Genomic DNA, 418617 nt, shown 5'->3' on the forward strand with positions numbered 1-418617 from the left:
AAGGTGCAATTTGATTGCAAAAGGCAACTTAAAAGGGAGTGGCAAAAAGGGGGCTAAAAGTGGCAAAAAGCAGGATTAAAGTGGCAAAAAGGGGCACAAAGAAGTGGCCAAAATGGCCTGAAAGCAATAGAAAGGAATGAAAGAGGCAAAAGTTGCAAATAAGGGCAATGTAAATATACAGACAAAGGATAGAGGTTGACAATTAAATTTGACAATTAAAACTGACCGTAAAACTGTGGGAAACAAACTGATTAAGAGACTTGCAAGGGATCATTTCTGAGGTCAAAGTTTTCCTTTTTTAAGGTTTTCTGGGGAATAATATTTTAAATTAAGACAGAAAATCATCAGAAAAGAGCCACGTGTGTTTAAGAGCCACAGGTTGAGCATCAGTGATTTAGATCGTGGCTCTTGCAAAGGTATTTTGGCTCTTAGGTTGAGTAACGCTGCTCTGAACAACCATCAGTCCTGTTATCATTCGTCCTCTGCAGCTCTAGTTTTAGTCCTGTGGTGCTCTATCATGGCTGCAGTGTTTCCTTCTGACCACATGGAGGAGGTACTGGCTCATCTTTGCAGTCTCGACCACCCACTAAACTTTTAACTCTTTCTGTGCTCGAGCTCGTGCAAACTACCTGTGCGCGTGCTCTTTGGATGTGTCTGGACAGTTAGCCAAACATTTCGTCGTGGATATTTGGTCGAGCAAACATTTGAAGGTAACAGAAAAGTCTCCCTCTGGCTGGCAAAGCTTCTAAAGAGAATCAGTGAGGATGTTGAGATAGACTGGTCGGTAAGGTGTAGCATATTTACACGGTTATTAATTTAATGTCGAAATAAAATATTTAAATTTGCCGTCGTGTTGATGTAGCTGTAGTCTTTGGTCTCACGAGACTTGAATCTTTCAGTTTCTCTGGTTTTAGCTCATAGAGTTGCGTCTCTTTGTAGAAATTTACTGTTGGATAATGTATAGTTATTTAAATGATTTGCCATATTGCATGCAGTTTTAGAAGATTTATTTATTTTTGTTCATGCAAACTCTTGAATTATGAGCTCGTTTGCACACCTGGAGCCCAGCAGGTGATGTTTTGAATTTGAACTCGTGGTTTGACCTTACCAAACGTGGAGCCATCATACTCCTATCTCTACATCGTTTTAATTGTGTCGATGCTAGGGCTGGGTAATTTATTGCAAATTAGATTAAATCTCTGTTTGGCCTGCTGCAGATAGTGCTAATTTCTTTGACCTGAAATTTAACAAAATACCAGTTTGATAAAGTTTCTGCAGCACAGGTTTTATGCTCTACACCAGTGGTTCTCAACTGGTGGGTCAGGACCCAAAAGTGGGGCAGAGCAGTTTCAGTGGGTTGCAAAGTCCTTATTTGACATGCATCAATACGTTTTATTTTATCCTGTTTTACTGTGAAATTGGGTGAATTTGAATGTTTGATAAATATTTCAACAAATTTATCTCCTCTTCTTGCAATAAATGGCCACTTTCCCATGACGATGAAGTAATTTTACATATTCTCAGGAAAATTGGCTGAAAATGACTCAGAATGATGGGGAAAGAGGGTCTAAAATGTGTGAGTTTGGTCCAGTCATGCCCCAAACTGCAACATATTCAATAATCTAAGCATGCTTTGTTGAAAATTTTTGGAAACTTGAGTCGCGATCTGTCCTAAGACAGACTGGTGGGTCCTGAGGCCGGACCAGTTGAGAACCACTGCTCTACACATTATGCAAAAATTAAACTTTTTCCTTGGATAGTTTAAAAATCCAACTTTTCTTGTTCATGTATTTTGATCAAAAGAGAATAACAAAAAAACATTGCATTTTCATTACAATATTGGGTGGGGGGTTGTAATTAGATTATTTTGCACATCATTCAGCCCTTTGTGTGACTGATGGAAATGAATAATTTAGAGCCAGTATGCCCCTCTTTTCTAACCCCTTCCTCTCCTTCATGATTTTAGCACACACAAAAATAAAAACCTTTTATTGGCGTGAAAACTTCTAAACAAAAGCTCCTTGGTAGTCGAACTTGTGGTTAGTGAAAATAAAGAAAACAATTATTTTCAGGAAGAATGCTCAGCTGTCTAGTATATCATGGTGTTATTTTATATAGGGCTGGGCAATTAATCGCAAATTAGATTAAATTGCAATACAGCCTGCTGCAATTTTCAAATTGCAAGAGTTGCAATATTTCTTAAACTTGAAATGTGTCAAAATAGCAGTTTAATAAATCTTTCTTTTTTGAAGTGGCAGAGATTTTATGCAAATTATGCAAACATTCAAATGTCAATTTTTATATAATGGTTTACAAAAATCCTCCTTTTTGTGTTCTATGTTTGTTTTTCAAAATCAGAATGAGTGACATAAAAATGATAATGCCCTTAAACAAAACAATGACATCATATTTGCAATATGAGCAAAAATAGTTAGCTCATTCTATCTAAAACTGATGAAGCCTAGCATTACGAAAGTCATACCCCAGCTGTGATCAGCTGGTGGCCAGCCTCACCTCCTCCACCCCAGCTGCGTCCTTTACAGCTTAAAACTTGTTGCATCCCCACATTCAGATTCATGCTACTATGAATTCATTGCTTTGCAAATCATTTAATTGTGTTCAATACACATGGTCTTATTTATGGAATTTTTTATTGCTTGAATTTGTGGAAAAGTACATAAGATTAACCCAAGAATAATCACATATTAAATAGCAATATTTGGGAAAAAAAATCCCAATTAAATTATTTTTGAAAATCGTTCAGCCCTAGTTTAACACTGCTGGTCCTCTGGTTTCTCTTTGTTGTAGATCGCTATATTATGTTGAAATCTTTAAAAACATATATTTTTGCTCTTTTCAGACTTCAGCCTCGCCTCTAGCCAGGAAGCCAGCACTGCCACCCTGCCATCAGCAGCATGGACTATTATACACCCCAGTCGAATCGCCGCCACAACCCTGTGGACAGCATCTGCCGTAAACTGCAGACCATTCAGTGGCGCGGCGACCGAGAGCCGAATTCACCTTTCCAGATCCCCAAACTCTCCTCCAGTAGTTACGACAGCCCGCAGTGTGGCCTCAGGCACAACCTGGAGGCCATCCTGAAGAGAGGGACTCTCCACAGGGACGAAGGGGAGAAGGGCAAGGAGAAAGTCAAGGAGAACGGGAAAGGGATGGGTATGCAGGGCTCTGCAGCTTCCCGGAGGAGCAGCAGGGGTCCTTCTGTGCCCCTGACCACCCATTCTACCCCAGCATGCAATCCTCCCACACCAGCCAATGTCACATACACTATCATGAGCACCATGGGAGAGAGGAGGGATGCTGATGGGAGTGACTTAAGCAAAGTGAAGACATGGCAGAGGTACTGTTCAACACCTGCAGGCCAGTCCAAAGACTCCCCTTACTTTACATTCACACAGGGACCCCAGTCTGTGCAGCCGGAGAGTGAGAGGCCGTGCAGGAGCCCCCCGATGTCCCGTACCTTCACCCCAAACCACAGCACCCTCACTTACAACCTTAACTTCTGCTCAGCGGACATGGGGAACTCTACAGAGTGCGAGCTGCCCTACCCGGCCCTGGTTGTGAAAAGACTGTCCATGGGAGATGGAGGTAGGGAGGAGCAGCTGCCAGCCAGCTGATGTGCAGATTGTTGCTGCGTCACTGCAAATGCAGGAGGAAATGTTGTTGTCAGTGGCAGTAGAAGTCAGACAAACACAAACGTAAACCTGATTCTGGTGCAGTGTTTTTCTACGGCTGACTTCCACGTCTCACCGGATAGCAGTTTCTATTTGCAGAGCACATTTCAGGTCGATATTGTGAAAACGCTTGCAGCAAGGTTGTTGAAGGGCCTTGAGTGAAATTCTTCTCCTTTGAGAAACTAAAAGGATAACTTGGTCAGATATTTATTCTCCTGTTTAATATTGGCACAGGCTAAAACTGCAAAACTTTTAACAGATATTTTATTTTAACCAGAGCTTGAATTTAAAAAATATGTGACCAGATTAATTGCTAAATGGTTATAATGAGAAGAGAATTTTATTGACCTAACGTTGCAGCACTTAAATCACCACAAAAATGAAATTAGAGCTCAGAAGGCCAGAGGAAGACTGGATCTCTGACCAGGAAAGCACACAGATATAAAGGGCTTTAGGTCTGTTTTAAAAGTTATATTTTGTTTTAAGAGATTATGTTTACAATTTTATGTGTAAAAAAAAAAAAAAAGAAATTTAACTTTATTATAGTAACTGATTAATGGCCTGGCTTATTATTGAGGCCGATACTTATTTCTACCAATAAAAGACGCATTTAATTCATGTGACTGTGGGGTCTTAAAAAGTAGTAAAAGTTGATAAATAAATTCAGCCAAAATTAAGGCTTTTAAAAAGTACTAAAGTCTTATTATGCAAGATTATAACAGCTTCAATTTTGTAGTTTTTAAAAAATCAATTTTGTTTTATTTATATTTTTATTTATTTTATTTTTTATCAAATTAATCTAAAGAGGTTGTATGCTAGTTTTTCTGCCTTTGTTTTTTATATTTAAATTAAAACATGAGATATATAGATTAAATGAACAATACTGAGTAAGTGCTCATTATAATAGATCAGCTACATCAGTAAAGTGATCATTGGCACTTCAGTGCTTTATAGTCAGAATATAACGTACTCCTTCAATCAGCAATTATGCCTAGCATTTATTTTCCTATAATTTAGCTGTAGGCTGTTTATATCTGTGCAAAACTTGTAATTTTGTTCTTCTAGATTGCAGAAATTGCTAGTTTAAGCCACCTCAGTAAAAGAAAAAGACCTTTCATTTAGCTACCTTATGGTATCAGGTATTTAGTCTCAAAATGCTCCAAGAAAGCTTGAGTTGCATACTACAGTAAAATACTGTTTATTTTGCTGTCACCACTAAACAGAACTGTAACTGTGTCGCTAACATATCTGGTTAGAGACTGAAGATTTGTTAAGTCTTAAAAATGCATGAAAAGGTCTGAAATGTTCAGATCTTCTGTTAGATTTTCTGTATACCGTGTACTTACTCAGAAAGTCTGCTACTTTGTCTCCACTGCGAGGTATATCCTCCCATCTGGTCCCACCAAATGTCCTGCGTACAACACAATCTGATTGGCTTGATGTCACGAGTACCAGCCAATCACCACTTGAGCGTGGGTGCCACTGACACAGTGAGCATTTGGAATCACTTTCTGTTTTCCTGTTTTTACTTTGTGCATTTTTTTTCAGGGCTGTTACTGATCCTGATTGTTAGTGGCTTATGAGCTGGGTAACGATATTTATTATGACAAACAAAATGTACTTAATGTTACAACAATACAATTTTATGATCAGAAGAATAAAGCATAGTGAGCAATTAAATTCTAGCTCTGTCAACATCAGTAACGGCACAGAGCAGCACAGTAGGAAGTGATACTGTATGTTTTCTGTGGATGGGACACGATGGAGAGTCAAAACAGAGCCATAGAGGAAGACGTGGCTTACGGTGAAGCCAAAGTAGCACTCTTTAATTCATTAAGTCTGTTGTTGACTGGTTAAATAAAATATCAGCCCTGATAATCAGCCAGGTTGATTAATGGTCAACCCCTGATTCATATTGATACCACTATAGCGGGACGTTTTGGTGTCCCCATCTTTAAGTCATGTTGTGTTACAGCTTTACAGGAGCATTCCTGCCTCTGTAAACACCTCTGAAGCTGGCACAGAGGAGCGATCATTTTGTCGGCCCATTATTCCTTCGGGACATTCATAGTGAAGGCAATATTCCCCTCATTAGCTCACACCACACCCTGAAATGTCCCTGTGAGTCAGCTTACAGTAGCAGGAAAGAGCTAAGGTTATCTCTGGGTCCACTTCTGCATTATTAAGTGTAGCCCCAAACCAACTTGTCTTACATAACTTTTTTTTTTTTGTCTGAAGAGTCTGGCCATTGCTGTGCCTGAAGGAGATTTCATCATGTGCTTGGTCTGCTGTGTGACTTGGTACAACTTTGTGTTTTGTCTGTTTGTTAGGATCGACATTGACCTCCGAACACAGGAAGGAGAATATGGCAGAGATCAGTCTGATCTGTGAGGAGAATCTGCTCGATACCATCTTCCACGCCTGTGACACCCAGCGCAGAGGTACGCCCACATACATGCTGAAATATTCATCTAGTCAATAGCAGCTAGTTCAGGCATTCCAGTGATCAAACAAGCAGCCTCAGGCTGAAGTCGAACAAATCTAAGTCTAGAACTGCTTTGGGATTCTTAGCCATCAAATATTTTCTTCAGCTTTCAACATTCAGTTGCCATTATCATCTGATGTCTTTGACATCCATCACAGTGTTTATCACAGCAGGCATTGGGTTTATTTACATCCTTTTGAGCATAGTTTCTGCTTTTATGGAGTGAACCATGTTTTGCAGTAAGTAGTAATGGGATAAGACATCTCTAAGTATGGGAGATGTGTTTTAAGGTTTTTAGTTTCTGGAAATGGTTAATTTAATTGTTTTAACCGTTTTTATATCAGGAAATGGCTGTTTGTTCATTTAGGGATCTGACTGCAGCCTAAATTTTCCGCTCTTTTCTTTCCTGTTCAGCTGATTGAGCTTTTTGTCTTTCTTCATATCTCTACCGTTTCTACTAGCATATATGTTAAAACTATTTTTTACACTCATTATTTTGAAAGATGATACTCTAATTCAGGGTTGTCAAACTCAATCACAGCAGGGGCCAGATTCTGAATTTGGGTCTAACCTGAGGCCCTAACAGGGTCAATATTTAACCATTGAGTGCTAACCTAAATGATTTTGAGATTTAAAGGTCAACATGATAACTTAAAAATTTAAAATCTGAGATAAGAAGTTAAACTTATAAGTTTTGAAGGTAAAAACATGACATTTAAAGTCAAAATAATGTTTTTAAAAGGCAAAATATGAGATAGAATAGTGAAACCATGATTTTTAACAGTCAAAAAAATGAGATTAAAGTCAGAATTATGAGTTTTAAAGGCAAAAACATGAGATAAAAGTCAAATCATGACTTTATAGGGTCAAAATAGGGTTTAAAATGTAAAATTATGAGATGAAGAGTCAAAGTTATTAGATGTAAAGGTTAAAATATGAAATAAACAGTCAAACCATAAGTTTTCGTCATAACTGTGACACAAAATTGAAAATATAAAGAAAAACAGATTTCTCCTACGTTCCTGAGTTTTTACCAAATCATTTTTAATGTTTACTTTTTCCAATTTTTATGACTCAACAAGGATATTATAAATCATCAAGGTTAAGTTTACTTTTTTCTACTTGAGGAAATCTGCAGACCTCATACTTACGGGCCAGTTCTAATAAAAAATATCATATGATCTGATGGGCCGGGTATAACTGCACCATGGGCCAGATTTGGCCCCCGGGCCTTGAGTTTGACACCCCTGTTCTAATTGGAAACTGTAAATAGTTTTCTTTATTGTCTACCACTCCACCATATGGCACTGTTACAACCATGCTAACTGCTTGTGTCCCTTCCCATAAACTCTTAATGCTTCTATCTCTTCAAGATAGATAGGAACCATCTTTTCTTGCCTGCTCAACCCATCAGCTACCTGTGAAACTATACTATATAGACAAAAGTATTTGGCCAGAAATTGAATTCAGGAGTTTCCATCAGACCCACAGGTGTATAAAATCCTCACCTAGCCATGCACTCTCCATCTGCAAACATCTGAGATCTTAAATGGGTCTTTCTGAAGAGCTCAGAGACTCCCAGCATGGTACTGTGATGGATGCCACCTCTGCAATAAGACAGTTGGTGAAATTTCATCCCTGCTGGATATTCTAGTCAGCTGTAATTGGCTTTATAAGAAGGTGGAAGAGTTTAGGAACAACAGCAACTCAGCCGTGAAGCAGAAGACAAGGTAAAATCAGAGCGGGGTTGACGACTGCTAAGGCTCATGGTGCATGAAAGTCAGCAACGCTCTGCTGAGTCCATAGCGGAAGAGTCCTGATCTTCCACTGGCATTAATGTAAACGCTGAAACTGCGAGGTGGGAGCTTTGTAAATGAGATGAGCTTCCATGGCTGAGCAGCTGCATGCCAAGTCCAGTGCCAAGTATCAGAGGGAGTGGAGTAAAGCACACCAACACTGGCCCTCTGGTCCAACATGGCCTGACCTCATAAACGCTCTACAGAATGAATGGACACAAATTCCCACAGAAACACTCCAAAATCTTGTGGATAGCCTCTAAGAAGAGTGGAGGCTGTTGTAGCTGCAAAAAGGGAGCCAACTCCAGATTAAAGTATACGGATTTGAGTAGAATGCCATTACAGTCTCTGTTGGAGGAATGGTCAGGTGTACGAATACTTTTGTCCATATAGTGTTGTCCTGCAGCACATTTCATAATTGCTAAATTTGCATTTAGGGAGAGGACATGCTCGCGGTGAAAAAAAAATGTACTCTGATCTTACTGTCTAACTGTGACTCAGATTTTTTGTAGTCCAACACAGATTGAGAATTGCTCATGCTACTAAAGTTCACTCATAATTACAATCTAAATACCATCACAGTTTTAGTAGTATGTGTATGAGAAAGGATTTCTCTTCACTACAGTCTTTCTTTCAGGTAAAGTCTATGTGTCTCACATTGTGGACTACTTGCGGCACACAACGAGTCGCAGCTCAGAGGACAGTGGACTGGAGGAACTCTGCAACATGCTCGATCCAGAACAAAAAGACGTCTCCATCGACTTGGACACTTACCACGCTGTCATGAAAGAGTGGATCGATGACTGCCGCAACAATGGGTACTGAAAGCATTTGTTATACATTATATCTTTTGTAAGTTTCAGGATTTGTAAGCTTTCTTAGTTGGAGGCTTCAGAGAAAAGCTTTCAGATACTTTTGCACAGTGTCTAAAGGCCGGCTCAGACTACATGATTTTTTTGGTCATTCACGACGCGTCGTTAATTATGTCACACTACAAGACTGTTAGTCATTCCCGACTCTCAAAATCGTGCCCGAGTTTTAACGACGAGCTGCGACGTCACAGCCGGGCTTAAATCTGGCTGAATTCGTGTAGTCTGAGCCGGCCTTTAGAGAGCCCTTTTAGGTTAAGAGGGTGTAGCATGTTCTGGATGTTCCCCTGGCATAGCCTTGTGCAAAATATTGTGTTCAGGGATCCTATGTAGCTATAGTGCATGCAGACTTTATCTGAATATAAAAGGGGAAATTAAAATGTTATTTAAAGGAATCCTGCATGATCAGACAAGTGCATCTTGTTGGATAGAAATTTGTGTCTCTCATGTGTGTTGAACTAAAAAAAAATAACTAAAGATATCTGCATTTTGAGTAATTTAAACATATTTAGATATTATGATCAGTGATTCCCTCAGAATTATCTTATACTGTGGTGGTAGGAGTCGCATGGGGGCTCCTCTCACACTGCCTGATTTTAAGGGTTATTTTTGGGTGTTTACCAGTATTCATCAGCGGTACTTCTTGTAAAGAGTCTCAAATAACATTACCTCCCTTTTGAAAAGTTTTGCTCGATGTTTCGTAACCATTTCTGGTGAGCTGTGTGTAAATGCTTCCTGTGGATGAGATGGCACATTGCAACCATCAGTCTAGAGTGCAGGATGATATTGGCAGCAAGCAATGTGCAGAATAATGTTCAACAGTGGTGTTAGATGCTTGAAAGTCAGGGTTAGGTTAGTTAAATGTGTAAACTTTGCAGGATCATTTTAAAATATTCTTGTTAAGACTTGTTAATATTTGACAAGTAAAGAGTAAAAATAATTATATTAAAAGAAAGAAATGTGGGAAAAGGATTTAATTTGTGCTTTCATTTCATATTTCAATTTTGCATTTCACAATTAAAACTTAAACTTATGATTTTAAGTTTTTTATCTCATATTTTGACCTTTTAGATTCACAATTTTAAATTTTAATCACATTTTCACCTTTAAATACTCATGATTTTGAATTTTATCTCAGGTTTAGACCTTTTCATCTCCTAACTTCTACTTTTAATACCATATTTTGGACTCTTAATATAGCTTTTTAAAACATATTTAACCTTTTTAACACATGATTTTTAATTTATTTCATATTTTTACCTTTTTAAATTCATGATTTCGTACTTTAACTCATATTTTGAACTTTAAAACTCTTTATTTCTAGTTTCTATCGCATGTTTTTGCCTTTTAAAAACATTAATTTGACCTATATCTGTGTTTTGATAAGCATTTTAACTTATAACCGTGACTTTTTTTTTAAATCTCAAAATCATTTGTCATGGTCTTTTTTTCCCATAATTCATGATCTGTGAAAATAGGTTGACAGTTTATGCTAAGATATTGATTTTGTGAGGCTCTCAGGTTAGACTTATATTCAGAATCCTGCTCTAAAATATAAAGAAGTTTAACTTTTTTAACCTATTCTAAGTTTTTGAGATGTACCTGTACATGGATTTAAAATAAAGAATAAATAGTCATAGGTATGCTTTTGTGGCTGTAAATTTATTGACGACCCTCTCAGGTGCAGGAAACACTAGAAGGTGTTTTTGTCATCTCTGTGTTCCTTAAACATTCATGTATGTATTTTTGATTTTGGGTTTGACGGTTGAAAATGAGCTAAAAGAACTGCAAAAAAGTGAGAGTGAAGATGGGAACGACTGTAGTTTCAATCTTGGAGGGTTTCTGGTTTTAATCAATGGTTTGTTTTGCATTTTAGACACCATTATAACCAGATTTCACTTTTAGATTCTGTGTGTGGTTGACAGCTAGCTGTCTGATCTGCATAATGACAAAGACTCTAAATGTGTTCCACATGTTTACCACTTCCTCCACATGCTTTAGTCTGTGTTTGTCTCTTCACTAATACTTTATGTTAAGGTGAGGGATGTTAGAATTGTCCCAAACGCTCTCTGCACGCAGGCGAAGAGCAGCCCATCTATTGTGCCTGAGTTATGCAAGTAGTTGTTGTGTAGGCGGGTGATGCTTCAGATGAGAAAGTTCTCCCCCATACTCATCTCACTTTCAGCTATGTGAGTCTGCCTTTAGCAGCAGCGTGTATTTATCTCTGAGGCAGATGTGCGTCATCATTCAGTGAACTCTATAGCACATGTAACAGCTCTGGTCTATTTGATGACCTTCTAAGGAGGATTTACATTGAAAGCCCAAAAACCTTACAATAATAGACTAATAATTCATGTGTTTTCAGGTTTGACAAGCCTCTAATAGATTATCTGTCATGGCCATTTTTAACTCCATATGTGGAATTTAAAACATTCCCTGAGGTCCTGATGGTCAGAAAGTAGAATAATTCTTAGCGTCTGTAGAAGCGGAGTGTTGAATGAAGGTCCCTGGATGAAGATGTGCTGATTCATATTGAGGAGACCACTGTGAGTTAAATTACTGTTTGCCAGTAAGTAAACTCTTATTGAAGCCAGAATGCGAACATGACACAGAGGATGATGCTCGGACTGTTTTTAGAGATAAGCGTGTCAGGAACCAAAAGTTAAACAGTTCAACAGAGTATTCCAGGGAGGGGAAGAGTCAGCGACCTGATACGGGAATTGCAGCTACGCTTTTACTGGCATGCTTTCCGAGGCCTGATCCATACTGGGCATCCGCGTCCGTCCCAGAGGGGTCAGGAGGAGGACACCTGCAGAGATGGGGCATAGGCCTGGAGGATGGCCATCAGGAGGCCAGAGCAGTATAGGATCAAGGGTGAAGCGGCTCCCTTACCTGGCCTGACCTCTCAGGAGTCCATGCCTGCTGGAACCTAAATTGAAAGAGAAAGGAGCTGATCTTAACCTGATATGATGTTTGATTTTTCTGTTTTTTTTCCTCAGGCAAGAGCAGAAAGATGACACCGCTCAGGACTTGGCCAGATTCAAAGACAGCCTTTCTGGTGAGTGGATTATGCACTGATGTGTTTAGTTTTCATTTCCTGTGTTGCTAATCCGTCTCATTTCGATGATTTTGTGTTTGTTTCAGCTAAGAGGTCCATGCTGCTCAATATGACCTCGGGGAGCTTGGAGGGCTTCGGTGGGGAGGCATCTAAAGCAGAATTGTGAGTGATGAACTTGATTTAGTGTGATTGTGTCTCGAGCTTAACGATTTGGCAAAATAATCTAATTGCAATTTTATTCCCCAATATTGCAATTTAATATGCACAAATTTTTTTAGTTCATCATCTTATGTATTTCTTAATAAATAAGAAATAAATTAGTCCATATTATAACAAACACAATATTTGATAGATTAAACCAAGGCTGAACAATTACGAAAAAATTGTGATTGTTTTTTTGCAAATTCAATATTCATTTGTAATGAGATAAAATGTACTAAAAGAAGAAAAGTCGTATTTTTTGCAGATTATTTTAGAAAAAACTTGCACTTGAATTTTTGCATGATGTGTAGAGCCAGGGCTCGACATTTAAACCCGCTACCCTGCAGAATGCTGGTGGATTTCAGCCTTGGTGGGTTCCACAGTTACTCCCACTTAGATTTATCAGCATCATCTACGCTTCCTACCTGTGCTTGGCTGTTAGCCCCAGTGTAATGAGCCAGATTTGCACAGAAATTCCCAATATAACTGCAAAGTTGCCAAGCCAGCTCTCAGGTGCGACGGTTTCATATATTTTTGAGTCAGTTGTTTTTTCCAAGGTCGGGTGGAGAAAATGCTTGAAATTTTGAAATACAGTGTTCATTTGCATTTCAAAAGACTGCAAATCTAGTAAATGTCAGCATGCCATAGCTAACCTCATTATAAAATGTTATTTCACAACAATATAGTGGTGGTTAGTGAAACTTCAGTGTGGCGAGTAACTCTGGAAAACTGCTAGCCATGTGTCGACCATTACATCTCTGCAACAAAAATGTATTCTACAGGTTTTTAAAAAACACTTAAGATAGAATAAATAACACACCTTCTGGAATTTCAAAATTGCAGTAGAACATATTGTGATTTATTCTAAATATGTGTGGATTTATGTGTAGATTTGGAATTATGTCTATTATTTTGAAAGACAATCACTCTCTTATGGTTCTTTAACTGCTTAACTGTATAACAGTAGACATACCTTGGCCTTATATGTCTGTAAGGCTATTATAAGATCACAATGCCATATTTAGGATGGATTAGGATGATAAATTGTGCACATGTTCAGTGCCATGTGGGTTTTTTTTAAATTGTACAATCCCTTTCTGCTGTGTGACAACTGCAGCTCTTCAAAATAACATAAAAGTATTAGTGTTTAATTATTATTTGTTTGGTTAGTGTGAGAAAGTGTGTACAGGCAGATGTTTCAGGTCAGAAGTGAGAACATTTGCATCGCTGTAAAATAAAAAAAGTTTGTGTGTGTGAAATGTAACCCATACCTATATTTGTGTTTTTGTTCCGCTTGTTAGTGAGACATCAGAGCTGGTTTACTGTGTTGCCGACCTTCAGATGAGCAACCAGAAGCTCCAGGAGGAGGTGAGAAAGCTGAAGCTTGTGGTGGACGGCATGGAGGACAGCAACCAGAAGCTGGCAGAAGAGAATGAGGAGCTTCGCAATCAAGCCAGGATGTAAGACGCGCCTGGATGGGTCCGTTCTAGCACACAGCTGTTGAACGAATCTGAACTCTGTTTAGTTGTTGGGGTGTCTGTGGCTCAGCAGGCACTCATCCACAAGGTCAGACCCCTGCAGTCACATGACCATGTGTCCTTGGACACTAAAGCCCACTGCTGTATCAGGGGCATGTGACTATGAATGAAGTAGCTAATACTGATGTGCCCTCTATAAAGCAGCTTTCACCATCAGTGTGTGAATGTGGAAAAACAGGTGTGATTGGTTAAGTCGGACCTCTGCTGCTAGAAAAGCAACAGTTCAATTCCGAAACATCTCATTATAAGACAAGGTCAGCCAATTATCAGACTTTTTTAAGAGAACCTCCTCACAATTTTCCATCAGATTTCAAGGAACCTACGAGCAAGAATGTTTTCTGTGCATAAATCCTGCAGCACTGTCTCTAGATAAAACTGGAAGGTTCAACGTCTGATCCTCTTTTGTGCAGCAGATCATAACTGCACTCTTCTTAGCATTATAGTTGATATCACGTTCCTCTACAGAGCAAACAGACAGTCTCAGCTGAAAACCAGCACGACTAGGACTAAAATCAACCATCATACAACAAATGATCAACTAATCATGCATCCAGGTTTACAGGATTTCAGAGGTTTGGACAGATCATCCATATACAAATGAAAAGGAACAGGGGGCAGAGTTCCTCCCCGTCTTGGACAATTACTCACACCAAACTGGGTGGAAAGACTATGCCTCCACTTTACCTCCATAGTCTGGTGGTCATACCAATAAGCCAGAAGTCTAGCTGTGTATTTTGGCACACCTTTATCAGTCTTTTTCTCAAACAACTTTTTATGATTTACTCAGTCAAATGCCATGGATGCATCAATAAAGCACATAAACACAGTCAAGTTCTGACATCTGTAAGCATTAATAATCTCTTTAAGTGCATAAATGCAGAGGTGTGTGCATGTGAGGAGTAAACAAAGTCATGTGACCTTTCCAACAAGAGTTTCTCTAAAACTTCAGACAGGATGCTGGCTAAGGCTGCAGGCCCGCAGAGCTTGCCAGCCTTATCTTTAATGACTGGAAGAGAGCAGTCAGGTAATAATCTGTGGATAATGAAGCCGGTAAAGCAGATCGCAAAAAGAGGAGCTATCCTTGGACTAGCATATTTAAGATGTTCAGCAGATATTCGGTCTAAGCCACTTGCTTTGTTATGTGACAACTTCTTAATGGCTTCACAAGCTTGGTGTGAACTGACACCAACTGAAGCATCACCCTCCAGAATCCCTGCTTAATCTACTTCACCTTTGACATACTTAAATAAAGAACAATAATGTCTCTGCAGTATTTTCTGCTCCAGAGAAACCTTCTACAGTACATGGTGAAGATGTTTTATTGTTTTTGAGAGCTCTGACTTCCTTCCAAAATTCTGTTCACTTTTATCTAACAGTTTCGTAAGATCAGCTCTCAGAGCCGGCTCATTTTTTACAAATGAAACCGACAGCATATTTATATCTTGCATCTTTGTTTATATGTGCAATAAAATGAAAGTGCCAAGCTCACGCACAATTTGTTTTTCCTCACACAGTACCCAGCAGCTTGCCCAGAAGGAGAAGATGCTGAAGGAGGAGGTGGAGGAGATGAAGACTACTCTGAGCTGTACGGAGGAAGGCAGAGCTCGTGCCTCCGCTCACAGCAAGCGAGTGGTAGGTCAAACACCCAAACAGAAAACAGGAGTTTATGCTGATGATGTGTGCTTGTTCTTCTGCTGTAAAAGCTGATTTTTCTGTGTTAAGCTACAAGAATGTGTATACACTGTCACAGACACTGAATTGATAAATTTCATTTATATTGAAATTATTATGCTTATATTGTCCTGTTCATTTTTTCACAAATGGTCTATGTAATTGGCAGTCAAGAGGATTTTTTGTTCCTCAAAACTTACATTGTAATCTGGATTGTATTCGACAAAATTACCAGTTATGACAAAATTCTGATTTGTTTGCATGTTTTCAGCCACATTTTATAACATACATGCATAACAGTTAAAGCTAAAAATCAAACACAACATTTTAAAATTAAAACTATAAACATTGTTTTCACATCTAGAATGCAGAAATGGAACAAAAGTACAGTACTATTGCACTGTGCACACTAAGTCCATTTTTTTTTTGTCTTAAATTTTTCACATTAAAAATAAAATCAATCTCATGCTGTTCTAATTATGTTTGCACACTGCCACCAATCTCATGCAAATCGGTCCAAGTCACTTTAAATGGGTAATTGATGATTCAGAACAGCGCTTGCTGCTTCCTTCTCACTCACTCGCCCACCTCCTCTTTCTCTCCCCCTCTTGCAGTGAACTTTCACTTTAAACACCATCATTTGCTCGTGTTAGGTGGATATCAACCGTGGAAATATAAAAGATAAAGGCAGAAGTTTGTAACCTAGTCACAGTCATAACAGAGACTGAATTTAAAAGTTGCTCTCCAACCTGGCTCAGCTCTATAATGTATGAGAATGTGCTGAAGATCCCTGTCAGGATGGATCCAGAGTGACTCTAAAGCAGTGACAGAGCCACAGGCTCACAGTGTAAAAATTGGCCACATTCTGTGAATTTTCGCATTGAAGGCAAAAAACACACGCAATGGACTCGTGCAAGGTTTGAGTGTGTGTCTTTTCTCTCCGAATTTAGATCTGAAAACTAATTGAAATGGCACAAAAGTTTTGGCCGGAGAAATCAAACAATTTAGATCAGTTTCTACTCACATATTTCAGAGATCAAATCCTCTTTGCTTTTCAAAGCACAGGTAAATTCTTTGCCAGTGTGAAGGTCAAGATAAAAACTCTGAGCCCTTAAATATGGATGGTCTTGCCCATATTTTTACCAGCTGTAGGACATTTTAGAGTCATTCAAGGACAGCTGGTGTCACATGTCAGCATGACTTTGCTTTCTGCTGAAGTCTTTGAACAGTTAATTCTGTTGGAATATGGAAGATACATTCTCAGTTGTTAACACTGTACAATAAAAGTGTGCACAGTTGAATGTACAAATAACAAAACATAACCCCTGAAACATCTGAAAATAACAGACCCAGTGTTTGAAGGGTTAAAATTTTCCTAAGAAAGGAAAAATATTGGTCTATGAAAGTAGTGAAAGAAGAAAAGTATCCAGATTAAAGTTTACTGTAAGTGCTGAGTGGATACTAAGGCTCAGATCAGATCAGTCAGATTCAGTTGCAACATGGATATTCTAGTTTATCTGAAATGTGTCAAAATATTAGAAGTTTTTTCGCAGCAGAGATGTTTTGGAAGCATTCAAGTGTCATTTCTTTAAAATAGTTAACACAAACTCCTGCTTTTCTTGATAGTGCATGCATTTTTCTTATCAAAATGAGAATGATACAAAAAATATTATTTCCCCTCAACACTATTTCTACTGCAGTATGAGTCAAAATAATCACAATGAAACAGTTCTATCAAAATTGTTGCCCTGATTGTTACTGGCTTTTTTCCCAACACTCTTTATTCGACTTTTGGCACCTCTTTAACAAAAGTTACTTTAACTGTTACAGAAAATGTGTGCATTATCTCTTTAATAAACCACATAGAAAATTAAAATAACAATAGTGGTAATAGCAGCCATTACATGAATAGAAAAGAAGAGAAAATAACATAAATAGTAAAAATAAAGGGAAAATCAATAACAATACTAATAACATTGATGGAAAATAACGCTAATGACTGACTGTAATAAGAATAATTAAACAGAGATAAGTTAAAAAAAAGAGGAAAAACAAGTAGATGCGTAGCTAAATTTTAAAGAAAAGAGAAACAAACTAACAATGAAATCGTACAAGTACCCAGAAAAACTACTCAGTGACAGTAATCTGAGTAAATGTAGCTGATTTTTATTGATGTAGAATAAAATAGGGCAGAAATGTAGAAACCAAGCATACATTCACATAATGCATGTTGTTCTTCTCATCATTTTAGGAGAGAGAAAACCAGAGTCTCATCGGCAAGATCGCTTCTCTTCAGGAAGAGGTATTTCATAACCAAGTCTTTAGAATTTATTCCTCTCAGTCACTTACAGTCATGGACTAAAGTATTGGCACCCCTGGAATTTTTCCAGAAAATACAACATTTCTCACAGAAATTGTGGCAATTACAAATATTTTTGGTACACACATGTTTATTTCCTTTATGTGCATTGGAACAACACAAAAAAACTGGAGAAAAAAGACAAAATTTACATAATTTTACACAAAACTCAGAAATGGGCCTGACAAAATTGTTGGCACCCTCAACTTAATATTTGGGTGCACACCCTTGGGAACAAATAACTGAAACCAGTCACTTCCTATAACCATCAACAAGCTTCTTACACCTCTCAACTGGATTTTTGGACCACTCTTCTTTTGCAAACTGCTCCAGGTCTCTCAGATTTGAAGGATGCCCTCTTGTTACAGCAGTTTTAAGATCTCTCCATAGGTGTTCATTGGGATTTAGATCCGGACTCATTGCTGCCACTTCAGATCTCTCCAGCTTTGTCTCCAACCATTTCTTGGTGCTTTTTGAGGTATGTTTGGGGTCATTGTCCTGCTGGAACACCCATGACCTCTGGCACAGACCCAGCTTTCTGACACTAGGCCCTACATTGCGGCCGAAAATCTTTTGATAGTCTCCAGATTTCATGATTCCTTGCACACAGTTAAGGCACCCAGCGCCAGAGGCAACAAAATAACCCCAAAACATCTTTGAAGCTCCACCATGTCTGACTGTAGGTACTGTGTTCTTTTCTTTGTAGGCCTCATTCTGTTTTCTGTAAACAGTGGAATGACGTGCTTTTCCAAAAAGCTCTACCTTAGTCTCATCTGTCCACAAAATGTTCTCCCAGAAGGATTGAGGCTTACTCGGGTACATTTCTGCAAACTCCAGTCTGGCTTTTTTATGTCTCTTTGTCAGCAGTGGGGTTCTCCTTGGTCTCCTGCCATAGCGCTTCATCTCATTCAGATGACCACGTATGGTCCCAGCTGACACTTTTGCACCCTGAGTCTGCAGGACAGCCTGAATTTGTGTGGAAGTTGACTGAGGATGTTTATCCACCATTCCAACTATCCTGCGTTGCATTCTTTTGTCAATTTTTCTCTTCTGTCCACATCCAGGGAGATTAGCCACAGCTCCATGGTTATAAACTTCTTGATTATATTACACACAGTGGACAAAGGAATTTCAAGATCTCTGGAGATGGTCTTTAACCTTGAGATTGTTCATATTTTTCCACAGTTTTGCTTCTTGAGTCCTCAGACAATTCTGGGCTCTTCTTTCTCTTCTCCATGCTTGGTGTGACACACACAGACACACAACACAAAGGTTGAGTCAACTTTTAGACATTCTGACTGGCTTCAGGTGTGATTTCTAGATTGTCAGCACCTGTTACTGCCACAGGTGAGTTTAAATGAGCATCACATGCTTGAAATAAAATGATTTACCCACAGTTTTAAAAGGGGGACAGTAAAATTGTCTGGCCCATTTTTTGAGTTTTGTGTAAAATTATGTCAAATTTGGCTTTTGTCTTCTGCTTTTTCGTGTTGTTCCAATGCACATAAAGGAAATAAACATATGTATACCAAAAACATTTGTAATTGCAACAGTTTCTGGGAGAAACGGTGGAAAGATTCCACGGGTGCCTATACTTTCATCCATGACTGTACCTGACTTTAAACTGGATCAGCAGGACTCACCCTTTCCTAGATGGTCTACAAAGAGACTTTTTCACAGTTCTGTTCTTAAAAAAGCACTCACTAGTAACCGTAACTCCCCTTTGATGGCTCCGCAGAACTTCAAGGTCACCATGGAGATGGATGAGCTTCAGAGGAGAATATCAGAGCTGTGTGACATTAACACTGACCTTCAGGTACCTTTGCAGCTTTTTTGTCTCTAATATTTTTTGTTAGGATTCTTTTTTGTTCTTTCATGTCTTTATTATAAAGAATGAGCCAGAAACATGATGGAGACAGTGGAGAATAAGATGCGGGTCAAACAGGAACCCTGGCTGCCTTATTTATGGACTTTAGTCTCTGTAGACGGGACATACCGGCTCTGTTTCTTGTCCGTATTACCTTTTTGGACACTCGAGCTTTCTTCCTCTGTCCTTTATTGAATTTTCTTCCTTACTCTAACATGTGAATGACTGTATATCAGGCCTCCATATTAACAATGCTCTCCTCCTCATGGTAAATCTGTCTCAGACACATAAAAACTGCATGCTAGTCCGTTTTAAAGTGCTTTGTTTAAAGTGACTGAACCTTTATTATCCTCAGGTGCAGATCCACTCTTTTGATGCTGTTGCTAGTGAGAAGGACGCTGTCATACAAGAGGTCAGTGCCTTATTTTTGACAGTTCTTCAGTTTCCTGCTGACAATCACAGTTCACTGCCTCGGCTACTGGTTTGATTGGTTTCCTGATAAAACTCAGCCTGCTCTTGTTTCTCTCATTTCCTATTATAGAAGTTCAGACAGATAAATGAGCTTAAAGCAGCAGTGGAGGAGTATTCATCCATCACAGAGGTTAGTGGGCTGAACTTTACTTATTATTACTTCATATTCTCTACATCTATAGTAGTAGTTTCCCATCAATCCTCCCATTACTCTGCATGCATCCTTTATCTCCCTGCAGCCATCTATACTGTATGATTCTGACAATAGTTTGCAGTTTTTCTTTTTGATTGAATATTTTTGTGTGAAGTTAAGCTTTTGAAGGCTAACAGAAATAATAGAGAAGCTCATAAGAGCAGGCCCAGATTCAGAATGCAGAGGCACAAAACCTTGGAGGGCCCCCAATCCTCCCACCACCTCAGCCACCACACATGCATGCAGTCAAGGTTCTGAACTAGTGCCTGCTGTTTGTTGGAAACACCTGACAGGCTGCAGACAACAAAGAAGGATGAAATCAACACCTGTAGATCTTCGGTCATTCAGGAGTCACACTGAACACCTGTAGCAGAGGCGGAGCCTGATGAGTCACATGGGCTTAGCCCACGGGTGTCAAACTCAAGGCCCAAGGACCAAATCCGGCCCGAGGTGCAGTTATACCCAGCCCACCAGATCATATGATATTTTATCATAACTGGTCCACCAGTATGAGGTTTATAGATTTCCTCCTGCAGAAAAATATAAGCTTAACCTTGATGATTTTAAATATCCTTGTTGACTCATTAAAATTAGTAAAAGTAAACAGTTGAAAAGAAAAATAATTTTAGTCACAGTTATGACTAAAAGTTTTGGTTTTGACTTTTTATTTCATATTTTAACCTTTTCATCTCATAACTTTGACTTTTTATTTTATATTTATACCTCTTAGACTAGTAATTTTAAATCCTGTTTAGACCTTTTAAAGTCATGATTTTGTTTTTCATCATGTTTTGACCATTTTCAACTCCTAACTTTAACTTTTATCTAATTTTTTTCTTAAAAACGCAGGATTTTTAATTTTATCTCAGTTTTTTGACCTTTTAAAACCATGAATGTCCCTTTCATCTCACGTTTTGACCTTTTACAACACCTAACTTTAAATTGTATCCCATTTTTGTACCTCAAAAATGCACGTTTTTAGATTTTATTTCATAGTTTGACATTTATAACTCATGATTTTGATGTTTAGCTCATATTTTGACTTTAGAAAATTATGACTTTGAATTTTATCTCAGTGTTTGTCTTCTGAAATTCATGGTTTCAATATTCTATCTCATACTTTGCCTTTTAAAAACATTATTTTGACTTTAAATGTCATGTTTTTACCTTTTAAATGTATAAGTTTGATTTTTTATATCAGATTTCGAGTTTTTAACTTATTATGTTTACCTTTTAATCGCAAAATCATTTATCATCAGTGCCAAGGTTTTTACCCCCATAATTCATTGCTGGTGAAAATAAGGTTGACCTTTTATGGTTAAGTATTGACCTGTTAGGCCCTCAGGTTACACCCAAGTTCAGAATCTGGCCCCTGCTGTGATTGAGTTTGACACCCCTGGCTTAGCTCAAACTCAGGAGAGGCCCGAGGCCCGCCGATGATCCATGTAAAATGTGTAACCGTCACTGTTATAAACTGTTTTAAGACAGTTTAATTTTTAAAAATGTCAACAAATCTATTCCCTCTTTTAACATCTTGAAGGTTAAAACATTTAATTTATGCTTCCTAAAAACAGTCTGAAATGTCTGATGTTTATCTTTAAAGCTATGAGACATGAGAAGGAATTAGTGTAACACTGCCGTAGAAACTATTCATTAGAAATAATCAAAATGTTTTGTTACAGAAACATGTTTATTTATGAAAATAAATAGGCTTCAGCTTTGTTTAAAAGCAGCACTGTGCTATCTGGGAAAATCCACGAGAATTTAAAGGCTGTAGGAGCTGAATTTATCCGTGGAAAATTAATGATTCTCAGCAGATATCTACGTTTTAAGAAGACTGGTCCTGCAAAGCATTTTTTGTGTTAATATGAGCTGTGAAATGTCTTTGCCACACTATGATGGTGATGACAGTGATTATCATGATGAGCGATTAATAGGGCAGATGTAGTAATTTCCAAAATTAATTGCACGACTTTATCTAAAGAAACTGGCATTGAGGAGAATAATGTTCCCCTTTTCTAAATCCAGCTGTCTGTGACGACCTGACTCAGAGATAACTACACCAGACGGCTCAGTTCAAAGCTGCGACACTCACGCTCGATGTCTGACTGCAGCCGTAGAGCGCGTGTGCATTTTCAGAAAGTGTTGTTTTCCCTGTTTACACAGAGACGGGGGCTTTCTCAAAGCTTTCACTCTGGAGACCTTTTCCAAATTAATCCCTTTTCAGGCACCAAAACACTGTTCTCGTGTAAACGGACAGCAAAAACGCAGCAAAAGATTTGCGTTTTCACCTGAAAACGTTGTGTAAACAGGGCCTCAGTGTCTCACTGGGCCCTCAGTGTGTGTGGCCCCCTGGGCCTGTGCCTATTATGCTCAGTGGATTATCTGGCCCAGCATAAGTGGATAAGATTTTGTCTTGACTGTAAGAATAAAATCTAAAACTGCAGCTTGTCAATAATGCACCATCTCCTAAAACCTGTCATTCCTTCTCCTTTTTTGTTTTTTTGCATCTGAGAGCATCACATTGCATCACACAGCCTCTGCTTTCCTACAAAGGTTTTATTTTTTAAGGTTATTCTGGCGACATTTTAAGCAATCCTGGATCTGTGTCCAGTGTGATTTACACAAACGTTGACACCTTATGAGCCGTTTGGCAGCTTAAGATCTGCAGGTGGGATTCTGCTGATCCTTTGATATAAAGGGTTAAATCTAAAGGGTAATTTTCTCTTTGCTTTAGCAACCATTTAGTTCAAACACCTGTCTGAGGAGATTAGGCCTGCCACAGCTTTTCTGTCATTTCCTAAATCCAGTTATGAAGACCTGCTTTTATGAGATGCAACCTTATTTATGGTTTTGTCTGTCTTATGAGTTTTATTTCATTTTATTTTTTATTCTACCTTTTAGCTTTTATTGCAAATACCTCTTTCCTCTGTCTTAACCGTTTATTGTCCTGTTGACTGTGGAAATACATCATCCTGCTATCTGCCATGCTGGTGTTTGTTATGCTGCCAGTTGACTGATCTGTTTTTGCTCAGCTTGTCATTTCTCTTTATAAGCTCTCTTTTCTGTTGGTACTTTATGAATAAAATTATGATTTTTATGTTTCTAAATGTCAGAATCTTAGAGCAGAAGCGATGTTTACTCATGGAGAGTGGGTTGATAAAGTTATCAGCGTGTGCAGCTGGCATTTTGATTGTGGAGGCAGAGTGTGGGAATGAAATCACCTGCTGTCCTTCCAAACTCGAGTCCTGTTGTTTGTTCAGTCCGAGGAGGGCCAGGTACTGTAATAGGTCACCTGAGTCACATTTGTTTCTCTATTTTTGATTGCAGCTGCTGAGAGCAGACAAGAGCAAGCTGGAGCACCAGATGCAGATGTTGCATCCTGATCTGGCAGGGTAAGTAAACCAAGTGTCTGATGGTCTTGGAGTTTAGGGACTTGAAGCAACACGGATCAGAGGGCTTTCATTTTTTTACACAATCAAACCTAGAAGCCACAAGCAAGGCTTTGAGTTTGGCATGATCCAAAGTTAGATTTCAGAGTATTTTCCTTCACTATTTTGAATTTTTAATGCATCCCCCCTCCTCTCACAGGGCTGGTCTGTCCCTGTCGGTGGCCTACAGGTTGAACCAGAGTACCTCAGGATCCTTACAATCAGAACTGGCACTGGCACAGTCACCACTGGAGGTCAGCACTCCCTTACTCTATCTCTTTTTACTTGCTGCTCCTGTTCCATTCTCCCATATTCAGCGCCCCCCCCCCCTCAATTTTCTGCATATCAGTTTCAGCCTCCAGTCTTGTTTTGTAAAAGAATTCATAGCTGCTCTGATGTAAAGCAGCCAAACGGTTGACCTTTCAACCCTCATGCACCCCAGAAAATACAGAATCTACACCAACCACCTCTATAACATTGTGCAGTTATATGCAATATCTTATCACCAGCTGAGGTAATGAGAAACCCCATAAGCCTTAGAAATCTGTCAGCACATGTCCGGAACAGAATGCAGGGGTTTTACATGTATGAGAGGTGATGCATCATCTTGACATTGGCTGCAGCTGTTGGCATGCTATTTACACCAAGCTCTCTCTGACAAACAGGCTGATGGTGCATGCATTTTACTCACTAAAGGAAATATTACTATCACCAGCAGGCCCCCCATGGAGTTGACCTGTTGTCCACCACGATGAGCCTTGCATCTCCACTGGATGAGACGTTGGACAGAGAGGTGTTGCTTATGCTGCAAGGACCCACCCCTGAACACATGGCTCAAGAGTTCAGGAGTCTGCTAAACAAACTGGTAGCTAACTTTGATTTGATTTCTGATTTTAAATTAATGACTACGAGAATTTTGGTACAGTGCCATAAAAAGGTATTTGCCCCCTTCCCGATTTATTGTTTTCTGCTTAATTTTCACACTTAAATGTTTCAGATCATCAAACAAATTTTAATAATAGACAAAGATAACCTGAGTAAATAGAAAAGCCATTTTTTACATTTTATTAAGGGAAAAAGCCTTTCAAACTTACTTGCACGGCCTGTTTAAAGTCATGCCACAGCATCTCAATCTTTCATTTGTGGATAGTGGCTCTCACTGTGGTTGGCTGGAGTCGAAAAGCCTCATATTTACCTTATGTTTACCACTCTTGTATATATTATCTCCCCCTTATGTTGACTGACCTTTGTAGCCAACTTCTGAGAAGTGGGTGGGACTGGCGAGGAGCTCCTCACCAGTTTCACCCACTTTTGCAAAAGTTGCGAACTATGACCTGCTTTTTTGGAGGGAAAAAGGCCTCAACACCCCCAGCTTCACCAACATTTCGTCCTCTGCCTTTGGTGATGATGCAATCCAAGCTCATGACACATTCTATCCTTGCCTTTAAAAGTCTTTAGATGTTGTTCTGGGTTCTTTTGGGACCTCCTGTATGAGTCGTCATTTTGGTAGACCAGCCACGCCTGAGAAGGTTCACCACTTCTCAGTTTTCTTCATTTGTGGATAATGGCTCTCACCATGGTTGTCCTAAAGCCTTCGAAATGTCTTTGTAACTCTTTGCTTCTCATCTGTTTTTGAATTTCTTTAGATGGCGCTATGATGTGTTTCTTTTTTAGACCTTTTAGCCTACTTCACTTTGTCAGACAGGTTATATTTAAAGGTATTTCTGGCCACCTGGGTGTGGCCAGTCAAAGTGAATTCATCCTTACAAAAAATGTGGTTAATCACAGCTAAGTTATGACATAACAAGGCAGGGGGAATTAATTTTTCACATAGGGACAGGTAGGTTTGGTTGACTTTTTCTCTTAATAAATGAAATTATCATTTTAAAAATTGACTTTTCTATTAACTCTGGTTATCTTTGTCTAGTACTGAAATCTGTTTGACGATCTGAAACATTTAAATGCGACAAATACACAAAAATAAGACCTTTCTACTGTATGCTTTTCAATACATTAACATTTATAAAACGGCTTAAATCATTACTAGCATCGTAACAGAATGGTCTAACATTTATGTACCACTGACCATGCTTACGTTCTGTTTTAACCTTGTGCACACTGTTTTTTAATTTCTGATTTGCTGTAAAATATCATGACATGATAAATAACTTCTCTCTCATGGCATGCTTCCTCTTAATGCTTCTCAGAAAAGAGATTTCAGAGAAGAAAGTGACTCCATCCTGTCTTCAGTCAGAGCCCTGCTGGATGACCGAGCACAGCCAGGGAGCAACACACGAACCAAACTCCAGGTCAGAGAACACTCCAACCACTAATGTGTGGAGTGTCAGTCTATGTTTAGCACTTAAAGGTGTTAAATTAAGACCCTGAAAGTGTATAGGGGTGTTACTGTCTGTGCGCCTCCCTCTGTGTTTACATACCCAGCATGTGCTCAAACTGCTTTTTGGCCATTTTGGTACTTTTATCATGTGAGTCATGAAATTATGTAATACGATTGCTATCTTTCTCTCTCTCTCCACCTGTTGCAGTCTTTTTCTATCTATCACTGCCTCCCTGCTCTTTCTCTCCCTCCTACCCACTTTCTCTCATCTCTCGAGATCTCCCACTTATATAACTCTCCACCGGGCCCCGTCCAAGCTGCGCTGTTTAGTCAGTGTGTTGTACCATGAACACAACCCACTCCCCTCCTCCCTCACTCCAACTTTCTGTATCTCTCTGTCTCTCTTTCTCTCTCTCCCCCCCTCCTCCTGCATTGTTGCCACTCTGCATTCATTAACCACGTACTGGCAAACAGCAGTAAACATACCAAATGAGACAGAAATCATTAGTGGAGCAGAGCTATTTGTTCTGCGTGCTTCCTAATAGGAAAGATTTTGTGTCAGTTAGGTCTAAGAACTTTCTGTACGCATTAAAGAGAGCTATTCAGGCTGTGCTGCAGCCTACGGCCTTTCACCTGAGCAAGACATCAACCCCCTGGCCTTGTTTGTCCACAGACGGTGCAGGCTGAACTGGACACTAGGAGGGCAGACTGGGCCCTCAGCCTGGACCAGCTCGCCCTGTATACATCCTCGCTGGAGAAGGAGCTGATTAAAATGGCCGGAAACATGAGGAGATCCCGCACTGAGATCCTGCACCTTTCAGTCAGGTGAGTAAAAGCTCAGTTTCCCATAGTCGCTGTGCATGTGTGGCTGTGTCTGTGAAAACCAGTGGGCAGTCGGAAAAATCGCTGACGTGAGTGATGTCTGAGGATTTAGCATGGAAGCAGAGGAAGCTCAACGAGGGACACCAGGGGAAGATTTAGAGGATATATTTGCAGTGGATGTTGTGCTTGCTGATTTAAAAGCAACTTGAATGAAAGGTAGGACAATACTTTTTAAGGTGGGGTTGCTCTTGTGCAGCAGTGATTTCATTGGCTAGTTAACCCCTTGTAGGCAGGTTATTTTCTTGTGTGGTAAGTTAATACAGTTGTCAGAGAAGGAGAGATTAGAGAGGAGGGGGGCAAGTAAATCCAGAAATATGTGAAACAGCTAGGGTTGACCGGTATTGTTTTTGTCAGAGCTGATACTGATACTGATTATTGGCAGTTTGTGAGACTCATAACCAATATTTGGAACGGATATGCATTTATTATGATGTGCAAAATGTTCTCCCAACTCAGAATCTGCCTTATTGGCCAAGTATTCGAATGCAACAAGGAATTTAACTGAAGTTAGCTTTGCTAACTGTGTACAGGAATTAAATATTAAAACCAAACAATAAATAAACTAAAAAAGTATTAAAAAAAAAAAGATTTAAAATGTACAAGCTCCTTATTTGTAGTATATGCAAGTTGTGTGCAATGGCATAATGGTTGCAAGATGTGCAAAGGTTGCTGACTAGACATGATCAGAGTAAAAAACATGCAGGAAGTTGGCTGATTTACATGAGGGAGATATGACCATTAATCATAAAATAATTGATTAGTGCAAATGTGCACATGAGGTGAGGATTTTAGCCTTCTTACAGCATTAGCGTTATTGTGAATTAATGAATTACTTGCACTAGTGCAGCAATTAGATTAATTAGTGCAAATATGCATAAGAAGTGAGGCATTTAACTGCTGTGATCTATGTATGCAAATGTGCTAATGAGAAGAGGCTTTGTGAGCTTTCTGCAGTATTTGAATACAGTAAAGCAGTAAGAGACAATGCATGCAATTTTACATTAAGCAGGATTAAGGTGCTTGTTAAATGAAAGGTTGGCAAAAGTAAAATTGCATGATCAAAAACCTTTAAAAATAGGGATGCAGGATAAGTGTTGAATGAATGAAATCACATCAAACAGGCAGGGATACGTCTATGAAAGTAGCGGTGGATCAGGAGACTGTCAGACTGATTTTGTCATTATTAGCTTTGCCTTTTGGCTCTAGCAAACTTTCTGCAGTTTCCAATGCCTGCTGAATCAGCGCTCTGCTTGGTATTAGCCTTTGGCTTGGTCCTAATGCCCGTGGCTAAGGTTAGCGGCTACAGTCGCTTCATTTTAACATCATTAGGATGATGACTTTTATGTGACTTATGTGTTAAAACTCCACTCTTAGGGATCTTTGCAGGGCAAATTTTACAAACAAAGTCGTGTTATCCTCCCTGTAAATACTGAATAACTCCACCGTGTTGTTAACCTCCTAGCACTGAGGCTGCTTCCTCTTCTTGTCTGGTGCTTAACAGTGGGTCACGTACCACGGCGCCACCTACTGTTTCGGAATGGGTAGTCTCGTGAGACAGAGAACGAAATGCTTTTATTATTTTGGATTTTATCGGTTAATATTTTATTATCAAGATGATAATTAAAAACTTAACCTTGTCTCTATCAAGATGAGAAGTGGCATAGAGTGACACAGTTGCAACAGGAAAACAGGAAGTGATTCCTGTTGCAGGGGCACCCAGGCTGAAGTGCTGATTGGCTGGTACTCATATGACATCCAGCCAATCAGATTTTGTTGTATGCAGGACATTTTGTGAGAGGGGAGAGTGAAAATAAAGCCAGAGGAGAAGACATACTTCGCAGCCCAGCCAAAGTAGTGCACTTTTTGATGAATTAATTTGATCAATATCGGTAAATAAAACACAGATTATCATCAAAAATCCAGATATCAGCTACAATAATCGGTCTACCCCTAGCAGTCAAGACAGTGCTACCAGGGTTAGCTGGTTAGCTTCACTGACTATCCAAGTAAATGCAAGCCTAATGATGCTTCTGTAACCCTGGTGAGGCACCTGCACATTTTAGGGTTTTGAATGCCAAAAATTATTGCAGTTTTGATTTGAAATTTGATTATTTCTTAAGTTTCTTATCTTCTTATCTTTTTTCCAACTACGAGCAATAAATCATTCATATGACAACCCAAAACAATATTGGATAAAACTAGGGCTGGACAATTTTGAAAGTTTTGAGTGATATTGCAAATTGGATTGGAATTTTTGTTTTGAAGGCAGTTAAAATTGTTATGCCTTTCTCATATTTCATAAGAAAAACAAAAAACAAGTAGGAATTTTGTGGACTACTCTAAAAAAAAAAAAAAGCCTGTGGATGGATATGTAATGCATAAAATCTCTGCAGAAAAAAGTATTAAACTGGTATTTTGACACAAATTTTTGGTTAAAGAAATATTGCACCTTCTGCAATTTGAAAATTGCACCAGGCCATATTTTGATTAAATCTAATTTTTGATTAACTGCCCAGCCCTATGTGGAATATTTACTTAGAAATGGCTTATTTTGAAATATCCAATGCCTGTATTCATGGAGCAAAAGACTGTCATTGAGATTTTTTCCTTTTGTAATAAATGACCTCCAGAACTGCCTGAAAAAATAATGTTTTTTAAAATGTTATTCGCTGCTAGAGGCCTGAATTGGGGTTGAATTGGGTTTTTGTCATTTTTTATTTACTCTATTATTATTATTATTTTCTTTTGTTTTTCATATCTATATATAATTCAACATGTTCATATATGGGTGAAATATTTATGTGCTGGTACCCAAAAAGATTCAAGAGTGGACTTTTACATGTGATGCTGCCCTGTTAGTGATCATATGCATATGTATGTTGGTACGTTGGCATTTATGCCCCCCATGCTCTGACATATTTACTGTTTTTACTCTCTTGTTAAGTTGTTAAAATGGAAATAAAAACTTGATCACAAAAAAAATGTAGACTATTCTCTTTCTGAAGGAAACTCCCCGTAAGTGTACAGAAATAACACCTATTAAAGTCAGAGCCCATGAATGTGGGAATCTCTGTCTCAGTTGGGCAGTCAGTTGTGTGAGAGGGGGAAAGTCCTGTCAATCATCCGACCTCAACGACCCCAGAGAGCCCGCCTCTTGGGTCTGGGTCTGAGCCAACAGAGTGGACTTGATTCCATCTCTTTGTGGATGCGTTTGCCTTGTGTGTGTTGTTCAGTGTGTTCATGGAGACGGCCATCCCCTTTTACATATATAACAGAGCTAATTGGACACAGAATCAGACCAGAGAAGGAGAACTGGTCAGGCTGTCCAGCTGGGATTTACGGGTGCTCAGATACCAGGGGAAACTCATGAACTTTAGTACTGTTGGGAAGTTTTTCTACTTTTACTGGAGTAGCTGAAAGACTGCTCAAAGTCAGTCTGGAGCATAAGAAAGGGACAGGAAGTAGGACATATATTTGATGTCCTGTGTTAAGTTTGAAATTATAAGTTTTGTGTGGGACTGGACTACAAAAGCAGTGAAGTGAAGAAGCTGTTACCGGGCCAGTCGGAGAACTGGCGCTGGTCACCCTGGGCAACAGAATGGGACACTGCATGGGCCTGCGGATTGGGTACAGTATGTCCACTGTACTCTCTTCTAGGATATCTGTGCACATGCTATTTTCTGTTTTTATTTTTATAAAGACAGTTTGACATGTATTTATGTGGTTTTCTAGGCTTTGTAGAATCTATAATCACTGAAGCATTTTTTGAAACAGAGTTTTGCATTTTGCATGCAGGGTGCAGGAGCAGGAAAACCAGAAGCGCCAGCTGTGTGAGGAGCTGGAGCAGCTAAAGACACCTCAGGACAGCAGAGAAGCCTCATGCCAGACACCTGTGCCAGAGGAAGAGGTTAGAAAGACTGGATTTAAAAAAGCTTTGACTGATATTAAAGTGCAGTCTCTTCATCTGATCTGTTTTTCTAAGAACGTTTCACCTTAATAAGTGATAGATAAATGTAGTTCTCAAATGTGTGGTTTCATGTATTTACATTAAGTTGAGACAATAGATGAATCTTGGAGGGTTTGCTTGTTTGTGCCAGGATTTGAGCAGCATTCAGACAGATGGAGTCGCTGGTAGAGGAGAGCTGAGTGCGAGTTGGCGGCTTAAGTGGACATGTGCACCCACTCATACACAGATTCAGATGCGACCGCACACCTACGCACTGCTCTGAGCACAAAGATGCACTGACGCACGCCTGAACATTCCCATTACAGCACCATTGTTTTCATGTTTCTGAGAAGACAGATTTGCATACAGTAGCCGAGCTGAGCTTTGACAAATATTAATATTACTCTCACTAAAATCATTTAATCTCCAAAGCTCTGGATCAATAAACCTCCACATATTTTCTCATTAGCAGAGGAGTTATTGTATGTTTGATGGCAGGATTGGAAGCAGGCTTTTAATACCCTACTATTTTTTCTCTGTTTCTGCTGAAAAGGTTGATGTTATTTTCCTTGGTGATTTTTCTTTCCAGCCTTGATGGCTGGCACACTTCCACCTCAGCTACATCTCACATAAACCCTCTGGGTGTATTCTGCTTGTCGGATTTGATAGAGCCAGACTTCTGAAGGTTGATGTGCATGTCACCTCTGCCCTCTTTCAGTCTGATATTCTCCATACTTATGTTTTTTTTTAGCCTGGAGATGACTTGGACTGGGATGAGGAGTTTGCCCTTCAAGACTTCCTAAAGAATGAGCTAGCAGAGAGGAACTGCAAAGAACAGGGTGGGCTAGCGAACAGCAGGCCGGAGGAGACGACAGATAAACTGACGGACAGAGCTGAGGAGGAGGAGGGGGAGGAGAAGTGGACAGTGGTGGACACAGCTGGAGAGGGAGAAGTGAGGGACACATCCACTCCTCTGTCTGCTCAGCCTGAAGCGGCCCAGCTTGGAGAAGGAAATGGTCAAGGTGAGTAGAGGAGCAGAGTAGACTGTAGAAACATCATTAACCTTCATGTGTCCCTTTGTGCTATTTTGGGACAATTTCACTTTTGTCTCCATGCCATTTTATTAGTTTTCAAGCCTCAGGCATGAGCTTCGGCTATTTCTTTGCATTTTAAGTCATTTTGAAAATTCTTGTCTTAACTCATACCCCATGCCTGTAATGCACTGAAAACAAAAATTCTGACATTTGGGTCCTTAGTGTCCATTTTGGTCCCATCTGCTTCCATTATGATTTGAATTTTTGCCATGGATTTTTCTTTTGTATTTTTGTGATAGTTTTAATCTTGATTTTTTTCGCCTAGATGGGGCCATTTTCCCTGTTGTGGGGAAAAAACATTAAATTTTTAGAATTATGTTGTATCTTGTTTTTCCCATCTAAAACACCAGGGTTTGCTGTGACAGAGCCTGGCCAGTAAAAAATATTTCAAACTTATGAATTTTTGTTTTTATGATAAGAAGAGCTGTTGCCTTAACAAAATAACTCAAAAAAAGTAAATGTAATGTATGATAATGTTATAGTCTTAAATATAAAATAAGCCATTTTGGACCAGAGGGACACAAACGTCTCTTTTGTTTTGCATTTTGAATTTCATAAAAAGGAACAAAGAATTAAAATCAGTGTTGCTGGAAATCACTGGCATATGCCAGGCTCTGATAACCAGAAGAAATATTTGACTTTGTATCCAGTTTATTGAAAATAACTAATGTTTTCCCATTTTAACCCCTTAAAGCCTTTTAACTCAAATAATAGCCAGGCAATTCTCATTTTTTGTAACTGAAATGTTTATTTAACCTTCTACCCAAATCCAAAAAAAGAAAAATTGCCATACAATTACATACATATATGTTTTTGTATCACATTTGATCCATTAAGGCTTTTTTGGCAACCGATTATCCACTGTAGAGCTTTTTTATCATTTATTTACCTGTATTAAAAAGTAATTTATTGATTATTTTGATAGAGGTCCCATAAAAGTGTGTATCAAATATAATACAATAGGTATTTAGGGGTTAAACACCAGGGATTTCCATGACAAAATCTGGCCAGTAGGGGGTTAAAAGATTTTTAAATTTAGGATTTTTTAAAATTATTATTATTATTATTAGGGAAGGGGTTTCTTAAAAAAAAAGAGAACCCATAAAAGTTTGAAGACAATAATTTGTAATATTTTGTACCCTAAGATGAAATTAGCATTTTTTTGGTGCAAATTTCATAAAAATAAAAAAGCATTAAAATCAAAGTTGCTGGTGTATACCAGACTGTGATAACCAGAAAAAAATGTCTTTGAATGCAGTATATTGAAAATAACTGATATTTTTATTTTTCCACCTTTAAACACCAGGGATTTCTATGATGGAACCGGGCCAATAAGGGGTTAAAATTTTTTAGACTTAGGAATCTTTAATGTTATTATTAGGGGAGGGGTTGGTTAGAAAAATTACCCATATAAGTTTAACAAATATTTATGTTTAATATTTATATATATATATATATATATATATTTTTTTTTTTTTTTTAAGATTTATTTTTGGGCATTTTTGTGCCTTTATTAGATAGCGGAGGACAGTGGATAGAGTCAGGGTCAAGAGTGGGGGAGAGACATGCGGTAAAGGGCCTCAGGCCGGATTCAAACCCGGGCCGCCCGCGTACATGGGGAGCGCCTTTAATCACTAGGCCACCTGCTCCCCAAGTTATATATATTTTTAATATGAAATGAGCCGTTTTGGTCCAAAGGGATGCATGAAGGTTGACATCCAAACACATCAGCTGCTATGCAGAGTTGGAACTTTTTCACCCACCATCAGATCTGTAGATTTAAACGGAGCTGGTGCACCAATGATCCAAACTGTCGCTCATCTTGGACTGCATTTCCACCAGTTTGTCCTGTACTCGTCCATCCAAACGTTTGACATACAGGGACACTTACATTCATTTGGTGTTTTCCTCAGTATGATTGTCAGACTTGAGAGGATTAAATGTTTTGTGCATGATTTCTGCAATCTCACACTGGAACTCAGGTCTTTAACTATCTTGGACTTAAGATGAGCGATGGGTTTAAAGTCAGCTTTAGCAGGTGGTCCAGCTGCAGCACTGCTCATGATACTGAAGCAGACCATTCCAGCACACAGCCGACTGTCTGACAAAGGGCTATTGGGGTCAGTAAGTGATTAGGTCTGCTGATTTCTGCTTGTAAAGTTGATAGACGCAAGCAGAATCACAAAATCATGACTTTTATTGCTTTAATTTTCCTGTTCTGGTGGCTTGTCCATCGAGCAGATTCACCAGAAGCTGCTCAGAGATAGCTGCATGTGGCTGGCCTTGGTGCTAATTTCCTGCCCCGCTGCTCTGCTGCAGTCAGACCCTTTTCTAGCTCAAGTTTACAGGATGGAATAATGCCTAAATCCCTCAATGTATGTGCTTATTTATTTTGAGCAGGATTTTAACAAATCAAATCTGTAATATCAGAAGTTTGGAACTTCCTAAAGCCTTTTAAATCCAGTTTTCATCAGAGTGAAGAGAAAACTCATGAAGCCAAAACCAAATAGGGCTAAATGTAATATTTCTGTTGCCCCATTTGGACCCCTGCTTAGTCTGTTTCTAGCTCTGGATCCTTCTCAGTGGGATTAACAGTAGAAGTAAGCCTTGGGCCAGCCTTATGCAACAACAATGATTGTTAATATTTCCTGTCTTTCTTTCACATATTGAGATTGTATTTTAAATTTAAACTGCACCCTTAGATGATGGGTGAACTTTTCCTAAATGAATATTCTGTCACCTTTAGCATTCTTTAGCACTACTGTCTTTAACTCGTGTGCTTGGGTGTTCAAGTAAGTGAAAATACAAAGACAAGTAGCATTCTTATCCCTATTCTTACTTCTTGGTTGGCTATATAATTCCTTATTGAACATGTCTGACCAGAGGAACTGTGTATAAAATCATTTTAATAGAGAAATAATGTGCACAGCATTTGTACTGAGCACTGACTACTAAAATGACTCCTAAGAGGTTCAGAGGATCACCTCTAAGGTGGAAAACTAGTTAGAGAGTCAGTTATTGTCTTTGAGTGTTGATGTCGGGTGAGAGAGAGAGGGATTGTGGATTATCTCCCTGTAATCCACTGGAGCCACAGGGCGCTCAGCCACCCCTGAAGCTCCAGTACAGTGTAGATACACACACTAAGGCCTTTGGGAGTAGACCCCTGCCTTCTATGGATGTTGTGGCCATGGTCTTCTAAAGGTTGTGTGTGAGAGTCGGCGTGTTTGTGGTTTCTACACAGAATGTGAAATCCTCTCTTCCTTAAGGTCCTTGTATGGCCAGGTGTAGACCAGTCTGAGGCAGAAGTAAGCCTAGTAATCCCCCATTCCTCTGCCTGCATGAGCAGCTGGCAGGAAGAGAGACAGAAAACCAGAGTGTGAATGTGGTCATTAATGCCACCTTAGCCATGCATGGTATTTTAACCTCTCCTGCCCTCCCACATCTCAGTGCCTTGCATAATAGACATTCTGACCCTTTTATGGTAGATGGGAAGGTTTAAGAGGTGGCGATGAAACCCTGCCGATGAATTTAACAAGGATTTGAGTGTATAAAATACAAGGTATGGCTATCAGATGTGTTCCTTTGACTTCAGATTTGATCTGAGGAAAAAGTCCCACAGTGCTAGATCAGGAGAACAGGGACGATGATCATCACTGTGGTTAGTTTTTGGTCCAGAAGCGTCTTTACAGAGAGCTCAGTGTGAGCTGGAGCGTTGTCCTGATGAAGAATGAAACCATTTTTCTACAGTTATGCTCTCTTTCTTCAGACCTTTTCCCTCAGTTTATCTAGAACCTGTTTGCAATCTTGTTGATTCACTGTTAGGGACCCCCTCCTCCAAATTGATCCCCATAATGCAGGGGTGTCCAAAAATTTTTGGGTGAGGGCCACATACAGAAATATACACTGCCTGGCCAAAAAAAAGTCGCCACCAAAAAAAGGTCACACACTCTTAATATTTTGTTGGACCGCCTTTAGCTTTGATTACAGCATAATGTTGCTGAACCTAGACCTGACCAACTGCAGCAACCCCAGATCATAGCACTGCCCCCACGGGCTTGTACAGTAGGCACTAGGCATGATGGGGGCATCACTTCACCTGCCTCTCTTCTTACCCTAATGTGCCCATCACTCTGGAACAGGGTCAATCTGGACTCATCAGACCACATGACCTTCTTCCATTCCTCCAGAGTCCAATCTTTATGCTCCCTAGCAAACTGAAGCCTTTTTTTCCAGTTAGCCTTACTGATTAGTGGTTTACTTAAGGCTACACAGCTGTTCAGTCCCAATCCCTTGAGTTCCCTTCACATTGTGCGTGTGGAAGTGCTCTTACTTTCACTATTAAACATACCCCTGAGTTCTACTGTTGTTTTTCTTCGATTTGATTTGGCCAAACGTTTAAGTGATCGCTGATCACAATCATACAGGATTGTTTTCCGACCACATTTCTTCCTGGAAGACGATGGTTCCCCACTATCCTTCCAGTTTTTAATAGTGCGTTGGACAGTTCTTAACCCAATTTTAGTAGTTTCTGCCATCTCCTTAGATATTTTCTCTGCTTGATGCATGCCAATGATTTGACCCTTCTTAAACAGACTAACATCTTTTCCACGACCCCACAGGATGTGTCTTTCGACATGGTTGTTTAAGAAATGAGAAGTTACTCATTGCATCAGCTGGGGTTAAATAACTTGTTGCCAGCTAAAAGATAATCGCCCATGCAGTAATTATCCAATAGGAGGCTCGTACCTATTTGCTTAGTTCAATCCAGGTGGCGACTTTTTTTTTGGCCAGGCAGGGTATAAGAATGTTGGGGCCACTTTAATATCCACAAGGCAAGGTATATGAAAGTTATAATAGAGGTTAAGATGTTCTTAGAGATTGAGTTTGCCTTTATGGCTAGTTCAATGAGGACCACTTTGTCCAGAAACACAGATGATTGGCATCTATAAATCTTATTAATTAGGGGTTGTGGCTGTTCTAGGATCTCCCAGCTCTTCTATGAGCCTACATGGAAAGTATCAAGCAGGGACAGCACAGGTTCCTTCTCATCTTATGCTGCTAAGAAAGGTCTGAAGCAGGGAGAGAAGCAGCAAAAACCCCAGATCAGAGCAGGCATCAATGACATCTGAATGACACTGATCAAGTCTGAAGCAGAATGAAGGAGGAGCTGGGGTGGAGGAGGGTTGCAAGAGCATATTGTGGAGTGAGTGGCAGAGCATGGCCAGGAAAGAACAGTTTAAATAAGGAAGTGTGAGCACGATTCGCTAATAGCGTACTTAGCAAATCAGCTGGCCGTCAGCTGGTGAGGGCTGGTGTGTAATCAGCTGATCTCAATTATGGCTGCGCCTGACACTACATGCTGGATTTAATGGCTGACAAGGCAAATGCGTAATTATTTCTAGGTTTTGGGATGTAATCAGATTTCAGGGGGCCATGTTTGGCCCTAGCTACCACTGGCTCCGCCCCTGGAATGTTATTGGTTCTGCTATTGCTGCTGTAATCATCAGGAAGTTATAAAACAAGATATTGTTATTAATTGGGTTGCCAATATGTACTGTTTTGTCTCAATTTCGTAACAAATGTGGGCCACATTTAATTTCTTCTTATTTCTGGAATTTGCCGGGGATCAATCAAAATTGGGACTGCGGGCCGCATTTGGCCCCTGGGCCATAGTTTGGACACCCCTGCCGTAATGTCAGGGAAAACAACCAACATGGTCTCGGATTTGGACTGTCTTTGTGGAGCTTTCTTCATCCTTGGTGATGATGGGGTTTTCATACATTGACTGCTGTTTTATGTCAGGATGTGTTTGAAGATCCAAGTTTTATCACATGTATCACTCCTTCTTAAAATGTGGGTTTCCTTCAATTTGTTCCAAAATGTCTCCACTGATGTGCTCATGATTTACCTTTTGATAAGGAGTCAGAAGTTTTGGGTCATGTTCAAATGTTCATGCTAAATTAGTCAAACTGTCCCTTTATCGGTGGAGACCATTTCTGCTCTCATTCTTATCCTGAGTCAATCATTTCCAACCATTTGTTCAGTTGAATGTTTTCAGAAGTTTTTGATGGTCATAGGCATCCAAAGCCTTCACTAAATCTTTAGTTCCATTCAAACACACGTGTGTGACATGCAGAGTTACACACACACCTAAGATAATGCTCCAAAATATTCAGCTGCTGTTTGCTTCAGTTTCAACAAAAAAATCAAGTTTATGTGTTGCTCAGTTTTAAGCTAATAGTGTCCAATGCTTCAGCAGAAACACGCGAACTTCAGTCAGAAGCCATCAGAGAACTAAAGACGTCACTGATTGGAAACTTCCAGCAGCAACCTTTAATATAGAACAGTTAGACTGTGAACCACGGGGGGTTTATTATAAGATCAGGATCATGATTTAATAGGCATGCCATGTCTACTGTTTTGTTTATCTTTTGCTGATTTTTTGCTGATCTCTTCTACCTTTCTGTGTCTGTTGCAGACTCTGCAGCCTGCACTGAGTCAGAGCCAGAAGTGAGCTGTCAGTCTGTACAGGTAAATCTACACTGAAATGATCCTGGTCCTGGTTTATCAGATGTTTTAACTAGCACATTGATGAAGACATTCAAAATCATTGGTTAAAAAAAGTCTGACCAAAATTCTTTAATTTTGTTGTTGTAGCATTTCAAAGCCATTAACAGCTGAGTCATGCAAACTAAAGTTGTGTATTTTTTAGTTTAATTCAAGATCAGAGACAAGTTTGTTTTTTTTTAGTCAAAATAAAGATTCCAAAACCTCATAATTACAAAAACACAATTGTGGAAACTCGATTCTTCCAAAATGCTGTGATGCTTCACACGTTGTCATCACAGTTCTGTTAGTCTTATTAAAACTCTCTTTTTTTAGGTTCTCAGATTCAGACAACTGTATTCCTCCCAAAGGGCAGTTCAGTTTGTGCATTCTACCCTGCCCATACATACTTTTACCAAGAGCAGACAGGAAATGTCAGAGACAATACTAGATAGATTATCAGTACAATGATGTGTCCCCTTTAGTAATGACACACCAAGGGTCAGGCAGATTATAATGCACGTTTAAGAACAGATAAAAGAGGAAATAACATACACTAAGGTGCATTACAGGGTATATTGTAAGTCTTCATTCATAGAATGTAAGAAAGACCCACTAGCGTAATAACAGTTTCAACCAGCGTTACTCAACCCTGCTCACCCAAGGGCCAAATTGTTGAAAAATACATTTGCGAGAGCCACAATCTAAGTGGTGAAAAGTGTCAAAAAAATGGGTTAAAGTGGCAATGAAATTAGTTAAAGGGGGCAGAATGGTCAAAAAGCAGCAAAAAAGGGTGAAGGGGGCAAAATCGGCACAAAATGCCAAATACTGGGGGAAAAGTGACAAAAATGGGGGAGAAAAAGTGGCAGAAAAGGGCAGAAAGTGGAAAAATTCAGGTGAGATGTGACAAAAAATGAGTTACAGGTGACAAAATGGTCAAAAAGTGGTAAAAACATGACCAAAAAAATGAGTGGAAAGTGACTAAAATGGAATGCATTTTAGTATGCATTCATTTTTTTAGAATGCACCTTTTGCTGCTTTTTGCAGCAAAAGGTGGGAGAATGGGCAAAAAGCAGCAAAGAGCGGCCAAAATTTGGGGGACAAAAGTGGCATTTGATGGCAGAAGGCAGCTTAGATGGGGCAAAAAAAATTGCAATAAGGGCATTAGAAATATACAGACAAATTTAAAAGTTGACAGTTAAAGCAAACTGTATAAGCCTGGGAGAGAGACTGATCAATGTGATTTGCAATTAATACTTTCTTAGGTCAAAGTTTCCCTTTTTTTAAGGTTTTCTGGGAGAATAATGTTTCAAATTAAGGCATAAATAAGCCACAAATCATCAAAAAAGAGCCACTTGTGGCTCCAGAACCACACGTTGAGTATCACTGGTTTAAACTGCCGTGTTATTTAACACCAAACAAGAGAAACAAAATCATACTGTCAAGGTTAAAATGTGCTGTTCTTCATTGTGTTTTTATGCATCACAGGAACTTCGATTTTTCAACAGTCTTTAACAGAGAAATGTTAGAAATCAAGGATCAGGGGCTAAAACTATTAAATTAAACACAGACTCCACACAAGTAAGAAGAAATCTAGCTACTCTATAAAACCCTGACACTTGGTGCTTCAAGTCCTTTTGTGGGATGTTCCAGTCTCTCGCCTGCACAGTTATGCTGAGGTGCACTGGGACCAAACACCCAATCTTGTCTTACTAATAAGCTAAGAATAGAGGGCAGTATTGAACTGGGCAGCTGCCAGGTGTGTGACAGGTGTGTGACAGCGTGTCATCAGGAAGCAGAACAGTACCAAAACATGCCTGTTTTTTTTTTTTTAGCTTACGGCTAGTCATTTAAAAACACATATTTCCTGTGTTGGGAATTTAACTGTATACTTCCTCTGCAGTGATGAGAAGGAAGTAGGACGTTCGCTCAGTAATCATCAACAGATCGAAGTAAGATGAGAGAAAATTAGTCTTAAAGAGGAATAAGTTAGATTCACCTTTTGCATGATGTTACAGACGAGTTAGCTATTTAGTGACTATTATTTTTACTGTGTGACAACAACATTTAGATTTACAGGAGTCTGGTGACTTTTCTTGCACGGCTCTTACTCCTTCTGTCTCACTTGCATGTTGATGAAGTTGCAAACAGGAAATGATTTTTAACTCTCCTTGTTGCATTGGGCGAGTTAAGGGTAAATACATTAAAGAGTTCTCACTTTCAGATGTTGTTTATGGGTTGAGGAACCATTAATGAGAGGAGCTCTACAAGCAGCCCCTGCTGGAAATATCCAAAGGCTCTAAATACAAATAGAGCCCCCTTTAACATTTCAGTAAATGGGGAACAATGGCTGCTGGGAAATGAGGGCCTTCAGTGTCTTATTTGCAGTTAATACTACAAAACTTCTCATTTCCTACCAATGCCATGTCTGAGGTCAGGCCTTTATATCTGCTCTCCCTTCTCTAAGCCTCTTCATACACTCTATCTCTTTCTGCCATTTGCCTACCAAATAACTCCCACATTATTTACCTCCTCTGCCCTGAGGCTGCTGTCTGCCGAAAGTCTGCATACCTCCAGCTGAAGCCGTCCTCTTCCTTATATAGAATGACAATAATGAAACTAGAGGGTCAGACTGAGGTAAAATGGGAAGGCTCTTTAAATTGTTTGGGCTGAAGAAGGAATTGTGCACATATGTTGGAGATGTATTTAAAAAGAATACTCTATAACAGTGATACTCAACGTGTGTCTCTTTTATGTCTTAATTTGAAATATTATTCCCCCAGAAAACCTTAAAAAGGGAACTTTGACCTCAGAAATAAATTACATTTATCATTTTATTTCCCAGACTTATACAGAAGGCTTTAATTGTCAATTTAATTGTCCCATTCAGCCAATTTTTCACACATTTATCCCATTTTTGGCCATTTTTTTGCCACTTTTCACCGTTTTCATGAAACTAATACTAAACCACTTTTTTCCTGTTTTTTCCCACTTCTTGTTGCCACTTTCATCATTATTTGCCGCTTCTATCAAATTTTTGGCCCTTTCTCACCATTTTTGCCACTTTCGCCCATTTAAGCTATCCTTTGCCATTAAATACCACTTGTTTCATTTTTTTTTTTTTTTTACAGATTTTTGCCATTTATTTTTGTCACCTTTATCCCATTATTGCCCTTTTCACCACTTTATGCCCATTTAAGCTATCTTTTGCCATTAAATACCACTTGTTTCCTTTTTTTGCCCATTTTTTACAACTTCTTTGAGCCACTTTTTCCCCATTTTTACCACTTTATCCCATTTTTGCCCATTTAAGCTACCTTTTGCCATTAAATACCACTTGTTTCCTATTTTTTTCCACTCTTGCCCATTTAAATCACTTCTCTCTTATTATTTATACTTATTATTTAACTTATTTTTATTGCTACTCCAAGCCGTTTTTGCCAATTTTCACTGCTTAGACTGTGGCTCTTCCAAGTTATTTTTCAACAATTTGGCTCTTTGGTTGAGTAACACTGCTCTTTAATAATTTAAATTATACTAACACAGTGCAGCTGTGATCTAAAGGCATGTTGCCTAGAAATGCGGTGCCTGTAAGGGTTTTTGGCTAATTTAGATGCCCCACCAGTTCAGCAGTCCTAATAAAAAGATGTTAGCTCTAAATCCCTTTGACAGTAGTTGTTTGTCTTCACAACAGCTCATCTCTAATGGAACAGATCCTTTGTATTGTCTGTCAGCTGTTTGATTTCTTTGACTGCGTTTGCATTCCTCCTGATCTGCCAAAGACCGTTTCTATGGCTGACTGAGCCTGCTCCTTACTTTATGGATATTGCATGTTGCCTATTTGCTCTTTTCACCCTTTCATTTTGAATAAATTTTCATTTTGTGTGGATTTGTGTGTTTGCAGGAGGTAACAGCAGTGCCATCGAGCGCCCACTCACAAGCTGTCAGCCTTAGACAGCCTGAGGCGGATGCTCTTTCTGATCTGTCCCACTCAGAGACCAACAGTAAGATCTTTGCCTGCTTCTCTTTACACCAGTCACTCTATTCTCAATGTTTACAACTGAACAGTGTGAGTCATTTCCTGACTTACGTCACACGTTTGCTGTATGTGAAGAAAGGAGAGAGAACTTTACCTAAAACTGGAGGACGAAGGTTGAACTCTGAGAAAAAACACAGTTCTTACAGATATATACAGGTCATTCAGGGAGTATTCAGACCCCCCCCCCCCCCCCTCACTTTTTTATCTTTTTTCTGTTTCAGTCTGATGCTACAGCTGATTAAATTCATTTTTATTCTCAGTAATCTTCACTCGGTATCCCATCATGACAAAGTGGGATATTTATTAAAACCTAAATCTGAAATATCACATTGACATACAACACTAAATTCAGCTCAGGTTCCTCCCATTTCTCTGATCTTTCCTGAGATGTTTCTACACCTAGACTGGAGTCCACCTGAGGTAAATTTAACTGACTGGATATGATTCTAATGGCACACACCTCTCTATAGAAGACCTCACAGCTGACAATGATATCAGAGCAAAAACCAAGCCATGAGGTCAAGGGAGCTGCAGAGCTCAGAGACAGGATCGTTGAAAGGCACAGATCAGGGGGAGGCTACAAAAACATTTCTGCTGCTATGAAGGTTCCCAAGAGAACAGAGGCCTCCAGAATTCTCACATGGAAGAATTTTAGACCAACTAGGACTCTTCCAAGGGCTGGTCCTGCATCCAAACTGAGCAATCAGGGGAAAAGGGCTTCGTAAGAGAGGTCCCCAAGTACCTGATGGTCACTCTGACTGAGCTCCAGAGATCCTGAGTGGAGATGGGACAAAGTTCCAGAAGGACAGCCATCACTGCAGTGCTCCACTGATCTGGGCTTTATGGAGGAGTGGATAGATGGATGCCTCTCCTTAGTGCAAGCCTACTCTGCTGCTACATGCATGAAAGTGGACTTTCATGTGTTTTTGTGCTGAGGAGAGTTTTCCATCCAGCCAGCCATGATCCATAAATCCATATTTAAGTTTTTCATTTTTGATAACTTTACAAAAACTTTGTTGTGATGGCATACCGAGCGTAGATTGATGAGAATAAAATGATTTTTTTTGTCACTGTAGCATCAGGCCGCAACATAACAAACATAATAACGGGGAAGGGAGTCTGAATACTTTCTGAATGAGCTGTATATATAAATATATAAAACCGTAGCTTTCCTGCAAGAAAAGAAATGAAGCTTGGTGTTAGTCCATGCAGGACACGGTAGTCATAAGCCCAGCTGTGGTCAGCTGACGGCCAGCTGATCCCAGTTATTGCCTCCTAGCTCCCACAGCCAATCACAGCTCTTTGTCTCAACACAGCGGTGTATTCAAATATGATGTACTCCTCACAAATCCCTGATTGCTTCATGCTGATGTGCCATGTTGCTGCTGGGAAAGCTTCACATCCTCCACCCCAGCCTCCTCCTTTATTGCATAAAGCTTGTTGCACCCTCATATGGAGATTCATGCTACTATGTATGAGTTATTTCATTGTATTTAATATGCACGGTCATTAATGTATCTATGCATATGAGAGTGTCTAGTTATACGCTCCCTGGAAAGTCAAACATGCTGCTTGACTAACCCAGAGACCCTGAATGCACTGACCACCTCACAGTAAAGATATTTAGCCTGAAAGTTTAGGAATCATCAGCTTTTTTTTTTGTTTTAGCAGATGCAGAGGTTCCTGAGACTGCAGGATCTCACGCTTCTGGTCCGGGTCAAAGTATGAGCAGCTCCCCTGAGGAACATGAAACGGTAACGATGAATTGCACCTCTCCCTCAGAGGAAAAGATGGATCCTCCCAACGGTACATCAGCAGAAGCAGACGGCACTACCAGCCCAGAAACGAGGTGAGCTGTGATATGAAACATCACAGAAAGTCAGCATTAGGCGGTATTTTCATATATGGGAACACCGACTGACAGAAATAATGCTGATTGTGTCTTTATGGAAATTTGAAGAAAAAGTAACTTGTTGCACTTCAGTCTGTGAGGTTGTCGTTTTTTCAGAGAGCTTATATTTAGTGGCATCTAGATTAGATCACAAAGTTTGACTTCAGTGCTCTTCATTTCAGCTGAGAGAGACCGCTGCACACAGGGCAGTGTCTTTAACAAGGTGACACAGCATGTTGTTATCAGGACTTTCTTCTTAATCATTCTTATTACCCTTGACAAATGGAATAATAAACCAAAAATTAGAGGTGCATAATGCAGTGGAGGGAAATAGTTAATTTATCACAGCCATTGCATCATCTTGTCACCTGACTGTTTCAGAGAAATAAGCACACTGAGAACAAATTTTGAGAAGGAAACCTTCCACTGCAGTTGCTGGATTCAGAAGTCTACTAACCAGTGAGGTTTTAACAAGCAGCTTAACCCCCCCTCACACACACAGCATTAGTTACCTGAAAAATAAGTTGTTTTTTGTGTTTTTTTAAGAAAAAATATGACCACCCTGTAATCAAAACGGCATTTAAAGGGTTAAAATCCTGAAAATTACTCAATATTTGATTTTTTTGATCAGGACTGAAGGTTATTCAAAGACTTGACCCAAAAAAAAGAAAATAATAAAAACATTAATGTATACTATTTTTATTGCTCTTCGTGGAAGTGGACGTTTTTGTCCTTAGTGACTTCGATTTCTTTGGAGAAGCTCCATTGGTATATACATAATAGTTTTATTTTGAAAAGCTTCTGGCAGGCTTCCACTCTACACTGAATCCAGTCACTTGTAGGGGGTTTTATTGAGGTAAAACTTGGGAGGAATGGCAGAGCTTTGACAGCAGGGAGACAAAACCGACACGCAGCAAACTCATGGCAGCAACAGCTGCAAGCAGAAAAATCGTATGAAAAACGGTTACTGCTTAGCAACAGAGAGGAGCGCTGCAGGACCGTGACGTCACACTATCAGCGCGGATCAAAACATGGCGGTCTCCTGCTGAGTTTATGAGCTGAAATGTACTCAAAATGCAGATATGTAGGATATTTAGGGAGTTTTTTAGTTTGATATACATTTGAAAGATACAAATATCTATCCATCAAGATGAACTTGTCTGATCATGCAGGGTTCCTTTTACGGAAGATATCATATTTTTTGCTTTTTTTTATCATAAAAAGTGATAAAACTGGCATTTAAAGGGTTAAAATGTTGTTCCCCAGTGCTCCCCTGACCTATCAGAGCAATTGAAATGTGAATTTGAAAATTTACCAGAGAAAGAAACTTTGTTATAAAAAATTAGACCATATGCACTAACACAGCCAGAATGGTGAGCAGTTAAAGAGGAAAAATTTGCCCAAATGGACAAAAATGACCCTAATGATCCTGATGGTTAATGAGAGGAAATATAATATGAAAATCAAGACTTATAGTGTTCAAGTTGTAGGCTATTTAATAACATGAAATTATACAACTTTTTAACTATTTGTTCATATTATGTTGAGGCTGGTTTGAGTCTCCACTGCAGTCAGGTCATAAAAAAAATCAAATTTAACTGCAATTCAGCCTCAGCAGAGAGGAAAGATAATCAGTTTGTTATTATGCACTCCTATTAGGAGAGTTAGCACAATCATTCAGGTGATGCTGGAGAGTGTGAGTGTTGTCACTCTTTTTAAACCATGTTTTGACCAGTCTATCCTTTACACCACCAAATGTTGCAAACATGCAAATGTTTGTTTGTTTGCATGGCATACAGAGGCGTTGGAAATTGATGCTGCATTATGACTGTCAGACTTTTTGAATATTTTGTGCCCAATTCCTGCAGTCTCACGCGGGAATTCAGACCTTGTTTAACCATCTTGGACTTAAGATGAGTAAAACATCTGTTTAAAGATCTTTAGACCCACTGCAGCACTGCTCTCATATGACACTGAGTCAAAGCATCCCAGCACACAGCTGACTGTTAACACAGTGGGGTAAAACAACCAGAAAACAGGGACTCAATTCATGCCGTTTACCATTGCAAAATCACTCTGCTAGGTGACTTGTTTACCTGTCCTGGTGGTTGGTAGGTCAAGCTAATTCACCTGACTCTGCTCAAAAATACCCACATTTGGCTGGTGGTGCAAAACAGGTTTACAGTTCTAAAACTGACGTTAAAATTTAAATTCTGATCATTTTTATTGGGAAATCAACCCTTCCTGCTAAATTATAGTACAGGGTATTATCAATAGTCATGGTAGAGTTTAAGTCGAGTTGCACCATTTCCCTGTGACTTGGTGAACATTTGTTAGTCAAACGGGTGTTTTCCCCTCTGTGGGAGGAGTGTTCTGCCTAACAAGCATCTCTGCAGCCCTGCTTTGCATAGGCACATTCAACTTACACAGAGGCTAAAGCTGTTCCTCATCCCTCCGGTTGTTTCACACCGCTGTTGTTGAGTCAGAAAGTATATTTGATGTTGAAATAATGAAAGGAAAAATGGATAGAGCTTGACTGTTGACCTTTGACCTGTGGTTAGCACCCAGCCCACCACCGAGAACCAGCGGGGAGAAGAAGGGAAAGAAGGCGAGGCGGACTCGAGCACCAGAGCCATGAGTCGCACTAAGGTTAGTAGCAGGGGGAAGTGTTTTAATGCATGAGGGGATGCAACTTCTTGTTTCTCTGTAGCACCAGCTGGACTCTGCTTCCCCTTCCTCTTTCAGATTTTTTTTTCCTCTTTCATCTGCCATGTTTGTCTCAGCGGAGAGAGTAGATATGTTTGAGGAGGGGGCCTCATTCTGAGCAATAACCAATAAGAGGGGAGGGATGTAAATTTAAGGGAAACATCACTGAACCCTTTTTCTTTTTTGGCTGTAGAGACCTTGTGGTCTTTATCTTGTTACTTCTGAAAATTCAGATTCAAAAATAAGAGTGGCGATCTGTCCCTGATTTTTGTGGCTGAAGGAGGCGAGTACAGATTATTCACTTAAGCTGAGACACAGATGAGTAAAGTGCCTTCCAAACCATCACTGACATGACTAGGAATTAAAAAAAAAAAAACATAATAGCATAGTAATTATTCCACTACAAAATAATGGAGGATGTCTTTAGATAAACAGATTATACATTTTACAGATTTAATACTTGAGGAATTACATGAGACATTCAAATGTGTATTTAGGAAAGCTCTTTACGTAAATAATTTAAAGTAATTTTGATATTAAGTCCAGTAATCTGAATTTAATTTATGGAAGTAGAGGAATCTGAAGATTTAACATAGCAAATGGATACTTGTTAAATAAACTTAGCACAAAACTAGATACATTAGTGTCTGATAGATTATTTCTCTGTTGTAACAATGCTAATAAATCTTAAACTGTTGGAAAGTCTGTTTATTTCCCCTTTGAATGGAGCCACATTTGTGAGGAGCATGCATTTGATGGATGAGCAGCAGAGCTGAGTATGTGGGTTGCACCCATTAATAAATGACCAAATCTTCTCTGCCAGTACCAGTCAGCTTATTCTGCTGCTGACTGTTGTTTTAAGCTTCTGGTGCTGACAGTCAGGTGCCTGCCTGCCTGTAATCATCCTACAAATGCATATTTCTCAAAAAGGTGGCACCATTTGAAAGGAACATAAAGTTATTGCCAAGACACACTGTTACAACAAAGAAATATTCTACCAAACAAAAATATCCCTGCTGTCTGTGCCGGGTTTAGTTGGTTGACAGAAAATGTACTAAAGCAGTAATGTGATTTTCCAAAGCCTGTTAGCAAAGGCCTGGACTGAGTGTGTCATCAGTGTCATGTCTCACTGGACCACTTCAATGAGCTGCTTTGAAGGATGGCATGTACAGTGAGACTGAGGTTGTTTCATGGTCATTATGCCCAACCGCAGCCACAGCTGTGGCCACATTGTTCCCATGTTGGAACCAAAGCTCACCTGGTCAGTTGGTCCACTACAGTTTTTTATTCTGATCAGTGAAGACAGCCTTTTCACAGATCCGCTTCGTTATTTAGTGTCGCTCTTCTATGTTTGGTCATCTCAACACAGAGTATCTAAGTAATTATTATTATTATTATTATTATTATTATTATTATTATTGTTATTATTATTATTATTATTCATCTTTAATTATTATTTTATATTATTATTATTATTTTAAAGTATTATTTTATTTTATTTTTATTGTCATTTTAATATTAATTAAAATTAATTAATATTAATATTGAGTCTTTTATTTTTAATTTTTATATAATTAGTAATAGTATTTTTGTTTTGTCTTTAAAATTATTAATATAATTTATAATATTTTTAATTATTCATAATTTTATTTTTGATCATTTTATATTATAAATATTACTTTTCTTATTGTTTTTTATCTGTTATTCCTATGGTGTCTTTGTTATTTTGACTTTTATTTTATTATTTTTAAAATAACTTTTCTTTTCATTGTTGTTATTATTACTATAATAATATTCTATAAATATATTTGGGATATTTTTATTACTTTTATTTCATTATTATTTTAATAATTATTATTTTCATTTTATAATTATTTTATTATTAATATTTATTTGTAATGAATACTATTACTTTTTTGTTTTATTATTTCTATTATAATTTTTTTTAAATTATTTTAAAAATGTTTTATATATTTTTGTGATGATAATCGTTATTACTATTTTCCAATGTTTTTTTTTTAATTAGTTCCTATTTAGGTAAGCTCAGAATGTTAATATGGTGCTATTTAACATTCATAGAGGCCTGGTCAGCAAACATTTGTTTATTATTATTATTTTCTTCAGTTATGATTAAATGTATATAGATGCATTCAAATAGTTGTTCAACTTGTAAAATGAAGACAGTTTATTTTTTAAGCTCTAGTTTGACTGTAGGTGAACTATAACATAAAATAAACGCCATAAATGAGTTAATTTTATACTGAGCTTGTGGACATCTTGGTATTTGAAGGTCGTACATGTCGGGTAAAAACTCAAAACCGCATCTAAGAGAAAATGATGCCATTGATCAGATTGTACATTCAGTATTTTCTCTTCTTTGGTTTGAGGTGCTGTCAGAGGTCATCATTATGTAGGCCTTAAAACTGGATGATTATTTCAGCTGTTAAAAATGTTCTAAAGGACTGTCCAATCAAAAACAACCTTTGTGCGGTTCTGACTGCCGTTGTTGTTTTCTGTTGGTGTAAACGGACATCTTTGGTTGTGTGTTCAGTGAAGAGGTGAGGCAGCTCCCTCCTATTCTGAGCTGTGTCAAAGCGGATATTATGCACACTCATTACACAATATCCCATTGCTCAGAGCACTCACCTTGTTCTATTGTGTGTGTCTCCACACGGCTGTGTGTGCACTCAGCCCGCCTCCACGGCTTTGCACTGTGCTGGTGTTAATGTGTTCTCTTCGCACCCCTCTCCACCACACACACATATCTGCAGGGCTCTCCATGAAGCTCCACATTATATAAGAAAACAGCCCAATCTTTCTCTTCAACACTCTTTACAGATTAGAAAGCCTTTCACTGCCATGGGACAGGTACGCTGCATGTGATGAAGGCTCGTTTGTTTGAACCTTTTCTTGTAATGTGGGCCAGACATGTTTCATCCTCTATAGCTCTTCTCACCCTCTCCCTTCTCTTTATTTCTGTCCATCTTAGAGCCTGAGCCGGGACCAATCGGTAGACAGATCAGCTACGGAGGACAGGTGAGTGACTTACTGTTTCTACACCTTTTCAGAGGTGTCAGGTACTCTGCATCACCTGTACAGCTGTTAATAGAAGCCACATTAAGGTTTGCATTTGCTGCTTTGTAATAGCATTCTTTGTTTATTCCAGCACGTGTCTTCTACCAGTGTTGGTGGAAGAGGAGGAGAGTGTGCTGGACAGCACAGCCGAAGTACCCACAGTAACAGGCAGCATGGAAGGTAGGCAGACAGACTCTTGAATCTGTGTAAGGGAGAGAAAGAGAGAAGATGATATCTCTGCACTGACTGTTTGTTTACGCCTTCCTACATCTAAGTGCAAGTTTATCCACCCACACAACAACTCTTCCTTCTAGGGACGGACCAGCTCAGCAGCAGTGGAACGACCACCTTCTCTGATAGCAGCTCTCCTCAGCCACCATCGGCCCAAACGCATGCCAGCCAATCGGGGAGTGGCATGAGCAGCGTGACCTCTGACCCCAGCCAATCAGAGGACAGTTTAGCAAAAAAGGACTCCGGCCCTCCGGGTGGCAAAAATAAGAAGGAACTGGTAAGACCTGCTCTACTCCCACTTTCTTTTCTGCAGAATCTTGGCTGTATGGTCCATGCAGTGTTGGTGAAAAAGATTTTAGACCAGTCATTTGATGACTGATCACTGCTGTACATGAGAATCATCATACTTATTATCTAGATGTCATGATAAATAGCACATTTATTTAACATTTAGCAGATGTGATGAAATAGGACAAACGTGTTCAATGTTTTCACTTTAAAGATGGCCATTGTAAAAAAAACAAGAGTGCACTGATAAAAAAAAAAAGGTTTCCAAATTTAGAGTTTATCTCAGGGACAGTTAGATCCAGGAGCTGTTTTCTTCAGGATTCAGTTTTGTCCATGATGAGATTGTGCCATCGCTACGATCATGCATCATGAAATGCTGTCTTTCCGGCTGTGCAAGTGTGCATCTGAGCGTACGTGGTAAAACAGGGAAAGAAGGAAGCAGGAGTTCAAAGGTGCATTTTTCCTACTGAGAATCAGGTTATTCAGACTCAAGGCCAACTGCACTGCCAATGACTTTTATTGTAAGGTCTGTTGAGGAATGGCAGATCAAGGAGAGAGTAAGCAAATGATGCTGAAAGTGATGTGGAGTTAGGAGAGGAGCACAAGGGTGCAGTAATATTTGTCCAAACCTTCCAGGAGGTTTCACGCAGCATGGAGGCCATCGAGGAGCAAAAGGTTCAGGAGGGCCAAAGTGAAACCAGCGTGGCTACTGAGAAGGAAGGTAAGTGCTGTACTTTAGTTTGCAACTGTGTTTTATGCCATTAATAACATTTACTGTTTGTAAATCTGAATGCAAAACAATGCTGTTACATCTGACAACCATTTCCCTTTGCAGCTGAGACGTCAGTGAGCTCTGACACAGGTGACACCGTGAAAGAAGACAGAAATAGGTATGAGCCATTGATGATAGTAAAGTACTATTCACTGGTATTACCTGTGAACCTCTGATCATTGGTGAATTATACCTGATGTCAGTGTTTGGTGCAGTGCATTCACGCGGGATAAGTAAAGTCTGTGATGTGCACAAATTTACAGAAAGTTCTGAAGATAAAAGGTGATGCTTGGCTGCAGGAATTTAAATGCACAGTGAATTTTTTAGAGATGCACAATATTATCGGTCTGGTATCGGTATCGGCAGATATCAAAATTTCAGACGATATTTACATCCAATATTTTGCCTGTGTATTTCAGCATATATCGACTGTAGAGTTTGTCCATATAGACCAATAATTTAGTGGTGTTTTAGGCTGAACCAACAGACATATGCCAGTTGAGGTCTTTTTCTGTATTTATCCTCATTCTTTAAACTTTAAAATGTTTAAGAACTAAAGTTTGTTTCTTTGGTAATTCTTAAACCTTAAAGTGTGTCCAAAAGAACTGAAATTTCTTTTCCAAAAGCATATTTAAATATCAGTATCCATATCAGTATTGGCTAAAATGAATCTGTAAATATCGATATATCGGATATCGGCAAAAATCCAGTATCTTACATACCTAGAATTATAATTTCTAGCGTTCATACTAAAAAATGCAAGGCTGTGCACATCACATTCTGCAGGCGACGTTTCCTTCATGTTTCCTATACAGACCATTAACCAGAGTTTTCAGTACACAACATGCACTTCTATATTTTTAATGTTTTTTTATATCTGTAGTAAGCTTTCCATGACTAATAAACTAGTGAACATCTCCCCTAACATCCATTACACATTGAGGTCTAAGTCACCTGTGTGTATCTGCAGCTGATCAGACAGAGGAGGAGAGAAAAAGTCGAGCATCCCTCCTGAAAATGTTTAAGATAGGGAGATGTCTGATGTTAAATATTAACCTCTTTTGTTACTTCTGAGTTTTTATACAGATGATGCAGAGCATATTACTCTGCACTTGGGATCGTTATGCATCCACAACAGCCCTCCTCTCAGACCAGCTATTGCAGCCTAACCAGTGAATGCTGAGAGACACATTATAAATCTCTGTTTGTGTTATGTATGAAATGAACAGTTAAATGATACTGGTGGAAGATCAGGGACTTGCAAAGAGAAACTGTAGGAAGCAGAGCAGCTGTGTGTATGAAGGGAGCAGCTGTGTGTGGACACATTTGGACAGAAGAGGGTTTTTTTTAAGATAAATAAAATAAAGTTTTACACATAAGATCAAATCAACTATTAGAGACAAAACTTTAACAATCACCTACACTGCGAAAAGAATTAGCAGCCTTGATTACAGAGATGCCAGTTCGCACTGTACTGGGATTACCTGGGGACCTCCTAATTTGCCCGCAAATAACAGACGTGGTTGATTCACTGTGGATTAAAAACAGAGACAATCATTACGAATTGCCAGAGGTCCTGATGTAATACTAATCCTGTGTGAATAGGGCATTAGACACCTTCATACTTTGCTGCATAATGATGCACAGAGATGCTGATTTACTCATTTCTGTCTCATTTTCTGCAGCCTGTCACCAAATGATAAGGAGATTGAGGTAAGTACTAGATCAGATCTTTGAGCCATGTTTCTTAGAGGGTAGCCACCTTAATTAAAGATCATTTAGTAGTGAAAACTGGACATTACTGGTGCGTTTTTAATGTAAATTTTAAATGTTACATTTTCTCCATAACTTGTCTAAGTATGTCTTCAGAATGTAAAAGTATGAATTTGTGTGTGGACAAGTGTTCCCCCTGTTAAAAAGTTAGTGTGAAAGAAGGTTTGCACTTACATAGAAGCCATGTAACCCCCCTGCTAATACACAGACCAAGTGAAGGTGTCACTGGTTAATACAAACTTTCTATTGAAATCTGAGAATTAGTAGAGAGAAATACAGGAGTTTCCCTATTTATTTGTTGCCGGTATAAAGATTCTATCTTTTCAGGAAAAACAAAAAATAGTCTTTAGACAAGGAAGTCTTAGATTTAACAGGAAAACATTTAATACAACATGCAGTACTGTGAAATATTTTCAGACAGAGTTCCAGCGCCTGGCACTGGGCTTCAAGTGTGACATGTTCACCCTGGAGAAGAGACTCCGTCTGGAGGAGAGGTCACGTGATCTCGCTGAAGAGAATGTACGCAGGGAAGTGTCCAGCTGCCAAGGGTTACTACAGGTCAGTCTTTGCTGTGTTGAAGCTTTATGAGGATGTAGAACTTGCTTGAAATTTTCCTCCAGCTTTTGCCAATTAATTTGACCGTCTTGCAGTTCATTTATTTTTTAAGCATGATTTTATTTTCTGTGGTAAATATTTGGCTGCAGTTGACAACAGTTTTTCCCTGTTGTTCAACACATCCTCTAGTATAAACGAAGATGCAAATATACAGTGGCTATAAAAACCATTCACTCCCTCAGATGTTCTATCCTTTTATTGATTTTATAATCATGATTAATAAAGTTTGGCTTTTTTTGACCAAGAAAACAAAAGACACTCTTTCATGTGAAAGTGAAACAGATTTCTACAAAGTAATGTCCGTTAAAAAACATCTGTAATGTAAAATAAGTGACTACATAAATACTCCCCCCTTTAAAGTGACTGAGCTAATCCAACAGAGGTCCAGACAGTTGGCGCTAGTAGTCTCACAGTAAATGAAATATGAATCACCCTAGTGCAGTGAATGTGTCTCAGTGATTGTAGTATAAAAACCCCTGTGTCTTTACACAGTCAATGGTTAATCAGTATTCCTGGCTACCATTACACCATGAAGACAAAAGAACACTCCAAGCAACTCTGCAACTTGAAAATGGCTATTAAAAGGTCACATATTATGCAAAAGACACTTTTTCAGGCTTTTCTAGCATAAATATGAGCCCCTGGCCTGTCCACAGCCCCCCAAGAATCAGAAAAATCCATTCCCTCCCTCCTCTCTTTCTCCACCTTTTAGAAAATGTGTGCTAAAACAAGCCGTTTTTAGATTTTCCCCTCATGCTGTCATATGGGGGGTTAGCCCCGCCCCCAGGTTCGGTTGGCCCTCTCCGCTTGGAAGAAAGTTCCACCCTCCTCTCCTGCTCCTCAGCTGAGAGGAGGATCAGGAGAGCCACATCCATTTCCTGGGAGGGGCGGGGTCAGACAGCTCATTAACATTTAAAGCCACAGACAAAGAAACAGCTTGTTCTGAGCAGGGCTGAAACATACGTACAGAAATCCAATACTGGAGTTTTTTTCATCAACAAACTTCACAAGCATGTTTTGGGGACCTCTGAGACGGATATAAACTTGTCTTAAAAGGGTAAAATATGTGACCTTTAAGCACAACCTGACAGCTTGATCAGTTTAGCAAAGAAGAATAGAGAAAAACTGCAGTGTCCACATGTGCAAACCTGACAGCCTATCCACACAGACTCAGAGCTGTGACTGCAGCAAAAATGATTCTACTAAATAGTGGGGTGAATATTTACGCAGTCACTTAATTTACATTACATTTTTTTTTAAATTGACATTACTGTGTAGAAATCTTTTTCACTTTGGCATTAAAGAGAGTTTCTTAAGGTTTTCTGGTTAAAAATGCAAAATTATACTGACCATGATTAATTTATAAAATCAATAAAACTTTGAAAGGGGTGAAAACTTTTTATAGCAACTCTAGAAGTCGTAGAGTGTAGTTCAGTCTGTGGCTGATGAAATCAGTGCTGGTGTTGACACACAGACATGCAGAAAATACTAGAATTAAAGGATTGCCAAAAGGCTGACAGCTGTTTTTCTTAAAATATCACAATGCATTAGAGCAGTGATACTCAACGTGTGGCTCTGGAGCCACATGTGGCTCTTTTCTGATGATTTGTGGCTCTTTTATGTCTTAATTTGAAACATTACTCCCCCAGAAAACCTTTCAAAAAGGAAACTTTGACCTCAGAAATTATCCATTACAGGTCACTTTAATCAGTTTTGTTTTCTTCTTTTGCCACTTTCTGCCCATTTTTGCTACTTTAATCCCATTGTTGCCATTTTCACCTCTTTTTGTCACTTTTATCCTGCTTTTTGCAATTAATATTGTTTCCCCTTTTCCATTTAAGCTTCCTCTTGCCATTAAATATCACTTTTTCCCACCCTTCTGTTGCATTTTGCCCATTATAAACACTGTTGACACAGTTTTTTGCCACCTTATTTGCCGCTTTATGACCATTTTTGCAACCTGTAACACACTTTTTTGTCACTTCTCACCCATTCTGCCACTTATCTCTCCATTTTTGTGACTTTTCACCCAGTTTTTGCCATATTTTGCCTATTTTACCCACGACTCCAATTTTTTGCCCCCTTTTGACTGCTTTTTGACCTTTTTTTACCAGCTTTAACTTATTTTTATTGCCACTTTAACCCATGTTTTCACCGCAGTTCACCACTTTGATTTTGGCTCTTGCAAAGGTATTTTTTTAACAATTAGGCTCTTTGGTTGAGCGGGGTTGAGTAACGCTCCATTAAAGAATCAGATGTTTCTATTTGTCTGTTTTGTAGGTAAAACACATGGGTAGTTAAGTAACATTGGCAAGAATTATTTACTGAATCTGTAAAGAAAATACCCTTTATGACTGTCGTAGAGTCTAGTCATGTAGAGTCTACATTTTGTTCTCTCCATTCTCATATCTCTTCAACTCTCTGCTCCCAGGCTTTGACTCCTCTGTGTGAGGATGACAACCAGTCCATGGAGATCATCCAGAGGCTCCAGAAGAACCTGGATATCCTCATCCAGTCCATGACCCGGGTGTCCAGTCGCTCTGAGATGCTTGGTGCCATTCACCAGGTCAGATAATGTATTTGCAGATACTGGGTAGTGATCTGAATTTTTCCACAGCCCATGTACCATGAACTACTCTTATTGTGATGACCCACATGCAGATGCAGATGTGAAACACACATTTTTAATGCACAAAAAAGAAACTGCTTCAAGTTAGCTAACATGTAAGAAAGACTGCATTTCTGTTATGCTACATTTTCAAAGTACCTCCTTCTGCATGGATGTCAACTGATTAGATAACCTAAAAATTCAAAGGTCAGTGTGACTGAATAGACCTCGTACAGATGCATGTATTCAACCTGAAGCCTTTACCAGCTGATAAAGATTGATCATTGCCGTCCCTAGTTTCAGTGTTTAGTCGTGTACCTCCAGCTCTGATAATTTCATGGATTCCTGTGTTACTGTGTATCAGGAGAGTCGTATCGGTAAGGCTGTGGAGGTGATGATCCAGCACGTGGAGAACCTGAGGAGGGTGTACACGAAGGAGCACGCAGAGCTGCTGGAGCTGAGAGAGACGCTCATGCAGAATGAGAGGTCATTTGGATCCTCTGAGAGAGGTGAGGACTGAGAATAAATCACACTATTTAGATTTGGAGGCTTCTGTCACAGTCCTGCCATTGTGTTTGTTTTGACATTGAACATCTTTAATTTAACAGCTCAGTGCTTACAGTTTTATTTGAAGTTATTCTGATAAAGATTTCTTCCTAGAATGTATCTTCCAGACTGTAGAATAAAAGGTTATAGAGGTCCAAGAGCAACATTCAGCTGCATTAATGAAACTGAAAAATTAAATGGACCCATATGATTCATGCAGACTCATGTTTTCTGCAGCAGTAATAACTGAAGCATCACTCTTAAACGAACTGATGCATTAAATTCATCCAGCTATACTACACAAGTTTGTGTGAATGTCAGTGGTGGAACAGAAGCTTTATCTAAAAAAAACTTTTTTTTTTTTAAATTTCTCAGAGGATTTCCGTGGCAAGAAACAGCCAGCATCTCAGTACTACAAGGTCGGTTATGGCAAAGTGGCGTGGATTACTGGAGCATTCTTTTACCCAGGACTGTTTAGGAATGTGTGTTAAAGTATTCTCTAATTTTTTGTTTTTCCTTTTCCTCAACCAACAGTCATCAGCACGGCGGGTCAGTATCGCGGCGATCCCTCGCTCTGGGGCAGGAAACATGCACTTTGACATGGTGAGGAAAATCCTGCTGTTGAAGATGAAGCATGCAGTTTAAACGGGCAGTTTGCTTTTTACTTTATGAAATCATTGAAATGCAAATGGTGTAGGGTATGGTTTGAAAAATTAATAATTAGAAATTCAAGGTCACAAATTATGTAAAATACACTTTTTCAGGCTTTTTAAAGCAAAAATAAGTGTCCCTGCCCTTCCATAATTTCCCCAAGAATCAGAAAAATCCACCCCCCCCCCTTTATCCACCTTTCAGATAATGCTGAAATGAGCCATTACTGTGAGGTAAATTTCCTTAATCTATCAGCCACGGGTCATTAAAATCATCATAACAGAGAGATTTGTACCAGAAAACAGTAAATACAATCCCCAGTGTCTGTCTCTGCTCTGGCACAGAGCCAGGCAGCTGCTCTCTGACTAGAGGTCACTGTAAGGTCAGGGAGCTGGCTAAATACCGGAGGTCTTGTCTATTTTTCACCTGAACCAGATGCAGCAGGAACAAACATACCTATCTCTCTACAAGCAGAAACGGTTCAATCCCTCATGTCTGTTAATGCCGGGATGCTAAAGTTTAGTAAAGTATCTGCTGATAGACGTGCTCTATTCCTGCCAGGTCTGTCACAATAAAAGCCACCAATGCTTATCATCACTCAAGACTTTTATTTTGAAGAGCAACATCAGGAAATGGAACATTTTTAGCAGCAACTTAACAACCAAGATGTCTCCTAAGTGGGAGATTTAACTTCACATAACTCAGAAAATGTGAAATAAGGAAAAACTAAAGAGTTAAATACAGGAGGAGAAAATGAAACTGACTCTTTAGCTCTAAACTGTCTTCTAAATGTGATTGTTCCTCTGGTGGCTGAGAAAAGAGAGTTATAAAATAGCAGACGGATGATTCCTCCTGTCAGGGTCCTCTATTCTGTGCATCTGTGCCAGGAAATGTAGGGATTTTGTGATTAGCATTTTTTCTTAAAATGCATCGTTATACTAAAGTGAGCCTAAGTACATAGAACATATTCAGGGCAGATTTGAGTAGTGTTAGAAATGATGGAATATGAATTTATATTTGACATTATGTTTAATTGATAATAAGAACTGTATTTTTTTTAACCACAGTCCAAAACACAAGATGGTTCAGAGGCTGAAGCAGAAAGACTGACAAGGAGATCCCCATGGTATGTACTCTAATGGGCGTCATATTTGTGATCTATGAAGGAAGTGAAGAATAAGCTAAAGCTTTTAGTCGAGAGTCTCTAGAGTAAGGACTGTGAAATCCCTCTCCAGTTTTTCTGCTGAGTGGAGATATTGACTCTGCGTGCCTTTCTGAAGGCTTTCTGTACCATGATGTGAGGGTTTTTGTTGTTATGCTTCTATTTGATAATGATGGTCTCCAGGAATGTGGCAGGGAAGAACCCGGCACGCCCCCCTCTTAAACGCTATGTTAGCTCTGCAGCCTGGGTTGACACTGAAGAGCCGTCTCTCATGATGAAGGGGTAAGCCATGCCGAGAGCCAGGTTACCATGCTGCCTGCAACAAGTCCTTTCACGCTGGACTCAGATACATAAAGATGGCAGCTGTGGCACTAATGATGACACATCATTACTGTTGGTAGAACAATGGAGCATTCTGGGACATTTATTCTGGATTTCTCCTGTTTATGGAAATCACAGATGAGCAAGGAAAATATACAGTGGTACCATTACACTTTGCTCTTGAAAAATGCCAAAAAATTTAGTTTCCACTAAGAAATTTATGACTTAGAAAACTAATATTCTGCTCTATTCAGATAAATGACTGAAACATTTCAAGTTTGGCAGCACTGAGACAAACACATCAGAACATTTAGACTTTAGGGTCTACAAACCTAACCCAACACTCCTTTGATTATCCCCAACAAAACAATGAAAACCGTATTTTACAAAGTAGAAGCTCTGCAACGATAAACAGATGATTGTTTGCAAAAGTAAAGAGACTGAGGGTTGCTGTCTGCTATGATTAGGAGTGTGAAGGTATGCATATTAATACCGATTAAATACGGGCCTCTCAGTGCAGACATGTACCAAATGAATGCATACAAGCAGAGCTCATACACAGATGGGAAAATGAGTGTGAAACCCACACCGCCCTGTCAAACACAGCAAACACCAGCAGCAGCCTGAATATTCACAAAGTCTACTGTTTAAAATACAACAGTGGATAAAGACGAGACGGAAGTAGTGCAGACATTAGTCAACAGGTGACGGCACGTCCAGCGGATCAGTGAAACAGGATCACACAAACATTAATGTTACTGCGACTAGAAGAAAGAACAGAGCAAACACAGCTCTGGTTGGATGTTGAACAGCCTCTTTCTAATCATTTCTGAGAGAAAAAAGCTGTAAAAATGAGTTTTAAAGCAGCAACTACAACTGTCTAAGCCAGGGGTTCTCAACCTTTTCCGCCCACGGCCCCCAACATAAAGGTGTCAGAGACTGGGGACCCCCACTGTACCTGAGGGTGGCTGAACAGCTATGCACATCCTAGAATAGTCATGTGGAGACAAGACTGCCCATAAGGGGGGGAAAATGGGCCAGCCAAACTGGGGGCCAGCAAGATCATGGTCCATTGTGAAGTTGAGCTGTGGTATTTTATATTATATATTTCATTATATTTATATTAACCTGAATCATAACCACTCTTATCAAAGAAACAAATATCTTCTTGATTCATTTGTACGGTAAGTAGCCCTCCTAAAAACATTATTCCCTTTGTATAAAACAGAATCACAATACTTTTAAATAGCTAAAATGGATTAATAATGGCAAAAAATGCTGAGAAATGGTGAAATTGGAGTTTAAAAGTAGCAGAAATGGGTTACAAGTGCCAAAAATTGGATAGAAATGGCAAAAATTGGTTAAAGTGGAAAAAACTGGCATTCTAAGTGGTGAAAGGGGATTAAAAAGTGGCTGAAATGGTGTTAAAGTAGCAAAAACAGGTGGAAATTTGGTGAAATGGGATGAGAAATTGATATAACTAGCAATAAAAGGTTGTGTGTTAAATTGGCATCAATGGGCATGTCAATTGTGAAATGTGGCGTTAAAATTGGTAAAAGGGGTTAAAAGTGGCAATAATGGGTCAACAGATCCAACGATGGGCAGAGAGTGGCAAGAATTGAGTCAGAAGTGGCAAAAATAGGCAGAAAGTGGTGAAAAGGGTTCAAAACTGGCAAAAATTGGTTTTAAGTGGCAAAAATGTGTTAAAGTTGACCAAATAGGCAGGAAAAAGTGATGACAACGGGTTGAAATCTGGCAGAATTGGTCTAAAGTGGCAACAGTGTAATTTAAAAATATTCCTAGTTTTTTTTTTTTTTTTTTTGAAGGCATCTGGAGACCCCCTCTCAGTGTCTCGTGACCCCCAATTGGGTCCTGACCCGAATGTTGAGAACCCCTGGTCTAAGTCGTTGTGAACACAGGGTATTAACACCCGTTAAAGTTAACTGAGCCAAAATAGAGAAAGTCTTATCCTCCACCTTTCAACACAAACTCCCACACACCCTTTATGACCTTTCCATGATTAAAGGTCTCTTTATTAAAACACTGGTGCTCCAGTTTAGAGGATCAAATTAAACCTAAATGCGGTGCCTTTGACTGTCCGCCTTAGGGAGGGGGAAAGGGGGACCATAATGGACCACAGCAAAGGTCCAGACAGGCTAGCCTCCCTATTAGATCAGCTGTGAAAACTTCTAAACTTTGTAGTAGATCCCATTGCTTAAATAATAATCCACTGCCGATGTCTGTGTTGAAACCGGCAGGATAGACATTAATTAGCACACTTAACAAGCTAACTTACAGGGGATTAGAAGCAAGGGTATTAACAATCAGTAAAAATAACCTTGTATTTTTTTATTTATTTATATTTTTATTAGTGCTGTTAATTTATTTTAAAAATCTAGTTAATCACATCACTTACAGCATTTCTTTAGTTTTAGATTTTTAAACGTTCTTATTATCAAGTGTTTATTTTCATTATTTTAACTTTATGTACAGCCCTTTGAAAGCATTTTTTTACTAAAAATGTATTTTTATTAGTATTATTATACTCTATATTCATGCTGATCTGTTGACTGTACAGTCAATAAAGCTTTTTAAAAATGTTTTTAGAGGAGAAAAAAGTCTAATACCAGTCAGTCAGTAAATACTACTGCAGCTAATATCAGGAGTAAAACTTAAACCTCTGTGATGATCTCATCAAATGACAGAGCAGCCATCTTTTCTGCATCTGGTCACTCCTTGCATGGTGAAGTGTTGATAAGAGGTTAACAGCTTGTTGGGACACTTTCCAAATCCAGCGCACATTTAAATGTGATGTAAAGAGTGGACCTTTAATTTTGGACTCCTAAAACTTTCAGATGTTTGGGTTGCAGCAGTAGAATTCCCTTTATTTAACCAGACAGACAAATTCTGTGTAGATGTTGAAATGCAGACGTTAGTGCTCACCAAACATCTGAAAGTTGTGAAACTGCTTTGTGAGATTATTATGAAGCATGTGATATGCATTCCTGCTTGTTTTCTATGAAGGTTTTTAAAGAAAACATCTCTCTGAGGGGAGCTGGTAAATGTCTGCACATGCATGAAATGATGGTGTTTGAGTGTGCACATGCAGAATCAGTGTGGTGTTAAAGCCATGCTTGTGTTTGAATGTGCAATTGAAGAGTGTGTTTGTGAACGCCTGACCCACGCATGCCAACAGGACAGCCTGCGACAACACTGACTGCCAGTCGGAAGAAGAGCAGAAGGAGGAGCCGGTGGCAGAGAGGAGGAGGTCCAGTCTCAGTGAGCTGGGCAGCAAACTCACCTCCTTCATTCTGCCCCTCAAGACGTTAGTCCAACCAAATAGCCACCACTAGCCTATCTGCAGCACCACTTTCTGCCAGCTAAGCTAGGAGGCTAGCTGATTGGTGGAAGAGTTCATCACTTAGCTGTAACGAGGTTTAAATGGCTACAAATTTAAATCTGTAAATTTAAAACATTTTCTCATGTTTTTGTATGTGAAACCTCCTAAGTGATGACAGTCTTTCATCCTACGGGTCTGTACTGGACTAGCTTCTTCTTTGCTCCAGGGGTTCAGCAGCTTCTTAATCATGACAGAGCATCAGAGATGAACCGTGTCTCTAAACTTTTAACTGTCTTGAGATCAGTGTATGACTTTCAGAAGCTTTGTGATTTTTGTTTCATACATGGATCCCAAGTTCTACTGTGTGGTATGATGCTGTCCAATCATCTAACCCAGGGGTGTCAAACTTGAGGCCCGGGGGCCAAATCCAGCCCATGGTTCAGTTATACCAGGCCCACAAGATCATATCAGGTTTTTATTATAACTGGCCCACGCTATGAGGTCTGCAGATTTCCTCCAGTATAAAGATATTAATTTAACCTTGATGATCTGAAATATTCTTGTCACAGCATAAAATTAGAAAAAGTAAAAACAATGAGATAAAAAGTCAGTAATGTAGGAACAGAAATTAACTTGTTTTAAATTTCATATTTTCAATTTTGCGTCATGAACTTAAACTTACGATTCTACTTTTTTATCTCATATTTGGACCCTTAAAACTCTCAATTTAAAATTTTACCTAATTATTTGACCTTAAACACTTTTTATTTCAGATTTTATCTCACACCTTAAAGACTCACAATTGAAAAATTTATGTCATATTTTGATCTTTAAAACTCATGATTTTGACTTTCTAGCTCAAATATGCCTTTTAAATATATTTCTTTGACATTTAAGTTCCTTTTGAGCTTTTTAACTTATTATTTGGAATTTTATCTCATATTTTGACCTTTTCATCGTTTATTTTAGACTTTGAATCCTACATTTTGACCTTTTAGACTACCAATTTTAAATTTAATGTCATATTTTGTCCTTTACAACTCACCTTTTTGAATTTTTTGTCATATTTTGACATTTTAAACTATTTTGAATTTAAAGTCATATTTTGACCTTTACAACTCACCTTTTTGATTTTAAATCATGTTTTGGCATTTTAAACTTACTATTTTGAATTTAAATCCATATTTTGCCCTTTTAAAATCATATTAAATTTAAAGTCATATTTTGACCTTTTATTATCATATTCTTATACTTTAAGTCATATATTGACCTTTTGAATTCACAGTTTTAAATGTAGTTTCATATTTTGTCCTTTAAAAATCCTAATATTAAATTTAAAGCTATAATTGGACCTTTTATATTCACAAAATTTTGAAGTTAAAATCATATTTTGACCTTTAATAATCATATTAAATTTAAAGTCATATTTTGACCATTTAAACTCACAATCTTAAATTTAAACTCATATTTTGACCTTTTTATTTTCACAGTTTTGAATTTGAAGTCATATTTTGACCTTTTAAAATCATAATATTAAATTTGAAGTCATATTTTGGCCTTTTAAAATCATAATATTAAATTTGAAGTCATATTTTGGCCTTTTAAAATCATAATATTAAATTTGAAGTCATATTTTGGCCTTTTAAAATCATAATATTAAATTTGAAGTCATATTTTGGCCTTTTAAAATCATAATATTAAATTTGAAGTCATATTTTGACCTTTTAAATTCATAATATTTAATTTGAAGTCATATTTTGACCTTTTAAAATTATAATATTAAATTTAAAGTCATATTTTGACCATTTCAACTCACAATCTTAAATTTAAAGTCATATTTTGACCTTTTTATTTTCACAGTTTTGAATTTGAAGTCATATTTTGACATTTTAAAATAATAATATTAAATTTGAAGTCATATTTTGGCCTTTTAAAATCATAATATTAAATTTGAAGTCATATTTTGACCTTTTAAATTCATAATATTTAATTTGAAGTCATATTTTGACCTTTTAAAATCTTAATATTAAATTTAAAGTCATATTTTGACCATTTAAATTCACAATCTTAAATTTAAACTCATATTTTGACCTTTTTATTTTCACAGTTTTGAATTTGAAGTCATGTTTTGACATTTTAAAATAATAATATTAAATTTAAAGTCATATTTTGACCTTTTAAACTCAGAATTTCAACTTTTATCTCATAACCTTCAAAACTGATTTAGACTTTCTTTCCCACACATTGGCCTTTTAAAAACTTAATTCTGACATTATATTTTGTCTTCTGAACTCTTGTATCATCAGTTTAAGTTTTTTCCCCCATAGTTTATCACAAGTGAAAATGATGTTGACAGTTTATGGTTTAATCCTGACCCTGTTAGGCTCTGATGTTAGACCTAAATTCAGGATCCCCTGCTGTGAGTCTGACAGCCCTGGTCGAACCGATAACTATCTCCTCTTGTCCGTCAGTCACTAACGTGTTCAGTCTCTCTCACTATTCTAACTGCTACACTTGGACCGTTTCATGAAGCGAGTATTTGTAGATCATGTGCTGTTCTCAACTGTCCTTTGCTCTTTTCCTCCCTCCACATTGCTCAGGAGTCAGGATGAGCTGTTTGTAATGCTGTAAGTGTGAAGGGAGGAGAGTCCAAAGTGGAAAGTGCTTTTGGATTCCGTCTCTGTCAAAACAAATACATACATGCATGCAAAAGGCCTGTATTTATCAGTGAGTAGTGATAAATACAAACTCAGATTGGCTCTAAAGTGATTTTAAGCACTGTTCGTATTGTTGACAGATTCCAGGCTGCTTTTGCTTAACCTGTCAATGCTCACATCACTCTCCATGCCATCTGCTATTAACTCTGCTGCTGACAGCTTTTCATCAAGCTTGTGAAGACCATGTGATGATTTTTGCTTCTTTGATGCTGTTTGAAAGAGGTGATCAAATGTGATTCACTGAAGCCAACTTCAGATTGCACCAAGCCTCCGCTAACATTCACAGCCTGCACACCCATCGCACTGGTTACCACAAATGACCCGCATACATACTAAACAGTCCCCTGTGATTCTGTATTCGCTGTCCTTTAAGTCATTTTTGGTAACTTCTTTAATCTCCTGCTTCATCTTGACCGTTTCTTGTTGTCTCATTTTTTTCTCTCCTCTGGTAACATCTGTTATCTCTCGTTGCCCCTAGTCCGAGCCCTTCCTCCAGCCCGACATCTACAGAGCCAGGAATGGCCCAGTCTCTGTCCCATAGCCTGACCTCCTCCCGAGCAGCCGCGGCAGCAGTAGCCAGAAGTGGCCGGGGGCTCTGGCTTTGGTTGGCAATGGTGGTGGTGCTAGCAGGTACGCTCAATTTGTCCTACACAGATATCGGTATCAGATCCTATTTTCTTTGTTGTAACAATGTTTCTTGTCAATAAATCAAGGAAAGCTTGTTGATTTCCTGAAATGGTGCCACATTTGAAAGGAACATATTGGCACTTTGGCAATTCATTTAACAAACAGGAGCCTCAGTAGCGTGTGGAAGAACCATACACAGCCACAACAGGCTGGCTCCTCCTCTTCATGCTGGTCACCAGCCTGGTCACACACTGGTGTGGGATGGCATCCCATTCTTCCACCAGCATTTGTCAAAGTCAGCCAATGTGGTTGTGTCGGTTACTCTGGCACACCCAAGCTGATTCCAGAAGAGTTCAATGGGGTTGAGGTCAAGACTGCTGGCAGGACATTCCATCCTCTCCACTCCCAGATTCTGGAGGTGGTCGCTGTGGGGGCGAGCTACGCCATCTTGGAGGATAGAGTTCTGTCCCAGACTGTGGAGATAAGAGGTTGACACTGGTTGCAGAGTCTCATCTCTCTCTGCATTGAGATCTCCTCCAATGATGACAAGCCTCGTTTTCCAGTGATGGAGATGCCATCCCACACCGTCACACTGCCTCCACATAAACATGTTACAGAAATCTGCATGCGCGTTCTCCACGTCTTCTCCACACTTTGACCCTAGAATCCAACTGCTGTAGGCAGAATCTGGACTCATCCTTGGACATAACATTCCTCCACATATTGAGGTTCCAGTGCACGTGTTGCCTACATCAGTTCAAACACGCCTGGCCATGACGGACAGTCATAGCAGCCCTATGAGACTGGAGATTGGTTGCGTGCAGACTGTTCAGGATTGTCTGGGCATATTGTCCTGCCAATCTTGACTGCAAATCTGTAGAAGACAGCCTACGGTTCTTAAGGGTAAAGAAACAATCTTCTTGGGACCCAGCCTGTCTCTGACACCCCCCTGTTATACAGAACTTGGCCTTCAGTTTGGAGATGGTACTAGGGCTCACTCCAAATAATGCCAGAACATGGTTTTGAAGAACACCAGCTTGAAATTGCCATGTCTTGATCAATCAAAAACATTGCATGCAGTTTCTTGGAGCAGACACCTACTGACAACCGTAGCAGGTCCCATGCTCATGTCATATTTTGACCTTTTATACTCACAATTTAAATTAAAATTCATATTTTGGCTTTTTAAACTAACAGTTTTATATTTAAAGTTGTATTCTGATCTTTTAGACTCACAATTTCAACTTTTATCATATTTTTTAACCTTCAGAACTCGTGATTTCAACTTTATTTTTCATACATTTGCATTTTAAAAATTGTATTGCTATTGCTTTGTAACTACAGTAGAGCCCTGCTCATGAACATCAGGTGTCAATCAGGCACCTGATAGTCAGCACCTGGGTGTTCCTCACAAATATGGCACCATTTGAAAGGGAAATAATCTAGCTTTCCAGTGGTACAAGATCTAGATTGTTACAACAAAGAATTAATCTACCAAACATTCACTTGCTTATTTTTGTATGTTTGTGGTCCTTTTTAAGAAATTAATTAAAATATTCATCGTTTTAAATCCATTTACAAACCCTTGTATTACTTAAATGTTCAACCATAAAGAGAGTTTGCTTTTTCTCTTTAATGTGAGTGAAACTATGGTGTCATCTAAAGTTGTTATTTGTTCATTGTTAATGTTTGCTGCAGGTCTCTTGGCTCTGCTGGCCAGCCTGGTGATGCAGCCAGCAGTAGATGCTGCCCCTGTGGGAACCGGGGACTCATGGATGACCATCCAGCAGCTACTGTGGCCTTACGCAGGGCTCCGACACAATGGACAGCCCCCCGTTTAGCCCTGAGCGCCCGGGTAGATAGTTTAACTGGTCATCAGTCCTCTGCAGAAATTGTTGTTGAAGAAGGAATCCCGATCAGAGGCTGTTGGATGTTTACTGGTGCCTGAGGATTCCTCAAACAGGACTCGAGGTGACAGCACAGGCCTCAGGGGGATAGTTAACCCTACGGAGGAGTTTCTGCATCACATCACGTTTGCTAAATTAGGTAGTGTGTTTGGTGTGTATGCGTGTGTCTTTATTTGAAGACAAAGAGCAGTGAGCTGCTCCTGAACACATCACGATGCAGTTTGAGTTTCAGTGCTTCTTCTAACTGCCTCCCTGGATCTATCATGTGTCATCAAATCAGGTTTGATCAGTCGTCAAAGCTGGCACACATTAGCCAATCCCGTCAGACCTTCTTACGTACAATAGCACTGATTGGCCGTGTCATACCGTGGGCCACTGTGCAGTTTCCATGACGATCATCATGGATGATGGCTACGACTGTGACACGCGGCTTTTTTAACACATTTCAAGCACCTGAAAGGGGACAGCCAGCCTTTATAAAGGATTTTTTATATCTTTAAAGTCTACAAACACTGGTAATAAAACTCAAATTTTAAGTGTTTTTAAATTTTTGAAATCTTATATTTATGAGTTTGTTAGTAATGAGTGGGGACATGTGAATATATTTTTGTTAAGTTATAATTGTTAAAGTCTTGACACCAAAGGGTTTTTTTATTTTTCTCTTCATGTTCTTGCTGTGGTTGTCACCGTTTTCAACTTTATACATGTTCCAAAGAAGATGCGTGGAACTTTGCACAAATAAAGTAGCCAATTCTACAAGAAAAGCGAGTGTCTCATATTTATATTAAATGCACTGTTCAGATTTTTGTTTTAAAGGTGCAGTCCGAGGTTAATTCCACACAGGTTAAGCATACATCAGGGGTCTGGTGGCACAGAGCAGGCCCTGTATCGTATCCACGAACAGGTTGTCTGATTCTCTGGTCCTGGTGATACCGTCAGCGCTCATGCTGTCCTGGAGCATGTGGATGAAGGTGGAGTGAAATTCACTGCCAGGATAATGGTCTGGTGAGAAGGCCTCACTGCTCTCTGTGATCTCCAGCCTCTGACTTCTCTGAGCACCAAGCAGGTAGAGACTCCACGAGTCTCTAGGCACAGGGCCAGGACCACGATGCTCACACACCTAGGACAAGGATAATCAACAGGGGCTGTTTCACACTGGAAGAAAATAGGACAGGAATGAACAAACTGTATCCAAACTAAGCCTGCGTGGAAGTACCTGCATGACCAGATGCTCCGCTCCACATTTGGCGTTCCATTTGCTCCATGAAAAGGCACAGGCAGAGGCAAAGAGGGCCATCTGTTCATAGGCAGCATGCTCTGTCAGTGGATCCTAAAGGCAGGAAAATCCCACAAAAAGCACTTTAAAAATGTAAAATTTAGACTGTGATCAAGTAGCACAAATGTGTGTGCGGTAAATGTCAGTAGCAGTGCCAATTAGTCTGTCCCAAGACCAAGAACCGCTTTAAAGAACTTCTGCAATTCCTCCCTTTATGCTGGGATGAGGTAAATGTTAGAAAAATGCCTCCAGTCTTTGCCTGTATTCTTCCACTGACACCAAATGAACTATTGGCTTTCCAAAATTAGAATGCAGATGTTGTAGATGATGTGTTTTAGTGTAGTTTTCACTGCAGTATTTCCAGAGTATTTGACAGAAGAAATCCTGCAGAGTGAAGCTGCATTGGCAGGTATTGCATTCAGGTACATGTCTCTATACCAGGGCTCATCACACACATTCAAGCAAGAGCCAGCTTCTTCTGTGATAGACATTTTAGGAGACAGACCTTCAAATATACTAAAATAATTTTTACATTCTTTCAACTGTGCGTATATTTTAAGTGAAATCAGTCCTGATCATCTATTCCACAGCCAGCTAAAACAGGGGAATGGGAGAATGTGGCCACATATTTCTGGGGTTATGTTAATTTCTGAGTTTGATGGTAATTTTCTGTGTTGTGATTGGTGAAAAACATGCCAGAAAATGGTCTTTTGTTTCCTGCAGGCAGGGAGGATTTAACTCTTAAAGACCCTGAAGTGGAAGCTGATGCAGAAAATGCAGCTTTAATCAGGAATGGACCAATGGCAAACTGTGTGTAATATTTGCTTATTTTTGGCTGACAGGTGAATTTCTAAAAAGGACAGATCAAATTTTCAGTTGTTTTTGATAAAAAAAACGGTTTCAGTCTCAGTTGTTTCTGAATTGTTTTAATAGCTGAAGGGGTTTAAAGTAATAAAGATACCCTCAAAGGGATATTACTGTGATTTTGAAGTTGGGCAGCATTTGCTACCTAGCAGTAGTAGTGGCATTATCCGTCAGTGATTTTAGAGAGCATTGCTCCTTTAAGAAGAACCTGCTGGTTGGACCGGCCAGGAATCTAGGCTATACAGTGTAACAGATGGGAACAGTTTCTCTGTGAAATTTAGTGAGTTTTCTGTAAAAATGTGCCACAAGACAATGCTGACTCAAACAGGCGCACTATTAAAAACTTGTGAAGCATTTTAACTTTTACCCAGAAAGACTGTTTATGTCAGTATTTTGCACTCATGCCTTTGGCTGCTGGTTAGGAGCTCTTGCATTTCAATACAGTGACAAAAACACAGAGGCTTTCTGAGTATAAAATGGTTCAAAATTTTAGATAGTGCGTACGTTTGAGCTTAACTTTGTTTTGTGGCCCAATTTAATAAAAAAATCGCTAAATTCAGAGGGGAAAGTGTGCTCATCTGTTACACTGTATACCAGGGGTGTCAAACCCAAGGCCTGGGGGCCAAATCCGGCCCACAAGATCATATGATATTTCTGTTATAACTGGCCCATCAGTCTGAGGTCTGCAGATTTCCTCAAGTATAAAAATGTGAACTTATCCTTGATGATTTAAGATATCCTTGTTAATTCATAAAATCTGAAAAAGTAAGGAGTAAAAATATTAGATAAGAAGTCAGGGAGGTAGGAAAAGAAATTAATTTGTTTTAATTTCATAGTTTCATTTTTTTTGTGTCAAAATAAGGACTCAAACTTGGCCCCTGCTGTGATTGAGTTTGACACCCCTGCTATAGCCTAGTTTCCTGGCCAGTCCAACCAGTGAGTCCTTGAAGGAGCAATGCTCACTAAACTCACCGGAGGATAATGCCACTATTACTGGTAGGTACCTCATATGACTCAACTTAAAAATACTGAAATATTCCTTTAATACACAACATTTATTTTCCTCTGCATAGTTACTTGCAATCATTTCCTTAGCAGCTACTGTAAACTTAATGAGAACCAGCTAATAAATTTTACTCTGCTGTTAAGGTTTTATACCCATTGTCATGTAATCAGAACAAACTTGCATCAATACTGATGAGTCATAATTCTTGGGACAAACAGGTAAAAGATGCAGACCTTGGCAGTCGTGCTGACGTATTTGTCGGTGTACTCATCCACAAAGATATTGATCCCTGCGTTGAGCATTGCTCTCTGCAGAGCTGGACCGCTCATCCACTTCTCCTTCAGGTGAGAGAGACCTCTCTCTTGCTCAGCTTGTAACATACACTGATTACCCTGTTGAGAAGACACTGAATTAGAACAGGCACATAACATCTCCGTGTTTATTCCTGTTACCTGCATGCTGGGCTTTACCTTGATCATGATACTGACGTCAGTGAGCGCCCCACTGACCGTGAAAAGAGCCGAGTTCTGGTCAAGCGGCCTGAGCTCCCATCTCTGGAAGGGAAAGTTGGCGTAAGTTTCCTGCATCAGCACAAAGGCCTTGAAGGAATCCATCTTAAACGACATCTTGGCCTCTGCCCCCTCATAAGAGACGTCGGTGGTGCCATCCATCCTCCACTGCTTCTCTGAGTTAAAAATGAGTAATATCATTGACTTTTTGAAAACTTTTATTTTTTCTCTCAGACCTGGTGGTGTTTTTTATGTGTTAAAGTCAGCCCTACCAGCAGCATCCCAACAAGCAACCTGGGGAGTTTCCAGGAAGATGACCGTCTCAGGCAGTGTCACAGTTACACCTACAGGAGGGCAGGAGAGAGTGTCGTTTTCATCGGATGAAGAGCTTTTCCCAGGGTAGGGAAAAACCTGTAGCCCTTTGTTCAAAACCTAGAAATAAAACATGAGCATGAAGTGTTTTTTAAACACAGTTTCAGCAGCTAATACAGACAGCTTTTCTCTACCTCTCTTATATCCCAGCCGTTCATCTGGTGGGCTTGTGGTGGGAGATGAAACACATCATAATAGAAGACCCCACCCAGGGGTGTGTACTGTCTTAAATCCACCACATGGTCACCATTTTTCACCACTGTGAGCTCTGCAGGAGGAAAGGCTGGGTCCCCCTCAGCTTAAGAAAGAAAAAGAAGGTTGTGGTTTTGTGTATCTTGAAAAATACTAAACTTAAACAAGACTTTAAAATCTGTGCGTGACAGAATGTTTATGTCTTATGTACTAAGACTTTTTTCTTACCACAGACAGCCTCCATCTGCGTTTGGATCTGACTCACTCTCTCCCCTGCAGACCGGGTACTGTCCCTTCTTGACTGAAAACTGGCTGCACTCTGTGAAAGAGGCGGTCAGAATCAAGAACATCACACTGAAGTTAACCAGGAACTTATTTGTCCATTTACCTTTCTCTCCTCAAGCCCTTGGGTAGACTGCACCTCCTCATCCTCTATCTCCACTTCCTCTGTCACCTCCTCCCTCTCTTTCATCTCCTCCTGCTCTGGTACATCCACATCTGCACGAAGCTCCTCATCATCTGCAAGAGACCTGTTTCCAAATGCATGACACCACAGTGAAGACAGAATGGCCACTACTACCAGCATTATTACTGATGTTTAAGTTCTTGCTCTAGTTGTAGCACAGTCTGTGGTAGGGGGTCACCTGTGGCTGGCAGTGTGGACTCTCAGGTGAGCCATCCTGGCCTGCGAGGTCAGGTGATCATAATGTGTATGAAGGATCCTGACAGCTATGTTGCTGACAGCCAGCTGTTTAGGAAGCTCAAAGCCAAGGCCTACCTCCTCGAAGTTTAAACCCTTGAACCTGAATGTGACAGGAATGTGACAAATCAAAATAAACTGGTGCTTCATGCTGGATGCAAAAGGAAACGTTCTGCTCCAATGAAAAGGTACGGCATGTCATTAAGCACAAAATAAAACAACAGAAACCCTGAGTGGTTTAGTATCTGGTCATGTCCAAACTTTTTTGGAACATGCTGCAGGCATCAAATTCAGAGTGTGTGTATATTTAAAAAAAGAAACACTGGAGTTTGTACCTAAAATATCTAGTCTTTGTGCTAAATCAAATTGAATATAGACTGAAAAGGATCACTGTATTGATGTCCCAGCTTTTTTGGAATTCCTTTGACATACCTTGGATTCTTTTTGAGGTTGGCCCAGAGACACAGTGTAATGTTGTCATCTCTGATCACAGTCTGCATGTTACCCGTCTCAGTGTCAATATTTGCACTGGCTCTCTATAACAAGGAAGACGAGACAGAAATAAGAACGGCTCTACAAAGTGCTTTCCTCTGACCTTCAGATACTAGATTATTATTTTATTAAACCATCACTTCTTCACAATGCAACATCAAGAACAGCTATGCTTCTCAAACCTTGAGAATCTCCTCAGTGGTGATCTGATGTTTGGAGTGGATGAGTTCCTGCAGACTGATGAGATTCTCCTGGTACTTCTGTCTGTCCTGTGGATCTGTAACATCTCTGAGCAGACCTTCCAGCTCCTCTATCAGCTAGAAGAGAAAACATTTATCAGCTTAAGTAACAGCGAAGTACACAGGGTTTTAAAGAGAAGAAATAGCATTTGAACAAGTAAAAGCTCTTGTTAGAATGTTTTTCAGTATAAGCCTGTGTGCATTTATAGTCTGGGTGCAAGATGTGCACAGAAAACGAGAATGCTGACTAAACATGATCAGAAGTTTAAAATGCAAGGATGTGGGCTGATTGACATGAGGTAGACAAGTTTAGATAGTTGATAACTCATGTATGCATTAGAAGTGAGGCAAATTACCACAGAGAGCCTTCTGGTAGTGTTTTAGATACAGTTTGAATAGAGATTAGATATATCAATATGTATAGCATTTGAATATGGTAAATAGATTAATAAGTACAAATAAACATTTAAGGTGAGCCATTTACCAAAGTGATTTAAGTTAAAGTTAATAGATTAATTAGTGCAATGTGCAGATGAAGTAAGGCGTTTTACCACGGTGGTCTGAGTAAAAGTTAGGAGATTAATTAGTGCAGATATGCATATGAGGAAAGGCATTTTCCATGGTGGTTTTAGTAACATTCAATAGATTATTTACTGCAGATATGCATATGAAGTGAGGATTTTACCACAGTGATTTGAGTTAATGTTGATAGATCAATTAGTGCTGATATGTATTCAAGGTAAGACATTTACAGCGGTGATTTAGAAAACAGTTAATAGATTTATGAATACAGATATGCTTATGAGGAAGGGTGTTTACCGCAATGATTTAAGTTACAGTTAAAAGATTTGTTAGATCAGATATGCATATGAGGTAGGGCATTTTTCTACAGTGATTCCAGTTACAGTTAATTGATCAATTAGTGCAGATACGCATATGAGGTGAGGGCATTTACTAAAGTGATGTAAGTTATAGTTAGTAGATCAATTAGTGCAGTGTGCATATGAGGTGGGGTATTTTACTGCACTGACTTAAGTAACAGTTAAAAGATTAATTAGTGCATATGAGCATATGAGGTAAGGTATTTCACCGCAGTGATTCAAGTAACAGTTCATAGATTAATTAGTGCAGGTATGCATGAGGAAAGGCATTATACTACAGTTGTCTGAGTAAAAAGTAAGAGTTTTATGAGTGCAGATAAATGCATTTGAGTTTTACTGCAGTGATTTAAGTTACAGTTAGTAGATTGATTAGTGCAGATAAGCATATGAGGAAAGGCATTTTCCACGGTGGTTTTAGTAACATTCAATAGATTAGTTAGATCAGATATGCATATGAAGTGAGGCATTTACCACAGTGATTTAAGTTACAGTTAATAGATTTATGAGTGCAGATGTGCACATAAGATAAGGCATTTTACCGCAGTGATTTAAGTTAGCTTGTAGATTAATTAGTCATGATAGGAGACTTACCTAACAAAAGTGCATTCTGTCTAGACTAAAAATTAAGATTGGAATACCTAATAACCAAAATAGATGACAGTTTATCTTTTGGAAAAACTGAGCAGAGAATACTTGTCCATCCTTAAATCCTGTGTTATACTGAGGAGGACAGTTATTAGACTTGTTTATTAAAAGTAGAAAAGGGTGTTTTTATTCTGTCTTTCATCTTTAATATTGATTCTTTTGCTTTTGGTTATTTTGTTCTTTATCACTTATTAAATATGCATTACTCCATAAATAGCAGTATGATAAATAAGGTCTTCACAGTAAATGACATAAAGTTCTTTTAAATAAACTGTAAGTTAACACAGCACTAAAACTAAAGTTTATTAAGTTGTGAGTGATTTATCCAATAATTATAGACACAGCATACACACCTTTAAGGTGTCATTACATTTCTGGAGCACAGGTGTGATGTCAGCCTGCCGGTCATCTCTCCATAAGCTGATATAGGTGTTAATATCCTGCTGTACCGTTGGATCAGGGCTACCATCACAGCACATGTATTTCTCCCACTGTGCAAAAACCAGGATCAGGATCAGTTTGAACATCAGCAACAAGAAAGCTGCTGTAAATTAAGATAAAATCACAACAGCTGATCATTTTAACTCAGTTCAGCCTGAATCTAGACAAACATTTTAATTTATCACATATATGCCACTGTATACCTATATTTATCTGTTTTATGTCCATGCTGGTGTTGGCTAGAATACAGAAATATGATGTGCTACATTCTGGTCACTATTACAAAAACTCGTCAAATTCTGTAGGACGTTTCTGTACATTAAAATTGTATTTTAAGACAGAAACACACCTTGGCTTTCTCCACAGTATCTGTTTTCCACTGGGTTATTACAGCGTGATTTTCCTCCAGTAGATGGCGCAGCTCATTCAGTTCGTTTTCTCTGCGCCCTCGGTCCTGTAAAAAAGACACTGATGAACTCAGCTGGTACAGGGAGAGCCTCATAGCCCGTTAGAGTTTCACTGCCTGTCATAATGGTTGGTCTTGAATCTTTAACCCTTCCTGACTGTTAAATGTTTATTGGCCTGAGGTCGCTGAGGTGGACAGGACAATATTCAAAAATGACTCCTGACTAATAAGGGGGATACAGACATTTTAGGAAGTTTATTATAAATATTTAAGGTCATTTATTTGACATGCTCTTTTAAATAAAAAGGGGGGCATTGGTACATTTTAGCTTAGGTTAGGTAAAATAATACTCTCGCTCTGATAATTCAAACTTGATTTTATTTTTCCAACATTCTGAAACATTTTAATATTTAAGAGGTCTGTGACCATTTCTCCTGGTCAGATTAGACCTAAGATGTAAGTTTAGCTCTAATGATACTATCATTAGATCTTATGACATATTTAATGGTTTACTACAGGGGTGTCAAACTCAAGGCCTGGGGGCCAAATCTGGCCCATGGAACAGTTAAATCCGGCCCGCAAGATTATATCATATATTTCTATAATAACTGGCCAATCAGTACTCAGATTTCCTGAAGTATAAACATGTCAATTTTTCATTGATAATTTAAGATATCCTCGTGAAGTCATCAAATCTGAAAAAGTAAGGAGGAAAAAATGTCAGGAATTTGGGAAAACAAGTTAATTTGTGTTTTAATTTAATACTTTCATTTTTTCATGTCACAATAAAGACTCAAACTTGGGATTTTGGCTTTTTATTTTGTACCCTGAGTATTTCAACTCATAATTTTGACTTCTTATATAGTATTTTGAACTTTTAGATGTATATTTCAAATTTTTAAGTCATGTTTTGACATTTTTAACCAATTATTTTGTATTTTATCTTATATTTTAACTCCTTATTTTGACTTCATAATCCCATAGTTTGACCTTTTAGACTCACAATTTAAAAATTAAAATCATATTTTGACTTTTAATTTCATGATTACAATTTTTATTTTATATTTTGACCTTTTAAACTCCTTTTAAAATTTTGACTTCTTTCTAATATATTTTCCTTTAAAAACATTATTTTTCAATTTCAATTTCATGATTTGACCTTTTTGAACTAGTAAATTTGCTTTTCTCAGATTATGATACTTTAACCTCAAAATCATTTATCATTGGTGCAATTTTTTTGTTTTTCCTATTTTATCAATGGTGAAAATGCAAGTTGACAGTTTAACCCATTAAAGCCTGAAAACACAAATTATAGCCAGAAATTTCTAATTTTTTGGAACTAAAATGTTTATTTCACTTTCTATTGAAATTCAAAAAAATCCAAATTTCTATAAAATTTAACATATATATTTTTTTATATCTCATTTGATACATTAGGTGTTTTCGGTAACTGATAACCCTCTTAAGGGCATTTTTATTTTTTTTATTTTTTTACAATTTATCAGATTGTATTTTGAAGTTTTTTTTTGTAATTTATGATCATATTGATTAGATAGAGGTCTCATAAAAGTACGTATCAAATATGGTACAACAGGCTTTTAGGGGTTGATATTATAAAGTTGACCCTGTTTGACCCTCAGGTCAGACCTGAATCCAGAATCTGGCCCCTGCTGGGACTGAGTTTGACACCCCTGCTTTAATAGATGGTTTACCAAAAACTAGGAGCTGAATTTAGCCATATTCAGACTAAATTTATCCCCACCGGTAAACAGAACTAGATTTTGTTCGTCACATCCCAGAACATTACTGGCCTGGTATTTCTGTGGATATCTTACCTTTAACTCGAGCTTTTCTAGCTCCTCTGCCTTCCTCTCTCTTTCCAGTCTTTCCTGCTCGTCTTTCTCTGCCTGTAGCCGTGCTTCCTCTATAAGAACGGACAAATGTGAAGTTTATGTGTTAATATCCAACAGACATTTATTTCTCTTGGATAATAATAGATGAGTCTCTGGATTACCTTCCTCTCGCAGCCTCCTCTCCTCCTCCTCTCGCTGCCTTGCTAACTGTTTCTTTGTTGGCTTTTTGCCCTTTGTGAGAAATTTATGAACATCAAACCTTACATGTCAGCAGAGGTGGAAAAAACAGACTTTTATTCTCAAGTACTCAGGTTAACGTGTACTTAGAAATAAAAGCAGTAGTCTATAAATCTACTCTAGTTAAAGTAAATATTCATTTAAAGTTTACTCAAAGAACTGAGTAGATAGTTTTGATACCTCAGACTGTGGTGGGTGTACCCAACATTAATATTCTCTCTTTGGTTCAGTTTGTTTAGAAGTGAAAACTCAATGGAAACTAGAAAATAAATAGGTATAAAGAGGACTTTCACAGTTATCTTTCCTAGAGAATACAGTGCACAGCACAACTATTCACCTGCCTTGATGTTTTACCCTTTTATAGTCAATATGGTTTAACTTTTCTGACAAAACTTTTAAAAAGACCTTTTTATTGTCAAAGTGTAAACATATTCATACAAACCAAAGTCAGTTAAATAAAAGCTGTAATTTAAAATAAGTGACTGCATAAATATTCCCTCCTTCTAGTCAGTATTTAGCAGAGACTCCTTTGTCTGCAGTCTCAGCTCTGAGTCTGTGTGGATAGGTCTCAGTCAGGATCAAACTTCTGGACTCTGGAATTTTACTCTATTTTTCTTTGCTAAACTGCCCAAGCTCTGTCAGGCTGTTCAGGGATCAGGTGTGAACATCCCTGTTCAAGTCCAGCCTCTATTCTCTCTTGGATCGAGGTCTGGGCTTTGTCTCAGCCTCTCCAGAACATTCTCTTTGTTGTCTTTAAACCGTTTCTGCGTAGCTTTCTCTGGATGCTTCGGCTCATTGTCTGACTGGAAAATAAATCTTCTCCATAGCTGTAGTTCTCTCAGACTGAATAAGACTGTCCTCCAGGATTCATTTCACCCTCTACCTTTACAAGCCTTCCAGGGCTGGCTGCTGAGAAGCATCCCCACAGCATGATGCTGCCCCCACCGTGCTCCACAGTGGAAATGGTGTGTTTGTGGTGATGTCAGTGTTTGGCGTCTTGTCTGATGGTCTAAAAGCTCCATTCTGGTCTCATCAGACCAAAGAACTTTGTTCCTCTTGACCATGGAGTCTCCCACAGTCCTTCTGGTGAACTCTAGTCCAGATGGAATCTGAGTTTTCTTCAACAGTGTCTTTCTCTTTGCCACTCTCCCATAAAGCTCTGACTGGTGAAGAACCCGGCCAACAGTTGTTGTCTGCAGAGTCTCTCCATCTCAGCTGCTGAAGCTTGGAGCTCCTCTAGAGTAGTCATAGGTGTCTTGGTGGTCTCTCTCACTAGTGTCCTTCTTGCACACTCAGTTTGTGAGGACGGTCTGATCTAGGCAGATTTACACATGTGACGTATTCCTTCATTTCTTCAGGATGATTTAACTGAACTCTGGGGGATGTTCAGAGACTTGGAAATGTTTTTGTCTCAATCTCCTAACTTATACCTTTCTATGACCTTTTCTCTAAGTGTTCTTATATCTTCATGGTGTAATGGTAGCCAGGAATACTGATGAACCAGTGACTGGACCTTCCAGTCAGAGGTGTCTTTATACTACAATCACTGAGACACAGTCACTGACCTCAGGGGATCCTCATTTCACTAACTGTGAGACTACTAGCACCAACTGTGTGGACCTCTGTTGGAGTAGGTCAGTCACTTTAGAGGGGGTGAATACTTATGCAGTCACTGATTTTACATTACAGATTTATATTTCATTGTGCTTCAGTGTTTTGTAGAAATCTGTTTTTACTTTGACACTGAGGAGTTTTTTGTAAAAAAAAAAAAATCTTTATAGATTCAATCAAAGGTTAAAACATTCAAGGGGGTGAATACTTTGTATAGTCACTGTATAAATCTGATGTTTATTATATGATGTGTGACTTAACCTACATTAAAATCCAACAGCTGTTTTGGGATGAAATATGGAGTCATTCTGACCATCATGTGTGGTGAAAGTTAAACTACTGGCCTGTTCTGGTCTTGGCAGAAAGCTTAGACCTCCTTGTTTTGGCTTTTACTTTTATTTATTTTACTCAGTATTCAATGCTTTTTAAATATATAATGAAGTACAGTACTTTCCCCAACATAGACTTATTTTAAAAAGGACAAAGAAAGCATAAGTACACAAAAAAATATTCAATCACAGTAATTTGAGTAAATGAGATTTGTTATGTATATAAACACCAGTGTTTAACAGGAGATCATAGTTAACTACAGTACATAGTTAGAGATAAACTGAGAATGAGTGTGTGAACAAAGTAGTGAAATGGATTTGAGACCATTTTAAGCTGTCTAAAGTAAATCCTTACCTGCCTTCAGTATTTATTTTAGAATAAAAAGATGCATGTTAAAAAATATGAAAGTTGATCGACCCTACCTTTGCTTGTTTTGGCGGCTACCGTTCACAGGAGAAAACAGAGAAAGTTAAAACGAGTCAGGGTAAATAAAAGGTGTATATCAGGGAAATGGTCTGATACTGCTAATGAATAAGGTTAAGGTATTCTCTTTAACAGCTAACAACAGTCTTTGGTTCTTAAACGGTCGGAGGCTAAAGTGTCTGAAGCTCTCACTGTGTTAGCTGTAGAGTTAGACTGACACTTTATAGTTTGAAAAATTCCATTTGGCAAATTTAAAAACCAAAAAGTGGTATTTTATACGATCTAAACAGTAGAAACTCACCATGCTTAAAGCGGTAGCGCGTCCCAGTAACCATGGAAACGTTTGCGCATGCGCGCTTTTCTGTTTGTATTTGCGACAAAACGAAACGGCATACGACTGTGTACGAGCCGAACCTGCTGACATTAGAAGAAAGGACAGAGTAGAGGAGACCTGTCTTCATTATCATCGCCTGAATAAACCCAACCTATCGAACAGCATGTAAATATGAATGTTCTTCAGTATGGACGCTGCTAGTGACTGAGATAAATACAGTCTGTGAATGCTAACATGCTAGCTAGCTAGCTCCATTCTGCAGAGGTTAGAGGCAGACCAACATGTATGAGCTTCTGTTGTTTGGCTGCTCACACCTGTCTCTGTTTCTGTGGATGTTTTAACACCACGCTGCTCTCCTGTCCTCCTGCTTTCAGAGGTATAAAGGTCACCCCGGTGCCGACATGGCCAACCCTTTACGGGGTGAGGTTATCAGACTGTATAAAACTGTAAGTGAAGTGTCAGTGATGCATTCAGGTTCAGTTTTTCTGGTATAAATGACTCATTTCTGACGTGCTCCCTCCTCCTAAAGCTGCTGTATCTGGGCCGTGAGTATCCTCAGGGAGCTGCGTACTTCAGGGAGCGTCTGAAGTCAGCCTTCATGAAGAACAAAGATGAAACAGACCCTGAGAAGATCAAGAAGCTGGTGGCCCGGGGGGACTTCGTCATCAAGGAGCTAGAGGCCCTCTATTTCCTCAGGAAGTACCGAGCCATGAAGAAGAGGTATTATGAACCAGAGAAATAGACACATAAAGCACTCCAGTCTGAGATGAAATACACCTAGTTAGGACAGCCGAGGTGTCAAACGGCATTATTGACGTTTTTGCATTAATACTGTTACTAATGAGGAAGTGGAGGAAACACATTCACTGCAACTCTGAATACTTGCACGGATATAGAAGAAATAAGTTACTGCACCTTGAAAGTGATCAGGGAGGCATGTGAAAAAAGAGCCAGGAAGCTAAGATGTTACAGGATGTGTTTTGTAATTCATGAGACATCCACCTTAAAGGTGAGTGTGATAAATGAAAACTACTGAATGCCATTAGCTTTTCTTTAGAAACATTACTGTGTATCTGACAGGCCTACTGAGAGATTTGTAGGCTTACTGAGCCAAGGTGACTGATTTCAGTCAAGGCAGATGAAGACCTTAGCAATTTTAGTTTCTAAAATACTGACTGCTCAGACCTGCACCTATTCTACAATATGTGAATATCAATAATCAGCTGGTACCAAACCAGTTGAATAAAACTGTTCCAGTATTTTGTATTTCAATGTTTAAAAACATGGTTAATTTTTCTAAAGACTGAATGTACATGTCTTTGTTTCAATGCACTATTAGATAGAAATCATGGATGTAAAAATGACGTCCTGTGTTATAATAAATATCCCTGAATTGGTCGTCTTGGTTTGTTTAATGCAGTACTTCTAGAAGGAAATAATCTTTGAGATGCTTTATCAATGAGGGATTTCATCCTGCTCCTACATTTTCTGTAATCAGAGTCAAAGTCAGCATCAAAATAGAGGGATCTGGGTTTTTACCTATAAATCTGCTTCAAAAATCCTCACTAAACCCAACGTAGGGTTTTCAGACTGGTATGGACTACACAAAGACAGTGCATATTAACTATTACACCTTTCAGGGGTGTCCAAACCATGGCACAGCAAGTTCTAGGAATAAAATGGAAAACAGCCTACATTCGGACATGAAGCTTGTGCTTGACTGTATTGCATGTCTTGGTGGTTCTAGCTACGGTAGCCTGGAAGTGCATTACAAAATGACAACATCTGAAACACTTTACACAGCTTGAAAGAAATTTACAAAGTCTGATACCAAGTTACTTAATTTTTTCAAGACTTGCAACTTGGGTCACTTTCAGCATTTGGTCTGTTCCCATCCATAAGAGGCTGTTGTTTGAATTTTGTTTAAGAAGGTGTCAAAGTTTTTTTGTGTTTTGTAAGTTTGTTTGGTCAAATGTGGTTTTAGATTTTGAATTTGTTTCATGAAATATAAAAACGTTTTTGTTAAAGGGTTTCAGACTTTATAATTTTGTATTGCACCTCCAGGCCACCGTAGCTGCCAAGTTAATTCTGTAAACAAACATTTTGAAGAAGATTTTTTTTTTCTGTGTAACTAAAATAAGCCAACACTAAATGTTAAACGTATTGGCAACCAAAATAAAACCAGCATCTCAATTTATAATACCCTAATGCAGTGTTACTCAACCGAAGTGCCATAGAGTTGAAAAATACCTTCATAAGAGCCACAATCTAAGTGGTAGAAAGTGGCGAAAATGGGTTAAAGTGACATTAAAAATTAGTTAAAGGGGGAAAAATGGTCAAAAAGTGGCAAAAAAGGTGAAAAGGGTTAACAAAAAATGCCAAAAACTGGTTGGAAAGTGACAAAAATATGGAGGAAAAAGTGGCAAAAAGGGCAGAAAGTGGCAAAATAAAGGTGAGAAATGACAAACAAAAGCATTACAGGTGGCAAAAACATGACAAAAAATTAGTGAAAAGTGACTAAAATGGGGAGGAAAAAGTGGAAAAGGGGCATAAATTGGAAAAATGGGTGATAAGTGACAAAAAAAATGAGTTACGGGTGGCAGAAATGGTCCAACAGCGGCAAAAATGTTGCGAAAAATGAGTGAAAAGTGACTAAAATGGGCAAAAAGAAGCAGCAAAGAGTTGCAAAAATGTGGGTAAAAATAGGAAAAAGTGGCTTTTTATAGCAAAACGCAGTTTAAATGGGTGAAAAGTGACAAAAAAAATGTTGGAAAAAGGGCAAAAAACAGATAAAAGTGGCAAAAGAAGCACCAACAAGGGCCTAAAGCAGCAAAAATTGATCAAAAGTAGCAGAAACGGAAAAGAAATAGCAAATAAGGGCCTTCTGTATAATTGTGGGAAACAAACTTATTAATGAGACTTGTAATGAGTAATTTTTGAAGTCAAACTTTGCTTTTTTATGGTCTTCTGGGGAATAATAATTTAAATTAAGACATAAAAGAGCCACGCGTAGAGTATCACTGCCCTAATGGATTACAGCAGTACCAATGGCATACCAGGGACGGAGCCAGTCCTGCATCCCTGAAATCTGGTTTGCCTCCACAAAATCCTTCAAATGATCGGCTGTTTGCATCGTCAGCCATTTAAGCAAAGCCAGTCACTAAGGATATTTAACCCATTTAGACTGGTTTTACCTACACTTTAAGGTGAGGTATGAAAGTGGCCCCACCATCCTTGTTTATTTTTCTATGTGGCCCTCAGTGGAAGAGGTTTGGACTTCCCTATATAGGAGATATTTAGGAACCAAATCCCTTCAAATTCTTCCAACCCGTCATATAGGGTATGTGAGATCCTCCTCAGGTGTGATCTGTGTAAAGTCATCTAAGGTTTAAAAACTGTTTCATCTTTAATTTTCCAGAGAAAAAGAGTACATTTGTGAGGACAGAGGAGGCCGTAAGGTAGTAGGTGCTCTGAGTAGAGTAAAATCCATCTTTTAGATTAAAATCTATCTTTTCCACCACATGTGACCAGACAGCTTTGTCTGTCAGGTGAAAACTGATGGATACCAATAGGAGAGCTCCAAGGGAAGAGCTTAGGACGACTGCTCAAGGCTGCCCTCTGGTGGACTAGTCGTGGTAAAGTTCTTTCCTGTGGATAAAGTGCTACTGTTCTATCCGTATTGAGATAGGATTAAATGGCATGATTTTATATTCAATGGAGATATCTATCCTTTAATGTAATCTCTCTAGCTCCATATTTTTCTCTATCTGAACTTTCCTGCTCTCCTGTCTGTAGCTGTGCTTTCTCTATAAGTCAAAGGAAAAATACTGTGTAGTGCTGAAGTGTTGGCATTATTGACACAGACTGAATGGATAACAATAGGCACGTCTCTGGTTTATATGTCAGCTTCCTCTCCTCCTCGTGATGCTTTGCCATGCATTTCTTTGTTGGGTTGCTTCCCTTGTGAGTAATTTTTATCCAGTAAAACATATCAGTGTGGATAGGGGAAGAACAAAGGAGTGAAGACGTGAAAAGAGGACATAGAGAGGTTTATTTATGGTTTTATTATCATCCATCTGTGTGTAGTAGAGTTAGTACTTAAGGAGGAATGAGACTGTGCTTCCTGGGCTCATCAGAGCAAAAACAAACACAGCTCCATTCACTATTATTTAAATGTTATAAACCACTGTCTAATGCTTCCATCACTGAGCATCACATGACAAACAGGCAGAAATATCCTCAATCACAGCAGTAAAAATGTGATAAATTACCCAGACATACTGCTTTTAAAGTCCATCTCAGTGTCACAGAAAGCAGGATTTATGCTGCCTGGTTTTGTCTCAGAATTATTTTCTGAGTAGACTCCATCTTTTCTTCTTCTGACCTGAAGGAGAAGCACAGAGAAGAAGTCAGGAGATGTCTGCAGCTTTTTACATCATTTCCTCCTGCAGTACTCACTCTGTCTGTGAAAAGCTTGAAGAGGTGATAGGAAACGGTGTCTTCCTTCAATAATGTCAGCCTGGATTCAGCCCTCTGCCTCAGACCTCCTGAGCACAAACAACACAGCCGCTAAAGCAGAGACACTAACAGCCTGTCATATATGAGCAGAGCTGACAGAGGATGTTTCTACCTGTAAGCAGGCTGACTACCAGCCCCACGCTGACAGATGTGACCGCTCCAATGAGGCTGAAGTAGAGATAGGAGGGAGAGTTCCACTCTGCTTCCTGGAGGTGTCTGCTGAAGGAGGAAAACACGTCTGTCATGAGTTGTTCTTGTTTAACTGAGCATTTATTCAGTTAGTCAGTTTAAATGGTTAATAGCTACACTATCCCTGTTTGAACTGGTGTCTGCAAACTTTTTTTCTGAACTGAAAGAAAACGGAGCAGTGATACTCAGCGCGTGGCTCTGGAGCCACATGTGGCTCTTCTGTCATGATCTGTGGCTCTTTTATGTCTTCATTTGACACATTATTCCCCCAGAAAAACCTGACCTCAGAAATTATCCATTGCAAGTCACATTAATCAGTTTAGTTCCCACAATTATACAGTTGGCTTTCATGTTCAACCTTTATTTTTTGTCTGTATAGCCATTGCCTTTACTTACAATTTTTTGCCACTTTTAATCTATTTTCACTGCTTTAAGCCTTCTTTTTCCACTTCTTTTGCCCATTTGTGCCACTTCTGCAATTTTTTGTCATTTTTTTAATGCCACGTTCTGCCCATTGAAGCTGGTTTTTGCCATTAAATGCCACTCTTTTCCCCATTTTTGCCACTCTCAACTGCTTTTTGCCCATTTTTCCTACCTTTTTTCGCTGGTTTAGTCACTTCAGCACTAATTTTTACCATGCTTTTCCTGGTTTTCGACCATTTTGGCCATTTTTCACCCATTTTTCCTACTTTTTAACCACTAGTCACCCATAATTTCAATTTTAAACACTTTTTGGCAATTTCTGCAATATCTATGCAACTTTTTAAAGCTATATTTCCCACCTTTTGCAATTTTATTACCCATTTTTTCCAAATTTTTGCCACTTTTCACCCATTTCTGCAACATCTTTATAACCGCCTTTTGCCATGTTACTGAAAGTTTTTGCCTTTTTTTTGCCCATTAATGCAATTTTTCCTGTTTTTGTCCATTTCTGCCACTTTATTGTTACTTTTTTAATGTCATCCATTTTTGCCAATTTTTTAACCACATTCTGCCCATTTTTGTAATTTTTTGCCACTTTTTTCCCCATTTCTGCAATATCTTTATGCAACTGCCGTTGCCATTTCATCATTTTTTCCTCTTTTTGTCCATTTCTGCCACTTTTTGTAACTTTTTTCTGCAATATCTTTATGCAACTTTTTTGCATGAACCACCTTATGCAATATTATTATCATTTTTTGCTTATTTTAGAACTTTTTTCCATTTTTATCTGATTTTTGCCTTGTCTCAGCCATTTATGCCACGTTTGTAACCACATTTTGCCTATACTTGTCATTTTCTGCCTCTTTTTGCCCACTTCTGCAACATCTTTATTGCAACTTTTGCCTGTTTGAGTCTCCGTTTGCCATTTTTAATCTATTTTTGAAAATTTTCACCCATTTTTGCCACCCATTGTTGTCCATCTTTGCCACTTTTACCAATTTTTGCTCATATCGGCAACTTCTTTCTGCCATTTTCCACCCATGTCTTGTCTCTTCAAAATTATTTCTTTTTTTTTTCAGATTGACTCAGTTTCTTCTACGTCTACATCCTGGCATTTGTGCACATTGTGGTCTAGCTATGAAGTATGATGCAGTAGGAGTTGAGTAGTAATTAACAGTATCATCAGCATATACTAGTATCTTGCAGTAGGAACATTATGACCAATGCTGTTCATATAAAGTGTAAATAGCAGCAGTCCCAATACTGAGCCCTGAGGCGCTCCATTTAGGCAGCTTTCACATTAATAATGAAATTCCATCATTTATTCTGGACTGTTAGATACATACCCATCACCACCGTTCAGTGTAGTCACGCTGAAGCTTGGTTCTGTTGGGGGAACAGTGGAGGTATAAAAGCTTTCTGTAGCGCTTACGTTACAACCTTCAGTGGACAGAGGAAGAGGTCGGGTCATGGATAGAGGGGGAGGGGAGATTATATACCCAACACCCACACACAAGGACGCAACCAGTCCCAACACAAGACCTGACAAAGCTCCCTGAAGGAGAAAAAAATAGGTTTAATTTAAATAAAAAAGAACGATTAATCCAAAAATGTGCATTTTGAATTATGGAGAAAATGTCATGTAGCTCTCAAATGATCTATCAGCATATTTAATGAAGAGAAGGGTTGAGGGTTTTCATTCAGGAGAGCTTTTTACTCTTTAAAAGTAGAACCAAAGCTCAGGACACCAGACAGGATTCATTTAACTTAGAGTAGCTGCACTAAAATAATAAAAATATCCCTATATCAAGGACAGGCTTACTTTGGAATTGGTAAAACTGAAGAGGATACCCAATGTGAAAGCACCAAGCACGGGTCCTTGAAGAACACCACTGACAATGACACCGGCCTGTTTGGGACACAAACAGTTTAAGCCTCAAAAACACAACATAAAAATGATCAATAATTTATATTTAGATTAATTCTGATCATATTTCTGATATAGTTGGGAGCTGAGCTGAGCACCTTTGACATCTGTATTCCAACAGTCCTACCTGCATCATCCCTCCCATGACTGAGGCCAGCCCAGCAAAGGACATACACAAAACTCCATAGAAAAAACCTGAACCAGAACAGAAACAGTTAAAGAGTAAAAATAATTTCAGCTGCAGGTGGGACAACAGGATAATCCACTCACTCAGTCCCTTGGACATCCAGACCAGGTGTTTCTCAGACAGGTTAGTGTACGGTTTGATCAGATCCTCTAGTGTGACCGTCGCTAGAGCATTGATGCCAGACGACACGGTGCTGGAGTCAAAACAACAGGGAAAAAACTCAAAAACAACAATTTCAACACAAGTTTTATGACTGGAAATCGTGATTATGAATTAATGTCTGTGTATCTTGAGAAAATGACTGAAATGAGGCTTTTCACTGGAAAACAGAGTAAACATGACTATAAGATCTCGAGAAAACAACCTGAATGTCTTTGTTATTGTTAGGAAATGGAGGGAAATAAAAAGTATGAATGCATGTTCTCTGAAGGCTAAATAATAAGTCCTTTAGCCTAAATATCAGGGTTTGGTCACACTGATGGCGCTACAAAACAGTCCGTCCAGCACAACGTCTCTTTGGAGCACATCTACCCCCACCCAAAGTGAGTTTGACACCCCTGGTCCTGCCAAAGTAGCCCCTCAAATCTAATTCACTGAAAACCTGAGAGCGCCGCTGTATACTGCAGCGAGGAATAGTCCAGGAAGACCGGGATGGCTGGTCAAGGTGCCCATGACCAGATATGGGATCAACTGTAGATAGAGGGGGCAGAGTAAACATTATTAGGAGCTCCTGGAAGTTTAATAGAGAGAAAAAGGACACATAGATACTTGATATATTTAGAGTGTGTATGTTTGCCTGATCAGGTGTAGAAACGAGTCCAGAAGTCCACGGGTCACAGTCCTGAAAGACTGAGTAGAGGCACAGTCCTGCAAAAACTGAAGACGTCAGAAAAAGGCAAAGACCCAACAGGAAGATAAACAGAGCTCTGGAACAGAAGAGCAAACACAGGACCAACATGACGGTGGGACTGAATTATAAAACATGATCCACTGATTATTCTGGATGTGAAAGAGGACTTAACTGTGATAATAAAGGTTTGGGTTAGGCTGAGGGGGATAGAAATTAAAAGTTACACTCCACAAACTAAGGCAAAACCCAAAGAGGGTTAGAGTTAGGTACCTGATTCGTAAAGGTTAGTGATAGGGGGAGGGAAATAAAAAACACTTCACAAACTAAGGAAAACCCAAAGAGGGTTAGGTGCCCGAACCCTAGGGCTGGGGTAAGGGGGACAAAATAAAAATTACCCTCCATAAACTAAGGCAAAACCCAAAGAAGGTTAGAGTTACACACCCAAACCTTTTGAAGCAGAAGAACAAACACCGGACCAACATGACGGAGTGACTGAATTATAAAATATGATTCTCTGATTATTCTGGAGTACATGTTATAAGTACAGAAATCAATGAAGTCATGGATACTGAACATTTATACTGAATGTTGGAGTTCAGGATTGTGACAGAGCTTTTTAGGCTGAGTTAAATTTACATCAAATCTAAATAATCCTCAGTTGGTTGCACTGACCCTGATTCAAGCTGAACTATGTCCAAAAAAATGAAAACGCTAATCCCTATTAAAAAAATGATCCCGCTTTGACTCACACTCTGGCATGAGTGATGCTTTTGCAGGAGACACATCTCTGAGTCTGGGCCTGGTTGGTCCCAAGAACAACAATCCAGGCTATTGTTCCTCCGATGGACACGGTCCAGAACGTGTGCCTCCTGAAAGGGTTCATGTCAAAGCTAGGGAAACACAATAGGAGCAGTGAAAGTTTATATTCTTAGCTTCATCTAGAAACCAATCGCTATTCGCATAATATCCTCTTTTTCTAGCAGAGGCTAAAAACGTGATTTAATATTTTCTAACCCTTTTTTTGCCATACTCACTCCCAAAAGTTGAGTCTCCCTCCTTGTTGTGCATCTGAAATAATGGTTGACACTCCGCCTTGTAAGATCACGGCTTTGACAACCACAGACAGGTATCCTGCTAGCATGATTCCCATCTAGACAACAGAAGGTTTGATTGGTGTGTATGTGTTTTACCCCTCTAAGCCCTGTGCATGGCTTATTTGATATAACTGGTGCATATTTTTAAGAAAGGTTAGGATTCCATCATCACTTTGTTGTTTGTCCCATACGCTGTAAATAGAACATTGTTGTACAATAACGGCATAATTATCTCTGCTTGTGTTCACCTGAAACACATCGGTCCACACCACGGCCTTCAACCCACCCTATAATAAAACAGACACAAAAAAGGTGTTAGAATAGTATTTCTATTCAAATCCAAGCATCTATCATCCCAGCATTCCTAGAGTGACAGTAGATTTAAATTCTGATCCCTGGATTGCAAACCATTTTACAAACCATGAAGATACCACAGTTGCTGTCGCCATTTATGATAGCCGTGACCACTTACACTATTCAGGCCTGGTTATTAGGCTGCCATGGTAGCCACAGGTTAACACAGGTAGCCATGCCCTAGACCAGTAGTTCCTATTCTTTCTTCCTTAGCCCCCCCCAATACTCGCATCTAAGAAAGTTAAACTCCCAGGACCAACTTGGGAAAAACATGCACACCAACCTAAGTTGTTTTCATTGACAAAATCCCAACATAAAAGGCCTCAGGATGCTTGTTCTTATAAAAAAGATCTGTGAATAAACTATCCATATTTATGGCAGTGTTTCAGGGAAACTCTGAAAACTGTTTTCAAGACGAAACCCAAAATTCTGAAGTTTAAAAAGTTGTTCATTTAAGAGAAAAATCAAAGATCGTAAAGTCAAAAATTCCAACCGCAGTTTTCCATTTGATATCTTGTAAATTTTTTACCTTACAATGCTTTATATTTACGACATTAAAAACTGGAATTTTCAGGGATTTTAATGTCAAAATTAAAGACTTTTTTTATCTGGAATTCTGAGTTTGTCTTCTTGGAAACAGACTGTATGATCTAAAAAATAAGATTCTTTTTCCCCACATGATTTCGATTCATTTCAAGAGGATCTGGCTGCAGACCAGGACCGTAGGCATGAAATGATGTTCATTACCCAAGCTGGAACCAGAATAACACACTGAATTACATATATTTGCAGCTCATTGTCAGAGGTGATGGGACAGGGCTATTTCTCGAAAAATCCGAAATCTACTGAGGGGGATAAATTGAAATTTAACACTTCATAAACTAAGGAAAAACCCAGAGATGGTTAGGGTTAGGCCCCTGAACCTGAGGGTTAGGCTAAGGGGGATAAAATTAAAAATAACACACCGCAAACCAAGCAAAAACCCAAAGCTGGTTGGGGTTAGGCACCCGAACCCTAAAGGTTAGGGAGAGGGTGATAAAATAATAAAAAATAACACACCACGCATCCCCTTAATTTTTCAATCTTTTAGGGTGGCCCTAATATGCCGTCATACATTATGTTATTTTTTTATCATGATATACATGAACATCTAATTTTTGACAACATCAGAGTAGACATTGTCCTGTGTCCCCCCTGCCCCCGGGGTGCTTGGACCCCAGGTTGGGAACCACTGCTCTAGCATGCCCTGCTGTTCTAGTGCTGGCACATTTACCTTAAAAACACAATGCTGATTTGAACCAGATTTGAACAAAGTGATTAAGATCATGAAATCTTTAACCATCTGTTCACTAAAGTATAAAACCAGCTGAGAGTTCTGAGGATTTTTGCACCCATAGCTGTACAAGTAGACCCAGCTCTGCAGCCAGTGGAGTTTCCTCATGTTAGCCTAACAGGCAGATTCACCACTGAAAATAGACGCTACCGCCGTTGGTGCACACAGTCTATGAACATGTATTTGTATGAATGTACTCACCAATGTGCAGTAAAGAGTACAGACAGCTCCTGTTGAAATAATTCCACCCCACAGATTTAGACCAATTACTGAGGAGACAGAGAGAGCGGGATATCATCCAGAGATAACTCAGTCATGCTAGGCCTCAATTAGGACTGGGCAGTTAATCGCAAATTAGATTAAATCGCAATATAGCCAGCTGCAATTTCAAATCACAGAGCAAAAAGTAGTTAGCTCATTCTATCTAAAACTGATGAAGCTGAGCGTTACTTCACAAAAGTCATACCCCAGCCTCACCTCCTCCACCCCAGCCTCCTCCTTTATAGCTTAAAGCTTGTTTCACCCCCATATTCAGATTCATGCTACGATGGATTCACTGCTTTGGAAATAATTTCATTGTTTTCTATACACTTGGTCTTATTTATGGAATTGTTTATTGCTTGAATTTGTCAAAAAATACACAAGATTATCCCAAGAATCGCATATTAAATTGCAATATTTGAAAAAAAAAAATGGAAACACTGAACCTGAGTGACTGAATGTGACGGCTGTGAACCTCAAAAATCATACCTTGACTCAAAGCTAGAGCTGGGCCATAAATGACGATTCCACAAGTGAGGATCTACGGTTAAAGAAACAGAAATGTACATAAATTAGCCTTAAATCAAATATCTGTGCAGCCTCAAGCCTGACATCATGTTAGAACTTTAACTCACTGTCTGAACAATACAGAGGACAGTAGCATGCAGACGGGTCGCTCTGTTGAAACGCAGCTCCAGATACTGGAAAAAAAAGATGAATTTATTGTTTTGGATATTTCTAATTTTCCTATAAACAAGCATCATTAGGTAATAAACAGTTTTATGTTAACAGTAGGGTATGAAATAAACTGTTAAAGTGTGGCTGCTGGTTGTTATGATGAATGCAAAAATAGATATTTATACAAAATATTTTTAAAAAATAAATTATATAAAAATATTATATATATATTATACAAAAATAGATATGTTACCTCTAAATAATTTTCCATGCTGGATCTGCATCATTTTTGCCTAAATGATGCATACAGTTTTTGGTATTTTAAATCTAAATTTGAATTTAAAATTACTTGAAAAAAGTGCCCACTAGCCCTCCTAAGTCTGGGCAAAGCCCCCAAATGTCTAACCCTTCTAACTCCTGCAGATGACCCAAAATATAACTTTTAAAATGTTCAGTTCTAACAATAATAAACCAGACTCACCTCATAAATACTGGTGATTTCCAGTCTGTAAGAGACTGGGAGAAAAACCTCAGATACGACCATCACTGACAGTGTATAGGATATTACGAAAAAAACAAAGATGGCGCCGAAGCAGTACACCTGCAGAACAGGGATGTTTAAATCAATTAAGCTGCTGAGAGAAAGACAATCTGTTGAACTTTCAAAGATTGTAATGGAAATTTGCTCTCATCAGTCAACAGAGATAATACTCAAACTCTCTGACCAAGGACGTTCCACATTATTAAGCAGGCCACAGGTTTCAGCAATATGGGAAAGGAAAAGGATCTCTGCTGCTGAAAAGCCTCAAATAGTGCAATGCAATGGATAAGGTATGAAAACATGAGATATTTCAGGAAAACTTAAGCATGATTATCGTACTGTGAAGACGTTTGTGGCTGATTCAGAGCACAGATGGGTTCCTGCAGGTAAAGGCATAATGAGGAAGGTTTCTGATGGACAAATTCATCAGATTAAGAGAGCAGCTGCTAAAATATCATTACAAAGCAGCAAACAGGTATTTGAAGCTGCTGGTGCCTCTGGAGTCCCACCAACCTCAAGGTGTAGGATCCTCCAGAGGCTTGCAGTTGTGCATAAACCTACTATTCAGCCCCCCCTAACCAATGCTCACAAGCAGAAACGGTTGCAGTGGGCCCAGAAATACATGAAGACTCATTTTCAAATGGTCTTGTTTACTGATGAGTGCCGTGCAACCCTGGATGGTCCAGATGGAGGAGTAGTGGATGGTTGGTGGATGGCCACCATGTCCCAGCAAGACTGTGGCATCATCAAGGAGGGGCGGAGTCATGTTTTGGGCAGGAATCATGGGGAGAGAGCTGGTAGGCCCCTTTAGGGTCCCTGAAGGTGTGAGAATGACCTCGACAAAGTATATAGAGTTTCTGACTGACCACTTTCTTCCATGGTACAAAAAGAAGAACCGTGCCTTCTGTAGCAAAATGATCTTCAGGCATAAAAGGAGAGAAACTCATGGTGTGGCCCCCATCCTCCCCTGACCTCAACCCTACTGAGAACCTTTGGAGCATCCTCAAGCTAAAGATCTATGAGGGTGGGAGGCAGTTCACATCAAAACAGCAGCTCTGGGAGGATATTCTGACATGCTGCAAAGAAATTCAAGCAGAAACTCTCCAAAAACTCACAAGTTCAATGGATGCAAAAATAGTGAAGGTGATATCAAAGAAGGGCTCCTATGTTAACATGGACCTTGGCCTGTTAAGATGTTTTTGATTGAAATAGCTTTGATTTCAGTAAATATGACCTCCTAATGCTGCAGATTCAACAAATGACCATTTGCAGTTCTTTACAACCTATAAAATGTTCTGAAACTCTGTTGTGCTTGATAATGGAACAGTGCATTTTGAGCTTTTTACTTTTGAAAAAAAAAAAGTTATTATGGGGAGATTTGTTCAATAAAATCTGAATTATGCTCTAACAGTTGATGAAAATTTTACTGTCATTTGCATCGACTATTTAGGAAAATATATCATATCATTTGCATAACAATTTGTAATGTGGTGTATATTGACCATGATTGATTTATAAATTCAATAAAAGGGTCAAACATCCAGGAGTGTAATACTTTCTTTGCCCTGCATGTTTCTGTTTCTTTAACTGTTATGGAGCATCCTTACATCAGCAGGGTTGGACAGCACAGTGATGGATGACAAGAAGCTGGCAGTCAGAGACAGAGACACAGGCAGGGCTGTCAGCGTCCGCCCGCCTGTCAGAAACTCCCTGGAGCTTCCTCTTCCTCTGCTGACCCAGGCGAAGTAGAACCCGATCCCAGCAGAGACCACCAGCATGAGGGCAAAAACCACATAGTCTGCAGTCCCGAGGGAGCCAGCGACCACAAAGCCCCCAGACATTTTGGTTTAGGACAGACCAGAACTAGAAAATACAATTACTCAGAGTTACCAGGTTTGTTAGTGGGAGGTTTTCAATCAGCTCTGAATTCATGAATAGACATTTTGGTATTGATTTTATAGCATGCCATTAAAGTTTGATGTTTATGGTTCAGCTTTATTGACAGTAAAGATCTGCACAATCAAAAACAGACAGATATGTGTGCAACAAAACTCTGCCACCGTCTTCTAAATAAATCTAAATGCAAGAACACTGTACAAGCTCATAGCTGTCTTATATGACAGGTAGATGCACAGTGGAATTAGTGATACATATGTTTATCTGCCTGACACGATTTCAGTTTTAGAGGGCCAAAAAATATTTACAAAGGCAAAGAGACACCGAAAGATTACAAATAAATATCACAGCTAAGATATTGTACAACACATCATTTAAACCCTTTTTTGTAATCTAAAGCAGATAGGTTTAACTAGCATAAAACGATGAGATTAAAACAGGATTCATGTGGAAACGCTTCCTTTGGTTATGTCCAGTTCAACATCATCAAAAGCAGGATTGTTGCTGCCAGTCTTCTCTCTGTTCCTCAGGTCCAGACTTCCTGTTCGTCTCATCACCTCAAGAGGAAACGGCACAAAGCAGAGTCAGCATACGAGGGGATTGCATTTGCTGCTTTTATGTGCTGCAGCAGTTCATCACCAACCTTATCTCTGAAAAACCCGACCACATGACATAGAGTCGTGTCTTCTTTCATTAATGTAAGCCTGGACTCCTGCAGCTTCATACGCCGGCCTCCTGGAATAAACACTAACATGTCAGCACATCAACAACAGCAAAAACGCTCAGTTATGAAACAGAAAACACATGATTTACCTGTCAGCAAGCTAACTAACAGCCCCACACTCACAGCTGTGATCGTCCCCACAGGGCTGAAGTACAGGTATGACAGAGAGTACCAGCTATCAGCCAGCGGAGACCTGGAGGAGCAAATAACAGCATTAGATATCTGACACATAAGGCCGTCCATAAGGGGCACCAAACTGGGGGCCCATAGAAGTCAGAAAATCCTGGTCCATTATAAAGCTAAGCTGGGATAAACATGTTTTATTTCAAATGTAAAACCCTTTGCTTAAAACAGAATTAAAATGGGTCAAAAAATAGGAAAAGTGGGTGGAAAACGCGGCATATCAATAGAGACAGATAAGGGTACTAAAAATGTGTTTAAAATTACAAAAAAAGGTTAAACATGGAAAAAAGGGCTTAGAATGTGATATAAAAAGGTTAATAGTAGGAAAAATTAGTCAACAAAGGCAATAATAGGCATAAAGTGACAGAAATGAGAGGAAAAGGTGGTGAAATGGGATATTAGTTTTAGCAGATAGGGGCTAAAAGTGGAAAAAATCATCTTAGAGAGTGATGAGAAAAGTTAAGAGTAAAAAATGAGTCAGCAGAGGTAACACTAGGCAGAAATTGGCAAAGAATAGGTCAAGCGGCAGAAACTGGTAGAAAAGGTGGTGTAATGGGATTTAAAAATGAGCATAAATTGGTTAAAAGTGGAAAAAATGGTTGTAACAATCAGTGAAAAGCAGTTAAAATGAATAAAAATGAGAATAAAACATGATGAAAAGGGGTTAATAATGAGAAAATTGAGTCAACAGAAAAACAAAAGCAAAACGAAAGTGGCAAAAACTGGCGGAAAATGAAGTAAAATGGTGTAAAGGGGTGTTAAAAGAAGCAAAATTAAGTAGCAAAAAATGATGAAAAGGGGTTAAAATGTGTCAAAAATGGTACAAAGAAACAAAAATGGGCAAAAATTGCACAAAATTGATGAAAAATGGGAAATAATTGTAAAAAAATCGGTGGGAAAATTGGGTCAAAAGTGGCACAAATAAATAATTTCAACAATAGAAAACATTGAATAGATAGACAGGCTTATCATCTGTAAAATGAAGTAACTAGCGATGTTTATCAGAATAAAAGCCTGATCTAAATAAAAATGCTTCATATAAACACTTTCTGAATAAAATCCTTCAACCTGGCTCAATGGGAAAGAAAAATAATCCTGATCCAGAGAGGTGGTTTATGCCGACAGTCGTTGGGATCGGCATCCATAAAAACACTTGATCTGATCCTCTCTCCGGTTTGGGGTGATTTTTGTCTCACTGTGCACTTCTGAATAGACAGAAACATGGAGCTAAATAAAACTGATCTGTTGCTGAGAAAACTTTATTACTAGAAACTTTAAAAGAGCTCAGAATTCTTAATCGACAATATCAGGACAGATATGAAATAGTAAAATAATCCAATATTTAGTGTGAGGAGGAGTTGAAAAGAAAAAAAAACCAATCAAATCATCAAAACATATTTTCAGCACATAAATATCATAAACTTTTATAATTTTGTAATAAAACATACATAACTACACCTATATATGCTATCCCTGTTCAATAATACATGCAAAAACACGTCTGCATATACAAACTGGCAATAGAGCTATGTGTAATTACATCAGCCCTAAATAAACAGGCCAATATTTATTTATTTATAATGATGTACAACGCATCAGCACTATATCACACTAGCACTAAAACTAAAACACTACCATCGGCCCTCTGCACTCTAACTGTAACGCTCTCTTTCTTCAGAGAGCCAGTCTTAAGCATGGTCATAGAGGTAGAGGTGGGTCTTTGCATAATAATCTACTGTTTATGTTGTTTGGTCTCTGGGTGTTGTTTGATTTTATACATCATTTTTATTTTTCATTTTGTACATGCTTGATGTTCACTTTTATATGTAGACCATGAACCTGCTGGAGACTATGGATGGAAACCAGCCTATGGCTACAATCCTGCACGTTTACATGTTCATCAGTGTGCTCTTTTCCTTCCATGATAAACTAACTAACAAAATGAGGTTTGTGTGAATAATGTTCTACAGTATCAGTGTTTAAAACATGAAGCATGAACCCCAGCTAAATAGATGGACAGGGGGCCTGGTTATCAGGAATGTTAGAGGGGAATGAGGGCTGGAAAGAGGAGCTGAATCTGGCCTGACGGCCCATGATGGTGCAGTAGTTGTTGAGTCTCACTCAAGGGAAATATTATATCAGCAGCTGAATCTGTGCTCACTCTGCTACTGCTGCTACAGCGCCCCCTGGTGGCATAGTAGACAACCATGGCTGTCTTAAAGGAGCATTAACATGCTGGTGCTGGACGGAGAGGAGAGAGGAGTTTTTTTCTTGCACTCAAGCAAAATTACAGCTAGGTTGTGTATTTATTTCTAAAGTGAACAGCATGATTTTATCTCTCAAATATTCTGCTTTTACTTTTGTTGGACTTTATCTCCTGTTCTAACTTCATTTCCATTTCACTTTTCACATTTCTCTGCTTGCAGCATGTGTAAACCAGATGTTTGTGGTTCGATGGACTGAATTACAGACATCATCATCAGGGGCTTGATTAGAGCTGTGAAGGCTTTCTAGTGGGCAGATAACTGCAAAACTTAAGTTTATGGTACTTAGCATTGTCAAAAATGTTAAATTTAATAAACTACTACGTTTATTACTGTTATTATTATTATTATTGTTGTGGTTGTTGTTATCATTTTTTTATTTTCATTATTATTATTATTATTATTATTATTATTTTATTTGTATCATTTTTTATCATTATTATTATTATTTTTATCATTGTTATAATCATTTTATTTTTATCATTATTATTATTATTATCGTTGCATTATCATTATTTTTATTATCATTATTTTATTTTATAGTTTTTATTATCATTATTTTCATTTTTATTTTTATAATTATTATCATTATTTTATTTTTTTATCTTTTTTTGTTATTATTATTATTATTATTATTATTATCATTAATTTCTTCTTCTTCTTCTTCTTATTATTATTATCTTCTGGTTCGAATTACATTTCTTTTATTACCTTATATATTTTTTTACATCTTTCTTTTCACTGCCATTATTTTTGCTACTACTAGTATTACAGTGATCACTGCTTTATCTTTCAACATCATTCTTACTTCTATAATCTTTACTAGACTAGTTTAATTGAATCCCATATTAATACTTCTCCACTGCTATATTTACTAATATAAATTAACACTGGTCTTTTGTACAATAGGCTATAGTCTTGATTAGCACTGGTCTATTATAATTGGTCACAACAGAGAGTACAGTCTTGACTGCCCTCTTAGTAAAATGTCTTGAGATAATGTCTCTTATGAAATAGAGCTATACAAACAAAGACTGATTGACTGAGACTGATTGATTGAAAAATGTATCTCGAGGTTTATAGCACTGCACCCCCTGCTTGGCTCACCCAGTTTTAAGCAGCTTAGTAAAACTGTTTAAGGGAGATTAAAAAAAAAAGATTTTTCTCCCCCATAACTGGTGTAGTATTTTCTTTACCCCCCTGTTTTGTTTCTGCTGGCTCTTTTTATGACTCATCCCCTGTATTAACTCCGTATTCAGTCAGACACTTACTTGCCCTCAGTGCTGTGTGCTGAGGCTGCAGTGATGGAGCTGGGCACTGTGGGCACAGCAGTAGAGGTCCAGTTGAAATGACCCATAATGGTGAAGTTACAGCCCACAGTGGACAGAGACAGAGGGCGTCTCATCTCAGGTGGAGGAGGATACACCAGAGCTCCGACACACACCCACAGAGACATGGCCAGCCCTGACACCAGACCAGATATAGCTCCCTGGAAGACATTTAATCACCAAGCAGCTATGATAAAGATTACTTTAACGAGTGTACAGGGGTGGTGATTGAGAGATGCACAAATAAACCCATATTAGAACAGTCAAATAATTCTAAGACTAAAAAAATGGTGGTAAGAATCTTAACTGATGAGTATTTTAAAGGGTTAGCTATTCTCCTCAAAGAGAGCAGGTTACTTTAAGGCTGGAAGTTTTTGCATTTGTGGAATTACAGAATAACTAGTGTTAAAACTTACTTTGGAGTTGGCAAGTGGACAGAGGAAACCCAATGAAAACAGGCCAAGTAAAGGACCTCCAATGACCCCAAGTATACTAACAGCTGCCTGAATAAAGAAATATATAACTTAAGGTTAAGGGTTTTTTAGGAACGCATATAAAACTCTTTATGATCTTTCACTTCATTGGTTTGAATGGTGATAAAGCTGTGCACTAACAGATCCACTCCACCTGCAAGATCCCTCCCATGAGCGAAGCCAGGCCAGCCATTCCAATGCATACAAGCCCATAGATAAGACCTGCACACAGCATTCAGAGACAGCTAGAGTTTCCTCTCATCATAACGTTGGAAAGACCGTTCATTTCTCTAAAACACTGGAAATGAGGATTACTCACTCAGTCCTTTGGAGATCCAGAAATCTTGTTTCTCAGACATGTTGGTGTACGGTTTGATCAGGTCTTCTACTGTCACTGCAGCCAGTGCATTAATGCTGGAGGACACGGTGCTGTGATGACATGATAAAACACATTTATATAGGTACCTTTCATATCAAGATTCAAAATGTCAACATGTTTTTCAAAATGCAGCAATTATACTTCAAAAGGAAGGTAAACAATAAACATTAAATAAAATAATTATGATGTTTAATATAGAATCAACCTTAGAGATCCACTATAGACGGCTGCTACAAACAGTCCAGGAAGGCCAGGATTCTCTCCCAGAGTGTCCATCACCAAAAAGGGCATCAACTACAAAGAAAGGGCGACACTCCCTCACTGTGCTGACACAGTATAACAAACACATACACTCCATTTAAATAGCTGTAGCCTAGATTAATGTTCAAGTAATGTACACTTTTGAAAAGAGAGAAATTTTAAATTTAGAGTTACTCCACAGTCCAAATGACATTATACTGTATCTCCTGGCCAAAAGGCCCAGGCCAACACTCAGTAACTTTATTTTTCCATGTATTTGTGATTGTGTATGGCAGGACATGATTCCCAGACTTCCCAGCTACTCCATCATACCTGGTCTGGAGCAGTGACCAGTCCAGAGGTCCAGGGGTCACAGCTCTTATAGACAGAGAAGAGACACAACCCTGCCAGCACTGAGCACAGTAAGATGGACAGCAGACCAAACAGGTTGATGAACAGAGCTCTGGAATAAAAGAAACAGAGGTAGAAAGCACGCTCAGTATGGGATCTATTTTCTAACAACAGAACACCATTTAGCATCAGGTAAATGTTTGTAAATGCCTTAATGCAGTGATAATAACACGTGGCTCTTTTATGTCTTAATTTAAAATTCCCAAGAAAAACTTAAAAATGGAAACTTTTACCTCAGAAATTATCTAGTCACATCAATCAGTTTGTTTCTCACACTTCAACAGTAGGTTTTAATGGTCAAACTTAATTGTCAGCCTTTATTTTTTCCCTGTATATTTCCATTGCCCTTACTTGCAATTTTTTTCCCTTTCTTTTACGTTTTTTGCAACTTTTAATCAATTTCTACAGCTTTTAGCTTGTTTTTTAGAATGTTTTCTCTGAGTAGCTTGTAGTGTTCTTTTGTCTTCATGGTGTAATTGTAGCCAGGAATACTGATTAACCAGTGACTGGACCTTCCAGACACAGGTGTCTTTATACTACAATCACTGAGACACATTCACTGCACACAGGTGATCCCTGTTTTTCACTTTGACATTAAAGAGGGTTTTTTTTATCATAAAGGCAAAACTGTATATTGAGCATGATAATTAATAGATCAATAAAAGGGTAAAACATTAATAGTTGATGTTTTTATAGGCACTGTACATGACTAATAATGTGTTTTAATTACAGTATTCAAATTTTCCCAGCTTTAATGTGTCTCTGTAAATGCTTCTGTTAATGAAATAGGACTCACAGTCTAGCATGAGTAATGCTCTTGCAGGAGATGTATCTCTGAACCTGGGCCTGGTTAATACCATAGATGCTGACCCAGACAAATGTCCCTCCAACAGTTATGGTCCAAAAAGTGTGTCTCCTCAGAGGATTGGGGTCAAAACTGAGGAAAAAGAAGATTCAAATTTCACTTGTTGCCTGAAATAATTCATCAGTCGCTCTGTTCAAGGTTAAGTTATGACAGATACCTAAAGGTGAGTTCAGGGACCTAATCATGTCTTCAAAATGCCTGTCGGTTAAAGTAATAGAAATGTGATAAAAAACTTGACAGAATGATTTTTGATTCAAACTTTTCAAACAGCTCAGAGTGACACAAACAGAACTATGTCTTTGAATGTTTCAGCACCATAAAGACCAGATTGTGGAGGAATAGGACCCTGGTTTCAGCAAATACTCTTTGCCGTTATGGCCATTTTTAGCAGTCTCCTGAAGGAAGAAGAACCGTACACAAGAAGTACACAACTGGATAGGAAAATCTGGGGGGGATTTTTCAGGGTAACAAATAATTCACTCAAAAATAGTCAAGTTTACTCATTTTTATCACCAGCCATCTAGAGTTGGAGTAAAAACACACAGATGAAATTCTGCTGGAGTAAAACTTTAACCATGCCCACTTTCGTTTTAAAGGTCACATATTTTACCCCTTTAAGACAGGTTTATATCAGTCACAGAGATCCCAAAACATGTCTGTGAAGTTTGTTGCTGAAAAAAACACTCCAGTTTTGGATTTCTGTATGTCTAAAAACCCCTCTGTTTCAGCCCTGCACAGATCAAGCTGTTTCTGTGTCTGTGGCTTTAAAAACTCTGACTCCGCCCCTGACTCCACCCCTCTCAGGAAATGGATGTGGCTTAATGGATGTGGCTCTCCTGATGCTCCTCTGTGGATCAGGAGAGGAAGGTGGTACTTTCTTCCAAGCGGGGAGGGCCAACCAAACCTGGGGGCAGAGCTAACTCCCCACATGACATCATGAGGGGAAAATCTGAGAACGGCTTATTTCTGCACACATTTTCTGAAAGGTGAAGAAAGAGAGGGGGAATGGATACTTCTGATTCCGATTCTGACAGGCCAGGGGCACTTATTTTTAACAGAAAAGCCTAAAAAGCGTATTTTGCATAATATGTGATCTTTAACTCATCTGACATCACCAACAGTCACAACTGTGGCTCTCTAGGTGTCCCAGCTGCATTAGGAATTTAGATCTTACCTTGTGATGGACTTTCAGACACCTGTGTACTAGTCAGGTAAGGCCGGGCACACACAACAGGATTTTAAACCCGATTTGAGGCCAGATTTGCCTCCCCCACTGACTGTGGGGGCGTATCCTGAGTGGAGCCTCATCACAAACGACTAGTTGTCTGAATAATCCTCATGTGTGTGGTGTCAGCACGATTGTTTCACTGCTACAAATCGCGTCGTAGCCTCCCAGACCCTGTACCGTAAATATCAAACATGTTTGATATTTACGTTTCCAGGTTGTAGTGTCTCTGATGGAGTAGCTATAACAACCAATGAGCGAGCAGACCGGGCATCGTCACCAGCCGGATCATACGTACTTTCACTGCTCACAACCATAAACACAACTGTGGCATTTGTCTAACGAAATGTCAGATTTCCCAGAGTTCCTCAGGTGAATAGACTTGTCTGTAAGTGAGTACTCTCCGTGCAGAGACAACGACAGACACATACTCACTCCCAGAAGTTGAGCCTCCCTCCTTGATGTGAATCTGAGATGATGGTGTAGAGTCCTCCTCTTATGATCACAGACTTGATTATGGCGGTCATGAAGCCTGCGAGCATGACACCAAGCTGGAAGGAGAAATGTGGACAGTTGTAGTTTTATCCTCCAAACCTGGAGTGATTCTGACTGAAACTTCTGGCTTCTACTATTCATATGTTGTGTCAGAGGCTGATTAAGTAAGAAGCATCAATAAAATCATGAGTCTGTTTTGTATATCATCGGTTTCTAATGTTATCAGTTTGTCCTTTGAGTGTCAGAACTCGCTAAACTTCCTGACTTTGCTCCATTATACTCCTACTGTGTTTGCTGCTCTTTCTGCCTCAGTGTGTCGTGCATTGGTTCCCAACCTGGAGTCAAGATTTCAGGGGAGAGTTGAGGCTTTTCTTTACTGTAAGGATGTCAAAGTCAAATGTGCACACTTTGGATAATCTATACAAATATCTTTGAATAGGTACCAGTCTTTTTCCCATATGGGCCCCTGGGTTCTAAAGCTTTTCTTCAAATAAGACTAAAGATGCACTGGTACAGTGAAACTTTCTGCTGAAGATCTTCCTCATGACGTCTTTTGTTTTTCTTATATTTGTCTTTTTGTTGAAATTTTTGAACCATTTTGTCTTCCCCTGGATCTTGATTCCCCGGACATTTACGCTTCTCTTTTGCCGTTATGCATTTTGCTGAATGAAACATGTTTGGTCAGTCTGTGATCAGAATTCTCTTCCTTCCATCCAATGCTGACGTTTATTATCTAAAAAATGAGGATGGACTTCTTAATTTTTGTATAAGTGTAAATATTTGTATCGAGGTGTTTTTTTGCTAGATTTATAACTAAAAGACTCACACATGTATGCAGTAATACCTGAATTAGTTGAACAGATCTAAATTCCCTCACAACCACTTCATACCACTTGTGCTCTCTTGCCTCCCCAGAAGCCTACCTGGATCACGTCTGTCCACACCACTGCCTTCAGACCGCCCTGGAACAGTGCAGACAGACAAAAGGTCAACTACACAGAAATCACAAACTCTCATTAAAGTTAAAGCAGAATTGTGTCTAGCTTGTGTTGTCATACATACCACAGAGCAATAAAAGGTACAGACCACGCCTGTTGAAATGACTGCACCCCACAGATCCACCCCAGTCACTGCAGAGAGACGGAGGTTTCAGACAAACTCACCGGAGCGAAAACGAGAATCTTTAAGAGCCCTCATAGAGGAATGCTCCCTGAAACCAGCATACCTTGATTTAAAGCAAGAGCTGGAGCATAAATGACGATTCCAGTGTAGAGAATCTGTAGACAGAGAAAAAACCGTCACACTAACACTAATAATAATGATAGTAATAAAATAATAATAATAATAATATTAATGATAACAATAATAATAATTATTGTTATTATTATCATTATGATTGTTATTATTATCATAATAATAATCATAATAATAATCAGATAAGTGTTGACTGAATTCTTACTCACAGTCTGGACGATGAAGAGCACAGTCCCCAGCAGACGGGTTGCTCTGTTGAAGCGCAGCTCTAGATACTGAAGAGTCATGACAATATTGAAGGTCAGACATCCACTTTATTAAATTAAATTAGATTTACTATTATCATTACTCAGATTTAAAATGTTATAACATGAAAATGTACATGGCATTCATACAGAAGTGCTAAAAATACATGTTTGTTAATAAATTAAAGGAACATGGAGGCAGAGGGGTTTGTTAATACAATAAGATATATAAAAACTGTATGAAAAGCAGAAAGTTTGACAAGAACACCCATATATTTAGCGTATGATGTAAAAGGAAGGAAGGAAAAATGGTTGGGAGCACTGATGTAAAAGATGCCTCACTTTACTCACAGGAAACCTCAACATTTACTCCACCATATCTTACAGAGCAGACATTTCCTCCCTGCCATCTGATCATGATTGTAATCAATAGGGGGGCTGAATGGGAGAACTTTCTAGGGTCCATGTGGGCCCATGAAGGTCAGAACAATCATGATCAATGTAAGTTAATCTATGATAATCATATTTGAACTCAACCCTGAATAATAACCACTCTTATCAAAACAACAACAAATAATGCTAATTCTATTGATTAATGCTGCAGTGCAATCCTGCTTCGTTTAAGATGTAAACAGAATGGCTTTATTGGGTAATGTTAACAATCTGGATGGCCACACTGAACAAGGCCATCAGGGAAGTAATGTCAGACGTCAGGAGGCCAGAAAATAAAGTCGAAGAACGAGAGAGAACTCGAGGGGAAAATAATCAATTATTGAGAAATGATGCAAAAATTAGCAGAAGGTGGCGATGATGGGATAAAAGTGGGAAATTATGTGGCAAAACTAGGTTAAAAGTGGCTAAAAAGTGGAAAAACTGAGTTTAAAGTGGTTCTCGTTTAGTCTTAGGATCCACAACCACCAAACTGCAACTTAAATTTCCTAAAAAATTCAACCACTCCAACTGAAATAGTTAAAAATGTTTCAGCTTGGACCTTTAGTAGAACATGAAGGTGATTTATTTTACTTTAACCCAGTCTGCAGTTATAACAGGTAAATTTGGGTTGTTTCCCTGAGATCTGAAGAAATTAACATATTATGTTAGAAACCCTGCCTAGTTATCCCAAAACAGTGAGCTACATAAGTTAACATTCTGATAAAACAAGCAAAATTTACTTCATATCACAGCAAAACAACTAAAAAATACATGGATGGATGTCTGCTGAGGGTTCCTGTACATACAGACTGTTTCACAGCTCTGTGACCCACTATTGAGTCCTGTCCCACCAGAGAAACCCAGCATGCTGAACAGGACAGAAGACACAATAATAAATAAAGAATGAAGTGGGACTCACCTCATATGTGCTTGTGATGGCCAGCCGGTAAAAGACTGGGAGGAAGACTTCAGATGTGACCGTCACCATAATGACGTAAGAGAGAGCAAAAAATCCAATGTTTGCTCCATAGCGGTACACCTTTAATAAACATTTTCGTGATTATAACATCTTTAATAGATCTAAGCCTTTTTCTCCTGCATGGTATCTGTTTTCTCCACACTTTCTCTGATGAAAACCCTGAAACTAGTCCAGACTGCCTTAAAAACACAGCTAAAGTCAGAGACAGATGTACAGAAAAGGTGTGACTTACCTCAGCTGGGTTGGAGAGCACAGTGATGGCTGACATGAAGCTGGCAGTCAGAGACAGAGAGACGGGCAGGGCGGTCAGTCTTCGTCCTCCTGTCAGGAAGTCCCTGGAGCTTCCTCGGCCCCTGTCAGTCCAGGCATAGTAGACCCCAACGGCAGCAGAGACCACGAGCATGAACGCAAACACCACATAGTCCGCTACCACAAACGAGCCGGGTGCTCGAGAGTCCCCCGACATTTAGTCACAGTCAGAGCAAAACTTAAACTTTAGGGGAGAGCAGATTCTCACAGAATAAACAGAGGCCCGTATACGCCTGCTCCTCTAGGAAAACTGATCAGAACAGGGCCTCTGACTGGAACCTTTTGTGTGTGTGTGAGAGAGAAGGAAGAGAGGGAGAGAATTCCAGGTATGTCCATGGAGTCAACAGGTAAGGAGGCTGACGTTTTCTCTTGGCTAAGAAATGAATCCAGGTTTGTGTGTTTGGAAATGAATCAGCTATTTTTTCCCAAAATTTTTTCTCTTTTCCTTGTTTTCTTTGAGGCCGTCTCCCTAATGAATCCTGTTTTTTATCTGGTGAAAAAAAGTCCTGTCTCTTCTCTGTCTCTGGAGTGTTTCATATTCCCAGTCCTGTCTCTTCTGCATCTGAGGAGTGTTTCATATTCCCAGTCCAGTCTCTTCTCTGTCTCAGGAGTGTTTCATATTCCCAGTCCTGTCTCTTCTCTGACTCAGGAGTGTTTCATATTCCCAGTCCAGTCTCTTCTCTGTCTCAGGAGTGTTTCATATTCCCAGTCCTGTCTCTTCTCTGACTCAGGAGTGTTTCATATTCCCAGTCCAGTCTCTTCTCTGTCTCAGGAGTGTTTAATATTCCCAGTCCTGTCTCTTCCCTGACTCAGGAGTGTTTCATATTCCCAGTCCAGTCTCTTCTCTGTCTCAGGAGTGTTTCATATTCCCAGTCCAGTCTCTTCTCTGTCTCAGGAGTGTTTCATATTCCCAGTCCTGTCTCTTCTCTGACTCAGGAGTGTTTCTATTCCCAGTCCTGTCTCTTCCTTGTCTCAGGAGTGTTTCATATTCCCAGTCCTGTCTCTTCTGCGTCTCAGGAGTGTTTCATATTCCCAGTCCTGTCTCCTTTCTGTCTCAGGAGTGTTTCCATTCCCAGTCCAGTCTCTTCCGCGTCTCAGGAGTGTTTCATATTCCCAGTCCTGTCTCTTCCCTTGTCTCATGAGTGTTTCATATTCCCAGTCCTGTCTCTTCCCTTGTCTCAGGAGTGTTTCATATTCCCAGTCCTGTCTTTTCTGCGTCTGAGGAGTGTTTCATATTCCCAGTCCTGTCTCTTCTCTGACTCAGGAGTGTTTCATATTCCCAGTCCTGTCTCTTCTCTGTCTCAGGAGTGTTTCATATTCCCAGTCCTGTCTCTTCTGCATCTGAGGAGTGTTTCATTTTCCCAGTCCTGTCTCTTCCTTGTCTCAGGAGTGTTTCATATTCCCAGTCCTGTCTCAGGAGTGTTTCATATTCCCAGTCCTGTCTCTTCTGCGTCTCAGGAGTGTTTCATATTCCCAGTCCTGTCTCTTCCTTGACTCTGGAGTGTTTCATATTCCCAGTTCTGTCTCTTCTGTGTCTCAGGAGTGTTTAATATTCCCAGTCCTGTCTCTGCCTTGTCTCAGAAGGGTTTCATATTCCCAGTCCTGTCTCAGGAGTGTTTCATATTCCCAGTCCTGTCTCTTCCCTGACTCAGGAGTGTTTCATATTCCCAGTCTTGTCTCTTCCTTGTCTCAGGAGGGTTTCATATTCACAGTCCTGTCTCAGGAGTGTTTCATATTCCCAGTCTTGTCTCTTCCTTGTCTCAGGAGGGTTTCATATTCACAGTCCTGTCTCAGGAGTGTTTCATATTCCCAGTCCAGTCTCTTCTCTGACTCAAGAGTGTTTCATATTCCCAGTCCTGTCTCAGGAGTGTTTCATATTCCCAGTCCTGTCTCTTCCTTGACTCTGGAGTGTTTCATATTCCCAGTTCTGTCTCTTCTGTGTCTCAGGAGTGTTTAATATTCCCAGTCCTGTCTCAGGAGTGTTTAATATTCCCAGTCCTGTCTCTTCCCTGACTCAGGAGTGTTTCATATTCCCAGTCCAGTCTCTTCTCCGTCTCAGGAGTGTTTCATATTCCCAGTCCAGTCTCTTCTCCGTCTCAGGAGTGTTTCATATTCCCAGTCCTGTCTCTTCCCTGACTCTGGAGTGTTTCATATTCCCAGTTCTGTCTCTTCTCTGACTCAGGAGTGTTTCATATTCCCAGTCCAGTCTTTTCTCCGTCTCAGGAGTGTTTCATTTTCTGCTCATGACCATTTTTTGACCTTGAAATTATCTGAAGGCATTTGGATAATCTCCAAATGGGAGCGTTGAACCCTGACCTGATTGATTGTTAGACCACTGCACAGCTGCCCTTAAATGCCCTGACTACCTTCACTTCTTATCTTTCTTTCTTTCTTTCTTTCTTTCGAAGAAGCAGCCAGACGTCACCACAAATGATGGATCCACACAGTTACCTCACCGTATGGCCATATCCTGTATATTTGTGTTGCCTTGTGTTTGAGTGTAAATATTAAGATATTACAATTTAGTTACACTTTTCCTATCACTACCTCACCTGGGCAATAAGATCAACTATTTAGAAAAACATTATTGCAACAGTATTTTCTGATTCAGCCAAAAGGGAAGATGACCATGCTCTGCTCCCACTGTAGTTACAGTATAACTACCTAGATGTCCCATTAATACAGACTGCATACCTTCTGAAGACCAAGCAGTTCTTTTATTTGCACAGTAGTGAACATTGTGTTTTTGTCTTTTTCACTTTATGCTTTACATGTCACTCTTTTTTAATTCTGTTCATCTTTATAGAGCGTAGGTCTGGCTTTAAAAAAGGAAACGGACAAGGCTGCCACAAGACTAGAGCCTGGAGAAAAAGGACGAGACGAAGAGTGAAATCTCAGATAAAACCCCAGATGAGGTGGAACAGGATTCAGATTCATTTAAAGTGTGCCGTTGTCCTCTGTGGGCCAAAACTGACTTGTAGGGCTTTTAGTCAGTGTAAATATGTATATTAACCTAAAATGTACATTGCATACATTAAGTGTTCAGCTCTGAGGAAATGGGATTGGACTGTTTGACTAGTTTTTGAATAAGAAACAACATGAAGCAGTATGAGAGATCTATTGGGTTTCTGAACATGCAAATGTTTTCTAACAGACACCCAAAAAAGTGAAACCAGATAAGAGCATGGGGATGTACGGTGCCCCTAATGCTCAAAATTCCTTTAGGATGCAGAACCCATGTAGGACGCACCAGGTACAACATTTCCTCTGCATCCACAAAATGAAGGAATCCTTCATGAAATAATTACCACAGTGTGTTTGCTAAAGAAAATCATAAAAGGACGGACAAATCCAAGTAAAAACAGTAATTGGAAATGAGTGAAAAAAAGACATGGAAAAATGGGCTTTAGTTTTGTGTTTCTATTTTTTGTTTTGTTTTATTGTGTTGGATAATCAAAGTGTCTTCTTTTGTTCATCCTTGACTTTAGAAAGCTTTTATGCTTGCTTCTAAATAAATCTAATCACCAACAGTCAAATGTCTAATAAAGATGTAACAATTTAAAAATATGAAAATCTTATTTAATGAAGGGTAAAGAGTGGAGGTTTAAATATGAAATAATACACAAAACAGAACATGTGAAGTTCAGATAATATGCCCCATGTTCTCAGAACCTGCCATGTGGTTTTAGGACAGATAATGAATAAACTAGGATCCACTTTGCTGCAAAAACTGCTTTTTTTGAGATCATAGGACAAAGTCTGAATGAGTGATGTTTATAAACACATACAAAAGATGGATTCAAATCCATTGTAAGTTATGCTGAATCTGAGTCAAGGCCGCCCATAAAGAGGGATAAAGGGGAGCGCTTTCTGGGGCCCAGCTAAACTGGGGGACCATGGAGGTCAGCAAAACCATGGCCCATAAAGTTAGTCTGTGAAAACCAGATTTAAGCTTTAGCCTGAATAATAACCACTCTTATCAATGCAACAAACAAATAATTCTGTTTATTTATATCGTAAATATGACTTTTTCAAAATATAAACCCCTTTTTCTTAAAACTAAATTACTTTTTTATTAGTGATGTTAACAATATGGATGGGCACTCTGAACTAAATGATGTCAGACTTCATAGCTAGGGCATAATGTGCACAAATTTCAGAATGCATGAAGTAAAAAATAAGACAGCTTTCTTGGAGGAGAATAGAACAATTGTGAAAAGAGACAACAATGGGTGAAAACTGGCAAAAAAGAGGTTGCAGAAAAGGGTGAAAGTGGCAAAACCGAGGAAAAAATAGGCAAAAAAATGCCAATAGAGGTTTGGGTGAAAAGTGGTAAAGATGGGAGAAAAGAGGCCATTCTCTGGGTTTATCAGGGTCCATTCTCTGGGTTTATCAGGGGCCATTCTCGGGGTTTATCAGGGTCCATTCTCTGGGTTTATCAGGGGCCATTCTCTGGATTTATCAGGGTCCATTCTCTGGGTTTATCAGGGTCCATTCTCTGGGTTTATCAGGGGCCCATTCTCTGGGTTTATCAGGGGCCATTCTCTGGGTTTATCAGGGTCCATTCTCTGGGTTTATCAGGGGCCATGCTCTGGGTTTATTAGATTAATATCGTGATGGGGATAGATTATTGTAATCTGACCTGGCTGTGCCCTGACATCATTTTTTAGTGCAGCTCACTATTAGAATAAAATGTCCTGGCATTTGCTGGATAAATAAATAATAATAATTAGGCATAAAGTCAGAGTCCTTATTTATTTTCTCAACAGAAAGTCTTCTTTCACAACCATACAATAAGCTTCACCAGGTTGGGATAAAACTGTGAGACTAAAAAAGAAGAAACCTAGGCTGTTTAAATACAAACTGTTGATCACAGTTCCTCTAAAAATGTAAAAGTGAAACACCATATAAGCATAAAGTTTTTCAAATATTTAGTGAAATCAGATTTATCTAAACAAATCACAGTGAAAAGATGATTTACTGGTCTATCATTTGATAAGGTTAAACTAAATCTACTTACCTTGATGAGGCCGAGGTTTAACTGAGTTTCAGGTCAATAAGAGCTCCTTCCTCTGCAGACAAACAATGAGGATGACATCCAGGCTGATCACTTCATATTACCTCAGTTAACACAATGACAGAAAAGAACAAGCTAGCAATAAACCTCTGAGTTAAAAATTACAGCCTAGGCCGCTGATTAGTCTAACAACAACACATTACTGGAGCCAGTAAAAGGCTTATGAGCTCATTCTTTGTTTTACAGTCTGAGTTCATTAGCATCAAACCTCTGGACTGAAGAGTTCATCAGAAAACCCAGTTAGCACATTTAATTTTAGACACTTTCATATTCATCACAATAATCTGTTTACAAACGTCTCTGTTTGTATATACATCATCTGGTTATTTTAACCCAACACAGAATTTAACTGTATGTTCAATTCCATGTGTCCACGGTATATTTAACAGAAATATCTTAAACCACTATTTATACACACTGTTTTTTAACAGATTTATCATGTAGCTGTATGCTACAGGACTGCTGCCCTGTCCTATCCTGCCCTGTCCTATCCTATCCTGTCCTGTCCTATACTATTCAAGAACACATGTATGTATATGGGTGAGTCAGAATCTCTGAGACTGAAACAAAGTTGGGTGGGCAGGTCTTCTTCTCACCTTGAACTGAGAAAGCTACGGGTGATTTTCATTTTGGTTGCTAAAAGAATCTCATTTCAACTCGATGAATTATTTACTGGCTGTCAAGCACCCTCGGCTACTAGTTACTCTGCAAAAAAATAAGCTTCAATTCACTAAAGCTACACCCTGCAGAAATGTAGCAAGCTGAGCTACTGCAACAAAAGTAGCTACAGTTATTTTTTTAATCATTAACTTTATCATCTTTTTCTTTATCTTTAATCTCTAATGTTTACCTGACTCCCTCAGATCAGCACCTTTACCTGCCTGTACCTGACATCACCAGCACATCCTTCTCCTAATGGTCTGAAATGGCAGAATAACAAAGGAAAGTGAGGTTAAATAAAGACCTGGTACAACTAAATTAGAACATTAAAAAGAAACCACAATAAAAACATATTCATATAATATTCACTTAAATAAAACAGAACAACTAACATTTCATGAAGGCATATTTTTAAAGCTGCAGTGTGGGATTATTTATTTACCCACTATCCAGTATTTTAAAATACTAAAGTTAACCCTGACTTTATATGCCTTTACACCAAAGAGCTGACTATGTGTAGCTTTTGCATCAGTTATTTTAATGTAAAAGTATTTTATTCTATTTTGAGCCATTCTTTTTAATGGAAAAGTTAAATGATAAAAGTATATTTTTCTAATACTATCTCTACATAGTAGTTTTATTCTTGCATCAGTTATTCTACCACTTTAATCCCATCATATAGAATTATTTTAATAAAAATAACGTGCCTCCTACATCACCAGACTGGAGTTTAAAGTTGTTTTAAGGCAGTATTTCCCTCAGCACCATGTTGACTGCTTTTTTCTCTGTTTAAGTGTTGATAAAGTTTCCCGCTCGTTCTCTAAAAGGCCTTCAGAATCACGCAGCTGATTCCACTTTATCACGGTGAACAGCAGCCACATTGTAACGACTCATAACTCACATAAGTACACGAGGAAGATGATGAAACCACTCCAAATACGAATAAATAATATTCTTATCAGGTGTAAAATTATGCACAAGTCAATTTCCCATGTGTTCTCCAGCCACCTCAGCTACACACCTGTCATTTACCTCTGTGTCAGAAGGCTCCAGGTAGTAGACCGATCCCATGAAGTGACTTTGGGGTTCCAGCTTCACATAAATGAGTGGACATGAGGCGTCTGACCCTCAGTAACAGCTGGACTGTGGTTTTTAGTTCAGTCACTGAAATTAAAGAGCTGAATGCACTCGTAATTGTTAATTTTAGGGGATTCGTCATGTTATTTTTTTCAGATTCCACCTGTGTTCCCCCAAAAACTCAGGTCCACGGCTGCAGGGAAGGCACATCCCTGCATGTCCAGGGTTAGACAGTGATGTCATCACCGCCACGCGGAAGTACGGACACGGCTGTGTAGCGGCTGGTGTCTTTTACTCATCCTTAAAAGATTGGCTTAATTTAGACCACTGTTACTCAACCCTGCTCAACTAAGAGCCAAATTGTTGAAAAATACCTTTGCAAGAGCCACAATCTAAACCGTGAAAAGCGGCGAAATAACTTGAAGTAGCAATAAAAGAAGTTAAAGATGGCAAAAAAGGTCAAAAAGGAGCGAAAACAAGCAAAATCAATGAGTGAAAAGTGATGAAAACGGGTGAAAAGCAGTCAAGGATGGGCAAAAAAATAGGAAACAAGTGGTATTTAATGGCAAAAGGTAGCTCAAATGGGAGAAAAGTGGCAAAAATTGGAAAAAATGGCAAAAATTAGAAAAAAATGGCAGAAAGAGAGGCAAAAAGTAGGGAAAAAAGTTGTATTTAATGACAAAAGGTAGCTTAAATGGGTAAAAAGTGGCAAAAAATGGTATAAAGGGGCAAAAAGTTTTTCTTTTTCAAGGTTTTCTGGGGGAATAATATTTAAAATTAAGACATAAAGAGCCACAATTAATCATAAAAGAGGCACATGTGGCTCCAGAGTCAAACATTGAGTATCACTGCAACTGCAACACGATAAAAAAAAATTTAGACACTATTTGAAAGAAATAAAATAAAATAAATCAAAACAAGGCACGATTAAAAAGGAGAAAATGTAGAAATGTGTCCCTGGAGTGTTAATCTATGTGCATGCATTAAACATTTGGGGAATAAATATTTATAATAATAACATAATTTGATGATATTTCCAGCTCGGGGCCACGGTGGTAGAACTGCACCCACTGTGTGACACAATGGTATCTTTACTGTTATACAGTTAGGAGACCCGCTGTCCTCAAATGAGGACATCAGTTCTTTTGAAAGCTGCGTGTTTTTAGATACAATGCTTAGTTATTCGATTAAATGGTCCTACTAATCCCGAATTTACAGAATATATCAAAATACGTAAAAAATGAAAGCGCTGCTCTCAGACAGAAAGTTAAAATAAATATACGAAACCGGAAGCACAGAGACGTGAGTCCTCGGACGAAGGCGGAAGTGGCGCTGTGATCACTGTTTGGTCTCTTCGGTTCTCTTCACTCTTCGATCACCACCATGCGGAGTAAAAATTTCCCATGATGCTTTGTTCAGCATGGCTGCGCCCTGGTGTCGGCGTGTGTGTAAACAGTAGGAGAGAGACTTCATTAGTTGTCTATAAATGAATGTTTTCAGTGGCGCGAGGATCTTTGGAGTACAATCAGCTTTTAAGCAAACAGGAAGTCAAAGATGAAGATTAAATCCAAGTCTTCGTACCATAAATCTGAGAACACCTTCAGGGTGAGAGTCCAGAACTTTACAGCAGCACTAAGCTTAGAGAACCACAGGGATAAAGATGATTTAAAAACACAGCTTAGGGGTTTTAAATTAGAGTAAGGGGGCGCATGCGTTTATAAGCACAGGTTATAACAAATGAAGCATTTCCTATGTAACAGTTCATGATCAATAAAGCATGGTTATTGCTCGTGTTTTAGCTCTGGTAGACTCTAAACCCCTCTGACGTGTTTTCCAGTTTCTCACTTTTGCAGAAAGACTCGCCAATGTTAACATCGATGTCATCCACCGGATAGACAGAACAGGAGCTTATTCAGAGGTATGTGGACATTCACTCTAAGTGAGTTTCCTGATCATGCAGTCATAAACGATGTACTTCTTTTGTAGGAAGTAGAAACATATTTCTCTGAAGGACTGACAAAATGGAGGGACCTCAACTTGACAGAGCATTTCAGTACGTATAAAATACTTAAACCCTACTTCATTTACTGTGTTTTCACCTAGTAATTAGAGAAAAACCAGAGAAAGAATGGTCAGTGAAATTAGTGTTTTTCTCCACAGCTACGTTTCTAAAAGAGGTCTCCAACAAGAGCCAGTCCTTCAACATGCTGGTTTTCCATCAGACCGTCATAGTGGACAGTCTGAAAACACACCTTGGGGTCAAGGACAGCCTTGCCTACCAGCCACTCCTGGAGTAAGTTCTGCTTTTCTGTTGTTTTCTAGCCTCAGTGACTCCCATTTGCTGACTCCAGTCATGTCTCCTCTCCTTTTCCTCCAGCCTGGTGGTCCAGCTGGCCAGAGACCTGCAGACTGACTTTTACCCCCACTTCCCTGACTTCTTCCTTCTGATCACCTCACTGCTGGACACCAAGGACACGGAGATCCTGGAGTGGGCGTTCACCTGTCTCTCCTACCTCTACAAGTACCTGTGGAGGCTCATGGTCAAGGACATGACGAACATCTACAGGTGAGACGCTGTTGAGTGAGTTTGAAGCATGGCGTGTGGTGTGTTTTTCCTTGTTGAAGCACAAATCTGTCATACCTGTATTTATCCCACAGTTTATACAGCACACTGCTGGCACACAAGAAAGAGCACATTCGCAGCTTTGCAGCAGAGAGCTTCTCTTTTTTGATGAGGAAGGTGAGCAATTAAAGCAGACTTCTGACACGAAATAGTGCCTCTGTTTTGAGAGTTTCGAAGTTATATTGAGAGTAAAAGAACAGTAGTTTTATCTATTTTCACTCTTGAAATGTGCCCTCATGACACCATGCAGGTTCCAGATCTGGATGCCCTTCTGAACCTCATGTTCTCAGATCTTCAGCAGCACCCAGAGAAGGCAGAGGGAGCAGGCCAGCTACTCTTCCAAATGTGTAAAGGAGTCAGAAACATGTTTCACTCCTGTGCTGCAAATGTAGGTGACTTTTATAACTGATAAGATATTTTTTATATTTCCATAATTCAGTGTTAATTTTGTCGACTTAAATGAGGAAACCAGCAAACTAAAAGCTCATCAACTCAGTAAACAAGGTGACTGAAAGTTACATGATGATATGTTTTAGGTCAGGTTATTGAAATGATTATTAGCTGAAGGTAAATAAAACTTCATTATTATGTGTTCAGAAAAACAGATTTAGGTTCTATAAACTTCAGTTAAATAGTTGTTTGGAGATGAAATTAGTTTGTTTTCTTAACGATATAAATCAAGGACGGGTAACTCTAACTCACATTAATCTTATTGTCAATGCCAAAGGTGCCAAATTGTTACAAATTGTTGGATATTCTCAATTTAGCTCTTTTTATTACAATGATAATTCAATGTAGGGAAGATGATGTTGCTTTCCTGATAATTTATTACAACATTTATGTTTTGAAACACAAGATGTGATAAACGCAGAATCATCTCAGTTTGAAGTTGATTTTTTGAAAGTGGTGAACATGATACATGTGTTACAAGTGTTTTGCTTGCATATTTTTTTACAAAGACAACTTAAGCCAATTGAAACTACTAAAAAGAACAAAAGAAAGAACACAATAAAACAAATAAATCAAAAACAAAGAGTAAAATGGTAAGATTGAAAAGATTTAAGAATAATAAACAAAAGAAAATATTAAAATAAGATTAATAAAGAGTAAATAAATTTCCAAAAATGTTTTAATGAAATTAAAAATCTACAAATAATTTAAATTTAATAAAAAAAATAAAAAGACATTTAAGAAAATAAAAATGTAATAAGGAAAAAATAAAAAACAATTTAAGTAAATTAAAATAAAAATTAAAATAAGCAAAAGTTAGAAAAAATAATAAGAATAAAATGAATAATTTTCTTCTTTTAATAAAACACAGAAATGATACTGAACACAAATTTAAAAAATAAAAAAATAAAAAACTAATTAAGAAAAATAAAAACAAGTACATGGAATAAAAGCACAAATAAAAGTAATTCAGAAGTTAAAAAAATACATTAAAAATTTTACTTAAATAAACTATTAAAACTAATTGTATTCAAAACAAATTTCAAAAGAAATTGAACATTGCCAAAGTAAATACAAATAGTATAAAACAATATTTTTTTACCAAGTCAAAGGAAAATGAAAAACAGTTTTAAATTGTTTAAATCAAATGAAAAAACTATAAAATAAGTCTGAATTTACTAGCAAATGAGAAATGTTTCTGTTTTCATGCTTCATGGCGGATTCGGACTGTTTTTCTTAAGGTTTATAATTTATTTGTTTTTGAAATTGACTTCAGGGTCACATGTGGCCCCCAGGCTGTGAGCTGCCCAGCGCTGATATAGAATACAGTTCTGTTAAAAAACAACACTTAAATAAAACGGCCAAATTACTGATAGTGAACTGATAGTGAACTGATAGTGGTATTGATAAGGACTCGGATCATAAAGGAGTATAAACGTTTATTATTACTAATAAAAATTAAAGCTCCCCCTCCCTAGTAAGAAGTAAACAAACTGAAGTAATCCAGAACTTTCTTTTTCTCCAGGCACTTCCTGTTGCTTGGCGTAAACTTGGACCCTCAACCAGTCCAGGACTCTGTCTACCATGGGACACTGTCAGAGATGCTCTGGATCACATGGCCCAGGCTGCAGCCAATCACATTGATCGAGAACACTTCCTTGTTTTATGGGAGTCCTTACAGGTGTGCGTGACGGCACGTCTGACTATTCTGCATTTAAAAACCCTCCCAGGTAGTCTGACTGTGATGTCCTCACGTACAGGTCAGTGTGTTGGATGTCGTTGGTATCATGGAGGCAAAAGGAGAGGGAGCAGATCAGGCAGCAGAGCAGCTGGAGAGGCTTCTGTTCATCCTCCACACTCTGGTGTCCCATAAAGGCGGAGCCAAGATCACCAAGCCTGAGGCGGTCTGTCAGGTAAGAGGAGAGAATGAGGGTATGGGATTTTATAACAAGAATATATCTCTATTAAACTGTTTTAATGGTTTCCATGATTGTATTTTGTGTTTACAGACGGTGCTGCGGCTGATTCAGAGCTCATCCTTGTCAGCTTCCTGTTCCCGCCTGCTGCTCCAGACCACCTCCTCCCTGCTCCTCGGGGAGAACATCACCTTACCTGCTGCGCTCATCCAGGAGACGGTCCAGAAGGTCTGATTGTCAGAAGTTGACACAATGATAAGATCCTGAGAGTATTGGTTGGGGTATTAATCAGTGTTAAAGAAGCATGTCTTTTTTTAACAAGGTGTTCGGCAGCGCCCTAGGACAAGATCTGATCCTTGAGTTCACCAAGGAGATGCTGACTATGAAGCAGTTTGAACAGGTGAGCGGTGACTAGACTGATGTATCAGCGTCTTTCTCTGGTTTGGCTTTGTCTCTGTAATCTACACTCACTTTTGCCTCTCTCCCCCAGCTCTTCCTCCCCAGCCTGTTGCGATTCACTGCAGGGCTGTTCGGTCGTGGCGATCCGCTGTCTCGTCACTGTGGCCTGGATGTGCTGGTCAGCCTGATCCTCGCCAAAGCTCCTCCTCCAACAGATGGCTCCATGGCCTTTGAAACCTACCCGCTGCTCTTCACCGGACAGACCACAGGGTAAATCAAACGTGCTGTGTCTGATATTTTTATTCTTATACAGCTTATAAACAGCCAGAGTAAGTCTGTGGTTCTCTTCTTCTGACCAGAGCGTTTAGCCGTGATCAGACCAGCACCACTACAACAGAGCAGTCTGCAGTACCAGAGCTGGTGCTGTCGCTGATCCGACTCCCCGAGGACAAAAACCAGACTTTGACTGACCTCTCCCTGCCTTTGGCCGCTCTGGTGCTTCTGCCACACCTCAGGTAACAGAACATGTTTAACATCAACCGATCATGTAAAGCAGGGGTGTCAAAGTCAAGGCCCGGGGGCCAAATCCGGCCCGTGGTACAGTTGTACCTGGCCTGCCAGATCATATCATATTTTTATTATAACTGGCCCACTGACCTGCAGATTTCCTTCTGTTTAAAAATGTAAACTTAACCCTGATGGTTCAAAATATCCTTGTTCTGTCATGAAAATTAGAAAAAGTTAAAACAATTGGAAATGTGGGGAAATACATGTTTGTATTCATTTCATATTCTTGATTTTGCATCTCACAGTTATCAGGCAAAGTTATGGTTTTGGCTTTTTATTCAATATTTTGACATTTTCAATTCACATTTTTGACTTTTTATCTTATTCTTGACCTTTTTTGATCCTAAATTTTTAAATTTTAAGTAATATTTTGACCTTTTAACTTACGATTTTATTTTTTTTTCTCATGTTTTGACCATTTGAGCTCCCTACTTTGACCTTTATCTCATAATTTGGCTTTTTGCATCCTCAATTTTGAATATTTAGTAATATTTTGACTTTTTAACTTGCAATTTAATTTTTTTTCTCACGTTTTGACCTTTTGAGCTCCTTGCTTTGACCTTTATCTCATAATTTGGCCTTTTGTATTCTCAATTTTAAATTTTAAGTAGTATTTTGACCTTTTAACTCATTGCTTTCCCTCAGGCTTTAACATTTTTAACCAATGATTTTGAAATTTATCTTGTATTTTGACCTTTAAAACTTATGATTTCAATTTTTATCTCATGTTTTGACCCTTAAAAATCATGATTTAAACTTCCTCTCTTATATATTTGCCGTTTAAAGACATGATTTTGACTTTAAACGCCTTTTCAACTAATAAGTTTGAGTTTTTATCTCAGATTTTGAGCCTTTAAACTTGTCATTTTTACTTTTTTAAATCTCAAAATCATTTATCATCAGTGCAAATGTTTTTTCCCCCCATAATTCATTGCCGGTGAAAATGAGGTTGGCAGTTTATGGTTAAATATGGACCCTGTTCCACCTTCAGGTTGGACCCAAATTCAGACCTCGGCTCCTGTTGTGATTAAGTTTGACCCCTGATTAAAGAATAAGAGATTTTTAAGTATAGAAACTCAATGAAAAGGGACACGTGACTCTTTATTTTCCTCATGTCATCATTTCCTCTGACTGTTTTTATCTCCAGGCCTCTCTCTTCAGCTAGCATTGTTCCTGCTGTGACTGCATTATTAAACCATCTGCTGTGTGACATAGAGACGGAGAAACTGGCTAAAGGTTTGACTTTTCTTCTGTTTCTGTTGGTTTTAAACCCGAACAGCAGCTGTTTATTTCATTTCTAACATGGCTACTGTGTGGTCTAATTAGCAACAGGAAATATTTGTAATACAACCCTGTACCTGAGAATGACCAAAGCCCCCTTCATCTCCTCTCTCTCCTCTCTACAGCCGGTCTGTTTGTAGCCAGACAGGCTCTGAGCTGCCTCCTCACCCTGGACAGCTCTGCCCAGCTCCTCTCACTGCTCACTGTGGACAAGATCAACTCCATCCTGCGGTATTAACTCTTCTTTTTGTGGCTAATTTTATAGAAAAATACTTATTAAATTGATTTTTTTCTCTACCAATGGAGGGTTTAACCCAGGGAAGGGTAACTTTGGTTACCAAGAGGGCCGCATTAATTTTATTGTCAGTGCTACAGGGCTGAATTTCTACAGACTGTTGGATATTCTCAGTTTAACTCTGTGATTATTAATAAATGAAAGGAAGAAAATGTTGCTTTCCAGATGATTTATCATAACAACATGTTTTAAAAATTTGGTGCAAATAGAAACAGTTTATTTAATGAGATAAACACAGAGTTAAACCAGTTTCAAGCAACTTTCTGGGTCTGGTATTCTATTTGCATATTTTTTATAAGTGCATTTAATGATGCATGTAAATTTAATTTATAGAGACATTTTAGCTAATTGAAATGACTGCCAAAGAAATATGAGAGAACTTAATGGAAAAAAAAGAATAACAAGATGAGGGACAAAAATAAGATAATGAAATATAGAAAAATTGAGATAAAATTAAAAAATGAAATAAAGTAATTTAAAGTAATAATTTCCAAATATTTTGATAGAATTAAAAACTAAAAATAAATCAAATTGACAAACACATATTAATAATTATAAATTAATTAAGAAAAACAGAATAGATAACATTTAAGTAAAAATAGCATACACAACATTTAAAATAAAATTTAAAAATTAAGAATTTAATGAATAATTTTCTAAATTCTAAATAAATTTAAAAATTGAGTTTAAATAATATTCAACACAAATAAAAGATAAATTAAGAATGAGAAAAAATTAATAAAGCAAAAAAAGAAAAAAACAACAACAAGAAAATGAAATACGAACACAGAATAAATCCAGAAGTAAATGAATAAAATGAAGTTTTTGGTGAAATGAAAAAAAAACTAAAAACAGTGTGTATTAAAAAAAAAATCAAAAACTATATTTACACAAAAATACAAATAAAAGAAAGAATTAAAAGAAATAAAACAAGTTTTTATTTTTTCTAATCAAATAAACTTTGTGAAATAACTAACTATATACCAGTAACAAAAGATCATATGAGAAATGTTTCTGTTTCTGTGCTTTCATGGCAGATTTTGACTGTTTTCTTTAGGTTTATAATTCATTGGTTTTTGGAAATGACTTCAGGGCCACATTTAATGAGGCGGAGGGCCGCATGTGGCCCCCCGGACCACCATTTGACCTACCCTGGTTTAACCAGTGAGCCTCATGTTTTTTGTGGTTACAGGAAGTTTCCCACAGACCTGTCTGCCCTGTTGTTAGGAGACCTGTACTACACCCGACTGTCACTCAGTGGCGTCTCAGAGCATCTCTCCCACAATGCACTGCTGGAACTCTACCAGATCCTACAGGCCAACCTTTCTTCCAACATCTCCAAGGTAGAAAAAACAAGTTAAAGTGTAAAAAGATATATTTGATTTAGAATTTAAATGAGTATCAAAAGATTTCTTCTCATTTTTTAAAAATCCTACCATAATTTAACTTCTTCCCTCAGATCCGCCTGCTGACTCTCAGGATTCTGTCTCAGTTTGAGGCAGAGCTCCCTCCCCTCACAGAGGTCAGACACTCAATACCAAATGCTCATTAAATCTACGTGAAACAGTGAAGTCATTCTCTTATTAACGGGAGTGTCTGCCTCTTTTTTGTGCAGGACGAGGAGAATGTGGAGGTCCAGCCGGTGTTTGCAATCTGCCTGCAGGCTGAGCTGGTCCCAGCTTCAGTCCAGGACTACAGGGAAAAACTGCTCCATCTGCGGAAACTAAGACACGACCTGGTGCAGCGCAGTCTGCCACAAGGGCCAGCCAACACCTTTCAGCAGGTACAGAACACTTAAAGATCACATATTTTTCCCCTTTATGACAGGTTGATATCGGTCTGAGAGGTCCCCAAAACATGCCTGTGAAGTTTGTTGCTGAAAAAACACTCCAGTATTGGATTTCTGCATGTCTAAAACCCCCTCTGTTTCAGCCCTGCTCAGAACCAGCTGTTTCTGTGTCTGTGGCTTCAAATGTTACTGAGCTGTCTGACTCCGCCCCTGACCCCGCCCCTCTCAGGGAATAGATGTGGCTCTCAGCTGAGAGGGAGATCAGGAGAGGAGGGTGGAACTTTCCTTCAAGTGGGGAGGGCCAACCAAACCTGGGGGCGGGGCTAATTCCCCAGATGACATCATGAGTGGAAAATCTTAGAACTGCTCATTTCAGCACAGGTGTTTCAGCGTTTTAGAATTGCAATAGAAGTTAAAGGAATGTCTTCTTCTGCTGTTTTATCTCCAGGTGCCCCTGCGTTACCTGATCGCAATGCTCTTTGTCAACTTCAGGCCGCTGTGGGACCCGGTTATCGAACTTCTTGTGTGAGTACAGAACAACAAACACTGCCAAACTGAAAATCCATCGTCATCAGTGCTGTAAAAACACAGTTTCTCTGTATAATGGTTGGTTTCTTTGATCAGGGACTCTGCTAACCACAATCTATTGTTGGCAATAAATGCGACACTGATAACTTTGTCATACACCCCCATTAACTTTAAGTTAAAATGCTAATAATAATGCTAGCATACATGTTAAACATTTCTGTTTTCCTACTTTAGGACTCATGCCAGGGGAATGGACAACAAAGAGTTCTGGAGGGTTTACCATGAGCATCTGGAGATGGTTGCAGGCCTGGCTGGTAAGACGACGACTTCCATGTGTTGGATTTAAATTTCCAGTGCAGTGCTTTATTTGTTGAACCCCACATTTTCTAAGACATCATCATACAATCATGCAAAGCAGGGATGCATGCTGATTAACAGAACACCTATCCTTATATTTTTTCTGATTGTATTCCGCTCTCCTAACAAAGAAAATGCTACTAAAGCTCATCTCACTCTTTGCCTGTCGCAGAGAAAGAATTGCAGGATGATGAGGATGATGATGAAGAGGGACCAAGCCTTCAGGGAGAGCCGGGCTGTGAGGTGATAGAAAGTGGGGACGTGGGGGTGCTCTTCCTTGAACAAGTGAAGTCCACTGTAGACCCCAACGAGAGGACAGATTTCCCAAACTTCCGCAGCCTGCTGTGGCGCTCCATGGCTCAGTTTCCTGAGCGAGTGGAACCCCGCAGTCGAGAACTGAGCCCCCTGCTGCTCAGGTTCATCAGGTAAGTTACTCAAGTCTTATACAGGTATTTTTATGGGTGCTGTTCACTAAGTTCCCTTTGGGGGTCAGAGAAAGGAATGCATGTCCCATTTAAGTATAAGCTCTTATTTTCCTCTTGTTTGCAGTAATGAGTTCTTCCCTGCCGACCTGCTGGTTGCCCCGACTCAGGACTTGAGGAAGAGGAATAGTGCTGCAGTGGAGGATTCTGGGATGGCTGTGGATGAAGAGGAGGAGCAGGAGGAGGAGGAGGAGGAAGGCAGCAAACAACAGAGGAAGGCGCTTCCGAGGAGAGCTGCTGCCAAGTAAGGCTCCTCATCTTCAGTTCTGTCAGTTCAGATATTTAGATTAATCTCACTGTGCAGATACCGCTACTCCTGAAGTCTTTGTCAGTGCCGTCTCAGGTTTTTAGATTACTTTTGCATTAGTCTGTCTGCTCTATGTTATTGCTGATGTTTAAAGATGTGCAGATTTTAACAGTGTTACAAACTGTAAAGTAGTGTTAAATACACTGCTGGATCTTGATATATTCTCTGTCCTATCTAGAACATTCTCTCTGTTTCAGAGGGTGTCAGTCAGTGGTTTAGGTTGTTTCTTCATGATGCTATAATGAAATGGAAGTTATTGAGCTGTTTGGATGCTCTCTTCACTAACAGACAGCTGATTGCTCACCTGAAGGTGTTTGCCAAATTCACCAATCCTCGGTCCCTCTACCTGGAGAGCAGCCTCAGTGAGCTGTATAACCAGGTAAGAACTTCACTTCCAGGTGCTGTTTAAACAAAGCATTACTGCAGATTACAATGTGTGGCTGCACTGATAATAATTCTACAGTAACAACCTGATATCATAACTCAGTTAACAGCCTGTGCATCATTTCTGTGGCTCTCTAACCAGGTCATGCTATTCCTATCTGCTGTGTGCAGTGAAGCCACTGGTGGTGCAGATTAATGGGGGAAATTAGCCATGCTTTTAAAGGACACTTGGAAATAACTCTATAACTAAACTCAGGTCAAGATGACAAGTTACAAGGGAGTCATGATGTGTTGCTCACCAGTCTTTTATTTTTAACTTGCAAATGCAAAATGGGAAAAAATTAAGAGTTCTGTGGGAAGATTGGTTCTTATTTCATTGCTGAGCCAAATAATCTTTAAAAAGAGCTGCGACTGTCTTTACTCCAAACAAGACTAGATGGATATGAGTTAAAGCTCTGCTTTTTGTTTACGACCTGCTACTAGAGTACAGCAGATCAGGTCAGCTGACGGGGAGCGGGCCCGCCTACAGAACTGGCTGGGCCCCTGAAAAACCCAGAGAATGGGCCCTGATAATATCAGTGCATGTGTGTTGGATCAGTAGCATTGGTGCTAGCCACCTGGCTAACAGTTATTTTATTTTAGAGCTAAAAAGAAAGTCAAGCTATTACTGCATTCTGACCTTCAAATTATGTATTTGTGCCACTTTTTAACCCCTTTTCACTATTCTTCATGACCATTTTTGCCATATTTGTGTCCACATGAAACAATTTGTCACCATTTTTATCACTATTTTCCTTTTTTAACCCATTTTTGCTGCTTTTTTTGTCTCTTTTAGTCTATATTTGTCACTTTAACTCACATTTGACACTTTGCAACCATTTTTACCATTTTTACCGCCCATTTTGACCAATTTTATCCACTTTTGGGCCACTTTAAATTTTTGCTACTCTTTAACCACTTTTAACCACCTTTTTTTGCCCTCTTTGCCCTATTTTTGAAACTACATTTCACCATTTCTACTTTTACATTTTTATTTTTGCCAGTTTTTTCCTTTCCTATCACAGATTTGCTGCTTTTTCTTTTTTTTTGCCACTCTTTCGCAATTTTTGCCCCTTTTAACCCTTATTCACCGCTCTTACTGACCGTTTTTGCCGTATTTGTTTCCACACGAAATCAGTTGTCGCCACTTTTTAACTGCTTTTCACCATTTTTGCAACTGAAGAGTTTATTTTCAAAAAACAGTTAAACGCATTCAGGTAAATAATGAGCTGAGAGTTAAAATTAAAACTTTCAATTGAGCTGTCTTCTGATCTAAAATCCGTTTTGGTGCAAAATCCGATAAAGCCTGTGGGAAACTGGGTCAAAGTTCATGTTTTGTGGCAGAAGCCACATGAAAAAAACTATTTTTTCTTTTTTTTGCCACCCTTTCGCAATTTTTGTCACTTTTTAACCCCTTATCACCACTCTTCCTGACCATTTTTACCATATTTTTTTCCACATGAAACCATTTGTCTCCACTTTTTAACTGCTTTTCACCATTTTTACCACTGTTTTCCTCTCTTAACACATTTTGCTGCTTTTTTGTCTCTTTTAGTCTATTTTTGCCACTTTGCAACCATTTTCCCATCAACCCATATTTGCGACTTTTTAATCTTGTTCACCATTTCTGCTAGTTTGCCAGTTTATTCAGTAATTATTTAATTATTTTCCCCTTAAAGTTATAACAGTCCCTTTAATTGAAAACAATTAAAACTGATATTTGTTTTCTCTAAGTGGGTCATGGGGGTGTCTAGCTTTTCTTAGGTATGAGTAGGGGGGCCTTGAGGAAAAACGTTGAGAACCACTGATCTATTAAATCAAACCGGCACGACCTTCTTCTCTCGTTTCAGCTGCTCTGCCATCAGGACCAGCAGATCCAGCGAGTGGCTCTGGAGTGTGTTCTTTCATACAAAGAACCCAACATAGTCCCGTACAAGTAAGACAACTATTCAACCATCTGCAGAGATGGACAGGAAGACACGTTTCCAGTAATTCCCTCTTGATGTGACAATAATCCATTCTTCGTTTTCCTGAATGGGCTCATTGTCAGTATCTATGGTAGGAATCAGAGCTCTTCTACAGTTACAGGGGGAGGAATGTAGACTTCCACCTCTGCTCAGGATCACCTCTACTGTCTGCTATTAAGCTATCAGATGACAGAACCTTTAGCCTGTCTGCAGACACAGGAGGTTTTGTATCACTGATCTAGTGAGGGTCTAAGGCCTTTATAGTCAAACTCTGATTCAAATGAGTGTCTTCTTTTCTGTTTTCTATTCTGCTCATATCTGAGGATGTTCCTGATGTGCTTTCAGTTAAATTAGCTTCATATGAGGCCGTGCCAGTAGCCGTAGGAGTGTCTGACCTGTTTGTTCCTCTAGGGAGAATCTGGAGAAGCTTCTGGATGACAAACACTTCAAAGAGGAGATAGTTCATTTCAACATCTCTGATGAGAGCGGGGTGGTCGATGCTTCACACAGAGCCAGACTCATCCCACTGCTAATGAGGTACCGAGCAAGTCTGTGTGTCTTCTTTCTGCCTTAATGGAATAATGTTTCTAATGCAGACTTATTAATTTACCCAAAAAAACATGTTGCATTTGCATTTCTTTGCCCCATAACTGTTCTATCCAGATGCCTTTCATTTTTAAAGAATATCCTGAGTTAATAATGTACCACAGATTTAATAGAATAAAGTAACACCTCGCTTTGAGCTCTCAGTCAACACTTTCTGTTCTCTGTTTATTTCACAGGATCCTGTTTGGCCGTCTGCGCAGTAAAGCAGGCAGCAAGTTTCAGGGGAAGGCATTCGCCGCCTCTCGGTCCTCCATCATCCTGCGTTTCCTGGCAGGCTGCCAGGCTGAGGAGCTGGGAATATTCATCGACCTGCTGTTGGAGCCCGTCTGCCATCACAGTCAAGGTAGAACGCGTCTGTGGGACAGAGCAGAAGATTTTCTAGGACTCAGAGCTGGAGGAGAGGAAGATGAATCACATGTTTAGTTTTATATTTAAGTTCTGAAACATAATCAGTATTTATCAAAGTTTATTGTTTTGTTTTTTGGTGTCTCATAAAGATCTGAAAATTGCTATTACTTTGAGCAGAACCTTTAGACTGAAAAATGCATCATGCAGTTTTATTCTTTCTTTGACCCAACCTGAAGGTAGACTGCACTCTACCAAGTTACCTAATTCTACTCTAAATTAACCTTTTCAGCCAGCGACCCTAAAATAAAGGTGACAGAGACCCGGGACCCCCACTGTACCTGAAGGTGGTTGAACACAGCATGCACATTCAAGAATAGTTATGTGCAGACAAGGCTGTCCCCCCATAAGAGGGGATAAAGTCAACTAAATCATGGTCCATTGTAAAGTAAAGCTGTAATATCAATATTTAACATTATTACCTGAACCATAACCACTCTTATCAAAGCAACAATATTAAGCCATCTTAAAAATGTAAATCCCTTTTCTCAGAACAGAATTAAAATGGGTTTAAAAGACAAAAAAACTGGCTGAAAAGGCAGTGAAATGGGGTTTTAAAAGTAGCAGAAATGGAATAAAAGTGGAAAAAAAAGGGGGGAAATTAGCAAAAAACTGGCATAAAACGTGGTTAAAGGGGTTAACAATGGCAATATTGGCTTAACGGGGATGAAAGGGTATCACAAATAGTAAAATCATGTTAAGATTGGCAAGAAATGACTATTTAAAGTGAAGAAAGGTTGATGGGGGAAAAATGGGTAAACAGAGGCAACAATAGGCAAAAAGTTACAAAAATTGTGTAGAACTCACAAAAACATACAGATAAAGTGGTGGAAAGGGTTTTAAAGTGGTAAAAAAAATACTCGAAAGTGCTAGAAATGGACAAAAAAGGTGGTAAAATGCAATTAAGAAATAACAAGAACGTGTAAGAATTTGGTAAACTGGTGAGGAAGTGATGAAAAAGGTTGAAATGTGACAAAGTTGGTGTAAAGTACATAAATGCATGCATATTTTGCGAATTAATGAAAGTGGCAAATAATACTGGTGAAACTGGGTAGAAATAGGGGTTAAACAGTGGCACAAATAGGTACTTTTATCATAAGAAAGCAATAATAGTTTGACACAGATTTCAGCTTAAAAACGTTAATGTTTCAAATATTAAACAGGATGCTAGCAGCAATGCTACTGATCCAAAACACATGCACTGATATCATTGATAAATCACAACAGGGGAGGGTCCATTCTCTGGGTTTATCAGGGTCCATTCTCTGCGTTTATCAGGGTCCATTCTCTGGGTTTATCAGGGTCCATTCTCTGGGTTTATCAGGGTCCATTCTCTGGGTTTATCAGGGTCCATTCTCTGGGTTTATCAGGGTCCATTCTCTGGGTTTATCAGGGTCCATTCTCTGGGTTTATCAGGGTCCATTCTCTGGGTTTATCAGGGTCCATTCTCTGGGTTTATCAGGGTCCATTCTCTGGGTTTATCAGGGGCCATTCTCTGGGTTTATCAGGGTCCATTCTCTGGCTTTATCAGGGGCCATTCTCTGGGTTTATCAGGGTCCATTCTCTGGGTTTATCAGGGTCCATTCTCTGGGTTTATCAGGGTCCATTCTCTGGGTTTATCAGGGGCCATTCTCTGGGTTTATCAGGGTCCATTCTCTGGGTTTATCAGGGTCCATTCTCTGGGTTTATCATGGTCAGTTCTCATTACTCCATTACTCTTCTCCATTGTTTGTCCTCAGGTCCCTGCCTGGCAGCTGTGGAGAGAGCGATAGCAGACACAGATCTAGGAGCTGTTCTGCCACTGGGACGTCAGCACAGTCTGCTGAATATCATCAACGTGGTCATCCAAAAACTGGGCCATCTCATCCACATCTACCTGCCCAAGGTGCTGCAGATCCTGCTGTGTGTCACTGCTTCTGTGTCCACTATCCTGGACCAACGGGACCAGGTAATCAGGAGAAGGACTGATCAAAATATGTTAGACATGTTCCTTAATATACATTTCCTTGTGACCTTTGTAATAAATTAGGTGTTTCTGTAGGGGCAAATGTAAGAAACTCTGATGAGAAGTATATTTAGGTTTTGTCCATGAGACTTAAATGAGACTTAAAATTGATTTAGTTTTTGTCAGACATTGAAATTCCATTTTAGTTCTCCGCTGTTGGTAAATCTGTTAAACACAACACATCTGTAGCTCTTCTGCCTCTCAGCTGTAGAAAGCAGGGATCCCAGGTTTTAGCATGCTTAGAACACACAAATAAGATTTGGCACCAGATTCAGGCAATGAGAATAGATGTTCTGACTAAAGTAAAGACTAAATACATCCAATGGTCTAAACTTATCTAATCTAAGTCTTTCGAATGAGCAGTTTTATCTAAAGACTATTCGCACAGGACTAGTTTACCTGTGGAAGTCTGACGTCAGCGTTTGGATAAGTGATGTACTCAAATTTACAGACTTTTCTGAAGGAAAACAAAAGGGTCGGTAGTTTACCCTGGAATTTTTACTCTGCAAATTACAGACATGATTGGGTTTCATAAAAACATGTAGCTGCATGGACCATAAAAAACACAATCACCACCCTAAATTACAGAGATGCCAAATCGTGCTTGATTAGAATTACCTGTAGATCTCTGTCTGCTGAAATATGGACGGTAATTCTGCCTTGATTATTTTACTCTGAGAATGAAAGACCTAGTCAGTTTTTCAGAAAAAAAACATCTAGCCACATGGACCGTAAAAACCCCATAATAACCACTCTAGTATGGTCGGTAATTTACCCTGGAATTTTGACTTTGTAAATTACAGACCCGGTCAATTCACAGAAAAAAATGTAACCATACGGACCATAAAAACCCCATAATAACCACTTTAAATTACAGAAATGCAGATTTGCATTAGGATTAGTATTACCTGTGGACATCTGTGTGCTGAAATATGGTAGGTAATTCTGCCTGGAATTTTTAATCTGTACATTACAGACATAGTTGATTTTGGAAAAAAGGACTGTAAAGAAACGTAATTACCACTCTAAATTACAGAGGTGCCAATTTGCACAGGTTCAGTTTTACCTGTGGATCACTGTGTGCTGAAATATGGACAGTAATTCAACCTTTACTCTGTGAATTACAAGCATGGTCAGTTCATAGATGATTAACAACACAGACGTCCTGCATGATTAACACAAATTACCAGAGGTCCCTAGGTAATACTAATCCTGTGCAAATACGGAATACTAAATAAAAAATAGTTGTTAAAACTAACGCTGTCAAGTATGAGATACTTACATGTCAAAATAATGAAGAAAATAAAAGACACATTGAAAACTATATTTTATAACCCTGTTTAACACCATTCTACGCAGCCTTAAAAGCCTCTTTCTCCTCAGAATCTGCTCTGTTTTGGTGTCAGTGTTGATTTGTTTGCTATTGTCTGCAGTTGCGTGCAGGTTGCATCAGTCCCCTGAAGAACCTGAGGCGACTTGGCATTCTGAGAATCCAGGACTTTTTTGACGGCTTCGACTCCCACAGCTTCAGTCCAGATGAGCTGGACGCTGTCTTCCAGGCGGTGGTCTGGCCTCAGGTACATGTTGAAAAAATCACTCACTGTGTGGGTTTCTTTCACGTTTATGTCTTTGTTCAAACTTCTCTGGTGTTTGCTTTAATTTCTGTGCAGATTTGTCGTCTTCCCACAGAGAGTCCTTACTCTCCCACACCTCTGCTGAAACTCATCCATGTGTGGTGCAAAAACTCCAGGTTTGTGTTTCTTTCCCCCTCTCTATTTGTTATATTCCACTAAGATCTCTATCATCTACCTACAATTAAACTTTAAAAGCTGAAGTCCATTTTTGCCTCTCTGTCTCAGGTTTTTCCCGCTCTTGGCTAAGAAGAAGCCAAACCAGCTGGAGTGCGATGTCCTCCTCAACGTCTTTGCTCTCCTCTCAGCCAAGAATGCTTCCCCAGCCACCATAGCCATGGTCATGGACATCGCCGAGTCCCTAGCTACCACTGAAGACTTTGTCCCCTCAGAGTCTGAGGCAGAGCTGAGTGTTAACAACTGTGTGTTCCCACAGCCTGGAGAGGGCGCTCTTATCTCTGAAGGTAGCAGAGTTTACCTTGAGCAGAGTGATCAGATTAGAGAACATTTAAACATCATAAATGCTCTTTCTTTTCTCCTCCAGACTCTTTAACTCAGGGTTCCAGGCTGCTGCTGCCTCACATATCCACCCTGCTGCAGTACCTCAGCGGAGTCGTACGCAACACTGACCGACTCAAGAAGAAGAAGTTCAGGGCACAGGTGGCCAAAGAGCTCAACATCCTCTCTAAGTGAGTGTTTCTGTTTCTCTGTGTGCACATTTTTCATTTAAAACACTGAATGTGCATTAAAGTGTTCTTTTTGTCTATCAGGGTCAGTCGGTTCGTGAGCGATAAGGAGCAGAGCTCAGTGCTCATTGGTCTGCTGCTTCCCTACCTCCAGAAAGGCAACAACCCTCAAGTAAGATTCCCAACTATCAGGCAGGATTGATTTTTATCATGTCAAATTCAAGCTTGGCAATTTTAGGGGAAGTGTGGTGACTTTTCGAACATGTTTAGACCCCCAGTAAGTGATTCTTTGGTGGAAGAATAGTAATGATAAAAACAGCTACAGTTTCAGTAGGGTCCTCACTCCCTTGCCCAGTGCACGGTCTCTAAGGAGTGCATGAGAGGTTCAGTTTGGGGCAATAAAAAGTTATTTCAGCCCAGACAGGGCTGTTTGTTATGCCAGGTTCATCCTAATGGAGCTCATTAATGACCTTACTGTGTGTTTGTTTCAGGAGACAGAAATCGACATCCTGGCCACAGTCCAGAACCTTCTGCGACAGTGTGTGCAGCCCTCGGCCTTCCTGCGGCCGCTAAGCAAACTCTTCTCCATCATCCACCACAAGCTGCCCAGGCAGGCCCTCACTAACGTCTTCCAGGTAAAACCTTGTAGTTTATTTACAAGTATGCTGTATTTGCAATTTTAGATAGTGACTAACTTCCCTCTTAACTAGAATCCTAACTTCTGCAGCAGATAGGCCCATCAAAGAGTCCATGAACCTAAATATATGCAGGTGGAAAGAATGAATGTAACTTCTACATGCATTCATTACGTTTCCTGTCATATCGCAAAAATCTGCTGATATTCCTGATTAAAAGTAACTGAACTGTTGCAAATACAGCCCCATGTTGTTGATCTAATCCAAGGATGGACAACTTTAGTTACCAAGAGAGCCGCATTAATTTTATTGCCAAGGCCAAAGGGCCAAATTGTTAGAGAAAGTTGGATATTCTGTGATCACTAATAATTCAATAAAAGGAAGAATATGTAGCTTTCCTGATAATTTATTATACCATAATTTATATTTTTTTAAAACCCAAGTATGATTAGAAATAGTTTATTTAATGAGTTTATGTAACCTGGCTCTCAACATTCAGTTTGAATGTCTCCCTGTAATAATGGTTCCTTGCAATGCCAGGCTTTTCAGAATATCTTTGTAGCTCATTCCCAGGCTAAATAAAATTCAAACATACTATCCCTGTCCATCGTGTAGCTTTAGCCCCTCTACTGCCTCTACCTTATACCTTAGAGAAGGTGCGCTCAATTTGCTTACCCAGCTGTCCAGGAATGATATTAATATTATTTAGTATTTCGTGCGCACATTAGACCTACTTTGTGGCCACAAATTAGTATTTTGTGTGCACGTAATACTCATTTCGTGGCCACAAACTGGTATTTTGTGGCTATGAAATAAGTATTACGTGCACACGTTATAGCTATATTGTGGCCACAATTTAATTTGTTTTGACCATGTCATGTCTGAAACTCTGTATAAATCAAGTCAAAAAACTTAGTAAAATAACCACATACCAGTAGCAGAAGATCCTGTGAGAAGTGTCTCTGTTTTCATGCTTTCATCGCAGATTTTAACTGTTTTCTTAAGTTTTATTTTTCATTGGTTTTTGAAATTGATTTCAGGGCCACATTTAATGCGGTGGAGGACCGTGTATGGCCCCCGGACCGCCAGTTGTCCAACCCTGATCTAATCCTTGTCACCTGTCTGTTCTGCTTGTCTTACAGACTCTGTCAGATCTGGAGCCTTCACTCACATACATCACTGATGCAGCAGCTCAGGTATGGGCATTTGTTAGTATAATGTTGAAACTTATGAAGGAGTATTTTTTAGATATCTTAAAAACTGAAGAACATATCACCTGGTGACACCTGGTTGGCAGTTTCATATCACCTGGTGACACCTGGTTGGCAGTTTCATATCACCTGGTGACACCTGGTTGGCAGTTTCATATCACCTGGTGACACCTGGTTGGCAGTTTCATGTCGTGTTAGATGACACTCATTGCTTCCTGCTCGCCTTCTCCAGCTTAATGCCTTTGACAGTCGACACTTGGATGAAATCTACTTTGACGTACGCCTGACGGCTTTCCAAGACGCAACCAGACGTGTCAAAGACATGGCCACTCTGGACCTGGACTTCATCAGCACCATCATACACAACTGCTTCCACACCTATGAGGTAAACAGATTGGTGACGCAGAGATAGCGTCTTCAGAAACAGCAGCTGGTGAGAGGATTTTGATAGTTTTAATGGTTCTTTCTTCCCCTGTTCTGTGATGCAGATTGGTGACATGTCGCTGGCAGACAACGCCACCCTGTGTCTGTCTGCTGTCATCACCCAGCTGGCAGTGGTCGGGCCTGGAGAGCAGATCTACAAAGACATTGTGCAGCACACCATCCTGGATGCTGTGCACAAGGGTCTACGCAGTAAAACAGATGTGAGAACACCAACCTCCCCTCCTTTCAGCTCTGTCAGAGCTAAATCTGACACTTCTAAACTCAGTCAGGGTCATATTAATCCTACTCTCCCCTTCTCCTTCCTCTGTCAGAGTGTGCAGCATGAATACACCACTGTGCTCGCCTGCCTGGTGAAGACCTTCCCCTCCAAGAAAGAGTTCAGAGACCTGGTCCAGCTCACTAACTACAGTGACCCAGAGTCAGACTTCTTTGAGCACATGAAGCACATCCAGGTAAGACAGGAAAGCACTCCTGTGTCTCCTCTATCCCTCTTTATCAGTTCATTTTGACTCAGACATTTTGTTGGATGTTTTGTGTAAATAGAAAAAATTGAAAATTGCTACCAATTGATGCAAAAGTGCATTGTGAAGATGTGCAAATAAAGCCTAAAAGCCAATTGCCATTAAATTGCACTGGGGATAAATGAGGACTTCAGTCTTTTAGTCTTCCTTATTGGAGCCTTAAAACAAGGACCCAAGGACAAAAGCTCAAACTCACTCTGAAGTGGATGATTAGGACAATCCAGAATAGCATTAGCCTTCCTCAGGACCTGTCTGACATTACCCCAGCCTGCTGTCTTCCTGAGATTTTTCCAGCAGTTTTAACAAGACTCACAATATTACAGTTCTTATTGGCCAAGTTCAGAGGGTCATCATCTCAGGAGAAACATGGAAAGTTCTCATTTTCCTCAAAAAGAGCAATCTTTGCTGAACCTTTTTGGAGGTAACATCAACATGGGGGTTCCAAACACAGTTTATTACATAGCCTCCAACATGGCCACCCCACCCATAATGCAACCTGATGTGATGCAGCCATATTGTGATTAAAAAAATGTAAAAATTCTACAGTTAAAAAGATGTGCACACAGTCCTTTTCATGGTGGTGGTGTAGCATTTATCTGTTTTACCCCGTTAACAGATTTTTACATTTTTTGTTGTCTATTTAGATTCACCGTCGAGGCCGTGCCCTGAGGAAATTAGCTAAGCAGCTATCTGAAGGCCAAGTGGTTATGACGCCTCGCTCTCTCCAGAATTACATCATGCCGTACGCCCTGACCGCCCTGCTGGATGAAAAGATGCTCAAGGTGGTTCACGAGTCCACAAAAAGCTTTTGCTTTTAAAACGTTGAGAGAAATACACAATTTCATCTGTTTTTGTCCTCTCTGTAGCATGAGAACATGATCTCAGCATCGGTGGAGGTGGTCGGCGCAGTGTGTCGCAGGCTCACCTGGTCTAAGTACCTGTACTACCTGAAACACTTTATCCACATCCTGCAGACGGCACAGGCTGAGCAGAAACTGGCCGTCAGGTTGAGATATCTGCTTAAAATCCATGCATGGCTTTTTAACTGTGGTTTTTATTGTATTTAATCAACTCAGATATGATTTTTACACGAAGAGTATCATTCTTCTGAATCTACTTTATCTTTATTCTCAGTTTGCTGGTCACCGTTCTTGAGGCTTTCCATTTTGACCATCAAACCCTCAGCAGAGAAATGGAGGCAGCCAAGACCAGAGAAAGTAAGAGACTCTACACTTTCATCTTAATCAAGGTTGGGCAACTGGCGGCCCGGGGGCCACATGCAGCCCTCTACCTCACAAAATGAGACCAAAAAGTCAATTTCAAAAAACAATAAATTATAAACTTAAGAAAACAGACAAAATCTCCCATGAAAGCAGGCAAAACGTTTTTTTGAAGCTAATACTTTTTCAATTTATTTTGATTAAAAAAAAAAAAAATTTTTCAAATTTTTATTTGATTTGTTTTTACCTTTTTAAATGTCATTTTCAGTTTGTTCTTGAATAAACTTTTTTTTAAGTTTTTTGAGTTCATTAAAATGTTAAAATTAATTTGATAAGTTCTGAATATTTTTATTTGTTTTTTGTTTTATTTCATTAAAATTAGAATTTTTGTCTTTTAAACTCTTATTTTTCATTTTAAATGTTTCTTTTTATTCTAATGAAATTATATCTATTCAATATTTCCTTATTAAATTTTCTTTTATTTAAATCTCTTTTAATTTTTTTTGAATAAAATATGAATTTTTAAACCTTTTAATTTCATTAAAAAATAAAAATTTATTAACTTCTAAATTTCTTTTATTGGTGTTTTTAATTCATTTTATTTTATACATTTTTTATTTTTCTTTATTTGTGTTCAGTATTATTGATTATTCATTTTCTTGTTTCATTTGAATTAGAAATTCATTCATTAAATTTTTTTTTAAATTTTTATCTATTTTATCTATTTTTTAGATTAAAATTTCATTTCATTTAAATGTATTTCTCATTTTTATTTTTTTTAGTTTATTTATTTCATTAAAATCTTTAGATTTATTTATTTTTAATTTATTTTTTAAATATTATATTTCAATGTTTAATATAATTTTATCTAAATTTTTGTATTTTCCTTTTTTTAATGTATTGTTTTTTTTTAAGTTATTTTCTGTTTTTCCTTGTTAGTAGATTAAAATGGCTGTAATTGTTTCTAAAAAACATTTTTTTTTAATCATCAGTATCATGTTCACTGCATAGAGCTGCTTCAAACTGACTAAATTCTGTTTTTATCTCATTAAATAAACTATTTCTATTTGCTCTTTAGTTTGAATACATAAATGTTGCTGTAATAAATTATCAGGAAACCTACATATTCCTATTGAATTATTTGTAATCATAGGGGCTAAACTGGGAATGTCCAACAGTCTTTAACAATTTGGCTCTTTTGGCATTGACATTAATATTCATGCAGCCCTCTCGGTAGCCAGAGCCGCCTGTCCCTATCTTAATAAAGGAGGAAACATGATGTGTCACGTAATAGATAAATGTGCTTTTTTAAGCTGGCAGTGTTGCTGAAGATGCAGACGAGGAGAACCACGCTGCAGCAGATGAATCTGACGATAGCGAAGATGATGAGGAGGCCATGGAGGTAGACAGTAAGGCAGCTCCATCCGACCCTCCCATGGAAACAGACTCTATCAGTGGAGAAAAGGAGGTTTCCTCCAAGGATGCAGTCACCACTAAACCTAAAGTCCCTGTAGCCATCGGGCTGCCGCAGAGCAAAGAGGAGCTGGAGTCTCTGGTCAGCACCATCCATGAAACGGTCAATAACAGCGTGCTTCCCCGCCTGCACAAATGTCTGAATGCAAAGGTACGACGCTCACACATGCATGCAGTCCTTAAATGTTCCTAAGAGTCTAAAGATAAAAATAGCTTCATAATAATGGTGTTTATTTTAGGTGAAGCGTGATGAAGAGCACAAGGCTGTGAAGTCAAAGGATGTGAAGGATGAAGAGGTGGTGAGGATACCCATCGCCTTCGCCATGGTCAAACTGATGCAGACTCTCCCGCCACACATCATGGAGGCCAACCTGCCTGGGTATGCTGCTGTTTGTGGGATGTTTAGTCAGTTCTTAACCTAAACATAATAAAGATTTCAGGGCCACATTGCCTGTGTTTAATGGATAAAACACACAGAGAATAAGACTATATAAAAGGTGTTTCATACTCATATATGAGGAGTTTTACCAAACATTTAAGTGATGTGTATTTTGTAGGATCCTGATAAAGGTGTGTGTGGTGCTGAGGAACCGCTTCCAGGAGATCCGTGACGTGGCCAGAGGAACTCTGGTGAAAATCCTTGAGACTTTGGGCTGCAGATATCTGCAGTACCTGCTTAAAGAAATGCAGGGGATCCTGGTCAAAGGTTATCAGGTAGGCATTTCCAAACCAAAGTTAAGAAGACACTACTGCTTTAATGTCAGTCAGTCTCTTTTTTTTATATATTAATGTTAGGGAACATTAATCAGAGTTTAAGAGTTCAACTTCCTTTTAACAGACAGAGACCTGAGCAGAACCAGACTCATGGTGCACAGCCGTCTGCTGTGTCTGTGTTTGGGTTGTAAAGGGATAGATGAGATGCAGAAAAGACAACAACAGAGCAGAAACAATGAACAACATAGATTTATGATTGTGCTGGCCATAAATCTGTCTTAAACTTGTGCAGAAAAAAACATGTTTGTTTAAGCTGAGACTGGGAGGAAATTCTGTCTATGCATCCAGATTATATGAAATGTTGTTGACTTCTTACAATACTCTGTGTGTAATCTAGTAATTGGGTCCTACTGTACGTCCAGGGCAAAGTGTCTAGGTGCACAGTGCAGGTATCTTTGCTGGTATCTACCTGATATCTCAGTCTTTTTAAAAGGAGGTTTCAGGATTTTTGAAGTTTAGTTGTACAAGGTAAGTTTTTAAGAGGAGAGAGAAAATGGAAGCTTCTGTTTCTGTTTCTTTATACTCAAGTTTGCACTCTGTCAGATACACACAAAAACATACAGAAGCTCACACTCTCACAAGACAGTCTGGCTGCAGACCGTTCATCTGAGACGCTGTCTATCTCAGAAAGGAAATACAAGCTAAAAGTTTCAAATAAAATCGGATGAAACCTCCGTTCAGAGGGGGGGTTGGGGTTAAGGTAACAGTTAGGATACCAAAAGTTAAAAGATGAAAACCTGACACACAACACCTGATAACGGAACATTTAACAAAGCAGAGTAAACGGTCTGCTTACGGTAGAAAAGCTCTTCCTTTCAGAAAACATTCTAACACAGCAAGTGTAGCTTATGTAGCCCAGCTAGTTGGGTAAGCCTTGTAGATAATGTTGCTAAAACTAAGCTCACAATGCATCTATGTAAATTATGCATCTGCCCAGCTAAAGTAACTAAAGCTATATTTGCTAAGCCTCCCGTTACTGAAGATAACTTGGCTATAGATAACAGAGCTGCATAGCAAATGTATACAATGTAGCTACATAGCTAATGTGGCTAAAGCTAAGCTCATAAAACAACTCTGTGTCTGTGTTATCTACGTAGGTATGTTAGCTTTAGCTTGTTGCTAAAGCTTAGTTAACTACATTGGTTTATATAGTAACATAGGTAGCTCTAGCTAAAGCTAACTGAGCTAAAGCGAGCCATTGTGCTAATTCTAAAAACAGATCCATACATAATTTAATTCCAGATTAGAACCTGGTTAATACCAGATTAACCAGAGTGAATCTGAAACTGGCTGCACAGCAGTGCAGGGGTTAGCGCTGTTGCTTCATGTTGCCTGGTTCACTTCCATGTCAGTTTGCATGTTCTGTCCGTGTATGCTCCAGGCACTCAGGCCTCCTCCCACCACCAAAGACATGCTCGTTAGGTTAACTGGGGACTCTAAATTGGCCGTAGTGAGTGTGAGCGTGCCTGGTTGTCTGTCTTTACATGCCAGCCCTGTGATTGGCTGTTGACCAATCCAAGGTGTATCCCACCTCTTGCCCAACAACAGCTGGGATAGGCTCCAGCACCCCCGACCCCTAACGGGCTAAGCGGTATAGAAAATGGCTTAAATCACTTAAATTTCATCTATTTTATATTTGATAATTAAATTTAATTAATTTGATTTATAGTTAGTTTTTTATGTCATTAAAATAACTGAAATGGTTCGTTCTTAATTTATTTTATTTTAATGTTTTATATAATTTTTTTTAAATTTACAACTTTCCTTTTTTCTTTTTAGTAGATTCAACTGGCTGATATTGTTGCTGAAAATTATGGCAGTTTTGTTCTGAGATAGACGGCGTCTGCAGCCATTCTCACGCTTTCAAGCAGCAGAGAGTTAGATTTATAATTTCTATTTTTTTTATAACTTTCACATAAATGCCACTCCTGTATGAGTGCCAGTGTAGCCCACAGATATAAATACTAACTATCTTACCTTTTTGTTTACAGTACAGAATATAGTCAAGGATTCCAGCAGAGAAAATAGGTTAAAAATGTCCATAGATGTTGAAACCACAGACGATTTTTCAGCAGAAATCTAATCATGTCCGTTTGTCTGGAGTTTTTAGAATCGAGAAGATTACTATTTTGTTCCTCATGCAGGAGTTTTCACAGCATCATTTTTTTTAATTTTGCGGTAAAATATATCTGAAAATCTGGCAACCTTGTTCCAGTACTGTGTCATGGAGTGTTGAATGGTGTAAGCTGATAATGATGGCCTCTCTACATCAGTGTGAATGTGAGTGAATGGTTGTGAATGGGTGGGTTTGACTATAAAAGCACTACCATTGAACAGCCAGGATGCACGCTCAGAGACAACAAGAGATGATTCATGTTACTCTAAAAACACTTATATATAATCAAGCCACTTACACCAACCTCTTTAAACTCTGCTCCTGGCTGTGCATGTGAAAATAGGACTGTCTTTAGAAATGCAAATAAAAAATCAGACATAGTTTACTTCAGTTTTAAAAAGGCTTCTTTTAGAAGACGTGTTTCTTTAATGCCTGAAAATCCTAATTTTCTGTTCCTCTCTCTTTCTCTTTCAGGTCCACGTGTTGACGTTCACAGTGTACCAGCTCCTGTCTGTCCTCAGTCCGACTCTGAAGAGTGGTGACCTGGACCCATGCATGAGCATGCTCATTGATGTGAGAACATTTACACCACGCAGACACCTCAGATAATGAGGATGGACCAGCAGTCAAATGTTTTATTTAGAATAAAAAGTTATGTTTGGATATTTTCTCTCTTTTCTCCCCTTGGTCGGTCAGATCTTCAACAATGAGCTGTTCGGGGCGGTGTCTGAGGAGAAGGAGGTGAAGGGGATCGTCTCTAAGCTGATGGAGGCTCGACACAGCAAGAGCATGGACTCATACGAGCTGCTGGCTCAGTTTTGCAGCAAAGAGAGCATCACCAAGTTAATACTGCCACTGAAAGAGGTGAGAGGGGATTCAGTCCCATGGACAAAGTTCTGTCTTCCAGATCAAAAGTTGCTATCATTTTTAGCAAGTGCAATAAAATAATCTGCTGCTTAACACTTGAAGTGTTTGTTTTCTCTCCATTCTTCCAGATTCTGGAGACTTCCTCCAGTCTGAAGGTGTGTAACCGCGTCAGTGCTGTGCTAAGGCGACTGGTCCTGGGTCTGCTAGCCAACGAAGGCATGACTTCACAGGATATTTTACTGCTCTGCCACGGCCTGGTCAGTGAGAGTCTGCCGCTGCTCACCAAGAGAGACAGGTAAACATATTTACACTCACCCGAGTGCAAATCCAAATTCAGTTAACCACTTCCTGCCTGTTTGAGCTGACGTGTATGTGTTTACTGTAGAGAGAAAGCCTCGGCGAAGCCTCCCCCAGACCCTAGACTGCCCCCTCCTAGCTGCCTGCTCCTGCCTCCAACTCCAAAGAGAGGAGGTCAGAAAGCTCCGGTCAGCAGCCGCACCAACATGCACATCCTGGTTGATGCTGGACTCAAGGTACACCCCTCAGGCTGGGATTTAATAAAATACAAGCATTACAATACAGAAATGTTCAAACGGTATAGAACTTAACCTACTGTGATGAAATATACAACAATTTGAAACTGTTCTATTCAGACTTCTCTAACAGCATGCATGTATGTTTTGGCTTATCCTCTCCTCAAGCAGAATTATTTTTTATATATTCACTAGCCTGTTTGAAGTAATATGTCTTTGAAGTTGCCATCATGTGTGTTTTATCGATGTCTCAGCTGCTCCATCTGAGTATGAAGAAATCCAAAGTGACGTCTTCTGAGGCCTCGGCTCTAGAGATGCTGGATCCCTTTGTAATACTTCTTCTAGACTGCCTCAACTCGATGCATGTCAAGGTCAGTTTCCTTTCCTCTCCTGATCACAAAAAACCTTCTGTCACATCTAAATTCAGCACAATAAGAAAGGAAATTAGTGTTTGGTAGATTATCTCTTTGTTGTAACAATGCTTCTTGTAAACAAATGTTTTAACGATAGGTAGTCAGTTTATTTCCCGTTTAAATGATGGCACATTTGTGAGGAGCATGCATCTGTGGGGTGAGCAGCAGAGCTGAGTGTGTGGGTTGGTCCATGTCAATCTAGAGCACACTGCACACAGCCAATCTCCAGTCTCAGAGGGCTGGTGTCTGCAACATGTGCTCTGGAACTTGAATGTTTGCAGGAACGTTGTGTTCAGTGCTGAGTCCAGATTCTGCCTACAGCAGCTGGATTGCAGGGTGAAAGTGTGGAGGAGACGTGGAGATCGCTGTGCTGATCGCTGAACGATAGAGTAACATCTTTTAGTGGACGCGGTGTGATGGTGAGGGGCAGAATCAACCTTGCAAAGCCAGACTCCATGTCAATCATCGGGCAAAACCATCTTCCAAAGCACTCGTCTGCAATGTTTGTGGCGAACTAGATGCTGTTCAGACCAATCAGTGTCACTTGAGGAGAATGAGGCGGTAGCTGTGGGCGGGGTTTAGTTGTACTGTGAGTCGACAGCAACTTCCTTGTTACAGGGGGCTAGCTCGGTGGAGTATAGCGGCAGTTTTATCACAACTGGACCACATTTCTTTTCTTTAAGAAACAGCATAGAAAGCTTTTCATGGTGGAGAAGATGTTTCCACCCTTTTGCTGACCTGCTCCAGCATGAGTTTGCAAGAGTTACAGGAGGGGGCGGTGGATGTAGCATGGGTCTGTTTATGCAATGGGAGCTGGTGGAGCCGTTAGCTTGGCTGCATCATAGATACACAGAGCAGGTTTATCAGAGACTACCTCCAGAATTTGGGGTAGAAAGGATGGAATGTCCTGCCAGCAGTCCTGGCCTCAACCCCACTGATCTCTTGTGGGATCAGCTTGGGCTGAGTGTCCAAGTGCATGTTCCTTACAAATGTAATACCATTTATATTTTTCATTGCAAGAAGATTTTTTACAACAAGGAAATAATCTACCAACACTTACTTCCTTACTTTATGTGCTGAGTTCAGTAGACTCTAACTTTTACCTCTCTCCACTGTTCATCCACCTCTCCCGTCTCTCGGCCCTCCCAGGTGATCACAGAGGCTTTGGTGGCATTCACTTGGCTCTTGAAGTTCCCTCTGCCTGCAGTGGAGCAGAATGCAGAGCAGCTGACCAAGCAGCTCTTTGTCCTGCTAAAGGATTACTCCAAGGCTGGGGCAGCCCGCGGGGAGAACTACCACCTAGTCCAGAACTGCTTTAAGGTACTTCAACTTTTTCTTTAGTTATGAAGCTCAAGGACAAGCTTTTATGTTGTGGATGCAGTTTTAAACTTAGATATCTAATCTCTAGATATCAGTGTAAAATAATGAAAGTTGTGATATGTCTCTCTTTTAATGCCTGTATGAAGAATTAAAAGTTCTGCCCTGCTTTTACAATGCTCAGTCTTGTCTTTCAGGCCATCACTATACTGGTGAAGAATGTCAAAAGCAACAGCATCTCAGAGACACAACTGCAGGTGCTTCTGGGCTATGCTGAGGAGGACATCTATGACCAGTCCCGACAGGCCACTGCGTTCGGCCTGCTAAAGGTAAGCAGTGAAATCTGTATCAGAGTGTTTGTGGCACTAAGCAGGAAAAATAAATGTCTTCCATATGAGAGGTTTTTCTATGTGCATCTGTCTTCTCCAGGCGATTTTGTCGAGGAAACTTGTCGTTCCTGAGATGGAGGAGGTGTTAAAAAAAGTGGCCAGGCTGTCTGTCACTGGCAGCAACGCTATGATCAGGATCCACTGTCGGCAGGTACCCGAAAAAGATGATATTCCACCATTTTTCTCTGTTCTGTGTTCTCTTCTCTTGGCACAGAAAGTTTGAAACATCTTGTGTTTTTTTGTGTTTCACAGATCTATCTTAAATACCTGCTGGACTACCCACTAGGAAGGAAGCTAAGGGGGCACCTGGACTTTGTGGTGGCCCAGCTGCAGTATGAGCATGACACAGGCAGGGAGTCTGTGCTGGAGATGCTGGCCTACATCTTCCAGACTTTTCCTCAGGTCAGAGGATTTTTTATGTAGTCTGCATGCACATAATGTGTGCAAAATCGGACACAACTTTAGTTAATGCTTCATGAAGTACCAGCATTATGATGGCACACATGCAACCTTTGCAGTTTTTAACTATGCACAGTAATATTTGATAGTCCTCTAAAGTATTTCTGTTTTTTACCTCCTCAGAACCTTCTTCTACAGAACAGCGGCTTATTTTTTGCCCCGTTGGCACTGGTTGTGGTCAATGATGATTCTGCACGCTGTAAGAAAATGGCTGCAATGGCCATCAAGGCTCTGCTAACCCAGCTGGATGTGAACCACCAGAACACCCTGTACTCCCTTGTCAACACCTGGCTTAATGCAGAAAAGGTATACGAACAATGATTCTTCAAGAGGAGCAGTTTAACTAAAAGTGAAGTCTGTTTGATTGCTTATTTTCTAATTTAAACAAGTGTTTTAGTATTATTTGTTCAGTTTTTATGCTGCTCCCTAGAACAGGAGGTCTTAACATTGGGGTTGGGACCCCACTGGGGGTTGTGAGACACTGAGAGGGGGTCTCCAGATACCTTAAAAAAACTAAGAGTATTTTTATAAATTACACTGTTGCCACTTACACCATTTTACTCAAAACTTGACCCATTTTTCACTTTTCCCACCAATTTTTATCAATTTTAACACATTTTTGCAACTTAAAACCTATTTTTTGTCAGTTTTAAACCCTTTCCAACACTTTTTTTCTGCCTGTTTTTGCCACTTCTAAACCAAATCTTGCCACTCTCTGACTATTGTTGGCTCTGTTGACCCATTATTAGCACTATTAACCCATTTTAAAGACACACATCTCACAATTGATATGCCCATTTTTGCCAGTTTCTACCTCTGCTAACCTTTTTGCCAGTTCATATATTTTCATACCATTTCACTAAATTTCCACCTATTTTTGCCAATTGAATTCCATTTCAGCCACTTTTGAATCCCCTTTTACCACATAATATGCCCATTTTTGTCACTTTAACCAATTTTTGCCTTTTTTGGGGGGTTATTTTGCCACTTTCGTCTAATTTTTGTCATTTCTAACCCATTTCTGCTACTTTTAAAATCCAATATCACCTCCTTTCCCACCATTTTTTTGCCATTAGTAACCTATTTTAGCTGTTTTAGTGTATTTTAACTCTGTTTTCTACAAAAGCATTTACATTTTTAAAGAGGGCAATTTACTACATGAATGGATAAAAATGTGTGTCTTTGATAAGAGTGGTTATTATTCAGGTTAAATAAAAAATACCACAGCTTAACTTTATAATGGACCAGGATTTTGCTGGCCCCCAGTTTGGCTGGGCCCCAGGGTGTCGCGGGTTGAAACGGTCGAGAACCCTGCTTTAGGATGTTGGTAAATCTCAGCTTTAAGATCTGTGCCGTACGTGTAGAATAATCTCTAAACCTTGTTCCAGGCCAGTCTGAGGCGTCTAGGAGCACAGGTCTGCGGTCTGTTCGTCGAGGTGGAGGAGGAGAAGTTTGCCCGTCGTCTCGATGACCTGCTGCCTCTACTGGAGAAAGAGATAAATCCTGACAACTTTGAGGATGTGAGACGACCTATTTGATTTATCTTTGAGAACAGGTTTAAAATCTAAGAAGGAAGAACATCTGAAGTCTTCTTCTGTTTTAGATCGAGGAGGAGCAGGAGGAGAAAGGAGCTGACAGGCTGTTGTTCAGTTTTCTGACACTCATTAGCAAACTGAGCAAATACTGCGGCCTGCTGGAGCTCAACAAGCCTAATGACACCTTACATCGCACCTGGGGTAAAGGACCCACAGATCAGGATTATACCTATCTACAGATGAAGATGAAATTATTAGCCCTCCTAGGAAATCTTCACTTTTTTAATGTTTCCTAAGTGCTGTTCAACCTCCTTATCCATATGCATACACATTTAGAGCAGTTATACCTTGTTATAACTGTGTTTCTACAGGTCACATTGAGGCCCATCTGCGCTACCCTCACTGCTGGGTGTGGCTCACAGCCTCGCAGCTCTTTGGTCAGCTGTTTGCGACTCATCAGGCCGAGCAGCTGGTCGCTGTTTGGAGAGGAGAGGGAGGAGAAGCTGCAGCTCCGCCAGCCGCCACGGCCTTCATCACCAGCAACCTGGACAAGAAGGTCAGGCCAAGGACCAAGCCATCTCCTGTACCGAGTGTTTGCATCTTAAACTGATCGTTGTTAACGTTCTTTTCTTCTTTGCTGCATTCAGATGAGAGAGTTGGCGTTATCCTTCTGTCATCAGCTTCAGTCCAAGTTCCTTGACACAGCATCAGGAGAGCAGGTAAAACAAAGTCCAGACATGAAGTAAAGTCCAAATCTCACATTAGACATGAATAACACGCATCCTCCTCTGCCTACAGGTTATCAAGAACTTACTGTTTGTGGGTAAGGTGATCTATCTCATCTCCCCCGAGTCTGATGTCACTTCCTGTCAGGAGGAAACCAAAGAGGAAGAAGAGCAGAGAGAGAACGGCAATGAAGAGGAGGAGGGCGAAGAGGAGATGGAAGAGACAGAAGAGAAAGAGGAGGAAGAGGATGATAAGGATGATAAGCCTCCTTCACTGCTGTGGTTGATGAAGAAGCTGTCGCTAATGGCCAAGAGAGAGGCGGCGTACACTCCGAAAATCCCCCTGAAGGTAAACTGGAACCAAGGAGACCAGAGTTTAGAGTTATCTTTTTATCTGAACTCAGCTCAAGAAGTAGGTAAATTCGTGTTTGACAGATTATATCTTTGTTGTAACAATGCTTCTTGGCAACAAATCTTATTGTGTTGTAAGCCTGTTTTTTCCCTTTTAAATGGAGCCACATTTGTAAGGAACATACATTTGTGGGATGGGCAGCAGAGCTGAGGATGAGGGTTGGTCTGTGGAAAATGTTCCAAATCTTCTCCGCCTCTGCCAAACAGGCTCACCAACAAGATTGATTTGTTGACAAAAAAGCATTGTTACAACAGAGAAATAATCGACCAAATTTCCTTACTTCTTGTGCTAAGTAGACCATTAACAAGACTTCAGGACTTCAAAAAGGGGACATATTATGAAAAAATATCTTTTTCAGGCTTTTCTAACAAAAACATGTGCCCCTGGCCTGTCTACATTCCCCCCAAAAATCAGAAAAATCCATTTCCTTCCCCCCTCTTTCTCTCCATCTTTCAGAAAATGTGTGCAAAAAAAAAGCCATTCTCAGATTTTTCCCTCATGATGTCATGTGGGGCGTTCGCCCCGCCACCAGGTTTGGTTGGCCCACCATGCTTGGCAGAAAGTTCCACCCTCTTCTCCTGATCCTCCTCTCAGGATCAGGAGAGCCACATCCATTAAGCCACACCCATTTCCCAAGAGGGGCGGAGTCAGACAGATCATTTACATTTAAAGCTACAGACACAGAAACAGCTCGTTCTGAGCAGGGCTGAAACAGACATACAAAAATCCAATACTGGAGTGTGTTTTTCAGCAGTAGGCTTTACAGGCATGTTTTGGGGACTTCTGAGACCGATATAAACCTGGTTTAAAGGGGTCAATATGTCCCCTTTAAACTCTGAAATACTGTTTTATCCTTTACATTCATGTTTCTCACATTTATATCTAAAGCTTGTGAAAGAAAAGAGTTTTCTATAACATTTTTATGTGAATGAGTCACATTTTTCATATGAACGGGTCCCTCAGGAGCGATGATCCACAAGAAAATACCAACAAAAACTTAACTTCTTCTAGCTCTTTGGTGTTATTGTTGTTTAACTCACCCAAACCTGACTGTGTTTAATTCAGTCTCTCTGCTGACATTAGCATTTTAGAGCTTTTCCAGTAAATCCTCTCAGATTCATCCACTATAAACGGCGTTCTCAGTCCAAAATTGGGCTAAATGCATACTTTTGAAATTAGCGCACCAGAGAATTAACAAAAACAAAACAGTTGTTTCCTTTGGAGGACCATAGCAAAGATTAAACAGGATTTAATATTAAACTTATATCCCAAGGTGTTTGTTTACTTCTCTCTGATGCTGCCCCCTACTGGCCATCATGTCTAAAGGTGATTGCACTGCTTGGCTACAGCCTCTGTCGGTGTATGGATGGAGCTGATGTGTTGTATGTTTCACCTTAAATGAAACTCTTCCTTCCTAAATATCAAAAATGTGATAGCTTCATCTGTGTATTTCCCTGACTTCTGATTTTAACCTCTCCCTGTCCATGCTTGCCCACAGAGAACATGTGTGTTTAAGTTCCTCGGAGCGATGGCCATGGACCTTGGAAAGGAACGGCTCGGGCCTTATCTGACCACAATCATTACTCCGCTGTACAGGGAGCTGGACAGCACCTATGCAGACCAAGGTAACTTTCTTAAAATGCAAAAATGAAAATTTACAAAACACTGATGGAAGTGACACTGAATCCTGCACTCTCCATGTCCAGATCCCACACTGAAGAACCTGGCCCAAGAGCTGATAGAGCTGCTAAAGAAGCAGGTTGGGTTGGAAAGATTTTCTCTGGCCTTCTCTGCTGTCCAGAAGGAGTTTTCACAGCGGCGAGCGGCACGCAAACGGCACAGAGCCATGCAGGTAGGACTGACACTGAAATACATTCACAGAAACATGAGATACAACTTTATTCCTGAATACTTTAAAACGACTTTTTTTGTTGAACCAGGCCGTAGCAAACCCAGACATCGCAGCCAAGAAGAAACTCAAGAAGCACAAGAACAAAATTGAAGCCAAGAAGAGAAAGATCGAGTTCCTCCGGCCGGGGTATAAAGCCAAGAAACACCGGAGTCATGCTCTCAAAGACCTGGCCATGGTGAAGTGAGCCTTATCAAGGACGCTTGGATGATAGACTCACGACATCTGATCTTGTGGGCTGCCATGGCCTCAGATTCAAGTCTTAATAAAGTATGTGAAATAAAGGGGTACTACGCAGACATTTTGACAAAGAAAAAACCACAGCCAATCAGGAAAGATGATGGATTTTTACCCTCGGAATTTGTGAATCACATTTGAACCATGAAAATAACCGTATCCATCTCTGATGTTAGATATCTAACATCCTGTAATACAGTGGTCATCAACAAAATTCATACAAGGGCCAGCTTTTTTTCCTGATGGACACTTTACTGGCCGGACTTTCACATTTACAGAAATAAATGAAGATTTTGGTGTGTTAACATATTTCTGTTTGAATAGTTTTATAATCTTTAAACGTAAACCATTTTTGAGGTCAGTCCTGATCAGCTATCCTGCAGCCAGCCACAAGGACAGATGAGATATTTTTGGTACGTATTTCTGGAGTCGTCATGTTGTCCATTACTGGGTTTGACACCAATATACTGTGCAGTGTTTGGTGGAAAAATGTGCAGTAACAGGTCTTTTTATATTAGCAAGTGTAATTATCTAGTAATTTCTCAAGAATAAGGTGAGATTTACCTTGTTATAAGTTAACTTGTTGGCATTTTACTAAACATAACTTTGAAAAATGGTAACATTAAGGAAGTATTTCCCTAGTATAAATGTAATGATTAACAAGTAATTCCTCATAATGCTTTGGCAATTCTCGGACAATTAGGTGGTATTTTACTCTTACCCTAATCCTGTATCCCTAAAAATAACTAAAAGTTACAAGGAATTATTTTACTTACTGACTTTACTTGCTAGCTAAAATACCACCTAATTACCAGAAAATTGTCCTGATATTACAGGGGTTAAGATTAGGTAAAATACTGCCAAATTACCAGAGAACTGCTCCAATATTACTAGGGTTAGCGTCAGGTAAAATACCACCTAATTACCAGAGAATAGCTCCAATATTACTAGGGTTAGCGTTAGGTAAAATACCACCTAATTACCAGAGAATAGCTCCAATATTACTAGGGTTAGCGTTAGGTAAAATACCACCTAATTACCAGAGAATAGCTCCAATATTACTAGGGTTAGCGTTAGGTAAAATACCACCTAATTACCAGAGAAATGCTCCAATATTACTAGGGTTAGTGTAAGGTAAAATACAACCTAATTACCAGAGAACTGCTCCAATATTACTAAGGTTAGTGTAAGGTAAAATACAACCTAATTACCAGAGAACTGCTCCAATATTACTAAGGTTAGTGTAAGGTAAAATACCACCTAATTACCAGAGAACTGCTCCAATACTACTAGGGTTAACGTTAGGTAAAATACCACCTAATTACCAGAGAACTGCTCCAATATTACTAGGGTTAGCGTTAGGTAAAATACCAGCTAATTATCCGAGAATTGCTCCAATATTACTAGGGTTAGTGTAAGGTAAAATACCACCTAATTACCAGAGAATTGCTCCAATATTACTAGGGTTAGTGTAAGGTAAAATACCACCTAATTACCAGAGAACTGCTCCAATATTACTAGGGTTAGTGTAAGGTAAAATACCAGCTAATTACCAGAGAACTGCTCCAATATTACTAGGGTTAGCGTTAGGTAAAATACCAGCTAATTACCCGAGAATTGCTCCAATATTACTAGGGTTAGTGTAAGGTAAAATACCAGCTAATTACCAGAGAACTGCTCCAATATTACTAGGGTTAGCGTTAGGTAAAATACCACCTAATTCCCAGAGAACTGCTCCAATATTACTAGGGTTAGCGTTAGGTAAAATACCAGCTAATTACCCGAGAATTGCTCCAATATTACTAGGGTTAGTGTAAGGTAAAATACCACCTAATTACCCGAGAATTGCTCCAATACTACTAGGGTTAGTGTAAGGTAAAATACCACCTAATTACCAGAGAATTGCTCCAATATTACTAGGGTTAGCGTTAGGTAAAATACCAGCTAATTACCCGAGAATTGCTCCAATATTAGATGGATCTTGTGGCAATTTATACATGATAACTAGGGAAATGCTTCCCTAATATTATCGAGTTCATGATAAAATACCAACTTATTACTACAAAATCACTGTCTTATTCTGTGAAATGACAAGGTAACCAGGGCCTTCTTAAATGAAGTGCTACCCTTAAAGATCCTAAAGTGGAAAGTTGATTAAGAAAATGCAGCTTTACTCACCAATACGCTGATGAGTTGCTGTTTATCATTCATCATATTTGCTTATCATTGGCTGGCTAAAGAAATTGACTATATGTTTATTCATAACACATTTAACTGTTTTAAGGACTATTTTAATGGCTGTTTAAGTTTTGTTTTGAAAGAAGTACCCTGAACATATATTTTCCTCTGCATATTTTCTGAATTTAATCTCGGGGGGGAGGGGTCCTGATGGGAAGCTGTGGAGGGCCTGACGTGGCCCCCGGGCCGCCAGTTGATGACCACTGTCCTAGAGTGTGTAAAAGGAAATAGAAATGAGACATTTGACTGTCGGATGCCTGTGTAGGTCGTTGTATTTCCATTGCAGACTAAATCTTTGTTCTGCTGTGAATGTGTAGAGTTGTCCTTTTCTATTCTGTACAGTTGAATGTATGACGTTTTATAATAAAGAGATCTGACATTTTTAATGACCATCTCCTGTTGATGCACCAAATACAAAGATACAATCACTGATAGCAATCTTTACTGAGAATCATTTTCACTGTACAGGCAGATATAAATATGCAACCATAAAACTGAGCATACACTTAGTGTTCAGTAACTAAAGAACTAATACGCCAAGCTGTACTCAAGGATCTCAATGAGAAAAGGCTTTTAACTAACAAACTACTTTTTAAAAAAAGAAGCACACAACAAAACAGAGGGAGGAGAAAAAAAAAGAAGCAAATGACATTTTTCAAAGATTTACAAAAACAGCCCAGGCTGCAGTAACACTTGGCCAGAGTACATTTAGAGGATGAGGAGTTGTGATTTCTCAAAGTAAAGCATCAGCAGACAGTTATCAGAGGTATGGTCAGAAGAGAGGGTTTTTGTCTTCATTTGGAGACGCTGCCTCCTGGTGGACTTTCATTGCACCTTTCTTCAGGCAGCAGCGCCCGTTAACGACTGCACATCTACACACCAGTGACTTCATTCGTCTGGGAGTGGAGAACGCCAGCTGCCACGCGGGCTGACAGAGACATCTCATTTCTGGTCAGCATGGATTACCTTTTCAAAAGTTTATTTATGATTCCTAACACATTAAAGCTGTTTACAGTGTGTAAATGGAGTCAAAAAACTAGAAACATTTCACAGGCCTGTTACTTAGTACTGTAACACTTACACAGAGATGCTAATGTCACCCATCCATCACCAAAGTCACAGAGCTCTAGAAAACTTCCACTGGTGTTGGGAGGGATGAGGCTGTGTGTGTTTTCAGTCCAGACATTACTGCAGCCTTCAGTTCAAGTCCCAGGCTTAGAAGGCGTTAGGCATTGGGGGGGCTTGGCCAAGGCTTCAGGTGGGGATGGGTGCAGTCACTGGTCCAGTGAGGAGGGGTCAGGTGCAAGGCTTCATACAGAAGGGTCAAAGGTCAGGAGTATGTACACAATGGGCGTGGGCGTTTACTGCCGATTCCTCAGCGATTCCACCAGCCTATGAGGACAAAGCAAACACAATACAGTCTAAGTAAACAGAGAGCAGATAAAGCATTGAGCAACATGTCTTCATACTGAAGGTGTCACATTTCTCCCATGAAGCCTACCAGTCCATTGCCTCATCAAGGCCTTGGCCTTTTAGAGCCGAGATCTTGAAGATCTGCCATTTTCTGTCTTTAAGAGCGGGGAGGCCGAGTGCAGTGGCCACCTCAGTGGGCGTCATCGCCTGGTCCATATCCTGTTTGTTGGCAAATACCACCAGAATAGCTTTCTTCAGCTCCTCCTCCTGGAGAGACATCAGATCGTAAAATTACACTCAGACACGCAGGCATTTTTAAAAACGTCTTTGGAATTATAACAGAATAACAGATACAACAAGTATTTCTGAACCAGTTACATCAATGAATTTAGATTAATTAAAAAAAATCATCTATTATTAATGATTATATTTTAAATACTCAGCTTTTAATACTTCCCAAAGTGTGAGCCAAGGCCCACCGAGGTTCTCAGAGGTACTGTAGGTGGGCCGATAGGTCATTTACAATAACAGAAATAAAAGAACATAAAATAAAATCACATTTGTGATCACTGGATTAACTGGTGATCTGGCCTGCTCACGGTATGGGCTAGGCCCCTGAAAACCCAGAGAATGGGTCCTCCCCAGTTGTGACTTTTTTTGATGATGTTAATGCATGTAGCATTAGTGCTAGCATCCTGGCTAACAGTTCTCTCACTTTGGAGCTAAAAAGTAACGGGCTATAATTAGGTTCTGATGTTAAAACTATTTATTTGTGCAAAGTTTAACCCCCTTTAACCACCTTTTCCACCCATTCTGGCCACTTATTTTGTGCACTTCTTACCCATTCATCCCTTTTGCCACTCTTGACCTTTTTCCTACCTTCTGCCTGTTCTTTTTGCCTGTTAACCCAGTTTTGCCACTTTAAACACATTTTGCCTCTTTCCACTCCTGTTTCACCACTTTTTCTGCTGGCTTCTCTCACTTTCAACTAATTTTTACCATTTTAAAACACATTTTTGTCAGGTTTAACCTTTTTTTTTCTACCACTTCTGCCTTTACTTGCCACTCGTTCCTATTTCACCCTTTTTTCTGCTGGCTTCTGTCACTTTTAACTCATTTGTGCCATTTGGACACATTTTTGTCAGGTTTAACCTTTTTTTTTTTTTTTAAACACTTTTGCCCATTTTTGTCTCTAGGATACCATGACAAGAATAAACTTTAGCAAAACTGTTGATTTGATAAGATCAGGAGAGGAACTTTCTTCTAAGCAGGGAGGGCCAAATGAACCTGGGGGCGGGGCTAACTCCCCACATGACATCATGAGGGGAAATCTAAGAATGGCTCGTTTCAGTACACATTTTCTGAAAGGTGGAGGGGGTGGGTGGGTGAGAGGCCAGGGGCAGATATTTTTGCTAGAAAAGCCTGACAAGTGACTTTTAGGATGTATCAATGTCTTCAGAGACATTAATGCTACTTGGAAAGAGTTTGTCAGGACACAACGTATGTTTATAGACACAGAGATCAGAAAAAATAATTTGAGTGACTTTTAAGGGCCTAAATAAAACAAAATATATAGCAGCATTTCAATCAATGTTAATGTATCCCTGATTATGTAACAAAAATATGATAAATAAATAAATATAATATTAATAATATTATGGTTGCACAGTGGTTTTTAATGGTCCTGGCATACTGAAGTTCAGGAAAGGCTGCTATGGAATAAGCTATGCAATTTCACAGAGCTTTGTAGTGAGACACAGGAATTTTTAAAGAAACTTTTAGTTCCCACCAGTTTGAGATTAAATTTCAAGTGTTTTCAGAAACCCACTGTTGCACAAATGAATGATATGCCCTCATGGTGGCAGTAGACTAAAATACTTTTATTTATAAGAGTGCTCTTACCTCCAACATCGCCACCAGCTCAGACTTTGAAATGCCCATCCTGTCACGGTCGCTGCTGTCAACAACGTAGATGACTGCATCTGTGTTTGAGTAGTAGCACCGCCAATACGGCCTGTTGGGCAGAGAGAGGAGTCATGGAGGTAAAAAGAAAGAGAGTAGGATGGGTAGAAGAAGAAAAGGTCCATCAGCAAGGATGCCATGATGGTCAAACACAGAGGTCTTTCAGAGCTGGATTTCACACATTCCTGGGCACTCCTTAGCAAACTCCCACCTCCACCTCCGCTTACCTGATGCTTGTCTGTCCTCCCAGATCCCACACCTGGAACTTCAGGTTCCTGTATGTGACCGTCTCCACGTTGAAGCCGATTGCTTTACAGGGAGAAATCAAAAAGAACAAAGTGACTGACAAAGCATAAGCTAGCCCCCTAATTCAGCCCCCTGGAGGTGTAACTAAAAACACAATGCAGAAGGAAAGTTCTTGTTTGATAACTGGTGAAATGGTGGCTTTTTGCTGGCCATCATCATGGTGGACTTGTCAACAACAGGCCAATGTTAAGGACATCATGGGGTTTAGGGCTTCCTATCCTATGGATATTTGAAATATCTTGTGTTTATTTTAGACATTAATCTGAATGAACACCATGGAGTTTCTGCTCAGCAAAACAACCTTGATTTATAGTTTCAGGCTTTCTTATGTGAAAACAAACTGAATGTGAGACTACTTTTGAGAATCTAGCATAAAAAATACAGAAATATCAGATTGGTAAGTCATTGAAGACAATTCTCCAAGAACATATGATGGATTCATTGTGATTTAATTTGAAAATTAGATTTTTTACTGCATATTCTAAATAAATGGTTCTCTTTCTTGATGATTTAATAGCATTAAATAAACAATGGCGTGTATTTAAGGAGAGTTGAAGCTGTCATAGATCCCTTTGTAGTAATTAGCACTTCGGTGGTAAACATGCAAATATATATGAGGAAAGGACCCATCAATATTGTCCTTTCTATTATTTGAAATTCTGTTAAAGCAGAGAAACATTTAAGAGCAGAAAATCAAGGATCATGAGCTGTAAGGCACACAGTAAATCCTCTGTCAAAAAGAGACATTAAACAGTCCTTACTGGAGGAAATAACTGCATACATTTACATCAGATATGATTGAAATAAACCTATGCATATTGTTTTGGACAGTTCATACATGCTCCTCAACACAGGTGGCCAAAGAGGAGCACTAAAAAGCTTCATAGAATAGAAGACATGAAGGGTCACTAAAAACAGATTTGCCTGATGAAGGAATAAAACAATGAAAACTGAATCTTCCCTTATGTTTGAAGGGAGAAGGAGTTTGATTTGCATACTTTCCCTCCTGCCTTTAGGTATGACTGGAGAACATACATGCGAATCTTTCCAATCAAAACTGCAGCATGTGAGGGTAGGAAGTAACTAAACCCATTTACTCAAATTACTGTAATTGAGAACATTTTTATGTACTTGCACTTTTTATGTACCTTTTAAAACCACTACTTTTACTTAAATACATACGGGGGGAAGTATTGGTCTTAAAAACCTTTAAGCACTGAGTAAAAAAAGTAAACATTAAAAACCAAATTAGAGGCACAGGTGGCCTAGTGGTTAAAGCGCGCCCCATGTATGAGGTTCAAGTCCGGCCTGTGGCTCCTTTCCTGCATGTCTCCCTGTTTATATCAATGCAATAACGACACCAAATGCAGTAGTGCTCTTGAATGTTCAACAGCATGGATGAGAGATACTCCCTCTCTCTGTTCTGCATTGTGAACAAATCCTTTATTATTCAGTGTTGCCCTGTATGCTGTGTTACAAACAGGAGCGAGTATGTTGGCAGGCTCGTCATTAGCATAGGCAAATGTAGCTTCAGTCGTGTTTGCTCTGCCTTTAATGAGAACCGTGCTCATTGTTTGCTCATTGTTGGCATCATCATCTAGCTCTGTTTGTACTAGAAGAGCTCCTGTTGGGATCTCAGTGCTTAGATTAAACTGAAACTGTAATGCTGGGGGGTCAAACTCACAGCAGGGGCTGGATTCTGAACTTAGGTCTAACCTGAGAGCCTAACAGGGTCAACGTTTAACCACAAACTGTAAACCTCATTTTCACCCTCAATTAATTATGGGGAAAAAACTTGGCACTGATGATGAATGATTTTGAGATTGAAAAAAAGTCTAAATGGTAAGTTTAAAGACTCAAAACCCGAGACAGAAAGTCAAACTTATTAGTTTAAAGTCAAAAAAGGAAATTAAAAGTCAAAACTCAAGAAACTCAAAGGAAATAAACTCAAAATCATGAATTAAAAAGGTCAAAATATGAGATAAAATTCCAAATCATGAGTTTTTAAGGTCAAAATATGAGACACAATTTGATCTTAGTTGTAAAAATAAAAATCTTCAGTTTAAAAGCACAAAATTTGATATCAAATTTAAGATCATGGGTTGAAAATGCCATAATATGAGTTAAAATTAAAAATCCTGAGTTTAAGGGGTCAAACAATGACTTTAAATGTAAACTTGTGAATTTAAAAGGTCAACATATTAAATGAAAAGTCAAAATTGTAAGTTTAAGCAGTAATTGTGAGATGTAAATTGATGAAAACACAAATTCCTGACTTTATATGTAATTATTTTTACTCTTTATTTTTAACGTTTTCATAAGTTAACAAGGATTTTTGGAATCATTAGGGTTACATTTATATTTTCATGCTGGAGGAAATCTGCAGACCTTACACTGGTGGGCCAGCTATCATAATATGATATGATATGCTCTTTTGGGCCTGGTATAACTGTTCCAAGGGCCGGATCGGGCCCCCCGGGCCTTGAGTTTGACACCCCTACTTTAGGATAACCAACCTGGTTGGAGATTCATATTCTCTAGTAGTTACTACACATCAAGGAGAGGTCAGATGTCACATGGGAATCAAAAACAGCTGAGTAAACTTTCAATGACTGACTTTAACTTTTATTTATGCAGATGTATAGACCACTACTTTTACTTCTACTTCAGTAAGTTTTATCAAAATTAGCATGCTTTTACTTAAGTACAAAAGTCTGGTGCTCCTGAAAATCACACTGTTGAGAAATTGACTACCCTCCAAACACGTTCAGGTTTCTCATTCTTCCCCATCACAGCTGTCCTCGCTGACATTAACAAGTCATAGATGGATTGTGAGCAAAAGCCAGTCTAACCAGACTGGTTGCCTTTACATATGCCCTATCCAGGCCCACAGCTGCCTGCAGGGTTACTGGTCCAACAACTCAACTCATAATCACCAGTTACCATACCAGTTCTCACAGCACTGTCCTATAATAGATCATCGGTTCAATGGCAAAAAGATCTAAACGAAATAACAGGGTGTTAAAACTCTGAAGAGGACATGTAACCAGTACATACTGGGAATAGTGGTGACCACCTCTCCAACCTGCAGACGGTACAGGATGGTGGTTTTCCCTGCGCCGTCCAGTCCCAGGATCAGAATCCTCATCTCCCGGGAGCCAAAAAGGCCCGAAAAGATACTAATGAAACCACCTGGAGAGACACAAGGGGGGCACATGTGAGCGGGCTTGGTGGATGTGTTTACCCTGTTCTTCATGAACCCTCTGTGTACTGATAAATAACAGTGTCTGTCTGAACCCAGTTCCTGTCCTGGAGTCTCCAGAGTGGCCTCTCCGGGTCTCTGCAGAGGTCGGACAGGTTAGCTTAGATCTAGAAATGATGGATTTAACTGAAGACTTCCTCCTTATTCTCAGGTTTTATTTAGTCCAGTATGTAGATGCAATAAAACAAGCCATCAAAAAGCACATCAGCTATGTGTTAGGTAGCTGTCCTCATCTGAACACCACAGGTATTAGATTTACGGCATCCCCTATATTAGCAAACATTAGCTAACGAGGCTAGTCGGCAACAGGCGCACTGCGTGTTATCTAAACAGGCGGATAAATACCGATAGCACATCATTTAAAAGTATATAAGTTAGAGATATCCATTATAAAACACATAATAATGATATATTTTAAGATGCTTACCCATTTTAGATAGACTGCAGTCCTTGGACCAGTGTTTCTGCTGCTGCCTGCACAGAGACCTGCTTCCGTGTGGTTGACGTGTCGCTGAACTGTGTCATCAATCCTCACCTGAATTTCCTTATACAACATTCGACACACTTCCGCCACAAATCAAACTACGTTATTTAGCTATGCACCGAAAACAACAATAATTATTTTTAAATTTTGTTAGGGAGTTCTCTAGTTTCACATTTTGTCAGCAAAAAGTGTAAAGGTAACGCTACACGTACGAAGAAGTGTGTAAAAAAAAAAAAATCATTGACGAAAGTGCTGTTGTTGATAAAGATGCTGCGCTACTGGGTGCATTCAAGAAGCAAAACAGATGAATGTTTCCCAGTGTTTAAAGGCTGTTCTTAGCTGCTTAATCCAACAGTAACTAAGCTGAATGCAGCTTGTTTTAGTCGAAGGAGTTGCCCTCTCTGAACAGCATCACATTTATGATCACAGACAGACAGATTAAGCAGATAGAGGAAAAACGCGGATCTGGTCTGGATGAAACGGTTCTGAACTCTTCCGACTGGACTCTCTGATGTGAGAACCGTCCTGAGGTCTGGTCTTCACGGATGGACCATCTGCCTGTCGGCTGAATCATAACGATCCTCATCGGTGAGGCGGACTGAGGCGGGACCGCCGACAGGATGGTGGAGCGGTCGGACCGTGCCCCTCTGCTGGACTGGGAGGAGGTTCCGTCCGCGGAGAAGCCCGAGGGACCGGCACCGGCCAAGGACCGGTTGTCCAGTCCCTCCAACAGCCGTGTCCCTGCTCCGGGGTTTGGGTGGAGTAGCGGTCCGGGGGGTCCCTCTCCCAGCAGGTCTGTCTCTAACGCAGACGGCTGCAGCGCCCCACCCGCGACCTCCAGCGACCCAGCGGGCAAGGATGAAGCCCCGCACCCCGACACCGAGGAGCATCTCCCGGATTCGGAGTCGAGAAATGTAACGCTGGGGGACCGGATGGTGAAATGGGAGGAGAAGGACCAGATCGTGTCCGTCTTTGTGGTCACATTTAATACCAGATCAGGTGGGACTAATCATCTGAGACACCACATTATTTCACCAAACAAAGAGAAAGTCAGGTCTACAGCAGGAAGGAGGACCACCAGCAGACTGTCCAAGTCTGCAGGACCCTCCACAGGTGTGGCATTGTCTGACCTGGCCACAAGTTTAGAGACATGGTTAAAAATAGGACGCATTTAGATGCCTGAGGCAGAGGAGGCAGACATGTGGACGGAAATCAATCAGCTGGTTGATTCTGCAGGGCAGGCCTATTCATTTTTAATGAGGGGCATTTTAAAGACACTATGAGCTAAGAACCAGCCCCTGTGGTCACTCACCAGGACAACAAGTCCATGTGTTTGTTTAATTAACCAGAAACCTCACTGAGATTAACAATCCAATTTACAAGAGTGTCCTGGTAAAGACAGGCAGCAGTAAAATCAGCACAGACAGAGAACAGAGCAGTTACAGTCACAGAGATACCAAATCCTGAGTCACAGGTCAGAGAGTCATCTGTCACATTTATAACAGGGGTGTCAAACTCAGTCACAGCAAGGATTCTGGATTCAGGTCTAACCTGAGGGCCTAACAGGGTCACCATTTTAACCAGAAACCGTCAACCTCAGTTCACCATTAATAAAATATGATTATAAGAAAACTTAGTGTGTGCAGTTCAAAAAGTAAAAAAGATGAGTTTAAAGGCTCATAATCTGAGAAAAGTAAATGTATTAGTTCAAAAAGGACAAAACATGAAATTGAAATGGAAAAATAATGATTTATAAAGGCAAATATAAAAATTTTGAGTTTAAAATGTCAAAATATGAAATAAAATTTGTAATAATTAAATTAAAAGTCAAAATATGATTTAAAATGTTAAATTGTGAGTCTAAAAGGTGAAACTATGGGATTATGAAGTCAAAGTAGGAGTGTAAATATGAGATAAAATACAAAATGTTAAGTTAAAAAATCCAAAACACGACTTAAAATTTTAAATTATGAATCTCAAAGCTCAAAATATTATATAAGAAGTCAAAATTATGGGTTGAAATGCTCAAAGTACGAAATAAAAAGTCAAAATCCCAATTTGGAGTCCTTATTGTGAGATGCAAAAATTGGAAATATGAAATTAAATTCTGACATTCCTAACTTTTTTATCTAATATTTTTACTCCTTACTTTTTAAGATTTGATGACAACAAGGATTTCTTAAATCGTCATGGAAAAGTTGACATTTTTATACCTGAGGAAATCAAGTTCACTGCAGACTGATGGGCCAGTTAGAACAGAAATATCATATGATATTGGGGGCCGGATTTGGCCCCCGGTCCTTGAGTTTAACACCCGTGATCTGTAACCTGATGCATCTTCCTCTTATACCTTTAATCTACCTTTAAAACAATGTAAAGAGACCAGTTCCTTAAGAACATGTTCTTTCTTGTAAATTCCAGGCTGCAGGAGCTCAAACCGTTGTCTCTATGTAAATGAATCTGCTGAAGTGACTAGTGGTGTACAGTCAGAAGTATCAACCTGGACTTTCAGTCTGAGAAAACGTCCGTGCTACACATTATCTTGACAGCTGAGTCATAATTTCCCAGGAGATTTAATGATAAGATAAAATTTGATAATGGATGTTTGCAATGCACTAAACACAGCAGCAGAAACAACCATCATATGAATTAGGGTTAGGTAATATGGAGGGAAAATCACATATTTAGCTGATATCTTAAAGGGATATTCTATATTTTTGAAGGTGAGGTACATAGCAGTAGTAGTGGCATTATCCTCCAGTAATTTTAGTGAGCACTGCTCCTTTACAGAAGGACTCTGGTTGTACTGGCCAGGAAGTTTGGCTATGCAGAGTAACAGATGGGTACAGTTTCTCTGCATAATTTAGTGAGTTTTGAGTAAAAATTGGCCACAAAACAATATTGGCTCAAATGTACGCACTATTAACATCTTTTTTATTTCTTACCCAGAAAGCCTCGGTGTTTTTGTCACTATTTTGCAACGCTGGCTGCTGGTTAGGTGCTCTTACATTGCAAAATTGTGGGGAAACTCAGAGGCTTTCTGGGTAAAAAAAAAAAAAACTTTTTCAAAAAATTTTGATGAGGCTAACATTGTTTTGTGGACTATTTAACCAAAATCTGTAAATTCAAGTGAGAAAAGGTACCGTGATGATATATAGCCTAGCTAAAATTAAAAAGTGATTAAAAACATCAAATAAAACCCACAAAAGATAAAAACAAAGTAAAAGTTACAGTGCAGAGCTGTAGTTGAAATAGAAAATATAAAAAGTGATTCAGTGTTTTAATAAAGGCAGCAGTGAACAGCTGTGTCTTCTACCATGATTTAAAAGAGCTCAGACTTTCAGTAGACCTGATGTTTTCTGGGATTTTTTTCCAGATATACGGAGCGTAGAAACTGAACGCTGATTCAGTTCTGACTCTGGGGACACAGAGCAGACCAGCACCAGACCACCTGAGTGGTCTGGATGGTTCATACTGGGCTAGAAGGTCTCTGATGTATTTTGGGTCTAAACTGTTGTGCATATGCATGTGATTAGACTTGTGCTTTTTATTCAGTATAAGTTAAATGTTTTTGTATTTATCTGTGTTGAAACTTGATTCTACTAAAATACAGCACACTGCAGCCTCTTCTGTTTCTCTTAGCTTTGCTCTGCACTGTTCATGAGCTTTATGATGGATTATTCTAGCACAGAATGTCTGCTTTAACCATATTATTTAAGATTTTCTTCTTTTAAAAAAAGAGGCAGGAAAATAATTGTTGTTTTATAAATGACATGCAGAGTATGAAAGAATCGGCTGCTATTTGACAAGTAGTAACCTTGTCTGACTGTAAAGGTGATGTCAAAGAGGCGTTCTCTGCAGGGCGTGACCCTTCAGGCACATCAGTTGGAGTCAATCCCAGCTGTTGAAATGGAAATAAAGCATTTGATATGTTCAGCCACAGGTGGCTGCTAGTCTTTCAGGATAATACAGACCTGTGAGCATAATCTGCTGTGATAAACTAATTTCTCTGCAGAAACAGATGCATGCAGCAAATAATCGTGATGAAAACTGCACCGTCTCAGCTGAGTCACCGTCTCCCCGTCTCTTTCAGGCCATATTTGCTCAGCTGCTGCTGGAGCATCAGAGTCTTAATGAAGTCCAGAGAATCCACACTAGCTGTGTCACTGAAATTAAATTATGATTATAAAGCTACTGTCTGGTCCTGGATCAGCATGTTTAATGCTTGTCTGAGGTGTTCATGTTATCTCCCTTGTTGTGTGGGTGTGCTAGGGAACATGCTGGAGTGGTGTCTGCCCAAAGACATGGACCTGGAGGGAGTCGAGTTCAAAGCCATCGCCAGCGGCTCCCACAGAGTCACCACAGACTTCATGTAAGTGACCTGTGTGTGCATAAAGAGCCATTTGTTCCTGAACTGAAGGACGTAAACAAGTGGTGGAAGCTAAGTGAGAGTATTACGATGCGGCCCATGTCTTCCTCCTGGCAGGACAGAGAGACAGAGAGCGTTGCCTGGCAAGAAAAAAGGCCAGCCATCTGGCAGTGTCTTTTCTTTTCATGACTCATGGCTCTGTTTGTCTCCCATTCTCTCTCCTCTTCTCTGCATCCACAGATACTTCCGGAAAGGCGGCTACTTTGGCCTTGCCTGCTTCGCCAACATGCCGGTGGAGAGCACAGTGGAGAGGGGTGCAAGGATGAAATCAGTAGGGATCCTATCTCCTTCCTACACCCTGCTCTACCGCTACATGAGCTTTTTGGAACACCAGGTCAGGTAAGAGGAGCTGGTTTGGACGCAGCCTGGTGCACAAGCTGTTACTTTCACCACTCAAAATGCTGCAGACGAGGGCTGCAGACAATGTTTATTTTGTCTGCTTTAAATCAAAGGCTGAAGAAATTTAATTTATAACAAAACACATGGACAAGGCCCCCCCGAATGCAGGACTGATCACCAAACTCCTCTTAAAGGACCTGTCAGCACCAACTGCCTGTGGCAAATCTCCTGATAAGGGGTGTGTAGGTCCTTTAGAATACCAGGATGCTTTGTGTTTCGCTAAACGATCACTCCAAGCTAACAGTGTTAGCAGCTGGCCTGCAAACAAACTCATTTCATTCATGTGGTCAGGGCAGCGACACTGGCTTTGTTCTGCATACAGTACCTAAAAATACTCACCCGCTTGGATGGTTTACCCTTTAATGTGTCTCAGTGATTGTAGTGTAAAGACACCTCTGTCTGGAAGGCCCAGTCACTGGTTAATCAGTATTCTTGGCTACCATTACACCATGAAGACAAAAGAACACTCCAAACAACTCAGAGAAAAGGTGATTGAAAAGTCTAAGTCAGGGGATTGAGACAAAAACCTTTCCAAGTCTCTGAACATCCCCCAGAGTTCAGTTAAATATATCATGAAGAAATGACGGAATATGTCACATGTGTAAATCTGCCTAGATCAGACCGTCCTCACAAACTGGGAGAGTCCACCAAGACCCCTATGACTACTCTGAAGGAGTTCCAAGCTTCAGCAGCTGAGATGGGAGAGACTCTGCAGACAACAACTGTTGGCCGGGTTCTTCACCAGTCAGAGCTTTATGGGAGAGTGGCAAAGAGAAAGACACTGTTGAAGAAAACTCAGATTCCATCTGGACTAGAGTTCACCAGAAGGACTGTGGGAGACTCCATAGTCAGGAGGAAGAAAGGTCTTTGGTCTGATGAGACCAGAATGGAGCTTTTAGACCATCAGAAAAGACGCCAAACACTGACATCACCACAAACACACCATCCCCACTGTGGAGCACGGTGGTGGTGGCAGCATCATGATGTGGGGATGCTTCTCAGCAGCCGGCCCTGGACATCTGTTTTCACTTTGACATTAAAGAGTTGTTTTTTTGTCAAAAAAGCCAAATTATATTGACTATGAATGATTTATAAAATCAATAAAAGGGTAAAACATCCAAGGGGTTCAATACTTTTTGTAGGCACTGAACAAAGGTACAGTTGTGTTGTTTTGGTCATGACAAATTTGGACAAATTTTATCATGGACATCCCGCAAGACAGTGGGGCGGAGTCAGAAGAAGCACCTTTACATTTAAAGAGACACACACCAAAACCAAGTGTTCTCAGAAAGGCTGTTCAGAGCTGGGTTATACGGGGTCAGAAACCTTTCTGTGATGCATGTAAAAGCATTGCACAGGCGTTTCAATTCAAACCACAGTGTTATCTCAATATTCCTCCTCTGCTCCGCTTATCTGGTTAAATATGCTGAAAGGAGCTGCATCTATATCCTCCATTTATTCACCAAATAACTAACTGAAACAAAACTGTTAAAAAATAACACTTAAACACAGATTACCATGATAATAATAACTAACTAGTGGGTTTGACAACATTTTATTTGACATGCATCTTCAGTTTCTAGTTCGACTCATGTCCCATCTGTTAACATGGAGGAGGCTGGTGTGTAGACTCATACTGCAGATGAGCTCCAAGTTGTTTGGCTTCACTCCTGTCCTGCTGTTGCTATGTCCATCTTAATGTAGAGTCTGTTTTCTATTTTTTGACAAATTAACTAAATGTGTCTATCAATAAAGCATTTATCTATTGCTAAGATAATTTCTAATCAGATAATACACATTTTACTTTACGATTTATTAACTAATTGTTTAGCACTGCTTTAGTTAAATGTGGAATTGTGGCCAAAATGGCACTTCTAGAAAGAGGATGCAAAATAAAAATCAGAGCTTTTATAAAATTAGGACAAAAATCAGACGGATCAGCCTGTGAGATCACTCTGAATAATTTTAAAGCTGTTGAGAAGAATGTGATCTGGATCGAAGTAGCACCAGCAGGAAATGACTTACAGAAACAAGCTTATTTACATTTATATCAGAATGCACATTTATTGTTTATGTTCCTGTCAGTAAAAGGCTTTAAGTGTTAGTCAAGCCTAATACTAGAGCTCTCTGACTCCTCTTAGCCTACTTCCTCTTTTCCCTCCTCTCTAAAGACTTCTCTACACATTTATCTCTAACAGCTTTTTTGCTTCCAGTGTCTCCAACCCTACTACTGATGTTGTTTACTTCATGTTAAATCCTAGGGCCTGTTATCACCTTCTGTTTCTTCTCTTCCCCTTTCTCTCTGTTTTCCCTCATCCTCCTTTCTCTCCTCCCACAGTTCCCACTCTCTCCCTCTCCTGGCGTCCAGTCATGCAGTGGTCATGCTCCTTACTCATCATTCGCCATGTAGCTCGCTCCAAATTCCCCATCTGCTCACTGCTCTGGCACTTTATAAAGGGCACACTGTTTGTCATGGGATGTTTGAAATTTTAAAGAATTTCGGATGTTTTTTTCTATTATTTGATATAAAACAGTTGCATAATGTGGGCCTACCTTAGCTGTGATTGGCTGCTCTGTACTTTTGCATCCCAGACTGTCATTAAGCTCACTGGTGACAGTGTTCAGACCGGCCTATTGTCGCTGAGTGAGGCTTTTCAGGACAAATTAACTTGTTCAAAGAGACGCAGCAGATCATTTGTGACACAGAACAGTTACTTCTGCACTAATTACTGACTGTTAACCACATGCATCCCCATTTTAGCTCTCTGTTCATCTCTCAGATGTCTCTGTGCAGAGCAGTGCTCCAAGTTATTAGGAATATATTTTAACCAAGGCTGGTATATATGTCAATGACACCAAAAACAGTAAAACATGGTTGTCAAATCCAAGGCCTGAGGGTCAAACCCGGCCCGTGGAATGTTTATATCCGGTCCTCAAGATCATATCATATTTGTCTTATAACTGGCCCACCAGTATAAGGTCTGCAGATTTCCTCCAGTATAAAAATGTAAACTTCAACTTGATTATTTAAATATCCTTGTTAAGCCATAAAAATCTGAATAATTTGTGTTTAATTCATATTTTCAATTTTGCATCTCAAGATTATGACTCAAACTTATGATTTGACCTTTCATCTCATACTTTGACCTTTTCAACTTTATATGTCACATTTTTATCTTTTAGATTCCCAAATTTTAAGTCATATTTTGACTTTTAAAACATGATTTCAAATTTTTCTCATATTTTGGCATTTTGAATTAATATTTTTTACTTTTTGTATCATATTTTGACCTTTTACACTCCAAATTTTGAATTTAAATCATATTTTAACTGTTAAAGTCATCATTTTGGATTCTAGCTCATATTTTGACATTTTCAACTCCAACTTTTGGCTTTTTAATCCAATATTTGGACCAATCAGACTCACATTTTAAGATTTTAGGTCATATTTTGATTTTAAACTCATGATTTTAAATTTGATCTCATATTTTGACCTTTCAAACTTATGATTTCAACTTCTCCTCGTATATTTGCTCTTTGAAAAATTATTTTTCTATTTCTAATATCCTGTTCTGATCTTTTGAACTAATAAATTGGAATTTTTATCTCAGATTTGAGCCTGTAAACTTATCAAAATCTGAGATAAAAAGTCAAACTTATTGGTTTCAAATGTCAAAACATGAAATTAAAAGTCAGAATAATGATTTTAAAAGGCAAATATATGAGATAAAATTCAAAAACATGAGTTTTAAAGGTTGAAATATGAGTTTAAATTCAAAATCATGAGTTTCAAAGATAAAAATATGAGTTTAAATGTCAAAGTTAGGAGTTCAAAAGGTTGAAACATGAGATTAAATTTTAAATCAAGGGTTTCAAAGGTAAAAATTTGTGTAAAAATTCCAAATCATATGTTTAAAAGGTCAAAATATAATATTAAAAGTCGAAGTGAGGATTTGAAAGGTTGAAATTTGGGATAGAATTTGAAATCATGAGTCTATTTTAAGAAGTCAAAATCCTCATAATTATGAGTTACAAAATTGAAAATATGAAATTTAAACAAATAAATGTATATATATATTTTCTTAAGATTTATTTTGGGCATTTTTGTGCCTTTGTTTGATAGATGAGGACAGTGGATAGAGTTGGAAACAGGGGCAAGAGCCATGCGGTAATGGGGGGTCAGGCATCGAACCCAGGCCATCTGCGCACATGGGGCACACCTTTAACCACTAGGCCACCTGTGCTCCAATAAATTAATTTTTATCTCATTATTTTCACTCTTATTTTTTCCAATTTTATAACTTAAGGGTTTTTGAAATCATCAAGGTTAAGTTTACATTTTTGATACTGGAGGAAATCTGCAGACTTCATACTGGTGGGACAAAAATTATTATAATGTGATATGATCTTGTGGGCAGAGTAGGCAGATTTGGACCCCAGGCCTTGAGTTTGATGCCCCTGCTGTGATGTGAGCATGTTTTTACTTTATTTCCTAAAGAAAAAAAACATTGTGTGTTTGAATGTGTTCTTATCCTAAGATGGTTTTGTGTCTCCTGCTTCAGGCTCCAGCTTCAGTCACCTGGTCACTATTCTCCCCTAGAGGCCTTCTATGAGGACAAGAGGGCACTTCTGCCCCCTAGTGGCGATGGCATTGTTACTGCATGTCCAGCCAATGCCTGGGGAGCTGCCATCAACCACAGCATGCACCCTGAGATGAAGGTAGGAGAAAAGCTGAGCTTCTGTAAATCTTCAGGTGGAGGACTCTTCACATTTTAATGTAACTCTCTGTTTGGACCAGATCACCCACCCTGCAGGCTGTATGTCCCAGTTTATCCGCTTCTTTGGGGAGCAGATCATGGTGCTGTGGAAACTAGCTCTCCTCCGCCGACGCATCCTGATCTTTTCCCCTCCACCCGTGGGTGTGGTCTGCTACAGAGGTGAGAGACACCTGATGTGTTTTCATACGTCTGTGCAACTTATGCTCTAGTTCCTTATCTCTAGCAGGGGTGTCAAACTCAAGGCCCAGGGGCCAAATCTGGCCCGTGGTACAATTATACCCAGCCTGCAGGATCACATCACATTTTAACTATGACTGGCCCACCAGTGTGAGGTCTGCAGATTTCGTCCAGTATAAAAATGTAAACTTAACCTTGATCATTTATAATATCATATAAATGTCATAAAAATTAGAAAAGTAAACAGTAAAAATAATTTGATAAAAAGTCAGGAACGTGGGGAAGGAAATTCATGTTTTCTCTATATTTTCAATTTTACATCTCACAGTTATGACTAAAAGTTTGGTTTTGACTTTTTATTTCATAATTTAACCTTGAAATCTCATAACTTTGACTTTTTATCTCATATTTTTACCTTAAAGATGAATAATTTTAAATTTTAAATCCTATTTAGACCTTTTAAAGTCATGATTTTTACTTTAATCTCATGTTTTGACCTTTTTCAACTCCTAACACTGACTTTTTATCTCATATTTTTACCTTGCATGATTTTTAATTTTAAATTTTAAATCCTATTTAGACCTTTTAAAGTCATGATTTTGACTTTTATCTCACATTTTGACCTTTTTCAACATCTTACTTTAAATTTAATCCCTTTTTTACCTTAAAAGTGCATGATTTTTAATTCTATTTCATCTTTTGACATTTGAAACTCATGATTTTGATGTTTACCTCATATTTTGACTGTTAAAAATTATGGTTTTGAATTTAAACACAGTTTTTGACTTTTAACATTCATGGTTTCAATATTTTATCTCATATTTTGCCTTTTAAAATATTATTTTGACTTTAAATGTCACGTTTTTACCTTTTAAACGTATAAGTTTGACTTTTTATCTCAGATTTTGAGTTTTTAACTTATCATGTTCACCTTTTAATCACAAAATCATTTATCATCAGTGCCAAGTTTTTTACCCCCATAATTCATTTCTGGTGAAAATAAGATTGACATGTCATGGTTAAATGTTGACCCTGTTTGGCCCTCAGGTTAGACCCAAGTTCAGAATCTGGCCCCTGGGATTGAGTGTGACACCCCTGATCTATAGTGAGCTGTCTTTAGTGGACTGTATGTGAGTTCTTTGCAGATGACATCATGCATCAGTCCTGTTGGGGGCGAGTCGTGATTCCTGCATAGAGAAACTCTACAAAAAGGCCATGTTTTAACTGTTAATGACTATGCCAACTGTTCATAGTGCAAAAATAAAAACATTCTTAATTTTGAGCTACTTTAGTGTCCTGAAAGTAGGAAATATTCAGGTAAAAAAGGGAGACTCATGGCAGCAGGCAGGAATTTAAAAATTCTCCATCTAAAGCCTGGGTGAGTGGTGTCACAACACTGATGTGTGGTCTGTTTCCAGAAAGTGGTTTAGTCCAGGTCTGTCATTGGTTTAGCTCATTAAACTCTGATCTTCCTCAGCTAATGTCTGTCCAGTCTCTCTCCTTGTGACGGGAAATCTCTCTCTTTTTAAAGATACAGTTCATGTGGCTCAGCTCAGCAGAGCTGGTTGCTCTTTGTTTGGTACCAGTTTGTTTTTTTAAATGTGGATTAAATAATGACAAAGGATGAAGGACAGGGAACCGGCACTCAAACAGGAGCTAGCTGCAGTGGCTTGCGTTAAAAAGTCGTTTTGTAGCACAGGTTCGTTCATGAACGGCTCAGTTGATGCGTCTTTGAATGATAGTCTATCACCATTTCAAATACAAAGCATTTTTAATTCCTTAAAGGGGTTCAGGGCTGCACGGCGGCATAGGGGTAAGCGCTGTTGCCTCGCAGCAAGGAGGTTCCTTCCTGCTCTGCGAAGTTTGCATGTCCTTTGCCTTCCTTACACCGACAAAGACATGAACCAACATGCTTTTTAGGTTAATTGGTGACTCTTAATTGGCAGTTGACTGGTGACCAGTCTCCCCTCTCACTTGATGACAGCTGAGATAGATTCCAGCCCCCAACGACCCCAAACAGGATAAGTGGTTTAGAAAATGGATGGGTAAATGGGCTCAGTTAGTCTCTGGTCTCCCTTCATGTGAATAGACCACATTAAGAGGTCTGCAGGACTGAATAATTTCCAAAATTGATTACCTCTCCACGCTGGGTATGTATGTATGTAGACATTTTCTGGTAATAACAGAAGCACAGAGGCCTATTTAGAGCTATCTTTCCACTGTTCCCGTTTATTCCTCATGGCTGTCCCGCCCTGACCCCCAGATGAGGCTGTTTAGATATTTGTGTTAATGAGCAGTTGAACAGGTGTACCTAATGAAGTGGTTCATAAAAGCATGTTTCCATGCAGTCTTTTTTGAATGAGTCTGGGTAGAGGACAACCTTGTCTCTCTCGTCTCTCTCTCCTGCTCTGATTATTCCTCTCAATGATCTCCCTCCTCTTTAAGTGTACTGCTGCTGCTGCCTGGCAAACATCTCCATCCCTGGGATCGGCGTGGCAGTGCCAGAGTTCCGCCCTTTCTTCTACGTGAATGTGGCTGACATCAGCGCCCTGGAGAACGAGCTCTCCTATGTAGCGTGTAAGTAGAAGCCCTTAGCGTTCTAGGCTTTCTCCAGCACATCCTGCATGCTCTGATAGCGTCTGAAACCCTGTGTGGTTGTTTGTGTAGGTACCACAGAGAAGATCTTTGAGGAGAAGAAGGATCTGTATGACGTTTACGTGGACAATCAGAATGTGAAGACCTACAGAGACGGCCTGAAGCCTCTGCTCCGCCTCAGCACCGCCGACCGGGAGAAATACCGCAAGCTCACCGAGCAGAGGTAGGCGATAGTAGCACCGCTCACTGTGAGGGTCAAGATGGCGTTCTGGTTTGTAACGGTCAACAGAGTCAATAAAAGGAGACCAGTTTATTTGGTCTACTTTAGTTTCCTTTGAGTTTAATCAAGTTTAGAGCTGTGTCCTGTGACTTCCATGGTTGTCCCAAAACTAGATTAGATCTCTGTTAGCCTCACTGACATGTTCCTGAAGAATGAAGGCCCTGTACTAAATTTCATGGTTGTCACACACACTTCTGCTGATGTCAGTGCTTTAAATTGTGTGTTAATCTGAAATAGTCAACAATTACAGTTCCGTGCAGTCATTTATAGTGATCATTTGCATTCAGCCTTTGTGTACCCCCAGTTACAGGTATATTTGGTAGGAAACTCTCCCACAGGAAACAGGTTGCTCTGTGAGGCCTGACATAAGAAGAAATTTTGATTGAAGTGAAAGTGACCTGGTTGGACTCAGAGGAGGAAGTTTTAAATAAGAAGCCAAACACTACCAGATGAATAAATCTGAGGGTTTAACTTTTCCATATCAGGGCGTAGTTTGGCCTAAATCAGTGATACTCACAGTGTGTCTCCAGAGCCACATGTGGCTCTTTTGTGATTATTTGTGGCTCTTTTATGTCTTCATTTTAAATATTATTCCCCCAGAATACCTTAAAAAAGGGAAACTTTTTTGCCCCCCTTACCATTTTTTGCCACTTTTCGCCCATTTAAGCTACCTTTTGCCATTATATACCACCTGTTTCCCATTTTGGCCCATTTTTGCCTCTTCTTATTGCCACTTTTCCCCATTTTTGCCCTCTTTTAACCATTTTTTCCCATTTTGGCCCATTTGAGCTACCTTTTGCCATTAAATACCACCTCTTTTGTTTTTTTCCCATTTTTCCCCTTTTTTACAATTTTTTTGGCCACTTTTTGCTGATTTATGTTGCCTTTTGCCATTAAATACGACTAGTTCTGTAATTTTTTTCCCATTTTTGCCACTTCTTTTAGCCATTTTTATCCCATTTTTTGCCCTTTTCAACTTTTTTTGCTCATTTAAGAATTCCTTTTGTTATTTAATACCACTTGTTACCTATTTTTTTTGCCCATTTTTGCCACCCCTTGTTTGCTTTTTGCCCATTTTAGTCACTTTTCACTAATTGCCAATTTTGGACGATTTTTTGCCACCTGTAATTTTTCTAACTTCTCACCCATCTTTTTCCCTTTTTTATCCCTATTTTTGCCCATCTTCACTAAGTTTTGCTGCCTTTTGACCATTTTTGCCATCTTTAACCTATTTTTACTGCTACTTCAATCCATTTTTGCCACTTTTCACTTTTCTTAGATTGTGGCTCTTGCAAAGGTATTTTTCAACAACTTGGCTCTTTGGTCGAGGAGGGTTGAGTAACACTGATCTAAAGATTCTTAGACAATTATCCCTTGTATAGATGCTTTTTTAAAAAAATTTTGACCTCATTATGTGCAAAAATACTGCAGAATTTCAGTGATTTTTGAAGTATTTCATCAGCCATTTTTAGCCTATAGTGTCCATTTCATATCAGTGTATTTTTAATAATTACAGTAAACTCTTAATAGATGATAACTGTCCTCAGAAAAATAAGATTAAAATCTTCAACATTTGTCTGATCCCATCAAAAATTTGTTCCTCCTCTTTGCTATAAACTCTCTGGAAGTGTTTTGTTCTCATGTTAGGCTTTTTCCCCCTGATTTACGAGACAGTGGTGCCATTTACTCAAAATACGCAGTAATACATTTGTTGACATAATTATCTTGGAATTTAAGAAAGTGACTGACTCAGTCACTGACTCAGAGAAACAGGGAAAACATTTAACCAAGAAAAACTGTTGAAGAAAACAGAGAATCTTTTTGTCTAAAATGTTCCCAGAGTTCTGGGATGAGGATGTCATGTCACCTACTCAGAAAAAAGGAAACGTTTGTTATTTATTTATTTATTTATTTTACAATAGAATATCTTGAGATTCTGAAACTCTAACAATAATTCCAAGATCCTGCTGTCACTGACTCAGAAAAATGAGACATTTTATTTATTTCTCTACTGAGGTATTTTATCGTGCTGATGACACTGTTGTCACGTTGTTATGTGAGCATGTTTATACATCACTGATTGATTATTGCGCTCCTGCTGCAGATGTTCTAACCTCTGCTCCTCTGTGTTTCTAGGCAGATGTTGCTGTACTCTCAGGAAGAAAATGGAGACTGTGTGTCCAGTGAAGAGGATCTGTTCATTCTGTAAGTCTGTAACTCAGTTTCATTAAGCAGCTAATTTCATTAGCTGTCAGAAAATCAAAATGAAATCACAGAGGTGAACAGAATCTCCTGACCTTCCCCTCCTCCCACAGAGATTATTAGATCAAATAAAGGGCTGGTCCTTCTAATATTTACAGGACGAGGAGAATGTTAACATGAGATGAAAAAGTTGGTAAAACTTTATCTTTTTTCTTTGAATATCCAGTTTTTTCCTGGAGCAGAACAACAGGATTTTCCAAACCCTCAGTGAGGTGGCAGGGAGCTCCGATCCCACCCTGACCCAGGAGACGGTGAGGGCCATGGGTCTAGACCCTCATGGAGACAGGCTCTTCCTGCTCCACCTGCTGGAGATCTACGGCTACGACAGCCTGATGGTATCAGATCAACTGTGCTGCAGTTGAGAGACTTTCTGCCTTTCATCCCTGCTGGTCTTTAAAAAGGGGCTGCCATGGCCTCCTGGGAGTCCTCAGGACTGTTCCAGCCTCCAGGAAATCCTCTGGTGTCTTTTCTTTTGTCTTGTTCTTTTGGTTCAGCTCCGTCTCAGAGAAGCTGGTCGACTGCCGTGTGACCAGCTGGTCCTGATGCAGCCTTAAGAAGATGAACACCTCCTTCAGATGGATGGTCACCTTTAACTTGACCAGCAGTGATCTCTCTGATCCCACACGGCTGCAGTATTTGAAAGGCAGACCTGGGTCCAGTATGTTGGTCTCAAATAAATACGTCAGTGTTCTGGACTTTACACGGATCCATGAGAGCTGAGGAAGTTGTTTGGAGACTTTTAGTGACACTAAAGACTCATGTATGTCAGAAAAGAGGAGATTTTCCTGTAAATAGTCCTGTTTTTGGTCCTTTATGTACAGTGTTGGTGTATGTGTGATACCAGGTCCGCCTCTACCACTGTTGCTATCCTTGTATCAAGTGCTGGATTTAAATCTCTCATTCTTAAGCCTATATTTTTAAATCAGGGCCTGAGTTATCGTTTATTATAGTACAAGCAGGTGAAACCCCCTCGTTCTCAGAAACCATGTCCGTGAGCACTGATGTTTAAGTGGAACTTCAGTGAGAAGGTTTTTATTTTGGGCTAAGCTAAGACCAAATAAGAGTCTAGGATGTGGAACATGGAAGACTGAATCCAGGTGGACGTAAAAGCATTTTAAAAAGGCTTCTTTTGCACCAGAGCTGCTGTGAGGAATAATTGTGCTGTTGCATTTTTTAATACTTCTGTGTGATGTCCACTTGTGTTTGCAGCTCTAATATAAAGACGATGACGGGTTTTTAATAGTTTACGTCAAACCATTAGATGGTTCTCTCAGTTTAGAGGCACTGACTTCATTCAGACATTATCTAAAGAAAAAACAGAGCTAGTCAAGGCATAATTCTACAACCTGTAAGATCTCTACATTTAAAAGCACACCGCATATACATGCTATTTCTGCTAACAGCTGAACAGAGAGGCTGCACTTGTTGTGTTCACGCGTTCTCTTGAGGGTAAAGACCAGAAACCATGCCTATAGGAACCTTTTTAATGATGCTATAAATCAGTCATGGTCAATATAACTAACCCAAAAAACTCTTTTTGTTGAAGTGAAAACAGCTTTCTACAAAATCATGTCACTTAAATAAAAATATATAGTGTAAAAGGGGTGACTGCATAAATATTCACCCCCTTCTAGTCAGTATTTAGTAGAGACTCCTTTGGCTGCAGTCACAGCTCTGAGTCTGTGTGGATAAGTCTCAGTCAGGATCAAATATCTGGACTCTGTGATTCTTCCTTGATAAACTGCTCAAGCTCTGTCAGGTTGCACAGGGATCAGGTGTGAACAGCCGTTTTCAAGTCCAGCCTCTATTCTCTTGGATTGAGGTCAGGGCTTTGACTTGTCGACTCCAGAACATTCCCCTTGTTGTCTTTAAACCATTTCTGTGTAGCTTTCTCTGGATGCTTCAGCTCATTGTCTGACTGGAAAATAAACCTTCTCCATAGCTGTAGTTCTCTGTCAGGCTGAATAAGGTTGTCTTCCAGGATTTTCAGTTACTTTGCAGCATTTGTTTTCCCCTTTACCTTTACAAGTCTTCCAGGGCCGGCTGCTGAGAGGCATCCCCACAGCATGATGCTGCTGAGAAGCATCCCCACAGCATGATGCTGCCACCAGCGTGCTCCACAGTGGGGAGGGTGCGTTTGTGGTGATGTCAGAGTTTGGCATCTTTTCTGATGGTCTAAAAGCTCCATTCTGGTCTCATCAGACCAAAGAACTTTCTTCCTCTTGACCATGGAGTCTCCCACAGTCCTTCTGGTGAACTCTAGTCCAGATTGAATCTGAGTTTTCTTCAACAGTGTCTTTCTCTTTGCCACTCTCCCATAAAGCTCTGACTGGTGAAGAACCCGACCAACAGTTGTTGTCTGCAGAGTCTCTCCCATCTCAGCTGCTGAAGCTTGGAGCTCCTTCAGAGTAGTCATAGGTGTCGTGGTGTCCTCTCTCACTAGTCTCCTTCTTGCACGCCCACTCAGTTTGTGAGGACGGTCTGATCTAGATATATTTACACGTGACATATTCCTTCATTTCTGCATGATGGATTTAACTGAACTCTGGGGGATGTTCAGAGTCTTGGAAATGTTTTTGTTTCCATCTCCTGACTTATACTTTTCTATGACTTTTTCTCTGAGTGTTCTTATGGCATTTAAAGAGTTTTTAGTCAAAAAGGCCAATTGACCATGGCTGATTTATATAATAACTAAAAGGGTAAAACATCCACTAGGGTTAGTAGTGTCTATAGGTACTCTACTTATCTACTTCTACACTGGCTGAGCTGTGACTGCTGTGAATACTTAGCAATCATATGAAATCTTTACTTTCCTGGATTAAAAAATCATTTCAACTAGCTAGCTCTAGACTGAAAGGCTTGTAGCACTGGATAGGTAGCACACACTGGAGTTGGAGGACTAATGTAGTCCTAAAACATGTAGAGAAGATTCTATAAATCTATCAGAGAGGCTCAGCGGGTACATTAGAGAAACACATTACAGTCATCTTTGAGTCTAGGTATTATTAAGGTGCTGTTTTATTTCTAATGGTCATGTTCAGTTTCAGCCAGCATACCTTCATTAGTGTGGAGTAATAAAGTCCATGTTTACAGGTATTTCCTTCACAGTGACTACGGCTACATTATTTCAGCTCTGAAGGCCCATGATGGAGGGAAACCCTTCCAGTCACTGAAGACTTTGTGTTCCTTGTTCCTGATTTATTATTGCCACACTCTCAGCTATCCTTGTACTTTAGTGATGGAGTTTTGTGTATTTCTAAAACAAACTTATACTATGTTGGTTTTTCCATTTATTTTATTTTCTTAAGCTGTGAATCATCTTGAGTGTAAATATTCTTTGCTGTTTCATTACCTGTGAAGTTCTGGGATCTATTGAATGTGTTTTATAAGAAAATAAGATCCTATCAAAAGCCTCTGCAGTTATGTCTGAACGTCTGCTGTACAACTTTAAGCTTATTTTCAACGCCACACTGCATGAACTCATAGACAGCCTACAGCAGGGGGGTCAAACTCAAACACAGCAGGGGCCGGATTTAGGTCTGACCTGAGAGCTGAGCAGGGTCAACATTTAACTGGCAACCTCAGTCTCACCAGCAATGAATTATGGGGGAAAACTTTGCACTGATGATAAATGATGTTGAGTTTGAATAGTCAGAGTGATGACTTTAAAGGCTCAAAATTGGAGATTAAAAGTCAAACCTATTAATTTAACAGGTCAAAACACTAAATTAACAGTCCAAATAATGTTTTTAGAAAACAAATATATGAGATAGGAAGGTGCAATCATTGGTTTAAAGGGAGTAATATGGGGTAAAATTTTAAATCATGAGTTATAAAAGTTATAACATGATTTCAAATTTTAAATCATGACTTTTGAATGTTGAAATATGGAATTAAATTTGAAATCATGTTTTAAAGGTTTTAAATATTAAATGAAACTTAAAATGATGGATTTTAGCGGTGAAATAAAAATGAAATAAAATTCAAAATCTTGACTTTTAAAGTCTAAAAATATGAAATAAAAATTTAAATCATGCAATTTAAAGGTTAAAACATGATATAAAATTTGAAATCATGTGTTTAAAAGGTCAAAATATGAAATAAAATTTGAAATCATGTTATAAAAGTCAAGATATTAAATACAATTTGAAATCATGAGTTTTAAAGTCTAAAAATATGAAATAAAAATTTAAATAATGGATTTTAAAGGTCAAAATATAAGATCAAATCTGAAATCATTTTAAAAGGTCAAAATATGACAAAATTTGAAATCGTGTTTTAAAGGTCAAAATGTGAAAATAAAAATTTAAATCAGGGGGTTTAAAGGTCAAAATATGAAACAAAGTTTGAAATCATGTGATTAAAAGGGCAGAATATTAGACAAAATTTTAAACTGCAAGTCTTAATTTCAAAATATGAGATTAAAAGTCAAGTTTATGAGTTAAAAAGGCCAAAATATAAGATCAAATTTGAAATCTTGAGTTTTCATAAGGTAAAAAAAAAAAGATAAAAATTAATATTGCAAGTCTGAAAGGACAAAATATGCGATGCAAAATTAAAAATGTGAAATGAAAATACAAATGTCTTCCCTGCATTCTTGACTTTTAATCTAATTATTTATATTTTTACATTTGATGACTTTACAAGTGTATTTTAACTCATCAAGGTGACATTTACATATTTATACTGGAGGATTCTGCAGAGCTCATACTGGTGGGCCTGTTAGAATAAAAATCTGATCTTGCGGGCCGGGGAGGACTGTACCATGGACCAGATTTGGCCCCCGGGCCTTGAGTTTGACACCCCTAGCCTACAGAACTATGTCTGTAAATAAAGGGAAAGCCAGGTTCATATTAAAACACCTTCACTTTATTTATTTACTGTAAACCATTTCAAAAAATAAAGTTCACAGCCACTTGTAAGGAAAATACACGCATCGTTCTGAAGACTGGGTAATAATACAGGAAGATTCTGGAGCTTGTCTCACACATTAAAGAAAACAAGCTCAGATGAACTTCTTCCACCTGCTGCCTGATGTTTCTGTACAACACTAACTTGACCAGAGACGCCTCCATCATTCACATAACCATTAACGCCACATCTGGAGTCAGTGGTGAGGATGCCACCCTCACTGAGTGTGCATGCTGGCCTCCATCCACAGACACCCTTAGAGCAGTCAGCCAGCTCCGTTTGAGGTCCAGGCTGGCACAGGAGAACGTGTGGCTGCTTTTTGATTGGCTCAAATGGAAACACGGCTGACCCTGGAGCTCCTGAGAAGAATCCTTCACACTGCAGCCCAGTAGAGGTATACAGGACAGGGGCTTCACATCCTGAAGGAATAGAAAAGCAGAGAGAGATGTTCAATTTTTATAAATGTTCTGCCACATTACAACAAAAGTTCCCTCCTGACACACTGGGGTTCAAGCAGTGCAGAATCTGACTTCATAGAAAGGCATAGTCATTGAAAATCCTGCAGTAAGGCTGCAAACACTGATGAAGAAGCTGTCACTGATGGCCAAGAGAGAGGCAGTGAACAGTCCAAAAATCCCCCTGAGGGTAAACTAGAACCAAGGAGAACTCACTGACCCGGGTTAAGGGTGATCTTTTTATGCAAACCTAGCACAAAAAATAAGTAAGGTAGTGTTTGGTACGTTATTTCTTTGCTGGAACAATAGTTCTTGGCAGCTGTAACAGCAGAATAAGCCGTTTGGCTTCGGCAGAGAAGATTTGCAACACTTTCATGGGTGCAACCAACATCCTCAGCTCCAAGGGCGCCCAAAAAGGGGGGATAAAGGGAAGAGCTTTCTGGGGGGGCGACAATATAGCCTAATAAAAACCCCTTTTCTTAAACCCAGATTCCCTGAAGAAAATTAAATAAATTTAGGGAAAAATAATGAGATGACTGAGGAAAAGTGGCAAACATGGGATAAAAGAGGCAAGAATGGGTCAAGTAAGGTAATAATGGGGAAAAATGCCTGGGAAAATGGTGAAGAGTGATTAAAAAGTGGCTACAATGTAATAAAAGTGGAAAAGGTGGGGAAAAAATGGTAGATACAGTGAAAAGGGATTAAAGAGTGGTGCAAATGAGTAATGTCAAACAGCTTGTCACTCTTCAGCTTCAAAATGAGGGAACTGTTAGCCATGGTGCTAGCGCCAACGCTACTGATCCAAGACACACACACACACACACACACACACTGATATCACCAATAAATCACAGCTGGGGAGGGGGCACACTATCTGGGTTTATCAGGGGCCCATTCTCTGGGTTTATCAGGGGTCCACTCTCTGGGTTTATCAGGGGCCCAGTCTCGGGGTTTATCAGGGGCCCATTCTCCGGGTTTATCAGGGGCCCAGTCTCTGGGTTTATCAGGGGCCCCTTCTCTGGGTTTATCAGGGGCCCAGACAATCCTGTTGGCGGGCCTGCTCAGCTCTGCTGCTCATCCCATAAATACATGTTCCTTACAGAGGCGGCACCATTTAAAAGTGAACTGAAGCAGCTTTTAATGGTATAAGTTTTATTGACCAGAAGCATTGTTCCAGAAATAATCTACCAGACACTCATTTCTTCACTTTAAATGCTAAGTTTACGTGACATTGTTTTGCTCTACGTCTGTGGCAGAGATCCATACCTGTGGAGCTGTGAACAGGTAAAGGACAGGAGCTTCAGTTCTGCTGATAACACACCACACCTGTTGCCAGGTCTTTGGGTTGTCACCATACAGCAGGAAGCCACTCATGTGGTTGTTGTTGGATGTTAGAGAAGCCTCCATCTAAGAGAACACAAGAAAAAAAAAAAACACCCATCCATATAAAGTGATTTAGAAAAAAACTTACCTGATTTTAATAGACTTTACCAAACTACAATCCTTCATATAAGCTGCCTTTTTGTGCATCTAAGGACAGCTCGTCTTTAAGAACTCAAAATATGTGTAGCAGTACTTATTCAATAAACATATTATAAATTCTATTCTCTACTTGAGTAGAAGTCACCAAAGGCTCACCTCCAGTATTCTCCTTTTCTTCCCCTCCACCCTCTCCCCTCTCCGACAGCTCAGGATGGAGTAGCACGTGTTACACACTTTGTTCAGCTTGTTTCCATCATATTCTAAAGCCACTTTATTGTCTGAACATTTCCAGCACACAACCTGCGGGACAGAGAGCTCTAAGGTGAGATTTAGTCAGTTGTGTGTGATCAGCACTGAGATGATGGGTGTCTTTACTCACGCAGCCACAGGCTCTGCAGTGGTGTCTTCTCCGGGTCAGTGCATTGAAAGGCTCCTGACATTTCATACACACAGTCACCTCATTGTCTCTGATCCAACGAGGGGCGCGGCGGCCAAGTTCTTCTGTCTGCCAAACACATCTCATCATCAGCTGGATATTTATAAGTTAACAGAGTTTTCTAAAAAGATTTTAAAACATCTTACTGGTTCTTGGATCATTAACTCCTTAGAGGCCAGCCTGAAGGTTTTGTTTTTCCTCTGAAACACATCAATGGCTTCCTGAATGACCTGGAATCAAAACTTCCATTAGAAATATCCTGGACTTTCCTTATCCATGCAACATTTACTGAGCTGCACCAAACCCTTTACCTTTATCCACTCGTCTCTCTCTTCATCAGAGCTGGATTCAAGGAAAACAGAGATCAGATATAGCATTAGAAGACTCATTTAAAACTGGGTTAAATGTATGCAGCTGAACTTCATAAACATGCAAACAAACCTGGCCTGCAGCTCAAGCGTCCTCTCCTTTCCAGAAACTTGGAAACTGTGCGGGTGATCCTCATTGGTGGTTTCTTGCACCTGCATGCCGTCGACTCCAATTCTGCAGCGAACGGTGAAACGCTGACCAACCAGGCTGAACTTTGGAGTGCAGCACAGCATGAAGTTGTTGAACTGTAGAGAAAATTCAACAGAATAGTACTTTTTACAAACGGTGAGCTTTGTTTTAATTTCTTTAAGGATGCTCTTAAAACAGTGGTATTTCTGCAACTGAAATGAAATCATTGCTTTTTCATTATTATTGCAATTATTATTATTACCATTATTAGTATCATATTACCATTAGCAAGATCTTCTCTTTGTCATCATTCCATTGTTACCATTATATAATATTATTATTAATAATAACATAGTGAGAGTAAAAATTATCATAATTATTTATATTCTCATAATTACAATTATTATTATCATTATTGTTACTATATCACCATCAACAAGATCTTCTCTGCTTACTGCATGTTAGGATTATTAAATAGTAAAAATAATAGCAAATTATCTATTATCTTTATTATTATTATTATTATTATTATTATTATTATTATTATTATTATTATTTATACGGATAAATACAAATTTTTAATATCATAAGTAAACAGTAATATCATAATTATTATTATTATTACGTTATAATATGACATGGTCTTCTCTCCATCTCTATTTCAGTTACCATTATTATTATTATTATTATTATAACAATAACTAATTTTCATTATGTACATTTATAATAAATTAAAAATATATTATTGCAATATTATATTATAAAAAATATTACATTCTCATTTTACTATCCTCAAAATATGTGACTGAAGTCAGATAAAGTTCCTGCAAGTCAACATTCCGGTGGCTGAGAAAAATGGAAACAAAGTCGTTTTCTTTAAAATTATCATTTTTCGTTTTTTTCTCATTTCATGCAAGTCCAACATTCAAACTACTCATTCAATTAAAAAAGTAACATAAATGTGATATTTAAAAGCGTTAATTTTGTGTTATAAAATGCCCTGTTTTCCGAGTTCCTGCAGGATTGAGGGGAGGGAAAGCAAAACTGCTGGGTGAGAATTGGCCACTCAGCCTGCCATGGTTCCCAGTTTCGCCCATTGAGATGGACAATAACAAACACCCCATGGCTCAAATGCCACCCCTCCCCAGGCACATGAATACAGCTGTTTCTAGTTATCACCTTCATCAACAAGCCTCAAGATGCACCCTGCAGTGAAGAAAATAAAAATATTATATGATCATAGTATCATTATTATTATTATTACGATAACAAATATGATAATTACAGCGTTTTTTCCCCCTTTTCTCTTGCATATTTCGCTTTTAAATTCTACTATTATTCTTATCTACCAGTGCCATTTACAGCAATGGAAAATTAACTTGATTGCCTTTATTATCTAAATTCTGGCTCTGTTAATAATAATTAAAATTATTATCATCATCATAAATATTGGTATTCTCTCTATTATTATAACTGAATTGATCAGTCACCCCCCCCCCCCCTTTATTTTCGTTAAAGGACAACTTAACTTTCTTATTAGCCATCCCTTTATCCCTTACCCTAGACAAATCATACTTTATAAGCCAAGGCTCCTAACCACATCACATTTTAACCACGTAATAATGAAAAATAATAATAATAATAAGGCCATAATAATCTTCTTTTTTGTTTTTTTCTGTGTTGAGTGTTCAATGTATGTATGCTCTGTTCACATTATCACCAATTAAGCAAAAATCTAACAAACAGATGGTCAATGTTTCAAAAATATAAAATACAAATCAACAAGTCGTCATCTTCATGCATGAACACAAACAAAGATAGCTCTAACCAGGAACAGGTGCCTCTCCATTGCTGATGTGTTCCTGGCAGCCAGCTTGAGCAGACGGCCTTCTTTAAGAAACTCGTTGGTTGGGTTCACTACTTCCTCTTCTCCAACCATCTCATAGATCTCCAGCAGCCGCTTCAGGCTCTCCTGAGGAGACAGTGAAGTAGATCGGTACAATCACAGCTGTGCATAGCCTGTTTTCTGTCTGATACTGACGAAATCTCACTTAGAACCATAGTAAAACTTTTGGTATTTCATGGTAACATACGGCTTTCTGGATGGCACTGTTTGAGTGGGTGGCTGCCATGGAAATGGTCTGCAAGGATTCTGTAGGAGAACACAGAGGACACTCAGAACAGATACTGACCAATCACATACAGAAGCCACTTAACAAGGAAGACCATCCATGGAACCGACACCAGCACAGTCACTGGAGAAACTGAACTCAAAACAACAATCTCAAAACAAAGCACGTGCGGAACAGAAAAAAAAAGGATTTGAATGGATCACAATAACAACACGTGGGCAGTATTCTTACTTTGAGCAAGCTCATAATCTGGGTTGTCCACGGGTAATTTCTTCAAGTAATCCCTCAGCAACATCTCATAACGTGGAACTCTCTGGACTGGTTCCAACATGTGGTGCTGCAGGGTCAGGTTACCACACACCTCCTGACTCTAAAACATAACAGAGATCATGTATGATGACTAAAATATAACAGAGATCATGTATGACAACTCTAAAATATAACAGAGATCATGTATGATAACTAATATATATAAGAGATCATGTATGATGACTAAAATATAACAGAGATCATGTATGATGACTAAAATATAACAGAGATCATGTATGATGACTCTAAAATATAACAGAGATCATGTATGACGATTGTAAAATATAACAGAGATCATGTATGACGACTCTAAAATATAACAGAGATCATGTATGACAACTCTAAGATATAACAGAGATCATGTATGACAACTCTAAAATATAACAGAGATCATGTTTACAACTCTAAAATATAACAGATCATGTATGACGACTCTAAAATATAAAAGAGATCATGTATGACGACTCTAAAATATAACAGAGATCATGTATGACGACTCTAAAATATAACAGAGATCATGTATGACGACTCTAAAATATAACAGAGATCATGTATGACGACTCTAAAATATAAAAGAGATCATGTATGATGACTCTAAAATATCACAGAGATTATGTATGATGACTCTAAAATATAACAGAGATCATGTATGACAACTCTCAAATATGAAAGAGATAATGTATGAAGAGTCTAAAATATAACAGAGATCATGTATGACCACTCTAAAATATAACAGAGATCATGTCTGACGACTCTAAAATATAACAGAGATCCAGTATGACGACTCTAAAATATAAAAGAGATCATGTATGACGACTCTAAAATATAACAGAGATCATGTATGACGACTCTAAAATATAATAGAGGTCATGTGTGATGACTCTAAAATATAACAGAGATCATGTATGACAACTCTAAAATATAACAGAGATCATGTATGACGACTAAAATATAACAGAGATCATGTGTGACAACTCTAAAATATATCAGAGATCATGTATGACAACTCTAAAATATAACAGAGATCATGTATGACGACTAAAATATAACAGAGATCATGTATGACAACTCTAAAATATATCAGAGATCATGTATGACAACTCTAAAATATAACAGATCATGTATGACGACTTAAATATAACAGAGATCATGTATGACGAATCTAAGATATAACAGAGATCATGAATGACAACTCTAAAATATAACAGAGATCATGTATGACAACTTTAAAATATATCAGAGATCATGTATTACAACTCTAAAATATAACAGAGATCATGTATGACAACTCTAAAAAATAACAGAGATCATGTATGATGACTAAAATATAACAGATCATGTATGACGATTCTAAAATATATCAGAGATCATGAATTACGACTCTAAAATATAACAGAGATCATGTATGACGACTCTAAAATATAACAGAGGTCATGTATGACGTCTCTAAAATGTAACAGAGATCATGTGTGAAGACACTAAAATACAACAGTCATGTGTGACGACTCTAAATGTAACAGAGGTTATGTGTGATGACTAAATGTAACAGAGATCATGTATGACGACTCTAAAATATAACAGAGGTTATGTGTGATGACTAAATCTAACAGAGATTATGTATGATGACTCTAAAATATAACAGAGATCATGTATGACAACTCTCAAATATGAAAGAGATAATGTATGAAGAGTCTAAAATATAACAGAGATCATGTATGACCACTCTAAAATATAACAGAGATCATGTCTGACGACTCTCAAATATGAAAGAGATAATGTATGAAGAGTCTAAAATATAACAGAGATCATGTATGACCACTCTAAAATATAACAGAGATCATGTCTGACGACTCTAAAATATAACAGAGATCCAGTATGACGACTCTAAAATATAAAAGAGATCATGTATGACGACTCTAAAATATAACAGAGATCATGTATGACGACTCTAAAATATAATAGAGGTCATGTGTGATGACTCTAAAACATAACAGAGATCATGTATGACAACTCTAAAATATAACAGGTCATATATGAAAACTCTAAAATATAACAGATCATGTATGACGACTCTAAAATATATCAGAGATCATGTATGACGACTAAAATATAACAGAGATCATGTATGACATCTCTAAAATATATCAGAGATCATGTATGACAACTCTAAAATATAACAGAGATCATGTATGACGACTAAAATATAACAGAGATCATGTGTGACAACTCTAAAATATATCAGAGATCATGTATGACAACTCTAAAATATAACAGAGATCATGTATGACGACTAAAATATAACAGAGATCATGTATGACAACTCTAAAATATATCAGAGATCATGTATGACAACTCTAAAATATAACAGATCATGTATGACGACTAAAATATAACAGAGATCATGTATGACGAATCTAAGATATAACAGAGATCATGAATGACAACTCTAAAATATAACAGAGATCATGTATGACAACTTTAAAATATATCAGAGATCATGTATGACAACTCTAAAATATAACAGAGATCATGTATGACAACTCTAAAAAATAACAGAGATCATGTATGATGACTAAAATATAACAGATCATGTATGACGATTCTAAAATATATCAGAGATCATGAATTACGACTCTAAAATATAACAGAGATCATGTATGACGACTCTAAAATATAACAGAGGTCATGTATGACGTCTCTAAAATGTAACAGAGATCATGTGTGAAGACACTAAAATACAACAGTCATGTGTGACGACTCTAAATGTAACAGAGATCATGTATGACAACTCTAAAATATAACAGAGGTTATGTGTGATGACTAAATGTAACAGAGATCATGTATGACGACTCTAAAATATAACAGAGGTTATGTGTGATGACTAAATCTAACAGAGATCATGTATGATGACTTAAATGTAACAGAGATCATGTGTGACGACACTAAAATACAACAGTCATGTGTGACGACTCTAAATGTAACAGAGATCATGTATGACAACTCTAAAATGTAACAGAGATCATGTATGACAACTCTAAAATGTAACAGAGATCATGTCTGACGACTCTAAAATGTAACAGAGATCATGTATGACAACTCTAAAATGTAACAGAGATCATGTCTGACGACTCTTAAATGTATTAGAGATCATGTATGATGACTGTACAATATAACAGATCATGTACGAAGACTGAAATATAACAGATCATGTATGACGACTCTAAAATATAACAGAGGTCATGTGTGATGACTCTTAATGTAACAGAGATCATGTATGACAACTCTAAAATATAACAGAGGTTATGTGTGATGACTAAATGTAACAGAGATCATGTATGACGACTCTAAAATATAACAGAGGTCATGTGTGATGACTCTAAAATGTAACAGAGGTCAAGTGTGACGACTCTAAATTATAACATAGGTCATGTGTGATGACTCTAAATGTAACAGAGATCATGTATGCCATTCTGCTCAGACTGCAGAGGAAACAGAACAGTTCGGTTCTGATTTTGTCCCACCTGTATGTCCTGGATTATGTTTCGGAATGCAGAGGAACGTTCCGTCCAGGTCCTTACTAGCTCCATGGCCTGGTCAAAGTTCCTGACATAGTCAGCATACATCCTTAGGAATGGCGCATGCTGTTGCAGAACACTACCCAGGCCGGGGCTCTCACACCTAAATTTGATAGGATTGGGAGGTCAAAGGTGAGAGGGTCCTTACAGTTACATAAATGCAGCCTTCTTTGAGTATTTATACAAGGCATCTTTGTTCTGTTGGAATTTTCCACAGCATTCCTCAGAATGAGGCAGTGACTGCAGGAGTGAACTTCAAACTTGCCCCATTTCTGCACAAATGTTCCCAGTATTTCTGAACACAAAATTATGTTTATTGGTTCCCAAGTGAACATGTTCTGTAGTTATTTTCACAGTTTTTTGCTCCCATATCTGAAAAAACTTATTTGAGTGACTAGCAACTATTGTTCATCAAACAGCCTTCTACACCACGTTCCAAATTATTATGCAAATGGTATTTTTCCTTGATTTTCTGAAAAAAGTCGATGCAAATGACAGTAAGTATAATTTTTTGAACACCTACCAGTGGCTGATGCAGCTCTCCAGGTCAGGAAGCAGGAACTGGCTGTGAAAGGAGTAGATGGAGGAAATGTTGGAGAAAATACTTCTGATCACCTCAGGAGGAAATGAGCCTCGGGCTGCTTCTTCTGTCAGGCGTGAGCAGAACACCTGTGGATGGAGTTTGAGAGGTAAAGTTCATGATAAACACTAGAACTCTAGCATAGACCTACAGGTATCGTGAACACATCTGCCACATACTGCAGCTAGTAAAAAGATGTTAATGCACATCACTACAGAGGCTTATCAGACTCTATAAATGCTGTTTGTTTGGCATGGAGGGACCTCAAACAGGTGATCACACTGACCTGGTCCAGCAGGTGAAGACGAGCCACATAAGCTCTCTCTGTCTGCAGTAGTTCATTGGCTATCTTGTAGAGTTTCTGCTCGGTATTCTCTCCGTCTCTCAGCTCAGCTCTCTCCTTCTCCTTCCTCTTCTCATCCTTTTGTTCCCCATTAGATTCCGTGTTCAGCTTGCGATTTTCCGTAGCTGCTCCATTCCACAAACAGGTAAACTTACAGCCGTATGATATCTTCCTTTCCTCCATTTTTTCATTCGCCCCCTTAACTGCTGTGAAATCTCCAGCCTGCATGAAGCTGTTCATCTGTGGTAGAGGGCAGTCCTTGTCCTTGCCTGACAGACGGTCTTCATGACCGAGTCTGTGGATAACCGGGGATTTTAGGGGGGTGTCTAGCCTGTTGTGGTTGGGTGACTGCAGCAGTTTCAGTGGAGAGCGTTCAACCTTTTCGCTGGGGGTCCTGAGGGTTTAAAGAATAAGTAAAAATTAACATTAGATTTTTTAAAATGTGTGAATTTTATAGAGTAATTAATGTTTAAAGTAAATATCCAAGGCCGCACATAAGGTGGGATAAAGGGGAGGGCTTTCTGGGAACCTGTCAAAAGGGGACCCATGGGGGTCAGCATAATCAAGGTCCATGATAAAGTTAAGCTATGATAATCATATTCTATTTGTTTTCCCTAAATAATAACCACTCTTATCAAATCAACAACTTATTTATTTATGCTGTATTATACAGCCTTCTCTAAAATGTGTAACTCATTTCTTAAAACAGAATAAAAATGGGTTAAAACAACAGAATGTGCTTCAAGTGGCACGAATGGGTTCAAAGCAGGAAAAAATGATTAAAAGAAGCAAAAAATAGACATTAAGTTGCAAAAAAGGCTTAAATGGTAAAAACAGACAAAAGGTGGTGAAGATGTATTGCAAGTGGCAATAAAGAGAATAAAGAGTGAAATAAGGATAAAAACTGGCAGAAATTGGCATAGACAGTGGTCAGAATAGGTTAATAGTGGCAAAAGTGGGTTAATAGAGGCAACTGAAGAAGGAAAGTGGAAAAAACAATAGGTTAGAGGCAAAAAGAGCTAAAGAGGTGGTGGAAAGGGTTAAAAAGTGGCAAAATGGGCAGAAGATACATTTTCACATATGTTGAAAAAGGATTAAAAGTAGCAAAAATGGTAACAAATGGGTCAGAAGTAAAAAAAAAAGTGGTTTAGGGGATGCAAATATGGATCAAAGGTTGCAACAATGGAAGAAAAAGTGGAGAAAAGGCATGTAAAGGGGCAAAAGGGTGAGGAGTAAGAGATGAAAATGGTTAAAAAGTGGCAGAAATAGATAAAAAAAGAGGCAAATCTGGTATAAAACAATGTGCAAAATTCAATTACAGTGGCAAATAAAAATCAAAAAAGGGTGGAAAAAAATGGTCTAAAGAGGTTGAAAAGTGGCACAAATAAATAATTTCAACATCAGACCCAAAAATAGTTTGCTAAACTTTTCAGCTCCAAAATGAGGAACTGTTAGCCAGGATGCTAGCACCAATGCTACTGATCCAACACACAACACTGATAAGATCAATAAATAACAGTTTGGGGGGAGGGGGCCCACTCTCTGGGTGTATCAGGGGCCCACTCTCTGGGTTTATCAGGGGCCCACTCTCTGGGTGTATCAGGGGCCCACTCTCTGGGTTTATCAGGGGCCCACTCTCTGGGTGTATCAGGGGCCATTCTCTGGGTTTATCAGGGGCCCATTCTCTGGGTGTATCAGGGGCCCATTCTCTGGGTTTATCAGGGCCCATTCTCTGGGTTTATCAGGGCCCATTCTCTGGGTTTATCAGGGGCCCACTCTCTGGGTTTATCAGGGGCCCACTCTCTGGGTGTATCAGGGGCCCACTCTCTGGGTTTATCAGGGGCCCACTCTCTGGGTGTATCAGGGGCCATTCTCTGGGTTTATCAGGGGCCCATTCTCTGGGTTTATCAGGGCCCATTCTCTGGGTGTATCAGGGGCCCATTCTCTGGGTGTATCAGGGCCCATTCTCTGGGTTTATCAGGGGCCCACTCTCTGGGTTTATCAGGGGCCCACTCTCTGGGTTTATCAGGGGCCCACTCTCTGGGTTTATCAGGGGCCCACTCTCTGGGTGTATCAGGGGCCCACTCTCTGGGTTTATCAGGGGCCATTCTCTGGTTGTATCAGGGGCCATTCTCTGGGTGTATCAGGGGCCATTCTCTGGGTGTATCAGGGGCCCACTCTCTGGGTTTATCAGGGGCCCACTCTCTGGGTTTATCAGGGGCCCACTCTCTGGGTTTATCAGGGGCCCACTCTCTGGGTGTATCAGGGGCCCACTCTCTGGGTTTATCAGGGGCCATTCTCTGGGTTTATCAGGGCCCATTCTCTGGGTGTATCAGGGGCCATTCTCTGGTTGTATCAGGGGCCATTCTCTGGGTGTATCAGGGGCCCACTCTCTGGGTTTATCAGGGGCCCACTCTCTGGCTGTATCAGGGGCCCACTCTCTGGGTTTATCAGGGGCCCACTCTCTGGGTTTATCAGGGGCCCACTCTCTGGGCAGGCCTGTAAAAATCAAAAATGAATCAATACTGAAATCTAACCTTCTTTCCTCCAAGTGATGGATCAAATCCGGTACACTCAAAGACTTCTCCGTTTTCTTCTCCTCTCCTTCGATCTTGTCTGGAATTTTGTGTAGTCCAAGCACGGATTTAGAGCTCCTGGCAGGGCTGCGGCTGCCCATCTTTCCCTGCACGGGGCTGGGGGTCTGCAGTCTTCTTAATAGAGGGCTCTGGTTCCTCGGAGACAGCTTTGCGGGGCTGTGCCCTCCCTCTCTCAGTGGGCTGCAGTTTTGAATGCTTCTTTTGCCTGGACTTGGAGATCCTAAAAGTGGACTGCATCTAAGATTTGGAATCCCCTGAGTGTGTCTAGCAGGGCTGATCTGTGCCCCAGATACTCCTTTTAAAAAACCATTTCCTCTTCCAGGACTAGGGGGGGCTAGACAAATCCTTGATGGGCTGGCACAGGAAGCAGAAATCCCACAAACGTTTTTGGGGCTCTGCTCTGAGCCGTTGACACAGTGAGGCAGGGATTTTCCTGTTGGAGGACTCTGGCCTTGGGTTTGTCCTGGTCTCAGAGGACTTTGCAGGTGAGCTGGTTTAGGAGGCACTGCAGACAAACAAATCAATGAATTATGATATGAGGACTATGTTACATGACAATACACATCAAAGAAAGGAAAAGCAGTGTCCTCCAGAGAAAATCCAGAGTTTTCTTTACCTGTACAGACATGCATGAACAGAAGTTACCTGTCAGGGTGTGAATAGTGGCGTCTGGACTCCAGCCTACCTTGTGGTTTGACAGCTGATCTCTTCACAGGGCTCCTGTCCTTGTCTTCCTTTGTGTCAGTTCTAGGGTTTGGTTCTGGTTCACAGTGACCATCAGAGCTGTATGAGCCACACACTCCACTGCTCGCTACTACAAGAAAGAAAACATCACTGATAGTTGAAACACACATGCATTCTTCAAAAGGGCATGCCCCAAATACTTGAATACAGCAGATTTATCTTTTACTATAACTGAAGGTTTAAAGCAGATTATTTAAAAGGGTCTAAACCAGAGTTACTCAACCCTGCTCAACCAAAGAGCCAAAGTGTTGAAAAATACCGTTGCAAGAGCCACAATCTAAGTGGTGAAAAGTGGGTTAAAGTGGCAATAAAAATAAGTTAAACCTGGCAAAATGGGTGAAAAAGCTGCAAAAAAGTGGCTGAAAGTGGGTAAACAGGGGTAAATTAGGCAGAAATGGCAAAAATTGAGTGAAAAGAGGCAAAAAATGTGGAGAAAAAGTGGCAGAAATGGATGAGATGTGACAAAAAAAATGGCTTACAGGTGGCAATAATGGTAAAAAAAGTGGCATAAATGTGACAAAAAATAACGTGAAAAATGACTAAAATTGGCAAAGCAGCAAAAAGGTGGGGAAATAAGTGAAAAGTGAGCAAAATCATAGTCTTCTGTAAAGTTAAGCTGTGATAGCCACATTTTATTTTCAACCTAATTAATAATCAAACTTATCAAAGAAATAATAAATCAGTTTAATTCAATCATGTTGCAGTTTATCACCTATTTAATGTAAAGACTTTTTCTTAAAACAGAAATATCCTTATATCGCTGATCGCAACAATGTGGATGGGAACTCTGGACTAAACCATGAGCGGAGTTATGCCACATTTAATTCATGTGCACAAACGTGAGGATACCAGAGAATAAAGAGGAAGAAATAAAGACTGAGAGAAATGCAAAGTAGAAGTGGCAAAACTCTGGGAGTGGTGGGATGGAAGTGACCAAAAAAGATTTAAAGTGGAAAAAAAGAAATAAAAGAAAAATGGGGGTAAAAAGAAAAATGGTTTGAAAGTGGTATACAAGGGCATAATGGGAAAAAAACAGCATAAAGGAGTAAGAACAGCAAAAAAGTGGCAATAGAGAGTACAAATGTGGAATAAAAATTACAGCCAAAAAGTGGGATAAAAGTGCCAGAAAGAAGTGGCAGCATAGTGGCAAAAATGTATTAAATGGCTAAAAAATGGCTGTAGGAGGCATAAAATGGGCAAAAAATGGCACAAAATAGCATGAAGGTGCATAATAGAAGTGAAAAACATGGGTTATATGTGGAAAAACAGTGGAAAAGTGGATAAAAGTGGCAAAAAAGAGGAAAAAACAGGGAAAAACAGAAAATGGGTTGACAGTGTCAAACATGGTAGGGAAAAGCTGTTAAAAAGCAGCACAACTTCAGAACCTAATAGTAGTTTGGCAGTTTTAAGTCCAGAATAAAGTAACTGCTAGCCCTGGATCTAGTCATCCTCCAACCTCACCATCAGATTCAGTACCTTCTCACACTGATGCCCTGACTGTTCCACTGACATCCTAACCTCACTCAACAAAAACAGCTATTGTGTGGTTTCTCTTCTTACCTGCCGTTCATTTCCACTTATGCAAGACTATCCAGAGCTTTATAACAAAGAGCAGCTTTCCTGGTCTCTCCTGGCTTTGCTGAGGAGTAAGAGATTTGCCGGTCATGTGGAGAGTGCTAAAGCCCTCTCTCTTTCTTAGCAGGGGAATACTTCTGCTTTCTCACTTCTCCTTCGTCTCTGGACTCTAACCTTTGCCTGTCTTAAAGCCGTGTCATCACTCTGCAGGGAACATTCAGCACTTTAGTAAACAGAGGAGAAATCAGGACAAAAGAAGCTTTTAGACTCTTCTCACTTAGAAATACTTCATTATAACAGGAGAATTACTGAGAAAAGAGCTACAGCTAATGATGAGAGATTAAAGAGAGTTATTCCAAAAACAGATCAAATATGCACGTTTTTTATATCGATTAAAGTCCCTGCTAACTCCCCAGCTTAAATTATCTAACAGTGATACTCAATGTGTGGCTCTTTTGTGATGATTTGTGGCTTTTTTATGTCTCAATCTAAAATATTTTACCCCAGAAAACCATAAAAAAGAGAAACTCTGACCTCAGAAATGATCCATTAACAGCCTGTTATACAGCAGGCTTTAATTGTCAAACTTAACAGTCAACCTTTATTTTTTGTCTGTATATTTCAATTGCCCTTATTTGCACATTTTTGTCCCGTTTCCTCCTTTTTGCCACTTTTAATCAATTTTTCTGCTTTTAGCCCATTTTTGCCCCTATTTGGCCAGTTTTTGCCCACTTCAGCTGTCTTTTGCCATGAAATTCTACTTTTTGACACTTTACCACTCTATGCTGCTTTTTGCCCATTTTTTTCACCTTTACTCTGATTTTTGTCCATTTTAGTCACTTTTCAATTTTTTTTTTTTTACACGTTTTGCCACTTTCTGACCATTTATCCCCCTAATGATCATTTTCCTGTCATTTCTCACCTGTTTTGTCATTCTGCCCTTTACTATCATATTTCCTCCCCTTTTTTGCCAATTTTCACCCAGTTTTTGCCATTTATGCCTATTATTTCCCTTTTCACTCGTTTTTGCCACTTTTTGACCATTTTTGTGAACTTATTGTTTTCCAGTTAAACCCATTTTTTTTCCACTTTTCACTTACATTGTGGTTCTTGCAAAGGTATTTTTCAATAATTTTGCTCTTTGGTTGAGCAGGGTTGAGTATATTATTCCCCCAGAAAACCAACAAAAATGCAACTCTTTAGCCTTTTTCACATTTTTGCCACTTTTCATCCATTAAAGCTACCTTTTGCCATTGAATACCACTTTTTTTCTTACTTTTTTGGGCATTTTTTGCCACTTCTTTTTGTCACTTTTCCCCATTTTTTTTGCCACTTTTTGCCATTTCAGCTACCTTTTGCCTTTAACTACCCCTTTTCTCCTATTTTTTGCCCATTTTTGCCACTTTTGTGCAACCTCATTCCCATTTTTGCCTCTTTCACCATTTTTTGCTTAATTAAGCTACGTTTTGCCATTAAATACCACTTGTTTCCTACCTCTTTAACCCATTCTTGCCACTTTTTTTTGCCTTTTTCCCCATTTTTTTCTTAATTAAGCTACCTTTTGCCATTAACTACCCTTTTTCCTATTTTTTTGCCCATTTTTACCACTTTTATCCCATTCTTGTCCTTTTCACCATTTTTGCTTAATTAAGCTACCTTTTGCCATTAAATACCACTTTTTTTTTCTTCTTTTGCCCACTTTTTGCCCATTTTAGTCACTTTTCAATCATTTGTTGCCACCTATAACTCATATTTTTGTAAATTCTCAACATTTTTTTTACTACCCTCTGACCTTTTTATTAACTTTTTCTCCTCCATTTTCACATCTTGACACCCATTTTTGCTACTTTTTGGACATTTTTGCCACTTCTTTTTGTCACTTTTCCCCATTTTTTTTTTGCCACTTTTTGCCATTTCAGCTACCTTTTGCCTTTAACTACCCCTTTTTTCCTATTGTTTGCCCATTTTTGCCACTTTTGTGCAACCTTTATCCCATTTTTGTCTTTTCACCATTTTTTGCTTAATTAATTACTTTTTGCCATTAAATACCACTTCTTCTTTGTTTTTTGTCCATTTTTGCCACTCTTTACTCCTTTTTTTTATCATATAAGTCACTTTTCAATCATTTTTTGCCACGTTTTGTCCATTTTGGACGATTTTTTGCCAACTGTAACTCATTTTTTTTGTAAATTCACAACCTTTTTTGCTACTTTCTGACCTTTTTCCACTCTTTCTCCCCATTTTTGCTGCTTTTTGGCCATTTTTGCCACCTTTAACTTTTTCTAATCGCTTCTTTAAGCTGTTCTTGCCACTTTTCACCACTTAAATTGTGGCTCTTGCAAAGGTATTTTTCAACAATTTGGCTCTTTGGTTGAGCAGGGTTGAGGAACACTGGTTTAAGCACTTTGTGGATAAAATCAACAATGAAAACTAGTAAGGGATTTATTTTCTTCAGTCGGAGCTAATCCGGTTACGTCACCGCGTTTCCAGCTTCTATGCACGGCTAAGGTGGTAAATACTGACAGCTACTCAATATTAAAATCACAGATAAAAGTTTTAGTTTGCTTCTGTAGCTCTGTCCACAAGAGAGAAAGTCTTGTCCCATTTTAATGAGCACATCCAGCGCCTCAGTTTCAGTTAAAATGGTACAGTAATATTAGATGAGTAAACAATAATGTCAGTGATATAGGTTGGATGAATAGACGGATTAACGCATCCTGCATCCGACAGTACCACTGGAGCAAACATACTTGTCTTATCTCAGTAAATAGCTGTGCTTCAATAGGAGAACAGAGCAGCTTTATGCACATTTGTAAGGATTGACAAATGCCTGTCTTAAGACTCACAGTCAAAGTCCAGACTGGATCTGGGAAAAGAGATTTCATGGCAGTAATCCAACAAGTAAGAGGCTAACAGGCACAAACTGTGACTAACCAAACTCAAGCACATGCATGCTCAGAAAGGGAGTGCAAAAAAACATCAGTATTTTCACTGGATGCTGCAGGAACTTAATATAACAGATGTAAGCAAGCAACAACAGAAATCCACTGGTCCCATTTTACCTCTTCGCTCTTTCCTTCTTTATCCATGTTACATGTTTAAAAGTTCACCCTGTGTGTGTGTGTTTGTTTTTTAAATCTGGTATTATTTCATCTGGTTACTTTGATCAGTGGCATGTCTGTCTGTGTGTCTGTCTCGATTTCCACGCCACACCTTTACTCCAACTGTCCCTGAAACCTCTCAGATGACTTCTTAGGCTTACTGGTTTGAGACTGGTGCCACAGAAAATTAAAAAATATGTACAGACTTTCAATAAAATAAAAAATTGTTGTGCCTTATGCTTCAGTGCGCCCCCATCCCTCCCTGTCAGCCATTGCGCCACTTCCCCCGTATATTATACGCTCACTCCGCCACAATGCTGAAGAGGAGACGGCCTCCACTCTCAAACAGAGGCGGACTTTACCAGTAGGTGATTGGCTCAATAGTTCCTATCTGCAGGCTCGCAGGCAGCAGTTTCAGGACCGTGTTTTTTCACAACAGCACCCCCAGGGAAGTGAAGGAGCATTGCAATTAAGATGCTTGCGTTTACAAGACTTTGATAGGCAGGAATTTGAAGTTAAATTGAAGTAAATTTTGGCAGCTTTTTAAATTTTAGTTTTAGTCTTTAGATGAAATGTCTTTTAGTTTTAGTCTAGCTTTAGTCAACAGAAACTCAAAAGCATTTTAGTCTAGTTTTAGTCCTCACAGAAAGTCCTCAAGCATTTATTCTTTTGCCTAAATCATGGTAGTGTGTTCTCTGCCAAACCTGGGGTCCCTGCTTTCTACAGCTGAGAGGCAGAATAGATACAGATGTATTGTTTTTGACAGATTTACCCACAGTGGAGAAATATCACGGATTTTGAATGTCTGACGAAAACTAAATTACATTTTTGTCTAGTTTTAGTCATCTTGATGAAAGCCAGACTTAGTTTTTGTCAGTTTTAGTCATCACAGATCTATTTTTGTTAGTCTTAGTCTAGTTCTTGTCATAGAAAAAAAAGGCTGTCGACGAAAATTTGTAGTCATAGTTTTAATCGACAAAATTAACACCAACTTGAAGTCATTTTTGGTAAAGATTTTTTATTTTATATAACTTTTTTATTCATGTTAAGCCATTGTTTCCCCAAAGTCTTTGATCCCCATTAAATCTCTAACTGTTTCTCCAAACTTTTTTTTATTTTCCACTAAATGGAACACAAGAACTACACTCTGTTTGTCGTCCATTGCTGTCATGAATGGTAGCAGTAGAGTGGTGCAGGAATGATCCCTAAAATGCAGAAGTGAGTTAGCATTTTAGCACTTCCGGATACAATGCTTATATTATCAATTTATGAAGATAATCTTTGTGAACAAAATGTATAATTTTCTAAACTTTTATTGTAAACAGATCTTTTTTCAGCAATAATCCAAAAACCCTCTGAAAAATCCCATAGGCTGGATGCTGAGGGAACCATGTGTCGCTAACGTCTGGGTTTGCCTACAAAATTATATCACGACTGCACCACTCTATAGCAGTGGCTAGCAATCTGTATTTAAACAAATGGCCATCAACAATGAGCATGTGCACAAACAGGGTCCTAGATCTATGGCCTAAGATCTATGGTCCTGAATCTACGGTCCAAGATCTACGGTCCTAACCTTGCAAAGCAGATGGATACGCCTGTTTCCGTGTTTCTCACTGATGAATCCTTCTTGCAAAGCTCCCGTCTGAACCGTTCGGGCCCTGTTAGAAAGTGACAGGACCAATCAGCGACGAGGGGCAGTACTTTAAGGTGTGGCGGAGTCGTGATGTAAGCAAGCAGCAACCAAAGGCCGGTGCAGTTATGGTGGAAGAGATTAGCGTGGATGCTGCTAAAGCGCCAGTTTTATCAGAACTTGATGACATGTCCTTGTTAAAAGGAGAACAGAGAACAGCAGCGAGTTGTTTTCTTTTCAAAAATCGCCACGGTTCATGTTATACAGTTCTCTACAGAGTTTAGCCTAGTTGTTGTTAGCTGTGCCCCTCGGTTTGGGGCTACGACATCGCGTGTTTTGCTGCTCTGATTGGCCCGTAAAGATGTGACAGACAGAACGTTCATCCAATAAAACTCTGAGTTTTTCTCAAAGTCTGCCCTTTCTTCTATGAGAGGTTTTCCAGATGGATGTGTGAAACAAATCCATCTAATGTTCCAGGTTAACTTGAGGTTGTGTTACACATGCATTTTAGAAATAGAAGACAGGAAGGAACAAAGCACAAGAACAGGCCAAGTTTTAAAGGCCTGTTGTAGTTTCTGTGTGCCTAGACCTATGAGAACCATAGCTGGGAATGGTGGCCTTGTGTACTAACGGGCCTCAATGCATGAGCAAAGATAGGTGAAGGCGTGCATCAAAATCAATTTAAAAATTAAGATAAAAATTTAACATGCCAATAAAGTGATGACAGTGCATAAAAAGGCACCACAGCCAGGTTTGATAGTCCAGAACATTCCTTAGAAAGAACCCCATGCTAAACTGAGATATGAGGGCTGGGTTATATTATTACTCATATAAGAGGTGATTAGTAAACATTTCCTACTTTTTAACTGGTAGTTCCTGGTTTTACCTGAAAAGAGGAGATGCAAAATGTTTGTCCTCTCTAGCTGTGATCGTTTTTATGCAGCTTTCAACTTCATGATGCTAACTCTCCCCTGAAACTGTCAGACCTGAATCTCAGTCTTTCCCCAGTCTCTGGACATTCATCATCCACCTGGAGCAGAGCATGCGGCACAGGTGAGCAGATCCCTCACCTGTTTTAGAGGCGTCGAGGTCTGCAGCTCCTTTGGTCTTCCGGCGCAGAGCCACCCGTCTGAACTCCTCCGAGTCCCGGGAGCTCCGCAGAGTCAGACTGTTCCTCTTCTTCAGGTCGAACATGGCGAACCAGTGGAAATGTGCGGGCAGCAGAGAAACACCGAAGATCTGTGGAAGACTTCAACGCGCTGACGTTTGCTCCTTCACGCGCTCACTCTGGCAGGCACCGCCTCTCATTCACATCCCAGGCACCAGGCACAGGCACTGGTATCTGTCCAATCAGTGAGACTTTGATAAGATAGAGTATGTCATTGATAAAATCCCTCATTATTGCTCATTCACACGCTGTAGAATCATTTACAGACGGTCTGCATGCAGTTTGAATTATCTGTGACAGTGATGCTCAACCTGTGGCTCTGGATTCACGCGTGGCTCTTTGATGCGCTAATTTTAAATAGATTATTATTCCCTCAGTAAGCCTAAAAAAAGTTTTGTTTGCCTCTTTATACCATTTTTTTTGCCACTTCTCGCGCATATACGCTACTTTTGTCATTAGATACCACTTTTTCTTACTTTTTCACAATTTTTTTGCACTTCTTTTTTTGCCGCTTTTCCCCTATTCTTAGCCCATCTTTCAATTTGTGCCCCTTTTCCTCATTTTTTTGCCACTTTTCGCCCATCTAAGCTACCTTTTGCCATCAAATAACACCACTTTTCTTTTCCCCCATTTTTGCCTCTTTTTTTTTTGCCACTTTTCCCCCATTTTTAGCCCATTTTTTCAAATTTTGCCCCTTTCCACCATTTTTGCCACTTTTTGAAACATTTAAGCTACCTTTTGCCATTGAAGACCAACTCTTCCATTTTTTCCCATTATTGCCCCTTTTCACCATTTTCTGCCACTTCTCGCCCATTTAAGCTACTTTTGCCATTACATACCTCCTCTTTTCTTTTTCACCATTTTTGCCCTTTTCACCATTTTTTAGCCACTTTCTCCCATTAAGCTGCCTTTGCCATTAAACACCACCCCTTTTCTTTTTTTTTCCCATTTTTGCCTCTTCTTTTTGCCATTTTTGCCCTTTTTCACCATTTTTTTTGCCACTTTATGCCAATTTAAGCTATCTTTTGCCATTTATTACTACTTGTTTCTTTTCTTTCCATTTTTTCTTTTTTTTCACCATTTTTTTTGCCAGTTTTTGCCCATTTAACCTACTTTTTGCCATCAAATACTAGTTCCTATTTTTTGGTCCATTTTCACCACCCATTTTAGTCACTTTTCACTCTTTTTTTCTTGTTTTTGCCACTTTTGGACCATTTGTTGCCCCCTTTAACTCATTTTTATAACTTCTCACCCATCTTTTTCCACTTTTTATCCTCATTTTGCCCATTTTTGATGCTTTTTGACCATTTTTTGTGGCTCTCGTAAAGGTATTTTTTCAATAATTTTCTCTTTGGTTGAGCAGGGTTGAGTAACACTGATCTATGATAAAGATTCAATCTTAAAGAGCATTAGTCTTTATTTCAACCAACTGCTCTCAGTCCACAAGAGTTAAACATTAAATGATAAAAACAAAGAAACTCAAAAGCGTATAAAAACTCAGATTCAAGCATGCCTTAGCTCTGGTAGGGAGTATTTCCAGTGTATACAGGTCTGTGAGCAGTGATAGAATGGCTGCAGTGGAAGGATGCTGACTAGACAAGATCAATCATGCAGAGGGCAGATTCACAGGAGGCAGATAAGATGAATGAAGACAGCTGACACTTTGTCTTGTCCAGTCCATCAGTTCCAGTCCTCCAGAGTCCTTTTACTTGGCCCAGCTTTGGAGTCTGCTTGAGTTCATTGTCTTGCTGGTTTCCATATCCACGACCATGTCCAAGTCCACCATGTCAGTGTGATATTTCAGTTTTTTATTTAAATGCTGTTCTCACATTGTCATAATGAGCTACTGGCTGTAGATTAATGGAATTCAAATCAACTGCAGCCTCAGGCTGCAACATGAGACTGAACAAAGTGAAGGGGTCTGTTAGAGAGGTATTATAGTCTGTTAGGAGCTCTTTTCAGCATTCTAAAAAATGCTCAGCAGGTGGCAGCAAAGCTCTGTTTCTGCTGCTGATAAATGGAGCTGAACCCTCCTTACCTGTGTATCAGACATGAACACATCCCAGAGGAGTCATGAGCTTCAATGCATTAGATCAGTGTTACTCAACCAAAGAGCCAAAACGGTGAAAATACATTTGCAAGAGCCACAATCTAAGTGGTGAAAAATGGGTGAAAGTAGCAATAAAAAAGATTAAACCTGGAAAAACAGGTGAAAAGGCTGCAAAAAAAGGGACAAAAGTAGGTGAACAGGGGTAAAATAGGCAGAAATGGCAAAAACTGAGTGAAAAGTGACAAAAAATGTGGAGAAAAGTGGCAGAAATGGGTGAGACATAAATAAAATGACTTACAGGTGGCAATAATGGTAAAAAGCAGCAAAAACATGGCTAAAAATGAGTGAAAATTGATTAAAACTGGCAAAAAACAGCAAAAGGGTGGGGGAAAATTAGTGAAAATTGAGTAAAACTGGCAAAAAACAGCAATAAGGTGGGGGTAAAATGAGTGGAAAATAACTAAAACTGGCAAAAAACAGCAAAAGGGTGGGGGAAAATGAAAAGTGACTAAAGTTGGTGAAAAAACTAGCAAAAAGGTGGGGGAAAATTAGTGAAAAGTGACTAAAATTGGCAAAAGCAGCTACAAGGTGGGGGAAAATGAGTGAAAAGTGACTAAAATTGGCAAAAAAAAAAAAAAAAAAACAGCAAAAAGGTGGGGGAAACCTAATGAAAAGTACTAAAATTGGCAAAAAGCAGCAAAAGTGGCAAGAAAAATGAATGAAACCTGGAAAAACAGGTGAAAAGGCTGCAAAAAAAAAAAAAAAAAAGTGGGTGAACAGGGGTAAAATAGGCAGAAATGGCAAAAACTGAGTGAAAAGTGACAAAAAATGTGGAGAAAACGTGGCAGAAATGGGTGAGACATAAATAAAATGACTTACAGGTGGCAATAATGGTAAAAAAGCAGCAAAAACATGGCTAAAAATGAGTGAAAATTGATTACTGGCAATCTGCTTGAACTGGCAAAAAAAAACAGCAAAAAGGTGGGGTAAAATGAGTGGAAAACAAGTAAAATTGGCAAAAAAACAGCAAAAAGGTGGGGGAAATTAGTGAAAAGTGACATGTTATGGCAAGATGCATCTTAAATGGGCAAGAAGTGGCAAAAAAAGTGAAAAAATGAGCAAAAATGCAAATAACGGCAATGAAAAAATACAGACAAAAATAAAGGTATACAATTAAATTTGACCATTAAAGCCTGCTGTTAGTGTGGGAAACAAATTGCAATGGATAATTCTGAGGTCAAAGTTTCCTTTTTTATGGTTTTCTGGGGAAATAATAATTTAAATTTAGACATTAAAGAGCCATAAACCATCACAAAAGAGCCACATGTTGAGTATCACTGAATTAGACTGACTCTGCACCAAATGCATCATTACACCTGAATAATGTAATGCATGTATTCAGTGGAGGCTGGTGAAGAATTTCATTGGTGGGGCTGTCCTAAATCTGTTCAACTACAGGGCACGTTGCCCGTTTTTTATAGTCAAAAAGGGGAAGTATTAAAACAACAGTTCTTCTTTGCAGTTTAACATACTGAATCATTTTATTCAAACTTGGATTTAAGTTGATAATACTTTTAAAAACTCATCAGGATATCTTATCATGGGAAGACTCAGTAAGAGACATGCAGCATGTAAGTGAACATGTACAGTTACCAGTAATGACATAAATAGATAGAAGCATGTATGAAAGAGCTTTGAGAAGCAGAGATGCTGACCTCCAGTAAATTCCTGCTTCAGAAATGTTTCTCCTTTTTCAGAGACAATCTGCTGTCCTGTTCTGAGGCTTAATCAGCAAAATATTCCATTGAAGCACGTGACTCTGTGGGCTATACGATAAACTAGATGCATGAACCATACCAATTTCTGTAGCAAAATTATTTTTAAAAATCATCTTAAAAATAAAAAACCTTTCAGTCAGTTAATGCTACTTTGAACAAACAAGTCTGGGGACAACTACTGACAAGAATTATTATGGTGAGAGACCCTGCATGTACTTCTGTCAGCTGATTCGTGGTAGAATTCCTTCATCTTTATGACAGGAAACACTCTTCTTTAGTGCAGAAACGTTGGTTTGTAGAGGGATCAGGGGTCCAAGCTGCTGCCTCTCCACTGGTTCCATGGAGAACTCGGATCACTGGATTCAAAGTCCAGAGTGCTAAGCCTTTCACCGTGGAACCACGAGTCCAGCTGCTCTTTGTTGACAGGAGTGGGATCCTGGAAATATGGCAGTGAATTTTTGATTTACTTTTTGTCCAATCTTGGAACAGACTTAAATCGTCATGTCCAAGCCGTGAGGCGTAAAAGCACTCCAGCATCTGAAAATAGTTTCCAAGGCTTTATGTGGCAGAACAGGCTGTGGGAAAACATTTCTGAACAGTCAGAATGGCCGAGCGGTCTAAGGCGCTGCGTTCAGGTCGCAGTCTCCTCTGGAGGCGTGGGTTCGAATCCCACTTCTGACAGTATGTTCTTGACTCTCTAAATGTCTGAAACATGAAACCCAGAGGACATGATGGCAAGAAAGCACAGGACAGCTGGAGCAGTTAATAACGTGAGCTCACACACAATGAAAGCATGTCTGGGCTGTGTGCAGCCTGATTTCTGCATATGCACTGTAAGACAAAATTAGTTGAGCTTACTTAAAAAAAAAAAGGAAACTCATTGCCTCAAAGATAACAAGTAAACTACACTTGACTTTTGTGAGTTAAAAAAGTGTTTGTTTTTAGTAGGCAGATGCAGGCAGATGAACTATTTAAGTATTCACCACTAGTTTAAAATCTGTTATATTAAGTTCTCAAAACTGAGATTCAAATGTTGATTTAAGTTTGCAGGACTTAGGCTAAATCATCTACTTCGAGTGTGCAATACTTAATATTCTTAGTGCACTGTAAACACTGATAAGTTCATAGCACTCAAAATATCTCTGGTAACTGATTACCTTAGAACATCAGATAGTACTCTCTGTAAAAGGTTTTTGATAGTCACCTAAGGTGGACTATCTTGTGCCACTATTTGCAACAATGGCTGTTGGTGACCCACTGAAGCAGCCGTTGATATTTCATTAATGTCAGTGTGACATCCAACATTCACTGATGTTAATAACAGTAACATTGCCCCCTATAGCAGCGGTCCTCTAACTTTTGGGGGCTGGGGACCCTTACAGGGCAGAAAATTTTACAAGGACCCCTACATAACACTAACGCTGATTAAAAAAAGCATATGTGACTCTTTGAGTCCTCCTCCTGGAGGACCCAGGAATAGTACTTCTCGTCCCTGGGTGGGCTCGAACCACCATCCTCTCGGTTAACAGCCGAGCGCGCTGGCCGATTGCGCCACAGAGACACACACACTCACTATGGCATCTCAGTGCCACCTCAGGCTGTGTACCATGAGCCAAATCTCCAAGGCATGATGCATGAAAACTCCACTGTTGTTGATCAAATCAAAGTGTCCCCTCCAATCCCACTGAGGCAGAGAGGAGACGAGCTTGTCACACCTACCTGGAAGGCAAATGACTATTCTGCAGGATCTGGACAAAGCACCGTTGCTTTGTTTTCAAACTGTCAGCCTTGTCCAGGAATTTTGTCATTAGACAACAAGTCATCACAGGTACTGTTACCTCGACTGATGAAAATACAAGCTATCAGAGGTAAGTGAAGGTGTGAAGGCAATGCAGGGATTTGAGCCCAGGAGTAATGGCTTCAAATATGTGGGCATCAAATCTCAAAAGAGCCAGAGGTGAGCGGGAAACCTCTGTCCATATCCATTGGGTTTTTGCTTGAAGAGATACTGCTTTCTGCTCTCAGGAAAACAGCTGCCACTGCAGGAGATGCAGACTAGGCACTGCTGGGATTTGAGCTCAGGTTCTCCTGTTTACAAGACAGGCACTTTGACCATCTAAGCCACAGCGCCCCTAGGAAGAGCACGCCTCGGAGTAAAGGCTTCATCTGGGCATCAAATCTCAAAAGAACCAGAGGTGAGCGGGAAACCTCTGTCCATATCCATTGGGTTTTTGCTTGAAGAGATACTGCTTTCTGCTCTCAGGAAAACAGCTGCCACTGCAGGAGATGCAGACTAGGCACTGCTGGGATTTGAACCCAGGTTCTCTTGTTTACAAGACAGGCACACTGACCAGCTAAGCCACAGCGCCCCTGGGAAGAGCACGCCTTGGAGTAAAGGCTTCATCTGGGCATCAAATCTCAAAAGAACCAGAGATGAGAAACCTCTGTCCATATCCGTTGGGTCTTTGCTTGAAGAGATACTGCTTTCTGCTCTCAGGAAAACAGCTGCCACTGCAGGAGATGCAGACTAGGCACCGCTGGGATTTGAACCCAGGATCTCCTGTTTACTAGACAGGCACTTTGACCAACTAAGCCACGGCGCCATGAAGTGGCTGTGACTCTCAGAGACACAGAGCCTGTGTTTTTAAGACCCAAGCCATAAGATTGAGGACCGAGATTTGAAGACCGATGAGCAAAGACACATGAGAGCAGGGGTCCGTCTGAATAGTCCGTTTTGCTCAGGAAGGTTCCTCACTGAGTGAAACGACCCGGAAGCATTTCAGTGTCGGCCATGATGAAGGCCGTTCGAATTGAAAAGGAAAGGAGCTTCATTATTTCCTTTAATAAACACTAAATAATGAGCTATAACAAAAAATACTTAAATTGTTTGAGTACTGTTCACTAAAACTAAAATAAGTTCTATCAGCTCATAAAAATAGAGCTGAAATTGTTGTTTTGGATTTTTAAGTAAACACACAACTCCATTTGACCTCCTTTTTACTTAATGTGTTTAAACCAAGTAAACTCAAGTAAATTTGAGCTGTTATGGCCAAGAAGTACAAGTAACTTGTTTATAATAAGCATTTAGAACAGGTTAGAAAGAACTGAGTAATTTCAACTCAATGTTTATGAGTGAAATGGATGTTGTGTTACACGTGTAAACACGTAGCTTTAATGGACTATTTGGCAGAGCGTTCTCAGACTGGGCAGAGTTTCTGTCCTTGTTGTTTAGTCCAGCCAGCAAGGTTTGGCTTTTCCTGCTCTGCTCTGTTCCTCAGGTATTTCTTTTCATACGTCTGTTGTCCTGTTGCCTTCACTTTGACATGTGTCCATGTCCCAGTACATCCTAAAAGCACCCTCTGCACTGGTTCCATGGTGTAATGGTTAGCACTCTGGACTCTGAATCCAGCGATCCGAGTTCAAATCTCGGTGGGACCTTCCTCTTAAGCCATTCCAAGTCCTGGAACTGGGACTCTGGTACTGCGGGCAAAAGCTGAACATCTCAATGGTCATGAATTCCTCAGCCCTCCTGAAAGATCCCATACTCACAGTTTCACCGGGACAACTGTGATTCTGTGTTTCACTGACACTGTCAATTCTTACAACAGGCTTTAAGGGGTTAATAGTGGCAATAAGCAACACTACCTAATCTGAGAACGCTCTGCCAAACATTCCATTAAAGCTATGTGTATATGCAGAAATCAGGCTGAGCACAGCCCAGACATGCTTTCATTATGTGTGAGTACGCATTATTAACTGCTTCAGCTGTCCTGCAAGTTTTGCACTTTCTTGACAGCATGTCCTCTGACGCCCAAGATGTTGCAACATGCTGAGGCTGGGTTTCATGTCACAAACAACATGAAGAGAGACAAGAACATACTGTCAGAAGTGGGATTTGAACCCACACCTCCAGATGAGACTGTTACCTGAACACAGCGCCTTGGACTGCTCGGCCATTCTGACTTTATGAGATCCTCTCCCCACAGCCTGCTCCAACGAGCAGACAGAACCACATTGGAGGAACTGTCATCCTGGTGGGCTTATCAACAATTCCCTGCCATATTTACAGGATCCCACTCCTGTCAACAATGAGCAACTGGACTGGTGGTCCCATGGTGTAATGGTTAGCACTCTGGACTTTGAATCCAGTGATCCGTGTTAAAATCTCGGTGGAACCTTCTCTTAAGGCCGGCTTTTTTCCTCCAAACTAATGTTTAATTTTTTTATTTATTTTTCCTTACGGTATCACATGCATACCTTAAGTTCTATCTGAAGGAGAGCCAGTCCATATTGTCCTACTCTTGATACATCCATACTTATTATCCATAATCCAATCCACAGTTGTTTCTCCTTTTTATGAGCAAAAGGCCGCTACAATCACACAGAGCGCTTCTGTTGTAGAGTGATTGACACTCTTTGGCCCGCCCCCCGACAACCTGTGATCTCGCACTCAGTCGCGGGGACAGTGGTGACGTCAGCATACGCTGAGAGGTCCGGACCACTCTTGTAGTGTGACCAGGCTGTGGCCAAGACAGGACAAGATTTTGGTCACATAGTCTGACATGGTGCCGTCGTGAACGACCAAAAGAATCGTGTAGTCTGAGCCAGCCTTTAGAGAACACAGCTGCTTGGTGAAGTATTCAGAATGGGAAAGCCTTCCTCCACAGATGTTGCAGTGTGGTCAAACACAGAATCAGTGCTTCCAAAACACTCCAGCTTGGACGCCTTTGACGCCTTTGACAACTGTTCCAAAGAAATTCTTTCCAAGTGGACTGGCCATTTCATGGTCAGTGCTGCTTAGTCATTTAGCAGTAATCTCAGGGTCACCACATTGATGTGGCCTCTGAACTACATTCCACAGTTGCTGGTGTAATCACAACACGCTATCACAGGCATCCCGGTCAAGTTGCGAGTTTGGGATCATTCAGGATGGCTGAGGAACTCATAACCATTGAGTTGTTTTCAGCCTGTGCCCGGACCATTGGCGCCCCAGGTCCAGGGCTTACACCTGAATTGGCTTAAAGTGAGGTCCCACCGAGATTCGGACTCAGATCGCTGGATTCAGAGTGCAGAGTGCTGACCATTACACCATGGAACCAGTGGAGAAACTGCATTCTCTTCCATGTACTGGGACATGGACACATTTCAAAGTGACGGCAACAGGACAACAGACGCATGACAAGAAATACCTGTGCATATACCAATACAGAGCATAGACTAAAAAGCTAAACCTTGCTGGCTGGACTAAACAACAAGGACAGCAACACTGCCCAATCCATGAACGCTCTGCCAAATATTCCACTAAAGCTACATGTATATGCAGAAAGGCTGAGCACGGCCCAGACATGCTTTGATTGAGTGTGAGCACACATTGTTAACTGCTCCAGCTGTCCTGCAAGTTTTGCACTTTCTTGTCAGCATGTCCTCTGACGCCCAAGATGTTGCGACATGCTGAAGCTGGGTTTCACGTTACAGACAACTTGAAGAGGGACAAGAACATACTGTCAGAAGTGGGATTCGAACCCACGCCTCCAGAAGAGACTGCGACCTGAACGCAGCGCCTTAGACCGCTCGGCCATTCTGACAGTACAATCACGCCTCTCGACAGCCAGCTGTGGCAAATATAGCCTTGGAAGCTGTTTTCAGAAGCTGGAGCGCTTTTACACCTCACTGCTTGGACATGCTGATTGAAGTCTGTTCCAGAATTGGGCAAACAGTAAACCAACACTGCAAATGTGCCAAAACGTTCCAAAGAAATTCTTTCCAAGCTGACTGGCCATTTCATGGTCAGTGCTGCATAGTCATTTGGCAGCAATCTCAGGGTCACCACATTGATGTGGCCACTGAACTAAAGCGGGGTACACACATAAGGATTTTCTAAACCTTCAAAGATTATTGATCTGTTGGAGACCCCACACATGAAGATAAAAATCAGGCATTGAACAGTTTTGATTGTTCTGTGTTTGGTGTGCTCCCATAATCTCATCACAGCACACCACACACATCATGATTCTGTCCCACCACCGATCTAGAATCTCGTCCTCCAGAAATGTTGCTTGATCACACGTGATCTAACAAAAACAGGAAAAATCAAAAACCAAAAAAAAAAGACTGTGGAGGAAATCCTGGAGACAGCGTGAACACGGACTTTATAGTCTACTGGGTGAGCTAGAGGTGAGTTGTTGTCAGTCAGCTCGCTACTTGATTGGCTACATTCCGTTCCACGTCACAATTCAGGGAGTCATGACTCAGGAGTCGTCTGCTTTCCCCACACACATGAGGATTTTTGGTACGATTGTCAGCCCCGACCGTTTTAGGAGCATCTAAACACGCTATCACAGCCATCCTGGTCAAATTGGGAGTTTGGGATCATTCAGGATGGTTGAGGAACTCATGACCATTGAGTTGTTTTCAGCCTGTGCCTGGACCATTGGCGCCCCAGGTCCAGGGCTTACACCTGAATTGGCTTAAAGTAAGGTCCCACCGAGATTCGAACTCAGATCAAAGCGAGCAGAAATGGATAAAGGACAGAGACTTCTGAATGACAGGTTCAGCTTTCAGATCATGTCAGATAAGACTGAAGTTATTTTCTCCTCCTCTCGACATGAACAGAGTTACAGGAAGTTCGTAGAGTCTTATATAGCCCGCACCACTAGCTAGCCATGCACACCGCTAATGCAGAGAGCCGCCCCCCTCACCATGCTGGATTTGTTTACAATGGAGACACTCAGACAACTCTGCAGGGATGGACTCGCTAACTGGCATACTGAGCATTTCCTGGTGTGCCAACGCACTTTTGGGCCAGTATGATTTATTCATTTATTTAGGCTATTATATCTGCCATGAACCGGCACCACAGCTGCGCTATTGACTGTTGACTGGTCCCATCACGTCTCCTAAAGGTCTGCTCTCATCCCCACGCAGTGCGATTAATTTGTGATTAATTGCGAGCAGACTATGGAATTTGTGAGATTAATCGTGATTAAAAATTTTAATCTATTGACAGCCTTAATTCTTAGTGCACTGTAAACACTGATAAGTTCATAGCACTCAAAATATCTCTGGTAACTGATTACCTTAGAACATCAGATAGTACTCTCTGTAAAAGGTTTTTGATAGTCACCTAAGGTGGACTATCTTGTGCCACTATTTGCAACAATGGCTGTTGGTGACCCACTGAAGCAGCCGTTGATATTTCATTAATGTCAGTGTGACATCCAACATTCACTGATGTTAATAACAGTAACATTGCCCCCTATAGCAGCGGTCCTCTAACTTTTGGGGGCTGGGGACCCTTACAGGGCAGAAAATTTTACAAGGACCCCTACATAACACTCATGCTGATTAAAAAAAGCATATGTGACTCTTTGAGTCCTCCTCCTGGAGAAGCCAGGAATAGTACTTCTCGTCCCTGGGTGGGCTCGAACCACCATCCTCTCGGTTAACAGCCGAGCGCGCTGGCCGATTGCGCCACAGAGACACACACACTCACTATGGCATCTCAGTGCCACCTCAGGCTGTGTACCATGAGCCAAATCTCCAAGGCATGATGCATGAAAACTCCACTGTTGTTGATCAAATCAAAGTGTCCCCTCCAATCCCACTGAGGCAGAGAGGAGACGAGCTTGTCACACCTACCTGGAAGGCAAATGACTATTCTGCAGGATCTGGACAAAGCACCGTTGCTTTGATTTCAAACTGTCAGCCTTGTCCAGGAATTTTGTCATTAGACAACAAGTCATCACAGGTACTGTTACCTCGACTGATGAAAATACAAGCTATCAGAGGTAAGTGAAGGTGTGAAGGCAATGCAGGGATTTGAGCCCAGGAGTAATGGCTTCAAATATGTGGGCATCAAATCTCAAAAGAACCAGAGGTGAGCGGGAAACCTCTGTCCATATCCATTGGGTTTTTGCTTGAAGAGATACTGCTTTCTGCTCTCAGGAAAACAGCTGCCACTGCAGGAGATGCAGACTAGGCACCGCTGGGATTTGAACCCAGGATCTCCTGTTTACTAGACAGGCACTTTGACCAACTAAGCCACGGCGCCATGAAGTGGCTGTGACTCTCAGAGACACAGAGCCTGTGTTTTTAAGACCCAAGCCATAAGATTGAGGACCGAGATTTGAAGGCCGATGAGCAAAGACACATGAGAGCAGGGGTCCGTCTGAATAGTCCGTTTTGCTCAGGAAGGTTCCTCACTGAGTGAAACGACCCGGAAGCATTTCAGTGTCAGCCATGACGAAGGCCGTTCGAATTGAAAAGGAAAGGAGCTTCATTATTTCCTTTAATAAACACTAAATAATGAGCTATAACAAAAAATACTTAAATTGTTTGAGTACTGTTCACTAAAACTAAAATAAGTTCTATCAGCTCATAAAAATAGAGCTGAAATTGCTGTTTTGGATTTTTAAGTAAACACACAACTCCATTTGACCTCCTTTTTACTTAATGTGTTTAAACCAAGTAAACTCAAGTAAATTTGAGCTGTTATGGCCAAGAAGTACAAGTAACTTGTTTATAATAAGCATTTAGAACAGGTTAGAAAGAACTGAGTAATTTCAACTCAATGTTTATGAGTGAAATGGATGTTGTGTTACACGTGTAAACACGTAGCTTTAATGGACTATTTGGCAGAGCGTTCTCAGACTGGGCAGAGTTTCTGTCCTTGTTGTTTAGTCCAGCCAGCAAGGTTTGGCTTTTCCTGCTCTGCTCTGTTCCTCAGGTATTTCTTTTCATACGTCTGTTGTCCTGTTGCCTTCACTTTGACATGTGTCCATGTCCCAGTACATCCTAAAAGCACCCTCTGCACTGGTTCCATGGTGTAATGGTTAGCACTCTGGACTCTGAATCCAGCGATCCGAGTTCAAATCTCGGTGGGACCTTCCTCTTAAGCCATTCCAAGTCCTGGAACTGGGACTCTGGTACTGCGGGCAAAGGCTGAACATCTCAATGGTCATGAATTCCTCAGCCCTCCTGAAAGATCCCATACTCACAGTTTCACCGGGACAACTGTGATTCTGTGTTTCACTGACACTGTCAATTCTTACAACAGGCTTTAAGGGGTTAATAGTGGCAATAATGGGTCAGCAGAGGCAACATTTGGCTTATGTGGTTTAGAAGTGGAAAAAAACCAGCAGAAAAAGTGGTGGAAAGAGTTTATAATGGCAAAAATAAGAGTTAATGGCAAAAATGTGTTAAAATTTGTGGGAAAAAATGATGAAAACTGTCAACATTTGGCTAAATTGGTGTAAAGTAGCAACAGTGGAATTCTAAAAATATTCTTCTTTAGGGAATCTGGAGACCCCCTCTTAGTGTCTCGGGACAAGGTTGAGAACCACTGGCATAAACTACATCCTCCACTCTGACTTTTTAAGTGTTGTTGATTTCAGCTTTTATATGAAAAATATGTTTCCCTCCTATTTAAACATGCCTATTACATAACTGTTTGAGTTAAGGGGAACTATGTGTGTTAAGACATGTTCACCTTATTGGATTACCATTGATTTATTTGTATTTTATGTCTTATGTGATTTACATGGCTTACAAAAACACACATTAGATCGAGAAAATATGAAATTATAAACTCACTGGCTGGTCACCATGTGTTTTGCTCTGCAGTGCACTCTGGGAACTGTGACGTACTGTCCCCTAATCTTAAGGGTTATTTATTTATTTATCTTTTTTACAAAATACAGCACACTGATGTGTTGATTATAGTGTGTTTTCAAGAGGTTTCAGCAAGGTGGCAGGCCTCTGAAAAATTGCACCATGATTCCACATGATCCCAGGGTGAACATGCATGGGTTAGACCTGGCCAACCATGTCTGGGCCTCTATCTGGGCAAAATGGGAATAGGTTTAAACTGGTCACCCATTTCTGGGTCCTGAATGGGTTATGTGTGGGGTAAGTATGGTCAATTTTCCCTTGGTACTAAACTTTGGGACAAGCTACTCTACTCTGGTATACAACTATTTTCACTTAATTTATATAAGGTCAATTGCAAGGATGCAATTATCCAGACATACATTAAATACAATCCTGGTTACACATAAAGCACATCGAACATACACTCACACAAACATAAACACACATACTGTTATACATTCATTGTACACATTCCCTGATAACACAGACTTATTGATGTGTGCACGTGCGAGAATGGTGGAAGGCAAAGCGCCGGTGAATGCCATTATAACATCTAACAGCCACACCCGTTGTAACTACCACCGTTATTGTAGTAGGTGCAGATTTAAGATGCATTCGCAACTTCTGGGGACTGTGTGCTTCATCACGATCGCAAGCTTGATCCACAAGAAGGCGCTGCTCAGCGAGCAGCTACCGGGAAGAGAGGCGTGTAACTACCACCCGACGGTGGATAAAGACCCGGCAGCCTAGCTAGCGGTGTGACATGCTTATCTCATGAAAGCATAAAATGAATTAAGGGTCCATTTGGTTTCATTTTACACTCTCATTTTATACTCTCTATAAGGGTCCATTTGGTTACCAACTCTCCATCATTTAGCTGGGGACCACCTGGAACCCCCTCAAGGACCGCTGGTTGAAAACCACTGATCTACAAACTATGTACACCCTTATTTATTGTTTATTATACATTGATGAATGTATTAGTAATAATAATAATAATAATAATAATAATAGGTCTACATTTTATTTAGGAGAGATGGGGAGATACCTGCAGTAATGTTCATCTGGAACTGGAACTCGAACCCGTAATGCAACAGACCTTAGCCATTCTTGCTGTCAGGTTATATACATAGTCGTGCAATTTCCTGTACTCTTATACACATACACATTATACGCATACACATTTCTCAGTGATATGAGACTTTTGAGGTTTCATAATCTAAAAATCAAGCTAGCTTAACTAAGTTGGCTTCTTGTCATTTATTTTTAGGGGCACTCAAGAAGATCGCAGCCACAAAGGACATCAACCAGAACGATGCAGAGGCGGCTCTGTCCAAGTGGTTCACGGGAGCCCGTGATCGAGGTGGGAATAGGGCCATAAGAGCTCGGAGATCACCTGGCAACTCACAGGACAATGGGGCACAGCCCCAATAGGCAGAATGTGATCTGCCATCGTCTTGGTATCTGACACACACACCCCCTCACACACACACACAACCCCACACACACACTCCTGAACCCCACCTATGCTGTATGACCAAAAAGCCCAAGAAAATGCAATGTGCTGATTTTATTGAACTGGAGGAAGTAAAAAAATTTGCAGCAGGATTACTACTTTTCAGGTAAATAGAAGCAGTGGTGGACGTTGACACCACTTTAGGGTGCAAGTTACAGCAGTTATGCTGCGTTCGACTGTACTCAGAACTCGGATAAATCCGACCTCCGAATCGGAATAGTGCAATAGAACGGCCCTTGAGCCCGGGACTCCGACTCGGGATTTCGGGTAGGATCCAAGCAGCCCGAGTCGGTTGGAATGACGTGATAGCAAAATGGCGTCCCACACCGTGAGAGGTAAACAGAGTCACTTTTATGTGTCGTCTAATTTAGCATTTGTGTTACTACAGTACAGGCCTCTGCACAGCTCGCTTTGATGCCCATTTAAGTTCAATGATGCATGCAGGATTCCCCTCGCTGGTGTGTTCAAGCCATACTTACAGCATACGACATTTCTCTTTCTCTCTCTCCCTCAAATAGCTAATATATTTCCCCAGCAGGAATTTTAGATCCTCGAAAAACATCCAAACAAACATCAGCTTACTGCGCCCGGCCATGTTTTCCGAGCTTACGCAATGAAACGCATTTACCTCGGAAGTCGGAATTTCTGATCCAGATCTTTCCGAGTTCCGAGTACAATCGAATGCAGCATTAAAGCTTATTAACTGGTTTAATGACGTTACTATGATTAACGATACAACACTGGTTGGAGCAAGACTAGCTGTTATCTAGCTACCTATTAGCTTACCTGATAACTCCATGGCACTGGCGATTTCTTGCCACTCTTGTCCTTGTCATTTCGGTTGTGGTACGACTTGGCAGAGACGTTGAATAAGCATTCTTGGGCTTCCCACAGCTCCACAAGCTGGTCCTCCATTTCAGAAGTCCACTGAACTTTATGATGCTTCAACAGGTCAGCCATGCTTGTTTTTGTTTACGTCTGCTTCCTTGTTCCTCAGTCAGCTTGCTTCCTGATTGGCTACGTTCCGTTTTACATCACAATTCACAGAATCATGAGTTTAACATTTAGTTTAACAGTTTAATATTTACGATTTTTGGCCCCGACCGTTTTTGGAGCCGATTATCGGGACAAATTCTCTCTTAACACACCTCAGACCACAGGATAATCGTCGGGAAGGGGGAAAATCGGGACAAAAACAGGCCGATTATCTTTAAGTGTGTAGCCCGCTTTAGAGAACAGCTGCTTGGTGAAGTATTCAGAATGGGAAAGCCATAACACAATTGCTAGTGTCATCTAAACACGCTATCATGGTCGTCCCGGTCGAACTGGGAGTTTGGGATCTTTCAGGATGGCTGAGGAACTCATGACCATTGAGTTGTTCTCAGCCTGTGCCCAGACCATTGGCGCCCCAGGTCCAGGGCTTACACCTGAATTGGCTTAAAGTAAGGTCCCACCGAGATTCGAACTCGGATTGCTGGATTCAGAGTTCAGAGTGCTGACCATTACACCATGGAACCAGTGGAGAGGCTGCATTCTCTTCCATGTACTTGGACGTGGACACATGTCAGAGTGGCGGCAAGAGGACAACAGACGTATGAAAAGAAATTCCTGTGGAACAGAGCAGAGAATGAAAAGCCAAACCTTGCTGGCTGGACTAAACAAGAACAGCAACACTACCTAATCTGAGAACGCTCTGCCAAACATTCCATTAAAGCTATGTGTATATGCAGAAATCAGGCTGAGCACAGCACAGACATGCTTTCATTATGTGTGAGTACGCATTATTAACTGCTCCAGCTGTCCTGCAAGTTTTGCACTTTCTTGACAACATGTTCTGTGACGCCCAAGATGTTGCAACATGCTGAGGCTGGGTTTCATGTCACAAACAACATGAAGAGAGACAAGAACATACTGTCAGAAGTGGGATTTGAACCCACACCTCCAGATGAGACTGTTACCTGAACACAGCGCCTTGGACTGCTCGGCCATTCTGACTTTATGAGATCCTCTCCCCACAGCCTGCTCCAACGAGCAGACAGAACCACTTTGGAGGAACTGTCATCCTGGTGGGCTTATCAACAATTCACTGCCATATTTCCAGGATCCCACTCCTGTCAACAATGAGCAACTGGACTGGTGGTCCCATGGTGTAATGGTTAGCACTCTGGACTTTGAATCCAGTGATCTGAGATCAAATCTCGGTGGGACCTTCTCTTAAGGCCGGCTCAGAATACGTGATTTAAGCCCGACTATGACGTGGCAGCTCGTCGTCAAAACTCTGGCTGGATCTTTAGAATTGGGAACTACAAACTGTCTTGTAGTGTGACATAATTAATGACACATCCAAGACTCCTTATGATTCCTCACGACCACGATTCTACAAGACTAGCATGTCAGAATTTTTTTGTACATCGTCGTCTAGTTTGACACCCTGACCTGACATTAATGATGTGAATCCTGACGTCTAACAACAGGAGAACATTTGCCCCTTATCTTTGCATCATTATTTACTAGGTTTACCACTTTTATCCCCTTTTTTCCTCCAAACTAATGTTTAATTTTTTTATTTATTTATTTTTTCCTTACGGTATCACATGCATACCTTCAGTTCTATCTGAAGGAGAGCCAGTCCATATTGTCCTACTCTTGATACATCCATACTTATTATCCATAATCCAATCCACAGTTGTTTCTCCTTTTTATGAGCAAAAGGCCGCTACAATCACACAGAGCGCTTCTGTTGTAGAATGATTGACACTCTTTGGCCCACCCCCCGACAACCTGTGATCTCGCACTCAGTCACGAGGACAGTGGTGACGTCAGCATACGCTGAGAGGTCCGGACCACTCTTGTAGTGTGACCAGGCTGTGGCCAAGACAGGACAAAATTTTGGTCGCATAGTCTGACATGGTGCCGTCGTGAACGACCGAAAGAATCGTGTAGTCTGAGCCAGCCTTTAGAGAACACAGCTGCTTGGTGAAGTCTTCAGGATGGGAAAGCCTTCCTCCACAGATGTTGCAGTGTGGTCAAACACAGAATCAGTGCTTCCAAGACACTCCAGCTTGGACGCCTTTGACAACCGTTCCAAAGAAATTCTTTCCAAGTGGACTGGCCATTTCATGGTCAGTGCTGCATAACCATTTGGCAGCAATCTCAGGGTCACCACATTGATGTGGCCACTGAACTACATTCCACAGTTGCTGGTGTCATCTAAACACGCTATCACAGCCATCCTGGTCAAATTGCGAGTTTGGGATTATTCAGGATGACTGAGGAACTCATGACCATTGAGTTGTTCTCAGCCTGTGCCCGGACCATTGGCGCCCCAGGTCCAGGGCTTACACCTGAATTGGCTTAAAGTAAGGTCCCACCGAGATTCGGACTCAGATCGCTGGATTCAGAGTGCAGAGTGCTGACCATTACACCATGGAACCAGTGGAGAGGCTGCATTCTCTTCCATGTACTGGGACATGGACACATGTCAAAGTGACGGCAACAGGACAACAGACGCATGACAAGAAATACCTGTGCATATACCAATACAGAGCATAGACCAATTCATACAACAGGCTTTAAGGGGTTAATAGTGGCAATAAGCAACACTACCTAATCTGAGAACGCTCTGCCAACCATTCCATAAAAGCTATGTGTATATGCAGAAATCAGGCTGAGCACAGCCCAGACATGCTTTCATTATGTGTGAGTACGCATTATTAACTGCTTCAGCTGTCCCGCAAGTTTTGCACTTTCTTGACAGCATGTCCTGTGACGCCCAAGATGTTGCAACATGCTGAGGCTGGGTTTCATGTCACAAACAACATGAAGAGAGACAAGAACATACTGTCAGAAGTGGGATTCGAACCCACACCTCCAGATGAGACTGCTACCTGAACACAGCGCCTTGGACTGCTCAGCCATTCTGACTTTATGAGATCCTCTCCCCACAGCCTGCTCCAACGAGCAGACAGAACCACTTTGGAGGAACTGTCATCCTGCTGGGCTCATCAACAATTCCCTGCCATATTTCCAGGATCCCAATCCTGTCAACAATGAGCAACTGGACTGGTGGTCCCATGGTGTAATGGTTAGCACTCTGGACTTTGAATCCAGTGATCCGAGTTCAAATCTCAGTGGGACCTACTCTTCAGGCCGGCTCAGAATACGTGATTTAAGCCCGACTATGACATGGCAGCTCCTCATCAAAACTCTTGCTTGATTTTGAGAGTCGGGAACGACAAACCGTCTTGTAGTGTGACATAATTGATGACACAACCAAGACTCCTTAAGATTCCTCAAGACCACGATTCTACAAGACTAGCATGTCAGAATTTTTTTGTACATCGTCGTCTAGTTTGACACCCTGACCTGACATTAACGACGTGAATCCTGACGTCTAACAACAGGAGAACATTTGCCCCTTATCTTTGCATCATTATTTACTAGGTTTACCACTTTTATCCCCTTTTTTCCTCCAAACTAATGTTTAATTTTTTTTATTTATTTTTCCTTACGGTATCACATGCATACCTTAAGTTCTATCTGAAGGAGAGCCAGTCCATATTGTCCTCCTCTTGATACATCCATACTTATTATCCATAATCCAATCCACAGTTGTTTCTCCTTTTTATGAGCAAAAGGCCGCTACAATCACACAGAGCGCTTCTGTTGTAGAGTGATTGACACTCTTTGGCCTGCCCCCCACCAAGCTGTGATCTCGCACTCAGTGGCGGTGACAGTGGTGACGTCAGCATATGCTGAGCGGTCCGGACCGCTCTTGTAGTGTGACCAGGCTGTGGCCAAGACAGGACAAGATTTTGGTCACATAGTCTGACATGGTGCCGTCGTGAACGACCAAAAGAATCGTGTAGTCTGAGCCAGCCTTTAGAGAACACAGCTGCTTGGTGAAGTATTCAGAATGGGAAAGCCTTCCTCCACAGATGTTGCAGTGTGGTCAAACACAGAATCAGTGCTTCCAAGACACTCCAGCTTGGACGCCTTTGACAACCGTTCCAAAGAAATTCTTTCCAAGTGGACTGGCCATTTCATGGTCAGTGCTGCTTAGTCATTTAGCAGTAATCTCAGGGTCACCACATTGATGTGGCCTCTGAACTACATTCCACAATTGCTGGTGTCATCTAAACACGCTATCACAGCCATCCTGGTCAAATTGCGAGTTTGGGATCATTCAGGATGACTGAGGAACTCATGACCATTGAGTTGTTCTCAGCCTGTGCCCGGACCGTTGGAGGCCCAGGTCCAGGGCTTACACCTGAATTGGCTTAAAGTGAGGTCCCACCGAGATTCGGACTCAGATCGCTGGATTCAGAGTCAAGAGTGCTGACCATTACACCATGGAACCAGTGGAGAGGCCACATTCTCTTCCATGTACTGGGACATGGACACATGTCAAAGTGACGGCAACAGGACAACAGACGCATGACAAGAAATACCTGTGCATATACCAATACAGAGCATAGACTAAAAAGCTAAACCTTGCTGGCTGGACTAAACAACAAGGACAGCAACACTGCCCAATCCATGAATGCTCTGCCAAATATTCTATTAAAGCTACATGTATATGCAGAAAGGGTGAGCAAGGCACAGACATGCTTTGATTGAGTGTGAGCACACATTATGAACTGCTCCAGCTGTCCTGCAAGTTTTGCACTTTCTTGTCAGCATGTCCTCTGACGCCCAAGATGTTGTGACATGCTGAATCTGGGTTTCACGTCACAGACAACATGAAGAGGGACAAGAACATACTGTCAGAAGTGGGATTCGAACCCACGCCTCCAGAGGAGACTGCGACCTGAACGCAGCGCCTTAGACCGCTCGGCCATTCTGACTGTACAATCATGCCTCTCGACAGCCAGATCTGGCAAATATAGCCTTGGAAGCTGTTTTCAGAAGCTGGAGCGCTTTTACACCTCATGGCTTGGACATGCTGATTGAAGTCTGTTCCAGGATTGGGCAAACAGTAAACCAACACTGCAAATGTGCCAAAACGTTCCAAAGAAATTCTTTCCAAGCTGACTGGCCATTTCATGGTCAGTGCTGCATAGTCATTTGGCAGCAATCTCAGGGTCACCACATTGATGTGGCCACTGAACTAAAGCGGGGTACACACATAAGGATTTTCTAAACCTTCAAAGATTATTGATCTGTTGGAGACCCCACACATGAAGATAAAAATCAGACATTGAACAGTTTTGATTGTTCTGTGTTTGGTGTGCTCCCATAATCTCATCACAGCACACCACACACATCATGATTCTGTCCCACCACCGATCTAGAATCTCGTCCTCCAGAAATGTTGCGTGATCACACGTGATCTAACAAAAACGGAAAAATCATAAACTAAAATAAAAGAAAAGACTGTGGAGGAAATCCTGGAGACAGCGTGAACACGGACTTTATAGTCTACTGGGTGAGCTAGAGGTGAGTTGTTGTCAGTCAGCTCGCTACTTGATTGGCTACATTCCGTTCCACGTCACAATTCACGGAGTCATGACTCAGGAGTCGTCTGCTTTCCCCACACACATGAGGATTTTTGATACGATTGTCAGCCCCAACCGTTTTAGGAGCCAATTATCGGGACAAATTCACTCTTAACACGCCTCAGACCACAGGATAATCTGATAGGGTAATCTAATAAGACATAATATAATCGGGCGTTTGCCGTCCTTGGTCGGGAAGATGACACAATTGCTAGTGTCATCTAAACACGCTATCATGGCCGTCTCTGTCAAATTGAGAGTTTGGGATCTTCCAGAATGGCTGAGGAACTCATGACCATTGAGTTGCTCTCAGCCTGTGCCCAGACCATTGAAGGCTTTCACCTGAATTGGCTTAAAGAAAAGGTTCCACCGAGATTTGAACTCGGATTGCTGGATTCAGAGTCCAGAGTGCTGACCATTACACCATGGAACCAGTGGAGAGGGTGCATTCTCTTCCATGTACTGGGACATGGACACATGTCAAAGTGATGGCGAGAGGACAATAGACGCATGAAAAGAAATACCTGTGCAAATACCAATACAGAACATAGACTAAAAAGTTGAACCTTGCTGGCTGGACTAAACAACAAAGAAAGCAAAAATGACCAACCTGAGAAAGTTATGTGTATATGCAGAAATCGGGCTGAGCACAGTCCAGACATGCTTTCATTGACCGTGAGCTCGCATTATTAACAGCTGTCCTGTTAGTTTTGCAGTTTCTTGTCAGCATGTCCTCTGACGCCCAAGATGTTGTGACAGGCTGAATCTGGGTTTCACGTAACAGACAACATGAAGAGGGACAAGAACATACTGTCAGAAGTGGGATTCGAACCCACGCCTCCAGAGGAGACTGCGACCTGAACGCAGCGCCTTAGACCGCTCGGCCATTCTGACTGTTTGTAGATTCCTCGGTGGGACCTTCTCAGCGACATATAGCTTTTTCCAGAAGCTGGAGTGCTTTAACACCTCACGGCTTGGACATGCCGAATAAAGTTTGTTCCAAGATCAGACAAACAGTAAATCAACACTTCAAATGTGCCAAAACAGGCAGACAGAACCACTTTGGAGGAACTGTCATCCTGGTGGGCTCATCAACAATTCCCTGCCATATTTCCAGGATCCCACTCCTGTCAACAATGAGCAACTGGCCTCATGGTCCCATGGTGTAATGGTTAGCATGCTGGACTTTGAATCCAGTCATCAGAGTTCAAATCTCCATGTGACCTTCTCTTAGAGAACACAGCTGCTTGGTGAAGTCTTCAGCATGGGAAAGCCTTCCTCCATAGATGTTGCAGTGTGGTCAAACACACAATCTATGCTTCCAAAAGAGTCCAGCTTGGACGCCTTTGCCAACCGTTCCAAACAAATTCTTTCCAAGTGGACTGGCCATTTCATGGTCAGTGCTGCATAATCATTTGGCAGCAATCTCAGGGTCACCACATTGATGTGGCCACTGAACTAAATTTCACAATTGCTAGTGTCATCTAAAGAAGCTATCACAGGCATCCAGGTCAAGTAGGGAGTTTGGAAGGAAAAGCCAATCCTTGCTGGCTGGACTAAACAACAAAGACAGCAGCACTGCCCAATCTGAGAATGCTATGCTAAATATATCATTAAAGCTACCTGTATATGCAGAAATAAGGTTGCGCACAGACCAGACATATTTTCACTTGCTGCGGTCACAAAAGCATTTTTTTCACCACCAGAATTAACACATTCAGATCAGGGATTAAAACGTCAACAATTAGCCATAGAGGAAGAAATTCTTCTTGTGTTTCTAAACAATAGCTGTGACTTTACACCTCAGATCGTTTTCAACTCATCCTCTCGCGACACTATTGGATTGTTTCACTCACTCCTGTCTGTACTTTGTAAAATCTTTATGCCTACTTTTATTTTGCATCAAAAATGGACCTTGATTGTGTACTGCAGGCAGTTCTGGCGTTTCTGGTGTCTACCCTGTTTAAGCACCAAGCTCAGCTGCACAAACTGCTGCAGTCGATTCAGAGTAGGAGGATGCAGTTGGACTCTTTTATCACATGAACACAAATTAATTTAATGCGCCTTCCTCTTCCAAAAACAAGGAGCCACTGGGTGAAGGCCTGAGGTCAAGACTGGCGCCAAACATGTCAAATGATAAGACAGTCATTCATGAAGCTATGTACCTTGATGGAGAGCTACATGGAGGTTACTGTGAGAGCATAGACTAAAAAGCCAAGACTTGCTGGCTGGACTAAACAACAAGGACAGCAACACTGCCCAGTCTGAGTAAGCTACGTGTATATGCAGAAATCAGGCTGAGCACAGACCAGACACAATTCACGGAGTCATGACTCAGGAGTTGTCTGCTTTCCCCACACACATGAGGATTTTTGATACGATTGTCAGCCCTGACCATTTTAGGAGCCAATTATTGGGACAAATTCACTGTTAACACGCCTCAGACCACAGGATAATCTGATAGGATAATCTAATAAGACATAATATAATCGGGCGTTTGCCGTCCTTGGTCGGGAAGATGACACAATTGCTAGTGTTATCGAAACACACTCTCATGGCCGTCTCAGTTTAACTGGGAGTTTGGGATCTTTCAGGATGGCTGAGGAACTGATGACCATTGAATTGTTCTCAGCCTGTGCTCGGCCATCACAGCTTACACATGGAATGGCTTAAAGTAAGGTCCCACTGAGATTTGAACTCGGATCGCTGGATTCAGAGTCCAGAGTGCTGACCATTACACCATGGAACCAGTGCAGAGACTGAACTCTTTTTCCATGTACTGGGACATGGACACATGTCAGAGTGAAGGCAACAGGACAACAGACGCATGACAAGAAATTCCTGTGGAACAGAGCAGAGAATGAAAAGCCAAACCTTGCTGGCTGGACTAAACAAGAACAGCAACACTACCTAATCTGAGAATGCTCTGCCAAATATCCCATTAAAGCTACATGTATATGCAGAAAGGCTGAGCACAGCCCAGACATGCTTTCATTGTGTGTGAGCACACATTAACTGCTCCAGCTGTCCTGCAAGTTTTGCACTTTCTTGTCAGCATGTCCTCTGACACCCAAGATGTTGTGACATGCTGAGGCTGGGTTTCATGTTACAGACAACATGAAGAGAGACAAGATCATACTGTCAGAAGTGAGATTCAAACCCACGCCTCCAGAGGAGACTGCAACTTGAACACAGCACCTTGGACTGCTCGGCCATTCTGACTTTATGAGCTCCTCTCCCCACAGCCTTATCCGCCAAATATAGCCTTGGAAACTATTTTCAGACGCTGGAGTGCGTTTACACCTCAGGGCTTGGACATGCTGATTTAAGTCTGTTCCAAGATTGGACAAACAGTAAATCAACACTGCAAATGTGCCAAAACGTGCAGACAGAACCACTTTGGAGGAACTGTCATCCTGGTCGGCTCATCAACAATTCACTGCCATATTTCCAGGATCCCACTCCTGTCAACAATGAGCAACTGGACTGGTGGTCCCATGGTGTAATGGTTAGCACACTGGACTTTGAATCCAGTGATCCGAGTTCAAATCTCAGTGGGACCTTCTCTTAAGGCCGGCTTAGAATACATGATTTAAGCCCGACTGTGACGTGGCAGCTCGTCGTCAAAACTCTGGCCTGATTTTGAGAGTCGGGAACGACAACCCGTCTTGTAGTGTGACATAATTAATGACGCGTCCAAGACTCCGTATGATTCCTCATGGCCACGATTCTACTAGACTAGCATGTCATGTTTTTTGTACATCGTCGTCTAGTTTGACACCCTGACCTGACATTAACGACGTGAATCCTGACGTCTAACAACAGGAGAACATTTGCCCCTTATCTCTGCATCATTATTTACTAGGTTTACCACTTTAATCCCCCCCCCAAACCAATGTTTAATTTTTTTATTTATTTATTTTTCCTTATGGTATCACATGCATACCTTAAGTTCTATCTGAAGGAGAGCCAGTCCATATTGTCCTACTCTTGATACATCCATACTTATTATCCATAATCCAATCCACAGTTGTTTCTCCTTTTTATGAGCAAAAGGCCGCTACAATCACACAGAGCGCTTCTGTTGTAGAGTGATTGACACTCTTTGGCCCGCCCCCCGACAACCTGTGATCTCGCACTCAGTGGCGGGGAAGGTGGTGACGTCAGCATACGCTGAGAGGTCCGGACCACTCTTGTAGTGTGACCAGGCTGTGGCCAAGACAGGACAAGATTTTGGTCACATAGTCTGACATGGTGCCGTCGTGAACGACTGAAAGAATGGTGTAGTCTGAGCCAGCCTTTAGAGAACACAGCTGCTTGGTGAAGTATTCAGAATGGGAATGCCTTCCTCCACAGATGTTGCAGTGTGGTCAAACACACAATCTATGCTTCCAAGACACTCCAGCTTGGACGGCTTTGACAACTGTTCCAAACAAATTCTTTCCAAGTGGACTGGCCATTTCATGGTCAGTGCTGCATAACCATTTGGCAGTAATCTCAGGGTCACCACATTGATGTGGCCTCTGAACTACATTCCACAATTGCTGGTGTCATCTAAACACGCTATCACAGCCATCCTGGTCAAATTGCAAGTTTGGGATCATTCAGGATGACTTACGAACTCATGACCATTGAGTTGTTCTCAGCCTGTGCCCGGACCGTTGGTGGCCCAGGTCCAGGGCTGACATCTGAATTGGCTTAAAGTAAGGTTCCACTGAGATTTGAACTCGGATCACCGGAGTCAGAGTCCAGAGTGCTGACCATTACACCATGGAACCAGTGGAGAGGCTGCATTCTCTTCCATGTACTGGGACATGGACACATGTCAAAGTGACGGCAACAGGACAACAGACGCATGGCAAGAAATACCTGTGCATATACCAATACAGAGCATAGACTAAAAAGCTAAACCTTGCTGGCTGGACTAAACAACAAAGACAGCAGCACTGCCCAATCCATGAATGCTCTGCCAAATATTCTATTAAAGCTACATGTATATGCAGAAAGGCTGAGCACGGCCCAGACATGCTTTCATTGAGTGTGAGCTCGCATTATTAACTGCTCCAGCTGTCCTGTGAGTTTTGCAGTTTCTCATCAGCATGTCCTCTGACGCCCAAGATGTTATGACATGCTGAATCTGGGTTTCACATCACAGACAACATGAAGAGGGACAAGAACATACTGTCAGAAGTGGGATTCCAACCCACGCCTCCAGAGGAGACTGCGACCTGAACGCAGCGCCTTGGACCGCTCGGCCATTCTGACTATCCAATCATGCCTCTCGACAGCCAGATCTGGCAAATATAGCCTTGGAAGCTGTTTTCAGAAGCTGGAGCGCTTTTACACCTCATGGCTTGGACATGCTGATTGAAGTCTGTTCCAGGATTGGGCAAACAGTAAACCAACACTGCAAATGTGCCAAAACGTTCCAAAGAAATTCTTTCCAAGCTGACTGGCCATTTCATGGTCAGTGCTGCATAGTCATTTGCCAGCAATCTCAGGGTCACCACATTGATGTGGCCACTGAACTAAAGCGGGGTACACACATAAGGATTTTCTAAATCTTAAGAGATTATTGATCTGTTGGAGACCCCACACATGAAGATAAAAATCAGGCATTGAACAGTTTTGATTGTTCTGTGTTTGGTGTGCTTCCATAATCTCATCACAGCACACCACACACATCATGATTCTGTCCCACCACCGATCTAGAATCTCGTCCTCCAGAAATCTTGCGTGATCACACGTGATCTAACAAGAACGGAAAAATCATAAACTAAAAAAACAAACAATAGGAATGGGAAAGCCTTGTGGTCAAACACAGAATCAGTGCTTCCAAGACACTCCAACTTGGACGGCTTTGTCAACCGTTCCAAACAAATTCTTTCCAAGTGGACTGGCCATTTATTGGTCAGTGCTGCATAACCATTTGGCAGCAATCTCAGGGTCACCACGTTGATGTGGCCACTGAACTAAATTCCACAATTGCTGGTGTCATCTAAACACGCTATCAGAGCCGTCCCGGTCAAATTGGGAGTTTGGGATCTTTCAGGATGGCTGGGGAACTCATGACCATTGAGTTGTTTTCAGCCTGTACCTGCACCATTGGAGCCCCAGGTCCAGGGCTTACACCTGAATTGGCTTAAAGTAAGGTCCCAATGAGATTTGAACTCGGATCGCTGGATTCAGAGTTCAGAGTGCTGACCATTACACCATGGAACCAGTAGAGAGGCTGTATTCTCTTACATGTACTGGGACATGGACACATGTCAAAGTGGCAACAGGACAACAGACGCATGACAAGAAATACCTGTGGAACAGAGTAGAGACTGAAAAGCCAATCCTTGCTGGCTGGACTAAACAACAAGGACATCAACACTGCCCAATCCATGAACGCTGTGCCAAATATCCCATTAAAGCTACGTGTATATGTAGAAATAAGCTGCACACAGCCCAGACATGCTTTCATTGAGTGTGAGCATGCATTATGAACTGCTCCAGCTGTCCTGCAAGTTTTGCAGTTTCTTGTCAGCATGTCCTCTGACGCCGGCTTTTACCTTACAGACAACATGAAGAAAGACAAGAACATACTGTCAGAAGTGGGATTTGAACCCATGCCTCCAGAGGAGACTGTGATCTAAACACAGTGCCTTGGACCGCTCGGCCATTCTGACAATTTGAAAACCCCTTGCAACAGCCTGCTCTCCGACATATACCTTTTTCCAGAGGCAGGAGTGCTTTCACACCTCACGGCTTGCAAATGCCGGTTAAAGTCTGTTCCAAGATCAGACAAACAGTAAATCAACACTGCAAATGTGCCAGAACATGGAGGCAGAACCACTTTGTAAGAACAGTCATCCTGCTGGGCTCATCAACAATTCCCTGTCATATTTCCAGGATCCCACTCCTGTCAACAAAGAGCAACTGGGCTGGTGGTCCCATGGTGTAATGGTTAGCACACTGGACTTTGAATCCAGTGATCTGAGTTCAAATCTCAGTGAGACCTTCTCTGGATGAGAAAGCCTTCCTCCAGAGATGTTGCAGTGTGGTCAAAAACACAATCTATGCTTCCAAGACACTCCAGAGGCCTGTACGACAAAGCTGTATTAATAAGTCCTGGATATCTCTCCGCTAGCTGGTTTTACTTATCAAGACGTTTGCAATCTGGATCAGCTATATGACAAAGCTGGTTATCAACTTGCTAATTGCAGCCAGGGTTTTCCAATCTGGATCAGTGCGCGCTCACATAAAAGGGGTGGTGTTTGCAGTGTCTGTCCAATCACAAACATGGAAAAAGCCTGTAGAGCAGTGTCTTTTCAGTGGAGGAACAGACAATCATTCTTCAAAAATATCAGGAATTTGAATCAATCATCCAGGCCAGAAGCAACAGTGTCGCCGCAGCAAAAGCCAGGAATGAATGCTGGCGGAAAATTGCTGACTCTGTTAATGCGTAAATTCGTCAGACTATACAAAATTAATTTATGGGACAATTTAAACTGACAGCACTCTGATCACTCAGTTTCACTTTATTATGGCACAGATGTTTGGGGCAGAGCTTCCTCGGCGAATTTTGTGTTGTAATATTAATTCCTTGCACGTTCCATTGATCCATGTTTCTGCAGTTAAAGTTTTTACACACTGTCTGTTATTTTCGGATCCGTAATCCGAAAAAAAAACTGTCACTCACTCGGACCTTGCACACTGGATCCGATGCGTTTTTATTTGCCTTCACTGTGAAAATTCATAAAAGGTGGCAAATAGTTTAGTACTGTGAGCCACTCTGTCACTCCTTTAAAATCCTGCTGGATCCATCCTGACAGAGAGCTCCATTCAGCACCTGCTCATGCGTCATAGCACAGAGACAAGTTGAAGAGATGGAGGGCAACTTCTGAACTACACTGAACTACATTCCACAATTGCTAGTGTCATCTAAAGAAGCTATCACGGCCGTAATAGTGTGATTAATCTTCAATCTTGATCTTTATGAGGGTGGATCACTCTTTGACACTTTAAAATCCCTGGTCTAAGATACTTTTGCTGCTGTTAATTAGAATTTCCCTCGTGGGACTAATAAAGGAATATCTTATCTTATTTCTTATGTAGGTGATTTTTAAGATTTGATTAATCCACTTTCCCCACATTTTTAATTTTTGAGTGTAGGAACATTGCACACTTATTCTAATGTTTTGGATGCAGATGACATTCAATTCAGCTCACTTCTTTGTAGCATACTCTTATCCAAACACACGCTGACAAACAGCTGTCTGTGACTTCATGGGATACTGCTGTGACGGTTTTAAGCCTGGTCCAAGGTTGCTTGCATCCCCATCTTGTGGACTTAAAAGGGACTACAGAGGAAGTGGTGTGGAGGATTGCAACAGCTTATTCTCAGCAAAAGTAAACTGTATATTGGCATGAATTATGTTTAAATGTATTATCACCTTCATAATGATGTAAATTCACAAGTCTTTTGTGCAGTGTGCAATAACCGACAAGTGTTAAAGTTACTAAAGCCCTTACGGGTGACATAAAAACAAGAACAATTCTGTTAAAAACGATCTTAAAGTTATGTTTTAGATAGTTATGCTTCTGTAGGCTTGGACTGCAAGGGGAACTGGCACTAAACTGGCTGCTTTAAAGGTGTTTTTATTGTGACAGGTGAAAAATGAGTTACGATAGCCCAAACAGGAGGAAATGAATGCATGAATAATCCTCTCCATCTGAGCTAGATTGAAGTGATGGCTCTGAGAATTTAAAAAAAATGTATGCATATGAAATTAAAGTAGTAAAGTACATCTAACATACCCTACTACCAATGATCACTCGATCAATATCAGTAATCAACCACACTTATCAACGAGGGCATACCCTGTAAGTAGACCTTTCACTGGTGTTCTGGGCTGACAGCTGCTAATCAAGGTCAGGGGTGTAGCTAGGAATTTTGGGCCCCCAGAAATCATTTACACAGGGCCCCCCTTAACCAGCAAGACAAGCAACATATGTTGAGTCTGTTTTACAAATATCTCTGCATTTTAATGTATTTTTGAAACATAATTTCCCCATTTGTGAGCAACATTTTTAGCATGGTTAAATGAAATTTACATGCACTATTTCCCAGCACTGTACTATATCATTTGGACATTTTTAAGGGAGGAGCAGTATTGTATTTTACTCTACTTGATACAGATTACAGTCAGTTGACTGATTCATTTAGTCCAGTGTTACTCAACCCTGCTCAACCAAAGAGCCAAATTGTTGAAAAATGCATTTGAAAGAGCCACAATCAAAGTGGTAAAAAGTGGCAAAAACAGCTTGAAATAGCAATAAAAATAAGTTAAAGGTGGCAACAATGGTCCAATAGTGACAAACACTGGGAAAAAAAGTGGCAAAAATGGGAAGAAAACATGACTAAACTGGGCAAAAATCAGAAAAAAAGGTGGGAATAATTGGCAAAAAGAGGCATTTACTTGCAAAACTCAGCTTAAATAGGCGAGAAGTGGCATAAAGACAAAAAGGGGAAAACAATTGCAAAAAGCAGGATAAAAGTGTCAAAAATGCGTGAGAGGTTGCATAGAGAAGTGGCAAAAAATGTCTAAAAGCAGCAAACACTGGGAGAAAAATGGCAAAAAAAGGGCAAGAAGTGGCAAAAATGGGTGGAAAGTGACCAAAAAAATGACTTAAAGGTGGCAAAAATGGTCCCAAAGTGACAAGAACACAGCAAAAAATGAGTGAAAAGTGACTAAACTGGGCAAAAATCAGAATAAAGGAGGAAAAATGGGCAAAAAGTGTCATTTAATTGCAAAAGGCAGCTTAGATAGATGAGAAGTGGCAAAAAGAAGTTGCAAAAATGGGCAAAAAGCAGCAAACAGCTGGAGAAACATGGCAAAAAAGACAGGAAGTGGCAAAAATGGATGGAGAGTGACCAAAAAATTAGTTAAAGGTGGCAAAAATGATCCCAAAGTGGCAAAAATGGGGCAAAAAAATGAGTGAAAAGTGACTTTAATCGGCAATAAGCATCAAAGAGTGGCAAAATGGGAAATAAGTGGCATTCAATACAAAAGGCAGCTTAAATGGGTGTTGAGAATCACTGTTTGTCACTTTTGATTTAATAACGTCACTAATTACTAAAGAAAAATAAATCAAATCACACTTTTCATTGCAGGCTTCTGAAGGGCCCCTCCCTCCCGGGCCCAGGTAATCACTGCCCTTTTTCCCCCCTGTGCTACGCCCATGATCAAAGTTCAGAAGCCATTTGGGCGTGGTCGAGTTGAAAGCTGACCAATCATAAGAGGGTCAGTGGCTGACTTTGGTCTTTGCCTTCGAATTGCCAAAACTAAAGGTGTGTTTAGACCAATTAGATTTTTTTCTTGTCTTTACAGAGCTGATTTGGATGTGCCTGAGAACTTCATCTGTATTTTCCATGGGACACCTCTTCTGCAGAGTGGTAGGGTGTGCAGGTCTCCTTGGCCCAGATGGACTCCTTTGCTTAGTTGCGGCAGCAAGTGAGGACCCCAGCTGGAGCACTGGTGGCTGCATGAAAGAGAGGAAGTTGATCACAGTGTGTCACTAAAACAGCAAGCCTCTTTACTTTTATAACATCTCAACTTGTATTAAAGGCGACCTAACATTTTTCCTCAGAGATATGCGTTCTGAGATATGTGGCACAAGAATGAGTGCATATTAGTGACATATAATCAGTGTGACCATTACTCTCAAGATTTTAAACAGTTTCAGAGTGTTTCGGGGTTGTATCTGACTAAAACGACCCAAAATAAGCTACCAAGTGAGCAAAGTTACTGACATGTTTTCAGTTTATTTCCCCATTGTGCTGACTCCTCAGAACTGCATGTGTCATATTACATTGTGGTAATGAATCTGTGTGCAGGCCCAGTTGGGCTTGTCTCTCAAATTTGGTATTCAGAATGAATAATAAATCAGTATTGGAAGAATCACATCCCCCAGGTATTTCAACAATGAACAGCATGTTTAAACACATATATAACTTGTCAAATTATTACCACGCCTGTAGCAACTGGCACTGAACATGACAGAAAATATCATTCATAACTTTCGGCTCATAGTAACTTTAGCAAGATGTTTGATTGAACAAAACTGAGGCAGTATGAATTACAGCGAATATTTATTTCTTTCAAAACAGCCACTGTTGAGACTAAATCCCTTTAGTAAGCCCTTGGACAAATCAGGAACCAGAAGTACTGGAAGTTCCACCCACATTCGTAGCTACAGCTGACCCCCCAAAATAAGGTGGATAGTGCATATAATTAGGATGGTATTTGAAGTGATCTTTGATCGTATAATTCTGTTCATTATTTATTAACTCGCTGCTGCTCTGGCTGGAGAAGCACTGCAATTTCATTGTATACCTGATGTGCAATGACAATAAAGGTATCTTGTCTTATCTCATCTCATCTTATCTTATCTTATCTTAATGACAACTTTCTTTACAAGTTAGTAAGCAAAAATGACACCTCTTGTCATAATGTTCCTGTATTTTACTACTTTGACAGTGTGCTGTTCAATTATGTGAGTTAACGTGTTGCTTCCTGTAACATGAGCGCCATCTGCTGGGTTAGCTCAACGCCTTAACCCCAAACTTCTCGCTGCGGTAAAGCTAGCCTCCACTTCTGAAACGACAGTCAAGCCAGCCCCCACAAGGTTTTGTGGTGCACATAAAGAAGACACATTACGGCAAAGACGTGAACCAATTGTATTTCAAAATGAAAGGCCGTGCTGGTGTGATAACGATTTATGAGAAGGAGGTCGACTTAAGACAATGACACGATACACTCTTGTGGGATATCAAAATAAAAGCCACCAGAAAAACATCAAATTCACTTTATTCCTTACATGTTTTAACTTGGATTAAATATGAACTCCCTGTTACCACAGACTCATTCCACCTGAAATTGATAGTTGGCAACCCCACAATGCATCTGGCACAGGAACAAGGCAAACTGAAGTGGAATTTCAGAATAAAAGCCTTCTCAAATGTGTCACATCCACTGTCTAACTGCCTCACTTTGAATTTAAATAATTACAAAAGCACAGAATGGAAAGCCAAACCTTCCTGGGTGGACTAAAAAACAAGGACATCAACACTGCCCAATCTGAGAATGCTCTGCCAAATATTCCATTAAAGCTACGTGTATATGCAGAAAGTGTGAGAAAACGTTACTAACCAATCCAGCTGTCCTACAAGTTTTGCAGTTTCTTGTCAGCACATCCTCTGACGCCCAAGATGTTGTGTCAGGCTGAGGCTGGGTTTCATGTTAAAGACAACATTAAGAGAGAAGCCACTGTCAGAAGTGGGATTTGAACCCACGCCTCCAGATGAGACTGCGACCTGAATGCAGCACCTTGAACCGCTCGGCCATTCTGACTGTTTTGAAAAAACCTTGCCACAGCCTGCTCTGGCAAATACAGCCTTGGGAGCTGTTTTCAGTGCTTTTACACCTCACGGCTTGGACAGTCTGATTTAAGTCTGTTCCAAGATCGGACAAACCCCGTTGGAGGAACTGTCATCCTGGTGCGCTCATCAACAATTCCCTGCCATATTTCCAGGATCCCACTCCTGTCCTGTCCTCCAGGGCAACTGGACTCATGGTGTAATGGTTAGCACTCTGGACCTTGAATCTAGTTATCGGAGTTCAAATCTCAGTTGGACTTTCTCTTAGAGAACACAACTGCTTGGTGACGTATTCAGGATGGGAAAGCCTTCCTTCAGAGACGTTGGAGTGTGGTCAAACACACAATCTATGCTTCCAAAACACTCCAGCTTGGACCCCTTTGTCAACTGTTACAAACAAATTCTTTCCAAGTGGACTGGCCATTTCATGGTCAGTGCTGCATAGTCATTTGTCAGCTGTCAGCAATCTCAGGGTCACCACTGAACTACATTCCACAATTGCTAGTGTCATCAAAACACACTATCACAAGTTGGGAGTTTGGGATCTTTCAGGATGGCTGAGGACCTTATGACCATTTAGTTGTTCTCAGCCTGTGCTGGGACCATCACAGCTTACAAGTGGAATGGGTTAAAGTAAGGTCCCACCGAGATTTGAACTCAGATTGCCAGATTCAGAGTCCAAAGTGCTGACCATTACACCATGAAACCAGTGGAGAGGGTGCATTCTCTTCCATGTACTGGGACATGGACACATGTCAAAGTGACGGCAACAGGACAACAGACATATGAAAAAATACCTGTGGAACAGAGACGAGAAGGAAAAGCCAGTCCTTCCTGGCTGGACTAAACAATGAGGACAGCAACACTGACCAATCTGAGAACGCTGTGCCAAATATTCCATTAAAGCTACGTGTATATACAGAAATAAGGTTGCGCACAGCCCAGACATGCTTTCCTTGAGTGTGAGCACGAATTATTAACTGCTCCAACTGGCCTGTTAGTTTTGCAGTTTCTTGTCAGCATGTCCTCTGACGCCCAAGATGTTTCGACATGCTGAAGCAGTCTTTTACATTACAGACAACATGAAGAGGGACAAGAACATACTGTCAGAAGTGGGATTCGAACCCAAGCCTCCAGACAAGACTGCAACCTGAACACAGCGCCTTGGATCGCTCGGCCATTCTGAACGTTTGAAAATACCTTGCCACAGCCTTCTCTGCGACATATAGCTTTTTCCAGAAGCTGGAGTGCTTATACACCTCACGACTTGGACATGCTGAATCCAGTTTGTTCCAAGATTGGACAAACAGTAAATCAACACTTCAAATGTGCCAAAACACGCAGACAGAACCCCATTGGAGGAACTGTCATCCTGGTGGGCTCATCAACAATTTCCCTCCCATATTTCCAGGATCCCACTCCTGTCAACAAAGGGCAACTGGACTCATGGTCCCATGGTGTAATGGTTAGCACTCTAGACCATCGATATATATAGAAGAGTAGATACGACACGCCCCTCTGAGCTGCGTGCCTATGGCGAGGCTAAGCTAGTGGGGGCAAAAGTGTCGGGGCATTCCATGGTTGTAGATGTCAAGAAAACTAGAACAACAAGGATGCCTGCACATTGTGCTGCATACAGTAGCACACTGCACCGTACGGTTGAAACAAGGAAACTGGAAATAACCTTTCATAGGTAAAAATAGTTTTTGGCTCTTTTTTCATTATTAAATCTTGTAGAGAGCTTCAGTAAATACCTGGCTACTAGCAAAACATTAACGCGAGCTAGCAGCTTGACAGCTACATACCAGGCGATTAATAGTAGCTGTAGTATAGTTGTACAAGCAGCAGTAGTAGTATAAGTAGCCTTTAGAGTCCTAGCAGTAGTATCAGCATTTGTAATAGTATTACCAGTTGTAGTAGCAGTGCCAGTATCAGCAGTAGTAGTTGGTGTACTACCACTACTAGTACTAGAAGTAGTTCTATACGTTATAGTTACATGTATAGTTATATACTTTATTTAAGTCCAAGGTGAAGTGTTACTATTTATTCAGTGACACGCACGACAATTTCAATTTACCTGTTTCTAACTTGTACAAATAGCAATAAACTATTCTTTTCTATCTCCACAGAGCGTGTTTGTTTCTATAAATATAGAGAGTGAGAGAGAGATAAGGAGGGAGAGAGAGACAAATTAATATTGATGATTATTTGATTACTTTACAATTAAATCTTTTGATCTAAAAACATATTTTCTATATATGTATATCTTTATCTTTCTATTTTTATACATACAACTTTATGTCTATGTATATACATTTATGAATATTTAATGGCTGAACATAAACGATTCCAAAACCTCTGGACTTAAAGAGTAAAATAACTAAAATTGTAGGCTACATTAGTAGAAAAAACCTTTTCCGTTTTTTTCTTTTAAAATCAAATGTTCTGTATTATTTGCACATGTTTTGACGTTGACAATAAAGCAAACCGGATGAAAATTGGTTGAGAAATGAGCAAGTTATGATTTATTTTCAATGTACATGCATTGCCTTTAATGAGAACGTCGCCCCTGCCAAGATGGCCGCCACGTAGGCACGTCGCTTAGCAGGCTGCTACAGCGCGCTGCTACAGCGCGCTGGCGTATCTATTGTTCTACAGATATCTATGCTCTAGACTTTGAATCCAGTGATCCGAGTTCAAATCTCAGTTGGACCTTCTCTGAGAGAACACAGCTGCTTGGTGAAGTCTTCAGGATGGGAAAGCCTTCCTCCAGAGATGTTGCAGTGTGGTCAAACACACAATCTATGCTTCAAAAACACTCCAGCTTGGATGCTTTTGTCAACCGTTCCAAACAAATTGCTTCCAAGTGGACTAACCCTTTTCATGGTCAGTGCTGCATAGTCATTTGGCAGCAATCTCAGGGTCACCACATTGATGTGGCCACTGAACTACATTCCACAATTGCTAGTGTCATCAAAACACGCAATCACAGCCGTCCTGGTCAAGTTGGGAGTTTGGTATCTTTCAGGATGGATGAGGAACTCATGACCATTAAGTTGTTCTCAGCCTGTGCTCAGCCATCACAGCTTACACATGGAATGGCTTAAAGTAAGGTCCCACCGAGATTTGAACTCGGATCGCTGGATTCAGAGTCCAGAGTGCTGACCATTACACCATGGAACCAGTGGAGAAACTGTATTCCCTTCCATGTACTGGGACATGGACACATGTCAAAGTGACAGCAACAGGACAACAGACGTATAAAAAGAAATTCCTGTGGAACAGAGCAGAGAATGAAAAGCCAAACCTTGCTGGCTGGACTAAACAACAAAGACAGCAACACTGAACAATCTGAGAATTTCATTAAAGCTACGCGTATATGCAGAAATCAGGCTGAGCACAGACCAGACACGCTTTCCTTGAGTGTGAGCACACATTATTAACTGCTCCAGCTGTCCTGTGAGTTTTGCAGTTTCTTGTCAGCATGTCCTCTGGCACCCAAGATGTTGTGACAGGCTGAGGCTGGGTTTTACATCACCGACAACATGAAGAGGGACAAGAACATACTGTCAGAAGTGGGATTCGAACCCACGCCTCCAGGGGAGACTGCGGCCTGAACGCAGCGCCTTAGACCGCTCGGCCATTCTGAACGTTTGAATTTACCTCGCTACAGCCTTCTGCGCGACATATAGCTTTTTCCAGAAGCTGGAGTGCTTTTACACCTCACTGCTTGGACATGCTGATTTAAGTCTGTTCCAGGATTGGACAAAAAGTAAATCAACACTGCAAATGTAACAAAACGTGCAGACAGAACCACTTTGGAGGAACTGTCATCCTGGTGGGCTCATCAACAATTCCCTGCCATATTTCCAGGATCCCACTCCTGTCAACAATGAGCAACTGCACTGGTGGTCCTATGGTGTAATGGTTAGCACTCTGGACTTTGAACCCAGTGATCTGATTTCAAATCTCAGTGGGACCTTCACTGAGAGAACACAGCTGCTTGGTGACGTCTTCAGGATCAGAAAGCCTTCCTCCAGAGATGTTGCAGTGTGGTCGAACACAGAAACTATGCTTCCAAGACACTCCAGCTTGGATGCTTTTGTCAACCATTCCAAACAAATTCTTTCCAAGTGGACTGGCCATTTCATGGTTAGTGCTGCATAGTCATTTGTCAGCAATCTCAGGGTCACCACATTGATGTGGCCACTGAACTACATTCCACAATTGCTAGTGTCATCAAAACACGCTATCACAAGTTGGGATCTTTCAGGATGGCTGAGGACCTCATGACCATTTAGTTTTTCTCGGCCTGTGCTGGGACCATCACAGCTTACACGTGGAATCACTTAAAATAAGGTTCCACCGAGATTTGAACTCGGATTGCTGGATTCAGAGTCCAGAGTGCTGACCATTACACCATGGAACCAGTGGAGTAACTGTATTCCCTTCCATGTTCTGGGACATGGACACATGTCAAAGTGACAGCAACAGGACAGCAGACGTATAAAAAGAAATTCCTGTGGAACAGAGACGAGAAGGAAAAGCCAATCCTTGCTGGCTGGACTAAACAACAAAGACAGCAACACTGCCCAATCTGAGAATGCTATGCCAAATATTCCATTCCATTTGTTTGTTTTAATTCATAAATATAAATAAAGTATTTAAAAAAAAATGGACCTTGACTGTGTACTGCAGGCAGTTCTGGCGTTTCTGGTGTCTACCCTGTTTAAGCACCAAGCTCAGCTGCACAAACTGCTGCAGTCGATTCAGAGTTGGAGGATGCAGTCGGACTCTTTTATCACATGAACACAAATGAATTTAATGCACCTTCCTCTTCCAAAAACAAGGAGCCACTGGGTGAAGGCCTGAGGTCAAGACTGGCGCCAAACATGTCAAATGATAAGACAGTCATTCATGAAGCTATGTACCTTGATGGAGAGCTACATGGAGGTAACTGTGAGAGCCCCAATCCCACTCATCACGTGAAGTTACATACAATGTTGTAAAGACATTGTAAGGATTCAAAATATGTACAAGATGTGATATTTAACATAAGGATGGAAATAGATATAAACTTGGACAAAACAATGGATACCCACCTTTCCCACAGGGGAGAGGGGAGGGGGCAAAAAGAATATCTACAAATGACCAACGAAGAAGAAAACAGAGGAAGGAGGGGCTGACAACAACAACACAGTTCATCATGGATTAAGGAGCTTCTCTCAGGCTGCTACCTTAAAGACAAATTGCCAGGTAATTTTGTGTCATATATATCTATATATATATATATATATATATATATATATATATAATTAGTATTTTCTGCCAGGCAAAGAAGAACGAGGAAACCATTACGTCAGTACCTTCCTATGCCACCTAACAATGACTCTCACTTGTAATTGGCTCACAACGCGGAAGTGTCGGTTGAGCCAATCACAGTGGTGTTTGCTCGTCGATGGAGCAGTATCAACATGGCAGCTTTCTGAGTTTTGGTGGGGGGAACCAAGAGTAAATAATCAGAAAACTCCACTTTCACACCTAGCGACAGCGTTCACCTGCTTGTGTTTCAACACTGGTATTGTCACAGAAGGAAAATGTCAAGCGACGGAAACAAAAAACAGTTCTGGAAAAGAAATGCAGCGAAGGTTCCTGGCAGGTAAGTGACGTGTTAACTCCTGCAGGCTAGCTTAGCGTAGCTAGCCTTTCCCTGTTGACGCTACATTGATGAAACCCAAACGCAACTTTCAGTTTGGCTTACAAACCTGCGATGTCGCATATAGTTTTGGAGTCTTGCCCGTTGTAAATTTGCCAGGTCTGTGGTAAATTACCCACAAAGAGTACTCTTTTAACCTCCCCGGACTGTTAGCCGGCCAAGAAGAGCTCTTTGCTAACGGCGGCAAACAAATGGGCACTTAAAGCCGACCACGATCATAGAAAGGTTACTAATATGATTGCAGACATTAATTGATCCGGTGTTGCTATGGTCCTAAAGCTACCCAGAGTCGTATGTGTTTTGAATTGAGTCGCTTACATTACAAGCTTGTGAACAAGTTGCCAAACAGTCAGTGAATTTGCCTGATGTTTCTGTACTTCCCTAGCATTCAACATGTGTATGGCGCACAGCATCCTCCATTTGACCCTCTTCTTCATGCCAAGTAAGTGAATGTGTCTTTCATTGAAGCTGAGTGCCTTATGATGAGGTGAAACTTGGACTTGGTTGTAGTTTGCGTGTTAAAGTTTCCATGCTGGTGTTAGCCGTGTGTTTGAGCTGCTACATACAGCGTGATACACTTTCTCACGTTGGTATTTGTTCAGTATTTGTTGCTTGGGTGTATAGCTTTCTTCCACCTTGCATAGTGTTTAACCCTGAGAGTCAGTGACACTTTTAACCACCTCCCAAACAGGTATTTGGGAGTGTTTGCAGACATTCTGTAATGTCTTTGGCCCTCATTTTAAAATGCGCAGAAATTTGGGTGGACCGTGATTTCTAAGCACAGATTTATGAATTTGTGCATGAATGTAGAATATGCTTAAAATCCATGCCAATCTTGTGCACACAAGTTTTCAACTCAGTGTGGACTAGGGCTGGGCAATCAATCGCAAATTAGATTAAATCGCAATATGGCTTGGTGCAATTTTCAAATCACAGAAGTTGCAAAAAATTTTTTAACTTGAAATGTGTTAAATTACCAGTTTGATAGATCAATATTGCAGCGGCAGAGATATGCACATTATGCAAACATTCAGAAGTCTTTTTTAATAATAGTTTGCAAAAATCTGCCTTTTTGTTTTAATGCATGTTTTTCTTAATCAAAACGAGGGACAAAATAATAATGCCCGTAAACAAAGCAAATGACAATTACATTTGCAATACAAGAAAAAATAGTGAGCTCGTTCTGTCTAAAACTGATGAAGCCTAGCGTTACTTCATGAAAGCCATTCCCCAAGCTTCAGTCAGCTGGTAGCCAGCCTCGCCTCCTCCACCCCAGCCTCCTCCTTTATAGCTTAAAGCTTGTTGCACCCTCATATTCAGAGTCATGCTACTATGGATTAATTGCTTCAGAAGTTATTTCATTGTTTTCAATACACATGGTCTTATTTATAGAATTATACATTGCTTGAATTTGTCGAAAAATACACAAGATTAACCCCAAAATAACCGCATATTAAATCACAATCGCAATATTTGGGGAAAAAAATTTCAATTAGATTATTTTTACAAATCATTCAGCCCTGGTGTGGACTCACTGCACAGCATGAATCTGGCAGTGTTGGTTATATCTGTCTCTTCAAAACTGTATGCAGTTTAAAGGTCACATATTTCACCCTTTTAAGACAAGTTTATATTGGTCTTACAGATCCCCAAAAGATGCCTTGTGAAGTTTGTTGCTGAAAAAACACTCCAGTTTTGGATTGTTGCATGTCTAAAACCCCCTCTGTTTCAGCCCCGCTCAGAACGAGCGGTTTCTGTGTCTGTGGCTTTAAATTTCAAAGAGCTGTCTGATTCAGCCCTCCTCTTGGAAATTTTTTCCCAGTGAGGAGGGCCGACCGAACTGGGGGGCCGGGCTAAGTCCCCATATGACATCACGAGGGGAAAATCTGAGAACAGCTTGTTTCAGCACACATTTTCTGAAAGGTGGAGAGAGAAGGGGGTGGGTGGTATAGATTTTTCTGATTCTTTGAAAGATTGTGGACAGGCCAGGGGCACATATTTTTTTCGTAGAAGAACCTGAAAAGTGTATTTTTCATAATATGTGACCTACAAATGCTTGCTGAATCACCCTGTGTTTTGCCTTCAGCTTGGTCCTAATGCTAGCAGCTACTGCTGCTGGTATTGACAGTCTGTCATCAGAATAACCATTCTTTAGTTACTTAAACATCAGGATTTTTTTTCCACCCTTTAGGATCTATTAGGGGCGAGTTTTACAAACACTGTTGTGTTTCCTTCCTCTAAAACAATGACTAACTCCACCACTGACGCCGCGTTATTAGACGTGCTGTTGCCTTTCAGCGATGCTTCTTCTTCTTCTCTTGGCCTTAACAGCGGTTCACATTCTGCAGCGCCACCCACTGTTTCAGCATGTGCAATCGCTTGAGAAAGAAAACACACCTTTATTCATGATCATGATGCTTGCTTTGATGAAGGAGTCTTGATTTGATATGTGTTCTTAAGAGTAAGAGTCTGCGTGTAGAAAGGGTGTCCCACAGTGTCTTGCATGGACTTTCTCTCCTTTCATATATGCACCCACTCCTTTTTTTCCTCCTCCATTTACAGTCTTTCCTGAAGTCTTACCTTTTGTCTTCAATTGCTTTCATTTTGTCATCTTTATGATCCCTTCTTGTGTTGTGTTTTTTTTTTATCCACAAGCTTAATTAAAGCAGGGAACAAGCCTCCTCCAGCGACGCCAAACAAGCCCAAGAAGGCTACCACGTTCCAGGAGTTTGAGAGCATCACAAGTGATGCATGGGATGTTGGGGATGATGATGATGAGTTGCTGGCCATGGCTGCACAGAACCTTAATATTGAGGTAGTCATGGAGACGGCCAATAAGGTGAATGGCATACTTTGGCTTGTTAAGAAACATTTTGGATCATCTTTTTCCAAATAACTGTTGCGTCACACGATATTAAGTCATATTTACAACTAAAATGCATTTCCATAATTGCTTACAGCTTCCTTTTTACTCTATTTTTTGACTTTGTGAAGAAACTTGTTTTCCTGACAGCGTTAAGATCAAAAACAGCTTGATACAAAAGTTATTTGTAAAGGTTTAAAGATAATTAGAGTCACTTTTTACTTTTGAGATATGTAAATATCCATAGATATTTGTATTAATGCTTCAGAATCTTACAGTTAACTAGCAATCCCCTTGCCCCCCATCTTTTTTCCCAACTGAGCAGGTGATTGAGAATCACAGTAAGCAACAGGAGAGGCAGAGACAAGATGACACAACAGAACTGGAACAGAGAGAAGAGGATGCCTCAAAAGTGGTGGCAGATGAGGAAGAGGAGGAGGAAGAAAATGAGGAAGCAGAAGTGGGGGAAGAGGAAGAAGAAGAAGAGATAGAAAACCGGTTGGAGGGAGGACATGAGACCAGCCCAGTGGTGTCATTTGCCTCTCAGAACAGCCCTCACACTGATGGCCGCCTGGTGAAGTCCCACAGTGAGGCTCCAATAGGGTCACCTAAAGGTCAGTAAACACCACTGCTTAGTGAACAGAAGGACTCTTTCTTTAGGGACACTTCATCAAATCCAAGCAATGTGTCCACGTTGTCTAAGAAAGTATTAATAAATCAATTTAGCAAAAGTTTAGACTTTTAAAAAGTCTTAAATGTAACACTCAAAGGTTCAAATTTTGATGCTGTTTTCATATTTTTATTCATCAAACAAAGTTGCAGGTTAGTTTCTCTGCTTTTTTGTATTATTTTTGATCCCATTAGAGATAATTTTTGAATTCTACCCAATCTGACGCCATTCTGCCCACAGTGAATTGAAGTATTCAGACCCCCTTCACTGTTTTCATTGTTCTTATGTTGCAGCCTGATGCTACGGTTTAAAAAAATCATTTTTATTCTCATTCATCTACATTTTGTACCCCAATGTGACAATGGTGCGGTTCGTTTGGGGTGTGAAAGCAAAGCGGACCAACTTGTGTACCAAAGGCAGGAATGACATAAAGCAGGGGTTTTCAAAGTGTAGGAAAGTGAGCCTCCTCCAAGAGAAAATAGTTTATTCTGTGGACCCCCACCACCATAAAACCAAACATTTATGTCTCATCTTTAAGCACTGTATTTTAACATTTTTATATTTTTTTCATAATATATTCTTTAATATCCATCTCTCCAAGTCAGTCAGTTATTTGGTTTCAGTGTTTAACTTATTGCCAATATGACCTGATTTTTATGCTCTACTCCCTTATTTAGTGGAGAAAAAAATACAGACAAAAATAAAGGTTGACAATTAAATTTGACAATGAAGCCTTCTGTAAGTGTGGGAAACAAATTGCAATGGATAATTCTGGGTTCTAAGTTCCCCTTTTAAATGGTTTTCTGGGGGAATCATATTTTAAATTTAGACATAAAAGAGCTACAAACCCTCACAAAAGAGCCACATCTGTCTCTAGAGCCACGTGTTGAGTATCACTGGTCTAAATTGTTCCAACAAGTTGCAGAGATTTGACCAAAGATAAAGAATTTAACCACCATGCACTCCGCGCTCTCATCCTAATGGAGTCCAGTCCTGTCCACACCTCTGTCAGGCCTCAACAAATGTGAGAGGTTTTTGCAATGTGAAATAAAACTTTAAAGAAAAAGTTTAGGGATTCAACTTGGCCGTATGAGCCTGTGCTGCATCTTCTAAAAGCTGTCAGTTAATGGTATGAGTTTTTGATCAAAATATCTGCTCTGTTTGAAACCTTTGCACTCCCGCCAGATGCAGCAGGTGAGCATGCAGCCCTTCACAGACAACGGTCTCTATCTCACCGGTCGCCAGTCATCCCCCTTGTGGCTCGCATTGCTGATCAGAACACATCTGGCACCCCGGCTTTGACAGAGAGAGAAGCATCCCGTCTCGATAAGTTCAAACAGTTGTTGGCTGGACCCAACACAGATCTGGGTAAGAGACACTCTTCCAAAAGGCTCACATTATTTGCATGAATGCTTTGGCAGAGTTTTATTGACTCATTCCTTTGTTGCTCTCTACATTTCTTGGCTTTTGTCTCCTTTTCTTTTTGCTTTATAAGACTTTCCTGTTTTTGCTGTACTTATAATGCAAGGGCAATATGGCTTAAATGTCATATCAGACTTTTTTTTGCCCAGTATTGTATCAAAATTTCAATTTTTGCATCTCATAAGTATGACTTAAACTTATGATATAAACGTTTTCATATTTTGATGTTTTAAAGTCTTAATTTTGAATTTTACCTCTTATTTTGACCTTTTTATACTCACAGTTTCTCTCATATTTTGACCGTTTAAAGTAATGATTTTTAATTTTATCTCATATTTTGACCATTTAAAGTAATGATTTTTAATTGTATCTCAAATTTTGACCTGTTAAACTCATGATTTTATATTCAATCTCATATTTTGACCTTTAAACTCATGAATTTTAATTGCATCTCATATTTTGACCTTTTAAACTCATGATTTTCAATTTTGTCTCATATTTTGACCTTTAGACTCATGATTTTTAATTGTACCTCATATTTTGACCTTCAAACTCATGATTTTTAATTTTATCCTATATTTTGACCTTTAAAGTCATGATTTTTAATTGTATTTCATATTTTGACCTTCAAACCCATGATTTTTTATTTTAACTTATATTTTGACCTTTTAAACTCATGATTTCTAATTGTATCTCATATTTTGACATTTTAAACTCATGATTTTTAATTGTATCTCATATTTTGACCTTCAAACCAATGATTTTTAATTTTGACTTATATTTTGACCTTTTAAACTCATGATTTCTAATTGTATCTCATATTTTGACATTTTAAACTCATGATTTTTAATTGTACCTCATATTTTGACCTTTAAACTCATGATATTTAATTGTACCTCATATTTTGACCTTTAAACTCATGATTTCTAATTGTATCTCATATTTTGACCTTCAAACTCATGATTTTTAATTGTATCTCATATTTTGACCTTCAAACCAATGATTTTTAATTTTGACTTATATTTTGACCTTTTAAACTCATGATTTCTAATTGTATCTCATATTTTGACCTTTTAAACTCATGACTTTTAATTGTACCTCATATTTTGACCTTTAAACTCATGATTTCTAATTGTATCTCATATTTTGACCTTTAAACTCATGATTTTTAATTGTACCTCATATTTTGACCTTTAAACTCATGATTTTTAATTGTATCTCATATTTTGACCTTTAAACTCATGATTTTTAATTGTACCTCATATTTTGACCTTTAAACTCATGATTTCTAATTGTATCTCATATTTTGACCTTCAAACTCATGATTTTTAATTGTATCTCATATTTTGACCTTTTAAACTCATGATTTCTAATTGTATCTCATATTTTGACCTTTTAAACTCATGATTTTTAATTGTACCTCATATTTTGACCTTTAAACTCATGATTTCTAATTGTATCTCATATTTTGACCTTTAAACTCATGATTTTTAATTGTATCTCATATTTTGACCTTCAAACCCATGATTTTTAATTTTAACTCATATTTTGACCTTTTAAAGTCATGATTTTTAATTGTATCTCATATTTTGACCTTTAAACTCACGATTTTTAAGTTTTTCTCATATTTTGAGCTTTAAACTCATGATTTTTAATTTTTTCTCATATTTAGACCTTTAAACTCATGATTTTTAATTGTATCTCATATTTTGACCCTCAAACTCATGATTTCTAATTGTTTCTCATATTTTGAGCTTTTCAACTCATTATTTTTAATTTTGTCTCATATGTTGACTCACGATTTTTAATTTTATCCCAAATTCTGACCTTTTTTTAAAAATCACTTCTTATGTTATCTCAAATTTTCACACTTTGTCTCATGTATTTGCCCTCTAAAAGCTTTATTTTGACTTTTGATCACCTGTTTTGACTTTTTGAAGTAATATGTTAGATTTTTTATCTCAGATTTTTGGCATTTAAACATATCACTTTGACTTTTTTTTTTAATCTCAACAGTTTTTCTTTCATAATTTATTACTGATGAAAATTAGTTTATTGAGACAGTTTATGGTTAAATGTTGACCCTCCTAAGACTCTCAGGCTGGATCTAAACTCAGAATTTTTACACAGACTCTGGCAAAGACAGTTCTGGCACACATTGTTATTTTATAGAGTTATTAATTTTCCATCAGAGTACAGATTGTCATTCTTATTTTTGTAATGTAAGCCAGAGATAAATTCTGTTATCGTGACAGCCAGGGTAAAGTGAAATCCGTGTGGTGCAGTCTCATTTTTGGCATAGCTGAGGCAGCCACTGTTGCAAAATACAGAACCCCAGATTTGGTTGGTATGTGTGTTGTCAAGAATCTTGCGGTGTTTTGCCCCAGTGGTTGAGCTCCGTTTGAATGATGCCTGCATAGTGCATGGCTACGGCCTGCCAAGTGTCTTTCCTCATGCTTTCCATCAGGTCCCCGCTCAACCAGCACTGACTGACAGCACGTTTTTACTTCTCACTGTTTTATATTCTCACTTGCCTTGATATAGAACCATGCACCGCGGAAGGTTGAATGAATGACTGAGGGCAGGTAGAAAGGCAGATGGGAAGGAAGTGGGGACTTATTTAATCACACTCCTGAAATTTTCCTACTTTTTGGAGTGAGCTTCAGTGATGAGGGTTTCATTAGTTAGATGATTTCCTTCAGCAAGCCGTCTTGTATATACATAAAATGCATGCCTTATTACCTCCGCCAAGGAGGTTATGTGATTGGGTGGGTTTGTTCGTTTGTTAGTTTGTTTGCAACATAACTCAAAAAGTTGTGGACAGATTTTGACGGAATTTTCAGGAAATGTCAGAAATGGCATAAAGAAGAACTGATTAGATTTTGAGAGTGGTCCGGATCACCGTCTGGCTCCAGGAATGTTTTTAAAGGGTTCTTCACTATTGGGAGATAGGGCTAATGGCGGAGGTCTGCGCTCTCTGAGTGCTTTTCTAGTTGTTGTGGTTGCGCTTGAAGAGTTGTAATCAACGTTTCTGAAAAATGTCTTCTTGTTTAATCTAAAATTAGTCTTTCTTGTGTTTCTGTATTTTTTTTAACAGAGGAACTACGGAAACTCAGCTGGTCGGGAATCCCAAGACAAGTCAGACCGATAACTTGGAAGCTCCTTTCAGTAAGTTTCATTTACATCAAATAATAATGATTAGAATTTTGGACACTTAAATGGCAGAAACAATTGATTTTAGTAATCAATCATAGTCAATATGATTTGGGTTTTTTAACAAAAAAATGACAAGAAACTCTTTAATGTAAAGTCAAAACAGATATCTACAAAGTAATGTCAGTTAAATAGACATATGTAAGATCAATTAAGTGATGGCATAAATATCTACCCCCTTTAAGTCAATCACCTTTGGCTGCAATCACAGCACTGAGTCTGTGTGGATGGGATTTTCATCCATCATGTTTTGCTGCATTCATTTTACCCTCTACCTTTACAAGCCTTCCACGGCCGGCTGCTTAGAAGCATCCCCACAGCATGATGCTGCCACCACCGTGCTTCACAGTGAGGATGAGGTGTTCGGGCTCCGCCAAACATAGTGCCATGTCTCATCATACCAAAGAACTTTTTTCTCTTGACCATGGAGTCTCCCACATGCCTTCTGGTGAACTCTAGTCCAGATTGAATCTGAGTTTTCCTCAACAGTGTCTTTCTCTTTGCCACTCTCCCATAAAGCTTTGACTGGTGAAGAACCGAAGCAACAGCGGAGTCTCTCCTCAGTTGCTGAAGCTTGGAACTCCTTCAGAGTAGTCATAGGTGTCTTGGTGTCCTCTCTCACTAGTCTCCGTCTTGCACGCTCACTCAGTTTGAGAGGACGGTCTGATCTAGGCAGATTTACTCATGTGCCATATTCCTTCATTTCTTGATGATGGATTTAACTGAACTCTGGGGGATGTTCAGAGCCTTGAAGGTGTTTTTCTTTTATCCGCACTGTACTTTTCAATAACCTTTTTTCTAAGTTGCTTGGAGTGTTCTTTTGTCTTCATGGTGTAATGGTAGTGAGGAGTACTGGTTAACCAACGACTGGACCTTCCAGACATAATCACTTGAGACCCTTTCACTCTACTCAGGGGATCCCCAAAGTGAGACTAATAGCACCAGTTGGCTTGACCTCTGTTGAATTAGACCAGTCACTTATGTCCCATCAGAGTCACTGATCTTCTCTTAAAAAGATGGTTCTCTCCTGTTATAGGCAGTAAGTATGCTACTAAGTAGCGTGCTGTTTAAAGTGAGAACTGTCCCCTGAACTGGAGTTTTACCTTGGCCTTTTTAAGTATCTTATCATTGCTTTATTTCTCAATCTCTAAATCATACTTTAGTTTGGACCTTAAGGACCCAGAACCACATAGGCAGATAGACCATGCTGAAAATGATGATGTAAAATGTCAAGAATGGTAATACTTATTTATTCTGTTTCTTTCACTCCGTCATAGGGTTACCTACCAGCTAACGCAGAAAGGAGAGAGAGTGTCCTGCAGAGAAAGAGACAAGAATATTTTGGCTTCATACAACAGTACTATGACTCTCGCAATGATGAACACCACCAGGACACATATAGACAGGTAAACCCACAAGTACTCCAGCACAAACAAAGTCCTGCTTCCCTTTTTCATGTTGTTTAGTTATTGCTTTAACGTCAGAGATCTATCAGAACCCCATGACTTTCAATGAGTGTGTGTCTGTGAGAAATAAAGGCTTTATTTCCAATAAAATAATACTTTTATTTTTTTTGTCACTGTTGTATTCCCGAAGCACAAAACCAGTACAAGCCCTTTATGTACAAACATAGAAAAAACTATTGCCCCCCCAGAAAATAAACCATTTCTCCCAGAAATTGTTGCAATCACAAATGTTTTTGGTATACACATGTTTATTTCCTTTATGTGCATTGGAACAACACAAAAAAAAGCAGAAGAAAAAAGCCAAAATTGACATAATTTTACACAAAACTCAAAAAATGGGCCAGACAAAATTGTTGGCCCCCTCAACTTAATATTTGGTTGCACACCCTTTGGAAAAAAATAACTGAAACCAATCACTTCCTATAACCATCAACAAGCTTCTTACACCTCTCAACTGGATTTTTGGACCACTCTTCTGTTGCAAACTCCTCCAGGTCTCTCACATTTGAAGGGTGCTTCTTCAACAGCAGTTTTGAGATCTCTCCATAGGTGTTCAATGGGATTTAGATCTGGACTCATTGCTGCCCACTTCAGAACTCTCCAGCTTTGTCTCCAACCATTTCTTGGTGCTTTCTGAGGTATGTTTGGGGTCATTGTCCTGCTGGAACACCCATGACCTCTGACCCAGACCCAGCTTTCTGACACTAGGCCCTACACTGCAGCCCAAAATCTTTTGATAGTCTCCAGATTTCATGATTCCTTGCACACAGTCAAGGCACCCAGTGCCAGAGGCAGCAACAAGCCCAAAACATCTTTGAACCTCCACCATGTTTGACTGTAGGTACTGTGTTCTTTTCTTTGTAGGCCTCATTCTGTTTTCTGTAAACAGTAAAATGATGTGCTTTTCCAAAAAGCTCTACCTTAGTCTCATCTGTCCACAAAATGTTCTCCCAGAAGGATTGAGGCTTACTCAGGTACATTTTTGCAAACTCCAGTCTGGCTTTTTTATGTCTCTTTGTCAGCAGTGGGGTTCTCCTCGGTCTCCTGCCATAGTGCTTCATCTCATTCAGATGACCACGTATGGTCCCAGCTGACACTTTTGCACCCTGAGTCTGCAGGACAGCCTGAATTTGTGTGAAAGTTGACTGAGGATGTTTATCCACCATTCCAACTATCCTGCGTTGCATTCTTTTGTCAGTTTTTCTCTTCCGTCCACGTCCAGGGAGATCAGCCACAGTTCCATGGTTATAAACTTCTTGATTATATTACACACAGTGGACAAAGGAATTTCATGATCTCTGGAGATGGTCTTTAACCTTGAGATTGTTCATATTTTTCCACAATTTTGCTTCTTAAGTCCTCAGACAATTCTGGGCTCTTCTTTCTCTCCTCCATGCTTGGTGTGACACACACAGGCACACAACACAAAGGCTGAGTCAACTTTTAGACATTCTGACTGGCTTCAGGTGTGATTTCTAGATTGCCAGCACCTGTTACTGCCACAGGTGAGTTTAAATGAGCATCACATGCTTGGAAAAAAACCCCCCACAGTTTTCAAAGGGTGCCCATCGTTTGATCCGTTGCTCTTTTGAGTTGTGTAAAATTATGTCAATTTTGGCTTTTTTCTTCAGATTTTTTGTGTTGCTCCAATGCACATAAAGGCAATAAACACGTGTATACCAAAACATTTGTAATTGCAACAATTTCTGGGAGAAATGGTGTATTTTCTGGAAAAATTCCAGGGAGGCCAAAACGTCCATGACTGTATGTTTATATATGCATGTGTCTGCAGAGTCTTCTTTACAGAATTTTCAGTAAGATAACTGAAAACAGTCCCATGCATTTTCCCCCAACCTCTGTCTGTTCCTCCTTCCCACTTTTGCACATACAGAGTCACTGTTTGCTGGTCTTTTTTGATATGGAAGGCTGCAGGCCTCAGACAGTTGCTTTCATGAACAGTTCTCTTAAACAATATTTACTTTTATTCTCAGTGTTTGTCTTTGAATTTTTCCATTTGTGCTCTACATGAGACAATCTACAGTCGGGGCCATAAGTATTTGGAAAGCAACACAATTTTTTTATCATTTCGATTCTTCTTACCGCCACAGTGAATCAAGATGTGATTGATGTGTCGAGCACAGCAAGCATGATGATCCTCCTACACCAGTTTTTTTTTTTTTAACCAACATGTAATACACATTTAAACACACATTTGCGTATGTAGAGGGGCAGGCCCATATCATGCATATGAGATTTGATGCAAATCAGAAGTTTCATATAAAAGTTACAGTGACTTCCTGTGAAATTGTGTGTTAAGGAATTGCTCCCCAGTAAAGAAGTGGCCCAATTGTTGTCAGTTGCTACAACATAAGAATGAAATTAACCTTTGAATATGTAAAGGGGCAGACCTTGATCCCACATGTGAAATTTGAAGGCCGTCAGATGTTTGTCATAAGAGTTGCACGTACTTCCTGAAATGCTCCCCATCCTTCAATGAAACATCTGTTTTGAACTTTATTTCAAATTTAGAGCAGTTGTAAAGTTGTTTGTGGTGTGCTTCCTGTGTATTTTAGAGGATGGCCCCAAGAGACTTCTTTTTTTTCGTCTTGTCATGATACATATGTCTACCAATTTTCATGCACCTAGCTCTTACCCAGTCCGCTATCTTACATATGGGGCCCCTGTTGGGCCCCTGCCTGATGCACACTGTAAGGAAGTCTACATTCATAGAATGTATGAAAGAGCCATCAGCATAAGAACAGTTCAAACCACCGTGTGGTTAAACATCAAACAAGAAAAACAAAACAGTGCAACGTATTCAATCCATGAAACTACTATCCAGGTGTAACAGCCTTTCAATAAAAGACTGATAGAAAATACACAACATTTAGTCACAGACATTAAAGGACTTCAACTTCCTCAGTAAGAGCAAGGGGTTAAGTTTCTCAAACACAAAAGACATGTGCTCATCCTTTAAAATCAGGACAAGGGTGTCAAAGGGGACTTCTTATTGGTCCTCTTTGTTGTGTCTTTTGTGTGCATGTGTGGATGTAGGTGGGTATTTAATAACCTTTTCTCCCACTTTGCTGTCAGATCCACATAGACATCCCTAGGATGAATCCTGAGTCTTTGGTGATGCAGCCAAAGGTGGCAGAGGTAAAATGCTCAAATGGACAGTCCGCCTGTAAAGTTTGATCTATTTAAGCTGGCTTTGCTCCAGCTGCTGTCCTGCACCCATCTGGCTCCCTTCTGACCAATCTGCCTGCCTGTCATTTGTTCAGCTGTGGGGTAGGCAGTTTGAAATGGTGTAAGTGTGGTCAGCACAAAAATCAAGCAAACAAACGTAGTTTTAGCCGTAGCTGGCTAAGACACAAACACGCACACACGACCACACCTGCGATCTATTTCAGAAACGGCAACCCCAGTCTGCCTTCAATCAAGGAAACCAATCCACTAACTGTTGCTCTTCTCTGCCTTCATAACTTTTTGTTTATGCAAGATCTGTGCTAACCTGCCCGTTGCTTCAGTGTTTGTCTTTTTTTCTCCTTTTCTCTCTGCAGATTCACATTGACATACCAAGAACTAATCCCCTTATTCCTCTCTTTCAACAAGCTTCTGTCCAAGAGGTGAGATGACCCCGTTCTGCACAAACACATAAACTCACCCAGAGGGTTTTCCCTGCACCATTTGGGCGGAAACGGGTGGTAGAATAACCAGTGGTACCGATTGGGTAGTGGTTCCCAACCTTTTTCCCTTAGGGCCCCACTACTCATATCTAAGAAAAACTAAGCCACCCCCCAAGACCCATTTGGAAAAATTACAAATCATAGGCCTGTAAACACTTGTTTTGACGAAAGATCTATGACTAAACTATCCATTATTACAACGGTACATTAGGGCTAGGGCTGGGCAATTACTCTCAAATTACATTAAATCACAATAAAGCCTGCTGCAATTTAATAATAGCAGACGTTGCAATATTTCTAAAACCTAAAATGTGTCAAAAATACCAGTTTAATATATATATTTTTTGCAGCAGAGATTTAATGTATCTTAACATTCACATGCCTTTCTAGAAAAGTTTACCAAAATCCTGCTTTTCCTGTTCATATATATATAAATATATATTATTTCTAATCAAATTGAGAATGACATAAAAATGATCACCCCCTTCAATATAGCAGTTGATATCAAATTTGCAATATGAGACATAATAATGGCACTGAGGTGTATTTAAATATTTTTTTAAAAGTTCAGCCCTTGTTTATTTTATCTAATATTGTCTATGTTGTAATATTGAATGATTTATTGCTTGTATTTGTTAAAAAAAGCATGAGATGAGGAACCTGAAAATGTTCGAATATAAAAAAAAAACATTGGGGAAGAAAATCAATTAGATTATTTTTCTACAAATCATTTAGCCCTAAATAGCACCATTCTAGAAAAAAAGAACATCTGTAAATTAAAAAAAATGAATGAAATTCTCAAATCTAAAAAGTTGTGAATCTAAGAGAAAAAGTCCCCAAGGTTTTTACGTTAATAGTCATAAATGTATGTGAACTAAAACTATTGAGATTATAGTCAAAAGTTCAACCACCGTTTTTAGTTTAGGTCCTTGTAAATTTTGACTTTACACTGTTGTGAATTTATCAATTTGCAAACTTGAAATTTCTGAGTCTCTAATGTCAGAATTTGAGATTTTAAAAAACCAAGAAATTCTTTTAATAAACAACTTTTTACACTCTTAAAATCTGAGTTTTCTTGTTAATATTCAACTTCATAACCTAAAAAAAAAGAATTTTTTGTTTGTTTTTTTGCTCAAAAATTAACCGATCCTCTGAATTTTTTTCAGATCCTTCTAGTGGCACTTACATGCCGTCATACATTATATTTTCAGTTATGCTTTAAAAAATAATATATTGCTGGCACCAGGACATACCTTGTATAACGATATTTCATGCTTTTATTTATTTATTTTTTTTATAAATCAGTAATAACAGTTTCTCTTTGCATATGTCAGTGGGTTTTAACCAGTTTTAAACCAATAAAAAGTGTCAAAAGATTCAAACTATGATCATTCAGTGTTAAGTCAGTGTAACCTCCTGAGACATGAACTTTTGTTTGGAATGCATTTTTTAGTTTTTCCCACTTATTTGCTATCAGTAGGACCTGATAAGTTTAGAAGTTCGGCCCTGTCTTTGAACCGAATTTAGTTTTTACCAAAGATGATATCTGCAAATCTCCTGGTCGTGTTTCTGCAGAAAATACAGACCCGGACCGGTTTCAGAGCAGATGTCTGGCCCAGTTGTTGAGTTGTCGGGGGTCTTCAGTAAGTCAGAAACTGTGTTGGTCATTGAGAGAGGGATGGGGTCATTTTGACGATGGACCACAAGGACTAGTGAATGCCAAGCCTCAACAACATTTACACTAAAAGTTCTGAATTTCTTGGAAAATGTTCTGTCCAAAATCACACCAATCCCATTAAATCTGAAGTAACTTGCCTCAAAATTTCTGTGAGAATTCTTGATTTTTTTTTTTTAAAGTGTCCCATAAGAAGAATGCCAATTTATTTCACGTTTCCCCGAATATGTGGAAATTTTTTATCATAAAACTTGAACATTCAAATAGAAAGTTGCCTCAAAAGTTTTGCATAGATTTCTGAATATTTTCATACTAATTCTCAAAAATTTCAAGGCAAATTTCCCCTAACATGTATTATGAAATTAAAAATAAAATAAAATAAATTCCCCAGAAAATCTGTGAAATTGACCGAGATTTCCCCCAAAAAATCCTTAAAATTTTCAAGTGAATTTCACAAATTCTCATGAAAATACCTACCAAAATCCGAAGCAAATTCTTCCCATAATTCAAATCAAATTCCCAAGAAATTACAAATGAATTTCCCACATTTTCCTGCAAATGTCTGATAATTTTGAAGCAAATTGCTCCCAAAAGCCTCCAAAGAAAATCTAAAAAATATGGAAATATATGGAAATATGTTCCCAAAATTTTTCAAGCAAATTCCCAAAAGTATTAACGAAGAAAGCCCTAAAATTTCCGTGAAAATTTCAAACAAATTGAATTAATTATTGAAAGGACATTCTGGACAGTCATCTAAAAGCATTTAATTGCACAGATTATTACTATATTACAGGAAAGCCAAAATGTAATTGTAGCGGCGATTTGTTCTTGTCAATTAACAAACAAAACTCAAAAAACTCAAAATCAAACCAACCACTGTCCATGTAAAAATTATAACTTTTGAGGCGTTTTTTCACAAGGGTTTGTCACAGACAATTGGCGTTCTTCAGGTGAGCCTCTGACTCATGCCTTTCTGGTGAAAAAACCATTCACCTTTCCGGTGCCCGCCCATCTTATCCAACCTGCCCATAATATAAACGTCACCTTGTGCCAAACTACCAAATATATCAAAACAAAAAGGCTCAATCAATAATTAATTATTCTATACGATAACATTAGCTGTATCAAAATTAATCCTTAAATTCTCCCCAAACAAATAATGGATAAATGTAAAATTATCAAACTAACGAAATAATGTGAATAGCTCTAACAGTAATGTCCACACATGTGCATGCAGGATCTTAAGAGGTTATAATTGCAGCGTTTATTTCATTCCCTGGAAAGTGGCGATTTTCTGGATTAAAGTTTTTGGTCAGACCTCAGTGATATGCACGTCTAACTTTGACAGAGTCAGAGCAGACAGGGCCTGCACCCCCCCAACCCCCATGACCCCACTGACCCCAGGTTAGGAACCACTGTGGTAGAGCATAAAAGAAAAGAAAGCTTTTTTTGCTAAGGGCCAAATAAAAATGCGTATAAAATTATAAGCAATTTGGGAAAATGGCTTAAATTGGGCACATAAACAAATGCACATACAACTAAAGCACAAATAAATATAAATTTAAGTAAACCCAGCAAAAAAGTAAATAAATTAGTGTTTGGTGGATTATTTCTTTGTTGTAACAACACTTCTTGTCAATCATTCTTATACCTTTGGAAATCTGTTATCTAAATAATGAAAATCTGAGAGAATGACACTTGTTTTCTATTTTTGTAAAAGTTTTCTGTACTAGCTTCTGTGTTTTAAAAACCCAACAAATGTTCACTTATTTTTTTCGTGTACATGCTGTGGTGCAATCTCAGTATTTAAATTCAGCTTCGAGTGTTTGTATTAAAACAACCAAAAGCTGAAGAAGGAGCAACCCTGTTTAGAAGAATAACATATTTAGGTTTCGCCTTGAAGCCTTGCTGACTTTCTAACATCTCTGTTTCACATCATTGAAATATACTAACTCTCTGTAGTGGTAGGTTGATTGTATGATTGATCTTTTTTAATTTCTGCAAAACTTTGTTCACATACTGTCTCCTTGTGTTTTTGTTTTCTTTTTTTGTGTCTCAGATTTTTGAGCGCATCCTGTTTATCTGGGCCATCCGCCACCCGGCCAGTGGCTACGTGCAAGGCATCAACGATCTGGTCACGCCGTTCTTCGTCGTCTATGTTTTTGAGTACATCGGTGAGTGCCGGGTCTTTTTCCCTTTTTGAAATCAAACTTAGATTAAGTCCAAAATCCTGGGTGCGCTGATCTCGTTTTAAAAATAGGCTGCAGCCCGTAGTTTTACAAACATGTTCAGCAACCAAAGAGCGATGTTTTCACAAGTTACCTAAAGTAAGAAGCAGATTAATAACTAGTTACAGTACAGAGAACCAACTGATCTAAAGCTTTGTATTCACAAAACTTCAGCATTAATTTAGTTTCACATCCATGGCTGATGTGAGCCTTCAGGCTCTGATTTGTGTTCTTAAAATCAGGTACAGATAAACATTAGGAAGCTCAGTCTGTGGCCAGTTATCAGTATCTACAGACTAGGAAACAGTCTGGATCTCTGGTGAGTCCAAATATCCTAGATTTAAGCAGATATTAGTCTTCTGGTGCTCGCTGATGTGGCATCAGTGCAAACCCCTATTGTGTGTGTAGATCCACCTTTTTGGGACGGATAGGTAAGATTGGTCAAGAGATGGCGTGATGCAAATCGGTCGGAGGCAAGAGGTCCGTTAGGGAGAGGTCTGTATCCAAGAGGTCTCTGAGCTGCAGCCACCACAGAAGGGTGCCAAAAAGTGGAAGGGTGCGAGTGTTTTTTTTTGGGACGCTTTCCGGCTTTTGCTCCATGGAAACGCAAAAAAATGGATGGCGTGCCGTACCAAACTGAACCGAACTGGTGGAAATGAGTGGACCCTCTAGATAGTCTTACTTTTTACAACAAGCAAGAAACTCCTCCGGCACTTCTGCGACCTCTTGTCACTCTCTTCTAGCACTAATGTTTTGACTACTTGTGCTATGTAAACTTAGCATGAAAAGTAAGGAACTTAGTGTTTAGTAGATTGTTTCTTTGTTGTCACAGTGCTTCTTCACAGCAGATCTTATACTGCTGGAAGCCTGTTTGTTTCCCTTTTCAGTGGTGCCACATTAGTAATGAACATGCATTTGTGATGTGAAGAGCAGAGCTGAGTATGTGGGTTGCACCCATGAAAAATTTACCAAATCTTCTCTACTATTGCTAAAAAGAGAGAGAGAGAGAAAAAAATTTTCCCTTAGAAAATTGACTGTTTGCAGTTCAGCTCAAGTATTGTCTGGAGACTTTTGGCCAGTTTGTTAATTTGAAGTGTTTCTGTAGTTTAAATACAGTTACCACTGTTTTCTCCCTGTGCTCCAACACACCACTGAGGATTTTTCTTCCTTCCTTTTTTTGCTTTCTTGTCCCCCACTTAAACTTTAGCTCAGGTGCCTCCCATTTCTCTTGCTGAGATATTTCTACACCTTGATCGGAGTCCACCTTTAGTAAATTATGTTGATTGGTCATGATTTCCAAAAATTTTCTGCATCCCTGCAGGTTCCCAAGAGCACAGTGGCCTCCATAATTCTGCAGTGGAAGAAGTTAAGCACATCCAGGCTTCTTTCCAAGAGCTGGTCGCCTGGCCAAACTGAAAAATCGGGGAGAAGGGCTGTAGTAAACCCTAACCCTAACCCATGACATGATTCTCATGCATCTAAAAGTTATGTCTGGAGAAAACCAGGCACTGCTCATCACCTGACCTGAACCATCCCAACAGTGAAGCATGGTGGTGGCAGCATCATGCTGTGGGGATGTCTTTCAGCGGCAGCGACTGGGAGATTGGTCAGGGTTGAGGGAAAGCTGAATGGGACACTGAGTGTAGAAAAAAATAAACTGCTGTAGCATCAGGCTGTTGTATTTACCTGGATTTTCTGTCTTTATCTTTGCACATTTCCATCATCTGACTGCCTTTCTCTATCCCTCTGCCCTTTTCCTTCTCTGCAATGCTTAATTCTCTGTCTTCCTCTCTAGAGGAGGAAGTGGAAAACTTTGACGTGTCCAGTCTTCAGGAAGAGGCTCTGAGGAATATTGAGGCTGACAGCTTCTGGTGCATGAGCAAACTTCTGGATGGTATTCAGGTAAGCGTGAGTGTTCATTTCAGTTTAAGATAAGCTTACCCTTAAACAGTCGCTGATCGAATCAGTGACAGATGGTTATCAAAGGTCTGTTGTTCTTTTTTACTTTGGCATGGAATGTGCAAACTTTCTAAAACAACATTACAGAATGTGCAGACTAACTCACACAACTCATGCTGCAGTTTTCTTTGCTTTATGCCAGTGGTTCGAAACTGGTCGGACATCAGGACCCACCACCACATCCTTAAGAGAAATTGTGACCCAAATTTACATAATTTTCAACCACTCAAATTTGTCTGATAAAGAATCTGGCAGTTTTGACCCTAAATAGAGCAAAACTCAATCATCAAACATTTTTTTAAAGAACATCATTACAGATGGAAATGCATGCATGCATTTAATTTTACCCCATTTTCCCAAGACAGCACGGAAATTTGGTAATTTCATAAAGAATTTCATTAACATCTTGGAAGAACCTGCTTGTTATCCAAAGAAAAGGAGATAAATAAGTTGATATCTTGAGACGAACACTGAAAATTACTCCTCATCATAGAAAAACCTATAGAATACATGTATGAATGTGCCCTTCGGGCTTCCATACAATAGACTTTTGCTGGATTTTTTTCTCTGGCACAAATTTTGGGACCCACTTAACAGAGGTAAAAACATTATAGACATCTGTTTTTTTTTTCAGGAAAATCTGGACTATCAGAATATGTGTGCTGCAGGGATTTTGGACTAATTTAAAAAAGTTACATGACCAGAAAGACCAAATGCAGCCCATTTTGATTAGTCTGCAGCACATTCTAAGAATAAATGGAATTTGGCCCACATTAGAACATGAAGCTTGTGCTAGACTGTGTTGTACTTCTTAGATTCAGCACAAGGTGGTGCTGCTGTGCTAAATCTGTAAACAAACATTTTGACAAGAACAATTTTTTTGTGTTTTTCAGTCATATCCTGTCTTCTCTGTTCAGATTAACTCTGAGACAGGAGTTTTGGTTTTAAAACTAGTTAAGGAACTGAGGCAATAACACTGGCATTATTACACTTATATCTGGGATAGATTTGTCTGGCCTGGAAAGAATGAAACTATTAATTCAATATTATCAGCCCACCTACCTACACTGTGGATACCTTGGTTGGATCTCATCACTGATGCCGATATTTCTATAGCCAAATGGGACAGGCTCTGTAGTTTTGTACCAATATTCATTTTCCAGTGCTCAAATGAATACTTGACCCTTCCAAGTGTCTTTCTTGCATGAAATGACACAGATTCTTGCTGTAAGTAGAGCAAATCATATCAAAATGTTCTTACATTGTCACTTTTGAAGACTGCTTCTATATTTATTAGGTCAGGGAGAACCTTCTTTTGAGTCACAGTGCAAGAATTTCTGAAAATAATTTATGTTCACAGGGCAAGATTGAAATGCATGTATATGAGCTGTGAAATTTAAAATGTTTATCTGGATTAGGAAGAACAATGATCAGGGCCTGCTGTAATGTAACATATACTGCCCTCTAGTGTCTCCTTGATGTAGTTTGACAGTGCTGGGAAGAGAAGTACTCCAAGAAACCCTCTATGCTTTTGGTTTTTTTCCCCTTGGTATGTACCTATATAATTACTGATAGTAACTCAACAAGGCATTGTTAATCACTCTAGGGCGGTGTTACTTAACCCTGCTCAACCAAAGAGTGTAAATGTTGAAAAATACCTTTGCAAGAGACACAATCTAAGTGGGCGAAAGTGATGAAAAAATGGGTTAAAGTGGCGATAGAATTAAGATAAAGCTGGTAAGAAAGTGGCAAAAATGTGGCTAAAAATGGGTGACTGGGGTGAAATAGGCATAAAATGGCAAAAACTGGGTGAGAAGTCACAAAAATGGAGAGAAAAGTGGCAGACATGGGTGAGAAGTGACAAAAAATGTGTTACAGGTGGCAAAAATGGTCATTAAGCGACAAATAAGTTGGCAAAAAATGAGTGAAAAGTGTTTGAAGTGGGCAAAAAGCAGCAAAAAGGTGGTAAAAATGGGTAAAAGTGACATTTAATAACCAGAGGAAGCTTAAATGGGGAAAAAGGGGAAAAATGCAAATTGCAAAAAGCAGGATAAAAGAGGCAAAAAGAAAAGGTGAAAAATTGCAAAAAAATTGCAAGTAAGGACAATTGATACATAGACAAAAGATGAAGGTTGACAATTAAGTTTGACAATTAAAGCCTACTGTATAAGTGTGGGAAACAAAATGATTAATGCGTCTTGCAATGGATAATTTCTGAGGTCCAAGTTTCCTTTTTAAAGGTTTCCTGGGGGAATAATATTTCAAATAAAGACATAAAAGAGCCACAAATCATAACAGAAGAGCTACATGTGGCTCCAGAGCCACAGGTTGAGTATCACTGCTCTAGGGTTACAGGTAAATGTGTTGCCATGGCTTGTCTTTTGTGTAGACCAGGAGTCATCGACTACATTTGTAGATGAGCCAGATTTTGGTTTGTCAGACAGTGTGGGGGCCGGACTTTCAAATGAACTAAATTAGATATTTTGGTCAAATTAACTTTTTTTTGTATTACTATTTGTATTTCCTTCATTGTTTAGGCATTAACAATGAGATCAGCCCCTACCATTTACACTGAAGCCAGACACAAGGAAGTGATAGAGACATTTTAGCTCCACATTTCTGTCCATCACTGGGTTTTAGACCACTGCGCTGCTGTTCTGAACGGCGGATTTCTGTAAAAATGGGTCAGACATAAATTCCTGATAAAACTACATCAATAATGGTCATTTTTAGATTTGATTAATAGCTTTAGGGGTATAAGGACAAAAGATGCCCTAAAAAACATGTGTTTTCTGAATAAAATAGTCTTTTGAGGGCTGGACAGGACGCTTTGGGGGCTCTGATATGGCCCTTGGACTGCATGTTGATGACCACTGGTGTAGACGGATTATGAATTTGGCCCAGCACTAAATTTAAATACCCATTGACATAATTTTCAGAACTTTATACACAATATCCGCTTCTCAAATCCTGTGGGCTATCATTATAAGTCCCGTAGACATTGGCCTGCTTCATAGGCTCTGATTCTGTTAACCTATGTACTATCACGTATTTTTCCTGACACCTGAGTTTACTTGGACATTTCTCTTAGATAGTCTGGCATCTCCTCTAGCCTGAGGTAAAGTTGACCAAAAGGATATTTGACTGCACATTGCTTTTTTTTAAATTAATGTTCCATATCTGTCAAATGTTACTATAATAAAGCAACAGTATGGGTTTTAGATAATTCAGGTCAAGTCTCCTCTTCACCTGATTTTTCAATCCACTTACAATTTAAACCAGAAATCTGTGTCCCATTGGCTTGACTATTTATCTGTATATGAGCTGCAACAAATAATGTGATTTAATTAATAGTAAATCAATTAACTGCCTCATTTTCATAAATTATTCTGGCACATACACTTGTTAATGATCTGATCTCTTTCTCCAAAACTGAAGTTCCACATTGAAATCCCGTTTTTGTTTGGTCAGATGAGGAGACCGGGCAGATGAGGGAAGGAAGAATAAATACATAAGGAGAAAGTAAAAGCTGTGTCACCTCCTCCACCCCAGCTGCCTCTTTTATAGCTTAAAGCTTGTTGCACCCTCATATTTAGATTCATGCTACTGTAAGATTAATTTCTTCTGAAGTAATTTCATTGTTTTCGATACACATTGTCATTTATGCATCTTTTCATATTGGGGTTTCATATTAGGGAAAGTTAAAGCCTGCTGCTTGACTAACCCAAGGAGCAGAGCCTTCTCCACCAAGTAAAACTGCATATCCATTTTGCAATAAATGGATAAATGTATGATGAGTGAATGATGAATGTAGGTTATAATATCCAATGATTTATTGCTTGAATTTGTTGAAAAATGCATAAGTTAAGGAACCTTATAATAAATGCATATTAAATCGCAATTGCAATATCAGGGGACAAAAGAATAGTGATTAAATTATTTTTGCCAGTCATTCAGTCCTAGTTGCCTAGGGTGGAAGAGAGTGGAAAGAGGGCATGCATATAAAGAGAAAAAAAGAGTTGTATTAAAGTAGTCAGAGAGTGAAAAGAGATGATAGAGAGAGGGGTCCTGCAGCTCTGCCATGTTGATGAAAATAGGCAAGGAGGAAGAGCAGAAGGGAGGAAAGGAGAACTAAAACTGGTTTGAGACTTAAACGTGATCCTGAAGAATTTTGCAAGGATTATAATGTATTAGGATGAGATTAATAGGTGGAAACTGAGATTTTGAAACAAGACAGCGTTAGGGAGAATTTTGCATGTGGAAGTGAAGGAATGAGAAAAGGATCTAGCAAATATGTTAGTAATGTATGGTTAACATGTTAGGAACATACCACCATTCAGGCCATTAAGGCTGAAAAGTTCAGTTTTCATTGATGCTATTTTGAATTAAATGTACAATTTTCAACATTCCTGTTATAACAAGTATCTCCCTGTGCTTTACTAGTCAGTTTCTGCTGCTCTGGTCTGTGTATCTGTCATCATTACTGTTGCCTTTCTAACAGCTGGGTTAAAGCCTGTTTTAGCTTTGGGGAAAAAATAAGTATGTAAATTACAGATCAACAGTTTTTAAGCCCCCTACCCCCACCCCAATGATTTAGGATGCATTCGTGCTCAGTATTAAAACCATTTATTTTTTTCTTGTCCTCAGGACAACTACACATTCGCCCAGCCAGGCATTCAGAGAAAAGTCAAGGCCTTAGAGGAGCTGGTCAGCAGGATTGATGGTGAGTCTTCTGCCCTGCCCACCCACCCTTCAACCCATCTTCAGAATCAACACCAGCCTGGTTCTACCCAGAGTTCCCGGCTGCTAAAAGGACGTTTATCATTGCTACTTTTTGTAGTCATGAAATGCTGCTCTGTTATGTTCAAGCTGGATTAATGTTAGGTCTCTGCAAACAATAACAAATAGCTCACTTAGGGGTGGGCGATATTTTTTAAAATAAATTTGTACGAAATGACCGTTTCATCTCTCTTCTCTTCAAACCTCAGCTGACAGTTAAGAATGCTGTCTTTTAAATGCTGAAAAAAAGTTTTCAAGAAGTTAGAAGTAATAGAGCTTATTCTACAATAAAGCAGCTTTAGCAGAGCGCCTGAGATCGTCCTCTTGGGCACACCTTCACGTTCAATACCTGCTCCTTTAGTCAGGTGTCTTACTCCTTATCAGGCCAGACCACAGAATTGGCTTGGTTAGAGAATGGGCCCTACTTCGCTAACAGTTACTTTATTTTGAAGCTGAAAACAGAGCCAAGCTATTGTTGCCTTCTGGTGTTTGAATTATTTATTTCTGCCACTTCTTAATCTCTTTTTCACACCGTTTCAGACCATTATTGGCCACTTTTTTGAACCACTTTTCACCATTTTTACTACCCATTTTTGCTATTTTTTTCCTTTTTAACCCAGATTTGCTCCTTTATCCCTTTTTTCTGTCTTTTGATCTATTTTTTGCTACTTTAACTAACATTTGCCGCTTTTCAACCATTTTCCCTCCCGTTTTGACCAATTTTTACCTACTTTTTGCTACTTTGAACCCATTCATGCTACATTTAACCAATTAGTGCCACTATTACTCAGTTTTTCCACTTATAACCAATTTTGTCTCTTTTACCTATTTTTGCCACTTTTTAATCCAGTTTTCACAGTTTTTCTGGCCATTTTTACCAATTTTTTGCCACGTTTTTGTCACTCTAAACCCATTCATGCCACTTTAAACCAGTTTATGCCATCTTAAGTCATTTTGCCATTTGAACCCCATTTTTGCAGCTTTTTTAAACCACATTTCACCATTTTTACTGCCCGTTTTTTGCCGTTTTTTCCTTTTTTAACCCATATTTGCTGCTTTATCCCTTTTTGTCTCTTTTACATATTATTGCAAACTTAACGCACATTTGCCACTTTTTAACCACTTTAGATCAATTTTCCTCCCCTTTTTACCAATCTCTACCCACTTTTTTGCCACTTTGAACCCATTTATGCTAATCTTTTTTAATCTTTTAGCCTTTTACCCCCTTTTTGGCAGCTTTTTAAACCAGTTCTCACAATTTCTCCACCCATTTTTACCAATTTTTAGCAACTTTTTTTGCCACTTTGAACCCATTAATGCCATGTTGAATTGCTTTTATGCCACTGCTAACAAATTTTGTGCTACTTTAAACCAATTTTGCAGCTTTTAACCTATTTTTGCTGCTTTTTTAATGACTTTTCACCTTTTTTCTGCCCATTTTGACAATTTTTTTGCCACTTTGAACCCATTTATGCCACCCTTAACCCATTTTGCGACTTTTCACCATTTTTCACCATTTTTACTGCCCATTTTTGCCTTGTTTCCACCCATTTTTACTAATTTTTAGCTACTTTTTTTCCACTTTGAACCCATTCATGCCACTTTTAACCAATTTTTGCCCCTCTTTTTTCCTGTTTCACCATATATTTCTACCAGTTTTTGCCACTTTAACCCATTTTGCCTCTTTTACCCCATTTTTTGCTGCTTTTTTAACCTGTCTTAGCATTTTTTCTGCCCATTTTTGTCACTTTTTTCTTTCTTAAACCATAATTGCTGCTTTATCCATTTTTTGTCATCCTTAACCAATTTTCCTACTTTATACCAGTTTTTGCTACTTTTAAACCGCTTTTCACCGCTTTTATTGCCACTTTTAGCCTTTTATGACCCATATTTGCCACTTCTAATTTATTGTTTCAAATATTTTAAAGAATATAATCATGGATTTTCATGCATTTATTTACACCTGATGGAAGTGATCTCTCTACTCTTGTCCATTGTGTTGTGGAGAGACGTGAATTTGTCACTAACTCACTGCTCCATCTGCTGTTACACCCCAGCTACTTTGTGAATTAATTTCTTTGTGATTTTTAAATACAAGTATATGTCTACGCTGTTGAGAAAATATGACACAGAAGATTGTTTGAAAATGTAATTATAGTTAAAACTACAAACCTGGTGTAACTTACATTTTATTTGATATTTTCCAGAATTGAAGTGTTAAAAATGACCATAATCATCTGTGATTCTTGTTGAAAATAACAGTTCTGCTGTTGTTATATTCTCCTGATAGCACTGGCTCCTGCGACTACAGATGAATCTTTTTTACATATTTTTTTGCAAAGCATGTGGATTGAAGTGGTTGTAACTTATTTTAAGTGTTTTAATTAATTAATTTTTTGGGATTGTTTCTATTTCCACAGAGAATGTGCATCGCCACATGCAGCAGTATGAAGTAGAGTACCTGCAGTTTGCCTTTCGCTGGATGAACAACCTCCTGATGCGAGAGCTGCCATTACGTTGCACGATCAGACTATGGGACACTTACCAGGTACACGCACAAATGCACACCCACACCTACATACACACACACACACAAAAACACTACTGCAATTTCTGCAGTTTCTCTCACTCGTCCATTTTATCTATCTGGCTCTTGAGGAGATTTTAGAAAGAGGAAACTTCTCTGATCATGACATCTACAACTGCTGGATGTTGAGTTCACACCAGACACAAAGGATCGCCCATTTGAACAAATATTTGTAGTTTGCTTTTTCCCGTAAGGGTTGCTCGCTCCACTTACATGTCAAATCGTGTGTAGGAGAGCGCCAAAATGACGCGAGAGGGGAAGAGCTTGACTGAGCATGGCTGAGCTTGACGTCACTGAGAGTTTTGCTGCTTTGTTTCTGCTGTGGAAAATGTTTTTTAAAACTTACCAGGCAATCCAACCTCCTTACTCACTTTCCTCCAAGCGACCTCCTTTTGTGCCGGTAGAACAGGCATGCTGTGTTGTATAGCTCAGGTAGCCACAGACCGACAGCACAAGTTTCTCCCCCAGTTTCCGGTCTTTCAGAGATCCTCCAGTGAGGTTTGTGGAATATGTCACTGGAGGGTCTCCATGCTGATTGGCTTGAGTTCAGATTTTTCAACTCTCACAAATACGTGGATAAGCAAACTTCTCTTTGAATGTGGCATGAATGCGCCTCATTGGAATGATTTTCTTCACGCCTGGGTCTGATGGGAACACATGAGAAGTTGTGCTTTTGTAACTCAGCCCAGCAGCCTGATTCATACTACAGGGATTTGATTATAAGGTAATGAATCATAGCAGCTTAAATCAGTGGTTCTCAGCTGGTCTGGCTTTGGGACCCAACATAACCCTTAATTAAAACAAACTTCTCAAATTTATTCAATGAAAAGATGATGCAGTTTTAACCTGATAAAGTACCTGCGTACCTGCGCTTCGCCATGCTGGATTATCATTTGAAAACAAACTTTGGAAAGGAGTGTGGATAGATGGCGCTCCTGCTGCATAACATCCCCTTCAAAATAAAAGCACAGCATGCATTTATATATATATATATATAATCTAGAGTGTGGGATAGTCAGCTTTAGGTTAATTCTGTTATATAACATAGATGCAGCAATTCAAGATTGATTTATAGTTTTGATTTTTTTTAAATATGTATTGATTTTAATTGCATTGGCTGCTCTGTTCCTTGATGTGACGCAGTAAAAGTAGAGGCTACTGGGCCTGTACTCAAAAAATCAATATGGCAAAATACCCTTTTCTGATGCAACAGATTCAGTCTTCATGAACAGGTTCATGCTTCCATTCTGAGCTGGCCTGACTGTGAGTTGTAAAATAAAGCCACTGGGAGGCATAAGGTCATCATGTTTGGACCTCAGATAGTGCCTCACAGCCTCCTGGCCTTCATCATACACAGTGTTGTTGTGCACGGATTAAAAATCGACAACAAATTTGGCTGCAGGTTCTGTAAAAGAGTCTAACTAATAATTGCTTCCTGGTGGGTATTCCAAGTTTTTATGGACTTTTGGGAGTGAAACGGTGGATGCTTTCATACTTATATTCATGTTTGGAGGTCCATTTTCCTTTTTCTTCTATTTTGTTGTGTTGAGACTTCCTTAGGCTCTCTGTTTAAGTAGTCTAGAGCAGCCTTTCTCAAACAGGGTGCCTTCTGACAACAATCAAAATCGACTCATATACCCTTCTCCTTAAATCATGTTGGTGTAAATACTGCACAAGGATCGAGCAGTTTTTTCCAGTACTACGTGTCTACATGACTTTCTCATGAAAAAAACATTTTAATTGTGTAGTGAGAGGGTGATTTAGGGATTTATCTGGTTAATTCTGTTACTACATAAATCCCTCTGCTGTCCTAGGGATGTAAAATATTTGTTTTTGTTGGTACATTCTGTCTGGGCTTACTTTGGATTTAGAAAAGGGGTGAGAAACTCTGGTCTAGAGGGATTGATGGGGGCCTACAGTAAAATTACATTTTTCAAACCATATTGAGCACCCAGACCTGGATTTTTTTTCTACCAGTTTTAACACCAGTAGATTGAGGGATCCCAGAAGCGCTCAAGTTGTGTCTCTTTTTTTGTATGATCCTACATAGCTTTGGATATCGGCATAGCATTTCTATCAGAGTCTAAATCAGGGGTGTCAAACTCAAGGCCTAGGGGCCAAATCCGGCCGGTGGTACAGTTACACCCGGCCCCAAGATCATATACTATTTTTATTATAACTGGCCCTGAAATATGAGGTCTGCAGATTTCCTCCAGTATAAAAATGTGAACTTAATCTTGATGATATCAAATATCCTTAAGTCATAAATGTGAAAAAAAATAAAGAGTAAAAAAAAAGATTAAAAGAAATCTGGGCAAGAAATTAATTTGTTTTCATTTCATATTTCTAATTTTGGACTTTTATTACATATTTTGACCTTATTTTGGCTTTTTATCTCGTATTTTGAGCATTTTTCATTTATTATTTTGGGGTTTTGTCATATACTTTGACTTTGTCTTTTATTTTGACCTTTACTGCAAATTTTGACCTTTAAATTTTAAGTGATAATTTTGCGTTAAAAACATGATTGTGACTTTCTTTTGAATAAATCTGTCTCTTTAAAGCATCATTTAAACAAATTTTGTGTTTTGACCTTTTGAACTAATAAGTTTGACTTCTTTTTATCTCAGATTAGGAGCCTTTTAACTAATCATTATAACTTTTTAAATCTCAGAATCATTTTTCATCAGTGCTATTTTTTTTCCTCCATAAATTTATTCCTGGTGAAAATGAGGTTATCAGTTTGGTTAAGTGTGGACCCTGTTAGGCCCTCAGGTTAGACCTTAATTCTTCTGTGACTGAGTTTGACACCCTTGGTCTAAATGACTATCACATGTTAATACTAATCCCTAAATAAACTAAATAAACAATGGAAATGACAGTGGGAAACTATGATTCCCAAGTCCACATGATGGCACTGTGGTTCCTTGGTAGAGTTGTTCTGATCCTTAGTTTCCAAAACATTTTATTTTGTCATCATACACCGTGGAGAAATCAGAGTTGCATGAATGGATAAAGTCCCATAAGCTTGATACGTCAGAGTTGTCCCAGAGTTAATATCAGGTTATTTAAAGAGAGAAATGTCATGTCTGAAAAATATAGTCCTCTGAGTTCAGGGAAGAAACAAGAAACTGTTTCATGATCAGTTGACATATGGCAGTGTCTCTTCTGTCTGACTCTCTGTCTGCTGTAGTGTGATCTCCTGGTCCTTCAAGGAAAGATTGATCCCACTAGGCCCTGGGAGGGAGACTCAGGCATATTCAGGCCCAACTGGAATCTGGGGGAGGGTGCTGCGAGGTTGTGAGAGACGATTCCTTCGCTACATGATTGTAATCCAAGAAGGAATGAAACCAAGGTCATATTGCATGTCTGGTACGATGGTTGCTAGGTTGGGTTAGCAATCAAAGAGCTGTACGTTTGTGCCATGACTTGACTTGAACAGATATGTCAAACTACACAGAGATAGTTGACTGAGCTAGCTGCTGGGCTAGCCTACACGTAGAAAGCTAGCTTGATGCTAATCTGCTATTTCTCAACAGCATTTCTCTTTGTTCAGTCTGTCATGGTGGTCCCTCTGATGCATCATAAAAGGAGGGATTTGTCTTAAGACCTCAATAAACTTTCCTTTCTCTCTTTTTCAAATATCACAGCACTGACATACCACCATACAATCAATGCACAAGCTTGTTTATACTACCAAACTAATTTTGGTCCTAGGACGGGGTGAAAAAAGCTAAAAATCTTACCTCAGATTTTCTTCACACCCTTTTTATCTGTTCTAAACATAACAGGAACATTCTCAAGATTTGAATACCCGCATCAACACGTGCTGACAAAAATGCTTTCTTTATGCAAACATTTATTCATGGCAGCAACCCAAACAATGACAGATAATTAATTTTAATAATAATAATAAATTCTCTAGATTAGCTCAAAGATACTGAAATATGCTGAAGGCATAACTTGGTAAACTCAGCAGCACTACAGTGGTGACTGCTGATTGGTCATCAGAGTAGAGAGAGTTCAGAGAGGTTCATAGTTTACATTAGACATCTTCCTTTCTCATACATCGATAGGAGGGATCCCTGACTTTTTTTATACTGAATAATGGTCTGCAAACACAGACCCTCATGCATGCTGTCCACTCTCAGTCTAAAACAAGGACAAGGAATAAATGATTAAACAGTGTTGTTGCGTTGTTGTAACATAACAGCTATCCAAGTACATGTTGTTCTTGTAAACCATCTTTTGAATATTTCATGGTTTACAGTGTTTTGATCACACCCCCCCCCCCCCCCCCCCAGTCAATACACTGACTATCATTGTATATCAACTATGGCTGAAACGATTCCTTGAATTATCAGAGTGATTCGATTTAAAAAATTTCTCAAGGCTTCGCTTAAATCAGTCCTGTATCCGTATACGGCCATGCTGTCAGCTTGGACATCGCGCCGTGTGTTGGATGGCGTGCTGTGTTTTGCTGACGGCTATTTGTGTGGCACAATGCACTTGTTTTTGCTGTTACTATAACATATCATGCATGATGTGAGGTGTGAAAATCACGAGGAAAGAGAAGTTGATGCATTGATGCTGACAGGCACCTGTCCTGCGTTTTTACGCAGCCACTGGCCGTGGCTATATGGCTGATATGGGACTATACCTGCACCGGTGAACCTACGGACATATCTGAATTTACGCACTGCCTGCATGACTCTCTGCTGTGAGACAGCGCTGTTTATGAAAGTTTACGAAATGCCCTGAAGTGTCTGCAGACCTCAGGGCATTTCATAAACTTCTCTGATTGACCTGACAGTTTCACAGAAGACAGCCAGCCTTCACGATTCAAGTCCTGTTTTGGTGCTTTCCCTCTCTTTCACGTGGTCACGTTATACATTTAATTTTAAATTATTCAAAATTCAGTGCATTGACAATTTGATTATAGCATTTTTTCAAAATGTTTCAGCACCCCGAATAATTTGATAAGACTTATACTGATAGTAAATTGACACCAGTTAAATAGAAACACCTTATTTCCACAGACAGACTGTGACTAAATAGGTTAAAGTTCATCATCATACCAAATATGGCATAATCTAATGTCATTATTTAACTTATTGTCCTTGTAACTTTAAGAAATGTAAATTGCCATCAGAACTTCATTGCACTATGTAAAATATATATTCTTTAGAGAACCTGTTAATAGCTGTTTTTGAATGTAGAAGTAGTTTATTTGAGGGGCCCAGCTTCTTCTCTCATTTGTCTAGTACTACTTCTCCTGAAAAAGCAAAAGTGACTAATTAAAAAAATTCAATATTTCTTATTAGAGTACTCGATTAATCGCTAGAAGAATCGATAGAGTACTCGATTACAAAAATAATCTATTGCTGCGGTCCTAATGTATGGAATTTAATAATTAAATTATTAAAGGAATTTCCTTTGAGATTTACATCACAAACAATTTGCTTTAAATTTTTACAAGTTTTCCCTAAAATTCCTAGGGGATAAAGAATTTGATTAGATTTTGTAAGGTGGGGATGGGGTGTGAGGGAATTCTTCCTGAAAATTTCCAGATACTTTTCTTTAGATATAAGGGAATATGTTTGAAATGTTCCATCATTTTTCCATGGAATTTCGGGGGAAACTTATATGTAACTTTTTGAGAATTTGATTGAATATTTAAGATGAATTCACCTTGGAGGATTTAAAGTTTAAAGATTTTAAATCTGCAGGCTTTTTTCATGCAGTTTCACTAAAACATTTGAGGAATGTTTTAAGGACAATTTGGGGTAGTTCACTGGATTTTGAAAAACAAAAGTTTATGAAATTGAAGGAAATTTTTTGTAATGTCTTGGAAATTTGAGACAATTTGCATTTTTCCATGTTTTTGAAATCACTTATACTTCTAAGGGAATTTGCATTCCAGTCGAAAGCTCGGGTGTCAGGAGGTTGAAGTACCAATAATCGTCCTTGTGCCTGTGAGTGTCGTGGGAGAGATTTTACCTGATAGTTGTATTGTCAGCAGTGTGGTGTTCTCTCTGCAGAGTGGCCATCTGCTCAGCGCTCTGATCCAGCATAAGACAGCACACATCTCCCTCTCTATCATTATCATCTTTTTTTTTTTTTAATCCACAGTCTCTTATCTTCTTGTGCCTTTTGTCTGTTCTGTCTTCAGTCTGGTTATTACCTTTTTCTCCTCATTCCAGTTTTTATTATCGATCTCAGGGGGTCAAAGAAACACAAGAAGACACTTGGAGGAATGATTTAGAGCATAACACACCTCTCCTCCTTAAAGTCAGACAGACAGAGAGACAGAAAAGGACCAAATTATCCCTGTTGCTTGGAGCATGAAATTAGCAAGTAGCTCAGTGTGGCAGCATTAGCATGGCTGTTAAAGGGGTACTGGGACATTTTCAGGCAGTGAAATATGACCCTTTCCCTTATGGATGTTTGAATTATAAGACAAGGAGCTTTACAGGTTAACAGCTGCGTGTTGGGAATTATTTTTGGAATGCCATCAAATTTGTCCATTTTACCAATTAGAGGAGATTCTGATTAACACGGTGATAGAGCCCTGTGTGTCGGCCAGTGCGGGAGAATAATGGGTTAGAATAATTTTACAAACAGTTAAACAAAAACAGATTCTTATGCATTGTGTACTCTTTCTTTAGTTTCAGATGACAGACCTTTTTTGTTTTCATTCTTTATTTGATGTCCAGCTCGGTGAAATGCTCTGTTTAGTTTTATCAGTGGGCTCAAATGTGCCAAAATCGATCACTCTCAACAAACCATTACGGTCGAAGCCTTGGGAATAAAGTGGGCTGTGGTAGCCGAAGACTTCTCTGAGTAGTAACTAAGATAAATGCTGAATATTTGGGTCTGTGCTGCTTGCTAGTGTTAACATCTCAGCTGAACTTTAGCTCCGCTGTCTTAACTAGCCAGATTTATGTGCTGTTTCTTTGGCCTGAAATTTGTGTCAAAATAGCAGATTTAAACTTTTTGCAGCAGTAGAGATGTTGTGCATTTTTTTTAGAATAGTCTACAGTAGTCTTTTTTCTTTTTTCTTTTTCTCTCAAGGTTAAGGTGTATATTTACAAGAAATCAAACTCAGAATTCCAGAGTTTTTAACGTCTAAAATTTAAATGAAAGATCCTGAAATTTCAAAGTTTAAAAAGTCTTAAATCCTGACACTAGAATCTCAAAAAGTCAAGTTTTTGAAAACATACATTTTTAACAGTGTAAAGTAAACAAAAAAGAAACCAAACTGAATTTTTTGACTGTACAGTCTTAAAATTCTACTTTTTGATTCACATACATTTACAGCTTTTCAAGTAAAATAATGTTCTCATAATTAACTTTTAAACTTGAGAATTGTGAGGGTTTTTTTTGGGTTTTGTTTTGTTTTTAATCAACAGATCCTGTTTATTATTCTTTTCCAGTAGCCCCAGTACACTGCCATAAAAATGTGCGGATCTTTTGTCAAAAACAAGTGTATGTAGGCCTATTATTTTGGGATATTGTCACTGAAAACAAATAAAATTAGATCTTTCCAAGTGGGTCCTGGGGGAGATTAGCTTACTAAGATATGAGTATGGGGGCCTGAAAGAAAAAGGGTCTGGAACCACTGATCTAAGCTACCAAAATCAGCTGTTTTTGGATTCCAAATGACACATCACATTTTGATATCACATTGATTTTTTTCAATATTTTAAGCCCAGAGGCTTTTGAACTCTCACTAGTGTGCTGCATGTCTTGTTTAAATGTGTGTGTTTTTTTATTAAGTAGCATCTGTGATTAAACATAACTCTATCTGTGTTCTAGGCTGAACCGGAGGGTTTCTCTCATTTCCACCTCTACGTGTGTGCGGCCTTTCTGGTGAGGTGGAGGAAAGAAATTCTAGAGGAGAAGGATTTTCAGGTAATGTGCACATGAGACACAGATTCTCAGATTAGCAAACTTAAACAAAGACATTCACCCTCCAGGTTTGGATAACCAGCTGGGGAATTAAACATAGCTTTATATTGTTACTAGTTATTTGGGCTGTGTGCAAAGTTGGTCTGGGGGTTATGGATCTAAATTCATATCATGATATTTCTAACATGTGGGCTGATACTTGAGAAAATGAATATATGGGAAGGAGAAAGTGTAAGTGTTAAGGTAGAAATATGTTTAAGCACACTTATGCACCTGAAGATAAATCTGGGCATACGCCCTTGAATGTTTATTTGGATGTGAAAGGTTATCTATGGGTACATGTCTACATATCAATTGTATGCATATAAGGGCATGTGTGAACATGTATACGGTGTATTCATGCAGATATCAGTCTGTGGGTTTGTATGTTTAACATACTGTATGTATTAAAATAGTGAATTTGTAATATTGTGCTTGTAATACTTAAGAGGTCCAGGAGAGGGAGTAGTGGTATCATCTCTTCTCAGCGACCACAGGGAATAAAGCAACAGGCCCATTTCAGCAAAAGGTGCTTCTAGTACAAAAGCAAAGACATAATATATAAGTAGGTAATAGAATCAGGCAGGTAGAGAGTTTAGATACCTTTATTTAAAAGGAAAAACCTCATTGATATTTAAGATTTTGATTCTAAGAGTGCAGTGCTTCTACAACCCACTGTTGTTTTAGGCTTAATTTTTGTTGTAACCTGCGTGTGTGCAGCAACAATATTAAGCACCCATGAAGTTCACCAACTTCTTGCAAGTTTCTATAAAGACCTGGATCCTTCTGATTAATTCAATATGTTTCACTCATTTATCACGCCCAGGAGACACCCTCATCTACTCTCTTGAAACTTTCCTCCCAAACTTGGCTTGCATCAAGCAAGCCCTCTCTGGGGTTTTGAGGCTTCTTTGAAAAATGATGCAGAAAGTGAGACAAGGCCGTCCCCATCGGCAACATTTAATAATCGCCCAGTGATTAAGTGCTGTGCCCAGTGTTGCCTTAACAGTATGGGAACACACACAAAACTATGATAAGTGTAGGAGTCACCATGTTGGACATAACTACATAGTCCTTGACCTCATATCTCCTTTTCTTTGAGGTCATGGATCCTCTGCTTTCAAAGGTGCTTCCTGTACACTTGACTGTTTATTGTGGCAGGATCAGCACTAAAGGAGTGTTTTTCTATAGCTGTTAGAGATCCTAAGAAGAGGGGTGTCAAACTTACGCCTCGCCGGCCACATCCAGCCTGTCAGCAGGTGTGCGAGATGTTATTAAAAAATATTAGTATTCATTTAGTATTTGCTAACTGAAATACTTAAAATTGTTGCTGGAAATTATTCTAAACTTAATCTAGTTAACCACATCAAGTAAAAAATTACTTCTGCTGTAAAGTGCATGTAAACTCCATGCTGTGAAGCCCCTCATCTTCAACAGTGTTGATGGGTCTGCAGTCTTTAGCAACCCATTTAGCATTTGCATTAGTTAGCTTAAGGCGGCCTTTTCCTCCGATTTCAAGTTGCAGACAAAATTTCAAAGTCGTAGTAAAATCATGGGAGTCTTGCTAAAGTCTCAGCTCGCTCCCGTTGTCTCAGTCGTTAGGTGTAAGGTGGTCATAAGACTCGATTTTAGCCGTGTTAAGTAAGGATGCATGCAGTTAATCACTAAAACGGTTAAATTTGTTTATCAAATTAGCCAGCGCAGGATTTACGAGTCGGTTAAACAAATTATACATCATATTTTATAAACATAGGCTTTAAAATCCCAGCTCGTTTAAACAGTAATGAACCTCCTGCCACTAGAGGCCGCTCTAGCTTCAGTTAATGGTCGCTTCCATTCTGTCTGGCACTTCACGGATGTAAACACGAGAAGCTCAGCTGTGGCTTACTGGTTAGCATAAAGTAGGAACAGCGCAGGATCACAGTTTTTCAAAGTGGTAAGTGGAAGTGAAAAGAGGCCGCATCTCAAAGCACAATATTATTCTGCAAAGAGGAACCAAGGCTGGCAGCACTAGCTTGTAATGTTAGCCTTGCTGTAGAGAGTATATCAGGCTAACGGCACACCCCCTGGCACTATGACCCCGTGAGGAATTTGTCTGTTTTCTAAGGATTTTATCCTCTTTAGACTAGTCGGTTGAACAGAATTTAAATGAGCGTTTAGCTGAATGAGGAAATAGACACTTAAGAACATCCTTAGTTTTAAGGCGGTCTTTCTTCAGTCTTGGCGTTAGAATAATTCCAAACACATTTGATATTGTATTAAGTTTATGTCTAGTCGTATGCAAATTGTGTTTCTCAGTGACGCAACCATCATCCACAACCAATGAGAGCTGATGTTGTGAATTAATTCACTTCATTCTTAAAAATATGAATGAATGTGTAGATCAGTCTAGAGCTGCTGAATGTCCGCTTAGAACTCAAGAGATTAAAAAACTTTTCTGCTCAGAGCTGCAGCCAGATCTCTGCTCCTGTGGGTTTGTGTGCCTTGTCTGTCAGTTCATTCCAGGCTGGCATAACAGATATGGTAAACCTCCACTGGGATTTTCAAAGTAAAAGCCCAATTAGTTTGTTTCTGTGGTGAGACAACTGTGTTTTCATGCAGCGCTTTTATTCTGAAGTGTTTCCAGGATAGGTCCTCGGTTGTTGCTGTAACATGCAAAGCCGCTTCTGTCTTTAGCTTTCCTTTTGTTTCTATTCGATGTAAATGATTTTAAAACATCAGATTATAAGAGATATTAACTTAAATGTGATCTCCATCTCCTTCTACATCTTGTTCTCTGCTCAAAAAATTTTATTGTGAGTTTCCAGCAGATGCATGATGGAAATAATCTCAAAAGGAATTTTATTCTTATAGTTAGTGACAACCGGTCTTTGCAAATCTCAGTTTGAGACTAAAACTTAACGGCTTGCCGACAAATTGTCTCTAGATGTGAGAGGGTCTCAGATGTCGGTCTTTTTAAGACTCTTTTAAGAGTTTCAGCAGAGTCCTCTGGTGTAAGGCTGGCATTAGTTGTTTGGTTGATAAATCCAGGTCTGCTGCACTCCACCAGTGTAGCTTGTTGACCAAGGCTTGATCCATGTTGATGTTAGCATCTATGCTAACATGCAACTTTGGTTAAAGCTGGTTTGAAAATAAAACAGTCTTTGTTTACATAGCGTAACCAATTCATAAACAAAGTATTCTCAAGACAGTTTACAAAGAGGGCAGGAAGAGGAGAGGGAGAGGAGAAACAACAAAACAACAAATGAGAGGCAAATTTATGACTGCTGTGATCATAAGTAGGGCTTGGAAATAAATGGAAAATGAGATTGAATCACAGTTTGTCATCCTGCAATTTTCATATTGCAGACAGTGCAGTTTTTCCTTAAACCGAAATATATGCCAAAATACCAGTTGAATAAATTTTTTGCAGCAGAGATGTTGGGTTCTACATATTACAACACATACAGAAGTCTCTTCTGTCTTGTTTTTGTTTGCTATCTTAAGCAACAAATTTGCAATATGAGTCAAAACAATTCACCCCCCTTTTAATCTATCTACTGATGCTTGTGGTTGTTCAAAGATACACAAGCAAAGCTACCCAAAAAAATGCATTTTGAATTGCAGTCAGAACAAAAATATCACAATTAGACTTTTTTCTCAAATTGTTCAACCCTATTCCTACGCATATTTCCCATTTTGTAGGATATTGCTATGATGTCAGTAATGATGGTGGCAGCATGTGAAACATCCATTGACGGTCATTTTTTGTGCAGGTAAAACACAGCTAGCTGTCAAACCAGGCAAGCCATTTATTTCTGCAACTTGGTGCTGAGCATTTCTGGACCAGTGCTGCTCATGCAGGCTGTGTGAGGGCTTTAACATAAATGCTAGAATAAAAAACAAGGGGAACTGCAAATGACATGCACCGCACAGATGCGGACTCTGTCCCAGGTATGACCTCTGTATCAAGCAGCTGAGCTTTTCCAACCAACATTTTTTAAAGACAACTTTGCTGTGCTATCCCATGTCAGTTCTAAATGCTACGGTGTCCCACTCCTACATTAGCACCCACTGTTTGCCAGAGTACCCATTTTGTGTAATTATATAAACTACAGCAAGCTAATGGCCCTGACAGAGCAGTGCCTAGGCCCATTACACATTAGGGTGCTGCAGAACACCATTACCACCAACAACAACCAGGAGTGTTTGTGCACATACTCTAGGTGATCATGTATATGCAATGTTTTCTCTATGAGTTTGTTCATGTAGGCGTGTTATTTGAAGGAGGTTAAAGGACTGGAAGATTTGTTTTTATCCTAACAAAAGCTGCTACACACTGTTGTCAATTTTAGCTACGAATCTTTGTGTGTATGTTTTTGCACATCACTGTCATCTTTCTCCCATTGCTGAAGTGAGATGTAGTTGCCATTTCCTTAAACTTAACAAGGCACCACTGTGCCCGTCAGTAGGCTATTTGGACTACAGGAAGATATATATGTATAATCTTTATTTTTCTGAATAGTAGTTAAACTAATAATTCTCTTGTTTTATTCTTTGATTCATTTTTGAAATGCAGTTTTATGTCAATCGGCAAATTGTTGCTTAAAGATTAAGGCCGCCCATAAGGGGGGATAAAGGGGAGGGCTTTCTGGGGCCCAGACAAGCTGGGGGCCCATGGAGGTCAGAAAAATCCTGGTCCAAAGTAAATCTGTGAAAAACATATTTTATTTTTTACCTTGAATGATACCCAGTCTCATCATTGACACAATATCTTGTATTTATGCTGTAGCATATTATAGCCTTTTTTTCTAAATGTAAACCCCTTTTCTTAAAACAGAATTACCTTTTTATTAGTGATGTTAACAATGTGGATGGTCACACCTAACTAAATGGTTTGGAAAGTAATGTCAGGATGCATACAGTAGAAGAAAATGATATAACTTTGTGGAAAAATGATGGAAGAAAGATGGAGAAAATGGGTTAAAAGTGGCCAAAAAATGGGTTAAGTGGTCAAAAAAGGCATAAATGGATTTAAAGTGGCAATGAAGGGGCCCAAAAGTGGCATTTTTGAATTTAAAGGGCAAAAAGTGGTAAAATGGGCAAGGTATATAAAAAAAACAGTGTAACAAATGGGCAAAAGTGTCAAAAATGGGTTTGAACAGTAATAAAATTGCTTTAGTTGTTTAAAAGTTATTTTTAACCATTCAACATTTATTATTGCTGATATATTTAGTTTCTACTTTAGATTTGGCAATGATTACAAGTAGAAAAAACAAAACTATAATGCAACAAATGGGCGAAAGTGGCAAAACAAAAAACAACAAACATACGGACAAAAACAATGCAAAAATTGGTTGCAAGTGGCAAAAAAAATGGAATAATTAGGCAAAAAGTGGCAAAACCACTTAAAAAGATGTGCAAAAGTTGCAAAAATTGGTTACAAAATACAAAAAACAAATGCAACAAATAGGCAAAAAGTTGCAAAAATTGGTTACAAGAAGCAACAAAACAAAACAGCGCAACAAATGGACAAAAAAAAAAGCGAAAATTTGTTAAAAGTGGCAAAAAAAAAAAAAAAAAAATGATAGAACAAATGGACCAAAAGTTGTGAAAATGGGTTAAAAGTAGCAAAAAAAAAAAAAAAAACATGGATAAATGGGTAGGAAGTGGCGAAACTAGGCTAAAAGATGGGCAACAGTTGCAAAAATTGGTTACAAGATGCAATTAAAAAAAGTGCAACAAATGGGCAAAATGTTGGTTAAAAGTGGCTAAACAAAAAAAACAATGCAACAAATCAGCAAAAAGTTGCAGAAAATAGGTTAAAAGGGGCAAATCAAAAATAATTCAATAATGGGGCAAAAAGTGGCAATTTTTTTTAAATGTCAAAAAAAAGTTGCAGTAATGGTTGGAAGAAAAAGAGGTGAAAGCAGTTTAAAGATAGCATGAATAAATAATTCCAACATTAGAACCCAATAATTACCCGGCACACTCTTCAGCTCTACCATGATGTAACTTTTAGCCAGGATGTTAGCACCAATGCTATTGCTCCAACACACTGGCATTGATATCATCATCTGGGGAGGGCCCATTCTTTGGGTTTGTCAGCCAGTTCTGTGGGCGGGCCTGTTAAAAATAGTATTGTGTGGCTTTGTTTAACTTAATCCACATAGCAAATCAGCAGCTGGCTCAATCACCAAGGTGAAAAATATGTTTCCAGCCATAATTGGCTTTCTAAAGGTTAAATGAAGACTGATCTATTTCTCAGGATTGACACAGTCAGCTATGGGTTAGAATAATAACTATACAAACATGGATACATTTCACACATTTTCCTAGGGGTTTTTGAAGCAGAAACCTCTAGCTCGGATTATTTTCTCATGCAAACATACTCACAGGTTCCCACAGACACTTGTGGCCACTAACTAAAGAGTGTGTCGCCTGTGTGGAGGTAAGTAAGTGCAGAATTCCCCCCTGACAGTGAGATGTATGCAATTAAAGTCATTAACCCAGCAGAAATGAGAGCCAACAGATGGTTACCTTCCAGAAAGATGCTCCTAATGAAGCTCCTTAGTCACCATGGGCTTCAGCGTGTGGTGGAGCATGCATGAGTGCACTTGTGTTTATGTTGTGTGTACATGTTTTCTTAAGGATCGAGCATTCATAGAAAGGAGCAGGAGATCCTACCTTGGAGTTTTTCTTTTTGTATATTTTCTGTATTTAAAAATGCGTTAAGTAATGTATAGGTAACTATGGTGTTTTGAGGACAACACATCCACTACCGCTAAGTTTTCACCCTCTCCTGCCATATCTGTTTATGAAGAGACTTAAGTGGCGTTACAGACAGGCAGCACCATCTACTGTTCAAACAGCGCATCACGACACAGGCTGTGCTGTATCCATTTATATCCCGCCTTATTTGTATAGATTTTTAGCCAATTCAGAATACTCTTGCATCCCTATTGGTTATGACTATACTCTTTATACAATAACAGACCCAACAATACCACCTTTGGCAGGCATTTGATGACGCGAGAAAAGGAAAATGTCCTGGTTAACTTACCCGTTAGAGAAATAACAGAGTAACAGTAGACAAGATAGAGACAGACTGAAGAAACCATACTAATGATATTGATACTTGTTACTTTATTTGTATAACACTTTTTAAAACAAGTGTTTACTGTGAGTAGTGTGACATGTGCAGAGGCAAACAACTTGTCCTTGATGAACAGCCCCAGGATTTGATCAAAATGAATATGTTGTCACAGCAACGATTTCAGCGTTTTGACTGGATCAGTGGCAGTCTGGTAGTCACATGTTGAAGTCTTCCTTGCAAAAGCACACTTAACTCCAAATTGCTCACCCTGTGACCCTGACATATGAATGTGTGTGAATGCATTAGTGCTGCTCCTCACTGAGCAGTCTTTGCCTTTACTTTGTTGATTCGGTGTGAATGGGTGAACGTGATGTAGTGTTGGAGTGCTTTGAGTCTTCAGAAAACTAGAAAAATGCTGAAAAAGTCCAATTCCAGCAAGCACTTAGGCACACATAGACAGTATGACAGTCAGTTCATCCCACAGCTGTACTTTTTTATCCCCACTTCTTAAAAATAGGAAGTAGTCATTGGATGTAATTTGGAAGTATTCATTTGGGGGAAGGGGGTTTCTGTTGTCTCTCTTCTTACCTACACTGCAATGTACAGTAAAGGAAAGCTTCACTTAATTATGCATGACTCTCAGCTCTGGTTTAACTCATGTTCTCTTTCCGTAGTGTGTTCTTTTTAACCTTTATAGACCCTCAAAATGTTATATCCTTAAGGGCCCTTAAGGACCAAAAGGGATCGTTTTCCCCTGTGTTTCTGATGTGAAGTGAAAATTTTTTTTTTTTTCTTCTTGGAGCCTGGTTTATATCAACGTTTTTTGGCAACACTGATTTTTATGCATTATTATTGTAGGACCAATATGGCTCAATTCAGAAATTAGGCTATTAAATTATTATACATTCTTTTTTTTTTTTTTTTTAACTTTTTATTTGTTAATCTTTTAAACCAACTCGCCCTCTACTCATTGAAATGAAATAATCAGAACTTTCAACAAATTTGACTCTTTAAATGCCAGGTTCTGTACAAACCCCCAGGCTTTAGATGGGAAAAAAATAATTTCAATATAGTACATGCAATGTAGACTTTTTTTCTTCCTGGTCATCATAGCCTGGCATATATTTTTTTATATTTTTTTGGCATCAATGATTATTATGGGTTATTATTTTTTGCGCAGTGTCAAATGTAAAAAACAAGTCTGACACATAAGCCCTTAAAGAAAACCTTACATTGCACTGATTTGATAACTCGCCTATTTCTGCACTAAGTCCTCGAAACCAAGTATATATCTGTTGTGCACCTCGCAGTTTTATAATTTGCTATTTCACTAAACTGTTTTCTTTCTTTTCAAACAGGGGCTTATGATCCTATTGCAGAACCTTTCAACAATGCACTGGGGAAATGAGGAAATGAGTGTACTGCTGGCTGAAGCCTACAGGTTGAAGTTTGCCTTCGCTGATGCACCAAACCACTACAAGAGATGATCAGTGTAGCGCTCTGCAGTTGCTCATCCCCGCCCTGCAGCCTTCTACTGGACTTTGAGGCACTATTCTAAACCTGGAAGGACCTCTCTTTTTCTTAACCTCTTCTTTCCTTGTTGGCTGTTTGGCCTTTCAGCTACTAAGAGATTTAAATCAACCAATGACTTAGGAGACATGTGGTGTAGCATTCTGACAAAATGATGTTATTTTTCTCTGATCACCTCTGAAATTTGCACTCCTTCAGCTCAATACAGAGCCCTCTTATCACTGAATCCAAAAACCTTTGTTGGAGTTTGGTCAGTTCAAGCCTAAATGTTATTTTCTACTAATTTTTATTTATAGTTATTTGCTAATAATGTTTTTCAGGAGGCAAAGATGTTATCTTTTTTACTTTGAAAAGACAAAGAAAGGCGGTAAAAGGTCATTGATGATGAGGATGATTTATGTAACAGAACCCTCTTAAATGTTTTCTTCAATCTTACTCACCCACATTTGTTTTCTCTCAGCTAGTTTGGCTTTTAACCAAGAGAAAGCAAAGATTTCACAGAGATTTTCATCCCTTCTTCCACAAACCAACTCAACCATTAAACTTATTCTGTCCTTCTGCCAAACAGCAACATCAAACTGTTTAAGTGAGGGTCTTAGCAAAAGGCAGGAAGCCATTAGGAATTCAGTAGTTGAATTTTGCCACTTTCTAGCCTTTGACTTGCTTATGAAGGGCCATTTTTTTTTTTAAATGGAAGCCATGACTACCTCAGAGCAGACATTACACACAAGTGAGAAGTAGAAGTCCAGCCAATAAGGCACACTAAGACCAACAATGCATATTAAATATTACAATTAGAAATAAACTTGCTCTCTTTTTTAAAGCTCCTTCAGAGGGTTGTTTTAAGTAAATCTCTAAAGCAGTAGTTCCCAACCTTACCCCTACTCCTAGACCGAGAAAAGCTTAGCCCACCCATGACCCACTTGGAAAAATTCAGCATCGATTTTAGTTGTTTTCATTAGGAATTCTGCAACACGACGTGCCTACATACACTTATTCTCTACAAAACACCTGAGTATGAACTATCCATTATGATGCCATTTTTGCGCAACTTCAGCAAAACTTAAAGAGGATCTAGTGATTATTGAGATACAAACGTCAAAATTCTCAAGGTTAGAGCCATTAATTTCTAAGAAAAAAGGTTGTTTTTTAAAAAAACTTTAAATGTTGTTATTGTAAGTAAGCCAAAACTTTGAATTTTTGAGATTATAAAGTAGAAAAGTTGAAAGCCAGACCACTGTTTGGGTTCGGTTTCAGGTAAACTTTTGATTTTGCACTGTTGTAAATTTAGGGTTCTAAAAACTTGAAATTTATGAGTTTCTCATGTCAAAATTCAGACTTTAAACTCAAAAATTTCGAGTTATTCTCCAAAAACTATGACCATGAATTCTATGCTTTTTTAACCATTGTGTCTCACCTGGACTTTTTGTCTTAAAAAGCTTGCAAAGTCAAGCTCTAAACTCCCCTTTTTTAGGATAGCCTGGGCTTTAAGAATATGTGGGCTGCAGTAATGTCACTGGAATTTTAAAAAAGCTATGGCACTAATTGGAAATCAAAACTAATGCATTAAACACAGTAAACATTAATGACTAAGAGGAACAAGCTTGTCCTCCGATCTCTTTAGGACTAAAGAATTAAGAAATTAATCATTCTGTGTCAAAAAGCCTTCAAAATATTCACATTTTTACCAAAAACCTCCTAGCACTTTTGGGAATTTTGGTCATTATTTAAAGTGCTGTGACTTTGAAGGACACGTCACAGCCTCTCTGTGTCTTTTTCTCTCTACTATGAGTCATTCAGGCTCTCTCCTTCAGTCTGTGCACATGCGCTGTTCAGCAAAGCAGCCCAGTCGCAATGTATTCTGGGATACAAACAGACAGTATGGCAGAGGGCTAACTGCAGGAACGATTGAAAAATTATCATTAATGGATTAAAAAAAGATGTTCTACGTTAGAGTTACTGATCTGGATTATGGCTCTCTAGAAAACGTTCTGTAAGAGTTACAAAGGCGTGGATAGCTTCATTAGAGCGGCACAGAGGAGGGCTTTCAGAGGAAATAAGTCAGTGCCTACAATTTATGATTCAAAAGTTAATTCACTTTGAATAGCACGTGTCACTTGACGTACGCCATCCTCATAAGGTTAAACTCTGAAATTCTGAGTTTGCTTCTTTAGGAAAAAAATCTGCGGTTTTTCTCAAAAATGAACAGATCCTCAAGGGTAACAACTTCTCTAAAGAACCACTGTTGTTTTGATCCAGACACATTCATTCTTTCTGGTTCCATGGAGCACAAAAACATCAGTGATAAACAGAAATACTTTGCTGAAAATAGGCCGTTAGACTTCAATTTGTTGCCTTTTAACGTAAAAGCAGTAATTGCATGGGAGGTTTTGCTGCGTCGACATATAGGAAGTCTTGCATATTTTAAAAACAGTTTTCTGTTGGAGTTTTTTTTCTCTGAGCTATCAGGCTGTCAGTTTTTGATTTTTATTTTTTACTTATTTTGCACCGGGTTTGCAGGCTTCAAAGGTTGTCACAATACCAAAACTTTCAAATTCTATACGGTATTATTGTAGCCCTGGGCTGAGAAATCTGATTCTTGATCTGTTTTTTTAAGCTTCAGTACTGTCAAACGTAAAAATATATGGTATATCATTTTTAAAAAGTATCAGAGTATGATTTTTTTTTGACAGCCTTGTTCCTAATCACCTGTGCTCTCAAGTAAAAACTGCAGTTCATTTAGCACAATATTCCTCACCCACTTTCTTTATTAGCGATTTACTCTTTCAAACAAGTTTAAAAGATTTGTTTAATTTTTTAAACAAATCTATTTAGTTGCGTCAGACTCTGGAGTCATAAGCTGACGTCTTGGATGCCTTTTTGACCTCAGATGAAGTTGAAGGCTTTAGATTTCTGTAATAAACAATATGATGGTTTGAAATTACTCCAAAAAGACAGAAATGAGCTCAGTATACACATCAGGTTTTAGGGTTTGCTAGTAACCACAATGACAGAAATTATTCATTCTCACTTTTAGTTTAACCTTAACCTCCATAGCCATTGTTATGAAAGGCTAAGCAACCATAACTCGGTACAGATAGTTTTATTTAACTGAACTGTGGAAGAAGGCAGTGGTTCCCAAACTTTATTCCTTAGGGCCCCCTACTCATATCTAAGAAAAGCTTAGCCCCTCCAGAACCCTCTTGGAAAAGTAAAGGTTACTCTTTTACAGTCCCATAATTAACAGGAATTTAGCTGGTAAATGTATGGTAATGTACATGGTGTTACAGGGTAACTACCAGGGGTAATAAATAGGTACAGAAAAACTACAGTGAGAGTTTAAGGTATTAAGCTGGGAAATGAATATATATACATATGGTGTTAATGGGTAAGGATAAGTACAGACAAGCTACAGCTCACTTACTAGGTTTATACCTGGTAAATATATATGGTAATTCACAGTCTTATTGGTGTAATACATTTATTACAGTGGTACAATTACACAATATAATGTACCAGGTAATCCCTAGTATTTCTTTAATTCATCTAGATTATTCATTATAATGATAACTACCCAATAATGGTATTATTAACCATATGTATTTACCAGGTAAATACCTGTAGTTTTAGCTGCAGATGTAAAATCCAATAACACTTTATGGTTAACCGTATATTGAGCAGGTAAATACCCTGTAATAAGAGGACAGTAGAAGAGAGGGTTACCAAAGTTAACATCCATTTCAATTCATTTAATCACAATAGGCCTACATACACTTGTTCTTGATAAAATGTATAAACTATCTGTCAGTATGAAAGTGTACTAAAGCCACTATTAGAAAAAAATAATAGAGTTCATTTTTAAGAAAAAAACCCTCTAAGTCAGGGGTGTCAAACTCAGTCACAGCAGGGGCCGGATTTTGGATTCAGGTCTAACCTGAGGGTCTAACAGGGTCACCTTTTTAACCATAAACTGTCAACCTCATTTCACCAGTAATAAAACATGAAAAACTTCGCACTTATGATAATGATTTTGACATTTAAGAAATTAAAAAGAAAAGTTTAAAGGCTCACAATCTGAGGAAAAGGAAATCTATAAGTTCAAAAAGGTCAAAACATAAATTGAAATTAAAAAATAGTGTTTTTTAAAGGCAAATATATTAGAAAGAAAGACAAAATAATGAGTTTAAAAGTTCAAAATATGAAATAAAATTTGTAATCATGAAATTAAAAGTCAGAATATGATTCAAAATTTTAAATTGACTGTAAAAGGTCAAATTGTGGGATTATGAAGTCAAAGTTCGTTGTTGAAAATATGAGATAAAATACAAAATAAATGGTTTAAAAGGTCAAAATATTACCTAAAATTAGAATTATCAATCTTAAAGGTCAAAATATTATATGAGAAGTCAAAATTATGAGTTGAAATGCTCAAAGCATGAAATAAAAACTCAAAATCCTAAGTTTGAGTCCTTATTGTGAGACGCTAAATTGAAAACAGGAAATTAAAACACAAATGAAATTCTTTTCCCATATTCCTGATTTCTTATCTAAATATTTTTACTCCTTACTTCTTCAGATTTTGTGACTTAACAAGGTTTTCTTAAATCATCAGGATAAGTTCACATTTTTATACTTGAGGAAATCTGCCGACCTCAGACTGATGGGCCGGTTGAGTTTGACACCCCTGCTCTAAGTTATCATGTTTGAAAAGGTGTTAATTTACAAGAAAAAAGTAGAATTTTTTACTTTAAAAGTTGTAAATGTATGTATTAGACTTTTTTGTCTGTATTTACAGAATTATTGTAGCCGATACCGATATTCAAATCTGTATTTCACCTAAAACTTCTGTCCTTGTGCACATTTTAATGTATGAGGATGGACGAAGAAACAAACCTGAGTTCTTAAACCACACTTCAAAGTTTATGAACAATGGAAAAGACTAAAAGTCTCTTGGTCCAGCCTTAAACATTACAAACTTATTAGTACAAATAGCAGAAATTTACAGTTGATATATCAGTTTTTAATATCGGCAGAAATTTTGATAAATGTTGATACCGATATCAGACTGATAGTAGAATACATCCAGAGTTTATAAAGTCTAAAAGTTGAAAATCTAAATACTATTTTCAGTTTGGTTTCTCATATTTTGGCTTCACACTGTTGTAAATGTAGGATTTTAAAATTTTGACATTTTTGAATTGCTACTGTCAAAATTCAAGACTTTATAAACTTGGGAATTGCAAGTTTTTCTCGTAAATTCACATCTTTTTAAACCCTGAAATACTGAGTTTGTTTTGTTATGAGTTAAAAACTTTATAGTCTCAAAAATGTTTTTTCCCCTACAGATTAGTTTATTTTTTTCTTAAAAATTTAAATTCTCTTCATTTTTTAAAATCTCTTAGGTTGGCGCTAATACATCATGTTAATTTGGGATTCTTAAACAAATAAATGTCTAATTTTGACAACTTTTAGAGAAGTCAGGGTGTCCCACCTGAGATCTTAGGCAACCCCTCCTCCCCTCCAGGGGTTCCCGGACCACAGGTTGGGAACCAGTGGTTTCAGGGACAGTCTGCATCTTACATATTTGGATTATGGTTTTCTTTCTTAAACAAAAAACGTTAAACATTTTTATTATATAAATTCCATGTTTCAAAAAGGCTTGGCTACACTATTTAACAATCGCCCTCTTGCTCTCCCCCCACACACTCAACACTGGCTCTGTGTTTTTATAGAGATGAAGACCAAGGTTAAGCTGGCTCGTAGCATCTCACACACAAACTACAGTTATTTTTCAAGCATCTTTATTAGGCTGTCCGCACATCACTTCTTAAGCTGCTTTCATATCATTTCTTATCCCAAAACCGACACAAACATTGACAAAATCATCCCCCCAAGTCTTTTGCCTCTTGAGTAATCAAAGTCTAATAATTCTAGGGAGTGTGGGTTACATGAGCCCCATATGTTGAATTTAAATTTGTGTACAGAAAAGATTTTGAAACAAAATATGTAAATATAAAGTGTAAATAAAACTATATATGAAAAAATACTTCGAGTGAGGTGTCAAGTGTTTATTTTTTCCCCTCTGAGTTTGTGCACACTATCTGTTTGTGGGTCTTTGTGTGGGATTTTTTTACAACACCTATGAAAAAATATTCACCCCTTTGGGATGTTTTTACTCTGATGATTTTATAAATGAATTATGGTATAATTTGGCTTTTTTTTTTTTTTTTTTTATACAAAGAGACACAAAAAACCCCTCACACTTAGTGAAATGAGGATCAGCTGAGGTCAGGGAATGTGTTTCATGTGATTGTAGTATAAAGACAGCTGTGTCTGGAAGGTCCAGTCACTGTTCATCAGTATTACTGGCTACCATTACACCATGAAGACAAAAGTACACTCCAGACAGCTCAGAGAAAAGGTTCTTGAAACTTATAAGTCAGGGGATTGATACAAAAACATTTCCAAGTGTCTTAACATCCCCCAGAGTTCAGTTAAATCCATCATGAAGAAATGAAGGAATATGTCACGTGTGTAAATCTGCCTAGATCAGACCGTCCTCACAAACTGAGTGGGCGTGCAAGAAGGAGACTAGAGAGAGAGGACACCAAGACCCCTATGACTACTCTGAAGGAGCTCCAAGCTTCAGCAGCTGAGATGGAGAGACTCTGCAGACAACAACTGTTGGCCGGGTTCTTCACCAAGTCAGAGCTTTATGGGAGAGTGGCAAAGAGAAAACTTAGATTCAATCTAGCTTCACTTATCTAGATACTAGTTAAGTTGAGCTTTTTGGCCATCAGACAAGATGCCAAACATTGCCCATCACCACAAACACACCATCCCCACTATGAAGCACGATGATGGCAGCATCATGCTGTGGGGATGCTTCTTAGCAGCTGGCCCTGGAAGGCTTGTAAAGATAGAGGGTGCTATGAATGCAATGAAATGGAGGTAAATCTTTAAAGTCAGTCTTATTCAGTCAGCAAGAGAATTAGGGCGAGAGAAAATTATTTTTCCAGCTTTGTGTTTTTTTCCTGGTCCAAATTGCTTCTCAGTCCAAACAATGCAGTAATTTGTTGTTCCTTTGTAGTGATCCCCAGTAAATTTATAATGAATTCGTCAGCGATGCAAATCAAACATGAGTCATTGCTGTTTTTTTGTTGTATGTATGGGATTTTGCCATAAATTAATTAAATTTACCTCCATTCTCAGGGCAATAACTCACCTTTGGTAATGTCTAGTCACTGAGGTCACATAAAACTCTCTCAGCTGATGGTGTGATTAAGCTTTCTCCTTTCTCTGATGACCTCCTGATTTTTGGACCACTTCATCAGTGTGACATCCTCTTTACAGTGGTATGACAAAGGCTTGCCTGAAACTGGGCTTAACCTGAAGTGTTTTGCAATTTACATTCCCCCCAGGTGATCACAATCAGACAGTTTTGAGTGAAGCGTTTCACACCAGGTAAAAGATGGTGTCTCAGCATGAGTCTGGGGTTAGCTTTGTAACACCATCTGACATCCTTTTTTCATATGCAAATACACATGCACATTGTTTTTGTACTGGGAAAATTAAAAACAGAAAAGACTGTGCACTAGTGTCAATCATGTTGACAAACTTTTCTGATCGAGAACTCAAATAATAAGGAGAAGAATTTTATGGAGTGTGAGCGTAAACTACACTGCAAAACTGAGTCCTACAGTCATGGACGGAAATATTGGCAGCCCTGGAATTTTTCCAGAAAATACATAATTTCTCCCAGAAATTGTTGCAATCAACAAATGTATTTGGTATACATTTTTTATTGCCTTTATGTGCATTGGAACAACACAAAAAATCCAAAGAAAAAAAAAATTTGACATAATATTACACATAACACAAAAAACGGGCCCACCCTTTGAAAAAATAACTGAAACCAATCACTTCCTACAACCATCAACAAGCTTCTTACACCTCTCAACTGGATTTCTGGACCACTCTTCTTTTGCAAACTGCTCCAGGTCTCTCAGATTTGAAGGGTGCTTCTTCAACAGCAGTTTTGAGATCTCTCCATAGGTGTTCAATGGGATTTAGATCTGGACTCATTGCTGCCACTTCAGAACTCTCCAGCTTTGTCTCCAACCATTTCTTGGTGCTTTTTGAGGTATGTTTGGGGTCATTGTCCTGCTGGAACACCCATGACCTCTGACACAGACCCAGCTTTCTGACACTAGACCCTACATTGCGGCCCAAAATCTTTTGATAGTCTCCAGATTTCATGATTCCTTGCACACAGTCAAGTCACCCAGTGCCAGAGGCAGCAAAACAAGCCCAAAACATCTTTGAAGCTCCACCATGTTTGACTGTAGGTACTGTGGTCTTTTCTTTGTAGGCCTCATTCTGTTTTCTGTAAACAGTAGAATGACGTGCTTTTCCAAAAAGCTCTACCTTAGTCTCATCTGTCCTCAAAATGTTCTCCCAGAAGGATTGAGGCTTACTCAGGTACATTTTTTCAAACTCCAGTCTGGCTTTTTTATGTCTCTTTGTCAGCAGTGGGGTTCTCCTCGGTCTCCTGCCATAGCGCTTCATCTCATTCAGATGACCACGTATGGTCCCAGCTGACACTTTTGCACCCTGAGTCTGCAGGACAGCCTGAATTTGTGTGGAAGTTGACTGAGGATGTTTATCCACCATTCCAACTATCCTGTGTTGCTTTCTTTTGTCAGTTTTTCTCTTCCGTCCACGTCCAGGGAGATCAGCCACAGCTCCATGGTTATAAACTTCTTGATTATATTACACACAGTGGATGAAGGAATTTCTAGATCTCTGGAGATGATCTTTAACCTTGAGATTGTTCATATTTTTCCACAATTTTGCTTCTTAAGTCCTCAGACAATTCTGGGCTCTTCTTTCTCTTCTCCATGCTTGGTGTGACACACACAGGCACACAACACAAAGGCTGAGTCAACTTTTAGACATTCTGACTGGCTTCAGGTGTGATTTCTAGATTGTCAGCACCTGTTACTGCCACAGGTGAGTTTAAATGAGCATCACATACCTGAAATAAAATGATTTACCCACAGTTTTAAAAGGGTGCCAACAATTTTGTCCGGCCCATTTTTTGAGTTTTGTGTAAAATTATGTCAATTTTGTCTTTTTTCTTCGTATTTTTTGTGTTGTTCCAATGCACATGAAGGAAATAAAAATGTGTATGGCAAAAACATTTGTAATTGCAACAATTTCTGGGAGAAATGGTGTATTTTCTGGAAAAATTCCAGGGGTGCCAATATTTTCGTCCATGACTGTATAAACATTGGGAAACATAGTATAGTAGTAACTGTGCCTACATGCAGGCCTGCCCACAGATTTGGCTAGGCCCCTGACAAACCCAGAGAACGGACCCCTGATAAACCCATAGACTGGACCTTGATAAACCCAGAGAATGGACCCTGATAAACCCATAGACTGGACCTTGATAAACCCAGAGATTGGACCCTGATAAAGCCAAAGATTGGACCCTGATAAACCCAGAGAATGGACCCTGATAAACCCAGAGAATGGACCCTGCTACACCCAGAGATTGGGCCCCTATATTTGCCACCTTTTAACTTCTTCATTGGTATTACCTCTCATTTTGCAGCTGTTGGCCATTTTCTGCAACTTAAACCCATTCTTGCAAGTCTTTCACCACATTTACCACTTATTTTCTGCCAATGTTTGCCAGTTATAACCCATATTTGCCACATTTTAACCTCTTTGACCATTTTATATCTCATTTTGCCACCATTTGCCATTTTTTTGCCACCATTAGCCAGTCTTTGCAACTTTAACCCCATTTTTGCCATATTTGAACCTTGTTCACCATTTTTTCTCCCATTTTTATGGCTTTTAGCCATTTCCTTGTACATTATAGCAAATATCTGCAGTTTTAAACCCATTTTTGCTATTGTGTCACCCCTTTTTTAAATCACTTTTTTTCAGCCAATTTTTGCCACTTTTAACCTATTTTTGCCAGTTTGTCTGTTTATTCTGCAATAATTCAATCATTTTCTCTAAAAATTATTACAATTCCTTCTACTTAATTTCATTATTGGCAGCAAAAGCATGAAAATACTCTGACTGCTTTGTTAAGGTAAAGTCACACCTCTGTATTTATGTGATACTGGTATCCACTGGTGTCAACCGAGGGTATCCAGTGATCGGTATTGGCATATTCTTTCACAGATTATCGACCAAACTAACTTATCAAAAAAGTGCACTTCTTTGGTTCCACTGCAAAGTGTTTCTTCCCGCCTGGCTTTATTTTCCCTCCCCACAGTGACACCAAATGTCCTGTATACAACACAATCTGATTGGCTAGATTTCCCATGAGTACTAGCCAATCAACACTTCAGCCTGGGTACTACTGATGCAGTGAGCACATGGAATCACTTCCTGTTTTCCTGCTGCTCTGCAGTTTCTCATGCTGATAGATCTAGGGCTAAATTGTTGATTTTCCTTCTGTTTTTGATCATGCAATTTGACTTTTGACAAATTTAACACATTTTGTACATAATCCTCAATTCATATCGATCCTAAATACTTGTTTTTGGACTCATGAACTATTAATCTGAGTCAGCAAGTATCACAGATTTACTCTCTGACTTCTTCTGTGTTTGATCAGGTAGACAAAGACAGAAGTCTCCATGGTTACTGCAGCTACTGTCTTCTTCAATCCTGTGACCTTTTACATGCAGCAGATCAATAAAAGCGAGGTATAGTCTGCTAGCTAAACAGGGGAATAAGAAATGGGCTGAAAGGAGTAACTGCTGACATTTCTCAAGCCCTGCACTCAGTATGCAGTCAGTAAAGCTCTCCGCCTCACAATAGAGTGGAGACTTGTGTCAGACGCCTCCAGCAAACACACTTTAAACAGAGAACTGTGATAATAGTGCTGATAAACATGTCGTTGTTTTCTTTGTTGTATTTTCTGCTCTTGTTTCTGCAGATGCATCCAACTGCCCTGATGGTTGGCTAAAGCAGTGGTTTTCAAACGGGGGTCCCTGAACCACAGCTTGGGAGTCCGTGAAATAATTTAAACATAAATTATTAAAGCAATGCTATGTCATTCAGAATCCAGTAAATACATATAGGGACCACAGCACCATAAATAACCATACTAAACAAATGACTCCCACAAAAGTCAACGTAGATATGATTGATGATATGATCAAGTGATGCTAGGCCCAAACCAGCAAAACTGAGGAAATATGATAACAGCCATATCGAGATTGATTCTATTGAGAACGGCAGACCAAAATGTGCCGTGTGTCTTCATGGGAAGCTATGAAGCCCACCAAGCTAAAGCGTCATCTGATAACAAAGCATGCAGAGTTTAAAGACAGAATTAAAGATGTTTTCAGCCACTGAGATGCCATAGTGAGTGTGCATGTCTCTGTGGCGCAATCGGCCAGCGCGCTCGGCTGTTAACCGAGAGGATGGTGGTTCGAGCCCACCCAGGGACGGGAAGTACCTATTCTTGGACGCTCCAGGAGTCAGGAGGACCTCTTCCTTGACTCACAGTCTCACATGGGTTGTCTCGGACCGAGAACCAATCTATAAGAGAAGCGAGATCCGGCTAAAGACTCACATGGGTTGTCTTTAGCTTGGTGCTGCAACTTGGTGAACAAGACTTGACTGCAGGTAGGTCCACTGTGGGGATTATGCGTCCCTTGATTGATGCTCCCTAAGACCTCTGTGCCTCTGTCTTTATCTCTCTCCTATACAAGCAGAGATTTGACAATGAAGTCCCTCTTGAATTTCCTATGCAACATTGTCATTGTAGTGGACTTATCTGAACAGGGAAAGCAACAAGATGTCCACAGGCTGATTTGATTCAATGACAGGCTCTGTGTCTCTGAGAGTCATAGCCAATTCATGGCGCCGTGGCTTAGTTGGTCAAAGTGCCTGTCTAGTAAACAGGAGATCCTGCGTTCAAATCCCAGCGGTGCCTAGTCTGTCTTCTGCATTGGCTGGACTTTTCCTGAGAGCAGAAAGCAGTATCTCTTCAAGCAAAGACCCAATGAATATGGACAGAGGTTGATCAACAACGCTGGAGTTTTCATGCATCAAAATTTTGGAGATTTGGCTCATGGTACACAGCCTGAGGTGGCAGACCACTGAGATGCCATAGTGAGTGTGCGTGTCTCTGTGGCGCAATCGGCCAGCGCGCTCGGCTGTTAACCGAGAGGATGGTGGTTCGAGCCCACCCAGGGACGAGAAGTACCTATTCTTGGGAACTTCAGGAGTCAGGAGGACTTCTTCCTTGACTCACAGGCTGCGTCTCACTTTCACTAATGTATGGCTTAGGTCTTTGGTGTGAGTCTTTTCCTTGAGTCTTAGTCCCGCCCACCAGAGACTCATGGTGAGACGGGAGGAATCAACGGGAGGACTGAAGCCATGAGACCAACAATTAACGGTCCATGGGACGTCCGTCCCTCTGCAGCGTCACGTGAAGCGATGTCAGTTTGTGATGATGATGCCCTGATCATCAATCAGCTGATCATCAATCAGCTGATCATCAATCAGCTGTCAGGAGGCATAAACAGCTGATTGTGTCTCCATAAATTTGTTCTCATTTATTCTAATAAAATATCTACACTGACAGTGTTTGGTCTCAGTGTGGATCAGAAAACACCTGCATGAAGAGAAACCTGCAGTAAACATCAGAAGTTTTAAAGGCTCAATAACTGATGGGCTGGGATTTAAAAAAGTGTTTGAAATAAGCATTTACAGTGAAATATTGAGAATATATTTAATAAAATCAATCATAAAGAGTGATTGGTGGGTTTGTTTGTTTGTTTGTTTGTTTGTTTGTTAGCAACATAACTCAAAAAGTCATGGACTGATTTTCATGAAATTTTCAGGAAATGTCAGAAATGACAAAAGGAAGAAGTGAATACATTTTGAGACTGATCCAGATCAGCGTCTGGATCCAGGAATTTTTTTAAGGATTCTGTACTATTGGCATACATACAGCTAATGACAGAGGTCTGAGCTGTTACCATTTTACACCAGGAGACGGTGGTCATGAGTAACTTATTCAAAGTTTTGGAGTTTATAGAGTTTGGAAGACGCATGTCCGGTCGAGGAAACGAGTCGGAGCGTAACAGAGAGAAAGACAAAGAATTGTAGCGAGAATGCTCACAATGCTGGGAGGAATAGAGGAATATTCACCCTCTGCCATGACTTCCAGTCGTCCGGTGAGACCATGGGTGCTCCCGCCATGACAGTCCACACGTAGCGAAGCCAATGCTTTGCCTGATCGTGTCTCCACTCTACCGGGGAGGGACGTCGGCAAATTAGATTTTGGGAGTGATCCGGATCAGCGTCTGGATCCAGGAATGTTTTTAAAGGATTCTTCACTATTGGGAGATAGGGCTGATGGTGGAGATCTGCGGTCTCTGAGTGCTTTTCTAGTTATCCTAATTATTCAGTGTGACGGCTAATGATCAAACCTGACGCTCACTATCAGACTGATGGAAACTTTTAACCCTGCGATGATTTTAACGTGTTTCTTCCTGACAGACAGACTGCTGCTGTCTGACTTTAATTCTCTTCATGATCTAACAAACAGAAATAACTACTAAATAGACTATACCACCCAGAAAAAATAGTTGTACAAAAAACATTTCCACTCTGTCTAAACAACGTCTAGATTAAATAGAAAAGTGAAAGGCAGTGATTTTCAGGTCGTTGAAAAGACGTCTCTGTAAAGACGTCACTGTAATATTTTCATATTTTAAATGACTATTATTGAGCTAAGTTTGGACTAAATCAGACGGACAAAACATGGCTCAATTTTCTACGACTATCTATTGACTAAATTAAGGCTATGACGGACCAAATGTAGAAAAAAATACGTCTAAATGATGTTGGTGTTTGGGGGAAAAGGGAAGATTTATATCTGAATCTTTAGATTTTATGAGCTTTTAAACATGTTTGATGTCAGAAAACGAATCAAATATTAAACTCCATACTGATTCACTCTTTATTATTGATTTTATTAAATATATTCTCAGTATTTCACTGTAAATGTTTATTTCAAACCATTTTTAAATCCCAGCTCATCATTTATTGAGCCTTTTAAAACTTCTGATGTTTAGATTCTCTTGAGAGTCCGTTGAGTCCATTTACCATCTGTTATTAACTCTGTTTCTCCTCATTATTCATCTTTGCTGCTGCTGCGAAGTTTCACTGACATCCACTGTGTAGCAGCGTCCAATCAGAGAGTGATATCCCATAAGGGGGTGTGCCTCTGAGTAAAAAGAGTTCCGGGAAGCCTGCTCTCATGTGTCTTTGCTCATCGGTCTTCAAATCTCAGTCCTCGGTCTTATGGCTTGAGTCTTAAAACCCTGTAAGTGCTTTGGCACGGCCGTTAAGATGGCGGATTGGAAACTACTTCCGATTCAAGCGAATCCCTAGGACTGACGACCGATCTATAACAGAAGTGAGATCCGGCTAAAGACTCACATGGGTTGTCTTTAGCTTGGTGCTGCAACTTGGCGAACAAGACTTGACTGCAGGTAGGTCCACTGTGGGGATTATGCGTCCCTTGATTGATGCTCCCTAAGACCTCTGTGCCTCTTCCTTTATCTCTCTCCTATACAAGCAGAGATTTGACAATGAAGTCCCTCTTGAATTTCCTATGCAACATTGTCATTGTAGTGGACTTATCTGAACAGGAAAAGCAACAAGATGTCCACAGGCTGATTTGATTCAATGACAGGCTCTGTGTCTCTGAGAGTCACAGCCAATTCATGGCGCCGTGGCTAAGTTGGTCAAAGTGCCTGTCTAGTAAACAGGAGATCCTGGGTTCAAATCCCAGCGGTGCCTAGTCTGTGTTCTGCAGTGGCAGGAGTTTTCCTGAGAGCAGAAAGCAGTATCTCTTCAAGCAAAGACCCAATGAATATGGACAGAGGTTGATCAACAACGCTGGAGTTTTCATGCATCAAAATTTTGGAGATTTGGCTCATGGTACACAGCCTGAGGTGGCAGACCACTGAGATGCCATAGTGAGTGTGTGTGTCTCTGTGGCGCAATCGGCCAGCGCGCTCGGCTGTTAACCGAGAGGATGGTGGTTCGAGCCCACCCAGGGACGAGAAGTACCTATTCTTGGGAACTTCAGGAGTCAGGAGGACTTCTTCCTTGACTCACAGGCTGCGTCTCACTTTCACTAATGTATGGCTTAGGTCTTTGGCATGAGTCTTTTCTTTGAGTCTTAGTCCCGCCCACCAGAGACTCATTGTGAGACGGGAGGACTGAAGCCATAAGACCAACGATTAACGGTCCATGGGACGTCCGTCCCTCTGCAGCGTCATGTGAAGCCACAGCAGTTTGTGATGACGGTGCCCTGATCATCAATCAGCTGATCATCAATCAGCTGTCAGGAGGCATAAACAGCTGATTGTGTCTCCATAAATTTATTCTCATTAATTCTAATAAAATAGCTACACTGACAGTGTTTGGTCTCAGTGTGGATCAGAAAACACCTGCATGAAGAGAAACCTGCAGTAAACATCAGAAGTTTTAAAGGCTCAATAACTGATGGGCTGGGATTTAAAACAGTGTTTGAAATAAGAATTTACAGTGAAATATTGAGAATATATTTAATAAAATCAATCATAAAGAGTGAATCAGTATGAAGTTTAATATTTGATTAGTTTCTGATTCACCCTCAAACATAAAACATGTTAAAGCTCATAAAATCAACAGAATCAGATATAAATCTTCCCTTTCCCACCAAACATCGACATCATTGAGAGGTTTTTTTCTACATTGGGTCCATCATAGCCTTAATTTAGAGAAAAGATGGTCGTAGAAAATTATTAAATTATTCTGTCAATCTGATTTAGTCCAAATTTAGCTCAATAACAGCCGTTTAAAATATGACCATACAGAGACGTCTTTTCAACGACCTGAAAATCAGATCTTTTCACCTTTCACTTTTCTTTTAAATCTAGACATTATTTAGACAGAGTGGAGACGTTTTTAACGTCTTTTCAATTATTTTGTGATATCAAAATCATGCGGACTCTTTCTACCAGCAAGTGCTATATTACAATATTATTAATTATCTCCACCAAGGAGGTTATGTGATCAGGTGGGTTTGTTTGTTTGTTTGTTTGTTTGTTTGTTAGCAACATAACTCAAAAAGTCATGGACTGATTTTCATGAAATTTTCAGGAAATGTCAGAAATGACAAAAGGAAGAAGTGATTACATTTTGAGACTGATCTAGATCAGCGTCTGGATCCAGGAATTTTTTAAAGGATTCTGTACTATTGGCATACATACAGCTAATGGCAGAGGTCTGAGCTGTTACCATTTTACACCAGGAGATGGCGGACATGAGTAACTTATTCAAAGTTTTGGAGTTTATAGAGTTTGGAAGACGCATGTCCGGTCGAGGAAACGAGTCGGAGCGTAACAGAGAGAAAGACAAAGAATTGTAGCGAGAATGCTCACAATGCTGGGAGGAATAGAGGAATATTCACCCTCTGCCATGACTTCCAGTCGTCCGGTGAGACCATGGGTGCTTCTGCCATGACAGTCCACACGTAGCGAAGCCAATGCTTTGCCTGATCGTGTCTCCACTCTACCGGGGAGGGACGTCGGCAAATTAGATTTTGGGAGTGATCAGGATCAGCGTCTGGATCCAGGAATGTTTTTAAAGGATTCTTCACTATTGGGAGATAGGGCTGATGGTGGAGATCTGCGGTCTCTGAGTGCTTTTCTAGTTATCCTAATTATTCAGTGTGACGGCTAATGATCAAACCTGACGCTCACTATCAGACTGATGGAAACTTTTAACCCTGTGATGATTTTAACGTGTTTCTTCCTGACAGACAGACTGCTGCTGTCTGACTTTAATTCTCTTCATGATCTAACAAACAGAAATAACTACTAAATAGACTATACCACCCAGAAAAAATAGTTGCACAAAAAACATTTCCACTCTGTCTAAACAACGTCTAGATTTAATAGAAAAGTGAAAGGCAGTGATTTTCAGGTCGTTGAAAAGACGTCTCTGTAAAGACGTCACTGTAATATGGTCATATTTTTAACGACTGTTATTGAGCTAAATTTGGACTAAATCAGACGGACAAAACATGGCTCAATTTTCTACGACTATCTTTCGACTAAATCAAGGTTATGATGGACCAAATGTTGAAAAAAAACAAACCACTAAATGTTGTGGGTGTTTGGTGGGAAAGGGAAGATTTATATCTGAATCTCTAGATTTTATGAGCTTTTAACATGTTTTATGTTTGAAGGTGAATCAGAAAAGAAATCAAATATTAAACTTCATACTGATTCACTCTTTATGATTGATTTTATTAAATATATTCTCAGTATTTCACTGTAAATTCTTATTTCAAACACTTTTTTAAATCCCAGCCCATCAGTTATTGAGCCTTTAAAACTTCTGATGTTCATATTCTCTTGAGAATCTGTTGAGTCCATTTATTGTCTGTAATAAACTCTGTCTCTCCTCCATTATTTATCTCTGCTGCTGCTGTGAAGTTTCACTGACATCCACTGTGTAGCAGCGTCCAATCAGAGAGTCATATCCAATAAGGGGGCGTGTCTTTGAGTAAACAGATTTCCGGGAAGCCTGGTCTCATGTGTCTCTGCTCATCGGTCTTCAAATCTCAGTCCTCCATCTTATGGCTTGGGTCTTGAAACTGCGTAAGGTCTTTGAAGGTCTTCAAGATGGCGGATCGGAAACTGCTTCCGGTTCGAGTGAATCCCTAGGACCGAGGACCGATCCATAGGGAAGCGGGATCCAGCTAAAGACTCACATGGGTTGTCTTTAGCTTGGTGCTGCAACTTGGTGAACAAGACTTGACTGCAGGTAGGTCCACTGTGGGGATTATGTGTCCCTTGATTGATGCTCCCTAAGACCTCTGTGCCTCTGTCTTTATCTCTCTCCTATACAAGCAGAGATTTGACAATGAAGTCCCTCTTGAATTTTCCTATGCAACATTGTCATTGTAGTGGACTTATCTGAACAGGGAAAGCAACAAGATGTCCACAGGCTGATTTGATTCAATGACAGGCTCTGTGTCTCTGAGAGTCACAGCCAATTCATGGCGCCGTGGCTAAGTTGGTCAAAGTGCCTGTCTAGAAAACAGGAGATCCTGGGTTCAAATCCCAGCGGTGCCTAGTCTGTGTTCTGCAGTGGCAGGAGTTTTCCTGAGAGCAGAAAGCAGTATCTCTTCAAGCAAAGACCCAATGAATATGGACAGAGGTTGATCAACAACGCTGGAGTTTTCATGCATCAAAATTTTGGAGATTTGGCTCATGGTACACAGCCTGAGGTGGCAGACCACTGAGATGCCATAGTGAGTGTGCGTGTCTCTGTGGCGCAATCGGCCAGCGCGCTCGGCTGTTAACCGAGAGGATGGTGGTTCGAGCCCACCCAGGGACGGGAAGTACCTATTCTTGGACGCTCCAGGAGTCAGGAGGACCTCTTCCTTGACTCACAGTCTCACATGGGTTGTCTCGGACCGAGAACCAATCTATAAGAGAAGCGAGATCCGGCTAAAGACTCACATGGGTTGTCTTTAGCTTGGTGCTGCAACTTGGCGAACAAGACTTGACTGCAGGTAGGTCCACTGTGGGGATTATGCGTCCCTTGATTGATGCTCCCTAAGACCTCTGTGCCTCTTCCTTTATCTCTCTCCTATACAAGCAGAGATTTGACAATGAAGTCCCTCTTGAATTTCCTATGCAACATTGTCATTGTAGTGGACTTATCTGAACAGGGAAAGCAACAAGATGTCCACAGGCTGATTTGATTCAATGACAGGCTCTGTGTCTCTGAGAGTCACAGCCAATTCATGGCGCCGTGGCTTGGTTGGTCAAAGTGCCTGTCTAGTAAACAGGAGATCCTGGGTTCAAATCCCAGCGGTGCCTAGTCTGTGTTCTGCATTGGCTGGACTTTTCCTGAGAGCAGAAAGCAGTATCTCTTCAAGCAAAGACCCAATGAATATGGACAGAGGTTGATCAACAACGCTGGAGTTTTCATGCATCAAAATTTTGGAGATTTGGCTCATGGTACACAGCCTGAGGTGGCAGACCACTGAGATGCCATAGTGAGTGTGCGTGTCTCTGTGGCGCAATCGGCCAGCGCGCTCGGCTGTTAACCGAGAGGATGGTGGTTCGAGCCCACCCAGGGACGAGAAGTACCTATTCTTGGGAACTCCAGGAGTCAGGAGGACTTCTTCCTTGACTCACAGGCTGCGTCTCACTTTCACTAATGTTTGGCGTGAGTCTTTTCCTTGAGTCTTAGTCCCACCCACCAGAGACTCATGGTGAGACGGGAGGAATCAACGGGAGGACTGAAGCCATGAGACCACAGTGGACCTTGGTACATGGGACGTCCGTCCCTCTGCAGCGTCACGTGAAGCGATGTCAGTTTGTGATGATGATGCCCTGATCATCAATCAGCTGATCGTCAATCAGCTGTCAGGAGGCATAAACAGCTGATTGTGTCTCCATAAATTTGTTCTCATTTATTCTAATAAAATATCTACACTGACAGTGTTTGGTCTCAGTGTGGATCAGAAAACACCTGCATGAAGAGAAACCTGCAGTAAACATCAGAAGTTTTAAAGGCTCAATAACTGATGGGCTGGGATTTAAAAAAGTGTTTGAAATAAGAATTTACAGTGAAATATTGAGAATATATTTAATAAAATCAATCATAAAGAGTGATTGGTGGGTTTGTTTGTTTGTTTGTTTGTTTGTTTGCAACATAACTCAAAAAGTCATGGACTGATTTTCATGAAATTTTCAGGAAATGTCAGAAATGACATAAGGAAGAAGTGATTACATTTTGAGACTGATCCAGATCAGCGTCTGGATCCAGGAATTTTTTAAAGGATTCTGTACTATTGGCATACATACAGCTAATGGCAGAGGTCTGAGCTGTTACCACTTTACACCAGGAGACAGCGGTCATGAGTAGCTTATTCAAAGTTTTGGAGTTTATAGAGTTTGGAAGACGCATGTCCGGTCGAGGAGACGAGTCGGAGCGTAACAGAAAGAAAGACAGAGAATTGTAGTGAGAATGCTCACAATGCTGGGAGGAATAGAGGAATATTCACCCTCTGTCATGACTTCCAGTCGTCCAGTGAGACCATGGGTGCTTCCGCCATGACAGTCCACACGTAGTGAAGCCAATGCTTTGCCTGATCGTGTCTCCACTCTACTGGGGAGGGACGTTGGCAAATTAGATTTTGGGAGTGATCCGGATCACCGTCTGGATCCAGGAATGTTTTTAAAGGATTCTGTACTATTGGGAGATAGGGCTGATGGTGGAGATCTGCGGTCTCTGAGTGCTTTTCTAGTTATCATAATTATTCAGTGTGACGGCTAATGATCAAACCTGACGCTCACTATCAGACTGATGGAAACTTTTAACCCTGCGATGATTTTAACGTGTTTCTTCCTGACAGACAGACTGCTGCTGTCTGACTTTAATTCTCTTCATGATCTAACAAACAGAAATAACTACTAAATAGACTATACCACCCAGAAAAAATAGTTGCACAAAAAACATTTCCACTCTGTCTAAACAACGTCTAGATTTAATAGAAAAGTGAAAGGCAGTGATTTTCAGGTCGTTGAAAAGACGTCTCTGTAAAGACGTCACTGTAATATGGTCATATTTTTAACGACTGTTATTGAGCTAAATTTGGACTAAATCAGACGGACAAAACATGGCTCAATTTCCTACGACTATCTTTTGACTAAATCAAGGTTATGATGGACCAAATGTTGAAAAAAAAACCCTCTAAATGTTGTGGGTGTTTGGTGGGAAAGGGAAGATTTATATCTGGATCTTTAGATTTTATGAGCTTTAACATGTTTGATGTTTGAGGGTGAATCAGAAAACATCAAATATTAAACTCCATACTGATTCACTCTTTATGATTGATTTTATTAAATATATTCTCAATATTTCACTGTAAATTCTTATTTCAAACACTGTTTTAAATCCCAGCCCATCAGTTATTGAGCCTTTAAAACTTCTGATGTTTATATTCTGTTTAGAGTCCGTTGAGTTCGTTTATCGTCTGTTATAAACTCTGTTTCTCCTCCATTATTTATCTCTGCTGCTGCTGTGAAGTTTCACTGACATCCACTGTGTAGCAGCGTCCAATCAGAGAATGATATCCAATAAGGGGGCGTGTCTTTGAGTAAACAGATTTCCGGGAAGCCTGGTCTCATGTGTCTCTGCTCATCGGTCTTCAAATCTCAGTCCTCCATCTTATGGCTTGGGTCTTGAAACTGTGTAAGGTCTTTGGCACGGCCTTCAAGATGGCGGATCGGAAACTACTTCTGGTTCGAGTGAATCCCTAGGACCGAGGACCGATCTATAACAGAAGTGAGATCCGGCTAAAGACTCACATGGGTTGTCTTTAGCTTGGTGCTGCAACTTGGCGAACAAGACTTGACTGCAGGTAGGTCCACTGTGGGGATTATGCGTCCCTTGATTGATGCTCCCTAAGACCTCTGTGCCTCTTCCTTTATCTCTCTCCTATACAAGCAGAGATTTGACAATGAAGTCCCTCTTGAATTTCCTATGCAACATTGTCATTGTAGTGGACTTATCTGAACAGGAAAAGCAACAAGATGTCCACAGGCTGATTTGATTCAATGACAGGCTCTGTGTCTCTGAGAGTCACAGCCAATTCATGGCGCCGTGGCTAAGTTGGTCAAAGTGCCTGTCTAGTAAACAGGAGATCCTGGGTTCAAATCCCAGCGGTGCCTAGTCTGTGTTCTGCAGTGGCAGGAGTTTTCCTGAGAGCAGAAAGCAGTATCTCTTCAAGCAAAGACCCAATGAATATGGACAGAGGTTGATCAACAACGCTGGAGTTTTCATGCATCAAAATTTTGGAGATTTGGCTCATGGTACACAGCCTGAGGTGGCAGACCACTGAGATGCCATAGTGAGTGTGCGTGTCTCTGTGGCGCAATCGGCCAGCGCGCTCGGCTGTTAACCGAGAGGATGGTGGTTCGAGCCCACCCAGGGACGAGAAGTACCTATTCTTGGGAACTTCAGGAGTCAGGAGGACTTCTTCCTCAACTCACAGGCTGCGTCTCACTTTCACTAATGTATGGCTTAGGTCTTTGGCGTGAGTCTTTTCTTTGAGTCTTAGTCCCGCCCACCAGAGACTCATGGTGAGACGGGAGGACTGAAGCCATAAGACCGACGATTGACGGACCATGGGACGTCCGTCCCTCTGCAGCGTCGTGTGAAGCGACAGCAGTTTGTGATGATGATGCCCTGATCATCAATCAGCTGATCATCAATCAGCTGTCAGGAGGCATAAACAGCTGATTGTGTCTCCATAAATTTGTTCTCATTTATTCTATTAAAATATCTACACTGACAGTGTTTGGTCTCAGTGTGGATCAGAAAACACCTGCATGAAGAGAAACCTGCAGTAAACATCAGAAGTTTTAAAGGCTCAATAACTGATGGGCTGGGATTTAAAAAAGTGTTTGAAATAAGAATTTACAGTGAAATATTGAGAATATATTTAATAAAATCAATCATAAAGAGTGAATCAGTATGAAGTTTAATATTTGATTAGTTTCTGATTCACCCTCAAACATCAAGCATGTTAAAGCTCATAAAATCAACAGAATCAGATATAAATCTTCCATTTCCCACCGAACACCAACATTATTGAGAGGTTTTTTTCTACATTGGGTCCATCATAGCCTTAATTTAGACAAAAGATGGTCGTAGAAAATTATTAAATTATTCTGTCAATCTGATTTAGTCCAAATTTAGCTCAATAACAGCCGTTTAAAATATGACCATACAGAGGCGTCTTTTCAACGACCTGAAAATGACATCTTTTCACCTTTCACTTTTCTTTTAAATCTAGACATTATTTAGACAGAGTGGAGACGTTTTTAACGTCTTTTCAACTATTTTGTGATATCAAAAACATGTGGACTCTTTCTACCATCAAGTGCTATATTACGAAATTATTAATTATCTCCACCAAGGAGGTTATGTGATCAGGTGGGTTTGTTTGTTTGTTTGTTTGTTTGTTTGCAACATAACTCAAAAACTCATGGACTGATTTTCAGGAAATTTTCAGGAAATGTCAGAAATGACAAAAGGAAGAAGTGATTACATTTTGAGACTGATCCAGATCAGTGTCTGGATCCAGGAATTTTTTTAAAGGATTCTGTACTATTGGCATACATACAGCTAATGGCAGAGGTCTGAGCTGTTACCACTTTACACCAGGAGATGGCGGACATGAGTAGCTTATTCAAAGTTTTGGAGTTTATAGAGTTTGGAAGATGCATGTCCGGTTGAGGAAACGAGTCGGAGCGTAACAGAGAGAAAGACAAAGAATTGTAGTGAGAATGCTCACAATGCTGGGAGGAATAGAGGAATATTCACCCTCTGTCATGACTTCCAGTCGTCCAGTGAGACCATGGGTGCTTCCGCCATGACAGTCCACACGTAGCGAAGCCAATGCTTTACCTGATTGTGCCTCCACTCTACCAGGGAGGGACGTCGGCAAATTAGATTTTGGGAGTGATCCGGATCACCGTCTGGATCCAGGAATGTTTTTAAAGGACTCTTCACTATTGGGAGATAGGGCTGATGGCGGAGATCTGCGGTCTCTGAGTGCTTTTCTAGTTATCATAATTATTCAGTGTGATGGCTAATGATCAAACCTGACGCTCACTATCAGACTGATGGAAACTTTTAACCCTGCGATGATTTTAACGTGTTTCTTCCTGACAGACAGACTGCTGCTGTCTGACTTTAATTCTCTTCATGATCTAACAAACAGAAATAACTACTAAATAGACTATACCACCCAGAAAAAATAGTTGTACAAAAAACATTTCCACTCTGTCTAAACAACGTCTAGATTAAATAGAAAAGTGAAAGGCAGTGATTTTCAGGTCGTTGAAAAGACGTCTCTGTAAAGACGTCACTGTAATATGGTCATATTTTTAACGACTGTTATTGAGCTAAATTTGGACTAAATCAGACGGACAAAACATGGCTCAATTTCCTACGACTATCTTTTGACTAAATCAAGGTTATGATGGACCGAATGTTGAAAAAAAACCCCTCTAAATGTTGTGGGTGTTTGGTGGGAAAGGGAAGATTTATATCTGGATCTTTAGATTTTATGAGCTTTAACATGTTTTATGTTTGAGGGTGAATCAGAAAACATCAAATATTAAACTCCATATTGATTCACTCTTTATGATTGATTTTATTAAATATATTCTCTATATATTTTACTGTAAATTCTTATTTCAAACACTGTTTTAAATCCCAGCCCATCAGTTATTGAGCCTTTAAAACTTCTGATGTTTATATTCTGTTTAGAGTCCGTTGAGTTCGTTTATCATCTGTTATAAACTCTGTTTCTCCTCCATTATTTATCTCTGCTGCTGCTGTGAAGTTTCACTGACATCCACTGTGTAGCAGCGTCCAATCAGAGAGTGATATCCATTAAGGGGGCGTGTCTTTGTGTAAACAGATTTCCGGGAAGCCTGGTCTCATGTGTCTCTGCTCATCGGTCTTCAAATCTCAGTCCTCCATCTTATGGCTTGGGTCTTGAAACTGCGTAAGGTCTTTGAAGGTCTTCAAGATGGCGGATTGGAAACTGCTTCTGGTTCTGTTTCACTAATGTATGGCTTAGGTCTTTGGCGTGTGTCTTTTCCTTGAGTCTTAGTCCCGCCCACCAGAGACTCATGGTGAGACGGGAGGACTGAAGCCATAAGACCGACGATTGACGGACCATGGGATGTATTTCCCTCTACAGTGTCACGTGAATTGATGATGATCCCCTCATCATCAGTCAGCTGTCAGGAGGCATAAACAGCTGATTGTGTCTCCATAAATTTGTTCTCATTTATTCTAATAAAATATCTACACTGACAGTGTTTGGTCTCAGTGTGGATCAGAAAACACCTGCATGAAGAGAAACCTGCAGTAAACATCAGAAGTTTTAAAGGCTCAATAACTGATGGGCTGGGATTTAAAAAAGTGTTTGAAATAAGAATTTACAGTGAAATATTGAGAATATATTTAATAAAATCAATAATGTAGAAAAAAACCTTTCAATGATGTCGGTGTTTGGTGGGAAAGGGAAGATTTATATCTGATTCTGTTGATTTTATGAGCTTTAACATGTTTGATGTTTGAAGGTGAATCAGAAACTAATCAAATATTAAACTCCATACTGATTCACTCTTTATGATTGATTTTATTAAATATATTCTCAATATTTCACTGTAAATGCTTATTTCAAACACTTTTTTAAATCCCAGCCCATCAGTTATTGAGCCTTTAAAACTTCTGATGTTTACTGCAGGTTTCTCTTCATGCAGGTGTTTTCTGATCCACACTGAGACCAAACACTGTCAGTGTAGATATTTTATTAGAATAAATGAGAACAAATTTATGGAGACACAATCAGCTGTTTATGCCTCCTGACAGCTGATTGACGATCAGCTGATTGATGATCAGCTGATTGATGATCAGGGCACTGTCATCACAAACTGACACCGCTTCACGTGATGCTGCAGAGGGAGGGACGTCCCATGGACCGTCAATCATCGGTCTCATGGCTTCAGTCCTCCCATTGATTCCTCCAGTCTCACCTTGAGTCTCTGGTGGGCGGGACTAAGACTCACAGAAAAGACTCACTACATACATTAGTGAAAGTGAGACGCAGCCTGTGAGTCAAAGAAGAAGTCCTCCCGACTCCTGGAGGACCCAAGAATAGGTACTTCTCGTCCCTGGGTGGGCTCGAACCACCATCCTCTCGGTTAACAGCCGAGCGCGCTGGCCGATTGCGCCACAGAGACACTCACTATGGCATCTCAGTGGCTGGAAACATCTTTAATTTTGTCCTTAAACTCTGCATGCTTTGTTATCAGATGACGCTTTAGCTTGGTGGGCTTCATGGCTTCCCATGAAGACACACGGCACATTTTGGTCTGCTGTTGATGCTCTCAATAAAACGGAAGTGGAGATGGCTGTCATCATATTTCCTCAGTTTTGCTGGTTTGGGCCTAGCATCACTTGATGAAGTGGACAAGCTGAAGTATTTACCCATTGTTGCTAGCTGGGCCTGCACACCAAATGTGTCCTAAGTTGGTCAAAGTGCCTGTCTAGTGAACAGGAGATCCTAGTTTCAAATCCCAGCGGTGCCTAGTCTGCATCTCCTGCAGTGGCAGGAGTTTTCCTGAGAGCAGAAAGCAGTATCTCTTCAAGCAAAAACCCAATGGATATGGACAGAGGTTTCCCGCTCACCTCTGGTTCTTTTGAGATTTGATGCCCAGATGAAGCCTTTACTCCGAGGCGTGCTCTTCCTAGGGGCGCTGTGGTTTAGCTGGTCAAAGTGCCTGTCTTCTAAACAGGTGAACTGGGCTCAAATCCCTGCATTGCCTTCACACCTTCACTTACCTCTGATAGCTTGTATTTTCATCAGTCGAGGTAACAGTACCTGTGATGACTTGTTTTCTAATGGCAAAATTGCTGTACAAGGCTGACAGTTTGAAAAGCAACGGTGCTTTGTCCAGATCCTGCAGAATAGTCATTTGCCTTCCAGGTAGGTGTGACAAGCTCGTCTCCTCTCTGCCTCAGTGGGATTGGAGGGGACACTTTGATTTGATCAACAACAGTGGAGTTTTCATGCATCATGCCTTGGAGATTTGGCTCATGGTACACAGCCTGAGGTGGCACTGAGATGCCATAGTGAGTGTGTGTGTCTCTGTGGCGCAATCGGCCAGCGCGCTCGGCTGTTAACCGAGAGGATGGTGGTTCGAGCCCACCCAGGGACGAGAAGTACTATTTCTGGGTCCTCCAGGAGGAGGACTCAAAGACTCACATATGCTTTTTTTAATCAGCATCAGTGTTATGTCGGACCTCTTCCTTGACTCACAGTCTCACATGGGCTATCTTGACCTTGGTGCTGCAACTTGCCAAACAAGACTTGACAGCAGGTACGTAGGTCCACTGTGGGCATGATGTGTCCCTTAGCTGATGCTCCCCAAGATGTCCACAGGCTGATTTGATTCAATGACAGGCTCTGTGTCTCTGAGAGTCACAGCCAATTCATGGCGCCGTGGCTTAGTTGGTCAAAGTGCCTGTCTAGTAAACAGGAGATCCTGGGTTCAAATCCCAGCGGTGCCTGGTCTGTGTTTTCCTGAGAGCAGAAAGCAGTATCTCTTCAAGCAAAGACCCAATGAATATGGACAGAGGTTGATCAACAACGCTGGAGTTTTCATGCATCAAAATTTTGGAGATTTGGCTCATGGTACACAGCCTGAGGTGGCAGACCACTGAGATGCCATAGTGAGTGTGTGTGTCTCTGTGGCGCAATCGGCCAGCGCGCTCAGCTGTTAACCGAGAGGATGGTGGTTCGAGCCCACCCAGGGACGAGAAGTACCTATTCCTGGGTCCTCCAGGAGGAGGACTTCGTCCTTGACTCAAAGAGTCACTTATGCTTTTTTTAATCAGCATGAGTGTTATGTAGGGGTCCTTGTCAAATTTTCTGCCCTGTAAGGGGTCCCTAGCCCCCAAAAGTTTGAGAACTGCTGGGCTAAAGAAAAACAAAGACAATGAAATGTGAAATACACATTCAAATGAATGTTGGTTGTGTTTGTTGGATTGTTGGATTTTGCCTACGTGTTTGTCTCTGCTCATCTCTGGTCTCCACAAGCCATTAATGTTCCAGTTACAATTCTCCATGTGGGAAAAATGAAGCGCTCAAGAGTCCAGAAATCTCTGCACTGACCTCCTCACCACATGGCTGTTATGGTTCAGTTCATCTGAACCAGTGTTACTCAACCCTGCTCAACTAAAGAGCCCCAGAATAAAATAAAAAAGAAAAACCTTTGCAAGAGCCACAATCTAAGTGGTGAAACGTGGCAAAAATGGGTTAAAGAGGCAATAAAACAAAATTAAAGTGGTGAAATGGTCAAAAATCGGTAAAGAATTGGCAAAAAAATGGAGGAAAGTTTGCAAAAATGGAGAGAAAAAGTGGCAAAAATTGATTAAAAAATCAATTACAGGGGACAAATGGTCAAAGCCACAGTAAAATGTGGCAAAAAAAATGAGTAACTAAAATGGGCAAAAGTGGCAAAATGGGAAAAGGCAGCTTAAATGTGCTAGACGGGGCAAAAAAGGGAAAAGGGGGAAAATTGAAAACAGCAAAAAACAAGATAAATGTGGCAAAAGCTGGTGAAAAATGATACAGGTGGCAAAATTGGTCAAAAATGTAAAAAATCTGGCAAAAAATGAGTGACAAGAGACTAAAATGGTCAAAAACTGGCCAAAAAGTGGCAAAAAATGGGAGAAAAAGTGGCAAAATTGATAAAAAATGAGTTACAGGTAGAAAAACTGGCCAAAAAACTGTAAAAATATGGCAAAAAATGAGCACAATGAGACAAAAATGGACAAAAGTGGCAAAAATGGGGAAAAAGTGCGAGTGTATAAGTGTTGGAAATGAACTGATTAATGTGACTTGCAGTGGATAATTTCTGAGGTCAAAGTTTCCCTTTCTATGGTTTTCGGGGGGATATCACTGAAGTGAGAAGGCACAATGTCCCATCATGAGGTTGTGAACTAAGGCGAATCATCATTCTTCTGCAAAGACAGGCTGACAGACACTGAAGTTTGAGTGCATTAAACCCCATAGATAAACAAAGATAAACGGTACTTGGATGTATAAAAGTTCTAAGTTTTATCCAGTGCAGGATCACAGCTGTGGGCCCAAAATAAAAACATTAATCCATCAGTTTAACCAACAGCTAACTGAGCAGAGGTCTTAGCTGAGGCTCCCATTAGTTCCTTTCAATGATTCCACTAATCAGTTGGCAGGGTTGAGTTGGTAAAATGGAGCAGGAATAAGAGGAATCTATCCACCCCCCCGTTAATGACCAGTCCTGAGCGCTAACCGCTCCGTCTTTATCGTCACAGACTCACTTAGGCTTAGGCCACCGGGGTCGGCTGCTATTTTAGCCAGCGCAGCAGCTTGGTGGCCTGACTCTGATAGAGCTGCTACACACTTCTGCACACACACACGTGCACGCACACCCAAATGTATGAGGGTTAAGACACTGGAATTGCAGTTTTTAAATTGATGTGGGCCTGAAATGCTACATTTTCCTGCTCGAAGCTGTTCTCGTCCAATCACCCCGAAAAACAGCCGACACAGCATCGAAGGGATGAGAGCAACTTTTACTGTAGGCGCTGTGAAAGACTGTTACTCCTCCCACTGAAGGAATACGCTGAGCGGCAAAACTGCAGAAGATTCCCTCATTAGAGAAGTCATTTAAATCTGGTAGGATTGATCTAGACTCAGCTCTCTTTGATTCATCCTGGCATGTTCTAAGTTCAAACGCTTGCAGCTCAGGAAAAGGAGGCTCTCTCTCTTGATTTGGTTTGTAGGTGGTTTCTTCTTGGCGCTGAGCTGGAGTTTCAGTGTACCTTTGTGAACTTTGCTCACAGATGGACTCTGGTAAGGTTTCTAAGCCCACACAGTGATGTCTACAACAGATCTAAGAGCCTGATGCAAGAAAGGATTCTGACCGTGTAATCCATCCTAGAATGGATTAGTTTACTTTTATTCTTGAATAAAACCATCTCAGAAATCAGAAAATCATGTTAAAGTTCATTTTCTCCCTGATTTTCATCAGAAAGTTTGATTTTCATAGATTCATCTCATACTGTTTTTTCATCATTTATGAATTTATTGAACTTGTTGTTAAACAACTGTATTATTTATTTGAGAGGAGGTTGGGAGGAGTATAGCGTTCTCCTGTGTGTTTTTATGCTTTTGTTAAATCCTGGCTAATTCCCACATGGAGAAAATAATCATGAAATATATCAAAGAAAAAATGATTTAGAGGACTTAATCAATAGTTATCGACCTGATTCAGATTTCTGATATTAAAGTTTATTTATCTGTAATGCTCTATTATGATTAAGGTGTCCATCTTATTTAGCCGCATCTGAACAGTCAGTGGCATTTACACTATATTGCCAAAAGTATTCACTCACCCATCCAAATAATGTGAATCAGGTGTTCCAGTCGCTTCCATGTCCACAGGTGTATAAAATCATCACCTAGGCATGCAGACTGTTTCTACAAACATTAGTGAAAGAATGGCTCGCTCTCAGGAGCTCAGTAAATTCCAGCGTGGTACTGTGATAGGATGCCACCTGTGCAACAAGTCCAGTGGTGAAATTTCCTGGCTCCTAAATATTCCACAGTCAACTGTCAGTGGTATTATAACAAAGTGGAAGCGGCTAGGAACGACAGCAACTTAGCTACCAAGTGGTAGGCCATGTGAAAAAAAAAAATCCCTTATAAATATCACAAAATGTCCTCAAATATTCTCCAAACATTTGCTAGCTTTTCTGAAAAAGTCTAACAATTTACATTAAATGTTCACAAAAAGTTCCCTGAAAATTCTTTAAGATTTCTAAGCAAGTTGAATCAACTTTCTAATAATATTCACAAAAATGTACCATTAAGTTCCATGGATGTTAGGGAGGATGTCCAAAAATATTCCCGCCAAAAATCCAAACAAAGTCCAATCAAATTCCCAAAGATATACAAATAATTTCTTTAAAGTACCCAATAGTATCATATGCAAAATTATCATTATTATTATTATTATTATGTTAATTTAATAATGATATTAATATTAATATTAATAATAATAATAACCTACAAATATTCAAATATATTCAAAAAATATTTAAGAAAATTCCTGAAAATTTCAAGCAAATAATATAAACTTTTAAATTCTAATCACAAAAATATACCATTAAATTCCATGGAAAATTAGGGGAAATATCCAGAAATATTCCTTCCCAATATCCAAACAAAGTCCAAGCAAATTCAAAAAAGATTTACAAATAATTTCTTGAAAGTACCAAAAGAATTTAAAGCATACCGCCCAGTGCATTATTATTATTATTGTATTATTATTATTATTATTATTGTATTATTATTATCATTATTATTATTATTATTATTATTATATTATTATTATTGTATTATTATTATTATTATTATTATTATTATTATTATTGTAATTGATATTAATAATAATAATAATAATAATGATAATAGCCTACAAATATTCAAAAATATTCCAAAAATATTTGAGAAATTTCCTGAAAATGTATGCACATTCTGTACCATTATCTCTTTCTACTAGCAGAAGTCATCACTATGTAGTGGTCAAATGTACAAATGCCCTCATACGTGCACGAGGATCTCAGGAGGATATAAAAATGTTTTAAATTCTGCCTGGCTCAGGTTTTCAGGGTTTCTGGACCTGGACCTGTCCCTGTTCAGTTCCACAAGGAGCATTTGTGCATTAACCTTGCAAAGCAGATGGATACACCCGTTTCCGTGTCTCTCACTGGCGAATCCATCTCGCAAAGCTCCCATCTGAGCCATTTGGGCCCGGTTAGAAAGTGACAGGACCAATCAGTGATGAGAGGCAGGACTTTCAGGTGCAGCAGAGTCGTGACGTAGCAGCAGCAAGAGCTGGTGCAGTTATGGAGGAAGAGATTAGCGTGGGTGCTGCTAAAGCGCCAGTTTGATCAGAACTTGACGCCGTTTCTTTGTTAAAAGAAGAACAAAGAACAGCAGTGAGTTGTTTTCTTTTCAAAAACGACAAAAGTCGAGTACTGACATGTATACAGTCGCCATGTTTTGCGTTATTCCTCAGTAGCTGCGCAGCCCGATAGCGGCTACGTCACGTGTTTTGTTGCTCTGATTGGCCCGTAGAGATGTGACAGACAGAACGTTCATCCAATCCAAGTTGTTTTCAAAGCTTCTGCCTTTTCTCAGATGTTTCCTATTGAAGCTTTCCCAGATGGATGTATGAAACAAATCCATCTGGCATGTCCGGTTATTTGTGCATAGCTTTACACGTAGAGTACAAAGCAGCTATATAATGAGTAGAAACTTCTCAAAGTGACACTGGTACGCTTCTGAAATAATTAAAACAAGAAAATTGGATTGAAACATCACAGGTGTGTTTAGTTTTGTCCACATAGGTCTATGGTATAGACCCCTTAATACCCCTTATAGACCCCCACAGCACAGAAGGTCCCGGTCCCTGCAGGTCCCAGTCCCAGCCCATAACTGCTGGTTAAACGAAGTACAGCTCATACATACGTCTGTCTGTTGTGTGTAAATGTGTACAGCAAACGTGCCTGTGGCTCCGAGGTCAGAGAGAACATGAGATTAGTGATTAAAGAGTGACACACAGACCTCAGTCCCCCTGTGTGTCAAAGCTGGAGGTTGGATATCTGTATCTGCAGTGGCACAGAGCATCCCTCACACACCCGTGAGTGATAGCCACATTATACAGTGCAGAAAATCCTGTTCCAGCTTTATCAATATCCGGCCCTGCAGCCAAAAAACCCACCACAGCCAAGAGAAAAATATGACTGTGTGCAGGAGACAGAATATTCATCATTGCTGGGGAGGTACGCTTGGCTCTAGGGAAACTGCAGGTTGTTTGTTCAAGGCAGACAATGTTGTGTTTGTTTATTGTTGAGGTTTCTGGCCAGCTGGCTTCTTCTTCACTGCCACAGGACAGGAATAATAGGCAGCCTGGCAGTTGGGGGAAAATGAACTACTCTTTTCCTCTGCTTCCCTGCCCATATATGGATTTGTTTAAGTCCAGGTTCTCTTTTTTCAGCAACACCATGCTAAATGCTTCTACACACACATCCACAGAAAGAGCTGACAGCGCTAGCATTGCTCCTCTTTAATGTCATAGGGAGGTTTCTTTTGCCTTTCTCACCTCGATAGGAGCTGCTGAGACAAACAGCTGTGTGTGTGTGTATCTGTCAGGACTGTGTTTAAGCTGGAGAGTGTTCCCCTCCATGGTTGTTCCCCGCATAACGAGCGTTAAAGGGCAGGTTTGGTGTTATGAAGGCAGGGACAGAGAGATCATTCACAAAGAGGATCTCCATCTCCTTATGCATCTTGTTCTCTGCCCTAACATTGTTGATAAATTTCTACCAGATGCATGATGGGAAATAAAATCAAAATGGAATGGTGTTGTAGTTAGGGACCCAGGGTTGCTAACAAATCATCTTTAGATGTGAGAGGGTGTAGATGTTAGTCTTCTAAAGGGAACATATGCAAAAATCACTTTTTCAGGCTTTTCTTACATAAATATGACCCCCTGACCTGTCCACAATCCCCTCAAGAAGCAGAAAAATCCATTCTGTCCCCCTCTCTTTCTCCACCTTTCAGAAAATGCGTGCCGAAACAAGCCGTTCTCAGGGTTTCCCCTCATGATGTCATGTGCTTTCTCATAAACTGACATTGGCCGTATCAGACATGAGGTACACCCATTCACACACATTTTCATACATTTACTCATGAGGGATATTATCTGCAGATTAGAGGAAGCACAGGCACAGACGGAGCTGCTTCATTACTGGTGGCATTTAGCAGTAGGACCCTTGCACTCTTTCCAAGACAAATGCCAGGCTTCATCACGATTATATAGTGACATCTATGGAAAGGTTAATACAGTCTTTAAGGAGAAGCACAGCTGCTCTGGAGGGCTTTGGTTTCCCTCTGTTGGTCCACAGAGTGTTAAAGGTATGTGCACGGGCAGTTTTACTAATACCTGTTAGTGCTTGTTTGGATATCTGGACTAATGTTGTGTTGCAGCATCTGCTCTGTGTGTGGATGAGAGCTTTTCTGAGAAAAAGGGGAAACAATGATTTTATGTGCTTGTGGATTATAAAGGAACTTTCTCAAAGGAAAAGAGATGAAACGTAGAAGAAAGGCAATAGTGTAGTTTAATTGGATTATATCTCCTAAGCTTAGAAAGGGAAACAGGATGCCAACATGTGGGTAGCTCTGAAAAATCTAAATTTAGTTTGTGGAAATAGATTTTTCTTCACTGAGAGCTTTTTACATTGAGAGTTTTACATAGAAAGTTAAACTGGGTTCATCAGTGATTTGTCCTTTAATATAAAGGAGCTGAAACAGTCGTGCTGTTGTTGCCAGAGTAATATACAGTGTCTCAAAAAAGAATTAACCCCCTTAGATGTTTAGACCATTCATTTATTTAAAAAAAACAATAATAGTCAATATGATTTGGCTTTAAAAAAAAAAAATCCCTAAGGTAAGAGTGAAAACAGCTTTTTACAAAGTAAAAGTAAATTAAATAAAAATCTATAATGTCAAATAAGTGAGTGCATAAAAATTCACCCCCTTCAAGTCAGTATTTAGTAGATTTAGTAGATCAGGGGTGAGCTTGGCCCCAGGGGCCACAGAGGGCCTTTATAATCTCTCATCCCCAAGGTAATACCAAATACATAGAAGTTGGACTTTAAGATGCAGGACAAAATCATGAGAACAGAAACATTTCTTCTTATACACTTTTCCTACTGGTAAATGGTCAAATAATTTATTTATTATTTTAAATTATTTAATCATACAATTTGATATATCTCTTTTTAATTTTCATTCTACTGTTTTAATTTAATTTAATTTAATTTAATTTAATTTAATTTAATTTAATTTAATTGTATCCAGTTTAAACAATGTTTTTTTATGATTGTTTTGAATAAAAAGAAATTAATTAACTTTTTTACTATACTGTATGAATTTTTTTATTGTATTTATTCAAATTCTATTTATCTTTACTAATTGATTTTTAATTTTTTTCTTCTAATCTTTAATTTTTTTTTCTTGCTTTTCTTTTTTCTTTATGGTAGATTTTATTGGCTGCAATTGTTTCCATACAATTTTCCATATTCATCACTAAATGCACTCAAAGAAGAATAAATGTGCAAGCAGGCCCACCCACAGATTTGGCTGGACCCCTGATAAACCCAGAGAATGGACCCCTGATAAACCCAGAGAATGGACCCTGATAAACCTAGAAAATGGACCCTGATAAACCCAGAGAATGGACCCCTGATAAACCCAGAGAATGGACCCTGATAAACCCAGAGAGAGGACCCCTGATAAACCTAGAGAATGGACCCTGATAAACCCAGAGAATGGACCCTGATAAACCCAGAGCATGGGCCCTGATAAACCCACAGAATGGACCCTGATAAACCCAGAGAATGGACCCTGATAAACCCAGAGAATGGACCCTGATAAACCCAGAGAATGGACCCTGATAAACCCAGAGAATGGACCCTGATAAACCCAGAGAATGGACCCTGATAAACCCATAGACTGGACCCTGATAAACCCAGAGAATGGACCCTGATAAACTCAGAGAATGGACCCCTGATAAACTCAGAGAATGGACCCTGATAAACCCATAGACTGGACCCTGATAAACCCAGAGAATGGACCCTGATAAACCCATAGACTGGACCCTGATAAACCCAGAGAATGGACCCTGATAAACCCAGAGACTGGACCCTGATAAACCCAGAGAATGGACCCTGATAAACCCAGAGAATGGACCCTGATAAACTCAGAGAATGGACCCTGATAAACCCAGAGAATGGACCCCTGATAAACCCAGAGAATGGACCCTGATAAACCCAGAGAGAGGACCCCTGATAAACCTAGAGAATGGACCCCTGATAAACCCAGAGAATGGACCCTGATAAACCTAGAAAATGGACCCTGATAAACCCAGAGAATGGACCCCTGATAAACCCAGAGAATGGACCCTGATAAACCTAGAAAATGGACCCTGATAAACCCAGAGAATGGACCCTGATAAACCCAGAGAATGGACCCTGATAAACCCAGAGAATGGACCCCTGATAAACCCAGAGAATGGACCCTGATAAACCTAGAAAATGGACCTTGATAAACCCACAGAATGGACCCTGATAAACCTAGAGAATGGACCCTGATAAACCCAGAGGATGGACCCTGATAAACCCAGAGAGAGGACCCCTGATAAACCCAGAGAATGGACCCTGATAAACCCAGAGTATGGACCCTGATAAACCCAGAGAATGGACCCTGATAAACCCAGAGCATGGACCCTGATAAACCCACAGAATGGACCCTGATAAACCCAGAGAATGGACCCTGATAAACCCAGAGAATGGACCCTGATAAACCCAGAGAATGGACCCTGATAAACCCAGAGCATGGACCCTGATAAACCCACAGAATGGACCCTGATAAACCCAGAGAATGGACCCTGATAAACCCAGAAAATGGACCCTGATAAACCCAGAGAATGGACCCTGATAAACCCAGAGAATGGACCCTGATAAACCCATAGACTGGACCCTGATAAACCCAGAGAATGGACCCTGATAAACTCAGAGAATGGACCCCTGATAAACTCAGAGAATGGACCCTGATAAACCCAGAGAATGGACCCTGATAAACCCAGAGAATGGACCCTGATAAACCCAGAAAATGGACCCCTGATAAACTCAGAGCATGGACCCTGATAAACCCAGAGCATGGACCCTGATAAACCCAGAGAATGGACCCTGATAAACCCAGAGAATGGACCCTGATAAACCCAGAGAATGGACCCTGATAAACCCAGAGCATGGACCCTGATAAACCCAGAGAATGGACCCTGATAAACCCAGAGAATGGACCCTGATAAACCCAGAGCATGGACCCTGATAAACCCAGAGCATGGACCCTGATAAACCTAGAGAATGGACCCTGATAAACCCAGAGCATGGACCCTGATAAACCCAGAGAATGGGTCCTCCCCAGTTGTGATTTATTGATGATATTAGTACAGTGCTGAAAGCCTCAAATAGTTCAATGCCTTGGACAAGGTATGAAAACACAAGATATTTCACGAAAGCCTAAGCCTGATCATCATACTGTGAAGAAATTTGTGGCTGATTCAGAGCACAGACAGGTTCCTGCAGACACAATGAGAAAGGTTTCTGCCAGACAAATTCATCAGATTAAGAGAGCAGATGCTAAAATGTCATTACAAAGCAGCAAACAGGTATTTGTAGCTGCTGGTGTCTCTGGAGTCCCACCAACCTCAAGGTGTAGGATCCTCCAGAGGCTTGCAGTCATGTATAAACCTACTATTCAGCCCCCCCTAACCAATGCTCACAAGCAGAAACGGTTGCAGGGGGCCCAGAAATACATGAAGACTCATTTTCAAACAGTCTTGTTTACTGATGAGTGCTGTGCAACTCTGGATGGTCCAGATGGAGGAGTAGTGGATGGTTGGTGGATGGCCACCATGTCCCAACAAGGCTGTGATGTCAGCAAGGAGGGGGGCGGAGTCATGTTTTGGGCAGGAATCATGGAGAGAGAACTGGTAGGCCCCTTTAGGGTCCCTGAAGGTGTGAAAATGACCTCGGCAAAGTATATAGAGTTTCTGACTGACCACTTTCTTCCATGGTACAAAAAGAAGAACCGCGCCTTCTGTAGCAAAATGATCTTCATGCATGACAATGCACCATCTCATGCTGCAAAGAATCCCTCTGTTATTGGCTGCTATGGGCATAAAAGGAGAGAAACTCACAGTGTGGCCCCCATCCTCTCCTGACCTTTATGTTGCGTGGAAAATTTTTTCTTGCATGAACAACTCCCCTGTTACAGCGTCCTGGATGGAGTCATGCCTAACTTGATTGTGCTGATGGGTCAGAAGATGTTAAGGTTGCATGATTCTGCTGTGATGTTTGAACATTCAGGCTCTTAATCATGAGTCCTCAGGCAAGACCCCTGTATACAGAAATAACCATCCGCCTCTTCATGCCTTCTGTTGACTCTTATGTTGACAGTCACACAAGCACGGGTGTTGTAACACACAGATGCAAATACATGAGTGGATAAACATAGGCAGACATCCACTCACACCCTGGCTCATCGCTCTCTAAATGATTTATCAGCTTTGATTTGGGAGAAACGATTCTCTGCAATAAAACAGACAGAGAAAATGATTTTTTTATTCATCTCAGGACAAAGCAGGCCGTGGCCCTTCCCTTCATGGTAGACAGATTGTATAAACACTGCCAATGGGTTTGGAGTTTTCCCATTACCCCCTCACACCCTCTCATCATCTCAAGTCTGGATTCAGCATGCTTGGACAGACGGTCCATCTAATGAAAGCTTGCAAATTCATCATGTGACGCCTTGAAGAACCTCACTGAGAATCTCTCTGTAGCCGTCGTCTCTTTAATCAATTTACAGGTCATAAGCTCAGGGCTTAGCTCGATGATTATTGTTATGGCGAGGCGGGCGTGCTTGTCGCTCGCTTGTCTAACCTCGCTAACACCTCCAGAGCAGGCTGCCAGATTGAACGATAAAGTCGTCTCTGCAAACCCATCCTGATTTAGTGCCCCTCATAAAATTGATACTTATTTTTCTCCTCACTGGCACTCGGTGAAGTGCAAAATCATAAACTGCTCCTCCTCTCTTTTTTCCCCTAGTTTCTCGTTTGAAGATTTAAAGCTGCAGGTCACAGGGTTCACTGAGCAGGGCTCTCTCAATGTCAGTGATCATCAAGCGACTGCCTCTGAAGTCTGGAATTCTATTTGGCTGCTGGGGTTGACTGGCAATCCAGGTCTGAGTCACTGCCAGCCCTGAAAAGAGAAGAATGAAAGATCCACGCCGTGGTTTCTCTGAGTGCTTTGAACAATTTTCATTTTTATGAGACTTGAGTGGATATTTGGGGCCTCATGACCCCACCTTCAGATCTCTTTTCTCTCCGTCCCCTAGTCACTCAGCTGCTAACACAGAGAAGATGGGCTTTTTGCTGCATTGTTATCATATTGCTCCTAGTAAGCTGGTTATATGAGCTTCAGCACCAGGGTGGGTCAAGAGCTTTCACGCCTCTCCCATGAGTTTGACAGAAAGACACAAAGGACTGCACAATAGTGGTCAATGTAGCTAAACACATAGGCTTTCCTCAAACAGGTCCTCAAGAAAGCATGCTGTTTTTTATCCAAGGGGTTCATACGTGTCAACAGAGGGTCACTGTCATGCAAGAATGCCTCTTTGACACAATTGGTTAATATACTATAAAACTATGACATATTTAAGGGTTAAAATGTGCAATGTGCAATAGATAAGAAGATTATTGTGCAAACTCACCACTGTGATTATTTACGCACTTTTCATTCCTCCTTTTTAAATTGTTTTGGCTGTGTTCCTGTATATGGCATTTTGGTATGACTGCAAGTTTATTTGATCTTGTTATTTCCAGCTCAGCTCCAACAGTGGGTCTAAAATACACAGTTAACAAGCAAGAGTTACACTCAAGATGTAAAGCACAGAAAATGCACCTTTGAAACCATTCAAACTGCAGTTTTTAATCTCACTACCATTAAAGCATAATACAAGTGTTTCATTATATCTGGGTGTAAACCTGGCTTTTGCTTTGGAATTGAACATTTTAACTACTCTCCACCAGAGGGCGTCACTTTGACCATATTTGACATATAGAGAAAAAATTTCAAAAAAAGCAACAACAACAAAAAAAGGAATGCATGAAAATCAGTGTTGCTGATCACTGACATATTCCAGGCTGTAATAATAAAGCACAAAAAATACTTTGCATGTAGTATATTAAATATAAAAAAATAATATAACTGGCTTTCAAAAGGTTAAAATCTTTAAAAAAAATAAGATTCAAATAATTAGGTCACTTGTAGATGGAAAATATCAGCTCAATGAGAGAATAAGATAGTAGTCTAGAATATTTTTTATAGCTACCTGATGAAAAGTGCATTTTTGCACTTAGCAGAGTGAGTAGTTGTATTTGACATTGCACAAAAAATAGTTATTCCCATCAGCCTCAATTCTCATAACTATTAGAGCATAGTTCTAATTTTATTGACCAAACCTCCCAATGATAACTATTTACCCACAGCAGAGTTTCAGAACATTTTATAGGTTGTAAAGAACTGAAAATGGTCATCTGTTGAATCTGCAGCATTAGGAGGTCATATTTACTGAAATCAAAGCTATTTCAATCAAAAACATCTCAACAGGCCAAGTTCCATGTTAACATGGGAGCCCTTCTCTGATATCTCCTTCACTATTCTTGCATCTATTGAACTTGTGAGTTTTTGGAGAGTTTCTACTTGAATTTCTTTGCAGGATGTCAGAATATCCTCCCAGAGCTGCTGTTTTGATGTGAAGTGCCTCCCACCCTCATAGATCTTTAGTTTGAGGATGCTCCAAAGGTTCTCAGTAGGGTTGAGGTCAGGGGAGGATGGGGGCCACACCATGAGTTTCTCTCCTTTTATGCCCATAGCAGCCAATGACACAGAGGGATTCTTTGCAGCATGAGATGGTGCATTGTCATGCACGAAGATCATTTTGCTACAGAAGGCACGGTTCTTCTTTTTGTACCATGGAAGAAAGTGGTCAGTCAGAAACTCTATATACTTTGCCGAGGTCATTTTCACACCTTCAGGGACCCTAAAGGGGCCTACCAGCTCTCTCCTCATGAATCTGCCCCAGAACATGACTCCACCCCCTCCTTGCTGACATCACAGCCTTGTTGGGACATGGTGGCCATCCACCAACCATCCACTACTCCTCCATCTGGACCATCCAGGGTTGCATGGCACTCATCAGTCAACAAGACTGTTTGAAAATGAGTCTTCATGTATTTCTGGGCCCACTGCAACCGTTTCTGCTTGTGAGCATTGGTTAGGGGGGGCTGAATAGTAGGTTTATGCACGACTGCAAGCCTCTGGAGGATCCTACACCTTGAGGTTGGTGGGACTCCAGAGACACCAGCAGCTTCAAATACCTGTTTGCTGCTTTGCAATGACATTTTAGCAGCTGCTCTCTTAATCTGATGAATTTGGCTGAAACCTGTGGCCTGCTTAATAATGTGGAACGTCCTTCTTAAGTAGTTTTTCTTTAATTGGGCTCACCTGGAAACTAATGATCACAGGTGTCTGAGATTGATTTCAGTGATCCAGAGAGCCCTGAGACACAACACCATCCCTGAGTTTAACTGAAAAACCAAAAATTAAATGTTTATGACACTAAAATCCAATTTTCATAATAACTTGGATCATGGTGTAATGAAACACATGAAAAATACTTTGCATGTGGCATACTGAAAAAAAAAACATTTTTCTGTTTTTTTTTCATTGAATACCATGATGGCATCATGACAAAAAAAAAAAAAACTGGCATTCAAAGGGATAAACTCTGTTCAAATTAATGAATATTTGGTATCAATAATTAGTCCAGTTGTAGGTAAAAGACCTTATCAGCCAAACATGAATCTGCAGACCTGTGACAGAGGAGAGAAACAATCGCTCTTTGCTGGTTTATCAACGAGGTACATCATGTTTTCTCTGTCTCCTTTTTCAAACATCTGGATCAGACCCAGTCTGGATTCAGACAGGTCTGACTGGCTTAAAGCTTTCTATGGTGAAAGTGAAGGTGCATTATCAGAGCCAGGCCCTCCGCTCCCAGTATGAAGAATCCTCACTGTGGGAGTCCCTCGCTACTTGTCACAAGGAAAAACAATGATCAGTGCCATCTGTGATCGATCAATATACAGTGTATTTCACTAATGACTGATTTAATTTTGAAACATCTGTTTTGTTCTAAAGTGGCTCATGCTGAGTGTCTACTGGATACACAGCGCATTGCTGCAGATTAAAAGTTTATTTAAGGCAACAGTTACGACTGACTGAGGTAGAAAGAAGTAAGATAGGGCTAGAGCAGGGCTGCTCAACCTTTCAAACCCCCAAAATAAAGGTGTCAGACACCGAGGACCCCCACTGTACCTGAGGGTGGCTGAACACAGTCATGCACAGTCAAGAATAGTCATGTGGAGACAAAGCTACCCATTAGGGGGGAAAAATAGACCAGCAAAACTGGGGGCCAGCAAAATAATGGTCCATTGTAAAGTTAAGCTGTGGTATTTTATATTTTACCTGAATCATAACCACTCTTATCAAAGAAACACATATCTTTTTAATTCATTTGCACAGTAAGTAGCCCTCTTAAAAAAATGTAATCCTTTAGTTCAAAACAGAATTAAAATACTTTAAAAATAGCTAAAATGGGTTAATAATTGCAAAAATGTTGAGAAAGGTGGTCAAACTGGAGTTTAAAAGTAGCAGAAATGGGTTAGAAGTCCCAAAAATTGGATAAAAGTGGCAAAAAGGGGCATATTAAGTGGTAAAAGGGGATTAAGTAAGTGGCTGAAATGGTATTGAAGTAGCAAAAATAGGTGGAAATTTGGTGAAATGGGACACAAAAATTGATACAAACTAGCAAAAAAAGGTTAGCTGAGGCAGAAATAGGTGGAAATGGGTTAAACTGGCAAAAATGGGCATATTGAATTGTTAAATGTGACGTAAAGGATTTAACAGTGGCAATAATGGGACAGCGTAGCCAACAATAGGCGGAGAGTGGCAAGATTTGGTTTAGAAGTGACAAAAACAGGCAGAAAAAATAGTGGTGAAAAAGGATTAAAACTGACAAAAATGGGGTTTAAGTGGCAAAAATGTGTTAAAACTGGCAAAATACCAATAGGGTCCTGACCCCAAGGTTGAGAACCACTGGGCTCGAGAAATGACACTGGTTCTAATACCTGCTTTCCTTTGGTGTTAAATTGCACCCCTTAGTCAGCGCTGGCCTTTGTGGATTTGGCACTATCTTGTAATGATGCTGTTTTGCGTGTCAGAGGAGAAATATTGTGCTGAATTTTGAATACCCCTCCCTGATGCTTGCCAAAAGTATTCACTCACCCATCCAATAATGTAAATCAGGTTTTCCAATCACTTCCATGTCCACAGGTGTATAAAATCATCACCTAGGCATGCAGACTGTTTCTACAAACATCTGTGAAAGAATGGCTCGCTCTCAGGAGCTCAGTGAATTCCAGCATGGTACTGTGATAGGATGCCACCTGTGCAACAAGTCCAGTGGTGAAATTTCCTGGCTCCTAAATATTCCACAGTCAACTGTCAGTGGTATTATAACAAAGTGGAAGCCATTGGGAACGACAGCAACTCAGCCACCAAGTGGTAGGCCACGTAAAATGACGGAGCGGGGTCGGCGGATGCTGAGGTGCATAGTGCACAGAGGTTGCCAACTTTCTGCAGAGTCAATGGCTACAGACCTCCAAACTTCATGTGGCCTTCAGATTAGCTCAAGAACAGTGGTAGAGGGCTTCATGGAATGGGTTTCCATGGCCGAGCAGCTGCATCCAAGCCATACATCACCAAGTGCAATGCAAAACATTAGATGCAGTGGTGTAAAACACACCTCCACCGGACTCTAGAGCAGTGGAGACGCGTTCATTCATTCCTTGTCACTTTCTTGCATCACAATGAGGGAGGGATTGTTCCACATATAATATGTACATGCTTCATGTGGAGGCCTCCAATCATTGTGAATGCCAAAGCATAAACACGACGCCCAATGTGGGGCTTGAACCCACGACCCTGAGATTAAGAGTCTCATGCTCTACCGACTGAGCTAACCGGGCCATGGTTGAGATGCAGAAACATCCGATTAAGAAAACGGTGCTTAGACAAAGCAAACCTGTGCAGGGTCCTCTGGATATACAGTGTCCTGTCAGATTGCTGGAGTGCTTAGGGAGTTGGACAATTATGTTCAACTAACTGAACAGAGGTGGCTATGGTTTTCCTGACAAAATCAACAGACTTTTCCAGCATTTGGATGGTGGATCATTTTTAAGTTAATTTTGGTCTAGGATCCTCAACAGCAACAGGACTGCTGGTTCACAACATCTGGGTATGTTTTTAGTCACTTTTTTGTGTTGCGATGGGGCCAGGGATGGTTGCACAGCATATACGTACATGCTTCATGTGGAGGCCTCTAGACATTGTGAATGCCAAAGCATAAACACAACGCCCAATGTGGGGCTCGAACCCACGACCCTGAGATTAAGAGTCTCATGCTCTACCGACTGAGCTAACCGGGCTGTGGTTGAGCACAGAAACGTCTGACTTTGAAAACAGTGCTTCTACAATGCAATGCTGTACAGAGTTCTCTGGATATACAGTGTCCTGTCAGATTGCTGGAGTGCTTTGGGAGCTGGACAATTATGTTCTTCCACTTTAGTTGGAAGCGTTCACTGGACTGACGAAATGCGTTGCTCCATCTGGCAATCTGATGGATGAATCTGGGTTTGGCGGTTGCCAGGAGAACGGTACTTGTCTGACTGCATTGTGCCAAGTGCAAAGTTTGGTGGAGGGGGGATTATGGTGTGGGCTTGTTTTTCAGGAGCTGGGCTTGGCCCCTTAGTTCCAGTGAAAGGAACTCTGAATGCTTCAGTGTACCAAGAGATTTTGGACAATTCCATGATCCCAACAGTTTGGGGATGGCCCCTTCCTGTTCCAACATGACTGTGCACCAGTGCACAAAGCAAGGTCCATAAAGACATGGATGAGAGAGTTTGGTGTGGATCAACTTGACTGGCCTACACAGAGTCCTGACCTCAACCCCATAGAACACCTTTGGGATGAATTAGAACGGAGACTGAGAGCCAGACCTTCTGGTCCAACATCAGTGTGTGAGCTCACAAATGCACTTCTGGAAGAATGGTCAAAAATTCCCATAAACACACTCCTAAACCTTGTGGAAAGCCTTCCCAGAAGAGTTGAAGCTGTTTTAGCTGCAAAGGGTGGACCGACGTCATATTAAACCCTATGGATTAAGAATGGGATGTCACTGAAGTTCATATGTGAGTCAAGGCAGCTGAGTGAATACTTTTGACAATATAGTGTATGTTACGAGATCAGGCTGCCCCTAAGAGTTTAAGCCTGCCACCAGCATTATTTTCTTCTATTGTTAAAAGCTATTCTTTTTTTTTTCACAATGCACAGTGAAGACAGTCAGAAGCCTCAGCCCTGTAAAACTACCAGTGAACTGCAAATTGTTAAAGTCTATCTAGGAGCACCAAATTCTGAGACGTTAAATATCTTAAATGAATGAAAATCTGTCAGGCATTTTTTCCCCATCATATATTACCCTAGCTGCCTGGTAGAATTAAGATAATACTATATAATAATACTGGTCCTGAGAAGCTGAGAGGTAGATTTAAGGCATAGGAGGAAGAAACAGTGTGTAGGAGATGAAAACTATCAGGAAGTATAGAACAGCTGGCATTATTGTCTCTCGTTATTTTACTAAGCCTGCAGGCATACAGTGTTCTCATCATGCCTCGACTGTACTCAAAGCATGACATGCAACACTTGTGAGATACTGCATGTGAAATACGTAGAATAGATCCACAGATAGTATATGCTCTTCTGAACATCTTACACTAATGTAACCATCAGCCAGGAGACATGAAATGCTCAAAAACAAACAGGGTAATTCCAACTCTGCAGAGGGCTGATCGAGATCCCAGCACACCAAACCTAAACGAACACTTTGAAACATGATTTGCTTTTGACATGATGAGAGTGCCAAGCAATTACAAACAACATTAAAAATGTAATGAACCATATTTGCTTCTGGGCCAGAAGAGAGTTAGAGATGGATGGAAGGAGGTAGAGAGAGAGGAGGAGGAGGAGTGAGATCCATTAAAGAAGAGTGTTTTATAGTGTGAACTGATACCGTTTTAGGGAGAAAGAGCAAAAACAGAAACTGAATCAAGAAGTGAGAAGAGGAAAAAGAAAAATGAGAAAGACAAAAATGAAGAGATGTTGAGAGAATCCTCTCTGCGTTGTGAGGTAGATGTGTGCAGTCTACATTCTAGAAAGGTCTCCTAGAACAGAGCAATAATTAAAGGCCTGCAGACATGGTTGGAGATTGGATTTTTATGGCAAGTTGTCCAATATTATTGAGAGTTAGGAATTTAAAGACTTGGAGCAGTTTATATAGGATAGCTCTGCAAGAAAACAACCAATATTTCATTACGTTAATGTTAAATAAGCGTGTGGAAACACTCCCCCTCCCCCATTCAGGTTATTTTAAAAGGAACCCCGCATGATCAGACAAGTTCATCTTGTTGGATAGATATTTGTATCTCTCATTTGTTTTTTGAACTAAAAAACCCACTAGATACCTGCATGTTTAGTTAATTTGAGTTTATAAACTCACCAGGAGGCCGCCATATTTTGGTTCGCACTGATACTGTGATGTCACTTAGCCGGAGCGCTCTTCTCTAAAATTCCAGTGGCAATATTTGCTGCTATGTTGAAGGAAATTTAAACTGTAACAGTTTCCTTGTATGTGCACGCAGGTTCTCAGGAGGACATTTAAAAATTCTTTTAAAAAAAATCTCTTAACAAAATAAGTAACAACCCCCTGACAGAAAAGTTAAAAGCTCAATATGCACATTTGCAAGGAGGAGAGAATACAGACAAGATATAAGACAAGAGAAAACTACAAAATGTCATGCCATGTCATGGCAAGCCTCCTGGCAGGCCTTTGGGACCAGAGACTGTCTGTCTGCACTGAGAGCCACTGGCCATGCCGGCCTGCAAACCGTGACAGAAAATCTGTAGAAGGCAGCTTAAGTGCTGACAGGGTGAAGAGACGGTTTTTCTGGCAGTAAAATAAATAAAGAAATAAATAGCATCAGAAAAATAAGCTGTTTGGCAATGGCAGAGAAGATTTGGCTAATTTTTCATGGGTGCAACCCACTTACTCAGCTCTGCTGCTCATCCCAAATGTAGCATCAAAGTAACAACAAAGAAATAATCCACCAACCTGAATTTAGCTAGTGTGTGCTCTAATCCTGACCAGCTTTTGCCTTAATCCCAACAGTTCACACACTCTAGATATATCACAATCATAGCAGCAATGAAACTGTCAGTCTGTGGTTGGAGTAAAACTCACTCAGCATCTAAAAAACTGTCTCAGCTTTGTCCTGCTATATGCATGCATGCATTTTCTACAAGGGTTTTTTTTCTTTCCAAGACCAAACAAAACTGCTACAGTTTTTGTGTGCTTCATTTTGTGTGTTTCACTGAGTGAAGTTTGATTAGGCCTGGCAAAATTAGAAACATTTAAGATGAATAACACATGTAAGAGAAACTATACATTAAAAAAGTCAAAGAGCAGTCAAGAGAGGAGAGCTTTCCAAATGAAATGACCTCAGACACAGAAACATCAGAGGGAGAGAGTGGAGCTAGAGGAGGAGAGCGTGTGTCAAGGATGCAGAAGAGAGAGAAAAGATATTTTTACCCAGTTGGATGGCACTCGTATCTAATTCACTCATTTGTCAGCCACACAGGCAGCATGGCTGACTAATGGACTGGGAAGGCATGAGAGACACAAGCTCAGGGAATCCCTGCATTGTTATCTTCAGCAGACATTATCGGAGCCCTGCACTGAGAGCGGGCTGGCAGTAGGAATGACAGAACTGATAGAGAACGTGGTCGGCAATTTGGAATCAAAGATAGCTGTAGCCTTATACAGGGATGTGTGATCTGATCACCAAATATGCAGTTGCCCTTGAACATGTTATTTAAGCAATGTTTCTGTAGTATAAAGGCTTGCGGACCAACACAGTACTATGCCTCTACTTCTAAGCTCCTATATTTCAAATGAGAAAGTCAAATGTAAATTTTAGCCCATATGTAGTAGAAAAGTAAAACAATTGGAACTAGAAAAGCACTCAGAGAGCGCAGACCTCGCCATTAGCCCTGTCTCTCAATAGTACAGAATCCTTAAAAACATTCCTGGATCCACACGGTGATCCGGATCACTCCCAAAATCTAATCAGTTCTTCCTTATGCCATTTCTGACATTTCCTGAAAATGTCAAAAAATCCCTCCATAACTTTTTGAGTTACGTTGCTAACAAACTAACAAACTAACAAACGAACAAACCCTGCCGATCACATAACCTCCTTAGCAGAAGTACAAATAGCAAAAAAATGGCAAAAATGTGCTGAAGTGGCAAAAACAGCCACAAAAAGTGATAAAAAGGAATTGAAGTGACAAAAAAAAGTTTTAAACTGGCAAAAAGTGGTGAAATGGGATTTCAAAGTGGGAAAATGTGCTTTTAGAATAATAGGCATAAATGGGCATAAATGGGTTGAACTGGTCAAAATGGGCATATCAAACACTGAAATGTGGTTGAAATGGGCAAAAATGGGAGTAAAATATGATAAAAAGGGGTTGATAGTGGATATAATGAGGCAGCAATATATGAAAAATTGCAAGAATTGGTTTAGAAGTAGCGAAACAGGCAGTAAAAAGCGGTGTAAAGGGTTTAAAATTGATAAGAATGGGTTTAGAGTGGCAGCACTTGTTGGTATAAAGGGATGAAAATGAGTTAATATGGAGTAAAGTGGACAAAAAAAGGGTCCAAAGTGTGCAAAATTGATGAAAAGTGGCAAATAATAGTAACAAAATTGGGTGAGAAAAAAATCATTTCAAAAACACTCTCCATTTTTTTAAGGCATCTAGTGACCCCCTCTTAGTGTTATGTGACCCCCAATGGGCTCCTGATTAGTATTCAATATTAAAATTTGTTTGATTAAAAAACAAAAAACAAACAAAAAAAAAACTAGAAAAGCACTCAGAGAGTTCAGACCTCTGCCCTCAGCCCAATCTCCCAATAAGAAAGAATCCTTTAAAAACATTCCTGGATCCAGACGGTGATCCGGATGACTCCAAAATCTAAATCGCTGATTACTCCCTCCCCGGTGGGATGGAGACACAGACAATGATCTGGATCAGTCCCAAAAATCTAATCAGTTCTTCCTTATGCCATTTCTGACATTTCCCAAAGATTTCATGAAAATCTGTCCATGAGATATGTTGCTAACAAACGAACAAACAAACTAACAAACTAACAAACCCACCCGATCACATAACCTCCTTGGCGGAGGTAATGATAAATAGGGCAAAGGAAAATCAGTCTTGAGTGGTCACAAGACTGACTCTGTGACTGTTGTTTGTCATCAGAGTGACTATGTGACCATTGTTTGTCAATAAAGTGACTCTGTGACTGTTGTATGTCAATAGAGTGACTGCTGTCATCAGAGTTACTCTGTGACTGTTGTTTCTCAATAGAGTGACTCTGTGACTGTTGAGTGGTCATCGGAGTGACTTTGTGACTGTTGTCATCAAAGTGACTCTGTGACTGTTGAGCGTCATCAGAGTGACTTTGTGACTGTTGTCATCAAAGTGACTCTGTGACTGTTGATCGTCATCAGAGTGACTCGGTGACTGTTGTCATCAGAGTGACTGTGTGACTGTTGTTTGTCATCAGAGTTACTTGGAGACTGTTGTCATCAGAGTGACTCTGTGACTGTTGATCGTCATCAGAGTGACTCGGTGACTGTTGTCATCAGAGTAACTTGGTGACTGTTGTCGTCAGAGTGACTCTGTGACTGTTGAGTGGTCATCAGAGTGACTTTGTGACTGTTGTCATCAAAGTGACTCTGTGACTGTTGATTGTCTTCAGAGTGACTTGGTGACTGTTGTCGTCAGAGTGACTCTGTGACTGTTGTCATCAGAGTAACTTGGAGACTGTTGTTGTCAGAGTGACTCTGTGACTGTTGTCATCAGAGTAACTTGGAGACTGTTGTTGTCAGAGTGACTCTGTGACTGTTGATCGTCATCAGAGTGACTCTGTGACTGTTGTCATCAGAGTGACTTGGTGACTGTTGTCGTCAGAGTGACTCTGTGACTGTTGTCATCAGAGTAACTTGGAGACTGTTGTTGTCAGAGTGACTCTGTGACTGTTGATTGTCATCAGAGTGACTCGGTGACTGTTATCATCAGAGTGACTCTGTGACTGTTGTCATCAGAGTAACTTGGAGACTGTTGTCGTCAGAGTGACTCTGTGACTGTTGTCATCAGAGTAACTTGGAGACTGTTGTCGTCAGAGTGACTCTGTGACTGTTGTCATCAGAGTAACTTGGAGACTGTTGTCGTCAGAGTGACTCTGTGACTGTTGTCATCAGAGTAACTTGGAGACTGTTGTCGTCAGAGTGACTCTGTGACTGTTGCCTGGTCATCAGACTAGGTTATGAGGAGATGAGGAACTGAACAGCCCTGGGAATAAAGATTGTTTTGCTCCTTTGTGACTGATCTCTAGAGATCCTGTGTAGAGATGGGTCAAAGTTCCAGAAGAACAACCATCTCTGCAGCTCTCCACTGATCTGGGCTTTTTTCCACAGCAGCTAGACCAAAGCCTCTCCTCAGTGCAAAACACAGGACAGCCCATTTGGAGCAAAAAAAATGAATGAAAATCAAGGTAAGTATTAATAATATGGCAGATTGTTCTGCAGGAATGATAATAGTACTGATATTGATAAGACAGAGTCACAACCTTCAGAATTTTAGGCCACTTCAAAAATTGACTAAACCTCTGTGGAGCTTAACTGCAGGAAAAAAAAGTCACGAAAACAAAAGACAGTGCCATAGATTTGTTGTTACAAACTGTGTAGAGGAGAACAGCAGATTTTGTTACACAACATGGAGAGGGGAAATAATTGCAATTGATTTTCTGGTTAGTCCAGACTCTTACCTCTTTAGCTCGGTTCTTTCCCTTTTCCTTTTTTCCACCTGGCATTTTTATGTTTACCTCTTTTTTTTCAACCTGGACTGCCATTTTTTTTCTATTCTCTCCTCTTTCGTGCATGTATCAACTTTTTGTCGCTCCCATTCTCTCAGTCCCATGCAGACTGGAAGCTGCAGTCTGTCTCTGCCTGGCATGGATGAGTTCCAGGTTTGGTTTAAATGCTCCAATTATTCTCCTGAATGATGATGTCCAGCTCTGAGCTTATGTTGCTCAGTCTCTGTGGCCCTCTTATGAAAGCTGGCTTTGCACAACAGAAGCCTTTACAGAGGCCATATTAAGGGCACGTTCACATCAGCGGCTCCCCCATGCACTGGGCCATGGAAAGCTGGCAACAATGAAACACTCTAACCTGCAATTCGGAGCAAACTTGCCAATGGCGCCATTGTGGCTCTGTGACCCACTGACCTCTCGCTGGCCCACTTGCTCTCGCTGCAGGATGAGATGTAATGTTGATATAGTGATGATTTACGATTGAAAGTCAGTTTTAAAAGCCCTGGATATTCTACGCTTGTGACTTCCTGTTTGGAGCTTTCTGATCGACGGGTATTTACGCAGTTTAGCAGCTCTGAAAACAGACCTGCAGCATATCTCGAAGGAAGCGGAGTGGAGTGGAGCTCCAGGGACGCTTCGCTGCCAGACTGGAGCAAAATCCTTTATCATCAGTGCTAAGGTTTTTATTCCCCATAATTCATTGCTGGTGAAAATGAGGTTGACAGATTATGGTTAAATGTGGACCCTGTTCGGCCCTCAGGTTGGACGCAAATTCAAAATCCGGCCCCTGCTGTGGTTAAGTTTGACATCCCTGAGATAGTGAGATAGTGCTCCTCCCTTAAAAATCTCCAGATGGTGCAGAACAGCGCTGCGAAATAAATCTAATTCAACCAGAGTAAAAATATTGCTCATAAATGGGGAAATTATGGTTCAAAACACATTAAAATGCATGGATATGTGTAAAAATGGCACAAAATTTGTGTCTTGGCTAGCTGGTTAAGGGGGTCCTGTGCAATATTATATCTTGGGGCCTAAAATTCCCAGCTACGGCCCTGTTTGGAGTTAACTAGCTGATTAGAGTGTGACACCATGAGACTTTTCACAATATTCTAAACTTCTGATATACTGAATTTGGGGTTTTCATCATCTGTAATCCATATTCGCTTTTTTGGATTGAATTACTGAAATAAATCAACCACTAAGAATGTTTTTATTCAGATTAAAAACACAACAAATATCACAGCTTTACTTTACAATGGACCAGGAAATTTCCTGACCTCATGGCATCCAAAAGCTTTCTCATTCCACTAAAGTTTGTTTTATTTCTGTTGGAGATATTGTACCTGTTCCCTCATCCAGCCACTATAGGTTACAGAACGTCACAGTCAGTTGTATTCAGTCCTTTTCTATTTAGCACCAGTCTTTCTTAGTCAGTTCTTTGTCTAATGCAGGGGTTCTTAACCTTTTCAGACCGTGACCCCCAAAATAAAGGTGCCAGAGACCGGGGACCCCCACTGGACCTGAAGGTGGTTGAATACAGCCATGCACAATCAAGAATAGTCATGTGGAGACAAGGGAAAAAAGGGAGACCTTTCTGGGGCCCAGCCAGACTGGGGGCTCATGGAGGTCAACAAAATCATTGCCTATTGTGAAGTTAAGCTTTGACATCCATATTTTATATTAACCTGAAAAATAACCGCTCTTATCAAAGAAACAAATCTTGTTTTTATCTCATCTGTGTAGTATAGAGACTTCTTAAAAATGTTAATCTATTTAGTAAAAAGAAAAAAAGAATTAAAATGGGTTAAAATTTGAAAAAATAGGTTAATAAAGGCAAAAACTGGTGGAAAAGGGGGTGGAATTGGAACTTAAAAGTAGCAGAGATGAGTTAGAAGTGGCAAGAATTATATAAGAATGGCAAAAAATAGCTGGAAAAAAAGGCAAAAATGGGTTACACTGGCAAAACTAAGGATAAATAGTGGTTAAAGGGAGCTAAAAAGTGACTGAAAAGGCTTTAAATTGGCAAAATGAGTGGAAATCTGGTGAAATGGGAAGAAAATTGCTAAACACTGGCAAAATAGTGTTAACTGAAAAAATATAGGCAGATATTGGCAGAAATTGGTCAAACTGGCAAAGATGTGCATATCAGATAGTGAAATGTGGTTAACTTGGTAAAATTGGGCAAAAAAGTTGTAAAATGGGGTTAATAATGGCAATAATGGGTCAACAGAGGCAACATTTGACTTATGTGGCAAGAATTGTTTTAGAAGTGGCAAAAACAGGCGGAAAAAAGTGGTGGAAAGAGTTTAAAATGTCAAAAATAAGTGTTAAATGGCAAAAATGAGTTAAAATTTGTGGAAAAAATTATGAAAACTGGTTATAATTTGTCAGAACTGGTGTAAAGTGGCAACAGTGGGATTCAAAAAATATTCTTAGTTTTTTAGGGAGTCTGGAGACCCCCTCGTAGTGTCTCACAACCCCCAAGGTGGTCCTGACCCCAAGTGTGAGAACCACTGGTCTAATGGATCGTTAGCGTTTTGAAAGATTCGGTGCAGAGATGAAATGCAAATCAGTTAAAAGAGATGTCATGCACTCCCTGCTGGAAACGCTGCGAACACATTCAGCTCACACTTGGATGAGCCTGGTCCATCTTAACCCTCCCATCTCTTCAAAGCTACTGTGTAATCCAGCCTCCATGCTTATATTCCCCATTTTTACCTCCGCTGTAATCCTACATCACGACTGAAGCCACTGAACCTCAGGTGACATATGTTCCACACTCTGAAAGGTAGTCTAATCATCCTGCTCTTTTTCTGCAGCCTATAATTGATCATATGGCATGTGGCCTTGATTAAACACCCACTCACACTTCAAAATTAATCATGCATTGCATGAACTTTGCATTAATCACTGTATAACCCCGGCTCCATCTCCACTCCTCAGTCGGTCTGTAATGGGATATTCATCTCTTCAGCAATTAATAACACCTGCATGGGGGCTCCTGCACGCTGGCCCTATTCTCTCTTTTCCCACAGTGTTATTTTAAGCTGGTCACAGGCAATGATTGAGAGATGGCAGGGAGAGCTTAAATGGGATTTATTAGGATAGATGCCAGAGGTAAGGAGAGCAGAGAAAAAGCGAAGAATCGCTGGGGTGACTGAGCTTTCCAGACGCAGAGAGAAGGAAATAGAGAGCAGAGGGAGAATGAAGGAGAGAGGACCTAAAGGGGATTGAGTCATTGGCATGTTTTCACACGTGTGCCTGCAGGAGAAGCATCAATCTTCTTTATCTCTTTTAGATTTATATATCTCAGTGTTTTTTTTCTGTAATAACCCCCTGCCACCTACCAGGTGATTCATCTGAAACACTCATCTGAGCTCCTCTGGGGTTAAGAGAATACACGCTACTATTCGAAGGAACATGAGGGTGGGAAAACAGATTATTACTGTCCTCAAAGAGAGGCTTGACCAGAACAAAATGAGAGTAGCCTTTCATGCACGAGCACCACTGTGATGCTGACAAACAGCAGCTGGCATCTGGAACCCTTTCTTAGAACCCGAGTTCTCATGCATTATGTGATGAGGTTGATAGATCCCTTAGTGACTTCAAATTAAAATGTCCACACCTCTGCCAGGCAGGCCTGCCACAGAGCTGGCTGAGCCCCTGACAGACCCAGAGAACGGACCCTCCCCAGCTGTGATCTATAGATGGCATCAGTGTGGATCAGTAGCATTGGAGCTAGCATCCTGGCTAACAGTTACTAAAGTGTGCCGGCTATTTTTGAATTCTGGTGTTTATTCATGCTACCTTTTAACCCCTTTAACCACTTCTCCATCCATTTTTGCAACTTATTTTTCACCCTCTTTTTTTTTTTTCCTTTTTTGCCCATTTTTGATTCTCTCCTTGCCCTTTTCCACCTGTTTTTTGTTTTTTACCATTTTTGCCAATCTATCTCATTTTTAACCCATTCTGCCTTTTTGGCCATTTGTTGCATTGGGTTTTCAATTTTCTTTCTTTTTTATCTAATGCCATTTTGGCCGATTTTTCCACTTCTTCTTGTCACCCAACCCATTGTCGGCTACTTTTTGCTCATTTCCACAATTTATTTATTTATTTATTTATTGCAATTTTTCAGCCAACATTTCCCATTTTTGAATTAATTTTTGCCATCTGTCCCCCAGTTTTATAACTTTCCCCTTTTTTCCACCTTAAACCATTGTTTTTGCTACATTTTGCCTCTCATTTTGCCCATTGTTGCTTTTTTTTTGTCAGTTTTAAACCAATCCTGCCGTTTATGCCCATTTGTTGCATTGTGTTTTAATTTTCTTTATTTGTTTTTTCTAATGGCACTTTGGGCAATTTTGGCCACTTTATGCGTATTTTGCCGAATATTGCCCATTTTTTAAATTCATTTTTGCCACCTTTCCCCCACTTATATGACTCCCCCCCCACTTTATCCACCTTTGACCTATTTTTGCTACTTTTTGCCCATTGTTCCCCATTTTTGCCACTTTTTTGTCAGTTTTAAACCAACCCTGCCTTTATTCCCATTTGTTGTATTGTTTTAATTTTCTTTCTTTCTTTTTTTTTCTAATGCCACTTTTGCCCGTTTTTGCCACCCAACCCAATTTTGGCCACTTTTTGCTTATTTCTGAAACTTATTTTTTTTTGCCATTTTTTAGCCAATATTTCCCATTTTTAAATTAATTTTTGCCACCTTTTCCCCACTTTGTTGACTTTTCTCCTTTTTTCCACCTTAAACCATTTTTTTGCTATATTTTGCCTCTCATTTTGCCCATTGTCCCCCACTTTTGCTACTCTTGTTTCGCTTTTCAACCTTTTTTTCTATTTTTTTTTTACATTTTTTTGACCAATTTATGCCACTTTTAACCCAATCCTGCCTTTTTTGCCCATTTTTTGTGTTGTGTTTTTAAATTTTATTCTTTATTTTTTTCTGATGCCACTTTGGCCCATTTTTTACCACCCAAACCTTTTTTTTTTTTTTTTTGCACTTTTTGTGTATTTTTCCCAATATTGCCCATTTTTCACTGAATTTTTGCCACCTTTTTCCCACTTTTATGACTTTTTCCTCTTTTTTTGCTACCTTTAATCTATTTTTGCCACTTTTTGCCTCTCATTTTGCCCCTTCTCACCCGTTTTTGCCACTTTCTGTTTTTGCCCCAATTTTGCATTGTTGCCAATATCTAAATCCTTTTTTTCATGTTTTTGCATTTTTTTTTTGCCATTTTTACCCATTTCTGCAACATTTTCCTGCAACTTTTTGCTGATATTAGTCGGGTTTTGACATTTTTGTCTGGTTCTGTCCATTTATTTGATAGTATAAAAAGTAAATAGGCGTTAACTGTTTTTTCTAAAAGTGTCCAAAATGTGTTAAAAGTGGTAAAATTGGGCTAAAGTGGGTTTAAAATGGTTTAGCAGGTTACGTGTTATCAGTGAGCATGCATGGAGAAGGCATGGTGCTAGAATGAACCAGTATGCAGGATAGTCTTCCTGACTGAATGTTTGATGTTCATCTGTAATTCCTTCTAAGTCAGAAACTTCATGGTTGATTTCTTTAGCTGTGGTAGCTTCTCTTCTGTGTAAAATTAGACCAGCTGAGCATAAGGCGTTGCCCCCCTTGCCTTGTCTCTTTACTATGAAAAGTTAACATGAATCTGAAGTATGCATATCTGGAGAACTTTAAAGATATAAAACGTCTGCAGCCATGAGCCATGGGTCTCCAGAGGACTTCAACAGCCTGGCGTAATGGTAAATCTGCAGCATCTGCTCAGGGGAACTTAGTTTTTTCTCACTACTTTGTTGAACTTGATAAGGCATAGGAGACGGGGTCAGTATTTTCCATGAAATCTACTTCAAGGTTGGTGAAAGTCCACTTACCGTATGAAGAGCCGGCATAAAGAGTTATAAATAGAATCACATTCCTCCAATTTTTCCTTCATTAAAAGGCTTGCATGCCCCTCACCCAACATCCTGCCCTCATCATGTTTCTTTTCTATTATTTAGGCTGTGAGACTGCAGGGCCTGTTACAGATGAGGAGAATTTGCAGAAGACATAAAACAACCCCACGCTGGAGGATTCTTACATGGTTTTGTGAGACGGCTGCCTTATGGACTGCGCCATGGCAGTCCCAAACCTTAAACCACGGCCATCTGGCAAGCAAGACGGGCTAAGGCAAGCAGTCCAACTTTCTACGCGGAATTCAGGATCAGCACAGAAGCCCTGGGCCTCCTCTCAGCCCGTCACGCACGCACAGAGAAATGTAAAACACAGTATCACCACCTATCCTTGGGCGTTTACTGGAAGTGTCTACAGTTATTCAAAGCAAGCACTGTTTCCATCTTTCTGCTTCAATTCTTTAATATGGATTTAAAAAACACCCATTTTTAAAATGTATTCTGAGCACGCTTGACCCAAATTAGATTTCCTGCAAGGGGATAATGAGCAAAAAGTTTGAGTGTGATGCATTTTTATTTTTTAGATTCTGAACACTGAGGCTGTCCATGGCCACAAACTGATGTCACACATAAACAGCAAATAAAAAATATGCATAAAAATTCAACTTTTCACATACATTTTTCCATCAAGATCAGACCTTGATGATTTTTTTTTAAAGAAATTTAACCATTTAAATGCCAGTTTGCCCTGATGTTTGTGATGTAATTAAAGCAAAAAGTGAAACCTTTTTCAAATACTTTATGCAAAATTGGATTTCACTGAAGGATGTCATTGTCACAGCATTAAAATCAACAAAACTTTGATTTTTATGCATTTTCCCCTAGATTTTAGACATACAATTTACAAAAAATGATTGTACTTTTTTGCATTTATTTTCTTAAAAAAAGATCAGACCTGATCATAATTAAAACAAACTGGGGAAACTGGGGCAAAAACTGGATAATAGTGGCAAAAATGTGCAAAAAGTGGCAAAAAGAAGAGAGAAAAGTAGCCTTGAAGCAATAAAAATGGATTAAAAGTGGCAAAAAAAATTGCAAGTAAGGGCGATGGAAATAATAATAATAATAATGTGACTTGCAATAGATAATTTCTGAGGTCAAAGGTTCCCCCTTTTTAAGATTTTCTGGGGGAATAATATTTCAAATTAAGCCATTAAAGAGCCAGAATTTATCACTGCAGCCCATGTTGACTATCACTGGTCTAAAATGTAAAGTATGGGACCTTTAAACCTCACTGACGGTTCCTGATTCTTGAGTGAAAACTAACAGGTGCATATGCTTGAAAAAAGTGTATTTACTTATTTATTTTTAATTGTGTGTACCATGTGATATTTGTGGAAATCTTTTGCCTTTTGAGAAAAAAACCCCTGAGTAAAGAAGCTGTATTTTACATCAACCTTGGCACCTCCTATTAATCCCCCGGCCCTACTAACACAAACACAATCACATAATAACCTTCTTGTTTGAACAGTCGCCAAACGCTGCATCTGGCCCTATCTGTCGATGGATGCTGCACTTGTGGGCAGACAGCACACACACACACACACACACACACACACACACAAACTACAGTATTGATTTGTTGAGCACTGTGGTCGAGCCGCTCTGACTGGTCTTGGCCCTTGGGTGAGACACACAATCGTCAGCGGATATGCTGCTCCTAAACTGTCCCCGGGCACCGTTTTAAATCCCTACAGATTCACAATATTGATTTGAACCATTTCTCCCTCTACCCCCTTCATCATGCTCTTTACTTCTTTTTTATCCAGCCGTTGTTGTTTGCTCCGTGTTCCTGGAGGAAATACAACAAAAGGCAGACGTCATTAAAGAAAATTGCAGCTGTAGAGGAAGGGTGAGGTGAGGAAATCCTGACAGGAGTCAAATCTAGTTCCTTTTGTTGAAGAGTTGAGGGAAAGCATTTTAATGCAAAGAAAGAGAAGACAGGAAAAAAAGGCTCTGGCTGCTGTGATTGCATGCATGAGCTGCTATCTCTCTGTCATAGCGAGGTGTCACTGTGAATTCAGTCAAACCAGGATGTATTGAAACATGAATGGATATGTTTTTAACAGGATTAGAGTCTGAATCAGTGCAGAGACTGGTTTTACATACAGAAAGTATTTTACATTTTCCTGACAGGTAAATTAAACAGTTAAAATTTTTGCAGCAGAGTTTCTTTATTTCTGCTGACTGAGACTTTTCCCTCCTTCCAACACTTGTCAAATTCTGCCCCCTCTCTCTCTCCACCCTTCATCACTCCTCATCACTCCTACCTAGTTCTAATTCTCAGACTGTTTAACAGAGGTCGTGTTTTTACAGGTTTTCTGTGGTTTCTCTTTATTCCCTTTTTTCACAGAAGAACATTCACACATTGATGACAGTAGATGAGGCTGTTTCATTAGAGGTGACTCCCCACAGACGAGACAATGGTGGCTTACAGGTACAGATAACCTAACTGTAGGGATGCAGGAGCTTTGAACACTAATTGGGATGACTTTGAGAGGTAGGGAGGGGCAGGGCTGCCCATAAGGGGGGTAAAAGGGAGAGCTTTCCAGGGCATAGCCTGAGGGGGGCCCATGGAGGTCAGCAAAGCAGGATGCATTGTAAAGTTGAGCTGTGATAACCATATTTGATTTTTTTTTACCCTGAATAACAACCACTCTTATCAAAGCAGAAAAATAAAAAATAGTATATAGCCTTCTTCTAAGTGTAAACCCCTTTTCCTTAAACTGGACAAAAAAGGAGTTAAAGTGGTGAACGTGTTTAAAACAAATAGGTCAAAAGTGGTAAAAGAGCAAAAAAAGATGTGAAAAGCAGTTAAAAAGTGGCAAAAAGACAGAAAGTTGCAAAAATACGTTAGAGGCAAAAATGGGTCAAAAGTAGCATAGACGTCAGAAAAAGTGCTGAATGGGTTAAAAAGTGGAGAATTGGGTTTAAAACTGGCCAAACAGGTTTACAGTGGCAAAAATGGGTAAAAAAATGGGAAAGTGGCAGAAAACGTGGATTAAATGTGGCAAAAAAATAAGTTTAAAGTGGCAAAAATGGGCTATCAGCAGTATGGAGCTATTATTGTTGCAAAACTATTTGCAAATGCATACAAGGATCTGTGCACAAATCCACAAAAGCATGCACAGATCTGCAAGTGAGTGCACAAATCCACAAATGTGTTTAAAGATTTTCAAATGTGTGCAAAGTTTTGCAAATTTGTACAAAGATCCACAAATGCGTGCACTAATCTGCAAATATGTAGACCAATTTGTAATTTGGACTTGGTTCATTTTGGTTCAGTGCTGCAAAAGTCACGTGTGTCAATTGAGAGGCAGATTCTAAACCAAAATGAACGAAGTCCACAATTACAAATTGGTCTACATATTTGCAGATTAGTGCACGCATTTGTGGATCTTTGAACAAATTTGCAAAACTTTGCACACATTTGCAGATCTTTACACACATTTGTGGATTTGTGCACAGCTCTTTGTATGCATTTGCAATTACTTTTGCAACAGTAATAGCTCCATACAACAGTGGCAGAAAAATGGTCAAAAGAGGACAAGTGGCAAAAAACAGAAAGAAAGTCACAAAACAGAGGCAAAAATGGGTTAAAAGTGGTAAAATAGCAGGAAAAGATGTGAAAAATGGTTAAAAGTGGCAAAAATGGGTCTAAAGTGGCAAAAATGAGTTTAAAGTGGCAGAAAAATGGTCAAAAGTGGCAAAAACAGCAGAAAAATTCAAGAGTATCTGGATGCAGCTGTGGACCTCCACTTCACACTGGAAGTTGAAAAATCGCTGCCATATCTCGTCTTCTAATACCGGAAGTCTCTTGAACTGAACATCTTCGTTGTTTTCTCTGAGTGTCGCCGCCATATTAATAGAGGCAAGTCCGCCACATAAGGAAATACAAGTACACAAGAAAATGCAAGTTTTTGGGTTATCAAGTACAGCAGTAATGTTACATTAATTTTAATGAATCAATTTATGATCCAAATTCACGTATCACTGAGCACAGACATGATATGTGACAAGAGATTGGCTGGCTGGCCAGACGTCAATTTTGCCACCATGTTGCCAGAGGCAAGTCGCTACGTCATTCAACACAGTAGACAAGGATTGTGCTTGTGCTATGTTTTCGGAATAAATAGCTCAAATGACTAGATTACATAGATTTTAATGAATCATTTATAATAAATAATCCATATTAAAATAATAACTGAATGTGAATCATAAAAGCAGAATCCACTTTCTTGTATTTTCTCAGTCGAATGAAAAGATGTACTCCATGATTTAAAATAAAATAATAATAATGGAAAGATATTTTTTATTTTGAATTTATATATTTGTTTATATGTTAATCTGATTGTTTGAGCTTTTTATTCCAAGAACTTTTACAGTCCTTGTCTACTGTATTGGATGACGTAGTGACTTGCCTCTGGCAACATGGCGGCGACGTCGACGTCCAGTCTCCCGTTACATATTATGTCTGTGCTCAGTGAAACTTGAATTTGGATCATAAATTGATTTATTAAAATTAATGTTATGTAATCACTTGTTAGTCTGAAAACTCATATCTTTTGTCCACTTGTATTTCCTTATGTGGCGGACTTTCCTCTATTAACATGGTGGCGACACACGAAGAAAACAACGAAGAAGACGTTCAGTTCAAGTGACTACCAGTATTAGAAGAAGAGACATGGCGGCGCTCGTCCAAAGTTGGGTATGAAGTGAAGGTCCTCGGCTGCATCCAGGTCCCTCTCAAAAACGTGAAAAATGGTTAAATGTGGCATGAATGCATCTAAAAAGGCAAAAATAGACTAACAGCAACACAAATTGGTCATAAGTAGTAAAAATGGCAGAAAAGTGATTAAAGAGGTTAAAATAAAGCAAAAATATGTCGCAAGTGGCAAAAGTTGGTTTAAAGTGGCAGAAATGGCTCAACAATGGTAAAACTGGGAAGCAAAAGCATTTGAAAAAGTGGTGAAGAGTGGTGAAAGAGGTGGCAGAACAGGTTAAAAGTGGCAAATTGGTTTTAAAGTGGCACTAAAGGGTCAAAAGTGGTAAAAATGGCAGAAAATATGTGAAAAGAGTGGCAAAAAATAGGTAGAAAGTAAAACAAATGGGTTTGACGTGGCAAAAATGGGTTGATGAAGGCACAAATGGGTCAAAAGTGGTAAACTGGCGGAAAAGATGTGAAAAGCAGTTAAAAAGTAACAAAATAGGTAGAAAGTCGCAAAAGTGGGTTTAATGTGGCAAAATGGGTTAACAGAGGCAAAAAAGGGTTAAAAAAAGGGTAAAAACAGCAGAAAAGGTGTTTCAAATGGGTTAGAAATGATGAAAAACAATGAGGTGGCAAAAACAGTGGAAAAGGGGGTAAAAAGTTGTAGAATGTGTTTTTAGAGAGGTCAAAATAATGCAAAAATATCTGCAATGTCACAAAAATGGGTAAACAGTGAAAAGTGGTTAAAAGTGGTTAAATGTGGCAAAAATGGGCTAACACAAGCAGAAATGGGTCAAAAGTAGCAAAACTGCAGAAAAGTGGTTAAAAGAGTTTAAAATGTGAAAAAATGGAAGGGGAGGGCAGAAGAAATTGGTTCGAAGAGGCAAAAACAGCTGAAATAGTCATGAAAATGGGTTTAGGATATGCAAAAATTGGTCAAAAGTGGCAAAATCGGCTAACACTGGCACAAATGGGTCAACAGAGGCAGAAAAATGGTCAAAAGGGGGAAATAAGTTGGACAAAGGTGTAAAGTCACAAAACATGGGTTTCCAGAGGCCTAAGTGGGTCAATAGCGGTACAATAGTTGGGAAAGATGTGAAAAGCAGTTAAAAAGTAGCAAAGCCAAAGCAGCAGAAAAAGTGATGAATGGGCCAAAGATATGCAAAATAGTGTCCAAAGTTGCTTAATGGTGGAAATAAAGTGTTTAAAAGCTGTTAAAAAGTAGCAAAAGGGTTTAAAATTGCAGAAATTGCTCAAAAGTGGCCAAAGCAGCAGAAAAAGTGGTGAGAATGGGTTAAAAAGTGGCAATATGGTCAAAACCAGCAGAACAAGTGGCTAAAAGTGGCTTTGTACGGTATTTAAGTTTCCTGTTATAATGCTAACAGAAGCACCCATGTGTTTGTTCACACACACTACATGTGTGGATGCAAACACACTCTTGTCTCTGTCGCCGTTGTCATATTAGCCAAATGACTGCTGGAATGGTTCATCTGTACGGCACCTTATGGGCTGCTGTAGCCAGCAGAGGACAGATGTTGAGTAGGAGTGTGACTGTGTCTGTGTGTGCACACAAATGCATGCCTGAGAGGTGTTATGGTGGAGGGTTGGGGGGGTACTCAGTATGTACGGTCTGAGCGAGTGAGCGGGATGGCTAGATTAGCTCAGGGCCGCTGTGCTAACACACAAACACGCACATCTGCCTGCCTGCCAGCCATCTCCTCTCATTGCCTGCTCCATGGCGGCCTCCCTTCAGTAAATAATACCAATCATTATCTGCATGAAGCCCTGAAATCAACTCCATTTAATAGATTAGCCTGTTAGAGCACACAAACAGAATCCTGGTGTCTACTGAGCACGACCAACAGCTGGGGGAAATACTGAAAATTGTTGTTCAGTGGGAGACTTCTGTTTGAAGTTGTAGTAGTGTAGTTTGCAGTTTTGTTTTCAGTATTGCAGGAATTCTCAACCTGTGCACATCAAAATATAGATGTTCAAACCAGAAAATGAAACGAGATCATGCGAGTTAGTTAAAGGGTGCATTTGAAACTGTCCTGTCTGATTAGAACGGCAAAGATTTTGGGTATTACATATGAAGAGTGATCAAACTCTGACAGACAAGAAAAGAAACTTTGTTGATTCCTACTTTACACTTTCTCATCTATTGGTCTAATGATTTGCAAATTTTGACTAAAACCATGATAAAGCAGTTATTAAGTAGTTTATACAAACGTCTTTAGATAAGAAAAGCATGCATAGGTCTTTTTAAGGGATTTATCAGTGAAATAATGAAAATCGGCTCTTTTGTGATGATTAGTGGCTCTTTTATGTCTTGAAATTAAATATTATTCCCAACCAAAAAAAAAAAAAAAAAAGGGAAACTTTGACCTCAGATTGTCGACCTATATTTCTGCCATTTTTGCCCCTTTTTTCCTTTTTTTTTTGCGATCAAATGTTTTTTATTTAGAAAAGAGAAGAGCATAACATATTTAAATGGCAGTAGTGCAGCAGGTAGTGAGCACTTCCCTTCCTTTTTTCCTTTTTTAAAATCAGTTTTACCCAATTTTTACAGCTTTTAGCTCATATTTGCATCTTCTTTTTGTCACTTTTCACCCATTTTTGCCACGTTTTTGCTGCATTTTGCCACTTTAAACCAGCTATTTGCCATTTTTTGCCACTTTTCACCTTTTTTTTAAACTGCCTTTTGCCATTAAATGCCACTCTTTTACATGTTGCTACTCTTTGCTGGTTTTCCCACATTTTTCCCCCACATTTTTGTTGATTTTTGCCCATTTCAGTCACTTTTCACCCATTTTTGTCACCTGTAACTCATTTTTGATTTACTTCTCACCCATTTTTCACCACTTTCTGCCATCTTTTGCCACTTTTCACCTAGTCTGTGCAACTTTATGTCTGTTTTGCCCCTTTCTGACCATTTTTGCCACTTTTCACCAGTTAGATTGTGGCTCTTGCAAATGTATTTTTCAACAGTTTGGCTGTTTGGTTGAGCAGGGTTGAGTAACACTGGTCTAATGTATCTGATAAGATACAATCCTTTGACAGGCTTGTAAGATTTTAAAGTTAATTTAAAGCTGAATGTGTTGGAAGGTTATGTCGCAGCACAGCGCTGTTGCCTCACAGCAGGAAGGTTCGCTACCCAGTCAGGGTTTAAATGCTCTCTCCACCATAGACATGCTCGTTAGGTTAACTGGTGACTCTACATTGGCTGTGAGCGTGCCTGGTTGTCTGTCTCTGTATGCCAGCCCTGCAGCTGACTGGCATCCAGTCCAGGGTGTACCCCGCCTCTCGCCCAATGACAGCTGGGATAGGCCCTGATCAGGAATAGAAAATGGATTGATGATTGGGAAAGGCACTCAGCTCTTTATCACAGCTGACAATGCATATCAAAGGATCTGCCTGCAGAGCTCAGAGACAGAATTGTTGCAAGTAGAGCTGGGCATTATGGCCTAGAATTTATATTGCAATATATTTTTGCTATTTCCCGTTATCATGATATTTTGTCCTCTAATGAGGCTATTCTATTACTCGCCACGGCTCGGCTTGACTCGGCATGGCAGCCCAGCACAGCAGGGGATTTGCTTTTCCACCACAGCCGGGCTTCCCGTTTGAGGGCGCGTCTAGAGCTGATGACGTAGAGTCTGAGCCTTCCTCCGTCTGAGCTGACTGACTTTACATCGTTTCAAAGCAAAAATCAGACTGTAGACCCGGGTCATCAACTACATTTGCACAAGGGCCAGATTTAGTCTTGACAGAGACTCTGGGGGCCGGACTTTCGAATAAACAAAAATGTTTTGGTCTGATGACGTGTTATTGTATAGGTGTTTGTATTTCTTTTCAAAACGCAGGACATTTTTAGTCATTACCAGTGAGATCTATCCATATTATGTATAATGCAGAAGGCCACAACGAGACAGGCCAGCCCACAGAATTGCCTGGACCTCTGTAAATCCAAAAAAATGGTGATTTAGCACCAATATTAACTAGTTTTTGACACTTTTAAGCCCATTTCATTACTTCATTTGGCCGTTTCTGCAACATTTTCTGCCCCTCGTAACCTATTTTTGATCATTTTTGCCCCTTTTAAAACAATTATTACCCCTTCTGGTACATTTTGCCGCACTTTCCTGCCAATAACTGTTTCTGTGTGCCACTTTTTTTTACCCCTTTTCACCACTGTGCCAGGCTATTTTCGCTATATTTTTGCCCCTTTTAACCCATTTTGGATACTTTTTGGCTCTTTAAAACATTTTTTATATTCTCAAACCCCTTTTAAACCACTTTTCCTGCTACTTTTGTGTCCATTTTTGCCACTTTTTAACCCTTTTTTCATCATTTTTGCACCATTTTTGACATGAATAAGCAATTTTTTATACTTTTTGCTCCTTTTCTCCTCTTTTTACCATTTTTTCTGCATTTTAACCTCTTTCCCTGCACATTTTTGTCCCTTTGTGGAGAGGGACCCAACTGCAGTCAAGATGGCCGACATGGGCGTCGCTATACATCCAATCCATGCCAGAAGTTCCAAGCGGAAGTTTCTTCTTTGTGTTGGACTCAGCTGCCAGTGTTCGTCAGTCTGTTTGGCGCCTAAGCCTAACCCTTGGTGCTGGATCTCAAATATATCACCTTCCTTGCTGCCTTACCCTGAACCTAACCACTCGGGTTTTAACGCCTAAGCCTAACCTTAGACGTACGGACTTCCTTTATTTGATGTACGTCGGCCATCTTGTCTGCAGCAACGCACTCTTGCTCTTTGTGCCACTCCACAATCCATTTTGCCACCCTCTGACCCCTTTTCATCACTTACTCTGGCCATTTTTGCAACATTTCTGCCAGTCTTAACCCATTTTTAAAAAGATTATATTAATGGCTGACGAGTGAATTTCTGTAAGAACAGATCAAAACCAGATCTTTCTAGAACTATGTCATTGAACTAGTAATTAGTTCTGAGATGGATTTAACAGCTGCACACATTTGAAGCCAAAAGATATTCCTAAAAACAGAACCTCTTCTTTTCCTCCTTTTCTGAATTTGATGATCTCCTGGGGCCCAGACAGGGAGCTTTGGGGGGCCTGATGTGGCCCTCGGGCTGCCAGTTGATCATCAGAGCTGTACGCCGCTCTTTTCATATCCTCTCCTCTATCTGTGATCAGTAAACAAACAATAATGCACACGTATCATCAAAGAGTTGTGGGTCTCTAGAGAGATGAAAATGAACACAATCATATCTTTTTCAATTCAAGACTGACTCTGTTATGGTTGAAATGTTCGAACATCTGCAGCATTTAATTTTTTTTAGGTCTTGAATTTGTCTATAAGAAGGGGAACGGGTCAAACTTTTGTTATAAGTAGGTGCAGAAAAGGTCGTAATCCTGGATCTGGATGGGCGGAGGAATGAGCTCTTTGCAGTAAGAGATGCATTCAGGGACAATGGGAGAAGCAAAACTCCAGTGAGAAATGCACACTGATAGCTCAAAACTACAATGATTTGTACTAGATGTTTGTGATATAGTCATTTTATACATAGTGCATGCCAAAAGCCGTGAGACATCGAGTATACTCAATACGTCGCCCAGCCCTAGTTACAAGGCACCGATGTGGGGAAGGTTACAAAAATCTCTGCTGCACTGAAAGTCCCCAGTGGCCTCTGGTTTTCACTTTGTCATGATGGAGCACTGAGTGTAGATTCATGAGAATAAAAATGACTTTTTCGTCTGTAGCATCAGGCTGCAACATAAGAAAAGTGAACCAAGTGAAAGGTCTTTCTGAATGCGCTGTTTATATACAGTACACACACACACACACACCCACACACACACACAGTCTGAATGGATATACTTACACAAATACATTACACAGAGACGTATTTTCCCTTCCTGTGGTTTTTGTGTAGTCGTGGTTGTTCTGTCTGGAGTTGTTTTATTTGGGGTTGTGAACTTCGTCTCCCTGTAGTTTACTTTTCCCTCCACTGCAAGCACAATAGTTAACAGACAGGTAAATATTTCATATTTATAAAATCAAGCTGCATCAGGATTTTCACCAGGCTTCTTTTTATGAATTTTTTATCCACAGCAAAACTGTAGAAGCGTGTCTGGGCTGTTCAGGCATCTTTGTGGACGTGATGTCAAGAGGCACAGAGGTCCGGTGTCACAGTAGAACTCCAGCGGCACTAATTCTGAAGCGCTATGGCAGGGAAAGCATGTCAGAGGATTAAACCGCACAGCTGGTTACATTGTAGAGTTAGAAAAAAGGGTAAATGGTCTGACCGTGAAAGGTTCACTGCATGTGAACTGGGAAAGAATACATTTATGTTTATATTTTCATGTTTGATACCCTCAGTATGCAATACGTCCACAGAAGTCGCAATATTTCTTCAACTTGTCAAAATACCAGTTTAACCATTTTTCTGCTGTTTTGCACATTTGACCCATTTCTGCCGGTGTTAGCCCATTTTTGCCACATTAAACCATTTTAGTGACTTTCTACCTTTTCTTGCCATTTTTAACCACTTTTCACATCTTTTCCTGCTATTTTGCCACTTTGACCATTTGTGCCTCTGTTAAGCCATTTTTTCACTTTCTACCTATTTTTGCCACTCTTTTAACGTCTTTCTTATTTTTTTACCACTTTTGACTCTTTATTTCCACTTTAAACCCAATTAGCCACTTTTTAACCTGTTCTGCTACCTTTTTCCCTCTCCTCACCACTTTTTCAAATGTTTTTGCCTCCCAGTTTTGCCAGTGTTGCCCCCTTTTTGCCCCTTTAAACCCATTTTTGCTACTTGCATCATATTTTTACTTTTTTCAAACCTCTTTAATCATTTTTCTGCCATTTTTTTACCACTTCAGACCAATTTGTGCCGCACCATATCACTTTTTTTTTGCCACATTTAACCATTTATTGGCTACTTTTTAACCACTTTTCACATCTTTGCCTGCTATTTTACCATTTCTGACCCATTTGTCTAGGGCTGGGTATTGTTAAGAACCTCACGATTCAATTTGATTTCGATTCTTTAGGTTGTGATTCGATTCGATATTGATTTAAATGCTTCAATGTCGATTCAGTAAGAAGTAAAAATACACAAATAACCTGTTGACAATTTTTTGCTAACTATTTTCATGCCCATGTGAACATATTTGGTAAGTCACCTCACATTTTTGAGCAATGAAACATCTGAAAATAAAAATTTGCACAGTAATAACTTATTTGTGCATATGGAGTACAAAAGTAAAAAACATGACAGTTTTGTATCAACACTGAAAAAGTAAAGTGCACGTAAACTTGAATAATATTTCTGTCCTGTACAATTTCTGGAAATTGTGATAAACCTCACATAACATGGTTATGGTTAGTTGTTGTTCACGTCCATACAACGTGAATCACATGCACAGCGACCCCCACTGGCCAGGAGGTGAATCGATTCAGAGGATTTGCTGAATCGATATTGAATTGGGGGGAAATATTGCGATGCATCGATTAATCGATATTTTTACCCACCCCTACATTTGTGCCTCTGTTAACCCATTTTTCTGTCTTTCTACCTGTTTTTTAGCCACTCTTTTATCCTCTTTTACCATTTTTCTGCCATTTTCACCACTGTTGACTAATTTGTGCCAGTGTTAGCCCATTTTTGCCATCTAATACATTACTTTTTTTTGCAGCAGCAGAGATTTTCTGCACATTATGCAAACATTCAAGCGTCAGTATTGTTTTTCTTTTAGAATGGTTTACAAAGATCTTCCTTTTTGTTTTATGCATGTGTTTCTTCATCAAAACAAGTGACATAAAATTATGAGCAATTGATAACAAAGTTGAAGTATGAGCAAAAATTAGATTTTTTTAGTAGTTCTGCCCTAGTTTATTCCGTCCAACCCTGAGAAGCTCAGCATTTGTTCATGGAAGTCATACGCTCAGGTGATAGACAGCTGATACCAATTATCAGCTCCCACAGCCAATCACAGCCCTTCCTTTCAGGATAATCCATTTAAATATGTTCTGCCTTTCTCTAATCCTTGCTTGCATTAATGCTGATTCACCACACTGCCGCTGCTTGGAAAACTTCACCTCCTCCACCCCAGCCTCCTCCTTTGTAGCTTAAAGCCGGTTGCAACCTCATATTGAGATGCATGCTACTATGGATTAATTGCTTCTGAAATAATTTCTTTATTTTTCATATACATTGTCATAAACGTGTCTATCCATATGGGGGTTTCTATGCACCCTCTGGAAAGTCAAAGCATGCTGCTTGACTCATCCTTGGAGCATCTTTTGAGCAGATTCTTCTCTGCAAAGTTAAACTGCACATCCATTTTTCAATAAACTGGTTAAATGTATGAAGAGTGTGTCTGACTGAATGGAGGTTATAATATAAAATGATTTTTACCTGAAAAATACACAAGATGAGGAACCTAATGATAATTGCATAATAAATCACAATATTGGGAAAATAATTGCAATTCATTTATTTTTCAGATAGTTCAGCCCAACTCCCCCCATTACCCCCTCCTTCGCCCCTCCCTATCCCAGCATTTGGAGTCAAAAGTTAGACCACAGATGGGATCCCTGACAGTACAAGACAAACATTAGTGCAGCGTAACTTGTTGAGTTCTCCACAAGCTGAAAGCCCCGCTGAGGTCTCAGTTCACGACATAGGTTACAACCGCATAACACTTGTGGTTGCAAAGGAAATCTCTGTGTGTGTGTGTGCCTGTGTGTGTGTCCCGTTTACAGGGGGTTGAGGCTCATTTGTAAGCTGTCAAACAAAGATGCCTGTACGGAGATCAAGAGCGGCTCACAGGGGCCGGTCCTGCTCTCTGGAGGAAATGGATTCTGTTTGATGTTCAGAACAAGTAGCAGACGGCGATGCTGGGTGGCATGGAGGGGAAGATTGAGAACAGCACAAGAATTCTGACGGGCAAAGAAAGACAAATAAAGGGTGAGATATGAACGTAAGAAGGCAAGAGAGTGGGGAAATGTACAGGTAAACTTTTGTAAAACATGGAGATCAGAAATTTAAAAGTGGTAAAGAAACAAACTAGAGTGATGGCTCCAGACAATATAAGCCTTTTCTTTAAGGAAAGGTGATTGAGAGAAGGGAAATGTTCTTCTGCTGCTATCAGTGTTAATGAATGTTGCTGTATGCAGACTACACAACATGGCATTATCTTCAAAGTTGCTGATGTTAAACGGCTGACTGGAGCGTTAAAGGGCATGAAATATCCAAGAGAGTTAGCAGCCCTGTTTAAGATGAGCTGCATAGAAGGTGAGACGAGGACGTTTATTGATCAGTTATCTGATATTTTTGATTATGATATCTTGTGAGTGTCTTTCATTGGGGAGCTGTTTTTAACTCATTGAGTGCCAGCCCTTTTATAAAACGGAAAGTGGCTTGTGCCAGCGTTTTTGGCCATTTGGAGTCATCTTTCAAGACCCGCAGAATATTTTGTACCATGACTCTGAAAACACCAAATAGCTCAAATGAAAGAAGAAACTCTCTGTTTCCTCATGGAAAAAACCGTGCACCGTAGCTTGTTCCATTCTTGATTTATCTGAAGTTGAATAGAGGCTAGTTTCACCAACAAGACACTTTTTTCTAGAAAGCTGAGAAAAATGCATTTTTGTGAAAGAGAGTCTGTCACAGCGTGATGTCACTGTGATGTCACAGCGCCGGCTCGGACCAAAACATGGCGGCCTCCTGGTGAGTTTGTGAGCTCAAATTTACTGAAAACGCAGATATCTAGTGATTTTTTTTAGTTCAGTACACACACTAGAGATACAAAAACCTAGCCAACAAGCTGAACCTGTCCGATCACGCAGGGTTCCTTTTAACTTTGTATAGAACCGTCTGTAACAATGTTACACCAGGAGTGCCACATCCATTTTCTGAGAGGGGCGTGGTCAGGGGGCGGAGTCAGACAGCTCAGTAACATTTAAAGCCACAGACACAGAAAACAGCTCCTTCTGAGCAGGGCTGAAACAGAGGAGGTTTTAGACATGCAGAAATAAAATACTGGAGTGTTTTTTCAGCAACAAACTTCACAGGCATGTTTTGGGGAGCTCTGAGACCGATATAAACTTGTCTTAAAAAGGTAAAATACATGACCTTTAAAAGCTTTAAATGAATCAGAGTCAGACAGTGGATAATGCAGATTTTTTTCACTCATACAAGATCCTGGTAAACATTTTTTTAGTTTCACTGTAATATTTTAAGCAAACTCCATGTGAAGTCTCTGTCCTATCTTCCTATATGTAATGACACACACTATGTTGCCAAAAGTATTCACTCACCCATCCAAATAATGTAAATCAGGTGTTCCAATCACTTCCATGTCCACAGGTGTATAAAATCATCACCTAGGCATGCAGACTGTTTCTACAAACATCGCTCTCAGGAGCTCAGTGAATTCCAGCGTGGTACTGTGATAGGATGCCACCTGTGCAACAAGTCCAGTGGTGAAATTTCCTGGCTCCTAAATATTCCACAGTCAACTGTCAGTGGGATTATAACAAAGTGGAAGCGGCTAGGAATGACAGCAACTCAGCCACCAAGTGGTAGGCCACGTAAATGACGGAGCGGGGTCAGTGGATGCTGAGGCGCACAGTGCGTAGAGGTCACCAACTTCCTGCAGAGTCAATGGCTACAGACCTCCAAACTTCATGTGGCCTTCAGATTAGCTCAAGAACAGCAGTAGAGAGCTTCATGGGTTTCCATGGCTGAGCAGCTGCATCCAAGCCATACATCACCAAATGTAATGCAAAGTGTTGGATGCAGTGGTGTAAAGCACGCCACCACCGGACTCTAGAGCAGTGGAGACGCCTTCTCTGGAGTGACGAATATTACGACGTCACATCAAACCCTATGGATTAAAAATAGGATGTCACTTAAGTTCATATGCGAGTCAAGGCAGGTGAGCGAATACTTTTGGCAATATAGTGTATCTCCATCATTCCTCTGCCAGCACATCTCCCTCCTCCTCTATTCTCACGTCCTGCTTTTCCAATCAGATTTTCTTTTCTACATTGTCTTACTTTTTGTACCCATCTCCCAGCACCTGTCTGACGCCGACACCGTCTCATTCTCACCTCTCAAACTCTTCCCCTCCACTATTCATCTCATCCTCCTGCCCATATCCACTCCATTCTGCTTCTGCTGGCATGACTGATTGCTGTAACTGGGCTGTTTCTTCGCCGTGCCGCCTGCAAAGCATCTCTCACGAGCACGGCTATGTCACCCTGGATCCTCGGCCGCTCTGTGCATTGATTACTCCACATTGCAAGAAGATAATCAGTGGGCGTGACTAGATTTTGAAACATGATGGGTCCGTGCTCGTGTTTAAATGAAGCTGATCTTGCTGGTTTTTAATCAAAGGCGCAGAGGACGCTTAATCAAGAAGTATTTTGATGGATTCACAGAATGGGAAACCCATTCATCAAGTCAATTACTCATTAATCACAAGCTCACCCACAGATTTGGGAGTGAGACATAAGGAGGGGCTCCACTTTGTTCTTGGAATGAATAGTAAACGACATTATGTAAAAGCCTCTTATCCACGGCCATGAGTCTGTGAGTTATTGCACAATGAAATGTGAGATGTAGCTGTGTACATTTCCCTGCATCTACATCAGATGTGCACAGCTCTATAGGGGCTGAGGGAAAATCATTGGCTGCTTTGTCTGTACAATAATGCAAAGCTCCCAATACTCGGGCAGACTGAGAATGCATGTAAATGAGGCCCATTCAGTGCCAAGTGTAGACACAGTTTGATTGATATTTAAATATTGATTATCATATTCCCTCACCTTCACACTGCACTGTATGGACCATTTAATTTGCATAACTTCCTGTGCCAGTTGAGGTTACAACAGGTGAATTATTCCCACAGACCTACCATCAATAAATCATTCAGACTGACAAGCTCTAAAGTTGTCAGCAAATCAAGAATGAGATATGAATTATGAAAACGGTGGCAGGGAAGAGAAGTGCTGTGTGTAAATGCTATTTAGTGAGGCTAGCTGGCTCTCAACATAACCCGACTTGGCAGCAACTGTGGTGAAAAGCTGAAAATCTGAAGAGAAGAAGAATATAGAAGCAAACATTTGTAAATTATGTACATCTCTGTCTATAAGCTTCACATCTGCTGCAGAAAGAGCCTGAAAAATCACAGCTTCTGCATAGTCATACATGCATCTGTCCTAATGAGGTTTGTTTTACACCGCAGAAATTGAAATGATAATATTAATAATAATAAAAGTACCAATAAAATAAAATAATTATAATACAATAACAACAATGATAGTAGATATAAAAAAATAACAGATTAAAAAAAATGTATCAGGAATTAAAATAATAATAATAATATTAATAATAATAATAATGATAATAATAATAATAATAATAATAATAATAACACCAATAAATAAATAAAATTATTATAATACAAAAACAACAATGATAGTAGATATAAAATAATAACATAAAATAAAATAAAACGAAATAATAAAAAGTGAGGGGGTTGAACTAATTAGACTGACAATTTTATCAGGAATTAAAATGATAATATTAATATTAATAATAATAATAGTACCAATAAAAGTAAAAGTTATAATACAATAACAACAATGATAGTAGATGTAAAATATTAACAGATACAAACAAAATAAAAATTGAATAAATCTCATAAGGTGAATCATAATAATGTGTAAGTATACACTTTCATTCATTTACCTGTTTACACACATAAAAACATACACACACGTGGACATGTATGAACTCACATGCACTCATACACACATGTAAACGCACAAAAGGAAGGAGACTTCTAGAAAGATGTCTTAAAGACATACAGTGGCTATAAAAAGTATTCAACCCTGCACTTCTTTTATTAATTTTATAAAATAATCACGCTCAGTGTGACCAAAAAATACAGGAAACCTCTTGAGTGTTTAAGTGAAAACAGATTCCTACAAATAAACAAAAATATACCAGAAAATCAGTGACTGCATACTGACATGATAAATGTCAGTATTTAGTGGATGCACCTTTAGTTGCAATCACAGCACGTTTTACACCAGTGATAATCAACTGGAGGCCCGGGGGCCACATGAGGCCCCCCACAGCTTCCCATCTGCCCCACTGAGGATTATTAAATTCAGAAAATTTGACAGGGCAAAAATATGGCATGCTGTAGTTTAACTTCTGTTGAAGTCTAAAGAAAACCTTCAACCTTCAACAAGAAGCACACTAGTAATTCTGTAATTTGTCATAAACAAACTTATTATTGTTATTGTGATAAAGCTCCTGAGACTCTGCATGCACATATGAGGACATTGTTGTCTTTTCTCTTTTCTGCATTAAAGTCATAAATTCTGTTTTTGGGATTTCTGAGATGAATGTCCAGAATTTCCTTTAAAGTTTAAGTATTTTGCTCAAGATGTCTGGAAATTCACACTGAATTTGTCAGGATTTCTCTTCGGGGTTCCTCTGAATTTTTTTTCTTTTTTATATTTTAGTACTTACTTTCTTTGGTACTTTTGGTAATTTCGCATATATCTTTTGGCATTTTTCAGAAAAGTTACCTGACATGTTTGAGGACTATTTGAGGATATTTAGGGGTAGTTTTGGAAATTTGGGTAGAGAATTTGCTTCAAAAATTTCCTGAATTTTCATTGAATTTTAGAGACTTTTATTTATGTTTGGGATATTTTTGGGGGACACTTTCCAGGGAATTTAGGCAGAAATTATTGGTGAATTTTTGGGAATTTGATTAGAAATTTGGGTTAATTGCCTGAAAATTTTTCAGGAATCTTCATTGAATTTTTTGTGAAAATTTCACTCATATCTTCAGTTTTTTTTCAGAAAAGTTTACTAAAATGTTTGGTGATTATTTTAGGACATTTAGGGGTATTTCAGAAGGGATTTTTGGGGACATTTTCCAGGGAATTTAGGCAGAAATTATTTGTGATTTTTTTCGAATTTGAAAAGAAATTTTAAGTAGAATTTGCTTTGAAATTTGGGTTAATCTGCCTGAACATTTGTCAGGAATCTTCATGGAATTTTTGGTGAAAATTTTACTTGTATCTTTAGTTTTTTTCTTTTCTTCAGAAGAAGTTTACTGAAATGTTTGGTGATTATTTGAGGACATTTAGGGCTATTTTAGAAGGGATTTCTGGAATTTTACAGAAATTTTAGGTAATGTCTGAAAAATTTTGGGGAAGGCAGGGGTTGTCTTGATTTGAAAACCTGTACTAATTTTAAAGGGAATTTTCTGACACCTTCAGAACTTTAAGTGGTCATTTTACATTTCTGTACACTCAAAATGTTTTGAAAAATAAGTAGATGAAATAAAATGCTGTGTGTTGCAAGCCTGTTGTCCTCATGTGCAGACACCATTGGCCAAAACTGCTCCCTGTTCAAAGACAGAGCTTATGTTTTACACTTATCAGGTCCTGATAATGATCAAATCAAACACATTTACTCAAATTTCAGTGGAACTCTCCAAAATTTACCATCATATCCCCTAAATTTTCGTGACGAATACTTGCTAATTTCTAAGCAAATTCCTCCAAATATCCAAAAAGCAATGTATCTAAACATTTCAAGCAAATTTCTTACACTTAAATGGACATTCTGGGGAAAAATTATTTACTTCAGTGTAGGAAAGCTGATGTGCAATGTCCACGCTGGGTTTTAGGAGGTTAAATGCAGGATTCAGTCCAGTTGCACTTATTCTTAGTTTTAAATCAGCGCTTGGTTTACAACATTATCAGTTTGCTGAATTAATCATGAAAATATCATTAAATTTGAATGTATCTTTGATGTCTGCTTAGACAAATCCAGCCCAACTGTCGCTAGGAGCTTCAGCCCATGTTTTTAAGCTTTGAACGTCTGACTGTTGTTGGCCAACCTTGGCCAATAGATGTTTCTCCCAGAACCCCTTTCTCCTCTGGCAGTCCCCAAGACCATATTTCTCCTGTCAGTGCATGTCCAGACCTGGAGCAAGCCAGCTGGCTTTTCTCAATCAATGTCCCCAGCCAGAAAGCCATAGGGCTCTCAATCCACAGAACAGCTTCAGCCAGAAAAAGTCACACTTGTCCTCTGTGCCAAAACAGCAACGAGCCATATGCACATTAGGTTCTTGATGCATGGCAGAGCTACAAAAAAAATGCAAGAAACAAAAGGAGAAGCACACTAAACTGTCATATTCTGTTCTATAAAGATGCTTTTTAGCTTCTGCAGCCCTTCACCTTTATCTGGCTTCACTTTCTCATATAGATATTTGCCTCCTAATCCTCAGTGATGTGTCAATCCACACAGACACTGGAGCCAAGATAACCTCAGCAAAGGTACAACTCATAGGTCAGATTATTCGTCCCAAAAAAGGGGGAAATCATAGAGATAAATCCACTTCACGGTTTGTAAATCAGATAGCACTCCCTAGGCATGATGGGTAATATATTCTCACTGCAGGGGAAAAATGTAATCTTTAAGCAAATAACAAAAATTTATTAATATAGCACATCAATTGTAGACGTACTCCAGCTTTTAATCGAGCATGATTTAAATAAAAATGCATTTTCCTCAGCATTAAAATACATCTGTCCTTCTTGTATCATATTTAAATTGCCAATGTATAATCTATTCATTTGGAGCACAATTTATTCTTCTGTCAGATAACCAGCCAACAGATTGCAGAGCAACATGCCATGGGATCAGGGACACTGGTCCACTGAACTGACTTTGAATAATGGCCCGCTACAGCTCCATGTAGATAAGGCTGGCCAGAAACATACTGTAGGGAACTATCTGACCAGCCAAATGAGACATCCTTGTTTGCTCAGTCACTGAGCTGCAGCCAGAAGGAAAATGTGTATTTCTCTGCAGCCACGACTCACAGTAACGTTTCCACAAAGCATCTCTATTATGAAGTCCTGCTTGTGTAGGGTTGGGACCAGATCTGGACTCCTGATTGTAATTTAATATCAGCCCAGCGAGGTTTTCATATTAAATGGGTGAGATAACAATGATAATGGACACATAACCATTAGAAATAAATGTGGTTTAATAACAACTTAAAGTGGATCAGTTCAGTTTGATTACATAAAAACAAATACTCACAGGACGTCCCAACAAATCCACCGTGGTGACAAATGTTTAATAAAATGTGCTGCACAGTTGCAGTCCTGGATAATTTCAAAAAGGCGAATGCATTAAACTAAAGACTTAACACAAAGCGTAAGGACATTTGTGTTTGGTAGATTATTTCTTTGTTGTAACAGTGCTTCTTCTTTGCCGTGCTATGAGTACTGGGTCTACCCCGTGTCTTCTCCAGTTGGACAGATTTGGACACATCTGAAAGACCGCCACAGGGAGGTGAGCAGGCGAGGCGATGGAGATCTACTTCCAGATCCCTCTGGATGTCTGAGCTCCTCAACCTATCTCTAAGCCTGAGCCCAGACACCCTCATGGAGAATCTCATTTCAACTGCTTGAACCCGAGGTCCTTACCCAGAGTTCATGAGCAAGGGTAAAAGTTGGAACGAAGACGGGTAAATTGAGAGTTTTGTCTTCCGGCTCAGCTCCCTCTTTACCACAATGGTGCGGTCCGCAACACTGCTGATGCTGCACTAATCCACCTGTTGATCACATGGTCAGTTGAGATACTTGACTCCTTCACTGAGGCCGAAGACACCCTCCTCACCTGGAGGGACCAGGTGGTGTAATCGGGCTGTCCCTTACACTGCGGTCCAATTATGCAAATTGGATTTCATTTTAGTGTCTTAAACATTCGATTTTTTGTTTTTCAGTTGAATCAATCTCAGACACCTGTGATCATTAGTTGCCAGGTGAGCCCAATTAAAGAAAAACTATTTAAGAAGGACGTTCCACATTATTAACCCTTAGAGCTCACAGCTATTTTTTTCACTATCATGTCTCGTCTGGACTTTTTTCTTAAAAAGCTTGTAAAGCATTAACCCTGTGGTGCAGTCAAGCTCTATACATCTTTTTTTTCAGGACAACCTGGGCTTTAAGAATATATCTACTACAGTAATGTCACTTGAATTTTGAAAAAGTTATAGGTCTCTAAAGACAAAATAAAAGAACAAATATGAATTTGAAACTCAAAGATTTTCATTGATAACACACAGCAAACAATAGTGACAAAGCATCTTCTTTGCACAGACTTGTTCTCCCATTTCTTGGGGACAAAACAGTGAAAAAACAGACATTCTGTGACTAACGGTTTTGAAAATATCTACATATATACAACAAAAGTCCATGCGCTATTTTTGCAGTTAGATACATCTGTGCCGTTCCTTTAAGCAGTAGAGAAGCAACGACTACAACTCCCACAATGCTTTACTCTCAAGCATCTCAAGTGTGTCAAATATGACCTCCTAATGCTGCAGAGTCAACAAATGACCATTTTCACTTCTTTACAACCTATAAAATGTTTTTGAACTCTGTTGTGCTTAATAATGTAGGACAGTGAATTTTGAGTTTTTTATTTTTGAAAAGAAAGTTATCATTAGGAAGTTTGTTCAATAAAATCTGAATTATGCTTTAACAGTTGATGAAGTGGTTAAAAACAATTGCAAATAGCAACAAATGGACGTTAAAGTGGTTTTAGTTAAGAGTGACAAAATGGGTTTAAAGTTGCAAAAACGGCTATAACAATGGTCAAAAACACTTTAAAAGGCAAAAAATGGGCAGAACAAGTGGTGAAAATGGTTTAAGAGTGGTAAAAATTGGTTGAAAAATGGTGAAGAATGAGCAGCAATAGTGGTAAAAAGAGGTTAGAAAGTGCGAATATAGCTTTCAGCTGGCATGAATTGCCAGAAAGTTGATTAAATGAGATAACGAAGGGTCAAAAAGGGTTCAAAGTGGCAAAAGTGGGTAAACAGAGGTAAGAAAATGTGAAAAGTGGCAATGACTGGTAGAAAAAAAGTTGTGTTTAAAGGTCAAGAAGGGCACAAATGGGTTTAAAGTAGGGCTGGATAATTATGGCAAAAATAATATGATTATTTGGATTGATATTAAAATCACGATCAATAAACACGATTATTCATTGATTTCAAAACTTGAATATTTATTGAACCACAACTTAAAAGAACAATCAACAATGAATAAGTAACAAGTAAAATAATAAAATATATTAAATAATAGCAATTAAAAAACCAATTAATAAAATTAAGTACCCAATCTACATGCACTCCTGTAAAACTTGCAAAATTTGCGACATGCAAACTGTCCTACCATGTCCTACCCTTCTTCTCAACCAGAGGCTGCCATTCTGTCAGGTTTTTAATCGCTCGCTCCTCGTATTATTGATACACATACGTCACACGCTCGCTGCAGCTGCGCACGCAACACAGGTGCATTCACTGTGCTTTTACAGTGTAGGAACTTGCATACACGCCGCGCCCTACGGCACATTAATCGTTTTGTTTCGATTATAATGTTTTTATGATCGTGAGAAGCCAAAATTGAAATCACGATCAAATTTCGATTAATTGTCCAGCCCTAGTTTGAAGTAGCAAAAACAGCCATGGTCAAAAACACTTAAAACTCTCAAAAAGTTTTGAAGTGGCAAAAATTGGTGGCAAAAAAATTTTGGAAAATGGCACCAACGGGCAGAAAAAATGGTGAAAAGGGGTAAAAAGTGGCAAATGTGTGTTGAAAGTGGAAAGAATGGGAAGAAAAAGTGGTTAAATTGTTTTTTAAATATGGTTTATCCACCTTATTCCTGGGGCTGCTACTGTAAATCTGAATATGGGCGAAACTTCTGGTGCTAAGGTGGAAGTACATAAATACATGTAATTTAATACAGTACCAAAAATGGATGAAAACTGACAAAAATGGCAAAATGAGTGACATAAGGTGTAAAAAACAGCACAAATAAATCATCTTTACTTTCAAACCCAGTGTTTCGACACTCTCTTCAGTGAAGTAACTGAGGTAACTGGTAGAAATGCTACTGATCCAACAAACATTTTCATCATCAATAAATCAGCCTGTGGAGGGCTTTTTCTTTGGGGGTGTCAGGGGCCCATATAATCCTGTGGGCAGGCCTGACTGCACATGATTATAGATGTGTTTGAGGAGTTTGCACATTTGCCCTGGGCCTGTTTAGTTGAAGTGCTGGTATGATTGCACAGAATCATAAACATAACCAACATCAGCCAGCAGTTACCCTCCAAAGGCAGTTTTGACCAAACGCAAATTGCCTCCATCAATCATTAGTAGTTGAGTAATGACAGTCAACTTGAGCTGTGTTATTGTTCTCATTGGTGCCTGGTGTGTGATAACTGGTGGGGATACTGGGATCCACACAAATGTAACTGTTTGGAGGGAGCCTGGAGGTTTAAAATGCCAGGGCAGATTATTTCACCTCCTGCCATGACGGCTCCCCGCTGTTTAGATCCACAGCCCGACAGCTGTCCTCGCTGGCTTTGAAATGAGAGTGCCGTGGAGGCTGAGACGGACAGGAGGGGAACGGAAGAAAAGGTGGAGGGAACCGAAAAGGAATAGAGAGACAGCGGGAAAGAGGATGACTGCTTTCTATAACCAAGGACAAAGTCCAGATTGGAGGGGCATGCGTATGATTGACAGTGCTTTGCTTTTGATCAGCCAGGGAAGAAATGGGATGGGACAAGTGTGTGTGCTGGTGTGTGTAGCTAGGAGACTGTCCCCATGGAGACAGCACGGAGAAGCATTCAGTCAAGTGAGAGGAAAGGAGCACAGTGTGTGTACGTCTGTGCATGTGCGACTGTACTGTGCAGATGTGTGACAGTGATGAGATGTGACTGATGTCCAGTGTTTGATCCTTTGGTTCTGCACAGTAGCAGCACATTAATACAGCTAATATAGCCTGTCAGAACATCTATACTGCACAAACCAGGGGTTAGTGATTGGATATTTTTAGATATACATTCTTTTCCTCTAGCTAGATTTTAGCACAATACTTTTTTACAGTTATCATGAAATCTTTGCAAACCTGCTTTAAAAAATTCACACGCTGATTGTTCTTCTTCTCACACAGAAATAAGGTTTCTAAATTCATCTAGTAATATCGAAATGGCTCAGAAACACTTTCAACAGGTGCAAATTCCTTCTTATGTTATGAATTCCTACAACCAATTTGTGTGAGTAACGGGGGCAGCGAACTGGAGCATGTCCAGGTCCCTGATCCGGACTTTGCTGATGATGCCATGATCTTTGGAGACTGTAGAGGTCTTTATGGGTGCTGAAGCGTTGGGACTGCATGCCTCCTGGGGCAGGTGTATCATCTCATCCAAATACGTTTCCCTGTGGGCGTAGTTCAACATAGTCCAGTTGTTTCCCTGCTGCGTCACTTCCTCTTACGAGCTTGAAGGAAATAAACACATTCAACTCTGGTGTGGGATGGCATCCCATGCTATAGAAGGCCTCACAGCTGACAATGCATATCAGAGCAAAAACCAAGCCAAGTAGGAGAGGAGACCAAGAACCTGCTGGTCACTCTGACTGAGCTCTGGAGATCCTGTGACGAGATGGGACAAAGTTCCAGAAGGACAACCATCACTACAGCCATCCACAGACCACGACTTATGGCAGAGTGGCTAGATGGAGACCTCTCCTTTGTGCAAAACACACGAAAGCCCACTTGGAGTTTGAAAAAACTCAATGTAAGACTCATAAGGGCTTCTATGTGTTTTGCATTAAGGAGAGGCAAAATCTACTGTAATGACTTGGACCACTGCATCGGTATTTCTGGTGTGTTGTAAAGCCATGAGTGTTGGGGTCTTTGTTTGCCTAACACATAAGTAAATACAATCATCAGGAGATCCCATATGGAAATTCATCACATTTAGACACATCCAGACTGCAGCACTACTCTTTCAGACCTGTGAACAGATTTTGATTTGAAATACTGTTGAATGCCATTCTAAAGACAACTATCATGGTTGGTCCAGTTCACCAATTTTCCAAAAATATCTTAAAACTGAATACCTAATAAATACACTTTATTGTAACACCACTGTGCAATCAATGTGTGATCAAAGCATTCATAAACATAGAATCTACCATCATGTTAAATCCCATTTTTCATGACACTGAATGTAAGACATCACGGTGCCCCTGGGTGAGGTCTTTCAAGTGCCCCCACCCCACCAAAATTCTGCTGCCTTTGGGTTGACAGGAGTTTGCATGCATAATGGTAAAAGGTACAGATGCATTGTTTTTTGACAGATTTACCCACGGTGGAGAAATATCACGGATTTTGAACGTCTGACGAAAACTACGTTACATTTTAGTCTAGCTTTAGGCATCTTGATGAAAACTAAACTTACTTTTTGTCAGTTTTTGTCATCACAGATCTATTTTTGTTAGTCTTAGTCTAGTTTTTATCATGTAAAAAAAGGCTGTCGAGGAACTTTTTTAGTCATAGTTTTAGTCTATGAAATTAGCACTGGTGTCTACATACAGCAGTGATGAACTGTCTTTCCACCAAAGCACAATGATTCTGAAGTCTACCACCTTTGGACAAAGCACACCTTCGCTAATGTTTGCAATGACGCTAACAACAACACAGGATCAATCTATGGTTGTCAAGCTACGCAGGTGGAGTCCAGCAGACCTGGATTTCTCCCGAGGAATTATTAATTTTTTCCTTTTTTAAAATTTAAACATACATGTTCAAAACAGCAAAGAAAGTAATTCATTCACAAAGATTGAGTGACCACTAATGTGACTCTCAGTGAGGACGCATATAAACATAAGCTATATCTTTAAAATAAGGAATTTGCTCTTCCTGTTCAGAAATGATAAATATTAAGACTAAAATAGCTGGTAGTGATCCATATACTGCTCACAGTCTGCATGGCCTTAGATTTATGTTAATCCTGGAAAAAGGGCATCCTTTAATGAGAAACAGATGACAAAAACATGCATAAAAATGTCAGCAATAAGAAGAGAAAAATAGTGCAGATTAATACACGGCCTTGTTGGAGACAGAGAGCTCCACTAAAATCAACAGATGTGGACAGACCTTGACTCCTGCAGCTTTTCCCCTCGCCTTGCACCTCAAAGTATATTTCCACACAAAGAGCCCTTTTAAAGGATTTTTTTCCAAGGTTATCCTGACCCTTCACTCCTGAAACGGCCAAGCCATTTTTTTCCTAACAACTGCTGCAGCAGTGAAATTGTTGAGGGGTCTCTGAGGGCGCTCACTCATTTTAGAAGAAAAATATTTTAAAATCCTCTGGAAGTGGTGATCAAAACGGTTAAATTGAAAGCCAACTAAGCCATGGTGTTGACCATAGTACATGAAGAAAAACAAGACAACACTGTTTTGTGTATGCAGATCTTTTTGAGAGAAATGTAAAATTTCCGACAGATTTCCTGGAACATATTGGCCACCATCCTCAATGCAGTGTTTCTCTGTTCTTTGCTTCCTCTTCTGATGCAATACTTGTGCGACTATGACCGAGTGAGCATGGGTACGTGTGTGCAAAAGTTCATCTCTTTAATGGGACACATCTTTTGTCTACCACTGACAAGCGTGACCACTACCCCAATCCCCCTAGATGTAGTTTCATGCATGGTTGAAACTAATCATTATGCATGTGGACGCAGTGACAGTTTCACAGGGAAGGATAATGCAGTGGCATGAAAAGAAAGAGCCAGTCACCACTTTCTATGTAAATAAAATCACTTTGATTAAAGACACATAATCAGCTTAAAATGCTTAATGTAGCAGAACATTCTAGTCTTATTGGAAAAGTTGGAGTTGTGCCCTTTTTAATTCATAAGGTGGGAAAAAATAATTACTGCTTGCTCAGTGATGTTTTCAGGAGTTTCTTTTCATTATATTTATTTCATGCTGAAGTTCATGGATAGATTTAAATGTTTATGTTAAAGAAGCTACCTCTGCTTGTGCAGTCGATTGATTTTTTTCCTTAAATTATCATTAGTATGACAGCCTACCTGAGGTTATGCAGCAGGTTGTTGCAACAGTAGTCTGATGAAGTCTGGGCTACCTAAGCAGCACATGTCAACCCTTGTGAGGCATTAGAGATGTTTCTCTTTTGGTTTGAACAGCCAAAGCTCTGGCTACAACATAACTGACACGGTGTATTGTTTTGATATCCAAAGCGATTAGAACCGAGTCAGGGAGGGTTCAAAATTGGGACAAATTATGAGATATTTCTTTATATTCTGCTTATCAGGGGCTGGGTCGCCATGGTAGCAGGCTAAGCAAGACAACCAAGACATCCTTCTCCCCAGCAACACTTTCCAACTCCTGTGCCCCATACAATGATGTTCACAGGGCAAACCTCACTATAAGGTACTGGCCCTCTGGGGGCTAGTAAAGGAACTGTCCCAGTCAAACCAAAACGTATCAGTAGAGCAACTGTAATTCAGCACTTGTTTCTGCATAACAACCACAGCCCGGTTAGCTCAGTCGGTAGAGCATGAGACTCTTAATCTCAGGGTCGTGGGTTCGAGCCCCACATTGGGCGCTGCATTTCTGCTTTGGCATTCACAAGTCTGGAGGCCTCCACAATATGTACATATTGTATGTGTAAACACCCCTGCCCCCATCGTGATGCAAAATAGCGACGACAACCTCACACATTGTGATCCATCAGTCCTGCCCAAGTGTGTGAACCGGCAGTCTTGTTGCTGTTGAGGATCCAAGACCATAATGAACACAAAAATGATTCACCAGCCAAGTGCTGTGAAAGTTCGATGGTCTCGTCAAGAAACCGTAGCCCACTCTGCTCAGTTAGTTGAACATAATTGTCCAACTCCCATAACACCCCAGCAATCTCCAAGGACATTGTATATCCAGAGAACCCTGCACAGCTTTGTGTGGTCTAAGCACTGCTTTCAAAATCGTATGTTTCTGCACCCCAACCATTGCCCGGTTAGCTCAGTCGGTAGAGCATGAGACTCTTAATCTCAGGGTCGTGGGTTCAAGCCCCACATTGGGTGTTGTGTTTATGCTTTGGCATTCACAATGATTGGAGGGTCTCTGCATGAAATGTTTCCATATGTGCTGTGCAACCATCCCTGCCTCCATTGTGATGCAGCGTAGTGACAAAGAACGAATGAACACGTTGTGAACCAGCGGTCCTCAGCCTCGTTTCTCGTACCTGCCTAACTCAGGTAGCTGGATAATTTCAGGATAACCTGACGTCATCTCAGGCTTGTTCCGTGCCTTGAAGCAGGCTAAGCTAAATCACTATAGCAACAGATCAATAAACTTAAACCTGCTCCAGGGCAGGTTTATTTCAAGAAGCCGGATCTTAAGACACACACCCCAAAAGAAAAAAGGAGGAAGCTCCCTTCCTGAGAGACCAAGTCAACAGGAGCAATAATAATCCGTGACGCATTTCACAGGGAAAGACTGATCCGAGATCACCAAGTTCCTTTATCATTTTCTACTGATTTTTTGTACGAGTGTTACTGTTTCGGTCGCCAAGACATTATTTATTTGCAACAGCTGATAGGGCCATACATCGCCAATACTACCCAGCGCTAACCTGACACGGCAGATGGATTTGTTTCACACATCAGTGAAAAACAAGGAAATGGGCGTATCCATCTGCTTTGCAAGGTTAACCCAGCACAGCCATGCACTTACTGTCACTCAAACTTTGTGTAGGATTGCGGTTTTTGAGGGTGCAAGGAACATTTCTAATTTAACACCATGGATCAAATGATATTCCCTTACCACACTGAATATTGTTCTTGTATTTTATTTTAACTTGTTCCCAAGTTTGCTTGACATTTGGGTTTGTTCTATATGAAGCGATAAGAGGAGAAAAAGTGCACAATATAAAAATATGAAAACAGATAGCTGGGCCTATAGACTATATAAAACATATCGTCTCAAATTAGTAAGCTTACTAACAGCTACCTTTAGAAAATACACAAGGTTCATTATGATAGAAAGTAATTAATCTAGGTCATTAGGCTACGAGGTTATGGCAAACACACATTTAAATTAATAGCCTAGGCTATAGCCTTATACAGCAATGCATAACTAGGCCTACATATTCCTTACTTGCACATTTAACTTGTGTACAATCCTTTGCCAAACTGCATGTCTCGCCTTCGCTGCAGCGGAGGTGTTGGATTTCACAGTTACAATGTTTTTGTAATTTTCAAACTCCTCCATGATTGTTTGCTGCTGTTTGTGTGAAAAATGTCACGCTTTCCTTATTATTTGCCATGAATTATGACAGACAATCGTGATTTCTGTGATCTACACTGCTCCCTTTTTATGTAGAACAGGCACGTGCAAGTATCCTGATCACTCATGTCTGGTTCCAATTAACATCACTGATTTAACGCAATTCAGCCGTGGAGGAACGGTCTTAGCCAGCCTTCAATCATCACGTTTATTGAATCAGGCTAAAAGGACATTAGCTCTGATTAATTGAACCACGTCGAGGAACGGGGCCCTGTTGTTGCTGAGGATCCAAGACCATAATTAACACAAAAATGATTCACCAGTGGGAAGGGAAAGTTGGTGGTCTCGTCAAGAAACCGTGGGCCACTCTGCTCAGTTAGTTGAACATAATTGTCCAACTCCCAAAACACCCCAGCAATCTCCAAGGACACTGTATATCCAGAGGACCCTGCACAGCTTTGCGTTGTCCAAGCACTGAAACCGTATGTTTCTGCACCTCAACCATGGCCCGGTTAGCTCAGTCGGTAGAGCATGAGACTCTTAATCTCAGGGTCGTGGGTTCGAGCCCCACATTGGGCGTAGTGTTTATGCTTTGGCATCCACAATGACTGGAGTCCTCCACATGAAATGTTTCCATATGTGCTGTGCAACCATTCCTGCCCCCATCGTGATGAAACATAGTAAAGACGAACGAACAAACACGTTGTGAACTAGCAGTCCTGTTGCTGTTGAGGATCCAAGACCATAATTAACTCAAAAATGATCCACCAGCCATGTGCTGGGAAAATTTGATGGTTTCATCAAGAAACCAGAGGCCACTCTGCTCAGGTAATTGAACATAATTGTCCAACTCCCAAAACACTCCACTAATTTCCTTGAAAACTGTTGATTCAGAATAGAGTGATTGCACTCCAGCAATCTCCAATGACACTGTACATCCAGAGCACCCTGCACAACTTTGCTTGTCTAAGCACTGTTTTCCAAATCAGATGTTTCTCCGCTTCAAACCATGGCTCAGTTAGCTCAGTCGGTAGAACATGAGACTCTCAATCTCAGGGTCATGTGTTTGATCTATATTGAGTGTTATGTTTATGCTTTGGCATTCACAATGACTGGAGGCCTTTACATGAAGCATGTACATACACTTTATTGCCAAATCTATTCTCTCAGCTGCCTTGACTCGTATATGAACTTCAGTGACAGCACATTCTTAATCCATAGGGTTTAATATGATGTCGGTCCACCCTTTGCAGCTATAACAGCTTCAACTCTTCAGGGAAGGCTTTCCACAAGGTTTAGGAGTGTGTTTATGGGAATTTTTGACCATTCCTCCAGAAGTGCATTTGTGAGGTCAAACACTAATGTTGGATGAGATGGCCTGGCTCTCAGTCTCCGCTCTGATTCATCCCAAAGGTGTTCTATGGGGTTGAGGTCAGGACTCTGTGCAGGCCAGTCAAGTTGATCCACACCAAACTCTCTCATCCATGTCTTTATGGACCTTGCTTTGTGCACTTGTGCACAGTCATGTTGGAACAGGAAGGGGCCATCCCCAAACTGTTGGGATCATGGAATTGTCCAAAATCTCTTGGTACGCTGAAGCATTCAGAGTTCCTTTTACTGGAACTAAGGGGCCAAGCTCCTGAAAAACAAGCCAACACCATAATCCCCCCTCCACCAAACTTTACACTTGGCACAATGCAGTCAGACAAGTACTGTTCTCCTGGCAACCTCCAAACCCAGACTCATCCATCAGATTGCCAGATGGAGAAGCACAATTGGTCACTCCAGAGAACGCTTCCAAAATAAAAGGAAGAACATCATCCAACTCCCAAAACACTCCCCAGCAATCTGCCAGAAAAACTCTTGATTCAGAAAAGAAGAAATGCACTCCAGCAATCTCAAAGGATACTGTATTACCAAAGCTCCCTGCACAGCTTTGCATTGTATAATGACTAATTTTGAAATTGGATGTTATCCAACCATAGCCTGGTTAGCTCAGTCGGTAGAGCATGAGACTCTTAATTTCAGGGTCATGGGTTAGAGCCCCACATTGGGTGTTGTGTTTATGCTTTGGCATTCACAATGTCTGCAGGCCTCCACATGAAGCATGTACATATTGTATGTGCAAACAACCCTGCCCCCATCGTGATGCAAAATAGTGACAACACCCTCACACATTGTGATCCATCAGTCCTGCCCAAGTGTGTGAACTGGCAGTCCTGTTGCTGTTGAGGATCCAAGACCATAATGAACACAAAAATGATTCACCAGCCAAGTGCTGTGAAAGTTCGATGGTCTCGTCAAGAAACCGTGGGCCACTCTGCTCAGTTAGTTGAACATAATTGTCCAACTCCCATAACACCCCAGCAATCTCCAAGGACATTGTATATCCAGAGAACCCTGCACAGCTTTGTGTTGTCTAAGCACTGCTTTCGAAATCGTATGTTTCTGCACCTCAACCATGGCCCGGTTAGCTCAGTCGGTAGAGCATGAGACTCTTAATCTCAGGGTCGTGGGTTCGAGCCCCACATTGGGTGTTGTGTTTATGCTTTGGCATTCACAACGATTGGAGGGTCTCTGCATGAAATGTTTCCATATGTGCTGTGCAACCATCCCTGCCTCCATTGTGATGCAGCGTAGTGACAAAGAACGAATGAACACGTTGTGAACCAGCGGTCCTCAGCCTCGTTTCTCGTACCTGCCTAACTCAGGTAGCTGGATAATTTCAGGATAACCTGACGTCATCTCAGGCTTGTTCCGTGCCTTGAAGCAGGCTAAGCTAAATCACTATAGCAACAGATCAATAAACTTAAACCTGCTCCAGGGCAGGTTTATTTCAAGAAGCCGGATCTTAAGACACACACCCCAAAAGAAAAAAGGAGGAAGCTCCCTTCCTGAGAGACCAAGTCAACAGGAGCAATAATAATCCGTGACGCATTTCACAGGGAAAGACTGATCCGAGATCACCAAGTTCCTTTATCATTTTCTACTGATTTTTTGTACGAGTGTTACTGTTTCGGTCGCCAAGACATTATTTATTTGCAACAGCTGATAGGGCCATACATCGCCAATACTACCCAGCGCTAACCTGACACGGCAGATGGATTTGTTTCACACATCAGTGAAAAACAAGGAAATGGGCGTATCCATCTGCTTTGCAAGGTTAACCCAGCACAGCCATGCACTTACTGTCACTCAAACTTTGTGTAGGATTGCGGTTTTTGAGGGTGCAAGGAACATTTCTAATTTAACACCATGGATCAAATGATATTCCCTTACCACACTGAATATTGTTCTTGTATTTTATTTTAACTTGTTCCCAAGTTTGCTTGACATTTGGGTTTGTTCTATATGATAAGAGGAGAAAACGTGCACAATATAAAAATATGAAAACAGATAGCTGGGCCTATAGACTATATAAAACATATCGTCTCAAATTAGTAAGCTTACTAACAGCTACCTTTAGAAAATACACAAGGTTCATTATGATAGAAAGTAATTAATCTAGGTCATTAGGCTACGAGGTTATGGCAAACACACATTTAAATTAATAGCCTAGGCTATAGCCTTATACAGCAATGCATAACTAGGCCTACATATTCCTTACTTGCACATTTAACTTGTGTACAATCCTTTGCCAAACTGCATGTCTCGCCTTCGCTGCAGCGGAGGTGTTGGATTTCACAGTTACAATGTTTTTGTAATTTTCAAACTCCTCCATGATTGTTTGCTGCTGTTTGTGTGAAAAATGTCACGCTTTCCTTATTATTCACCATGAATTATGACAGACAATCGTGATCTCTGTTATCTACACTGCTCCCTTTTTATGTAGAACGGGCACACGCAAGCATCCTGATCACTCATGTCTGGTTCCAATTAACATCACTGATTTAGCGCGATTCAGCCATGGAGGAACGGACTTAGCCAGCCTTCAATCATCACGTTAATTGAATCAGGCTAAAAGGACATTAGCTCTGATTAATTGAACCACGCCGAGGAACGGGCCCTGTTGTTGCTGAGGATCCAAGACCATAATTAACACAAAAATGATTCACCAGTGGGAAGGGAAAGTTGGTGGTCTCGTCAAGAAACCGTGGGCCACTCTGCTCAGTTAGTTGAACATAATTGTCCAACTCCCAAAACACCCCAGCAATCTCCAAGGACACTGTATATCCAGAGGACCCTGCACAGCTTTGCGTTGTCCAAGCACTGCTTTCGAAACCGTATGTTTCTGCACCTCAACCATGGCCCGGTTAGCTCAGTCGGTAGAGCATGAGACTCTTAATCTCAGGGTCGTGGGTTCGAGCCCCACATTGGGCGTAGTGTTTATGCTTTGGCATCCACAATGACTGGAGTCCTCCACATGAAATGTTTCCATATGTGCTGTGCAACCATTCCTGCCCCCATCGTGATGAAACATAGTAAAGACGAACGAACAAACACGTTGTGAACTAGCAGTCCTGTTGCTGTTGAGGATCCAAGACAATAATTAACTCAAAAATGATCCACCAGCCATGTGCTGGGAAAATTTGATGGTTTCATCAAGAAACCAGAGGCCACTCTGCTCAGGTAATTGAACATAATTGTCCAACTCCCAAAACACTCCACTAATTTCCTTGAAAACTGTTGATTCAGAATAGAGTGATTGCACTCCAGCAATCTCCAATGACACTGTACATCCAGAGCACCCTGCACAACTTTGCTTGTCTAAGCACTGTTTTCCAAATCAGATGTTTCTCCGCTTCAAACCATGGCTCAGTTAGCTCAGTCGGTAGAACATGAGACTCTCAATCTCAGGGTCATGTGTTTGATCTATATTGAGTGTTATGTTTATGCTTTGGCATTCACAATGACTGGAGGCCTTTACATGAAGCATGTACATACACTTTATTGCCAAATCTATTCTCTCAGCTGCCTTGACTCGTATATGAACTTCAGTGACAGCACATTCTTAATCCATAGGGTTTAATATGATGTCGGTCCACCCTTTGCAGCTATAACAGCTTCAACTCTTCAGGGAAGGCTTTCCACAAGGTTTAGGAGTGTGTTTATGGGAATTTTTGACCATTCCTCCAGAAGTGCATTTGTGAGGTCAAACACTAATGTTGGATGAGATGGCCTGGCTCTCAGTCTCCGCTCTGATTCATCCCAAAGGTGTTCTATGGGGTTGAGGTCAGGACTCTGTGCAGGCCAGTCAAGTTGATCCACACCAAACTCTCTCCTCCATGTCTTTATGGACCTTGCTTTGTGCACTTGTGCACAGTCATGTTGGAACAGGAAGGGGCCATCCCCAAACTGTTGGGATCATGGAATTGTCCAAAATCTCTTGGTACGCTGAAGCATTCAGAGTTCCTTTTACTGGACCTAAGGGCCAAGCTCCTGAAAAACAAGCCAACACCATAATCCCCCCTCCACCAAACTTTACACTTGGCACAATGCAGTCAGACAAGTACTGTTCTCCTGGCAACCTCCAAACCCAGACTCATCCATCAGATTGCCAGATGGAGAAGCACAATTGGTCACTCCAGAGAACGCTTCCAAAATAAAAGGAAGAACATCATCCAACTCCCAAAACACTCCCCAGCAATCTGCCAGAAAAACTCTTGATTCAGAAAAGAAGAAATGCACTCCAGCAATCTCAAAGGATACTGTATTACCAAAGCTCCCTGCACAGCTTTGCATTGTATAATGACTAATTTTGAAATTGGATGTTATCCAACCATAGCCTGGTTAGCTCAGTCGGTAGAGCATGAGACTCTTAATTTCAGGGTCATGGGTTAGAGCCCCACATTGGGTGTTGTGTTTATGCTTTGGCATTCACAATGTCTGCAGGCCTCCACATGAAGCATGTACATATTGTATGTGCAAACAACCCTGCCCCCATCGTGATGCAAAATAGTGACAACACCCTCACACATTGTGATCCATCAGTCCTGCCCAAGTGTGTGAACTGGCAGTCCTGTTGCTGTTGAGGATCCAAGACCATAATGAACACAAAAATGATTCACCAGCCAAGTGCTGTGAAAGTTCGATGGTCTCGTCAAGAAACCGTGGGCCACTCTGCTCAGTTAGTTGAACATAATTGTCCAACTCCCATAACACCCCAGCAATCTCCAAGGACATTGTATATCCAGAGAACCCTGCACAGCTTTGTGTTGTCTAAGCACTGCTTTCGAAATCGTATGTTTCTGCACCTCAACCATGGCCCGGTTAGCTCAGTCGGTAGAGCATGAGACTCTTAATCTCAGGGTCGTGGGTTCGAGCCCCACATTGGGTGTTGTGTTTATGCTTTGGCATTCACAACGATTGGAGGGTCTCTGCATGAAATGTTTCCATATGTGCTGTGCAACCATCCCTGCCTCCATTGTGATGCAGCGTAGTGACAAAGAACGAATGAACACGTTGTGAACCAGCGGTCCTCAGCCTCGTTTCTCGTACCTGCCTAACTCAGGTAGCTGGATAATTTCAGGATAACCTGACGTCATCTCAGGCTTGTTCCGTGCCTTGAAGCAGGCTAAGCTAAATCACTATAGCAACAGATCAATAAACTTAAACCTGCTCCAGGGCAGGTTTATTTCAAGCCGGATCTTAAGACACACACCCCAAAAGAAAAAAGGAGGAAGCTCCCTTCCTGAGAGACCAAGTCAACAGGAGCAATAATAATCCGTGACGCATTTCACAGGGAAAGACTGATCCGAGATCACCAAGTTCCTTTATCATTTTCTACTGATTTTTTGTACGAGTGTTACTGTTTGTCGCCAAGACATTATTTATTTGCAACAGCTGATAGGGCCATACATCGCCAATACTACCCAGCGCTAACCTGACACGGCAGATGGATTTGTTTCACACATCAGTGAAAAACAAGGAAATGGGCGTATCCATCTGCTTTGCAAGGTTAACCCAGCACAGCCATGCACTTACTGTCACTCAAACTTTGTGTAGGATTGCGGTTTTTGAGGGTGCAAGGAACATTTCTAATTTAACACCATGGATCAAATGATATTCCCTTACCACACTGAATATTGTTCTTGTATTTTATTTTAACTTGTTCCCAAGTTTGCTTGACATTTGGGTTTGTTCTATATGAAGCGATAAGAGGAGAAAAAGTGCACAATATAAAAATATGAAAACAGATAGCTGGGCCTATAGACTATATAAAACATATCGTCTCAAATTAGTAAGCTTACTAACAGCTACCTTTAGAAAATACACAAGGTTCATTATGATAGAAAGTAATTAATCTAGGTCATTAGGCTACGAGGTTATGGCAAACACACATTTAAATTAATAGCCTAGGCTATAGCCTTATACAGCAATGCATAACTAGGCCTACATATTCCTTACTTGCACATTTAACTTGTGTACAATCCTTTGCCAAACTGCATGTCTCGCCTTCGCTGCAGCGGAGGTGTTGGATTTCACAGTTACAATGTTTTTGTAATTTTCAAACTCCTCCATGATTGTTTGCTGCTGTTTGTGTGAAAAATGTCACGCTTTCCTTATTATTCACCATGAATTATGACAGACAATCGTGATCTCTGTTATCTACACTGCTCCCTTTTTATGTAGAACGGGCACACGCAAGCATCCTGATCACTCATGTCTGGTTCCAATTAACATCACTGATTTAGCGCGATTCAGCCATGGAGGAACGGACTTAGCCAGCCTTCAATCATCACGTTAATTGAATCAGGCTAAAAGGACATTAGCTCTGATTAATTGAACCACGTCGAGGAACGGGGCCCTGTTGTTGCTGAGGATCCAAGACCATAATTAACACAAAAATGATTCACCAGTGGGAAGGGAAAGTTGGTGGTCTCGTCAAGAAACCGTGGGCCACTCTGCTCAGTTAGTTGAACATAATTGTCCAACTCCCAAAACACCCCAGCAATCTCCAAGGACACTGTATATCCAGAGGACCCTGCACAGCTTTGCGTTGTCCAAGCACTGCTTTCGAAACCGTATGTTTCTGCACCTCAACCATGGCCCGGTTAGCTCAGTCGGTAGAGCATGAGACTCTTAATCTCAGGGTCGTGGGTTCGAGCCCCACATTGGGCGTAGTGTTTATGCTTTGGCATCCACAATGACTGGAGTCCTCCACATGAAATGTTTCCATATGTGCTGTGCAACCATTCCTGCCCCCATCGTGATGAAACATAGTAAAGACGAACGAACAAACACGTTGTGAACTAGCAGTCCTGTTGCTGTTGAGGATCCAAGACCATAATTAACTCAAAAATGATCCACCAGCCATGTGCTGGGAAAATTTGATGGTTTCATCAAGAAACCAGAGGCCACTCTGCTCAGGTAATTGAACATAATTGTCCAACTCCCAAAACACTCCACTAATTTCCTTGAAAACTGTTGATTCAGAATAGAGTGATTGCACTCCAGCAATCTCCAATGACACTGTACATCCAGAGCACCCTGCACAACTTTGCTTGTCTAAGCACTGTTTTCCAAATCAGATGTTTCTCCGCTTCAAACCATGGCTCAGTTAGCTCAGTCGGTAGAACATGAGACTCTCAATCTCAGGGTCATGTGTTTGATCTATATTGAGTGTTATGTTTATGCTTTGGCATTCACAATGACTGGAGGCCTTTACATGAAGCATGTACATACACTTTATTGCCAAATCTATTCTCTCAGCTGCCTTGACTCGTATATGAACTTCAGTGACAGCACATTCTTAATCCATAGGGTTTAATATGATGTCGGTCCACCCTTTGCAGCTATAACAGCTTCAACTCTTCAGGAAGGCTTTCCACAAGGTTTAGGAGTGTGTTTATGGGAATTTTGACCATTCCTCCAGAAGTGCATTTGTGAGGTCAAACACTAATGTTGGATGAGATGGCCTGGCTCTCAGTCTCCGCTCTGATTCATCCCAAAGGTGTTCTATGGGGTTGAGGTCAGGACTCTGTGCAGGCCAGTCAAGTTGATCCACACCAAACTCTCTCATCCATGTCTTTATGGACCTTGCTTTGTGCACTTGTGCACAGTCATGTTGGAACAGGAAGGGCCATCCCCAAACTGTTGGGATCATGGAATTGTCCAAAATCTCTTGGTACGCTGAAGCATTCAGAGTTCCTTTTACTGGAACTAAGGGGCCAAGCTCCTGAAAAACAAGCCAACACCATAATCCCCCCTCCACCAAACTTTACACTTGGCACAATGCAGTCAGACAAGTACTGTTCTCCTGGCAACCTCCAAACCCAGACTCATCCATCAGATTGCCAGATGGAGAAGCACAATTGGTCACTCCAGAGAACGCTTCCAAAATAAAAGGAAGAACATCATCCAACTCCCAAAACACTCCCCAGCAATCTGCCAGAAAAACTCTTGATTCAGAAAAGAAGAAATGCACTCCAGCAATCTCAAAGGATACTGTATTACCAAAGCTCCCTGCACAGCTTTGCATTGTATAATGACTAATTTTGAAATTGGATGTTATCCAACCATAGCCTGGTTAGCTCAGTCGGTAGAGCATGAGACTCTTAATTTCAGGGTCATGGGTTAGAGCCCCACATTGGGTGTTGTGTTTATGCTTTGGCATTCACAATGTCTGCAGGCCTCCACATGAAGCATGTACATATTGTATGTGCAAACAACCCTGCCCCCATCGTGATGCAAAATAGTGACAACACCCTCACACATTGTGATCCATCAGTCCTGCCCAAGTGTGTGAACTGGCAGTCCTGTTGCTGTTGAGGATCCAAGACCATAATGAACACAAAAATGATTCACCAGCCAAGTGCTGTGAAAGTTCGATGGTCTCGTAAGAAACCGTAGCCACTCTGCTCAGTTAGTTGAACATAATTGTCCAACTCCCATAACACCCCAGCAATCTCCAAGGACATTGTATATCCAGAGAACCCTGCACAGCTTTGTGTTGTCTAAGCACTGCTTTCGAAATCGTATGTTTCTGCACCTCAACCATGGCCCGGTTAGCTCAGTCGGTAGAGCATGAGACTCTTAATCTCAGGGTCGTGGGTTCGAGCCCCACATTGGGTGTTGTGTTTATGCTTTGGCATTCACAACGATTGGAGGGTCTCTGCATGAAATGTTTCCATATGTGCTGTGCAACCATCCCTGCCTCCATTGTGATGCAGCGTAGTGACAAAGAACGAATGAACACGTTGTGAACCAGCGGTCCTCAGCCTCGTTTCTCGTACCTGCCTAACTCGGGTAGCTGGATAATTTCAGGATAACCTGACGTCATCTCAGGCTTGTTCCGTGCCTTGAAGCAGGCTAAGCTAAATCACTATAGCAACAGATCAATAAACTTAAACCTGCTCCAGGGCAGGTTTATTTCAAGAAGCCGGATCTTAAGACACACACCCCAAAAGAAAAAAGGAGGAAGCTCCCTTCCTGAGAGACCAAGTCAACAGGAGCAATAATAATCCTTGACGCATTTCACAGGGAAAGACTGATCCGAGATCACCAAGTTCCTTTATCATTTTCTACTGATTTTTTGTACGAGTGTTACTGTTTGATCGCCAAGACATTATTTATTTGCAACAGCTGATAGGGCCATACATCGCCAATACTACCCAGCGCTAACCTGACACGGCAGATGGATTTGTTTCACACATCAGTGAAAAACAAGGAAATGGGCGTATCCATCTGCTTTGCAAGGTTAACCCAGCACAGCCATGCACTTACTGTCACTCAAACTTTGTGTAGGATTGCGGTTTTTGAGGGTGCAAGGAACATTTCTAATTTAACACCATGGATCAAATGATATTCCCTTACCACACTGAATATTGTTCTTGTATTTTATTTTAACTTGTTCCCAAGTTTGCTTGACATTTGGGTTTGTTCTATATGAAGCGATAAGAGGAGAAAAAGTGCACAATATAAAAATATGAAAACAGATAGCTGGGCCTATAGACTATATAAAACATATCGTCTCAAATTAGTAAGCTTACTAACAGCTACCTTTAGAAAATACACAAGGTTCATTATGATAGAAAGTAATTAATCTAGGTCATTAGGCTACGAGGTTATGGCAAACACACATTTAAATTAATAGCCTAGGCTATAGCCTTATACAGCAATGCATAACTAGGCCTACATATTCCTTACTTGCACATTTAACTTGTGTACAATCCTTTGCCAAACTGCATGTCTCGCCTTCGCTGCAGCGGAGGTGTTGGATTTCACAGTTACAATGTTTTTGTAATTTTCAAACTCCTCCATGATTGTTTGCTGCTGTTTGTGTGAAAAATGTCACGCTTTCCTTATTATTCACCATGAATTATGACAGACAATCGTGATCTCTGTTATCTACACTGCTCCTTTTTATGTAGAACGGGCACACGCAAGCATCCTGATCACTCATGTCTGGTTCCAATTAACATCACTGATTTAGCGCGATTCAGCCATGGAGGAACGGACTTAGCCAGCCTTCAATCATCACGTTAATTGAATCAGGCTAAAAGGACATTAGCTCTGATTAATTGAACCACGTCGAGGAACGGGGCCCTGTTGTTGCTGAGGATCCAAGACCATAATTAACACAAAAATGATTCACCAGTGGGAAGGGAAAGTTGGTGGTCTCGTCAAGAAACCGTGGGCCACTCTGCTCAGTTAGTTGAACATAATTGTCCAACTCCCAAAACACCCCAGCAATCTCCAAGGACACTGTATATCCAGAGGACCCTGCACAGCTTTGCGTTGTCCAAGCACTGCTTTCGAAACCGTATGTTTCTGCACCTCAACCATGGCCCGGTTAGCTCAGTCGGTAGAGCATGAGACTCTTAATCTCAGGGTCGTGGGTTCGAGCCCCACATTGGGCGTAGTGTTTATGCTTTGGCATCCACAATGACTGGAGTCCTCCACATGAAATGTTTCCATATGTGCTGTGCAACCATTCCTGCCCCCATCGTGATGAAACATAGTAAAGACGAACGAACAAACACGTTGTGAACTAGCAGTCCTGTTGCTGTTGAGGATCCAAGACAATAATTAACTCAAAAATGATCCACCAGCCATGTGCTGGGAAAATTTGATGGTTTCATCAAGAAACCAGAGGCCACTCTGCTCAGGTAATTGAACATAAATTGTCCAACTCCCAAAACACTCCACTAATTTCCTTGAAAACTGTTGATTCAGAATAGAGCAATTGCACTCCAGCATTCTCCAATGACGCTGTACATCCAGAGCACCCTGCACAACTTTGCTTGTCTAAGCACTGTTTTCCAAATCTGGTGTTTCTCTGCTTCAAACCATGGCTCAGTTAGCTCAGTCGGTAGAGCTTGAGATTCTTAATTTCAGGGTCATGTGTTTGATCTATATTGAGTGTTATGTTTATGCTTTGGCATTCACAATGACTGGAGGCCTTTACATGAAGCATGTACATACACTTTATTGCCAAATCTATTCTCTCAGCTGCCTTGACTCGTATATGAACTTCAGTGACAGCACATTCTTAATCCATAGGGTTTAATATGACGTCGGTCCACCCTTTGCAGCTATAACAGCTTCAACTCTTCAGGGAAGGCTTTCCACAAGGTTTAGGAGTGTGTTTATGGGAATTTTTGACCATTCCTCCAGAAGTGCATTTGTGAGGTCAAACACTAATGTTGGATGAGAAGGCCTGGCTCTCAGTCTCCACTCTGATTCATCCCAAAGGTGTTCTGTGGGGTTGAGGTCAGGACTCTGTGCAGGCCAGTCAAGTTGATCCACACCAAACTCTCTCATCCATGTCTTTATGGACCTTGCTTTGTGCACTGGTGCACAGTCATGTTGGAACAGGAAGGGGCCATCCCCAAACTGTTGGGATCATGGAATTGTCCAAAATCTCTTGGTACGCTGAAGCATTCAGAGTTCCTTTCACTGGAACTAAGGGGCCAAGCTCCTGAAAAACAAGCCAACACCATAATCCCCCCTCCACCAAACTTTACACTTGGCACAATGCAGTCAGACAAGTACTGTTCTCCTGGCAACCTCCAAACCCAGACTCATCCATCAGATTGCCAGATGGAGAAGCACAATTGGTCACTCCAGAGAACGCTTCCAACATAAAAGGAAGAACATCATCCAACTCCCAGAACACTCCCCAGCAATCTGCCAGAAAAACTCTTGATTCAGAAAAGAAGATATGCACTCCAGCAATCTCAAGGGATACTGTATTACCAAAGCTCCCTGCACAGCTTTGCATTGTATAATGACTAATTTTGAAATTGAATGCTATCCAACCATAGCCTGGTTAGCTCAGTCGGTAGAGCATGAGACTCTTAATTTCAGGGTCATGGGTTAGAGCCCCACATTGGGCGTTGTGTTTATGCTTTGGCATTCACTATGTCTGGCGGCCTCCACATGAAGCATGTACATATTGGTACAGCATGTGCAACCATCACTTCCTCTATTGCAACACAAAAAAGTGACAGAGAACATACCCAGACCTTTTGATCCACCACTCCTGTTGCCGTTGAGGATCCAAGACCATTACCAATTTAAAATGATCCACCAGCCATGTGCTGGGAAAGTCTGATGGTTTCGTCAAGCAACTGTTGCCCACTTTGATCAGTTAGTTGACAAAAAGGTTTATTCTTGCAAGAAGGTCAATCAGCACACCTCCTCCCTAAGGTATGCTTGACACCCCTCTGTCTGGGAAGGATCCACACCCAGACAGAGCTTTGTTTCCAGGCATTCTGGGCATCACAATTTAAAAGACAAAAAGACCCTTTGATTCAGTGGTGGGCCCCAAGTTTCACACCTTGTCAGGAAACTGGCCCAGCCACCCTTTGTTGCTTTGTATTTACATATGCAGTAAAGTCGACACCTTTCTAGCCCTATCGTTTCCCCATGTCAGTGGTGTAAGCTCCACAGAAAAGAGAACAGTGGCGGGTGTTGGGGTGTTGAGACAAAGGAGCTTACATAACAGCGGCAAAACCAAACCTAAATGTTATTAGGAAAAAGGCTTCAGGTAAACACAAAAAGCACTGTCAATTGTAAGCTATTCTTTGTTATTTAACTATATCATAATGTCAGATTAGCTTCTTCATTACTGTGAACCTCAACAGGTTACAACTACTGCTGCTGAGATACATGCAGTTCCTGGCTCCTCCTCACTCACCAACTGCTCCTCATAGGGCTTCTACCCAACAGTCCTCACCTTTGCGCCATCCTCGGCCTACTGTTCCCTCTTCCCCTGACACCATCTTCCTTGCTCCTCCACCAGCAGAAAGAAGGCAACTATCTCCTCAGACTGTAGCAGAGCCTACTGTTGTAAGGAGCTTAGTCACATTGCATAATTTCATGTTTTTGGTAAGTGTCTGTTGATTCAGGAAGTTCTTCTTCTTTTTCTTTTCTTTTTACACCTGCAGGACCCTTTTAGGACTGCAGACCCTGCTGCTCCCCCACTCTACCACAAGTGGGTGTCAACAACGTTGTTGAGGGTTGGCACGAGTGGAAGGCTCGAGCTGAGTGACAACCTGCAGCTATGGTACCACCCTTCACAGCTGGCTTTAGTGTACCACCAGGCCCCCACTCAGGACAGGTTTTTTACTCATGCTCTGCCGCTGTGGATGCCATATAGGCTGTGGAAGGTGCGGCTGCTCTGTGCAAGCCCTGCCTGTACTCAGCACCTGCTGGTCAGTGGAGGACTGCACAGGAGGGCTTTCTGTGGGAGATGGCTTCATTTGACCTCCCATGAGTGGCCAGTGGAGCACCAATCTGAAACTCTTGCCTGATTTCCCATGTGTGAACAAGGTAGGTGCTCCTCATTTTTTAACGTTGCGAATCACCTCTCCTCAACTGACCTGGAAATATTCCTCTGCCATGATGAGGGATCTTCCCACACTGTTACACCACCACCAGCCTGAACTGCAGATACAAGGCAGGATTGATCCATGCTTTCATGTTTGTTACACCAAATTCTGAACCTAACACCTGAATTTCACAGTTCAAACCCAGACTTATCCAACTAGGTATATTTTTTCTCTAGTGTGACCTGTAGCTGCTGTTTCCTGTTCTTAGACAGACTGGAGTTGCACCTCCATGCCTTTCTATCATCTCAAACCAGTCTGCCTGCTCTCCTCTGACCTCTGACCTTATGGCATTTTTTCACACAACTGCCGCTCACTGGATATTTTCCCTTTTTTGCACCATTCTCTGTAAACCCTAGAGATGGTTGCATGGGTGTAGCTAGGGATTTTGGGCCCCAGGAAATATATATAACACAGGGCCCCCCTTAACCAGCAAGCCAAGCAACAAATGTGTCATTTTTACAAATATGCATGCATTTTAATGTATTTTTGAGCTATAATTTCTCAATTTATGAGCAATGTTAAATCAAATTTACTTGCATTATGTTGCAGTGCTGGACTACAGCATTTGGACATTTTAAAGGGAGGAACAGGGGCCCACCAGTATTTTTTAAAATTCTATATTAGAGAAATTTCAGTCTGTTGACCAATTAATTTAGTTGCTTTGATTTAATAACGACAATTATTAAGAATAAATAAATAAAAGCACACTTTTCATCGCAGGTTTCTCAAGGGCCCCTCCTCACTATGGACCTGGGTATTCAGTACCCTTTCCCCCCATGTGCTACGCCCATGGATGATTGCACAATAGATCAGCAGTTTCTGAAATACTCAGTCACTTAAATCCTCTGTCTTCCCCTTTCTGATGCTCGGTATGAACTCCAGCAAGTCGTCTTGACCACACCTACATGCCTAAATGGACTGAGATGCTGCCATGTGATTGGCTCAAATTTGTGCTACCAAGCAACTGTGAACAGGTGTACCTAATAAAGTGGTCAGTGAGTGTGTATCAGAGCGATGAAAGAAAAAAAAAAACGTGTCCATTGCAAAGTTGAGAATATTCGTCACATTTAAGTTTGTCCACAGCTGTGTTGTTTTCATGTCATATTTAAAATAATAATAAAGAATAATAATCTAATCTACCATGCATGAAATTCTATCCTATTTTATTTGGACTTTATTCTTTATCACACACACAAGCTGCTCAAATGTCCTTGAGCTTTTTTCACATGGCACAGTTAAACTACAGCAGTAAAAATGCTGAGGGACCGATGTGACTTCATTTTATAACAGCAGGGAGATGATTGATGTGGCTCAGCCTGTTGGGAAGATTGTGTTCGACATAATCAGATAATTACTTTGACATGGATGACTGCGTATTAACTAAACACTGATGGAGCATTCTTTTCAGCAGAACCAACAAAACAATAATCCCTGAACTGAAACAGGCGTCATGATTATTGCAGAATTTATTGCATTTCCTGAAGTCTTACAAACCAAAGGAAGATGGAAAATAATCAATTAGGAACCAAACAATAACACACTGGCCATGAATTAGTCTGCTAGACTTGCTTGTATCTTTAAGTTGTTGCTCATTTCCATTTTTGGAGTGTTAGATTCAGTAACATACATCACACAAACAACAATAATGCTGCTGAAGGCACCCTTAGTAAAATGTTATCCTAATCAGATAATTAAGCTGCCAGTGTCAGTGCAACATGCTAATTATAATGAACTACAGTTAGTGTAAGATTTAATGAGTAGCACTACACATCACCTTAAGGCACAGTTAAAGTTAATGTTATTTAGCATAAAACAGAAAAAGGTCACAGTTTTGGAGGAGGAGGGATAAATTATACTATTATCCTCGATAATGTTTATTTGTTAAACATCTATGACCCATTTAATTATGTTTACATGGATTTGAGCTCGTATTCCTGCTATGATTGTTTCTGCAAAGACTCAACATACACTATATTGCCAAAAGTATTCACTCACCCATCCAAATAATGTAAATCAGGTGTTCCAATCACTTCCATGTCCACAGGTGTATAAAACCAAACACCTAGGCATGCAGACTGTTTCTACAAACATCTGTGAAAGAATGTCTCGCTCTCAGGAGCTCAGTGAATTCCAGCATGGTACTGTGATAGGATGCCACCTGTGCAACAAGTCCAGTGGTGAAATTTCCTGGCTCCTAAATATTCCACAGTCAACTGTAAGTGGTATTATAACAAAGTGGAAGCGACTGGGAACAACAGCAACTCAGCCACTAAGTGGTAGGCCATGCAAAATGACGGAGTGGGGTCAGCGGATGCTGAGGCGCATAGTGCGCAGAGGTTTTGGACAATTCCATGCTCCCACCTTTGTGAGAACAGTTTCAAAATATCAGACATTTCCAGCATTTGGTTGGTGGATCATTTTTGAGTTAATTATAGTCTTGGGTCCTCACCGGCAACAGGACTGCTGGTTGACTCTTTTCCACCATCTTGCATCAGGATGGGGGCAGGGATGGTTGCACAGCACATATGTACATGCTTCATGTGGAGGACTCCAGTCACTGTAAATGCCAAAGCATAAACACAACGCCCAATGTGGGGCTCGAACCCACGACCCTGAGATTAAGAGTCTCATGCTCTACCGACTGAGCTAACCGGGCCATGGTTGAGTTGCAGAAACATACGATTTCGAAAGCAGTGCTTAGACAACGCAAATCTTTGCAGGGTCCTCTGGATATACAGTGTCCTTGGAGATTGCTGGGGTGTTATGGGAGTTGGACAATTATGTTCAACTAACTGAGCAGAGTGGCCCACGGTTTCTTGACGAGACCACCAACTTTCCCTTCCCGCTGGTGAATCATTTTTGTGTTAATTATGGTCTTGGATCCTCAACAGCAACAGGACTGCCAGTTCACACACTTGGGCAGGACTGATGGATCACAATGTGTGAGGTTGTTGTAACTATTTTGCATCATGATGGGGGCAGGGTTGTTTGCACATACAATATGTACATGCTTCATGTGGAGGCCTGCAGACATTGTGAATGCCAAAGCATAAACACAACGCCCAATGTGGGGCTCAAACCCACGACCCTGAGATTAAGAGTCTCATGCTCTACCGACTGAGCTAACCAGACTATCGGTGGACAGCATCTAATTTCAAAATTACTGATTATACAATGCAAAGCTGTGCAGGGAGCTTTGGAATTACAGTATCCTTTGAGATTGCTGGAGTGCATTTCTTCTATTTAGTATCAAGAGTTTTTCTGGCAGATTGCTGGGGAGTGTTTTGGGAGTTGGATGATGTTCTTCCTTTCATTTTGGAAGCGTTCTCTGGAGTGACCAATTGTGCTTCTCCATCTGGCAATCTGATGGATGAGTCTGGGTTTGGAGGTTGCCAGGAGATCGATACTTGTCTGACTGCATTGTGCCAAGTGCAAAGTTTGGTGGAGGGGGGATTATGGTGTTGGCTTGTTTTTCAGGAGCTTGGCCCCTTAGTTCCAGTGAAAGGAACTCTGAATGCTTCAGCGTACCAAGAGATTTTGGACAATTCCATGATCCCAACAGTTTGGGGATGGCCCCTTCCTGTTCCAACATGACTGTGCACCAGTGCACAAAGCAAGGTCCATAAAGACATGGAGGAGAGAGTTTGGTGTGGATCAACTTGACTGGCCTGCACAGAGTTCTGACCTCAACCCCATAGAACACCTTTGGGATGAATCAGAGTGGAGACTGAGAGCCAGGCCTTCTCATCCAACATTAGTGTTTGACCTCACAAATGCACTTCTGGAGGAATGGTCAAAAATTCCCATAAACACACTCCTAAACCTTGTGGAAAGCCTTCCCAGAAGAGTTGAAGCTGTTATAGCTGCAAAGGGTGGACCGACGTCATATTAAACCCTATGGATTAAGAATGTGCTGTCACTGAAGTTCATATACGAGTCAAGGCAGCTGAGAGAATAGTTTTGGCAATAAAGTGTATGTACATGCTTCATGTAAAGGCCTCCAGTCATTGTGAATGCCAAAGCATAAACATAACACTCAATATAGATTAAACACACGACCCTGAGATTAAGAGTTTCATGTTCTACCGACTGAGCTAACTGGGCCATGGTTTGAAGCGGAGAAACATCTGATTTGGAAAACAGTGCTAAGACAAGCAAAGTTGTGCAGGGTGCTCTGGATGTACAGTGTCATTGGAGATTGCTGGAGTGCAATCGCTCTATTCTGAATCAACAGTTTTCAAGGAAATTAGTGGAGTGTTTTGGGAGTTGGACAATTTATGTTCAATTACCTGAGCAGAGTGGCCTCTGGTTTCTTGACGAAACCATCAAATTTTCCCAGCACTTGGCTGGTGGATCATTTTTGTGTTCATTATGGTCTTGGCTCCTCAACAGCAACAGGACTGCTAGTTCACAACGTGTTTGTTCGTTCGTCGTCACTATGTTGCATCACGATGGGGGCAGGAATGGTTGCACAGCACATATGGAAACGTTTCATGTGGAGACGTCCAGTCATTGTGGATGCCAAAGCATAAACACAACGCCCAATGTGGGGCTCGAACCCACGACCCTGAGATTAAGAGTCTCATGCTCTACCGACTGAGCTAACCGGGCTGTGGCTGAGGTGCAGAAACATACGATTTCGAAAACAGTGCTTAGACAACGCAAATCTTTGCAGGGTCCTCTGGATATACAGTGTCCTTGGAGACTGCTGGCGTGTTTTGGGAGTTGGACAATTATGTTCAACTAACTGAGCAGAGTGGCCCATGGTTTCTTGACGAGACCACCAAATTTCCCTTCCCGCTGTCGAATTATTGTTGTGTTAATTATGGTCTTGGATCCTCAACAACAACAGGGCCCCTTTCCTCGACGTGGTTCAATTAATCAGAGCTAATGTCCTTTTAGCCTGATTCAATTAACGTGATGATTGAAGGCTGGCTAAGTCCGCTCCTCCATGGCTGAATCGCGCTAAATCAGTGACGTTAATTGGAACCAGACATGAGTGATCAGGATACTTGCGTGTGCCTGTTCTACATAAAAAGGGAGCAGTGTAGATAACAGAGATCACGATTGTCTGTCATAATTCATGGTGAATAATAAGGAAAGCGCAACATTTTTCACACAAACAGAGCAGCAAACAATCATGGAGGAGTTTGAAAATTACAAAAACATTGTAACTGTGAAATCCAACACCTCGGCTGCAGCGACGGCGAGACATGCAGTTTGGCAAAGGATTGTACACAAAGTTAAATGTGCAAGTAAGGAATACGTAGGCCTAGTTATGCATTGCTGTATAAGGCTATAGCCTAGGCTATTAATTTAAATGTGTGTTTGCCATAACCTCGTAGCCTAATGACCTAGATTAATTACTTTCTATCATAATGAACCTTGTGTATTTTCTAAAGGTAGCTGTTAGTAAGCTTACTAATTTGAGACGATATGTTTTATATAGTCTATAGGCCCAGCTATCTGTTTTCATATTTTTATATTGTGCACTTTTTCTCCTCTTATCGCTTCATATAGAACAAACCCAAATGTCAAGCAAACTTGGGAACAAGTTAAAATAAAATACAAGAACAATATTCAGTGTGGTAAGGGAATATCATTTGATCCATGGTGTTAAATTAGAAATGTTCCTTGCACCCTCAAAAACCGCAATCCTACACAAAGTTTGAGTGACAGTAAGTGCATGGCTGTGCTGGGTTAACCTTGCAAAGCAGATGGATACGCCCATTTCCTTGTTTTTCACTGATGTGTGAAACAAATCCATCTGCCGTGTCAGGTTAGCGCTGGGTAGTATTGGCGATGTATGGCCCTATCAGCTGTTGCGAATAAATAATGTCTTGGCGACCGAAACAGTAACACTCGTACAAAAAATCAGTAGAAAATGATAAAGGAACTTGGTGATCTCGGATCAGTCTTTCCCTGTGAAATGCAGCACGGATTATTATTGCTCCTGTTGACTTGGTCTCTCAGGAAGGGAGCTTCCTCCTTTTTTCTTTTGGGGTGTGTGTCTTAAGATATGGCTTCTTGAAATAAACCTGCCCTGGAGCAGGTTTATGTTGCTATAGTGATTTAGCTTAGCCTGCTTCAAGGCACGGAACAAGCCTGAGATGACATCAGGTTATCCTGAAATTATGCAGCTAACTGAGTTAGCCAGGTATGGGGAATGAGGCTGAGGACTGCTGGTTCACAATGTGTTCATTCGTTCTTTGTCACTACACTGCATCACAATGGGGTTAGTTGCACAGCACATATGGAAACATTTCATGCAGAGACCCTCCAATCATTGTGAATGCCAAAGCATGAACACAACGCCCAATGTGGGGCTCGAACCCACGACCCTGAGATTAAGAGTCTCATGCTCTACCGACTGGGCTAACCGGGCCATGGTTGAGTTGCAGAAACATACGATTTCGAAAGCAGTGCTTAGACCACACAAAGCTGTGCAGGGTTCTATGGATATACAATGTCCTTGGAGATTGCTGGGGTGTTATGGGAGTTGGACAATTATGTTCAACTAACTGAGCAGAGTGGGCTAAGGTTTCTTGGTGAGACCATCGAACTTTCCCAGCACTTGGCTGGTGAATCATTTTTGTGTTCATTATGGTCTTGGATCCTCAACAGCAACAGGACTGCCAGTTCACACACTTGGGCAGGACTGATGGATCACAATGTGTGAGGTTGTTGTAACTATTTTGCATCACGATGGGGGCAGGGTTGTTTGCACATACAATATGTACATGCTTCATGTGGAGGCCTGCAGACATTGTGAATGCCAAAGCATAAACACAACGCCCAATGTGGGGCTCAAACCCACGACCCTGAGATTAAGAGTCTCATGCTCTACCGACTGAGCTAACCAGACTATCGGTGGACAGCATCTAATTTCAAAATTACTGATTATACAATGCAAAGCTGTGCAGGGAGCTTTGGAATTACAGTATCCTTTGAGATTGCTGGAATGCATTTCTTCTATTTAGTATCAAGAGTTTTTCTGGCAGATTGCTGGGGAGTGTTTTGGGAGTTGGATGATGTTCTTCCTTTCATTTTGGAAGCGTTCTCTGGAGTGACCAATTGTGCTTCTCCATCTGGCAATCTGATGGATGAGTCTGGGTTTGGAGGTTGCCAGGAGATCGATACTTGTCTGACTGCTTTGTGCCAAGTGCAAAGTTTGGTGGAGGGGGGATTATGGTGTTGGCTTGTTTTTCAGGAGCTTGGCCCCTTAGTTCCAGTGAAAGGAACTCTGAATGCTTCAGTGTACCAAGAGATTTTGGACAATTCCATGATCCCAACAGTTTGGGGATGGCCCCTTCCTGTTCCAACATGACTGTGCACCAGTGCACAAAGCAAGGTCCATAAAGACATGGAGGAGAGAGTTTGGTGTGGATCAACTTGACTGGCCTGCACAGAGTCCTGACCTCAACCCCATAGAACACCTTTGGGATGAATCAGAGTGGAGACTGAGAGCCAGGCCTTCTCATCCAACATTAGTGTTTGACCTCACAAATGCACTTCTGGAGGAATGGTCAAAAATTCCCATAAACACACTCCTAAACCTTGTGAAAAGCCTTCCCAGAAGAGTTGAAGCTGTTATAGCTGCAAAGGGTGGACCGACGTCATATTAAACCCTATGGATTAAGAATGTGCTGTCACTGAAGTTCATATATGAGTCAAGGCAGCTGAGAGAATAGATTTGGCAATAAAGTGTATGTACATGCTTCATGTAAAGGCCTCCAGTCATTGTGAATGCCAAAGCATAAACATAACACTCAATATAGATTAAACACATGACCCTGAGATTAAGAGTCTCATGTTCTACCGACTGAGCTAACTGAGCCATGGTTTGAAGCGGAGAAACATCTGATTTGGAAAACAGTGCTAAGACAAGCAAAGTTGTGCAGGGTGCTCTGGATGTACAGTGTCATTGGAGATTGCTGGAGTGCAATCGCTCTATTCTGAATCAACAGTTTTCAAGGAAATTAGTGGAGTGTTTTGGGAGTTGGACAATTTATGTTCAATTACCTGAGCAGAGTGGCCTATGGTTTCTTGACGAAACCATCAAATTTTCCCAGCACATGGCTGGTGGATCATTTTTGAGTTAATTATGGTCTTGGATCCTCAACAGCAACAGGACTGCTAGTTCACAACGTGTTTGTTCGTTCGTCGTCACTATGTTGCATCACAATGGGGGCAGGGATGGTTGCACAGCACATATGGAAACGTTTCATGTGGAGGCCTCCAGTCATTGTGGATGCCAAAGCATAAACACAACGCCCAATGTGGGGCTTGAACCCACGACCCTGAGATTAAGAGTCTCATGCTCTACCGACTGAGCTAACCGGGCCATGGTTGAGGTGCAGAAACATACAGTTTCGAAAGCAGTGCTTGGACAACGCAAAGCTGTGCAGGGTCCTCTGGATGTACAGTGTCCTTGGAGATTGCTGGGGTGTTTTGGGAGTTGGACAATTATGTTCAACTAACTGAGCAGAGTGGCCCACGGTTTCTTGACGAGACCACCAACTTTCCCTTCCCGCCGGTGGATCATTTTTGAGGTAATTATGGTCTTGAATCCTCCTTGAATACTTTTGGCCATATAGTGTAAGTCAAGCCCCTATTAGAAGTTGTGAAAGACAGAAAACATTATTATAGCCTGGTTAAACATTTTGGTGTTTTACATCTGTTTATGGCGAAGATCTTTGTCCAGAGGAATTTAAAGTTTTATGAAGCTAATGTACATTTCTTAGTGTGGCTTAGGGAGGCACTGGTTTTATTTTTAGATGGCATGATTATATAGTCTGAGAATTCTGTCACATCAGTTATTTACATCACTACACAGCATTTTTAATAGTTTAAGTCCATTTTTTAGATTTTTAAAGGTTATTATTGTCAAGTGTTTTATCTTAATTCTTTTAATTCTATTTACAGCACATTAAAGTGCTGATCTGAGTCTTTATGGATTCCACTGTCAATATTTTGTATAATTTGGTGGAAAGACAAAATAAGGACAAATATTTAGACTACAAGTGTTCTTAGCTGAGTAGAGGTTGAATTAAAAAGCTATGATTCAGTCTGTCACATCTATTGTAAAACCCTTCATATATAAACACTGATTCACACTGTATTTATTGAAGTTTCTTGTCAAAATCTAAATTTTTCTTATTTTTGTGTGACATTTGAACACATCATAACATATAGAATACAGTAGTCTAATTTACTGAGGTTACCTGAATGCATCATATATGTCTTCAGCTCATAAAGTTCGCTAATTAACTTCAATTTTGCCAATTCCACACTGGATTAATATTGTTAACAGACAGGACTGTCTCAAAGTTTTGGAGAACTTTTCAGCATTTTTCTGAGCAGCTGAAGAAGAAAACTGTCCTGAAGCAGCTGAAGAGGGTGGTATGACCATGGCTTGGTGGGGTTGGTTCCAGCCCAATGCAGCCTGGGCCCACTCAAATAATAGAAGTGCCCACAGTTTTATACCCACAAGCAGATGCAAACATCGATTGTGCACAGTAAAATACTGCAGATAAATTTAGATAGCGAGAAAGGAAGGACAATATTTTCACTGGCTTATGTACATGGACACTGAATGCCGCCCAACAGGCACAAACCAACCTCATCTGAACTCTAAGACTGAATACAGACAGATTTCAAAGTAGTAAGGAGCTGCTTCCATCTAGTTTAAATCTGCCATGCATGGTGAGTACTCTTGACTATGAGGCCAAGGAATCAAGCCACTATTTAACCTTTCTAATGGCCCAGTGTTGGAACAGTCACAACACTTGAATCTCTTTCTCTCCTCCTCTCTAAAAGTCAGGAAGTGTTCCCTCTAGGTGGGTGAAAAGCATCACTGAGGCCTCATGAATCATTTTTAATCTTGTTAGGGAGCTGTATGGGATGACCTTTCTCAGTGCGTCTGTTTACCTGCCAGCCTCTGGGCTTATTGTGTGCTTTATAGGGCATGCAGCCCCTGCACGCTGTTAGTGGAGACTAAGGTCAGACTGTATCATTTTCTGAACCACTGGGTTTTGCAACTGGTCTCATATGTGCACACATACTGTCCAGGCAGAAGAAGTCTTGATAAGGAGTGCTGGGGTCTCTGCACCGGCGACTGCATGGTCTCACTGAATTACTGCATGGAAAACTGCAAGACCGGCCCAATAACCAGAGAAGTACAAATCCGGGGGGAAAATCAGGGAATTACTGGAATTAAATCAGCGGGGTGATAAAATTTTGTAAGGCTCCTGACAAAGAGGACAGATCTGGCTGATTTTCCTCTAGTTTACCTGTGAGATGAGTTAATGTTGGACATCTCTAGAAGTACTTTAGAGTTTAATGAGGACGTTGTGTATTTCATAAATTACATACAGCATCTTCAAACTTTGGAGCAAAAGTTCCTGTGAAACCAGTGACTTCTCTTGGTTAAACATTCATTTAAAACATTGTACTGGCTGTAGACTCTATAGGATGACAGAAAATGAAAGAAATTTTAGATGTAGCACCGCTGCATGCAAAATTTATGGTAACTCTCAAGTGAGGCAATTAGACACAGAGTCATCCTGGGAAGTGAAAACTTAAGCAGACATATTCACTAGAGCTGATAATGCTTCATCTAAAGTGCAAAATTCCTACTTCGCCTATGGCTTATTATTTCTATTTCTATTTCTATTTCTACTAATGCAGGGGTGTCCAAACTATGGCCGGGGGGCCAAATGCGGCCCTTAACCCATTTATAATTGGCCCGCAGCAAACTCTAAAACAGTGTTTTTCAAATTGTTTTCACCCAAGGCACCATATTTAAATCAATACAAAATAGACTTTTTAAATAATGTTACAGTCAAGGTGGTTTAAAATGGGAGATAAAGAGCTTTCTGGAGCCCAGCCAACTGGGGGATCATGCAAAAGTGGGCAAAAGGTGGCAAAAATGAGTTCATAGTGATGAAAAAACATGGCAAATTGGGCAAAAAGTGGCAAAACAAAGTCAGAAATGGGCAAAAATTGGTAAAAAACTTGCAAAACAATGGGTTGAGAATGGCACTTGGCAAACTTGTCGAAAGTGTCAGAATTGTGGTGAAAATGGGTTTCACGTGGCCTAAAAGAAGGGTTTAGTGTGTAAAAAGGTGGTAAAAATGGGTTTAAAGAGATATAAAAAGGGCATATTGGGCAAAAAAGTTGTCAAATAAAGGCAAATGTGGGGAAAAAAATTGGCAAAAAGATGGCATAAATGGGTTGAAGTGTCAGAAAGGTGGCAAAATAAATCGCAGGTGGCAGGAAAGTGGCAAAAAGGTTTAAAGTTGCTAAAAGGTGGTAAAAAGGGGTTAAAAGTGATGGGGATGAATGGCAAAAATGGCCAGACAATAGCAAAAGTGTGTGAAAGTGGCAAAAAGGTAGCAAAGATGGGTTAAATGTGGCAAAAAGTTCCAAATAAGTGGCAAAAATGCTAAAAAAAAACAACAACAACAAAAAAAACAACAACAAAAACCCCCACAGAAAAGCAGCAAAGTGGTTTGTGAAAAGAAGTGGCAAAAACGGGTAGAAAAATTTGTTAACTTAGTTAAAAGTGGCATGAATTAATAATTTCATCACCAATTTCAACCCAATAATGGCTTGCATGCTTTTCAGCTCTTAATGAGGTAACTGTTAGCCAGGATGCTAGCACCAATGCTGCTGATCCAACACACATGCACTGATATCATCAATAAATCCCAACTGGGGAGGTCCCATTCTCTGGGGATCTTCAGGGGTCCATCCTGATCTGTGGGCAGGCCTGGTTACAGTTCTTGCCATAAAGTTGTAATAATAACGTATTGTACAAATCCCCACGGCACACCTAAACTTGTCTTTAGTCACACTAGTGTGCCCTGCCACACCATTTGAGAACCACTGCTCTACAACATACAGTAAATGAAAAATGGCCAACATTAGAACATGAAGCTTGTGCTTGACTGTATATTTTTTTTCAGATGTTTTTAATGCATAGTTTGGTGTGCAGTCGGTCACACTGCAACTCTTGAATAGTGTTTTAGTACTCAAGAGCGGTCTTGGTCTTGAGACTGGTCTCAAGACCACATTTTGAATGTCTTGGTCTTGTCTCGGACTTGAGAGCATTTTCACTTGGTCCTGTCTCTGTCTCAGACCGGCTGGACTCTGGATTTTCCATCAAGTCGAGTGGAGACCATCACTGATCTGCTATTCTTTGACTTCATTAATGTGATGATAAGGAGAAGCACTCACTTAAACAACAAATAGCTACACCTGCAAAAACTCAGACAGCAGTCCAGCTTATTTCTAGCAGAAATATGTGCCTCTGGCCTGTCCACCATCCCCCCAAGAATCAGAAATAAACATTCCCTCCTCCCTATCTTTTTCCACCTTTCAGAAAACGTGTGCTGAAACAAGCTGTTCTCAGATTTTCCCCTCATGATGTCATGTAGGGAGTTAGCCCCGCCTCCAGGTTTGGTTGGCCCTCCCTGCTTGGAAGAAAGTTCTGCCCTTCTCTCCTGATCTTCCTCTCAGCTGTGGACCGGGGGGGGCCACATCCATTTCGTTAGAGGGGCGGGGTCAGACAGCTCATTAACATTTAAAGCTACAGTCACAGAGACAGCTCGTTCTGAGCAGGGCTGACCTTTAAGTTATTAGAAACATTTGCAACCTTTAAAAATGGGACTTTAGTGAAACAGAGGTCTATGTTGTCTTTGTAAAAAGTTCTTTTTTAATACAGGAACTTCTCAGAAATCAAGCTGCCAAAACTTTTGTTTTTTTCTGTACAGGACATTAGTAGATGAAATGATTTTGATTGTTGGCTCTTATAATGAATCATCAAAATCCTATCATGATGGATTTAGAGTTATCAGAAAATATCATATCGTCGTCCAAATATCGTGATCGATATTATGTTGTGATGAAACAGGTGATTTACACCGGCCCACTGACTTGCAGGAAAACACAGAAAAACGTTTCCTTTCACAGAGCAGGCAGCATGTCATTCACATAAACAGAGATCTGACATTTCAGTAATGTCTACGTTCTCCATGACATTTTACTAAAAGCCTCTAAGTAAAAAAAGAAAGGAAAATCAGTGTAAATATATTCTAATAATACCACTTTAACAGCTCCTGCTCCTGGAAATGTGAGTAATTATAGGAACAAGGCCTACTTTCCTGTCTAAGAAACCTTTTGCTGAAAATGGCTGTGGGGCAGAATCCTGTGAATTCTCGGAAACAATTTTAGTTAGCCAGCTGTTTATTTTTAGTAGGAGTACCTAGAGTTATAAAACTGCTCAACCTGGAGTTTGTAGCACCATATTCTAACCATTTGGACCCCTTGTTACCAACTTAACAGACAGTCTGAAACATCTGTGATCATCATGATGCCATATGGCTGTTAACCAAGCTCTTTCACGTTTTCTACTTGTCAACCTAAAGCTGCATTTTTTTTGATTGGGACCACCTAAATTAACTATACACAATGACTGGCCGGCTTACAAAACAAAAAAAAGATTGATGTAAATGCCTTCAGATCTATCTTAATAGCTCTTAATGTGTGCAATGAAGTGGACTGATTGACGTACAGTGCTGATGTTGACAGCATCTGACTGATGCAGGATGTGAGCTGAGCACTGAACATTATGGCTGAATCCCAATTCTCCCCTTAACCCTCAATCTGAACCCTCAGTCTCAAAATGCGCGTTCCCGCAAATTGCGAGGGCTGTCCCAATTCTCCTGAGAATTGATTGAGGGGCGAGTTTGAGGGCTTTTCTCCTTCACTTTTGAGATGTTCCTGGAGCTCCCTTGGTATTGAGGGCTATCACTCAAAGAAAGATGGCTGCAAATGCGGGGAAGAAATCGAGCTACAAATGTATTTCTTTGTTAATGGAGATCTAAAAATGATGAAAACCACTCCAATATCTTAGTTTCATGATGTTTTCTGGATTATTTGCCTTTGTGTAGTGTAACATTTACTTTTATTTTTACAATCCTAAGCTGGTAACTGTGCCGTCGCCGCCAAGCCTACGAGTTACAACTGGTGTTTGGCGTTAGCTAATGGCCGTGTTATACGGTGACTTTCAGCTGAACATGTCTGTGGTTGTGGGTTTATACATGTTATTTGGTTGAATATTAACATGTACTCGTTCTTCTTCTTCCTCTGAATTGACAGACTACACAGTTTTGGCACATTACTGCCCTCTGCAGTCTTAAATGGTAACTGCTATTAAGGGGTGTCCCATTTCTGAGTCTCGAGATGGCCCTCACACTTGGTTTTGAGGGGCGAGTTAAGACTGAGGGTTGAGCTTGAGGGTTAAGGGGAGAATTGGGATTCAGCCTTTGGAAGATATACAGTGCTTAACAACTTTATTAGACCAGCTGTCATATTTGTCTCAGAGACCATCCAGCATCATGAAGTGCTTTAATGCGGACTCTTTCATTTTCAGTCAGCTCTCCACGTTTTACCATTTTGAACAGGAATGAGGAATTTCAAACTGAATTCACCCAAATTTGAGCCGGCTCACTGGGCTTCTCTGAGAAGTCAGAAATGAATCAAGCATAACATTCAACCACTAAAACTAATTTTTCTCTTCAGGAATGACAGTAAATAACTATAATTTGAGACATTAATCAAGAAATAATAATGTGCTTTACTATTTTTTCAGTTTGTTTGTAAATTAGTAAATTTAAAAATTCATGGATAACAATATTAATTATTTTTTATCATTAAAAATATCATTTGGGTTAAAGAGCTTCTACATATTGGTGTATTAACCATTGCAGAAACATAAAAATGATTTTGGTAATTACCAATGCTGTTAATTTAGAGCAGCTGTGGCATAAACCTTACTTTGGGTGGTGGTGTAATAAATTTGTTAAACACTGCAGTTTCAAATATGTCCTTGAAATCTGGGCTGCACACAGGGTTTAAAAGGAACCCTGCATGATCACATCAGTTCAACTTGTTGGATATATATTTGTATCTCTAATATACATATTGAACTAAAAAACTCACAAGATATCTGCATTTTGAGTCATTTGAGTTTAAAATTTACCAGGAGGCTGCCATGTTTTGGGCTTTGGACGCTCTGGCGCCGTGACGTCACAGTTCTGTGGTGATCCTCACCGTTCCTATGCAGTAACCTGTTACAGACTGGCAGCCAGTGTTAGGGCTGCATCTCAGAAACGCAGCACGTCTTACACACACAGAATTTTAAAATTTGGGGTCTCTTCTATTTTTTATTTGCACCACAAGCGATTATCTGTCCATCTAGACAGGAAAATGATAAATACAGAGCCATATTTACCTTGTTGTAGCAAATCTGTACGTCTACATGGGTAGAAAATGTTTGAAATCTGTTTCTTGAGGAACCAGATGAAGGCCACCAGCTAAAATTTGTTTGTTTAACAAAGTTGTTCCCCGTTCTTCTCTTTTTTTATGAGGCTTTCTGTTTCCACACGGTTCAGGTAAAGATAAACACAGTATGAAGGGACTTCCCGTTTGCGCCTTTTAAAGTTAAAGTCTACTGTAGCATTTCTTTGGAGAAACTCCGTTCATTTGTACATAATACTTTTATTTTGAAAAGCTCCCGGCACGCTTCCACTATACACTGAATCCAGTCACATAGGGAGTTTTATTGAGGTAAAACGTTGGAAGAATGACAGAGCTTTGACAGCATGGAGACAAAACGTGACTCTGTTTGTATCTATTATCTCTGCAAAGCACTGTGGTCCTCACAGAAAACTCATAGGAACACTTTACTAAATACATATTACAGTTTACAGCTTGCTTATCCATCTGGGTAACCTCTGATGGAAGTACCTGTTTTAAGCTTTAGTCAGAGTGGGGAGTCTGTAACAGACGTCACTGTCACAGGCAGGCATGGGGGCGTACCTGGGGAGAGAATATTACACAGGGTCCCCCTTAGTGGCTAATCAAGCAACAAAAGTTGGACCATTTTTACAAATGTCTATGCATTTTAAGCTATTTTTCAAGCATAATTGCCTGATTTATGAGCAATATTTTTACTACTGTTAAATTAAATTTACTTGCAGCGCTGGACGACACCATTTGGACATTGTTAAGGGAGGAGCAAGGCCCACCAGTATTTTATTTCACTCTATTTGAAAAATACATAAAAACACTTTTCATTGCAGGTTTCTCAAGGGCCCGTCTGTACTGTGGGCCCAGGGTGATCAGTACCCTTTTTCCCGCCTGTGCTACGTCCATGGGCAGACATGCAATGTCTGCATGCTCACAGTAAATTAACACCAGTCCCATCATTCATCCACGAATCAATATCCAGCTTGGATCGAATAAACTCATGCCCACTTTGTCTGGGATCTGGGTGACTGATGACCAGCTTACCTTCAAGTTTCATGTGGCCTTGATTGCTTTTTCTTCCCAGTTTACCATCCATACATGAAGAGGATCAGCTCCTGGTACCTTGTAATCACAACTCATGACTTGCAGGCCTCCCTGCATGCACATTTAGGCCTCTGCAGATGATCCAGAATGCAGCACATTGGCTCTTCTACTCAGTTGACCCTCGATAGTGGGACAAATTGCCCAACTGCATTCGATCAGCAGAGTCCCTTTCTACTTTAAAGAGAATGCTAAAGACCTAAGCTAAGCTGGATTCCTCTACGCTGTTGTGCCCTTTGGTAGACTGAGGCTGCGTCTAAGGTTGACCAATGTATGGCTGCAGTCTTAGTCCCGCCCACCAGAGACTCATGGAGAGACTGAGGAATCCACGGGAGGACTGAAGCCAAAAGACTGATGTTTAACGGCCCATGGGACGTCCTTCCCTCTGCAGCGTCACGTGAAGCGACGTCAGTTTATGATGAAGGTGCCGACTGATCATTAATCAGCTGATCATTAATCAGCTGATCATCAACCAGCTGTCAGGAGGCATAAACAGCTGTGTCTGCATAATTTGTACTGTTTTTATTCTAACAAAATCTCCACATTGACAGTGTTTGGTCTCAGTGTGGGATCAGAAAACACCTGCATGAAGAGAAACCTGCAGTATATCAAAAAACATGCTGACTCTTTCTACCAGCAAATGCTATATTATAAAATCATTTATTATTATACTTATAATTCAGTGTGAAGACTATAATCAAACCTGACGCTCATTAACATCAGACTGATAGAAACTTTATTGACCCCGCCATAATTTAAAACGTGTTTCTTCCTGACAGACTGCTGCAGTCTGACTTTAATTCTCTTTATAATCTAATAAACAGAAATAACTGACTACTAACCCACACAGCTAAAAGAACAGTTGAAAAGATGTTAAAAAAATGTCTCCACTCTGTCTAAACAAAATCTTAATTTAATCGAAAAGTCAAAGGTTAAAAGATGTAATTTTCAGGTCATTGAAAAGACGTCTCTGTAAAGACATTTCTGTAATATGGTCATATTTTAAACGACTATTATTGGGCTAAACTTGGACCAAATCAGACGGACATAACAGCTCAGTTTCCTATCCCACACTGACACAGTAGGCTTTAATTCTCTAACTTAATGTCAACCTTTATTTTTTGTCTGTATATTTCCATTGCCCTTATTTGCAATTTTTGCTACTCCTTTTTAATTTTTACTGCTTTTAGCCCATTCTGGACACTTTTATCCTGCTTTTTTTGCATTTTTTTTGGTCCACTTTTTTTCCTTCATTGCCACTTCTCATCCATTTAAGCTGCCTTTTGCAATTAAATGCTACTTACGTTTTTACCTCTTTTGAACCTTTTTTTTCCCCCCACCTGTAGCTCATTTCTTCTTTTGTTGTTGTTGTTTTTTTATTTATTTATTTATTTTTGCCATTTCTGCCATTTTTGCCACTTTCTCTCCCAATTTTTTCACCACTTCTTTTTGTCAGTGTACCATTTTTTGACTCTTTAATCCTGCTTTTTGCAAATTTTTTTTTTGCCTATTCTTCCTCTTTTCACCCATTTTGCCTTTTTTGTCCACATTTTTGCCAACTCTCCCCCATTTAAGCCACCTTTTGTGATTCAAATGCCACTTTTTTTCCACTTTTTGCCACAACCGGACCATCTTTGCCACTTTCCACCTTTTTTGCTGCTTTTTCCTTCCCATTTTGCCACTTTTCTCTCAGTGTTTCTCACTTTTACCCCATTTTTGCAACCTGTAACTCTTTTTTTTGCCACTTTTGGACCATTTTTGCCACTTTGTCAATTTTCTCCCTGAGTTTGCCCCTAGTTGTCCATTTTAGCCACTTCTTTCTGTAAATTTTCACCCATTCTTGACACTTTTATCCTGCTTTTGGCAATTTTTTGCCTGTTTTTGTCACTTTTCGCACATTTAAACTGCCTTTTGAAATTAAATGCCAAGTTTTTTTCCCATTTTTCCCACCTTTTTGTCTGATTTTTGCCCATTTTTGTTACTTTGCACTCATTCTTGCCTTTTTTTCACTTTTGGACTATTTTTGCCACATTTATCTTATTTCTAAGTCTCTTCTCATCCATTTTTGTCACTTTTTGCCCATTTTTGCTCATTTTTTTCCCCAGTGTTTGCCACTGTCTAACCATTTTTGCCACCTTTAACTTAGTTTTTACTCCCTTCCCATCCATTTTGGCCACTTTCTGTCCATTTTTGCTGCTTTTCTGCCAGTGATGCCACTGTTCGAACATTTTTGCCACCGCTTAGATTGTGGCTCTTGCAAATGCATTTTTCAACAATTTGGCTCTTCGGTTGAGTAACACTGCAGTAAACAAACACTAAGATAAGGTCCTTTTGAGGTTATAAGTGGAGCTGATGATCTAAATGCATGGTCTGTCCTAAACAGCAGCTATATGCACGCCCTCCAACCCATTTCAAAGCATTTGGTTTCTTGCCTTTGTAATGGGATCATGTTAAGAGGCACTCTACTCAAATCGATAACAAAAAGGTTAGATTGTCTGAGACTCTTTCAGAAGAGGGAAGAAGGGGAAAATGTAGACTAATTTGCATATGAGAAACATGGAAAAAGGAAACTGGTCACAAATTATCACTCAGGTGTACCATTATAAGAGGTGTTTCTATTTCTATCTGAATGCCACGTGGTTAAGTATAGTTGATTAGGACACCTTTCCAAACTTGGCATGCTACAGCTGAATACAATGACAGTAGATGGAGCTTTCTGCACCAGCTACATCCATTAAAACACATTATTTTCTGTTGCTAATGACTGAAAGCAGATTTTTGGTGTATATTTTCTGCCAAAATGTGAGCCAAAGCCCTTCAGGTAATATCAGTCTGATTTAAAGCCACTGGGTGTTTTCAGGTCACATCAGGTTCAGGCATCAGTCTTGTTTAAAGTGGATTGGACTAACTCTGGGCCAAGAAGAGAAAATAAACTTGATCTAAATGAGTGCTGAGAGAGAGGGTGGATTAGGCTCTCCAGGAAAGTGGGCTTTCTTTGAATTCAGTCAGGGAAATGAGTGTTGGCTGTAATGGGTTCATTAAGGGGTTTGCCAGCAGCCTGCAAGCTGGCATGGCTGCTCGAATTGTCCTTCTTTCAGTGAATTCCAGAGAGGTGCTTTTCATTGAGAAGAGAGGTGAGCATACTTCGTGAGCTGGAGGAGAGACAAGGAGATCTGTGGAAACAGAAACACAACAGGCCTGCTAAGATTTAACTGGATGAGTGAATTAAATTTAGGTATTGGGTGAAAATGATGTCTGGCACGTCACTTTACTCCAAAAATAAAGATGGAAATATCTAAAAGGAAAACTCCTTGCATCTTCCACTGCCTCTCCTCAACCTGCACCCATGTTTCCTGTTTCAGCAGAGCCAATATTATAACTTTTATGCTGTATTGAATTAACTTGGCAAAGGGTAAATTATTTTATCATCCCTGGAGATGAACAGAAAATGTCTTATGAAAATAAATTACCTTTAGAATTTTGGTTAAAATGTAGAAAAAAAATATGATAACACTTTCTATGAACGGACCTATAATAATGCATTGTAAGAACATCTATAATAATTATAAATGTATTCATAATACATTATAACAGCTGTTAGAAGTCATTATAAGGAGTCATAACAACTTACCACTGATTTAAAAAAACAACAGGCCTGTGCAGTCGTTCATTGTTGAAATGCATCATTTAAATTGTGATGCAAATGATATTTTTCTCTGATTTTCCAAAATAGTCAACTCATCCGACAGTCAGTATAATTTTCAGGTCATCAGCTGTTAGGGCATACTTCTAATTTAACTGACCAAACCTCCAAATGATGACTATTTTCTTTTTAAAAATAAAAAAACTGAATATGCACTGTTCCACATCATTATAATGTACAACAGAATTTCAGAACATTTTATAATTTCTAAAGAACTGAAAATGGCCATTTGTTGAATCTGCAGCATTAGGAGGTCATATTTACTGAAATCAAAGCTATTTCAATCAAAAACATCTTAACAGGCTAAGTTCCATGTTAACATAGGAGCCCTTCTTTGATATCTCCTTCACTATTCTTGCATCCATTGAACTTGTGAGTTTTTGGAGAGTTTCTGCTTGAATTTCTTTGCAGGATGTCAGAATATCCTCCCAGAGCTGCTGTTTTGATGTGAACTGCCTCCCACCCTCATAGATCTTTAGTTTGAGGATGCTCCAAAGGTTCTCAGTAGGGTTGAGGTCAGGGGAGGATGGGGGCCACACCATGAGTTTCTCTCCTTTTATGCCCATAGCAGCTAATGACACAGAGGGATTCTTTGCAGCATGAGATGGTTCATTGTCATGCATGAAGATCATTTTGCTACAGAAGTCACTGTTCTTCTTTCTGTACCATGGAAGAAAGTGGTCAGCCAGAAACTCTATATACTTTGCCGAGGTCATTTTCACACCTTCAGGGACCCTAAAGGGGCCTACCAGCTCTCTCCTCATGATTTCAGCCCAAACATGACTCCACCCCCTCCTTGCTGACGTCACAGCCTTACTGGGACATGGTGGCCATCCAGCAACCATCCACTACTCCTCCATCTGGACCATCCAGGGTTGCATGGCACTCATCAGTCAACAAGACTGTTTGAAAATGAGTCTTCATGTATTTCTGGGCCCACTGCAACTGTTTCTGCTTGTGAGCATTGGTTAGGGGGGGCTGAATAGTAGGTTTATACACGACTGCAAGCCTCTGGAGGATCCTACACCTTGAGGTTGGTGGGACTCCAGAGGCATCAGCAGCTTTTAATACCTATTTGCTGCTTTGTAATGACATTTTATCATCTGGTTTCTTAATCTGATGAATTTCTCTGTCAGAAACCTTCCTCATTATGACTTTATCTGCACGAACCCGTCTGTGCTCTGAATCAGCCACAAATGTCTTCACAGTAGGTTTAAGTTAAGATCAGGTTTAAGTTTTCCTGAAATGTCTAATGTTTTCATTCCTTGTCCAAGGCATTGCACTATTTGAGGCTTTTCAGCAGCAGAGATCCTTTTTCTTTCCCATATTGCTGAAACCTGTGGCCTGTTTAATAATGTGGAACATCTTTCATAAGTAGTTTTCCTTTAATTGGGCTCACCTGGAAAACTGATGATCATAGGTGTCTGACATTGATTTCAGTGATCCAAAGAGCCCTGAGACACAACACCATCCATGAGTTTAACTGAAAAAAACAAAAACTGAATGTTTATGACACTAAAATCCAATTTTCTTTATAATGTGGAACATGGTGTAATTACTATAATCGTGCTTAGAAATCCAGCCCATACTCTATTCCACTTAGAGTTAGCTTTAGGTGTTATAGTTAGCTTTGTAGATTTCTCAGCTGAATCTTTCTGTCTCTTTTAAACTGTCTATTCTTTTGTTTTGTCTTTTTTCCTCACAGTATGTGGACTATCCAAGCATTTGCTGGAATTATTTCTGTGGTTTAATATGTTTACATTTAGACCTCAAAAGTCTGCAATCTGAGCCAGGCACAGTATCATCTGTCTCAACTTTTCATATACAGCAGTTCGCTTGGTTCACACAGGTGTTTTAGCGGGTGGGGGGGGGGTCAGCAGAGGAACAACGAGCCATTCCAGGGAGCCTTGCAGTCCTTCATTCGTCCTCATTTCTCTGCAAGCTCTCCAGGCTTTTTCTACAGATCTCAAGTGGCTGACTGAGTGCTTGTCTGCTATGCCAACTGTTCCCAGTGGTGGCTTAATGCCATTACTATTGAACTGATCAACCTGTATGTGGCATGGATGTTCAAGAAGATGGGAGCGGCATTCTGATGTATGCATGTTAGTGTGCTCGCTACTCTCCTGAACTGTATGTGCCAACACAAATGGCCACTTGACTTTTAAAGTGCAACTGGTGTTGATGTGTGGTTTATTGATGTCTACAAACCTTTTCTCTTTTTAGCTTCCTTCTGCAGTACAACTGTGCGCCTCTCACATTCGGTGTATGCACGGGTGCATGTGTTTGTGTGCAGCTCTGATTCTCTTTAATTGTATCTGTGGGCTATGTCTATGCTGATCACCTGTCTCCATCTGGGCGATGGATGGAGGGTTGATCTTGTGATAGCTTCTTGCATTGCATTCATTGCCTGATTCAGCTCTATTAAATCTAATCTAATTTAATTTTCCTTGGTGATTTGGCCACATGTCTCCGGCACACAGGTCTCAATGAGATCTAGATTGAATTGGATCCAGGCATATTACCTTCTGCAGAAATCAGACTTATCTTTTGTTGCCTTGCAGCAGGAGTGTGTTTTTGATTTAATTTTGGTAGGAAGTGCCTTTCCTATGTTCATAGACCCCAAGGCCCCCTTCTACAGAGAAGAAAATAAGAAAGGATAGAACATGGTATGCTAAAAATTTGGAAAAAACAATGAAGAGTACTTAAACTGTGAGTAAACGAACAGTACATGCCAAAATACACTGCTCAAAAAATAAAGGGAAAACTTAAATAACATATCCCAGATCTCGATGAATGAAATATTCCAGTTGAAAATCTTTATTCATTACATAGTGGAATGTGTTGAGAACAAAATAATATAAGAACGATCAATGGACCAAAATCATTAACCCATGGAGGACTGGATTCAGAATCATACTCAAAATAAAAGTGGGAAAATCAGATCAGGCTGATCCAACTTCTGTGAAATTCCTCAAGACAACTGATGAGGCTCAGGAGTGTGTATGGTCTCCATGTGCCTGTATGCACTCTCTACAACATCTGGGCATGCTCCTGATGAGACCATGGATCTCCTACCAGACCTGGATCATCACTCAGCTCCTGGGCAGTCTGTGCTGTAACGTGGCACCATGATGTCCCAGAGGTGCTCGATAAGATTCAGGTCTAAAGAATGGGCAGGCAAGTCCATAGCATCGATGCCTTCATCATGCAGGAGCTGTTGACACACTTAAGCCACATGAGGCTGAGCACTGTCATGCATCAGAAGGAACCCAGGGCCCACTGCACCAGCATATGGTCTGAGGACCTCGTCCAACTACCTAGTGGCAGTCAAGGTACCTCTGGCTAGCACATGTAGGTCTGTGCAGCCCTCCAAGGATACGCCTCCCGAGACTATCACTGACACACCAACAACCCGGTCATGCTGGAGGATGTTGCAGACAGCAGAACATTCTCCATGGCGTCTCCAGACTCTCTCAAGTCTGTCACGTGTGCTCAGTGTGAACCTGCTCTCATCTGTGAAGAGCACAAGGCGCCAATGGAAAACCTGCCAACTCTGGTGTTCTCTGGCAAATGCCAATCGGACCACGAGGTGCTGGGCTGTGAGCATTGGCCCTGTTTAATGGGAGTTAAATCATACTTTATTAATCCCTGAAGGGAAATTCACAGTTTACATTCTATTGTTATGCATGCAAATACACGTGCACAAACAGGATCCCCATGGACAAGCACCAATGGAGAGATGTCAGAGTGATGGCCTTGCTGCCCTCGTTGGAGCGCTGTGAGCTGTTGGGCGTTCAATGCCTTGCTCAAAGGCACTTCGGCAGTGCTCAGGAAGTGACCTGGCACCTCTCCAGCTACCAGACCAAAGTCCAGATATGGTCTAACCAGGACTTAAACCAGCGACCTTCTGATTCCCAGCCCAAGTCCTTCCAGACTGAGCTACTGCCACCAGTTTGAAAAGAGACATGCACATTAGTGTCCTGCTGGACGTCATTTTGTGGGGCTTTGGCCCTTCATTGTGGTCTTGGACTTCATTGTCACCATGCCTGAATTGTCTCTTGGTTTAGAGGCCTGTCTCCTCCTCCTCCATGCTCTTGACAGTGTGACAGGAGACACGGCTAACCTACTTGCCACGGTGTGCATGGATGTGCCATCCTGGATGAGCTGCACTACCTGAGCAACTTCTGTGGGTTGCAGATGCCGCCTCATGCTACCACTGGTGCTGAGGGCACTGGAAAAATGCAGAAGCAACCAAAAATCAGCCAGAAAGGATGAGGAGAGAGAAATGGTCGATGGCCACCACCTGTAGAACCATTCCTTTATAGGTCTGTCCCATTTACACAACAGCAGGTGAGACTGATTCACAATCAGTGCTACCATGTTCTGACACTCTCTCTGCAAGCTGCTCTTGCAACCCTCCTCCACCCCAGCTCCTCCTTCATTCTGCTTCTGACTTAATCAGTATCATTCAGTTGTCACCAATGCCCGCTCTGCTCTGTTTATTGATCTTTTGCTGCTTCTCTCCCTGCCTTAGGCTTTTCCTATCAGCATAAAAAGAGCAGGAATGTGTGCTGTGTGCTTGATACTGTGTCCATGCAGACCCAGGAAAGGGCAGAGGGATCCTAGAACAGCGCTGAACACAAATAACAGCAATAAGTGCAAATCAATAACTGCTCAAAAAGGAATATTTATATCCACACATCATGTCTATTTCCTGACTGAACTAGCCATATAGGCAGACCCAATCACTAAGCACATCTTAACCTAAATCATACTGGGTTTAAAAACGTTCATACAGCTCACCTTGTGGATATAAAAGTGGCCCTAATGTTCAAATGTACAAAAAATTGAATTACTACAGGTTACTTGTAAGGCCCTGCAAGGCCATTGTTTTACACCACAATGATAATATGAAGGACACTTCACAGAGTTCACAGATATAAACGGTTAAATCATGCTTTCTTTGCTGATGGCACAACTAGATGTTGCTTAAAAAGTGAACAGAAGGCGGTAAGTAGGAAAGTATGAGTTAGAACAGAAACAAGCAAAACAGAGGCTGTCACTTTTAGTTAACACTTCAATTGATGACAAATGATATCAAAATTGAAAGGGTCTTTGAAACCCTTTAGTCAGAAAACGGTGCTTTCTCTGATAAGAAGTGAGTCTCTGCCTCAGGTGAGGGAGTTCAAACAAAGGAAAGCAACTGTACATGTTACTGCAACAACCACAGGACTGTCCTGGAAACACTGCAGGATAAAAGTACCGTACCAAAATATGAGTCATCTCACCTCAGAGACAAACTGATCAGGCTTTTACTTTGAAAATCCCAACGTGGTTTACCATACCTGTCATGTCAACCTGGAATTGACACAAGGCACACAGTCAGTGTATTTTCTGGCAGATCCATTTCCTGGTTGGAACCAGACTCAAAACATGGGAGAAAACTCTCATTATTCGATTTTTTCATTTTGGTCACAAAAATGGAAAAACAACATTTTAAAAAACGTGGTCCAAGTTTTGTTTGTTTCAATTCCAGTATTTTGTTGTCTTCATTTAATGGAATTCTTGAGGAAAAGGAAGTCATGTGACCACTGGGAAAAGTGAGCATTTCAAAGTAAAAGCCTCCATATCAAAACAAGAGCCCTCCATTGTGTTTAACAGTATAATAATAATAATAATAATTATTATTATTATATATATATACGTATATATATGTAATAAGATTTTTTTTTTTTTTACAAAAGGTAATAACATTATAGTCCATTAATTTGCCAGTACATTTAGAGTTTACATTAGTCATCATACATTGTATAAAGAGCATTTTTGCCTATTATAATACTGTGAAATTCAATGGATGGCTCTTGTTTTGACATAGAAGTTTTTATTTTGAAAAGCTCACCTTTCCAATGGATCATATAGTTTCCTTTTCCTCAAGAATTCTATTAAAGGAAAAATAAATAAATAAATAAATAAATAAAATAAAAGATTTTTTTTTTTTTTTTAAACCTGACAACAATTGGACCTTTAAAAAACAAACAAACAAAAAAAAGGATATTCTGTTTTTCCATTTTTGTGACCAAAATTTTCCTTGTGTTTCCATTTTTGGCCAAGAATGAAAAACGGAAAAACGTGAGTTTCTCCTGTTTTTTTCAGTCTGGTTTTAACCAGGAAATGGATCTGCCATACAGTACCCTGACCACACACAGGTGCAGAGATCTGACTGCAGCTCTGAGCAGAACGGTTTTTCAGTCTCTTGAGCTCTGAGCGGACATTCAGCTTCTTCATAACACACTCACGTTCATGATTTTAGAAATGAACTGATTGAATTTGCCTATGCACAACACTGGCTCCAACTGGTCGTGGATGGCCGTCGCGTCACACAGTTTGCATGTGACCAGACCTTAGACTTACAACGACTGAAGAAAGACGGAGACGGTGTTTGGGAAAGGGCAGAGCCTTTGAAAAAAAAAAGAACTTGGAGGGTGACTGGATGAACGTTCTGTCTGTCACATCTTTCCGGGCCAATCAGAGCAACAAGATAAAGAAAGATAAATGGTTAAGAAGTTAAACTTCTCAAAGAGTCTATTTTGAGGCTGTTTTTTGTTTGTTAGCCTTATTTCAGTCACATTTCTCACAGCAGTTATCACGGGGTTACTCCAACTCTTTCTGCATATGTAAATGAGTGCCCTGATGGAAATACCTGCTGGAAACTTTGCCCCAGAATGTGTTCCTCAGCGTTGTAGCTGACTCAGCTGGGAAGTTTTGCCTGAAGGAAGAAAGGGAAACAGAAATTATCATTCTAATACCATCCATGTCGTATGCAAATTTGGACTGGGATACATGATTGGATTGTAGAAAGAAACTACAGCTGGTTACAGTGGGGATTATAAACACTTGAACACTGTGACTGCTGCATGGAGATAAGGGCTTATATAATTCTTTTGCGGTCACGTTCACTCCATGTATTTATGCTTTTCTTAAATATTTGCTTTGCCCCTTTGTTGTTTTGTGGCCTTTGTGCTTGTTTTGTTCTATAAGATGAAAATGAGTAATAAAAAGTACAGAGTGCCAGCTGGAGTAGCTCTAGTTTCTATAAGACTGGTAATTTCTCACAGGTTTATACGTTTTAGACTGAAAGCTAAAGTTAAGCCAAAGCCCCCTTCATAAAAATACAGAACAGACACACTGCTGTGTGTAAAGCAGATGACTGAGATGGTGTTAAAATGCCATGAACAAAATCAGTTAGGGCGGGTACCAAAGTATCATTTATTTTCAGTTACATCAATTATTCATTATTTTTATTATTTTATTAAAATGGCAAAACCAGGAAACACACTTTGTAAAAATAGTTGAATTTTGTTTCATGTTCTTTTACATTTATGCAGTAAAAAGGCAAAAAGGGATGGTCATGTGACCTGGAAATAAACGTAAACTTTCAAAATAAAAGCCAGTTAGGATTCACAAAATTACTTCTATTTGCTAAATGCCAGAAAAATGAGAGAGCAAATATTTTTAGATAATTTTTTATCACTTTCTACAAAGTCATAAGTTTACTAAGCTTACTATGCCTTTAATCAATTTGGGACATGATGATGTCACGGCTTTGGAAGCTTCTGATAGGTTAATTGGAGGCACACCTCAAACACACTGCTTACTTGTGTGGCGTCATTGGGAAGTCCAAAGAAATCAGCCAAGATATCAGGAAGAGGATTGTGGACCTCCACCAGTCTGGTTCATCCTCGGGTACGGTTACCAGACGCCTCTGAAGGAGCCATCTGTTCAAAGAAATATGCACAAACACCATGCTTTGGTGCCAAATGTGCACATCAACCCTAGAACAGAAGCTAAAGACTTTGTGAAGATGCTGCTGAAGCTGGTAAGAGAGAGTCATCATCCACAGAGAAACCAGTCCTGCACCCACATGAGCTAAAAGACCACCCAGGCAGGAGGAAGCCATTACTCTAAAAGCAACATGTCCTGTGGTCTGATGACACTCAGACTGAACTGTTTGGCCATCATGACCATCAGTACATTTGGAGGAAAAAGGGGAAAGCTGCCAAGCCTGAGAACACCATCCCAACTGTGACATATGGGGGTGGCAGCATCATGTTGTAGGGGTGTTTTACAGCAGGAAAGACTGGTGCACTTCACAAAATAGATGGCATCATGAGGAAAGAACATGATGTAGAAATATTAAAGCAACATCTCAAGACATCAACCAGGAAGTTCAAGCTTGGGTGCAAATGGGTCATCCAAATGGACAATGACCCTCAGAATACCGTTAAAGGAAAACAAAGTTGATGTTTTATAGCAGGGATGTCAAACGTAATCACAGCAGGGGCCGAATCCTGAATTTGGGTCCAACCTGAGAGCCGAGCAGGGTCCACATTCAACCATAAACTGTCAACCTCATTTTAACTAGCAGTGAATTATGGGGGGAAGAAATTAGCACTGATGATAAAGGATTTTGAGATTGAAAAGGTCAAAATTCTAAGTTTAAAGGCTAAAAATCAGAGATAAAAATTCAAACTTATTAGCCCAAAAGGTTCAAAACACGGCATTTAAAGTCAAAATAATGTTTTTAAAAGGCAAATATATGAGACAGAAAGTTGAAATCATGATTCTTAACAGTCAAATATGAGATAAATTCAAAATCATCAGGTTAAAACATCAAAGAGTGAGAAAAACATTTAAATTTTGAGTTTAAAAGGTCAAAATATGACTTAAAATTTAAAACTGAGGCTCTCAAAGGTCAAATTATGAGATGAAAGTCAGAGTAAGGAGCTTAAAAGGTCAAAACATGAGAAAATATCATAATGATGAGTTTGAAAGGTCATAATATTACTTCGAAATTAAAAATTGAGGATCTTAATGGTCAAAAATAAGATAAAAAGTCAAAATTGTGAATTGAAAATGTCAACATATGAAATAAAACGTCAAAATCATAACTGTTAGAAACAAAATTAAGAATATAAAATGAAAAAAAAAGTATTTTACAACATTCCTGACTTTTTATCTAATTATTTTAACTTTTTACTTTTTCTAATGACCCAACAAGGATATTTTACATCATCATGGTAAAGTTTACATTTTTAACTGGAGGAAACCTGCAGAGCTCATACTGGTGGGCCAGTTAGAATAAAGATAATAGGATCTGGTGGGCCGGGTGTAACTGTACCTGGACCAGATTTGGCTCCCAGGGCCTTGAGTTTGACACCCCTGCTCTATAGGAAATTTGTGGGCGGAGCTGAAGAGGCATGTGGGAGCAAGCTGGCCTACAATCCTGCCTCAGTTACAGCAGGTCTGTCAGGAGGAATGGGCCAAAATTCCCACAAACTCTGGTGAGAAGCTTGAGGAAGGATACCCAAAACATGTGACCCTAGTCATAGAGTTAAAGCCAATGCTACCAAATACTGATGAAAAATTCTCTGATTATTCTGACATTAGCCAAATAGAAATACTTCTGGTAATCCTAACTGACCTAAAACAGGAAAAGTTTAGTCTGATTTAATGTCAGACAGTGAGAAACACAGGTCACGTGTCTTTTAAACAGTGTATGTAAACTTCTGGTTCAAACTGCACAACCATGGTTTTGTATTTTGTATCTTTCATTTGAAATGGTAAGGGGGTCACGCTGGGGTTGCAAGTGCCAAAATGAGGCACCAAAATCTTTGTTTTGATATCAGACATGTTGGGACCTGTGCAAAGTTGGTCCCAGATAATCAGCTGTAATTTGCTGGCCTAGTTAGCTCCACCTTACGCATCAAATACAGACTTTGCACACTAAAAATATTGTCGAAGGATGGCTTTAAACAATCACTACAGATCCCAAAGTTCACATTTTATCATCAAAAATATGTAGGTTGATGTTGTTGTGAAAAAAGGCTAGTTTCTATTTTAATATTCTACACTATTCTATGTTTTTTCTTTCACGAGAGTGTTTAGAATAAAGGCTTTTGTGTAGCATATGAAATACATTAGCAATGATCCTCCTTTGTTCCCCTCTTTTGAATAAAATGAGTTTTTTTGAGCGTATGAGACAGAGGATTAGTGTCTAAATAAGGGTGATGAGGGTTGAGGAAACAGTGGATCACTCTGTGATTGGTGACTAGAGTGAGAACTGTGGAGTAGTGATTAGGGAGTTTTTTCTGCCCATGAGAGTTATAGCATAAAAAATACCGTCTTTCTTTTCTTCCCACTGCGGGGGCTTGGCTCAGGGAAGGCTTTACACGGTAAGCTCCTCAAGTATTTGGACAGTGACACCGTTTCTTATTATTTTGGATGAAAAATGACAGCATCCCTGCTAGCTGCCATCTTTAATTTCAGAGAATTTTCTTATATACTGGCACAAAAGGAGAGCTAAAGTCCCAATTTTCCTCTTACACTTTGCTTAAAAGAATTTCAAGAGATTAGTAGGGGTTTCCTTTTTTAAACCTCGTTTGAAATTGCTTCTGAGACGGGATCAGAAATTCAAGATGGGCAAGGTGACATGCAGGAAAAAGACGGGGATGTAGTGATGGACTGATTGGCACAAATGAAGCACATGTCAGCTCCAGCCCTTCATTCCATTTTGCCAGCATGAAGCTTTACACCATCACAATACCTTCCCCCCCAAACACCTCGATCCATGAGCTGTCAGCCTCAAGACTGTCCCTCTTCACACCTAGAAGCTATCTACCTTGACAAGCGAGCACAGAGCCAAACTCACAGGTATGTTGACAGGTTTATGTATGCATCACTGTTGGGTGCACACACACACACAGAGAACATGCAAACACACTCACAAGGCCATGTGAGCTGGACGAACACTATCAGGTGTCCACCTGATGGTAGGCTTGTCATTTTAACACTGCTAACCTGCTGAAGCTAAAATGTAACTAACATTCCTAACAGTCCTCTGCATCAGTATAGGAACAAATCCTGCAATCAGGAACGAAGAAGACTCACTCATGTCAAATAACCATAAAATGAAGTATTATCTTGTTGGCATTGATGCCTTTTATTTATCTTGGTTGAAAGTAATAAAGCTTTTGTGACTGAGCCAGGTTAAGCCAACTTGTGTATCTAAAAATAAACACTTTCCCTTTTCGACGTGCTCCAGGGAAACTGTCTCCAAAACAAGATTGTTGATGAAATTATCTTGTGCACAAGTGTTAGCATGGGCCATTAAAATGATACTGGTATCTGGATGTGAACACCACAATTATATAAATCATAGCTTTGATTCTGCTTCATGGCTGACTTTTCTCTCCATGGCAATAAAAGACAAGAGGCTGAGGCATGCAAGGATATTCATAGACAAAAGCACTACCAGTAAATATCAGCACAGAGGCTGTGGTAAAAAGAGAGTGCAACATGCACTGTGCTCTGTTGCTAAGCAGATCAACCCAAAGCCTCGATCAGTGGTTTCCACAGCCTACACTCACGGACGAAAGCATTGGAACCCCTGGAATCTTTCCAGAAATACACCATTTCTCCCAGAAATTGTTGCAATCACAAATGTTTTTGGTATGCACATGTTTATTTCCTTTGTGTGCATTATAACAACACAAAAAAGCAGAAGAAAAAAGCCAAAATTGACAAAATTTTACACAAAACTCAAAAAAAATGGACCGGACAAAATTATTGGCACCCTCAACTTAATATTTGGTTGCACACCCTTGGAAAAGGGTATAACCATCAACAAGCTTCTTACACCTCTCACCTGGAATTTTGGACCACTCTTCTTTTGCAAACTCCTCCAGGTCTCTCAGATTTGAAGGGTGCTTCTTCAACAGCAGTTTTGAGATCCCTCCATAGGTGTTCAATGGGATTTAGATCTGGACTCATTGCTGCCACTTCAGAACTCTCCAGCTTTGTCTCCAACCATTTCTTGGTGCTTTTTGAGGTATGTTTGGGGTCATTGTCCTGCTGGAACACTCATGACCTCTGACACAGACCCAGCTTTCTGACACTAGGCCCTACATTGTGGCCCAAAATCTTTTAATTGTCTCCAGATTTCATGATTCCTTGCACACAGTCAAGGCACCCAGTGCCAGAGGCAGCAAAATAACCCCAAAACATCTGTGAAGCTCCACCATGTTTGACTGTAGGTACTGTGTTCTTTTCTTTGTAGGCCTCATTCTGTTTTCTGTAAACAGTAGAATGGCGTGCTTTTCCAAAAAGCTCTACCTTAGTCTCATCTGTCCTTAAAATGTTCTCCCAGAAGGATTGAGGCTTACTCAGGTACATTTCTGCAAACTCCAGTCTGGCTTTTTTATGTCTCTTTGTCAGCAGTGGGGTTCTCCTGGGTCTCCTGCCATAGCGCTTCATCTCATTCAGATGACCACGTATGGTCCCAGCTGACACTTTTGCACCCTGAGTCTGCAGGACAGCCTGAATTTGTGTGGAAGTTGACTGAGGATGTTTATCCACCATTCCAACTATCCTGCGTTTCATTCTTTTGTCCATTTTTCTCTTCCGTCCACGTCCAGGGAGATTAGCCACAGCTCCATGGTTATAAACTTCTTGATTATATTACACACAGTGGATGAAGGAATGTCAAGATCTCTGGAGATGGTCTTTAACCTTGAGATTGTTCATATTTTTCCACAATTTTGCTTCTTAAGTCCTCAGACAGTTCTGGGCTCTTCTTTCTCTTCTCCATGCTTGGTGTGACACACACAGGCACACAACACAAAGGCTGAGTCAACTTTTAGACATTCTGACTGGCTTCAGGTGTGATTTCTAGATTGCCAGCACCTGTTACTGCCACAGGTGAGTTTAAATGAGCATCACATGCTGGAAATAAAATGATTTACTCACAGTTTTTAAAGTTATAAAAATGTCTGGCCCATTTTTGAGTTTTGTATAAAATTATGTCAATTTTGGCTTTTTTCTTCTGTTTTTTTGTGTTTGAGTCAGTGAGTTTGAGTCATTGTGAAATGTGACATTGTACATATGAAATGAAATTTCAAAATAATGGATTAAAAAGATCAAAATGAGATAAATAAATATGAGATAAATTCAATATCATTAATTTAGGAGTCAAAAAAGGGGTTGAAAATTTAATTTGTGAGTCTAAAAGGTCAAAATATGGGAATAAAAAGACAAAGTTAGGTTTTGGAAAGGTCAAATATGACTTAAAATTTAAAATTGTGAATTTAAGAGTCAAAATAATGATTTTAATTGTACATTGTTCAAAAGGTCAACATATGTGACTAAAACGCCAAAGTTAGGAGTTGGAAAGTTCAAAATGTGAGATAAAACTCTAAATAATGATTAAAAAAAAAAACGGTTAAAATATGAGTTAAAATTTAAAATTTGTGAATCTTAAATTATAGAATATATTACATGAATAAGTGTGAATAACAAAATGAAAATAAATTAAATTATGAGTTGTAAAGTTCAAAGTATGAAATAAAGATTTAAAACATTAAGTTAGAGTCATAATTGTGAGATGCAGAATTGAAAATGATTAATTTCTCTTTCTGTATCCCTGACTTTCTATCTGATCATCTTTAATCTTTTCTAGATTTTTACGGCTTAACAAGGATATTTTAACTCACCCATGTTAAGTTTACATTTTTACACTAGAAGAAGTCTGCAGACCTTTTAAATGTGGGCCAGTTATAGAACACAAATATCATGCGATCTTGTGGGCCGGGTTTTACTGTTCTGAGGGCATGACAGGGCCCCTGGGCCGTGAGTTTGACACCCCTGCTGTTAACAGTGAAGCCACAGAGAGAAGGCTTTAGTAGGGTGTGAATATGTGAAATTTAAAATAAAATAATAGAAAATGGTGCATACAGAAAGATATCTCCTGATAGGTTCTACATTTTTAAATAAATATAATAAAATACATTTCAGTGTTTTTTTTTTAAATATACTTTTGAACTTTATTAACCTCTTTTGCAGAAACAAATATTTATTTAAATTTTACACCAGGCTGCATAGATGTAGAAGAAGCCTTTGCTTACTGAAAACTCCAGAAATTCTGCCATTTTCTAAAATAAAACCCCGTCTACCAGCATCATGTGAAAGAGCCTGTGATCATTTTCACCAGAGCTTCTTCATTTGGTTATTTTTAAACTTGGATAAAGCCCAGCTGGTTCTCTATTTCCAGTTATTACATGAATAAAGGTGATGCAAGTACAAGCTAACATCCATGAAATCTCCTCTTTCTCTCCGTCCTCTGGACATAGCATGTACAGGAGACGGCTTAAAGACCAGCAGCAATGAGCCACTCTGCCTCACTATTTAAACCCAACTTTACAGGAAGTACACAGATTGTGCTGGCATTGAAAACAAATGATATAATCAGAGTTCTGCCTCCCTGAAATGAACCAATTTTATGAGCTCCACTGTTATGCATATTACCTTCCATCTCCACTCATCAGGTCCTTGCAGTTATGGCAGACTTCTGAATTGTATGCAGACACGCTGTGAGTGTGAATAAATTGGGCATGACGAAACTTAACAGCAGCTCCAACAAACTTCACTGTGTCTGTAAGATCATCTCTCATGTTCTGAAAAATGCTGATGATGGTCATTAATCATCCCATAATCACCAGACAGAAAACAAACAGAGGCAGTGCGCTGCTCCTTTACACTGCTGTGTCTTTCTGCAGTTGGCTTAATCACCTGTCATTCCTCTGAAAATGGCCGGCACAGGTTTTCCTTTGTCTCCTCTTGCATCTTTCATTCCGCTACACTGATCAGAACACTCTTAAGCACTTTGGCCATTCCCTCCACCCTCTCACTTTCTGGATCTTGCCAGTGCTTTGTGCCTTTGTTTGTGACAGAGAAGATATTGGCAGGTGAATTGAGTGAAAACTTCACCTCTGTCCTAAAGACAGGCATGCAAGAATTCTTACTCAACTCAGCCCTCTCTACTTGCCTTCCAGTCCAGTGCAGGTGCTCTGGTGTTTATTTTGGTGCATATCTATGTGCATCTCTTCTGTGTTTCATAGAATTGGTCATTTATGACAGCAATGGAGCTAGCTCAGTGGTTTGCTTTCAGCCAACCCCATTTGGCAGGTGTATAACCTGACATCAAGGTACTGTGAATGGTGGAGTAGATTATGGAGAGAATCCCTTGTGCTCTCCTCTTCTGATTACAGAAGTAATGCACACAGGAGCCAGCTCTTGCTTCACTAAACAGTATGGCTTGGAACAGTGGTTCCCAACCTGGGGGCTTGGCACCATTG

At 39.9% G+C, this 418617-nt stretch overlaps 10 protein-coding genes, 1 long non-coding RNA gene and 62 other non-coding genes across 84 annotated transcripts; 39 read left to right on the forward strand and 34 right to left on the reverse strand.

Annotated features, from left to right (window-relative positions):
* Nucleotides 1–618: 618 nt before the first annotated feature.
* On the forward strand, nucleotides 619–68464 carry LOC121505338 (lymphoid-restricted membrane protein). 10 transcript variants are annotated; one of them, XM_041780548.1, is made up of 39 exons: nucleotides 619–710; nucleotides 2861–3606; nucleotides 6023–6133; nucleotides 8611–8791; nucleotides 11842–11900; nucleotides 11987–12062; nucleotides 13403–13561; nucleotides 15154–15271; nucleotides 17562–17612; nucleotides 19408–19485; nucleotides 19892–19948; nucleotides 20078–20137; nucleotides 23531–23595; nucleotides 23792–23885; nucleotides 24347–24496; nucleotides 25839–25940; nucleotides 26643–26794; nucleotides 30647–30758; nucleotides 31549–31819; nucleotides 38370–38422; nucleotides 42342–42441; nucleotides 44145–44325; nucleotides 46929–47016; nucleotides 50063–50109; nucleotides 50240–50328; nucleotides 50463–50656; nucleotides 51304–51388; nucleotides 51503–51557; nucleotides 53125–53152; nucleotides 53630–53770; nucleotides 56259–56393; nucleotides 56800–56944; nucleotides 57357–57400; nucleotides 57516–57584; nucleotides 58700–58758; nucleotides 58978–59076; nucleotides 62312–62440; nucleotides 65651–65802; nucleotides 67498–68464. In XM_041780548.1, exons 2-39 carry the CDS (start codon nucleotides 2916–2918, stop codon nucleotides 67638–67640), a joined length of 4623 nt encoding a protein of 1540 aa, XP_041636482.1. In that variant the 5' UTR covers nucleotides 619–710; nucleotides 2861–2915; the 3' UTR covers nucleotides 67641–68464. The 10 variants fall into 10 exon arrangements, with proteins under 10 accessions (XP_041636482.1, XP_041636481.1, XP_041636484.1 ...); XM_041780547.1 differs by having other exon boundaries at nucleotides 679–784; XM_041780550.1 differs by having other exon boundaries at nucleotides 679–784; nucleotides 44148–44325.
* An 86-nt stretch (nucleotides 68465–68550) lies between these two features.
* On the reverse strand, nucleotides 68551–80518 carry dnai7 (dynein axonemal intermediate chain 7). The gene is made up of 17 exons (XM_041781314.1): nucleotides 80485–80518; nucleotides 80376–80383; nucleotides 77744–77813; nucleotides 77565–77653; nucleotides 75673–75777; nucleotides 75236–75373; nucleotides 73300–73434; nucleotides 73058–73161; nucleotides 72570–72728; nucleotides 72314–72455; nucleotides 72154–72244; nucleotides 71868–72031; nucleotides 71634–71793; nucleotides 71323–71537; nucleotides 71086–71244; nucleotides 68923–69036; nucleotides 68551–68826 (listed from the first exon to the last, which is right to left on the reverse strand). The coding sequence occupies exons 1-17, from the start codon at nucleotides 80516–80518 to the stop codon at nucleotides 68551–68553; spliced, it is 2163 nt and encodes a 720-aa protein (XP_041637248.1).
* Nucleotides 80519–80563: 45 nt separating this feature from the next.
* lyrm5a (LYR motif containing 5a) lies at nucleotides 80564–81902 on the forward strand. The gene is made up of 3 exons (XM_041781009.1): nucleotides 80564–80682; nucleotides 80892–80963; nucleotides 81047–81902. The coding sequence occupies exons 2-3, from the start codon at nucleotides 80919–80921 to the stop codon at nucleotides 81257–81259; spliced, it is 258 nt and encodes an 85-aa protein (XP_041636943.1). The 5' UTR covers nucleotides 80564–80682; nucleotides 80892–80918; the 3' UTR covers nucleotides 81260–81902.
* Nucleotides 81903–84676: 2774 nt separating this feature from the next.
* Nucleotides 84677–94713, reverse strand: LOC121505498 (sodium-coupled monocarboxylate transporter 1-like). The gene is made up of 17 exons (XM_041780887.1): nucleotides 94480–94713; nucleotides 92813–92932; nucleotides 92289–92354; nucleotides 92143–92194; nucleotides 91594–91661; nucleotides 89954–89992; nucleotides 89646–89761; nucleotides 89361–89501; nucleotides 88558–88687; nucleotides 88363–88451; nucleotides 87845–87954; nucleotides 87702–87769; nucleotides 87470–87556; nucleotides 86994–87202; nucleotides 85148–85251; nucleotides 84976–85064; nucleotides 84677–84901 (listed from the first exon to the last, which is right to left on the reverse strand). The coding sequence occupies exons 1-17, from the start codon at nucleotides 94711–94713 to the stop codon at nucleotides 84785–84787; spliced, it is 1839 nt and encodes a 612-aa protein (XP_041636821.1). The 3' UTR covers nucleotides 84677–84784.
* Nucleotides 94714–94926: 213 nt separating this feature from the next.
* On the reverse strand, nucleotides 94927–106731 carry LOC121505497 (sodium-coupled monocarboxylate transporter 1-like). Its single transcript, XM_041780886.1, has 17 exons — nucleotides 106498–106731; nucleotides 106206–106325; nucleotides 104819–104884; nucleotides 104581–104632; nucleotides 104418–104485; nucleotides 104279–104317; nucleotides 103296–103411; nucleotides 101567–101707; nucleotides 100693–100822; nucleotides 100325–100413; nucleotides 100060–100169; nucleotides 99895–99962; nucleotides 99684–99770; nucleotides 99211–99428; nucleotides 95582–95685; nucleotides 95412–95503; nucleotides 94927–95325 (listed from the first exon to the last, which is right to left on the reverse strand). Exons 1-17 carry the CDS (start codon nucleotides 106729–106731, stop codon nucleotides 95212–95214), a joined length of 1848 nt encoding a protein of 615 aa, XP_041636820.1. The 3' UTR covers nucleotides 94927–95211.
* A 2574-nt stretch (nucleotides 106732–109305) lies between these two features.
* LOC121505735 lies at nucleotides 109306–113578 on the reverse strand. The gene is made up of 4 exons (XR_005991582.1): nucleotides 113344–113578; nucleotides 112502–112571; nucleotides 111595–111646; nucleotides 109306–109435 (listed from the first exon to the last, which is right to left on the reverse strand). It is a non-coding gene; the product is annotated as an uncharacterized LOC121505735 (long non-coding RNA).
* Nucleotides 113579–114816: 1238 nt separating this feature from the next.
* Nucleotides 114817–151864, forward strand: utp20 (UTP20 small subunit processome component). The gene is made up of 61 exons (XM_041781078.1): nucleotides 114817–114993; nucleotides 115226–115306; nucleotides 115375–115441; nucleotides 115549–115681; nucleotides 115766–115954; nucleotides 116047–116128; nucleotides 116262–116399; nucleotides 117987–118142; nucleotides 118222–118374; nucleotides 118471–118605; nucleotides 118700–118777; nucleotides 118868–119046; nucleotides 119136–119291; nucleotides 120491–120579; nucleotides 120750–120855; nucleotides 122112–122262; nucleotides 122379–122441; nucleotides 122535–122702; nucleotides 123157–123233; nucleotides 123471–123550; nucleotides 123766–124018; nucleotides 124143–124319; nucleotides 124671–124761; nucleotides 126656–126741; nucleotides 127184–127309; nucleotides 127555–127721; nucleotides 129523–129731; nucleotides 131222–131365; nucleotides 131459–131538; nucleotides 131648–131883; nucleotides 131964–132108; nucleotides 132190–132277; nucleotides 132597–132740; nucleotides 133883–133936; nucleotides 134184–134336; nucleotides 134440–134595; nucleotides 134707–134847; nucleotides 135561–135698; nucleotides 135783–135922; nucleotides 136051–136133; nucleotides 137450–137760; nucleotides 137849–137988; nucleotides 138167–138323; nucleotides 140974–141072; nucleotides 141196–141363; nucleotides 141495–141661; nucleotides 141752–141899; nucleotides 142154–142270; nucleotides 143462–143632; nucleotides 143827–143958; nucleotides 144059–144169; nucleotides 144271–144420; nucleotides 144601–144783; nucleotides 145866–145997; nucleotides 146081–146213; nucleotides 146384–146568; nucleotides 146660–146731; nucleotides 146811–147086; nucleotides 148648–148774; nucleotides 148856–149001; nucleotides 149090–151864. Exons 1-61 carry the CDS (start codon nucleotides 114943–114945, stop codon nucleotides 149243–149245), a joined length of 8424 nt encoding a protein of 2807 aa, XP_041637012.1. The 5' UTR covers nucleotides 114817–114942; the 3' UTR covers nucleotides 149246–151864.
* Nucleotides 151865–151958: 94 nt separating this feature from the next.
* arl1 (ADP-ribosylation factor-like 1) lies at nucleotides 151959–159035 on the reverse strand. The gene is made up of 6 exons (XM_041781081.1): nucleotides 158904–159035; nucleotides 158272–158406; nucleotides 155136–155217; nucleotides 154849–154960; nucleotides 153035–153213; nucleotides 151959–152925 (listed from the first exon to the last, which is right to left on the reverse strand). Exons 1-6 carry the CDS (start codon nucleotides 158905–158907, stop codon nucleotides 152895–152897), a joined length of 543 nt encoding a protein of 180 aa, XP_041637015.1. The 5' UTR covers nucleotides 158908–159035; the 3' UTR covers nucleotides 151959–152894.
* Nucleotides 159036–159154: 119 nt separating this feature from the next.
* LOC121505622 (DENN domain-containing protein 11-like) lies at nucleotides 159155–174792 on the forward strand. Its single transcript, XM_041781080.1, has 9 exons — nucleotides 159155–159959; nucleotides 163233–163332; nucleotides 163570–163728; nucleotides 168351–168507; nucleotides 168587–168725; nucleotides 171189–171320; nucleotides 171411–171561; nucleotides 173755–173823; nucleotides 174047–174792. Exons 1-9 carry the CDS (start codon nucleotides 159581–159583, stop codon nucleotides 174240–174242), a joined length of 1482 nt encoding a protein of 493 aa, XP_041637014.1. The 5' UTR covers nucleotides 159155–159580; the 3' UTR covers nucleotides 174243–174792.
* A 3941-nt stretch (nucleotides 174793–178733) lies between these two features.
* LOC121505173 (FYVE, RhoGEF and PH domain-containing protein 4-like) lies at nucleotides 178734–199536 on the reverse strand. Its single transcript, XM_041780256.1, has 16 exons — nucleotides 199322–199536; nucleotides 191884–192012; nucleotides 191139–191703; nucleotides 188545–188995; nucleotides 188202–188347; nucleotides 187625–187781; nucleotides 184026–184164; nucleotides 183756–183814; nucleotides 183491–183634; nucleotides 181606–181778; nucleotides 181476–181506; nucleotides 181311–181394; nucleotides 181108–181233; nucleotides 180885–181028; nucleotides 180513–180653; nucleotides 178734–179210 (listed from the first exon to the last, which is right to left on the reverse strand). Exons 1-16 carry the CDS (start codon nucleotides 199443–199445, stop codon nucleotides 178959–178961), a joined length of 2865 nt encoding a protein of 954 aa, XP_041636190.1. The 5' UTR covers nucleotides 199446–199536; the 3' UTR covers nucleotides 178734–178958.
* Nucleotides 199537–203845: 4309 nt separating this feature from the next.
* Nucleotides 203846–203928, forward strand: trnal-cag. The gene has a single exon. It is a non-coding gene; the product is annotated as a tRNA-Leu (tRNA).
* An 806-nt stretch (nucleotides 203929–204734) lies between these two features.
* Nucleotides 204735–204808, reverse strand: trnan-guu. The gene has a single exon. It is a non-coding gene; the product is annotated as a tRNA-Asn (tRNA).
* A 496-nt stretch (nucleotides 204809–205304) lies between these two features.
* On the reverse strand, nucleotides 205305–205378 carry trnat-ugu. Its single transcript has one exon. It is a non-coding gene; the product is annotated as a tRNA-Thr (tRNA).
* Nucleotides 205379–205542: 164 nt separating this feature from the next.
* On the reverse strand, nucleotides 205543–205616 carry trnat-ugu. The gene has a single exon. It is a non-coding gene; the product is annotated as a tRNA-Thr (tRNA).
* A 160-nt stretch (nucleotides 205617–205776) lies between these two features.
* Nucleotides 205777–205850, reverse strand: trnat-agu. Its single transcript has one exon. It is a non-coding gene; the product is annotated as a tRNA-Thr (tRNA).
* A 763-nt stretch (nucleotides 205851–206613) lies between these two features.
* trnaq-cug lies at nucleotides 206614–206685 on the forward strand. Its single transcript has one exon. It is a non-coding gene; the product is annotated as a tRNA-Gln (tRNA).
* A 2064-nt stretch (nucleotides 206686–208749) lies between these two features.
* trnal-cag lies at nucleotides 208750–208832 on the reverse strand. The gene has a single exon. It is a non-coding gene; the product is annotated as a tRNA-Leu (tRNA).
* Nucleotides 208833–210653: 1821 nt separating this feature from the next.
* Nucleotides 210654–210727, reverse strand: trnan-guu. The gene has a single exon. It is a non-coding gene; the product is annotated as a tRNA-Asn (tRNA).
* A 496-nt stretch (nucleotides 210728–211223) lies between these two features.
* On the reverse strand, nucleotides 211224–211297 carry trnat-agu. Its single transcript has one exon. It is a non-coding gene; the product is annotated as a tRNA-Thr (tRNA).
* A 763-nt stretch (nucleotides 211298–212060) lies between these two features.
* Nucleotides 212061–212132, forward strand: trnaq-cug. Its single transcript has one exon. It is a non-coding gene; the product is annotated as a tRNA-Gln (tRNA).
* Nucleotides 212133–215856: 3724 nt separating this feature from the next.
* trnaq-cug lies at nucleotides 215857–215928 on the reverse strand. The gene has a single exon. It is a non-coding gene; the product is annotated as a tRNA-Gln (tRNA).
* A 621-nt stretch (nucleotides 215929–216549) lies between these two features.
* Nucleotides 216550–216621, forward strand: trnaq-uug. Its single transcript has one exon. It is a non-coding gene; the product is annotated as a tRNA-Gln (tRNA).
* Nucleotides 216622–218478: 1857 nt separating this feature from the next.
* On the forward strand, nucleotides 218479–218550 carry trnaq-uug. Its single transcript has one exon. It is a non-coding gene; the product is annotated as a tRNA-Gln (tRNA).
* Nucleotides 218551–220174: 1624 nt separating this feature from the next.
* On the reverse strand, nucleotides 220175–220257 carry trnal-cag. Its single transcript has one exon. It is a non-coding gene; the product is annotated as a tRNA-Leu (tRNA).
* A 1012-nt stretch (nucleotides 220258–221269) lies between these two features.
* trnaq-cug lies at nucleotides 221270–221341 on the reverse strand. Its single transcript has one exon. It is a non-coding gene; the product is annotated as a tRNA-Gln (tRNA).
* A 378-nt stretch (nucleotides 221342–221719) lies between these two features.
* trnal-cag lies at nucleotides 221720–221802 on the reverse strand. The gene has a single exon. It is a non-coding gene; the product is annotated as a tRNA-Leu (tRNA).
* A 1783-nt stretch (nucleotides 221803–223585) lies between these two features.
* trnaq-cug lies at nucleotides 223586–223657 on the reverse strand. Its single transcript has one exon. It is a non-coding gene; the product is annotated as a tRNA-Gln (tRNA).
* Nucleotides 223658–224399: 742 nt separating this feature from the next.
* On the forward strand, nucleotides 224400–224471 carry trnaq-uug. The gene has a single exon. It is a non-coding gene; the product is annotated as a tRNA-Gln (tRNA).
* Nucleotides 224472–225614: 1143 nt separating this feature from the next.
* On the reverse strand, nucleotides 225615–225686 carry trnaq-cug. The gene has a single exon. It is a non-coding gene; the product is annotated as a tRNA-Gln (tRNA).
* A 404-nt stretch (nucleotides 225687–226090) lies between these two features.
* trnal-cag lies at nucleotides 226091–226173 on the reverse strand. The gene has a single exon. It is a non-coding gene; the product is annotated as a tRNA-Leu (tRNA).
* Nucleotides 226174–227499: 1326 nt separating this feature from the next.
* trnal-uag lies at nucleotides 227500–227582 on the reverse strand. Its single transcript has one exon. It is a non-coding gene; the product is annotated as a tRNA-Leu (tRNA).
* A 260-nt stretch (nucleotides 227583–227842) lies between these two features.
* Nucleotides 227843–227914, forward strand: trnaq-uug. The gene has a single exon. It is a non-coding gene; the product is annotated as a tRNA-Gln (tRNA).
* Nucleotides 227915–233226: 5312 nt separating this feature from the next.
* On the reverse strand, nucleotides 233227–233309 carry trnal-cag. Its single transcript has one exon. It is a non-coding gene; the product is annotated as a tRNA-Leu (tRNA).
* Nucleotides 233310–236446: 3137 nt separating this feature from the next.
* On the reverse strand, nucleotides 236447–236518 carry trnaq-cug. Its single transcript has one exon. It is a non-coding gene; the product is annotated as a tRNA-Gln (tRNA).
* Nucleotides 236519–236902: 384 nt separating this feature from the next.
* trnal-cag lies at nucleotides 236903–236986 on the reverse strand. The gene has a single exon. It is a non-coding gene; the product is annotated as a tRNA-Leu (tRNA).
* Nucleotides 236987–237692: 706 nt separating this feature from the next.
* trnaq-cug lies at nucleotides 237693–237764 on the reverse strand. Its single transcript has one exon. It is a non-coding gene; the product is annotated as a tRNA-Gln (tRNA).
* Nucleotides 237765–238798: 1034 nt separating this feature from the next.
* Nucleotides 238799–286105, forward strand: tbc1d22a (TBC1 domain family, member 22a). Of its 3 annotated transcripts, none has more exons than XM_041780939.1 (14): nucleotides 238799–238994; nucleotides 239437–239493; nucleotides 241707–241890; nucleotides 242240–242528; nucleotides 243770–243952; nucleotides 247104–247174; nucleotides 248497–248625; nucleotides 251779–251841; nucleotides 256106–256220; nucleotides 258070–258176; nucleotides 262881–262956; nucleotides 265433–265560; nucleotides 273418–273513; nucleotides 281983–286105. In XM_041780939.1, the coding sequence occupies exons 1-14, from the start codon at nucleotides 238933–238935 to the stop codon at nucleotides 282109–282111; spliced, it is 1689 nt and encodes a 562-aa protein (XP_041636873.1). In that variant the 5' UTR covers nucleotides 238799–238932; the 3' UTR covers nucleotides 282112–286105. The 3 variants fall into 3 exon arrangements, with proteins under 3 accessions (XP_041636873.1, XP_041636872.1, XP_041636875.1); XM_041780938.1 differs by lacking the exon at nucleotides 251779–251841 and adding an exon at nucleotides 252246–252311; XM_041780941.1 differs by lacking the exon at nucleotides 251779–251841.
* A 7458-nt stretch (nucleotides 286106–293563) lies between these two features.
* trnan-guu lies at nucleotides 293564–293637 on the forward strand. Its single transcript has one exon. It is a non-coding gene; the product is annotated as a tRNA-Asn (tRNA).
* A 414-nt stretch (nucleotides 293638–294051) lies between these two features.
* On the forward strand, nucleotides 294052–294125 carry trnat-agu. Its single transcript has one exon. It is a non-coding gene; the product is annotated as a tRNA-Thr (tRNA).
* A 191-nt stretch (nucleotides 294126–294316) lies between these two features.
* Nucleotides 294317–294390, forward strand: trnan-guu. The gene has a single exon. It is a non-coding gene; the product is annotated as a tRNA-Asn (tRNA).
* A 2543-nt stretch (nucleotides 294391–296933) lies between these two features.
* On the forward strand, nucleotides 296934–297007 carry trnat-agu. The gene has a single exon. It is a non-coding gene; the product is annotated as a tRNA-Thr (tRNA).
* Nucleotides 297008–297198: 191 nt separating this feature from the next.
* On the forward strand, nucleotides 297199–297272 carry trnan-guu. The gene has a single exon. It is a non-coding gene; the product is annotated as a tRNA-Asn (tRNA).
* Nucleotides 297273–300265: 2993 nt separating this feature from the next.
* Nucleotides 300266–300339, forward strand: trnas-aga. The gene has a single exon. It is a non-coding gene; the product is annotated as a tRNA-Ser (tRNA).
* A 191-nt stretch (nucleotides 300340–300530) lies between these two features.
* trnan-guu lies at nucleotides 300531–300604 on the forward strand. Its single transcript has one exon. It is a non-coding gene; the product is annotated as a tRNA-Asn (tRNA).
* A 414-nt stretch (nucleotides 300605–301018) lies between these two features.
* trnat-agu lies at nucleotides 301019–301092 on the forward strand. The gene has a single exon. It is a non-coding gene; the product is annotated as a tRNA-Thr (tRNA).
* A 191-nt stretch (nucleotides 301093–301283) lies between these two features.
* trnan-guu lies at nucleotides 301284–301357 on the forward strand. Its single transcript has one exon. It is a non-coding gene; the product is annotated as a tRNA-Asn (tRNA).
* Nucleotides 301358–303880: 2523 nt separating this feature from the next.
* trnat-agu lies at nucleotides 303881–303954 on the forward strand. Its single transcript has one exon. It is a non-coding gene; the product is annotated as a tRNA-Thr (tRNA).
* A 191-nt stretch (nucleotides 303955–304145) lies between these two features.
* Nucleotides 304146–304219, forward strand: trnan-guu. The gene has a single exon. It is a non-coding gene; the product is annotated as a tRNA-Asn (tRNA).
* Nucleotides 304220–307975: 3756 nt separating this feature from the next.
* On the reverse strand, nucleotides 307976–308049 carry trnan-guu. The gene has a single exon. It is a non-coding gene; the product is annotated as a tRNA-Asn (tRNA).
* Nucleotides 308050–308953: 904 nt separating this feature from the next.
* Nucleotides 308954–309027, forward strand: trnan-guu. Its single transcript has one exon. It is a non-coding gene; the product is annotated as a tRNA-Asn (tRNA).
* A 278-nt stretch (nucleotides 309028–309305) lies between these two features.
* trnat-agu lies at nucleotides 309306–309379 on the forward strand. The gene has a single exon. It is a non-coding gene; the product is annotated as a tRNA-Thr (tRNA).
* Nucleotides 309380–309553: 174 nt separating this feature from the next.
* trnan-guu lies at nucleotides 309554–309627 on the forward strand. The gene has a single exon. It is a non-coding gene; the product is annotated as a tRNA-Asn (tRNA).
* Nucleotides 309628–325559: 15932 nt separating this feature from the next.
* Nucleotides 325560–325632, reverse strand: trnak-cuu. Its single transcript has one exon. It is a non-coding gene; the product is annotated as a tRNA-Lys (tRNA).
* A 386-nt stretch (nucleotides 325633–326018) lies between these two features.
* On the reverse strand, nucleotides 326019–326091 carry trnak-cuu. The gene has a single exon. It is a non-coding gene; the product is annotated as a tRNA-Lys (tRNA).
* A 40690-nt stretch (nucleotides 326092–366781) lies between these two features.
* trnak-cuu lies at nucleotides 366782–366854 on the forward strand. Its single transcript has one exon. It is a non-coding gene; the product is annotated as a tRNA-Lys (tRNA).
* A 402-nt stretch (nucleotides 366855–367256) lies between these two features.
* Nucleotides 367257–367329, forward strand: trnak-cuu. Its single transcript has one exon. It is a non-coding gene; the product is annotated as a tRNA-Lys (tRNA).
* A 1710-nt stretch (nucleotides 367330–369039) lies between these two features.
* On the forward strand, nucleotides 369040–369112 carry trnak-cuu. The gene has a single exon. It is a non-coding gene; the product is annotated as a tRNA-Lys (tRNA).
* A 1405-nt stretch (nucleotides 369113–370517) lies between these two features.
* trnak-cuu lies at nucleotides 370518–370590 on the forward strand. Its single transcript has one exon. It is a non-coding gene; the product is annotated as a tRNA-Lys (tRNA).
* Nucleotides 370591–370997: 407 nt separating this feature from the next.
* On the forward strand, nucleotides 370998–371070 carry trnak-cuu. The gene has a single exon. It is a non-coding gene; the product is annotated as a tRNA-Lys (tRNA).
* Nucleotides 371071–372780: 1710 nt separating this feature from the next.
* On the forward strand, nucleotides 372781–372853 carry trnak-cuu. Its single transcript has one exon. It is a non-coding gene; the product is annotated as a tRNA-Lys (tRNA).
* A 1404-nt stretch (nucleotides 372854–374257) lies between these two features.
* On the forward strand, nucleotides 374258–374330 carry trnak-cuu. The gene has a single exon. It is a non-coding gene; the product is annotated as a tRNA-Lys (tRNA).
* A 407-nt stretch (nucleotides 374331–374737) lies between these two features.
* On the forward strand, nucleotides 374738–374810 carry trnak-cuu. The gene has a single exon. It is a non-coding gene; the product is annotated as a tRNA-Lys (tRNA).
* A 1711-nt stretch (nucleotides 374811–376521) lies between these two features.
* trnak-cuu lies at nucleotides 376522–376594 on the forward strand. Its single transcript has one exon. It is a non-coding gene; the product is annotated as a tRNA-Lys (tRNA).
* Nucleotides 376595–377996: 1402 nt separating this feature from the next.
* Nucleotides 377997–378069, forward strand: trnak-cuu. Its single transcript has one exon. It is a non-coding gene; the product is annotated as a tRNA-Lys (tRNA).
* Nucleotides 378070–378474: 405 nt separating this feature from the next.
* trnak-cuu lies at nucleotides 378475–378547 on the forward strand. Its single transcript has one exon. It is a non-coding gene; the product is annotated as a tRNA-Lys (tRNA).
* A 1714-nt stretch (nucleotides 378548–380261) lies between these two features.
* On the forward strand, nucleotides 380262–380334 carry trnak-cuu. The gene has a single exon. It is a non-coding gene; the product is annotated as a tRNA-Lys (tRNA).
* Nucleotides 380335–381740: 1406 nt separating this feature from the next.
* Nucleotides 381741–381813, forward strand: trnak-cuu. Its single transcript has one exon. It is a non-coding gene; the product is annotated as a tRNA-Lys (tRNA).
* A 4080-nt stretch (nucleotides 381814–385893) lies between these two features.
* On the reverse strand, nucleotides 385894–385966 carry trnak-cuu. The gene has a single exon. It is a non-coding gene; the product is annotated as a tRNA-Lys (tRNA).
* A 403-nt stretch (nucleotides 385967–386369) lies between these two features.
* Nucleotides 386370–386442, reverse strand: trnak-cuu. Its single transcript has one exon. It is a non-coding gene; the product is annotated as a tRNA-Lys (tRNA).
* A 1406-nt stretch (nucleotides 386443–387848) lies between these two features.
* On the reverse strand, nucleotides 387849–387921 carry trnak-cuu. The gene has a single exon. It is a non-coding gene; the product is annotated as a tRNA-Lys (tRNA).
* A 1701-nt stretch (nucleotides 387922–389622) lies between these two features.
* trnak-cuu lies at nucleotides 389623–389695 on the reverse strand. Its single transcript has one exon. It is a non-coding gene; the product is annotated as a tRNA-Lys (tRNA).
* Nucleotides 389696–390102: 407 nt separating this feature from the next.
* Nucleotides 390103–390175, reverse strand: trnak-cuu. Its single transcript has one exon. It is a non-coding gene; the product is annotated as a tRNA-Lys (tRNA).
* A 1406-nt stretch (nucleotides 390176–391581) lies between these two features.
* On the reverse strand, nucleotides 391582–391654 carry trnak-cuu. Its single transcript has one exon. It is a non-coding gene; the product is annotated as a tRNA-Lys (tRNA).
* Nucleotides 391655–418617: the final 26963 nt, after the last annotated feature.

The sequence above is a fragment of the Cheilinus undulatus genome, linkage group 23 (genome assembly GCF_018320785.1).
Source record: "Cheilinus undulatus linkage group 23, ASM1832078v1, whole genome shotgun sequence".
Classification (NCBI taxonomy): Eukaryota; Metazoa; Chordata; class Actinopteri; order Labriformes; family Labridae; genus Cheilinus; species Cheilinus undulatus.

Excerpts from the sequence above, each read along its gene's own strand:
- arl1 (XM_041781081.1), bottom strand. Across the intron at positions 153,214-154,848 it reads AGCTGGTGGCGATGTTGGAG|GAGGAGGAGCTGAAGAAAGC; the intron begins GTAAGAGCACTC and ends ATGTCTCTCCAG. Across the intron at positions 152,926-153,034 it reads CTTGATGAGGCAATGGACTG|GCTGGTGGAATCGCTGAGGA; the intron begins GTAGGCTTCATG and ends TTGTCCTCATAG.
- LOC121505622 (XM_041781080.1), top strand. The coding sequence starts at position 159,581 with ATGGTGGAGCGGTCGGACCGTGCCCCTCTGCTGGACTGGGAGGAGGTT. Across the intron at positions 159,960-163,232 it reads CACATTTAATACCAGATCAG|GGAACATGCTGGAGTGGTGT; the intron begins GTGGGACTAATC and ends TGGGTGTGCTAG. Across the intron at positions 168,726-171,188 it reads GGGTGTGGTCTGCTACAGAG|TGTACTGCTGCTGCTGCCTG; the intron begins GTGAGAGACACC and ends CTCCTCTTTAAG.
- LOC121505497 (XM_041780886.1), bottom strand. The coding sequence starts at position 106,731 with ATGTCGGGGGACTCTCGAGCACCCGGCTCGTTTGTGGTAGCGGACTAT. Across the intron at positions 106,326-106,497 it reads TGCTCTCCAACCCAGCTGAG|GTGTACCGCTATGGAGCAAA; the intron begins GTAAGTCACACC and ends TGTTTATTAAAG. Across the intron at positions 100,170-100,324 it reads GTCTATAGTGGATCTCTAAG|CACCGTGTCCTCCAGCATTA; the intron begins GTTGATTCTATA and ends ATGTCATCACAG.
- dnai7 (XM_041781314.1), bottom strand. The coding sequence starts at position 80,518 with ATGGTTACTGGGACGCGCTACCGCTTTAAGCATG. Across the intron at positions 77,654-77,743 it reads GAGGAGGCTGCGAGAGGAAG|AGGAAGCACGGCTACAGGCA; the intron begins GTAATCCAGAGA and ends CCGTTCTTATAG. Across the intron at positions 71,538-71,633 it reads TGCTTGTTGGGATGCTGCTG|AGAAGCAGTGGAGGATGGAT; the intron begins GTAGGGCTGACT and ends TTTTTAACTCAG.
- lyrm5a (XM_041781009.1), top strand. The coding sequence starts at position 80,919 with ATGGCCAACCCTTTACGGGGTGAGGTTATCAGACTGTATAAAACT. Across the intron at positions 80,964-81,046 it reads TTATCAGACTGTATAAAACT|CTGCTGTATCTGGGCCGTGA; the intron begins GTAAGTGAAGTG and ends CTCCTCCTAAAG.
- utp20 (XM_041781078.1), top strand. The coding sequence starts at position 114,943 with ATGAAGATTAAATCCAAGTCTTCGTACCATAAATCTGAGAACACCTTC. Across the intron at positions 123,234-123,470 it reads CCGGTTATCGAACTTCTTGT|GACTCATGCCAGGGGAATGG; the intron begins GTGAGTACAGAA and ends TTCCTACTTTAG. Across the intron at positions 124,019-124,142 it reads CTGCTGCTCAGGTTCATCAG|TAATGAGTTCTTCCCTGCCG; the intron begins GTAAGTTACTCA and ends TCTTGTTTGCAG.
- LOC121505173 (XM_041780256.1), bottom strand. The coding sequence starts at position 199,445 with ATGTTCGACCTGAAGAAGAGGAACAGTCTGACTCTGCGGAGCTCCCGG. Across the intron at positions 191,704-191,883 it reads ATCAGCTGTCAAACCACAAG|TGCCTCCTAAACCAGCTCAC; the intron begins GTAGGCTGGAGT and ends GTTTGTCTGCAG. Across the intron at positions 187,782-188,201 it reads GAGAGCTGCATCAGCCACTG|GTGTGAGAGCCCCGGCCTGG; the intron begins GTAGGTGTTCAA and ends TATCAAATTTAG.
- LOC121505338 (XM_041780548.1), top strand. The coding sequence starts at position 2,916 with ATGGACTATTATACACCCCAGTCGAATCGCCGCCACAACCCTGTGGAC. Across the intron at positions 19,486-19,891 it reads ACATTAACACTGACCTTCAG|GTGCAGATCCACTCTTTTGA; the intron begins GTACCTTTGCAG and ends TATTATCCTCAG. Across the intron at positions 19,949-20,077 it reads AGGACGCTGTCATACAAGAG|AAGTTCAGACAGATAAATGA; the intron begins GTCAGTGCCTTA and ends TTCCTATTATAG.
- tbc1d22a (XM_041780938.1), top strand. The coding sequence starts at position 238,933 with ATGTCAAGCGACGGAAACAAAAAACAGTTCTGGAAAAGAAATGCAGCG. Across the intron at positions 252,312-256,105 it reads AACAAGCTTCTGTCCAAGAG|ATTTTTGAGCGCATCCTGTT; the intron begins GTGAGATGACCC and ends TTTGTGTCTCAG. Across the intron at positions 265,561-273,417 it reads GACTATGGGACACTTACCAG|GCTGAACCGGAGGGTTTCTC; the intron begins GTACACGCACAA and ends TCTGTGTTCTAG.
- LOC121505498 (XM_041780887.1), bottom strand. The coding sequence starts at position 94,713 with ATGTCTGGGGGCTTTGTGGTCGCTGGCTCCCTCGGGACTGCAGACTAT. Across the intron at positions 87,955-88,362 it reads GTATACAGCGGCGCTCTCAG|CACCGTGTCGTCTGGCATCA; the intron begins GTTTTCAGTGAA and ends TTTTGACTCCAG. Across the intron at positions 87,770-87,844 it reads CTGGATGTCCAAGGGACTGA|GTTTTTTCTATGGAGTTTTG; the intron begins GTGAGTGGATTA and ends GTTCTGGTTCAG.